Source organism: Stegodyphus dumicola, chromosome 3 (assembly GCF_044657685.1).
Source record: "Stegodyphus dumicola isolate Sdum_Otavi_A_Nest chromosome 3, ASM4465768v1".
NCBI lineage: Eukaryota > Metazoa > Arthropoda > Arachnida > Araneae > Eresidae > Stegodyphus > Stegodyphus dumicola.
Genome location: NC_140770.1, coordinates 226,313,015 through 226,889,730, shown reverse-complemented (window position 1 = coordinate 226,889,730; position 576,716 = coordinate 226,313,015). Strand labels below are relative to the sequence as shown.

The 576,716-nt window shown below is 33.0% G+C and overlaps 2 protein-coding genes across 2 annotated transcripts; one reads left to right on the top strand and one right to left on the bottom strand.

Moving 5' to 3' along the window:
• Positions 1-125,134: 125,134 nt before the first annotated feature.
• LOC146998280 (uncharacterized) lies at positions 125,135-576,242 on the top strand. The gene is made up of 3 exons (XM_085813874.1): positions 125,135-126,530; positions 475,844-476,020; positions 575,247-576,242. The coding sequence occupies exons 1-3, from the start codon at positions 126,203-126,205 to the stop codon at positions 575,561-575,563; spliced, it is 822 nt and encodes a 273-aa protein (XP_085670000.1). The 5' UTR covers positions 125,135-126,202; the 3' UTR covers positions 575,564-576,242.
• Positions 186,128-189,332, bottom strand: LOC118182726 (uncharacterized). Its single transcript, XM_035352112.2, has 2 exons — positions 189,173-189,332; positions 186,128-186,822 (listed from the first exon to the last, which is right to left on the bottom strand). Coding segments are annotated over exons 1-2 (603 nt in total). The 5' UTR covers positions 189,174-189,332; the 3' UTR covers positions 186,128-186,220.
• Positions 576,243-576,716: the final 474 nt, after the last annotated feature.

The following is a 576,716-nucleotide window of genomic DNA, read 5'->3' as shown; positions in this document are numbered from 1 at the left end:
AGATGTTCCAGATGAAAATTGACGATGATTTTCACGGTAGAGTGTCTAATACGTGTGCTGTTTCAAAAAAGCTAGTTACCGACTTGCTATTGAGTTCTTCAGCTTATGAAACACTCTGTGGAAATATCGAACTGTGGAACAGTGATCGTCATTGGGATGCATCCCCCCCTTAGAGTACAAAGAGACAGATGATAAACCCTCACCAGTTGAAGACAATACTACAAATTTGGCTGTTGTTAATCAAATTTCCCAAGAAAACATACTCTGAAAACAACGAACAGAGTAAGACTAGAATTCAAGACACATCAAGAACAAGACGAAACTCTGAAAAAAATGCTTTGAATGGCAAATAAAAATCAAAATCCATATACTTTCGATGATGGCATATTACTTTTCCGAATATATCTGTGGTGAAAACATTAAACAAGTTGTGTTACCTTTAGAAAAAAGAAGGCAAGTCCTAAGAATGGCACATGAAATCCCTCTTACCGGCCACCTCGGTGAGAAAAAAAGATTCAACGAATCAAGTACTCATACTTTTGGCCTACTATTAAGCAAGATCTTAAAAAATTCTGTGAAAGTTATAAAGAACTGCCCTTTACAGAAATAGAGAAAACAGAAATGATAGAAGATAAAATTGTTGAACAGGAAGCACAGAAGGAAGAAATTATAACTGAAGAAACTAAGAGGGTAGAAACAGAAGATGAACTCAAAGAGGAAAAGTTAATTGACAGCAAAATAGCAGATGTAGAAATTATTCCACCTGAAAGTAAAAACGAATTTATGGGTGAGACTGAAATCCCAGTTGAAAAAGAAACTGTCAATGAAAGTGAAACTCAAGTGAAGCCAGTAACCAAAACAGAAAATACAGATGATGCTGAAACTACAGCTGAAAAAGAAATAATTGCAGATGACAATAAAACTCAAGTAAATCTTGATGATGAGAACATAGAAGAGAAAGAATATATTGCTGAAATTGGGAACGAGAAGGAATAAGTAGATGATAAAAAGAATGACTCAATAATCCATAAGGAAAGTGTGAAAGCTGACTTAGTAACTGAAAATGAAAATGTAAATCACACAGAAGCTGCAGATCTTAAAACTGAAAATAAACTTGCAGATAACAGTGAACTATTACAATTTACTGAAAACGAAATTCTGGATGATAATAGAAACAAAAAGTACAATAAGGACAGCACAGATACTGTTGAACTGGGAGATGAAAAAGAAAGTGTGGATTATACAAAAAAAGTTGAAACTGAAAAGGAAAATGTCATCCACAATGAAACTGAAAACCACAGAAGTCTTTCAAGTTCAAGGGTGAAAACATGGAAGATTGAACAGAAAGTTATTCGGATGACAGCGAAGAACTGGAAGACAAGAAATAAGCGGAAGGAATTGCTGAATTAATAGAAGAGCCCGAGTCCGAGGTAGACGATCTACGTCATGTTGATGAAGAATTATTAGAAAAAGCAGAAGAAAAAATTGCTGAGATTTTTTTTCAGTTTATAGGACTTTCACCAAGCACAGAAATCCTCCCATATTTGAAGAAATTGATAAAGCTAAAACAATTGATGAATGGTATGAGCTACTTGACAAAGCCATTGGAAAGATAGAAGACAAGAAAGATGATAAGGAACAACAGCTACTAGGATTGCCTACCATAGGTGAGAATGATAATGAAGATAAGCCATTTACAAAAGAAATGCTCATAGCATTTTTCAACAAGAAACTAACGCCCTGTCAACAACAATGGTCAACCATCGAACGAGAAGCATTTTGTGTCATCGAAGCCTTGAAAAAATTTGACACATGGATTTTCGGTGCCAAAGTGAAAATTGTGTCTGATCACAATCCCCTCACCTAGTTGACCCAAAGCGCCCCTCATGGTGCTAAACTGTTTCGTTGGGCCTTAGCGTTACAACGGTATAACATGACTGTGACATACCGCAAAGAAGTTCACATGGGAAAGCTGATGCTTTGTCAAGGTTAGCAGTTAACTCTTTCTCTTTCAATGAACTCTGAGCAGCATTGTCTCTACGGTGACGAATGTGCTTCTTGTGGGGGGGACATGTAAAGATCGTGACTTGTAAAGATCATGACTTGTAAAGATCGTGACTTGTAAAGATCATGACTTAAAGAGAACGTGAAATATAAATAATAGGACAAGAACTTGCATTTTACGGTGTGGCAACAGGAAGAGGATTCGGAAGATTTTTATATATTTTGTTTAGAGAGTTTAAGATATTAGTATTTTAATAGTTGTAAGAGTTTTAACTGTAGTAGTTAAGAGTTTAAAATTTGAATAGTTAAGAGCTGCTGCATTTATTTTTTTGGTTCTGTTCTAAAATTCAAATAAAAGTATTTTGTTCATTCTGAAAATTTAGCTTTGTTCTTCCTAAAAGGTTCAATATCCATTATATTGAAATAAGAAAAAATTTTTACTAATTCGTTCCAGAAAGTTCTCCATCCGTCCATGGCATATCGCCAATTTTGTCGCCAAATGTGGAAACCTTGTCTTCCCTTGCCATTCTATGGCAACCCTAAACCTCTAAACCTGCTTTGCGAGGAGCTATTTTACCGCGCCTGGACATTTCGTAACAATAACAACTGTCTATCAAAATTTTTGCCACTCAGCTTACAACATCTATGATGAAACTCACTAAACAAATAACAAAAAGAGAATGAAATAAAACTTCTATTTGATACACAATTTTGAGTTGTTCCTAGTTTTTTCAGTCCTGTTTTTTTCAGCAACAAAATCATTGGTGGACGCCTGGATCTAACTTTTCATTCATTATCGTTTGTTTGCCGAGACACCAAACAATTTCTCTTACTTCAGAAGTACATATATAATCTCTTTTACTGTACTAACAAATTCAATAGACTCGTGCCTGCTTCTCGATTTTGTCTTCCTTGTTGCCAGATTTAGAAATATTCAGTGTTACTCTCGTGCAAATACACTGAAATACAACTTTTTTATTGTATTAGTAATTTTATCAATAACCTTATAAAGTATTTCTCTCGTCTTCTTAGCATGCCTTCATGGTGTAGTGGCCAGCACACTCGATGCATATTTGAGTGGTCCGTGGTTCGAGTGCTGGCGAGGGCATTGCTCATGTCTTACGTCTCCTGCTTCGAAATGACATAATGTCTCTACAACCTATATAATACGAAAAAAATATGCAATTTTTGTAAATAGGAATGGCAATACTATTCATCATATTTAACTTTTTCTGTGTTCCGTTTTCCTCTTTATGGAAAAAAATGAAGAGGGAACATGATTAAATTATAATTTTACAATGAATGACAAAACTCTCGGCCTTCCGAGACACATGATTAGCTTCACAAAAATTGCAGAAGTAAAAACAGGTTTAGTTAATCTTAAATTAATTAAGACTTTTTAACAAGCGTGATAAGTTGCGGAACATTATTAAACTTACATCATCATCAATTTAATTTTCTTTTCAAAGATCGTTAATTCAAGGCAATGAGGCGTAGAAGTCTAACGAGCAAAGTTTTTCTCGAAACGATAAACGATTTTTCCTCTCTTAACTATTTTTGGAAATAACAGAAAGAGCTCACTGAAGCTTATAATTTGTAGAATGTTTGAAGGTTTGTTCAGAAATGCAAAGCTGTAGAATGAATAAAAATACTTTTTTCATGTATCTGAAACGTGTGCGTTTTACAAATCAGGCGTGTACTTCTTTCATTTCTTTGCATGTCTGAACTTTATGTCTTTCGACTTTACGACCATCCTTTTGATATTTCAAAACATTACCGTAATACTTTCAAGTAATTTTTTGTATAAGTATTCTAAGAGAGAAAGCAATTTATTTATTAATCATCAGCCTTTCGGAAATGACACAAAAACATCCAGAAGATGCTAACACAATAAATAGAGGATATGTTTATAAAAGTTTAAAAAATAAAATATGTAAATTTTACATATAACAAAGCTCTTTTGCCTTAAAGAAGTTAAAAAAAATTAGTAAGCTCTATTACTTCACAGGTTTAATAAAAATGTGTATAAGGTAAATGTACCAGTAGTAGGCTACTTAATAGCGTCAATCATTTATCTGCGAAATTTTAGAAAATTCTAATATAAGAATGTATATTACATCAATGTTAAAACTATTATTTATCATGATTGTTTTCCCAAAATGTTCAATAAAGAAACAGAGGATACTCATTTGAGCTTTCTTCTTCCGTGACCAAATAATTAATTCGTAGGTGGTGAAATAACTTCTAAATGGCTAAAATCTCAGATTCATTCGAATTCATAATAGTAATCGAATATTTTGAGAACATTTAATAAAACAATTAAAGTTACAAGCACATTTTACAGATTTACAAAATATACTATGCACTCAGAAATTCAACGCGGCTGCAATTCCAAGTTCTTTTTACTTTCCTATGCGAAGTAAAGGATGTATTGTAATTGCGAAAAATTTTGGGTATCATATGTCAAAGAAAATATCCATTTCAACCGCACTCGAATAGAATTTAACAATGTTTTTTCATGACTTCTGTAGATACGTACAGAATAAAGGGCTCTTTTTCTCAAAACGGATTATCAAAGGGATTTAAAACGGATTAAGAAGACTTTCTTTGTTACATTTTTTGTAACATTGTGAAGCCTGTATGTACGTACGTATGTATGTATCTCGCATTACTCAAAAACGAGTAGCCTCAGAACATTGAAATTTTTATATATGGAACTACTATAGCATGCAGTTGTGCATCCGCCGTTCTGGTCATAGTCAGCTGCCCCAAACATATATAAATAATTAAATATATATATATATATATACCCACTCTGTTACTCGGCTCGATGAGCTCTACTTTTTTATTCTTATATGTTGGTAAAGTGTCTTTTTTGCTTTAAAAAGTATTCGTATTGCTTTAAAAAGTATTGTTTCGCTTGAGGCATTCATGCCTTTAGTTAATCTCCATACAATAGTTGCAGACTTATCAACAATTTAAAATATGTTTAAATGCTGCTAAGCTTAACAAAGGCGTCATTTTTTCCAGTTGGAACTCTTAGTAGAATAGTGAATTAAGCCAGTGCACCAATTTCAGAGCACTTTTGCCGAGTGGAACTAGAAGTAAACTTTCAGTCTGGTATACGAAAAAAATGTCTCTTCCTACCCATTGGTCGTATTAATTGTTTATGCGTAGAAACTTTAATTCTAATTTTTTTAGCTGTTTTTTAACTTTATTTTTTGCTTTATGTTTTTTTGTATTTTACAAATTTTAATGAAGATATTTTGAGGTTTTATGTATTTTTGCCTTGTCAGAAAGTGAGAACTGAAGTAATTGAATGAGAAATACATATCTAATGATAGTCGATGAAATGAGTTTAAAGGAAATGCAGCAAAATTGTGTATAGTTTAATAGGCCGTACGAGAAAGTCATGTGGTGTGCACATCGGGGTTTTTAACGTTACAGCTTCAGTTATGGAGGTAGAAGAACTTTCTCGATAACTGTAATATCAACTTGCAAAAAAAGAAAAAAAAAATGCTCAAATGTAAATGAAAAAAATAAAATTTTTGACGTGTTTATATTCTAAGAGAGAAATTTAGGATTTACAGATTCTAAGAGAGGGTATATTCTGTGAATGAATATTAAGAAAACGAATCATGTTTCGGTGTTAAATACACGTTTATCCCTATTCGAAATAATGTTGTGTTGTTCTTAAAGAGGTTTTAACATTTTAAGTGCGTTTATTTCTTTTTCCACAACATTTGAAGATCAGTTTAATCAGTATATATGCTATGCTCTTACAATATTTATAGAAATTAATGAAACATCTGATTCTGTATATATTATAATTTGTACCTAAATCTGCATGTATTATAATTTGAAACAATGCAAATGTACACTAGTACAAAAGAGAACGATCGTAGAAAATATAGTTTTTATACGAACAACGCTCCTAAACTTCAGTCGACGTACTTAAATTCTGCGTTATAAATATGAAGCACGTTATTTGAACAAAATACACAAATATACATTCAAATATACATAAAAAACATCAAATGCGAGAACTGCGTAACAAAAATCATAAAGCACCAACCATTATGAAATGTGATTTTTAACAGTTTCTCTTATTTCAAGAACTCGTTGATACTAACTGTCACGAAACGCTTTCCCTATCATACGTGGATGCTGAAGCTTAACGGTTCTTCTTGCTGAAACGGTGTAAAATAAATCGATATTTGTGTGACTTAATATCCGGCTTCCTCAGCGTTTTCTAATCACAAACGGCAGAAGTGGCAGATTTATGGGAGTCGGATTTTATCAACAATCACTTGAGCTCGAATTATGGAAAGTTTCTAGAAACAATTTTTGTTTTATCTATCCCCTACTTTATGGGGGAAAAAACTGCTGTAAGCGCTTATAAATGACGCCAAAACTAATTTGGAATCTCTCTCAAGTCGAGTTTGCCCCACTCTTCTTTTGAGAAGAGGGGGGGGGGTTAGAATGCGGGTACCGCAAAAGATTTGTACTGTGGCTTTTCAACAGTAAAATAATACTTTCTTGTGCATGTGGCAGCAGAGTTACATGGACAAAGCTATTTATTCTTGGAAAATTGAACTTTCTCTTCTACAATTTAGGTAAACTTAGAAATAAAACTTAAGGTAGTAAATGTAATAACTCATTTTTGTTCAAATGTTAATCATTTTCTTAATTTTTCGTGATACCTTCAAATATAAAAAAAAATGGTCCCATACACATAACAGATTTTTTGTATACAGAGCTTTTCCAGATCTAGACCTAAGCTTAGTGGTCGATGAGATAAATATTTTTTGAAATGCAAGTGTATTTTTCATCCATGCTCTTGGTTAAACAATGCCTATGTGTGTGAAATAACTTAAGTATTAATATGTTGTATTAAGATTTGTAAATATTTTATCAGCAGTGTTCATACATGTTGTCTTACTCTATTTTCAGTACAATAAAAGTAATACTGTTTGGTGATTGACTTAAGAGTTTCAATTCTCAAACTTTTTTCCCTAGTGGTGGGCACAAGTCATCATAGACTTCTAAATACCAAGGTCAAAAGCGGTGGGCACTTTACTGCGGAGGCACCTAAGAGATGGGCCTTCCTATAAAGGGACGGACAGTTACAAACATACTTTCCCCGGAATTCGAGCCCTGGCCTTTTGGTATCGCAGTCAGCTCCGCTACCACTATACTGTCTGGGCAGTTTTTATAAGACCTATAAAATACTTTTCATCGTGGATTTCTCTACCTGTTAATTCAGGTTTATGAACAAAATTTGTAAACTGAATTTTATATTCTTGAAATTAACATCATTTATAAGTCTGGTTTTTCTTCTAACTACAGAAGATTGTTATGATAAGAATAAAAATTGTTACTGCGAAGCTTGCGATGATTAGTATTAGGTTTGAGAAGTAATTGCAAATCAAATAACCAGGAATTTTCAGTTTCTGAGATCCCAAAGTAAAATTTATTTTAGCTGTTAGCCATATAGGTGAATATAACTGAAAAGTTAAGGAATATTTTTAAAAAGAGAAAGAAGAGGGTAGTGAATAGGAATTATAAATAACTGAGATACTAAAAAAAGAGACAATGTTAGGATAAGTTTGGGTTTTGTAATATTTTTGGAATTATTTCGCATGCAAAATTTCAATGAAATTAAAACTTATATCAATATGTTCATTCAAAAACGTAAAAAATCAAACTAAGTTGAAATTTATTCACCAACAGTAACATTCAACAATTAGTAACTCAATATTCATCAGAATGTATTCAAGCTAGGTACACAGTGATGTGCTGAGGGTAATGAGTAAACGGTTCAGCCCAGTCAGTAAAATAAATTTTTAGATCAGTTAAGAGCAGTTTTTGAGAGGCTGTCATCAAAGAAACACAGAGAAATTTAAGTGTATCATAGTGTCAAATGAGCGTTCTTAAGAGAAAGCATTTCGTTCCCTTATCTATTGACGTCCTATTGACGGTGGTCCGTTGTATATGCTGGCTAAGAGTGTCAGAGTCATCTGTAGAAAGATGTTGTAGCTATATTTATTAACAATTAGCAATTTCATTTTAATTAACTGCAATGAAATGCCCTTCTTTCAAGAAAACATTAATTGAATTCTAAAATGTAGGAACTTAACTTAAACACCTGATTTATTTAATAAAGATTTGATGATATAAAATAATTATGTTCAAAAAGAAGTTAATAGCTGGACAGCTTAACGATTTGTAGAGGCAGGAAACTGAAAACAAGGAGTACTTGAAAACTAAATCCACTTTCACCAGGATTCAAACATATGTATACTATATGTTATGAGGGCAAATGGAGGGAACGATTTTAGTTCTTTATTTTATCCGATATACACAAAATGAGGGAGAAGGTTTAATGAATACCACTCGACCAGACCAAATAAGATGCTAAGTTATTAATTATCCTTTTAGTTCAGACATCAGACATGAAGATATTTAGAGTCTGAGTGCCACTAATGTTTTAAGTAATCTGTATCCTTACCCACTGTCTATTTCTGATTAACCAGCATCATTGCCTAATAGTGTTATTATAGAAACAGACGAGAGAATATACACAGTTCCTTAAAACATGACGTAACCAATTGCATTTAACAACGCAAATGACAGAGTTGACCTAAAATGTTCCAATGAAATGATTTTTAAATGCTTTAGTAGCTGATATGCAACACGAAGAGGACGATACAATAATTTTACTTTAAAGTTGTGCTTCTGAATAATATACTAAATTTAGAAAATACTTTTCCGACACAGAAAACGTTTTGGTGTTGAAAGAGATATACCCTTACAATGCATCATATTTAATGGCATTTTAGGTACTTTTGAGAGTCTTCTTATTAATAAATGATACGCAGTCAGAGTTTGATTTAATTGCTATCAACTTGAGCTTAGCAAAAACGACTGAATGAGCGAGATTATCTAGTATGTATCAAAAAACGTAGAATGGTGTAACTAGTAACGCAATGTAATTGAAAATAATACAGAGTAATGTAAAATAATAAGTAAAAATGTACGTAGAGAAAATTTGTCAACGAAAACGCTACGAGCTATGTTCTAAGGCTACTTCAGTTTGTCCTTTCTTTCCCCATTGTTTTGTTTACAAATGCAGTCATCGCTCATCCTATTTCGCAGAATTTAGTTTTCGCTCCAGGTCTAGTTTAGTGGATGATGTAAAATATTTTGTTCAATATACATATATCCGTTAACTGTCACAAACGGTTTTTACTTCTTTGTACGAAGTAAAGGAAGTATTGTAATCGCGAAAAATTTCGGATATCATATTTCAAAGAAAATATTCATTTCCACCTCCATCGAATCCATTTGAACGATGTTTTTGTTTGACATCTGCAAGTACAGAAAAAATAAAGGACTGTTTTTTCCAAAACGAATTGTAAAATGGATTTAAAATAGATTCAGAAGAGATATTTTCTTGACGTCTGTATGCACGTACGTAAGCATGTATGTATCTCGCATAACTTAAAAAGGGTTACCCGTTGAACGTTGAATTTTGTTTTGTATATGGGACTGCTATAATATATAGTTGTGCCCCTTCCTTATTCGTTAAAATCGGCAGCACCTAACGAATATATATATATATATATATATTCCTATTTTGTTATCCGGCTCGATAACCTTATTTTTTTTTTTTTATTTTATTTTGTATGTTGGTAAATTGTGCATTTTTTGCTCTAAAAGGGATTGAATTATGTTGTTCTTATGTTCTGATATTTTCTGAATTATGTTTTTATGCCTTTAGTCAATCTGCATGAAATAGTTTTAGAATTATCAACAATTTAAAAGTGGTGAGTTAAGCTAACGACGCGGCCATTTATTTACATTTGAATTCTTAGAATAACAGTGAATTAAGTTAATTGATGCACCAAATTCAGTGTCTTTTCACCCAGTTGGATCAAGAGTTAACTTTCAGTTTTGTGCACCGCAAATTTTGTCTTTGTGCACGGTGGCTGAATTGCTTGTTTTCGCTCAGAAACTCTAATTTTAATTGAAAAAAAAACTGCTTATAACTGTATTTTGAGTTTTAGGTTTTCTTTATGTAACAGTTTTTAATGCAAATGCTTTAAATTTTTATGTTTTTTTTTTTTTTTTTTTTTTTTTTTTTTTGGCGTTTTCACGAAGTGAGAATTGAATTGATCGAATGAGAGATATATCTCTAATGAAATTAGAGGAAATATATTTAAATAAAGGGCAGCAAAAAATATATATTATTTAATAGGAAGAACAAGGAAGTCATGTGGTGTCTACATCATAATTTTTTTTAACTTGGTGGTAGGGAAATTCTTATTTCTGTAATTAAATATTCGTCATAAATTCAAATATATTGTAACCATCACACATTACATTTCCGATATTTTACAGCTCTGTAAAAGGCCGGTTAAAAATAATTGTATTAAAGTCAAAACATACCAGATGATATGAAGAAGTGCACAATTTCCAAACTGTAAACAATGTTAGTCCAAAACAATGTGTTATTATAATTTAAAATACTTATACTAATCGATATATGAAAGGCTAAAAATGTTTTGTTGCACCTAGCACAATATATACTTGAAAAAAACTTCTACAGTTTTTTAACTTAACAAAATTAAATAATTTTAGGAAAAATATAACGTTATTACTTTTTTAAAAGTGATATAGGACCCAGAAAAGAAACCCAAAGTCCTAAAATTGTAATTAAAAGAATCCTTAAGTCATCCGTTTCCAAAAAGTTTTTATTAAATTCTCTTAAACATCTTTAGCTAGAGAATAAGCTCCTTAAAGCAAATTGGATATCCGAGAAATATACATAGTATCTCACCACTTCACACACAATGCATCTGAAGTTTAATAGTTTCCTTTACCCTTTTTATAATTACATTACTGTAAAAAATATTATAGGCTAAAGACATTTTAGACATAAATTCGCTTGAAAATATTATTAGAGCATATTGCTGAACTTTATTTCTGGAAGCTGAAGGATTTATTCTATTGATTTTTCGTGGCTTTCCCAATATTTAATGCAAATAGTAGCTATTGCAACGTTCGTGTTCTGTGTTAGAACAGTTACACGAACAACTATTGACAGACGGTGTATAGATATGCAGAACACAAACCACCAGTGCGTGGGATTAAATGTTGCCATGAGTAAAATGTCTGCAGTGACATCGAAACGCGATTTAAATATTTAACGGTTAATGAAAGCACGTGAGAAATCCTTCTGAATGTTTGAATACCTAAATTAAGCATTTCCTTTTCTTCGTTTATGAAGTACTAGAAATCTGAAACTTTGTACTTTTGGGGAAATTTGAGAAGCTCAGTATAAGTAATATATTTCTTTCTTTCTGTATAAGAGCAAGAGTCAAAGGATAACCTTAATACTTTTTCAACAAAATTAAACAGTGTATCTGAGATTAAAAACACATTATGCATTTTAACACATTCCAGCCATACTCAATGCAGGTAAATAAGTTTTACAGTAATGTTTGTATTCTTCGAAAACAAGTCGTGGTCTTGGGCAACGTATGGCGAAGAATGGCTCCATTATTATGGCAAGAGAATTACGAGAAAAGAGCAGATTTCTATAACCATAGTTTACTTTGCTGAAATGAAGAGCACTTAAACATCTTTGATACAAAAATTTTTCGAAAAGTCAATGGTTACAATTCAATTCAATGGTAAGACAATGGAATGGGACGATGGTCGATGGAAAGACAATGGTTAGTTGGGTAGAAAATCGTTAGACTTCACTCTTCGGCCTATTATTGGTCGAAGCTGACATGGAGCTCAGCAGATGGTCTCCATCGTTTTCAGTTCGGTTCTGAAAAGAAAACAAATTCTTTGTGTAACTGTTTAGCCCCTTATACGGTGTCTATTTTATCTATTTTTTGTGCTGAATCTCTTGCCAATGAATTCATTCTTAACAACACCTGGACTTCTTTCCATACTCGACGATATTTGATAGTATTCACTTTTCACCACACCTAAGAATTTCTGGACACTTGTATCTCAGGCTAAAGGATATTTCTAATACATAGCAAAATCATAAACTGATTTTGGAATTTTTTAGTTATTTTAAGATTTTTCTTTACTTTTCATCGTATTTTAACTAAATGAAGCATTTGTGCAAAATGCATCTCTTACTCCGAAAAAACGTTTCTCAGAATAAAGTTCCGTATATTGATCTTTCAGTTCAGGTAAAGCCGTCTATCAATACAGTTTAAAATGTTTATCGACATCTTAACCCTATTTTTTCACTTTTCATCATATGTTAGCAAATGGAATACTTATGCAAGACGTATCTCCGCTAAAACAAAATTACTTTTTTAAATCAGATAATAAATTTGCAGCTTTTCTGTATGCTGCAATATATGCCATAACTTAAAAGTACTTTTCATATTATTTTATATAGAAAGTTTAAATTAAATTGCATTAAATGTCAAACATTGATTTTTAACCTAAAAATCGCAAATTTATAATCTTGATAAAAGGGTTCTTTTTTTTTTTTTTTTTTTTTTTTTTTTTTTTTTGAATATGTAACTTCGCAATCTGACTTCACAGAATGTCAAATAATTCAAATTATTATGTTTCCATTTCTGAAAGGAAATACTGGTGATTTTGCCCTGACTGTGGATAAGATTTTCAGGTACTGCAGAAAAGGGCATAGACAACAAATATGGAGTTAAAAATACCAGAAAAAACATTTTCCTTTAGTTATTTGTAGCGTAATAGAAAATGTCTTCTTTTCTTCTAATGAACAAAATCGTTTCAGAGCTCGTGGGGGTTAAGTGCAAATGAATGGGCATTGCTTTGAAAAACAATGACTGTCGAGTGTTCTGTAATTAGTAAATGTGAAATAAATTGGAAAAATTCTTTGTAGGTAGGAAATGTATAAAGCTGTGGGAAGAAAAAAAGCTGAAATGTTTCCGATTTTTAATTGTCACCCAAAAGGGTTTGTTAAGGTATTTTACGTTCTCGCTGAGCTTGCAGTCTATCCGTCTGCTGTTATACTTACTTCTACTAACCCATTTTTTAGCTTTATTATTAAGCACAATTTTCTTCATGCCTATGTCATATACAAAACATTTAGCAGTAGCTTAATGATATACGTTTAGAATTACCGATGAAACATTAGGTATTGGCATAAATTTTTGTGTTCTTTCCAGTCTTTCCTCAGTTCATATAAATATTCAGTTGTTTTACTAACATGGCTTTAAGAATCTTTTTTTTTCCCTTTTATTATTAATGTTTTGTGTGTTTACTTTATTTATTAAATATGACGTTTATGGAGCTTACGCGTCATGAAATTCGATTCAACAGCGAAGTCACAAAATATTTCAAAACAGCATATTTTTAGAATTTTCAATAGACAATATGGAGCGCTCGAGATAATTTTTTTCCGTGCAGTGCTGCCACTGCTCGCTTTGAAATCATTGAGTTTGTTAATCGAAAATTCATTAAAATTTTACAAAATATGAAACAGATAATAAAACAAATTCGGAATTTAAAGTTCGGCTTTTCCAGGTGCGCATGTTCGGTTCGAGAACTATGTCGTTCAAATTTGATGGCTCTAGTCACCGCTGTTTCTTTACAACATGAGAAACATGCATACATTCATTCAGATTCTTCATTATTTATTTCTTTTAAATATAATGCAGAGCGATAATATTTGGTGGCAACAATCTGAAAAGTGATATGCCGTTTATAGCGGTTCAATGTAAAATGCCATTTCGGAACTGATATTCCATTTGGGACTTAACGTCCCTTTGGGCTAAAATCAGGTTTTGCTTTATATGCTTGACGCTACTTACAGTTATCGAATTATAGATACTGAAAACGTGGAATAAAGTTTCAAATAGAGCAATCTTACTGCGTTATTTTTAAATGTAAAATAAATTTCATCACAGCTGCTCTTGGCAAACACTTAAATCATTTTAGGTACACTTTTATTTTTAATCGCAATGTTCTTAACAATATAAGGTTACATCTAATAATCACTATAAATATAATAAACTCTACAATTATAAATGAATAAACTAAGATGTTCAAATAAATAATAGATATATATTTTATATTGTGATGAATAAATTCCTTAAAAGATTGTACGTCACTGATTTTCAACAACAAACTTTAGGATACGTAGCATACGATTTTAGCATACGTAAACAGAATTTAATTTTGCTTCGCCCAAAAAGAATAAGAGATCCAGATAATTTTAGTTTCATCCTAACAAATTTAAATAATGTTGCTTGATCGTGCAGTTATAGAAACAATATGGTTTCAAAATAATATACATTAGTATCTTACACATTTTCTATATAGCGACACGATAAATGTTTGATTTTTGTTAAAATTTAATTTAATATAATAATATACTCTTTTACTATAGTAATATAATAATATACTCTTTTACTATAGTTTAATATAATAGCATACTGCAGGCTAATTTGTTAAAATTTAGCTTAATATAATAGTATACTGCAGGTTTATTTTTCAAACTCAAGGATTGGATACAAATGAGCCCTTTTTTTAATTATTAATTCAAAATTTCAAATTTATTGCTTTGGACTTAAATATAATAAAACGCAATTCTACGATGGAACTTCTAAATTTATATAGGAATTTATCTGAAAGTCTTTATTGAATTATATGAAACGAACTGCCCACTACTTTTTATGCAGCTACTTCATTACCCTTTTCACACTAAAATGAATTGATAATGTACAGATGATCAAAATGTAAGCAAACATATAGTACTACTTCGTATAATTTGTAAAATGTCAATATGTTTGTTTGTATAAAGGAAGAAAGAAATTAAGAATGCCTCTAATCCTCATCGAGGAAGTTGTTTCTTATTCAGGCTCCTTGGCGTCGATTCAGAAGAACACAAGATAAAATAGTAATTTGTATATCCTTCGTTTTCGTGGAGTTTCGTATTTGTTTACAAGACAATCCTAATTAAAGTGCCCAGGATTTTTCTTAATTCGAGGAGAATAAAAATCTTTTAACTGTATGTTGAGCTCGCACACAGTAAATAAGGTGTTTATTAATTTTGAATTTCCTCCTTCCTAAGAATTCTTTATCTTCTATTTTCATTGAGTTACGTATTTGTTTACTCGGCATATTATTTTTTGGCGCTCTAGAGTGGAGTGTCATGTTTATTAATTACTTCAATATTTAACGATGGGAGACATAAGGAATTTAAGAGCATCTTTATGATATAGTTTCACGAAAACTGCTAATAAATTAGACGAATATTTAAAAACACAAGTAAATGATGTTGACGAAGGTTTCCATTCTTTACTCGCAATTAAATGAGCAATGGAATGAATTAGAGAGTAATGATAAAGAATTTCATGATGTTTCGAAAAATGATGCTAAATTGATGAGAATGATTTTAACAAAGAATAGGAAATTATGAAAACGTATTCAGAAAAATATATTGGTTTTAAAACGAAAGTAGTAGGTTGTTAGCTTCAAAAGTTGGAAAAGAACGTTAATAATTCGATTGTTAATGAAGATAAAGATACTGTAAAGCTTAAATATAGGTTACAAACATTTGAATAAAAGAAATTTAGTAGTAAACCTTTAGAATGATTAAGGATTTGGGAACGGTTTGAAAAGACAGATCAGGATAATGAATGAAAATAAATTCCAGTCCTTGATACAATTTACAGCTAAAGATTCTAAAGCTCTACATATAGTGCACAGATTTTCCGGTTAAGGGGATAACTATAAGCTTGCTATCGAATACCTAATATATCATTTTAGTTGATGATCGAGAGTTGAGGAAATTAGTATTAAACAATAATATCCAGAAAAAAGAATAAATTTATTAAATCTATATGATAGCATAGTAACTCAAGATAACATCTGAGAGCATTAAAAACACTTGATATTACATCTGATAAATAAGCTTGTATGCTATATCCATTGGATGAGGCATGTTTGGCTAAAGGCGTACGTAGATTATGGGTGCGAAGTTCTGATTTAACGGCTACGAAAACCCAAACTCAAAGGCCTGAACTTTAACTCTTTTTGAACTCGTTATTGCCATGGATGAAAAAAAGAATTTCCTAATAAACAAAGCATGCTGTCTTATTTCTTTAAAAACGGAATATGCTTCAACAATGTGCAAAATTAATTTAAGACTATGTTGTAGATATTTAAAGACACTATTATGTAATAGATAATTAAACGGACATAGGGTCATCATGTAGCAGAAACAAATTCGGTAAGCCAAAAATTTAGTTAAAATACTAACTACGAGACAGTGTTTAATGGGAAAGATGATATTATTTCTACTAAGTCTTGGTCTCAAAACGGTGTGATGCAAACCTTGATTATTCGTCTCAAAGGTCCACAGAAGGAATTCATTATTAGAGCCTTAAGCGATACTGGATCTCTGAAGTCTTATCTGATAAAAAAAAAAAAAGCTGTGGCTACTGGCTATGCATCATTAGGAGAAGAAAATGTAACTCACAATCATTTCGGAGCTATGGCAGCTGAAGAAAGACAGCAACGTTTTCTGTACGTTGTTGCTAAGTCTTTTTCGAGATTAGAAGTGCAATTTCGAAGTTTATAATTAAGGCAAAATGTGTTCTGATATACCAAGAATAAGAAAGGGCCCGTGGATAAAGAATTAAAGAGTCTTGGAATTTCCTAGTCTGCTACACGAAAAGAAAAAAGAAAAAGTTAAAGAGCAAATACATTTGTTGATAGGAACGGACGTAACTGGTAAATTGCTTACCAAAAATACTTTACAACTGCTCAATGAATCAGTAACCATTCAAAATTTCTTAGGATTGGCACTGATGGGGAAAATGCTTTCTGAAGAAAAGCATTTTGAGACTTTCAGTATTTTCATTATTTTCCAAAAGCATAAATGAAAAAAAGTATGATTTGTAGAATTTAGATGTACTTGTCATTAATTATGTTGAGGAAAAGCAAACTAAACTAGAATGGAAGGAGCCACGAAAGAATATTTTTGTAAAAATTTGAAAAGAAACAACGAAGTTCGATATGAACGTTCTCTGCATTGGCTGCAGGATCAGGTCAGTATTTAAAACAATTAGATGATGGCTTTACAGAGATTAAGATATCTCAGCTTAGGAAGGAGTCTTGAAAGAGTGATTGGATGAAAACATAATTCAGATTGTTGACCTAGCTGATAAAGATGATCAAGCCTGTCATTGTTTACTACATCAAGCTGTTGTGAAAGAGAGTTCGACTATTGTTTCGATAGTGTTTGATGTATCTACAAAAGCAAAAAATCGTAATGAGTGTTTGGAAAAATGTCCGAATATTATAGAGCTGATATGTAACACTTGAATGGGATTGAATTCAGGTTAAGGAATTATGGAGCAACAGTAGATATTAGAAAATCATTTTTGCAGACAGTTGTAAACAAGGTGGAGGGTGAAATTTCTCGGATTTCTTTGGTGGAAGGAAGGTAATCCTGAGAAACGGCAAGTATTCAAATACAGACGTATTGGTTTTAGTATGAACTGCAGTCTAATTTTGCTGGGAGAATTTCTTTTCATCATCTTGAAAATTCACCAGCACATTTGGAAAATGTAGCTGCAAAGCTCAACGAACCAGTGTATATAAACAATTGTGGGACATGCTTAGATTCTTTAGAAGAATTGTATGAATACTGTTTTCCAGGAAATTAGATCTTCGAGGATTGATATTCAACAAAACAAAACAGAATTTGATATTTCATCAGCACCAGAAACTCAGGTCCCATGTGCGAAAAATGAAAAATGTATTCCAGTATGGAATGTAAATAAAGATAAGTTAAGTTACGATCTGTAAAATATTAATCAACCTTATGACAAACCAATAACTGAACACTTAATTTAGTCTTCAGCCAACTAGAGTTTTGGTCTAACTGGTTCAACTAATATAAGTTTTGGTCAACTAATATAAGTATTGTCACGTGTAGCACCTTTGAAATCTATGTGTGTTGATCTGAGGTCTTGCACTATTGGCGTGCTGTATATAGGTGTTTGGCTTATCAGTGCTATAATAAAACCTTCATTTTGAGCATGTAGCTACTTACTTCTGGATAGTTTCTTAAATCTTGCGAGACTGATATCTTAAGTCTTACTGCAAGAGTGCTGCCGATCTAAATTTTCTCAGAATTTCGAACTTCCAGATGAGATTGTCGAAACATTTATAAAATGGAGAAAATATTTAAAGTTATATATGTTATCTAAGCGATGTCTCTATTCATAGAAGATTACTTTCTGATTTTTTTCAAGAACGGAACTTTCTTTCCGAATTTTCGTGATGCTTCTCAAGTAGCGTAGGCTATTTATATGTTTCTTAGAGCTAAGAAAGAATCTGATGTTTCTGGACAACTAATATAAGTATTGTCACGCGTAGCACCTTTGAAATCTGTGTGTGCTGATCTGAGGTCTTGCACTATTGGCGTGCTGTATATAGGTGTTTGGCTTATCAGTGCTACAATAAAACCTTCATTTTGAGCATGTACCTACTTACTTCTGGATAGTTTCAATGAAATTTACATAATGGACATAAAAACAAAGAAACTTAGACTACCTTTGTAATAAGTCGAGTTAAAAGATCTTCAATCAACATGAAGAATAAAATCATGTTCAGGGAAAGTTCGACCCTGCTCATTCTCTCCTCAAGAGGATATTCTCCTGTTACACTGATCAGAAGCGGTAGTTAGGGGGTACGAATCTGGTGTCAAAACCTGAAACAAAATGACCAATATGTGAAATAATTAAGTAATTCCTCATTATGATATTAGTAACTCAAAGAAGAAGAAAACTATTGTGACAAGTATTCGAGTACATCTAGAATCTGAAAGGTTCTACCCTTGACTTACTTTTTACATCAAAATTTTAAGAGTTACGACATCTTAAGAGTGTTGCAATTTGATACATCCGAAAATACTAACGAAAATGTTTCAGGTATTGAAAAAGAAAAGCTGTTTTTAGGTACACTAATTACTTACTTTCTCTATTTGTGTAAACGTACTCTTATTCACTTTCTTTGAGTTAGATGAAAAATCAGTATTTACTGTCATTTCTTATGAAAAATATTGAACATATTTAACGAATTTAATTAAAGAGAATGGTTTACGAAGTTTAGCTTCGGCTGTACAATGAGACTAGACAAAAATACATATGTGGGTTGCCAATGCATTCCGCTACATTGCTGTTTTTATTTTATGATGACACGATCCCTATTTCATGAAGAGGTCACATAAATTTATCATAACTAATTAAAATTCTTTAACTAATTTGAAATAACTTGAGAAAATAATCATCCAATAAACGAAGTAGCTTAATCGCATGTTTCATAAAAATATTCCAAATACTACTAACAGTTTTTTCCAATTTTTATTTTGAAGCTCTCTTTTTATGTAATAAGACTGATATTATTCGAGTGTTGTTTTCAAAATTCTTTCATAAAACTAGCTTTTTCAGAAAGATTTAGGAATGTTTGATTATTTATTCCCTATTTAAAAGTACAGAAAAGGGAAATACCACGAATATGTGCTTACGAATAACATTTTGGGTGCCAGCAAAAAATAGATCTTATAGTTTCACTCCATTTGTAACTAATTTAAAATTTATTTAAAAAATTGTTTCCGTTATTAATTTTAGATATTTTAAAATATATGAGTTTTACAAGTACATTAGGATCATAAAATTTTGAGGATGATGTTTAATCATTTTTTTGCTAGAATTTCTTCGTGTAAAGGACAAACAAAAATGGAAAGCGTTTAAACTACACATTACCAATCAACAAATAAAATAATTATTCTCCGAGACGCATGTTCCTTGTTGTAAAAGTTGCAGAAATAGAACCAGATTTAATTTGTCTTAAATTGTTTTCAGGAAGCTTGAGAAGTTGCAGAGAACTACTAAATTTACAATATCAACAATTTAATTTTTCTCTTTAAAGATCCTTAATTCAAAGAAATAGGGAATAGGAATCTAAGAAGAAATGTTTTTCTTTGAAAGGATAAATGGGATTTCCTCGCTTAACTGTTTCTAGATGTAGAAGAAAGCATTTACTAAAGTTTTCGTTATAATTCGAAAATTTTAATACTTATATAGAAATGCAGAGATGGAGGGAAGGTAAATTTACTTTTACTTCCATTGCTTATAAAAAAAAGCCTAGTTAAAATTCTAATGTGTTTCTGCCTTTTCTCTTCTTTTCATCGCTTTTCTATTTTACGATCATGTTTATTGATATTTAGCAATTTTATGTAAATAAAACCTTTCTTCTCTTAAAATGTAATTTGATATAAGGATTGTTTAAAGCAGAGTGCAATTTCATTCGTTAAACATTGATTGTGAATCAGTATACATAAAAGTTCTTTATAAAGTTTTCTGAAATAAAATGTATTTAATATTACTAATTTAATTTATTGTGAGTTAAAATAAAAAGATTAGAAAGGTTTTTCCATATATCATATTTCATTGAAATGTACCCACATTTGCTTTGCTGATAATAAATATTTAGAGTAGCTGAATTTTTAAAAGTGCAGGAGATTATAATATTATTTTTCATGTATAATTTATATCGCGTATCTGTATTTTATATAAAGCCGACAATCTACGGATTTAAAGTGAAGTTAGACATTTCAGTGCATATTTTTTGTTTGTTACACTAATTTAAAACATATCTAAGCTTATTTTAATTACTGGTAAACTAGAATTTCATAGTAAACTAAACTGAGAGAACAAGCAGTGAAGAGGATCATTTACTACATGAAATTACTTTATTCACTTTATTTATGTTTTTACCTAATATGACGGGCTATGACATATATTATCTTAAAAACGGATATCAACTCTTGAACAAAGGAACTATATTTCAGTGTCAGCCATAAGTAAATTCAGGACACTAATAACCTCGTTAACAACTCTGGCAATGGTAAACTATGGTTGGGAAAGGAAATGCTGTCCCTTATTATGAGCGATTATAAACTAGGCAGAAAAATCTAATTTTTTTTTTTTTGTTACCCTACAAACCGTAAGAAACATCCTTCGATGACTGAAAAGTACGGGATTCAGAATGGCATATGAAATCTTAACGATGGCAACAAAATGAAAATTCACAAAATTGGAAATTAGAAAAATTACTGTAATATCGATGAAGCGCTAGGCTCAATTGTGGTAAAGTAAAAAAATATCTAACCATTATTAATTCCACTCACGTTCAAATCTTAAAGTATGGGATGTTACATGGCAGTTTTAGTGACATTTTCCACGTAAAATGTGAATAAGAGCTAGTTTCTTAGAAAATGCATCCGTCCCCTCGAAGTTATTCGTCCTCTTAGCAGAGGGCATTCAAGTGCTTTAACCCAATCTAAATAATCAAAACAATAAACTGCTGAACTGAAATTTTTAAGAAGGTTTACTAATGTTTCTATTAAACTATTACTTTTTCGATTATCATCTTTTATTTATGATATCTTAGATCAACAGTCTCTAATTGAAATATCATGCGACCCTAATACATGCCTTAAAGGCAGCTGGCGAAAGGAAATTTTTTAACAAAATTTAAAACTAAATTTTCGCTAATTTTAATTTAATTTCAAATTTCACTTAACAAATAATTATCAAAATATACATACATATTTAAAATTTATTTAAAAAATTGTTTCCGTTATTAATTTTAGATATTTTAAAATATATGAGTTTTACAAGTACATTAGGATCATAAAATTTTGAGGATGATGTTTAATCATTTTTTTGCTAGAATTTCTTCGTGTAAAGGACAAACAAAAATGGAAAGCGTTTAAACTACACATTACCAATCAACAAATAAAATAATTATTCTCCGAGACGCATGTTCCTTGTTGTAAAAGTTGCAGAAATAGAACCAGATTTAATTTGTCTTAAATTGTTTTCAGGAAGCTTGAGAAGTTGCAGAGAACTACTAAATTTACAATATCAACAATTTAATTTTTCTCTTTAAAGATCCTTAATTCAAAGAAATAGGGAATAGGAATCTAAGAAGAAATGTTTTTCTTTGAAAGGATAAATGGGATACATAAACAATAATAATAACGCAAAGGAAAAAAATTAAAATTATAGTAATTTTTAGCTACTTATAAGTATATAAGGAAGAATAAGGAATTTTTAATATTTTATAAGGAAAAAGAGCTAAAAATGTTTTGTTATATTTTGTAATTCAAACGCAATAACAGCTAAATATTAAATTTTCAGATTGCTCTTTATTTCAAATAATTCCAATAGATTTAATTAATAGATAAATAACTTGTGATTAACATAAACCGAAAATAAACATATTATGAAACTTTTTGTGTGGAAAAAAATTTGAGAATAAATAATGACAACCTATTCCTTTTCTTTTATGTATTGAATTTTTCTTCGACACATGTAAGAAAAGTACGTAGTGTTACGAATTTTGCATACATGCGAATAATTTAAGCTGATATAAATTGTAGTATCTCTTGTAAAATGTAATATGAAAGGCCCAGAATGCAAAGCGTTGGCGAAAAAATAGCAGCACTAGGTTAAGTCGATTTAATATTGATGCAAATAGCACTACGTTGACGATGGTTTTGGCGACTAATTTTATCACTTAATTTGGCGAGAAATCGCCACATTTGGCGACATTTTGGTAGAATTCTTGTTATTTTTCAACAATTTCGAGAAAACTAAGCTACTGGTAATTTATGTGGCGGAGGGTGTATTTATATGTAGGACTGCAGACAAATGACTTTTCAACTTAGCTCAGAGGTTCCGAGTATTGAGAGATCACCCATATTTGAGCTTCCGCTTTTGATGCTCTTGGTATTCACTATTGCCTTGTATTCGACGTTCGTAGTAATTTGAAGTGGTAATTACGAATTGTGCTCTGTCATTCTGAAGCGATCTGTACAAGTAATTTTGTGTGGAAAGTTGCAGAAATGCGAAATGTTTTCGGAAAATAAATTTCATTAACCTTTAATCGATTCTGTGTGCATTTAATCCATTACGAACCTGTACAAAAGTAAGCATAGTTTGTAGCAACGATAGCTTTGAACTCAGAGTTGAAATGTAATGATCACTGTAATGAATGCTAATACTTTTCTTATCTCCTAGTAAATACTAGTACATAAACCGCTAGTTTGAGACCACTATCTTAGGTTATTTCTATAATATGGAGATTTTTTTCCTGCGATATATTTAGTACTATACTTAGATAAATGCCGATCATCAAGGTACAGAAGTTTAAAAAGGTTTGCTTGGTAATAATGAGATCAAATTAGGTATAAATATTATTAATGACATAGTTTTATTTCAAATTTACCTTTATTTTATCTTAATTATTATTGTTATTATTTTTATTCTTATTTTTTATTGTTGTGTAGCGAATTTAATTTAATTAAGTGATTCATAAAAATCAAAATTTAAATTTGGACTTATTCAAAATTTGAGCTACACAAGTTTGGTTATATTCTTTTTTGGCCTATTAATTCTAGTGTAATATATTTTGGCTTTCCGAGTTTACGCGAACTGCGTCTTCAATCTTGTACACGCAAACAATGGATAAGTATTTTTTCCACGTAATAAACTCAGTTTTTCATGTCAAAAATTAATTTGATTTCTTAGTATTTAATATCATTAGTTGCAGAAAAATTAGCTCTTTAATTTGGCATAACTTTCGTTTTTCTAACTTTAATTGCATTTCAGTTAGGAGCTTTAATTAGTAGATTTTTTCTTCGTTTGCTTGTGATTTAGTTAAAGGGGGATGAAATGCCTTCTTTCTGGTTGAAAAGTCACTTTTTGCGAGTTTTCAGCGTTCTTTCGTTGGGACCCTTGCAGGGTTGTTGAAATTCCTAATTTCCCCTGTCACAGGTGGTTTTTTTTTGGCGAGGGTTTGGCGACATAGATTTTCGGTTGAGGTTTCAAAGTAATGGATTTGGCGAGTTTGGTAACATGAGGGTATGCTGTTGTTGCAACTATTTTAACTTTCGGCGAAGAGTGGGTTATGCCAACTAGGCAGTCTGGCGTCCTCCCTTTTAACGGGGTGTTTTGAGGGACAAGGTCACTTTTTTTTGCACTTTTGACTTACCATCGGACGCTGTACTCGCTGGCAGCTGAATTTTATTTTGGAAAATGCATTTTTCCGCCTTTGGATCTACGGGCTTCCTGCCCTTGAGTTTTGAACGAGGGACTTAGTTATATGCATTATGACCTCGACTAAATTATAGTCTCATCAGTTTAGTGTTTGAATATGTAAGTTACTCAAAAGATAATTAAAATAGAAAAATGCAACGAAGGGTGATGCCTAGTACTGGTGCTGTTAAGAAGAAAATTTTAATCTCTCCTCCATGAATAGAGTTTTCATCTGCCTCGATGTTTCACGCCTTTAAGAATTATTTTCCGCCCTGCACGTAACTCCGTCACTGCTAGCTCCGGAGTCGCTACTACATAATGAATCACTTAACTGGAACAACGACTAACTTCAATATTGGATTGGAAATCAACTATCAGAGTAATGAGAACCTCCTTAGTGCATCCTAAATCAATTAGAAACTTCTGGACTCCATTGAAAATCCATCTACATATGAACTCTTCTCTTTTCTACCACGCTTGGCAGCCGTCCTCCTTGGCATCTTGATAATTTTTTAAATATGAGGGTATTTCTCCTCCTCCTGTTCACTTGCAGCCTGTGATTCCGCAGATAAGTCTTTTTATTTGTTTTCTTTTATTTGTTGGTCTGAAGTATATATATAAAAAAAGTTCTAATAGTAAATTCTAATAGTAATTTTAATAGTAATTCTAATAACTAAAATAGTTAATAGTGATTGAAATAACTTAATTAGTTGAAGTAAAATATTGTAGTTGAGTAAATTAACCTAATTCTAATGAAATCATTTTGTTGTCCATATAGTAAATTATTAGATTGGCTAAGGAAATATATCCTTATTTAAATTATTTAATTGAAACAGTGAATGTAACTTAGTTAGATTGGTTAAGGAAATATATTTTTCATTAAATTATTTAATTGAACTTGTGAATTTCTTTCATGGTGAAGATTGATTGGTAAAGGTGTCATTATTTGAGCTTCTTTGCTCCTCTTAAGGACTAAATTGCTTGTAGAATGTAATAGCCTGATTTTAATTAACATATTACCCGGTTAAATCATTCCTTTTGAAAATAGAAAGTTACTATGTGCAATAACCTGAATTACATTGGTATTGATTATTCTGTGTGAAATGTTTTTTTTTGGAAAGTATAACTTGTTAATTATTCTTTTTTTTTTCCTCCCCGGGGAGGGTATTGTTAATTTATCCAAAGTTTTATCGGATCATGTTTACCTGAATGTAATAGAAATAATAGTTTGATATTATTGAGTCTAAGATAAAAGTAATATTACTCTGTAGGGGTATGCATTTGTAGAAAGCAATATTTTACAGTTCAGCTTGAATATAATTTGCTTACTAAGTTAATTCTGCATTGTGTAATAATCAATATGTTAACAGTTCTGATTGAATATAAATTGCCTACGAATAATTGGATTAAGTAAATTCTTGAAGAATTTAATAAATAGGCTCACTTTTCTAGATCAGTCAATGTTTATTTATTTCTTTTTTGTGTGTGTGTGCTCATGATTTTCACCCGTCTCATTCTCAAATTGATTTCAGGGTTAATCCGAAAACACAACGCAAATGTACAGGGCTTATTGATATTAGTATATTACTGTTGTTAGAAAATTTTAAGTGTTATGTCAACAGAGTAGGAAACCTTTTAGGTACCAGACCTTTAGGAAACCATAGCATCTTTGGTGCCGTGACTCTAGAACATAGCATTATGATTTTTATTATTATTATTGTTATTATTATTTTATTATTTTTGGGATCTATTTCCATTATAATTTTTTGGTTCTTATTTTTTGGATCTATTCCCATTTTGTATCATGAATTACTGTCTTAGTTTGTAAGAAGTTTCATATTTTAATAAGGAACTTTTGACTTAATTCGAGTTTCACTCAAACGGGATTGTTTGCCTGCGAATGATGGCTGAAATCTACCTTTGTGCATAATTACCAACGTGCAAGCAAGCTAATGCTCTCTGTAGAACAACATGTAAATTGTAAGATTAGGTGATGGCGCATTAGACGATGTGGGCTATCGTGATTACATGAAATAATTTCCTCCAGAAATTCCTCCACAAAAGCATCTCTTCCCTTAATCGGGTAGGAAGCCCTTCCTTTGTGGGCTTTTCATATCGAACAGTAAGGTAATGTTTTCATTTGCAATATAATACAGCTGAGATACTGTTGTGTAATTTGAAGGACCACTAGAAGGCGCTGTTGCTCGCATAGTTGGAAAAGAATAACGTTTGTTCATGTTGAAGGCGGCGGCCTAAGAATACGCTTTGTATATAGTGAATTAAAATATTGTTAGATATGTAAAAGTGTTAAAATTAGTAAACTCACTGAACCACCATCATCTGATTTAGAAATGCACAAATTATTACATGGTGCATGCGGCGTAAATTAAGGCTTTGTGAAGATTTTAGGTGTTCGATCTAAGTGTTTCGATTTGAATTTAACAATGGATATTTCATATTCAAGGGACAATGGAATTTCAAATAAAGGTAGGGAAATCTTAAATTAATTATTTAGTGATTATTTGTAGTAAATTACTAAGTATTTATTATTGCTGTTGTGGGTGTATTTAAATTAAATAAAATGGAAGATAAGTTAGATAGGTTGAAACGTAAACGTTCCACATTGAGATCGTCTGTTACAAGGTTAATTAACGTGATTGAAGATAAATTAAAAATTGAAGGGGAGGAAAATTCGATTAAAGAATTACGGGAATTGTTTGAATTATTAACCGAAAAGAAAAGTAATTTGAGAACGCTTGATGATGAAATACAAGAGTTAATTGATGTTAACTTAATTGAAGAAGATTATAGTATAAGTGGAGAATACAATGACCAAATGTATAATTGCTTGTAGTCAAATTAAGCAGTTTCTAGGTGCGGTTACCGCAGTACCGCCAGCAATGAATCCCCAAAGTTCTGATTTAAACCAGTCTAGTGGTAATGGAATTTTGCATGTAAGTTCCAGTTCTAGTGGGAATAGTAAGCTGAAATTACCAAAATTACTGATTGATAAATTTTGGGGAGGCCCTAAACAATGGAATGAATTTTGGAATAGTTTCGAAAATTCGATACATAAAAACGAAACGCTTTCAAAAATACACAAATTTGCGTACTTAAAAACATTCTTAACGGGGCAAGCTTCGAATGTTGTGTCAGGCTTTGAGTTAACAGAAAGTAATTATGATAGTTGTGTAGCATCACTAAAGGACAGCCATGGTCGAAAAGACCTGATCATTAATTCATTCATGAACAAAAATTCTCAATTTAGAAGCCGTTAAAAATTCTGCTAACGTAAAGGCTTTACTTTATATGACGAATTAGAAGTTTCGATTCGTAATTTGGAAACTTTAGAAGTAATTTCTGGCTCATATGGACATTTACTAATTCCAGTATTATTAAAATTAATTCCGGACGATTTAGTTTTAGAATTTAATCGGCAAAGAGGATCGAAAGATAAAGTTGAAGTTTCGGAATTAACACAATTTATTAAAAAGGAAATAGAATGCAGGGAAGTTTCAAATCTAGTATTAAATGAAAGGAAAAATTCTGTGCCTCCGATTGAGCCGATCAATCAAAATATGAAACTATAAAATGTGTAAAAAATACACCCACGGCTGCATTTCATACTGCAGTTAACCGAAAATGCATCTTTTGTTATAATTTGCACGAGTCATTTAAATGCGAAGTGAATGTTTCTGATAAATTAAAGAAACTAAGATCCGAAAACCGCTGCTATTCTTGTTTTAAAAAATTTCATACATCAAAAAAGTGTAGAAAAAAAAACTAAATATAATAAATGTGGCGGTATGTATCACAATGAATCTATTTGTACTAATAAATTCCTTGTAAACAAAAAGTCGGAACAAGGTTATTCCGAAAATGAAACTGAATCTCTGACTTTGAATTCTGAGGAAAGAAATAAAGTTCAAAACTTAAAATCGATTGCTTCTGTTCCTCAAGGTGATAATAATAATGACTGTAATGCCAGGGAAATATTATTGCAAATTTGTTCAGTTTATGCTTGTTCTAAGTATAAATCAAAATTAACTATAATTTTGATAATTAATTCTTGATCAAGGCAGTCACAGATCCTTTATAACAAAACAATTGGCCGACTATTTAAAACTTACTCCAGGCCGTTATGAAAGACTTTCTGTTTATTCATTAGTTGCGACCAAGGCAATGAATCATTCCTATCCGGTCGTTGAAATCGAAATTCAGAATTGGAAACAAAATAATAAAATAAAAATTGAATATTTGATCTCCGATGTTATTTCTTCGGCGCCCATCAGTGTGCCTAGTAAACAAATTGCAGACTTCATGGAGCATCTGGGGTTGCAGATCGCCGATTGCTCAAGAAAAAATAACACAGATGTTGAGATATTAATTGGCGGGGATGAATTCTGGAACGTAGTTTATTCAGAAAGAATTAAAATATCTGAAGGGTTGCACGCAGTCAGTTCTGTGTTTGGTTGGGTTGCTGCAGGAATCGAGAAAGATATAAGAAATAAAAATTGTTCTGAAAATTTAGCAGTAATGAGAAACACTGTTGTGTTGAAAGATTTAAGACGTTTTGGGGAATCAGAACATATGGGAATTAATGATTCTGATGATTATTCCGATATTGACTGCGAAATAATAGACCAGCTTGAAAGAAATTTGCAGTTTAAAAACGGAAGGTATGAGGCAAATTTAATCTGGAAACACAGTCCGGGGTAAAACTCCGGAGATTTTTCAGGAATATTAGATATTAGAAGATATTAGAAGGAATTGTGGAGGAATGTCCGAATAATGATACAAATTTGGGATATTTTATGCCGCACCGAGCAGTAATACTGCTAGTGAAACTACTAAGGTAAGAATTGTGTACGATGCTAGCTCAAGGACCGAGGACACGAATTCGTTAAATGACTGCCTTGAATCGGGACATAATCTAAATCCAAATATACTAGAGATTATGTTAAATTTTCGTAAGTTAAAGATAGCATTTTGTGGAGACGTTTAAAAAGCCTTTTTGATGACAGGAATTGCTGATGGTGATAGACAATTTCTAAAATTTCTTTTTTTTTTTTAATGAAAAGAATGACTCCTTTAAGATTATGCAAATGTGTCGCGTAGCTTTCGGTTTGACTATATCTCCTTTCATTTTGGCCGCCACTGTAAAATATCACATTCGGAAATATAAAGATAAAATGCCGGACAGTTTCCAAATGTTGAATTCTTCTGTCTATGTCGACGACTTATATTTTGGAGCAGGAACGGTTGAAGATGCATATCGGTTATCTGTAGATGCGGTTAACATATTTAAGGATGCTGGGATGAATTTCTGAAATTAAGAACTAATTCTAAAACATTAAACCATTTATGGGTCTCAAATGGGATTAAGGAATCAGTTAACAAATAAACTAGTGAATAGAATTTCTTAGGCATGATTTGGAATTCCATTGAGGACAATATAAAGTTAAATTTAAAAAATTTAATTGACTTTTCTACTGGAAACGATTTTGCTACAAAAAGGAAAATTTTGCAAAGTATCGCACAAATATACGATCCATTTGGATTTATTGCACCCTTTGTTATTCGGGCAAAAATTATTAGGCAAGAAATCTGGTGTTCTGGTTCTGACTGGGATGAGGTCCTTCCTGCAGAGATTAAGGACAAAATCAACGTTTGGCGGGATGAACTTAGTGATTTAACTGAAATATCGATACAGCGAAATTTCTTTGATGAAAATCCAATGAATGTAAGCCTTCACCTATTTTCGGACGCTAGTGTTAAAGCATATGGGGCCATCGCATATTTCAGATACCGTACGAGCGATTCAGAAATTAAAATTTCCTTTATCATGTCGAAATGCAGGGTTGCACCTTTAAGAGCAATCACGCTTTCTTGTTTAGAGTTAATGGGAGCACTTGTGGCTGCTCGAATGTATAAATATTTGGAAAAATTGTTTGGGGATTTAATTGAGGATGTTTATTTTTGGAGTGATTCCGAAATCGCCATGACTTGGATTAAAGGTTCGCCAAATAATTGGAAACCATTTATCGCCAATTGTGTTACAGAAAAACAGGATATCGCTCCACTTCCTTCAGACAGAATCCAAGATTCGCCTCCATTTGCTGTGACCGGGTTGGACTTCGCCGGTCCATTTTTTACGAAAGACAGGCAAGGTAAAATTTATATGCTGTTGTTAACGTGTGCGGTCACTCGTGCCTTACATATAGAGACAGTAACTAATCTCAGCACTGAAAGGTTTTTGCTAGCTTTCCGAAGATTTTTAGCTCGCCGAGGACTGTGTACCACCGTGTACTCCAATAATGCCAAGACTTTTAAAAGAGCTGACAAAGAACAAAAACATATTTTTAAAACTTTGAGTGACTCATCTGCGAAAGAATTATTTTCTACTAGAGGCATAAATTGGAAATTTATTATTGAGAGGGGTCCATGGTGGGGAGGGTTTTGGGAGCGTATGGTACGGACCATAAAATCCAGCTTACGAAAAATTATTGGTCGATCATCCCTTACTGTGAAAGAGCTTGAAACAGTGCTCATTGAAATCGAGGCAATGATTAATTGTAGACCAATTACCTACGTCTTTACCGATCCCAATGAACCTTCTCCACTAACACCCTCTCATTTTCTGGTTGGTAGACGATAACTATCTCTGCCTGCTAGTAACATAACATCAAATAATTTGATTGGATCAAGAAATTCAATTATTAAACGATATAAATACCATCAAGATATTTTTAATCATTTTTGGCAGCGTTGGAGATCAGAGTATCTTTTAAATCTGATATCTTCCAATATTTGTTCTCCACACTCTAACGCATCTCAGTTTAAAAACAACGATATTGTCTTGATTCATGACGATAAACATCCCAGAAATCTCTGGAAAATAGATAAAATTTTGGAATTAATGCCAGGCAGAGATGGTAAAATAAGATCTTGCATAATTAAAACACCTACTGGTACCTTAAAAAGGCCTATACAATTGTTATATAATATGGAATTTAACTAATGTTTGTATTTTGTATTTTTAGGTTTGATACTCTTGACCTTGCTGATAGGTATCATTTAATGTTTTGTAAAATTAATGTGCTTATAATTATGTATGCATGTTTGTTATATATAACTATTTCTCTAGGATTGATTGTCGAAATATTAATTGAATATTTTAGAATATATTATTGAAAGATGAACTCTCCACCGAGTTCAGGTGGGGAATGTTGTGTAATTTGAAGGGCCACTAGAGGGCGCTCTTGCTCGCATAGTTGGAAAAGAATAAAGCTTGTTCATGTTGAAGGCGGCGGCCTAAGAATACGCTTTGTATATAGTGAATTAAAATATTGTTAAAAATGTAAAAGTGTTAAAGTTAGTAAACTCACTGAACCACCATAATCTGATTTAGAAATGCACAAATTATTAGAGATACTGTAGAATATGGAATATAAGCTGGGGTCCAAAACTGAGATAGTAAAAATGTCTTTCAAAATAATTAGAAAATAAGGATATGTGTAGAATATGTGAAATTTTGAATGACGATCGTATTTCACATGCGCATTTGATGTGAGAATGAACAAAGCTAGAAATTTATGATTTGATATTTTTGATAACCTGTGGTTATTGCATTATTGCAGTCAATTTAATCCCCATTCAATGAAACAAGTTCTCATAATTCTATAAATCAGTGTTTCTTCTCCTTTGCTACGTAAATAACATCTCCTGACACAGAACTCATTTCTCTTGCCTATATGGTCAGTTCTATAAAATGCCACTCTTAATTCTGAAATATATTTTCTCTCCAGAAGAATTACGATTTATTATATATGATAAAAATAAGTATTAAACAAATTTTCAAGACTATAATAGATTGTTAAACACACTACTACATTTGATATTCGTGGAACCTTTGGAACCGGACATTCAGATGTCACTTGTAGCTAATAAGACAATTAATATCCTAAAGCAGTAAAGCTAATACGAAAAGAAACTCAAACTTTATCGCTGTCGAGCATCAAGGGGGCTTCTGCCATACTTTATTTCCATGCAATTAAATTGCTGTTGTTCATTCGAAGAAAGTACTGATCTAAACGACCATCGGTCTGTTTGTTCTTCGTCCCGAAGAAGAGATCTTAATGTTTGCTGATGGTTCTGGACAGAAGTAGATAGAATCAACTTTATCCTCTTTTCTTTGATTGATTGGAATGCTAAAGTAGAAAGTTCTTAAAATTGTTTAATGTTATTTAAATTTGCTTGCTTTTGAATAATTTTATTCTTGGAATAAGATGAGGAGAAAAGGGATCAGCTGGTAATCTTTCAAATAATATTTCTGCTGCAGTAATAATTGAATGAATAGAAATTAAAATTTCAGGGAGAGGAAACTTAGTAAATCTTCCAAAATGGTTTTAAGAAGAGATTGATATTGTTTTGTTATCTTTGTTCAAAATATTTTACTAGATACATATAAAGATATTTGCTCAAAATGTGTTCGTTTTCTTTTTTAAATTCTTTTTAACTTTGAAACTTCTAAAATTGTGCTAATAAGCTAAATTGTGCTAATAAGCTAATAAGCTAATAATCTCTAAATATGAGATTCTATTTGATTAGTTTCCTAACAAGACGTAAAAAACAATATTTTTGTAATAGCACTAATTAAGTAATCTGTTGATGCTATTTGTGATTTCATTAGTCTACTGAAGCTGTTTGTGATTTCCTTCTTTCAGTTTTCTTATTATCTAATATTCCTCTTCAGTGTAAGAACGACATATGAAATTGCATTCCAGCTATTCATCGACAGAAACTACAATAAGACAACATTTTATCCAAAAAAAAAATGCCAAATAATATAATAGTTAAAACAAGAAGAATGAATTTCCTGTTGTTTTGCGTATCAAAACTATTAAATAACTTCTCTTTGTTTTTATTTATTTTAATGTTAATTATTTGAAACCATCATTATTGTTTTGTATTATGGGTGTTAACCAATTCGCAAAACATTTAGATATGTTTTTGGTTCAAACCGCACAAAATATTTTCTACCAAAAACACTTAAGTTACACTGGGCATATATAATATGAGTGTTATTTACAGAAGTACTTTACTTTTCAGTTAACAGATGTCGTCTTAAATCTGGATCATTACATTTAGTTAGTTTTCCTGCATTAAGGCAAAGAAACGGAACATATCAATAGCGTTAAAAGACTGCAAATTCAAAAAAAAAAAAAGTTTGTGCATTCTACAGAATGTAATCCAGATCTTTTGCACTAACAAAACATTCCCTGGATGCTTTTAGTTTTTATCCTCCGTACTCTTTTTTTTTTCTGAAGTACTTTAAAGGCTTCGAAGTACTTCGGAGTGACATTAGTTGCTGTTAATAGTTTGACCTCTAAATATCATTATCCTGGAGAAATGAAACATCGCTGTGAGAATGACATTATATTTCAAATAAACTGTTTCCTGTATTTAAGTTGGGAAAGCTTTGTTGGCATTATTTTAGCTGGGTTAGTTTGATAACTAATACGTGTTTGATATAAAATAGTTTCTAGAATATTCCATGATGCAACAAAAGAGTTCACCAAATTAATTGTAGTTTCTATGTGCTATGATTAAAAAAGATTAACATAACATTATGTGAGAAATTTCCAAGGACTGAGTCAAATATAAGCTATTTTGTTGTAGACGTATAAGAACCTAAAAATGCTACAACTAATGCTACTCGCTGATAAAAAAATTATATGGCCACCATCTGACAGTTCATTGTCAACTTTCTGAAATTACCGAACAATAATTTTGATCTTCAAACTGATGAAATGAAATTAGTTATTACAAGTGTAAACAAACATAAGACTAAACTAGAAAATTCTGCTGCGAAAACTAGACATACTGCAACAAAAACCGAACTTTTATATTATATTTGTGAAAAATTATAAAAAAAAAATTATCGAAAAATTTAATTTAATTGCACAGATTCCTGGCAACATTAATAAGGCATACACTAACGAGCTTAAACATTATGGCCATCCCATCATTTTCAATGAACTCATCTGGAGGGAACATGATTAAGTGGAAATGGTATTTAACTGCAGCTGGAGAAAGTAAGGAATTATGCTTGCACTTTTGCGAGTGATGGGAAAGGCTAGAATGATCTAAGTGAATCTGATAGAGGGTCGATTGTAATGGCCCGAAGACTCGGAAGAAGTATCTCCAAAATTGCACGACTGGTAGGTTGTTCACGATCTGCTATTGTTAGTATTTTTACAAAGTGACAAAAGACGGTAAACCAGCAGTAGACGCCAAGGCGTTGGACGTCCACGCGTTATCAAAGAAAATGGATATCAGAGACTATCCTGCTGGGTGCAGGAAAATCGGCTTCAGAGAGTGGCTCAACTGACATCCCAAAACTCCGTTCCTCAGCCAACGTGATGCTTGAGAAACCAATAAAGAGATTCGGTCAAGATTATGAATCAGAGATGTCTTGAGTTCTACTTAAGGTATAATCGCAAGTCAACAGTTACAGTCCAGTAACCATTTACGACAGATCACACAATGATTTTCAGCTGAGCATTGTGTGATCTGTCGACAATTGTGTGACAATGATCACATAATGATCTTTCAGCTGATCATTGTCTGAAATATTGTCCACAGTAAGTGTATTGTTTCCCTTTTCATATGAATCTATTGAAATTCGAAAAAATTTAAGACATTTAACTTTCAAACTTAATGTGTGTGTTATTGATTAACAAAATAAGCTGCTTAAAACGATACATACAGATAATAAGATTATTATTATTATTATGTTTTACATTTTAATCTTAGTTATGCAAAAAAATGCATTTAATTTATGATATATCTAATTTAAAACATTTAATGTTATTTTAGAATTACGTTATATATATTTCTTGTCTTAAATATACTGATGATTTATAACGTTCTCATATTATTCTTAATAGATATACATCTAGTATGGTACAAAATGTTTTCCTGTTTCACGTGGGATATCTCTATCGATAATCTCCAATGTTAAACCAAATTTAAATTGAAAAGATTCCTTTCGTTTGAGCTAGCGTTAAGATCTGGATCCTTTCATGTCTCTTTTTAGTCCAAAGGGGCTTTGTTCCTTAGGGACTATTGTTTTCGTTTTGCGATTGTGTGTCGAATTACTCTGAATGTCCGTTTCACTTTTCAGACTGTTGCCTCCAAATATTATCTTCCTGTGTTATATTTAAAAAAATTATTTTTCTGGCATTGTGATAAAACAACGGTACCTAGAGCCATCCAATTTTGAATGACGTAATCCTACTGCTAATATGGGCATCTGGAAGCCCACGTTTGAAATGTTGAATCTGTTTTATTATCGATTTCATATTTTGTAAAACTTTAACCAATTTTTGATTAACAAACTCAAGGATTTCAAAGCAAGCATTGATAACGTTGTACAGAAAAATCCTTTTAATCTCCAGTGCGTGAGACTGTATTGAAAACTCTACAGATAATGCTCAATTTAAAATTATTTTGCGATATAGCTCTTGAAATTAATTTTATGGTTTAAATGCGAAGAACGTCATATTTAATAAATAAAGGTAACACACAAATTGTTAAAAAAACACCCCTTTGGACGTAATTTAAAATCTGAAACCTTTCAGATTTTCCTTCTTCTTCCTTTTTTTACACAAAGGCTTAAAACCGCACTACTGTTTTAAATAATAAAATTGCTGGAAAATAATATTATAAATGGCAATAAAATTGTGTGCAGTGTTATTGGGCAAAATGGTATTGCCATTTATAATATTACTTGGGTTAAGGTTAAAATTAACATACCAAATAACGATCATTGGAGAAGTTGAACAGCAAGAATCAGCGTAATAACAAGAATTAGCTACGCAGCTGTGAAGAGAGGATGTTTCTGTATTTAAGCCTTCGAAACTAGTCCTGCAAAATTTACAAACATCACGTTGATTCTTGTTGCTTAAGTTCTCCAATAATTATTATTCATCTTGTTATTTTAACCTAAAGTTTTTACAGTATGTATATACATTCTATATTGCATAGTAATGAAAGGCAGTGGCTGAAATTGTATCGACTCAACACTGACATTCGAATAAATATTTTACATTAATCCGTTTGGAGATTTCTAAAATTAGATATGATGAATTATTCTCATTAGCATATTTTTTCCTTTTTCTTAAATAAGTATTAAAATCCCATTGTTAAAATCTTTTAATATAACTACTTGTGTTACATTAATTAATACTTAATAGTCCAGCATTATTAAACTATAATTGCTATCATTGGATATTAATTAGTTAAAATAACAAGTTTGACTGTATTGTACGGACATAATTTTGTCTTTTAAACTTGACAAAGTCTTTAAGATAAACATATGCTTTCATTGAAAAGTAAGGGTATTTAATATTCTAATTTTAAAGGTAAAATTAGTAGACAAGATTCATAATTGGCATTTATGGTATAATTATATAGTATATAACTGTAAATGTAATACTTCATTTGAAATAGTGCAATCGATATAAAAGTAAAAAAGTAAATTGACATTTGATGAGAATTGTTTTAGCAAACTGAAAGTATTCGTCCCCAACTAGCCAAAATCGATGGAAGTGTTATAACAAATAAGTCACGCTTTGTCCTTTACGAACAAATTTGTTCAAATTACCTTGCTGCTGGCAGAACGAACACATATATCACTACATTTCTTCTAAAGTTTCTTGTTTGGTGCTTTTGGTTCATTTTCTTTCGACTGTAGACGATTGTTCAAAGGAATAAGGAAAGAAGATTGTCCACCATTCATCTGTCGCAATACAGCATTCTTTAACAAACGGGTACGATTAGGCTTGAGTTGATTACAAAATCCATTTATCGGCAAACGACTTTTGCTCGAAGTTAAAAACTCGTAACTATAATCCCACTCTGATGGCAAGTGGAAACAACGATGACACTTTCACTGATAAAGAAATAAAACAGCATAAACTCGTTAATGTTATGACAGCTGTAGAGGTTACACCATTAGATTGTTCTTTTAGAAATGCGTTCATGCGATCGGAAATGTTTCGACACATGGTTACTAATGTCGTTAGCAAAATAAAAGTCGATCACATGATTCAGAGAGCTGGAATATTATTTTCAAAGAACTTCTGTTATTTTAGCTCCTCTAATGATGTGCTCAGTTTACCGAACTGTTAGGTAATAAAATATTTTTAGTCATAAAAGTCATGAAACTAATCATTGAAATAACACGCGGGTTATTACAAATAAAACAGGGATTGAAAAGAATGCCAAATTTCCAAGTTAATATAAACAGTCAATATTGATCATTAGTCACAGTTTTATTCCATACTATTTCAAAATGAGAAATTCGAGTGATTAGTTTAAAAACAATATGTTAGTTATTAAACAGAAGAAACTGTTTTTGTTTTTCACGTAAGCAGTAACTTCTTAGATGGCTTTTCTGTAGTTACTGCTATCTTTTTTAAAGAATGTAAGCAAATTGAGGTCTTATGTAATAAATATTTAATATTTTTCTAGCATTAAAAACTCATTGCTAAAAAACTATATTTAGTGCGAAAATTTCGTTCAACCTTAAAACTGCCATGGAACATATTCTCTAATTTAAGCTACGCAAAGAGGAATAATTGGTAAAATATCCTTAATACTAACACCAAAGATAACGAAAGAATTGCAATTTTTCTGCGCTTTGCAGAACTACCGATGATAGATGACTGTAGATAAGCTAAAATAATTTCGAGTAATGATGAAAACGTTCGCTAAATATTTTATTAAATGTTATGTGAAGTTTAATCAATATTTGTTCTGATTATTACTATTATTGTACTTTGTTAAATATGATTCTGTTAATTCTGTTAAATTCTTGCACAGGCGTGAACTCTTGTTCACCTACTTAATTTGTATTCTGATGACGAGTTACTAGGGGAAATAAGGGAATTCAGGAAAGGCTCACAAATTAAAATAACTATCAGTAAAGCTAAATAGGCCCCTGCATCTCTCCCCCCCCCCAGAATTTAACTATTGTCATTAAAAAGGCTTTGGGTAGCCTTGATAAAGATATTTAAATTCTAAACCTACCCTTGAGTCAATTTTTACAAATATTTTGATTCTTAAGATAATTTGTTGCACAGACGAAATATCGTACCACTTCTATAACAAACTCAGCATTCTTCTCATCTTGTGTCCTTTCATGTATCTGGAATCTTGAAGAGAAGTAGCTTAGAACGAGTCGCATACATTTGACATACTCACTTAGCTTCCAAAGGTATCACACAAACAGATATATTTCAATTAAATCACATGGAGGAAATTTTACTCTTTACATTCTTTCCAAATTTTATAACTCCTTCCTGCTTTCCAGCAAGGCATACTGATTTGAGGGCGTGCGTGTATTCACGTGAAATGTGTTCTACATTACAGTCTAGCCGACCTCCTACTTGATAGCATCTATCTAGACATACGAGACTTCAGAATTACGCCTTACATTTTAATTTCAGCACCTGAGGTGCTAATTCTAGTGAAAAAATAACTTAGTTTTGCCTGGAAAGCCTAACTTTAATTTTCATGTATTTCATGTATGAGCTAGTTTTTGCTTTTAACGTAGATTCTACTATTAGCATTACTCTTTCATCCATGTACATTTATTTCCATTTTTGGCTTAACACAATTTCACAGAACGTTTACATTTGCAATTACTTTACTGAAAATAATTTCAAATTATTTGTATGCAATACAATTTTCTAGATTAAAGACTAACAAATTTGCTTCACTTAATTGAAATCACGTAAACATTTCCCAACTTAGCCTCTGAGACTAAACATGCCGTTCATTGTCATTCTTATTTAAAAATATATTGCTAGAAATGAATAAAGTTTCATGCTCAATACAAAAATAAAATTGCCCTCTATTGAGGCAACAAACTAAAAGAAATATATTCAGCCAACTAAAATAAATAAAAAGAAATACATTCAGCATACTTAAAATAAAACTTAAATAGAGTAATTTGCTCATATCTTTGTTGAAGGTCTGCCATCCTCTTCTGTAGAAATTGTTTCCCATGAGGAAAATTTGCTTTGATGTGCCGGATCCTTATCTTTGCCGTGGACCGTCGGCTGCCCTCCTTGTCCGTCGATGAATTCCGCTTTCGTCTCGTTCTTCTCTCCCAAACTATCTTCTGGCGTTGATTCGGGCTCACAGTCGCTGGCCCCTTCTGGGATGTAGCCGTCGACATTCCTCGTTCAGCTCGAGACCTGGTTGACTAGAGACCTGGAGTGGTCTTTTGTTTCCGAAGGAATTTCTTGCGCTGGGCTGGTTGCTGGGAAATTTGTTCTAATGGCCGCTTCCGTCATGGATGCTGCTAAATCGTTCGTCCGATTCCCTCCTTTCTCGACAACTGTAATCCGGATCGCAGCTTCCTTGACTTGCATTACTTGTCCTGCACCCGTTCATTGTATCCTGCAAATGGTTTCCGTTTCTCGTCGATTTGGTCCTCTTTAACGCTGGTCTCTGACTGTTCGGGCTGTTTCCTTTCCTCCTGTCTGCATCTTTTGACTTCAGTTTCCCCCACTCTGGCTTCCTTTACTTTCTTTTTTGGAATATAATCTTTCACGTAGAAGGTCCATCATTAGTCTTTGGCGTTGGTGATTCCTTTCTGTCAGAAGCTGTTTCCTGCAAAATATCTTTGAACATTGTATATCAGCACGGTCATAATATTTTTTCACTTGATCCACGTTCGCAGTAATGTTCTCGTTGTTATTAAGTTTTAAATAACATACAGTATCACAAATTATTTCTACAATGAACGGCCCTTTAAATCTTGGATAACATTAAGCCACTTCTACAAAGCTTCTGGCAAAATACGGAATACTAATGCAGGTGAAACGGTTTTACCTTCTAACTCGTAATGATGAAATTATTTCTTTCTAGCTCGCCGCAAACACGCACAAGTTTAGGATCAGCGATAGGCGTTTTGCTGTCGGTTACTTCTGAAACTTTTCACCCTTTAATTCATACACCCCGCGCAGCTGCAGCAGTTGCCTACACTAAACGTCTTTAATCTCTTGATATTTTTAGTCCTATCAATCTTCAATCCATTAAGGGATTTATCAAAGACATCCTATAAAGAATGCGAGTCATGTATATCAAGACTGATCGAAGATATGAAGGCACTGGTTTCAAATCTGAAGCTGATCTGCCATTAAACAGGCTTATATTGAAAAATATAATTTATGAATACTAGATAACAAAGTAAAAAAATCTGATGTGTACACCACATGACTTCCGTGTACGGAATATTAAATTATACGCATTTTTTCTTGCATTTTATTTAAACTTATTAGATTGAATTAAACCTACTTCGCCGACAGCGCATAAAACACAATAGAATAAATGCATTCTTTAAAATTCACTTTGTTTACCATAGCGACACTCTGGCGCTAGGTTTACTTAACAGTATTATATTTCATTCATATTATAACTCAGAATGCACAAAATGTATATCATTTAAAGAATTATCTAATCGTTGCCCAAGTTCTATTCAAATACAATAATAAAGCTAGAACTATATATAAAAGAAATTAAGCAAACAAAACAAAAAAGAAACAGTTTTCCACAGACGATTGAGTATTTCTCATTTAATTAATTCAGTTCTCACTTCGCGAGAAGGCAAAAATACATAAAAACTCAAAATATCTACATTAAAAATTACGAAGTAAATCTCAAACGCTTATTTCCTCGAAAAAATTCCAGAAAGAATTAAGCATGATTTAATTGGCAATAATAAATGAATGCGTTATCTTTGTTGTTGCGAAGCTAAGTTTCTCTAGATTGGCAAGAAATCCACTAGTCTCCTGTTTCAAATGTAAACATCAGTGGCCGCCATTAAAAACAGGCTTAGCGGCAATTAAACAACTTTAAAATTGCTGTTAATTCTAAAAATATTGCACACAGATTTACTAAAGGCATAAAATCCTTAACCGGAAGATAAAAACAACATAATTCAATCATTTTTAAAGCAAAAAATGTACAATTTACAAACATATAAGAGTAAAGAAACTGAGATCACTGAGCCGGGTAATAGAGTGGATATATATATAAATATATTTATATACGTTTGGTGCGGCCGATTGCAACCAAAATACGAGGTGCACATCTACACGTTATAGCAGTCCTATATACAAAATTTCAACGTTCTGAGGCTACTCCTTTTTGAGTTATGCGAGATACGTACGTACATACGTTCGTACAGACGCCACGAAAAATTTTCTTCAGAATTAATTTTAAAGCAGTTTTATAATTTTTTTTGAAGGAAAAGAGTATTTTATTCTGTCCTTACGTACAGATATCACGCAAAAACTTCTTGTGTCCCATTAGTTAATATTACAGCAAGGAAGTCAGTTTCTTCGTAGGCTGTAGGCTTTAAAACGGAGTGAATTCTAGAATAATGTTAGTAATATCGGTATCTGATATACACCTCGGATTTTTACATATTAAATCTTTAAAAATACATCAGAAAATATCCGTGATTTGTAAAATTGTTATTCAAATATCTATCTGAAATGCATCATCAATGAGCAATATTCGGCAGTAATATGGAAACCAGATACAGGCATGGAATAAAAGGTTCATTCTCTAATATTCATTTAACTAAACCAAAAATCTCATTACAGGCTATGATATTTAAAATAGTACTTTCGGAGAAAGAAAAATTCGTTGTGGTGTAAAACACGAAATATTCCATCAATAGCTGTCTTATCACAAACAGGCTCTGCATGAAACATCTGTACATGTTCATAGAAATTTGAAAAAAAAAAGTTTTTTGATGTTATATCTGTATTTAAGAATAAATTTATTTCAGTATTTACAGGTATGTTTTCTTTCTTTAACCATTAATTTTAATTTATCCTGCATCTAAAAATAGCTTCATATTCAACAACCATAGCTGAACAATTCTTTGTAGACAACTGGATTACGTGCCTGACGCAATGTTTATATACTTCAATATGAGTTGATAAAAGAACTCTTAAGATTCTAGATCTAAATTTTAAAATTTTCTGAATATTGGAGGCTATGAGGATTCAAATCTTTCATCCTTAGAGAACCTAACATGTAACTTATAATCCAGTTCGGATCTAATTAATCAACCTCTTATTCAGTTCTTCTGTTAAACCGTAATGGTTCTCTTTCTGTACCATTTAACTAATGCTGACTCTTACTTAATTCGTTCTTTTTAATTATGATGTGGAAGTAATTGCAAATGCCCTAGGTGCTCCATAACCAAACGCCTTGGTCCTAATGAATAAATTTAATTATTTAAAGTTAGATTTGTCTCAACAAGTTGGTTATCATATTAATTGTGTGGTTAAAAATAATTCTTAACTTTTATACAAAAGCTTGGATAGTTAATAGCTTATTTTAAAATAATTTTTTTCTCGAATAAACCATTCTTCGCATATTGTCTGTCCGATATCATTTATTTTATTCTTTCTAAAGGACTGCATATAAATTAAAAATAGGAAATATACACTCGATTTTTTTTCTAAATTAACTTATTCTTTACTCAAATGAAAATCTTTTAAAATTATTCTATTCATAAAGGCCGATATATATTCTTCCGATTTCATTTCATTTTTAAAACACTGCGTATACAGAAACCAGAAGAAAATACTTTGTTTTTATCCTGAAAGAAGAAAGCTCTTTGTCCTGGAACAATAGTTTAAAAGTTATGCTTTTCTGAGACATACATTTTTAAGCGTGAGAAACAAGATTTACATTTGTATGTAAATATATTAATTGAAAAAAACCAATTTCATTGCTTTTGAAACTTTCGAAATAAGGGTTTTTCGGCTTTTGATAAATCCAGATGAGGCTCTCGAACTTTCGTGATATCAGCTATGCGGATCCTATCATCGTGAAGTTTGGCCACCACTTATTTAGGCTATAGAAGCCCAGTGGCGCAGTGGCTAGCGCATCGCGCAACAGCGCCAAAGGTCCGGGGTTCGATCCTCGGGCTGGGCAAGGTTGACTCGGTCTTTAATCTCTTGAGTGGGTCAATAAACTGAGTACCAAGTTCGCTTGGGGTCTAAACACCGGGAGTCCTGCGATAAGCTGACCACTTGTTCAGGGCATATGCTCACGCACCCCGGGGCTCACGGTCAAGAAAGCAGATTTCGGGCACAGCAAGCCTTGGCCCACTAGGGCTGTTACGTCACTGAGTTTTAGTAGAGTTTAATTTAGGCTATAAATAAACATTTCGAAAACTAGTATGGTAATCATTTTTAAGAACTTAAGATTAGTTGCGCTCATAAATAAATTATTCAGTGCAAAGGGTAAAAAGCGAAACTTCCCGAAATTTAATATTTTAGATACGACGTTAGAAAAAAGAGAGTTTTATCACTGTATCAGAAAATTTAATTACTGGAAACATATTTTAAATTGAAAAGTTAAGAATATTGTATATTGAAACATTTTGCAAATAAGAAAAAAGTGGTCAACGGCAAACATTTACTCCTTCTTGAATTCTATAAACTTGGTGTGCTGCGGCCGGTCAGCTCCTTTAAAGACTGATGTAGTACAGAAGAAACTAAATGAAAAAAAAATTTAATAGTGATCTGGCCTCAGAAAATTAAACTTACTTATTATTCCTTATATAAAACAAGTGAACATTTGTTTTTTCATGCAGGAGCATTGAAAATATATTTTCCCTACGTGGTGCTATCAGTTACGAGAAGACTTTTCTTTTTATAAGCTTCGAATGAGTAAATAGTTTGTTGTAGTTTCAAATGCAAGCCTAATTTCTTTTTCTACGTATGAATTCTTGTACTAGAATGATCGAAATCTGGAGCACATGTAAAGCCAGTTATTCATATCTGAGACTTACTACATGAAAAAACAAATTCTTTCACGTACTGTGCCTGGTTGCAATGTGATTTTCAATAGCTGTAGAAACGTGATGCCATGTCAATTTTCAAACCTTTTCCTTACAGCTCGCGCATGTTTTCAAACTTGGAGTTTAGGAATTTTATAACAGCTTTGCATACCTATGTTCTTTATATTTATTTTTCAACAATGTATTTCAGGATTCAGTTCCAATTCACGATCAGCATTGACTATGAAATCATATGTCAGGAATGTTATCACTTACTGAAATTGTACGGGAAACAGCAGCTAATTTTCACCATTTTTTAAAATTTTCACGGTATTATCCGTTGGTAAGAATTCTTAATTATACCGCATTTTTAGTTCTTCGGTAAATTTGTCAGCATTTAATATGAAATGAAGCCAGTAAATACTTTTTTTTTCAATTGTATTCCATGTTCTTGGCAGTGGTAAATTAAATAAATATTTAAATAAATTTGAAGAGACATTAGGTTAATTGGAAAACCCGGAGAGATTTTAGCAAAGCCTTCGCCTGGAATCGAATCACGAAGCTCTGAAATACCGGCTCAGTGTGCTGACCACTACACCACGAACGCACGCTAGGAAGACGGGAGAAATACCTTATAAACTAAATAAATTAATTAATGACATATTGTTTTTTCAATTGTGTTGCATGCTCTTGGCAATATTTTTTAATATTTATGAGATTCTCTGCCCTGAAAATTCTCGAAATTGACTTTTGAATGAAAGTGTATATTTAAATGCATATTAATTTTCATGTTTTATGAGAATATAAATTCTTTAAAATAAAATAGAACACTTTGCTTAAATATAAAACTTTCAAAATATAGAGCTTTGCATTTTACTATTAGAAATTATCACTTAACACTTTTATTTGCAGTTCATGCAGGAATGGAAATTTAAAAATCAAATAGGATATCAGAATATTCATATAAGTTTTGATAAAACAAATAATCAGATTTGTTAATTTCAAAAATGAAAATTAAATGTCATCTCTGGAGCTACATTTTTCTTTTAAATATACTAAATCATGGAACCTAAATAATTCGATCACTGCATTTATTTTCCAGCCATTTATGTTAATATATATATAATACTCTCCTGCTGCATTTTATATGCGATATTTTTACTCTTTCAATCAAAAAGCAAAAAAAAGCCTTTATTGCTACTTTTTATTTGCCTAGAAAGATGTTTCTATTTTAATGTATGTTCCGAGAAATAATAAATTCATACCTTAATAAAGTAGGGCATCGTGCCACAGAAATTGTTGCCAAACAATAATTTAGAAAGCCTTTCTTTTTAGCCCAAAAGAACGTTAGCCAAGAAGTGCTATACGTCTCAAAACGGGATTTTGCGTTGAATCACTTTTCAAACTGTTGCCACCAAATATTATCGCCGTGTATTATATTTAAAGAAACTGAATAATGAAGATATGCATGAATGTATGCATATTTTTTTTATTGCGAAAAAAAACAATGGTACTTAAAGCCATCAAAGTTACAATAACATAGTCTTGCTCCCGCATATGGACACCTGAAAGACCGAATTTTGAATTTCGAATTTGTTTTATTGTGTATTTCATGTTTTGTAAAATTTTAATGAATTTTTGATTAACAAATTCAACGATATCAAAGCGAGGAATGATAACACTGCATGGGAAAACATATTTATTTCCAGCGCGTGAGACTATTCATCGGAAATTCTAAAGATAAGCCGTTTATTAATATTTTTCGCCCAAAGGAACATTAGCTCAAAAGCTCTCGAATCGCGTATGTATATGTAAATGGAAATAAACGCCCCTTTGGGCGTAGTATATAATCTGACAGCTTTCAGATTTTTTTAACTCATTTTTTTTTCAAATTATAACAATATAATAGATATCATTCTAACAAAACGGGCGATGTAAAATAATATGAACGATGTTTCTTTATTAACGACGGTTTTATATTTTTTTGGCATCAAGACTACTAATAGAACAGAAGCTTTTAGAATAGTGGCATATCACAATTAATGGCAAATAGATGTTACACCCTTCCTGTGGAAATGAGTTATTTTACATATAACTTTTCATAATAGCCAGTTATATGAGATTATATTTTTAACCGTGAAGTTATAGCTTAGTAATATAAAACTCACAAAATGATCAGGCAACTAACATTCGTATGCCATTAATGTGGGTTTCAGACAGTAATAATGATTTGCAGTAATTTAACAAAATGTATCAACTATACTTGATAGTTTAAAACTGAACTTATTACAAATCTAACACAGTGAAGTAATGTGAGCTGGATAAGGCATTTGGAATTAATTTAGGTTTGAGTTCAAATTATCCCTAGGCCTTTTTCCTTTTTTTTTTTTTCTTTTTTTTTTCTAAAAATTCTCTCAAGCTAATTTTGCAGACATGGTGTTAAAGAAAGAGCAAAATTATGTTTCGCAGTAAGTCGAATCACGCAGTTTGTAATTAATGTATGCTTATTCCTTTTCTTTGTGTTATCTAATTTGCTTTTCCTTTCGGAGTAAGCCTTTTGTACGTATGAAATTAGAATGAGATTGGACAGAGGGAAAATTAAATAAAAAAAAATCTGTGAACACCGCATGACGTCTTTATAACGAACTTCTAAATTATAAGCATTTTTTACTGCATTTCATTTAAATTTATTTCCTTGAATTTTATTAGAAATACATTCTTTATTCAATCAATTTAGTTTATCATAAGGCGAAAATACATAAAAACTCAAAACAGCTTCATTAAAAATTGCAAAGTACAGAAAAATATAAAGCATCAGATATAGTTAAAAACTTTATAAAAAGTTATAGTTTATAGTTAAAAACTTTAAAAAAAACAATAAAAAAACTTTTAAAAAACGTTTTGAAATAATAATTAAAGTTTGTACGCAAAAGCAAGCAATTTGGACAGGGGAGGAGGAAGACAGATCTTTCACTGCACAAAACTGAAAGTTTATTTTTGACCCGACTCGGCAAAAAGACATCGAACTTGATGCACAAATTGACTCAATTCATTATTCTAGGAAGAATGTAAACAAATGATGGGCCCGTTAGGCTTAGGACCATTTAAACAGCTTTTAAATTGTTGATAATTTGACTCCCATTTTATTTCTTTTCTGAGATGGGAAATCTATCTTTTTTTTAGATCGCCCAAAGCATTGAAAATTGTAATCAATTCAGTATTCCATAATTCTAGATGGCAACCAAGCTGATACGAAGTACTGCTCCTGCCCGAGCCTAACAGCAGATTATTCGATGTTGGATCTCAGAGACAGACCGAAAGCTTCGCTAGCGAGAAAAAGTGTGTAAAGTGTGTACAGCTTTCCTCTGCTAAGGGGACAGTGGACGATGATTTAAGCAAAATCGACCAAAAATTTGGGAAAAAAAATTTTATATGATGATATTCTTATGGTTTTCACTCTATCGTCTACAAAAAACAGTTTGTGTGTAAAATTACTTTTAAAGAAGCATTTGAATATATGTGTTTACTTTTTTACTGACATTTAAAGGGACATTTAAATGACTGTACAAACATTTGTAACCAAACATTTGAGAAACGTTATTTTACGATTTTTTAATTAAAGCAATTAATACTTTTTACTGCGAGCAAACCATTGATCTTAGCTGTAACTGTAACTGCTTTCTGCGCATTTGTTTACATTTGCTTTTTAGCTTATTAGCGTTCGTGATTTCTTTCGTCAATTATCTTTGTTTACGTTTTAAAAATATGTTTCTAAGGACTAGAAGGTACTGTTGATAATATTTTATTCGTGAATTTCTTTTATTTATTTACTTTTATTATATTGGCAAATTTGTTTCTTTTTACGTGTGCTATCATAATGCATGCTATTAGCAAGCGGTATCGTAAACGGAAAGCAAGACCGTCTAAAAAAAATCGTTCATGTTCGAAGAATATTCGTAGTAGATGGTCATCTGTAGATGTTGTTACGGAAGAAAAAATTGCTGCCACTGAAATAGAGGACATGACAGGTGGTGAAGTCAAACTCAATTGTAAATACAACTGCGAGTGTAAGTGCAACTAAGCTGAAAACAACTATTCAATCTTCATCAAATTTTAGTAAAAATGGTAGTGAAAAGAGTTCGTATATTTTAATGAACAGCGAAATGTGGTCATCCTTGTTGCATAATGTTAAATGTGGTGAATGCTATAATAATTCTCTAGATGTAATTTCAAAGGGAATGTTTGGCTATTCAACTAAGATTGAACTCATTTGCAAATTGTGTAACAAGGTGTTTAGTTCAATAATTTCTAGCACACGTGCAAAGGAATCTAAATGCTTTGATGCAAATAAAAAACTTGTAAATGCATTTCTAAAAATTGGGAAAGGTCACGCAGCATTGGAAGTATTTTCTATGGCTATTGGTATCCATTCAATGGATAAGAAAACGTTTTCAAAATGTTTGCACAGTTTATATGAAGAGAAAAAAAAATTAAAGACGACATACTTCAAATTGCTCGAAATATAGTGCGAAAGAAGCATGAAGAATTAAATGTCGATCTTTTACATAAATCAATTATTGACATAACTGTTCTATACGATAGGACATGGCATAAGCGTGGTCATACGTCACTGTACGGTAATGGAGTTGTTGTAGATGTTTTGACGGGACTTGTAATCGATTTCGAAATATTATCAAAGTATTGTGCCGAATGTGTCAATACTAAAAGGGATCTTTGCACAGATACTGCTGAATTTAGTACTTGGTTTGAAAGTCATATGCTTGAATGTTGTGAAAACTTCAAAGGATCGTCTAATTCGATGAAAATGCTGCAGCGGAAATTATGTGGAAGCAATCCGAAAGTTGTGGCTTTAGATATGTCAATATGCTTTCTGATGGTGATGCAAAAACTTTTCAGCATTTATCAGAACTAAATATTTATGGCCAGGATACAAAACTGTCAAAGGAAGAATGTATTAATCACGTATCAAAACGATTAGGGACTGGTCTTCGAAATAAAGTCAAAGAGTGGCGAGCTGAAGGTGTGACTATCGATGGTCGTAAGCAAGGTAGTCTCAAAGAAGAAACAATTCTTAAATTAACGAATTTTTATACGAAAGCAATAAAGGATAACATACCTAATGTGCAAGATATGAAGACTGCAGTTTATGCAACTCTGTTTCACTGTTCTTCCACAGACGGTTTTTCCAGACATAATAAACGCCCAATAGGTGTCGAATCATGGTGGTTTTTTCAACGTAATATTGCTAAAAATGAGAAACCTAAATCTCATTCAATGATGAAAACTAAACGAACAGTAGATGTGTTATCTAAAATACTTCCAGTGTATCAAAGACTAGCTAACAATGAACATTTAGCAAGATGTATATCTGGGAAAACACGAAACACTAACGAGAGTTTACACAGTGTTATTTCGAAGAACTGCCCGAAAGAAACATTTGTATCAAAGAAAAGACTTGAAATGGCTGTTATTACAGCAGTTAGTGACTTTAATTTTGGATGTTTAAATACATTACGTATAGAACAGGAATATATAAATTCATTTTCAATATCTATTGCACAGAGGCTAGACAAACGTCGTATAGACCAAAGTGAAAAGAGGTGTTCTAATGGATATAAGAAAAGGCGAATTACCAAAAAAATGTGTAAAACAACTAAATGTAATGAATTTGGATTTATTGTACCCTTTGATATTCGGGCAAAAATTATTATGCAAGAAATCTGGTGTTCTGGTTTTGACTGGGATGAGGTCCTTCCTGCAGAGATTAAGGACAAAATCAACGTTTGGCGGGATGAACTTAGTGATTTAACTGAAATATCGATACAGCGAAATTTCTTTGATGACGATCCAATGAATCTAAGCCTTCACCTATTTTCGGACGCTAGTCTTAAAGCATATGGGGCCATCGCATATTTCAGATACCGTACGAGCGATTCAGAAATTAAAACTTCCTTTATCATGTCGAAATGCAGGGTTGCACCTTTAAGAGCAATCACGCTTCCTTGTTTAGAGTTAATGGGAGCACTTGTGGCTGCTCGAATGTATAAATATTTGGAAAAATTGTTTGGGGATTTAATTGAGGATGTTTATTTTTGGAGTGATTCCGAAATCGCCATGACTTGGATTAAAGGTTCGCCAAATAATTGGAAACCATTTATCGCCAATTGTGTTACAGAAAAACAGGATATCGCTCCACTTTCTTCAGACAGAATCCAAGATTCGCCTCCATTTGCTGTGACCAGGTTGGACTTCGCCGGTCCATTTTTTACGAAAGACAGGCAAGGTAAAGTTTACATGCTGTTGTTAACGTGTGCGGTCACTCGTGCCTTACAGATAGAGACAGTAACTAATCTCAGCACTGAAAGTTTTTTGCTAGCTTTCCGAAGATTTTTAGCTGACAAAGAACAAAAACATATTTTTAAAACTTTGAGTGACTCATCTGCGAAAGAATTATTTTCTACTAGAGGCATAAATTGGAAATTTATTATTGAGAGGGGTCCATGGTGGGGAGGGTTTTGGGAGCGTATGGTACGGACCATAAAATCCAGCTTACGAAAAATTATTGGTCGATCATCCCTTACTGTGAAAGAGCTTGAAACAGTGCTCATTGAAATCGAGGCAATGATTAATTGTAGACCAATTACCTACGTGTTTACCGATCCCAATGAACTTTCTCCACTAACACCCTCTCATTTTCTGGTTGGTAGACGATAACTAACTCTGCCTGCTAGTAACATAACATCAAATAATTTGATTGGATCAAGAAATTCAATTATTAAACGATATAAATACCATCAAGATATTTTTAATCATTTTTGGCAGCGTTGGAGATCAGAGTATCTTTTAAATCTGATATCTTCCAATATTTGTTCTCCACACTCTAACGCATCTCAGTTTAAAATCAACGATATTGTCTTGATTCATGACGATAAACATCCCAGAAATCTCTGGAAAATAGGTAAAATTTTGGAATTAATGCCAGGCAGAGATGGTAAAATAAGATCTTGCATAATTAAAACACCTACTGGTACCTTAAAAAGGCCTATACAATTGTTATATAATATGGAATTTAGCTAATGTTTGTATTTTGTATTTTTAGGTTTGATACTCTTGACCTTGCTGATAGGTATCATTTAATGTTTTGTAAAATTTATGTGCTTATAATTATGTATGCTTGTTTGTTTTATATAACTATTTCTCTAGGATTGATTGTCGAAATATTAATTGAAAATTCTAGAATATATTATTGAAAGATGAACTCTCCACCGAGTTCAGGTGGGGAATTTTGTGTAATTTGTAGGGCCACTAGAGGGCGCTCTTGCTCGCATAGTTGGAAAAGAATAAAGCTTGTTCTTGTTGAAGGCGGCGGCCTAAGAAAGAATATGCTTTGCATATAGTGAATTAAAATATTGTTAAAAATGTAAAAGTGTTAAAGTTAGTAAACTCACTGAACCACCATAATCTGATTTAGAAATGCACAAATTATTAGAGATACTGTAGAATATGGAATATAAGCTGGGGTCCAAAACTGAGATAGTAAAAATGTCTTTCAAAATAATTAGAAAATAATGCATTTTTTAATGAAAATAAAGCAAAAGTAAAAAGAAATAGAAAAAATTAAGACGCATGGAGCATTTCGAAAAAAAATTTAAAATTAAAAATAAATTTTAAAAAATTTAAATTGCAATAAACCAGAATTTTTTCCCAAAGGTATTCGATATAATTATGTTAAAATAGACGTGCATTCAAAATTTCATATCTCTATGACAATAATTTAAAAAAAAAATTTTTTAATGTCCACTGTCCCCCTAAGATCAGGTGTGACGGACGCCATCATGACCCTTTTTTACATCTCTGAACGTGTCTCCCACTCAGAAATCTATTAATATTTCTAAATGTGTGCAAATTAAAATTTACGTCTGAGTCATCATGTGTTGTGATAATGATGAAAATAAGAGATTGAGACATCACTAATGCTATCTTCTTTGCATCTGAGATATTGACGAAGTCACAACGCTTATTGAACTGAATGCTCACGGCTGATTTCCTATTAAGGTACCCTATCCATGGAGCTCTAGAAAATACCAGTTTGAAATAGGTGAATAAGAAATTAAGAAAGAATTAATAACATACACATTATAGCATAAAAACGCATAATACGTTTGTCTTTTGCATGCGGAGGAAGAATCATGGATCTACTCCTTCGAAATGCACTGAGTATTTTTTTAAAGTGAAAGAGTTTGAAAGGTTAATTTTTGCCTAAATTTAAAATGTAAATGTATTGTTAGAACTAACGTACATACAGAACAATCTCAATATTTCATTCAGACGCTGATAAACAGCAAAACACCAACAATACGGTTCGGGTTCTATTCTCGATGAAAGAATGGGACTGATGCATGAGGTTTTCATACATTTTCCGTGTAAAACTTACAGAGTAGTAAGTTTCCCTTATAAAACGTCTTCATGAAAACATGCAGCTGTAATGTGTATTGCGTGTACTCATCGACATACAGCTGCAATGTACTTTGCGACAATAAAATTCAATTCTAATTCTTTTTCCACGAGCTGAACAGACACTAGAAATATTTTTACATAAGGTTGGTTTTTCTTAAATGTTGCCAAAAGAATCATTCGAAAGGAATTTATAAAAAAAGCAGATTTTCTAACTGCTGTTAATTAATGATTAAAGCAGATGCAGCTTTGAACATTCTAGAGATAATTCATGAATATAATTCAATTTTTCGATTCAAATTAAAAACATTTCTTTTAAGAAGTGTTCAATGTCATTAGATATTGCAGTTATAGCTGAAAGAGAAACTTGATATAATTGGAAACAAAAAAATACTACCTATATTGAATTTGACCAGATAAATACTTGAATATTGCTGTTTAACTATCGAGTATAATTTAAACAACCGAACAGACTTCTGAAAACATTTATTGAGCTTTCTTTATTTCACTTAAAAAAAAAGTAATATTATGAAAAGATGTCGAAATTTTGCTGATACAAGTTTTGCCTTAATTATTTTATTATTTACCTTTTTATTATGACTGACTATATTATGATTTTTATTATGAAATATAATTTTAGCCTTCTCTGTACTGTACCTAAGGTAAAGAAATTCGTAGGCTTGGCTCGGCTAGGTAGAACAACATATAATGAATGAAAGGGCGAAACAAAAAGAACAGCTCACTTTTTTTACTACCAGTGAATATTTTTACGAAAATACAATTTCTTTTGTAAAATTCTTCCTTGAAGTTAGAAAGAATGCAGCTTATTTCTTTGTGACACAAAAGGGATAAGCAGTGCTTCAGTTCATGAAAACTTTTAAGAATACTCGAGTGTCTCGAGAAGACAAGTGGATAGTGGGAGATAAAGAATTTGGACAGTTTAGGTCTTATTTGATAGGTGCTGTAATTGAAAAGGAAATAAAGGCACGTGATAGGTTTTTAAGAGCTCTGGTAATTGTTAAGCCAAACACTCAATTTAGTGGAGCGAAAAGTACTTTCCACTTGCAAGCTAATTCGGGCTTGTCTCCGCCTTTCTTCAGTATACTTATTCAACTTCTAACAAAAGGAAGGGCAAAGAATTAGACAAACTCCCTTCACTGGGCACGTGGCAATTAGTTCTTGAGGAAAGAACTTCCGATGGATCGAACAATGTTTGCTTTGGTTGCTGATTCTCGATTCGATCTAATGTGCTTCGAATTGGATTTTTTTTCCCCGGTTGTCTTTGGCTCGCTTTTTTTCCATTTCAAGTGCAGGAAAGCTCAAGAGTCTTTATTGATCTAACAAGTTTGAGACATCAAAGAAAAGTCGAATTAACAGAAAAATTAAGTTATTAAGCCTTTTAAATTTATCATTTAGAAGTCTACCAAAGTAAAATTCAACATGTTCAATATTTGTTAGTAGATTTGTTTCTAGGGCTAAAGAAATTTCAGAAAAACTCAATATCCAAAACATTTTCTTTGAGATAATTTACAAAATTCCCTTCTTGCTCCTTTAAATATATTTAGTTTAACAAAATATAAAATATATACATTTTTACAGCGTAAAATATTGTTTTATAGCTGTGATCATGACCAGCTTTGAAAATTAAATTTTGTTCTAAATACAGAAATATTGTAATACACAAGCAGAAAGCTAAAGGCATTTAGAAAAGAGGGTGAGAGAGAAAAAGATCCTGTACATAATTCATGGGATTAGAAACATAATTTATTAATTAAGAAGGCTGGATATACCTATAAAAATCAGCGCTTTGACATCTTATAGGTTAAATATATGGAAAAATGTAATGTTTAGATAGATTATTTAATTAAATCTAAACCGAAGATGACCATAAAGGGCCTTATTAAGTCATCGGTAACTTCCACATTGCCTGGTAACAGTGCGCAGAGATGCAGTTTATTTACAACAATTGTTAAAGTAAAATTAAACAAAGGGCCATCAGTATCCATCAAAGCCACTGGTCACCAGTGATCTACAGGGCGACAGTTACTTGTGGCAAACCCAAATGCGTGTTACTAGTTGGATGCAACGCAGTAAACAGATATATTATTATTTTAACAAAATCCGAATTGACCATCAAATGACCTGCTAATTCCATGATTCATTTAAAAATGAGCCACCCAGATGAGGTAGTGGTTATTAGCATAGAGCTGTAATATACTAGAGAGAGAAACGGCAACCCTGAAGGGGAACAGGAATACGAACCACGTGACATTTGGTACATTTCCCAGATCGTATTTCCCGCGAATCTTCCTTACCATTACAGTTCTATGGAGAATTTGTGAGAAGCAAGTGTTTTGCGTGTAAGCGCATTGTTTCGGACTTCAAAAATGATACTTTCGTGCTCCGCATATGGATGTAATTCCAGATATGTGAAAGATGGATGAGTAACATTTCACAACTGAGCTTTTTCTAATGTTTTAAAACCTAATTTTATAAAATGTAGAGGTTTTTTTATCCACTCTACTTGCCTTTTTCTAATAAAAAATAGATTTTCTAATTTTATATAATATATGCATACTTGAAATAACATTTAAATAAAAGTATCTTAATATATATGTATGTTTCTAATAACTGTTTTCTGAAAAAAATGTTAAAATTTTAGTAATACAATATAATTTTAATTAGTCTAGTATTCTGCTTTGGCGACATTTTTTATACGCCAACAGACTGCTTTGAATGCGTTTGTTGTTATTCTTTGCGTTTGCTCATGCGGACATGTGCGAAGTAGTAATGTATGTATTTAATACTTGGTAATGTTGATGTAACACTGTGTAAGAACTGCATAAAATTATGTTTTTTTTTAGGGGGGGACATGAATGACTTTATTTATATCCTTTTCTTGCATCCAAATATAACAAATTTGTTTACCTTCAATCACGTATTTTCTTTCTTATATCATGTTTCTGGCATTTATTCAAATATTAATAATTTGTTAAGTATTAAGAAAATAGCAATTATATAGCAGTTAAATTTCAAAACTTTAATAGTTTTAAGTTTCTTTTTAAAAATAATGAACGTTATTTAAATTTTAATTTTACATTATTTAATTTTATATATATATATATATTATATTTGCTAGTAAAAGGAAGTCTTAATTTACCACCTTTTTGTTTCATAATTTAATTATTTACCACTCTCTCTCTTCCTTTTAACTTATATCTGCTATATTGACATTCATTTTTAGTTCATTTTATTTAATATCTTTCTCACTTTGATTTGCCTACTCTGTAGTTCTCTGTAATACACCGTATTAACACTAAATTTCCTTTTCGTATTAACATTAAATTTCCTTTTCGTATTAATATTAAATTTCCTTTTTGTACTATTTTCTGTTTTCACTCATTCTTCTTATGTTATCTATTTTTTTTTATTTTTTATTCTGTACTGAGTACTAAAAAGCCTTCTTTTTTATTTATTTATTTATTAGTTTGCTATTAGTTTATTATTTATTATTTAGTTTATTATTTAGTTATTAGTTTATTATTTAGTTTGTTCTCTCCAGTTTTTTTAGTTTTATTTTAAATTTGGTAGACGCCGATGGACATATTGCAAAATATTATTCTACAGCATGAAAATTATTTAAATTTTAAAAATTAAAATTTAAAATTAAATTAAATTTTAAAATAAAGTGTTCAATTTTAGGGAAATTATTAATTTTGGCTGGTGTTTATCGATCTAACCTCTTCTGCAAATTCAACGGCAGCTTCTGCGAAATGACGTCTTTCCAAGTTCGCATTTCGAACTGAGAGAAAAGAGAGAAAAAAATCGCCAGCCATGGCGATAGTACGCCAAAGTCTGGATTCAGTTGCATTTCATGCCCAAACTCCTGCAGCTCATTCCTGTGCCACTTTTTCACCCGGTTTTGAATGGCGATGCTCCGTATGGTTATTAGTGTCTCTGACTACCGTACCGAAGGGCCTGTTTCGAGAGTGTATCGTGTGTGTACGGCATGGAGACACTCAAAATACATGGCGAGCCGAAAGTTGTATCGATTTTTGTAGGGGCAGGGATACGAGAAGAAGTCGGAACTCCTCAGAACTGCCCACCGGGCTGCTGTCTTTCAAAAGTGGGCGGAACTGGCATTTTTTAAGCTTGAAACACACTTAAAACGAAGTTTATGTTTTTCCAATGTGTCTGGTTGTGTGAAATTTGAGTGTAGCGAAATGAATCAACGGAATGCGGCACATTTTGACAAATCTGTCTATATTTCCCATGTAAATTTGTGAAACGTTCCAAATAAGGAAGTAATTCCGATTTATCAAATATAGTCAAATTTCACATGATGTTTTCAATCATAAGAGTTTTAAGTGCAAAATTAGATTTTTCATAAGTAATTTCTCTTGGTGAAAGTAAGTTTTACGTTTGCGAATGAGATGGATGAAAAGTAGTGGGAATGCACGTTGAGAAGCCATCTAGAAGAAAAAAAAAATACCGTGCTAAAATACAACAATCGAAATACGAGATGATTTTGCGGAGTGTATGGCTGCAAGCTGGGATTGAAACATATACGTAAATGATATTGTTTTGAATCAATATGGTTATCTGTTAATTTTAAAAAGCAGTTTGAAGCAACGTTTATAAAAAGTATGTTATTCTGAAATTTTTTGCTTTTAAGAAGACGATGATCCCAAACACAAACTTCGAACTTTGAAAAAAAATGCTTGCGATACAATTCACCGCATATTACGGAAATTCCTCCGCAGTCACTGTACGTTAATCCATTTGAACATATTTGTGAAGAAATGAAAAGAATTTTAAAATTGGTCTGTAGAAGAAACATGACCTTCAGTAAATGAATGAGAAAATATTAACTAAGAAGTGAACTTGAATTTGGTAAATTCAGTGTTTAAAAGACTCAAGACTGCTGTTAATGTAAAAGAATATTACTTTCTGTATGACTGTATGATATATATTTAAACAGACTTTCTATTTGTTATTAAATGTTGGGAAACAAGAGTGGTTTTTCAAATTAATTTTCATACTTGGCAACATTTTCTTTTTAGTCCAAAGGGGCTTTGTCCCTGGAGGACTATTGTTTTCCTTTTGAGATTTTGCGTTGAATCACTATAAATGTCCGTTTCACTTTTCAAACTGTTGCCACCAAATGTTAAATTCTTGAATTATATTTGAAGAAATTAAATAATGACAAATCTGCATAAATGTATGTCTATTTCTCGCATTGTTATAAAACAACGATACATAGAGCCATCAAATTTTGAATGACGTAATCCTCCTACGAATATGGGCATGTGGAAGACCAAATTTAAAATTTGGAATTTTTTATTATAGATTTCATATTTTGTAAAATTTTAACAAATTTTTGAGTAACAAACTCAACGATTTAAAAGCGAGGAATGGCAACACTCTAACGAAGGGATCTATTCTTCGTAGAGTGTTGCCATTCCTCGCTTTTATCTACTAGGGATTCATCTACTAGGGATTTAAAGATATACCCATTTTAAAATTATTTCGCGACATTGCTATTGAACTGAATTTTATGGTTGAAGTGCAAAGAATATGATATTTAATAAATAAAAGTAACACTCAAAACGTTAAAAGAACTCTCCTTTGGACGTAATTTAAAATCTGAAACCATTCAAATTTTTTTTTCTTTCTGTTTGAGTATGCATTACATTAAACTCATTTTTTGAAAAACTCGAATTTTTTCAACTTTTCTGATATGAAAAGAACTTACAATATTACTGCAGTAATTCTATGACACGTTCTATAAATATTCTATGAAGTATTGTAAATTAAATGGGCTAAAAGGTTAGGTTAATGTATATATCTAAATATTCTCAGATAATTTTGTAAGTGAAAAGAGAGAAATGTTTCGAAAAATAGCTAGTGCATGTACTCAAACAGATATATTTCATAAACATTTAACTTTTCCCCTTACATTTTAGTCCATTTATTTCCTTATACCTTAATAAACATAAAAGTAAATATTGATGAATATTTTTATGAGAACATCTCTAGTAATCCTGAAATTTAGCACAGTTTTAATCCAGAATGTATGAAAACAAAAACAAACATTATATTTTGATAATTTGTTTATCACATATTTCTATCATTTCAAGTAGTGTTATGCTAAATAACACCAATAATAAATTTATTTTTGCTGTTTTCCAAAATTTGAATATCAAACGTAACCGGATACCTTAAACTCAGTAAAAACATGTTACAAATATAAATTAAAAATTTAGTAATTTTTCAGTGTCTTGATTTGTTTTCATTTTGTTTATGGTTACATCATGAAAACTCAGCGATGCAGTTTTAGATAGTTAAAAGACTTACATTTATTCAAACAGTAATAAAGGGACGTTTCTTTAATTCTAATATTTCAAGTTAAATCAATAATTGTATAAGTGTTTGATCTTAATAAAAATTAATATTTTAGAAATTGTGTAACTTTCCACTTTATTAAAGAATTTGGGAATCGTATATTCCTGTCAAATGGTATGAATTTAAATAAAGAGCAGCGAAATATATGCATAATTTAACAGGCGTAAGAAGGAATTCATGTGGTGTCCACCTCAGATTTGTTTTGTACTTGTTTATTGTGTTAAGTACATGTTGAGCTATATATTTAAGAATATTATCTTCTTTTAGTACTATCTTTCTCTTTTTTAACTTTAGTAATTTTATCTTCTTTTAAATATGAATCACCAAATATACATTGAAAATTTTAAGCTTTTTTCCCCTTCAGATCGTACAAGTATATAAATACTTTTTTTTTCCTCATTGTGTACCTCTCAGTATTAGCAGTTAAAGCACTCCCATACGTCTCGCTATCTTTGAAATGGAAACATTTTTTTAGCATAAAGTAAATGTATGGTTATCCTATGTTGAAGAATGGACATCTACGGAAAATATGGAAATATTAATTATGTTGCGTTTTCACGGACCTTGAAAACCTTTGATTAAGTACCTGAATATCTCTGAGCTCCAAATATTTTATTTCCTCTTACTCTCAACAGTCCCTATCATACACTATCTTTCCATGTTTTGGTGCTTCCTTCGGTATTCCTCACTTATCGTAGTCAATTTCCGGAGGACAAGCACTAAGCTCTAAATGTAATTAATTCTCGGAGGACACAGTACTAAGAAGTTACATTGACGGTATCCTACAAGCTGAAAAGCACCTACCCCATTGGTTTAGCTGTTCTGTCTATCCCGAAAAGAAAAAAAAAGTACCTCTTCATTGTCAAATGCCAGTACTAAAAATGTAATTTTGTAATCTACATATTTGCTTGTATTTTCCAGCAATCAGCCACGCTAAAATTATCAATGTATATTTTCCATTATAGAATACCATGTGCCAAACGATTTTCTGCAGAAAGATATATGCCAGTGTTTTCTATTGCCTATAGTAGATTAGTTGCTCTAATCTCTTTATAACAGTGCTCACGTTTCGAAACTAAGTATTTAGACTTTAAAATAGCTAGCTTTATTTTGCGATTTTTGTTTATTTAAATAATTAACTTAATAGATATATTTACTGTGTTTAAAAAACGTTTTATCATAGTTGTGAGGAGGTGACAACAAAAGTATCACTTTCTTTGATTTCAACTGCATTGGATGTTGACGTATATCTATTTTTAAAACAGAATCGTTCGGCACGGCTTGCCTTACGGCGAAAAAGATCCACTTTTGACAATTACCATTTTCACCTCTAATCTTTTCTCCTAACACTTTAATCCAAGTGCTTTACTGAAATTATTTATTCCAGCTTACATTATTTTACACATTTTCAGTATTATTAAGGAGGGATTTTCTTAGCTTTAGAAAACCTTCTTCATTTGTTTTGGTCAATACAGATATCGGTATCCTCACTCACTTTTTTTTTATCTTCATGCGGGTTAGTGTATTTGTTTGCTTTGGCTCGTTTACCAGCTGGAACAATACCTCCTGGGTTTTTCTTGGCCTTATTTGTTCTGATCGAAATTAGGGCCAACAATTGCAGGAGTAAGGGCTGGGTATTCATTCTGACGCACCGACGCGGAGAGTTAGTTGGTAGTGAGTGAGTGACGGAAGAGTTCTCTTGTGTATAATCGTAAAGTTCGTATTTCTTAGCTGATCTGAATTACTCAGTGAGTTTTCCTTGTAAATCTGGGACTTTACTCCAGTTCTCATTCTTGCTAGCCCTGATCCGAAAATTTTCCGATTTCAAGCATGACCCTTTTAATTTGGAATTCAGTTACGCTGACGGTATTGTTTGTGCATGAAATCCGTGCAGAAAATAAAATTTGATCTTGTGCGTAATAAGACAACAAGTGCCAAAATTTTTCTACAAAAAGATATATGCGTCAGCTTTCTTGTACGGGCCACGGTTGAACAACTAACAGAATCTATAACACCATTTTAGTTTTAAAAGTAAGTGTTGTCAGCAAAAATGGTATTTTAAATGTCATTCTATTTATTTCTTTGTTTATTGAAATAATCAACTAATGAACCAATTCAGAATGAGCTGATGAAAAAGTTATATTTTTTAGATGGAATGTCAAGTTAGCATATATGCTACAAAAACTGTTTGTCCCATGCTGAATTCTAGCAGATAAGATTCAACAAAACGAATTTAGTATCTCCTTCAAAATTGGAAATTGTTTTGTTACGATATATTTAAAATCTCAATTTATAGCGCTACGTTCTTCTATGTGGTGATTGTCTCCGATCGAAGGGCATAAAAATTGAAGGGGTCGTCTTTCTTTATCGAATCTGTCTCACATTTCTCTCACATACCTCACTACATACAGACTTTTATTTATTTTCAACGGACACGCCATGGTAACGACTAAGTTCACGAAAATGTGACCTAGGTCGTTTATTTTTACTAAACATTTATCAGCGGATTTTTATTTTTGTTCGAATTCTCATGATGATTTATGAATGAAATTGATATTCTAACTGGCAGTTGCAAATATAATGAAAAAACGTTACAATGCAAGTCGTTAGAATTCTTAATTGGTGGGGAAATTATTCACAGTGTTAAACACCGTAACTCAAACAAGGAAAATAAGTTTTGCTTGTGAAAGGTGTTTGTAGATTATTAAGAAGCGTATATGTATCTTGAATTATTTTGCTGAGATCTTAGGTTTCACTGACTGATGATAGTTATTTCGTATAATTTTCCACTACTGTGTAATACGTTTTACGTGGGGAAGCAAAATACCTCCTCTCTAGTATTGGATCACCAGCAGCCGAGCGGAAAAGCACTTGAACACTGGTAGTTCGCCCTGAGTTCAATACCCAGCTAACGGACTGACTGCATGGACGTCTTCCTGATTTTCCTCATATGTAACGTGGATTTGAACTAGTTTCTTTTAGAAAGATCTCCTTGAAGGCATCCCTCTTCTTTGCCAGATAGTTCCCAAGTGTTTCGCTATAATCAAATAAACAAAACCCTTCTTTTTCAACATATTTTTATTATAGTGTTTGAATGACAGATTTAGGTTATTATTACTTTTTTCATTGAACAAGCAAAACCTGGGCTGTAAACCTTGTTAGCATTATCACATATTTTCATATTTCAAAAGCATCTGCTAAGAGCAGTGGCTCTGCCCAAATACTTTGAATATCTTTAAGAACATTTTTTTCCCACGTGTGCGTGCTTTGCTTTTGTTTTAACGCAAGCTACAAATCAGAATAATCTTTTAAAAAGAAAAGCTAGTTTATTAAAAAGAAATAGATAAAATTGCGAAAAAGGCATTTTAGATGATTTTTTTAAATTATGAATTAGAAACTAGAGATGAACTGAAATTTAAACTTTGATTTTGTTTTTGTCATGGCTTCAGATTTTTATTTTACTATATTTCCTAACAGTTTTTAAGAAAAAAGGACCAAAAAATTTTAAATGGCTCATATTGGATATTAAAATGCATCTGCGATAAGACGAACAACATCAATATTTTGTAAGAAGGTTCCAAAAAAATTAAATAACGAAATTTACACAAAGTAAATAAATAAATGTGAGTTTTGTATAAAGAGCAGTGCAAATCAGGAAACCAAATTTGTTTGTAGTCGTGGTTTTCTTTAGTTTGTTTGGTTATGACAAAGCACCCGAGGGTTATCTGCCTAAGAGGAGGGATACCTAAATGGAGGAAGCGGTCAAGTCGCTGAATACTGGTAGTTAGGTTCGAATCCTACGAACGGGCTGATCGTAAGGGAGTTTACGTGTTTTCCTGCGCAACATGTATACGAGCCAGCTTCCCTTAGAAAGACCTCCAGAAGGCATTCCTTCCATTAGGCAGCTACCCGTCGATTGCTTTGCCGTAATCGAATAAAGCAAAGCAACTTAAAGGGAGGACTTCGTAAGAGAAACTGGTTTGCATCTCCGTTATGTAAGGAGAAAAACACGAAACCGCCCATGCAGCCAAACCATTCGCCGGGTTTTGAGCCCGCGACTACAACCGTGAGTGATAGTCTTATGTACATTTTACCAAACCTCGCTACTAGGTTGGCAATAGAGATTAGAATGTAATATGTAGTAATAAACTGAAATTGATCTAAATGTGTAATTTATATTTTACATATATTAATTCTACTTCTTTAGCAATTCATGTTGCAGAACTGACAGTTTTCTTTCGTATATAATGGGCGCAACAAACTCCTACGTTTTATTTCTTAGTTTACTTTGTTATCTGTAAAATCCGTGGGTGAGTTAGACACTATTACAGGTTCGCGAAGGGAACAACATATGTAGCTAGTCTGAGAAAGTCAAGTTTTGAAAAATACGTTGGTAGTTGGCAAAGTATGATTTACTGCTTACGTAATTGGGGTCTTCGAGGCAATCTTTTACTTGAGTTTTTCTGTCAAGATATTACTTTGTTAAGCTTTGCTTTGAGAGCTCAGAGTACATCATTATATTTATTCGTTTTTCTGCATTTCTTCCCAGCCATAAATGAGACAGTATCGAAATACTCTGTCAAAGTTCCTTCTTGTTAACCTTTACTATGGAAGACTTTAACCGTAAAATCCCCCCAGTTCCTTTATTACACAGAAGAGTCATGGTGTCATTTATTCCAGCTTATCATTATTATACTTCTATTTTTATTTTGAATTGGGTAACGAATTTACTTGTTGGGTGCAATGATGATGATATAGGTAGCATTACAGTAATAATCATGAATGTCAGATTGACAGAAATAATATTAAAATGTTGCCTGCCAGAAACTTCTCAGCGCTCATCATTGTTCTTTCGGCATCTAAGTAACGATAGAACTATGCAGGTTTCTATTAGTTATGACAATCTAAATTTCATTCATGTCCGAAGTTACACAGATGTCAAATCTTTCTTACTTTTTCTTTTAATTTATATATATCTGAAATAACTTTGTCTAAAAATATAAATAAATGATGTAAATATGCCATTTTAATGAAAGTACTGTTATCATGTATCTTTATACCTTGCCGTTTCACCACATCAATAGTCTTTTATCTTTTTAAATATATAAGGTATTTTTGCTTTGCTTTCCGCGTACCTTCGTGCTATAACGGTAGTACACTCGGCGTGTATTCTAGAGGTCCATGTTCGATTCACGGAGAGGGCATTGTCCATTTTTCATGTATCCTGCTTTAAAATAACCTAATGACTCATAAGCGTCGCCTTTCCTTAAAAAGAATATCTTCATAAACTCATTTTTCCATTTATTTATTTATTTATTTATGCAGTACATAATGTAATTTTCTCTAGTGTCTTAGTATTATTCAAAATACTTTATCAGAAATTTCACCTCAAGTCTAGAATTTAAATCTTTATTTCCGACGGAAAATCTCTACAATATAATCTTTTGAAAGCCTAGACTCTTTATAAAGAAGAATATATAATATCTTCAAAAACTAAGCGTTACTTAACTTTTCAAAAAACCATTTCCACTATTTACTGAAATTGATTAGCTCACACACACCAGCACATCAGAGAAAGATAGACCTGTAATAAATCGGTCATCAGTTCTCAAAATACAAGTTGAAAACTAAAATTGTGGCAAGCACCTAGTGAGTTTTTACAGGCGAATAAGAACTCGTAATTGCTAAAGCGTCTTTGTTTTATATATTTTTACACACATATTTTACTTTTTAATTAGTTATTTACTTCGAAAATCAACCAATAACTTACTTAAAACAGGTTTATGTTTCTTTTGTTCTTATGGAAATTTCACAGGAAACTCTTTAATAATAAAGACAAAGCAATGGTCCCTTTTAACAATACTGTATTTCTGAAAGCCGCAATTTTTTGCATTGCAGGCAACTATATCACAAACGTCTACATTGAAATGGAGTTTCAGACCAAGAATGCCCCGGTTTACTTATAAGAAGCTATTGAACATAATATACAATAAAAATAATGTATATGAAAGATGGTGGATTGTTAAAACTCAAGAAATGGTTACCGGAGTTTGGCGGATTCCGAAAATTTGACGATTTCTATTAAAGTGGTTGGCGGTTACTAGTAAGATGGTTGAGCTATCAAGCTACTGTAGGTACCCGTAAAATATAGCTTCGCATTTTAATTGCTAATAATACAAAAATTTAAAACATTTATGAGAAATAATTTTAGATTCAAGCCAACAGAAAATTTAAAAAAATTTCTAGTTCGAAAAATCGATGAATTACAAAAGAAGTACCTATACAGTGACTAACTGCCATTGGCCACAAAATCAGAAATACTAGGTTTATCAACCAACAAACATTTATTCTATACTAGCCGCTATGCGGCCAGCCTTCGTCTGGCTTTTAAATGTACCGGAAAACAAATGTCTCCTCGACAAACATCCTCTCAACAAGTGCAACAAACATCGTATCCAAGTACCTCTCCACAGAAAAAGTCCAGTATCCAAGAGAAAAAATAAATTAAAAAACTGCACAGAATTATCGCCCTAACTTTCCCGAGTGGCAACAGTACTGATATAAGCAACAATCATCAGTGATATATTAGCAACAATGACTGCGTACTATTGTTGCTGCGTGCCATCGATTTGATGCAAAATGCGCAATGTTAAAAAAAATTCCCTAAATAAGTTACAGCACTTGTTAATTAAAGTGTTACCCTAGAAAGTTCTGAATCTTAAATTTTATTAGGAAACCTAGATGCATCATTAGCTTCCATATGATTTATCATTGTAAAATATGGACAGATTTTAGGCAGCTTAATGAATATTTGCATTAGCATCCTAGTTTTTGGTTTATGAGAACGGATTTGAAGTTTATTCTTTTTACGTGCAGTATGGAACCAAATGGCATAATAATTTCATTTGTTAATCTGAATTCATTTGAAGTCATTCCACAATTAATAATTAAATTTATATTGAAAGAAAAAAGTTCATAATAGCAGTGCCGAAGCTATACTTTCACTTACAAATAGAGAATATCACATTTTGCCTGATATCATTCATCGAGATAATATTTCTTAGCGTACTTGCAGAAATTTTAACCAATAAAAAATCAAAAATTAGATCCTTTTTCCATAATCTGTATTAAAATTACACTGGTTTCCAAAAGTTCAACAAATTGAAAAATTCTTTAATAAGTGCTAGAAATTCTTGAAATCTAGATACGTTACAAGAAGCATTTAGTTGCATTGAGTAGCATTATGCAAAGAAGCTGTCATCGCTTTACGTAGATACAATATAGCTTAAATCTGTTCCGGAGTGGAATCACTATTCAATAAACGACGATGTATTAAATAAATTGTATTCAAAAATGAGATCGAGGCGACATTTGTCAGATTGCGCTATAGAGCCGTAGGCTAATTACAAACAGGTCAACAACAGTTTTACGCTGCAAGATGGCTGCAAGATGGTTATCAACCTTTACGTGGTAATCCGGCTGTGAAACCAATTTCAAAACCGGATTACCATGGAGGTAGCTGCATGATTAACACGAAGGACGGATTACCACGGAGATAGCACGGTTTTAAAACAGCTGGCTGTATGACGTCGACAAAGATTTACATTTTCAACTAACTACTGATTCAGTCTGTCGAAGACGTACCGAAAGGGTGCCAAGATTTACATTTCTGCAGATGACCGGTATTTGCAACTGAAACTCCATCTCATCTTAGATGCGCTCTCATTTCTGTTACAGAAAGAACAGTCAGTACAGTTCGCAGAAAGCTGATGAAAAGGTCTGGAAGGCCATCATTTTCAGCTACTACTTGAAATCGAAAGATAGCATGTTCCCCATTTGATCGAAGTATGTGCTGAGAAATGTTCAGCACGTAGTGTGAAATACTGGATTTAAGATCATGTAAAGTTCCTAGATTTTCTCGACTTGCCAGATGTTCCAAATATTCTTAAAGCCAAAAATGACATAGACTGAAGTTAGGGATCGGGGGGGCACAGATGACAAAAGTGACAACTAATGACATATTCTTCCATGAAACGACGTTTAAGAACATTCTTAACACACCGTGCAATCTGAGGAGGAGCTTCGTCTTGCGTAAAGATTGTGCATGCAAGGCACTGACATGTTTGCAGAGGCAGAGCATTTTCGTTCTCTAACAGTGATGCATACCGCTACTCGGTGATCGAGCATGTTACTGCACCTGTGGAACTTAACTTCTAGAAGAAGTATGGGCCGAGAATAAATACGCAGAAAATCTGCACCTTAGCATCACTTTTGGTGAATGCAGTAGAACCTCTAAGACAGGGCGCGGATTTTCTGATATCCAAATCGGCAGTTGTGAGTACTGTCCAAAGGCAAATGTGCTTCGTCTCTTCAGAAGGTATTTCAAGGCCATTCTGAATCGACTCCAAAGCGAGCAAGAAACTAAATTGATAACAGGAGTTGAGCGTCAAAATCATGTGAAAGCAGCTGTTAAACTGTTGAAAGTTTGTAAGAATAAGATCGAAGGTATTCCCTAAGATCTTATGCACAGATGAACGTGGTCTATCCAGCGCATGTACTATACGCCGGACACTGGTGCTAGCCTGAAAGTTTGTAGCTGTGTCTTCTACAACCTGAAGCGCAACCTCCTTTACTGTTTCTGCAGAAATAGGTTTTTTTCCTCTTCCTAGAAAAACAGAAAATGATCCTGTTTCTTCAAATTTGGTTATCATTTTTCAAAGGTTTCTAACATTTATTAGACCTTTTGGAATCCCCTTCAAATTCCGAAATTTCCGTAGAGCAGCTACTGCGGAATTACTGCTTTTGGTAAACCAATTTTACTTACAAAGCGTGATCCTATAAACTTATCATCATTGAGGCAACAAGCAAATTAAAAACAAAGCCTCCGTGGATCACGCATCCTCACGTTGTTACTAGCTTCAACTACTGTGAGCTTTTACTAGTCGATTTAGTGTATTGCCCTAAGGCTAATCACGGTATATTTTTAATTATGGCGCAATCGCACCTTATCACCGAAGGCGATGCTTTTATTTTCAAGTCAAGAGTTCAAAGGTAAGTTTGTAAATTCACAAAATTCTTATCAGCGAGTGAATTAAGCACTGCAGTCTTGAAACTTTGATACTTTTGTTATTACTCTGGCATGCAGCGGGGAATTCTTGTCCCCGCTCTTTCCAGATTCCTGAGTAAATCCAGAATTGAGCCTGACATCTGAGAAAGTCCATAAATAGTAGTCTCGAGATGAGGTATAAGCTAAGGTGAGAAAAACTTTGAAGCCCGTTGCTTTCTGCAAGAAAATGCCATATCTGGACGAAGCTGTATATTAGGCTGTGGTCAGGCACTGTTTAGCTGGTCATGTGGCCTAAAACAGCGAATCTAATGTCATGAAGGAGCGTGGTTTGACGACTACTGCACTAAATGAAGAGATATACACATAATTCAAAGCAATTACATGAAAAATTAAGAAATTGCTAAGTACACTGAATATGGTGAATAAATGTTCTTTTAAGTATAAATGTTCTTGTTACCTTTCAGGCTGCTGGTGGCAGGAGATGCTGGGGCTTGCATGTAAAGTCCAGTATGTCAAAAATCATAATAAAGGAATAAATAGTCTTAAAATTGCTTGGTAGTGAACTGCGGTGCATTAATTAAAGATAAAAAAAGAGATAATTATATTCGACCACTTATCTTATCATAAGTCTTGAGGAATGTTTTTAGGTTTTATAACAGCTATTGCATGATGTCGACAAAGATTTACATTTTTAATACAGTTTTTCAAGCGCCCTCTGGTGACGCTATTTGTAACTATTTGTTTTCGCTGAAAGAAATTCTCATTCCTTCGTTAAGACCGCTACAAAATTTCAAAATTTTCTGATCGCTGGTATCACTTGTAGGCAGCTTTGAAACAGGGTTCTTTAACTATAGACACCCTGTATAACTAGATACTACGAGTAAATTATAGTTGAAGCTTTCTGTGATCTCTTTCTTAATTTCCTGAATAAATAGCTGGTAAAGAAAATAGTATTCTATTAAAGCTCCAAAAAATTTTTACATTTAATATAATTGGTGAAGAAATGTTAGTTTTTATATAGCTGCAGTAAAGTCCTTCGTAAACAGGAATGAATTCTGCTGTCTTAGCTGCAAAATATCAAATGGCCTGAACATCCCTAACACTAATAGCTGCAGCACATTCAAAATTATCAGAATAGGTAGACATACATCGCACTGAAAGTAAGCATTGTTTCACTGAGCTAAGGATAAAGCTTTTTGCCTTCTTCTCATAATTTACATGTCTTTAATTATGGATCTCATATTCATGTAGCATAATCAGTGCGGGGAATTTCTAGGTCGAATGTTGAAATAACTTCCAGTAAGAGCAAAGTAAAAGTTTTCGAAATCTTATATTTTCAATGATATTGAAGTTTTTCATTAATGATATAAAATAAAAATGAATGAAATAATTTTATGTATAAATGCATAGCATATATACACGAATATGGATTAGTAAATAAATTAAAAAAGATGAAAATTAAATAAAAGAGCAGAAAAGAAAGAATCCTAATTGCACAATTATATATAAAAAATGAAAGTACCTAGTATGCAAGAATTTTTTTCATTGATGAAAGCAATCTGGAGGTTTTAATTTCACTTAATACATGTTTAAGAATTTCTCTTACAGTTGCTTGTATTTTATCAAATGTAAATAAATAAATAAAGTAAATAAAATGATATAAAAATTTTCTTTCCTCCTATATTTGCGAAGTTCTATTTCACAACACTCGGTGCTTCTAACGACTATTTCTCTTCCGGCAAAGAGGTTCGCCGAGCGTAGTCGCTGAATATTAGCTAGTTCGGTCCGGTGTTCGAATTCCTGCAAAGGGACTGGCTGCAAGAGCGTTTTCGTGTTTTACTCCACATGTAACATGTATAGCCTTGGAAAGTATGTGAATACGAGCAAGTTTCCCTTCGAAAGTCCTTCGCAAAAGATTCTGTCCCTTTGGCAGATACCCTAGTGTGCTTTGTCATAATCAACTAAACCTGGACCAAATGAAACCTTTAGAAAATCCTTTCCTTATGCTTATAGTTTGTCTTATAATTAGTCTTATAGTTTGTCAGTGTTTTGTCGAGTGATTTGTCAGGGCCAAATAAACCAAACTCAAACTTCTGGCAACGATCTAGCATCCGGGGTAATCCTCACCTTCTTCGCTTTCGTCTTCTTACCATAACATCAGCGTCAATATCAGCAACTCTTCTCTCAGTAGCAACTTAAACATTATCATCAACTCATAAAAATAATTCTACTGTATATTTCTTAACGAATACATAACGTTTTGCCAAATATAATTTCAATCGTACTTGTGAACGAGTTTTTATGTCACAGAAATACCACCACTCACGTGAAGTTCCCAAATTCCAGCCTGTTGAAATGAGTGTTCAATTGTATTTCAGATATATCCTCTCACACACTATTAATCATAGTTTTATACCAGTAAATAAATCGATCTTAATTTCTAGATCCATTCATAGGTTTATTACGTGCTGTTCCATTACATGTATCCCAAATCCGCAATTAAATGCATCTATTACTGCTTGACACGAAGACCGGAGTACAGAAATGGTATTTGGCGAAAAAAACACCAGTTCGATATTCGATAAAATGACAAAATAATGATATGCATAGCATTTGTCCAAGAGCAAACAAATTTTGCGACCTTTTTATTAAAAATGTTAATGAAGAAGATACCTTTTAAGTAATTTACATAAATTCAAGACATTTTTATGACCAGTACAATGCAATTGGCAAAATGGACATCATTTGAAAGACCGAAGCGATTTATTAGGTGGTGTATTTAATTATGGCAAAGCGCACGAGGGCTATCTGCCTAAAGGGAGGGGTGCCTTTCGTGGAGGACTTTCTAAGGGAAACTGGCTCGTATACACGTTACACATGGGGAAAACCACGAAAACGCCCATGCAGCCAGCCCGTTCGCGGGATTCGAACCTCAGACCGAACTACCAGTGTTCAGCGTCTTTACCGCTCGGCCGCTGGTGGGCCGAAGCGATTTATTAAATCATACTATTAATTTCTTTGCAGTTTTATACACAGCCAACAGGAAAAATTCTTGGATAAACTTGGATCGGCTCTTATTTACATTCTTTGACACAAAATTCGAAGAAAACTTCTTAATGATTTCGAGTTTTGAATGGTTTCTTGTCTTTTTACGTAGGATAATAGGAGCACTTTGTACTTGTCGATAGAAGAAAATTAGAATGACACGAGTTTATAAGCATATAAAAGGCAACGTTTATATAAACGTTTAAATTCATATTCAAATTTCAAATAAGAAGTAACTAACGAATGCTTTTCTGACCTTGTTATTTATAAGCACATATAGTGAAACCATTATTACTTTCTAAAAATGGAAATAATGACTTTCAAATGTTTACTTTTACGACAAACATTTGCAACTCATTATTTCTGAAATGAAGAAAATTTATTTCTTTTTAAATCTTAACATCAGATTTAACTAGCTGAGTTCAGGCCCCTTAATTGGAATTTACGTTGTTTAGAAATGAAAAAAAGAAAGTAATTACTACTAACTAAAGTGAAATTTTGGTAAAAATTAAACATTTCTAGTAAAGGGCACGATACGAATCACTAGAAATTAAGGAATTAAAAGAAGCGCACTTTTTAATGAAACACTTGTTTATTTAAGGATTCTACTCATTGGCAAATGGTACTGATTAAAACTTTTCTCTAAAGCAATTTAGGTAGCATTTTCTTTAACTCATTGAAAATATTTTTATTTATTTTCGATTGCTATTGCTATTAAGTGAGATCTGTAAAGCGAAAATCCCTTAGCGATAAATCTTTCCACATTTACAGAATAAAAGAATTTTATCAGATGTATTTTAACTTTTTAAATGTGGCTTATATCTTCCCAGTCCAGTAGAATATATATATTTTAAATCCACAGACCATACATCTACTCAAGAGCATTCTTTGGGAATGATCGACCGCACTAATGATTTAACACTTTCAAAACCGAGAGTATTCTTCATAATGTACCACAGACAGCGCATTGTTATCACATTCGTAAATGTGTGTGATTATGGCAAAGCCTCGAGGGCCATCTGCCTAAGGGGAAGGATGCCTCCATGGAGGACTTCCTAAGGGAAACTGGCTCGTATATACGTTACACATGGGAAAATAAACACAAAAACGTCCATGCAACCAAGTCCGATCACAGGATTCGAACTTCGGACCTAACTACCAATGTTCAGCGACTTCACCGCTCGACTGCTGGTGGACGATTCGTATTTGAGAGATAAGATATATATATATATATATATATACAATTAAGCCTTACACTGTTTCTGAACCCTGGATATCCTCTGCTTACCACTATACAGTGCATGTAGACATATTTTTTAATGTTTCATATAGAATTGTCACCTAAACTTGGTATAATAAAAATGTCAAAAAATACTTCTTGTACTTTTTACGTTAGGAAAATATTTTGGTGGAGTTAATCCCAACTATGTCATAAAAAGGGGACTCGTTTTAGCATCCATTGTACAGCAATGTTTTGTCATTTATATTTTTTCCCCAATGGCAGATTGTGAAAAAGTACAAATGTTACCCAGTCCATTAATCTCTACAAGGCCGGATGTGGTAGTCTCTTTATTATGGAGGAACCTAACAGGTGGGCCAATATCGCCTTTCCTATGAAGGGACGGATAGTTACAACCATGCCTTCTCCGGGATTCGAACCCAGGCCCTTCGGCATCGCAGTCAGCTTCTCTGACCACCATACCGATTGGGCGGCTTGTCATTTACATTTATAATATCAATGGCAGGAGTGCAACTTCATTTCGTTTTGAATCATACTCGACATGCTTTTGTGTTGATTATTTAAGTTTTTATAAATATGGTGAATTATGCTGCACTAATACGAGATAGAAAAATAAATAGTAAATCAAAATTAAGTCAACTGAAATCAATATTGTTAATGGTCAATCAAAGTTATGACTGTTAACAAATAAAATAAAAGTAAATCATATGATTCTTTTAATTGATGGAAAATAACTTTGTATGCATTATGTACCTCCAATATAATATAATCTATTTCACATCTTAAAGAAAGAAGTAAAACTTCTTAATATTGAATATTTAAAAAGTAATGAAGTAATTATTAGATGTCCAGCGATTATTGTTATTTATTCGGTGACATAAACACATCATACTGATATGCATTTAGATATTTTAATTCGTTGACTAATCTTAATATATCTTTAAGTTCATGTTAAATCTAATTTCTTGAATATTTTTTTTTATTTAATTGTAGAGTCTAGTGACTGCATTTCTGTCTATATACTAGAGTAGCAGGAAACTACACAGGAAAAGGGTTCACGTACCCTTTATTAACTCTTTAAAATTTACAGTGCGTCAACTCGACGCTAACAAATTTAGCCTCTACTTGGGCGGTAAGTCAGATAATTGAATCTAAAAGTTGAAATAATAACAAGTGATAAAACTAGCCTACAGGGCCCAGCGAGATCCCGTAACTTCAACTCCCACTAACTTCCAAAGTTAGTGGCAGCAAATCAATGCAATTAAGCCACTTGAACAGGCAATAAGCAAATGTACCTACAGCAAAGACGGCAACTAGAGCCTAACTCTCTCTCTTTCTCCTACCGAAACTCGGCTTTTAACTACTTTTTTAAAAATAGAAAATTTGCATTCGTTCACGCGCGCTACAACATTTAACCAGAAGTGCCAGAATAGGAACTGACAATTAGAGTAATGAAGGTTTATAGGAAAGTTTCAAATAAAACTTAAATAAAGTTGTTAACTAAAAATAATAACTAATAACTAAAAATAAAGTTGAAACCTTTTCATGTAGCAAAAGAAATGAAGAGGCATATTTAAGATGTTGCTATGCAAGAATTACATATGCGTAATCTGGAAGAAGATATTCATGGGAATATCATGTCCATGATTTCTTCATGGATTGCGTGATTATTACGAGTGCTGCTGTAATTATGAAACTAGAATAGTAGAATGAAGACTGATGCTGTATAGGTGAGATTAGGTCGCCTGCAGAAGAGACCCAGCATGCTTATTCATTTGTTCATATGGTTAAGACTCAAGTATCAAATAGTGTATTTTAGTTAAATTAATAACTGAAATGAAGGAAATGTGGAGCATTATATTCAAGACTGAAAAACGAAAATGATTTTATTCTCTAGTCTCAGAAGCATAAGTAGTATACAAAAATTACTAATTATTGATAGAAAATTTTTGTTAGTGAGAGAGTGTTGATGTTTATTACATATTGTTAAGAAATGTATACATATATAAATAATTTCAGTGAAATTATATGTAAAATTGTAATATCTTTTTTATAAAATAACATAAAAATCTGAAGAGGCGAAGCTTTGCTGGAAAATAAGAATATCGGGGCAAGTCTATTTAACATCGAGTGAATGCCTATCTCGTTAATTTAGCGAGATATCGCGACGCTGATGATAGTTTTAGCGATTAATTTTTGTCGCCAGATTTGATGGCCATTTGACAACATTTTGGATAGGCCCATTTATAATTGTAATTGGCATTGTGTTTGAATAAATGTAATTAATTTGTATACTTAAATGTAACCGTATCTGACCCTCATATGCTTCCAGTAATTTCAAGAAGTGGAAAGTACTAGAGGATTTTCGCTGGCCGTGTGAAAATTGTATAAGACCGGAGAGAGCATCAGTTTTGGAGTTGTTTAATCCAGGCGTGAGTTCGGAGTGTCGGGATAGTTCCGTATTAACTTCGCTCATCACGTGCGCTTTGTATTGAGTTCAACGCTGTTAGTAGTTTGAGGGGTGACTACTTGATTCTGTTCTGTTGTATTGAATAGAGCTGTACGAGTGCATTTGTGGGAAGTTCCAGAAGTGTAAAGTGTTATTTTTGGTAAAAACAAATTTTATCAATATATCATCGGTTTTGTGTACGTTAAACCTATTACGGACTAGTACTCACACAACAATATATATGTCAGTATATTTTATTTGCTTTTTCAGTAGAATCAGTAGAAAACTGATGTCACTGAACGGTCATTTCATTCGTAGGAATTCAGCATATACATAAGGTGAAATCTGTTTCTATATATTTGCAAAAAATCGTTCAGTTTGAAGCAAATTGAAATGCCATTCTAGATTATAAAAGTCAAGAGCAGATAAATAATCGTAAGAATCTGTGAAGTGTAACATAGCTAAAATCTTCAAAAAAATAATGATTTTCTTCTGAAATGCTTGAAATTGTTTTGAAATGTTGAAGCTTAAAGTTTACTAAATAATTCCTTTATTTAATATAGTAGTCTAATGTTTGATACAAAAAATAATTAAAAGCAGAGAAAAAAGAAAAATCTGAAAGACTGAGATTTTAACGGTCATCCAGAAGGGTTTGTTAATGTTTCTTTTACGCCTTCGCTGAACTTGCAGTCTGCTATTAAACTGACTCCTTCTGATTCATTTCGTTTTGTCATTTAGCTTTATTATTCAGGGTAATTTTCTTAAGCCATATACAATTCAACAGCAAAATTACAAAAATTTTAAAAGCAGCATAACAACGTATGCTTAGGATTCCGATGAAGTGTTAAAATGCTGGCATACATTTTTCTATTATGTCAGTCTTTTCTCAGTTCATCATATCAATATTAAGTTTTCTTTGAAAGATGGCTTGCAAATTGTTTTCTCTTTTAATTATTTACGTTTTATGTTTTACTTTTATTTTGTTTCTACGTTTTATATTTATTAAATATCGTTTTCTTCCCACTTACGTACCATAAAATTCAATTCAACAGCAAAATCACAAAATATTTAAAAACAGCCTATCTTTCGAATTTCTGATTCGTGCACTGGAGATGAAAATATTTTACTCCATACAATGTTGCCACTGCTGGCTATCAAATCCATGAGTTTATTGATCGAAAACTAATTAAAATTTAATAATATAGGAAATATTAAAGTTTTAAATTCAAAATTAGTGCTTTCAGGTGCACATGTTCTGGTTGATTACCTTATTCAAAATTTGACTGCCCTAGGTGCCGTCGTTTTTTCACAAGGTGAGGAACGTACATATATACCTGCAGATTCTTCGTTAATATATTTACAAATAAAACAGGGTGACAATATTTGTTGGCAACTATTTGAAAAGTCATTCGCCTCTTATAGTGGACGCAATATCTCGTTTCGAGACTAATAGATCTTTCGGGTTAATGTCCTTATAGGCTAAAACACTGACTGTTAGTAATTTATTACCTAGATGAAAAAGGTGTGGAAAGTACTAATACTTAGTAGAAGTAGCTATACGTATAATCACATTAATAACACTGTTTATGTTTAAAATGAATTTCTCTGGTAAAAGAGGCTAATGTTGTTTCCTGTAATGTGAAGTTATTAAAATACATAATATATGAGTAAACAGTAATAAAACAGTAATAAATGAATAAAAAAAATAAGTACAAGTATTGTTTTTATTAATTTATTGCATTCAACTGCTTACCTGTAATGAATTCGTAATTTATTTTACTGTTAGTATGAAAGAAAATACAAGAAAAAATGGGAAAGGAATCGAAAATATTATTTCCAAATAATAATAACAGTAAAATATGTAGAGGATTCTGAAGATTTAATTTCCAGTAACGTCGTTTAGAAACGAGAATCTTGGCCATTTTTATAGAACAAATTAAGTACTCGAGCAAACGTCAGCAATTTTAAATTAAAAGTAGAAACTCAAGCACTCGAGATTTTTAGGAAAATTAATTGAAATTCATTTCTTTGACAGTTAAAAAATGAATGAAGTGAGAAAGTGTCTCCAATGTATAAAAAAAAAAAAAAAAAAAACATGAAACGTAAATTATTTATGACTTCTGGTTTCTTTGAATTGAGAAGAGCAAGGTTAAAATTTGTAATAATATGTAAATGGAAATAAGAATTTATAACTAACCTATTCTTTTTTTACTATAGGTTCTCTGTAACCATAGAATTAAATCTCTGTATTAAAGAATATTAAAAAAAACAAAATTTAATATGAAAGCAAATGATTTTTTTTAAAGATTTCTCTAGAATTTAATACTTTTTCAAAGTGGTTAAGGGCACTAATTATTAAGAAATACATTGCAGATTCATTATTTGACTGCAAACTTTATTTTAGTTTTAATTTCAGATTTTTTGAATACCTTTGAGTCATAAAGATAAACACTGTTTTATTTATCACTGTGTAAGAACTATGTTAATTTTATTAACAGTTAAATTTTGAGTTAAACTTCTTTCCTGTCAAATTCTTAACTTCAACTTACTACTTTCGGCCAGAACGTAATTTTAGAATCACGTCTGAATACATAATGAGGAGGAGCGGTATTTAACCGCGTAGTTCTACTTGCTGAGGGAGAGAGAATCAGAGTTTCTGATTAGCTCGCGTCCGCCTTTTTGGCTTCTCCCTCTCAAAGCTGTTGTTACGCTCGGCCGTACTCAGGCTCTTTATAGCTTCGTAGTCATCTCGTGTTTAAAGGGCTAACTACGTTAAAACTTTGACAGCTTCGGCTAGATCTCTTTAGTTAAGCTTAGTTTAGTTTAGTTCTTAATATCTTAAGTTCAAAGCTGGAGTGTTCGGCGTTATTGTAAAACATCAAGAAGGAGTTCTGTTAACTCAATCTAAATAATAAAGGGTTATTTACCTTTCAATCTTGTTGTTTCTTGTCACACGAACTCAAGCAATTGTTGGCTAATCTGTTCTTAAGATTCTTCACGTTCAACTGTAAAAAAACATTTACAAAGTGAGGAACCCTATAACTGATTAAATAAAGCTCTGATATTTTTGGAAATGCTTTCGTTTCTTTGATAAAACACTTAAATAGGAAAATTAAGTTGATGAAAGAATAAATTTTAAAGTTGTTTTCCAACAAAAGAGTTCGAATTAATAGCAGTAAATTCCAATCAGATGGAAGAAAATCAATGGGAAAGGAGACAAGAAAACTGAAAATAAGTAGAAGAATAATGGTAGTGAATATGAAGATAAAGATCATAATTTTAGTTTTGATTTTAATTTTTGTATAATAGCAATAATTATGATATCGATGATAACGACAAAGATAATAAAGGATAATGATAATGACAAATATTAGGTGTATGATGAGGACGATGAAAACGATGAATGGTTTGCATGATGCGAAAAAAGATGAAGACGTTAACTTTTTGAATGCTAACATATTTGACAATGTCTGCAATCAAAATACTTTAACACTCGAAATTTCGTATGAGATTTCTACAATTCTATCTTTCTTTCATAACCGAATAAAAATATTCGAAATTTTACATGACATCATCTCTTATTTTTTTAAAGAAATCTTCCCCAGACCCTCAGCGTATTAAAAGAATTAACCGACATCTGTCCAGATCTTGGAGAAATTAGAAACATTTAAGCACAACAGATTTGCATCCTTCATGGAGGACATTATTTAGGTAGACATTTAGTTTTTGTACTCCATTTTAGATTTAAAGTAGAAGAAAGTATTCAAAGTACTCTAATTGCGTGCCTATTTCCTATTTCCACTTGCTGCCATAAATTAAACATACAGTTTTATTTTTGTTCTCCTTGTATTCACTGAAGATACTGACATTTCTAACTGAGAAGAGATTAAAGTTCTTCTATACACAGTATTATCCATCCAAAAAATATATTCTACGATATACAGAAGGAAACTGAATCTATAACTTTATATAACTATCTAAAATAAACTTTATATGATTTGAATAAGGATTAATAAGATAAAAATTATATTGGATCTTCCCTTAAAATTCAAATTAAAAATATAACGTTTCCGACGAAAATTTCCAGAATCAAATTTCACAGTAAAGAAATTTGCACATAAAGGCTTTATAATTATTTTGTAGTTAATTAAGGTAATATAGATAAAAACAGGAGTTACAGTGTATCTAATTTAAAAAATTACGGTGGTTGCTATGGTTATTGTGTTAGTTTATGAATACAGAGCTATCCAAACTGCTGTTTAGTAACAACTGCAAACGAGAATTGTACTTGTTCAACCAGCTACTTTTGCTCACATTAATGTAATTATATAAGCAATGAAGCTAATGATTAGAGAACAATCAAGATTAATGAATGTACAATTAGCAGAGATTTCTTTTCGAAGATTTTTATTCTTACTTTAAGAAATTACTTGCAGCTGTTTCTTTATTATGTAGTACGAAATTTAAGAGAAATTATTCATTGCCATTACCAGCATCTAAAAGTTATTAATCATGTCCACTAAATGTTCTATCTTCATTCTTTTAGAATAATAAAAGAAGAAGCTTTATCCCCTTAGCTATTTTTTCTACCATGGAAGCTTTCGTTTTATTTTACATTTTTCACCGTGCAGTGGAACAATAGCTTTAACGAGAACGTTTCTTTAGCATCGATTTTTTTCTTTGTATTGTTCTCAAAACTGCCCAAAATGATGCGTTAATAGGATGAGTGCAAAAACGTTTGTTTAAGATTAAAAAGTCTAATGAACGTTTTCGCAATTAGCATTAGTCAAACTAATTGCTCTTAACTTCTGAAATTCTGAAAGGAGTCTGCCATACTCGTGTATAGCTAATACAGAAATCTAAAATAATGTTGTCCTTACAGTAAAGGTACTCGGATAATTTAATTTTAGCAAGTTAGCAGCGTCGTGTTATCAGGCTATAAAAACTTTACTTCTCAAACAAGAATTTCATTCTTTCAAAATTCATTGGTTGGGCTTTATTGAATATGGTTAAAGTGCCATGGGCTATTTGTCTTAAAAAGAGTATTTCCACGGAGTATAATACTCGTATTAGATAATCTCTTTTGCATTCATTTTAAGAATATGGAAATATGCAAGGTAAAACAAAGTATTCAAGTATTTATTTACGAGAACAAAATCTGGGATGAAAAAGCTTAAAACTCAGAAAATAGGTATTTCAGAAAAGCTATTTTTTATATAATCACGCTATTTCATTTAATTTTCACACGCGAAAGGTGCCTAAAATGTAAAGACTATTTAATACGTATAGGAACATGATATTTCATCGTTTGAAAATTGAGTTTTGGTAAACTTTTGAAAACGACACCTCATCATACCTCTAACTAGAATCTCAAACCTTCCTTGTAATATGCAAAATGGAAAACGATAGCTCACTTGTTAAGTAAGAACTTAGCGTGTACCAAAATATATTTTTTCCAAAGCGAATTTTAGGTTTAGATTTAAGGCACAGAATTCTAAGTTCAGTCTTAAGCCGGAAGGCTGTGTTCTGCTTCAGTTGCTGGAAGTTTATCAGACAACAAATCCAAAGTTTTTTTCCTTCCATGATAGTTTTTTACATTAATTGATTCTATTTTTTTTTTGTTTTTTTTAATTTAATGTTGAAATATTCGTGGTGCTTATGAGAAATTCCCCTTTCTTTTCGGATTAACAATTTGTTTTACTGGTAAACCTCGGTAAACTTTCAATAATTTGTTTTATTGGTGTACTTCAGTATGATGTCTATGAATTTTACCCTTGCATTTGATGTACCATAACACTTCAACTTTTCGCAGCAGTACATTTGGATACGTTGACATTCTTTCTCGCATAAAACTTCATAACCCTCTGAGTGGCAAGTCCGTATATATACGGCTTACCACTGTATATACTATACCACCGTATATATACCACATTTTTGTGACGTCTTTACGAAAGTACTTTTACGTTAATCTTGAATTATGTGCGAAACATTTAGGCAATATTATATTAAAAGTACATAAACTCACGTATAAAGTATCAGGGGCATTTTGGAATCAAAATCGAGAAATATCTCTTTCATATAACAGTTTTGGGAACACTGAGCTTTCTAAATGGAACTTCGTGCCGGTCAGAATATTTTAAGGGGAAATGTAACGCAAAACTATGAAAGCGAGTATTAAATAATTGAGAGCGATCGTATGAATACACATTTTCCAACTCATTCAACAAAAGAAACGATAGGAAAATGTTAAGGAATCAAAGCAGTTATTGTTATTCAGTGGAAGAATTTCAAAAGTATATTGTTCAATTTAATTACCGCTTAATGTAATATTTCCTAACCATTTTATTATAAACTGCAGATGACTTGTGAACGAAGCTTTAAATTTGAATACGCATTTTATAATTTTGCTCCCACTTTCAATATTACAGAGTGAGTTGAAGTTTTTACAGTAAAAAGTGTGAGATACAAAATTTGACATCTTAAAGTAACTGCTTATTTGTCTATCAAAAATTACGAAAAAGGAAAGTTCCGCATAACAAAGACTTCTAATTAATAAATATGTGCTATAATAACAATAACATTGATACTGTTGTTAGTAGAGCCTTAATAACAGTAACATCAATGTTATTAAAAATGAAATATTAAATTATTTAATTATTATTATTAAATTTAATAATACAAAATTCTGCAAACTTTCAGATTCCATATTACGCAGAAAAGGGCGTAAAGGTTTACAAAACATGAAACAGATAATAAAAGAAATTCGAAATTCAAGATTAGGGCTTCCAGGTACTCATATTCGGGTGAAGCACTACGTTATTGAAAATTTGATGGCTCTAGGTGTCTTTTTTTTATCATAATGCGAGAAACATGCATACATTCATGCACATCCTTTATTATTTAATTTCTTTAAATATAATCCAGGGCGATCATATTTGGTGGCAACACTATAAAAAGTGATACAGCCGTTTATAGTGATTTGACCCAAAATGTCCTTTCGAGATAAATAGCCCTTTTGGGTTAACTATTATTTGGGCTAAAAATCATAAAGTTTAATAATATTGAAAATATTAATTTATATTTTTATTAATATTAAAAAAATAAAATTCTGCATTTTGAGAGCACTAGTATTCATTTAAGTGGATTCTTATTTGATAAACGCTGAACGTACCAGTATTAGTGCCCCAAATTAGCATTATTTAAGAGCAGAAAATGTCTTTAGTTGCTTTACTAAATTTGATAAAGCGCACAGAAAACGAACTTCTGTTCTACATCGAAGTCTAAAAGCCAAGACGACTTTATTCATTTTTGAAGTTACTAAGAAAACGGAGAGAAAGCTTTATTTACGCCAGCACATTTTAAATCAAACTTTATTAAACTACTAAAACGCTTCTTATTGCTGCACATTTTTCTCAAAGATTTCATCTTTAAATGCATAAACTTTGACGCCAATATAAAACTACAAAGTTACACCCTCTTTCAATGGATACGTTTTAGCTTTCCTCACATCGTAAAACTGCCTCTCTTCTCCTTTTTCCGGAACTCATAATAAAAGAAGTCTCAAAGTATATGTCCCAGTTACTCCATTCATAAACGGCAGCTCCAGAATTTCAGCAGTTAAGTAGGAACAATAGTTCTATGTGTGTATGCATAAAAGCGAATAAAGAAAAGACAATAGCATGGAATGTGGCTTCATGTTTATAGGGGTAATAGTTAAGCTTTAATAGGGTTTCTAAAACGAGTTTCTTCCTATCTCCTTCGGGGAAAGCAAGTTCCGCTATCCAGGATTACACATTTTGCGCAGAGGATTCATAAAGTTCTAATGTGACAAAGAGGAAGTCGAGAGCGGAAGGGTGTTACAATTGCCAAGTATAGTACGCTGTTACTCAGAGGAAAATGTCTGCAACGGCCGAAGGATATTTTTTCTTTTTATTGTGGGCTACCTCTGCTATGAGATTATTTGCAACGAGATGGAGGTTGTATTAATCTTATGATAGCAAGTTAAAGGTTATTTAGTTACGTTATAGTTTTGCTGATGACGCTACATTTTTTCTGAAAATATGCTCTTAATTGTTTTCTCTGAAAATCTATATTCTATGAGATTTTTTGTTATTGAAACTAGCAGATTATTTTAGATCTGCTAAAAGCAGCACATGTGTTTTACGCTTAATCACTGAAAAATACACATGTCTGTGGTAAATGACTAGCAGTAAGTGAGTTAAAGGTAATTAATTTTAACCATTCAGTCTTGATATCAAATTGGAATTTTGATATCAGATTTGGCATTCGATTCTCTTTAAATTTGTATTTATCCTTGTAGCAAATTATGATTATAAGAAATTATAATTCTTCTCTTCCATTTATTAACAAAGAGTTGGATTGAAGTGTCAGTTAAATTTATTTTTAAAATATTGTTATGAATTTTGTATTTAATTTTGTATTTTTAATAGAATTATAATTAAAACTATTTTATTCCCCCGTGCAATACGCACGTGACGCGCGTGACGACGTTTCAGAGAAATCTACGCCGAAAAAGTAAAAATACAGGAGCACGCGCATTTAACATTTAATAAATAGATATCTCGTAATTGTACTCTTTTGCTTTCCAGAAACCTCGAGAAAATACCAAAATGTTCTCGTGTATGTTTAAAAAACTTATAAAAGCCGAAGTAAAGCATCTCAGTTTGTTTACTTAGTGCTGTTATTGATTGTAGCGAATTCGCGGTGAGATCGAATTAGCTTTCTCTGTGTTTTGAATTGAGTTCTATTTATCGTATAATTACTGTATAATTACTTTAAAATCGTATAATTACTTTAAAATTAATTTATCGTATAATTACTTTAAAATATAATTACTGTGAGATATTGCGATATTGTACCAATATCTTTGCGGAAATTTCAGCATTTTGTTTTATTTCTTGGGATAAGAATAAATTTTATTAACTTTTTATCGAATTGTGGAATCAATCCATTACGAACCCGTAAGCACGTAACAATATGATATTGAAGAAGGCAAGTAAAACGAATTATGAGAAATTCTATATATTTATGTGTTTGAAAGCATAAAGAGCTTGAAGGAAAAAGATATTTAGCTTATAATAAAAGATGGATATTGTTAAAAATTGTAAATTTAACAATCTGAAAGTGAAATATTATTTTGTTTTAAATTGTCGAAAACATTGGTGAGCCAATGTGCAAGAATAATAACATTTTGTGGCATAAATGACGGACTTTCATTCAACAATAAAAATCGCACAATGATATTTAATTCTTCCTGATCAAAAATTCTATACATGCAAAATTGGGCTAGTAAGATTCTGCAACTTTCGAAGTGAAATTGAGCATGAAAAAGAAAGATTCAAATGAAACTCTGTTTAAAGAGTGTCTTGAAAATGTAGTTTTAAGGAAAACTTTATGGAAAATGCCAAATCGCTCCGTTATTTGAGCTCGGTGAGGAGGAAAGGTATCGACTTATAGTACGACGGCTACTCTAATCCGTAAAGGCATTTATAAAGTTATAGACTGTCGACTCTGTACTTTTGAAAAGGCCCACCAACGGCTACGCTGTAAAATCTGTGAAAAGTTGTAGTTCGGTCTGGGGTTGGACTTCCGGTAAAAGAGCGTGTTCCCAATGTGTAACGTGTTTTCCTTGGAAAGTCTTTCACAATAGCATCCCTCCCCTTATGCAAAAAGATCTCGAGTGCTTTGCCGTAGTTAAATAAACCAAACCAAATTATACTTGGAAAGTGGGAAGTCTGAAATTTTCATATGTTTGCATGCAGATGTCAGTGAGTTTGCTTAGAGAAAGCGAATTAAGCAGTTATATCGTAACAGTGCCTTTGTACAACCCTTATTTAGGAAATTCTGGGCCTTAAGTACAATAGTTTTCTACTGCCTTCAAATGTACACTTTTCGAAGTTCCATTAGGGAAGATCATGATTATAAGGAATTCACGATGACTTTGAGGATCCCTAAAATCAGATCTAGGTTATTTTAGTCAAAACCTTGAACATTAAAAGAAGATCCTTTGTCTTTCATGAAAGTTTTTCGGGCGAAAGCGAGTGACTAGGTTTCTCTTCTTTAGATTATTCCGTCAATACTCTGAAACTGTTATTAAAGATTTACAAATTAAGAAAAAGGATATCTGTTAGGTAATTAGAAGAATGCATACTTAATTCAAGTGTTCTCAATTATGATGTGAAGTAAGGGTGTAATATGAAGTCACTACTTTCTGTAACAGACAGGACGCTCTTTTCTGAAACTTCCTATGCATGTTAAAAGTAGTACAAAGCTGTTGATGGCTACTATGAAAGAAAATCACATTAACCGTTCTGCTCCGTCTTGAAGTTAAATTTGCACATTCTTCGAATCTTTGGGACTTCATACAATATGGTTATAGCAGATAAGACAAATTTCAATGTCGGATTTCGTTTTATGTCTCCAACCGGCAGATGGCAAACCAAACCACTTGTTTGGTCTAACGACGTGATGAGATCTTTTTTATAAATTGAAAATTTCGACTTCTATATTTATATAGAATAGAAAATACACAGCGATTTCCAATTCTTTGTTTTCATAGTTTTACACAATATTATAAATTAATTCAATTTAGATAAATGTTTGAAAATGAAATCTTAACAAGATATTCATTTGGCAGCTAAATTATCGAAATTTGGACAGCATCATATACTTCTGTCAGGATGTTTCTGAAATCATGTGAAATATTTGACTATTGTTTAATTAATGCAAACGAATAAATATGTTTCCTTTTAAACTACTTTATTTCAAGTTAGGCAGGATAAAACCTCAAGCAATAATTATTAGTCTCAGAAAGGTTCCCTTGGATAACTTTCTAATGGAAAAAGGCTTCTGTTCACCTTAAACATGTAATTTAAGGTTAAATTCCAGGGGGTACTGTACAGGAGGATACTATGGGAAAGTGAGGAGTGCCTCATTCGAGTGGTAGGAACCATACGAAGAGCATGGAACTCTGTTCTAACGGAAAGCTTGTAGACATGCACTTTGTGTATGGAATAGCTGAGGGTAATGGACGAGCCGCGGCAAGCATCCATCAAGAAAGCTTCCCCGACAGACATCAAACACACCACAGTTTGTCTGCACATCTGCATCAAAATTTGTACGACTACGAGAGTGTCGGAGATGTTTGTGTTGGGTAGTCAACAAAAGTGTCGTGTATCACGATCCTGTTGTGTCTGAAATGGATCTCGTGGCAGGACTCGCCTACGCTGCTGCTACAATCAAAGAAACTCCCGGTGTGTTTGAACATGTTCATTTAATGATCCGTCGGGGTAAGGCATGTTTGGCGTCTAATGGTGCAAACTTCGAGCATCTGTTGTAACATTGAAGCTATCGTACACGATTTGCATTCATGTGCAATAAATGTTTCAAATTAATCACTCTCTGGTGTCCTTTCCCATCATCTACCTCTGCTAGCACTTACTCTTGATATTTCCGGGCATGAATTCCTATGCAATTCTTAATCCTTATGATGCGTCCTACCTTCCCCAGAAGTTTCTCGCAACATTTACGGGACACCCTGTATGTTATTCGATTACCATCGTCGTATATAAAATGCCCATAATTGTCGAGTAGAATAGACAATCCGGGAACTGGAGTTTTTAAATTTGATAATGATAACTATATCATTTGAAAGAATAGTCTTATTATTTCCTTATTTATTATTTTCTTAAGACTAATAAATATTGATTAAACCGTCTTACATGTAATTCAAAGATAAAGGATATTAATTCTAAATAATTTACAAATTATAAGTTAAGCATAATTATCATTGCACAAAAGATCAAATTCGTATACATTTGAAACAATACATAATTGTTCCTCTAAATTCACAAATGTGTCGGATTTGAATTAATACTTATTACCAGAGAGGCTTAATACAGAAAGCTAGTCATGCAACGTAAGAACTCATACTAGGCTGGACGATTGTAAATTCCCGTTTCTTATTTCATTAATATAATGCCTAATTAATTTAGATATAAATTTGAATATCTTCCAAGTCTTTATAATTAGATTCATTATCAATTACCTATATTCGTTACTAAAACTTAGACTCTTTAATTGAAAATCTACAGATTTAAATATATGCAGAGCATCTGATACACTTGCGTTGCTTCGAGGAAAGGTAGGAAAAAAATGGCTCATCCTAAGCGATTAGTGATTAAATATTCCAGATGCAATAAAAATAATTACTTCATCTTTGGTCCTCTTTCATCGAAGCTTTGCTAATACTTTCATTCATTAAATCGCAAACAGAAGCCCCTTCGGTTGAGTTAATTCCTACAAAATGTGTATTAAGTGGATTCCACGCAAGATATCCGAAACTAATGATTGCATGCAGGAGTTTGGCTAATTAACTTTAATTACTATAGAAGAAAAAGAGTTGCCTAATGGAAAAGGTTACGCTGTGTGATTGAAATCATAAATTAAAAGGAAATTAATTTTGTGTCCGGGAACTGAGAATTTTACATTTGAAATGTGTTACTGTTTTTAAGGATTTCGAATTTAACTTCTAAAGTTAATTACAGAATTAATGGTCAAGTGTGATCATTATTCTTACATTTCGAAACATTGGCTTTCTAATAGGTTTCTTTTTATACAAATGCATTCAAACTGATTAGGATTATATGTACATGATAAAGCTTTAAAATTGTCAGTCCTATAGATGGAATTCAAATCTTTGAAAACATAAAGTAGTGAGCATGATAAATGTATACTGATATTTAGAAATATCACTGAAAGTAATGTATTTGTACAGTTAATAATTAAAAAAATATTTTAATTGTGTTTTAGACTATGTTTTACAAATGCATTGTCACATTAAAATATACACAGCAATGTCATTTTAAAATGTCGTAAAATATTTTAAACCCATTCCATCGATAAAAACTGCTTTATTAAAATTACTATAAATATATGTAACTGAAATAAGTTTTTTGGTAATATTTTAACCGAAATAATTTGAATTACGAACACTAAGCACCGAAAAATGCAGATTAATTGCACAAAATAATCATCAAATTGTAATGATAATTACTTCGAGAAAAATTATAGACACATATGTAAGTTAAAATGGGAAAAAATTGAGGTAATTGTTATTTCAATATTTTAAATACCACAAAGCTTTATTTTCAGTTTCTACTCGTTTATGAGCAGTTCACTTATGACCATTATACTACATAATTTGACTGTAGCTCATAAACTAATAGGCTAATACTGCTTAAGAGTAAATTAAGATCTTGACCCTAAATGTTGGAGATTTAAGCTAATTTACTGAAGGAGCCTCCATTGTTTTCAATATGATAGAAATTGTATAACGAAAGTATTGTTCTTTATGAATTCTACTTACTCCTTACTATCAGAACGTCTTTCCTTCTGTCCTGTTACAACACCTTTGTCTGGTGTTGATAGGGCTATTATTAAGAAATAAAAAGTAAAAACAATTTATTTTTGCTAGGCTGTTGAAACTATTTTATTTTGGTACATTGTGACTGGTTTTTTAAAGCTTTAACATAAAAGTATGCTATGCGTAAATGATATTCGAAAAGATAACACTGTAATAAACTGTGTTTCAGATGTGGTTATTTGAAATCTTTACCATAAAATTGATAACTAAATAATTATTACCGTATATTATTCCATACCTATTATAGAGAACGAAACAATATCCAGCACTTTCTCAAAGGTTTTCGAACGAATGCTAAATTATACAACCTTTTCCAAAATTAATATGTTAATATAAGTTAGAAGATATTACGTGGAAAAGCATAAGAGAATGCAATATCCGTGCAGCTATGTTGTCTTATTTGTGCTTACAATTCCCAAAGCAAATGAAAAATGTATGAAGAGAAGGTTATTTCAAATAGCTATAAAACATCTCAGAATTAGTTACTTTCCTGTAAAAGAACCATATTCCATATTTTACACGCGAGCGTAACAGCTTTTAAAAAAATGTAAAAAAAAAAAACAAATAAATATTTTAATTGAAATGCGAGAAATATTAGAATGTTATTGCATTGTTACTTCAGAACAAATGCAATTTAAGCATTTCATACATGAAGGAAACAGTGGCATATGTACTTTATAATTTGAGTGCCACAATGTTACTTCATTCTTTACCAGAGAAGTGTTAAAAAAAACTTGATATTTTTTGTATAAATTATTGCGGTAGCTAATCTTTATGAAGTTTTCTTATTGAAAATTTCAAAATTATTTTATGATTATTTTATGTATGTAGAATTTGACTTAATTCACAGCATGAGAGCACGAAGTAATAGTTAAATGGTTTATTTAATAGAAAGAAATAAAAGTAAATAAAGATGAAGTTAACGGTATGCAGGATTAACATAATGATGTAAAGGCATAACATCGAAAGCACAATTAAAGTTCATAAACTCTTGAAGACGTGTGAGCCGTCTGCTCACGTCTGCCCTCCACTCTCGACCAGGTCTCAGCGCTGTCTGGGATGATTCTTACTGCGCTGGGTGATGCTGTATTGATGACGTCATAACGGGCAATTCTCATTCAGCATTGGACGGTATGATTTCCCATAGCTTCGGCCAGCCTGAAGAGGCATCGTCCTCGATGTCTGTTGAATAGACATCACCATCATGTACCTGCAAAGATAAATAAAAAAAAAAAAAAAAAAGAAAAGGAAAAAAAAAATAGAAAAAAGAGAGTATCAGGTCCTTAGGTTTTGAGCTGATACAAGCATGGAATCAATTTGACCATGGCTTCATATGGTCAGCCGCAGTAGATGTCAAATTTGGTCCTTCATGGCATCCTACTTTCTCGACTTCATATCTATCATTTAATCGAACAGCTATGATTTTATACGGTCCATGAAACTTAGGTCGTAGTTTCAAACCAGTCCCATATTGAGTTCTCTGAATGGCTACCAAGTCGCCAATCTTGTATAGTTTCGGTTTCTTACGTTTCTTGTTGAATTGTTTACGATTCTCTTCTTGTATCTTCAAAATGTTGTTTTTCGCATCTTCTCTCATTTCATCACGTTCTTGCATCAATTGTTTTAGATATTCTTCATTCAATATCTCACTAATTCTCAAATCTTCTTTATTCTTCATTTTCGTGCCTATGAGAAGCTCAAACGGTGAATATTTTGTACTTCTCGTAGTTGTACTGTTGATTATTCTCTGAACATCTGAAACATATTTAAACCATTTCGTTGAATCTTCATGTGATAATTTTGACAAAACAGGAATCAAAATTCTATGAATTCGCTCAATTTGTCCGTTACCTCTTGGAATACCGGTAGTAATTTTGACATGTTCTATTCCTTCTTCAGTACAATAAGCTGAAAATTCTTTCGATGCAAAGGCACTACCTCGATCTGAAATGATTCTGGCTGGATTTCCAAATACAGTCTGTTGTTGCTTCAATTTTGAAATAACTTCTTGTGTAGTTGGTGATTTCACTGGATAGAACCAAGTAAATTTCGTAAAAGCGTCGACAACAGTTAGAATGTGTTGGTATCTCTTGTTCGTCGATGGAAGAGGTCCAATAAAGTCGATATGATACGTACTCAAAGGAACGTTTTCTTTTGGTACAGGATGAAGAAATCCTTCTGCTTTTCCTTGCTTCTTGTTGTACAGTATACATTCTATACAGTTAGCAATTACTTTTTCAACTTTGCATTTCAGTCTGGGAATATAGAATTCTTGCTCTACAGCATTCACAGTTTTATCTACAGCAAAGTGACCTTTTTTATGTACCTTCTGTATGATTTCGTTCTGTAAGGATTCTGGCACTACTAGAAGATCTTTACCATTTTCAAATTTGTACAAAATATCATTTCTCACGAAGAATCCATTTTCTTCTCCCTTCTCAACTAAATTCTTGATTAATTTCACATGTTCATCTTCATTCTGTTGTTGTACTAACCGAATCTTCTCAGTTACATCGGATGTGTATGATGTTAAAATTAAAGCATTTCTACTTAAAGCATCAGCATGTTTCATTTGGCTTCCTGAACGATGTACAATTTCGTAATCGAATTCTTCAATAAACATTGCCCATCTTGCAATTTTAGGAGTTAAATCTTTCTTATCTAAAGTTTTCTGAAAAGCACTACAATCAGTTACAATTTTGAATTTAGTCCCTAACAAATAGTTTCGAAATTTCTTCAGAGCTTCTATTACTGCAAGGGCTTCTAATTCGTAACTACAGAGTTTCTCTTGCTGCGGTGAAGTCTTCTTACTCATATACTGGATTGGGTGATAATTACCATCATCAGACAATTGGAGTAATACCGCACCAAAGCCTTGACTACTAGCATCAGTATGAAGTTCTAATGGATATCCTTGCCTAAATATGTGTAGAACAGGTGCCTGAGAGAGAATTTCTTTTAATCTGCAAAAAGCTTCCTGTTGTTCGGAATCGAACTTAAAACCAATACCTTTTCCAAGTAAGTCACTAAGAGGTTTAGCTATTTTAGCATACTGAGGAATGAATTTACGAAAATATCCCGTTAGTCCTAAAAAGCTTTGTAGTTGTTTACAGTTACGCGGTTGTGGAAAGTTTCGAACAGCAGCAGTTTTGGAAGGTGATGGTCGAATAGTTCCGTTTTCAATTACATGTCCCAAAAATTCAATTTTACGTTTTAAGAATTGGCACTTTTTGAAATTTATTTGTAATCCATACTCCGAAGCAGTTTTGAATACTCTTTCTAATTTTTCTAAACATTCAACTTCATCATTAGCCGGTATGACTATATCATCCATATAAATAATTAGTACACCTTCATTTAGCAAGTCACGAAATACTGAATAAATATACCTTTGAAAAACATTTTGACTAATACATAAACCAAAAGGAGCTTTAAGAAATTCGTAGATACCATTATGTGTTACAAATGCGGTATATTTGGTGCAATTTTCGTCTATGTCTACATGGAAAAAGCCATTTTTCAAATCTAGTGTCGTGAAGACTTTGGACTGTTCTAAGCGATCAAGTACTTCCGGAATTAAAGGTAGTGGAAATTTGTCTTTAATAATCTTCTTATTTAATTTCCGATAGTCCACGCATAAACGTTTCGAATTATTACGCTTGTTACACAAAACAATAAGCGCCGAATAATTAGAATTGCTAGGCTTTATTATGCCCTCTTTCAACCATTCCTTAATTTGATCGTCAACAATTTTTTGTTCCGCGAAAGACATGTATCTTCTATTTTGACAGACAGGAATATCATCGCATAAATTTATTTGCATCTTGAAGTCAGATTGTCTATTTTTCCGAGGCTGGTACGAATTAATTAAATTACACAGTCTTTCTTTATGTTCTGCATTTGAAATATGCGATAAATCAATCTCGTTGACAGAAATAGCATCCACCAGATGTGAAAGGTAATTAAACGTCGCGCTACTTCCGCTTTCGGGACTTTTGTTTACATTAACAGAGACGCCAGACGATCGCGAAGGATCATAAGCATTCTTCAATGAGATAGCAATATTCAAATTTCCCATAACGCAACGAACGTTAGAATTTCGATATGACTCAGCAGTTATCAAGTTTACATTACTTTTATTCCGATGAGAAATTATTTGAAGGCCATTCTCAGTAAAAGAGAAGTTAAACTGACTCAATACATCCAAACCTAATACAATTTGATTACATAATGACTTAACAACATAAATTTTCGTACGCAGTGAAAAACTATCAATTGAAATATCAGAAATAAAAAAGCCGATAGGGTACGTTTGTTTTGATTCAATTCCGTTTAATGTGATATCACTACAATTTAAATTAGGAGAACCAATCTGCTTGTGTAACTCTACGCTGCATATCGTTACATCTGAACCAGTGTCAACTAGACTATCAACTAAATGATTATTTATTTCTACAGTCTTCATAATTCTATCCTTGTCACAAATTCGTTGTAATAAAGCTGCTTGATGTGTTTCGGGAGTCTGCTCTGGACAGTTCGTTGAATAATGCCCGAACTTCTTACATTTTATACATTTTACACCCTTCGATTTGTTTACACAATGCTTAGAATAATTCCCAAATTCCTGGCAGTTAAAACATTTGACCTTATTAACGTTAGATTGATTTCGGTTTGATGACGAAAGCTTACTTCTATCTTTAACTTGAGTGTCTACTTTCGGTTTCGGATTTTTAAACTTATCATTGTCCGATCTCATTTTATCATAAATTTTAAGCCTTTGTTTAAATTCAGATATTGTTTCGCAACCATACAGTATAGTTTTCCTAACCACAGAATCGGGAATACCATCAATAACATATTTAATTAACGAAGCATCTTCAATGTTACCTCGCGAACATATTTCTTTCATTTTCAAAAAATACTCATCTAAAGATTCATTAGGCATTAATTTACGTTTACATAACATTTCATGCAACTCAGCAGAATTAAAAGCTTTACCATATTCAGATTTCAAAAGCTTTTTTAACTTACACCAGTCATTAACTTTAGGTTCACTCTGAATAAATAGTTTCGCTTTACCTTTTAATGATCTTTTAGCAAAAACTAATTTATGCAAATCACTCAATTTCAAAGAGTTTATAACATCTTCAAATTCATCAATCCATTTATCAACATTTTCATATGCATTACCAGAAAAAGGATTAACAATACTTTCAATATCAGAAAAACTAAGATGAGGTTTAAAATGATCTTGAATTGGAAGCTGCATACTGTTGTTTACTTGAGACTCATTAAAACCAGGATTGTCTCTTTGATTATCATCAAGCATTACTTCAGAAAATTTATTAATAGTTTCATCTTCAATATCACTATTTTCTTCATGCAAAATATTTTCAAATAATACAGATAAATCACATAGGAAAGAGACAATTCGGGTTACGACTTCCGTTTTTGAACCTTCTGAATTTATGCACAGTACATTGCAAATTTTAATTAACTCATTCAAAGTAAAACTATTCTGCACTGCATCTATTTTCTTATTAAATTCTTCAGAATCTGGTTTAAATATAAAGCCAGAAAATTCACGTAATCTTTTCCGGTTATTTCGATCTCCATCAGTATTAAAAATAAGCTTATGCAAACTTTTGATTTCAGAACTTTTACTGTTCTTTAAAGCTGCTTCCAATTCTGGAATTTCTACTAACTTCATATTGGAAAGAAAGTTTTGTACTCACCCGACAGATGATCGTCGTCAATTGGGTAATCCACACTTTATACGAGTAATCCAATAAATCGAATAACTTGTGACAACAGTTCACTCAGTTCACAGTTCAAAGCACAGTTCTACTACTCGCACATTTTGGAATTCGAGGCCCCACGGTTGGTCGCCATATTTTTTTGTAGAATTTGACTTAATTCACAGCATGAGAGCACGAAGTAATAGTTAAATGGTTTATTTAATAGAAAGAAATAAAAGTAAATAAAGATGAAGTTAACGGTATGCAGGATTAACATAATGATGTAAAGGCATAACATCGAAAGCACAATTAAAGTTCATAAACTCTTGAAGACGTGTGAGCCGTCTGCTCACGTCTGCCCTCCACTCTCGACCAGGTCTCAGCGCTGTCTGGGATGATTCTTACTGCGCTGGGTGATGCTGTACTGATGACGTCATAACGGGCAATTCTCATTCAGCATTGGACGGTATGATTTCCCACATGTATTTGTATTAACGAATTTTGTACGTAACGTATCTTTACGTTTGTTGCATGATTACAAACTGATATCACAATCACAAGCTTGCAGACTGATATTTAATTGCCAACAGAATTATTCATATGTAGGGAATGGAATGACTACAATTAATGTAGCCACTAAATTCTTACAATCTCTACTTGATTACGATCTACCGAGAAGTTAACGTGCATTTTTCATCTTTGATTTTTAATTTTGGGGAGAGCTATCTTGGCCACATGCAGCTTGTAGAAAGCCTTACTACTTTAGTCCAGCCTCACTCTGGTAACATCTGTAGTGGCCATCGATTCGGTTAAGTTTTACAAAAACTGTAACTGGTAGTCCATATTCCTATAGTATTATGCACAGGTTATCTTATATTAGAAGAACCGAAGAGAAAAAATTGTGCTTGTCTTCGACGTACTCAGCTTATCAGTGTGCATTAATTTGAATAATGTTAACAATACTAATTCAGAAGTCAAACAACAAAAATCAGCGTTATATTTGCCAAATTTTCACAGGACTAGTTTCGATGGTTTTACCGAACCACCATCTTCAGCTGCGAAACCGCAAATGAACAAGATAGGAAATAATGATTAGATAAGATAAGAAAGCCTGGACAAGAATAAGCAAGTGGCGCCATCTGTTGGTGAAACCAGAACTAAAACATAATTTCTTTAAAGGCCGAAGGCAAATTTGGATTGGAATTAGGATCGTTAACTAGAACAGAAAGATTTTTATGAATGTGAAATGCCTCTAGAAAATCCAGTTCTCCAATGGAAGATGTTTTTTGAATAATTTTGGCAGCAGAAAAACTAAAAGTGTGGTTTTCGGACCAACATTGTTGAGCAACAGAAGACTTCTGTGTTTCCTTTTTTCTAACATATGCCTCATGTTCCTTGACGCGAAATTTTAAGGCTCTCTTAGTTTGGCCAATGTAAATTAAACCACACTGGCAAGGAATCCTATAAATACCCCAGGAATTCATATCCGGAATGGGGTCCTTGAGTATGGAACTCGGAATTTTATTGATGGGAGAATAAACAACCCGAAAGTTAAATTTCTGCAAAATATGTGCAACTTTATAGCTAATTGATGGAAAGAAGGGAATGACAACAGAATTTTTATAATCTCCTAAAACAAGAGTGTGCCTTTTAGTGTGTTGAGATGAGAATTTTTTAACTGCTTGATTAATAATGTTGGGTGGAAAGCCCCTGTCAATAGCTATTGCTTTTAAATAATTTAGTTCTTCATCAAGGGCTAGTTTGGAGGAGCAAACTTGAAGAGCACGGAAAACATAGGAATAAAATGAAGCTAACTTTTGTTTAGTCGGATGACATGATTTAAAGTGTGGTGGAAGGCAAACCGATGAAGGTTTACGGTAAACCGTAGTACTGAAGTTGGATGTGTTACGTGTGACCAGAATGTCGAGAAACGGAAGAGAATTGCAAGTCTCAAGTTCAAAAGTGAACTGAATAGCAGGATCAATAGAATTCATTGTTGAAAGAACTTTATTTAAATCATCTTTATTACCTTCAAACAGAGTAAAAGTATCGTCTACGTAGCGGAACCATGCCGGGAAGTTTAAAGTTTCAAACAATTTTGATTCATAATAATGCATGTAGATTCAGCCAGGATGGGACTGAGGGGGCTTCCCATGGCTAATCCCTCAGTTTGCTTGTAATATTTATTTTGGAAAACAAAATGTGTTTGTTTCAAACAGAGTTGAGTGAGAGAAATTAGCTCATCAATTTCCATGCAAGAGAAATGAAATTCGCGAAGTCTGGTTTCTAGACATCTTAATGCACCCTCCACTGGGACATTGGTGAATAATGATTTTACATCAAAAGAAACCATGAGTAAATTACTAGGAGAAATGTTTTTAACTTTTTTTACAAACTCTATTGAATTTTTTATGGTGTAAATGTTATTGTCTAATAGAGTTGAAAATCTAGAAACTAAATATTTAGCTAATGGATACGAGGCAGTACCTAAATTTGATACAATAGGGCGGAAAGGAATACCACTTTTATGAATTTTGGGAAGAGCATATAATCTGGCACAATTCGCAACAGATGGGATAAGTGAATGTTTTAAGTTGCCAGAAATGCTTTGCGAAGATTTGATCGCAGTTTTTATTTTTGACAAGTCCGAAGGTGAAGGATCTTTAGGGATCGGATTATATGGTCCTTCGTTTAAGAGTTTAGTGACACCATCGATGTAAGTGTTCCTATCCATGACGACTATCTGGCCACCGTTGTCGGCCTTTGAAATAATAATATCCGGGTTAGAATGAATTTCACGCAATGTAGCTCTTTCTCTCGCAGTTAGATTTGGTTTCAAAGGTTTATTATTGAATTTCATATTATGAGCGATAAGATGCCTAATCATTTCTTTCTGTGAATCTGAAACTTTACTGAACTTGAAAGCTTTTTCGATAGGAGCCAAAATCTTTGGAATCGAGGGTTTACAGGTTTGTGAGAAGTTAAAATTATATTTTAGAATTCTCTCTTGTTCTTCTGAAAGACTAACATTACAAATATTAACTATTGGCTTGATGTTTACAATGGGAAGATTTTTTTGAACTTAGTAGTTCAAAAGCTTTCGAAAAAGCTTTCAAGTTCAGTAAAGTTTCAGATTCACAGAAAGAAATGATTAGGCATCTTATCGCTCATAATGTGAAATTCAATAATAAACCTTTGAAACCAAATCTAACTGCGAGAGAAAGAGCTACATTGCGTGAAATTCATTCTAACCCGGATATTATTATTTCAAAGGCCGACAAAGGTGGCCAGATAGTCGTCATGGATAGGAACACTTACATCGATGGTGTCACTAAACTCTTAAACGAAGGACCATATAATCCGATCCCTAAAGATCCTTCACCTTCGGACTTGTCAAAAATAAAAACTGCGATCAAATCTTCGCAAAGCATTTCTGGCAACTTAAAACATTCACTTATCCCATCTGTTGCGAATTGTGCCAGATTATATGCTCTTCCCAAAATTCATAAAAGTGGTATTCCTTTCCGCCCTATTGTATCAAATTTAGGTACTGCCTCGTATCCATTAGCTAAATATTTAGTTTCTAGATTTTCAACTCTATTAGACAATAACATTTACACCATAAAAAATTCAATAGAGTTTGTAAAAAAAGTTAAAAACATTTCTCCTAGTAATTTACTCATGGTTTCTTTTGATGTAAAATCATTATTCACCAATGTCCCAGTGGAGGGTGCATTAAGATGTCTAGAAACCAGACTTCGCGAATTTCATTTCTCTTGCATGGAAATTGATGAGCTAATTTCTCTCACTCAACTCTGTTTGAAACAAACACATTTTGTTTTCCAAAATAAATATTACAAGCAAACTGAGGGATTAGCCATGGGAAGCCCCCTCAGTCCCATCCTGGCTGAATCTACATGCATTATTATGAATCAAAATTGTTTGAAACTTTAAACTTCCCGGCATGGTTCCGCTACGTAGACGATACTTTTACTCTGTTTGAAGGTAATAAAGATGATTTAAATAAAGTTCTTTCAACAATGAATTCTATTGATCTTGCTATTCAGTTCACTTTTGAACTTGAGACTTGCAATTCTCTTCCGTTTCTCGACATTCTGGTCACACGTAACACATCCAACTTCAGTACTACGGTTTACCGTAAACCTTCATCGGTTTGCCTTCCACCACACTTTAAATCATGTCATCCGACTAAACAAAAGTTAGCTTCATTTTATTCCTATGTTTTCCGTGCTCTTCAAGTTTGCTCCTCCAAACTAGCCCTTGATGAAGAACTAAATTATTTAAAAGCAATAGCTATTGACAGGGGCTTTCCACCCAACATTATTAATCAAGCAGTTAAAAAATTCTCATCTCAACACACTAAAAGGCACACTCTTGTTTTAGGAGATTATAAAAATTCTGTTGTCATTCCCTTCTTTCCATCAATTAGCTATAAAGTTGCACATATTTTGCAGAAATTTAACTTTCGGGTTGTTTATTCTCCCATCAATAAAATTCCGAGTTCCATACTCAAGGACCCCATTCCGGATATGAATTCCTGGGGTATTTATAGGATTCCTTGCCAGTGTGGTTTAATTTACATTGGCCAAACTAAGAGAGCCTTAAAATTTCGCGTCAAGGAACATGAGGCATATGTTAGAAAAAAGGAAACACAGAAGTCTTCTGTTGCTCAACATTGTTGGTCCGAAAACCACACTTTCAGTTTTTCTGCTGCCAAAATTATTCAAAAAACATCTTCCATTGGAGAACTGGATTTTCTAGAGGCATTTCACATTCATAAAAATCTTTCTGTTCTAGTTAACGATCCTAATTCCAATCCAAATTTGCCTTCGGCCTTTAAAGAAATTATGTTTTAGTTCTGGTTTCACCAACAGATGGCGCCACTTGCTTATTCTTGTCCAGGCTTTCTTATCTTATCTAATCATTATTTCCTATCTGGTTCATTTGCGGTTTTGCAGCTGAAGATGGTGGTTCGGTAAAACCATCGAAACTAGTCCTGTGAAAATTTGGCAAATATAACGCTGATTTTTGTTGTTTGACTTCTGAATTAGTATTTATTCGGCGTGTTATTGTGTCTTAATGTTAACAATGTTTTTCACGAAAAGTTATACAATAAAGTTTTTGACTAATTTCATGAGATGAATAATTTTGTTAATTTTAATCCTCATTGTTGCGAAAAGTTTGAACTATGATGTAAAATTAAGCACTAAAATAATTGATAACCGTCATTTCATCGTCATTTAATTTTATTTATTTATTATTTAATTTCGTTTAATTTTCTTTTAATCTTTTTACCAAGTCTCAAAATGTATGTACAACTTTCAAAATAGATTTATTCTCAGCTTTTTAATTCTTCTATTCTCATTCCTATGCAATTCCTACCGTATTAGTTTCCCGCGTTTGCTTATTGGATTCGTTAGGGAATGGGGAAAAGGTAGCAGTATAAAAACAGTAACCTACTTTCCGTAGTTGAACGAGCTGGGGAATATCCAGCATGCTAGACTGGAAGCAAGGAAGTTTTTGGTTAAAGTAAGCCTAACTTTGTAAGCCTCTAATCCTGAGGCTCAGTGTTCACAGAAGAAGATCAAGTTATTGCAGGGTGTTACCATATAACACCCGTTTGAATGACAGAGGCCTGATTATAAGAAACTTTCATACCTAACGCCAGGAATTTTATACTGTATAGTATCAAAAGCTAATCAATTGCTTACAAACATAATACATTTTACGCCCAACCGGTATAGTGGTTAGCGTCGCTGACTGGTGTATCGAAGGGCCCAGGTTCGAATCCCGGAGAAGTCATGGATATTTGCAAATAATATATAGTGTCCATGTGGCATGGAGGCATTATAAATATGTGACGAGCAGAAAGTCATTTCGAGAGGTTGATGGTAGGAGAAGAGGGGCGGGAGACCCTAAGGGGTGTTTTCCGTCAAAATTGGGGACGGAAGTGAGCTAAATCGCACTGTCATCTGTATAGTGCTCAAGGCTGTTGCCAACGGCTGGCGTAAACTTGCGCTTTTTGGCACGAGGGATTTTTGTAGATTTGGGCTGAGTATAGGTCAGACAAGTGAGCATTAGCAACAACACTTAAATATTTTTTAATGTTACTTAGGTTGCCGTCGTCAGAAATAAACATATCATTCTTATTCCTTTTTTTCCTCTTTGTGAGATGCAATTTTTTCCTTTAAGATACATTTTTTATCGTTTCTACATAAAGGATTCACAGTCTTCCAAGATGCATGAGTATGTAAATTCCAGGCTATTAATTATATCTAAATCTTCATTTAATGATTTAACTGTTTAGCAGTTAAAATACTTATTATGCGATTTATATCGAATGCGGTCAGTATTAATTATAGTACAAAATACCATACAGAATGATATAATCAAATATTATTTATTGAAATGAGTATACGGATAAAATATTCCTGGCAACATTGTAGCAAAATAATGACATTTGTTATTTTGCAGGAAACACACAACACAGGATACGCTGGACACTGTGAAAGCCGAGTGCTAATTAATTATCTTATTAACATTATACTACGAATTGTAATTAAGCACTTGCCACTCAACAACCTCTATTCGCATTCCAAGTATAACTTCCGGCAGTCAGGCTATTCAGGATTGATCAAATCTCGCTATCATTCAACTACGTCAGTCTAATGTTCAGTTACAATTACAGTGCAACAATGGGTAATGTTATACGTGTCTATGTTATTTCAAATAATCTTCTGAACTGAAAGATTAAGTCTTTTGAAATTAATGAGCAGAGAATAGAGTTGAACTGAAAAGAAGAACCTGCTAGTAACATTTTATTTAAATGTTGATTTCTTTTACGAAAATTAAAATTTTTGTTTTTAATTTCTGAAACGGCATTTATTAATTTGCAACTAAAATAACGCAAAACTAGGGGAAAATTTAACAATTTCAGGAAACAAAAGAAGCCTCAGAAGAACAACACTTGTTGGTTCCAACGCAGCTACTTTAATTTATAATTTCTATATTGGAGGAGGAGGAGGCCCGGTAAAGTTGCTGAACACTGGTAGTTCGGTCCGAGGTTCGAATCCCGCGAACGGGCTGGCTGCATGGGTGTTTTCGTGGTTTTTTCCCATGTGTAACGTGTATACGAGCCAGTTTCCCGTAGGAAGTCCGCCGACCAGCGGCCGAGCGGTAAAGTCGCTGAACACTGGTAGTTCGGTCCGAGGTTCGAATCCCGCGAACGGGCTGGCTGCATGGGTGTTTTCGTGGTTTTCCCCATGTGTAACGTGTATACGAGCCAGTTTCCCTTAGAAAGTCCTCCACGAAGGCATCCCTCCCCTTAGGCAGATAGCCCTAGTGTGCTTTGCCATAATTAAATACAACAACAACAACACCCTTAGGAAGTCCTCCACGAGGCATCTCTCCCCTCGGGCAGATAGCCCTCGAGGCTTTGCCATAATAACACACACACTATATTGGTGGAACATTACGAAACTATCGTTGCTATTTAGCAGTATTAAAATTTACATTCAGACTAGTAAATCGAATGACGTGTTTCAATTTTGCTCTGACATTTATCAAAAGAACAGCTAATATAAGCTGGCTAATATAAAGACGTATTTTATTATAATCTGCATTCATTTGTCTTTGAAACGTTTTTGCTTTCGCACAAGAATTGAAGTAGCTAGGAAAAAACGCACGCATAGTATGCACTGCAAAAGGAGGCGCTTCTAATATCTACTTAATCTAAGGTGAAAAGAAAAATCTGAAGAACCTAATAATTATTTAATTCAATAAAGCATGTAATATGCAGCACTAAGTATATTTTCGAAGAGTTAAGATATATTACGCAAAATTATTCATATATTATTAGCATTTCTTCATGTATAAATAATAGTTTAAATCTAACTTCATCCTTTTCTACAAGTTCTGCTTTTTCTTATAAGTAGCTTATTTACCTTAATTTGACTGTAATTTTAATTAATGTTCATGTCGGAAAGTAATGCCACGAACATTTAAATCCCGGTTTGCAAAAGACCTAACATTTAATATCAAATTTTAAAATAAAAAAGCTACATGCCATCGTATTTAGTGTTAAAAGTAGTGTAATTTTATCAGCGTATATCCTCCATTCATTATTTTTCTTTCATTTCACACTTTTTGTTTTGAACTACTGGAAGTTTGTTGTCGCTAATACTACAGTATGGTAATTGAGATCATAAGCAGTGACATTTTAAAAGATATTAGAATTTTGCGCAGCGGAAAACGTGACAACTAACCATGGATCTGCCAGTGGATGTCTAGAGGGCTGGCTACCCACTACACAAATCCCCCCCCACTGGGATAATGCTATACTTATTTACTTTCTCTTCCCACTTAAAGGACGGCGACAGAGATGTTTGAGACCGATTGGACAAATCCAGATGGGGACGAGATCTTGCTCGCCACATTTTACCTCCAACGTTATTGTGAAATTTGAAGTTTTAGTTCCCCCCTCCTCACAGAATTAAAAAAAAGAAAAGAAACAGAGAAAATCAACTGCTCCCTCACCGAAAATCGAATCATGCTCTTTAAGCTGCTAGTTAAATGAACCAACAACTGCACCATAAGGACACAAAGGAGTCACACAAAGGAATGCCATAACTCTTTATAATATTACGTCATTTAACCAGTTTTTATGTTAAGGGATTTTATAATTATAGTTTCATACACAACGTACGAGATTAAGAAATATCCTTAGCAGTTTTGGGAATTTCTGTTATAGTTTGGGATTCCCAGTATTAGCAATTGCGGAAAAAAATGGCAAACAAATTCACATAAATTAAAATAATTATGAATTCTCCTCTCATTTTGCCTAAAAATATCAACGATATTCAACGAATGAAACACCATTAGCTAAAGGTATTTATTAAACACACCGACGCAATCATTATTCCTTTAAATATTGCGATCAATAAATCTGCAGACCAAATTTTAAAAATTCTCGCTAGAATGCTTTTGAAAATTTAACTAACTCTGAGTATAGAATAACAAACTTTTTCTCGTCGAAACAATATTATCTAGAATGTTAATATATTTCGTAATAACTTTAGGAACGGAGAGTAACTATATAAGAAAATGACTGAAATATTTTAATAGTTAAACTATAAGAAAGCGACTCCTTAACCAGTTTCCTCGCTTTAACCCATCGATTACAGTTCTGTTTTGTTTTAAAACAATCTTGCAAGGAAGAGGAATGAAACTAAAATATAAATACAAGAGCGTGTCTGCTGTAAAAAGGCAAATATGAATTTAGCAAAATATCTCAATTTCATTTTCTATCGTAAATTTGAGACAAAGTTTGATTATGTGTTGAAATTATGGTTTTAATATCCTCAGATGTAATTTTCATTCTTTAGGCTTTCCGTTAAAAATATGCTTATTATAAAACTGAAATGCTCATTTATTCCACATATTTTATGAAAAATACGAAATCATTAACTTGCATCTGAATGGATGCCACTGTCAAATTGTGTCGTTCCGGAAGTTAACTTAATATTCAAGATATGGATTTCACATAATGCTCCTTTTAATATCTCAATAATTCCAAACAATTTTATTATTTTTTAACATTTCTTAAACACTTCTAGTTCTAAAATTTTAAAAAGTTCTTAAAAGTATTACAAAAATTATAATAATTAGAAAGATGATTGATAAATTAGTGACAAAACAAGTTCACATATGTGGTAAATCTCATTATAGATTAAATCGCTTCTTTATTTTTACCACTTGCTAGTGGTGCTGGAAAACTGTATATAATAAATGTCGTCTACATTCTGAATGAATGTTAAGCAATTAACTACGCTTCAAGATAAATTTGCAGACAGATATTTCTCGCCTGAAGTGTCTAAATAATTTAAAAATAGTTTTGATTGCATCCCAAATGTTTGTAATGCACAAATCATGAATAAAACAACACAAGCGCTGTTATAGTCATTCATGTGTATGAGCTTTTCATCGACACACATTGTTAGCTCATTAGTAACTTCGAAACGCTCAGAAAGCTTTACCTTGATATTCCTTCGCACCATATATCTATTTTCCTTACCTTCATACATTATGGATTTCTCACTCGTTAGGGTATACTCTGAACATGTTATGTTACATTCGGCTACCACGGCATAGGCAATTTTCTCCAGATAGTCAGCATTTTTTTTCTCCCGGAATAAAATGATCGATGGGTGTACCCATGTACTGCTACTACCATGGACTAATCTATTTTCACTGACTGTGCAACAATGATTCTTCATGTAGAGAGAGCAGCGAAAATACGTCACATTTAGACAGTTTTCAAGTAGCAATTTTAAGAAAAAAAACCTTTGCATCAACCGCATATTCGGAATTTCAGCGAAATGAAACACTTGTAGCCTCGCTAATAAAGAATACATTTTCCAATTTAGGTATTTCTCTTCCTGCAGAGAGAAAATACCAAGCAATTTTCCACTTATTTCGAACGAATCAGTGTTTTCTTGTAAGAGGACGGATTAGGTGCTGGAGTGTCAGAAATGAATTTTATTTTGGAATTTTGTAAAACAATGAGTGTAAAAACATATTCTTTCATAAGAGTTTTTTAATTAGTTCCTTATTTTCTACTTAATTAAATGTTTTCATTCTACCTGTTTTTACTATTTGTTATTTTCTATTAAGCAGATATTTTTCATAGCTTATGATCCGATTTTTACTATTTTTAACACAAAAATGTTCTTTAATTTTTTATAAAGCTGATTCGATTTGTCTAGGACTGAAATCGTTATCTTACACATGAGGAGTTAAAGTTTTAATATTCATTTGGCAAATGATTTCAAGTTAGGTTTGGTCTATTGCGTTTTTTGAATTCTAAATGTTTCATATTCTACTACGATTTATTTAGATTTTTATTATTTGATAGTTTTAGTTTTAAATTATTTCTTAAAATTCTCACTAACTAACAGATGTTTAACATGTTTAACAGAAGGTCGCTAAAGTAATTTTAAACTCAGATTCACACTGTTTCTCTAACTGTGTAGTTAACTAAATATCTGATAATCATATAAGTAATCTTACAAAAACCAAAGCAAATTCACATATCATATTTTGTTCAGTTAATAAGGAATCAGTTAGTAAACAAATATAATATAAATTACTACTATTGAATTACTTTAGCTACATTAAATTTAAAACGGACAAAGCCTCTATGGAAACGTGTAGTAGCATTCCATGACGTATGTGTATATTGTAACGAAAGATGTCTGTAATAAAAAGATCAATTTTCTTATTCTCACGAGACAAAAATGATCACATTAATTAGAAATGAATTATTAAAAAATTAATATTAATTATTACAAGTGAAGTATTGCAGCTTTAAGCTCGTAATTTGGCTTAAACTTCATTTGAGCTTTATTTAAGTTAATCTGATAATCAGACATGTGTCCTCAAACTCTTCATTTTTTATGCATGGATATGAAAGGAAATGCTGACTTATTCTGACATATCAGCTTTTAACTTAGCAAGTTAAAAACGATATTGAAATTTATTTTGCTATTTATTATATAATTCTACCTAAGAGCAAAAGAGGAAAATAGAGCAAAAGAAGATTATCTTCCTAACATTTCATTTCAAGTGTCCTGCTCAATTTCTGCTTCACATCTGAAGCAAGATTTTGTGAAATTGCATTAGTTCCTCTCAAATTACTAATTTGTAATTCAGTTAAAAAAGTTGATAAATTTCAAATTAAGATGATATAAATAAATAAAATCGTGTAAAATGCTACGAAATTAACCAACGAGTATGTTAACATGCGAATTTGTGCTTCATTCAGTTTTATCTCCTTTATTATCTTTTTCAAATTCCTTTCAAAATAATTTATTTGAATTGAAAAATTCAGTTTTAATTTATTTTCCCAAATTCAAGTATATTATTTTTATTTTCTAGATTTTTTTCTTTTTAGGCTGTATGTCTTCCACTTTTATATAGTACTATTCCCGAATTTAGAAAATTTTCTGCACTAGTCTTACTTTTTTATTTTTAAATAATTTATTCTGAATAAATTCATTTCCTCATAATTTTGACTTTAAAATATTTAACTTTTGTTTATAATAGTTGCTTTTCATTTGCAAAGTTTTTAGAAGTTCTGTTTTTTTATTTTGTTCAAAATTTAATATTTGCTTAATACATTGCTCTTAATTTACCTAATGTTAATTCTCAAGTTTCTTGCTAGAATCTTTAATTAATTATTTCAACAGATTGAATTTGATTTAATTTTGTTTCTTACTTGAGAAATATTTTTCCATTCTTTTAAAATGTTAATAATCGTTATTTTGAGGTTACGTCGGAGCAGGTAGTATCTTGAAGACTGATTAGATTAAAACTTTTCTAAAAGGTTTTTCTTTGTTGCACTTTAAAAAAAAAAATAATTTTAACTAAATTATCTTAATTGGCACTTTTTATTATATATATATATATATATATTACATATATTTATATTATTAACAACCATTTCGAAATAATTCAGAAACTTGACTATATTGAAATTCTTCGGCGGATTCTCGTAAAAGACCAAGAAATTTCCAACAGTTTTTTATATTTTACAACAGTTTTATGAATTTTATTGAACTGCTTTTGTTTCAATTTTTAAAATTTATGTTCTTATTTCAATTTTGATTTGTGAAATTCCTATTAGAAGTTTGCCCACATTTCATAGCATTATTTTGAATTAATTATTATGTCTTGATTTATTATTTAACTTTTGCTTCATTCAAGTTTTATTTCAATTCTTGTCTTTCCAAAGCACATTCAATTTAATTTATTACAATTTAAAATTATAAATAATGTAAAAATTATAAAAATCTGAAAAAATTATTTACTTTAAAATTTTATGATGAACTCTTGTAATTAAATACTTTGGAATAGTTCATCAGCTAATTCTGGATACTGAAACGCAGTGGTTTTCAAGGGGAAATGTAAATGAGTCTGATGTTAACATTATATCAGATATGATTGAACTCCTCTTCTTTTATATTTTTTCTGGTTTTGGTAAATTTTGGTTTTTATAATTTTCAGGGTTTAGTTTCATATTTACTTCATTCACACTCTTTCATAGTTATAGGATATTTTGAAATTTATTGGTATTAAATTAACTTCTTTTGGATCTTTGTGTAAAATTGGTTCTCAATTTCTTACTTTTTGTCTGTGTGCGTGTGTGCGAATAAGTAATATTGTTTCGGATAATAGCTTTGCTGGAAACAGCAAATGCACTTTTGCATCATAATAACTGACCGAATATGAAGCGAATAATATATAAGTGCTAAATTGTAAAATACTGAGGTGAAAACAATAAATAAAAAATAAAACTCCGTATTATAATAGAAATTGGCTCTTATACGTTGTCTTGTGAGAGGGAAAACACATAATAAACAGTCACCTTTCTGAATATAAATCTTGAATTTTATCTAATTTAGGAAATGAACAAATATGAACTATTAATAATGCTAATATATAATTAGAAGTTATGTACCTTATCCCAACGTGCATAATACGAGAGTGAAGGAATGTTGCATAAAATACCGAATTATATAAAAGTGTTGATGTAAACTGAAATAGGAATAACTAGAGAAAATTCTATAAGTTGCGTTATAAAACAAAAAGAAAGTAAGTGCATAAAATCCTGTAAAAGATAAGCATAGCAGTTTTTTTGAGCACAGCGAACTGCAGAATGACAAAAAACGATTACAGTGGTTCACAAGTGTTACAAAAGGGAAGGGAAATACAATATGAATATTCAATAACAGTACAAAATTTCAAACACATTAAATTTAACTATAAATAAGAATATAAATTAGCAAAATACACGAATACTGGACAGTTAGTCAAAGTTGATGTAGTGAGATATGAACACCTACTGTTTTAAAAAATTGAAATCAATCAAATTTTTGTACAAACAATCAAATTACATTAATTAGATTTAAGCAATTGAAATCAGGAAAAAAGGACTTTCGTAAGTTAATAAAAAAGCTTTAGATATAGTGGCATGTGAGAACCTATGTGGCATGAATAATGTAAAAACTCGATCAGAAAACTAATCCAAAAACAAGCAATGCGAAGTGATTCATGAACAGTAAATCCAAAATAAAGACAAGCATTTTGTAAAATCATAATTAGTGTTTATCTTGAAAATATCAGATTGTAAATTTATTAACATATTTTATAATAATAGCTGGTGTATAATAATATTGAAAAAATAAGTAAAAATTAGAATTGAAAGAAAAATATTATCACCTTCACGAATACCAAGTGAAAAAATAAGCGTTTATTCCCTGTTGGCAGATCATGATTTGATAGCTTTGTATATGCATTTATGTAATTATATTCTATGAAAATATTTAAGAATCTTATTAAATACTAGAAAGCACGGCGGTCATACGAAATGACCGCTGTTCTAGATATTATAAATTGTAATTAAAATGATTTGTGCAGAGGTGTCTGCTAATTCAAACTGAATTACCCAGGGAAGGCGCCGAGGACGGCCCTTTGCTTACTGCCTCACGGGGGTTTCCCCTTCTATTTGTTTAATTGCTTAAAGTAGAGTGCAATGAAGGAAACCATTTGCGGTATATTTCTTAAGAGCCACCGCTAGCTCAATATATAAAAGGTAATTTAAATAATAAAATGTTAATTCACATGTCAAATGTCTCTTTGTACACAACATTTCTTGTGTAGATCTTTCCATCATTTTTAAACTTGCCTTGCAGAGGACCATCAATTATTTTTTATTTTACGTTCCGTTCTTTCATGAACTTTTGAAAAGGCAACATAAAGCTGACCGTGTCCAAATCCAGGCTCAGGTAAAAAAATGACAACACGCTTAAGCATTTGACCCTGAGACTTATTGATGGTCATAGCAAAGGCAAGTTTTACAGGAAATTGTCTATGTCTCAAATGAAACGGCAACCCTGTGCCGTGGCAACTTCGCCCCACTGGCTAATACAGTTACGCAAGCAACCCATAAACTATCGGCGACAAACAGACACTTAAGCCGCATATAATAAAGACATTTATTTATTTCATTTTATTTTTTTTTCATCGTTGCCGGTTTTTGCCGGTTGCATATTTCCGAATTCTATAATATATAGATGTTAAATTTATTTATTAAATATTAAATGCACGTGCTCTCATATTTTTAAGTTTTCCGGCTTAGCTTTCTCATAATATTCGTCACGCGCTGCAGTGCACGGGGAATAAAATAATTTACAGTTACGCAAGCAACCAATAAACTATCGGCGACAAACACTTAAGCCGCATATACATAAGATTAAGCAATGGATTAATAGCTTTACTACAATGAAGAACTCTTCTAAGTTAATGCAAATAAATATTTTCCGATAATTTGATTAACGAAAGTGTGGACAATTGTTTTTTTCCATATGCGGAAGTGCAAATTTATCAGTCTCTTGCTATTACGATTTAGCAGTCTTCATCTGTCAGATATTTGGGGCACATTATTATTGAAACTTTTGATATCTAGGTAATCTACTTCGTTATTTTAAAGTAGTTTTTACCATGTTTTAGACATTTAGATATTTATTATTATTTTTCATTTATTGTGGACTGCTGACTGATTATATCACCAATATATCTAAAAGTATAACTTAAAAAATCTAAAAGAATTCAGATTTTAAATATGTTTTCTGATAGAATCTTAAAAAATTCAGATTTAAAAGTCACAACAGAGGACTTGACAAGGTTTTTTATAGTCTCGCTGAGCATCGTATGTTACCACTCTGCTCTTGGTCTAAATCCTTCTAACAATACTTTTTTGTCATTTTAACTTTGTTATTAGGTATCGTTTTCTTCGCACTTACGCCACATAAAATTCAAGAAAAGGTCGCACAAAATATTTAAAACCAGCATATCCTTAGAACTTCCGATAGAGTGTTAGGGATTGCTACACAATTTTTATATTCGCTATATTAGAACGCTAGCTGCTTGAGCGACTAGCCGCCTTAAAGCGTTATCATAAAGAAGAAAAAAAATTGTATATAATAATTTTAAGAAGCCCAGTTAATGTCATTTCATAAAAAGTATTTTATGACTTCTGATTAGATATCTCTTGATTTAAATGCATTTCTTATTTAAAACAAAAATGGAAAGAAAATGTAAGAACTGTATTTATTGCTTTTCAATCACTTTGTTTGCTATTCAATAACATAAAGATTAAATCTGAAAGTTAAATATCTTACGCTTTACTATATGGCATCTTACTGAGGCTTGGAGAATAAGTATTCTATTAGAGGCAATGGCAATACACTGCTTTCAAATAGTCGAATTTATAGACTAAAATTTAAAGATAACAAAGTTTAAAATTTAAAACTGAGGTCTTACATTTTATCGAATGGCAACAGTATGGCACCCTAGAGAAAAAGTGTTTTATTTTGAATAGTGTTGCCACTTATCGCTGTAACAGCTGAGTTTGTTAAACAAAAATTTGTACCACATATGAGCTAAATCTAAAACGAATTCAAAATTCACGCCTCAAGGTGGCCATATTCAAATGGAGTGGTACCAGTACTAAACATTCTAGCTTTACGTAAGTATGAATATGGATATGGCGAAGTGTGACGAAAAACTACAGTGGCTCCAAGTACCGTCATTTTTCCACGATGCGAGAAACATGCTTACATACATACAGATTCTTCATTATTTATTAAAAAAAATAACGCATCGCGATAACATTTGGTTGAAATGACTTGAAAAGTGATTCGGACAAAAGATAAATTTCGAGACAAATAGCAAGCACCTCTAGGGCTAAACATTTGGCTGTGTACATTTATTAATGTTCTTTTTCCTTTAATTAGAATTAAATGAAAGACCTCATTTCCTGATCATCATCTTTTTCCTTTCAGTTATCCTATGGCATATAGTTTTTGGGATATTCATATACATATATATGTACATAAATAAGTTGTATAATTTTGTTTTCAGGACTTAAATTACTTACATTATTTTCTCCCTGTTTAGTTTTAATTTTAACTTAATCAATATTTTCTATATATACACACAGTGAAAAATCCCATTAAACATAAAAGAGCAAAACTGATTTTATGTTCTTAATATGATTATTCAGTTAATATATAAACATTTAACTAAATAAATTTCTTCAAGGTCATTAGAAATAATTTACGAAATTTGCAAGGATCTGTGATTGTAACACAAAACTGTTTTATTTCGATAGGTAATGTAACGCTGGAGTTCAGATACAGAAACTGCAAACTATGTTAGAATATTTTTTAAATCGGATAGATCATTTTTGATTTAATTTTAATTTTTAAAATCAAATAATTCAATTTTAATTTTTAAACCCAGTAATACAAAATTGATTGTAATTTAACTGATTTGACACTGAGTGTTTTTTTACTAATATTTGTGTTTTGTAAACTCTTCCATTTAAACACAATTGACAGAGTTAAAATTTAAGAATCCTGTTTCGTTTGAATGTGGATAATTCCTTTTATAATATACACACTTCTTGCGAATTCTTAGTTATAGGGAATTTGTTTCTTACAATTTTTGTCCTACGCAGGTTAATCACATCTTATATAAATTCAAGGTTGTATCTGCACTGTTGCTCTCTCATATTCTGGGTGTGACACTCAGTTCAACACATTGTAGAATTAAAGATGGTAAACTAATATCATATAATTAATTTTCCCTTAAAAGAATTAGTTCTTTGTAGACGTGGAACACCAATAAAAAGTAGAATACGAGTCATGTAATGTAGCTTCCCCAAAAGCCAACCTTACAGTAAGTGCTATTGTCTTAACCTATTACCATTACAAGTACAGATGGTCAGTATTCGTTAAACGATTATAATTCTGATGTGTAGAAAATTATTTTATGATGGTTAATCGTTAACACCCTATTAGATTTCTGAATATGCAAAGGAGCAGCTATTCAATAGAATTGTTTCGAGAACAGTAATTTAAAGGGTCATTAATTCGGATTTATCATTTGTCCATTAATTCCAAATTAGTGAAATGCTCATCAGCATTAATTTCACCAACATTAGGTGGCAGGTCAGGTTCTAACCATTAAGGTTACGAAGTGCAGACCTAATAATTCTTATTCGCAGTATAAAGTGATTCAATTCGTTACTTAATCTGGATAGTCCCAGTAATATAATATTGTGCCCCACAGACTCTCATTCATTTTACGGTTATCAAATGAACAGTACATTTTCATACTCTTAAATCAGTTATTTCCTTATGAATATTAAAAGAAGTCGAAGAATTAGCTTCGAATTAATGAGGTTCAATCCAGTTCCATGTTTTATGAATAAAAATACCAATTCTCACGCAGTAGAAAAATAAGTTGGTAAAGACTATTGTAAGCATCGTAACTTTTGGAGCATATATTTATGCGAATCTAACGAATGAATATTATATTATATGAGTTTTAAATGTGAGTTTTATTGAAATGTAATCTGCGTATGCACAAACTGTGTTACTGCGTAATTTAATGCAACTCTTGTGGCAACTGAAATCTTAGCAATTTTTTCGAGCACAGAATTGAAACATTAAAGTTATCGATATCCATTTAACAAAGAAGCAATATAAGCCTGTTGAAAAAATAATACCTCTAGGATTGGATTGGGTCATGGCAAAAGATGTAAGGGTTATCTGCTGCAGAGAAAGGATGCCTTCGTAGAAGTCATTTTAAGGCAAATTGCTTTGTGTTCGGACCACACGCGGAGAAGCCCAAAAAAATTCTCATGTAAGAAGTTCGTTTTCAGAGATTTAGATCCACATCAAAATACTAAATTTTTCAGGGACTTTAGCACTTGTCTGCTGGTGGACAAATTGCTAGTTGCGCGAAACACATTTTGTTATAAAAAGTGTCAAATTGTAGTTACGAATTCCTACAGTAACAAATGTTAACATACAACACACTGCCTTGTCTACGTCATACAGAAGTACGGTTTTTCAGATTGTTTCTATGTAGGCTATCCCAAAAGAAATCTAATCTTCTAATAAAAGATATCACATATAGAGAAATATTTTATTAAAAATTAAAGTCTGAGAAACTTAGAAAATAGAAATGCTATTCTAAAATGTCTCTAGTATGCGGTACATAATATTCATGCGCATACACACACGCATACGAAAGCATTCTTATCTTGGATTTCAAAAGAAAATACTGCTAAACAGGAAAACAGAGTGAATCGAATACAGTGGGTAATTTTCTGATGTCTCCATTAACTAATTACTAACATGACAAGACGATTATATTTAGTTTCTTTGCAATAAAACTTTCGTTTACTTTTTCTGTTTCTTTTACCATACGCATTAAAATAGGAAAATATATACTTACTTTATTAATCACGGAAGAAATTTAGTATAGTGATGTGTGAAACTTCTCTTGTAATTTCTTTAACTATTTGACAACAGCTATTACTTATAACCGTTTCCCAACAATACGCAATAATTACAAACTTCACCAGGTGACCAGCAGTTATTCATAAACAATTAGACAATAATTCGAAACACAGTAAAGGAATAATGATAGAAAAATAATTAAAATTTGATAGCTTCAGAGTACCATTTAACACTTCAAAGCGTTTACCCTTAAAATTTTAAAAATTAAAGAAATATTACAAAAATTTAAGAATAAAAAGTAAAAAAATGAAAATCTGAAATCTTTCAGATTTTATATTTCGCCCAAAAGGAAATTTTTTCATCCACATACACATAGACGTTTCGAGAGCTAATAAAATTTGCTCTAATGTTTCTTTGTGCTAAAAATATTTAAAAACAGCCTATCTTTAGAATTTCCGATAGAGAGTATTGACGCGCTTGAGATAAAAATGTGTTGCTATTGCTCTCTTTGAAATCATTGAGGTTGTTAATAAAAAATTCGGTAAAGGCTTAAAAATATGAAATAGATAATAAAACACATTCGTAATATACAATTTGGTCATTCAGGAGTCCCATGTTCGGGTGAAGGATTATGGTATTTAAAATTGATAGCTCTAGGTACAGTCGTTATTTTCACAATGCAAGAAACATATATACATTCATATAGATTCTTCATTATTTAATTTCTTCAAATCTAATACAGGGCGATAGTATTTGATGGCAGCAATTAAAAAAGTGATTCGACTTTAGTGAAACGCAATAAAATGCTATTTTGAGACTAATAGTGCTTATCGGCTTTCTTCTCCTTTGGGCTAATAAAATTTATAAACTTCTAGAAAGTACACTTGTACAATTTTTTAAACTTGTATTATTTATAATTCTTTTAAACTGCATTTAAACCTTCGCATGCAAATTCCAATTTAATGTAAGGTATTTTTTCCCATCTTCCAGCGTACCTTCCTGGTGTTATGATAGCATACTCGGCCCGTACTTGAGAGGTCCAAGTTCGAGTTCCGGCAAGGGCATTGATTTTTCTTCACATCTCCTGATTAAATGAAACCTAATGACTCAACAAAGTGTAAGACAACTGTAAACTAAACAGTTCAAATTAGTCTATTATTCTCAGACGTAATTCATCAGGAGTTGAACATGCAAAGTATATTTATACCTTCCTTTAACGAACTTGTAATTTGTATTTTAATACTTACCTTCTGCAGTGTAATTTATCAGTTTTGAATATATCTACAAGACATATCTAATCAAATATTTTAATTTGATTTTAAATACTTTTGCATTATTTTTCTGCTAATTTTTAAGGAGCCATAGATCACCAGTGACAGCAAATCCCTTCCTATTACTTTTAGATATACTGTAGCAACGGATAAAATATAAATATATGAAAGGTGCTTTAATATATGCGGAAATATTTTTTACTTTTAAGTCAAGAAGTAAAAGATACAAAGGTTTCAGGCATTAGTAAAAAATCCCTCTTTTTTGATTTAAAAATTGCAAACAACATAAGATTACCAAAATGTTTTAATTACCACTTCGTTGCACAAAAATAAATTAAAATTTAGCAAAAATTACATCTTTGACAATATTTTTTATTTCTTTCGACGCTAGAAACATTTTTAGTGACACATTTTTCAAAGTTTTTCAATCATTTCATTCATTGCATTACGTCACATTATCGTCCACTTATCATCCAGGCTACGTTCCAAATGTGCGAAATAGAGATTTCTTATTTGAGTTCAAATGGCCTAGCCAATAGTATGTTTTAGGAGTTTCAGCATTCCATAAAGTATAAATTTTAAAATTTTCTTTCAAATTTAAACATTTGGAAACAGATCTGAACCATTTTAAAGCAATAAATGAATTTTTATTAATGTAAATACTTAATTTTACTTTAAATACGTAGATGCAATTTAAAATAAATTTAATTTATGATACGTACTCTTGCTTATTTTTATGAATATGTATAGGATTATTGTAATTAATAAAAGGCATTTTTAATGTTACATTTTATGTACCTAAGTACTTTTCTTTAAAGTCTACACACATGTTCCTCTAGACGTGCTGTAATGAAATTTCTTCTGAAATTATAATGTATTTGGCTGAAAGGCGCGTTCTGTCAAATGGCAATGAGTACACACATTCTGACAGTTATGATGTTTCTCTTCATATAAGAAGAGAAAAAAAAGTAAATTATCCACTAAATACTGACCCAAAGTTAACGAAAGAAATTTTCCTTTTTAGCTTGAATAATTCCAACCCCCTTGCCTATCTTCACCTCTACCCAGAATTTTTTGCTCCTAATTTCACCCCGTCTCGTTATTCAAACCGCTTGAAGGATGAGATTAAAGAAATCAATTAGAAGGGAGGGTGGAAGATGACGAAGGCCGCTTTTTAAGGGGTTTCTCTTCCTTCCGATACACTGGCTAGTAGTATGCTCGCCTTCGAATTTAAACCGACCGTAAATGTTATGGAACTTTTCTGAGAAATAAAATAAAAATTACTTACAGAGATTGAAAAAAAGGGATGCACCTGATGACATGGAAACAACGGATTAAAAGGATTAGTTTCCCATTTGAAATCTTGTAATTGTTTACTAAAGTGAACGGATTGAAAATCTCGATAAGTACAAGAACGCGGATGAACTATTTGAAAAATCGGAATTTAATAGTTGTTTACTCTGTGTAAAGAAATAAATGCAATATGTTGTTCCTAGCCATTGCTATCAACACTGATAGCCATTGGTATCAACATCAGTTAATTGATGTTGATAGCAATGGATGAGTATTATAAATATTTCAATGTGTCAATTAAACCAAGACTGAAATATGTGAATTCATTATGTTACTATACGTGAAACTAATAAAATATAATACGAGAAACTTTTAAATGATATAAATTAAAAACTTGTAATTTAATAGCTACTGTTAACGTACGAGAAATGCAATGTAGCAAAATGTATCTTAAGAAGAACGTTTATGTTGACTTGTAACAATTGTAAGTAACCTTATTATCTTAATTATTAAAGTTGCTCTATGAAGATGCTCAGATGTTCTTTTTTTTTAGTCTTCCCAAATTTTAATCTTCCAGCAAAGTAACGCTGAATAAAGAAGATATAAAATAATTTTTTATTAGTTCTTTCAGCCTAACGATTTATACAATCTGTGTATCAAAAGAACAGACGTTCCTACTTGAAAGATTGCTTAAAAAAACGAAGTTAAAATTTAAGAACTAAAATTTGCGATTCACAAAAGAAAATGCGCCTTTAAGCTTCGTCTCAGAATCTCGATTTACGCAAACAAATATGGCTTTCAAATGTTGAAACCGATTCAAGTAAATTCAGAGACAACGCTCAGTGACAAAAGCTCTTTCTTAAATTTGAGAATTCTGTACTTATATGCATTACTGATTTGCATGCTGGGTGAGAGCCGATGAAAATAGATGCGACGGCCCAGGCAAAAATAATAAAATAACTCGTTAATACAATAAAACTGCGCAGTTTTGGGGAACAAAAGAAACTATTTTTAATATGCGTAGAAGAATTGATTGGAATACGTACTCGCATAAGGATACATTATAAAAAATTCCTAGGTTGGGGTTAGAATACATATGTTTTCCTGGAATCTAAACCTTTTAAAGGTTAAATAAAAACGTCCTATCATTGACTGTATAGCACGTCACATTACAATCTCATTTTCGGGATGGGAACTAAAATTTAAAATACATTTTGACTAATGCAATATTCCTATTTCCGTATAGCTTTATGCCCAATACATTTCATCAAATTGTTAAATTTTAAATGAAAATACAAACAAAATAATAATAAATTTATAAGTAAATTTCTCCTTCGCTTCGAGTGCCTTCTTGGTATATATGAAAGTACATAGGGCTAGAAATCAGAAGAACCGAACTTCGAATTCTGGCAAGGACATGATTAAGTTTTCCTTTTTCTTGCTCCGATAAATTCCTAGTAACTCTGCAGATTATCCTGTAATACAAAATTACTGTTCAGAATGCTGAGTCAGCTCCAGATGAACATAAGTTCGCAGTGATTGGTAGGCTAATTATTTGATAGATATCAAATAAGAAAAGAAATTTCTAGATTTTAGGACGTCACAAGCATATCCTTACTGTGTGTTTCCTCGTAGGCAATGCGACAAAGAGACAACGGGGTGTATCACCTATAACTACTTGTCTCTAATCTTGTCAACTCTAAAATCAGGAAACTTCGTGCTGAACCAGCTGTAAACTGAGAACTGCTCTACACCAGCTTATCTATATAGTTTCCCGTCTTAGAGACTCCTATCAGTGACCCTGTGGTAAAGTAGCAATTTGAAACATTTCTTACATGAATGCACCCATAATGTAAGATATGCATCACTCAGAACACCCTGAAAATAGTCATCATACCTGGAAAGGACTACCGCAATGTGGTAGTGGAAAATTAAAAAAAGTCTAAGAAAGCACTTAAGTTAAATTCATATTTTAAAACTAATGCTGATAATATTTACGTCTTTCGTGCAGCACATTACTCCTTCTACAGAACTGGTCCACCGCGAAGTACATTGCTGAGGCTTACATAATGTTTAATTTGTAATGACTATAATTCTTCACGTTGTCTAAACCGTTACCTTTTAAGTAGTATATAAAAATTTCTGTGAATTATTATTTTGATACTTACATATAGTCTGTAAAATGTTCCTATAATATCTGGCACAGTATGTGATTCTATGAAACTGACATCAATTATCCTGTAATGTTTGCAGTAATATTGTTAAGCTTAGGATTTATCATTCACTTGTAGCAACACAGGATACCAATGTATTTCCTTAAAGGCGTTGTGTACCCATGTAACTTAACAACATTTGTTTAAATTATGTCGCCTGTCCAGTCCTTCTGAGTCTTGGTTATGGTATGATGCACAGATAGTAGATTTTCTCCTCCAGAGTACACGCAATAATAGCTTAAGCAGAATAGCAGGCCTGTTGTCCTCTTGAGAGTGCACATAATGCCATTTCGGCCTCTTACGTATTTGATAAAGTGCAGCAGATTCGATAATTTTGTGTTCTGCAAATATAACCAGTGTATTATGATTTTTGAACCCTACATAGCTACACCGCTTTTCTTTACATCTGAAAAGTGGTTTGAGAATCCCTCGCAGTTGCGACTTCCACACCCCAATACATTTTCCTCTCGGATCTTATACCATGCAAATTTTTCCTTTGGATATAAAAAAGTTTTTCACAAGCTCACACATTCTTATAAATTAGTAAAAATAGTAAAATAAGTACAAATGCAGAGTAGTACTTACTCTACATTCGGAACTTACAAAAGTAAAGATACCTTAAATAGGTCAATAACTCAATAAAAATGCAATAGTACACGTTCGTAATTGTTGAATAAAGACAAGAGGTGAAAATTCATCCGAATATATATATTTGCTTAAAAATTCTATAAAGATCCATATCAATGACTGCATCTTCTTTGCATGAAAACATCCAGCTCCTTCGGCACCATTGACCTTCATTTCAAACCCTAAAATTTCATTGCATCTCTCTATACATACACAAAAGCATTAAAAGCTAAGATATAAATAAAAAATAGTACCTAAAGACGAGATAAACTTAATGATATTCTATCACAACTTTGCCTAGATATTTCTTCACCTGAGGCAATAAGGTAAATTCGCATCTTATTTAAAATGAAATACACTACAATACTGTACACATCAAAAGTAACTGTATTAAACTGCATCAAAATTAACTGTATCGTATAGCATAAAATGTTAGAAAATCTTCTTTTTGATAAATAAAAAATAAGTGAAATATTATAAATAATAATGTAAGTAAATATGAAAGACATTAAAATAATGCGTTCAAGTATGGTTTTTAGTTCATTTTTCTTTCTCTTAACGAATCAAAATCTACTTAATTTCCTAATTAATAGTCCGCAATAGCATAGCCACTTTTTAATTTTTTGTTGAGCAAGGAAGAATCATGCATATTTTTTTATAATTTTAAATTTGTTGAAGCTTGTATCAGCAACAACAACATTATTTGGCAACGTTGGAATATTCTTAACGTGAACTTCTAAATTTCGCTATTATCGAAAAAAATTCTGTTTTTAAATTATCTTTGAAAGATTTAAACTTGTACATGCTTTGCGGTTAAAAACATCGTGATCGTTAAAAAGTAAAAAGAAAGTGATAATCCGCATATTACAGTGTTTTTCAACCTGGTTTGCACCATACACCCCTTTTACAATTATTAGAAGATAATTCCTCTGCCTTCCCAAACTCGAAAAACACATATGTGCATTTATTTAGATTTAGATTACTTTTAAAGTATTTTATAAATTGAATATAAAATAAATGTATAGAAAATTTTGATAACAAAACTTAAATAAAAATATTTTTTATATTCATTAACTAAAATTAAATACTTATATAAAAGTCTGATCCCATTTTCTCCAGAAATTATTAAATTAACCCAAAGGGAGAAATCCCTCCTGGTTCAGAACCCCATGTCTATTGTATGAGTTTGCTTGTTTAGTTCGTACGAGCGGCTATCTACCTAAAGAAAAGATGTTTTCGTGGAGAATTTTCTAAGGAAAAATTGCTTTGTGCTTACCTTACACATAAAAAGACACACATGAAGAAAGCTGTTTCAGAAATTTGAACTAAGTTAATCTCTGTAATCTGCATGCTTATGTATATTTACAATTTGTGAATGCAAAGTTTTCCTTGCTTTCAGTATTAAATTTGATGCTGGTTATATGCATAAAATTTTCTACAGATTGCTTCACTGTCATTTTCTGTCTATTGCAATGATTTATAATTTAATGTTTTATATTAATTCTATGTATTAATGTAAATGCTAAGTAATAATACAAAATTGAAAAAAATAAAATGCTAGGTATTGAGTCTTGTGTCACAATTAAAATATTAAATAATCTTAAATCTTTAATAATTACGTTTTCGATTTAGTTCGAAATTCGAATTAGTAATTAAGTTCGATTTGTTTGGTTCAAAAATTAAGGTAAAATAGGGAAGGGCAGTCTGCTTAAGGGGAAAGGCAACTTGCTAACAAAAGTCGGTTAGTCGGTTACCCTGAACATAAGTAAAACAATAAAGCCCTCATGCAGCAGTGAATGAGGACAAAACGATCTGTCATTTTAAGTCATACTATCATTTCTGAGTCAAACACGAAAAGTACAAGCCACAGCTCGACTTACCTCAGTAAGACAAGTAAATAAAAATTGAATGTTAAATGAACTGACGCATAAAAACAATGATGGTATAGTAACAGACAATTTTCGAAATCGTTTTCTTAAAATTATAGTCTCTTGCATCTTCTACAGTCGGGACTTCGAAGACACAAGTTAAGGTTGCATCATCTCTCATTTTATTTTTTTTATCACTTTTTGCCAAGCTTTGGAAAGACAAACTTCACTGTAAGTAATGGGTACTTTTATTTAAGCAGCCTATATATTTATCGTATGAGTTTTAAGTTTTGCTTTATTTTAATTCTTTTATAATATTTGATATAATGAAACAATATACTCTGAAAGCCTGGGAATACTCCAAAATGTTTCCTGTATAAATTAATGGCAATTATTTATTTTATTTTTCTATTTCTAATTGCAAATGGCTTCACAGGGAAACTATGTTTAAAAAAACTGCGGAAAACTTATATACGCTTTACATGTTGGATTAAAATTTATATTTTACACAAAATATTACTTGATTGCTATTAAGCTAAAAAAAAAAACAAAAGCATCGAGATTTCGATAAATTAGAGAAATCCTTTTGCAGGAAGGTTCAAGTATTTTGCTGCTATGTGAGGAAATTATTTTCTGGCATTATTACAAGACAGAATTGTTTGAAAGTGAACCGTTATGGTTTCTTATAGGATATAATAAGGATTCTTTCTCAGTGTCATGTATCTCTCCGCTGTTAGCCAATCATCTGCGTTTTTATCGCAGCGAGGTCCACCAGCGGCCAAGCGGTAAAGTCGCTGAACACTGCTAGTTCGGTCCGAGTTTCGAATCCTGCGAATGGGTTGGTTGCATGGGCATTTTCGTGGTTTTCTCCATTTGTAACGTGTATACGAGCCAGTTTTCCTTAGAAAGTTCTCCACGAAGGTATCCCTCCCTTTAACAGATAGCCCTCGAGGCTTTCCTGTAATTAAATAAACCAAACAAACCAAACTCCATCTCAGCGAAGAGACAGCAAGGAACAGATACAGTCAAGGTGTCTGAGAGAACTTCGGTAGGGTGTGAACACTCGCGTTTGAGTTCGGTAGGGTGTTAGCACTCGAGTTTAGTCTTTAGCCGCTGCGGCTGATACAATTTTGTAGGGTATCGAGATAACACCTGAGTTAGAAACGAGTTTTTCTTTATGAACTTCTTTAAATATTTCTATATATAAACTCGTGTTTATAGATAGTAAAAAAATGTTAAAATTAGACTTAATCTTGGATGTGATTTTGTCACCACACCGACAAGCACGACACTTAGTTTCTATTTTATATGACTCATTTTTCAGTGCATTTATTAAGACTAATATTTTATTAGTTATCATCATTCGTCTTTCCCCACATTTTTCGAGTCATGGTTTTAAATTTCGGTTTTATTCGTGAGTCGTTGTCTCAATATTAAGAATTTTTAATTGCAACAATAATTATGATTAGCGTCTTCTTTCTTCTTTCGTAATTTAAGATCTAGATTATTTATTTTAAGAAGTTTAAATGTAAATAAAAAAATTATAAAATGGAAATTTTGAAATAAAAATGACATTATTCCTTGTTTAATGTAACATAACATGTTAGGAAATACTGAATATTCTACAGTCAAAGGCTGAAACACCACAAAAGAAATTCACTTGATATTTTAGAAAGGAGATATATATGTTCCCCACAAAGTATGAAACTCTGACATTCTATAAAATACCCAGGCAATTAATAGAATGCCAACTCGGGAGAAACTGCCCTCTGTCACGCTCACTACAAATGCGAATATATTGCACGAATTATTATTCACTTTCCCTAAACATTGTAGTATTTCATACATTGCCGGTTTGCTATTTCACATTCTATAGAAAGCCATCGTTTCATACATTGGCCGACCAATTTTCGGTATTCTATAAAATCCCTAGGTATTTTATAGAATGCCAGATTAATGTTTTACCGTACCACATAAATATGTAAATAGACTGAGTATAGATATTCAAATATATTGTAATATATATGGAAAACAGAACCAAATCGCATTGTCACCTGTTAGGTGCTCAAGGCTGTTGCCAACGACAGGTGTAATCTTGCGATCCTTGCCTCGAGGAATTTCGTGGGCTTAGGCTGATTACATCAGACAAGTGAGCATAAGCAACAACAACAACATACACTGCTCGATATTGAAATTGCAACACCAAGAAGGAGTGGCCTCAAATTTATGCAAATTTTAGAGTATACGCACGTCACTGAGTTATACGAATGATGTGAAGTGCGCAGCTCTCCGACGCACGTGAAGTAAGATATAAGGGGAGGAAAGTGCAGAATGGGCAATACTTTTGTCGTTATTTCTGCCAGACGAATTATCGAAGAAAGTTGCTTTTTGTCTCGGAGGATACGTGTAATAGGATAGAATTCCAGGCTGCCGTCAACGAAGGCACTTCTAGCAGATAGACGATTTTACGAGGGGTATGCTGATCGGACTGAGAAGGGCGAGTTCGTCTTTACGTCAAATCGCAGCTGATACCCATATGGATGCGAGCACGGTGCATTGGCTATGGCGAACATAGTTGGAACAAGGAAATGTGGGAAGAAGGAGGGGTGCATATGCAGCCAGAGGGACGTCAGAACGCGTGGATCGACGCATCCGCCGACAAGCTGTGGCGGTCCCGCAAGTCACTTGTACCGCAAATTTGCAGCATGTGCAAGAAACCCTGGATGTTCCCGTGTCGACCAGAACAATTTCCCGTCGATTGGTCGAACGTGGCCTGCACTCACGGCGTCCGTTAAGAAGACTGCCATTGACCCCACAGCCTAGACGCCAACGTTTAGAATGGTGCTGGACTGGAACGATGTAGAGGACAGAATGGCGAAACATCGTGTTCTCAGATGAGTCACGCTTCTGTTTATCCAGTGACAGTCGCCGCATATGTGTGTGGCGTCGACGTGGAGACAGATCTAATCCGGCAGTAACTGTGAAACACCCCACCGCGCAACAATGTGGCATAATGGTTTGGGGCGTTATTGCCTATGATTCCAGGTCACCACTAGTTCGTATTCCGGGCACTATAACGGCCCAACGATACTTGGATAATGTACTGCGGCCGGTGGCAGTCCCCTACCTTCAGGGCTGCCTAATGCAATTTTTAAGCAGGATAACGCCCGACCACACAGTGCTCGCGTCTTCCAACATGCTCTGCAAGATATACAGATGCTTCCCTGGACACCGTACTCTCCTGACCTGTCACCAATCGAACATGTGTGGGATGTAATCGGACGCCGTTTGCAGACTGTGCTCCTGCCTCGTTCAGAAGACGAAATGTGGCAAATGGTTGAAAGAGAATGGAGAGCCATCCCTCAGAACACCATCCGCAATCTTATTGACTCTATGCTTAGATGTGTTTCTTCGTCCATCGCTGCCCGCGGTGGTCCTACTTAGGCTCTAGATATAGGTGGACGTGGTGCTATACCGATTAACCTTTTGGTAAAGGGACAGTGCCCACGTCCTCCGTTGCTTATCGCTTATCCTACTGAGCCGACGCCGTTCTCACTCCGTATTCTGACTATCATTTTGAAATAGAGATTACTTATTGCTGCTTGCTGTCTCTGTCATTTTTCAAAATTTGTATCACTTTCTGACTACTTCTTCTTGGTGTTGCATTTTCATTGTCGAGCAGTGTACATTTCTACGTCAAATTTTACGCCGAACTGGAAGAAAATACCAATATAAAACTGGACAAAATGCCCCAGTTTGACATAAGTTTTGAATAAAATTGTATCGTCAAAAACGTTTTTGTTCCTGAAAAAGATAGATCTATATCGGAGTTTCCTAGAAATTCATAAAATTTTATTTAAAATTTACTTAAAAATAAGGTGCTCTTTTTAACTAATTTAAAACTATTTTAGGTATTTATTTCTAGCTCTGATCGCTAAGAAATAATTATTATTTGAAGTAACCCTGCCGCGATTATTTAAGATAAATGAAGTCTGTTTTAGCACATTTAATGAATTCTTCGAAAATACGTAAGAAATGCAAGCAATAATAATATTTTATTTCAAGTTTTTTAAGAAAATTAAGCTCATGATATCAGATTCAAAGGAAGAAAAAGGAATGATGCAGATTTTAGACAACCTAACTGTGAAAAAAAAAGAAAAACAAAATCGTTATAAATCAGATTTTTTTCACTCTTCTCTTTAATTTCAAAATAAACTAGCTTCAAAGGGGAAAAAAAGCCGAGTTTTGTTTTTTAAAAAAAATTTAAGGAAGTAAAAAGTTAAACAAACGAACTCGGCTAGGTACCCTTTTTCTACGCTATGGGCTAAAAGTATTGAAAACGGCGTGGCAGTAGTTCGAAAAACACTTTAATACCGACAAATAAAAACGAGAGAAAAAATCCACTAACCTTTTGTTCAAAGTAAATATAAAAGAACACCGATACTGCACGGAGACGAGAAATTGGCGTCGAACACCTACTCCGTAGCCAAATTCCTTCGCCAACCGGCGGAAAACAGATAATCGACGGCAGGCACTCTAACCACGCCGTTTGCTGCGGCATTCGTCCGCTAGCAAAGGCTTCGAAGAGGGAAGTTAATATTTTGCTATTTGAAATATACCTCACTCGTGCGTCTACCGCATGGTATGTAAGTTATGTGAAGTGCTTACTTTTAAGTCTTAAAACACTGTTACATTAATCTTAAATTATTTCTACATTATATTTCACTGCTTCATCAAGGCGGAGACTGAATTTCATGCCTTTGAAAACCGTGATATTATTACATTAATACAAATGTTCAAATATTTTGCCCACTTGATGTGACACTTGTTATTTGAAAAATGAGATTCACATGGTATTGTTCCTTAATTACGATGTTGTTTGAAATCTATTAATGAAAGTGCACATACTTATCAGTTTAACAAATGTAATCAAAACTTTGAAATGAGGAATATTTTTTTTTCGAGTTTAAGTGCTACATATTTCGTTTAAAATTAAGGGTTTCAAATTTTTTCAGACTTAATAGCAGTGTTGACTTTTAATAATCATTCCATCTCTAAGGTTAGCTGATATATTACGTTTTTTCGTCAGTGATGAAAGCGCTTCTTTTTTCTTCAAATTTCATACAGAAATTCTTTTTATGATAATTATTGCTGGAAATTGTATATTGGTTTATTGCTTGTAACAAATTAAATTCTTTTTATTTGTGACTTTAGTCAAAAGATTTCGATTGAAAGTTAACTGCCAAAAAATAAATATAAAAAAAGAATCTTCTACGAATTCATTTATAAGTTTCTAAATAATAAATATTTGTAACAAATTTATTATTTGAAAAAGTGTTTTGGATTACTGTTGCCTATAACTAACGTAATTCATCAACACCTTCGTTCCTTTTCTTACGAAGAACACACATTTTTCATAATTGTGGACTTGTCCACCTGTAATCATAAACGGAGATATATTTAAGATATCGAACGTCGTCGGAACTGTTCCGTCATCGCAGAAAAGCAGGTTGACTAAACCATCCTTGAAAATTCCTCTTCCGCCGTCCTTCGCCAGGATTTTTGGGCTAGGGAGATTCAGGCGTAAAACTATATCAGTAACAGCTCCAGTGGCTCGATTACAACCACAACAAAAGAGTGCCAGAACAATGATCTTAGCGCCTTCAGACATCCACTTCCTTCAGGACAAAACCAATGGACTTCTAACTCCTGATGAGGACACTATGGCTGACCTCAGCAATCGTTTCTTGCAAGGCCATGAACGGATCCCCAAAGTGCAAGTAGCTGAAAAGAATGGTTTCTGGTTCGCTCTTAACAACAGTTATCTCCACATAATCCGGGACCTTGAAAAACAAGGCAAATGTGGTAAAATTCGAGTTGAAGTTGTGCCTCTGACCAAAGTACCGGAAACATTGCAGAAAGGAATGGTAGTTGACTGCGATACATCATCTGTCGATAACACAACAAACAAAAGCTGTAAGTAGTGCCTTCTTTTATAGTAATTTTTACGTAAAATAGTAACTTGGTTGTCTATCTAGCCGTATTTTTAACTTTTTCTAAACCTGCATTCATCTAAGTCTGTTATTTGACATTTTGTGTTCTCTAAAATGTATTCTTCTCTATCATGATTTTCGTTAATCTTAAGTTTTATGCTAAATTTCTCTAAAATGATCTTTAAGATTACAATGATTTTTCATACAGCAAATCTGATCTATATCATGAGAAACAATTCTTCACAAAGCGTTTGGTAATTCTGATTATATAGCACATAGGGAACCTGAGTACAAACTGTAAAGTAGTATATGCTGTAGTGTTTCTAACCATTATTGCTATTTCAGCTATTACTTCATTTTTTTCGTGACAATGACAAGATCTGTTGATACACACTTGTACATGTCAAAACATATGAAGGGTGTATTACACACTATTAAAATAAAAAACAGTGTAGAATGTTGTCACATAACGCAGCGATAATTATTCTTCTCATCAAAATATCGGATATAGCATACATAAAAGAAAAGTGACAGTTATTTAAGCGTTCGAATTTTATAATTATTGCACAATGATACTCAACAATTCTTGCCAACAGGTATATGCTGTTTTATTTATTCAAGTTCAAAAGTGTTATTGAGTTAATTAAAGAATTCATGGGTATAATCAGGATTTTTAGCACAGTATACAAACCTGTTGCTCAAGCTATACTCTATTTGAAACATCTCTAAATAGTTAAGGGGACAGTGTGCTCAAAAATAATAAAAAATCACTTGAATTTCAAGATTTTCTGCATTTACAGTGTTCAACAGCGCACTTAAAATATTCAGCATACTTAACTGCACCATACTGCAAAAACCTTTGTTCCAATGTTGAAATATATAAAGAAGTTAAAGGCAATCAAAATCGTAAAAATAACTTATATTTAGTGTAAGTATATTGAAACACTCAAGTGTGTTTCAATATACTTACGCTAAATATAAGGTTGTTTTTACGATTTTGATTGTCCATTAGCGTGTTTCTCTTCTAGTCTTTACAACATTTGAAAAAAACAGCCAATGTCCTTTAAATTTTGGAGGAAATATAAACAAATCTATGTTAACAGACATCCACTGGTATTATAATTTATATATGTATAATTATTTATTATTTTGGGTAGGAATTTCGGTATTACTAGTAGAAAATAAATTTGAATTTCGTAGGTAAATGCAATAAGCACAAAACAAGAGTAAGCAACTTCCCTATGCCTAGGTACTGCAGATAAGCTTGGTCAATGTAGCTTGAACAAGAGCTGAAAAAGCTTTTCCTGCTTGGGAAAATAAATAAAGTAGCAAAAAATACTGTAAAATACTAAAAGATCCTTTTGATGTACAAAATATATATAAAGAGGGTGAATAATAATGTTTCCAATAGATATAATCAGTAAAGTATGCACAAGTCAGAAGACAATAATGTTTAAATATTTACAGACTCACGTATAAAGGTAATTTGGTGTTTCTAATTATGAGCATATTTTAAAGATAAGGCTAAGGCAAAACTTTAAATGCAGGTTTTTTCAAAGTAAATATTTTCGAGATTCGTATGTCTAGAAAATACTCCGTCTCATTTTTTCTTACAAATGCATGATATTTCTGCGAAACTATCATTTTATATGATGCATTAAATCTATGTATGAATTTTGGCATATGTGTATACTAAGAAGTTTGAACTTTTGACAAGATTTTAAAAAGTTGAATCTTTTCTCAAATTATAAAGGCAATTTGTATTTCTATTTATGAGCATATTTTAAAGATAAGGCTAAGGCAAAACTTTAAATGCAGGTTTTTTCAAAGTAAATATTTTCGAGATTCGTATGTCTAGAAAATACTCCGTCTCATTTTTTCTTACAAATGCATGATATTTCTGCGAAACTATCATTTTATATGATGCATTAAATCTATGTATGAATTTTGGCATATGTGTATACTAAGAAGTTTGAACTTTTGACAAGATTTTAAAAAGTTGAATCTTTTCTCAAACTGAGATTTATTTCACAGAAATAATTTTTAAAAATTCACTATTTGTTAGATTCAAAAGCGAATATCCAAATATTTTTGTAAAATTATTTTTAAATATTTAATGCAAACATTAGAATAAAACACTGAAAATTAGAGCTTAAGCAATAGTTTAAACTTCTACTTAAAAATTCCATTTTCTGTTTTACGAAAATTAAGTTTTTAAAAATTTAAAATTTTTAACATATGTTCGATAGAATGTTGTTATAAAATGTATATGGACAAAATTTCTTTTTTAAAAAGTAAAAATGTAAAAAAAAAATAATTTTTATAGTCTATCGCTCTCTAAATCAGGTTTGGGCTCTGTTATTAACAAAGTAAACAAGGGAATAAATGAGAAATAGATTTACGTATCATGACCTCTGTGACCAAACTCAATTCAACCAATCTGTTAAAAATGGTATGCGTATACGTAATTGGTTTACCTTAAATATACCTGCATAAAATTAACATGTGAAACATTTTAGAACCTGAACAGATTTAAACCGTTATAGAGAGCTAAAGATTTCGTTTTAGATACAAACGGATAATGATAATTTTCGTGAAAGAAATAGCCATCTACAGCTAAGACATATAAAGATATTTTTCTTGAGAGAAATGGACGCGTATAGTAGAGGTTAATTTTTTATGGAATTTAAAACTGTCTTAGTATGTTAAACACATTGCTATAGAAGGAATTGTTTATTTTCTTTTTTCATTCCTAAACATACATATGAAGCTAAGAAGATTTCAAAAATATCATATTTCCTAGTTTTTCATATTCAAAGAGCTTGTATGATTCTCTTTCATTAAGGAATTAACTTATCATCGTGAATATTTTAACTATTCTGAATGATATATGAAAACTTTAAGAATATTTCATTAATTAAACTTTTAACATTAATATTAAAATAGATTTTCATAAATATTAATTTTGGAAAGTTGAATCTTCGTTCAGGAGTTTGATCTTCTTTGCAATGCTCTTCATAAATCATTATTTTTAAATCGTTACTCTGGAATATTTTGAAGAAGTAAATAACGCAGCTTTATCTAAGAACTAACTATTCTGTTTGAAAACATCCTGTGTACATATTTCAAAGAAATGTAGCTTTAAAATAAATAAAAATATGCAACATAGAAAAATACACTTTTACATATCTTTATTGCATGAGCAGAGCTTACAGATATTCAATTTTAGAGGAATATTCATATGTTTTGCTTAGTAAATTAGTAAATGTTGAAAAGTAAATGCATATATATATACACTGATGCATTTTAAGTGAAAATGACAAAAATAACAATCATATAATAACGTTGCAATCTTATTATGACAGACAACAGTTGTTTCGTGATTGGCTAAATTCACATGTCTGTATATTTTATCAGATGTACAGACATTACATTAGAATGTGTAATTCATTTAGATTATTTGGAGGTAATGGGCAAGGTATTTAAAATCAACTGCGCAGCATTCCATAAGCGGTGTATGGTATATGGATAGAATGGGGAATATGTCAAGGTGTAAAATGTATCTGCTAAGCACTCATTGAATCATTTACATTTCAGCTGAGCAATTTTTGGAGTAATATTCCTGTAAAATAGTCACCACATAATCAGCACTTTTGTGCCCATTTTGAACACAAAAAGATTAGTTGGTCAGAAATAATATTTCACATCAAATAATCTCCAAATATCACAGATTAATTTAGTGATGCTTCGAGAATGAGCTTCAATACCACACAGTCTGCGCTATTATGCAAGCCAGCATTAACCTTGGCAAGGCTTTCAAGAGAACGGCATTCCATTGCCTCATGCAATAGAATGCCGTTCTGCAAACCGTATATGATCTTCCATCAAAACCGTAAAACGTTAATAGAAAGACGAACCACAGGGAAACGTAATTAACAACCCTCTGTCGGCATTTCTTGTGCCGATAAGATGATTGGCACGATATCGGATAGCAAATTCAGTGTCATTCAATGCCTTTCATTGTTTAAGAAACAGAAAGCTGCTAGTGGCGATGTTATTATCTTTATTGTAGTTTAGATAATGGTTTGACAGTCATTCCTCCTGAAATACGCTGTTATTATGTGGTCAGTGCTGCCCGTCCATCCGTTTTTAACTTGAGAGAGAGCGCAAGCGTTTTTTTACATATCCAAGTCAGCAATGCAGAAACTGTTCATAATTTTTATTTACCATGGTAAATAAAAATTCTGAACAGTTTCTGCATTGCTAGTTGGCTTTTTAAACTGCTATCATTTAATCTGAAAATGCGCTCGTTGCTCTAAAAGTGAAGCTATATATTTTTCTGGTACTTTTTTCTAATTTCTGTCGAAGGGTAGCGATTTTTTCCTTGTTATGTAGCACCGCATATTGCTTTATTATGCTCAAAGAATAATAATATTCCAGATTAAAAACTCTACAAATAAATATAAATTGTGTTTAAGTAATTATAAGAGATAAAAAAAATTGAGTGATTTCTAGAATAGGAAAGTTGATGGTTACTAAAATGTATTTGTCGTTAATATCCATTTAGTAAAATCAATAAATCAGTTTGCCAATTTAAATTTCAGTTTTGATTTCCTTTGTGCAATCAGGAAGGAGGAATTTCAGCGCCGAAAAGTTATTATCTAGGAACAAGAGTTCAAAAGTGTTTAGTTGGTCGTCAATCGTAACGGCTAAGCACTTGGACGAGTGTCCTGCATTTAGAGATTTAGAGAATTTAATTATATTGTGTAAAAGTATACCAGAGCTCATCAACTGATGGCTTTGTGAGCCAAAATTGCGTTTGTAAATGACTTATTCATATTCGTCTAATAGATCATAATCGTCGAAATCCCTCATAATATTACAAAGTGTGTTTGCACACGTTGAGATCTATCTGGACAGGGCTTTGTATTGACGGAAGCAGGTTTACACCTGCTTTTTCTCTTCCATTTCAGTAATAATTAGACCTCGTTTGTTACAGTCATTTAGGTAAGCTCATCCTGCACCAACGGATAGAATGTATTTCTGCTTATCTCCTGCTAAATGGTTTTCATCTAGGGTTCAACAAATTGTTCTGCTTTGAATCACATGCCTCAGCAAAAACTGGTGAACATGACTTTTTTAGCTTTCTAAATTGTAAATCTAGGTTTAATATTTATTATTGCTACAGATATATTTAAAAACTATGCAATTGATTTCTGCGTCGGACGATTTTCTCTTGTTACCAGTAATTTAAACTTTATAAACATTATAAATAGTACGTACATTTTTTGGGTATTCGTTCGGAAGTTTCTTTCCATGTCGCAATAATGATTATAGCTTTTCCCTTTTAGATTGTAATGTTTATTTTGAATTTAGAAATTTTAATACCATGCATTTCATAACATTTTTGTATTATGGAGCAGGAATATTTACTTCTCTTCGGAATGAGCAGAAACATATCCTTCAATCCACATCTTGTTTACGTGCTCTATTTTGAAACACGAATAAGTTTACAAGAGGCAGATCATATTTCTCACTTCAGGCAATAAACTGTTGCTAGAAACTTTTATTCCAAAACATTTGTTAGCCCAGAAGTGCTATTAATTTCGTTTTGGCATTTTGCGTTGATTCACTTTTCAAATTGTTGCTACCAAATATTACAGCCCTGCATTATATTTAAATAAATTAAATAATGAAGAATATGCGTGAATGTATGCACGTTTCTCGCAATGTGAAAAAACATTGGCACCTAGAGCCATTAAATTTGAATAACGTAATCCTCCACCGAATATGGGCATCTGGAAGCCCTAATTTGGAGTATTTCTTTATTCTTTATAATACAGTATTTTGATTAGTTGATACTGAAAAATATTTGTTTTAGAATAGGTTATATAAATTCCGTTTTAGCAAAGTAATTTTATGTTTAAAGTGACAAACAACAAGTCAGTCTGTCTGAACAGGTTTCATACGAATGTTTTCAAAATTAACTAATATTTTAGCTTTTCCTGATGAAATGTGCATACAGTTTTACTATTATAAAGTTCAAACGGAAAGAAGAGGAGATTCAAAATTCAAATCCAGGTCAAGAATCTGTCAATTTGACACATTTTTGGATTTAAGCCAGGTATATGTTATAAATCGAGAGAGTGCAGATTTGGTCATAGTGATAGTGAACGGTATTAAGGGTTTAAAAATTATGTACGTTAATCTGAATGAAAATCTTGATGTGTTATTTAAATATTTATTATATTTTTTCTCTCAGTTCCGATTTTCCAATAGAATGAAAATGTAGCCAACAAACGTTGTAGCACTTACGTTCAGTAATGAACAGCATTCAGTTATGACATTACGCAGGAGAAGAAGAGGAAGAACGTCCTTGTTCATTTACATTAGCAATATATGTCACGTGATCTCTGAGGTCATCGGAATACATCTGATTTAATAGCAACTGCACTCCTGTAGTGTTTGCAGTTGAGTAATTACATGCATTTTACCCGCGCGTGAACTTTTTGAAATTTTAGTGAAGTTAAATAAAGTCGATAACTGAATATTATATTCTTTCATATCAATACGACTGAGAATTTTTTGCTATCGAGCAATCTCTATTAAGAAATCTGAACTGCATATGAAACATAAACATTTGATTTAATTTTCATGCAGATTTTATAAGAATAATTATGTAGCTAATGATGATGTAACAAATTACGGACTTTCTTCCGCAGATTATGTGGTTAGCTCATTCACTTAACAACTGGATTAATGTTTCGATAATCGGCGAGAATGTAATGGCCTTTTTCTTAGCGCAAATGGGCGTTATCCCAGAGGGGCTATTAATCTCAAAACGAAATTTTGCGTTGAACCACTTTCAATGTCTGAATCACTATTATTGCCACCACCTTGTGTTATATTTAAAGAAATTGAATAACGAAGAATCTACATGATTGTATGTATGTTTTTCGCATTATGAAAAAACACTGGTAGCTATTGAATAACATAGTCCTACACTTGAAAAAGGGCCTCTGGAAGCCTGAATTTGAAATTTATTTTATTGTATGTTTCGTATTTTATAAACCTTTAGCGAATTTTTGATAAAAAAATTCAAAAATTTCCAGGCAGCAGTGGCAGTACTCTAGGGAATAAAACATTTTTATCTCCAGTACGCAAGACGGTCTATCAGAATTTCTAGAGATATGCAATTTTTAAATATTTTTAGCACAATGTGTCGTTAACTCAAATGCTCTCGAAACATATATGTGTCTGTAAATTTAAAAAAATCTGATGTGTACACCACATGACTTCCCTGTATGCAATAATATTAAATTATACGCATTTTTCTTGCATTTCATTTAAACATATTGGATTGAATTAAATCTACTTCGTCGATAGCGCATAAACCACAATAGAATAAATGCACTCTTTAACAGTCACTATATCTGTTTACCATAGCGACACTCTGGCTCTAGGTTCACTTAACAGCGTTATATTTCGTTCATATTATAACTCAGAATGTACAAATTTATATCATTTGAAGAATTATCTAATCGTTGCCACATGTTCTGTTCAAATACTATAATATGTCTAGAATGATGTATAAAAGAAATTAAGCAAACAAAACAAAAACAAAAAACAAAAACAACATCCCCCCCCCAAAGAAAACAGTTTTTCACATTTCACAGACGATTCAGTATTTCTCATTCAATTAATTCAGTTCTCACTTCGCGACAAGGCGAAAAGACATAAAAATTCAAAATATCTATATTAAAAATTACAAAGTAAATCTTAAACACTTATTTCCTCGAAAAAATTCCAGAAAGGATTAAGCATGGTAAATGAATAATTCGCAATAATAAATGATGACGTTATCTTAGTAGTTGCGAAGCTTAGTCTCTCTAGATTGGCAACAAATCTACTATTCTGCTGTTTCAAATGTAAACAAATATGTCCGCCATGTTATTTAAAAATTAGGCTTAACCACACTAAATAGCTTTTAAATTGTTGATAATTGTACAAATATTGATTGAAGATTTCCTAAAGGCATAAAAACCTTAACCGAAAGATAAGAACAACATAATTCAATCATATTTAAAGCAAAAAATTCGCAATTTACAAACATATAAGAGTAAAGAAACGGAGCTCACTGAGTCGGGTAACAGAGTGGATATATATATATATATAAATATATTTATATACGTTTGTTGCGTCCGATTGCAACCCAAGTACGAGGTGCACATCTACATGTCATAGCAGTTCTATATAAAAAATTTCAACTTTCTGAGGCTACTCGTTTTTGAGTTATGCGAGATACATACGTACGTACAGACACCACGAAAACTTCTCTTCAGAATTCATTTTAAAGCAGTTTTATAATTTTTTAGAGGAAAAGAGTCTTATTCTGTCCTTACGTACAGACGTCACGCAAAAACATCGTTAAATTGCATTGGATACCTGTCAAAATGGATATTTGCGTTGAAATATGCTGCCTGAAACTTTTCGCGACAACAATATTTCCTTTTTACTTCGTACAAAAAAGTAAAAAGGTAATATAAAATCTGAAAGCTTCCAGAGTTTTATTTATTTATTAATTATTATAATGAACTGTGCTCAGAAAACCTCAAGTCTCTAAGGTGGTTCTTAAACTATAACATGGTTGACGCCAGCTGGATTTCGAGTAGATCTCATCCGCTTTGCCAGTTTCCATTTAAATGGTTAAAGAATTATACATTTCTTCCGTTCGTACCTGTATAACGTAGCTGTTACCACATCTGACTAGCGACTGTAAGATCTATGGCTCAATTTCCGCCGAGGACACAGTCGATTTTTCACGCTTCGCGATTTAAAAGCTTAATATTTAGATTTGCTCTTGAGGCCTTTGGCTCTTGAGGCTTTCACATATTCTTTGAATCTGCATTTTGAATAGTGATCTAAAAGAATCTTTCTTAAATTAATTAAATTGTAACTTTAAATTAGTTAAATTAATTCTAAAAATATAATTGTTAAATGAAGTAAAAAATCTGAATTTAGTTTGTGTTTAAATTTAAATAATGAGTGTATGGAATACTTGAATCAAATGATTAAGATAACTGGACGATGAAAATTAACTGTATCCTAATAATGCAGAAGAAATTTGTAGGTAAGACGAAGTCATTAGATAATATATGCTTTACGAATTGATGAATGACTAGTGTTTCCACATTTAGTTTCCAGAAAGTACAAAATTAAGTTATTTTAATTTCAGCACAGGATAAAATTGGAAATTTTGTAGCAAATCTACTAAGTTACCGAACTTAAATAAAAACATATTTTCTGGGTTGTCACAACTAGGATATCTTTGCTTGATCGAGTTGGCGGTTCCTCAAATTATTATATTTCGAATTTAAGTCAACTAGATCTACATGGTATGATAAAAGATCTTGTATGACATTTAGAGCTTTGTTGATAAGATTTAGAAAGTAATCTATAACGTGAAAAATCCACATTCTCTGAGCAATAAACGCAAGTGCATCGTTTCTTTGGAAGCTTTAGCTAGAAATAGATATTCTGTCTTCGAGCTTGGATAGTGCTACATATCTTTAAGAAATCGGACAACTTACTAAGATGAACTATAGCTATTAAGTGATTTCCTTTCGAAAGTATTTTTGGCCCACTATGCGTGTAAGTAACATGAAAGGTATTTTAGAATTCTAAAGTAAGTGATAAACACTCATATAAGAACTAGATAAATTACACGATACTTGTATTACAGATTAGTGGGTGGCAACGTTAATTTTACAGCATTATGAGAATAGATTCAAGCAGAATAACTTATTACATAAACATACCTTTCGTTTGCAGGCGCTTGGATCTATAAAACTGTGATTAGGATTGTTGATACGCTACTACTGCATCTCCTCACTCAAGCTATAGAGACATTAGGATATTTTTGGAAGCAGGCAAGATGAAAAATGCGCAAACGCCTTCGCCGGGGATCGAACCACGGACCTCTGGAATACCGGCTCAGGGTTCAGAACCACTACGCCACGAAGGCACGCCAAGAAGGTGGTAGAAATACCTCATAAAGTCAGATTTTACTGTCACTAGTGTTTTCTACCGCATTCTATACGCAGGCGTAACCTGGCTTTCCCCCTCCACACCATACTGAAAATTAAATTCATATTTTCTACTTATTCAGTACTGTGCAGACGAAAAGAGAATGCCGATTTTTCAACAGTACGTTACTACTGTGAGGGAAAATGAGTGATGTTAATGTATAAAATACAAATTTAAAGGGAAAACGAATGTTTTTAAAAAGATAAATATGGTAACAACGCTTTTTATCCAAATTTGGGGCAGACATCAATCTATTTTCAAGATTTTGCGTTTATGTTTGCCTTTACGATACCGCTGTCACAGCGTAATTGAGAAACAGAGCATAAATTATAAATCCGGAAAGTAAATAAGTGAATTATTCATTGAATTGTTTTATTATTTATTTTACTCGTATTACAACATATAAACAGACATTCACAATGATGTGCTTCACAATTTTACATTTCTGTTTCTTGAAAATGCAAAAGAAAATGCTTTTTTTTCATTAAAATCTTTGGTAAATTAAGTAAATGGCTAGGTACTTACCAGCTAATTTTTGAAAGTGGTTTCTCTTGCAGTTGGGGATTAATATGAAAAACTGAGTTCTTCGTTTTTAAGATACTTCTAAATTCTATTTTACTCTTGTATTGCTATGCAAACAATGCAGCTATTGTTCGGTGTCTGAAAAATTCATCACTTCCATGTGTTTAGTCAGGCTTATGTGACAAGTCTATGTTCATAAAAAGAGACATATTTCATGCAAAACAAAGCTCTGTTTGGAATGGTTCGTATTGCCAAATAATGTCATTAATTTTATTCCAACGCATTTTTCCCGCCGCGGTCCAAACGAACGGAGAGATGCACATAGTTGAGGGATTGTGGAGCTGGATAAATAGCGATTCGCGTTGCGTTTCCGGTCCATTGCATCGGTTCCTTTGTTACGACAGGCGGAAATGACGTCATGATTGATGCCAGAAAATTGCAGAGTTGTTTAGAAAAGTCGCAAATACTTCTTCGCATCGATTTTCGAAGTGGGGAAAACTTAAGGATCTTTATCTGAATTTTCTACTGACTGCAATTCAAATATACAAAAATAAAACGCTTCTCTGAACTTAATATGACGGTCTCGAAAAATGATAGTGAAAGTATAAAATTGTTTTGCTTCGAATTCAAGGACCATTGCGATTATATGTGCATCGATTTGCTCAAATTGCTTTTTAAATTCAAATTGCTTTTTAAGTGACTGTATTGGTAAGGAATATTGCTCGAACTCCCACATTTGCATTACATTCATGACTAAGCATTGTAATTTAAAGAAAGGCTTGATATCTCAGTAAACATATGCTTAAGACAAAGTCTTAAAGAAGAAGACAAATCAAATAATATATTTAGGTGTAATGTGCGTATTCAAGTAAGGTTTGCGTCTTGATTATAAGGAAGGAATACAAAGAAAAGTTAAAGCTGTTAACCTCCCATAAAATATTTATGGATTCGGAATTTTTGTGTTATCTATACGAAAAATGCCTTTTGTGTTATGCGCATGTGACTTTGCTTTTGTGATGACGTAAACGTAAAACTGGTTTTTGTTAACGTCTTTTGAAATTATTGTTATAAAACTGTTGCTGGATGCCCATGTTTAAGGCCCATTTTAAAGAAAACAGCGGAGAATTTCCATATTTATTGCAAAATGTATTTAATTACCGATACTTTTATTTGCTTTTTTTACATATTTTTATAGTTCAAGACAATACAAGTTTTCAGAGGATAAATAAGTCATCAAATTTATGGCTTAAAAAATTCGTGCAATATGTGCACATGAATGTTTACTTTTAAATATGGGATAACAATTGCTGATTTTATTGAACGTTTCCAATATAGTACATCGTAACGGATGTGATTTACATGCTTTCCATTATATTACATAGTAACATTCGGTATGACAAAAGTAAGTGTGAATGCAGCTCTGATAACGCAATAAGTGCAGAAGAATGTTTACAGTTATTTGAAGTTGCAGACTATATTTAGAATTTAGTCATACGTTATAAAAATAATGCATGTCAATATTATGTTACTGTATTACCACTAATTAATGAAAATTTAAAGAATAACTACATTTGCGTGACAATAAAATGTATAATAATATTTATTTCGTTATTAAAAAGTATAATAGTACATTTGCGAGACAGCAAAAAGTATTATAGTGTCATTAGGTTATTTTGAGGCAGAAAACATGAAATATGAGCAATGTCCTCACTGGGACTCGAACGTCTTGAACTTGGACGCGAGTGTGCGTCGAGTGTGCTAAGCTTTACACAACGAAGGCATGCTGGAAGGAGGGAGAAAATGCCTTATAGTATAACATAAGTAAATAAAAGTTGTACTTGTTTTAATCCAGTTATTTATAGCAGCAGATGCCACTGATGTTTATTATACAATGTAATCAACCCTCATATGTCATCCGAGTCAAATATTTGAAAGATATTCCTCTCGTTACTAGTATGGCTAGACTTTATTTTATATCAGCTACTTTTAGAGCCGCCTTATTTACTTCTTTTGCTTTACGCTCTACTGTATGCATCTACGTGTGTAGAGCTAGAAGTGTTTTATTAAAAATAACATAACCAAGTAATTGGTGGAAAATTGTGTTTTTATTACAAACCGCAATATGTTTGATAATAGCCTATTCTTTTCTGTTCTAAAAACCTGGGAAAACAAATTGACAGCAATCGATATTTTCATGGCAAAAAGTAAAAGTGAAATATTTTTAACATAGTGCACTTTTATCGGCATTCATAAAGTAAAGATATAAAATTTTATTTTATAGGTGGCTAGTGAAATATGCGTTTTGTTACTTTCCTTCAATTTTCTCTGAGCTGAATGAAGGAAATAACAAAAATAATCATTCTAGAGAGAAAATAAATTTCAGAGCTTTAAGCATGAACTAATAGAAAGTGTACCATCTGAAAATGAATAAATTTTGCAAAATGCTTTCAGACAAAAATGTAAGATTTACATATTTTTGTGTGAAGGCACTAGTAAATAAAATGAATTACAGGAGAGGTAAATTTTTTGAAACTGACTCTTCAGAGAAATGTCTATAAAAAACTGTCAGTTCGAATTTCTCCCTACCACAGCCAGGCCAACCGTAAGTTCTACTTATCCCAAAGGCAACTCCTTCAACGCAGCAAGAATGCCCCACGGCTAATTACTAGATCAAATAGTAACTGAGAAACAAGCCTAACTTTTCTTTTATTGAGTTTCCAACTTCAGCTTTATGAAGTGAATAAATGGAAGAGAAATAATTGCTATAAATGAACAAACGAATATTTTAGAATTGGTTAGGAAATGTAATCAATATTTGGATATTTAATAATTTAAATGTAAAATTCAAAGTATTAGCGAAATTGATCCATAAAGAACTTAAAATGCCTATATTTTTAATTAAAATACGTTTTACATACCAAAGGTTAATTTTAAAGTGTATACTTTGCAGAAATATTTAATACACATATTTTATGAAACAGTCTTTGGGAACATCATATATTGGAAAAGGCGTATATCTAGTTAAATGCAGTTATTTACAAGTTTTACACGTTCCTAGCTATGGTATAGAATTTTTTTCTTGTACTGTATTCTTCCTTAGTCTTATATATGCTCATTTTCAACTTTCGCAAATAATGAGTACTATTTATGAACACGCTTTGTTTTACTTGTAAAAGCAACCACAAAAGCAACCTAGCCTGATAAGAGCTGGAGATTCATTAGGAGAAGACTTAAGACATGATTCTGGTGCCCCAAACCTCCTCCAACTTCTTTATAGTGTAATTTGTAATATGATATTTCGCATCAATTTTTGCTTTATCCAGTAGTAAGGTTCCTTCTCTTACAATAGGCTAATAAATTTCCAGATATTATCTTAATAGAGTTCAGTGGCCATTGTTGCTTCCAAGAACAAGAGTGCAGTAACTCGTCGCTTTGTCATGGCACACTAGTTAACTTAGGATTCAGAGCAGACTCGATAAAATGATGATGTTTTTCAGTTCCATTACTCTATAATTTTAGCTGCAGATAAGTACAGAAAACCATACGTGTTTGGTTGGAAAACCCGATTTAAAATCCAAATGGTGCGATGAATGAAAGAAATTACTGCCAAATAAAATTCAGAGACGTAACACGAAATATGACAATATTCAACACCTACTCCTGCTGAGTCATCAAAAATCCTTTTCGGTTTTCAAAGAATTTCTGCCTCCCTCCACACAGTCTCTGAACTTCTTATATAGAGTGATTCGCTACCAGACCGACAAGCTTGCAGGAAGTGTAGTTATAACTCGAAATCACACAGGAATGCAGGATCGCAAATGCTGTAGTTGCGAGCTATGGTGCTAAGAAGCGGAGAAAAAGAACAGAAACAGCAACACGAAATTTTTCATGTGACCTCAGAAGAAGTCCATGCGTGATAGGTCTAGTGGCAGGTCAAGGAACTAGGCCACCACGTCCTATCCACTGCTGTCCAAAGGAGATTAGCAAAGTACAATGAATATGTCAGAAGTGCCCTTGTATGTCAATGTATTAATTTTCTTTAGAAAGTGATAAACTCTCGATTCAACGCCGGGAGGACGCGGGACACATGCTTGTTTACCTATGTTGTACATCAGGCGTCTCCGTCCTCCGTCACCTCACCTACCTCGGGAAACGGATCGCAATGCAAATGACGACTTTCAGCAGTATCGCTGTTCACGCTACCTTCTCTTCAGCGCTTTCTACCGCAAGACTCTCGGGAGAAATCTTCTAGAACGTAACGAATTTCATGCAGTGCTGCTGTCAGGCCTGCCTGACGACTTCTCGTCGTAATTTCAAACAACTATTATAGTACAACCTTTTAATAAGATGTTTTCTGTCCCAATAATGTGTTTCTGTTCTTTTTCTCTGCGTTTTGCACCATAGCTCGCAACTACGACATTTGCCACTATGTAATTCATAATTTTAAATTTTTCATCGGTGTGTTTTCTCTTCCAATTCAGGTATAAAAATTTTTAATAGCGACACTTGACAACAGAATGTCAATGTTTTTAACGACGAATCTGTAAGTTATATTAAATACGAAGCATTGAAAAAGTTTCGTTTCGTTGCATTAACATAGTCGTTTTAAAATAAATTTTACATAATTTACTTTTTTTCAGTTAAATTAGGTTAAGAGTCAAATTTATATAATATCCGATATGAAAAAAATCCTCAGGTTATGAGCTGTAGTCGTATCAGGTTTGTCTAAATTTTTCCTCTTGTCTTATCAGAAATAGCATTCGCCCATTCTTTATACAGATAGAATTTAGTATCTATATAAGAATGGACGAATACCAAACCTGTTTAATTTTCGGAATTCACGTCCCGTTGCACAATGCGAGTTCAGTACACAACTTGCGTTCAAACCCTTCTGATCTAATGAAATTTCATATTTGCAAATTTCATTCTTATGTAAGAGAAATTTAGTGAAATTTTCCCATGCTTTTATTGATTTATACTTGTTGAGACAAAGCGAAAGATTAGATTCAAATGATATACATATTCCCAAGGGAGGAAGGGAGGATCAGGCTGCATATTTTGTATGAGATGCGAAACTAATAGGACTTTCTTAACGACATTTACTTGTCACAATCTGAACGTTGAAGGGAAATTTTTTAAACGCGATACTCTCAAATAAATATTTATAATCAGAATAAAAAATAAATATGCAAATGAGATAGAATGAAAATCTTTACTTTTAAGTTTTTAAGGACGACATGAGAAATTTTCTTTCGTGGTACAATGCATATTGTTATGTTATTTTCTTCCTTCACGTTCGTACGGGGTTCGTAGATTTGGAGGGAATAACGACGACACTTGATGAAGTATCGAAACACACTTTATTTAGCCAATATTAATCAGGACAGCTCCAAAGTCACTTTTTACAGTTGTCGAAGATCTGCTATACAATCGCTGGAACAATCAGCGACACAGCTTTCAGGTTATCAGGCTATAACTGTGGAGACAGCTTCACTGCAAAGCACCAGAGTACAATTCTCGACTCTGCTTGGTCGTTATCGGAACTCCACTTACTATCGAGACTCTCCACGCTACAACTCGCAATGCACTCGACAACACATAGAGCACAGTTCCCGACTCTTCGGTTCAGTCGTTCCCTGAGTTCAACACACTCTCTTGACGATGCACAAACCGCGATACACTAAGAAACTGTTTCGATGCACTCGACGACTAAGTCGGCACTCGCTGCCCGGCTGTCAACTCGATCGACTCCGCACGGACTAACTCGAGACTAACTATCTCGCACTTACTCTCCCCGTACTAGCAGGGTTTATATAGTTTTTGGCTTGTGTTCGAGAACATTCTGGGTAAACCGGTAAGAATTCGTTCCAGAAGGTTCTCCATCCGTCCATGGCATATCGCCAATTTTGTCGCCAAATGGGCGATTTTCTCGACAAATGTGGCAACTGCCTTCTTTTGCAATTTTATGGTAACCCTAAATCTGCTTTGCGGGGAAGCTATCCCACCGCGCCTGGACATTGCGTAACAATATGCACGGTGCATAACAGAATTCGTAAATACCAAAATAACGTTTGAACGCAGAAAACTGCAGTTGTGGACGATAGGTGTACCTACAGTAAATTGGCTTTACTGTATCATACAAGAATGACTGTAGCTTCTCAATAGATGAATTTTAAAAATTACCGTTTCTGTTGCAAAAACTGTGAGAGATAACGAATAAACTACAACAGTAAATAGTAGTCAATGTAAATACTGCGTCTGCGTCCAGAAATGACGCAGTATGTAGTACATCAATAACTTGAATGGAATCTCCGAAATTTGAAAGGCTTAGTACTGGATCACAGGCATTAATGTGTCACTTATGAAATTGCAAGCATTAAATTTTTAAACAAAATTAGTCTCAAAAATAATGATATACGGATTGGAGTTTGTAAACGGAAATGTTACATCATACCTAACTGAAAGTTTAGAACTGAAGGTTCAGATACATTAGGTTTGTTTTGCAAAAAAATAATAATATAACTTAACTCTGTCCAATGGTACTATGGATCTTCTGATTGCTAGCCGAACACGAGTAAATCACGACAACAAGCCTGGGGAAACATGATAATTCTTTATAAAGGGCCTCTTTTTAAATCTTCGAGTCTAAACACAGCTAGTTGAGCAAATACTGAAAGGTGGTTCTTATGTACAGGCAATATGTTTGTTGGTCAGAAAGGCAGCACGTCAGTATGCATTATGTTTCCCTAATTATTTTGCCTTATTGTTGATGTTATTATCCAATGTGATTTGCGAACTTGCAGGTGAGTGTGTGCAGCATTAGACGTTTGGGCCTTGCCCTCAACACAGTACGAGAAATGTCTGACGTGTAGCCTTACATTTGAACGTGTATTGTAAATTTTGAATGAATTGCAAGTTCTTATGTGCAGTGCAACTCTTAAGGATTGTAGCCAAAAGAATAACAAAGATGGTAGGATTGCCGTAACCTCAAGATGAACACGTTGTACATATAATCGAATTTCTTGGCTAATATTGTGTGGACGAACAAAGCGAAATTCAGTTGCTTGGAAGTGTTAAATCGACACAACTCGTATTTGTTGGTCATTTGCAGGCTCATGGCAAGAACATAAGTTGAGTCATTATGTGCTGGGGTCTCTCACTGTTTAATGTTGAATTTGGAAGCCGTATCTTATGGGACATGTGTTCTACGTGAGAACTTTGATAGGACAAAGGTATTTGAAGCCTTCTTAAACCACGGCTTCTGTTTTCTATAGTGCTTGAAAGTAGTCCACCTTTTTTTGTGTGTGTGTTTCCATTATGGCAGCGTCTCCACCTCATCAGCTGAAATGAGTGATAATCTTCTTATCCAATAATGTCTAGTACAACAGCATTAGTTATTGAGGTAATGTGAAGTGGTCACCGAAATCACCTGACTTAATCCTATTAGATTTGTGGAGTTCTATAATTTGAGGTAATTATACAGTTAACTCTAAAGATTCTATAATTTTTTAACTGCTTGTCTATAAAATATTAAAAAATAATTCTTCTACTGTTAAAAATTTTTAGATGTGTAAATTTATAAGTATATTTTTCAGAAATTCAGTGTTGGAAGACCTTCCTTATAAATACGTTAACATTCGGTCACAAAAGAAAGGGTAAATTTTATACAAAAAATATATTCATAAATATCATCGGCTATTTTATGCATTCTTGTCTGTGATTTGCGCATAAATACTGAAATTTAGGAAATACTTTAAACTCAAATTTTTGGCGATTGTACTCTTCTGAATTTTCCTGCTACAATATTTCTTACATGAAATATGATTTTAGGACTGTATTTATTACTTCATTTGATTTTACTTATTATTAATTATAATAAGATTGTATTATTTATTAAAATTATTGGTATGAGGACAGTATTCGGAACTATATTTAGGATTGCAGTTAAGACTATATTGTTGTAGGACTAAATTTTATGTATTACTGAAAAAAAAAAAAAAAAAAGAAAGAATTAACTTGATCACTGTAAGAAATAATATTGTAGCAAAGTAATACTGTACCAAGCAATATTGTACTGAGTACTTAGTGTGGATGCTCACAACAGCCTTTGGGTGCCCAAGATCGTTAGTGGATAGAAGCATTACCCCACCCCCCCTAATGGCCAACTCGAGACGAACTGATACTTCTTCCACGCCTACCTCTACCTCCCTTCGGAGATCTAGAAAACTTATGACCTCACTACCGACATGCTGTCTTTCTAGAACTTATCAGATCTGAGCAATCGTAATGAAGATTTGAATAGTAAGCAAGAGAATTTGTATTGCAGTATTCTATCAAAAGGATGAATTTTTTAAAAAACAAGTGATAGCTGTGCATTGAAAATATTTTAATCTTATTATTTATGAACGTACACATTTCTAAAACAGGGCAAACCAACAACTATATGTTTAGTTAAATTTCTGCTACCACCAATATTAGATAATTTTCGAAAAGGTAATGAAAGTTTTAAGCTCAGATTTACCAAGCAGTATAATTTTGTTAAAGTCAATTCCTACTTAGGTGAACAAAGAAAATTATTATTTTAGTTACTTTTTATTAACATTATTAACATTGTTTTTTTCTAATTTATGAAGCTGATGGTGGTCTATAATTTCTCATTTTATCCATCTCTTGTAATGCTTCATTATTGCAAGGAACCTTTCCAGTGAGATTCAAACAATCCAATTCTTCAATTAGTATTATATATTAATTTAAAAGCTTATGTTTAAGGATTCTTTAATAATACCTTTATTAATTTAAACGCTTATGTGTTTCTTTCTCTAATCGTCGCTGGCGTTGTGTTGCAGTTTCTTTTCACTTTCTTTTCTCATTTTCCGTTTGTGAAGCAAGGGACATTTTAAAGGGTTACATTTTAAACATATATTATTATCACGTTAACATACAAATATGGGGAGAATTTTCGCTACATAATGGAACATTACGTCCGCTTCATCCAACTATATAAAACTACAATTCTTCTAAAACTCTATAAAACTACAATTCAACATCTAAAACTACAGTGTCATACGCTTTAAAAATCTTTAGAACTCTGTCTTACTGTTGCCACTTATTTTTGTTAAATATTACAATCCTATTTATCACAGTCATGTACTATTATTTATAAGTTGTTATAAAATTAATTTTTTACAGCACATGAGAATTCCTAATAAACGGTCATTATAAGTCTTATAATATATTTAAAAAAAAACAGCATATCTTTAGTCCGATAAACAAGAACAAATAGGTAGGAATTGACTTTAATATGTGAAAAAACGGTATTAACATGAAGTGTCATCCACTAAAAATTAAAAAAAATGTATTTGAACTTCAGTGGATGAATAAAAAGTATGTAATTAATATTAAAAATTTGAACAAGATATAGGGAGAGTGTGAGCTAACAGAAGGAATTTGAAAAATATCCGATATTTTGAAAGCTTCCACACATAAAATGCTAAAAATTTATTGATCAATGCAGTTTTTAATTTTTTTTAAATTTTTGCGAAATTCTAAAGAATTTCAAATCTGATAAAATTATGTGTCAAAAATACCTCCAAAAACAAATTTAAGAAGGCTCAATGAATTCATCTAAATTAGACTCGTATCATTCTTTAAAACTTGCTTTTCAATTATTGCGCAATTCTCACTTTCTAGTTTTCAGCTAACAGTAATATTTCTACGGATCAATGATAATAATGTATTCTATTATAATTAATGGCACGTATTTGATAAATTCAAGGAGAAAATCTAAGGCTCTTCTCTTGTACATCAGCATTCTTACTTCCCTTTCTTCTAATAAATATTCTCATAGTATTTTTACATAAACGGAAAATATAAATTTCTTTTCTAGTTTTGTTAATAAATATTTTCATTAACATGATTTATATTCCACCCATTTATTTGTCGTTATTATATCCCTGACTTTTTAATGGCTAGATTTTGCTACTCCTTACTGTGGAAATAAATTGCCTTAAAAGATTATCTTTTTTCGGGCGGATATATGTTGGCTTAACTAGTTCTCATCTATTCGATAGTAAGTCTTCGCAGACAAGGAGTGCTAATTGAGCTTGGTATTGATTTAGTTTTATATTACTTTCTTTCGGTCTTTTTTTTTCGCTTTGCAGAATAAAACGTTTGAGTGATAAAGAGGATTAACACACAATACAGAACTCTCATTTTTATTGTAATGCAGCATTCTTTGTGTTTGACTATTATTACGATGAATTAAATACGTATAAATGTGTGTGTGAGAGAGATATAAAATATGAAAAAACTACTAATTTTAATATACCAATAGTCCTTTTGATTCCTCATTTTAATTTGGCTACGTTTCCTACTATTTGGCTACGATTTAATTTGGTTACGTGTATTTCACTAAAGATTATTTCTTGAAACACAGATTCTGTTATGAAAAAATATGATGTATAATTGCCCGAATACCAACCACAGTACCTAGCTAAACATAGAAGGAAATGTAAAGTTTGGGATGTGCTGTTTCATTCGATCTAATAAAACTACAGCTCTCGTTAGAGATATTTATGATTATAAATACATAATTCAGGACATAAATGATGCATAAGTAAAAGAGATTGAGTAAAAAGAACACAAGTAGTTAATACTGAAGAGTGATAAATTAACAATGCATGGATAAAACATTGTATTAACATAAAGCGCTACGAAACATTAACTGTGATTAACTGCAAATGCTTGTCTTCCCAGCAAAGGTTAATGTATCTTTAAAGGCATTAGCGTCCCGCAGGTGATTCATTTTCCTTAATGTCAAGAACTGTCCCCTATCCGAAACTCTTTCTGTACTATTAATGTTGAATATTGCAGCATTACGATTCTACGCATGGGTAATTTTAGAATAATTTATGCCGTAGAAAGATGAATTTATAAGACTTTCATTATTATAAGCCTTCATTAAGAAAAAGAGAGAAAAATATGAGTTTACTTTTAAGATATAATATAATCAAAATCCAGAATATTTATATTTGATTTTTATAAGGTATTTTCGTAAAGAAACTTCAGTAATTAGAAATCGTTTGAAGGCTTGCTAATAGATTAAAGAAGTGAATAAACTTGTCATCAATATTTATATTGGTTCAATTTTCCACAGCTGAATTATTAACTTGTATATTAACGGCAGAGCAGAGTCCACCAAAAAGAAAAAAGAAAATGCTTTCCATAAATTTACTTTGATTGGCACATATTTTATTTTATGTGTTGCAAAATTCAGTTAATTAATAATAAATAAATAAATAAACTTTTGATATGTTTTGGCACGAAATCGAATTATGTTTCTTCTCGGATATTTTAGGGATAAATTCGACTGAAGCCTGCATACGTTCTCTATATTTTTAATAATTTCTACATTGAAATATAGGGCACAAATTAGAAACTAAAAAGATATATAGTTTTCATACGTCGTTAACCTAGCAACCTCAAATAACTAAAACTGGGATCATAAAGCGATAAAAAAAGATACGTGTTAAGTAGAAGTTTTAAGCTGAAAGTAAAAAAACACAAATAAAACACCCGGATATGGCGCATTCATTTGTAAAACAGTGTTCAATGCATAAAGTACATACGTAACAGAATACATTGGTCGCTTCAGCTTTGTTGACATTTTCAGATAAGCTTTAGAACTTGTATAATCCTTAGGTGTACCGCTACAGGAGACGTGAAAATGTGCACTGCCCTTGCCGGGATTCGAATATCAGTCCTCCTGACTTCGCGTTCAGATATGCTTTCAGTTACACCAGGAAAGGAGAGAGAGAGAATGTCTTACATACTTTCCTTTTTAAAGGGCGAGTGGGGTGACAGGACGTTGAAATGGGTGGGAGTAAATGCATTTCTAATTTATTTCATCAATAATTGTATTACGTAGGTTTTCTAAGATGCACTTCTGCTTGATTGTTATTTTCGTCAGTTACATATCTGTTAGACTCGGATGATGTCTGTTCTCGATTCAAACTTCATTTTCATTATTCGCTTATTTCATTCCTCTATAGCGCTTAATTTTTGTAGGTATTAAATTAGTTTTTTATGTTATGCAATGAAAAAAATTTTACTTTGACCCTCCTGCCTATTTTCAACATTTTGGATCTTGTAAGCATTTAAATAAAAATAATTCTTTATGTAGAATGCCTGAAAACATCATTTACTCTCTATAACGTATTCCAAATCATGTCTATAAACTTCTGATTTTAATGGGTGACACCTTTTAAAATCGCCAGTTAATAAACAATTGAATGAGTTTACTTGTGCAACGTTTTGTAGTCCATAAACTGTAAGAGCATATGCTAAGAATCAGCCAAGAAGCTATAACTTGATAATCAAAATTTCTGTAGAAACACATAAAATGAGTTTGAAATAGGCACAAAAATACTAAGAACAAAAGAAAAACACTTTCTGCCTCAGAATCGTACTGTATTGAATAGTGTGAGACTCATATGATGCTCTAAGTAATAATTCTGAGTGAAGACTGGAAACTCAAGTAAATGTAACTGAGGTTTTGCTGTTGCATGATACTTTACCTGGAAAACTTAATTAACTGACCTAACTGTAAAGAGTTCATTTCAATAGACAGAGATTCAAAGATAGGCAATTTATTCAAATCACATCTTCTGTCTCATATATTAGATTTAAGGCAGGCTTCAAATGGCTCCTAAAAACCCGTAGTTTAGACGTATTTTGTTCCTGTAAACAAGTTCTTGGTAGTTATTTTACACCTTGGAAAGGAAGCATTATTTTTCTTTAACATAAAATATTCTGTTTTGTTAAAATAAATGGTCATACTCATACTAACGGGACAAAAAGAATTGAAATAACCTGGAAGCAATCTTTGGGAAATGCTGCCATTGCATAAATCTAAGTCCTTTAACTTTTTCACATATGCTCTTTCGCTAGAGGATTCTCAAGGTGCTGGCAGTCAGTATGCAGTCAGATCTTTACCTTTCAGGTTTAATCACATTTTCATTTATTAGCAAACTGTGAGTTAAATAAAACCAAGGTATGAAATAATTTAAATTTTTATATTTTATTTTTAATAAAATATCTGATTGCTTTTATAATGCATTTATTTAAAAAATACACTTTTGTTGAAAAAATGACAACAAAGGCAAAACAGGAAACAAAACAAAAACTATTCAATGGGTATGCGTGAACTTGATCCAAGAGCCTGGTGTGGTATTAATTAATTTGCCGTGCAGGAAATAATAAAGCGAACATATCCAAAGACACATATATTATGCTATTATATCTCGAAAGACCAAACGGATCGTTAGAACGTACATTAGAAGCATTACGCTAATAACGGGTATGATACCCTCTAGCTGAAATGCATGGCATGGTTGACAACGGAGAGACAAGCTGGCATTAGTGTCGTTGATCGCTTGCTGTGGCAGTAGCTCCCATTCCTGTAGTAATGAATGTCGAAGCTAGTGAAGGGTGATTGGCGGCACATTGCATCCATCGTTTCAACATCTCCCGCATATGCAGTACGGCGATCATCTAGCAGGCACTGCAGATGTGGATTGGTTTTTTACTTTCCAGATAACCCCGTACCACTGGAGCTCTATGCGACGGTATTTATTCCATAAATATCGCGTCGTAACCATTGCAGCGTTAAAAAGACGCACACAAGAGTACGTAGAAATTCGTTGGGTTTTTGACGTAGAGTACGTTTTTGACGTAGAGTGACGTAGAGTTTCTACGTAGAGTACGTAGAAATTCGTTGGGTTTTTGACGGAACTAGTTGGAACCACCAGGAATCACGCAGAGTTTAGTGCGGCCGTTCATTGTTATCCCAACCCATACAAGTAAGCCTCTTCTTCCGTAATGATTTCTTTCGACGATGTTTGGCACCTGATAACTTTTCCGTGGCTCTCATCATATTATTGCCTTCAGGAATCGTTCTGGATGCTAAATCGATGCGCATCCGTTAAGAGTCCGTAGCCTCATTGCTCTGATGTCCAGCTGCGATGTTCACGGGCGCAGTTCAACCACGCTCTGATAGGCGATGGGGACAAAGGAACACAAACCACACAAGTCGTCATGTGTACAGTCCACCTTCATGCTGTCGACGCGACATACTTGTTTGGCGGGATATGGGTCGTCATACAGCAGCAAAGAAATGCGAGGCCCGCTGCCACGCGGTTAGTAATATATAGCCTTTTGCACATATCAACAGGAAGCAATCGTCTGCCATTGTGGTAATCCTCCGGCCTCCAGACTCACGTCTTCTACAGGGGTTTTGATGCCTTTGGTAACGACTGCATAGATTATTGATGACACTACGATGCACATTCAGCTCTTTCGCCACAGTGGATTGTCTTGCATCAGCTTGCAAAATCCCGACAGTCCTCCAACGGACTTCATCATGCAAACTGTGTCTTCAACTCATGCTTTATGCTTTGGCTATCTCAGATTACACGGAACTATCGTTGCTTGCGAACTGACGGCATGCTATTTTTCAATTCATTGTGGTACGACTGCGGGAGTGCTTTTTACGCTAATTTTGGTTGCCAGTTTGCATTCGGAAATGCAACCGCTAGGTCATATGGAAATTTATGTTTTAAATCTCCTATTTACGTTATTAATTACCTTTTCTTTTAGTTTCTACTGCTTTTTTGTTTAGTTCAAGTGTATTAGGAAGATTCAGAGCTTCATTCTAATTAATTAACGATATTTCTATTTTGCATAACTGGAGCACAACCAATTGGTGTTTTGAATTTGTGTTAAGTTTCTTCATGGAATTTTTTTAAAGTTTTATTTTATAGTGAACGATTGTGAGATATTAGACTCTAATCTGAAGCAAGTTACCAAATTAGAAAATGCTGTATTTTCGTATCGGTTAGAGATGTTTATGCAGAAAAGATAATACAGATACTGTATAAAGTTTTATGTAAATAAATAAATACATTTGTGCAAAAAAGAACAAAAACGCAGCATATATGCAAAAAACAAAAGTTTGGGCACTTTCATAGCAATAAACTTTGTTTTACTGATGTCGTCTATGTATAAGCCTGACAAGCTTCAAGTAGCAGATAATGATCTTCTATTCATTCAAAGCTCTGAGCTAATATGTTTAAGTAATTGATTTTATTTGAATGCAACTGCTAAATCAAAACTCAATGATAACACTGTTTTGCTGGCCAGTGAATAAATCCGATAAATACCGAGCCGAATATTTTTTAATATCTTGAATATGCCAGGATGAGATTTCGTTAGCATCTCTTGTGTCTAACGTAAATATAAGGCAGTTTTGCGTAGAAAGTCTCCAATGGCATGTTTCCCAAAGATATATATTTATGTCTTCTTTGTCTTATTTAAATGGTCTAATAAAATACTTTTGGGTTACTTAGGGAAACGGAGCCACCAAGAACTATCTGCTTAAGCGCAGAGAAACCTTCGTGATAGTCTCATTCAAGGGAAACTGGATCGCATTCGAATTAACCATTCGGAGGAAACAAGAAACCGTCCACGTAGCCAACTTATTCGACGGAATTCTGACTATCAATCAAAAGATCAGAAGTTTCGGTCGAAATATCAGTGTTCAGCATTTCACCATTTGGCCACCAGTAGGCTGATTAAGTCCTTAAATATTAAATAAGAATACAGAATTTATGTATTTTACACTTTACTTTTGGAGTAGAGCATTTTAATATTTTGGTGATTATACTTAGGTGTTCTACAGACAGCTACAGAGACATACTTATGGTATTGTAGTATTGGTCCTGGTAATGCTATTGGTTTCAAGGGTGACAGGAAGGATCAAACGGCTCTGGCTCGGTTAGCTTCAGGACATTTAAGGACCCACGGATATTCCCGTGGTACTAAAAGATTTTTCACTTGCGCCAAATGTAAAACCCATGAAGCTACTGCGCAACATCTGATCAGCGGTGTTACCTTGGTGCATGAAAATCTGCTGAAGAGACCTAATTTCGTGTTAGAAGTTATGAAGGCGAATGAACATATGTATCTGATCTGATTCAAATCAGAGGAATTAGTAAGAAAAAGAAGGGTTCAGCAATCCTAATTTATGATCTGATATTTTTAAATCAGAATTTACTTTGAGATTCTTACATATAAAAGTATTGTAAAATGTAGTATTGCTTAACTAATTCAAAGATTAGAAACACGGTATAATTGAAATTACTGTGATACAGAAACATGCGTTGAAAATAAAGTATTATCTTTCAAGATTTAACCATGCCATTTAAAAACTGAGATCGAAACCTTAATAATAAAAGATAAGTATGTTTAAATGCTTATATTGTAAACATAAGTTTATCATCGCACGTAAGGTGCAGATACAGACATGCTTACGTTTTCTACCTTATTAATGAATCATTTTTATTGCTAAAATTTACTGTTCTTCCCTAATGTAAATGAATTTAGTGATACGGAAGCACGAGGTTTCTCATCGACTATGCATTAAGCTTTAATATCCATCCCTTTTCCATTGCCACTTTCCATTCTTCAGAAATAAATCTCCGGCTATAATATCGGACAAAATTTTCTGCATAAGGTAACCGCTTAATGCCAGGAACATCACTAATTGCTGTACATCGGATTATATCCAGTCTCGAAACTTATCGCATAATGCTTTGCAGCAGGAATAAGCTCTGAAATTTAGCTGCTATAATCTTTTCTCACAAATATGCTTATTCCGGTTGGAACGTATTGATTTTAGAGTTAGTTTTATCTCGTTTTTTATCACTACATCTGAGTTTTTTTAAATGCGTAAAAACTGCAGATATCCAATTTTAACCCAAATGGAAACGATTTTAATGAAATGAATATTTGCAATGAACTTAAATTTATTCTGGCAGTTTCTAATTATTTTTTCGGGAAAGGAGTATGGGATTTTGTTGTTTGTAAATGTTTTCTACTTGCTTCTACTATCAGGGTCAATGTTCCTTCTTACCTTCTTCGGGAACATACAAGGACCTGACTCGGAACAGAGAGCTTACTAAAGCTATGTTCACTAATTGTGGTAAGTAGACAGGATACAGACGAAGGGTATACAAAACCCTTTATTTTTCTCTGTATACAATAACTTCCGTACTTCGGAATACACTGACCCGCTACTTGGGGTCTAACGTAAAAGTATAAAAATAAAATTAAACTCTAATTTAACTTTAGAATAATAAACGTGGAAGATTGGCCTTATATAACAGAAAGCGTATGTAGTAAAGAGAACTGTGAACACTACAATACGTTTAAATTTATCAAGAGGATTAAAACCTCTGGCCTGGAAGGCAACAAGCAACTGCGTAACTTCTTAAGGTAAGCGGCCTGCTTCGACTCTCTGCTTCCTCTCTCTTGCTTGGCAAAAAGCCACAACTTAAATACTTGGCGTTCGCCAGACAAACTTTGCATAAAAACCTTAACGCTTATAATTCTGCCCGGAAGTAGAAAATAAGAAGTGATAGTAAAGATTTAAAATAAAATAAACGTTAGTAAAACTTAAGATCCTTACATACTTCCCGCCAGAGTTAATTAGTTTGAAACTGAGGTCTAAAACGACCTTGTTGAAAACTTTTAGCTCTAGAATCTAACGCGAGGCCAAGCTTTTACAAATATTTTTCGCTAGAAACTAGAAATTTAAAAGAAAGAAATTTGTTTTTTTTCTACAATAGCAGCTCCCAGGATACACACTTTTTTTTCATCTGTACTGCATCTAAATAGGAGCTTTTATTCAATTCTGGTTCCTTCCAGAGATCTGGAAGGAAAACTAGTTTAATGAAATGTTACACAATGAAATGGCAAGTAACATGTATAATTATACTTCTCTTCACATTCTTATTTCATTCATGACTATTTTAATTATCTCTCCCCGTGCTCTCTGACATGTGTTGTAAAAGAACACCAAACACGAATGTGTTTCTGTCTACGTGTTCCACACTTCCTCCTACAATCAAAACACTAACGTGTTAAAATTCAACATAACCAGACCTCTTAACACACCCTAATTTCAACTCTAAACCCTGAGGTACTATTCTAAAGGTGTCTAACTCTGAAGTGTAGCGTCAGAGAGCCTAACTACATCATTCAACCTTTAACACATATTCGCCATGCTTTAGTCTTTTTACAGTCACACGAATAAAAAAAATTTTAACATTCACTTTTACCATATCACGGTATTTCTTAACATTTAAAATAACAGTTCACATTGTATATAAGAACATATCAACATGCCGTTAATTTTACACATTTGAAAACATACATTAGTAGTACATTGTTAACTTCTATTCTTTTCAAAGCAAGTGCCAATTCTTTCTACATTGAAATACTACATTTCAAAAAGTCTTTCAGACTAAACTTCTTTCTTGCTAGAATGTTTTAAATAAAATTTATACAATAACTTTTTACAATATTTACGTCTTTACACAACGCTATTATACATCAACTTTAGTTTTACCCGCGAGTAATTGAAAAACATAATATCAAAATCGGTAACAACTGATTTCTCGCCCTTTTGGCGATAAAGGTAGACCTCGCATGAGGTAAAACTTCTTGAAATCTGCCACTTGCAGTAAGAATGAAAGATTAACTTAATGTTTGCAAAGTAACATAAAATTTTACTTATCTTTGTGATATTCGGACATCCTTTTCTGGGCCCAGTCTTTAAAGGTATTGCAGATAGTTGTGTGATTTATCCTCCTTCTTGTACGGGCTCGCCCTTCAGTGCCTTCCTCTGGAAGCTTCCTTTTTTCACCAGTTCGGTCACACTTGAATACCTTCTTTTTCTCCTCTGCTTGTGGTCTTGGCCGTTTGATGGCAGCTGGTCTTGGCGGAACCGGGAAACTTCTTTCGTGTGCCTGCTTGGACCTCGTTGCTGGCCGTTCAAATTTTCCTTGTAACTTTTCCTCCGCCGCTGATGGCCCTTCCGCAGTTCGGCGACATTTACTGCGGAGAGTCCTGTCGGATGAGTAGATCTTCCGTTTTAGAGCCGGGTTATAGTTGCCGTCATTTCTCCTGGTTCTCTTCACATACGTCGTCCTTCTCCCTTCTTCATTCTGGGGGTGTTCGTGAACTCTCTTTTCTGGACGGTGGAACGGCTTCTTTTTCTTGCTCCCTTCAGTTTTTCCGCGGGGAAATTTTCTTTTCACTTGCTCCTGCCTCTTACTGGCTTGCCCTTGTACTTGTCGTTTTTCCACCTCTTGAGCTTGTGCCTGCGGTGTCTGCCGTGCCGGATCCTGCAAAAGATCTGAAAATATTTGCATTTTATTACGATCAAAGTAGGGTTTGATTTGATCAATGTTTGCGGAGCAGGTTTCACCATTTCTGGCTCTTAACACTACTACAGCGTGAGTTATTTTTTCTATAACATATGGTCCTTCAAATCGTGGAAAAAATTTGGCAGTCTTATCTTCTGGTGCTGAAGAAAGTGAATGCTTAATTTTTAAAACTTCATCCCCTACTTTATAAGTTACTCCCCGTCGTTTCAAATCATAATAGAGCTTCTTTTTTCTTTGTGCTACTTCCGTATTCTTCTTTGCTTCCTTAATTAGTTTTTCTATATCACCCATTTTAAATTCTGGGGCTCTTTGTTGCACATAAAATAATTTATCTAACGGCATTATAATCTTTTTGCCTAAAAATAACTCAGCAGGAGTTTTGCCCGTTGTATCATGTTTTGCGGTCCTAAGGGCGAAAGCAAATTCATTGACATAGTTATCCCAGCTTTTATGAAAATTTTTAACATAACTACGGATAATTTTCACTATATTTCTATTGACCCGTTCCGCTATATTTGATTGCGGCCGATACGGGACCATTTTTAAATGACGTATGCCCAGTTTTTGGCACATGTCTTCAAATATATTACTTACAAATTGAGGACCATTAACCGATATAACTTTTAGGGGCGCCCCGTATTTTAAAATATATTTATTTAAAATAGAATCAGTAACTAATTTCGCGGAGGCTCGTTTTAAGGGAACAATTTCGGTCCATTTACTAAAATGATCGACCATAACAAGGAGATAGCGACTTTTATTTAACTGACTTTTTGGGAAAGGGCCCAATAAATCGATGCCAATTATTTCATTTGGAAATTCGGATTTAATACTATTTAGAAACCCGGCCGGGCTGAAATTAATATAATTAACTGCTTGATATGTTGGGCAGGACTGGACATACGCCCTTGTTAACTTTCGCAGTTCAGGAAAGTAGACTGCCTCGCGTACGCGTTGGATAATTTTTCGAATACCAGCATGAGAAGCTAAAGGGCTGTCATACAACTCCTGCAGGATATTTAATCTAAGACTAGCTGGGATAACAGGTTGAAATTCGTTGTTGGAATTCGTAGTTTTTGTATAAAATAATAGACCATCTATTAGTTCGTAATGGACCACCCTATTTCTTATCGCCACAATATCTTGGTGGCTAAAATTTTCAGGATCCTTCAAATACTCATAAATGCTTCCAAACTCAGGATCCTTACCCAGTTCGGTTATTACAGTTTCTCGGGAATTTATTGTACATGCTGTAAGCATTGCCACCTTTACGGTATTACCTTGTTCGTCTATTTTAATTCTTGATAGGGCATCTGCTACGATATTTTCCTTTCCGGGGGTATGCTTGATTACCAGATTATATTCTTGCAGCTTGAGTGCCCATCTTATTAACCTTGGGGATAAATTTTTCCCTGAGTACAATCTAGTTACCGCCGCATGATCAGAGTACACTGTTATCGGCGCCTTTCCAAAATAGACTCGGAACTTTTGCACTGCTAACAGAACTGCAAGTGCCTCTCTTTCGGTCGCGGAATAGTTTTTTGTGTTTGATTTAAAGTTCGGCTAAAAAATGCCACGGGCTGCTGATTTTGCGAAAGTACCGCTCCTACCGCATAATCCGAAGCATCCGCTGAAATTTCTAAATTCTCATCCTTTTCAGGAAATTTCAACACAGGGGCTTGCGTTAATGCTTGTTTTAATTTTTCGAAAGCACTATTGGCTTCGGCCGTCCACGAGAATCTTGCCTTTTTCCTTTTTAATTTTAACAATGGCTCAGCGATAGCTGCAAAATTTTTTATAAAGGACCTATAATATGAACAAAGTCCTAGAAAAGAAGAGAGCTTCTTTGCCGTGTTTGGAGTCGGATACTTTTGTACAGCAATTATTTTTGATTCGTCTGTCTTGATTCCTTTTTGAGATATTTTGTAACCTAAATATTTTAATTCAGGGGCTGCAAATTTGCACTTTTCGACATTAACTTTTAGACCGGCCTCATTTAATAAAGAAAACACCTGTCTTAAATCCTGTACATGTTGGTCGAGATTATCACTAGTAATAATGATATCGTCTAAATAGATAAATGTGGACTTTCCAAGAACAGGTCTTAACACAATGTCCATGCATCGCTGAAATGTTGCCGGGGCCCCTGAAAGGCCAAACGGCATACGCAAAAATGCATAAGTGCCAGACTTGGTTATAAAAGTAGTCTTAGGCACGTCCTCAGGCCTCACCCCTATTTGAAAATAACCAGTCGTTAAGTCTAAAGTCGTCATATATTTGGTTGATGTTAAGTTCCTTAGAATTTCTTCAATGATCGGTAACGGATATACCGGATATTTAGTTATGGAGTTTAATTTACGGTAATCAATAGCGAATCTCCACCTTTTTGGATGCGTCAAAGGATAGTCATTATTTTTCTTACATAAAACCACCGGGCTAGCATAACTACTTGAGATGGGCGTTATGATCTTTTTACGTAGCATATCGGTAATATGCCATTCTATAATTTTTTCCTTATTCTTATCATACCGGTATGGTTTTTGACGAACTGGCATTGCATCTCCGGTGTCAATACTATGGTTAGTAACCTGAGTAAATCCTGGAATATCACTAAATAACGAAGCAAATTCACTTACCACTTGTCGGATTCTTCCTTGCTCGTCATTAGGGAGGTGGTCAAGTTTTAACATCGGCGGTTCAGCCTTTCCTGAATGAACTGGTTTCATTGTCAGCTTAAGGGACGCTTCATTAAAATCCAGTGTTGCTTGTGCGTCTGAAAGAAAATCTATCCCTAAGATTATATGTGCTTGCAGATTCTTTACTATAAAAAACATCATCTTTACTTGTTCGTCCTTGATACGGATATACAGAGGTACTTTACCTATGCACTTACATAGTTCTCAGTTCTCCTTGCGCCGCTAACACTGTCGTATTATCCGAATTATATATGCGGTATTTCCGAAAATACTTTCTAAAAAAGACTTCTGCCACACAGGAACACTGCGCGCCGGTATCCAGGAGTGCGGTGGCTGGGATATTATTCACCAACACTTCAATCTTCGGAAGAGTCAAATTTTTCACCATTACTGTATTTAACTTGTAGGAAGAGGGGTTTTCGTGGCCTTCGGATTTCCGCACCCTCCCGTCAGCAGAAATCCGTTTTAGTTTAAATTCTTTTTCATTTCCGTGCTTTCCTTCTTTTTCCCCTGGCCTTGAGACATTTTTCCTGGGTTGCTATTGAACTGTCGATGTTCGCCGGCTGTTTTTGAATGCTCGGGTTTCCTTGCCCACTGATTCGCTTTGCCTCCGTAGCCGTGTGCTTGAGTTTGCTGTAGTCTTGGCGTACCAAATTGGTTTCGCTGTTGATATTGGCGTCTTCTTTCGACGTCCGCCGTTCTTCTACTTTCAAACTGGATTGCTAGCTCAAATAACTTTTCCAGTGTAGTCGGATTTCGTAATTCAATAAAGTCTTGCACTTGGGGTAGTAACCTCGGCAAAATCACTTGAATTATTTCAGGATCCGGACGGTTTCCATACAAGAGCTTGAAAACGTGAATTTTTCTTAAAATAAAGCTCGAGAGGTTTTCGATTCTTTGTTGATATATACTGAAAAGTTCCATTTCTAATTTCGCACGATCCCTTACAACAGGGAAGGCTTTTACTAGGGCAGTCTTGAAATTTTCGTAAGTATAGGTGGGACTTCCTGCTTGACCCAAGAGACTTCTGCCTATACATTTGAACCAGTTAAGCGCTTGGCCCCTCAAAGCGCTGGTAGCTAAGGTAACTTTTTGAAACTCGTGCACGGGGTAGAGCATGAAGTGGTCATCCAATTTTTCCAAAAAACTGGTTACCGGTGAGTTTCCATTAAATGTTGCTTCTGGTTTCATCGAAGCGCGCATGGTCTGGACGATGTAACCAAATCCTTCCAGGGCGGCAACTGGCATTTCTGGATTCTGAGCCGTTTCTGCAGGCAGCACAGGTTCTTCTTCAAACTCGGCCATGGTTATTGTTCTTCGTTGGGCGTCACTATCAGGTTCTATGTTCCTTCTTACCTTCTTCGGGAACATACAAGGACCTGACTCGGAACAGAGAGCTTACTAAAGCTATGTTCACTAATTGTGGTAAGTAGTCAGGATACAGACGAAGGGTATACAAAACCCTTTATTTTTCTCTATATACAATAACTTCCGTACTTCGGAATACACTGACCCACTACTTGGGGTCTAACGTAAAAGTATAAAAATAAAATTAAACTCTAATTTAACTTTAGAATAATAAACGTGGAAGATTGGCCTTATATAACAGGAAGCGTATGTAGTACAGAGAACTGTGAACACTACAATACGTTTAAATTTATCAAGAGGATTAAAACCTCTGGCCTGGAAGGCAACAAGCAACTGCGTAACTTCTTATGGTAAGCGGCCTGCTTCGACTCTCTGCTTCCTCTCTCTCGCTTGGCAAAAAGCCACAACTTAAATACTTGGCGTTCGCCAGACAAACTTTGCATAAAAACCTTAACGCTTATAATTCTGGCCGGAAGTAGAAAATAAGAAGTGATAGTAAAGATTTAAAATAAAATAAACGTTAGTAAAACTTAAGATCCTTACACTACAATATATTACAAGAAACTTCCAAAGTCAAATAGATATCAGGCATTTGAATATCCAGTAATGAAATATGCGCAGATATTACAAATTTAAAATCAAGTATTCATACATAAAGGGAAATTTAAATGCTAACAACCAGCTTTCAGAAAAGGAAGAACACATCTCTATTATACACCGTTATGAAAGTTAACAAAAATGTCTACCTTACATAAATATGAAACATTTAAAAAATGACGGGAAGAAGTGCCCAGAAATAAACAAGTTAAAATAGGAATCAATTAGGAAGACTTAATCCTAAAAATCACATTTAAATACATTTAAGTTAAATATAAATACTTTTACTAATTTACAGAAAAGGAAGAAAGCGTCCTATTGTAAAAACATTTTAAAACTTTCTATGAACGCATATATTGTATTATACACACAAAGGAATTTTAAATATTTTCAGCAATTTATATATGAAAAACGCATTTGTATTATTAAGACGACCATGGACGTTTTGGTGTCAATTTGAAGCTCAGGAGATTCCAGTTAATCCTAAAGATGTTTCGTTACAATTTAAATACAGTTACAGTTTAATAATATATGTTAATTATTTGGATACTTTTCCATAACTAAATATTTCAGTCCGAGAAAATTCGATCTTGAAGAGATAGCTCTTCAGATCTGCATTAAAGCGTTCTGTATGAATTTAAAATCTGTCGAAATGTTTATTTTATATCCACTACAGCGTCGATAGAAAAATGTGTTTAATATACTGAACATTAGATCTATTTAGGTAACACGATTTCATTTATAAAGGATGACTGCAGCGCAAATTTTCTTCCAATATGATACCGATATTCTTAGCACAACAGGTTTTTCAATATGTGTTGCTATCTGGCCAAAGGTCACCTGCAAAGTTTTTTTCAAAATTGTCCGCACGACTCTGAAAAAAAATCTGATGTGGACTCCCCATGACTTCTTTAGATGGCATATTAAATTACATACATTTTTTGCTGCATTTCATTTAAATTTATTTCCTCGAATTTCATTAAAGATATATTCCTCATTCAATTAATTCCGTTTTCACTTCGCGGTAAAGCAAAAATGCATAAATAATCAAAATATCTTCATTAAAATTTATAAAATACAGAAAACCATAAAAAACCAAATACGCTTAAAACAGTTAAAAAACAATTTTACAAATAAAATTAGAGTTTATACACAAAAAACAAGCAATTCAGCCAGCGTGCAAGAAGGCTAATTTTTCAGTGCACAGAACTGAAAGTTTACTTTTGGTCCTTATCGGCAAAAACATCATGGAATCTCTTGGCTGTAGGATCTTTGGGTTGTTCTTTGGTACGAGGTTTATTTCTGTATGTTTTACTCTTCGGAATGTTCTGAAGAAAGTCACCTACACGTGTTAGATCGGGAGACGTGTGCCGCTAAGAGCTTTTATTAGCTTCAAACGCTAAGTTTGACTCAAATTTGTCTCAAAAGAAAATATCTCAGTTTAGCTTGACGCATTTGACTTTTGATTTTAGCATTTAACCACTGGTTTTAAATCTTCATATCTGAAAGCTTCAAGCATAAACATTGAGAAAAGTTTTCTAAAATGTGAAGAAATGCATTTGAATGCGATTGGGCGGTAAGATCATTTTGAGTATCGATTATGAGCAAGTTCTATTTGGAATCATTGAAGGTAATTATATGCAAATTATACATTATTATCTCGATAAGACATTTTTATAGACATATCGGATCCCCAGAGTTAGAATCCCCTACATAATCAAACAATGAAGCTTTTCTAAACTTCCTAATTTCGCGCACAATATAAGCAGAAGTATATAAGAAACAGTTTTTATATAAGGCAAATTAATTTTGTGAATTAAAATAATATATGTGAAAAGAGAAAAAAGGAGAGAAAACATATTCAAAAGAGTATAATAATATAACTTCGATTTCAAATATATGGATGTATAATGGAACCTTAACGTATTCCTAATAACGTGATTGATGTCTGTAAACATTTTCCCATGCCGAGTCTCTGCTTTTATGCTATTTGTCATACGTCATACGAATGGAACATACGACTTGTCTATGACAGGCACAGGGAATATATATTCGCTGCATCAACAGAAAAAAGCATCTGGAGGTGTAGCTTTGCTTAGAATAATAAAAAATTGCTGGTGAAGATGATAAATGAAGTTGTAGAAAAACATGTAGATGATTAAGATTCCACTTAAACTTGCTATGATATTTAAAGCGAAAAGATCATATGAAATAAAATGTTAGGGAATAATTTATATTACTTTTTAATATTTTTATGTGTTCAAAAGAAGCCGCTTTTAAAATTATTTACAATATAAGAATATAGAGTACATACATATAGTGCATATAATATAAGAATATACAGTACATAAATAATAATACAACATAGATCATATGAAATAAAATGTTAGGGAATAATTTATATTTCTTTTTAATGTTTTTATGTGTTCAAAAGAAGCCGCTTTTAAAATTATTTACAGTATAAGAATATAGAGTACATACATATAGTGCATATAAGAATATACAGTACATACATATTATACAATATAAGAATATGTATATATATATATATATATAATAGATTCTGTAGTAGAACGCAGGCGGTTGTATCCGTAAATGAATAGCGAGAATTCTGATCTCGTAGAATGCTGAAACGCCGATCCACAATGAATAAGAAATTTGGCAGTCAAGGTATATTTAATACAGCTTTTATTTCACTAAACAAGTTGAGGCCACAATCAACTCGACACATTAGTTGTGCTTATTCCCAAAGTTATATTTTTGATATAAATTTGCAGTAAGAAAGAAGGATCTGACAGACCGCAGTCAAGCTAGGCGAAAACATAGAAAGCAAGCGCATTATGTTCAGGGTGAAATCTTAATTCAGACATAGTTAGTTTCGAATCTCAATGCATTTTGATTGGATAGTTAATACTTCTGTAAAATCATTATTGGCTGTTTGAGTTTTAGTTCCATATACATCATCAGAATTATGTAAGAATCATATGACACAGATTTTTTTTCGAAATGATGCTGCGTAAATAGTGGTTATTATTTTTAGAACACAGAAGGGAATTAATTTTCGCTGCCAATTTAATCTTTTACATATTCTTTATTTTTCTTACACACACACACACACACATATATATACCAGGCGGGATTACATTTATTATTAAGCAGGCATCCTACCTGTTAAAATTTTAACTATTTGAATAACATATCATGTGTAATGGTTACAAATGGTATTGAAATAATTATAAGAATTTCATATCACGCTATAAGAATTTCATACACGCTATAAGAATTTCATACACGCTATAAGAATTTCATATCATGTGTAATGGTTACACACGGTATTGAAAGATTGAAAATATAATTTAGATTATGATCCTCAAAATCATCTCGATGTATTAAAACTCTGTTTAAAATTCCTAGATTCTGAGGCATCAAGACTTATTATTTCATATTCTATTCTTTAGAATATATTTTATTATTATTATTATTATTATTATTATTATTATTATTATTATTATTATTTCATATTCTCTAGAATACATTTTATATTCTAGAGGGATGACGAAAAATATTCGATCAACAATGTATTCGCTTCCAACAACGCAACTTATATAAACCATTAACAAACAAATGAAACTTGTGTATTATATTTTGCGCAAGCACGTTTTATTACGCTTCGCGTTTTAAAGTGCATTAATTATTTAAGTTTCTTTTGAAAATCTTTGTTAATTCTAAACGTAAAACCTTTTTGTCTCGGAAGCTTAAGTAGACAAAACTAATGTTTCTAAAAGTTGGACAATCATTGAAATCTGCATCTGCTACATTTCTCGAAGACAATGGAATTCGGTATAACGCAATCATCTACTTCAAATCAGTCTGAAATAAGAAAAAACACAATGCGATTTAAATTTTCCTCATTATTTTAAGATTTAATTACTTCTACACAAGAAGAATGTTCATTCTATCTGTGAATGTAAAATATTGTACCTGAACAGTGAAAGCAAGACTTTTCAAAGTAGTTTAACAAGCTGTCACGCAGTATAATATTTTTAAATTATGCGTTTATTCGCATCAATTTGCAGAATATTTGTGTAGTTAAACGTTTGCAAAGAAACATTTAAAATCGATTAGACCAAACTTTCCTTCAGTGCAAAGTGCCATATGATACCGTTTACATTGTTCTGAGTTCACGTCCGAATATTTGTCTTCAGTTAAGTAGAAGATAGCGAGGAATATCATTTTAGTATTTGTTCGTATTTATTATTAATTCTATATATAGCTGTAAAATTTGATTTCAGCGTGTAATATTATGTTTAATTTGTCATTAATTGTAAATGTTCGTGCAATGTGTGACACATAACACGTGTAACAAGTAATTGAAGCATTATATATAGAGTGGAATTGCTTCCTTGCTCTTAGGCAATCATAATCGTTCTATTCTACTTCTCAAATTAAGATATCAAAGAGCTTCAAAAAATCATTTTAAAGTATTCACTTTTGTTTATATACTAGCGTGCAAATCTTAGGCACTAAATCTATTTTTCAATATACAACCACGAACTTACTGAAAAGGGCTTTTTGCGATCAGATCATTGAAACGGCTGCTCAGTAGAAAGGTGACGCATGTGCTAATATCAGCACCCATGACATCAGCGCACGCAGTGCAAGACTTCTGTTTTAAAAAGAAGAAAGGAAAGCGCATTTCTAGGCATTCTTCTGCAAATGAAAGTGAGATTGTACTAGAAGTATCGCTTTAAGAAAATTTCAGGACGGCTTTATACGTGTATGATGATTGGCAAGCTTGAAGAGGGGCGCAGTTTGACATCTGTCGCAGGAGAGTTTGAAACTGATATAAGTGTTGTTTACAGCTTAAAGAGCTTTCGAAATGACAGAGACAGCTGTAAGAAAGGTTGATAGTAATCGGCTAAAAACAGCAGTCACTGATGGATGATTTTTCGCTTTACAGGCAAAAAGGGACAGATTGCTCAGCAGTTGTACACGACAACCGGATTACAGGTGTCCCGGTTTATTGTGGCCAGACGATTTCATAAAGGTGGCCTATTCGCCCGTCGTCCTAACGGCTGTATATCATTGTCAACAGACCGTCGGCGGTATCGTTTCCAGTGGTGAAGAGAACGCAATGACTAGACACTTCATCAATGAAACCACGTCCCCTTTACCGATGCAAGTTGTTTCATTCTTGCAAATTCCAGAGGATTTCATAAAGATGGCCTATTCGCCCGCCGTCCTAATTCTGCATATTATTGACAGCAGACTGTCGGCGGTATCGTTTACATTTACAGTGGTGAAGAGAACGCAATGACTAGACACTTCATCAATGAAATCACGTCCTCTTCACTGATGCAAGTTGTTTCAATATGACAAATGATTCCAGAGGACTTCATAAAGACAGTCTATTCACCCGCCGTCCTAACTCTGATTATCATTGACAGCAGACCGTCGGCGGCTATAGAAAATGGTAGGGACACACGTTTTTCCCTAAAATGACACCCTCGCTATCAGGAGGAGAGACTGTTCATATGATCCTGGCGTACTTGAAAGAGGAAGCATTATGATGAACGAAAGGACTGCACATTTTCGACAGAGATCCTCTCTCTGTAGATCGTTACTGTGATAAAGTTATCCTCCCCTACATGCGTCTTTTACACGTTACCATTTGTTCTGACTTCATTTTTATAGATGATATCCACAGAATAGACTGGCCAGCATGCTTCTCTGATTCAAATCTCATCAAAAAGTGTGGATTACTTTAAGCATGAATTTCATATCTCCCGGTGGGGGGTATGTTGCGAAGTTATCGCCAAAAGTAGTAAGTTGCTTAAGGTTTCCACGCTAAGTTACTATTTATCTTAAACCTTATTACACGACCATATTGTTTTGGATAAGTGCAGTATTTTCATTTGTATCGCATAATGGCAAACGATTAACCGATGCGGCTGCACGTTTTGCTAAAACATGTTTAAGCTATTCGATTGCCATATTTTGCATGATATTTTTAGTAAAAGTTTGATAATAATAGTTGATTACTTGAAAATTGTAAAACTGTAATTTTCTCCGAATGTAATAAGAAAATAAAACATGTACATCTAGTAGAAATTTTACTCTTAACAGGTGATTTTCTTAGGCTTTTGAGTGCTTTAAGTCAAAGGAAATTAATGTCATGAATTTGTTTTAAATGATTATTTGAAATTCGATATAATCACATACAATGATGTCTCTGGTCCTGATACCATTCATTTAATTTTTTTTGTCTTTACGCCTGTAATTGAAATACAGAATGCTTGTTGTCTGAACACAGCATTTCTCAAAAGTTGAGTCATCACACCAAAAGGCATAAAATAGCCTCATGTAGGGTTTGTATATTCCCATTCACGCTTGAACCTCACTACAGTGCAAGAAACTGCCATATAAAATTATTGCTACAGTGCATTCCATGGGTTGAGACAACTGTGTGTCGTATATACTGTGTGTTCACACGTGCCGTATAGACACATGTATATTTACAGACTCTGCGTACACTGCCTGACATAATCGAACTTTTTTTTTTATTTATTTTTTTTATTATTATTATTTATCGAAAGATGTATGACGGTTTTTCTTGTAATGAATAATGGTTTAGCAGGGAGGTAAATATATTCCTTCTTTCTGAAGTGAATGCAAATAAAAGTTAAAGTCGTTAAAGTCATTAGGTTAATTTGAAGCAAGAGACGTGAAAATTCTGCAGTGCCCTTTCCGGGACTCGAACCCTGGACCTCCCGAATACGCGTCGAGTATGCTTCCAATTACACCACGAAGGCATGCGGAAAGAAGAGAGAAAATAGGTTATAGTGGTACACCTGAAGTCTTTTAGTATTTAAAATAAATTAAACTTTTTGCTTATCATTACTAGTGCTTTTTTAGCATTAGCAATCATTATTAGTTAATTCTGTAATTACTAACATATTAATAGTTAATGCTATAATTTTGCTTAAGTGATGAAATGAATATGAATCTCATATATATAGAAATATGGGAAGTGAGATCAAAATATTAAATAAAATAGGCCTTTTTTATTTAATGTACTTTTATTGATTAAAAATACTACTTTACTTAGCCATTTTGATATTCAAAGTTAGAAAGTCATAAAAGAAATTTATAGTAATCATCTATCGTTACTTCTAAAAAATGATTAACATAAAAGTCTAAGCAATTTTCCTCTTAATAGTAGTGCTTGAATGGCATTACAGCGTTTTTTTAATGCTGCTATATTCCGCGTTCATATTGTGAAGAGGTTCACAGTTTGATGCAACTTTTACATGCTCACTACTATTTAATGCATACTTAGACGAATTCATTGGATGAGTGCGATGCGATCACGAACGAGGTGTTACTAGTACTTTGCTCAGAATATGTGGAAATTGATTCTGTATTATTCCAACAGATTTTTATCTGTGATTAATTACCCCAAAGCGCAATGCAAAACTTTATTTCCTTGCTTCATGAGACCTTCATTGTAATATTCTCTGTTAAGTGTAATTATATTAGATACATTCGCAAACCTCTTTGTTTAACAAACATTGATTAAATAAGCAATATATAATTTTTATATTATAGAATCTAATAAAATTAATAGCATGATAAATCCTAAAATTTAAACAAAACGTATCCTAAATCAATACATCTTTTTTCGAAAAAAATTCTTTAACCATGCGTAAAAGTTTATATTTTGACTAAATATGTATTTTTTGTGAAGTTGTATTGGTCTAAAATTTTAAAATTTTGTACGGTGTAGCCGAACATATTGTTTGGATAATCTCAAAATTTGTTTTTGTTATCACGAACGGTTAGAACAACGTATAAATTTTAACTCCTGAATTTTAATTTTAAAGGTACTGAAGGCATACTGGTTTAATATTCTTTGCAATAGATCTCTTGTTTTTACCTATCAGTTGTTAAAGATATTATTAGTACAAAGTGGCTTTGTCCCTGAAGGACTACTGTTTTCATTTTGCGATTTTGCGTTGAAAACTTTAAAAGGCTGTATCACTTTTCAAATCGTTGCCACCAAATACTATCGGCCCAGTATTATATTTGAAGTTTAATTTATATATGTTTCTCGCATTGTGATAAAGCAACGGTACCTAGAGCCATCCAATTTTGAATGACGTAATCCTGCTGCGAATATGGGCATCTGAAAGCCCAAATTTGAAATTTGTTTTATTATTGATTCCATATTTTGTAAAACCTTAACAAATTTTTCATTAAAAAACTCAATGATTTAAAAGCGAGTAATGGCAGCACTCTACGGGGGAAAAGAGACCTTTTTATTGTTAGCTCCCCGCGGAACTGTGTATCAGAAATTCTAAAGATATGCTCATTTTAAAATTATTTTGTAACATTGCTGTTGAATTGAGTTTTATGGTTTAAGAACATGATATTTAATGAAAAAAGGTAACACACAAAACTTTAAAAAAACGCCCCTTTGGACGTAATTTAAAATCTGAAACCTTTCAGATTTTTTATTTTAATTGTTTTTAGTTTAGCTCTGCATTTTTATATTGTTGTTTAAGACTTGTATAGTTCTAGTTTCAGTTATGATGATAGACATGAAATAATCTCCGTGATGTAACTAAATATTATTCAGGTAAAATAAACGTTTCTTGTGTACTAAATTTTCTTTCATTACGTTACTTTAAACTCTTCATAATGAAGAGAAGAATGCACAGTTCAATATAGTGATTGTTATGCTGCTTAGAATTATTGCACAAACAGTACAGAACTTTAAAAATCAATAAACAGAAACAAGAAAGCTATTTTAATCTCATACGCGAAATATCAATTATGCTTTCTGAAAAATTTTGATATTGCTTGTGAAAATTAGAACTTGATATACATTTGAACAATCATTAAATTATTTATTTCGAGCTGAAAATAGTTACATTATAACATTTTGAAAAATATAAAGTGCATATCCGAGATTCTGCACGCGGAGAAAAGTGTGTGAAGGCATCTGAAGAACCGTGCCCACAAAAGTCCTTACCAATTGTGAAGTTCCTTCCCCTGATGAAAGAGGAAGAACGGAAGTGACTTACCCCGGAAAAACCGGTCGAGGCAGGCTGGTGGGGGGAAGAAAGACTGGAAGGAGAGGGTACTGGGAGTTGGACCGGCGAGCATGCCGTGTGAGAACGTAGAGAAAAGAAATATGTTTTAATTTTTTTTGCGCGCCTTGTATATATATATTGTATATAGTTTATTTTACAGTGTACTCGTTGTATGGTGTATCCATAGTGCAGTTTGTGTAATAAATTAGTGAAGAAAATGTCAAAGCGGATAACTGTTATTTTCCCACTATGGTAAGTTTACACAGAAGAACCCACCTCGTGTTTGAACGAGCGCGAGGCATGACAAATGGCGCAGCCGGTAGGATAGTGGGAAAAAAGAAATCACCAAAAATACGAAGGAAGTAAGATCGTAAAAAGTGATTTGAGTGAACGTGGTTTAAATGAAGGAAATAAGTCACGAAAGCAAGGAAGATGACAAAAGATGGTCATGAAAGACGGAAAGTGGCACGCGTAAGCCTACACGTGCAAATAAACGAAAGGGTGTATGAAACCTCGTCGTGTGAAAAGTGATCATCAGTATTACCGTGGTGATATTATTAAGTGAAATGGTCGTGCAGTGTTGAAACAGTGGCTGGTAAAAGTGATCATCCGTATTACCGTGGTGATATTATTAATTGAAATGTTCGTGCAGTGTTGAAACAGTGGATGGTAAAAGTGATCATCAGTATTACCGTGGTGATATTACTAAGTGAAGTGTTATGCAGCGCGATGAGGAAATTGTACAGAATTGAGCACAACTCGTCATTTTCTACTATCGGGATCAAAGGTAAGTCCCTCTTAATTTCTTGGGAAGCACAATATATAAATGAAGAGAGCTCCCTCCCTATAATTACTATAGTAACGGAGAAAATTAAAATTGTGTTAATGTCGGTTAATAACATGATGAGAATGCCAGGCGTTAAAGCCAGTAGACACTTAGAAAGTATATTTTATATGCAAATAAGGAATTATGATTAATTTTGTTATTAAGAAGATAATGTATGCTAAATGAATGTTAAAATAGTTCAAAAATATGTCAACAGTAATTTCGAAACATTTAATTGTGTGCTCATGTTACTAATTAAGGTAGAAATTATCTATTTTTGTTGTTGCCGTGTTTTGGCAAAATGTTTTAGTCATTAAAGTTAATAGGTTGATTAAAAATTAATTAGTTTAATGATTTGAGAAGCATTCAGGCCAAAGCATTCAGAACTATTTTTTTGTACTAATTCAAAAGCTAATATAATTTTTGGTATTTATGTGTTAACAATATATGGTGAAATATATGTTAATAGAAATATATGTTAATAGTAATATATGTTAATAGCAATAAGAGAAAGGTATTCATGATTGTGTTCACTAATGATAATGTTTGTTAAATGAATAATGGTAGTATTCAGTAGTAGTGAAATATGTATGTTTGCCTGTAAAATTAAGTGTTATTTACGTGTTGTATGGGTAAAGCTGTAAAAAGAAATACCAGAAATTAATATGGGTCCTAAAAGGAGAAATAGGGTGTCAGAAGAATCTGATGAAATTATTAAGAACATGCAGGCTCAAATTAAGTTAAAGGAAATGGGGCTGCAGCTAGAAAAGTGTAAGTTAGAGGCAGATGCGGCTAAAGACCGATTAAAAGAGATGGAATTTCGGGAAAGACAATTAGAGAGAGAACACGAGATAAAAATTAAAGAATTAGAAATTCAGAGTAGGAAAATAGATAAAGGAGGAAATAAATCGGGTTCAGAGGATGAAGGGGTTTCAGATGCTGAGAGCAAGGGAAATGATTTCTTGAAACATTTAAAAATAATGAAAGGAGTTATGATTGACCCGCCATCTAAAGCTGAGGAATGGCCGTTCTTTTTCCATCATGCGGAAATGATGTTTAATCTCTATAAAATTCCTGAAGAACATAAGGGGAAAATTATTTTGCAGAGTTTAAAAACTAAAGTTAAAAGTTTGATTTCAACTCTGGGTGAAAGGGATTTGGATAATTATATTAAGATTAAAGATACAGTATTAAAAGAATTCCAGATTACCCCATTGCAACATAAAAAGAATTTAGAAAAATGTGTAAAAAGATATGAGGAAACGTATACTCAGCACATAGCGAGGGTTGAGGCAGCACTTGATTTCTACTTAGAATCCAGAAAAGTTAAGACTTTTGATAAATTAAGAGAACTATTGATTGTCGATCAAGTAAAAGATCAATTACCCGCAAATGTTAAGGCACATATACTGTTAAAAGAGGTAGAAAACTGGTTATCTCCGTCAGAGCTTGCAAATGATTTGGATAATTACGTTGCAGCAATGCCTAGAAATTACAATACGAGTGCTCAGGAAGTAAATAAAGTGGGACCAAAACAGGAACCGATAAGACAAGGGGAAAAATTAGGACGACCAAATAAGAGTAAGGGGAATTTCAGTTCTGATTACAGGGTTGATAAGGAGAAGTACAAAGGGGTAAAAACTTTAGAACCTCAAGGAATGATGCAGGCAAATAAGAAAGTTCTAAAATGTTTTCAGTGTCAGGGTGAAGGACACATAAAGCGTTTTTGTCCAGCGATAAACCTGATAGCGAAACCCAAGAGAGGAAGCGAAAAAGAGGATACGGATGAGGTGGAAGCAAAGGGATTAAATAAAATATGCGTAGGGTTGAAGTTAGCTAACTATGCAGAAGAAATTCCGTTAACTAGGGCAAGTGGGGAATTACCTAGGATAGAACTGCAGATAGGCAACGCTAGATTCAAAGGAGTGATTGATAGCGGAGCAGAAGTTACTGTAATCCGGAAATCGGTAGTTCCACAGAAATATTTGGAGTCTGGAGGGAAGATATGGTTACAACCCGCCGTGGGACCCCAGGTAGAAGCCCAATTAGTTACAGTACCTATCAGTATCTGGTCAGGAGAAGAGGAGGTACAGCCTTATGTAAACGTTCATGCAGCAGTAGTGCATAATTTGAACGAGGAGGCGCTGGTGACACCTCGAGATTTTAGACTTCTCAGGGAACAAGGAGATATTTATTGGGGAGAAAATAAGGAAGAAAAACTAGTATTGGGAGTTGGTCAGGTATCGAGTAACTTGGACGGAAAGGAATCGACAGAAAAAGCCAGTCACGAGGTCGAAGGTGAAACGGAAATAGCTCGTACTACACCGTTGGTAAGGAGTAAAGATGAGGGGGAAGTAGAAGTGGGAGGCAGTGAGCAAGTGTCAGCTGATAACCCACCCTTATCGCAAACTCAACGTTTTAGGCAGGAGCAAGCGGAATGTATTTCGCTGAAAAGCGCGTTCATGGATGCACGTAATAACAAGAATGGGTATTGGCTGGAGTCAGGAATTTTGTACCATACGGGAAGTGTCAATGGGCAGCGATGTAGTCAGTTAGTTGTTCCTCAAAGTCGCAGGAAAGAAATTGTGAAGTTGGCTCACGAAAGCTTACAAGGGGGGCACTTCGCAGCAAAGAAGACGGCGGAAAGGATTAAAATGTCGTTTTGGTGGGAAGGATTGTCAAACGAGGTGCGGAAGTGGTGCGAAGCTTGCAAGGAATGCCAGCTACGAAGGAAAGTTAAAGTGAAAGATAGGGCTCCAATTACAGCAGTAGGGTGGCCAGAACTTCCATTTCAAGTGGTTAATGCGGACGTTTTAGGGCCGATTGAGCCGAAATCTTCAAGAGGGCACCAGTATGTGTTATGTGTTGTTGATCAACATAGCAGATGGCCGGAGGCAATTCCACTAAAGGCGATAACAGCGAAAGCTACATGTGACGCTTTCATTGATATTTTCATGCGAACAGGAGTTCCGAGAATGATAGCCATGGATAACGGAACGAACTTTAAGGCTAAGCTAACACAAAAATTTTTAACTAGGTTAGGGGCCTCGCCAAAATTTTCTACGCCAGGGTATCCGCAGTCAAACGGGCTAGTGGAAAGATGGATAGGAACAATGAAGTCAATGTTGCATCACGCGATAAATACTCAAGGAAGAAACTGGGATAAGCAGTTACCATATTTGTTATGGGCTTATAGGGAGATACCGAATTCAACTACCGGAGTCTCACCATTTTTGCTGATGTATGGTCGGGTGCCAGTGGGGCCACTGGCGATACTTAAATCAAGTTGGGTAGATGAGACGGTATTACCACAAGGAGTTGGGGAATCAGTTACTGAATATTTAATTTCTCTTCGAAATAGGTTACAGGAGGCAGAGAAATTCGCTAAAGAAAATTCGGAAGCTAAACAGCAGAAAGATGTTCATCATCATAATTTGAGGTCTAAGGAAAATGAATTCGAGATAGGAGATGAGTTAGTAGTACTGATACCAACGTCAACAAATAAACTTTGCTCGAAATGGACAGGACCTGGAGAAATAGTTGCGAAAAAGTCTCCACATTCATATTTGGTAAAATTGCCAGATGAATCTGTTAGACATTTGCATCAAAATAAGTTACGGAAATATATACAGCCTATAAATGCAGTAGGAATAATCTATGAGGCTGACACAGAATTTGGGGAGGTGCAGCACGCGCCTATTCAAAGAAACCCTAAAGTAGACAAACTTTTAGATAGGATCTGTGTTTCAGAGGAATGGAAACATTTAGATAGGTCACAAAGGAATCAGTTGAGCAGATTAATCAAATCTTTCCATGTAGTGTTTGACGGGGAGATTAAATGTGCGAAGGTAGGATCCCACAGTATCAGGTTAAAAACGGGAGTTGAAAGAAAGCAACCTCATGTTTATAAGGTACCTGAGGCGTTGAAGCCACAGGTGGAAAAGCAAATTGCTGATTTGTTAGAAAGAGGTTTAATTGAACCTTCCACAGCAGAGATTGCTTACCCTAATGTGTGTGTAGGGACGGAAGCGTACGTTTATGTTGTGATTATCGAGGGCTTAATGCGGAAAGTCAGATTGTCCCATTTCCTATGCAAAACGCAGAAGAGCTTCGATATAAGGCAGGGGCAGCACGTTATTTCTCTACGCTAGATATTCTTAAGGGGTATTGGGAAATTCCTATGGAGAAGGAAAGTAGACATCTGACGAGTTTTGTTTCTCCGAAGGGTCAGTATCAGTGGAAAGTGATGCCGTTCGGTTTGTCAGGTGCTGCCGCAACTTTCCAAAGAGTTATGAATCAAGCTTTTAGACCACATAGTGATTATGCTGAAAGTTTCATCGATGATATAATTGTCTATTCGTCAACGTGGGAAGAACATCTTAAACATTTAAGAGCCGTACTCAGTACTTTACATACATTGAACTTTACGGCTAATTTAGAGAAATGCTCTTTTGGCAAGTCGGAGGTAAAGTATTTAGGTCACATAGTAGGCTCAGGCAGACATGGCCCAGATCCAGAGAAATTGCAGGTCATTAAAAATTTGAAGCCACCTAGAACCAAAAAGGCATTAAGATCAGTTTTGGGGTTATATAATTACTATCGAGAGTATGTTCCGAAATATGCAAAAGTAGCTAGGCCGTTAGCTGATCTCACAAGAAAATCTATACCTAATGATATACCTTGGGGGTCTGAAGCCGAGAAGGCATTCAAAGAATTAAAGGATGCTTTGTGCACGGCATCGTCTTTATATACGCCGGATATACGGAAACCTTTTGAAATTAACACAGACGCCTCACTAATAGGTATTGGAGTGTGTTTACTTCAACGAGATGAGTATGGGAAAGCTAGACCGATAACATTTGCTAGCCAGAAATTAACTAGCGCTCAGTCTAAATGGAGCACTATAGAAAGAGAGGCAATTATTTGGGCTCTCGACAAGTTCGAAACTTGGACATACGGAAATAAAATTTTGTTGCATACAGACCATAACCCATTAAAGTACTTAACCGAAGGGATACCCCGGAATGCTAGATTACAGAGATGGGCATTAGCTCTATCCCGCTTCCAAGTCACTGTAATGCATAAACCAGGAGCTAAAAACTCCGATGCAGATGCATTGTCGAGGATCCCTCACGAATGTATAAGTGACCAATAATCTGAACTAAATTGGAAAAAAAAAAGAAACTAATGTTGGTATCATATATTTTTTTTTGTGTGTGTGTTTGTTTATTATTGTAACACTAGAAAGGACAATGTTCAATGCTAGTATGGCAAAAAGTATATAGATATTGTAATTTTCATTTATTATTTTTTTGTATTATTGTGGTTACTCTAGAAAAGATTGTGTTATTAGGGTATATTAGTAAACGAATTATTCCTTAAAGAAGTGTCAGTGAGTTGGTATTGCAATGTTTTGTTTGTATTGCTGTAGAAATTTGGACATGTGCAGTTTTTATGTTTATGTGTTTTAAGTGTTTTTTTTTTTTGTGTTAGTGTTTATAACTGTAGCATGACCTTTTTTTTTTTTTTGCTCTCTGATTTTACTGTGATTCCTTGTGCTGTGTCCCGGAAAAGAGGGACTACCTGGTAAGTGCCAAAATAATATGGGTTTCAAATTTTTCGACTCATTCGTAAATATTTACAAACCAGAGGGGAGGTGTGAAGTTCCTTTCCCTGATGAAAGAGGAAGAACGGAAGTGACTTACCCCGGAAAAACCGGTCGAGGCAGGCTGGTGGGGGGAAGAAAGACTGGAAGGAGAGGGTACTGGGAGTTGGACCGGCGAGCATGCCGTGTGAGAACGTAGAGAAAAGAAATATGTTTTAATTTTTTTTGCGCGCCTTGTATATATATATTGTATATAGTTTATTTTACAGTGTACTCGTTGTATGGTGTATCCATAGTGCAGTTTGTGTAATAAATTAGTGAAGAAAATGTCAAAGCGGACAACTGTTATTTTCCCACTATGGTAAGTTTACACAGAAGAACCCACCTCGTGTTTGAACGAGCGCGAGGCATGACACCAGTCTTCTCCCAAGCCATTGGTGGTAAATATATACTTCAAATTAGAAAATATTTAAATACCTCAAATATTCATGTTTTGCCATTTTTTAATTTAAAAAAGCAAATTAGTAATAATTCTGAAATCTTAACTTGTTATGAGTTCTTCCTGGTCCCAATTATGTACTAATTAATATTGCATAATGTATTTAATATGGGAATTGTTGTGTACTTATTCATAATAATAAATTTAATTCTGATCCGTGCTGAACCTAATGTACTATCTCCTGCACAGCTTCTGCAAATGCATAACATTTCTTAAAAATTAGCGAAATGTAGTCTAAAGACGGGTGATTTTTTTCCCAGTGCCTTGAACACGTGTTTCGGTAGCTGCAAAGGGTTGAAAACATTTCCTGAAGTTTTGCTTGGCATCTTTAGAGGAGTTAGACTTTTCTTGGAAAAATGGCTATAAATTATTACCTTTATCTCTTTGGATGGAGATAGTTTACTAAAGGATTTGAATGGATAGAGATTAATTAATAACTAATTCAAGGCAATGATGAATTTAGAGGTGGTCTTCATTTTTAAGAAGTCGAGGTTTTAAGTATTGTTGCGCGAGAGGCAAGAGAAATTTATTTGCCTTATTGGAAATTACGAAGAATAAAGGAGAGAAAGAACTTGACTTCGCCTAATGGCCCTTCGTCCTAACCGCGGTACGAGAGTCCAGTTTTCCCGGCTAGTAAGAATGTTGATTGCGGCGTATCTTCGCAGTCCCGGTCACGAGGAATCCAATCGTATGAGAATAATTAAAAGATGACACTTGTTCCCGTGGGCCGACGAGGTGGGCTTTTCCTTAAGTCAGCGGTCCGCAAGTCGAATTTTCCCGGCTAATATATTTGAAGCCTGGGAATACAAAATCCTCATTGCTGCTGTCGTCAATTCAAAACTATGAGCTCTATTCTGAGTTCGGATTTGCAGGCTACAAACTTGACGTCTCTAGCATTTGTTTCGAGCTTAAGGTGTTAGAAAAAAATGGTTGAGCGCTCGAAAGGGTGCATTAGAACTAAGAAATCTCATGCCTCGGAGGTTCTTCACAGACTAGGGAAAAACAGCAAGTCCAACGAAAGGGAAAATAATCTATGAATTCATTTCTTCATCTCGAATTCTAGATGTTAGTGTGGATTCAGTTATTATGCCATTATTTAGATGTCAGGGCGAATGGAGTGGCTCGTGCGTAGAATGATATTGAATTATAAATAGGTGAGCGGATTCCAGTATTTTGTTTATAGACTTTTTTCCCCCAAGTCTAGGGATTCGAGCTTTAGTAATTATGGATTACTTTAGTTGGGATTATGTCAAGAGACGCATTATATAGAAACTGAAACTTGTTTAACTTAGAAATACGAAAACGTGAATATTTTCGTCATTTAAAACATTTTTTTAACTGAAAGTGTATGTCTACAACCAACAGTTGCGAAAATAAATGCGAAGTAATATACAAGTGTATATAAGTGCTTTGCATGATTACATGAAAACCGCTAGTATGTAACAGAGCACATTGAAGAAGGAATTTAAATTGCAGCCGCAGTTGAAAAGATCGCTTATTCCTCTGAACGAAATAAAATTAAAAGTTCATCCATTTATTTAATTAAATTAAACTTGTTCATTAATGTATTTTATTTAAATAAAAATTTTTTAGCATTAAAATAAAAAAAAATCTTTTAGATTCTATTTGCCAATATTTAATTTTATGCATTGTTAGTTACATAATTTTACTGTTTTACTGCTATAAAAAGATGATATCCTAATTTTGGCTGACTAGAAATAGACTGCCCGTTTCGTTTGATACATAATCAAAAATTTCTTTAATTTTACTTTTCAATAACATTATTTTTATATATGCTATAATATGCCATCATATTTTGTTCTTTAAAATTTTGTTAATGTATTCACATATCTTCATGAGGCTCAATGTTTTATTTTGATCAAGTTGTGTGACCTTCGAAACTTATGTCGAAGATATTATGATACTGTAAATATTGTTTTCAATATTATGTGCATTTAAAAGCATTGTTTAAAAAGATTTATTTATATAGTTTATTTTATGATTTTTTCAATAAAAAACGAAAAAAACAAGATTTACTATCACTGAACGCGGGAAAATTATTCATTAAATCAAAATTGCAGCAGACGATGTACACTGGGGAAAAAAAGGGGGGACAGATCTACATCTCCCGTTCTATTGGGCCGATTGACGAAATTCGAACTGCGTTTTTCATGTCTCAAAAGTGTGATTTAGGATATGTATTAGCTTTATGTATAGCATTCATTTCACATATAGGTATCTTGGCATAAAATCGGACTTTTCTGAAATCACATACCATTTTTTTTCTACGTTTCGATTCTACGACTCAAATTATGCCTAGATATTAAATTTTGCAATTTTTGGTGAGAAATTTAAAAATTTATCTTGGCGCATTGTTTTCAGTTTCGCCAGAAATAATTCACTTGGCGAACTTCTTAATTTATAACAACCTATTTTCCTTTCCCCTTTTTTCATTGTACATGAGCGAAAAAAGAAACGTTATCATTCATACTGTGAAATAATTTTAACAAAACGCTTAAGCCATATTTGGCGTTGTTATCGCTTATAACAAATATGCCAAATTTCGAAACACGCCAATATGTAAATTAACGTATACCTTAGGAAATTGTAAATAAAAAACTAATTTTTTGCAGGTAATGCTTACAAATACATCTACTTTAAGATGACAGTAAAAATTTCGTAGGTTATAATACAAAATTCTTTTCGAAAAATTTATAAAAATTATTTTAAAATACAGATTTTAAACGTAAATTACAAAAAAATGGGCTAATTTTATTTGGAATGAATTTAAATTTCGAAATATGAAAGGAAGAATCAAATAAGTTGAATTAAAAAAATTAATAAATCAAATTAAGTTAACACTGAGGAGATAAATATTTAGAGCAAATTTTTTAAAAACTAATCTTGCGAATTTTACAAAACTTGGCAGTTTGGGTTAATCTGAGCCGTAGAATCGAAATATGGAAAAAACTGACATGTCAGTTCAGGAAAAGTCCGATTTTTTATCAACATACCTATATTATTATATAAATCTAATATGTGTCCTAAGGTGTGCTTTTGAGACATGAAAAAACGCAATCTGCCCAGTAGAACGGAAGATACAGAATTCTTCCCCCCCCTTCTTTTCCTCCGCAGTGTAGCTCAGGTTTCTCTGTCAGAATCGTTTAGCTAGCTAATGACGTGAGCTTACAACATTTAAAGTTCTTTTGGATAGTTTTCATTCAAAAAAAACGTTTATTGTTGTCAATTCCATAAATATTGTTAGCAGCCCGTTTATAGATTTTAGATCAGTTTGAAACATAAAGAAAAGCAGATACGTTAAAATCCACGAAAGTTACATTAAGAAATTAAATAAAAAAACAGGCTCTATCGAATTTTGAAAGTATAGCTGGAAAATGTGTTTTGACGTCGTAAATACATGTATATGCTAAATTTCAAGAAAATTGGTTGGGCAGAATTGGGTCGAAAATCGATTTGGAGATTTGACCTAAAAAGCCTAAATAAATTCCTACAAGAAGTTGATTGTTTATGCAAGTAAACAATCAACTCGAATAATAATAATAATAATTTCATTGTCTTTATTTTACTGTAAAAAGTGGATTATGTTTTATCTTTTTTATTTTGATTTTCGGAAATAAAGATTTTTTTTTTACTTTTAACAGAAAAATTGTCGTTGAAATAAAATATAATAAATATGAAATTTCCTAATTTTCGTCACAGTAAATATATATTTTGCTTACAGAAAAAAAAAGGGGGACCGAATAACCAGGATTTTTAAAACAAGAGAATGGAATGTGATCCTAGTTAGCTCGGATATTTGAAGTTTTGCGATTTACTATTTACGATATAACCGAACTCATAACCGGCTGGAAGGATGATTAGATTAATTATTTGCATTTCGGCAATGCACGCGAGAACGAAGAAAGCTTCCATTTGGCTGACTCTGTGAAACGAAAGTTCTAGATTAAATTCGAATCACTCATAATCCAAAATCAGATGCATGGCCTGGAGGGTTTTACATAAATTTTAATTAAACTTAATATTTACATATATACAATATAGGCTAAAATGCCTGAATCAAATATTAAGGCTCAAAAAGCAAGAACTGAATAGTTCCATCAAACAATCTAAATCGAATTATATTGCGTAGTGCATCGAATTCTACCTTCAAGAAGAATAAAATTTCAGGTCACGTGTTCAGAAGGGGGAGCGTCAAGTAAGCCAATAGATGGACTTCTAACGCCATCTCTTGGCGATATCAAAGAATATTCCTTAACACCCTGAGTACCGACATTTGAACCCAGGTCAAAGTATCAGCGTTCCGTGGCTTTATAGCTAGGCCGCTGGTGAGCATTGGAAGAACGACTAACGGGTTGTTACATTGGGATTTACTGGATATAATAGTCCCTGAAAAATCTTCATAGGAACTGAGAATTATGAATGCACAAATTGCTGTTTATGATTTGAATCTACTTAATTTTTTTGTGTTTATTGTATTTTATGTATACATTGTTTAATTTCAACAACTGAAGCTTTGTTCGTATGGGTAAATCTCTGGTATCAGAGATTCTGGGAAAGTTTAGTTCGATATTTTACTGAGAAGAAATAATGTGCTGTTTTATATGAAAATTACACGAGTCTTGTCATCGTGGCTTTTTTCTGATATTCAAAAAGTGCTGTGCTTTGCTGGCAAAACGTAAACAAATGACTAACAAAACATAAACAAATGACTAACAAAACATAAACAACTTTACTCTGCAGAACAAAAAGCTTAATTTCCTACTCAGTTTAACATTTTAAAAAAGATTACTTATTTTCTCGAATTTTTTTTTAGAATAGTCAATCATTGCTTATTAAATTTTTAGCATTTACCATAATTTTAGTTACACATTATTTAAGCAGTCCTCATCTGAGTATTATTATTCCCCCCCCCCAACCAGAATAGTGATTAGCGACGCTGACTGCCGTACCGAAGGGCCCGGGTTCGAATCCTGGAGAAAGCATAGATGTTTGTTAATGTATAGTTCCTATGCGGTATGCGGGCACTCTAAATATGCGGCGAGTCGAAAGCCCTCTCGAGAGGTTGTGGTAGATTTTGATGCAGAGCGGGGGGGGACGGAACTGAGCAAAATCGTATTGTCACCTGTATGGTGCTCGAGGCACTTGGCAATCTTGTTTTCCTTCCCATAATGTATTTCTTGGACTTATTCTGCATTTACTATCAGACAAGGGAGATTACAACATCACACCTTAATGTTTAGTATATACTTTTATGACTAGAGTATGATTGTGCCTGTAGGTTTTAAAATATATATCTGTATATACATAAGCGGCTAAAGTGTGTGTCGCCAATAGTTTATTGTTGCCACTCGGAAAAATGAGCTCGGAAATTAATGTTTCCGAAGTTTTTAATTAATACCTCGGCCGATTAAAGTCGTGCGAAGATGAGAACGGTATCGATGGATTCGGAGAATTTTTTGGAATCTGAGGATACGCTTCTGGAATTTCAACTCGGCGCCGTTCCGTAGATATTTGAGAAAACATTTTTTGGCACGTAGCCAAATCCCTGTAATAGGGAAAACCCAAGAAAGAAAGTGGAAATGTAGGGAAAACGTAGAAGAAAATTAGACTTTATATATATTTGCGGCTTAAGTTTTTGTCGCCGATAGTTTATTGATTGCTTGCATAACTGTAAATTGTTTTATTCCCCGTGCACAGCAGCGCGTGGCGAATATCATGAGAAAGCTAAGCCGGAAAAATTAAAATTACAAGAACACGTGCATTTAATATTTAATAAATAAATTTAACATCTTTATATTATAGAATTCGGAAATATGCAACCGGCAAAAACCGGCAACGATGAAGAAACAAATAAAATGAAATAAATAAATGTCTTTATTATATGCGGCTTAAGTGTCTGTTTGTCGCCGATAGTTTATCGGTTGCTTGCGTAACTGTACTAACCAATGGGCTGAAGTTGCCACGGCACAGGGTTGCCGTTTCAATAGAGACGTAGACAATTGCCTGTAAAACTTGCCTTTGCTACGACCATCAATAAGTCTAGGTGCCAAACGCTTAAGCGTGTTGGCATTTTTGTACCTGAGCGTGCATTTGGACACGGTCAACTTTATGTTGCCTGTTCAAGAGTTCGTGAAAGAACGGACGTAAAATTAAAAATAATGGATAGTCCTCTTCAAGGCGAGCTTAAAAATGATGGAAAGATCTACACAAGAAATGTTGTGTACAAAGAGACCTTTAACATGCGAATTAACCATTTTATTATTTAAATCATCTTTATTTATTGAGAAAGTTGGCTCTTCTTTGAAGGCTTTGAGAAAGTGGTGGATCTTTATTTATTGAGAAATGTCCCGCCAGTGGTTTCCTTCATTGCACTCTACTTTAAGCAATTAGGCAAGTAGAAGGGGGAAACCCCGTGGGGCATTAAGCAAAGGGGTGTCCTCGACGCCTGGGTAATTCACTTTGAATTAGCAGGCACCTTTCATTTTAATTGCAATTTATAATGTCTAGAACAGCGGCCATTTCGCATGACCGCCGGACTTTCTAGTTCTTAAATATCTGAATAATATATTGCTGCGCTTTCTTATCATTTGAAACAAAAATAGGTATCCAATTATTGTGCATTGCATTTTAAATGTGGATGCAACTACGTGAAGGATGAGGTCGAGTATCTTTTCAGATTTAAAAAATAACATTTGTCCATAGAAATTGATAAAATGGTGAAAACAGAAACTGAAAGGCAAAAGGCTTCTAGACATCAATTTTCAGCTCAGTAAAAACGACACAGGAATCTGGAAAGCATAAAAAAGAATTCAGGAACCAACTAAAGAGATTCAGATGTAAAATGCTGTCTAATGTTGACATGAGGAAAACCAGGAAATTAAAAAAAGAATTAAAAAGAAATGTTACAATGCAATTCCGAAACTTTCCTTTTTTTGTCATCCTCCCTTCTTGAAGACATCTTTGTCAAGTAGCTAATATCAAACGTTGAAGAATATGAAACGTCACCAAACATTAGTTTCTGAATAAAGAATATTCTTTTTCCTCATGTGTTCTTGTTCTCTTATAGGAAAGAAAAAAAAAAAAAAAAATTAAACTTACTCTTGATACAGAAATTAAGAATGTAGCATAATGTGTCATTATAGGAATCTTTTATTCAAAACTAGTAAGTATTCCTTTGCTTAATTGTCATAAAAAGTATGCTGTGTATCAGAAGAAAATATTAAAAAAATGTTCCTCCAAAGAGAAATATTTTTAAGTCAGTGAAATATATAACGTTCCTTGTAACATAAATGCTGTTCTTTCAGACGGACGAGTATCTCATTTCAGTTATTGCTAAAATAAGAAAAATGCCTCTCTATTTGTCTTTGAGATTTCATGTTCAAAATAGTTTTTTAAAAATAACGTAGTAAGAAGTATTGATCGTAGTTTTATTAACTGTTTTTACTTCCATGTACAAAGTAAAGGAACTATTGCAGTTGCGAAAAATTTCGAGTATCATATTTCAACTATTTCAACGAAGATATCTATTTTGACCACGCTTGAATCCATTTAGGCAATGTTTTTGCGTAACATCTGTATGTAGGTATAGAATAAAGGACTCTTTTTTCGCAAAACGGATTATTTTAAAATGGATTCAGAGGAGATTTCTTCGTGACATCTGTATGTATGTATCCTGCATATCTCAAAAACCAGTAGCCTCAAAACGTTGAAATTTTTAACATGGGACTACTATAACATATAGCTCTGCCCCTCCCTTTTTGGTTTAAATCGGTCACGCCAAACGTATATACATATATTTATATTCACTCAGTTACCCGGCTCAATGAGCTCTGTTTTTTATTCTTATATGTTGGTAAATTGTGCACTGTTTGCTTTAAAGTTCTGTTATTATCTTCCGGTTAAGATATTTATACCTTTAGTTAATCTGCATGGAATAGTTGTAGAATTATCAACAATTTAAAAGTTGTTTAAGTGCGGTTAAGCCTAACTTAGCAGCCATATTGGTTTACATTTAAAACTTAGCAGAATAGTGAATTAAGTCAGTTTCTGCACTTTTAATGTCTTGCCAAGTGAGATCAAAAGTAAACTTTTAGTTTAGTTCACCGAAAAATCTGCACTGTTGCTTGCTGGCCCAATTGCTCGCTTTCCTGTAGAAACTTTATTTTAATTGTAAAAAAAAAGAATGTTAACTGTTTTAACAGCATTTTTTTTTTTTTTTTTTTTGTTTGTTTTTTTGTTTTGTTTTTCCATATTTTACAAATTTTAAGTTCTAAATTATGTTTTATGAGAAAATTTAGAATTATGATAAAAAAGCAACACATTGTTGCTTTGGAGCGCCTTTTTCTTTTGTTCTTAGTGCTTTAGATGTCTTTTATGGTTTGTTTTTGTGCTTTTAGTTGAAGATGACTTATCATCTCTTAAATTTCGGATTTGTGTTCACATTAGATTGCGATTATGTAAAGAAAGAATTAGAATTACACAAACCAAAAATTTGATGCAAAATATGTTTATACTTTTTTTTTGTACTTCATTATACAAGTTTGTTTTAAAATTTAATGTACGTTTAATTACTTAATTCTTAAGAACATTTGATTTCTTTTTCAATTTGTTTTATTGCAGTGAATCTGCAACAAACCTACTCTCACCTGATTAATAAAAGAGCTAAACGAGAGTTTGAATTAAACTTCGAGAGATTAATAAAATTTGCAAATTTAATAGAGATTATTTTCCTAACTGAAAAGGCTCTTAGTAAATCAAATGCCACGTACTAAAAATTTCAATACCGACAATCAGAATTATGCATGTCCCGTGACTTTTATTATTAGTTATCGACTCTAGAAAATACATACAACAGTTTTGTGTTTTTTAAATGCAAGAATATTCTCAAATGTATATGTTTATTGTATGTATTTATGGACGAAAAAGGTAATATATAAATAAGTAACAAAAGTATGAAATATCTTTTATATTCTAAGCGGTTTTTGCTCGAACAGTACAAATAAATATACATTTAAAAGAAACCTTCTTTCATATTTGATGATAGATAATGACTCCTTCGAACTGCTGCACATGTCATTCGTCGATAAATGCAAACTGCAAATAGGTCTTAAAATCTTTTCCTTCTTGTTTTTGTTTAGAACTTCCAACTTTATAGTTACAAACATCATCGTGGAAGGTCCTGACAATTACATTTTCATCATCAGCACTGAAATCTATTATTTCACATAACTTCTCTGTGAGTGACACCAGCGAATCATATTCACCATCATGGGGATGGAAGTTATTATTGCTACACTCACTGCCTTCAGAATATCCTGAATCAGTTTCATGATTAAAGATATGACCGACTGAAGTAATCTGTGGGTATATTACTGTATCATAAAAATCCCAAACAGTTTCGTCTGCATTTTTAACAATATTTAAATCTTCAGCTTCTTCTTTTGGCAAATCTGAAAGAAATAGGTTCGGTACAACATTGGAGATGGTTTTCTTGGTAAGATTTCCGAGAAGATTTATTTTTTTCCTACATGAATTGACATTATTAAGTTGCATTAGGTTTTGAGATTTTTGTGCTGTTTGAACTGAGTTTCCTGATTTGGTATAATGGGAATTATTCTTTATGGAAGTGTTGGTTGGAAATGTCACTAATACTTCTTCTAACCTGGGTTTTTCCACTGAAAACAGAAAATTGCAATTATTTCATTTTTTGTATTTAGTTAGTGCATTTAACAAATCAGCAAATTATCAATTTAAAAATTTAGATAAATTTTAATTGTACCGGATGATTTTACACATTTCAAGAAAATATATTAATATAAAGAATATTCTTTTAACAGAAGTGATCTGAAATAGTTGCATAAAGCCTTTCTGTAAAACTAAAAAAACGTAAGGCTGAATATTTTGCACACAGTTTCATTTAGGATATAATCTTTTCCTATTTCTCAAATTTTGAGATTTAATTTAATTAGTCAAATTTTAATTTTTGAGCCACTTCTGAGCTGATTGTTTAGAAATTCTGCACATGTTCATAGCTGCAAAAGTAATGAAAAAATTCACAGAAAGGCTTTCACAAATTGTTATAGTTATTGTTGTACTACTTTCTAAAATGTAATTTTGAAGGAAACTTTTTATCATGGTTTATGGCTTTACGAGTTAGCTGAACACCGAAGGAACTTTATTTAGTCGCAAAAATAATAATCTCCATTTCTTTGGCTAAGAAAGGAATTAAATAATTGCAAACTGTAACTTAACAGTAACTTTGGCTACCGTAAAATAAAATATAAATATTAAAATAACGAAAGGTTTAGCATACTATTTTGATGATAGTTCCGCTTTGTGAAATTAACAAATTACACGAATTATTTGAAATGATAATAAAAGAAACTTTGTGTGTCGTGCAAAATGCGCACAGTTGAAGGTATAAGTATGAGATCCCAAATTCATTCTTTTCTAAATATAGAAAAAGAAAACTCGTAGAATGTTTTTTTTTTTTTTTTTTTTTTTTTTTGTTGTTGTTGTTTGTATGAAATCCGGACTCTTTCTTCCGTCACTTTTGCGACTTCCTCGCATTAAAATACTGTATATGTTAACTACTTTTAACCTTTTCAATGATGCTCTTAGAATCCGGAAAAGAACATTAGAACCTCAGGAGCTCTATAGAAAGCGGAGCGTTTAGTTGTTGTATAAGGTATTTTTTCCCTCCTTTCTGCATGCCTTCGTGGTGTAACTGTAGCAGACTCGTCGCGTATTCAAGAGGTCCAGGGTTCGAGTCCCGGCGAGAGAAATTCACATTTTTCATACATCCTTGCTTCAAAATAACCTAATACTCTACAGTGGCGCCCGAACTAAAACGTGGTGAATGATGATTCTTCACCACTAGGATTTGGCGACTAGGTCCACTAATCCCCAGTCGACATTTATCTCCCTTCTTTCTGAATGCCTTCGTGGTATAATGGTAGCACGAGAATTCCAGGTTCGAGTCCCAGCGAGGGCACTACACATTTTTCACGTCTAACTATCAAACTATTCCTAATTTCTCTGCAATTGTTACTTGCGTTGTTAGGAATTTTCTTCTTTATCAAGGCGTCCCTAATTGTGAAGAACATCCGATGTGTAAATGTAACATCAGGGGCTCGAATCTTGGTGAAATATCGCTGATTTTTCATGTTTTCTGCTTTGAAAAGATAAGACTAGTCCGAACTCATAAATCTGCTTTTTCCGACAAACAGAGAAATTAAAAAATATATGGCAGCAGTATTTGCATTTTATAGCTTTGAATACAAAGCTCCATTCTTCCAAGATGTCCGAGTGTATATGTGCGTATACAAGTATATGTGCCTCTGAATGCATGCATTATAGTTTATAAAATTGTCAGTTAAAAGGTTTATGATCCTCTATATACTAAATTTTGTGAAATCACCATTCAAAGACTATGTTTCCATTTGTCAACAAAAAGAAGTATTTTATTTGAAAGAAAATCTAAACTTTCAGCTCACTACCAACACAAAATACTTTATTTTAATACTAAGCCTTAAAATACAACTTAAAGTAAAGTTATCCAATCGTGTGAATACTTCTACAGATCTGTATAGATATGCTTGACTTTAAAATTTGTGGTGCATCTTAATAAACCTAAGCTTATGTGTTCACTTAACAGAAGTTATCTAATTTGACTTAATTTCCATAATAGCAATAATAAAATATTATATATTAAGAGACATCTAAATTGTCTTCATTTAAGTACTTTTCAAACTGCATAATTTGATAGCAAGTGCATAAAACTAAGCTTTCATGTGATGTCTCCTTTTGATACTTGGTTATCAAAGTTGTTTTACTTTAAATGCTAGAATACTTTGAAAATGCAAAAAGCATTAACATTCTTTAATTTCATATTAAATTTCAAACTTGCATTAAAGAGCATGAATTAATTTAAACGCAGTTCAAAGGCTTGTATTTCCATGTTTTGAGATAACTATTAAGTTATATGATCAGAATAGCAGTTAGTAGAACACTTTTTGTACTTACTTTCTTTGAAGACAACTATTTTTGTTGTAGTAGTTTTATTACGATTAGTGTAAAAGCAAGAGAAACCTCTATAACACCAATATATGAATCCACAAAATGTTGCCACTATCGCCGGTAAAAGAAAGTCATTGAGAAATTTTGCACTGGTTTTATCTTCAGTAAACATCTAAGAGATCCAAAAATTCAACAAAATAATTACGTGAATAATGAAGGCAAGCAAGCTATAATCATAAAAATGGAAAAGGACTATGATTTTTCTAATACAATAAAACAAGAGCTTTCGGTAATATAAACATGTAGAAAATTGACTTCAAAATAAATGAAAAATTTATAATTATACTGTTACGTTTTTCTGTATTAGTCTGTTTTTTACTCAGCATCAGCAGATTTGCTTAACTAATATTTCAGTTTTATTGATTCACCCTAGAGTTTTGCATAATTAAAAAAAACAGCGAATGTTTTTGCAAGTACTTACATAAATATTCATAACTTGGTATACGTAGTACACTTACCAACGTACGTAGTACCTTTTATATATACATATATATAAAAAGATGTAGTAATGTTGATGGCGTAGAACGTGATCCATATTGAAGAGGAAACTTGGCAGCCGAGTAAGATTCAACTTTATATCAGTTGATATTTGCAGCCACAATTTACTCGGCACTCTAATAGAATGTTCTAATAGAATGTTCTAATAATGTTCAAGAATATTTACATTTTTGATACTGTTGCGATGGGAAGAGAGCAGAGCGAAATAGCGTATTAACAGGAAGAGAAGTAGAAGTTAAAGTGCGCAGTTATCTAATATGAAAGCTAACTAAGAAAAGATTTTGGTTTACGTTGCTTGTTAAGAGAAAGGTTTCAGTTCTTGAAATTTTGAGTTCAGCTTCCGAACTAGCTACGTCATTAGTGCAATGCAATCCACGTAACACAGTTTGATATAGAAATGACGCAGTCCAGAAAAGTTTTTTTTTAGAACAGAGAGAGGGGATTATGGCTATTGCTAGTTTAGCATCAAACATTTATTAAGCAATTATCTGATGTTTTTACAATTTTTCTTCGTACCTATATAATATTATTATTTATAGCAACATATATGTTACTAAAAATGAATTACAATCACAATTTTTAGGTTTTTGTGCTTACCTTTTTAAATTTATAACAAAGCAGAGAACATAATTCTACAATTGCCTGTAGTACATTAGTTTCTTTAACAGATCTCTTTATCAAAAGTTTCTCGCATTTGATTTCATGAGAAAGCCCTCAAAAGAGCAAGGTAATTCAAACATCGAAATCTAATTTATTAGTTAATAAATTCTTACATCCCCCCAAAACATTAAAAAAGTTATGACATAAATGACTTCCCCCCAAACTCGTAGATGTGAATTATACATGCAGATTTTAGATTTTCTATAATAAATAAAATGTCTACTTTTGCATATAATAATTGCAGTCAATTTCATTCCAGTTGCTAAGTCAGTAGCGGAAGAAAAACTGAACGAATTATCTGCAGTTTGTTCTTCCGATTTTGTTTCTATTAAAGTATGTGAAAAACTTAACGTTTGTTGATTTATATTTCTTGAGGCCTTCAATTTGCAACAACATTCCTCGGTTTTAATTATTGATCTCAGTTCCAATCTTCATTAGTCTCTTGTTTTTATTCAACTATCTCCTGAAATACTTTTCTGTCCCCTTTTTCTTCAAGTAATGCTCTTTGTGTGAATTAAATTACGAAATTTTAATCTCTCTCCAAATAACATTTATTCCCCAGAAGGACGTTTTACGCGTCTCTTCGAGACTCCTTAAGCTTCTTTACCACTAAAATCAACTGATCAGGATTAAAACGTTTCTCAAAAGGTTATTTTCAATCCATGGCTTACTACTATGCTATGCTCACCAGTGACCGATAAGATTGGATCACCGAAGGTAATTATCCTGTCGATCCAAATATTAAAGTATAACTTAGAATTAAGATTTTTAGCATTAACATGATCGCTAGAATTTTTTAGTGTTAGTAATAGTATTTGACATGAAATAATATAGTATCTGTTGTTAAAAATGTAGAAATGTAGAATATGAATTACAAATAGTTCAAGATGAAAATTAAAAGTAACTTATGCATATTAAATATACACAGACGCGTATGTAGATGGTTGCCACAAATTCATACCAAATTTACATACGCAACAATCGTCAATCGTTTCGAAATTCCTACGAAGTTCTGACTCAACATTTAGGCCGATAAAACGACGATAATTAACCTACCACTGAGTATTACTCATTCATTCTGATTATAGTTCTTGGTGATTGAGCGGGTTGGTTACATGAAGTTTTTTTAAAGCTTTCTTCGTGTGTACCATAAATAAGAAACAATTTCTCTTGGAAATTCTCCATGAAAGCATTTCTGTTCCAAGCAAATCTCAAGTGCTTTATCAAAATAAAAAATATATAAGAGCCTCTTGTTGCTCTGTAAAGAAGATTTTAGGAAGCAGCTCCATACACGTTTTGCACAAAATGCACAAAATATATAATAATTGCTGTGGGAAAACCTCATAAGAATTTCGCTATTTTCGAATCGGCGCAACCACAATAGCGTAATTTGCAGATATTTTGTAGAAGAAAATGAATGATGGCTTATAATTGAAAAAAACGTATTTTTGACAATTTGAACATACATGAACATTAACCAATGGCTTTCTAACACAGTTTTTCAGCAAAATGCTATATTCCAGCAAACAGTTTATCTGCAGTTTTACAGTTTAACATTTAAAAAACGTAAATGTTATAATAATTTAAAGTTTACGTTTAATACAAAAAATATCAGGAATTTTGTATTAAAGCCGATGAATCTTGAACTACAATAAAAAGAAAGAGTACTTATCTGTTAATGGAACCGGATTCAGAGATATATGTATGTATGGATGTATATATGTGTTTATGTATCTACGTATGTATGTGTGTGTCTACCCATATAGAAATACACACATTCCTACATATATATATTTCTAAATCCTGACCCAATAACAGAAGAGTACCAAAGAAAGCTCACGGAAATAGCAATCTTTAGCAATCTTGCTTATTAAAAAACTGAAAAGTTAAGTATATGGCTGTCTTTTGATTTCTTCTTTATGGCTGCCCCTCCCTTTTTTAAAGTATATTCTTAATATTTGATGAATTTTTTAATGGAGTTGAGTTGATAAGTAAGAACAAAAATTTCATGATAACTAAAACTGTTCATTATGGTTAAAGTAATATTTAAGTTACTTTGGTACTGTTCCGTCGTGTACCTGTCCCACGATTTGGCCAATGTGACACAGAAGCCGTACACATACCAGCACCCAATAATAGCACCATCTGAGAAACGTGTTATAACATTATGGGCTTTCTCAAGTCTGGATTCCTGGAGATGGCAAAAAACATCGTGCGATTTCAAGCATTTCCCCCCGCTTCTTGAAGACCTTCTGAATGAAAACATCAAAAATCGTATTGTTTCAGTCTTTCTATTTTTAACCTTTCATTAAAATTGGTGAGAAGATATTGAAGGTAAATTGCTTGTATTTTAAGTTACTCCGGAATAAGAGAGAAAACAACAAAGCCAAGAAAAAGGAGGCTGCTTAACATGCATGAGGAATAATTATTTCAGCCTGAAAATGTGCTGTTGGTGTTGGTGTATTTAATTAAGGCAAAGCACACGAGGGCTATCTGCCTAAAAGGAGGGATGCCTTCGTGGAGCACTTTCTAAGGAAAACTGGCTCGTATACACGTTACACATGGGGAAAACCACGAAAACGCCCATGCAGCCAGCCCGTTCGCGGGATTCGAACCTCGGACCGAACTACCAGTGTTCAGCGACTTTACAGCTGGTGGGCCCCTCCTGAAAAGGTGGCATTTTCTGAATTTTTGTAACCATACAGTAGCTCCGTTCGCGGATGTACAAAATCCGTTTTCCTATAAAAATTATGATACTATATCTATGATGAAATCCATATTAAAAAATTAAAATAATGGATCTATTTCATTAAAACCTGTGATAGCAGTACTACTGTTCGTGGTGCAGTGTATTTTTAATACAGATTTAACGCCAGTTAATTCCTTAACATATTACACTTTTCGCTTCCAATGTTTCAGTTTTCAATGTGTAGAAAAATTTTTTATGATTCCGTTTTAAGCCAATAGTAATACTGAATTGTAATCAAATTTTAAAAACATCTTGCTTTATGTATCAATTGTAAACGCCAGTATTATTAATCGTTTATTTAAGCAACGCCTAAAAACTACAGGATAAAGCGCCATTTTGACTTAATATGTATTTAAGTCACGTAAGCTTCTATCACGCTTTTGAATTTTACGTTGATGAGTGAAAAGGCTGAAATGGGAAATGTTCTTACATATGCTACCAAGAGAGGCTGAAAAGGCACTATTTTTTAAAACGTTTCATGTGGAAAAGCCTGAAACTGGACATCACCTCTGGGAATTATGTGTGTATGTCTGTGCGTTTGTAAATAAGAATAGTTAATCACACTCGCACACATATTATTACAGTAGCTGGCATAGTACATTGCAAGTGCATAATAGAAATGTATCGTTATATTTAAGTACTTAAGTTACGGTACAAAAGCCCTTCGGTACTTTTCCATTTTGCCGGCGCGAGCGATAGAGTCGCCAAAAATGGTACAACCGATGCCAAACGGAATATCTTCGCTGGTAACATTTTACGCCTCATTTTCAAAACACGTCGCAGCCAGTTTTTATTAGAATGATTGTTTCTTTTAAAACTGGCATACAATTACATATAATTTTTACCAGATAGTTCAATTTAATGCCCTAAGGCCATTCGCGGTAATTAAGTCAATTAGGATGCAATCACACCGCTCACCCGAAGACCAAAATATAGAAAAGGTAAAATCAAGGGTTAAGCTCATCAATTATAATAAGAATGCACTAGCGAAGTAAAGCACTGCGGTTTTAGATATATATTGAGTAAGCAATTCGTACGAACTGGAATAATACTTGCATTTAAACTTGTATTCTATATTAAAATTTAACTTGAAATTAATGTAGATAATTACTGAGAGAGTTAGATTTTTGTAGCATAGTTTACGCAAAGAATTACGTGAGATTAGACTATTTGGGGTCACATTATATGAACGTGCGAATGTGAATGTTGTACCATGAAAGCATAGTAAATTCTTAAATTAATGTCTTTTTACAAATTTATTGCCATTTTACAAAATTTTAAGCGTTATTAAAATGCTTATGCCTTCAAAATAAAACAAAATCTTAGAACTAACATTTGTTGACAATTTTTATGTGTATACTATGTGTTGTCGCCAATAAAGTGTGCTTGGCGAGATTTGCGCCGGCGAAACGGAAAAGTACCAGCTCTTCACTTCTATTGATATAATTATTAAATAAAATTAGTTACATAATACCTTATTCCATACAATTTTACAAACGCTTTTATAGATATCTTTCAAAATTATAAATTCTTGAAATATAAGTTAAACTTATATAATCATAATATCGGAATATCTCTAAATTTTTTTAAGCATTGCATGCTATCAATTTATTTCCAAAAACTTAGTTAAGAATATTCCTTTGTTTTCAACTTTCTGTTTTAATCATACATAAAAATCTACATATGTATCCAGATAAAAATGAAGTCCAAACTCATAAAAACGGATTATTCATTTAAAAGTCAAAGTAGGTACCACCGAGAAATAAAAGTCCTTGATGAAAAATTATTCCTGCAGTTTGAACTTTCCTTCTGCTTTGCTTCTTTAAAACATTCTTCTGCAAAGGAAGTAATGATTTTGTTTTTGCTTAGTCCTGTCTTCAGAGCGACCTTATTTTATCTCATAATTATTTATAAGCTAGAAACAATTGTGAATTACCTGCTTCCTTATTCATAGCTTCAACTTAAGAAGTTGGCGTTGGGGGTTTAAATTGTTAAACACATTTGGGCATTTTCTGATAGCTAAATATAAGCTTTCAATGCAGATCGTTAAAATACCATAGTAAAATCTTTCGCTACCTTAATAAAAATGAAATTAATATGAATATTTTATATACCTACTCATTTCATTTATTCAGTTGTAACCGGCAATGATTAATTGTTAAGAAATGAAATTTAAGTAGATTAAAAATGCATAATTAGAAAAAAATCATTAATAAATTAAAAATATAAAATGAGAAAAAATGTCACTTACTAAATCATTTAAAACATTTCAAAGTAACTGTTTAAAACTTCAAATTAAAACATCAATCTCTAAATATGTAAATGTTGCCAGTTTACGAAACAGATGGTTAATTATAATAAAAAATACAATTATGCACGTTTATATATTTCTTGTAATTACAATTCATTGAGGCCATAACAACAAGCCCTTGCTGAGAATTTGATGTGTTCATTAAAATTGCGTTCATGAGTTTCAAACGAAATTTTTTAAAAGGTTTAATTTTACAGAATGCATGTTTACGATTGAAATATAACACATGCTTTCTTCAGTTTGATGATTTATTCCATGCTTGATCAAAGTAAACTTTCTTTCACTTTTCCGTATACCAAGTTGAAATAATCTTCCTTGGATGATTTACTTTTTATTTTATTATTTTTTTTGTAAATTAGTTTTTAAACCTTATTAGATTTGTGATTTACTGGTGTATAACATTCTTTAATTCATAATTTTGTTATGCCGAAAGCATCTTTATATAAGTCCGTTTTCAAAGGTTAAAACTACGTTAATATTTATTTTCTTGCAATTTTATTACATTATAAGTATAATCTAATAATTATGGGGAGGAAAATTTCCTTGTAATACTTTTCATTTTAATTCATGCAAATGATGTTACGACTTTGTTGTGACCAGTACTTGACGCTTGCCAATATTTTCTAGAAAACATATTCTAGAAGAGTCTGTGAATAAGAGTTACATTTTGAAAACATTTCTCTTTATCGGCTAAATCGCAGAATAGGCTGCATCAGTCGATGCTGTGTTTACTTCTTTTATGCTTGGACACGCCTTTTTATGACGTAATATTGGTTACGCCTCTTCTTAAAAACAAGTTATAAGTATGCTATAGCTTCGTATTTAAAGAAAAATTATATTTTAACTGAGTTGAAATTGTAGGTTTATATCTTTATCTTTAATATAATTTTAATTATAAATCTACTTTTGTGTGTTGTGTGGGAGTGTTAGCATTAACGCAACGAATTATCTCTCACAAATGTATTATTAAGATACCAAACGACTGAATACGATCATTACCAAACGATTGAAAATATTGAATGCATGAATTAAAAATTATAACCGTAACTTCTGAAACTACAGAAGAGAATTCTTTTGCTTATAGAATGTTTTGATTATTGATGAGTGTGTGAAAATCGGTGCTTACTGCAGAATGGATGAGTATCTCAATCTGGACTTTTTTAATCAGTTGGGGCGAAGAGGTAAAAAGAGCGTTATTGAGTGGTGTATGGAGAAAAGTTTGATTGCAATATCGTATAAGTGCGCAATTTGTGGAACAAATATGAAACTAGTAGAGAGACGGTTTTGAGTGGTGCGCATTGCCGAAGTTATGCGCGATGCCGAGTTTGTGCAACTCTGGGATTTTTTTTTAAGTGAAAATAGATCGATGTGCACATGGGCAAAGGCAATGTGGTGCGAAATGCCGAGTTTGTGCAATTCTGGGATATTTTTAAGTGAAAACAGATAGATGTGCACATGGGCAAAGCCAATCTGGTGCGCAATGCCGAGGTTGTGCGCGATGCCGAGTTTGTGCAATTCTTGGATTTTTTTTTAATTGAAAATAGATCGGTGTGCACATGGGCAAAGCCAGTGTGGTGCGCAATGCCGAGTTTCTGCAATTCTGGGATTTTTTTAAGTGAAAATAGATCGATGTGTACATGGGTAAAGCCAATGTGGTGCGCAAAGCGGAGTTTCTGCAATTCTGGGATTTTTTAAGTGAAAATAGATCGATGTGCACATGGGCAGAGCCAATGTGATGCGCCATGCCGTGTTTATGCAATTGCGGATTTTTTTAAAGTGAAAATAGATCGATGTGTACATGGGCAAAGCAAATGTGTTGCGCATTGCCGAGGTTGTGCGCTATGCCGAGTTTGTGCAATTCTGGGATTTTTTTAAGTGAAAATACATCGATGTGCATATGGGCAAAGCCAATGTGGTGCGCAATGCCGAGGTTGTGCAATTCTGGGATTTTTTTTAAGTGAAAATAAATCGATGTGCACATGGGCAAAGCCAATGTGGTGCGCAATGCCGAGGTCATGCGCGATGCAGTGTTTGTGCAATTCTTGGATTTTTTTTTAATTGAAAATAGATCGGTGTGCACATGGGCAAAGCCAGTGTGGTGCGCAATGCCGAGTTTCTGCAATTCTGGGATTTTTTTAAGTGAAAATAGATCGATGTGTACATGGGCAAAGCAAATGTGTTGCGCATTGCCGAGGTTGTGCGCTATGCCGAGTTTGTGCAATTCTGGGATTTTTTTAAGTGAAAATACATCGATGTGCACATGGGCAAAGCCAATGTGGTGCGCAATGCCGAGGTCATGCGCGATGCAGTGTTTGTCCAATTCTGGTATGTTTTTAAAGTGAAAATAGATCGATGTGCACATGGGAAAAGCCAATGTGGTGCACAATGCCGAGGTTGTGCGCGATGCCGAGTTCGTGCAACTCTGGGATGATTTTTTAAGTGAAGATAGATCGATGTGCACATGGGCAAAGCCAATGTGGTGCGCAATGCCGAGTTTGTGCAACTCTGGGATGATTTTTTAAGTGAAAATAGATCGATGTGTACATGGGCAAAGTTAATGTGGTGCGCAATGCCGAGTTTGGGCAATTCTCTGATTTTTCCGTAAGTGAAAATATATGGATGAGCACATGGACATCGAGTTTGTGGAATTCTTTGACGTTTTTCGAGCGAATACTAATCGCAGTAATGTAACTTTATTTATGTGCAATGTTTAACATATCGTTTGAGTATTTTAAATTTGTATTGTTGTTTTAATTGTGAATTGTGTTGAAGACATCATTTTTCATTTAAATTGTATTTTTAACTTTTTGGCTTTGATATGTTTATAACGCTTTCCGACTTACGATATATATCGATAGTCCGACGATCTACTCAACAGTAGCAAAATTGTTAACTTTAACTCTTGAAGTAACGTTTACCTCATATTTTAATACGTAGTGTTTGGTATCGTAATTGCACTTGATAATTTGAGTTCATTGATAATATGTGTGTGTGTGTGCATATCTTAAGCATTGCTTAGTGTTCCAATTTTGTAGTATTTATTTTATTATATTATTTTCTTCCATTGTGAGAAATTAGATTTTTTTATTTACTAATGAGTAGAATTCTAGCATGCCTACACAGAATATGGCGTGATTTAGGAATTTTAGAAACTGATATGAAAGCTGTGTAATGATGTTCATATGCAATAAAAAATATTCTTCTTTTTTTATTAATGTAAAGTTTAAAATTTTTAGAAATAATGAAAATTGTCTAATTATTGGTATGTAAGGAATTATGTCGTTGCGTAGTAAGAAGGCAATTTGTAAAAATGATAAAATTCAAATGTTCCACAATATGAATTTAAATTAAAAAAATTATTTGTATAAATGCTTTAATAAAAATCTTTGAAAATATTGAAGCTCTACAAGTATTAGAGACTGCGACGTTGTTTATCGTTTTAATAATTGGTAGAATTCGCTCACTGTATCATGGTAATTTTAAATATAAAAAATTTATTATACTTATTATCAGTAACATCTAAGCTTAAATGTTATAAATGTAAATTAAAAGTAAAGAATTTGACATTAATTTACAATAGTAATTTTGGCTATAATTACAATTATAGCCAAAATTGTAATAATAATAATTACAATTTTGGCTTTGATATGTTTATAACGCTTTCCGACTTACGATATATATCGATAGTCCGACGATCTACTCAACAGTAGCAAAATTGTTAACTTTAACTCTTGAAGTAACGTTTACCTCATATTTTAATACGTAGTGTTTGGTATCGTAATTGCACTTGATAATTTGAGTTCATTGATAATATGTGTGTGTGTGTGCATATCTTAAGCATTGCTTAGTGTTCCAATTTTGTAGTATTTATTTTATTATATTATTTTCTTCCATTGTGAGAAATTAGATTTTTTTATTTACTAATGAGTAGAATTCTAGCATGCCTACACAGAATATGGCGTGATTTAGGAATTTTAAAAGCTGATATGAAAGCTGTGTAATGATGTTCATATGCAATAAAAAATATTCTTCTTTTTTTATTAATGTAAAGTTTAAAATTTTTAGAAATAATGAAAATTGTCTAATTATTGGTATGTAAGGAATTATGTCGTTGCGTAGTAAGAAGGCAATTTGTAAAAATGATAAAATTCAAATGTTCCACAATATGAATTTAAATTAAAAAAAATTATTTGTATAAATGCTTTAATAAAAATCTTTGAAAATATTGAAGCTCTACAAGTATTAGAGACTGCGACGTTGTTTATCGTTTTAATAATTGGTAGAATTCGCTCACTGTATCATGGTAATTTTAAATATAAAAAATTTATTATACTTATTATCAGTAACATCTAAGCTTAAATGTTATAAATGTAAATTAAAAGTAAAGAATTTGACATTAATTTACAATAATAAACAATTGTTATTTTTAAGAGAAAATGGAAAGTACGCGTAGTGTAAATGCGAGACTACCATGGACCTTATAAGAAATAGACTAACCCAAACGGGTTTTCTCCCTCGTCTGAGGCGTTGCCGGCTGTCACCTTGATCATATCCGGAGGAGTAGGGACGACTCGCAGAAATTTAACATTCGTTGCCTATTGCAGCGTGTATAATTGTCACGAAAAAGCTGGCTGTAGAGCCTCATTTCACAAATTAGAATTTCTACATATTTTTATTTTTGAAAGTGAGATTGATTTTTAAAAATTTAGCATATTTATCAAGCATAATTAACGTTCCAAATAATTATAAAGCTATTGCATGCTTTCAGGGCTGGATATTTTTTTAGCTTTTCCTATGCTGTAAGGAAATTTTTAACTACTTCTTTTAGAAAATAATATTTTAAATCTGAACTAACAGAAAATTCCAAGCAAACAATTTTCTCTTGCAATTTTTATGCTTTTTATTGATGTAAATAAGTAAAATATACTAAAATATTTAAAAACGAATTTTTGAAGGTTTTGTTTAAAATTCTAAATTTTTCTGCTTTTTTAAAATTATAGATAAGTATTATAGCCCGATTTCTATAAAGGAATTTTATTTCAATTATATTTCATAATACATCATAGTAATAAACACTTTTGACTCCTTAATAATTTTTATACATTTAATTCTAATATTAAAATTGTATTTAATCGTAATAATTAATTTTGCTTGTATTTTATAGTTATTATTTTTTAAATTTATTTTTAGTTCTGCTTAAGATTTTTTTATTTACTGTTAATTTAATTTAATAACCCAAAGCGGCTGTAGTCTAGAAAGGCTGTTAGTTTCGAAGCGGCATTTTGCGCTGTTTTACTATCAGTGGCCTTTCAAATTGTTGTTACCAAATATTATCGCCCTGTATTATATGTAAAGAAATTAAATAATGTAGAATCTGCATGAATACATGTATGTTTCTTGCACTGTGACAAAAATGACGGTTTCTAGAGCCATCAAATTTTGAATTATGTAATCTTCCACCCGAACATGGGCATCTGGACGGCCGAGTTTCGAATTTGTTTTAATCTGTTTCATATTTTGTAAAATTTTAACGAATTTTTGATTAACAAACTCAACGAGCTCAGAGACAGGAATGTACGAAAAATAACAGTTTTATCTCCAGTGCGGAAATTCTAAAGATATGCTGTTTTCAAATGTATGTGGTTTACGGCCGAAGAACATGATATTCAATAAATATAGGTGTTCATGCGATGCGTGCGTTGTTATACAACAATTTCAAATTAACTAGAAGTGGACTGTACTAAATATTTTATTCAACAACTTTAATCAAATGCGTGCCATCTTTCAAGCGATGACTTACTACTAACAACAACAGCAATAAAAAATAAAACTGAGTAAGCGTTTACAGGGTTGCTGTAATGAACATCTGCGCCATGCAAGGCGCCAAGAAGAGAAAAAATGACGTAATCTTACAGTTAAATAGTCTTAATGACTTAACATACCCCCCGGCATTGAAGGGTTACTTCAATAATTTCGTGCGATAATACTCATAATAACCCACAAAATTGTACAATTACTACGTTATACAATAATGCAATACGAATAACATCTCTTAATTCAATATAATAATATTCAATTTTCAATACAAAAGTTTATACACAATACTATTTACAATACAAGTTTTATAATAATAAGCTAACACTTAACTAACTTAGGAAGCTTCTTCTTGGGGTAAAATTGCAATTTTTGTAATTCCACGCTTAATGATGCCCTTTGCTGTCTGTATTTCTACTACTCTAACCTTACCGTCAACTCCAGGAAAAATTCTTGTAATGCGCCCTAACACCCATCTACAAACAGGAAGCTCATCCTCCTTAACTAGTACTAGCATACCTATTTTAATATTCGTTTGTTCTACCTTCCATTTTGAACGCTGCTGCAGTGTGTTTAAATAGTCCCTATGCCAACGATTCCATATCAACTGGACAAATCTGGTAGTTCGTTTCCATCTTGAGAGTCTGTTTTCAGGTATATCAATTAATTCGGGTTCTACTATAGCATTCAAGGGTCTTCCAATGAGAAAATGACCTGGTGTTAATGCCTCTAAATCATTTACATCGGAAGATAAGGGAGTAATAGGGCGAGAATTTAAAACAGACTCTATCTGAGTTACTACAGTTAATAACTCCTCGAAAGTCAACCTTGCATTACCTACAATCCGCTTTAAGTGATATTTCACGGATTTTATTCCAGATTCCCATAGTCCACCAAAATTAGATGTCCGTGGGGGAATAAACTTCCATACTATTCCTTCTTCACCTAAATAATCTGCTAATTTTTTGTCAGAATTTCTAATTAAATTGTTAATTCCTTGCAATTCGGAATTTGCGCCAACGAAGTTTTTTGCATTGTCTGAGAAAATGATTGAGCATTTTCCGCGCCTAGCAATAAATCTCTTTAAGGTGGCAATAAATGCGTCAGTGGTGAGATCACTCACTAGTTCGAGATGCACTGCCTTTGTTATAAGGCAAATGAAAAGAGCTAAATATACCTTATGAAGAGTTCCTTTCCTCTGCCCCTTGTACCTAATAAGGAATGGACCGCAAAAATCGGTGCCGACATGATTAAAGGGTGAGCTCTTATTTACGCGCTCTGCAGGTAATGACCCCATAATTTGTTCGATAGTGACTGGTTTATTTTTACTACAAATTATACATTCATGGGTAATCTTTCTAGTTAAATTCCTACCTTGTAATGGCCAAAATTTCTGTCTCATAAAACACAATAATGCTTGCGAACCTACGTGTAAATATTTCCGATGATAATGCTCAGCAATCAGCTTAGTTAGTTTGCATTTAACAGGCAAAATTATTTGATGTTTTTGTGAAAACATTACATTGGCCCCTTGTAATCGGCCTCCTACTCTCATTACATTATTTGCATCCAAAAAAGGGTTCAAAGAAAGTAAATTACTTTTATTATTAACGGGTTTACCTTGTGCGAGGGAGTTGTAATCTGAATAAAAACTACATTTTTGAACCTCTCTTACTAAAAAGGATTCTGCCTCATTTAACTCCTTTGAACTTACTCCCCCTGTTCTTCTCTGTGCTCCTTTCTGTTTTGCACACCTAGAGTTCCAAATGAACCTGAAAATATAACTAACAATACGTAATAATTTTAAATAATTGTTAGTGATATCTAGGATATTATCAATAAATTTTGAAGGCAAAGTGCATAAACAAGCAATGTCAGTTCTTTTTCTCAGTTCATTAGAAAATGTCTCTGTTTTTTCTAATTGTTCAAAGTCAGTGTTCTTGTTAGGTATGACACCCTCACTCAAGAATGGAGGACCTTTCCACCACAGATCAGCATCATGCAGCTTGTCAAAATTCAGTCCTCGGGAAATAAGTTCTGCCGGGTTCTCCTCTGAACACACATAATTCCACTGGCATGTATGGGTTAGCTCTTGGATCTGCAACACTCGATTAGCAACAAAAGTTTTTAGTACATGCGGAGGATTCTGAAGCCATGCCAACACTATGGTTGAGTCACACCACAGACATATTTTACTGATGTCCAATTTCAATAAAGGCACCACCTTTGCAACAAGCTGTGCTAGCAGTACAGCTGCGCAGAGTTCCAGTCGAGGTACTGTCAGCGGTTTTAGTGGAGCTACTCTGGACTTGCTGCAAAGCAAATGTGAAGATAAATTATTGTCACTTCTACAGCGTAAATAGATGGCTACTCCGTATGCGTGTTCTGATGCATCTGAAAATCCATGAATTTGTATATCAGAAAAACTATCCTGTAAAACATATCTACTGACTTTCAAATTGTTGATAGATTGCATTGAATCAATAAAAAGTTGCCAATCCTTAATTATCCTTTCGGGTAGCGGATCGTTCCAATCAAGCTTCAGTAACCAAAGTCTTTGGATGAAGATTTTTGCTTTTGTTATTCCTGGACCAAGCAGTCCTAATGGATCATAAATGCGAGCAATATCAGACAACACTGTTCTCTTTGTGTAAGTAGTTGGTTTCTTGATGGTTGATTTGTACGAAAAACAATCTATCTTTGGATTCCATAATAATCCTAAAGTTTTGATGCTCTGATCGTCATCGAAATTACTGAAAGAATATTCCTCTTGTCCATCCGGAAACTGCAAAAGATCAGGATGATTAGCACTCCATCTGTGCAGACGCATTCCTCCACGTGATAATAGGTTAATCAATTGCGACTGTAATTCTTTAGCCTCTAATTAGAGTATGGGCTCCTGTGAGTACGTCATCGACATAAAAATCCCTTTGTACTATTGGCGCTGCTAACGAAAAATTGTTTTTCTCGTCTTCTGCTAATTGATTAAGTGTGCGTGTTGCTAGATATGGTGCGTTGGAAGTACCGTAAGTTATAGTCTTCAGTCTATAGACCTTAACTGGTTCTTCTTCACTACTCTTCCATAAGATGCGTAATAAATCTCTTTGATATTCTTTAATCAAAATCTGACGATACATTTTTACAATGTCTGCTGTGAAGGCAATTTTATGCGTTCGAAATCTGCAAATAATATCAAATAGTTCGTCTTGAACTAACCCTCCATTCAGCAGAATATCGTTTAACGAAATTCCAGTAGTCGTAGGAGCAGTGGCATCGAACACTACCCTAAGTTTAGTGCTAGGTTTCTCGGGCCTGAAAACCCCATGGTGAGGAAGATAATATGAGAAACTAGAGCTATCCCCTTCATCAATTTCTTCGGAATGGCCTAATTCATTATATTCCTTAATGAAATCTTCGTATAAGTGTTTCATTGCGGGATTGCGAGTGAAGCGTTTAAGTAGATAATTCAGTCTTTTGCTAGCGTTTTCTCTCGATTCCCCTAAAAGGCTAAGTCCTTCCTCCTTAATTGGCATTTCCACTACATATCTGCCATCATCTTGCCTCGTGTGTGTACGAAGAAAGTGCTGTTCACAAAATTTCTCTTCCTGACTTTTCACTTCTTTTGCTTCATTAACCTTTTCACGACGGGGCACCTTTGTTTAAGACGCGCGCTCAGGACGAAGCGGAAATGAAAGGAATTACGCTACAGGACGGGGGGTTTGCTCCACTAGGCCTAAGTTTAGAAAAAAAATCGCAAATAATTAAGTTTAAGTCCTACCACCGTAATTTTTGGTAGTATTTTAGATTATTACGTAATCTGTCTTATAGCATTAAAACTAGACTTTAATAATGTTTTTCTTTCAATTTATAAGAAAATATATAAAAAAAGTTTGCTTACCTTGAGAAATAATTTTTTAAATTTCTATTCCAATTATTCCAAAATTTTAATTGACAAAACACATTAATATACTTTCAAATTAATAAAAAATATACGACAAGGGCTATTTACAAAAATAAATAATAAAATTTAAAATGAAGACTGAGTGTGAAAAATCTCGAAGCAGGGAGAAACGCAAAGTCCTACGTTGCATGATTTGCAAGCATAAAATGTTTGTTGTGTTTTTCTTTCTTTCAGCACGGTTTGTGAACAAACAATGCACTTTCTGCGGCTTTTCTCTCCCTTTTTGTTCAGATTAAGTGTAGGAAAATGCCTAACAGATAATCGGATAGCTGGTACAGATCTTACTGTAAACTGCTTTTCGTCTCTATAATTTTCATAGTTCTCTAAAATTTGTTCGACTAATTTCATCTTAAATTGGAGAAGAGGCGTTTTAGTGCCGTGGTTTTTGTCATACAGAATGTGGGAATTCAATATGGTTATATCCATAAGCCCAAAGAATAATTTTTTATACCATTTCACCGATTTTCTAAAACTTGAATGGTGTGTCATAACTCCATCTCCTATGTCTACACCACCCATGTTTTCAGGTTTTCAACAATTAATCCGAGTTTTTCCAACTTTTTAGCATCCTTGTTTGAGGTGAAATGCAAAAATTTTAAAATATTGAGAAAAACATCTCTAGGCATAACTTTATTGAAAAACGGAGTAGCGAATATCTCATTTGTAGTAAAATACATTTTCAAATTAGGCTTCTTGATAATGCCCATCAGAATTATCATTGCAAAAAACACTTTTATGTTTTCAATAGTTAGATTTGAAAATCTGGCTGATTTAGAAGTTGATGGGACACTTCTTTGAGCGCTTTCTGCAAAACTGTTTGTTTCTTCAACAATCAAATTTAAAAGATCATTATCAAAGAAAATATTGAAGAAATCAATTTCTTTTTCTTCATGATCTAATGAATTTGTTCCCGGTATTCCAGTAAATGTATATTCATCCTCTGATAAATAACGCTTCCTCGCCATAATAATCTAGAGTCAAAACTTTCCGAAATAACAAGACAAGAGCGCAAAATATATCCGAAAGCAATACAAACTGCAACAAAACTGATGCTAAAACCCTAAAAGACCCCGCATAGTAGCGAAAACAAAACAAAAAAAAAGTGTTCAGAGAGCTATCAGAAGCGAGAATGCTTATATCACGTGTAAAGTTAAAGAGCCGAGCTGCGTTTGTTTACATTACGATTTCCCCCCTCCCCAGCCACAGCTGACAAGCAAAATACCAAAAACAGCCAGAATATAAACAATCTGAAGGTCAGAATACTAAAACTACGTTCAGTTTAAATGTAATGAACACAGAGTGCCATCTAGTGGCTATTAAAAATTGTTTCAGCTTAAAATGCATATCTGCACTGCCCGTTCACTTGGCCAGTTCTCCAGGAGTGCACGGGTGAACCGCCCGGGCCTCACATGCGTCCGTACGAAATGCATATATGATTCGCCCGTCGCGAAGAGGTTAATACCTTCAATCTCCCAAAACCTTCTCATGTTGTCAGATAAATTATCCCCATTTTCCACAAACCCACAAAAATTATCAACACTGCCTTGCTGCGGCATGCGTACTGACCCGCTAACGATGTATCCAAAAACTGACTGATGGAGAATCAGGTCTTGCATATTTATTCTATTTGTTCCCAGTAAATCAAAAAATATTTCGTTAGATAATAAAACATGTATTTGACCAGGTTTATAAAACTCTGGATCAGCTAAACCAATGAGTTGCAACTGCTTAACATCAGGAATGTTTATATATCTAGCAGGCGTTACGCGAGTTATTTTTGGAACAACAAAAAATTGTAAGGTACGAATAAAATCTCTAGTAGCGTTAGCGATGGTTGCTATAGCTTTTTCCTTAACACTCATAACTGTACCATTGATACCTGAAATAGAAGCGTTTATTTTTCTTTTCTTCAAATTCAATAACTCAGCACCTTCTTTAGTAATGAAATTATTTTGAGAACCGGAATCCAGCAAGGCTCTCAGCGAGATAAATTTTCCATCATTACCCTTAACGAAAATAATTGCAGTTGAAAGTAGAACTTGTTTATTAAAAGAACTGGAAATATTCAACGCAGTACCGTTAATGGACTTTGCTTGGTTGGTTTCATTAGTGTCACTAACCTTTTGGCTGTTTGCCATTGGAGTAAATGTATCAGCATTTGGAGAAAGATTACTGCTTAATTTATTAGTCTTATTTGTGATTTGATTCGATGTGCCGTTTGCTCTATCGAAATTTTCTTCATTTCGATCAAAATGTAAGAGCGAATTGTGAAATTTCTGACATTTTCTGCATGTATTAGAACTTTTACAGTCCTTGATTGTGTGGACCGAAGATAAACAATTGAAACATAGTTTTTTTGTCTTTACAAATTCAAATCGTTTCTTGACTGTTAGATTTAAGAATTGCGCACATTTCAACAATAAATGATCAGCTTTACAATAAGGACAATTTTTTGAATTTTCCGAAAGTGATGTAAGAGCTTTGGTATTAAATGAGCGTTTCGATTTCTCATGCGGAGGTTTGTAATGTGATAGGGTGCGAGCGTGTTCCTTCAAAAAACATGTCAGTTGTTTAACCGTTCCCATCTCGTCTTTTTTAAGTGACCTTTCCCACCAACACCGAGTATTTCTATCCAACTTTTCAACTAATAAATAAACAATTAACGTGTCTGAAAATTCTTCCACCTTTTGCTCCAATGCTTCCAAGGATCGTAAACATTCATGCACCTTATCGATAAATTTTAAAAGCGACGAAGTAGAATCACTCGTTTGAGGTATAGAAATTAATTTCTTTATGATAGAATTGATCAAATCTTTTTTGTTGCAATAGCGCTCAACCAACAGATTCCATGCTATGTCATAATTCGAATCTGAAATTGGAATGGACTGAATAATATTTAAAGCGTCTGCCTTACACGAACTCTTTAAATATTGCAATTTTTGCGCATTAGTTAATTTGCTATTTTTATGCACAGCTGCGGAAAATAAATCCTCAAATTCAATCCATTCTTCGATTTTCCCACTAAATACTGGAAGAGACAATTTAGGCAATTTTATATCCGAAACAATTATGTCTTTACTCGAACCGTTTTCATTTGAACAGCTATTCCTTTCAGAACTGATCTCAGAAATTTTTCTTTTAATTTTCAAATGAATTTCATCGAGATTATCTACTACATTTTCCTTTTCCTTAATGAATTCGTCAGTGTCCTTTCCTTCACAATGTGCAAATAAAGAATCGAAAATGTTACTTAATTCCTTTTTAAATTCTAATATTTTTGATTCGTATAACTCCAATAAGGAAATATCTGCTTCATCCACTGTAGAATTTACCTTATTTTCAAACTTTCTGATACTGCATTTTAAACTCTTTTTGTTTGCTTTAATTGCTTTCAATTCACTCATCATGAACAAATAAATAATTTATCACTTACCGTGATTGCAGATTTCTCGACAGCAACACCGGAAATGAACGATGACACAGTATCCAATCTTAATTGCGTAATCCACACGAAAACGAAAGCATTCCAAACACTCTATATGAAGTTATGCGTAATACAACCAAACGAAAGTATTCTAAATGTTCTAAAAAGTTAATTTTAGCAACGATATCTTTTACCTCCGGCTCGACGGACCATAAAGTGTTCATGCGATGCGTGCGTTGTTATACAACAATTTCAAATTAACTAGAAGTGGACTGTACTAAATATTTTATTCAACAACTTTAATCAAATGCGTGCCATATTTCAAGCGATGACTTACTACTAACAACAACAGCAGTAAAAAATAAAACTGAGTAAGCGTTTACAGGGTTTCTGTAATGAACATCTGCGCCATGCAAGGCGCCAAGAAGAGAAAAGATGAGGTAATCTTACAGTTAAATAGTCTTAATGACTTAACAATAGGTAACACAGAAAACTTAAAAAAAAGGTTCCTTTTGGGCGTAATATAAAATCTGAGTGCTTCTAGATTTTATTTTATCTTTTTTTTTCCCCGTCATTACGCTCAGAAAATTTTATACTCCGAATTTTATGAATTATTAAAATAACTAATCCACTTTAATGTTAATAATTTAATGATCATATAATCAAATAAATATGATCGTTTTGTAATGTTATTATAGTTTGGAAAATCACTGCCTGAAAATGTTCATTAAATTAAAAAAAAAATATCAGATCTTGTTTAATTTTACCTTATTTATTTCAAAGCATCACGTACTATCAATCTTATTTAATTTTACTTTATTTTTACGCAAAATTAAGTTCATAAATTTTCTGCTTAGAGTTTTTACCGTTTTACCAAAGTAAAGATGTTTGTACAAGGATTACGCGTGAAAAAAATGCGCGAAATGCAGTAAAAAGTGATTTAATGAGATATATTAAATCCTATTTGGAAAAAAATGTGGCTTTCACAATCTCATCATTGTATAACATATCAGATTTAATAATTAAAAAGAGTTATGTGATACAAACGCTATAGGTTTCAGTGTTAAGTAAACCTGATCGTCCCTACTCTTTCTTGCCGACATGTCGGTGACGTGCGCCCCGCCCACTGGGTTAGTCTATCTCTTATAAGGTCCATGGAGACTACATTGTGACGTCACAAGCTTAGTCCCACCCATTTATGGACGTCACACAGCTCCGCTTACTGAACTTTGTTGATGCAGCCTATTCTGCGCTTTCACCTTCTACCTTTTTTTATCAAATACTTTTCATGGCAATTTCTTCGTCACTTAATTTATCAATATCTAAAACCTTTTCCTAAACTGCTGTTTCATTTCTAATTACTTACAAACTTAATTATTTCTCTCTTGAATTTTTGTATAGTTCCTGAATTTTCAGGTAACGTGATCTTAAATTTTAAAGTAATTAAATATTTCGGTCAATTTTTGTTTTACGGGGATCAAATGTTTTGCTTTTAATTTAATAGAATATGTGTATACATAATTTTCCTAAGAAAAACTGCACGACAGGAGGACCACATTACACGTTAAATATTAAGTTATTACTTCCTTGTACGAAGTAAAGGAAGTATTGTAATCACGAAAAATTCCGGGTACCGTGTTTCAACGAAAATATACATTTGACCGCTATTGAATGCAATTTAAGGATGGTTTTACTTAATATCTGTAAGTAAGGACAGAATAAAGGACTCCTTTTCCCCAAATGAATTATAAAACTGATTTAAAATGGATTCAGAAGAGATTTTTCTGTCGCGTCTGTACGTACGTACGTACGTATGTATGTATGTATGTATGTATCTCGCATAACTCAAAAACGAGTACCCTCAGAACGTTTGAATTCTGTAATTTGGAAACTGATAAGTTTTTTTGTACACTTAAAATTAAGAACTATAATATTATTCAAAGAATACAGTCAATATTCAAAGAATACAGTCAAAAGGATGCTAATATACCTTATTATTATTATTATATAATATTATGATTTATATATTCTGCGAACTGTTTTAATGTTCAAAATCGTAAAAACAACCTTGTATTTAGCGTAAGTATATTCAGTATACTTACGCTAAATACAAGGTTGTTTTTATGATTTTGATTGTCACATTAGCGTGTTTATCTTCTAGTCTTGTTTTAATGTTACTTTTAAGATATGAGATGAATGAATTTTAATGCATAAGTTGCCTACTTTAACTCGTCTTTTAGTTAGTTTTTATTATTATTGCATTAAGTATTTCCAGCAATAACATCAGTATCTAGATTAAAATGATTCAGAAAAGCGAAGAGTAAAAAATGGCCAAGAAGAAAGAAGGGAGAAGAGAAAAAATTGTGTGTGGCGTGGACATACTCAGCCTATTAATGTTTACAAGCAAAGTTTCCAAAAATGAGAGTGGTCAAAAACAATCTGGGAGAGTTCATTAAGTATTCGAAGAGTTTTAGTTCTCTCGTATGCGCTCGATGATTTCACATCAGTATTAACAAATACACTCATTTCCATAAATTAAGGATAATGCAAAATCAGGCAAAGGAAGAGTTAGAAGCAAAACAAATTTGACTTATTTGTAAAGTTTATTTATTAAACAAAAGGTGAACAGCAAAAAAAGATGCTATTATCATTTGATATTATTAAAAAAATTAGCGATTTTTTCTCACTGGAACAAATTACAAAAAGCACCTATTTACAAAAAACCAATATTACATGGTTGGTATGATTGTTAATACATTGTATGTCTCCCAGACGATGCAATACAGTCCGTTCAACGCCTAGGCATGCTGAGTATCAAATTATCGATCTGATCTTGGGGGATATTACACCACTCAAAAAGCAATGCTCTCCGAAGTTCCGGTAGACATGTAGAAGGAGGTTGACGGGCTGGAACTCGTCGGCCAAGCATGTCCCACACGTAATCTACTGGATTCAAGTCCAGTGAGAATGCTGTCCAGTCCATACGGGTAATATCTTCCGAATGAAGGCATTCGCTTACGATGTTTGCACGGTGAGGACGGGCGTTGTCATCCATAAACACAAATTGTGCGCCCATGGCGCCCCGAAACAAACATACATGTTGTTCCAGAATGACGTCCCGATAGATTTGGCTTGTCATGGTTCCCATTTGAACATGCAGGTCAGTTCTGGAACCCATAATAATTCCACTCCAAACGAGCACTCCTGCACCACCGTAACGGTGTCGTTCAATGATGTTTTCTTGGTGGTAACGGGTACCTGGAGCTCTCCATATGAAAGTCCGGCGAGAAACAGACTGCAAGCTAAACCTTGACTCGTCGGAAAACATCACACAAGCCCACTGTTGCGGTGTCCACAATGTATGCTCTCTATTCCAGGCTAACCGCAGGCGAAAGTGAGTTGCAGTAAGTGGAACGCATCTGACAGGAATAAGAGTATATAGACCAATCTGCCCTAAGCGTCTGTACACGGTCTGCCTTGAAATTGGCTGAAGAGAGCTGACGAGACAGGTCTGAAGCTGTGCTCTACCTGTTTCTTTTGGCAGTAACTGCCAAATACCGGTCCTCATTCGGCGTTGTAACTCTGGGGCGAACTGTGCTGTAACGTCTACTCACATTATCATAATCTTGGAATCGTTGCCAAAGCCTGGAGATGACACTCTGGGCAATTCCAAGTTCATCTGATACTTCCAGTTGGGTACGCCAACATTCCAGACGGCCGATAATTCTACCACGTAAAAAATCATCCAAATGCGTCCTTTGTGTCATAACTATTCGGTTATTGCACTGAAATGCTTATAAAGCGCCTGCGAACAATTTTACTTCTATGCCTGTATTCCTTATATACCACTCTCTTACACTCTCGTCATTGTGACGTACCATCGGTGTCATCTGGTTATTTCCTGAAATTTGCATATGATTTTTGAAGATGTGTGTAGTGATTTTACAGGTGATATATTTATTTTAGAGTTCGATTTCCGCGTGTCTCCAAATTATCCTTAATTTATGGACATGAATGTAAAACAATATTCGAGTGATGGTAATTTGGTGATTGAAAACGAGTAGAACGTTAGTCAGGACACAGATATATTGGTTGGCCATTTTAATTTAAAGCATTATTATTCGATTCGTTAGAGAATCCAGGGCTTACTGTTTTAATGTACTTTACTGTACATAATTTAACTTTAATAAATTCTTGACGTATTTAAATGTAAGTTATTACTCATATTCAAATTCTTCGTCATTCAACCATTCTACAAGAAAAATGATTTGAAGTTCGTCGGAATAAGCATAAATTAACCATTTTTTCTTTCGTAACTTAAAAGAAAGAAATGATATAAAACCGTCTTCTCTGCAGAAAGAATATTCTCATATTACACCCGTGAAAAATGGGAACGCATTTAAAATCGTCTGAGCTAAAACAGGATATGAATCAGAGTGAAGGCAGTAAGAATTTTCTTGAATATTCTTATTTTCCAATAATTCAAGCGGATTTTGCAGCTTTTTGACATGTATGGGCCTTATATCAAAATTACAGTAGATTTTTCTCGTTTTATTGAGAGTCATTAATACCATTTCTGAATTGCGTACATTTAGATATATTGCACTTAGATATTTTTATTCGTAAAGTATTGGGAAATATATTCTGCAAGGTGTGACATAATTTTCTTTAAGTTATTATTATTTTTAGTGAATTTAATACCAAAGTTGGGCATATTTATTATCTGAGTAACATCCAGCACTGACTCATACACACTTTTGTATTTACGTACTATATATACAGGCATTTCCTGTTTCTCACTGTAATGAAATGAAATAGTTTCATCTTGAAAATTGACTATTAAGAGACTTTATATTTTTACTTGAACTCCTGAATGTGATTAATTACTCTGTTCTTATTAATATTAAGCAGGCTAAGTAGATGGGACATGACAGGTGTCAATTTGTGGCAGATTTCCTAAGAGAAAATATTTGTCGTTAGGGTATGAAAATTCTTGGTTAGTGAGTACGTTGCAATGGTAACCGAAGGCTAGACTCAACCACACAGTTCTGCAGTTTTAACCATAAATACTATTTATATACAATGACTAACAAATAAAACTTTTATGCGTTCTAATGTGTTTTAAGGAAAATCGTAAAATGCTATTAATTTGATATAAAATTAAAACTTAAAAGACCATTTATTACAATTATGATTAATCAAGTTAAACATCTTAGGAAGATTAAAAACGCTACATAAAATTGCATCTATTTTATAGCTTTATTCTGAATTTATGATACAGTATTCATAACATACCATAACCTAAGTATTTTTCAGAAAAGAACTTGCTGACGCTATTTTTAGCTACTTATGCTAATCGTCTAACAATTTAATTTATTATTTCAGCTTTCTTTGCAGTTAATTATTTATGTTATTTTGGTGAAATAAATTAACAACATTTAATATTGTAACTAACGCCAAGCCCGACAAATGAGCGGGCTGCCGCCAAAACAATATTTATAAGTTCTATGTACAGAAAATCTGAAAATAAAATTAACTATTAATTTAATATACTGTACACAAAGTTGTTAGCTGCGGCCAAAACAAAATGTATGTTTTGTGTACGCCTGAAAAGAAAATGCACAAAAGCATTTTAATATTAATGAAATCGGTTCATTCTTTCCAAGCAACAAACAGGTCGTATATAATTTTTTGTTGCCAAATCAGGAAACGAAAACTAACTTCAGGCTAATGCATATACGTATGACGTCATGAATTAAATTTAATGCAATATACCAATTTTTTCCAACATCAACAAAAGGATTGATGTGGCAATAACATATTGTATCAATTATCCTAACCTGAAACAAAAAGTTATCAACAGCACCTATTCATTTAAAAATTCTCCCATTAACGAAATAATTTCGACATACAATGACGCCGAATGTAATCGCATGCTTTTTTCAACGTCAGCATATGATTTTATATAATAATAATAATATGTTTAAGGTTTCGTAGTGCTATTTGTATTTCATATTTTGCATTTTTTTATTATCAAAGTCTACGATCTAAAAGTAGTGGCAACATATTTCGAAATAAAGCAGATTTTCATCTAGACTGTTGCCACTCAGAGAAATGAATACAAAAATTAGCATTTTCGGCGTTTTTAATTAATATCTTGGCTGATTAAAGTTCGTACGAAGATGAGAAGGGTCGAAATGGCTTCCTACGAATTTTTGGAATCCGAGGGTACTTCTGTTGAAACTCAAATCCCCGCCACTCTGGAGGAGATGATATCACAAAAAAATAAACAGACTGCGCACAGAATTTAATAGTATAGATTCTTCGAATAAAATTCAGTGCTTAGCCTGGAATTTTTTAAATCTATAGTCTTCAGTAGAAATATTCTCTGATCTTATTTCCGGCAATTTTTGAATCGCGTTACTCCGATCACCAAATTTCTCCGAACATGGTTTATATTAACTAAAACTTTAAACTATCATTACAAGTATTAATTGATTAAAGTTATTAATTTATATGTCTTCAGATTCAAAAATCGTTGAAAGTGTATGTTTTGTGACTAAACAGATACAGTTTGAACATAATCATTTTCATTTGGATAAAATAAGGTTTAAGAGATTATGAAATGTGATTAACTGCTTGGACCTCTTTCATGTTGTAACAAAAGCTTTTTCAATTAATGAGAATGAGAAAAAAATTTATTGAAATATTTTAAAACATTTAATTATGTTATAAGATTCTAGCTAAATTAAAGTCTAATTCAGAAGTCAAACAACAAAAATCAGCGTTATATTTAAAAAATTTCACAGTTATATTTACAAAATTTTCACTGTGAAAATTTTGTAAATATAACGCTGATTTTTGTTGTTTGACTTCTGAATTAGTATTTATTCGGCGTGTTATTGTGTCTTAATTAAATTAAAGTCATTTGTAGCTAGAACCTATTAGAACCGTAAAGCGACTATTCGCTAAGTCGCGTCATCAGTAACAGCTCAAGAAGAATAGGTAAGACCCTTTTATTTACTCAAGAACAGTTCGTAGAAGGCACTTCGCGTGCTTGCAAATACATGTTCAATACTTTTTACGATAATTCAAAAATAGAACGTAAAATTAAAACTATAGCGCATATATTTAACGCATAATTCGCTCTTGGCTAATATCACCGACGTAGATTAACTGGCATTTAATATGCAAAGCTGTAAAATAGCAAGCTTTAACTAGGAGCGGAACAACATGACCGAGAGGCAGAACATCCTCTGTCTGAAGTAACTCAGACGCCAGCTTAAATAATAGGTTTCCACCCTTCTTTGCACAACGCGCGAAACTGAAATGCTGATCCCAAAATAAAGTTATCCGTTAGGAAAATAAAATAAAACCCCACAATGTCATTTCTTATACATTAGCACCCCACTTACGCGTATCTTTTTATCAAGAGTATCAATATTAAATTATTGATTTAATACGCAATGAGGAAATGTGTAAAAAAGCGCATGTTGATTATAAATACACTACTATAGTAACTTAAAAGTGCGAATAAATTACAAACAATTTACAAACATACAAAAATTTTTAAGTATAAAATTATAAAATTCTCAAAATCTCATTAATAAGGATGTAGAGACATTAGGATATTTGGAAGAAGGAGAGATGAAAAATAAGCAATGCCCTCGCGGGGACTCGCACTACGGACCTCTCGAATAAGTGCCGAGCGTGCTGACCACTACACCACGAATGCATGCTAAGAAGGTGGGAGAAATACCTTACAAGGAAATATTTAAAATTTTGATCCTAAGCTGTTATCAATATCTGTAGTATCCTTGATAAATTTATTAATAAATGGCACAATTACTTAGAAGACGTAATGCAAAAACATTCCTTTATTTTAAGAATCCTTTGTGATTTTGTTTTTAAAAGCTAAACAATTTTTGGTTAAATATGTGCGCCTGTAATTTAGCACTATAATTTCAGTTTGGATAACTCTTAATTAAGTGGCATAATCCTTTAATGAAAGTAGATAAATAATTCCATATTCGGAACGGAACTTTATTTCACGATTTTGCAAATAATGTAATAACTTGCTTTTGTTACAAAACATATATTTATTCGTAGAGAGTAAAAGGGGAAAACTTATTTAAACTTTCGCGTCCTGACAAAATCAAAAGTATTCCTTCAGAGAAATATTCATTGCAAACGATATATGCACAAATACATTTTAATAATTAATTTTTGAATTAAATAAGTGCAAGCGTCAACACTTGTCATTAATTAAGAATGAAATAATATGAAAGGAACATTTTTACATTTTTCTGCCATCTGTGCTCGCCATTTTGAAGAGCTCAGTTTTTAAGCAGAAGATTATATATGTTCTGTATCTTTACCTGTTTTATTCGAAGAATTCTCTTAACCAGTAATTCTTTAGCTTAAAATTGTTTCAGATGTTAAACTGAAATCTGCATATTTAGGTTAAATTGCAATTTATTTCTATATTATGAATTTTAGATTTTTTACTTATAAAATCTTTATTGTGCGGTGTGTGATTGTAATCTGAAATTTTCAGTATATTATAATATTCTGACAATATTATTAGTCCAAAGGGGCTTTGTTCCTGAGGGGCTATTGTTTTCGATTTGCGATCTTGCGTCAAATCAGTCTGAATATCCGTTTCACTCTTCTTAATGAAAAATCTGCATGAATGTGTGTATGTTTCCCGCTTTGTGATAAAACAACGGTACCTAGAGCTATCAATTATGAATGACGTAATCCTACTGTGAATAGGGGCATCTGGAAGCTCAAATTTGAAATTTAGAATTTTTTTATTATCGATTTCATATATTGTAAAACTTTAACAAATTTTTTATTATTAAACTTAAGGATTTCAAAGCGAGCAATGTCAACGATGCACAGAAAAAATTTTTTATCTCCAGCGCGTCAGACTGTATATCGAAAATTTTAAAGATATACTCAATTTAAAATTATTTTGGGATATTGCTTTCGAACTGAATTTTATGGTTTAAATGCGAGGAACATGATATTTAATAAATAAAGGTAACACACAAAATGTTGAAAAAAACCTTTTGGACGTAATTTAAAATCTGACACCTTTCAGGTTTTCTTTTTAAGCTTACATTTGTCATTTTATCTGTTTACAATTTTTTAAACAGGACTACTAAATTTGAGTTAAAGAACAAAAATTTGAGAAAAACGCGTTTATCCGCTTCGTACTTACCGAGTTCATGATAGTTATTCCCTTAAATCATCTTTACTAAATAAAGAGTTTTCGAGAATAGGATTTTTGGAATTATTCTCCACTCATGAGAAGCTTTTAATTACATATACCACCACTGTTCTCCTGAAGCTATTCCTTTCAAGGAAGTTATAAGACCGGAAACTTCCTGTTCCGTCGCAGTCGTAAATTGCTCGTCATTCAGAAACTTGAAAAGACGCCTCCACCAGAGAATCCGTGCAATTTTCCTCAGCAGTGATCCAATACTACAGTTTTAATCAAGCAGCTTGCATAAATTAGCTCTTCGCTGCAGGGAATGTGTTCGAAGGAAGAGAATTTCAGCACCGTCTAGTTAGAACCACAGACGCGTGAGTGTTGATGAGCGCAATATGACCGTTACCTTTATGATAATTAAAAGAGGAGATACAGCCAGTTTTGCGTCAACTTTTCCGAAATTTTGACAATTTCCCTTCATAAGAATATTTTTTTAATTTCATGTTCTTATTCTTTCCAGTTCGGTTCATTATAACTGAGGTATATCTCCTTCTTTATAGAAACATTTCAGTTTTAATTGCTGTAGCTCACAACGAAATAGAGGTAATTATCTTAAGTATGATTACATACTGGTGGCGTGTTGCAAGAATGATTCTGCCTTTATTTATTGTATTACACTAATGGTCTTTATCTGGGGGAGGGAAATGTGGCATTTGGCCACCGAAGCACAAAACTGCTTCGGTGGCCACATGCGGCCACCGATGCAGTTTTGTGCGGCCCGTGAAAACATCTCATTTATATATTTGTTGCAAATGCAGTGTTGAAAAGATCATTATTTTCATTGACATTAAAACGAACTTAAATAACCACCAGGAAGTCTATAAATTGAGCTAAAATGTTTACATGGTGAGATAAATCTTCAGAGATTTGGAAACACAAATTTACTTAACTTTTATTCGTAATTGTCAAAAGTAAACATGCTCAGTTACAAAATGTTGCACTTCAAATAATGGCATTTTTGGGAATACATTTATATATCGATTTTTTCACAATTGAAAATTAATAAGGAAAGAACTCTACTAACTTAAGAACATTTACAATCTGTGATGAAGATAATTCCTAATAATATTTGTACAATGCATGGGTATAGTACATTTGCATTTACATACAAAATTTATAATTATTTTGCTCACAAACATTGCTGAAGAAAAATTTAATATGTAGGTGAAAGTGTGTATGTTGTTATTGTTTCTTATAAGTTTTGTCTCATCTTAGAAAGTTTTCCATGAAAATTTAGAAAATTTTCATAATTTGTTTATTTGTAGCTTAAATTTTATTTAAACTAAAAATAAATAGATTATTAAACACAAATTTATTTAATAATTACACTTTATAAGGTATTTCTCCCGCCTTCTTAACGTGTAGTGGTGAGCACGTTCGACGTGTATTCGAGAGGCTCGTGGTTCGAGTCCTGGCGAAGGCATTGCTCATTTTTCATCTCCTCTGCTTCGAAATAACCTAACATCTCTATAGTGGCGTCCAAACTAAAAAAGGTGGTGGATGATGATTCTCCACCACTAGGATTTGGCGACTGGGTCCCCTAATCCCCTGTTGCCCTTTAAAAGGGGAAGTATGTAAGGTATTTCTTCCGCCTTCTTAGCATGCCTTCATGGTGTAGTGGTCAGCACGCTCGACGCATATTCGAGAGGCCCGGCGAGGACATTGCTCATTTTTCATAACTCCTGTTTCGAAATAACCTAATGTCTCTACAACTTATTAGAATTATTTGAAATAAATAAAAGCTATAAGAATAAAATAAAAGATATGTCACTCTGAGTGCGTGTTAGCATAAGTAGCACTCTAAGTGTTACAACAAAAATATCTTGCAAGTACACCACTTGCAAGATATTTTTGCAACTTGCAACCTTAGATTTCATATGGAAAGTAAATATAAATTTGCTTTTTTTCCTTTTATTATTATTATTATTATTATTATTATTATTATTATTATTATTATTATTGTTTATGCATATTCTGATAAATATTTTGGAAGCAAAATTTGTCATTTTATCTTTAGTTTAGATAGAATATATTTAGTTTAGATAAAATATTTGTTTTTCTCTTGATAAAAAATTTTCACTTTGCTAAAAAAATGTTTCTGCCTCGCCATTTGTTTTCAGATCGTGCATTCAGCCCTCGTGCAACATTATTTAATACATGAGACCACTGGTATACAGCATAATGTCTGTTTATAAATAGTATGATCACAATAAAAAGAGCTTCACTTTTTTGTGGAATAGATTACAATGGCTGTAACCTAGTGATATGGATTAACTGTAGATAAAGTATTTAGCTAGATTTTGCCTGCTTTTCGGGTAAATAAGGTTCATGATTCTGAACTGACCTTATAGTACAGAAATGATGTTTAACACTGTAATACAATCTTTAAATATTTTTGAAAATAAATTTCTTTTTGTTATAAACTAATATTTCTTATAAACTGATATTTCTTATAAATCGTAGTACAATATTTCTCTGAGAAATTAATAAAATAAAACTAAAATTTGTGTGGGTTTATTTTTGTTGCTTGTCATCATTTTGATGAAGTAAAGTCAGGCGGACTTTTGTTTTACATAGTTTTGTTTATATTATTTTATCGTAAAGGATATATATTCTATTAATCTAGACCAGGTTATAAAATTGTAAAGGAAAATAAATTTATTTATAAACTTGTTAATATGAAAATAAAATTTAATTTACTTTTCCTGTAGGATTAGCCTAAATGAATTGCCTTCTTCCAATAGTGTGTGGATGGGTATGTTTTACAAATGATTTCTCTGTTTTTTTTTTTTTTTTTTGAAGAAATAAATAAGCCTAAATAGATTGTAATATCAATGAACATTTTTAATGACAGAAATTAACTTAAACATAGTTGCGTACAGCAGAGAAAAAAGGCGAAGAAGTAAGAATGATATACATATACATACATACGTAATAAACAGTTACGTCATCATTCATCACCGCGCGGATAAACGCGAACGGCGCATGCGTCAGGAGAAGCTCTCTTTTAAGCTAAACGTCGTATTATAATTTATGATACAACAATCCCCCTTTCGACGTTTGGCGGCTGAAAAAAAAATAAACATTAATCATTTACAGTTATTCCAATTAATTTACAGCACTTAGAATGTTTCGAAGCAGTCAATGTTTTTGTCAGTACATCAGCACGCATTTTCTCTGTTGGCACATATTTAACGTCTATTTCATTTCTTTCATAAATTTCACGAATGAAATGATGTCTAATATTTATGTGTTTAGTGCGTGAGTGATAAACAGCATTTTTCATAAGCTTTTGTGCACCTTGATTATCACAATATATAATGGTTGGATAATCAGCAGTAAAATTTAATTCTTTAAGGAAACGACGTAAATAAACTGCTTCTTTGGCACTTTCTGAAAGACTGATGTACTCTGCTTCAGTACTTGATAATGCAACAGTTTGTTGCTTTCGTGATTCCCATGTTATCGGATTTCCAGCTAGCTTGAATAGGTAACCTGTATACGATTTTCTAGTATTAACATCAGACGCCCAGTCGGCATCGGTATATCCAATAAGTGCTTTTCCAGTCTTTCGAAATTTTAAACAATAATTTTTAGTTCCTTTTAAGTATCGAAGAACGCGCTTTGCAGCCAACCAGTGTAATTTTCCAGGATTGTTATTAAATTGGCTCAGGTGACTGACGGCATATGTAATATCCGGCCTAGTAAACACAGAAAGATACATAAGCGAACCAATTAGACGGCGATAAGGTGCGTTGTTCATTTCTTCCTTTTCAGTTTCAGAAGGACACATTTCTTTACTTAATTTTATACTAGGATCTAAAGGAGTTGCTACTGGTTTTGCATCTTGCATATTAAACCTTCGTAGAATATTATCAACATATTTCTGCTGAGATAAACTAATAGAATTATTATTTACATCTTGATTAAATTCTATTCCAAGACAATAATGAAGTTTGCCTAAATCTTTAACATGAAATTCTTTAGAAAGATAACCTTTAAGTTCAGCATATAAATCACAGCTATTTGTTGATATTATTAAGTCATCAACATATAAAATTAGAATTAACTCACCTTGAGATGTTTTCATCCTGTATACACACTTATCTGATTGTAATGGTTGTAATCCAAAGTTTTTAAGTTTTTTGTCTAATTTTTCATACCACTGTCGTCCACTTTTTTCAAACCATAAAGAGACTTTTGCAAAGCATAAACATAATCAGGATTATTTTGGTCTTCAAAACCTTTAGCTTGTTCCATGAAAATTTCTTCTTTTAAATCTCCGTTAACATAAGCCATAACAAAATCTAGTTGATATAACATAAGGTCTTGTTCAGCACTGTATGCAATCACAGTTCTTATAGAACTTGCTCTGGCTACTGGAGCAAAGGTTTCATTAAAATCAATTCCAGGTTCCTGTGCAAATCCTCTGGCAACCAATCGAGCTTTTCTCTTTTAAACTGTTCCATCTGCATTATATTTCGTTCTAAGAACCCAGCGACATCCTATTACCTTTTTGTTGTGTGGTCGCTTTACTAATTTCCATGCACCATTTTTAACAAGTGCTTCATACTCACTTTGCATAGCCTTATGCCATTCTTCAGCATAACTCCCATTTAATGCTTCTTCTAATGTCGGATTTGTATCTTCTTCAGCAATTTGTGCTTCTTCCTTTTCTATGTTTATATTGTGGTACTCCTTTTTTGGTCTTCCTGGCTTCCCAGTCTTGACTTTCTTTGGAAGACCTGGCCCCCTTTTAATCTGCATTTCAGGTAGTGCTTCGGAATCAGAATCTTCATTATCAGATGATTCAGTAGATGCTTCTGCCATATTTGAGGGGTCTTCCGTTATTTCATCAGCCGATAATTGATTTACATTCAGAGGTTCTTCCTTCTTTTTATCAGGAATATTTTCGAGAAATAAAACTTCTAAATCTTTATCATAATTAGTACAGTTTTCAAATTCATCAATGAATCTAACATCTCGGCTTATAACGATTTTTCTGGAATTTTTATTCCACAGCCTGTATGCTTTCGATTCATTTGAGTATCCTACAAATATATGTTCTTCTGATCGAGGATCGAATTTCCCTTTAGACCTTTTATTAAGTACAAAACATTTCTGTCCGAATACTTTGAAGCGAGATACAGTTGGCTTGATGCCAAAAAATAATTCATAAGGTGTTTTGTTTACTCCCAGGCTTCGATTTGGGCAACGATTACGAATATAAACAGCACAGTTCAAGGCTTCAGCCCAAAAGGATTGAGGAAGATTACTTTGTAGTAACAGACATCTGGCCATTTCAGTTAAAGTGCGGTTCATGCGCTCAGCTCTCGAATTCTGTTGAGGAGTCATTGGTGCAGAGAATTCTCGTTTAATCCCGCATTCTTGAATATATTTATTAAATTCTTCTCCGCGATATTCGAGACCGTTATCAGTCCGAAGGATTTTTATTTTCTTTCCTAGACGATTTTCGACCGCAGCTTTGTATTTAATGAATGCATTTTTCACTTCATCTTTAGTTTTAAGAAAACTGACTTCGACATAACGCGATTTGTCGTCTATGAAAGTAACAAAATAACGCGAACCAGCATGGGATGGGACTCTCATAGGTCCACACAAATCTGAGTGAATCAAGTACAGTAATTCATCACTTTGAAATTTTGATTCTTTTTGAAAAGTTTGCACAATTTGTTTACCTCGGATACAGACTTTGCAGTCTTTTAGAGATTCAGTGTTATTAAAATTTAAATTTCTAACCATGTTATCAGACTTAAGTCTTTTCAAATCAGACTCATTTAAATGACCTAATTTAAGATGCCACTTTACAAAATCACTTACCTGTGCTATTGCAGCTGTTTCAGTGCTTGGATGTATATAATAAAGATCACCATGACGAATAGCCTGCACTAGTATAGATCCATTTGGTTCTATTATTCTAGCATGTCGTTCTGTAAAAATCACTGAACGATTATTTGCAGTAGCTTTAGATGTTGACAGCAAATTACATTTTAATTCCGGAACACATAACACATTTTTGAGCGTAAGTTTAATTGTCTTATTTCCGTTAGGTACTGTTATAAGGACAGTTCCAATTCCTGTAATTTTTGCTGTTTTGTCAATTGCTAACTTTATGGTTGAATTCGTTCGAGGGTGAAATTCTGAAAATAACCTTCTGTCATTGCACATGTGAGATGTACAGCCACTATCTAAGCACCATGAGGAGGTCCTCTGATAAGCATTGTTTACAGCTAAACTAATCTGCTCTTCATAATTAGAAGCCATCATAGAACCTTGATTTCCCTTATTTGATTGCGCATATTTTCTATCAGCTATTTTCTTTGTGCATTCAGATGCCTTGTGCCCAATTTTCGAACAGTAATTACACTTCAAGTTTCGAAAATTTCTTTCAGCTGGAAAATTTTTGTTTGAATTTACCTTCCATTTTTCATTTTTCTTCTGTTCTTGATTTCTTCTTTTATAATCAGTATAGTATGCATTCTGTGAATCTTGAGACGTTTTCCCTTTTCTTGCTTCCCATTCTTCTAACATTTTGATTTTCAAAGATTCGGGACTAGGTAACTGATCTCTTGATTCGATGGCGCATCTAAAATTTTCAAAATTTTCTGGAATACTATAGAGCAGAAGAATCGATAATAAATCATCAGCTATGTCAATTTCCATTTGTTTAAGCTTATCAACTATTTCGAAGAAATTATTCAAATGTTCAGACATCGTTTCGCTTTCCACCATTTTTCTAAATAAAAGCTGTTTTAATAATGTAGCCTTCTTCGCAGGTCCTTTCGATTCATATACGGCTTTGAGTTTATTCCACACAGCATTTGATGTCACACAATGCTTTATATGACACAGTTCACTAGGATTAATAGCAAGAATTATATCTGCGCGAGCTTTTTGATCAGCTTGGAGCCATTTCTTTTCGTCTTCGGTTCCTTCAGCAGGTTTTAGCACTTTACCGGTTACATAATCCCAATGGTCGTTTTTAATCAATACTGCTTCTATTTGTAATCTCCAACTGTCAAAATTATCTTTTCCGAGCTTATCTATAGTAGTCAAATGCGACATAATGTAATACAGTCTCTCACAGCCAAAAACCAAGATTGAGCGCTATAAAATAGGCTTAACTGAACGCTGATCAGTTCTTACCGTTGATTAGACGTAACAGTTCTTGCACTGAATTAGGCTTAAGAGTTCAATGCTCGAAAACTTCAAAATGTTCATTTTAAAATAAGTATTTTGCTAATTAAGCACAGTTGAAACGTTCCTGGGCCCATAACCATTGAAGAAATAAATAAGCCTAAATAGATTGTAATATCAATGAACATTTTTAATGACAGAAATTAACTTAAACATAGTTGCGTACAGCAGAGAAAAAAGGCGAAGAAGTAAGAATGATATACATATACATACATACGTAATAAACAGTTACGTCATCATTCATCACCGCGCGGATAAACGCGAACGGCGCATGCGTCAGGAGAAGCTCTCTTTTAAGCTAAACGTCGTATTATAATTTATGATACAACATTTTTTTTTTTTTTTTTTTTTTAGTTGGCGATTTATACTTGTAAATCTAGTGCAAATAGTTTTCTCCTATATTTATGAAAAACTCCAGAACATTTAATTAATATGGCACAAGATAGGCTTTTAACAGTTCGCAAGGGGAAACATGAGATACGTTTCTAGTAAGTAAGTATGAAACTGAGAATAAGTGCTTTTTTATGTTGTGCCATAAATGACAGTTAATAAGATTGCAATGAATTTATTCTGTTTTCTTACTTTCCAAACGATAATGCTTTTTTTAGTAATTTTTGTTTCTACTAATTTCAGGAAAACAATTTTACCTTTCAGAAAAAATTACTGAAGCTTTTAAAACATTAAATTCATGTTGAGTTGAGTTTTAATTTATATTACTATTAGGTATTTCTCCTGCCTTCTTAGAATGCCTTTGTGGTGTAATGGTCAGCACGCTCAGGGCGTATTCCAGAGGTCCAAGGTTCGAGTCCCGGCGAGGGCATTGCGCATTTTTCACTTCTCCTGCTTCAAAAATAACCTAATGACTCTAAATCTAACTATAAAAACTTAGCGTTATGAGTTAGCAATAACGGATATTACTTACTTATTTTTACTTGAAGCGAAGTACCTGCATTATTTATAGTTATCTCTCTCTTTCTCTCTCTCTATATATATACATATTCAAGTTGAAGTTTATTGAAGTTTACTGAGAGTCTCTTGCAAATGGGCCATCATATTTTATAATTCCTCATGTTTCCTCGCTTTGAAAGGGAAATTTGAGCCATATTATTGAATGAAACATGAACAAAAGATTGTTTAATGGGTTTTGATGAAGAACACGAATTCTATCTGCTTAAAGGGAGAAATGGTTTCCATATGGACAGACTAAGAGAGCTTCTCACGTATTCACCTTATATTTGAAGAAAAATACAAATACTTCCACGCAGCTCCTTTGTTCGCCAGTATTCGAGCCCAGGACAAAACATCAGTATTCAACACTTTTAATTATTCAGGTAATGGTAGACAAATTCTTTAAAATATAAGATGTGGTTACGTTATTTGTATAGGGCAAAGCGCACGAGCGTTATCTGCCTAAGAAAAGGGATAACTTCAAGGACAATTTTCTATGGAACTCGTATTCACGTTACACTTGGGAACTACGAAAATCATGGAGGTAAGAAAGGAAGGAGTGGCCAACCGGCACTAGAAATGAAGCATTGCTTCGAAGCTTCGGTCATCAGATGGGGTGTTCTTTGTTTACATTCAGGAGCTCGCTTGACAGTGTTCTGATAGTATTCCGACACACGACAGTTTCATACAAATCGAAAAAGGGATACTTTCTCATGAAGGAAACATTCATAGTGTGATGGATTTGTATAGTTTAGTGACATTTACGCAAAAATCACATCTTGGTTATTTTTCGATAACTAACAACAGCGATTTTGATTATGAATTTGTTTTATAAAATTATAAGCTGTTGAACTACAAAAATATAAATTTTAACAAAAATGTTATGCTTAAAGAATGAAAAATACCTTACGGTACCTTTAAAATTGTATACGTTTTTTGATACCCTTGATAGAGTATTGCTACTTTTATTTTATGTTCCAAACGCGAAAATGTTTTAAATAAAATAAATTTTTTTCACATCCATATATTATTGCAATATGTACCTTTTAAAATGTTTTAGAGGAGAGGTTTTACTGTTGCTCATTTTAAACTCATCATTTTAATTTTATATATCTGAAAAATAATCTTTGGGCTTACATTTTTTACTTATTTGGGTTAATTAAAAATAAAATATAGTGAATGCACAAAAATTATAGATTTGCACATGCCGGAAATGAAAAACATGAAATATGTATGGGTATTTATGCATGTGCTTGCAAAAAGCATGTATCTGCCTTTAACAAAATACATAAATATTCATTAAAGTATTTATAAATGTATTTGAAATGAAGAATTTATTCATTTATAAACAACTGTGAAGAAATCTAATTATTAAATGTATCTAATTTATAATGATTATAAATGTTATCTAAATATATAATAACCCTAATATTGAACTGTAAACATAAATTGAAATCCTGTTGACAATACGTTATAAAACTATTTAAGCAAGAATTGTTCGTACTGGAAAGCAATCTGTTAAAAGTTATTGTAGAGCAAATTCTATGAGATGCGCACTTAAGAAAGTAATAAAGAGCTTTGGAATATGTATTGTTGAAATTAATGGTAAAAAAAATCTGATAAGTATAATTAAAAGAATTATTTCCCTTACATTTTATAATAACTCAGTTACAAGTTTTAAATAATACTTTAAAAAAATCCGTATTTTATTCCCTTTCAGAAATGTTCAGAGAAAGTTAAGTACTATTTAAAATATTTCGCTAATTTTTAATAATTCTCAAATTTAAAATGAACCGAATAGAGCATTAATTATAAATTGACTTATATTTTTCGATTTAAAAGATGCCTCAGAAGCCAAAAAATCATGTCATATTTAAGAAAGTATTTCAGGAAGAAGCTCTATAAATAGAAAAGAAATAATACATAATTTTAATATTAATAATACAATAAACTTTGATCTTAATTTTTGTACCTTAACCGAATAAAATCGAATTACCTTAAATTTTTTTCTAATGTAATTAACGAAAACTTGTGAAAATATTTCATTCAAATTAAACCATTCTGAGAAAACTGTTCTGCGAAAAGTATAGCATTTAATTCCGTTCAGAATGAAATGTTTAAAAATATGTTGTTTTCATATACTTAGGACTCTGAAGTATTGTAGAATATATATATGTATATTTATATGCATATTTACGACGTAATTACAAAATATTTACATCCGATCGCGTCAAAACCCATTGAACTTAATGGTAAATGACCCAATGTTTTGGTCACCACGTAGGGATCGCCGGTGCTTCAGAGCAGGGTACGGGAGAAACCTGTTTAGGGCTACTCCATCTTACTTCCTACCTCCATGACGAAAATCAACCATACAGCTAGCTGGCTCTCCTGGGTTCGAATCTGGGACGAACTGCCAGCACTCAGCTGTATTAACCACTGGGCTACTGATGGGGCCGGCTAAAACATAGGTAAAAAGACAGATTAGCTATCACAATTCATGTAGGCTTTCAAAAATCTGTATTTTTTTTAAAAATTATAAATATTATAGGTAAGCATACATTTTTTCGTAAAATAGAAAAATAGAATTTAAATTGAGTAAAGTTTTAAACTTTACTTCGTAAATTTTTACAGAGGTAAAATATTTTACTTTTCCTTTTATAGGAATAAATATGGAGTTTTATTTTTGATATTCCCATTTTACTTAAAATTAAAATACATGATATATTTATATATTTTTTATTATTTCTAATTTTAGTAATGGTGCATGTTTAAATACACATAAATTTCTCAGAAACGAAATCAATATGCAGTTCTTGTTTCCAGTCTATAATAAATAATTCTTTCTTCGTAACTTTATGTAGAAAAGAAATCCCGCAATCAAGTTATGCAGATGTGGCCTGAACAGAAGCTCATGTTCGTCGCTTTCTTCATCGGTATTGGAAAATCATTATTCCCATTCAACCAGAACTCAATAATTCGATAGCGTTGAAATAACTGGCTGAAATGTGTTATCATAGGAAAAATGAATTAGCTGATTTCCAGTACATTAGCTATAAATTAGCTTTTGAGAAAAGAAATATTTATTTTAGATTGATTAAAACTGCGTTTCAATCACATTTGAAGTTTAGAAATCATTGATGAATTGCTTTTCACGTTTTTCTTTTTAACATAAGGAAATTATTGTTCCCCATGCAATTTGTAAATTATCATCGATTTATGTAAACATAACAATGGTTTTGGTTTTGAAATATTCGTATTTCAAAAGAAGTGGAGCTTTTTTTATTCAATCTCGCTCTATGAATAAATTCACTGGATTTCAGAGATTTCAGTAATTCTTTAAATATACTTGAAATATTACGTACCAATTACAGTCATAAAATGGAATTTTTGAGACAAAATCCGTCTTTCACTAGATGTTAAATAGACTTTCATAAGATAATTAAGATAGGTTAGGTTATTTGAATATGCTAAAGCATACGAGGGTTATCTACTCACAAAATGTAGGAACGCAAGCCGGAAGAGGTAGAATATTGTTATAGCAGATCTCTTTTAATAAGTAAAACTCAAAAGTGCGTTTTTGATGTAAACGAAATAGATCTCTGCTTAAAAACTCAACGAACTATTTAAAAACAAAATGTGATGTGGACTCCGTATGACTTCCTTGTACAGCCTATTAAATTATGCACATTTTTGCTGCATTTCATTAAATTTATTTCCTCGAATTTCGAGATATATTTCTCATTTAATCAATTCAGTTCTCACTTCACGGCAAGGGGAAAATATATAAAAGCTCAAAGCGTCATCATTAAAAATTGTAAAATGCAAAAAAGCCTAAAAAACCAAATAGGTTTAAAAATACGTTAAAAAAACAATTTTTACGATTAATTAAATTTAGGCAGAAAGACAGATTTTTTTTTTTTTTTTTTGGTGCATAAAACTTCTACCCTACTTCGTCAAAAGACACTAAAATTGGTGATGAAACTGATTTAATTCACTATGCTAATAACTTTCAAATGTAAACAAATGGTGGCATCGTTAGGCTTAGTGGAACTTAAACAACGTTTAAATTGTTGATAAGTCTACAACTATTGCATGCAAGTTAACTAAAGGCATAAAAGCCGTAAACGAAATATAATAAAATATAATTCAATCACTTTTAAAGCAAAAAGGGCACAATTTACCAAAACATAAAATTAAATGACTTAGTTCACGGAGTCGGGTAACAGAGTTTTTATGTACATATACATATATTTATATATTTTTAATGTTGCTGATCGCAACCAAAACAGGAGGTGTACATCTGCATGTTATAGCAGTCACATATACAAAATTTCAGAGTTCTAAGATTACTCGTTTTCGAGTTATGGGAGATACATACATAGGTACGTACGCTTGTACGTAACGACTTCAGGAAAAAAAACTCTTCTGAATCCATTTTAAATCCATTTCACATACTTTTTGGAAAAAGCACTCCTTTACTCTGTGCGTACGTACAGATGTCATACAAAAACAAATGGTTCAAATGGTATCGAGAGCGGTTGAAATGAGTATTTTCGTTGAAATATGCTACTCGAAATCTTTCGAAATTACAATACTTCTTTTGCTTGGTATAAGGAAGTAAACAGGGCGCAGGGTTTTTCTAATGGTTTTCCATATCTGAACAAAGTATATAAAACTTAAGGCATAACATAGTAATGTAAATGGAAACACATCTGGATAACTTTCGGGAAGTTAGGAGCTCGAATCGAGGCAAGAGCGTTGCACTTTTTTTTAATGTTTCCTACTTTATAAACGATTTTCGTATTAATAAGGGATGCCTTCTTGTCTTTAAATTGCTGTTAACACGCATACTCATTTTGTAAAATCTTAGAATATTTTTCTTTATATCATAGAGAGATTTTAAATGTCGATATTTACGAATAATTAGTAGTTTCTGACTGCACATACCAGAAATGTATACAGATAAATGTATTTATGTATACACATATTTTTGGTTTAATATTTTCACTATATATATTATAAACATTAATTATGTACATTGTTTGAAACATAATAATTAATTGATAAAAATTCCTCTTTTAAGAAATAGAAAATTCAAATAATTCTAAAAAGTAAAAAAAAACTGCTAATAATAAGAAATAGAAAATACTAATACTTCTAAAAAATAGAAAATACAAATAATAATAATATAATTACAAGAATATGTATAAACTGTACTAATAGTGTCTTCTCAGTATCTTTTCTTTCAAAATTACATTAAGCCGTGATGGTAAACGACCTCTACCTAATAGCCGCTAAGCTCCGAAATCAGAGCAGATCGAGGATACATTTCTTTTCAATGCATATCATTAAAATAATTCTAAGGAAAATGTCAAATACTTAATTCTTGGTTTCGTCTTATGTAAAGTGAATTTATACAGCATTCCTTTCAATTACGTAATTAAGTAGAAAGAAATGACTTTTTATTTGCTGACAGCAGAAACATTTTATTTGAATGCTTTTGATGTTATTATACTGAAATACTAAAAACATACTGTAGTTTCTTAATTCTAAAACTCTTCAAGAGTGTATTTTAAGGAATGGATTTTTATTAATTATATTAAAACTTATGCTGACATTTTTAAACTACACATTTTGAAAAGAAGTACACTGCGAAAAAAAAAAAAAAAAAAAAAAAAAACACTTATATATCAGTTCTATATCTCCCGTTCTACTGGGCCGATTGACAAAATTCAAAATGCGTTTTTCATATCTCGAAGGCGCGACTTAGGTTATATATTAGATTTATATATAATATTGTTCTAACGTAAGTATTTTGACACAAAACCGGAATTTTTCTGAAATAACATACGAATTTGTTTTCCGTATTTCGAGTCTACTACTCAAATTATGCCTAGATATTAAATTTTGTAAAATTTGGTGCGACATTTACGGAGAAATTCAAAAATTTATCTTGCCATTTTTTTTTTTTCAATTTGCGCCAAGAATAATTCACTAGGCGAACGTTTTAATGCATGACAACCAAGTTCCCTTTCCCTTTCATTATGCCTGAGCGAAAAAAAAAGGCACTTTTTCTTACTTTCAAATAATTTTAGCAAAGCAACTAAACCACATTTGATGTTTTATCGCTTTAAAAAATACACCGAATTTTAAAACGCGCCAATATATAAATTCACGTATTGTTTCCGAAATTTTGAATAAAAAATTGTCATTCTTTGCAGGTATGCTTAAAAATACGTCTACTTTAAGATGATGGTAAAAATTGTATAGATTATAATTCAAAATGTTTCTTGAAAAATTTATAAAAAATATTTATAAATAAATCATAAAAAAGGTGAATTTTATTTGGAATGAACTGAATTTCGAAATGTGAAAGGAAGAATCCGATAAATTTAATAAATAAATATAATTTTTTAATTTAGTAAATAAAGTAAAAATATGTAAGTTTAATAAAAAAGAGAGATTAATAAATATGTACCAAACTCAATTCACATTGATTAACTAAACTTTTGAGGGCTAATTTTTTAAAAACTACACGTACAAAACTTGGCAGTTTGGCGTAATTTGAGTCGTTGAATTGAAATATGAAAAAGCATTGGCATGTAATTTCAGAAAACGTCCGATTTTGTGTCAAAATACCTATATTAGAACAATGCTATATATAAATCTAATACATATTCTAAGTCTCGCTTTTGAGACAGGTAAAGCGCAAGTTGAATTTCGTCAATCCTCCCAGTAGAACGGGAGATACAGAACTGTCTCTTTTTTTTTCTCAGTACTTCAATATATCGATTTTGATATATATTCAAAATGTATGAGGAAATAAGCTTTAATTTCAAACAGCCAGAGGTAAAAGAGTCAAACGAAATTTTTAAACTGATACTTCTGAATTAACGAACAGAGATAAATTAGCGAACATAAAATTCGTGTCAAAATTTTATATATTTGAAATCCTTACTCTAAAGAATGATGTTTAATAGGATGCAACTAATATATGCACTACAAAAATAAAAAAAATTTGGAACATTTATTTCAAATTTTATCTCCTACAGATACCGTTATTGCTAATAAAACAAGAGCAATTTCAGTTTACGTAAACAACTAATAGGTTTTTACTTCGGTCATAAGACTTATCTAAATCTGCACTATCGATATTTTTACTTTTACACCGAGAGCTGCGCCAAGAGCCGAGCACCCTTTTCGAGTAGTAAGTAAAAATCCATTTGTGAAATTCGTTTCTCTGAAGGCAGGCATCGATTTCCATTTAAACTCTCAATCTAAACTACCCAAGGAACACTTACCGGCATCTATTAATTATATCCCTTCTAATAGGGTGTCCTGATAGTCTCCTTGGAGATAGCACCCATTAATTTGGTTTTGCTCCGCGACTCGTGGATGGTCCAAGGAAAGACAGCTAATTAGATGTCGGAATGTGAAGTAATTTGGTTATGCTTAAGCAACGCTGTACCCAACAGTGGAGCATTATTCCATTGATCCAATGAATATATGAGTTTGGTTGGGAAAGGTTCTCTCAAATCTTGACAATTTTAGTTCCAAGTACATTTGAAGTGAAATGACATGTTACTAATTGGTAACAGAAGTTCTAATGTACCACTTCTGTAATTATAAACACTGAAATTTTTTGTTGCTGTAATGCGATGCAAATTCTGATCGCTTTCTTGGCGATCAGAATCTTGGCTAGCCGCCAGAGCTGTTTCAAAACTGTTTTGTTTCATGCGTGTTGGAGAAAGTTCCGGCTGGATTTTGTCTTCTGAGAAAGAATTAGTACTCTCGAGTATTATTATCAAGAATAATTTAGAGTATACAGAAATTATTTTGCAAATGAAGCATATTGAATACTCGCAAACATATATAATCGTGATGGATTATTAAAACGTACTAGGAAGAAAGTCTCCATTAAGATTGGCTAAGAAAACCTGGTTAGTAGGGCATTTATGGATAAAGTATTAAACACAATATATTTATCTTTCATAAAAGGGCTGTATTATAATTAAGATGTCAATCACTCTGATACGCGCACGAAAAGTTCCTTTCAATACTCATAGTTACTCATTATTCTGTCTCTAGAAAAAGTGGCAAAGATTTCACACTGTAACAAACCCCAGTGTTTGAAAGTAGAACATTGTTTACATAGTCCTGTTTTAATTTAAAGATTTTATTCTATGTAGTGTAATTTAAACTTATATATGTTAACAGAAATTATAATATAAATAAAATTATATCTGACACAAATTGAATAAAATAGGTTTTATATCAACCCACAAGTGTACAGAAATATTTCATAACTTCTTTAAAAGCACCTGGAAGAAAATGAAACAATTGTACTCATAATGTATTTGTATTCTCTTATACCCTACGTGTCTAATGGAGAAATATTCAGTTAAAAGAAATGATGCAAATTTTGATACTAGTTTCGAAGCACATGAAAGCATGCGATAAGCTTAGCAATAAATAAGGCAGCTAAGGTGAGAGTTTCGAAAATTTGGTTTCTGTCCGAACTGAAATGTTTGTTTTATTTAAAGCAATGCAAAGCACATGCCTGTCAAAGCACACGCAGGAGGGCTGTCAGTTGTGGTGTTGTGTGTGACTATCTATCTTAATTAGACACCTACAAGTATTCAATCAATTTACATGTGTCCAATATTTGCTAGCATGAAAATCGATATATTTAGTACATTGCGTTAAAAGAGTAATAAAATACTTGACTTACCCATAAACATGTCAAAAGGACTTCAGAGAACAACTTGTTTGCTCAATCTTACTTTATTGAATGAATTATTAATATGCAATCTGGATTAAGTATTCAACTTGAGAACATAGCACACAAAAAATAGAAGAACACAAAAACGGAATACAAGAACGGAAAGACACGAGAACGGCGCCGTCTAGAGAAGATCGAAAGCAAAATTTATATTTTACTGCATCATTCACTTTTCGTACTGAACATAATTCCACGTTATGTAAAAAGCTTGCAGATGTTGTTTTATACACGTTTATATTATTCTTTTTTTACACACATTCTTCTATTAAGCAGAAGATAAAATCCACGAGGAGATGAGCGGATGACAAAAACAGCAATTTCTTGATGCGAAAACACATTAACAGTTTATTTCAAAACGGGTTAAATTTTTATCCAGCTATAAAATAATTATGCTAATTTCCAACATGATCTTTCAGGATAATTTGTGCAATTCTCATGCTGCTTCGCTCCTTTTCTCCATCAAAAAAAAAAGACATCATTCCATGAGATATGCAAGATTCGCAGCCCCGCGTACTCGTGCGAGCCGTAGTCAGCAAAGAGAGGGAAAAACCCGTTTCACGGGTGTTGATATATGCACGTGCAGTTTTGGGATTACGATTAATGTTACAATATTGTCCCTGATGAATGAATTGCGTAGTGTGAGAAATTTTCATTCTCACATCAGCGTAAGAAGAAAGATGCCTTAATGGAGGAATTTCGCTGGGAAATTGTCTTGTTTTCAGTATACACCAGAAGAGATCTCAAAAACTATCGGACAGCGAGGCGGTTTTTCGGGAATTGCATTCAGATTTAATGACCAATGTTCAGTGGTTTTACTCACCATGCCATTTGTTGACTTCGATCATTAAAAGTGTCATACAGTGTTACAGCATTTCGTATTCCATCGGTAGTACATTTGCTGTCAATAATAGCTAGCTACAGTAAAATTTCTCGTAACCGGTAATAACAAAATAATGGCACTTTGGAAAGTCTAAGTTTAAATCAGAAATTTAGGACTATCAAATTAAAGAATATAAGATGAATTAACAGTTTGAAGACTTAAATATGTAAAACATTTGTATTATGTTTCTGCCTCCCAGCATAAAAGCCTTACCCAACATATGAACCACGATATAAAAAGGAATTATCCACGATATAAAAATGAACTACCGAACTCTTTTCTTATGCAGCTATGTGTGAATTTTGAAAGTACTGCTCATGGATTCGAGAAAGAATTCGTATTTAAAGGAGGTAGAATTACTTCTTATTTGGAAAGATACAAAAAACATTACTTCACATTTTGCTTAAATTATGGTCTATTATTATGTTCGTAGGCCAAGTACAGAATAACGAAGATTCTCTTGGTTTTGAAACACGTCTTACACCCTTGACCGATTTTAGATTTAGTTACATGTTCTGGGAATGTTAACATCAGTAAAAGTACAGTTTTGAGTGAATGTAAGCAGCTACGTTTTCGTCACGTTTTCTCAAGGTGACGGCGAAATAATCTGACATGTACCGGGAAAGGAGAATGATGATGAGGAAGAGGAGGGAGACGAAGATGAAAACGACTCCCAGAGCTGTGGAAAGAAATTTACGTGGAAGAAAGCTGACGAAAGATTGAAGACTTTTGTAGAACTCCCTGAGAAATGTTAATTTATGTAAGTCCATGAAGCTTCTCTATATACCCTGCAATTTTTTTAAACTTACCTGCGACTGTTTTGTAAGCAGGCAAGCATTTGAAGTTATATGCAATCAAATAAAGAAATGCATAATTTTCGTACACAATGCACATTGTAATTTTAAATATTATTTCACTTTGTTTTCATAATCATGCGTATGTGTTTTGATTTTAAATAATCTATACAACTATCGATTATATTTTTTTATTGCAGCCGATAGATAAAAAGCGCTAATAACCGATTTCGAATGCTGTCAATAATTTTTAGAGTTGGCATCTGAAAACATAAACAAATAAGGTCTAGAAACATGCATCAATAATTTGGAGAAAATGTCTTAGCCGAAATCAGTGAAGTCACATCCCTGCTGCTTAGAAATGATTCTTCTGTACGTTTTAAAATCCAAAATGTCTTTTTGATTTTATGCCATTACAAATATGCAATTCAAATTTCTTAGGATGAATTTTATAGATTTGGAGTTTTTTTTTTTTTTTTTTTTTTTTTTCCCATTATTATTATTATCTGTTTAAATTCTGCACTGCAAATACCGGCTTAAAATACTCGTGTTTTAGAAAATGTCTTTCTAGAAAGGGTTTAATGTCGTATTTTTTTGGTTGGATCGAATCTTGAAATAGATTTTTGACTCATTTCTATTAAATCGGTTTTTTAAACATATACACATGTATGTTTTTGCTATGAGAAGGCATTATATCATAGCGATGACTAGGAAGATATTTCTGTTTTCCTTTGTTTGCTTTTGATTTACTGCTTAAGCAGTAAATTTAGACTTAGCAGTAATTGTAGACTTTCTTTATCAGTAATTTTAGACTCTTATTTTTAAACATGGCACTTTTCATTTTCATATATTTATTTTACATTTTTTCTTCCAAGATACTTTTCAAAAATTAATGTTACGCTGGTTTTATGTTTATTTTAACTTTAGGGAATTCATCTTTGGATTATTATTTACTATTCTTTCTTGTACTGCTTATAAGTTTTATTTTATTTTACTCTTTTATTTTTATGCAAACACCCCCTTCCTTTTCTTCAACGATCTGCAATAACTACCTACTCTCACAATATATATATATATATATATATATATATATGTATATATTATAGAAAGATTATATATAATAGATATATATATATATATTATAGAAAGATTATATATAATAGATATATATATATATATATATTATAGAAAGATTATATATAATAGATATATATATATAATTCTTAACTCTCTATTTATGATTGTCTCTTAGGAAAGTAGGTGTAAAACTATTGCAAACTGAAATTAGAAAATGTTATTTCTTAAGAAGATAGGGAAAAAACTTTTAAAAACTTGTATTAAACTCAGAAAGAAGTTTAAAATTTGTATTTGTATGCATAAAAATGTACACTTTAAAATAAAATAAAAAATAATATTACGTATAAAAAATAAGGTAAAATAGTACGTTACATTATAAGATACTACTCCCGCTTTCCTAGCGTTACTTCGTGGTGTAGTGGTTCTGCACACTGGGCCGGTATTCCAGAGGTCAGTGGTTCAATTCCCAGCGAAGACATTCCTAATTTTTCATCTCTCTGGCTTTGAAAAATATCCTAAAAAATCCTAATGTCTCTACAGTGGTGACCGAACTAAAATGGTGTTGGATGAGGATTCTCCACACCAAGGATTTGGCGATTGGGTCCCCTATAAAGCCCAGTCCCCCTTTAAAAAGAGGAGAATATAAGGTATTTCTCCCGTCTTCTTAGCGTGCCTTCGTGTTGTAGTGGTTCTGCACGCTCGGCCGATATTCCAGAGGTCCGTGGTTCGATTCCCGGCGAAGGCATTTGCTCATTTTTCATCTTGTCTGCTTCCAAAAATATCCTGTCTCTAAAGCTTTGCACAATGCTCGTTGCTGATGTAGATGTATTATCTGAAGGTTGTTTAGCAGTTCGCCCATCTATAGTCTCTCAGTGTAATTAAATTAATTTCAGATACTGTTTTGAATGCTTTGAATTTTGGTTGATTGGTTGGTGTAATCAGTGGTGACTTTCGGTAACGGATGAATCAGCAAAACAATTAAGTTGGCGCTTTAATTAACCCAATTACATGTATTAAAAATTATTGATCGCCTCTCTGCGTGCTAATATCAGCTTAAATAAAGATTAGAACTTAGTTCCCTTCCGCTTTCAGTAACTAGAAATTTGGTGATAAGGCACTGGTTGGAGGATAGCCGGGCCAAAGAAATTCGTTGTCATATCATTCCGAAATTTGGCATTATCATATGCGTTAAACCTACTTTCAACCATACCAGACAAAAGACAGCAACAAACATCCAAACCTACTGCAGGATTCGAACACGAGACATAGGTGTAAATGCTATCATTAGCTAATCACGTTATTAACCTTGGATGGAAAGTATTTAAATAAAATCTGCTTAAAAAAATAGATCAATGCAATAGAGATCGTAAACAAATCTTTTCCAGACAAATGAGTGTTTTATATGCATAAAGACAAATGAAAAAAAAACAAAATGAAACGAAAAATAAAATGAACTGATTGTCATACAATAAATAAAATTAAAAGAAATCCGATATTTAAAACGAAACACTTTTAAATGCCACGCATTTGCATGTTTAAATGCAACAGAGATTTTGTTTTTGCTCACCAATATTTAAAATTCTGATCTTAAAGATACGGATGCACTTATAAGACAAGAAAATGGTTAAATCGGCACATATAACTTATTTTATGGGAACGACATTTATCCTTTACAGTTTATTTTATTTGAGATTTTTTTAACTAAATATTTCAACTGGTGTTTTTTAATGCTAATGCCATTTCTAAAGGGAAAATACATTTAACATGTAAAAGGTGTAATCGATCACTTTTATTAGCTTCCAACTGAATTGCTTTTCAGTATGCACATATACATCGTGCATTCATACACGATTGTAATGGTTTTGACCACTAATAAAAGATTATTTTGAAAGGGACTAAAATAAATGAGAAAACGTAATTCAAAGTTTTATTTTAAAGTAATGAGTTGTTTTTTCTTAGCATTAGCAGAAAATTTTCATAGTTGTAATATTAGGTACAAAGAGAGATTTTAATTTATTGCAAATATCATGAATGGAATTCCTGAATATAAAACAGGTGGTGATTTATTCTAATATATTTCATTAATATTTTGCGTTTAATTGTGTTACCGTCTTCTGAAAACCGGCACGTTAAATTACCTCAAGCTTTGCGCTTTCAAAATCGTGAAAAATTAAGAGGTAAAATATTTTATCCTTTTGTTGTCAACTGTAGTCTAGAAACAGACAGTATTTTCGTAGTCACACACACAATATTTGTATTAATTTTATTAGCTAATTATTGATGTAACGTTTCATTAGCTGATTTTAAAGATATCTTATTAGCTAATCTTAAATCATTCAATTTTCTAAAATGTGTAAATCATTTAATTTCCTTTCAGCAGCCGAAGAAATAAATTTACTACACGTTAATAAGACATTAATAAATCCTTTCATATGTGATGGAAATAATACGTAACTTAAAGTTCCCTCTGCTAAGATTCATTTCTCTTCTACTACAAAAAAAAAAAAAAAAAAAAAAAAAAAAATCAGAACAATGATTTCTACTTGGTATAGGAGCAGGCGTTTTCATAATTTCTGCATATTATTTATATGTAAATATTTTATGCATTTTTAAATAAATAAAATAATTTTTAGTCCAAAGCGCCTTTGTTCCTGAAGAACTATTTTTAAAAATATAAATAGTATAAAAGTTATATATAATATAAAAGTTTTCGTTTTGCGATTTTGCGTTGAATCACAATAAATGTCCGTTTCACTTTTCAAAATGTTGCCACCAAATGTTAGAGTCCTGCATTATATTTGAAGAAATTAAATAATGAAAAATTTGCGTAAATGTCTGCAAATTTCTCGCATTGTGATAAAACAACAGTACATAGAGCCATCGCATTTTAAATGACGTAATCCTACTGCGAATATGGGCATGTGGAAGCCCAAATTTGAAATTTGGAATTTGGTTTATTATCAATTTCATATTTTGTAAAACTTAACGAATTTTTGAGTAATAAACTCAACGATTTGAAAGAGAGGATTGGCAACAATCTAAGGGAGCGGGGAATCCTTTTTATCTCTAGCGCGCGGAATTGTGTATCGGAAATTCTAAAGATAGGCTCATTTTAAAATTATTTTGCGACATTGCTATTGAATTGAAATTTATGGTTTAAGTGCGAAGAACATGATATTTAATATATAAAAGGTAACACACAAAACGTTAAAAAAACTCCCGTTTGGACGTAATTTAAAATCTGAAACCTTCGAGATTTTTTTTTTTTTTTGTAATAATAATATGTTTGATGTTTGGCAAAGTTATTTTTTTTTCCAAAATATTTCTGGCTTTTTACTTCCTTGTACGAAGTAAAAAGGAAGTATTGTAATCGCGAAAAGTTTCAGGCAGCATATTTCAACGAAAATATCCATTTTGACCGCTATCGAATGCAATTTAACGATGTTTTTGCGTGATATCTGTACGTAAGGACAGAATAAAAGACTCGTTTCTTCCAAAAAAATTATAAAACTGCTTTAAAATTAATTCTGAAGAAAATTTTTCGTGGCTTCTGTACGAACGTATGTACGTACGTGCGTACGTACGTATCTCGCACAACTCAAAAACGAATAGCCTCAGAACGTTGGAATTTTATATATAGGACTGCTATAACATGTAGATGTGCACCTCGTATTTTGGTTGCAATCGGCCGCACCAAACGTATATAAATACTATATATATATATATATATATATATATATCCACTTTGTTACTTGGCACAGTTATCTCAGTTTCTTTACTCTTATATGTTTGTAAATTGTACATTTTTTCCTTTAAAAATGATTGAATTATGTTGTTCTTATCTTCCGGTTAAGGTTTTTATGCCTTTCGTAATTCTGGAAGCAATATTTGTACAATTATCAACAATTTAAAAGCTGTTTAAGTGCGGTTAAGTTTTAAATAACTTGGAGGACATATTTGCTTACATTTGAAACCAGCAGAAATGTAGATTTGTTGCCATTCTAGAGAGACTAAGCTTCGCAACAGCAAAATAACGCCTTCATTTATTATTGCGAATTAAATCATGCTTAATCCTTTCTGGAATGTTTTCGAGGAAATAAGTGTTTAAGATTTACTTCGTAATTTTTAATACATATATTTTGAGTTTTCATGTATTTTTGCCTTGTCGCGAAGTGAGAACTGAATTAATTGAATGAGAAATACTAAATCGTCTGTGAAAAACTGTTCTGTTTTGTTTGCTTAATTTCTTTCATACATCGTTCTAGCTTTATTATAGTATTTGAATAGAACATGTGGCAACGATAAGATAATTCTTCAATCATATAAATTTTCTTCTTCAAATGATATAAATTTTGTGCATTCAGAGTGTCGTTATAGTAAATAAATATAGTGAATTTTAAAAAATGCATTTATTCTGTTGTGGTTTATGCGCTGTCGACGAAGTAGATTTAATTCAATCCAATCAATTTAAATGAAATGCAAGAAAAAATGCGTATAATTTAATATTCCGTACAAGGAAGTCATGTGGTGTATACATCAGATTTTTTCATTTTTTTTTTGATTAAAACATGAGTAGAAATATAAAATTTATTTAGATAAAACATTTCTTTCATTTGAAGATATTAATTTCGGCTTCTAATACGTAATTTTATATTATGATAATAACATTGAAGCTTTGTGCAACTTTTATCCTTATCGTGGAGCAAGATTGCTTGTTAAATGTCTACGTCAAGTGCAATCTGATCATCTCCGCTCGCACTTTTATCATTCCAACGTTCACTAGAACAGATCCTACGTGCGGATCGACCTATTCATACCCGGGATTGGGTTAAATTGTTTCTAAGAAATTTTACTTAGCTTCTATGTAATTAAAAGAATAAAGTATTTTTAGAAACTCAATTATGCTTTCAAGATATTAAAATTCAGCAAAACTATATCATATAGCGGCGACTAACGGAATTTCTACTAATATAAATGTAGTGTACTTTTACAATTAGTGAATTTGGAAAGAGGAATGGTTGATTTTGTTGAAAGATAATTGCTTAGTATCACGAGAAGGAAAATACTCAGCAGAAAATACACTGATTTTTTTTTTTTTTTTTTTTTTTTTTTTTATTTTACTTGAAAATTCGCAGTCAGGGAAACGCTACTTCTGCATTTTAACTTTTGCTTTTTAACTTTAAGAAAATATTCGCATTTCTTAATGGATGACTACATTTATTCATAAAAGTGATTGCTGACATATTTTGCTTTCATTTACCTTTTTTCATAAACTAATTTATAGAACATGGTTGTTGAAACTTGAAGTATAATTAAATTTTGAAAACCAAACACTTTTCTCCATTTCATCTTTATCTCTAATGTAAGCTAATACTTCCTATTTTTATATCATATATCGTTTTTTCATAATATTTCCTAAAAAAGCGTAATTTTAATATTTTTTTAACATTTACAAAATTCTAAAAGTTGTTATTCTTTTCCAAAACTCGCTTATAAATTGTATAGCAATGTATTAGGAGTGGAATTTTTGTATACTTTTTTCAGAAAATGGAATTTATTTCTCAGATATTGGTGTCTATAAATGATTATTTGAGCCCTGAAGTAGAATAGCTATATTTAACATAAATACAGAAGAACGAAAAGAATATTTTAAGTTTGCTTGCAAAAACTATAATACTCGTTTAAATATACACATCTTTTGTTATAGAATTGTGATTTAGAGCTTAAATCAGGCATTCACAGCATACCATCAACATATAGCCAGCCAATGTTTTCTGTTCCAGTAACGAAGTTGAAATTCCTCATATGGAACTGGAACTCATTATGAACCGAAAAAATATTTTCTGCACTTTTTAACTTAAAATCAAACCTTACTAAGTCCGACGTGTTTACATTCATGCAGTTAATATCGCAGTAATGTTTGCTTCATCTCAACAGTCAGCTTTACAAAATTGTTTTTCTTTCTGTACTGTTAAATTGGTGTGCTTCTTAGCTTTGGTTGCGCTAGAGATAACGCGTTACGATACGCTTTTTAATGATCAGTAATTTAATTTATTGTTTTAAATTGCATTGCATATAAAACGGTTTCAAAATATTCATTGCTCACCAATTTCCTTTCAACAATAAATCAAAATAAAATTATTTCTTGGACATTTATGACCATGGCGACGTTGGTTGTAGAACAGCATATGGCTATCGGAACATCAGAACACTGCTTTAAACCAGTTTTCAACTACAAAAACGGGGCAATATAAATTAAAAGGAAAAAAAAAAGTACTTAGCTTAATATTTGGATGGGGGAGGAGAAGGTTAAACGCATCGAAAAAAGTATTATTATTGTTTCAAAACAGTCGAGCTCTTGCAACTTAATGCCTCCTGGAATGGCCAGTATCTACACATCATTTACCCGCTTCATCATCAAGAACATTTCGAAAGATGCACCACCGGGAACGACTGATCGTACACCCACGAGAACAGGACGCTTTTGTCTTAGTATTGTTGGAGAACACACCGAGTGAATGTCTCTCACCATTCTTCCCCTACTACCATACCTTTTGATAGGACTTTCGGTTCGCATGCATTTTAAGAACCTCCATGCCACATAGATACTATAAACTTGGAAGTGTTCTGGAAGATTCAAACCTGGGCCGATCTATATGGTAGCCAGTAGAGCTAACCAATGTACCTGTCGCAGCAGCTATCGTATAAAATGTGCATCCTAGGAAAGCATTTGCATAGTTTTCTGAATACCGAGGAATTATATAGTTATCTTTATAATATAACCGCTTTAACTAAAAACGCAAATTGCTTGTTAATTTACTTTAAACTATTCCTTCTGTAGAGACATTAAGTATTTTTGGAAAGCAGGAGAGATGAAAAATGAGCAACGTCTTCGCCGGGAATCGAACCACGGACCTCTCGAATTCGCATCGAGCGTGCTGAACACCACACCACAAAGGCATGCTAAGAAAGCGGGAGAAATACCTTATACTTATACTAAAAATTGTTTTTATAAATTTAATGTGACATAAACGTGTTAATGCGGCCAGTATCTGTGCTGTCTTTGGTTGGTAATTATTTATTATCAGTAACTCGTGGCTCTTAGTGTGTGAAGTTTGGCTATCCCTGCTCTGCCCCTACTATTCGTGGTCAATATGATCGGACAATGAATTCTCTTGTTAGTGATTTGATCTTCATTTCATGCGCTCAGTATTATAAATGAGAGTGTACATGGCATTTCGTCGCTAAGAAGCCTGTTCTGTTAGATATTCTGCTGCCTAGATTATATGTAGTAGTATTTAGAATTTAATAAAGTATAGTGTATAATTGTATTATAATGTTTGCTTGAGTAAAAACACATATGTATAAAGACGAGGAAAATATACAAAAATGAAGCTATACTAATTTGGTATGGCCTTGAAAGCGTTAATCTAAAGCAGCTTCGAAGGAAAATTAAAAACGCTATTATGTTTTCGATTTCGACGCAAGTGGTTTAAAAATTGGGGACATCATAAATATTAATTATGATAATTTTATCAGCAATATTTATCAGCTACATTCCGATTTTCTAACATATTTTATCATTGTCAAAAATGTTAGAAAAACGTGGAAAGAATATAGGAATAGATAGAAACGAACTAAAATAAGGAAAAAAAAAAAACACTTATTAGAATTTTTACAAAAATTAGACATTGAAATTAATATCGCTTGTAAAATTTCTAAAAAATGTTTGAAATTATATATTTAAAGATTAGACAATAATTTACTTGTATTATAAGGTTGGCTTATATTTATTTTTTTGTAAATTATTAAATAATTCAAATACGTAAATTGAATTATTCAGGATGTGCTATCAATGTGATTTCTTTCCTTGTTTTGTTACGAAATGTACAGGCGTGGTAAGATGGCTTCCCCGCAAAGCAGTTTTAAGATTACCATAAAATGGCAGGGGAAAGCAGGGTTGCCACATTTGGCTACAAAATTGGCGATATACCATGGACGGATGGAAAACCTTCTGGAACGCATTCTTACCGATTTAGCCCAGAATGTTCACGAACACAAGCCGAAAGCTATATAAACCCTGCTGGTCCGCAGTCAGTTGGAGTGTGTGCTTCATCGAGAGGGCGAGTGAGTGTATCTAGTCAGTATCGAGTTGGTGTCTCGTCTAGCGAGTCAATCCCTGCGGAGTCTATCGAGTTGACAGCCGGGCAACGAGTGCCGAGTGGGTAGTCGAGTGCACCGAAGGAGTCTCTTAGTGTATCGCGGTTAGTGTCGGTTATCGTCGAGAGAGCGTGTTCAGCTCCGGGAACGACTGAAAGAAGAGTCGGGAGCCGTGTTCTGTGTGTCGTCAAGTGTATCGCGAGTTGTAGCGTGGAGAGTCTCGAGAGTACGTGGAGTTCCGAGAACGACCAAGGAGAGTCGAAAGCTGTACTCCGGTGCTTTGCGGGGAAGCTGTCTCCACCGTGATAGCCTGATAACCTGAAGGCTGTGTCGGTGATTGTTCAAGCTTGTTTATAGTAGTTCATCGACGAATGCAAAATGTGTTTTAGAGATGTCCTGACAATACTGGCAAATAAAATGTGTTTCGATACTTCATCAAGTAGTGTCGTCGTTATTCACTCCAAATCCTCACGAACCCCGTACGAACGTGAAGGAAGAAAATAACGTAAAAACTGGTGTCAGAAGAAAGAAAAGCGCAACCGTATGTATAATAGATACTGTCTATGTGTGAGCTTTTCTATCTGTACATATACTTATTATATGTACGGAAAAGAAAATGCCATAAACAAAAGTATCTCAAACTGCCCAGCCGCATAAAAACCGTCTGACCAGATTTGATAAGTCTAAGAACAAATCAATGACCAAAATCCCCTAATTTCACTTCCATTTAAACTTTAATCACCCAGGTAAACATCTGGTTTCACAGTTTGCCAGGAAAGAAATTCTTTTCCGTCCCTTGCCGCTTTTGGTGCCCTAATCATGTGTTTATGATACTAAATAGTTAAGCCAACCCTGTTAAAAGCCATCATACTGTAAAAGGCTGGATCTTAGAAAGCCATGTTTTTATTTCTTCTTTTTTCTTGGAGCGTTATAAATCGCGATGCGTGTTAACTTTTTCCAAAATGGTTCAAGTTTTCTAGCTACGCTACTGCGTTCCTACCAATAGGTAAAACAGTATACAATTTTAGACGGCATTCTGTATAACATAATAATTACGAAAATTCTTTAACGTCAGCGCACTTATTCAGCTCGGGAGTACCTAGCAGTATTACAAAGTACATAAAACATAGTGCTGCCTATTAGCCTAAAATGGTTAACACAAATTGGTTTTCAGCACCTACATATCTTTGACATTTCTATACACACTTGATATGAAAGTTACATTTTAGAGTGGCCATTGAAGGATTTGTGCCTTGATTATAAAATTTCGATAAACATTAATATAAGAAAGAGAATACGAGTCATTGTGCAATATAAATAGACAGTGGGTAGAAGCATTATAATTTATGTCATATATTCTAAACAATTTTCTTTGGGAAATCTTCTATGAAGCCCCTCTCGTCTTAAAGAGCTCTCTTGTACTTTGCCACACTCAAGCAAAGAAACAAACACACATTCGCAATGTGTAATACTTTAGAGGTAATTGCAGAGCGTTTTTGTTAAAATACATTCTGAATTTTATATTTTAGCCTAAATGTAAAACCAGGAGCATTGTTTTTCTTTACCTTAATTTAAACAGACAGTGGTTCAAGGAAATTTTAGTGTCAAGGGAAAAGTAAATCTTAAAATAAAGGAAAATAAAATTTTGTTCTCTTTTTGGCGAGTTATCATGGATATAGCAATGCTTCTGTTCTCTCTTTTCGTTTCTCTGTTGGTCCTGCGGGCATAGAAAGGCCATTAATCTAGAGAAAGAGACTCTTTTGTTCGTGCTTCAGCAGACATCCGACTGACGTATGGCTTGTTCTTCGATGTAGGGTCAAAAGACGAATTTCATTTCGGGGTTCTGCTTCCGACGTGCCCTGGATTTGAGAACTAGACAGGGATGTTTGACAAAGTCTGATACAAAGTCGAAAATAGGATCAGCTTTACATTTTTTTCTAATGAACACCATATGGAGTATCCATTAGCAATCAGACAGAAAGAAAACGTTTGAGTCATGAAATAACTTTATTATTTGCACATTTTTACTTTTATTGTTCTGTCTTCTATTTTTAGATCTGGTAAAACATGTCCTAAGAATGGGAGTCGTGAAACCTTGGAATGGTAGTTATTTGTTTCTTGTTGGAAAACCCGAATACTTTTATAACCATTACTTATGAAAGGAAATGTTATGGCACTTGATCGGAACGGAGCTGCGTTTAACGAAACACTAAAACTTGAAAGACGGTAGTCTCATTATTTTCCTATTGTTACAGAAAGAATAATTAAGATCATATCCAATACGAAAAAGAAAAACTTCCTATGTTATGGGAAGGAGTAATAAAAGGTGCATCTCCTTTTTCTAAACCTGATTTTTAGAGGTATTTTCTTCCCTTTTCTCACATACCTTAGTAGTTTAATTGGAAAGCATGTCTGGCCAGCAATCGAAGATCTGGAGTTCGAATACTAGGAAAAGCACTGAGCATTTTTCACGTCTGCTTTTCAAAATAAAATTCTTAATGGTCTGTACAACTAGCTCCCTACCTAAAATGTAGTGGACGTCGTTACCATATGAATTTAGCGACAAAGTCCTCCCCAGTCGCCCTGGGGTAAATATAACGTACCCACTCTCTCCCTATCCCGTACCTTCATGGTGCAACTGAAAAGCACGATAGGCCAGCTATCGGAAGGTCTAGAGTTCGAAGTCACTGCAAATTTTTTAATCTCCTGTTCCGAAATAAAATGCTCAATTGTTTCTACATTTTTTTCATAAAATATGTATTACTTGAAAGTAAATATAACAAAAGCGTTTATACGCTGTAATGCATTTTTCAAATTTTTATAACCTTTGACATAGCAAAGTAAGCTAACCCTCAAGATGCAGAAACTAAGATTTCCCAATCATAGATTGATTGAATTTGAATTTGAATGCAGTTGGTGAAGAATGCAGAATGGAAAAGCTTAAGTAACGTGATGCTAGCACAAGAACTCATAAGTATCTCTCTTTCCTTTAAAGACGTGTCTCATTTGCATAGAACAAAAATATTATTAATTAAAGTATTTATTACTTTTACATGGATATTACATGAATATTACATGGATGGAATGATAAAGTACAACCCAAAATATTGTCTATAATTAAAATTTAATATATAAAAAATATGCTCTTTCATTTCAAAATTCGGAATTACAAATATGTTTATGGGTTTATATTTTTTACATTTTTGCTTTATATATATATATAAACATAAAGCAAAAATGTAAAAAATATAAACTATAAACCCATATATAAAACCATAAAACCATAAAACTCTCTCTATATATAAAGTGAAAAGTTTAAATTGTTTTTTAGTAATGCACTCAAATGTTTAATTCTTTAATTCAGAAACTTAGTTCAACAAAAAAGTTAAATGTTTAATTAAGTTTTGAAATAATTTATTCTTAGTTTTCTTTACACACAAGAATTAAACCTTACTATTGCGTGCGTACAGATTCGTAGTAGATTGAATGCACACAAGTCCGATGATACTTTAATAAAATTTATTTTATGAAAAAAAAGCACTTTAGGTGTCTTAAAATTTTCACAAAAATATTGGTACACCTCTTCACAGTATCAAAGAGTGCAATGCGTAGTTACATTTCAAAGTACTAAGAATGTTAAACACAACGCAATGCAAAGTGCATCTAAAGAGCGAAGTTAGCCCGGAGATATCTCAGTATTTCGAACTCAGACTGAACCGAACAACTAATAGCAGATGTCATCTCTCTGGCCTTATATAGTTTTCACCCGGCGCCAGAGATATTTCTAGCACTTTCTGCATCTCGAAATTGCTGGAAGGCATATGAGGGCATAATTGTGGTTACAGCAACACAAAGCATCAATTACAGTTATTCAATTACAATATCTATTACAGTTATACAGGGACCGGATCCAAATGTCGCGAAGTTTAGCGACTTTTGACGATTTCTCGCCAAAGTAGTCGCTAAAACTGTTGCCAACTTGGTGATACCTCGCCAATTTAATGGGATTATCATTTACTCAATGTTAAATAGACGTGCTCCTCTATTCATACTTTTCCGGCAAGTTTCGCTTATCTAGATTTTCATGTTACATCATACTGAAAAATACAATCACGTAAAATCTTCTATCTATGTACAAAATCCGTAGCATTATTACTTTATTATTGGTTTTCATTTTCAACTAACCTGATGAAAGTTCGTGAAATGGTATGAGATATTAAAAGAATTCTTAACGTGTTGACAAATGATTACATATCACATTTGCTTTCTCAATAAATGGTGATTTTTTTCATATGGTTGAGAAGGAAAAGACAGTGAGAAAGTAAATATTACACACTATTATGATGAGCAGCGATCAAGTAAACTGCATACGCGTTTTCTCCAGTACTTAGAATCTGAATAAACGATACGATAAATTAGCTGGGTTTTTCAAGGGGCAGGAATTAGATTTTTATAGTTTAATATTCAGAATGATGTTTCCTATAATGCGGTTATGTGCCAAAAAACTTAATGATACCTCTCCTTAAAACTGGAATTAAATTTAAGACTTATTCCATACTTTAAAATTTGGACACTTTGACATCTATTCACTACTATATGCCTTGCTGGAAGCAGTACAATACCTAGAATACTTGTCTCAGCCATCGCTGTCGTTTCTCAAATAGGTGTTCAAATCCCTTTTTCTGCAAATCTTTACGCTTCTCTTCTAAAGGCTTACAGCTAGTACTTCGACCCCAAATTGTCAAGTTTTAGTACCTTTCTATCTTTAGTATAAAGAAAAGAGTCACGTTGGAGCTACTTTTATCGTATAACCTTGCTGAGGTACATATTTTATACATTTTTACGTGCGCTTAATCTTATACAATGCAAGAAATATGTGGTCATACTAAATCATTACGAGGCTAGCCTTCAGTTTTCTACGATGATGCATTTCTAGGACATAATTCATTTTCTTACGGAATGCTAACATTTATGGTTTATTCAGTTAAAACAATAGGAGAAGCATTAGACCCATCATTTACTTCAGAATTTTAATATACAATTTAATTTTTGTAAAACTAACAAAATCTTGAAAATTGTAACTTTGTAAAATTTCCATTTGATAACTTAATTAACAAACAATTCAAAAAGCTCTGAAGCACGTTTCCTTGAATAAATGAACAGAATAATAATGTAAGCATTTCTCAGAGAAAGCCATTTTAGAGTGGAGGAAACTAATGTTTTTATCATTTCATGATAAAACTAAGCTGGCTGCCCCTGAGGAAAACAACTTCATAAACTTGTTCACTCCAACTACTTCTGAAATGCATCTAAAATTCTAAAGAACTCTTCCTAATGTTCACAGCAAATACACTTACAATTTATTGAACAGTTTACATACATCACACACATTCCGTGCTTGTATATCATGCTTTCTTTACACACGTATTGATGTTTTTATGTACATATGCATAAATAAAATATTAGGAAAGGCATGAAGTATTATATAAAATCATATACAAAGGAAAAAATGTCATTTATATGCAGTGGATTTTAAAATACTGAACATCTGCAGCAGTTTTGCATTTTACATACGTTCCCTTTGTTTATTTCACATTTATCCATTTACTCAATCATTTTTTCCACTCTCATGCTTCTGTTTTCCATTTTAAACCTATACTCACTTTAAATATATCTTATCTAAGAAAATGCATTTGTTATAAGTGATAGCACACTTTAGAAGAGTCATGAATCTTTAAAAGGAAAAGAAAACCTAATACATCGTACATTGAAAATTCTTTGTGAAACGCATTTTACCGTTTCTCAGCTAGTCTCCAAGGATGTTTTAGAATTTGTCTTAAGTGTATTTGTTGCATGAATCCATGCATTATAATATGAAAATCGTGGTAGAAGCACTTAAATTTTTTATTATTTTTTTCGCTTGTCACTATTCTTTCGTTGCGAAAAGGACATCTCAGTTAATATTTTGTTTTAATTTTCATCAAAGTAATGAATCTTAAGAGCGTACAACTGTTGAATTAAAATGAAGTTAATTAAATTCGTGAAAGTCATTTCAATAAATTTAAACCAAATTTCTACTAAAATTATATATCTTATACTAAATATCTTAATTCACATCAGAAAAATTAGAAATGACTTATATAGATTAAATCCAAACTTATTATAATTATAATGAACTGTATTTAAATGCAGTTCATGTTCATCAGGTTTTCGTCCATAGATATCATTTATATTATAATTCTGTTAAAATATATAATTTTCGATCATGTTATCAGATTTCAAATCCTATCAAAATGAGTTAAGTCTTTGACTGAGAAAATGTTGAAAAAATTGTTGAAAATAAATTAGTACCACAAATAAAGACCTCGAAGCATTGACTCGGAGTCAAAATAAATAAAAGAGTTTATAAAAAGAATGAATAACGTTCTGTAGTTCATTAATTCGAGTAAAATTATAAGTAAATTTCTTGATATCAGTAATCGTAGTGAGCTAAAATTTGCTAGAAGAGCTAAAATAGCTAAAATTTGTCAAAACATTTTCAGTATAGGTGAAACACGTTCACCTATTTCTGTTGCAAATTCTCCTTTCTACAGCAAATCATGATACATTACATTTTTAGGTAAATGTCAAAAATATAAATCGTAAATTTGGTGGATTTTACTTTGATGTGCTCATCCCACTTAACGTATCACCATCCCAAATATAGCTTTATATATGACATACATTTGATACATACGTTTAATAAAATTACATAAAAAATATCTGTAGATATCAGTAACATTTCATTCCTGTGATTTCATAAAGGTTGTAACAATGAATGGTTACACTTCAAACAAGTCATAACTCATTGTTAGACAGATAGCAAACTAGAATACCGTGGCACTTCCTGTATGATGTTAAATTTCTCATAAAATATACTGAAACGTTATAAAATGACACAAGTATTTATAAAAAAAAAAAAAAAAAAATCTGAAATGTTTCAGATTTTAAATTACGTCCAAAGGGGCGTTTTTTTTTTTAACATTTTGTGTGTTACCTTTCTTTATTAAATATCATGTTCTTCGCACTTAAACCATAAGATCCAGTGCAACAGCAATATCGCAAAATAGTTTTAAAACGAGCATATCTTTAGAATTTCCGATACAGAGACTCACGCGCTGGAGATATAAATGTTTTTTCTGCACAACGTTGCCATTGCTCGCTTTGAAATCCTTGAGTTTGTTAATCAAAAATTCGTCAAAGTTTTAAAAAATAGGAAATCGATCATAAAACAAATTTTAAATTTCAAATTTGGTCTTCCACATGCTCATATTCGTTAAAGGATTACGTTATTCAAAATTCGATGACTCTATGTACCGTTATTTTATGACAATGTGAGAAATATACATACATTTACGCAGATTTTCATTATTTAATTTCTTCAAGTATAATGCAGGACTCTAACATTTTATGGCAACAGTTTGAAAAGTGAACCGACATTTATCCGTCCGACGCAAAATGCCAAAACGAAAGCAATAGTCCTTCGGGACTCAAGTCCCTTTGGACTAAAAATTATACCTCTTTTAAGTTACGTCAATTACACGTATTATAAATTACATCCGTTGACGGCATTATTAAAATAAAAACTTCTACATTATTAAACATTTCATATATTGCTTTCAAATCATTTTTATGTGATGTTTGACTTTAACTTACAAGGTAAGTAAAATATCATATCAAAACCAAAAAGGAACATCTCTGAAAGGTAAGAATTTAACAGAATTCTTTAATGATAACTTCTCATTCAACATAACCTCCATAAAAAAGGGAAATCCTAAGCTACAGGAGTCTTTAACGTGAAAAAGTTGCTAATTGCTTTTGATTATAATAAACATTCTAGGTAGTTAAAAAAATTAAATAGTGAAATTTTTTCAGAATATATGTGTCTAAAATTCCTTCAACTCTTTGATTCATTATAAATTGATATAATACAAATTATATCAATATTTTATCGTGCTCGTTTATTGTCATAACAGGAAGCATTTAGGAGAGAATTCTAACCAATGTTAAAATTTACATAAAATCTCTTTTATTCGAAAGCTATATGAATATTTTAATGTGTTGCAAAAGTTTGAAATGAATGTGTTTTATCTCTCGCAAACCTATACACACTGCTAGCCATTAAAATTGCAGCACCATGAAGGAAAGCAAATACAAAAATTATATTTATTGTACGTAAACAATAAGGCAGGAAGATAAAATGATTAAATTTGTAAGCAGTTGAAGGTTTATAGGGGTTCGAAATTAGTAGAAACAGTTATTACCCCTACCAGCTAAATCGGCTCTTACCCGGTTAGGCATGGTGTCGAACTCACTTTGGATGACGGAAACGCGGCACTCATTCCATGTTGCTTCAAGCCCATGCCCCACTTCATCAACCGTTGGAGAGGAGTGACGGGCCAGTTTCTCAACAAGCCATGACCAGATGTTTTCCATGGGTGACAGATTTGGAGACCGTACAGGCTGGAGCAACAATCGAATAATCTGTGCATCGATTAAGTTCAGAACACGACGTGCAACATGTGGTCTTGCATTATCTTGTTGGAATATGGCTTTTGGCAGGCCTCGAAGATAGGACACAAGCACTCAACGTAAGATGTCAAAAATGTACGCATCTGCGTTGAGCACCATCGATCCGAAATAGAGAGTGCGTGTCGTGCATCCAATGGCTACCTAAATTATCACATCAGGGAAAGAGCTCCTATGTCGGTATCGAAAGAAAGCAGGCTACGCGCAGTCTCCTCGTAGCCTCCAGAAACGTATACGGCCATCAGAATACTGCACGCAGAACCGTGACTCGTTTAAGAAGACGGCATTGTGCCACACCTGTATCCAGCTTTATCGTTCGGCGCACCAAAATCGCCTTCTCTCTCTATGTTGTAATGTGAAGGGAAGCCGAAGTAATGGTCGTCGTGTTGATACTCCACGCAGATGCACACGTCGACGCATCGTATGAGCGAATACTAGGCGTGCTGTAACCATACCCATTTCCTAACTAATGGCCCTTGATTTGGTTGTACGGTTTTTCAGGGCTAACCTCACATTATGTCTTCTCTTCTCGGGCGTTTTTCATAGGAGAGCGTTGAGATCCTGCATGCAGTTTAATATGACCCTCAGTAACCCATTGAGTCCATATTCGCGTGAAAGTGGTTCTATGTTGACCAGTGCGACGAGCGATATCACGGAACGATAATCCACACTCTCGATAGGCAACGATCCTGCCTCTATCTCATTCCGACACTTGCTGGTAAGCATTTCTTCTTATAATTTGAGACATAACACGATATTCTGAGCAAACTCCGAACTTACAAAACGCTTTCCGAATGAAAAATCCACTGCACAACTTTCAGCTCTTAAATAATTCCAGGAGACAGTATTATGGATATAATAAATATTCAGCTCCTAAATTTGGCAAAAGCAAAGGCCAAATCTATCAAGAAATTTAGTTATAAAACGACCCACCAGCGGCTGAGCGGTAAAGTCGCTGAACACTGGAGTTCAGGTTAAGGTTTTAATCCTGGCTGGTTGCGTGGGCGTTCTTGTAGTTTTCTCCATGTTTAATACTAATACGAAACCAGTTTACCTTAAAACATTCTCTGCGAATACATCCCTCCTCTTAGAAGATAGTTGTGTTGTGCGTTGCTTAACTCAAATAAGCCAAATTTTGAGTTGTAATCTACAAGAACTATTAGTTGTTTATATTTGTTCTGTAAGTGATAAAAGTGTAGAAATTGTAAAATTTCATTTCTGACATTAAGCTGAATGCTGTTTCTTTAGCAAGAAAATTTTTGTTTTCTTTTTGAAATTTATCTCAACAAGATGGCCAAATAGCTTATAACGTTGCGCGCCTCCAACTTGCACGCAACCAAGAGGTGACTGTGAAAACTTGTATAAAAGATAGAGCCTATTGAAGGGTTTAAGTCCCTTTTTATTCAACGTAATAAATTACAATTGCGTCCTCTTGACGCTTACAGACTGTGCCAACTTGGCAGTCAAATAAAAATAATAACCTGAAAAGAAAGTAAAGACAAAATTCTAACTACGAGGCTCTCTAAAATAACTAACTCACTGCGTTTTACAATACCGCTGCTAATTCAGCAGACTTGAAGCTCACTGGAACAATTACCACTACTTCCCGCCAAGCACATAGGCCGCAACGCGGGGTTCTTCAATTCTCGCTAACTACCTCCGCGCTTGCTAAGTAAGAATCTCTCACCGAACTCGTTTCCTTCTATTTAAATCATAATACTTCCGCTGATAATTTGAATCCTTGCGCGTTCTACTCAAATTTACATATTCTGGCATTGGCAGTTCCAGGGGAAAGTAAGGCTTGACAGGAAAGATAGTTTAAACTTAAAATAAATGTTAGTTAAAATAAATATAAACCCTACATTTGCCGCTGCCAGAATTTGGAAAACTTGGAAGCAGGTCCTAGAAACGACCTGTTGTAAGTTTATCTAATTCTGAACTAACTGGCGAGAACCTCGTTTACACAAAAAAAAAAAAAAAAAAAAATCTTATGTAACAATTATACTAAAATTCTGTTGCTCGTTACAAAGCTTTCTTCTTACAGCAACTTTTCCTGGACTTCATAAATCAATCTTGGTCTTTCCTTCCAGCATCTGGAAGGAATAAGTATCAGTATCTTTCTACATACATTATAATTTACACTTTCTTGACACAATAAATTTTTGTTTTTAAACGATTCGTTTTTCTTAGTTATTGCTTACTTCACATTCATTCAATTTTTCAAGCATTAATTTAACTTTACCCTGGCTCTCCACCGTGTGTGGTGTCAAACGGGAATATTCGTGTTTTAGTCTTACAACACTTGCCCTAACCACCATGATTTGTTAGAATTCAACGACCAAATAGACACACCTTACTCGACATTCTACAACTCAATGAGCTACTTTAATAGTCTTAAAAATTTAAATGTAGGTGGAGAACCCTACAAAACACATTCATTTTAACTTCCCCCTCATTCATCTTTAAACATGCAGGCTTTCGCTCTAAAGCATGACTTTACAGTTTAATACTTAAATTTTGACTTCATTGCTTTTAAGCATTCACTTTTAGCATCTACAATTTTATGCTTCTAGACTAAATTCTACTTTTACATAACCTTCAAGGATTTACATACATTTACAAAATTTTAATACATATGCTTTTTACAATTTACCATAAAATGAATAAGAGAAAATAAATTTTTACTTTACTCATTCTTCGCCAAGCTGGCGGCACTGAAAGTAAAATTCTTATTAATACAAGAATACGAAGTTATTTTTATCTCCGGCCAAATTTTGGCTTTAACATAACAGAATTAGTCGTTCGACCAACAGAAAATGCTTGTTTTTAGCTTTTACACTTAAATAATACTTTTGCCTTAGCTAAATAAAGTAAAACAAAACTAAGTCTCAACCGAGACATATTGACTTTCGTCAAAACATAGAACTTCGTACTTATGCATAACATTTCGGAACAAAAGAGAAAAAAAATTTATAGAAGGTTTTAACTTATCTTTGAGTTTTCGATGCTTGAAACTCCGTCATCCGTTTTTGGCAAAATTGATCCCAAGTTAGAGGTTTCATGAATGTCAATCTTCTCCTTATTGATCTCCGAGTGTCGTCCACGTTGCTTTTTCTTTTGCGTCCTCTACATGCTGGCCTCTTGGCGGAGTAATCGTCTGGTTGTTGGCCCTTCCGCGTCTCCCTGGGACGGCCGGTCCTGACGTCCTCCGGTCTGGAGTTCTTTTTGAATTTCTTCTGTTCCTCGTATTTTTGTGCCTCCTGTTGGCGTTTCAGTTTCCGGAACGGCGGCCTTGCTGGCACCTGACTCTGTGGCCGTGTGCGCGTTCTCCTTGATGTGTAATTTCTCCTGCTATCCTTTGTAGGTGGTGTTTTTCTCTTTACCACGGTTTCTTTACCCGGTTCATCTGTATTTTTGTTTTTCTTAAACGCCGGAGTTTGAAAATCATTTTTTTCTTTTTGATACCGACGTCCGGGTTGTAGAAGTGCTAGGTCTCTCTTCAGTTCTCTGTTTCTTGGGTGGTGGAATAGTTGTTGTAGTCTCTGGCCCTTCTATTTCGTTTAGACTTGAGTCCTGCAAGAAACTTTTAAGGATTTCAAAATCATTTGGATTATAGTATTTTTTCACCTGGTCGGGACTTGCTTTACAGATTTCCCCTCTGTCGTTCTTAAGATATAATACTACCCCTTTGATTTCCTGAATTACATAGGGGCCTTCAAACTTTGGAGCTAGCTTTGCCATAAAATTGTCTGGGGCACTTGATAAAGAAAATTTCCGCTTCAATACTTTATCCCCAACTTTAAAATCTGCTTCACGGCGTTTTCTATCATAATAAAGTTTCTGCCTATTTCTTGCCGTATCCGAGGTTTTAAGCGCCTGATCAATGAGCTTTTGCACATCTTGTTGTTTAAACTCCTGCTCTCTTTGTTGCACAAAGAATAATTTATCTAAAGGCGTAATTAACTTTCTGCCTAAAAATAATTCTGCTGGAGTTTTTCCCGTAGTATCATGATGTGCCGTTTTTAAAGCATAAGCTAATTCATTTATGTAGCCATCCCAGCGCTTGTGATGTGTGCTAACGTAACTGCGAATTATTTTTACTATGTTTTTATTCACTCTTTCTGCTATGTTAGCCTGTGGTCTATACGGAACCATTTTGATATGGCGTATGCCAAGTCCATTGCATATGTTTTCAAATATTTGACTAATGAATTGTTTTCCGTTATCGCTAACGACTTTTATCGGTGCACCGTATTTTAAAATGTATCTGTGTAAGAATGCATCTGCGACTGTTTTGGCTGACGCGCGTTTAAGTGGAACAATTTCTATCCATTTTGAAAAATGATCTACTATTACTAAAAGAAAACGATTTTTATTTAACTCGCTCTGGGGGAAGGGACCAAGGAGATCTATGCCTAAAATTTCATTCGGAAATGTAGCGCGAATGCTATTTAAGTACCCGGCCGGGCTGTAATTAATATCATTTATTAACTGACATTGATTGCAGGACCTGACATACGCCGTTACTATTTTGTATAATTGCGGGAAATATACCGCCTCGCGTACCCTTTTTATAGTCTTTCTGACCCCGAGGTGGCCAGCTGTTTTTTCTTCGTGCAACTCCTTCAAAATGCTTAATCGAAGCGAGGCTGGGATGACTGGCTTATACTCAAGATTTTCGTTTGTTGTTTTCGTATAGAATAATAAATTATCTATTATTTCATAGTTTTTTGCTCTATTTCTTATCGCATCGATATCTGTATGCTCAAAGCTTTCGGGGTCTTTCAAATAAGCATAGATATTTCCAAATTCAGGATCAGCTTTCCAAATTCAGTTCAGTAATAACCGTATCTCTAGAATCTAAAATTTTTGAAGTCAACACAGCGCATTTAAGTTCATTTCCTTCGTCGTCCAGTTTTATACGAGAAAGTGCGTCAGCTACATTGTTTTCCTTACCCGGTTTATATTTTATTGTGATATTATATTCTTGGAGTTTTAAAGCCCATCTTATTAACCTGGGCGTTAGGTTTTTTCCCGAGTAAAGTCTACCAACAGCCGCATGATCCGAAAAGACTGTTACTGGCGATTTGCCGAAATAAACTCGAAATTTGTGTACAGCCATTAATACGGCTAATGTTTCGCTTTCTGTAGCTGTATAATTCCTTTGTGTCTGATTCAATGTTTTACTAAAAAATGCCAGCGGATGGTTATTTTGCATAAGAACCGCACCCACCGCATAGTCTGACGCATCTGCTGCAATTTCCAGGTTTTCGTCCCCCTCAGGGAATTTTAAAACAGGGGCATTAATAAGCGCTTCTTTTAATCTTTCAAAAGCTGTGTTAGCTTCCGCTGTCCATGTAAATTTACTCTTTTTTCTTTTGATTACTAAGAGTGGTTCAACAATATTAGCGAAATCTTTTATGAAAGATCGATAGTAAGAACATAATCCAAGGAAAGATGAAAGTTTCTTGGCGGTGTTGGGCGGTGGGAAATTCTTAATAGCTTTTATTTTTGAATCTTGCGTTTCTATACCCTTTTGCGAAATTTTATAACCGAGATATTTAAGTTCTTTAGTTGCGAACTTGCATTTTGAGGCGTTAATTGTAAGACCGGCCTCTTTTAATAATTTAAAAACTTGTTCGAGGTCATTAATGTGTTGTTCCAACGTACTACTCGTTATAATTATATCATCTAGATAAATTAAAGTTGATTTTCCTAGGACAGGCTTTAGAACAATGTCCATAGCTCTCTGGAATGTTGATGGTGCCCCACACAACCCAAAGGGCATGCGTAAAAATGCATAAGTGCCCGATTTTGTTATAAACGCGGTTTTATGTATATCTTCGGGTCTTATAGCTATTTGATAGTAGCCAGACGTTAAGTCCAAAGTAGACATATATCTTGTCGATTTGATCTGTCTAATGATCTCGTCTATAACCGGCAAAGGGTAAACTGGAAATTTAGTAATGCTATTTAGTTTTCTGTAATCAATAGCAAACCTCCAAGCCCTTTTATCCGAAGGAGGAAACTCGTTTTTTTTCCTACATAGTACGACTGGACTCGCGTACTCACTATTTATGGGCGTTATTATTTTATTCTTTAACATCTCCTGAATATGTTCTTCGATGATTAGGTCTTTTTGTTTATCATAACGATACGGTTTAGTCCTACAAGGTTTTTCGGCATTTAATTGAATCTTATGAGTCACGATCTGGCAGTTTCCTGGTTTTTCTGAAAACAAATGAGAAAAATTACTCACCACTTGCTGTATTGCTTTACTTTCCTGGTCATTCAGATGGCTAAGGTCCAATTCAGGTGTCTCCACAGGTTCCACCACCCTCTGGTCCATCTCCAACACCACGGAACTATCTTGAAAATTTAACTTGGCCCTCGCGGCCCTTAAAAAGTCCATACCTAAAATAAGAGAGTGTTGTAGGTCTTTCACCACAAAAATTAATACTTTGAGGTTTTCCTCTTTTACCTGTAAGTTTAATGATAATTTCCCGATGCAGTGACATGTTTTTCCTTGCGCCGCTATAATTTCCGTATTTCTGGTTTTAAATAGTCGTATCCTATAAAAATTCTTTTTGAAGAACTTTTCACTCAAAATTTCCTTCTGCTCCTGTATCGATGAGGGCTTCTACTGGTACATCGCCAACCAGGACTTGTATAATTGGTAGCTGTGAGTTTTTTACGATGACCGTGTTTAAATGTCTATTTGAGGGTTTTTTTTAAACTTCCGGGGTCTGGACCCTCCCTTTCACAGGCCCCTCTTTCCTTTCAATCTGTGTCTTCTGGGTACGCGGATGCTTATTTTCAAATTTTCTTTTTGGGCCTTGACCTTCGAGTTTCGATGCGTTAGCTTGATAGTTCTTTCCCCCATACGAGCGATTTCCATTTCTGGTTTCCTCCTTCCTTCGGGTACTTTGAGAATATGTTTCCCCTCTCGCTCTTTCCGCGATTCTGCGATTTTGAAACTTCACCGCCAATTCGAAGAGTTCCTGCAATGTTCTTGGGTTTCTAATTTCAAAGTAGTCTTGGACAGCGGGTAACAATCTTGGTAATATTATTTCAATTATCTCCGCATCGGGTTTTTTCCCATACAGCATATCCGTTAGCTTGATTTTTCGTAAAATAAAGTCCGTCAATTCTGCTGTATCCCGTTGGTAGAAACTATATAGTTCGGCTTCCAGCCGTGCGCGATCTTTCTCTATGGGGAAGGCCTTTACTAACGATTTTTTGAAATTTTTAAATGTATACGTCGGGCTTCCAAATTCATCTAGAAGAAATTTGCCTATATTTTTCCACCATAGCGCGGCCTGTCCTCTTAGTGCTGATGTGGCGATGGCAACTTTTTGTCTTTCAGGCACAGGGTAGAGCTGAAAGTGGTTTTCTAGACCTCCGAGAAATACCGCCACCGAAATTTTTCCGTCAAAATGGACGTTTGGCTTGATTGACGCTCTCAAAGTCTGGACCAGGTATCCAAATCCTTCTAACTGAGTTGTCATTTCTTGGTGTTGTCCAGCGGCTTCCATCCAGTTTTCGGCCATTTCAGTTCGATAATTGTTCGGGCGCCAATATAACGTTGCGCGCCTCCAACTTGCACGCAACCAAGAGGTGACTGTGAAAACTTGTATAAAAGATAGAGCCTATTGAAGGGTTTAAGTCCCTTTTTATTCAACGTAATAAATTACAATTGCGTCCTCTTGACGCTTACAGACTGTGCCAACTTGGCAGTCAAATAAAAATAATAACCTGAAAAGAAAGTAAAGACAAGATTCTAACTACGAGGCTCTCTAAAATAACTCACTGCGTTTTACAATACCGCTGCTAATTCAGCAGACTTGAAGCTCACTGGAACAATTACCACTACTTCCCGCCAAGCACATAGGCCGCAACGCGGGGTTCTTCAATTCTCGCTAACTACCTCCGCGCTTGCTAAGTAAGAATCTCTCACCGAACTCGTTTCCTTCTATTTAAATCATAATACTTCCGCTGATAATTTGAATCCTTGCGCGTTCTACTCAAATTTACATATTCTGGCATTGACAGTTCCAGGGGAAAGTAAGGCTTGACAGGAAAGATAGTTTAAACTTAAAATAAATGTTAGTTAAAATAAATATAAACCCTACAAGCTATCAGAAAGTTTTTAAGTATCTGCGTTTGCTTATTTTATATAAGGTATAAAATTTTTGAAGATTCAAAATCTGTCCAATAAGCCGATATAATTACCAAAACTTCTAATATTTCATTCAATAAAATTGGAACGTTCTCTGCTCTTTTAAAGCCAATAAAATTCACTTTGCGTTTAAAGCTTATAACTTGAAGCTCCTAGCTTAAATTTGTGAATTGACTTTTCTCTTAAAACTTATAAGGTTCCTTTCTTTCCCAAGGGAAATGTAATCTCATTATTTGGAACCGGGATTACGACGCTAAAATAACTTTGATGTTACCACTGTTATCTTCTCACTTCGCGAGAAGACTAAACTCAATTTATTATGAAGCGGGGAAGCACTTAATGAAAACTTACGGAGATAAGTAATGGTCTTAACATCCAATTTTAAGAGCTATTTCTCGTCCAGAAATAGAATCTTGTAATTCCTGAAGTGAAAGAGCAGAGCTACATTTTATTGCACATTTGCGAGGAAGTAGTAAATTTAGTAAGGAACTTTTCTCAGTATTTAGAATATAATTAAATTCATGACTTTATTTAAGACTTTCAACATCAGATGAAAGAGCCAGCTAAATAGAAATAAACTATAAAATGTATGTATATCTCATGAGAGTTTTCGTGTTTCATCCACGTGTTGCACATCTGTATTTTTTAAAGAACGAAAGTAATGTATTTCACAAACTGAATTTCTAATAGCTAATAAGTATTTTCTTAAAAAAACGTTCTATTTCATATGAACTTTCAGAGTGTCTTTCACAACGTTTACAGTAAAGATAATTCTGTAATAAAATGAACTTTGCGTATGTAAGATATTTAAATATGCTTCGCCTCTGAAATAAGTAGATGTTACGTAATAGTTCAAAACAGTTTCGAATAAATTCAATTCTTTATCAAACCTGTATATTATTTAACAATTATAAATTTAAAATTCAGAATAAATTGAATAAAAATATAAATTTTTTCAAAAGAAAATTTTATAGTTTTAATCTAATTTTGAAGTTTTCATATTTTCCGAAATTTGATCTAAATCTCGCATCAATATAAAGTTGGTATTAAATTATTATTTTGATGTAGAACTAATAAAACATTCAACTGTAAAATTTGCATAAAAGTCAACCTTTTTATGATATTAATTACATAAAAGTAAGCCTTTTCTGTGATGTTAATAATTAGGTCAGAACCTCAACGAAGTGCAGTAATAAAAGTCGTAGTAACTGTCTAGAATGTAAAACAAAACAACTAAGCAATTAGAAATGTGTTACGAAAATACGAAAGCTCAGATATAAAGCATATGCTTACATTTACAAAATCTAAGATTTATAATAACATTTATAAATCATGTGGGATGTAGGGGATAATATATACAAACTATTTTAACAGAAAATCAGATGTAATAATCGTAGATGTAGATAAATATTGCAGATAGTAAAAAGGGAAAGGAAAGTATACCAGTAAATAAATTGGATGTGTATGTTATTTTGCGACAAAGCATTCGATGTGTGTCTATTCAGAAAAAACACTTTAGACACGACTTTTTATGAAAGGTTTGTTTTATACATGTTATGCATTCAGAAGAATCATGAAACCTAATATTACCAAGCCAGCGTTTAAGCAGCAGGAAACCCCATCAGGATGACATATTATTATTGACATGTCTTCTCTCCGTGGCCTTTCCTGGAAAATTACAGGAAAAAATTGTGACACAAGTTTCCGGAAAGTATATGAGAGAAATTTAGTTACGTATATATGGACGAACATTTGTTCAATGGCTGCATTAGAGTAAAAGGGGCCTCTGTTGTATCTACCAATTTAAGTCAGAATGCAAACACACATGTGTGGCATACCTGCATCCGTGGAGTAAACCGTGGAATTGGTGCAATTAAGTGTTGCGGCAACAGAAAATTTCAGTAGAACAGGCTCTGTCACAAAAAGAGCTCATGGAAGTACTCAGAAAAGCGTTTGAGGAGAAACCCATACCCTTATCATCAATCTCGGTGTGAGTTCCCTGTTGCTTGAAAAACGTCAGTGATTGTTTCTTGTGTACCTGTCTCAGCCACAGCAGATGATGTTAAAAGTCACAGCAGACTTTTGAGATGTGTTCGAAATGCTAGCCCATTGGTAAATCTTAGCTATATTTACCCAACGATGCCTGGCCACACGTCATTAGTTGTTAGTATCTGAATTGTTGAACTCATATCCACTGCCACATAATGAAAGATTACAGTCGAGTACTTATATTATTTAGCTCCTGCACATTCAAGGCAGCACATTAGAGTACAAGTGCTTTAACTAACAAAAATGTAGGCTACAAATTCCAAAATTGCAAGATACCGCTAGCGTGCTCGACTTGTGAAAAGGAACATTCAGGTGACACGTGCACGGCGACTACACCTCATTGTATCACCTGCGACGATTTTCACCTTGAAAGTCTGCAAACGCTAGAGCATGCTCAACTTACAATGCACAATTTAATCGTTTGAGAATAACTATTCAGTAGTAAGAATGAGCATAGATACTCGTATATTCAAGCGAATACTCTTCATGGCTTCTCAGTATTACTGAGAAATCTGCAAAGTTGCCAGGAAACAACTAAATACACGGCTCATATTATGTTGGAAAATAATTTTTCAGTGGTTCTCCTTCAGGAGTTCTACAATTCCAACAAAAAATAACAAGTATGAGCTTACAGGAAGCCGTTCAGTCTGTCAGTAACTTGGCGCAACAGACTGCAATGACTCGCTTTTCTATGGGTTAAGGGTGATTACTCAGTCATTAAACAGCTAAAGGATCCTAATAGAGTCATCGCTTTTCCCAATGTTATATCCCTATTTCAAATATAGTGGCCGAAGCCCTCTCTGAACTAGAGCACGTCATGTCACTCTCTTTGTGCAATGAAATTGCAGTCTACCGACGTAGAAAACCTTCTATGGCTTTCGAATACTACGCTACGAACTGCAGTTCCTAGCTGGGATATTTCTTTGCAGATGGTCAAAGTATAGCAAAACATCGTTGCAGAGCTCACAGCTCTTCATGCTGCCTCCATGTGAGACGTGAATTTAACTAGAAAGATGAAAGTGGCTCACAATTCAGCGCAGAGGTCATTTACGCAATATCTGCCGAGGATTCAGAATCCCACCAGTCAACGCCTTAATTGCTTTCGTAGGAATTTTATTACTACACCTGAATATGAAAAAGGAAAGTGTGACACTGAGGCTAGACAGGAAAATGTTACACAGTGCAACAAGATATATATCTTGCAGAATAAAAAGGACAGTTCTATATCTCCCCTTGTACTGGGCCGATTGATGAAATTTAACCTACATTTTTCATATCTCGAAAGCACGACGTATAATATACATTAGCTACATTAGATTTATATATGGTATTTTTCTAAGATAGGTGTTTTGACACAAAATCGGATTTTTTCTAAAATGACATACCTATTTTTTCCCATATTTCGATTTTACGATTCAAATTATGCCAAAGTTCCAAGTTCGGTAAAAATCGCACAAGTAGCCTTTTTAAAAAAATAGCTTTCAAAATGTTAACTCTTCAGTGTTAATTGACTATGGTTTATATTTATTAATACCTTTTTTTTACGAAACTTACTGGATTCCTTCTTTCACAGTTCAAAATTTAGGTTTAATCCAAGTAAAATTCGCAGCAGTTTCCTGAATTTTTTAATAATTTTTATGAAGTTTTCGCAAATAAGATATCAAAGAAAGTAATAAATTATTTTTTAATGAATTGAAGAACGTTGTACAATCCTATAACTTTCTTCAATTCTATTTAACTTGTCATTAATTAGATATGTACTCTTGTTTCGGTGACACCGACTACACTGAACGTTGCTTTTCAAAACCTTGCCCCCTTTTTCACATTTGTGTTGTTATTATGATGGCTTTTATAGAATTTAATCTTCTGCCTTGTAGACCAGTACCTTCAGTACATCAGGTTCATATATGTGAGCTCATTTTACCATTTTTCCGTTTAAATTACTGAAAAGCATACCAGAAATTATCGTCTTATAAATGAGACCGTCTTCGATTATGTGTAATACGGTATTTATATGCAGAAAAAGTAAGGGAGCAGATTATATACCTTTGTGGTATTTTCTAGAAAGTTGATTTTTTTTTTTTAATGATTTATATGTACAGTTCTAATACTGTTTGTTCTTTCATTGTATGTTAATTACGTTAAATATTTACAACTATTGTCGGTGCTATTCCGTGTTGAGGTCCGTAAAAAAAAAAAATGTAGCAATAATGTATGCGCAAAAGCGCCAAATCTAGCGTATGAGCTGATTTCAAGATTGCGTAAGTTTATATAGTTCTATATTTCTTAAGACGCCATTGAAATACTAGTTTAATTTTTAAATCCTTTTTTGATATCCTATGGATTTAACAATTTGGGAATTGCCCATGACGAAAGGTCTGCAATAGAATTTTCGGTAAAGTGCAGAATCACCCACTGCTTGACGCGTTTTTAAGAATTGCACATACTCGGTATCCATGTACACATCGACCTATTTTCACTTAAAAAAAAAAAAAAAATCTCAGAATTGCACAAAAATGGCACTGCGCACACATCGACCTATTTTCACTTAAAAAGTAAAACAAAATTGACAAAAAGCCAATTGTTTTTACACTTGTAAAAAGCGGCAAGCAAATAAGTGGGCGATTCTGCATTTTACCGAGAATTTTTTCAACGAAAAAGCCTTATTCATTATAGAAAGTTATGTTTGAACAATCAACGAGATGAAATTATGCTTTAGCGATAACTCGGTAAATAGCGATGTAGGCATCCATTCAGTTATATTTAGCAATATTTAATATATATTATAATAATGATCTGAAATAGTTATTTACTCTTATGCTTCCATTCAGTCATGCTTAGCCTTTTTTATATAAATTATAATAATAAAAATGTATTATATGAAATTAACCTTTCATCTGAATTTAAATCATCAATCTTAGGCAGTTATTTACTATTATACTTCCTTTCTTTCATTAGGGTTGCCGCAGTTACTTTTGGCAGCACTGGCATCAACAATAGTTTGGCGATTTTTTACGGCCCTCAAAACCGAATATTACCCTATTTTCTTTAGAAAATTAGTATACCTTTCTAGCAAACAATTTAAAATATCTTTGAGTTGATAGTGTTATTCTACTTTAGTTCAATTAAATAGAATTTCGCAATAGACTTTTATTAAAACCTTGACATGGTTTTATCACCCTATCAGATTTTCTTAAGCTCTGTGTGCAGATATCTTGTGAAACTCCGTAACGTACTCTTATTGTGTTTGTGTATATTTAAGTTTTTTCTTTAAAAAATTTCTCTTATACTTACAATGCATTTTTAATATTGTTCCTAAGGAGCAACTTCTAAAATCAAAGTCACTGCTTTATATTTCTTTGTTAATGCACTTTACACATTGTACCTCTAGAAGAAAATTAAACAGGTCTTTTCAAATTCTTACATATAATCTTTGCAGAGACTCATCAGACTTTGGAAGTGAGAAACGCGAATTATCAACAATGCCTGCCGGGATCTAAAACATGGTTCCCCCTCTTAACACTAGACGATAACCGCAATAGCTCACCCGGGTGAATGTGATAATTCCTTCCCGTTGAAATTTATCTCAGTTACTTCAGTGTTAGTGAATTTAATTTTGTTTTCTATTTAATGCTAAATTAAACACTGAAGGCTCTTTAGGGCTGAATAAATTTATCACTGTACTTTAATCCAAAATGATCCATAAATTAAGATTCTTTTTGGAAGACGCTAAACACAGTGACCATAAACGCTAAACACAGTGACCTAAATTACGTAGCGAATAGTTAATGCTCCAGACAGTGTTAATCTAATGCTGTGATCTCTAATTCTCTAAAAAAAAATTCTTAAGTGGCTTTATTCATAAGATTGTAGAGACATTAGGTAATTTGGAAGCAAGAGAGATTGAAAAATTAGCAACACCTTCGCAGGGAATTGAACCACGGATCGCTGGAATACGCGCCCAGCGTGCAGACCACCACACCACGAAGGCATGCTAAGAAGGCGGGAGAAATACCTTATATGCTCCCCCTTTAAAGAGCGACTGGGGTTTTTAGGGTATCCAATCGCCAAATCCTAGGTGTGGAGATTCATCATCCACCACCCTTTTAGTTCGGGGCCATTGTAGAGACATTAGGTAATTTGGATGCAAGAGAGATTGGAAAATTAGCAACACTTTCGCAGGGAATCAAACCACGGACCTCTGGAATACGCGCCCAGCGTGCAGACCATCACACCACGAAGCCATGCCAAGAAGACGGGATAAATACCTTATAAGATAATGTAATTAATGAGCTATTTACATAAAAATATTTGCATTTTGCTGTCATTTTGCTGCATTTGTCATTTTCTTATGCATATTGAGAAGAAAAGTATTATTACGTTATTTTTCTTAAGCTAAAACCTTAAAGAAAGTCCTTGATATGATAATTTCATCAAACCTCAAATAATGTGTATTTTAAAAGCATAGATGTTAAAAGAAATAGTAATAATTAAAAACATAATTCAAAATGGCTCTTACTTATTACCATTCTTCTAAGTTCTGCATAAACTGCTGAGATAGATTCTGTTTGGTTTTCAGTGTTTAAAAAAACATTTTGCTGGTAACGTTTATAGTCACGTTATGTTTATGAGCAACAAGCCTTATGTTTTAGAGTTGCTAAACGTGATTAGAATTTCTGATTGCAGTGAAGCAAAATAAAACCGTTCTTTAACTCCGTTTAAATATCTTTCTTGTCAAAAAAACTATGTTCTGTTGTTGATGTGCTTTAAGGATCAGAATATAAATATTTCGGGTGGGTAAGCTGTGTTATGGTGCCCTTTAAGAGAAGACACCACACATATTATTAAAATTTTACTCAAATTTAAACTAACATACTCAATTCATTGCGTTGTGTAAAAAAGAAACGAACAACCCTTAGTTTTAAAAATTAGTGGTGATAAAGTTCATGTGGAATAATACATAGAAAATAAAACATACAAATGGTTAGCCAATATATATATATCTTAAATTTTATTAAGTTTTCTTACGTGGAAGATAAACAATTATCAAACAATATATACCAAGAATAATTAAGAATAAATGTCCCCGGGGAGATTAATTATTAATAACCAATTTTCTTCTACAGATAATGATTCTTTTAACAGTTTCATACTATATTTGGTAAAAATATCAATTTATAACCTAAATATTGCACTAGTTTATTTTTATACAGTCCGCATTTCATATCAGACTATTACCGGTGAGGAAAAACTCACCACTGGTGAATAAGAGAACCTTGAGTATTTAATCTTAAGTATTAAGACAATTTAGATAATAATTAGGATTTGGATTAGATAATTTTCCATTGATCTACCACACAGCTCTATAATAGTTGCAAACAAATTAAATATTAATAAGCCTGTAGGGACATTAGGTACTTTTGGAAGCAGACAAGATGAAAAATGAGCAATCGCCTTCGCCGGGAATCGAACCACGGACCTCTGGAATACCGGCCCAGCCTGCAGAACCACTACACTACGAAGGCACGCTAGGAAAGTGAAAGAAATACCTTATACTCTCCCCTTTTTAAAGGACGACTAGGGTTTTCAAGGGACCCATTCACCAAATCCTGGGTGTGGAGAAACCTTACCCAACACCCTTTTAGTTTGGGCGCCACTGTAGAGACATTAGGTATTTTTTGGAAGCAGAAGACATGAAAAATTAGCAATGCCTTCGCCGGAATCGAACCACGGATCTCTGGAATACCGCCCCAGCGTACAGAACCACTACACCACGAATGCACTCTAGGAAAGTGGGAGAAATACCTTTATAAGCCTTTTCATTAAAGAAATTACATTGATATTCCCTCACTAATTTCCTTCAATATTTCAATACTTTTTTTAAAACCCTTTTTCTATCTGTAAAACATTTAACGAGTCACTTGAAAATAAGTTAGTTAAAGTAAATCCACATTTTAAAACAATTCCCTGCAAACTCTTGAAGAAATTTAGTTAGAGTAAGAATTTACAAAATTTAAAGAAGGAACAAATTTAATATGAGTAAATTTTCTCCACTTAGCTGAAAAAGGTCTGGCAAGGAAAATAGCTGGCAATCCGTCCGGTTGACATAAGCTTCACCTCTGGATTTTGCCAGAATCAGCAGAATCAGGAGGAAACTTGTCGAAACTTATAGCATTACGGAAAAGGCACAGAAAATCAGACGGCTAAGTTGCTATTGCAGGACGATTTAGGAGAAACTGTAGAATAGGCATGTAGGCGACTTCGGCAAGTAGAACAATAACGGCCTCTCGCTCCTTAGAGAAATTGCATACTGGACTCTTTCAGTAAATTGGTAAGCTGACATCTTTAATGCAGTGAACGGTTGGCATCTTTAAATGTAGAGATAAACTAGCATCTTTTAAACGCAGCGGAACGCTGAGGTGTAACGACGATACTGAAAGTTTACAAGAGAGAGGGAGAGCCACGGTTCCGGTAAGGTATAAAAGTACAATAGACCAAATTCTCGCCTGCAGTTTCTTTTTGATATGACGGGACTGCCACATTGGCTAACAAGCGCTAAAAATGCGAAAAAAACCAGTTTTTTCAACCACCCTCGTATGCTCTGTAACATTTCTCCTTTTTTCCAAGCGTTAAACTAAGCACAAATTTAAGCATCGCCAAACTATCGCCAAATCTCAAACAGCTGCGAAGGCCAAGGTGGCAGCCTGACTCATCCCACCAGAAAATTCGCTATCAGCGTAGGCAAGAGAGTAAGAAACTTGCTAAAAATCTGCGTTTTTTCCAATTCCTCCCCCTTCATTTTCCACACAATGAAAAATAGAAAATTCAATAATTTACTGTATCTTAAAATAAATAGTCGTAAATAATTTACTGTATCTTAAAATCTGTTAAGGCTAGAATCTTGAAAGTGATCTTAAGTTGAAGAGCTAATTTTTCTGCTTCTAGTGGTATAAGTTAAGAATGGGTAAACTTAAGTAATATAAAATCAAGATTATTACGTAGAAAACAACTGATTCCATAGTGTGCTCAAGCGCGTATTGAATAACGAGTCAAAATGAGAGCACAAATTCTTAAGTATCAAAACCCCAATTAAAATTAAACAAAATAGCACACAGATTAAATAAATACACGTTGTATAGCATAAATTTAGAATATTAATAAATTAATTTTAATAAGTCATAATTTAAATAATCAAGTGAATTTGCTACACAACAACTGGAAAAAAATTTAGATAATTTGAAAAATATTTTTTCAAAAAATTTGATCTCAGTGTTTAATATCTGACAAACTAAAAAATTTGGTATAGTATAAAATGCAGGGCAATTAGCCTAGGACATTTAATAATTGGGGCATAATGGTTTATATTACATGATGTTTGCTGAATCAATCTAACAGAGGACAGAAAGATATCTACACAGATATCATGCACACGAATACAGTTTTCATTTATAATAATAGTTACATGTACTCTCAAGGTTAATTGATTTTGTTAAATTAAATAATTGTTACTATTGCGTTTCTTATTCTAAACCAATAAGCCATGATTTATGTCTCTTTTCATCTGTAATAACTAGAACTATACATACATAATCATATAAGCTTTACGAATAATGTATTTCATTTATGTTTATCTTATTCTTCATAGCTATTCTTAGTTTCGGCTGCTGGTTTTTAAAATAATCTTCTTTTAATCGAAAAGCTACATATTTATAATCGTATTCTCATTTTAAGAAGAAATAGTATTAAAATTTTAGTTTGAATTTTTTCAAATGCTTTAGGCTTCTAAACATATTTATGGTTTTAGAAACCTTATATTTTTGATCTGATAGGTGTAACAATATGATATCGATCCTTAAAAAATGCTCTCAAAACAAAAAAAGGCTATCATATGTTCATTTGCTGGAAGAAGTGGTTTGCATTGATTTTATGGAAATAATTCTTAATTAAATGTTTTGCAGAAATAAGAAAATTAATATATGCATTAAGAAGAAATTGAAGTACCCCTTAAGATCACTATCTAAACATTGTAAGATATGTACAGGATGTCGATATAAAACTGATTTAATAATAAATTTAAAATTTAATTTAATAACCTACTAATATCAAAGACAGCAAATCCATCTAAAAACACATAGAAGCATTTTCGTATAGAATATAGAATTCAGTACGAAAGAAAGTTGTTGATTATACACTCACTTTTAAATTTCAAAATTTACTTCATAAAACTTTATGAAGAGTAAATTTAGTATCTTTTATATCCAAAATATTCTAGAATATATACTATTTGCATTTGAAAGCAATTAATGAAATTGACTTATAATTTAGATCTTTAAAATAATCTTTTATTAATAACTATTTTTAATTTGATTCCTTTCTTACTGTAAGAAGCAATTTCCTTTTCTTCAGCTATCAGCTTCAATAGCATTTAGCGTGTTCAGCACGTTCTTAAATTGACGTATCTCAATTTCAAAGTTTGTTTTTATCTGAATATTGTGCTTGTCATTCTTTTTAGTTAGAAGATGCTTATCTATGTATTATCGTTTCTTTAATATCATTATCGTTTGATATGGTTTCAAATAACACAACTGAGCTTCATATCAGTTGTTTCAAAATCAACGGTTTAGTATGAAGAGATTCCTTTGAAATAAAGAAATTGTACAAAGGCTGTTCACACATATTTTACACGATTGTTACTGTATTTACAGAAATACAAGTATTTTACCTAAATGTTTTGTGTTTTAAATGCTCTATCTGATTGTCCTTATCTTCACTATCTTTCTAAACCGTTAATTTCTAAGATAATGAAATCTTTTGTAGTATTTTGTAGTATCGGAAGAAGTATTTTATGCCATTCCCTTTGAGCAGCTTTCCAAAGTCCAAGGAGTGCTGTAGGTCAACATTCGGACAATCCACTTTTTAAAAGTCCAAAAGCGCAAATATCCATGAGGTAATTATCGAGTGATTTAGCAGGGATAGAGGTGAAGGGTGTAATCTTAATACCTGTTTCTTATTCAATTTTTCCAGGAAATTAGCTGTGGATTTTGACGTGTAGTTGCTTGTTTTGCATTGATGCTGTTCTACTGGTTAAGTGCACTTTACATAAAGAGAAGGTATTTCATATTTGAAAATTGGCTATAAAATATGTGGAATTGACGAACATTTTTCTCATTAATCTTTAATTTTTATTTGCCTTTATGTCAAAAACCAAACAACGATCATAAATCACTTTGAAAAAATTTCCTTAGGTTCTTTAAATTCTTTAAATTAAAAAAAAAATCATCTCATCTTTGATAATAAGAAATAGATTTCTTTTCATTGTATCATTTAAATACCTCCAAGATTCATCTGTTGTTGCAATATTTTTCCATAATTGCCCAGAAAAATGTTTCTCATTAAGATTTCTGCAGCGCGTTCTGCATTCGGGACATGTCGTATAGAAAGACGATGCACATTGTAACATTTTCCCGCCCTTTTCAGATTCAAATAGACATGAGTTGCCTTATTTTCAGCTGATATTGAGTATTTTAACGATTTTACAACTCTCCTTTGACTTGTTGCAGAGTTTAAGCCCACCGGAGCCTAGCTCCGGTACTTCCGGTTTTTGAGATAAATTATAATTTCAGCTGGAGCTCACTGAAGCCTTAAATAAAAGAGCGTCGACACTTCTTTTATGTAAGCAAACAAAAATTTTAGCAGAGAAGTTTTGTTTTTATAGTAAAAATGTCTTAAAAATCAATTATAACTCCTGAATGCAGTCCTGTTTTTTCCTCGCACTCACTGACAGAGGTTGAGACCACTGTCTTTTGTACAGAGAAGTCTTATGTTTATTTTCACGTTGTATTCAGAAAACTTTATTCAGGGAAAATTTCTACGTGACGGCCAAAATTATATCGACAGAGCATCGCGATCAGAAAGTCTTGAACTCTTCCATCTTCATTTTCAAAACTACACTTTTCCGTTAAATTTCTTTCCATATCCTCATACTGTTTCTAGAATGCTCACTATTCTTCTTAGTGGAGCTTTAATCGTTTTACCTTTTCTCCTTAATGTGCTGCAAAAAAAGAGTGGTATCTGGCATCCCTTGGAATAGAACATTATACGTAAAATAAGGGCTTCGATTCAGATGAAGATCGGCTGAGTTGCTCCTTAACATCTAAGCAGAATTGTAATTCTAGCCGATGCGCCAAATACACAAGGACCGATCCTTTTTTCCCTATTTAACTATTTATATTTAATTTAATAATTTGTTAGATTTTTGTTTATGTGTTTACCTTTTTATTAATTTAAATTTATTAGTTAATTAATTGATTAATTGTTAAATTAAATTAATATTAAATTAAATTTATTGCTTAATTATTTTAATTTAGATGTCAGATGGCATTCAAAAACATAGTGGTCTGGGGAGACTTCCGCTTCGCAGGCGCATATGTCCGTGGTTGTTATGCCATGTCTATTGAAGTAGGTCGAGAATGGGCCGTGTACCGTAATATAAGCCGTAAGATGAACTATTGCAAAGTTGCGTTCAGTGCCGACTTTCGGGAGGTAGCTGTATTTACGTCTTCCAGTTGTGCAGTGCCTCCAGTCTTCCTGCCAAAGGTTTAGGCTTTGACCCCGTAATAGCCCTTTGAGATAGGAAGGAGGGACTGGGATTGTGATTTTTTTCAGCTTCTGGATCAGTGGCTGCTTACTTGGCCAGGCTATCAGCTGCTTCATTCCCCTCATTTTCTACATGTGCATGATCCATGTTAAGGAGAGGCCATACAACACACAATCGCGCCAAAAACCAGCGCAGAATACACATCGTCACATTTGGTGATCTTAGGGCGCATATAAGAGTAGAGCCATAATGAATACCATAATGAATGCCCGTTACTGTATCAGAAATGAAAATCTACATCGCGACCTCTAAATTGATTCTATTAAAGACTACCTACCCAAGCTGAATGAAAATTTCTTTAGAAAAGCAGCGGCTAACACCGTAGCTAAACTTGCGGGTATTGTTAACTACGAGGTCATCATGGACACTTTACTCATCCGATCTTATGCTGCATATTTAATCAACCAAGCTAATAATTAATTTTACTTATCATTTACTGTGATTACGTTAATTTTTACATTTTTCGCATCATTTTTTTCTGACAAGCATTCACAAGCGGATTTTGACCAATCCCAGTGAAGCGCCGGCTTCCTACATGGAACACAGGAGTTATCTTACGTAACTGCCATTTTGCTTACCTCGTCCATTGCATCACGCATATTTTTCTGAAAATTTGATGAGTGATACCTGCATATGGATTCCCGTTTTTATAAACTTTAAATTACCACTCTCAGAGAAAAGAAAATTCGTCAGCGACGAAGCTGATTGGTTGAACCATACGACAGGCTCCGCCCACCTCTGCTCGACCAATGTTACATTGCAGCTCAAGTTAGTTCCAGAGCAAACGCGAAAGTTTAGCTTTGCTACTTTACTTCGTCTTTCTTTTTCCCTCATAGGAAACTTATTAGGGTTATTTCTACTCTCAGGCTTCGCAAGAAATTCTTTATATGAATGAGAAGCATTGCGCCGGCAGTCGATATCCAGTACAATACATTTACGCAGTATGGCAGTAAATCCTGACCATTCTTATACGCATTCTTGCTAACATCAATCATGCTATTCGAAAACTCCAAGACACTATTCCCTCCATAGAACAATAGTGTGGATATTGGAAGATACGAATTAACGCTCAAAAATCGCAGCTCCTACTCATAAGGAAAAGGAAGAAAAATGTTCCGATCAGGCAAAGTGTTTATCTTTTTAACGAGGCTGTGCCTATCGTGAAACAAGCCAAATATCTGGGCATCACCATCAACGACAAGCTCACATGACAGCATCACATCCAACAAATCAGGGATAAAGCGATTAAAGTCATTAAATGTTTATATCCCTTGATAGGGAAATATTCAAAACTTTTGTTGGACAAGAAACGACTTATTTATCTAGCCACAATCCGACCCATCATGACGTACGCTTCGCCAGCATGGACTACCGCTACGAAGGGTGAAATCCAAAAAGTACAAGTTGTGCAAAACCAATTTTTAAGAATTATCACAAATGCACACCCGTATGTGAAGAACAAACGTCTCCATGAAGATTTAAAAACGGATACAATAGTGGAATATTTAAGAAGAACTAACACGGCATTTTATGACGCCGCTAAGGAGTGCCAACATATGGACATTTTCAACCTATTTCACTATGAAATTTTACACGAGGACAGGCACCTCCGTCCATATGCCGCTTTTCTACTCTGTGGAAACCAGGATTTTCCAACATAATTTGTGTTTTTAAGTATGTAGTACTCTGAAAAACTTACTTGACTTGTAAATAATGATGTTTAGAAATCTTAGCCGGATGATCATGTGACACACACAGCCACGCCCACAAGATATTACTTACATTTTTCCTGTATATACTATTATACTTTTTGGAATCGTATTTTATTTTCTGCATTTATGACTGCAACACACACCTTTTATGAACTGATTTAGTACTATTTCATGTATAACTATTGTAAAACTTCAGATTTACAGCGCTACGATGCCTGGATACCTCATCGCTAACCAGATGTCTTATCGCTCACCACGTGACATTGGTCACAACCCCTGCATCTGCTATCCTGTCTCCACGAGAACTACGTTCGGCATTTCCTTACCTGCAACGCTCCTAGAAGCACCAAAGTTCGATAGCCGGAACACAACCTGAAATTTCGCAGGTTAATCGCGGCAAATAAAGCAAGTTGGAGTTGGAGTTCGACGCATTCTTGCTATTCAACTGATGAGTTTTTAAAACATACTTTGTAACGGATGCGGGGCAAAGGGAGCTTCACTCCCGTTACTCCATTCAAGTTATCGTTAGGTCAAGTCAAATCCCAACTACAGCCCGTAATTTCTTTCAAAGAATGCAAAGTTCTCCTTATCGAGCCATTTGTTATGTAGCGAATTTAAATTACTAATATGTGTTTTAAGTTATTATTATTCTAATATTTTTATTTGTATTCATGTGTATTTTAATCTGGAAAAAAGTATTCTTAAGCTCTTAAGGTTTTATTTAACTTGTTGTTCTTGAGTAGGAATTGTAACAAAGGCGAGAGACGGTTGCGAGGACACACATCTGGTTTATGGCCTTTCCAACAATGAAGGTAGTAGGGTCTTTTCAGCTAATGCTTGGGAAACGGAAATCGCTTTGTTTAAAGTTTGCAGTTTTCTTACTTCAAGACAGGGGGGGTGGCTAATAATTGGATACTCGTAAAAGCTAGTTTCGCTTGTTAGTTGGGGGGTCTATTTTTTTCCTCACGTTATGTGAGTGCAGATGTTTTTCGGATTTCATTGTCAGATTTTCTGGTGTTTGATTTGTCATGGGTGTGTCATTTTCTCAATTTAGATAACATAAAATTCCGCGATTGGTAAGATTTAATTTTATGATTTTTTTTTTGAAAGCCTATGAACTCACAGAGGCGGAGAAACCGAGATTTCCTGGGTGCTTGCACCAGGCTAGAGTTCATTCTGATTCTGTTTTCGGATTCTCATTTACAAGAAGAGTAAGAGGAGAAAAAAGCGGGGGCTTGACCCTTCGGGTCTTGCTTCTCGCGAGCCGCGTGAACAGCCGGCAGAGGATATGATTTTTCTCTCGGCTTTTAGCTGGCGAGAATTTGCGTTGGTATAAGGCATAGAGCTCAGCAGAAGAATTTCGATTTCTCTTATCCCAAGAATTGTTCGGCAGATTCTCTTAGTGATCCTGACATCCTGATGCGGTATTCCTGTTTTTACCGGCTTTGACTTCCTAATTAGATTTTGTTCTAAAGGTGCTCTACGCTTATGTTGTGTTTCGGGGCTTCGAGAATGAAAGAGACTCGTGTAGGACCCTTCTAAGGTGTGCGTTGCTGTTTATTCTGCCTGTGTCAGCTGCGTCGATTTTTTTCCATCATTCCATGCTCTGAAATTTATTTATTGTAAGGACAGCTTCAATGGTGTTGCAACCAAGTCATCTTTAAAATTCGCAAGAACTGTCTGCCTCCATTAACGATGATTTGGTGAATAAAGGACAGCAGGAATAATGTGGTGCTCGAGTAAACTTTGAACGCTGGACGATCTGTTGAACTATCTAAAACTCCGTATTAATCCGTCGATGATGACATCCTCGATCTCTTCGAATGGTGAACGAAATGAGTAGGATGATCTGTTGAACTCTCTAAAACTCCGTATTAATCCGTCGATGATGGCATTCTCGATCTCTTCGAATGGTCAACGCAATGAGTTGGACGATCTGTTGAACTATCAGCACTCCATATTAATCAGTCGATGATGGCATAGGAGTTGAATGTATGAACTTCACCCTGTGAGTGAATTTTTTTTTTGTCTTTTGTATTTAAATTGTAACCGAGTAATGATACTATATTAATATACGGTACAACCGCCTAAATTGTGAGTTATGTAATGTTAAAAAAATTTAGTACACCTAACATGAGTATAAGATTTAAAATGATATATATGTTAATTTACATCTTAAGGTTAATTTGTAGGGGACTGATCAGTTTACCTAGTTATCACATGTTTGAATATTCTAGAAATTAATAAATGTGTTTGATATGTATTTTATGTTTCATTTGTTTAATTTAGTGTAGTTTCTGTGGTCTGTCATGTCCCTCCATTTGTTTGAGCCGGGGGGGCTTTTAAGAAACATGGAGTTTACTTGAATTTGGAGTTATTGATATTTCCTTTTACATAGGTTACTCACAACGCAAACCTAAAAGTTAAATTGTACTATACCACTATACGATTGATTGATAGATATGATATACGAATATTTATAAGAATGTCGAAATGATATATGAATATTATGAAATAGATCTTGAATGTGAATTATTTGATATTTGATTTTTGATTATGATATTTTTGTCCGGCACATTGCAGCAAAGATTAAAGTTTAAAGGTATTTAAACACAAAATTTTTTTTTCTATATAACACATTCAAGGAATTATGAACTGTTATCCAACAGTTGAACATACTGTTAAAGACTTAGAACGATTCACCAGTCCCGTTGGTGGTAATAAATCTGCACACACGTAAATAGAAATTTTTTGTTTTACATTTATTTCTCCTGATAAAGCAGAAATGGACTTGTATTACCTAGTAAAGCAGATTAAAGACTTTAATTATCAACTATTATTCACTTCATTTATTTAATCATAATTATTTTTCAATGTTTTAGAGTATTTGTAAATCTTTTACTGCCAAAGTTTGTGCGTGATCGTTCGCCATTAGCCAAATCACACCATGTCAGCTTACTTACATTAATTTCCCCTTGATCAACCTGCATCATGGTACTTCAATTCTAAATATGAATTTTCAAGATTATTTCTCCATTACGCAAATTATGAAAGTGAAATGCGAGCATTAAATTAATTTATTTAAATGACTCAAGTATCTGCGGTTAAATTTCTACAAAATTATGACTTGAAGATTAATTAAATCTCAGTTTCAGAAAGGAACTTTTCCATTAGGTGCTTCATGTCACGTGACCAAGAAATCGCAAGTTTCAACATTCTACATATCTAAACGACTGTGCAAATAGTGTATATATGAATTAGAAACTGAATTTCAAGACTTTTTTCCCTGCTAATACACCAGACTATTAGTTTTGAACTTTACCAAAATAACAGCGCCATCTCCGGTGTAAGGTGCGATTGCACCGTAATTCGAAAAATACCGTGATTGGCCTTAAGGCAATGAACTAAATCGAGTGGTAAAAACCCACAGTAGTTGAAGCTAGTAACAAAAGTGATGAACCGTGATCCCTGTTGCTTTTCAGTCCTACAGATTTCTTTGCTCCTGATGAAACGGGATCTTTACAAGTTTGCCCTCGAAATCGATTGTGTTGTTAACTAAATCTACGCCAATTACAAGGTCATTGCTTTGCTATCTATTTTGATGTTAATATTGCTTCTTAGCGTCAACGAATCAGGAACTCCCACTCAGAATTTCTCAGTGCCATCTGGTGGTTGATACTTCTGACGGTCGAAAACCACAGTGCAAATGTTCGTTTAAACAAGTTGTTCTCGTAACCGAAATATTGAACTTGAATGCTCAGATGTCGATATTTATACAATATCTACATAAAATTGAACTTATTAAATTCATGAAAGCAAACACGTATGACTTTAGATTAATTCTTTTTTCATTCTGCTTCCTCCTCCTAATGTTAAATTGCAGCTCGTTGTTCTAGTACACTTACATTGTTCTGTAAGTGTTTTAAGACCAAGTACTGATATATCACTTTTTGAAAGAAGTAGCCTGTACAAAAATTTAAATATTATGTAAAATCAATCATAATACCAAGCGATGCAAGTTCAGCTTCTTGCTTTGAAGGTTTAGTGTAGAATATATGACTTTGATCGAATCAGTAATTCTTAAAACCTCTCTGAATCGTGATTCTAAAGTGGTAAAGCGCTCTGATAATAGGGTCTTAATTATTTATCAGGAAAGAACTTCGAATAAAGTAAACATATGTATTGATAGTAAGCAATGTAATTTTAATTATGAAATTCCATTTACGAGGGAAAATTCATTTTGTTTACTCAAACTGTTTTGAATCTTAGAAAAAAGCCTTGATCACAATCTTTATTTCAGAATAATGTATAGCACAATATAAATATGAAAAATAATCTCGTCACATAGAAATCTTCTTTGCTGCCTTTTCTAATAACTTTTTTCCTAGACTAATGTAATAGGATCTACGAAATTTTGTTGTCGGTGGGAGTAGAATTTTAAGCATATTAAAACTCTTTTTGTTGTTTCTCAAGTTGACTGAAGTTCGTGGATTCGACAAAGCTAAAACGGGAAGCAATTATTTTACGCTGTATTGTTTTCTTTCGAAAAAAACCATTTAGAATTCAGCATTTTACGTGATGAAAAATTAAATGAAGTAGATTCAAAAGCTTGTTTGTAGCCTCCGCTTAAAGGAACATCTTAGTAATTGCTTCTTAGAAAAACGTGAAATCGATTTTATGTGTGTTACCATTATTACAACAATGTATATTCACCTTTTTCGTGAGAAGGTAATTAATTTATCTGAATAGGAATGGCATTCAGTAATTTTCACGTTAAAATTTTATGTTTAGATCTTACTGTGTATTATAAATCTGACTTCCCCCCTTGATTCGCTTTATTTATTTATTTTCGTAATCTGTCAGAACATAGAGCATAATAATTTATGAATATCATTTTATTAATTTTTTTAATATTACAGATGTTTTCTTTTTTTCCATTTGTTTCTTAAGGAGCTATCCTTAATAGTATAACATAGCATGAAATTAATTCAATTGAAATGAAATTCTGAAAAGAGTTACTTATGCGATTGCATATAAATGATATTCTAAATCATTTGAAAATTATTTTCTAAATTTAATATGAATTAAAACATTTCAGCATTAAAAATGAAAAACCATTCCTAAACTTACCGTTAAAAATCATTTTTAAATCTATGTAAGCATGAGAATGATGTTATTTACTTATCTTTACATATGAGACATTTTTCCTAAATGTTTTCGCCTTTTTCGTTTATTTCTTAATGATATATTCTTAATAGTATAACATAGTATGAAGTTAATTTTGTCTGTTGTTGAAATTAAATTCTGAAAAGAATTATTTACATAATTATTACATATACATGCATAAAAATGATATTCTAAGTCATTTGAAAATTATTTTTTGAAATTAATATTTGTGTAAAAACATTTCAGCATTAAACATGAAAAAAAAAACTTAATGTGGAAGAAATCATTTTTAAATCTATGCAAGCATGAGAATTATATTATTTACTTATTTTTAGATATTAGAAATTTTTTACGCACTTTAGGCATCAGATCTAAAGTTCTGCTTTTATTAGTACATGTGCACTAATTCAAGACGGCCAAGAGAAAGAGGAATGATCAAAATGTCAGATGCTGGGTTAAGTTTTGGTCACTTTAAAGATGACAGTACACATTTTGGCTTAACTCGATTATTGTTTTGACTTAGAACACTGCACGGGAGAGAACCAAAGGTCTTGTAGTTTCTCTTTGCTTATGACCAACCTCTCTGAACGATTTTATGCTAGCTTACTTTTAAGTGCCCTCAGGCCACAAAGAGACTATATCTTTAAAAATATCATAAATAATTTCCTCGGGGATTCGAGAAATATGGCAGCCGCTATGCTAATTATTATACTAACCAGGCTGGTCGAAATGTGAAGTATAAGACGTTTCGTTGACTTGGCAGATGTTCTAATTAAACCAAAACTAAATCCATTTTAATTATAAACACAGAGAATAATGCAATCAAAATTTCCATTTGAGCTTCAGAAAAAAAACGCTCTTTTTAAATGAAGTCGATCGAGAGATTACAAAAAACATGTATTCCTGATCCATGACACGATGTTACATATTTCTTTATATTTTCATTTATAATTGCTCCCATATTGTTATTTCATTATATTTTCATTTATAATTGCTCCCATTTAAGCCTTATTTCGCTATTTTCCAAGCACGGATATGCATTATATTTATAAAAGCACGGATATGCATTATATTTATTATTTTGTAAATTAGAAATTCACTTTATTTCTTATTCTTAGCCAATATTCTATATTTACTTTTTGTCATGTTTACATAAAGTGAAATATTTCATAACAATCTTGAAACTTGCGGGTATTTCTGAGGATAAAAATAAACATTCTGAACACCACCGATACACATCGCCAAGACGACTACATCCATTGAACATCAAAACCTTCTGAAATTAACTATAGTGCTCTGAACGAGGCTTCGTTGCATTCGTATTTATCTTAGTATAATGGAGCGGCCTACATTCAGCATCAGGTAAATAAAGAATATTTTATTCATTTATATATTTATGTATTTATTTACTATAAAGCAAATAGAAACAAAATGCCTGTCCTTCGAAACTAAGCACAGCATCGTGATACCCATTATTTAAGAATGCTTTTTTTACTAAATAGCAATAAATTTCTCTTTATTTTAATTTTGCTGGCGTTTTAATGAGAAGAAGCAATATAGATAATGAATCACCAGTTCTCAAATATTTAAGACTAGCGGAACTACCCGAAGCCAGTTACGTTAGATTGACAGTAATGGATCTAACAACAGAGAGAACGATGCCGGTGTAATCCTTCTCTAATAACGATGCAAAAACTACGATTTATAGTGATACATTTTTCAGTCTGATGCAATATGGAACACACGTAAAAAAATTCGATAGAAAAATAAACTAATTCTTTCTCATTATATCAGCAGCAGTGGTACGCAGTTTTCAATGATTTTCGTTTTGCTGATCAAATCGTCGTAAAAGCTCACGTTCCGGCCAATATTTCACCTATATTCAATTTTAGTTGATTAAATGTGGTAAGAAATTGACCGTAATTGATCAGAAATCAATAACGCGAACAAACAGATTATAGTTTGTAAAATAACAAATTTTTGATTAACAAACTCTACGATTTGAAAGCGAGCAGTAACAACACTTTTCGAAATAAAGCATTTTTATCTCCAATGCACTAGACTGTTGCCACTCGGAAAAATGGGGGCAAAAATTAGCGCTTTCAGAGTTTTTAATTAATATTTCGGCCGATTTAAGTCGTAGGAAGATGGGAATAATCGAAATGGCTTCCTACAATTTTTTGGAATCGGGAATAATGAATTTAATGTTTGGCAATGATATTTTTATTTCATCGTGAAAGTTAGAAATTTCTTATTAACAAAATCCAGGATTTGAAAGCGAACAGTGGCAAAAAATTTCGAAATAAAGCAGATTTTTCATCTCCAGCTTGCGAGACTGCTGCCACTCAGAAAAATGAGTGCAAAAATTATCGTTTTTCCGAAGTTTTAATCGAGATTATCATTATCAGACATATTCTGCCTGATAAGAGTGCAATGAGTGGATGACGGAAGTTCTAGCACATAATTCTCTGCAAATTTAATAATTAAGTATCCAATTAAGCGAATAAAGTAGAAATTAGCTGAACATGGTTATTGTTAATAAACAGCAATAAACTTGCTGATGACTATTGACTATTAATTGGCCCTTGACTGTACCCAGACAAAATTCATGCTTTCTGAATGCTTTTCTTAATTCATTTTACAATTAATTTTTCTAGGTAGAATGTCTCTGAATGAAGGTAAGGTGTGATATTTTCAGTACGAGGTTTTTTACTAAATGGTAACTAAAATGAAAATCTTCAAACCCTTTTAAACTGCTTTCGAAGTTTCAAGCTCAGATATTTCGCACTATTCAGAGGTCTCAGTCACATAACATTGTTACCTATTTAATGTACATAAAAGTGACTATTTGCCAAAGGATAATTTTATATCATTTAATTGTTACTTTCCAAACAAAGAGAAGTTTTCTAGCCAACTGGCAATTCTACTGGATACCGTCAAAGACACGTTGACGAATTATCGCATTTAAAATTAATTTATAGACGTTAGATGGGACGTTTTCTTCTTTTCCATAACATAATTTTCCGAAGGCAAAGAGGAGAGCCCCAGATCTAATCAAAGGCCAATAAAAAGTATATCATAAATTTTTTGCCATCTCATGGCATGTCACTAATCTCCGCTTATTTGTCAAAATGATAGAAAAGAGAAAATAAAATTCCGTCCATCTGAGTTAGGGTCTTTGGTGGGCGCCGTGAAGTCTTGATCCAAACAAAAAGAAATGAAAGGCAATGCTCCTTGACATCTATCAAACGGAATTCTGCCGCCCTTAACAAAGTCAGGAGTCCATACAAAAATCAATAATACACGTTGCGATACTGGTCGACTGTTCTTTGTTATGGCGGCTGGAGTTTGGATAGCTGGCAGAAGCAAGGAGGAGAGGGAAGGTGAACAGATTTTTGAGACTTAAACCATTATCCTACAAAAAGAGTAAAAGATCATTCCCACTTTATCCTTCAAAAGATCAAGTCTTAAAATTGAGGTGAAGGTCTCAAAATTAATAATGATATTGGAATAGTATGTTTTCTGTTGGCACATATCAACAAAATACATACTTCAACAGAAATATGACTGTGCTTTTTTTCAAATGCCTTACAGTAATTTCAAAAATGCCTTAGAGTAATATGTAATTTTTTTAAATGATTTGTTGTTACTTCTAAATAATTTGAGTAAAAGACTTAGATATCTGAGAAAGCTCGATTTTTTTCAGGGAGCAAAAGTGGCTTATCTTTTAATTAATAGATACTTGAAAAATTTGTTATTAGAATGAAACTTGTGAATTAATTGTTTTGCCAATGCAGAGCACATTTTGATCAAAAGTTAGAAATTGTGCTGTAATAATAAAAGAAAAAATTTCGAGATTTAGCTGTAAATTTTTGCCATCATGATATTATTTCAGTAAAATATTAAATTTACAACTAATAAAATATTTTGGAATATTTAAAGAAGAAATCATAATTTTAATTACAGTTTATTTATAAATTAAACACTTTGATAAATCGCTGTTTAAAGTTTCCTCAATTTATTATTATTTATACCCGTGGGATTCAAAAGTTATGTTAGTGTGACGCCATGAAAATGCAAAAGACCCCAAAAAACAATTTTTCGACCCCCAATCATAACGTCGACCCTTAGTTATATACCATCAGTTTAGATTTTTTTGAGATTTTTATCTACCTTGTCTTTCTTTGCTACCTTTTATATGCCACTATAAATTTCCGCTATCCATAATTTGAATATTATTGATTTATAGGATCAAGTTTCAAGCTTTATTCATTTTTGGTAGATTTTATAACTGTGTTAGCTACAAAATTTTCGTTGTGAAATATTGTTCCAATATTCATATGTCACCTACAAAACGGGACTGATTAATATTGTTACGATATGTACAGGCGCGGTGAGATAGCTTCCCCGCAAAGCAGTTTTAGGGATGCAATAAAATGGCAAGGGAAGGCAGGGTTGCCACATTCGGCGAGAAATCGCCCATTTGGCGACATTTGGCGACAGAATTGGCGATATCCCATGGACGGATGGAGAGCCTTCTGGAACGAATTCTTACCGATTTAGCCCAGAATGTCCTCGAACGCAGGCCGAAAGCTATATAAACCCTGCTGGTCTGCAGTCAGTTAGTGTGTCTCGTCTAGCGAGTCAATCCCTGCGGAGTGGATCGATTTGACAGCCGGACAGCGAGTGCCGAGTGGGTCGTCGAGTGCACCGAAGGAGTCTGTTAATGTATCGCGGTTAGTGCATCGTCGAGAGAGCGTGTTGAGCTCCGGGAACGACTGAACCGAAGAGTCGGGAGCTGTGCTCGTGTGTCGTCGAGTGCATCACAAGTTGTAGCGTGGAGAGTCTCGAGAGTGAGTGGAGTTCCAAGAACGACCAAGCAGAGTCGAGAGCTGTACTCCGGATAGCAGAGTCGGGTCCTTTGCAGGAAGCTGTCTCCACCGTGATAGCCTGATAACCTAAAGGTTGTGTCGCTGATCGTGTCAAAGTGTTTATAGTAGTTCATTGACGACTGTAAAACGTGTTTCGGAACTGTCATGACAATACTGGCTAATAAATTGTGTTTCGATACTTCATCAAGTGTTGTCGTTATTCACTCCAAATCTACGAACCCATATCTTAACCCATATCTTAGGAAGAAAATAACGTAACAGTATGAATTAGCTAAATTACTGTAAAGTTCATAAGATGCAAGCGTATAGTTGCTGAGACTTGGCGGTTTTAGTGATAGATGCTATAACAAATGAAGACATTTTGTACGTGCCATTGTTTCTTATATCAGTAATCACTTTTAAATGTTACCAGAAAAAACTAGTTCTATGCCATTTACGTTTCAAGTACCTTAGCATCTCAAAGATGTTTTACCCATTGAATTACGGTACGGTAGGAAAGGAAGCCTGGCTGGTTTGCCTTTTCCTGTGTAAATCCAACCTTCAGTCATTCTGTTGAAAAACTAATGGCTTCATTTTAGTATTCGAGCAGGTCAGTTTTATTTTTTAGTACCTGTTCTAAGAGTTTGGTCCACCAGCAGCCGAGCTGTAAAGTAGCTGTAATCCAGAAAACAGTATTAAACTGTATTTTGATTCATGTTTAGGTTAATTTTTATGATCCCTTTTGTATTCCTTTGCAATCAAAGAATTAGAAATATTTTGATATTACATAAGACTGATTTTTTTATCATTTATTTCTGGACTTCTTTCTTATGCACACCTTAAATATATTTTAAAACTCCTGCAATGCCTCTAAAAATTTTTAAGTTTACGATTTTGTTGGGACGAACGTTTTTGGTTTTTAAGACTTTACACTGGTTATTATATTTTATTTTTCATATTTACTTTTTATTTAGCATCATCGTTTTCGTAATTTAATTTTTCTCTTCTCCCTAATATTATTTTATTTTACTGGAAGTTTATTGGATTTCTGCAACTGTAATTTATCCCTTATCCCTAAGTACTATAGCAGCTTTAAACAAACATAGGGTTATTGGGTTTTTCGTTTTTTCATAACAATCGAATCGAAAGAAGTTAGGCCACGAACATCACGCAAAGCGTCGTGTCGGGCTCAATAACAAATTTAGACCAATCAGGCATACCATGTATAATTTCTCTAATAGTGGCAGCGAGAGGGTGAGTCAATAACAGGTGAAAGGAGGAACCTAAAATAATCCAGGACTGCTCACCCTCGCAGACTTGAACATATAAGAAAATCAAAAATGTTCGACAATTATTGCTAAAAAATCATCTCCTTTCGCCTCGATTGATGGCTGATGAACTTAATACCAGTAAAGAGACTGTATTTTGATTCAACTTTAGGTTAATTTCGTTGTAAGATATCTCATTGACTTCAGGACAGAAAATAATAAAATTTCTGCGTTTCGTAATTAATTCTAACCTGCACGCATTAATCCTAGTGTTTTCAAATAGTTCGTAAATAGAGATAAAAATTAGTGCTTCTGTTAAGATAGTGAGACTAAACTATAGTTATCTGTTTGGATAAGAAAACATTCACCAAGGCGAAAAGTACTTCGGTTGCCGAAATCACGAGTAAAGATCATTTTGGTAATCTTAATTGATAGGAACATACTTTACGAGAACAGACAGTGAACTACATACAAAGACGTAATTGGCAGACTTCTAAAGAGCATTCGGTGCTTTATATTTAAAAATGCAATCGAGAAACTGATGTCTGCATCATTGGGACAGTTCCATTCTCGTCAAGAAGCTTCGAGCAAGAAAAATTTTCATAGTTTTCAACCGTTACCCTTTTCGAGCATATTTGACAGCTGTGGACTGATTCGCGATTGTGAAATGAAGCTTTATCTCATTTCATTATTTAGTGCATTGTTTTAATTGTATTGAAGTGATTCAAAGAAATCGTAACGAGAGTATTCCAGAAGATGAGTTAGTTCTACGGTAGAATCAAGCAGCTGTATAAAATTACTAAACATTGTACAGACTTACAAGAATTACATAGCAAAGGCTTAAAGTGAAAATGTCGTTTTCTTACGCTTTCGATTGAGTACAAACTTAAACTTTTGTAGACATACTAGAGCCAGGGCATGGAAAGGCAAAGACATGGAAATGATATTAAATAGAAGTTTTATTTTTAGAGCATAATATAAAAGGAAAGGAGATACAAGAAAACCAACTAGTGTTGGACGTAAATAGAATGGAAGAACAGCCACATCAATCTGGCCTTTTACAGCCAGGGCGAAGAGTGCGTCACATAAGTCACAGTCGGCCACTGAAATAAAGACAAGGCGTGCCTCCTATCTTGAACCTACAAATGTTTCCAACGACGAATAACATAACGCACACACACATTGTAGATACATTAAGTATTTTTTAGCTAAGCAGGAGATATGAAAAATGAGCAATGCCCTCGCCGTGAATCTAATCATGGACCTCTCGAATATGAGTATGCTGACCACTACACCACGAAGGCATGCTGAGAAGGCGAGAGAAATACCTTATAACATATACAGCTATATGGTGTCATGTCAGTCAAGTTTAGATATAATTTACTGTCAAATTTAGATCTAGAGTACTAAAATATATCTTTAATGAATCTTATAGGGTTATAGGGAATCTTATTTGCAGCAATACTAAGTTCAAAAAGAAAAAATGTGACCTGAACTAGTTTTTTTTTTTTGGCATAATTTATGATTTCTCATTAGACACTGCTTATTTGATGTCGAATATTTGAAAATAATTGATCGCATATTATTGATTTAATTGTATTGAATATACATGCCCCTATGACCTAGAATGAAGTTTTCTTTTTTTACATCTACTGAACAGTATTTCTATAATAATTCCTAAACACTTTTCCTGCGTGTGTTTGTTTATTTTTTAATTTACGTAAATTGCTTTAAAACTTTTATGCGCTGTGCAAACAAATTGATTATGAACATGATTGGAATATTTAGGCTTATGAAATATATTCAGTTCTCCAGCTCTGAATACGAGGTCATCGCTCTGTCAGGCAAATCAAAATTTATTTGAGACAGTATTTAATATAAGTCTTTGACTTCCTCAGATTTTTCAGAGTATAAATCAGAGTGGAAAGATTGGAAATTTCCAAAACAAATGTAATGAAAAAAACTCGGGGAAATTCATTTTCGATTTCCGGTTTGATTTCGGGTTGAGTATCTGCCATTGATTCAGACACTGCCTATTCAGACATACTCTTCTTACACGTTTAATAATGCGAATGCAACACATTCCTTGAATTAAATTCTTTTTATATCCATATTGAAGAGATTTCCAGTACAGTTTCCCGGTCATATACCAATCAATATCTCAGCAGAAACAGACAACCGTCCAGGAAACAATTAATTCACTTCTTCCAGAATTCCGAAGTGACCGTGACGTTTATTAACGACAATACAGCTTCTCCACCAGATAATAAAACACCACGTTTCTCTCACCTCTTCCTCCCTAAAGAACCCGCCAAAATTCCCCATTCCCCCAACTGACCCTTTCATAGCTAACCGAATAGGATAGCACATGGTCTTCCTTAATAACGTAGTGCCTGTCATGAATGAATCATCAGCAAAAGTTCGTATTTATTTATTGGTGCCCCCAGAAAGTCAGCGTGAATGATGCTAATAAATAACAGCAAACGAATGTTTGTAGCGATTCCCTTTCACAAATTGAATTTATGAGTAATTTCACGCAAGACATTTCTACCCAAATTTATTTTGGTTTATTAAAGAGAAAATTTTTTATACACATTTATATAATTGTAACGAAAGAGATGTAGAAGTTTATATGACGTAGAACGTTTATCCATACTGAAGAGAAAACTTGATAGCCGAGTAGGATTAAATCATTTTTATTTCACTTGACATTTGTGGCCGCAATTCACTTGACACACTAATCGTTCCTATCCATGAACACTTACATTCTTAACACTGTTCCGACAGGAAGAGAGCAGAGCGAAATAGCGTCCTAACAGGAAGGGAGGTAGAAGCAAAAGTGCACAATTAATCCAATATAGAGGCTCACCAAGAGAAGTTTTTGGTTTAGGTTGTTTATTAAGAAAAAACTTTCAATTCTCGAAATTGTTATTTCCTATTCCGATTTAGCTATGTTATCAGCGTTACGCAATCCATGTAACATAGACTGATCTAGAAATGGCGCAGTCCAGAAAAGTTATTACTATTTTTAGAGTACAGAGAGGAAATACTTATATTAAAAATGAGGAATTAAGAGGCTACTGCTAAATTAAATTACATATTTTTATCTTACATATAGTAAGCACCAGTATCAAAAATGTATATATTCTTGAACAGGAACGTTCAGAGCCAAGTGAATCGCACTCCAATTGAAGAGGAAAGTGCCAACTTTCCTCTTCAATACAGGTTTATATTCTATGCCACCAAAATTTCTACGTCTTATTTATTACATATACATATAAAATAAAGTACTCAACATAGTGCTTCTATTTTAAATACATATTTTTTATTTTAATGTTTCATTTTTAATTGAGTCCAGAGATAATAGATCGAAAGAGTTTATTATAAAGAGCATGAAAATTAATAAGTAAATAGACAAATGCTTGCCAATCTACATATTGTCCGAACAGGAACATGTGAAAAAACTTCTAATGTGTGCAATATTCTTTCAAATAAATGTTTTCAAACAAAAATTAAAGAATTAGGCTCAACATAATTAGCATCGAAAGTAACAGATGTCAGAGAAGCTACCTGCACTGGTTCTTTAAATCGTTTGTTCCTGTACCAATCCGATTCATAAGAAGCTTAAAAATGTTAAATGATTTTGTAAAGTAAACTTACTGAACGTCAGTACCATGTATTGCTGGCGCACAAATACTGATGCGTAACACAATGACATTGCATTTAAAGCTCTAAAATGATATAAATATATAATAAAAGAAACTGAAAAATGCACAAATCATAAATTATTGTAATATATTATGAACAGTAAATCATTGTCGAACACTGGGTTAAACATATAAAACATTGCACGTACTGCTAAATCGCGTTCTACAAAATTAACATTCTATGGGAAAAACGGTTTAGTTATAGTTCATATTTAGAAAGACTGTACAATTTATACAAACCTAAGTATTACTGTAATTAAAAAGGGAAAATGAAACAAATATTAATTGAAAGGATTGCTAATACTACTTAATATGTAGGTACGTGATACAATTATTTTAAAAAGAAAAACTGGTGGTTTTTGCTGGGGATGAGATCTGATGCATCTCATTAAACTTTTTGAAATAAGAAGTGGAAAGCTTTTTAATACCTCTCATAACCTGTCTTCTTCTTTCTTCATTTGGATCAATCTCCTTTACAAAATCAAGCAGTTGTGCCATTTTTTAATAATTATTTCAACATCTTGTATTCTAAAGGCTCTTTATCTTTTTCACTATTGCTGGTGTTATAAGATTGTCCACTTCTTCATTTGTCATTCATGATCTTCATTCTCCCTAATTCTTTGATTTCTTCTTCTTCTATATCTGAAAATCCTTCGTCACTTATTGCTTTTGCAGTATGTACGATTTTTTGGCTTCTTTTAAATCGATAGAAACTCTTTAAATTTGCTGACAACTTCTGGCCAGAGCTGATGTCAACAAGCATTCATTGTTCCGTTGTTGATGAATTCACTAGTTTCTATGTGAGTTTAATCACTTGTATGCAATGGTTATGTCGAATATTACTTCCAAAATATCATTACTACGTTTTGTGCTTTATTTACAAAGATGCAAGCATACCTGACAAAATAGGCTTTGAATATTTTTATGATTCCTTGACCCACTTGTTGCATTAAAGGAGCTACAAGATCATGGGTTTTTAGATCCCCTGAATTTGAAAGGCCCTGATGATATACACCGTGCAAATCGCTAAATTCTCCTAATACTGGCCATGAAATTATCCCTCTTGTAATGTCAAGTAGAAGCATTACTGAACAAGTTATTGCTCCTGCAGTAACTTCTTCAAAGCATGTCGCTTTCACCTCGAGGACTGCAACACGTGAGATGTCGTCAGACATGGATTTCTTTTCTTATCTTTATGTGGTTTGCCTCATTGTTATCATTCGGATATTGTTATAGAGTTGCAGAAATCCCACCTATCTGTTTACGATAACATGGAAAATACCTCACCACTGGATAATGTTTTCAAAATATTATAGTAGGAATTTTTTTAACTAAAGTAATATCACCAAATAACATCAAAACAGAGCAAACAAATCCATAAATGACTGAGTTATGTTACCAAGTAAGGGACTGAACTTCTCCAAGCGTCTTGATTTTAATTTACGGCAACAATAAAATCTTGGAACCTCGTCTCAAAAAAGACAATAAAGAATTGTTTAAGCATATCAGCCTTTTAATAAATAATAAAATAAAAATTTATGAAGAATTAAAATTGTCTCACACTATCATGAACTGTGAGGAATTAACTCTTGGATGGATATTGATGAAAAATTTCAAGCTTCAGATTCAGTAACAGAAGAGTATGATCTGTCTGTCTTTTTCTATAACAAATCCAAGCACATCATGTGATAAATTATTCAGAAGACAATGACCAAAATCGATGAATTTCCTACAAATGAGAGATGCTCTATGAATATTAAGCTTAGACTGCAGCATCGGGCAAATAATTTCCAGAAGATTTATGAAAAACTGTACAAATGAAATGTTTCTTAAAAAAGTCAATCGTTAATGACTTTTTTCTAATTAAAAAGCTGTGAAGATGTTTATTTATATGTCTGTAGTTTAATTTATGTTAAATCAGTAAAATTCCATTGCTGTTTCGAAGAATATTTTTTTTTCATCGCTTTATTTTACCATTCGGTTAATACCCGGTCAAAATATTCATGAACGAACGTGATCAGATTAAGTGGCTCATACGATATTTAGAATTTTTAGAATTTTTACATTTAAGAATCAGCTTTTTGTGGTTAGGAACAACAGTGTTAACTCAAGCAGCGAAAGTTAAGAACTTGGAACCAGTTTCTGCGTTCATAGTAATTTCACTTCAGAGATTCAAGAGTTATGGTTGAATACAAAAAGAAGCATTATAAAAGGCCTGCAACTTTATAAATGCAAATCTTAAAAGGAGGATGTAAAAATTCTTTGTCCATATAAGTCCTGGACACAGCTAAGAGATTCTATTTACCTAGAAAACCAGGTGAAGAACGCCACCCAGACTTACAGAAAGAAGAAGAATGAGAAAGGAATTGTGTAATAAAGGGTTTAGCTATACAATTCAAAACATACTAGCAGACAGTGCTAGTCCGCAGTAGTTACTCAAAGGTCCTTCCACAAGCAATAATGCATATCTCATCGAGATTAGTGAACATATGCTATTCTGTCGTGGAACATATTGACATTCGACCCTGTATTAACTTACCCACAATCTAAACATCACTTTGAATCTGGATACATATACTAGCATAATGAAGGGATAGGAACAGTTCAGAAAGTCACTGCTGAGCACATTCTCAGTATTATTGCTTTAGAGACTAAAGCAGATGTTGCCAAACGTTTTTGGCTGAGTACATAAATCAACCAAAAACAATTGTGTGTATTTAGCACATTAAGAAGGCGTTTCGGTTCAGTGGTATTTTTATTTTAGAACAGACTTTCTTGGCGAATAATAGGATAAATTTTATTGAGAAAATAATTGCAATACGCTTTAAACATGCAAATTAAAATTAAAATTCTAATTATTCTAAATATAAACAGAACTGAATGAACTTTATTTTTCTCTTCCATAACAACGGCTTCCCTGATGCTGAAGTCCTGACATCAGTGTAGTCAATTCTGGCTTATAGTTAGTCATCTTAAGACAAATTCAAGCATCTGAATTTTCAGTAGTTAAGCTGTTTCGGTATTCAAAACTTCTGAAATTTGGTATTTAAAACAGACTTAGAACAATATATTAAGCATTCAACGTATTCTTCAAATTATGATGAATGCAATGAAAATAAGCTCATTAAGAAGACGAGGTTTGATTATGAAGCACTTAAGGGCAGCAATTTGATTGTGAAGCCACAGTCTTCAATTCTATGATCTTCTCACTTTTGTGTCTCAATCAGATTTCAAATAAAAGTATGCTGCCATCAACTGTTATCACTATGCTTTACTTTTAAAGGAATTATATAGCGAATTTGAAAGAAATATATGGCAAAACTTATCATTCTATTGGTAATTTTTAAGATGTGCTGCTTTTAAAATTTTTATGATCGTTAATCATCGATTTGTGAATCCAAGAGACTATGTGATCATAAGATACACGACGATCTACAGGATATTTTCAGGTCAAAGCATAAGAACTCATACGTACGTGAACACATATAATTATACTTGTCCATTCTTTGACAAGACCTATCAGCGGCTGAGCGGTAAAGTAATTGAACTCTGGTAGTTCTGTTCGGGATTTTCGAATCTCGGAAAACGGGCTGGCTTTCCCCATGTGTAACGTGTATACGAGCCTAATTCCTTTAGTAAAACCTTCACAAAGGCATCCCTCTCCTTAGGGAAATAGCTCTCATGTCCTTTGTAATAATTAAATACACCTAATCCATTCTATGACAGAATAGAATAATAAAAAATGAGCAGCGTTTATAATTAACACTGAGCCTTGAAGTTTATAAACATATTAGATTTTGTTTGCAAACGATTAGGCGGCAGTGACAGTTAATTATAGTTGCGCCAAATTCAGTATCTTATTAGAACGGTTATAGAAAATAACATTTGTAATTTTAAATGTCCTATTTAAAGCAAAAATTCCAGTTAATTAGCTGTTCATTATTTTTTAATTAGACAAAAGTAAAAAATTACTTATATTTGCCAGATGTCATTAATTAGACATTTTTAAACCAAAGATTGATTTTTATTAATTTAAATATTAATTTAATAAGAAGCGCTGTGTCATCTCCTACAGATTTCCCTAATATGGGTGAAAAATTTTGACTTTCTGTCCAAAAATACCGCAAAGTGATCTGATTCAGTAAATTAACTTTTGAATATATTTTGCAGATCTATAACTTAAGCGATGTAATGTATTGTATTTAATTTATTTAAGGTCATTAAATAATTTTAGAAAAAGTTTTAAACTAAGAGTTATATATATATATAATAGATTTATTTTTACAGAATCCTCTAACCCTAGAGATGAATTGCTTATTAGAAAAAAAAAAAAAAAAGGATTCTTTATTGTTGAAAATATATTTCTAATATAAATGTAAGCCCAGCTTTGTTAAATGAGCATTTTATCTTACTATATAAAAGACAGATAATTTTATAAAATTCTTTCAAATAGATTTAAGTACGAATTTATAACTACCTGTTAAGACAAGAGTAAAATATTGCAGCGTTAAAGAACAGCAGAAATCAAGTTTATAATATTAAGGAAACATATCCAAATTCCAGTGTCAAAACAAAATTTTAATGAAGGCTCACATATAGAATAAAATGTTATTAAAAGTATCCCATTAATTTATCTTCCGATTGCAAAGACCGAACTATTTTGGAAACCTTCATCAATTCAACAACTTGCAGACAACTTTTCTAACTACTTCATTTCTTGTTTCATTAGCACATCGGATAAATGAGAGTTATAAACAGCAGCATATTTTCGTTTTACGTTCGACACATTTCAAAAGCCAATATTTTCTTCACAAATTTCCTTTCCGAAGATAGAGAATATTGATAGAGAAGGAAAGTGATTGTGGAAAGGATGAGCTGGCGTTTAATTAAAAAGTCGCAATAGAAGCGACAGTTTAGGGAAAAATTGTTTCGTATGACGCCATGGTATGCTGGCCTTCCTTCGCTGATTCGAGATGATATAATGAGGAGAAATATTTGATTAAAAACGTTGTCGAGAAGATTTTCATTAAGCCGAAAACAGATTTTTGAAAAGCGTTTTGTTCAGCTATGTACGGTATGCGAAGATATTTTCTCTCAGTGGAATAATGAGAAAGAAATTACAAATAAGGGATAATTATCGTCGAGGCAAAATGATTTTTCTTTACTTGAGCTAACAGAAAAATGGCCTAAGTGCTTTGGCTGTGTAAAGTATCCTTCTAATTTCCATATTCATTTGAACAATAATATCAATTAATTCAGCTGCTATTTTCTGTATTTTTGCCTTTTAAGTATCGAGGAGGCAGTCCTAAAATTAGATTGTAAGCAAATATCTTTAAAAAAATCACAGGATCTATTGATTTCTATATAAATTAAAATAATACAAATTGTGATTTGTCAGTACATTTGCCATTTTCATAATTATTTGAGTAAAAGCAAAGCTTAAATATTACGTTTATATTACTGTGTATGAATGAAAAAGCAAAAATGTGTCTTTCAAAGCTAATCGAATGTTAGAATATGTGCGATGCCTTTCAACCTCAATTCTGAAGTAAAATAAATTAGGAAAGAAAATTATACTTCCCTCCGTAGCCTTTGATATCAGTTTCACATAAATTGGATTGTTGAATGTCTAACATTTTAAAACTAAGCATTAAAGCAGCTAATTTCTCAAAAGAAATCTAAATATCTGATCTTCTAAAATAACATCTTTTTGTACAAAAACATATATTTGAATAGTTACAGTGAACTTAAATTACTTCTATTTTATTTTCATTTAATTTCCTCACATATTATTATTACATTCTGATTACAATAAGCTATTCTTCACATGTATTGCCAAATTAAAAAAAGCAAAAGTTTTCAAATAGAAGAAAAATAGATGAAAATGTTCAGACACAAATGAAACAGACATTCAGTAATATTTGGAAGCAAAAATTTAGCCATCACAGAACGTTTGTTTGCAATCATTTCTTCACAAATAAAACAAGTGATCGAAAACAAATGTTCACTTATTTTATAGTCAAATTTTTAATGAGAATGAAAGCTAAAGGCTTATGTATTCTTCTTATTCGAGAGTAAAATCGAAACCCAGAATTTCAATCACTAATTTTTAAAGTTCTTTTTACATTTATTAATACACATTACGGAACAAGATTACCTTGATAATGCTTATTTTATATTCATTCGTGGCATATGATTAGGGATTGCAATTTCGGACCAAAAATTCAGTACTGGGTTTCGGTATTTTTTAAATCTTAATACTGGAATACCGGTTTTAATACCGGTAGTAGGAATCTAAAAAAAGCAAAGAAAACACGAATGCTTCTTTGTTTTATTTGTTCCTTAGTTGAAATACTCAAAAAATGCAAATACTTCTGTTACACTATGATTTATGCTTATGTAAACATTTCTTCATTTGAGTAGTACCTAAACGTCCAAACGTTTGAAGTTTAAACCGAAATTTGAAAGCACTTAAAAGACTTGAAAGATAAAAATATGAAGAGAAAGAAGCGCTTAAAATAATTACAAGAATGATAATAAAATTAGATTAATAAATAGTTTTGTTTTCTTTCCTAGATCGCACAACTAATTTTCTTCCTCTTCGTCATCTTTCTTTATCCTTTACGAGAAAGGGTGTCGTGATTAACTTACTAGCAAGGTCTCGGAAATTAGCCCATCTCATTCCCTATTTATAGTACTTTCAGCTGAAGAAGATTGTATTTGTAATAAATGAGTGAAAGCATTTCTGCTAAGATGAAATATACATCAACTATGATTGGTTTTTTATCATTAGTTTTGCTTTAATTCCTGAGCGGTGCATATTACACAGTCTGCTAAGATGAAAATCCGTTCCAAATGTGTCATAATTCTAAACGAATGAAGGTGGCTGATCACTTATCTGGGTTATCTAGACTACGATAAAAATCTTTATCTTGGAGGGGGGGAAAATAAAAATCTTTCGATATGGTCAGCCTCTGATTAACGAGTACTGGATGTTTTTCTGGGATTCAAATGTGGCAATGCCATATTTCTTCCCATGATATTTTAATAATTGAGTTTATCTTCTGTGAGCCTCTTTTTGCTCACCATCCGGACTGCCAGAGACTGCTTTGTCCTTTAAGGAAGAAAAAAAATCAGTTAGTTAAAAATAGTATATGTGTTTTAGTCTTATTTAGGAAAAAAGTCTTCATCTCTTTAGCTGCATATTAGGTATAACATTTACTTCAGAAAAGGCTGCATATAAGACCGCTAATTTTTTGTTACGAGTACCATTAGGGTTCATCAAAACATGCTGTCGAAACACTTATCCTTAAAGACCGCAAAGTTTTGTTATTTTAAGAGGCAGAAGATCTTCCATTATCTTTTGCGTAATTTGAAAAAATGTCAGTCCTTCAAGGTGTTGAGATATGATAAAACACAACGTCTCCAATTTATCTTTAAAATTAAAATTTTGTAGAACTTAACTAAGTGAGCGAATAAAATCATCATATGTATATCTTATTATTTTATATCTTCATTTTATTTTTAATTACAACCATAACTGATGTAATTTACCCGTAACTTTCATTAATATGTCTTGTCGATGCTACTAAAATCCTCAGACCCATCCTCAAGGTTCCGTGACATTTTCTAAACATACTTCCGAGCGCAGCAAGTCACATCTTTAGATGTCGAAGAATATCCTCGCATTTTCTAACTAAATCCTGCTTTTAACTTCCGAGGGTTATCACAAGACTTTCTCGTGAGCAAGTAATGTTGAAAGAATTTTCAGTATTCTTACATATAATATTCCGGGGATTTCCTTCGACATATTACAATGTCATATGACTGCATAAATTTTAAACTCTTAAGTCTGAATGTAAATGCATTAATAATGCCTAAATGCAGATCTGTAAGCTTTAAAATAAATTTAAATTAATATTCAGGATAAAACTCTATAGAACAAATATATATTTGTATTTTTAAAATTACTTTTTAATGGTTAAATATATTTTGATTACTTTGTAAATCAATATGCCATGATTTAATTAGTTTTGCAATTGTCTTTATACGCACAAGCAGTTTTCTTAATTTTAGTTATTATTGTTTCAAAATTACTAAAGGAAATAAAATATTTAACATTTTTCGGAAACATAATGATTGTACATTTAATAAACCTGACCTAATATCGATAAATAAATTTTAAGAAACTTCGTAAGAAAACTTTGCAAAAACAATTTCTAAAAATCAATGTGTTTTGATGTGCGGTTTAAATTTTTAAATTTTTAGGCGTAATAAATGTGAATGAATCATTTTGTTATAAAAATGCAAGTTTTGTCTGACATTTGAACTTGGAATTTTCACTTTTTTCATACATTGTTCTCACTTCACTATGATGATATCAATAATGACAATTGTGAGAGAATAGAAATTGTATTTCTGCAGTATTAAAACACTAGAGAGAGACATTAGGTTTTTTTTTTTTTTTTTGTTGGAAGCAGACAAGGTGCAAAATTAGCATTGCCTTCGCCGGGAATCGAACCGCGGACCTCTCAATTACGCGCTGAGCGTGCTAACCGTTTGACCGCGAAGACTCGCTAAGAAGACGGGACAAATACCTTATATACTCCCGCTTTTTAAAGGGCGACTGGAGTTTTTAGGATACCCAATTGCCAAATCTTGGGTGAGGAGAATCATCATCCAACACCCTTTTTTTTAGTTCGGGCGCCACTTTAGAGACATTAGGTACTTTTTTTTTTTTTTGGAAGCAGGCAAGATGAAAAATTAGCAACGCTTTCGCCGGGAATCGAACCACGGACCTCTGGAATACCGGCCCAGCGTCCAGACCACCACACCACAAAGGCACACTAAGAAGGCGGGAGAAATACCTTATAAGCCAACTAAAATAATTGCTTCATACATTTCAAAAGAATTTGAAGCAGTTATTTCTTTCTCAATAACCTAAAATATTAGGCAAATTAGTTTTGCTTCCTTAAACTGAAAGCTTGTACAAGAATTTCTCAAAGCGTAAGAAGCATCTTTATGAAAATAATGTCCATTTAATTTTATCTCATTTTCTCACATAACAAAATGGAGTTTTAAGACATAAAGCTCATCGTAAATGTGCACAGCAATTGATAAAATATATACATGCGTAGAGATTCGTGTTCTGATCAGAAAGCATCCTTGAAAGAAAATAACTGAACGTTGTCATTGCATATAAAATAAAATCCAAAGATTAATTTCATGACTGAATGCAAATTTTGCTCTGTAACATAAAATATGAAAACATTCCCCTCGGATGAAGAAACCATAGATGCCCAAAATATGTTACTCATAAAATTTGTTTCTATTTCAGGAGTACCACCATCAATTTGTCAAAAATATTCCGTTCTTTTAAATATTGAGTAATAACAACTTTTTTATCAAGTTCTTTAAAATGATATGAATGTATGAAAATTTAGAATAATGCTACGAAGCATTAAGTACTTATCTCATTATTAAAATCTCTTTTATTCCGTTCATAAGAAATTCTCGGAGTTTACAAATTTCGCTTAAAATGCGTTTTTTCCGAATTTTCTAACTACTTATGAAATTTTCAGAAATCAGCAATTAGTTTACTAATTCAAATGAACATTTGAAATCGATTAAACTAGGAAGACTAGGAATTAGCAATTTTTTTTATTTTTTATGCTTGTCATGACGTATAATATTAAATGTGTGCATCTTTTTTCTAAAATCTAGACGAAATTGTTCGAATAGCTTCTTTAAGTGTCGCTGGAAGCGTACAATACTTAATTTTTTTTAAACAAATTTACTATAATAGTCTGCTGCTCGAAAACATTTGCTATATTGAATTTAGTAGTCACACTGAATTCATTCCAGTCTCCAAACTAAATTTTGTTAAAAGAATGGGAGTTATTTCAGATGTTTGTTAATGTATTTTATGCAGAAAGTAGTTTTAAATTAAGTAGCATTCTATTTTGTCATAATAGAATATTTTAAGTTCTTTTTCTGTATCAGTTTATGTAAAACCGTAAATGTAATTTTTTTCTCCACAGAATGAGATTGAACTTTATTTTTTTGGAAACGATATTGTGAAACTATTAGGCTCTTTGAAGCCAGAGCATGAGAAACAAGAAATACCTTTGCCGGGACTTGAACCTGGACTTCTCGAATACACGCCGCATGGGCTAACCGTTACACCATGAAGGCATGCAGAAATGAGGTAGTAAGAGCAAGAAGAAGAACATATCAGCAGAAAATGTTTCTATTTTAGTTTTAAGTTTTAAGTTTATTTTCCCCTTCTTTGTAGTAATTTTCAATTGTAACTTCTTAATACAGGAAGTAAAACTTGATATAACTGTCATAAATAAATTCTAGTTACATTATTTAGTGAGGAAAAAAACAATTATAAATCTGTTATTGTTAATGCATTGTTAATTCTCTGATTATATACAGCTCTGTATATTATAGTTTTAGCAAACTGCCAGTCACGTAACACTTTCCAGAAAGAATGTTATTTGCTAGAATAAACATATAATGGAAATATAAGATTCATGTTCTGATCAGAAAGCATCCTTGAAAGAAAATAACTGAACGTTGTCGTTGCATATAAAATAAAATCCAAACATTAATTTCATGACTGAATGCAAATTTTGCTCTGTAACATAAAATATGAAAAATAGGAAAACATTCCCCTCGGATGAAAAGACCATAGATGCCCAAAATATGATACTCATAAAATTTGTTTCTATTCCAGGCGTACCACCATCAATTTGTCAAAACAATTCCGTTCTTTTAAATATTGAGTAATAACAACATTCCTCGGCAAAGTTCCAAAGAATGTTGTTGTATTTCTTTTCTGATCACGAAGATAAATCATTTATTCCTCAAACTTGGTTGGTTTTTCTTTTCTGGAAGTCTCTTCGTAAGTCCTTCCTAAAGTCTTGTAGATAGTTATTTTACTACTTTTATAGGGCAAATAATGAGCGAATGCTGTAATTAATGATGCAGCGTAATGTGAGTGAACTCAAATGGAATCAGAATTATTTAATGCCCGAATCATTTTTTTTTTTTAAATTTCAGAATGAGTGAGTGAGTGATTATGGCGCAAAAACCAGAGATGATTATGACGCGCCAAACAAAAGATGAGATGATTACAATTGATGACATTAAAATTCAATAAATAAAAACAAGTAGATAAATGTACTAAATCCAGAGGATGAAGTCATATAAAAACAAGTTAAAAGCACACATTAACATTCAAGACACAGTCTTCAAAACAAATTACATTTGGTAATAAAAGCCAATCTCTTTTAAATAATAAAATAAATTAGAATTGACCTCTCTTCCGATTAAACGGTCGAGAGGTAAGTCACAGCTATTAAAATATTTCTGGCGAAGACTATTAAAACATTGACACTCAATTAAAATATGACGAACAGATAAACAAACATTACAATTAAAACAAACAGGCTCATTTTCAGCTTTAAGAAGATAGCTATGTGTGACTCTGGTATGACCAATTCTGAGTCGAGTCAAAAGAACGTCCTCTTTACGATTTCCAGCAAAATCCCAATGCTCAATTCTAGGTTTGATGTTTCTCAACTTGTTGTGATGCTGAACATCCCAAATTTGCTGCCATTTTTTTCGTATCTTTCCCTTGATGACACAGCAGATGTCTCTAATAGGGATAAGGCGACTGGACAGTTCGACAGCAGATTTTGCCGCGATGTCTGCAAGCTCGTTTCCCTTTATTCCCGTATGCCCGGGAACCCAGCAGTACAGGATTTCATATCCTCGTATCATTAAATTTCTATGAATTTTGAGAACATCCACTACCACAGGATTCTGAGCGTTGGGAAAAGCTTCCAAGGATTTAAGAGCACTATACGAGTCTGTGTAAACTATGAACTTTTTGTGGCAGAGCTTTGAGATGTACAAAAGAGCATAATATATTGCAGTTAGTTCAGATGTTAGGACAGAGAAAGCATGGTGCAGGCATCTGCCCTCTATGTAATTTTCAAATACAAAAGCCATCCCGACATGATCATTTGACTTTGATCCATCTGTGTATATCGGATAATAACTGCTATATTTGTGCCTGTGCTCAGCGAAAATTTGTCTGTAAACGATCTCGTTAGTGCTCGCCTTTACGTGATGTTTAAAAACATCAAGAAGCTGGATCCGTGAATTTTCCCAAGGTGGAATTTCAAAATTCTGTACTGCTTGGGGGTGCATATCAGAGAGGGAGAGTTCCTCAATGACAGGGCGAACTCTTAAAGGGAAAGTAGGAACACAGGATGGACGTGTTTCAAATAATGTGTTACACTCATTATCAAGTAAGCACAGCTTATTGGGATGTTCAGGTTGTGATAGAGTATTAAAATATTGCAAAAGGGACAATTGCTCACGCCTCAGATAAAGTGATGGTTCGTTACAGTCAACATATAGGCTCTGCACAGGAGAAGTCCTGAAAGCTCCTGAACAAATCCGCAGACCTTGATGGTGAACAGGATCCAGTTTTAACAAAACAGATGACCGAGCGGATCCATAAACAACTGAGCCATAGTCCAGTTTAGAGCGGATAAGCGCTCTGTAAATGCGAAGCATGGAGCAACGCTCTGCACCCCAGGAGGTGTTCGCCAACACTTTTAAAATATTTAGTGTTTTTAGACACTTCTTTCTCAGGTTTAAAACATGAGAAAGGAAAGTCAATTTTCGGTCGAACGTCACTCCTAAAAATTTTACTTCAGGCGCAACTGGAATAATTGTACCATTCAAGTATAACTCAGGTTCAGGATGGAGACCTCGCTTCCTACAAAAGTGCACGCAGACAGTTTTCTGTTTCGAAAATGTAAATCCCTGTTTGTCTGACCATTCTTGGATCTTAATCAGAGCCATCTGCAGTTGCCTCTCTACATATCTCATGTCTGCTCCTCGACAGCTAATCTGCAGATCATCAACATATAGAGATCCCAAGATGGTGGGAGGAAGTTCTTTTAGTACAGAATTTATTTTTAAACTAAACAGGGTTACACTGAGCACACAGCCTTGAGGCACACCCTCTTCCTGTTCAAAAACATCCGAAAAAACAGAGCCAATTCTTACTTGAAAAGTTCTAGTGTTCAAGAAATTTTGAATGAAAATTGGTAGGTTGCCGCGCAAGCCACTCTCGTGAAGATCCCGGAGTATACCGTATCTCCATGCCTTATCATAAGCTTTTTCAATGTCGAAGAATATCGAGACAAGGTGGCTTCTTCTTACAAATGCTTTTCGAATAGATGTCTCTAAGAGGAGCATGTTATCTACAGTTGTTCTTCCCTTTCGAAAACCACTCTGATAAGGCGATATAATATCATTCTTTTCGAAGAAGTAGACTAGGCGGCTGTTTACCATCTTTTCAAACAGTTTGCAGAGGCAACTCGTAAGGGCAATTGGCCGATAGTTGGAGGGATTCCTTGGATCTTTCCCTGGCTTAGGAATAGGAATGACAACAGCTCTCCTCCATGCACTGGGAAAGGCATGCTCCTTCCACACCCTATTGTAAAGAGTGAGAAGGGCATTCAGTGACTTACAGGACAGATGCTTTAGCATTTCATAATTCACTCCATCAAGACCCGGAGAAGACCTATGTGTCTGCAATAAAGCACTCCTTAATTCAAGCATGGTAAAGTCTCTATTGTAAGGCTCAGATTTGGAAGAGTTGAATGCGATGGGATTTATTTCAGAGTGCTGCTTCATAGAAAGAAATGCAGGTGTATAGTTTCTGCTGGAAGAAACGGAAGCAAATGTCTCACCAATAGTATTCGCAATTTCTTCTATGGAGCTAATCACTCGGCCATCTTTTTCCAAAAAGGAAAGTGAGTGGTCTTTATATATGCCGCATGCTTTTTGAACTCTTTCCCAAACCCGCTTGCTAGGCGTGGAGGATGTTATTGACGACACATATGAAATCCAGGAATCCCTCTGGCTCTGCCTTCTTACTTTTCGTGCATTTGCTTTGGCTCTTTTAAAGGCTATGAGGTTTCGCAGAGTAGGATATCTACGAAAAATACCCCATGCTTTTTTCTGTTTTTTCAGTGCTTCATGACAGTCGCGATTCCACCATGGTTTTGAATATTTTAGTAGTTTTCCTGATGTTCTAGGAATCGAAAGCATAGCTGCCTGAATAATAGTATTAGTAACAGCTTCAACAGCGTCATCGATATGCGCATCTTCTACCATTTCATCTGTGAGCTCTGCAATGGAAGAGAAGAGTTCCCAGTCTGCCCTGTCCAGTATGAATCGAGGGGATCTCGACATGGGGTTTGCTCCTCTTCGTGCAAGAGACACAAGAATGGGATAATGATCACTGTTGTAAAGATCTTTACCCACATTAAAAGTGCAAAAAGGCAACAGAGATGGTGAACAGATGGCAAGGTCGAGAGCATGGAATGTTTTTGAAGGCTCATGGAAGTAAGTATCTTGCCCATTATTGAGGAGGCAAAGGCTATGATCTTCGATCATCTGCTCAATTTGTCTTCCTCGGCAATTAGTATCCTTACTACCCCAGAGCGGACTATGGCCGTTAAAATCTCCTATTATGATGAAAGGCTCAGGCAGCTGCTCTAAAAGACCATTTAAATCTTGCTGATCAATATGCTCATTTGGAGGCAAATACAGAGAAACGACTGTAATAACAAAATCAAAATTTGTTTGAGTAGCGACAACTTGGAGGGATGTCGTCAAAGAAAGCACATTTGAGGGATAATCCAGTGAGGTGAGGAGACCTACACCTCCACTGGCACGCTCACCTGCAAGGTTATCTTTCCTGACGAAGGAAAACCTCCGAAGTTTTGCCTGTTGTTCTGGTTTTAGATTTGTTTCCTGTACTGCGAAGCATACAGGATGATAAGCATTAATTATGGCTTTGATGTCGAGCAAATTTCGGTGGAAACCGCGACAGTTCCATGAGACGAGGGTGGCCATTATGTCTGGTTTTTGTTCTTTCTGTGCTCTTGTTTGGTTTTTCGTGGAAGTAGATGCCTGGGAAATTCTAGACCCTCCTCTACTTCCATAGTGTCTGAATCCGCAGATTCAGAAATCATTTCGTCAAAAGAGCTATTGCTGGGACTTCTATTTTTATTAATTATTTTGTGACTTTCAATTTTAGGTTTACTTTGAATGACTGTTTCTTTTTTTTGTATTAAATGAGTTGCATTTTCCGTTTTCTTGGTGGATGTGGTTGGTTGGGTTTTATTTGGTTTAGTCTGCGTGCCTATTGATGTTTGGGTGGCAATGCTACGTGTTGTTTTAACTGCACTGGCATAAGATTTGTTTGATTGGAGCTGTGTGCTTTGAACTAGTTTTCTGGCTTCAGCATACGAGATGTTCCTGGTAACTTTAAGAGTCTGTACTTCTTTTTCGGATTTCCATTTTGGGCAGAGGCGTGAAAATGCTGGGTGCTGACCCTTGCAATTTATACACGAAGGCGCAGCGGTACAATTTTCCGAATCGTGGCCAATCTGTGAGCATCGGGCGCATGTGAGGCTGCCACGACAAGACGTCTTAGAATGGCCGAAACGCTGGCATTGGAAGCATCGCATAGGGTTGGGAATATAAGGTCTTACAGGACAATTTAAATATCCGGCCTTAATATTCTTAGGCAGATCAGGCGTGTTGAAGGTAAGGATCACGTGTTTCGTATCGATCAACTTACCTTCCTTACGCATCTTGATCCGCCTAGCACCGCAGACATTTTGGTCGGATAGCTCGGAAGCGATCTCTTCTTCAGGAACGTACAGAAGGTCGAATTCCGATATTACGCCACGACAATAATTCAGTGTCTTATGTGCTGTTACAGTGACATTCGCTTGCCCAAGTTTAGTAATCTGAAGTAAAGAAGCAGACTGGGTGGCTGAGTTTGTATCAATAAGCAAGTCTCCGGAGCGGAGACGCTTTATGTTTCTCGGCTCACCAATACAAGACTGGATGTATTTATTTATTACGAAAGGAGACATCTTATGCATTTCGCCAGAAGGACTAGAGATGACTAGGAAACGGGGACTATTGTGATGATTTTTTTTACTTGCATCTGTCCGTAATTTTTTTGCAGAATTTTCAGAACTAGGTTGAGTGACAGGTTGAGTGACTGGTTTAGTAGTAGACGTTTCAGAGCTAGGTTGAATGATTGGTTTATTAGTAGATGGTTCAGAGCTAGGTTGAGTGACTGGTTTAGCAGTATACGTTTCAGAACTAGGTTGAATGACTGGAGTTACCTCGAAATCTTTAATTAAGTAGATATGAGAAGAAGCCATAGTGAAAGAATAAAGATTCGGGTCCGACGGCCCCGCCCACCACGGAGCCCGACAAGGGAACACAGATTCCTGTGTTAGGGCTAGCCGGACCTATACGCAAACTGAAGCCCCAGAGTCGGCTTTCCCGAAAGCAGGTACTCCCGAGAGCTTGACCCCAAGCCACTGACACAAGGACTAGTGACCAGCCGATTGACACCCGTGAGGACGACTAAGGTGCCTCCCGTTTAGCTGAAGCAGAGGCCAAAGCAGTGTGTTGGGGACAGTACCTCGCCCCTCAACTACCAGGACCCTCCTTTCCAGCGACACGGGTCTCCACGCACGGCAAACACGTGGGCAGTTTTCTCGCCACTTGAAAACTAGAAACAAGGTCTGTTCCAGCCTCTCGTGACGAGCCCCAAACTCCGTAGAGAGAAACCACAAGGGAGAAGGGAAGGGAAAAAGATCCAGCCAAGAGGAGAGGAGACGGAAAAGAGGATAGATCACTGGGGCTCCAGGATCGTGACACCCGTCTCACCAAGAAGATGATCCCCTGAAGGGAATTTCAGAATGAAATTATGACTTAGAATGTTTCAGTGAAATCATTAGATGTACACGAGGATTATGAGATGCTCTAAGCTCAAATGAAGCGATTACATGCATATAAGGATTATTAAATGCTTTAAGCTTAAATGAAACGATTACATGCATATTAGGACTATTAAGTGCTTTAAGCTCAAACGAAGTCATTACATACGCTGATTTTAAAGAAGATACACATATTTCCTTACTATTATTTAGCTATCGCGGATCGGCAACAGTTCGTTTCATAATATTAACTTTCTAGTAACAGTTATGTGAAACCAAACCTATAGTGAGCCAGCATCCCTATGTGAATAAAGTTATGTTTCTTAAACTTAATTAAAAAGCAGTTAGCAGTTTTCTCTTGCCACTTTTAGGTATAATTAGACATAATGTAGGTTCTTGGTGTTCCTTCTTTACCTACAGTATGTACGAATGTACCAAAGTTATTAAAAGTCTTATGGGTAATTTTCGAATTATACACTCGTGAAGCTTTATAAAAAATTACATTTCACAGTATGATTTCGATAATTTCTTGAAAATACAGGATGTTTATAAATGAAGAGTGCGGTTTGAAAAATTACACACGAGAAAACATCAACACGGTAATTAAATTCTCCCCGTACTCAGTATAGCATGTCCGCCGTCATGGTTTGCAGTACATGCTTTATCCGATCGCAAATTTCCTCAAGAATAACGGGCATTGGCGGTACATAAACTACGTCTTTAACAATTCCCTAAAGAAAGAAATCGCATGTTATAAAATCTGGAGAACGGGGTTGTCTGGGAAAAAGGTTTTTTTCTGCTGTTGCAGCACGTACAATTCACTGTTGGTGAAGAACACGGATAAGACGCTCTCGTACATTCCTTATGAAAATGAGACAAAGCACTGTCCAGTTGTAAAATGTAATCATCATAACTTGTGTTCAGGTGGGATAATAACCAGGTTTCGAACATATCTAGAAATGAGTCACTGACCACAATTTTTCGAAGAAAAATGGACCGTGCGCTTTCTCGTAGGACACCGCACAGAACACGTTCTTTTTTGGAAAGTCATGCTGATGCTCTATCTGTGTATTTTTCGCTTCCCTAGATACGCGCAACTGCACAGTAAACATGGCAAACAAACAGCCGGCAACGCATGAGAAACTTGGACAGCTTCCAGTGCTAATGGTATAGGTTTTACCACAGGTTAGGTAATACATCGATTTAAAATCAATTTTTAAAACCGCACTATTCATTTATAAATACCCTGTATTCTACATTCTGCCCTCTGCATGTTTTCTTCAAAACTAAGCCTGTTCAGCATAATTTCCTCTTCTATTTTCCGCTTTTTGATGACTGTCCTTATTTAGAGCACATACAAGCCTCAACATGGTTCGGATCTCTAAGAAGTTAACAAACGCTTTCCTATTCAAAGATATATATATATACTCTCATCTAATTTGATAAAATCATCGTTGCCATAGTTATTCGATAGATGAACTAAGTTTATTTATACTCTTCTAATGAGTGGTTTAGAAAAGGCCATTAAATTTCAGCTCGCTCTACTATATTTCGCCGCTGAATCTACAATGCTTTTAGAGGTGTTCTCACTTCACCTAAAATGAAAATAATAGCACTGATTAATTATCGTCAATCGAAATTCGTTTAAATTCTGCTATACGATCCTGGCAACATGCTACCTTTATGAAGATTACCAGAATTTAGGTTATGCGTCCCAGTTGCTCAAATATATAGCACTATGGCTATGTTTTTTCCTATCCAAGAAATTAAAACGATAGTAAACTTAAACGTTAGTCTGCTTTGGATGTATTTGGAAACAACGATATTAAGACTAAACCCATCATACTAAGTGCTGAATCCAATACATTAGCGACCGCAGCCTTTTCACACCTAAGCCTTTTGATCATACTAGAGATCTCTGACTAAATTTGTAGAGATTAGTATATTTTTTCGAATCCTAGAAATGAAAGAAATCATAATGTTTGCTCATGAATTGGATCTTTTAATTGTTAGTTGGATGTTCGAAATACTGAATCGTGAGACGATGTCCAGTAAAAGAGGAGAAGCCTTATGAAACATGGCTGTATCGCCACACTGATTGTTAGAGGCTATATGAAGTATCATGGTTTGCATATTTTTTGGATTCATTTGCATAGGAAAAAACATTTATTGCTTGATTACGAGTATTCTGTTGTATTATTATGTTATATGATTTTTTTATAGTACTGGGCCTTTGTGTACAAAATTGTATTACAGTAAACCAATAATTTTTCTATAAATCATATTTTTTCTATTTGTAGCTTCCATTTTTGGCACAAGTTACAGATAAATAATAATAAAAATTAAATTACTACATTCTGTAAACTTCAAGTTACTGTGGAACATCTTTGTGGGTTTACCATTAAAATTTCAAAACTCTTAGAAATAATTTAAAAAATTAAAATCATAGAAATCATAAAATTAAAAGGGAAGTATATTCTGATCTTGGTACATAGATTTCTGTTTAACACCTGAAAAGTTTTAACCTAAGCACTTCATTACAGACTTGTTAGTTTAATATCTAATCATCCAAGATTTAAAGACGTAGAACATAAAATGTTATATTTAAAATGTATTGCTCGAAATGATGCAGCTAGACGGAAGAAAAAAAAATATGTCCTTATTTTATCGTTAATTAATGTTACGTAAAAATTAATATTTTGTTTAAATCAAGAAAACATTTAATTATTCAAATGATAACTATGCAGTCATTTCAAACTTGCGCTATTTTAACAAACAATTCCGACGGCTGACAATGATTCCTGTTTTACGAGCATCGTCGAACTGAAAACAAACAAGCAAAAACTTTGAAGAGATTCTTGTTTACGTTTTTAATAATACTACGCAGGCAAATAAAAAACACACAGTTAAGGAAAGAGAAGTATTAAAATGGATTTAAAACTTTAAAAACTGCACTAAGTGCTCACTAAAAGCACTAGAAAACCGTGCTCAAAATTTATTTTTAATAATAACTTAGTGCATTACGACATAAGAATTTACTTGGGAATTGACTTACTATGGAAATAGAGATAGGATTTATAACACTGATAATAAATTTATCTTTGAAACGAGGCTTGAATCAATTTACGGGAATTTAATTCAGAAGGGATTAATTGCAGCCTTTAATTAAAATCACTGCATATTTAAAATCACACAAGGGTTATAGAACTTGCTAATGAACTAAACTGTGCGAGAAAAGCTACACACGTCTGCCTGTCTATATGGAATTGCGGTATGCTGATCAAAGTCCAGTTTTCTTTTTTTCAGCAGTTTTCTGTTTCAAGATTTAGGTCTTTAGCTTGTAAAAATCTGAATAGTGAGATCAGAATACAGTAAATAATAAATCCATTCGCAGTTCATAGTCCTTCCAATCGATGGACAAGTGATATAGATCAGTAGTAATCATGATTTCGAATTCAATTTTTGAAAGCAGAATAATTTGTTTTCGAGTAACTGTTATATATATGCCAATATTTTTTCGCTGTCTACACTGCAAATCCCAACCATCTTCTTTTTACTATTTTCTCATAAATACATCCCATCTTAGGTCTAACTTTATCATAAAAAGCTATCTATCATCTATAATGCTACGAATTATAAATTGCACATTTAATTCAAGCTGTTTAGGTGTTTTTATTTTTCCTTTTAACCTTTAACATATCTTAACGGTAAACTGACTTATGGTGCCGCACTAACATTCAAAATAAATATTCATCAAATATCATAAGAACAATCGTATAGTGGTAATGGATTAGTACAACAGGGCACGTTTTGAAGCCCACTAGGGAAAAACAATAATCCAAATTCAATAAAACTCCATGTTTCTTAAAATCCTTTCGGCTCAAACAAATGAAATGACATGACAGACCACCCAAGAACAAAATACACACAAGATAAATACGCAAATACAATTAAATTTTAAAGAAAAACATTTATTAATTTCTAGAATAATATAACATAAGTTAACTGGGTAAACTGATCGGTTCCCTACCATAATAATACCATGCAAAATAACACAGAATATCACACCAAATTACAGCTTACATTAAGTTAATATTTTGAAATCCTACAGTATCATAATTGTAACACTAATATTTTACTCATTTCATTTTTGACATAAAGTATTAATCAAGGTAATTTCCTTTAACCCTTTGCGGCATGGTGAGTCAATATATGTCCCACCTAATTAATATTTATTTTCTCAGTTAGCAATTTTCGTTAGAAATTTTCTAATCTTTTAAAAATAATCTATTTTAGCAATTATTTTTCTCAGTAGATGTTACTACTATACCAGGGCTTAAGTTTTTAAGCAAAAAATATTCAAAATAGGATCACAAGAGTGATATCCATGTATCTCGCATTTTTCAATATTTTAAAAATTTTGGTATACAATTTATGATATGTATGATTCTTTTTAATATTCAAAGGTATTTTATTTTCAAAAATCTTAATTGGATTCAATATTTTATAACATTAATTTTGCAGTTGAAATAAGTGGGTTAAAATTTGTCCCACCACACACTTGAATTTCCGCTCAATAGATGGCAGCACTCACGATTATTTTTTCTTTTCTTTTTTGCATCTACTTTTATCGTGATTGCGCACGCTTTTACATCCGTTGTATGCTCTGATGCGCTAAGATGTCTAGAAAAATTTTAACACCTCAGAAAGCTTTGGATCTTTTTGCTGAATTGCCATCTGATTGCGACTCAAATGCTTCAGATGTCTGTTCTGATTCAGATGAAATTGAAATCCAGGAGAGAATAACTGAGGTTGAAGTTATTGCTGAAGAAGAAAGGGAAGTAGTTATAATTTGTTTCGCTTTTTAAAGACACAGACCCATCTATGCATGTGGCACTGCAAATATGGATCGGAAGTATCTACCCAAAAATTTAAAAGACAAATTTATGTCAAGAGAATATATAGACTTTTCAGTTAGCGATGATTCAATTTATTGCATAAAATGGAAGGATAAAAGGTGTGTTTCCTGTCTTGCTTGGAAAAGGCAACTGAAATGAAAGAAATTAATAGAAAAGAACGAGATGGAGAAACAAAAAAATGTACTGTGCCCAAACAGCATTATTTCATACAATAAGAATATGGGATATGTCGACTGATTGATCAACTGAAAGGACTATATGAAATAGACCGCAAAAGCAAGAAATGGTGGCACATGATTTTTTTTTTACTTTTTAGATGCGAGTATAGTAAACACATTTATTCAAGTTTGTTCGCGAACCTGATCATGATGTAAAAACAATGAAAGATTTTCTTCTCTCAGTTATAGAAGGTCTAATGGCACTTGCAGGCAAGAAAGAGCTGAAAAGAAAACTGAAATCCCCAGTTCAAATAAAAACTAAAAACCCGTTAGTACAACCAGAAAGACTAAAAAAGGTAAGTAAAACGCCAAAGAGAACAGGAGTGCAGGTGAGCAGGAGAAGATGTGCATATTGCAGCATATCGAAAGAAGAACGACGAACATTTTGGATGTGTGAAACATGTGAAGTGTCTCTATGCTTACAAAAGAATGAAACAACATGTTTTTCAAAGTTTCATGAAACATGACTTTTTTTTTCAATTTTAATCATATATAAATGTTTTTGAATTAGGTGCCAATTTTAATATTTTATTTAGTATCATATCTAATTTTAATCTTAAAATAATATTCAAGAAAATATTTTCTTTTGTTCCTAAAATTTAAAATATTAAATATATACTATATGCAAAATGGGCATATGCAAAATTTTACAAGTCATGTATATATGCAATAAGTACAAAATGCATTTTAGTGTGGCCCACCAGCGGCCGAGCGGTAAAGTCGCTCAACACTGGTAGTTCGGTCCGAGGTTCGAATCCCGAGAACGGGCTGGCTGCATGGGCGTTTTCGTGGTTTTTCCCATGTGTAACGTGTATACGAGCCACTTTCCCTTAGAAAGTCCTCCACGTAGGCATCCCTCCTCTTAGGCAGATAGCCCTAGTGTGCTTTGCCACAATTAAATACACCAACCCCATTTTAGTGTGTTTATTATGAATATTTTAGAATGCACGCTTTATTTTGTTTATTCATTCCGCATATGATTTTTTTTTCCTGCTATACACCAATATGCTATAAGACGTGCTAGTTGCATGGACAAACGGTATCCCACCTTCCACGGTCAAAAATAAAAGCGTAGAATTTTTTTCAAGCCTTAGAGGCAATTAAGTAAGTCCATCTGACTTATTCAAAGGCATTTTTTTAAAGATTAAAATATATTTTAAATATGCGTGTCGCAAAGGGTTATGAATAATGTAATTTGCAGTGTAACGATTAATTAATTTTTAAGCAGGAAGAAGGTGAGAGAAACGAAGGAGAAACAAAAATTGCCTACTGTATTCCACCTTTTATATATTTTAATATTAAATAAGTTTTTTAATGCTTTAGATTTCTTAAATAAGTCATTGATTTCCAAATTGCGATAAGGATATAAAAGTTGTACTGTTCTTTGAAAATCTATGAATCTATTCACCTTTGTTATGATTTATTTTTTTAGCATCTCTGATCAGATTTGGAAATTCAATCCCATATTTCCATTCTTTTCCTGGAAAGCATAGTAAGAAAACAAAAGGCATTTATTATTATTAAAGACTAAAATTACCTGCACATAATATATTTCATAAGAATAATAACTAAAGCATAAACGGAATGTAGAGACGTTAGGTTTATTGGAAAAGCTGGAGAGATAAAAATTAGCAATCGCCTTCGCCGGGAATCGAACCACGGATCTCTGAAATACCGGCTCAGTGTGCTGACCACTATACCACGAAGGCACGCTAGGAAGGCAGGAGAAATACCTTATATACTCCCCCATTCAAAGGGCGACTGGGGTTTTTAGGGAATATAATCGACAAATCCTGTGTGTGGAGATTCATCATCCACGACCCTTTTAGTTCGGGCGCCACTGTAGAGACATTAGGTTTATTGGAAGCAAGAGAGATTGGAAAATTAGCAGCACCTTCACTGGGATTCGAACCACGGACCTCTGGAATACGAGCCCAGCGTGCAGAACATCACACCACGAAGGCGGGATAAGTACCTTATAAGATAATGTAATTAATTAACTATTTACATAAAAATATTTGCATTTTGCTGTCATTTTGCTTCATTTGTCATTTTCTTATGCATATTGAAAGGAAGAGTATTATTACGTTATTTTTCTTAAGCTTAAACCTTAAAGAAAATCTTTTATACGACAATCTCATCAAACCTTAAACAATGTGTATTTTTAAAAGCATAGGTGTTAAAACATATAGTAATAATTAAAAACATAATTCAAAATGCCTCTTACTTATTACCATTCTTCTAAGTTCTGCGTAAACTGCTGAGATAGATTTCTCTTTGATTTTCAGTGTTTTAAAAAACATTTCGCTTACAATGTTTATAGAAGCGTTATGTTTCTGAGCTGCTAAAAGTGATTAGAATTTCTGATTGCAGTGAAGCAAAATAAAACCGTTCTTTAACTCCGTTTAAATATCTTTCTGGTCATAGCCGAAGAGATGAAAAATTAGCAATCGCCTTACCCGGGAATCGCACCACGGACCTCTGAAATACCGGCTCAGTGTGCTGACCACTACACCACGAAGGCGGTAGAAATGCCTTAGAGGAAGATGTTCATTTTACTTCTGTGGGATTTTTTATAAAAATTCTTTAGAGAGGGGAAGTAAAAACTGCCTTGAATTTACAGGAAATGAATGTAAGACTGATTTTAAAATATATTCCATTAGGCTTCTTTTTTAAAAAATTAATAAATTCGATGAATAGGAAATTTGAGCATTGTTTATTGAAATAAAGTTTTCGTATGCAAAAGCAGAACAATATTTATGCCATATGTTGCAGATACAATTAATTCGTAAATCATATTAAAATCAATGTACAGTTCTAAAATCTCGAATCGACAGAAGTATACGAGTGGATTACAATGGATCAATTTCAGAGGCTGAGGATCACTATTGTTACTATGCTGCATCAAATTGTTCCCAAAATTTCATTATCTAAACAGTTTACTAAAATATCAGATTAAAAATAAAATGAAGTATTTTTAAATAGTACATTATTTAATAGATATCAGGGAAATTAGCAATTTATTAAATATATATCTTAAAATATTAAAAATTATTCACAGGCGAAGATCAACGACAGCTGAACTCAATGAGAATGAAAATGAGCAATGCATAAAATGTCCTTAGGCTAAAAAATGTAAACTATCATGTAACACATTATTTGTATTATCATTCCATATTTTCATTGACACTATTAGCATCCTATTTCATAATTAAAATAGAAATTTTAAATTGGAAACTATTTAGAGTGCCATTTGTTACAAAACATCTGCTTCCCAGAGTAAAATTTTAACTAAACTCTCCCAACATTTTAATTTAACTGACTAAGTCCTAATATTTTTCTGTAATTTAATTGTCCTAATATTTTTCAAGGTGTACCGTGATTCATATTTATTAATATTAAAGGGTATTAATTTGAAAACAATTTTATACATTTTCACAGACTAAAGTTAAGATGGCGATAAATTCAGGTAACTTTCAAGGTATTATTATTTTAATTTTAAATTAAACAGTACAACAGAAGAAACATACACTCGTTAAAGGCTCAGTCAAACAGTTCTGAAAAGTGTTTTAGCGTACTCAGAGGATGTCCACTGTACTTTCTCATTCGAAACCATCACCAATAGATTGAATTTCGCTAACAGTCCAAAGTTCCATCACTTCCATCTACTCTTGTGTGTTTCAATAAGCTTTGTAATTTTATAATGTATGTAAGATTAACATGAAGACTTCATCTATAAAGTTCTTTCTTCTTGCAAGAGGAAATTGTAGCTAATAAGTGGTAGGTAAAGGTCTAAGTTCTAAATCGGTACATTTTCTGAGATTTTAGGTATTATGTAAATAACAAGGAAAATTTAGTATGATTTCTTAAGTGATAATGTTTATAACAAGAGAAGCCCAAAGTTTGTAATATGGTAAAAGAATGCAGAAATGACTGTTTTTATAAGAAACTTTTGCAGTGAATTTATACCAGAATGTTATAGTGTCGTTAAATAAAGGATTTAAATGAGACAATTTCAAGGGAAAAAATAATTCCATTCCAAGAAGTAATATGTTAAGTGATTATACCTGTCTGGGCTTACCAATGGCCGAGTGGTTGAGACTGTTGAATACTGGCAGTTCGACAGGGTTTGGATTCAATTCCAGGGAACATGTGGCTGCATGCTTGATTTCCGTAGTTTTCCCCATGTAACGCGAATAAAAGCCAGTTTCCCTCAGAATACCCTCCCTCTTCTTAGGCAGATAGATAGATGTGCCATATTCAAATAACTTAACCAAGCATTATACATCTCTCTTGAAATCCTATACATATTAGATAACATTTTCCCATCTTCTGCGCATTTATATTAATTTATCACTGTCTTCCTCAGCGCCGAGTACTTAATATCTTTCCCGTCGCAGATCGGCTCTAACTGCTTTTAATGGAAAAGAAAATGGACTATATCGAACGCTTGCTGTTACAAGATTCTTAATGAGTTCTTTGGCTGATTGTCACTTTATCATCTTTATTGTTTCCTGGCGTCAAAGAAAAGCAGAATGGAAGCTGAACGGAATTCGGGCTATTATTAAGTTGTCTGTTATAGCTGTTTCTTCTACGTTCTTGTCGCAGTAATAAATCAAACCATGTCCATGATGCATGTCAACAAAATTTAATGGTTAGGAGTTGAGTACCAACGATACGCAATAAGAACTAAGGTACATGGAGGAAAATTTATACTTGAAAGCGGACCGGTTTATAGTTACTATCATAAAGGTACTGCAGTTTATTTTATGACATACAATGATGGTGGTTTATCTCTTCAAAGAAATATTTGATCCATATAATAATGGTTCAGGTAAATTATGAATATTTTGAAATCCTTTCGAGTCTTTTATACACTGAAAAACAAATGCCTTTATTGAAAGTCGTTTGATCTTGATTAAATGGCACGTGTAAGTACTCCAGTATCCATTAAATGATTAAATAATCAATCCCACTGCAGACATGGAAATCGTGCGTCACGCAAATTGTATTAAGAGCAATGTTCAAACGGAAGGAAGATTATGATAGCGCATTGAAGTTGCATCAATTCCAACTTACTCTAAAAGGTTTTGACTCTAAAATGTTCTCTTAAATGTTAAAATTGATGTCAGATTTATGTACAATATTTACCTTACAGACCAAGCTGACAGAGAATATAATTACGGAAAACTAGCCGGTTGATACAATTGGCATATCTTCCGACACAGAATCGGAACCAAATGGCAATTTTATGAAATAATACCATTTGATCTTGGAAATGCAGCACAGAGACTCGAGGTTTGTTTGATATCCAGGGAAATGATTCAAAACCAAGATGCCCTTATACGACCAGCACCAATCCTATACCTTTCATCATTCGTTGCCACAAGATGCCCACCTACGAGTGCTGATACAGTACTTTCGAACATTACCGCTAGTTTGAATAACTATTCTAGCGTACTCAGGTTACGTAATTCAAAAAAATTTTGAATCTGAGGCAACTATTCACTATTATTTGGATAACTTCCGCATCGGTTTTTTTTTTCACATACAGTAAATTCCCTACTTCTATTTTCCTCATTATAAACTCAGTCAACTCTTCAACATTAGTTTGATGTCTACCAAACAGTTCCGCTTCTAATACTATCCTATCTTTCATCACTGGGAATGCTTTCACAATAGCGCTTTGAAATACTTCGAAAATAAAATTCTCGCTGACCGTGTTCTGCAACAAAAATATACTGATACCAACTCGGTGCCTGTCCTCGAAGCACAGCGGCTGCTAAGGTGACTTTCTGAAATTTGTTCCAGAAAGCCATAACATTGAAAATACTTGCTTCCATTTATCTGAAAATACTTGTTTTCATTTAGTCACTTGCTTAATAAGTATTCATTGTTTATTTACCCTTAGAATGCTTCAAAATGAAAAGCCGAATGAATTGGTAATAAATATGAAAACAAAGGTCTGTAGTTAATTTACATGAAAAGTTGAAAATAATTCGTATGCAAGAGGATAAGACAGTTATATTAACGACAGTTTGGTATATAAATTCGTTGATCTCGATAAGGAAGGAAAAAGTTCGCATTTTTGAAAAACCCGAAAGGTGAGAGAAAGACTAAGATCGCAATCATTACCAAAAAAGACAGAAACAGATTTTGTAGATTAGAAACTGTTATCTTACTATTTTGAGGATCGCTGCTAAGTTTTCTTATGATCTAGGAGAATGTTAACTCTTTATATAAAAATTTACAAAGCATGATTGGAATCAAGATCACTGAGAGCGTATTCTAGATGGTTCGAATGATTCAAGCAAAGTATAAATATGCACAGTACCAAATTCACGGGTCAGACAATACGTGCAGTTAGAGAAGTGAAAATAAGATGCCCGAACATCTAGCAGAAAGATTTGAGAGGAGCGGAAATATTTAACCAAGTATTTAATGTTGATAAAAAGCTCTTTTAGAAGAGTTTGCAAATATCTCAAAAATAGAAACAGATATTTAATGGGTAAAATATCAACTCACTGTTATGATGGATCGTAAGAGTTCGTGATACTTGAACTTAAACCATTAGCCAATGAACACGTTTACTCTTCACAATAATTAACCTCCAGCTCCGACTCCTACTACAAAGGTTAACACTTATTATTTCAGTTTATTTTTATATTTTTTTAATATTTTTAATACTTTTATAGTTTATATCTGAGTAAAGATAATAATTACATTTATGAAATAATTATATGTAAATTATTTATGTATGTGTGCGTAGTGTGCCTGCATACATATAATAATAATAAATATTGCTTTTTTATGGCTTTGCAATTGAATAATTTGAAATTCGACTTGTATTAAATTTTAATTAAGTAACGAAACTAGAAAGAAGGTATCACGAAATAAATTTTGTATGCTACTCGGGAAGGAGGGATTTAGTAGTATAAGATTCAAACTGGAGTTTTTAACACCGTCTTTGATTCAGACCGTAGTTCATTCAGGCAAAAACCTTCGTCGCCATTATGAAATAAACTGAGAAACAAATATTCACTCAGTACAGAATTTCAATTTTTTATTTACAATGAATTTAAGAAAGTAATCTGAATGTTGTAATTAATCCAATAACCCTAACAGACTTAAATCGAATTATCGCTATGTGGGGAATAGCTACAAGTCGTGGAAACATTTAAATAACCTTTTTATTTAAAGAGAATTCAGATCATAAATTCAGGTTCTTATGCTAATAATATCAAACACAGCTCGTGGTGCTGTAAATAAAATGAACAGTCAAATTCAGATTAATAGCCAAAGACTGCACAGTTAAACCAGAAAGAAGAAGTTATAATAAAGATCCAAATCATAAGAACCTGGTTAATTTAAATCATAATAGCCGTAGAACTTTACTTAAGAAATTCCTTCCTATTTGGAAGAAAGAAAGGCAAATAAAGAAGGGCATTTTTTATGAACAATCTTAACCAAGGAAGCATAAATTTTTATACCCCTATGTTATTATTATTATTATTCTCTCTGAGTTAATATTTGAATTCTTAGTTAGCGGTGGGTTTGCTGTGTCACGCAAATCGCAATCGCCATAGGATCCCGCGTTCCAAGTGAGCCACATATCATTGATTAAGGCTTCAAACATATCACTTTCTAAACAGAATAATGTCAAATTTCACCTTTTCTGAAATCAAATTGGTAAGTAAAAATTAAAAGATGTTTATTTACTTCAAAATGCTTATTTACTTCCAAAGGTTTGTGAAAAACTTTATTTACACTCCGTGTAAGGAATATCAAGCGTTCTGTAGAAAACGTATTACAAATTATGTGTACTTATACTCCTATAGATCTCTACATTAAATTACTGATTCATGAAATTGTTTCCTCTCTCTTATCTCGGCTCGCTGATTTTTTCTTCTCGAATTGTTTCTGATCACTCCCGACCTTTACCCACCATCCATGGCATTGATTTTCATCTTGATACCTTTCAATGCATATCTCTCATTCCGTTTTTTTTAATCCGTTTCCATTTTTATTAAGAATCTCGTTTTCTTCGTTCAACAGTTCCAATTAGTTCTTTCAGGCAAGAAAAAGAATTTACTTTTCAAACAGCAAATGCGACACCCCGTTTAACATATAAACATTACGCTCGTACATATCAAAATGCTTCCATAGTTTTGTTTCATGTGATATCTGAAGTCGTTTTGCTTACTCAGCCCGCAAATTTTTTTTAACTTGTAAGGTTCATATTTTGTAATTACCTAGCTCTCATAGCAAGCAGGATCCTTTCTTTTCGTAAATAAATTAAGATACAACCCTGTTCCTACTGAGTTACACTTTTCTGCTCATTTTTCAGGCTATTTTTACCTCATGAATGCAGTATACGTGTTCCATTAAATCAGCAATTTGGGATGAAACATAGTGTGAATCCTTTGTGTGTATACCTTGCTTACAATTCAAGAAATACACTATACGAGTATTTCTATATTTTACTGCCTGTAAGTATCAAAAAAAAAGCTATAAAAGTCTTAAAGGTATAATTTTCCTGAAATAGAATTTGTTCTAAATTATTTTATTGCAAATAAGATGGAATCACTTATTACAGTATTTGTATTCAAAATTCATTATACTTTACGTTATTTTTTCTTTCAAATAAGAGACATAATAATTTAGTTAGTTCTGTCGCAGTTATTTTCTACGATATTTTCGCAATATACGTCTTTAAAACTTGATGAGAGAGATACAATATTAATTATGACGAAGTAGTTGAAAGTGTTTAATCTTTGAAAGAAACACCTAATTTCTAAACACAGATTTCTTGAGTTTTCCTAAAACGCTCATTCGCCTTAAATTAAGGTAAAATAGGAAAATCAATCATTTACATAATCCAAGTTCAACTGTCGACCACGTATTTCTATGTCCATAAAAAGAAAAAAGATTTTCTCATTACCCACCTTCAAAAGAACTTCTCTTACGAAAAAGAAACGTTAATAAAATCGTAATATTTTTGAATTATCATAACCATAAATCTTTAAGTACGGAAATAAATTTTGTGTATGCGGTAAATTTAGAACATATGGAAGATATCTAAATTAGAAGAGATGAATGCATGATCATAAACATGCATAAGGAGAAGAGATGAATGCATGAGAAAGGAGTAAAACATAGATTCTAGTTTTGTGTCCTAACGCTAGAATTTTAATTATGCAAGTTATTGTTTATCATGGTAGTATTACACTGGTAGCTCTTATACTATTACCGGAGTATATATAAATGCATTTAGAAACCTGATATGTTCACAAATGTGTGATTTTTTTTCACTGTAAAGTACTGATTCCATTTAATGTTAATAAGCAGAATATGGTAAAAGAAATTTTTGGTAATGCACGGGATTACATATGTTCATTACAAGTTCCATCACTATAATCTAAGTGTTTTTTACACATTTTCTTAAAATATGCTGTAGTAAACAATTAAATTGCATTAATCTCATATATTACATTTTCAAACTTACCAACCAGGTAGTATTTCCCTAACTTTAACTATTAAACATTTATTCCAAACAGAGTTTTACAATTTGAATGAGAACACTGTATTCCAGCGTATGGTTCCGAGACATTATAGCAAACAAAAGTAATGTTAATGATTTATGTTTTCCTTATTATGCGACATTAATTTTCAAAGCTCGCATATTTTCACTAAAATTTCACTAATAATTTCAGGAAATGTATCCGCTATTAAATTGCTTATTTACATCTGCATAATTAGTTCAGAAAATTTTAAATACCTATGAGAATAACAATTTAGTTGAAATCTAATGCATTTCTTAAAACTTTACGAATTTTAATTCATAATATTAAAATATGAGTTTTCTAAAATATTATGCTTTAATTATAAACGCTTAATAGATTAAAGGATCGAAAAATGCCACTTTCTTAAACCCTTAAACCTGATTATTATTCATTTCATCTAAACTTGGTTATGTGTGAATTCTTTTAAAACTAATAATATCTTAATTTGAATATGCACGTTTAACATTCTTTTAGACATGAAAGCAAAGCATATATTTACTAATAACTTCCGGAAATATGAATGTTGTAATTTTAGTAAAGATAGCATTCATATTATGTTTCAGCAATACTGAATGACCGTTGCAGCTCCCATTGATGTAAGAAAATTTCCTTTGGTAATTAATTTACCTCTTAATACCTAATTCTTTTATTCTACAACTATTATGGCATATAATAAATGATTGCCATTATTACACATTTATTACATATGGCAATGTTTACAGAACTCTTCTAACAATATATTTACATACGAACAGTTTAATTTCCATGTGCATATAATTGCACATTTCATCAAATGTATGACGAACTTGGCTTCGTAAGATTCAAAACGTGGCAACAAAAAACATTAAAAAATGTTAACACTGATTTCAAAGTATTTTTAATCCAGACTTTCTATTAGCAAACAATTCAATTGAGTTATTTATATTAAAATTTAAAAACAAATACAACTCTAGGAACTAGACTGCAGCTTACCCCACTCAAATACTTTCCCCAAATTGTGTTGACATTTTGTCAGTTTATTTTTAAGGAAAGTTTCTCAAACAGAATATTTGTTAACTATTATTCATTTCTCGTAGATTTTAAAAACCGACAGATCACAGTCATTCTTAGACGGAAGCTTTGAATGGCACAATAATTGAATTATTTATTTGTGTATCTTAATTAACATATTAAATTACTTAAATTTTGTTTCAATTGCTCAATTACAGCAAAGCAATAAAATCCTGGAGATAAACCTTTTGTGAAGACCATTCTAAATAGGTGTGGCTTATATTTTCATAGAACATATGTTCAGCAGTTCGGTTACAAACTTTCAGGAGTACTCTTAGGCGATGGAAAATCACATAGCAATCCATGATCGAAAAGGCTTTCATGGCGTGGTAGTGATAACATAAAACGCAAGAAAGGAAGAACATGAATAGAGTAGGGAAACGTGTTTATTATGCTTAGTACAGCAGAAATCAAGAAATAAGTACAAAAATAGACAATGATTGTCATCAAAGATGTTCGAAATTATGAACACAAACCTGGATGCATGGCCTCATATCTTCGGTATATGGAAGATCTGATGTTCTGGAAAATAACGGACTTGTCCCATATTTTCCCAGTAGCTGCCACGATGCGTGCAACAAGTTCTTATGCGCTTCTAAAGGGGGTTTCGTACACCAGAGTATTGATGCACCCCCAGAGGAAGTAGTCAATCCAAGTGAGGTCTGGCGACCTTGTTGGGCAATGCGCCAGGCTTTCCCTGCAGATACATGTTGAAGATACGTTTCGAACATAATGTCGAACACATTCTTTGATGCCGATTGTCTGTTTTTGTTCTTATTTTTTTATTTCCACTGCACTAAACGTAATAAACATATATTCTCACCCTGTTCTTGTCCTTCCTTTCTTTTGTTTTATGTCTTCACTACCGCGTCCGAAAAGCGGTTCCGACCATGCATTGCTATGTGTTTTTCAATCGTTTAGGTGTACTCTATATTTTCTGTACGTTTGTGAGTGATTTTCTGAAACACCTTGTATAAAAAATCATGTAATTTTCTTGTAAACTGTTCGTTTTGCAGTCGATACCATTCGACGCAACTCATCATTGTTCCACTCATTATTGTTTCAGTCATCATTGCTCACCATAGCTACTCGGTATGATGAGCCTTTTATACAGTAAAGCCCATTCTAATTTAATATTCTCTGTCTTTCATTGAGATAAAAAGTTTTACGTCTCTTTTTTGAATGGCGATAATTAAAATCCCGATTATCAGATCTGTTTAACATAAATCGGAAATCATTTAATGTTGAAAATTTCTATTCGCTAAACCATAAAACGAATGAGGAATTATGATATCTGGCAATTAAAACCTATCTAGATTCTTTTGTGAAGACTATTTGATGTATGAAAATTACTTTGCTGATTATAATCATTTTCTTTCAAGTTTTCTGTTCCATGTGTAGGGTAATAATTAGCCTCTTTTGATGGAAAAATAACTCTGACTCCAGAAAACAAACGAATCATACACGTAGATACAGAATCTTTTGGTAGGTTTTATAGCCTTTTTAACTTAAAGCATTCAAATTATTTACTAGCGGCAAGAAGAACTATTTTTTTTTAAACTTACAAAATTTTTCATGATGTTATTTTTGGAAACTAAATTACTAAATGTATTAAAATCTCCTTGTTCACTTCACTAATCTAATTAATTTTTAATCTTGAGCATATAAAGACGATACTCGTCAGTTTTAGAAGGTAACTTAGAGCTATGTACTTATAGTTACACACTAGGAATAAGATTAAGGAGGGAGAAAAATTACATTGGCATTAATCTAAAACTTTGCCTTCTCCCTTCCTAATGTCTTGCAGTGCACTGGTGTTTTTGTTCTCCACATCGATGCTATATTTTTGCATTTTAGACTTTCCTATCTGTTTATAATACAACAAGCGAAACGACAATCTTTACTAGTTGTAAAGTCTAGTAGAATAAATAAAGTAAAATTTTTATTTTGGATAATCGTAAAGTGAACAAAGTTAAGCTGAACTGTGGAAGACAACAATTTCAACAAGCTCTGTGTTGCATATTCAGCGACATGATATCACAATGCAAGACCAGCATAGGAGATAAGTAAATGGTGTTAGTCGCTATTGGTTTCCCTGCTCAGTCAAGTACTTCGTGGCACGATTTTGTTTACAGTGTGTGGATATATTAATTTGAAAGGTCTCCTGCACGGCTAAATATCCTTTTCTGCACTAAATATCTCTCAAACTGATAGTCTTAAAACAAGTTTTTCAAATTAAAAAAAATAAATCAAATACGATATTTTTATAAATATGAGGCTTTTCATCATGTAACACATTTTAGTAAAAGTATCCAAAATTTTTATTTTTATTCGGCCCTTTTAGGAACAAATCTCTGGTTGGGAAGTTATTCTTTATAACACAACAATTTCTTTAAAAAATTTAAATAAGATATTGTACGGAAATGGGCTTGAAATAATTTTCAAAACTGTGCGATTTAAATCAGTTTCACACAAAGAAAAGAGCGTTGATTTATATGTCGTAATGAAGCTAATATATTAATTACAATAATTCGAATTTCAATATTTTTACAAATTGTAATTTAAAATTAGTACATCTGAGTTTAATTTTTTCTAGCCTAGAAGCTACTTTTTATGAATTCAGATTTGAAACCTCAAAATTCATATCTAACTTAAGTAATATTTGAATATGCTGAAATTTCATAACCTATATCTAAGGCGACTTTAATTGTAACAAAATTCCTTATAAAGTCTTATTCGACTAAAAACACGTTTTTCATTAAAATTATCTTTACGTATTGAGCCCAGAAAAATTTAACATTTTGAAATTTTTTATTATAATGAGTCATGTAAAATATTTTTATACATTTACAACAGATAAATGCTCCGATTTAAGATCCGGGATATGTCCTCCACGACTTGCTCTGCAACATCACACTGATTCGATGGAATTCGTAATCACTTTTTATATATCTATCTATTGAGGGTGGATAATGACATTTAGAATTTCCTTTTTAAGTTACTTCGTAGCTACTGTAAAATGATTATAAGGCAAAGTTCGTATTTTAAGGGACATTCGATAGCATCTCTGTTGAATAGCTATTGAATTTTTAATGTCTGCTGTCGAACCTGGGTCCTGAAATTTCTTTATTAATCTAAAAACTGTTATTCCATTGGATGTTATTTCATTCTTCTAATGAGTTTTCGAAATCGAAACTTGCAGTTCCTTTTCGTAATGCGCCATGTCGACAAAGCTGCAACCAAGAAGCAATCATGATGTAATATTTTGACAGTGATAAAATGACAGTGTTACCAGGTCAAATGAAACTTCACAGTTTTAAATCAGAGCATTTGTCTGTTTTAAGTATGTAAAAATATTTTACATTTTCTATAAAGTATTTTGGGAGACATATTAAATCCAGAGCTTCTGTGGTACACCTTATATACACCAATGCACACAGTGTTGTGTGTATATATATATAAATATATATTTATACACACAAAGATTTATATTTAAAGTAATGGAATGTATTTAATATATATATATTAAATACATTCCATTACTTTAAAAAACATCTTTTCTAGTAAACATCGCGAACATTATTGTCATAAATAACTATCCCATTAGCTTATTATTTTCTAATGAAAAAATTCGGAGGCGCTAACACGTAAACTTGTATACCGCACACGTACTGTCTCTAGCGTTAAGAAGGCTAAAACAATACGTGCGCAATAATTACGTAGGATTTATAGCTGTTCATAGTATTTAAAACAATCTCTGTTTACTTTATTTTACGATAAGACTTTCATTTTCAAAACAAACATTGATCCACGATATAACAAGAACTACACAATTTAGTAAATTGCCCGAAAAGAGTGAGAAATATTAATGCAGAGTTTTGCCGAAAAATTAGCATAAAGATTCTATTCAAAATTTACGCAGCATTTATTCCATTTGTTGACAATCATATTTTATTTTTCCTGGATGTAAAGAATTTTAATCAGGTAAAGCAGACCCAATTTAATTATTTTCCTGAAGTGAAATTAACTTCGATGTCATTATAAAGGCAAAGAAATAACTTTTCTACATTTAATTTGGAATTTTGTGAATTTGTTTAAAGTGAGGTATAGATAGATATAACCTTGATTATTTAACTTTTCACTGTTAAATTATAGCTTTAAAAATTGCTGTTGAATTTGCATTTCAGAGGTTTAATTTCTGGAAGAATTATTGAAAACAATATTATCGTAACATATGAAAATATTTTAAAAGATATAAAAAGCACAAAGTAAAAGAGAAAGGCGAATAAATGAATAAATTGACGTAATTGTCGTTATTAATTCAAACTGGTACTTGTATTTATTTTGTAGCTAAATAATTAATTTAAACTAATAATTCAACTATGAATCAGTGTTTGATTTTAAGAACTTAAATGCTCTATAACACGTTTAGGGAAAAAAAAGCTTCTGTATTTTAATCCCAAAGCATTCACTGCCGGTTGGAGCATATCCTGCTTTGTCCCACGCTAGATCACTTGATGATTTGAGTGTTAGAAGTAATAAAATCTGAATTTTTAATTACTTAAATAGAGTTTAATGATTTCTCAAAAAATTAACTTTTAGCATACTAGTCTGAAATCTGCAGAGCATTTGTTTTTATTTCTGAAATAATTTTACATGCGCAGTTCAAAATTTTATTCGGTATAGAAATTACTGAGTATGATTGACCTAGCGACTGTACTACAAAAGTTAATAACCTTTTCTTCTTAACTATTTTTAGGCGGTCTTAAAATATTATCATAGAAAACAAAAATGTCTATAATGATTTTAATGTATCTACCTAGTATCATTTCATAAAAATATTTAATAATCTTATGATTTAAATGCATTTTTACTTAAATTAATCTGATTAAAAAGCGTAGAAAAAGTTATTTTAAGTACTGCGTATGTTACGTTTCAGTCACTTAGTTTACTACTCAATAATAGAAGGATTAAATTTGAAAATTAAATATTTTACGTTTTACTGAAAGGCCGTTTACGTTTTACTGAAATTTGGTGACCGGAGATAATGTATTTGAGTATTCTATTGAGTAATTTGAGTTAGTGACAAATTATTGCTTTAAAATAAAAATGCGTGCTGCAAACTGTGGATTAAAACTGACTGATAAATACCTTATATTTTACCGAATGGCAATAATCTCGCGCGGAAATAGAAATCGTGGAGGTTTGAATAAATGGAGTCAACCTTCTCCGTATGTTCCGTGCAATGAAACTCAAGGAATTAAAAGTCACGGTACGACGTCATGGCTTATCGCTGCCATAGGCGACCTTCCTGTTGGTTTTGTTTAGATTATAATCAGCGTTGTCTGGATGTTAACTATTCATCATTGAAATTTTATAAGTCTTCGGTTCTAATTTTAATACTTAACGTAAATACTTTTCTTCTTAGCTTATAGGAAAGTCACAAGGATTGCAAATAACTCTTTCAAATTTAATAAAATCTACCTGAACATGTGTAAATGGTAAGTATAGCACAAATGTATACATTATAAAATATGGAATATCACTAGAATTTTGAATGGTATTTTATGCAAAGTATGCCTAAAAACACTTTTCTGAGCGTGTGGGTGTTGATATTTGCTCTCAAATTCTGTGTAGTATTATTCAACAATATGATTTCTAGTCTTACTCGCGGCCATGATAGGTGCTGCTGACATTTTTGTGCTGCTGACATTTTTGCTCCACTTCATGCTTACTTCATCTATTGTAACCTTCGTAATGTTTCATTTCGAACAGTGTTGCCACCTTTCGCGTTTAAATCACTGAGCATGTTAAAAACTATTTAAATTTGTACACTTTATGAATTAAATCAAAACGAATTTCGAAATTCGGACTTCAATATGATTATGGCCGCATGGAGGATTACGTGTATTAAAATTGCTCTAGGTGCTATCATTTTTCCACGGCGTCGGAAAAATGCATGCATGCATACATACAGATTCTTTATTATTAGCATTAGAGTTGCTATTAGTCTCGAAACGCATCTTTTGTCGGTAACACTTCTCTATCAGAATTACTTTTCAAATTGTTGCCACCAAATTTTTTCTCCATGAATTATTTTTAAAAATATTAAGTAATGAAAATATGTATGCATGTATGTACACTGCTGTCCATTAAAATTGCAACGCCATGAAGGAAAGCAAATGCAAAAAAAGATATTTATTGTACGTAAACGGTAGGGCATGAAGATAAAATGATTAAATTTGTAAGAATTTTGGGGGTTTACAGGAGTGCGAAATTTGTAAAAACAGCTGCCACCCTTGAGATCTAAAACGGGCCTTACTTAGATAGGCATGGAGTCGAACTGGACTTGAATGACAGAAACAGGCAACTCATTCCATGCTGCTTCAAGTCTATGCCACACTTCATCAACCGTATTAGCTGGGTGGGGGTGGCAGGCCAGCCTCTCAGAAACGCATCTCCATATGTTTTTAATGGGCGAAAGATTCTGAAGACCGTGTAAGCGAGGGCAGTACTCAAATCACCTGTGTATCTAGGAAGGTCAAAACATAACGTACAACGTGTGGTCTTGCATTATCCTGTTGAAAGATGGCTTTTGGCGAGCCACGAATATAGGGCACAATCACTGGATGTAAGATGTCAGAAATATACCGATCTGCGTTCAAATTACCTTCAATCCTAACTAGAGGTGTGGCTGTTGTGCACCCAATAGCTGCCCAAACCATTACACCAGTGCAGGACCCCTATGCCGATATCGAATGCAACCAGGCGACGTGCGGTCTCTTCGGAGCCTCCAGACATGTCCATCAGAATACTGCACAAAAACCAGGGACTCGTCTGCAAAGACGACGTTGTGCCACTCCTGTATCCAGCTCGTCGTTCGGCGCACCAGAGTCGTTGTTTCTCTCTATGCTGCATTGTCAATGGAAGCCGAAGTAATGGTCATCGTGTTGATTCTCCACAGGGCTGCAAACGTCGACGCACCGTACGAGCGGCTACTGGGCGTGCTGCAAACACGCCGATTTCCTGATTAATGGCCCGTGATGTGATTGTACGGTTTCGCAGGGTTGACTTCACGATATGTCTGTCCCCGCGGGCGTTTGTCATAGGAGGGCTTTGAGATCCTGCATGCCTTTCAATATGGCCCTCAGAAAATCATTGAGTCCATGTTCGCATGACAGTGGTTGGATGTTGACCAGTGCGACAGGCGATATAGCGGAGCGATAATCCACCTCTCGATAGGCAACTATCCTGCCTCTATCTCATTCCAACACTTGCTGGTAAGCATTTCTTCTTATTATTCGAGATATAAAACGATATTCTGAGCAAATTCCTACATTACAAGGCGCTTCCCCAATGAGAAATCCACAGCACAACTTTTCTTTTATGCAGATCTTCAGATGTCGTTTCTCCCTCTTGCATCGTTTAAATGGGCTAAAATACTAATCATTTGCATATCCCAACCTCTTCTTCCTTTCATGTCAGATCATTCCTTTCTGGTGCTGCAATTTTAATGGCCAGCAGTGCATGTTACTCACATTGCGAAAAAACGACGGTTCCTCCAGCCACAGAATTTTTAGTTCTAATACCAACCCGTATTTAATATAAGTAGAAAAGCAAGTGATTGGAAAGCAATAAACGCAGTTCTTAATATTTCTTCAAAATTATAACCTGATTAATTTAAATAAAAGTACATTTAAATCGTGAGATATATAATTAGAAATATTAAACATTTATATGAAACGGCTTTAGCTGTACTCATTAGAATTATTATATACTTTTATTCGGTATGGTAACTCTTTCATGCGGCTGACGCTCGAGCGGCTAGTTTTCAAAGTAATAATGCAGCCGGTATTAAAAACGAAATTGTATTGTAAGCCATAACACTCTACCATAAATTTTAAATGTATTCTATTTTTTAAATATTTTGCCATCTTGCTGTTGAATTTTATGTGACGTAAGTGTGAAAAAAAGCGATGCTTAACAATAAAGCAAAAACGACGAAAAAAATTGTTAGCAGAAGCGAGTCGACGTACAGAGTGGTAACCAGCGATGCTCAGAGAAAGCATAATAATCTTCTAATGTAATGTTAAAAATGTGAACCCTTTAAGTTTTGCTTTTTTTTAAAAAAAATACAATGCTGTAACATTTGGTGGCAACAATCTGATGAGTGATTCAAACACAAAAGCGATAATATGAATAAAGAAGGGTTTCGAACGTAATAGCCGCTTACGTGCTAAAAATGTAAATACAGTAGTGTGAACTATTTGAATTATAAATTTAAAATACAAAGAGTAATTTCTTTTAAATGTGAATGTTGAAATTTTTGGAGCTCAAGAATCTGAAAGTCAAGAGTATGAATGCCTAGACTTTAAAGAACAAATACGAATCTAATATTATGAATTACTTTATAGTATAGAAATCGATAATAAAGTAACTATTATCATTTTTAAGTATAGAAATTTAATCTATCAAATATTGTTAATATAGTAGAGGAAAAAGTATCATGCACCGTTCAAAAATACGAGTATTCCCATTAAGAAATATTCAATGTGCCAGAAATTATGTGAATTGATCTTAGAGTTCGGTAGCAATTGAATAACGTACTTAACTCTTTCAAATCTTTTGTTATAGGCGATTTTACTAAACGAGCAGTGAAAACAAAAAGGCTAGGTTCGTATTCCACATGAGTACTTAAGTTAAAATTATCTCTATTACTGCTTGTAGTGTAATTTATTTGTCAATGATCCAGAAATAATCTCAAAGATATACTTAGTAGAGACTCTGTCTATACTGAAATAGTCTAAATCCATACCGTCGGTGCTATTCAGTTACTTTCTGTTTCCTTAAGAAAACTCGAGAGCACTTGAATACTGTGGGGAATCACCTAGATCTTCGAGTTGTTCAGAAATATTTCCAAATCAAGCAAACATTTCGTGCGATTTCTTGAGGCTCCATAATTCACGCGATGCTTCTGCGAATTTGGGGCCACTTAAGAAATCAAACAGATTGACAGAGGCCTTGCCTTGTCACGGATCATTTAGGAAGATCGCCTACAGAATACATTCGGGCAATTCCTTCGATTACTTTTCCCAACATTAAGCAGAGAAAGTAATAATTCCACAGGGACGAAAAAAAGCTTCTAAGCCTTACGATAAGGATTAATCCTTGGCCTTTAAAGCTCTAAGCAAAATACTGCATTTTTTCAGCCCATTTTTAGAGGTTCGGATTTTATGTTCTAAGCCGACAAATGGCTTTCCATTGTTTGTTCAAGTTATTTTTCTTCCCGTCTAACCATAAATCGCATAAATTTACATAGTTTTAATTGCATTTTGAATTTAACAACTACATACGAATAATAAATCTTAACTAAAACAAAAATCGCATCTTGAAAGGAAAAAAAAAAAAAAAAAAAAAAAGATGTTAGATCCGAAAATAATGCCAAAAAATTAAATTGTCAGCTTCGATGCTAGCAAATATGACAATTTGCACATTTTCTGTTTCATCAGGTCATAATACTTACTTTATTTGCCGTAAACGAAGAATAGGATATCGCATAATATCCATAAGTAACATGTCTAATGTAGTTAACTATTTATTTTATTTTTTTTTTATTTTATTTTTTTTTTGGCTGAACTGTACCTGCGCTGAACTTCGAAATACTATATAATTTTTTGCATAATTTACATAAATAATAATTAAAGCTTGGTTTTAGATGACAAGAAGTACATGAAAGTAGTACATAAAGTAAGGAACATGAAATTAGGATTCTTTTTAGGACTGACTAATTTACGCTAAGCGTACAAAAGAGCTCTCTGCTAAGAGAAGAAGTAATTATGTTGAGGGCATTTTAAAGAAAATTGGCTTTTTTTTTCCTTTGCGTAAGGTAAAACTACGAACATCCATGTTATCAGTCGATTCCATAACCAAATACAAAAGCAATCTGTTATTCCTTTCTTTAAAAAAATAACTTGTCCATTGTTGAGGAAACACATATTATAAGTGATGCATATTTGACTGTAACAAAATGATCTTGAAAAGAATTTAATAAAACAGGAAAATGCGTTTGAAAAACATATGTACCTTAAAATAAAATTCTACCATTTGTTCAGTTGTCATAAACTTAGTATTTTATAATGCAGTACTCATTTATCCACTTAAAGTCGTCGTTTTTTATTTTCTTAAAGTTTCTTACAAATGTAGTAATCTTAACTGTTAACTATTCACACCAATCATACCTTTCTTTCTATTTCAAAGTGCATAGTGCATATGTATTTATGCAGAATAGAAGACAAATTAATGTAATTTGCAAGCGTTTTCTAGATCAATATGGTATTTAAAATATTGCGTTTGTTACTGCAATATATCAGAGCTACTTTCAGCTTCAATTACATCATATGAACGTATTGTTTCCCTCTCATTTTCAGAATTTACAGGAAATATACGCTTGAATTGCAACTTTCCATGAAAGCGTTCTGAAGTTTGAAGTTTTCCATAATAAAAGGGGGCCCACCAGCGGCCGAGCGGTAAAGTCGCTGAACACTGGTAGTTCGGTCCGAGGTTCGAATCCCGCGAACGGGCTGGCTGCATGGGCGCTTTCGTGGCTTTCCCCATGTGTAACGTGTATACGAGCCAGTTTCCCCTAGAAAGTCCTCCACGAAAGGCATCCCTCCTCTTAAGCAGATAGCCCTCGAGGCTTTGCCATCATCACACACACACACACCGTAATAAAAGAACTCTTAAATGTAAAGGAATTATACACTAATTTTAGAAAACGAAAATATCCAAAAATGTATTTAGTTTTCCTTTTTGATGCAATCTATCGTAAATGCTTCTACCCTATAAAGTACTTCCTAAATTTTAATAGTAATTGAAAACAAATCCTTCATTGTATTGAGACCTGCAGAACATCATTTTAAAATATAATCACATCATATAATACACAGAATATGACTTGACGTTAGATTACTATTAACAAAGTGTCAGCTTAAAAAGGCTCAAAGTTAACAGTTCCTTTAACGTCATTAAGTACAAGGATTTATAAACTACCTTAAGCTGTTCTAGGAAACCTGAAGGCAAACGCTTCATGCTTAAAAATATATTCAATATTAACAGCAATTATGTCACTGTATTTTATCACTTATTGAAACGTCTCTGATAAGGAATTACCTACTATGAATTAAAAGTGATAATTTTTTAAAACGGAAAAGTGAAAGTATTTATGTATGTTTTATAAAATGAATACCATGTTGTAAGTTGCAAATTTACAGCTAACAATATCATGATAAATCAATTTCTTCAGTTTTCGTTTTTCTCTATATTAGCATTATTTATGAATTAACATTGTGATGGTTAAGTTCATATGTATTTCCGTTGTATATGAAAACAAATTTAGAGTCAAAACTTTGCTTACTTGTTAACAGAAGGTTAAAAATTATTTTTGTTTTTTTAATTGCTACATACTAGAAAAATATTTCGAAATAAAATAAAAATATATAATATAACAAATCAGTGAGCACATTAACTGATTTGTAAATTTCTGTTCTAATGAGTAAAATTGCGCCTTCCAGGAAACGCAAAGAAATCACTCCACATTTTATAAAGTTTATAAAGTATTTTCATCCCTCCTTCCCGCGTTCCAGGATTTGACAACTGGGTCCTCTGCTCCCCAGTCGTCTTTTAAAAGGTGGAGTATACAAGATATTTTCTCCTTTCTTTCCGCGAGCCTTCTTAGCTTAACTGGATAGTTCGTCCGGTTTGCAGTCGGGAGGTCCGGTGTTAGAATCCAAAGTACGTATTTTTCACATCTTCTTCACCGATAAACCTAATGAGTACACAAGTTTATGCATTCAAATTTTATAAATTGGCTCCAATTCTACGAGATGACTATCCGATAATAAAGGCAGAATCGAATACAAAATGAGCTAGAAAAAAAGAAATTGTCTTGTTAAATTGTATCGTGAAAAGTATTTAATATAACTATGAAGATTATAAAATTTTGAAGCACATTTTAAAGTGATTTTTGTGTGGCACCGACAATTGAATACATGTTATCGAATGAAATTTTGCTGAGAGAAAAATTTAAAACTAACTGAACTTTACTACACATTCAATCTAAAGTCAATAAAAAATCATTTGATAATAATGATAAAGTTCGAAACAAGAAGTTCGAAATTAATGCTGATAGCATGAATTTTATTTGCTCTCTATATAAATTTTCTAAAGAAGATATGTTTAAGAACCAACTTTACGGGCTCGAAGGAATTACGAAAGTTAAATAAGATAAGATAATAAATATTTGATGCACAAAATCTTGCAAGTGTGACTTCTTAATGTAGTTTGTAGATACATTAGGTATTTTAGAAGCAGGAAAGATGAAAAATATGCAACGCCTTCCCTGGGAATCGAACCACGGACCTCTGGAACACGCGCCCAGCGTGCAGACCACCACACCACGAAGGTACGCCAAGAAGGTGGAAGAAATACCTTATATACTTCCCCTTTTAAAAGGTGATTGGGGTTTCTAGTGACCCAATCGCCAAATCCTGGTTGTGGAGATTCATCATGGATTACCCTTTTTAGGTCGGGCGCCACTTATAGAAATATTAGATATTTTGGAAGCAGGAAAGATGAAAAATATGCAATGCCTTCGCCAGGAATCGAACCATGGACCTCTGGAATACGCACCCAGCGTGCGGACCGTCACACCACGAAGGCACGCCAAGAAGAGGGGAGAAATACCTTATAAGTTTAACAGTTACTTCAGAGTTATTTCCATGATGATAGCGTCTTTCTTAAAATTTTTGTCCGAGATGAGTATTGTACTTAAGCCTCTTTCAGTGTTAGGATGAATGCTAACTTTCTTGTTTTTATTCTAAACGAAACTGATTATTTCAAAATAGCCTATTTTAGACAAAAGGACTTAAAATAAATGAAACTGCTACTTTCAAAAAAAATTTTGCACATCCAACTTATGATTTTTTTAAAATTCTTTAGAAATTCATAGACGAGTTAGGTTATTTATTATGGCAAAGTACTCTACGATTATCTTCCACGAGGCGGACACTTTCGTTGATTATTTCCTAGATAAATGTATTTCCGTTCGAGAAGCTTAACAGGAAACGAACAAAAATATTATGTAGCACGTGCAATATTCGGAAATAAAATCTGTAAGGAATCATTAGCTTTATCTATTTGGCCATTAGGGGATTTCAAGGCCAGAGAATAGTTTAAGAAATACATTCCGAGTTTTCCCCCCCCCTCATTGACGGGCACTTAGCCGCCTCCTGTTTCTACTAATTACTCATTGTAATTTCCCGATACTTTATACACACGTTGTAAACTTTTCTATCACATACTTAGCAAGCAAAATTTACCTTCTATGATTGTATTATATTCATATTTAAAACTTCTAAAGAAAAATTATAATTGCGCAAATTACTCAGTTCTTAAGCTGAATAAATTCCGCTAGCTCACCTATAAAAAGCTTTCGACAATTTTTGGATGTTATAACTATGTGTAAAAAAGACATATAAAAATACTGCAGTTAATTTTTTTTTAAATTTACACCAAATTCAAAATTCTCACATATATAAAACTACGTAGCTTTAAACTGTTTTCTCAAAGCAACAATTTTTAATAATTAATTTGAAAGGGATTTTATGTAAGTGTGATTTTATTTTTGTTCTGCTACAAACGTGCACAAATATGCACTGCACAAATACAAGACAGTAGTTCTCGCTTCCCGATCACTAATCGTACGACAAACTATCTGTTTCATTTCTTTTTTTCTGTTGTGATGGACAATCATTCTTCTCCATCAATAAATCCTTTTCATTTCCATTCATTGCATTTCAAATGGTTTGTACCTTAGAAACTTCTCTTAAACTTAGAAACTTCTTGGGACAAAACCTCATGCCATGATGATACTTAGTTCATTCAACCTTTTTTTCTAATGATTTCTTGGAACAAACTTCATGTTAACAATTCCCATGATTATACTTATTTCATTCACATATATGGTAACTATTGCTTCACCCTCAGGGTACTAGATAAATACAAATAACTAGGTATTTTCTCCTTCCTTTCTGCACGCCTTCGTGGTGTAACAGCAGCACACTCGAGAGTTCTAGGTTCGAGTACCAGCGAGGGCACAGCTCATTTTTTCACGTCTCCGGCATCAAAACACCCTAATGACTCTACAAACTGATATCCTTAAACTAACTATTTAGTAAAGTAATATTTATTTAAATTAGTGCAACGTATTAAGAGTTTAGCAAATTTAGTTAAAGATTAAAAGTTTAGCAAATTTAGTTGGAAAATTTTGAATTATGCTTTTGTGAAAGAGAGATGCGAAGTACAGTACTCTGTTATGTTTCATTTTACGTTTTTATTCTACAGAAGCTAGCATGTGTATTAAAATACTGAAATAGGTGATTACGTTTGTTCTGCTAAACAATTTTTAACAAAGTGCTTTTTAAAGTACGTTTTTAAATTTTAAATTATATATATTTTTTTAGTCCAAAGGGATTTCAGTCCCGAAGGACTATTGCTTTCGTTTTGGCATTTTGCGTCGGACTCATAAACGTCGGTTCACTTTTCAAACTGTTGCCACAAAATGTTAGAGTCCTGCATTATATTTGAAGAAATTAAATAATGAAAAATCTGCATAAATGATTGTCTATTTCTCGCATTGTGATAAAACAATGGTACATAGAGCCATCGAATTTTGAATGACGAAATCCTACTGCGAATATGGGCATCTGAAATCCCAAATTTGGAATTTGTTTTATTATAGATTTTATATTTTGTAAAACTTTAACGAATTTTTGATTTACAAACTCAATGCTTTAAAAGCGAGAAATGGCAACGTTATATAGAAAAAAAATACTTTTATCTCCAGCTCGCGAGACTGTGTAATCGGAAATTCTAAAGATATGCTTACTTTAACATTATTTTGCGATATTGCTCTTGAACTGAATTTTATGGTTTAAGTGCAAAGAACATGATATTTAATAAATAAAGGTAACACTCAAAACGTTAAAAAACGTTTGGACGTAATTTAAAATCTGAAAAATTTCAGATTTTTTTAAAAATTTTTGTTTCATTTTAAAGGAAATAATATTATCATTATGAAAGAAAAATTATTTCTGTGTCTAATATATTAACATTTTGCTGTTATTAATTAAATTTCTTCTTTATTTCCGCATGACCTTAACACCTGATTTGCAATTTGCTTTAAAATACCCTACACAAACATAATAGTTTATGAAATGTTAGTATGTTAAGCCTTTATCATTAGCTTTACAAGCAGAAACATTTTAATGACAAATGTATCACGTTTCTTTTTGTCTTTCAGGAAAGAAATACAGCGTTAAAATGAAAAAAGACAAAACATTTAACGTTCATTTTAGAGAATAATGCGCAGATTTAAAAAATTAAAAAAATTACATATGTAAAAGAGGAAAAATATATTAACAAATACTGGTGTGATAAAAGGAATCCCCCACAAATTAGCGGTTGATTTTTTTTCTCTTCCTTCTTTGTATACGAGTGTATACGAGATAGCCGTGAATATTCATGAGTTCTGCGTCAGCTGTACCTGAATAATTACGTTTAAACTCTGAATTAATGAGTACCTTATCATTTCAACGAACCGTTCGACGATTCCAAAGTGTGTTTCATTAAAGGAAATTGTGTTTCCTTCTTCAAATTGTAGCGCTAATCGTTTTTTTTTCCCTCAGATAAAACGCATTCATTTTAAAACAGTCGAGAAAAAAAAGAATTTAGAGTCTGTTTAAGGTTTACTGTTTCGTTTTTGTTCTATGATTCATTATATGAAACTTAAATATCATTTTGGGATTTCCTTATTAAAAATATTTTGTTTTAACGAGTTACAAAGGAATTTTTAAAATGAATTTCAAACAATTTCAATACTTATTATAAAGCTAAATGCATTTTGATAAAATGTATCATTTGATCTGTAATTCTCTAATGAAAAATTGTATTTAGTTGTACAAATTTTTATTAAAGCTTGAAAATTTAAGAATATTATGTAATTTTTCTAAACAAATCATAAAATCTTATTTATCCATCGTCATGTGAATACAAATTATTTTAATTACTTTTCACCATAAGCGACTTAAAGTTAAATATATCTTATATTTAGAATTAGAATTTAATTATTTCGCATATGCATTTCCTAGTTATTTTAATATCTCGCATTTGTAATTACAAGTTAGTTAAATAAAAATCCCGTAATTCCGTAAATCCAGTAATAACTTCAAGAAAATTTGAAGATGCAGTTGATAAATTAGCCAATAATAGTCATTTTCATTTTAAAAGCCTTATTTTTAGTTGCAAATTTATTACTCAACATCTGCGTAGCTAATAATAACCAAGAAAATGCAGATATATTTGTTGCTTTGAGGAAAAAAACTGATTAATTTGTAAAGAATCTGGTTTGAGCTTCGCATAAAAAAATCACATCAACTGCATAACACAGTAAATTGTTTTTTTTTTAGTGGTTTCATAATTTCCAGAATTTGAATCGTTCATAGAAAGATTTAAAAGCAAGTTTTCTTACAGAATCATGCTAGGGACATTTCCGCTTCAGTGATTCAGTAAGTTCATAGTCAAAATATGGATTTCATAAAAACCACAGAATAACATGTGACCAAAGTTTTGGCTTCAAAATGACAATACTTCCAACAGAAGCTTACATTTTTGGAAGTAGTTTTGAAACAAGATTTAGAAAAATGTGCACACAAACATTACAGGCATGTTTAATAAATAAGTGCGTATTTAAATGTATTATAATGTGATTTTGATTTACGCGTAGTTTTGTGTAAATATTCAGTAACTTTCTCTTTTGTTTGTTTCATTTTACTTGCATTACTTTTATACTGAAAAGCACAAAACTGATTTGCTTTTTGAAGTTCAAATGCATAAATGATGTAATACTTATTCTACTATTCAAAGATTCGAACTTATGATAGGAGTATATTTGATTCCAGCATAGTCGTAATAATACGGTTTTGATTCCATTATTATGGTGTTACAACAAGGCAGCACTCCATGAACGATTGCTAGTAGCATTCATATTTTTTGTTACGCCATATTACGGACCTACTATTCAGCAATTAAATTAAAAATAACATGTTTTTGCTCGGTATCACATTTTCGTGAGCAGAACTAATATCGGAATCAATATACTTATCAAAGTAATGGTAATAACTCTTTATCTCATTTATTATAGACCCAAATTCGGTAGCTAGTCACGTTGAGTTAACACAAGAAAAATGAACTGTCGTTACCTTAATAGCCAGTATCACGTATCTTTATTGTTCCTTTGCAAGCTTTTGTACATAATGTTAGCAAAGTACCAGTAGGTTATCATTTATTTAATACCCATTCCGGCGAGAGAAATTACGCCGATCTTAGGATTTCCATTAATATGATGTTGTTACTGTAACAAATGACGAGATATTATATCTCCGTAATCGGAAGAATATTGGTAGATCAATACATGAAATAAATAATGAGAGCAGCTTATCGAGTAAACATATATTTTTCCTCGTGGTACTTCTTTCCTTAAATTTGCGAGCGAGATAAAACACTTTAGTTTCGCATCTAGAAGTTGATATCTTATCAGAGTGGAATTTTAATAATTTTATTATCTTGTATAAGTAGGCCTGAAAGAAAAAGGTCATTATTTTCTTCAATATTTTTTCTAGACATAAGATTAGATTTTTTTTAAATTAATGTGCAGAATTTTAAGAAAACAACTTCCACACTGTAGATAGAGCAGACCTTTGCTGAAAGAGAAATAAAAGAAATAACCTGAAATTTGAAAAAATTCAAATGTAGTTAATTAAAGAATAGTGTGAAAGTGGTTAAAATCTTATTTACTGATTGAGATGTTCTTCAGCCTTTAATATCTGGTGGAGAGAGTTCCGAAAAGTAAAACCTAATTTTTACTTGATATCTGATGAATAAAAATTCATGAAAGCAAAATCTTCTTTACGCTTGTTAAAAGAGAAATTACTATACCTTTTCTTGAAATGTTCGCCAAAATAGTGAACTAAATTAGGCGTTAAGTTACGTTTTCATGCTTTACGTTAAATAAGCTGTTCTGAGGAATAAATAACTGCCACTTATCACAATTGAAGATTTGAGTGAAAATTGCTTGAAGTTAAAAGCACTTCGAAGTAAAAATGTTATTGTAATTCTCGTAGCAAACACAAAGCAGCATTCAGACATAACGAAAACGATGACGTTTAAAATAACATTGCAGAAATTAAATCAGAAATAAAATGTTGTGCTACGGCGTTAACGATCGCCCAGGTGGTATAGTGGTTAGGACTTGGCCCAGACGGTATAGTCGTTAGTGATTCGAAAACGATGACATTTAAAATAACATTGTAGGAAACAAATTAGAAATAAAATGTTGTACTACGGCATTAACGGCCGCCAAGACGGTACAGTGGTTAGGGAAGTCTACTGCGGTACCGAAGGGCCTGAGTTCGAGTCCTGCAGAAGGCATGGATGTTTGTAAATGTATAGTGTCTTTGCGACATGTGGGCACTCTAAATACATTGCGAGCTGAAAGTTCTCTAGTGTGATTAGGTGGTAGGAGAGAGACCCTTGGACCCCTCCCCCGGGCACTTCCCTCAAAATTGGGAGGCCGCAGTCCAACTTCCTTGCGGCTCTGGCAACCATTCTTCCATGAAATTCATCGAAAAGACAAGAATAACAACGACATTAGCGTCACATAAATGAGCATTTTATAATTTATTATTCAAAAGAGTTAATCAGATATATTTTGTTATTGTAATAAAGTATTTGTTTGTAATTGTGTATGTCAATGGATCTCTTTTAATTTTTGACTTAATAACTGTTAATAATTTGTATATTTCTTAAAGTTTCAGTAATTTTTCATCACTTAAAAAAATTGGTTGTAACAAAATTAACTACTCTTACAGCGCCTGGGAGACTGTTACTAGATTATTTTGAAGCAGGAGACGTGAAAAATGTGTAGTGCCCTTACCAGAATTCGAACCCTGGACCTTTCAAATACTCGCCGAGTGTGCTACCGTCCTACGAAGGCATGCTGAAAGAAGAAAATCGCTTATAAGACTTTTAATAAGAAACAGAAATTAAGGACTGGAAATATTTGTAAAAACAAGCGACAATACATTAATATATTTCATATAATCATTGGTTTCTAACTTAGAAAAAAAATTATAGTTGTAAATAGTTATGAAATGTTCTTCTTGCGGTAGTAACCAATACATTCAGGAAACAAGGCTTCTGTCGTTTATTTTAATATTCTTTCCTTTTCTTACTGCTTTTAAAGCTATCTTAATAAGCAATTAAGGTTAAAAATAGTCGGTATGTTTTAGTTTCTGCTAAAAATATAACAAATATACAAGAGATACCGGAAATACTAGATTACCTGTATAAATTTCGTTATTTTTTAAATATATGTGATTTTAAAGCTCAGATTATTAAGAAAGAAAGTTTTTGATTGGCATGCCCTTTTATAACTTTTTCTATTATGTGACTGATATAGGGATGGAAACAATAATGGTTTATTGGAATGAAATGGCAACATTTCGCAGGCCCTTTGTTTTCTGTTATTATCCATTAATGAGGGATTTTCATTTCTCAAACATGACACAGATGTCAGTAATATAGCAGACGAATCCGAAAAGCGCTTAAGTTCCTTTGCATAATTGAGAAGCTTATTTGTTAAAATTGAATTACTTTAACTGGCAAATTTTATAAATTTGTAAATCACAGCTATAAACGTAATGGAGTATAAGTAATTAATCTTGGAAATTCAGAATGTAATTTAAATTCACTTTTTTTCACTAAATTAATCTAATACTGTTATGAAATCAATTTATACATTCATTTAAATTCAGCAATTTAAATATTTTACCTAATTTTTATCATCTAATATAATTGGTTTCCTTAATTTTCTAATAATGCAATAAAAAAGTAAAAAGTGATGAAAAAGCTCGTTCTTCAAAAGCAATGACTTTTTTTTAATATGTACAGTCACAGATGCATTTAGATGTAAAAAATCATCTGGTGAAGAATTAAGTTATGGGAAGTTCATGCTACTATTATAAACCAGCAAAATTCGTTCACAATTGATACGATCATAATTATCAATACTTTTACGAAAAATAAAGAAATAAAATATCTTACTGGAGCCCTTAACTCTCGACCATATGTAAAATAACCAATATCTATTCCTAATTAGTTGATTAACTGATCATAGCAAGCTAAAATTATCTGCCTTAAGAATGAGATTTAAAAAGGAACTGTCTTTGATTTTCTTAAAATATGAGGAAAAGCGCGAAAACCTAATTTAGATAGCCCTTTTGATCTAAACTGAACCCGGTACGTATTATCGGGATAAATGGAGCAACTGAACATTCTTTTCAGTTCGGTAACAATTTTGATTCCTTTACCCTCTGTGTTATAGTGAATCTTTGTATAATGACTATACTCTCATAATATAGCTTTGTATTAGTTAAGCACTTCAAAACGTCTGAACCATTATTAGCCCATTAATTTAGTTTTGACATTTTGTGGCGTTTGTGGCTATAAACGAAATTTCACTTTTCAAACTGTTGCCACCAAATATTAGAGCCCTGCATTATATTTAAAGATATTAAATAATGAAGACTATGCATGAATGTATGTATGTTTCTCGCACTGCGAGATCGCATCTAGAAACATCAAATATTGAATACTTAGTCTTCCAGTCGAATATGGGCATCTGAAGCCCAAGTTTGGAATGTGGAATTTATTTTATTATCTAGTTCATATTTTATAAAACTTTAACGCATTTTTAATTAACAAACTCGGCGATTTCAAAGAGAGCAATGGCAACACTGTACAGAAATGAAAAAAAAAAATTATCTCCAGCGCGCGAGACTGCGTATCAGAAATTCTAAAGATATAATCTTTCAAATATTTTTTGATATTGTTCTTGAACTTAATTTTATGGTTTAAGTGCGAAGAACATGATATTTAATAAATTAAGGTAACACATAAAATGTTAAAAAAAGTCCGGACCTAATATAAAAGCTAAAGGTTTTCAGATTTTTTTTATTTTTTTTTTATTTTTTGTCTTTTTCTTTTAGCAGATTCATGTGGTTGTGTCATACTGTCTTTTAATTTTTATCAACTTCAAAGCTTTGCTTAAACTGAAGTAACCATTTCAAAAACTTATTTTAATTTTTCTGAGAGAATACCCAATCGCGATAATTATTGTCATTATGCACAGAAATATGCCGAATCTGCAGTATAAATCTTGACAAGTCTAGTTTTGTTCTTTTTTGAAGGTATCGTTAATCAATTCTAGCATTTGTATGAAAGCACCATTTTTGCAAGCGATATTCTATTTCTTTCATCTGTTTTAGCTATGGGTAGACGATAAAATATCCTGTTAACTACGGTATCATCGGAATATTGAACAAATGAAGGTAAATTGGAGAAAAGCCAAAGTTTGCGGTGTGTTTGCGTGATTATGAATTCCATTCTAAAGCTGCGAAAATTACAGACAACTTGGATTCTGAATTTTGATTTTGCCATGATAATTACTGCATGAAAGAAAATATTTATTGACAGCTGAAGAGTTACATATTGCAGTTGCTTTAGTTTCATCTTAAAAAATATCCCCATTGAACTGATAAAAAATATGTTTTTGAGCAAAACATATGAAACAAATATTTTTAAATTTTGCACAAATAATTTTGGTATGTAGAAATGATAAGAAAAGAAACGGAAAAAATTGTTACATTCAATCAATTGGAGAAACTTATATTTATTGATTTTAGTTTATAAGCTATTTTATCCCTCCTTTCTGCGTGCCTTCTTGGTGTAACAGTAGCACAGTGCATATTCGAGTCCCGGCGAGGGCATTGTTCACGTTTCCTGTTTCGAAAAATCCTAATGACTCTAGAGTGGTGTCCGAACTAAAAGGTGGTGAATGATGATTCTTCACCACCAGGATTTGGCGAATGGGTTCCCAGATCCCCAATCACCCTTTAAAAGGGGGAGTATATAAGGTATTTTCTCCCTCCTTTCTGCATGCCCTCGAATACACTCAGCGCATATTCGAGAGCCCCAGGTTCAAACCCTGGTGAGGGCATTGCTCATTTTTCGTGTTTTTTACTTCAAAAAATCCTTATGACTCCATAGGTTTAAGAGGAAAATATTGGCAAAAATTATTTTTCATTTCTTCATATTTTTTTATATCTCTGATGAAATGAGACTCGGATCAAAATGTCTGTAGGAACGCACAGACTTTTGAATTGTACTGCCTTCTAAATTAAAATGAAATTTAGCACAATTTCGAATTTTTCTTTGGTATTATTATTTGCTAGTATTATTAGAAAATATGAAAAACATGTAATCTTCATAATGATCCTAAGTTTTTTATCTAATATATTAATTATTTCTTGAAAAAATTTAATATATGTATATATTCCTTTAATATTTCACGTTTTTAAGTTAACTCTTCAAGGCAGTTTTTAAACGTATGTATCAGAAATCTTTTTAACATAATGGCAATGAATTTAACTGAAGTTCTCATTTCCTCCAAAAACCCGTGATAGCGTAAAAACGAAATGTGAAAGGGTTTCTCATAAACAATCTTTTCTTCTTTGGCGTCATGAAGGCAGTTTTTCTTTTTACTCTTATTTTTCCTTGTTCTCCTGCTGCTCCATGTTTTCTACTGCTGCATGAAATGAGTTTTTCCTTTCCTCTTGAAGAATAAAAACGACGTGTGGAAAAAGCTTCCACTTCTGAAGCTATGTAGACTATTCTGTTATGAAACTGCTATAAACATTTCCAATTTTGACACGATTTTCTAGGGAGCTTAAAAATATATGCTTACATTAAATATATGTTTTACATTAAAACTGCCTCTGTACTTAACTTTCTCCTTTTGGCTCAGGTTCAGTTTAAAATTACGACAGGGTTTTCAAACGCGTGGTTCCACATATGATATTTTGCACACTGTGAAAGCAAAAGAATGCCATTTCTAATTTTTCCGCACAAAATATGAAAAGTAAAAGTTACAATGTATGTTATGCAAATGATAATGAAGAGTAAAAGTTACAATGTATGTTATACAAATGATAGTGAAGAGTAAAAGTTACAATTTATGTTATACAAATGATATTTAAATGCTGTCGTAGGACTATTAAACCATGACATATCAACTGTAATGCATAAATTCGTCAAGAGTGCAAAAGTTCTATACGTTTGTTAATCGAATGAAGGAAGATGAAGAGTATAATGATTTCATGAATGTAGATAAATACAATATCATGTCTTTGCCAACAGTATGTGAAACGTTTTGCCATCTGACTGAATAATTTGATCCACACCAATGAAACCCTTCTTTGACAGAGTTAAAATGTATTTTAATTCTGATCTTATGTCTTCCATATCATCGATGTAGAGAGCAAAGGTTTAGTAGAAATCTTAACTTGTCGTTTTACTACATTCTAGTAAGTTATTCTCTTGACATTTCACTAAACACTTAATATTTTTTAAATGCTCCTTTCTTTCGCGGTTAGTGCCATTTCTCTTAAATTCATCACATAATCCATCAAAACATGATATTAGAGAGCTGATATCGTTTCTCATCCTGTCCAAAAATTGTTCACTTCTTTTATGCAGAAGCAAGGAAGCACAAGCACCTATCTTGTCTTTCTGCTTCCTAGAAAACGGATATGAAACCCACTGATCAAACTCTATGATCATTTAAGGATGCTTCCATCTGCTTGTCGACTGTTGGTTTCCATACAAGAAATGTTTCTTCTTGTTTCTAGATGGCTGGCTGTGGTTTAGCTTTCATGACTTTGTCCAGATCTTCATCAGAAACTACGCATGGTAACCAAAATGTGATAAATCTTTACACTGTTTGTCTTCATCCCAGAATTTCTGAACCCAGTAACGGTCTTTACTGTTAACTGCGTCCTTGTCTTGTATTTGACAAATGCTACGGTAATCTACAGCTGCAGTATGGAATTTACTCGTACAATAAATAGTGCATAGATGTGCTCTTTATCTCTTGCCATTTTTAATCTTTAACCAAATGAGTTACTTTGACATTCTCAGTATCGTTATTGCCTCATTCTTCGCCTGCAAAAATTCTAGTAATTCAAAGATATTTGAGATGCATGACATTCGATTACGGTCTGCAAATGCAAAAGAGTACAATTGATGCGCACATCGAATATTTAATAGAGTTATAAGGTATTTTCTCCCTCCTTTCTACATGCCTTCGTGTAACGGTAGCACACTCTTATTTTTCCTGTGTCCTGCTTCATGACAACCTAGTGATTCTACAGAGTAAGCAGATAAATACCGTAATATTCTAACTAAAGCTGAAATTACGATAAATAAGATCGGAACTGATTTGAATTTCAGTTCCTTATGTTGAGTTAGACTTGTTTATTATTCACTGTGCTCTTGGCTCAGCTAATCAGTTATGCGTGATTTGATTTCCGAAGATAGGCTTGGGAACTTTGAAGGCAGTTGAATACAAACGGTAGGGCAGAAACAATCCACCATTTTAGTATACGTCCTACAGTAACACTAAATAGGGAATGTAAAGGACAAGAGTAGTAATGGATAAATAACATAATGCCAGTTTATACTTTATGTTTTGTATATTATGAACCGTCACGTGTCCCCAATTTAGAGATTCTGGAAAGTCGCATCAGTGATGAGATCAAAGCAGTTCCATCTGAAATGCTGATGAAATTAATAGACAGTTTCGTTTATCAATTCCGTCAGAATATCGCAAAGGGCAGCGCCTATCTCACAGATAAGATTTTCAAAATCTATACAAAGCATAAAACATAACTTGGCATTCCGTCATTTACCAATTACCACTCTCGCCCTTTACATTCCCTATGTATTGTTACTGTAGGATTTTATAATAAAACGTGGGAGATTGTTTCCACGGTAGATTGTACAGCGGAATACTAGGAATCCTACGGATGTATCGTCGCATACTTCAATTCGTCCACAACTGCAACACATCTTGTAACTTGAAACGCTTAAAATATATAATGAATGGGCCATGCAGGCCCATTTTAAGTATTAAAAAACAAATTCTTAAAATACTTAATTATGCATTGTGTGAATATAAATATATAAAAATATCTCAGCCAATTATTTTCAAATAATTTACTAAGGTTTTGATTTCAAAACCCCTTTCAAGCATTTTGCCCAATATCTGCAGAAAGGTACTGATTTGAGCAGGAAACCTCCTGAAAATTCTCTAGTGATGAATTTTTGGCTGGTGATAGATGAAAAAATGAGTCATAACTAGATGAAGCTGGTATTTATTTACCAAAATGTAATATAAAACAGCCATTTGTTGCAACTTGATCAAAAATAATAACTTGGAGGTTCTAACAAGTAAAACAAAGTTTCCCGTAATGATTTATAGTGATAGAAGTGTGAGTTTGACACAAGTTCATAGTGATAGAAAAATTAAAGATAAAACTGATAATTTAAGAAAATTTAAATAAATAAAAATCAGTTCTCTATATCATTTTTTTAAATAATTACTTAAATATTTTTAATTTAATTTTGATTATTTGAGCAATTAGTTATTTCGAAGCGGGAAAAATCAGTTATACCTTCGCCGGGATTCGAACACTAGACTTCCTATTGCTAACCGGAACACGAAGACGCACGGTAAAGGAGGAAAGAAAACCTTACAGTCTCTCTCCACTTAAAAGGCGACTGGGAAGGAGCTGACCCATTCTCCAAATACTTGTGGTGACGAATTACCATCCATAATCTTATAGTTCAGTTTGTAGAGTTATTAACATTTTTTCGAAGCAAGAGACGGAAAATATATAGTACCCTCGCTGGGACTCGAACTTCAGTCCTTGTGATTACCAGATACTCTGGACATTCCGACCGGAGAAAAACTTTACATACTTACTACATGTGCGAAAAAAAAAAAAACATTTTTAGTTATACCACGATAAAACTTTAGTTATATGTTACATTAAACAATATTCCATGTTACAGAAAATTTAAGAAAAGATAGCAAAATGTAGGAAAATTTCATCCAGCTACATTTCTGTTTAATACACGGATACTTCCCAATGCACTTTTAATGTTTTTGTCCAGTGAAAAGAACCAATAGAAAATAATGATCTGTAATTTAAAGGATTAGCAAAAAAAAAAAAAAAATAACTTTACAAAATACAACAGAGAATAGATTTGCAGTTAAATGAAAATAATATCCCTGGTTACTTTAGTGCATTAATACCCTATTTTTTAGTTTAAAACACACCAATTTTCTATATAAATATTGGGCAATTTTTTCCTTTTTTGTCACATGATGCGAAACACCAAATTACGGAGGGATACTAGTTAACAGGTAGACGAAAATATTTATTCCAAAATAATTGCGGTGATGAAGTTTCGATGCTGATAGCTGAGGGTTTATTTGACGTTATACATGGGGAAAACACGAAAGTGCCCTTGTAGCCAGCTCGTTTACCAAGATTCAAACCTCGGGCCGAACTACCAGTGTTCAGAGACTTTACCGCTCTGCCGCTGGTAGGCCAGCTAAGTTGTTGAATGTCGAATAATGTGCATTTTTAGGGGAAACAAGAAAATCGCGCCTTTCTTTCAAATGTAAATCCCGAGGAAGCTTTCTTCCAAACAGTTGGTTGTCTCAATAGGGCAATGACTGGTAAGCTTTTAAAATCGATGGCTTCATAGAATTGCAGTTATCTCCGAATTGTTAATCATTTTAAAATAATTACTTATACCTAACTGCTCTTGAAAATAACATATATTATTATAATTAATAAATCGAAATGTATCATTAAAACAGTTGTTAATTGTATTTTATCGTTTTATTACAATATATTAATGCGAATCAAATAATATACATGATTATTTTCTGTTGATGTTACGCAAATTAATAGATGCATCCTACAGTCTAATGATGTGTTAAACTGGAAAAAATGCAATATGTCAAGAATGCTTAATTTTCTATGAATACATATCGCATTAGATCTCTGATCTATACAATTATGCCTGAACATTTATATTTCGAGTTTTGGGGATTGCATATGATCTAATTGCATATTTACTATAGTTTCTTGAGAAAGCACAAGATCAAAGTAAGGACGAGAGCTTTAATGCTTTAACATTACTATTAATATAATTTTTCCTACTGTGGTTTCAACATCGCAAGAATTCTTCTATTCTTTACTGAGACATTCAAATAAATGCATTTCTTAGTTTTTAATATAATTTTGAAATAATATATATTTTCATCTTGGAAAGAATAATTCATTCAGGAAGGACAAAAGCCCAATCTGCTTTTGTCCTTCATTTGTAATTTCCTTTCACAACCTCATATAAAATACGAGGATTCCTGGATGGTCTCGTAATATACTCGTATTAATTTTATTTATAATGAAACAGTTTGCGTAAAAAGTATATTCTTCTTTTCCGTACAGAAATATTTTTTGCATTGTTTTTGGTGTCTACTATGTTATATCACAGAAATCCAACAATAATGCTTATGAATGTATAATGCGCATCATCAGACGCGCGTTTTGCGTTTTTTCTGCAAGAATACATAAAAATGAACCCTATTTTAGGCTTTTATTTCACGTAATTAAAATAGAGTGTATATGTTATCTCATGTCAGTTCTATACGTCTTGGGAAATCAAAAGTGAGATTATTTGAAATGGAAAATTCATGATGTTTATTCTATACTTTTGGGAATTTTGCAGTTTTCCACAAATTTTAAACCTTTTTCTCTCTTTTCATTTTCCTTCGTTGAAATACTTAATAAAATCACGGCCTTTTTTCTTCATTGTATATAACTATTAAATGAGATAAAATGCATTTTTAATATTTTTTAATTTTAATTCCAAAAGTAGGGAAGTTGGTTGATTTGGTTATAAAACTAAAAACGTAAGTAAGCAGTACGTTCATAAGCTATTGAATATTCTGTCTTTTCTCTTTCCTGAATTTAGTGACTCAGAGGTTTTCAAAATTAATTTTATTTCTTTACGAAACGCTCTTTTAAAATTGTGAGTAAAATTTAGAATAGTATTGTATATTATTTTATCTCTGTCGTTAATAGTAGGGCTTACTTGGATTGTTGGAAGTTTCCTGCATCAGAAAACGTAATCTTAGGCATTCCGATTGTCATGTGTTATCTACAGGCCAGTAAGAGCTCGAATTTGTCAGTCGTGTGTTGCCTACGAACGAAGAATAAATAGAAAGCGCCCAAATCCCTGGTACAATGTATTATCGTTAAGTTGTCAGTGGAAGGGACGGATCTTAAGCTTTCAAATTTTGGACAGTTCTTGCGGGCAATATGGAGAGCATCGTCTGTCATTTTAGGGGGCTTTCAGAATGTTTTCCTTGTACCTGTTGTAGTCCAGGTTTCGCCCCTTGTTTTCTCCTGAATCATTATAGCAGCTAGAAGAATGGTTATACATTCATCCATTCTATCTCACATGCTTTGTTTGCGAGATAAAAATGCTTCGAGAATTCTAGGAAAACTGCGCTGTAATGTTCGGGGATTATTCAGTAAATGACTTGTTTTGCAAATATGCAATCATTCTGCTTTTCAAATCATTCCATTTGTTTGAACCATTTGTAAATACCCTAATATAATATCGCTCTGGTTCAAATAATATGTCTCCAAGTGACCTTGCACCACTGAAAGTATATTACCAAGGGAAAATGACTTCTATATGAAACACGCTTCCTATCAATGTGCTAAATATCATATCATATCTGTTGAACGTGTTCTGCAAGAACAATTAAATAATCTAAATATTATACTTTGAGATAAATTTAAGTAAATTCCTTTTCCTAAAGCTACGGAATGGATAGAAAATTTTCTTAATATTTTAATGTAGTCATTTACAATTTTAATATTATAATTCTTATCTCTATTTATTGGTTTGCTCATATATAAGATAGATATGACTTTAAGAAAGTGATTTCAGAGGGAAAACTTTGTGCATAAAGTTTGCACGTAGGAGTCAATACTGCAGTATGTATACATGTGCATATATATACGTGCGTGTGTGTAACTATGTATGCGTGTCCGCAGGTTGCTTCAGAAAAACTGAACAACTATATTTTGTAGAATTTAAATTTTTAATCGATGGTTTTTCAATTTTTTTTCCTGTAACTTTTACTTCCTTAACTCCTGAAAAACAAAAAAAAAATTGGCAGATTATTTAAAAGACGTATTATCTCTGACTCATTCAAGACTCCAGAGCTATCTAGTTATACCTAAAAGTATATAAATATATATTGTTCTGCATAATAGATAGGCTCTCGGCTGCGAGAAATGCGATGTTATAAACCCTTTCTTAAGTATTCCTTTTTGGCATTTAGTTCGGGCTTTGATCCAAAATTTAAGCTCGACTTCTTTATATTTTTATTTCAATTGTATCAGCTGAGAAGATCTGTTTATAATGCTCTCAATTTTTTTATCCCCACGAAACGCTAGTTATGACAATCACTATCTAACACTAAGAGAAATCACTCTACAAACCTAAAACATAAAGGGACCTTCAAACATTTATTAAGGCTACAACTAAAATATATAATTCTACTAAATGTCTAATTTCACTAAAATGTCTACTTTTACTGAAATATCGAATGATTGAAACATTTCAGGTACTAAAAACAACCTAAAGGGAATGGTTATACAGTAATTAAGAATCCTTAATTCTTAATTATTACAGCAAAACATTTTTATGGAAAAGAGAATTTAATCTTTTTTAGTCATAATTTTATCCCTTTTTACTTCCTTGTACGAAGTAAAAAGAAAGTATTGTAATCGCGAAAAGTTTCAGGCAGCATATTTCAAAGAAAATATCCATTTTGACCGCTATCGCATGCAATTTAACGATGTTTTTGCGTGATATCTGTACGTAAGGACAGAATAAAATACTATTGTCCTTCGAAAAATTATAAAACTGCTTTAAAATGAATTCTGAAGAGAAATTTTCGTGGCGTCTGTACGAACGTATGTACGTACGTATCTCGCACAACTCAAAAACGAGTAGCCTCAGAACGTTGAAATTTTGTATATAGAACTGTTATAACAAGTAGATGTGCACCTCGTATTTTGGTTGCAATCGGCCTTAACAAACGTATATAAATATATTTATATATATATATCGACTCTGTTACTCGGCTCAGTGATCTCAGTTTCTTCACTCTTATATGTTTGTAAATTGTATATTTTTTGCTTTAAAAATGATTGAATTATGTTGTTCTTATCTTCCGGTTAAGGTTTTTATGCCTTTAGTAAATCTCTATGCAATAATTTTAGAATTATCAACAATTTTAAAGTTATTTAATTGCCACATAGCCTAATAATTGTCTTGATGTCGGCCATTGCTTGTTTACATTTGAAACAGCAGGATAGTGGATTTGTTGCCAATCTAGAGAAACTTAGCTTCGCAACAACAAAGATAACGCCTTCATTTATTAGTGCGAATTAAATCATGCTTAATCCTTTCTGGAATTTTTTCGAGGAAATAAATGTTTAAGATTTACTTCGTAATTTTAAATGCAGATATTTTGAGTTTTTATGTATTTTTGCCTTGTCGCGAAGTGAGAACGGAATTAATTGAATGAGAAATACTCAATCGGCTGTGAAAATCTGTTTCTTTTTTGTTTCGTTTGCTTAATTTCTTTTATACATCGTTCTAGCTTTATTATAGTATTTGAATGGAGCATGTGGCAACGATTAGATAATTCTTTAAATGATGTAAATTTTGTGCATTCTGAGTTATAATATGAACGAAATATAATACTGTTAAGTGAACCTAGCGCCAGAATGTCGCTATGATAAACAAATAGAATGAATTTTAAAGAATACATTTATTCTACTGTGGTTTATGCGCTGTCGGTGAAGTAGATTTAATTCAATCCAATACGTTTAAAGGAAATGCAAGAAAAACTGCGTATAATTTAATATTCTGTACAAGGAAGTCATGTGGTATACCCATCAGATTTTTTTATTTAGCTTATCATGTAGGCGTGATTCGGCAGTCGCACACTAATCTTTAAATCGTTCAATCACAATCCTATATTATCTGGACTGATTTTTCATTTCCTGTCTGCTGTCTATATAAATTTTTGAAGACATTACAATCAGTCGAGTTTATTTTGAAACTGACAGTTTAATGCAAGTATGCATTTCATTAATATTAGTTTCATAAATCTTCAGTGATTACGTAAATGTTTCGCTAATCCTAGATTAAAATGTCTTAAGACAAAAAGCATTAAATTTAGAAAATCGCTCCGTTGCAAAGAAATCTGGCTGAAAAGGCAGTGAAAATATGCAGTGCAGTTGTCAGTTGACTCACCTTATAGATCGTCAGTGAACAACAGCCTTGACGGCATTTTATGTACTTCAGTTTAATTTTAATTCAAAAATTTATTTAAAATTACAACATCACTCCACACCGGTAACACTGATGACTTGTAAGTGGACTGCAAATGATCATCAGTCTCTAGTCACCATTGACTGATATTCTTGATGAGAACTAAGTCCTCCGGTTTAATCACTTATTTAATTTAATTAAAATAGTAAAGTGCATTGCAAATGTAATTTATTATTTAAAATATAGGGTATAGCTATATTAGTGCATTTATTCTTATGCGTTTTTTAATGTAGTAAGTTTCTCCTTTACCCTTTTCTTTAGAAATGATATTTAGCGCATAATATTTTTCCTACTTTTCAGAGTTAAAACGAGTTAAAGAAAGGCATAAAGTGGGTGTGTAAATATTGTAATCAGTTCCTTAAATAAGTATCATCCTTCTTTACATTTGGAATAATTCTTTCAGCTCTGGGGCCGACCAGCGGCAGAGCAGTAAAGTCGCTGAACACTCATAATTCGGTCCGAATTTCGAATCCCGCTAACGGGATTGGCTGCCTGGGCGTTTTTGTGGTTTTCTTTATGTGCAACGTGAATATGAGCCAGGTTTCCTAATAAAGTCCTCCAGTATGGAATCCTTTACCTTAGGCTAATTGCCCCCGAGGGTTTGACGTAATCACATAAACCAAACCAATCCTTGCAGCTGTGAAGTTTAGGCGCAAAGGGCGAAACATTGGTAATTGATTTATTGAAAAATATCTTAATTAAGTAGTAGAGAAAACAAATGACTTAAAGGAAAATTAAGGAAATGTGTATATCCATTTTTCAACACTGTTTGACAGAAGTGAAGTAACTGGAAATAAAGGGAGAAGACAATTTATTTAGAACTCTACATTTCTGAAAACCTTAATATTATTTTTGGCGATAAGCTTAAATACATTTTCCGGTAATAAAGAACAATGAATTGCTAATTACTTATCTTATTAAACTATTCAAGCAGAATAGTCTTTATCTTAACCGAAGCATTGCAGCAAAGCCAGTGGCTAACAAAAAACGCATCCTTTGCAGCTTATAAGCTGCAAAGACTGCTTATAAGCTGCATTCTTTATTGCTCAAATTATACAAAATGCTTATTGCAAACTATTAATTTCTAGTTATTTAAAAACTTTCTAGCCAGTAATTTTTGGTTAAGTTTTTTTTCACAGTTTACTATCGAAGAAAGGATGAAATTAATTATTTACTGAAATCATAGTAACACTTATAGGAGTAACTATCAGTTTAGAAATTATATCATTTTATTGTATATTACATATAAATGTGGTTATTAATAATGGCTTCAGTAATTTAGAGGTAAATAGATCATTGATTGAATAAATCACATTCTGTGATAAAGAAAACATAATTGAGTTTACTTAGGAAAGACGAAATTATTCCGTTAACAAATACAGACGAACTCGTTTATAATGAGCGTGAAGGGACCTCGAAATTTGCTCTCTACAACCGAATGCCTATAAAAAAACGTATTTGTGAAAGAAATTTTAAAAAATCTTAAAAATTCATGTATACATATTTGTATTAGATATACTTTATTTGTTTTCTGTTTCTGTACTGCACAAAACAAGTTGGTTAATTTGCTGTGAACTATTTTTTGTTTCATTCGCGTGTTATTGTTCTTCGATTAAGATTCATGACCCGAAAACCATCTTAATTTGCACCCCTGGCTTCGAAAAATACTTGAAATTTTTCTGCACACTCAAAAGTCATTGACTATGCTGGGAGCGAGTCAAGCTGAAATTCCGTTCATCTTCATTATCTTCGTTTTCATTATTTTTTTCATCTGCTTGAATCTATAGCTTGAATTTCAGCTACAATATCTTCGGGAGCAGGTATCTCGGAAGTGATAATATTGACGCCAAAAGTTACACAATTTTTAATCCTCCGAGCGGGTTTAGCCGTGAAATTTCAAAATTCCTCAAAATGCCATGAATAAGTGGTATTTTCTTGATTTTAATTAAAAAATGACTCTCTCATTTTGTACCTTGATTCCTTTTCTTCCAACATACATCCAAACCGAAATCAGATACATTAAAAGCTAGCAGAAATTTTCATGTATAATGAATATAGAAGGCAGCCTTCTATGCGGAATTTTCCGGCCGTAACGCTGAGATCCTTCTATGCTCATTTTTAAATTTTCCAAGACATTTTTTTAATTTTCCAAGACTCTACATTTCTGAAAACCTTAATATTATTTTTGGCTAATTATCATTGCTTGAAAAAGCGACTAAAGTTAATATTTCAGCCCCAGAAAGAAAATGCCTGCTTAGAAAATTATTTTCTGCTTCCGTTTCTCTATTGTGAATCTCGTATCTTAATACGGAACGGAATATACGTAACTATTTACATAGACTAAATGAAAAGCTTTAAAGCTTTTCTGCTTCAGAATTATATGACTCTATTGGCGCTGTATTTGTTTCTTTTCAAATCTAAGTCCTTCACGTAGAATTATATTTTACATAGCGTTTTGTAAATGACTGAACAATCGTAGTGATAGGAATGAAAGTATGGAGACAGTGCGGCTGTCGACATCAGTCCCTTCCCAAATTTTCAGACCACCTCTGTGCTGCGCTTTTCGTGGATGTTACTGTGTTCTCATTTACGTTTTTCGGCTGGTTGTTTGATAGCGAATGAAAAGAACCGTATTCCATTGTTGTGAAGTATACTTGAGTATCTGATTTACTGGCGTCAAATGACGAACGATTGAGATTATGGCTCAGGCTACTGTCGATGTACTCTCTCAAAAGGCCCTCTTACTTTGCAATACCTTATATCACTGAGGTGAGATTGAGATATTATAAAAAATACTGGTACTCAAATATTTCCTGTCGGGGGTTAATTTCCTACAGCGCACACCTGTTGTGTATGTAAATTTTGTGGCAACCTGTAGTTTCGTTTGCCGAATATGTGAATCCATTCGTTTGCTACGAAGCTTCTGATCAAAAGTGTATATTAAAAATTAAACTTAACGAAAGTTTCCGGGGTTTTAACACTTTTTCCGATATTCATACTAGGATCAGAACTTCTAAATTTCCTGGAAGATGCTATCGACTCTAATATAAAATACTTTCCACAGTGCTGTATTAAATTGGATAAACGGAAATTTAGTGATGTTTCTAGTACAAGATGAAGTTTTAGTATGAAGGTTAGTTGTAATGTAATATGATATGTGTTTTCTAGAATTTTGAGCCAGGGATTCTTTCCCTGTACGTTATATTTAGCACAGGTTGAGTTTTAATTTTGTTCTTCCTGTAAATCGCTTGCAATAGCTTCGAAAATAATTGAGCAATCCGAAATCCATTTGATTGATGCAATTTATACTGGCAGGGAAAAATTCACCGTTCTTTAAAATTTGCTTTTATTCATACGTTCGGATTTGCTTGGGCAAATAAATAAATAAATAATTGAAGTAATTATTCTTCATTTATAGTATTTAAATGAACTGTATTGAATTTAATTTTAAAAAGTTGATAATCGAACCGAACAACTGATTAATACAGCAGTTAGAATAATTGTTGTCTTTAACCACTTTGGCGATTCCTTTAACAATATTGGGGATCACTTATCCACTATGACGTTTTATCAAGAAAAACAAAAAATTTATATTTTTTTGAAGAAGTTGAGAATAATTCATAAGTTGTTAACTTTTCTTGTCAAAAAATATGAATTAACATCTGGAACCTGGTCCATTGTTTTCATTTAACTCATAAAATCTTGTCCTGGAGAAATTAGAAAATGAGAATAATGTAAAGATATAGAAGAAACGGTTGATAAATATTGCCTCTTTGAGAGTTATAAGACCTTTAATTTATCTTCCACAAGCCTAATCATAGTAGCTTTTCGGAATTTTACCGTTAGGAAGAGCATGTCTTGAGCTTATGTTTCAAATTTAATAAATATGTTAATTATTAAAAAACTGCGAGATATAAATATAGAAGCCAATTTCTTGATAATTTAAACCTTTTTTTTTTTTTTTTTTTTTTTTTTTTTTTGTCCACCAACTTAATTCATAGGTAAGGATACTTTAGGTCCAAAAATTCGATAGTTAGTTTTTAATGGATAATCACGAATTAAGGTCCCTACAGCACATTTTTGCTATTTTTACAATAACGCCTGTTCGTCTGTATGTGTGTCAGGACTTTTCGTTCACGACAATTCTTATATAAAATATCCAAAAATTTCAGCATTTAAGCTTTCTGCATTCAAGAGCTGATTAGATTTGGGCTAAAGTTCGAGAACTCGAAGTTATACTTTACCTTAAGCTCATTAAAGTTTTTTAATGCACAACGGGAAGTTGTACTTTACTTGAATCCCTTAACAGTTTTCATAAAAAACTATTTTAAAATATAATTATACGTTTTTAAGATATTTTATATGAACGGAAACAACATATTAGATTTTGGCTAAAAATGGTTAACCGAAAGTGATACTTTTCTTAAATTTCTGAACAGGTTTTGTTGAAAACATATATTATGATATTTTATTGGAGGGGTTATGGGAAAGAGAAACAGAATAACAGTCATTCGTTTTCAGGTTTAAAAGTAGCAAGAAATTCAAGAGCCGCCCAGACGGTATAGTGATTAGCGCAGACTACTGCGATACCGAAGGGCCCGTCTTTGAATCCCGAAGAAGACATGGATGTTAGTGTCCGTGCGGCATGGGGAACACTCAGAATGTACGCTGAGCCGAAAGTCTTCGAGAAGTTGATGGTAGAGGAAGAGATTATGGTAGACCCTAGGACCCATCCCCCACGGGTGTTCTCCATCATTATAATATTAGTTTGACCGATGGGTTTGTGAAGTTATGCCGTCCAGTGATTGGTTCTACTGTATTCAGCCGTCCAGTGATTGGTTCTACTGCATTCAGCTTACGACTGGAGGCAGCTAATCACATTCAATAAAATAAGCTATGCTTCAAGTTTAAAAAATTCCGCTTTACATTGGTTTTAAATGCAATAATCTTCCTTTTAAGAAAAAAAAGAAATAAATGAGAGAAGAAGTAAAATTTAAATTTTAGGTTCGGATTTTTATATATCACAAAGGGATTTTTTTTTAATTTTAACGTTTGAGATAGTCTCTCTGACTTCACAATTCATCAATCTGCTGTTGGATGCTTCTATTGACTACTCATATTTTATTATTCTGTTGTCCCTTAGAATGGAAAAAAACTAACTATAAGTGCTTATGTATAGACCCATTTTTGTTGATACTCTAGAAAAAATTAATTATAGTGTCGTTTAAAACACAACATTAGCAAAGCAACAATCTTGTGCTTGGCTTAGATTTAGTCAAGAAATCAATAGAATTCGACGGCAAACGGCTACAGGTCCCTCTTTATCTGGAGCAAAGAAATTTGCTATCCTGTCTTGCAGATTTCTTTGCTTCTGCTGAAGAGTTTCTTTGATCCTCTTTGCCTTCGAAATCGATTGATTTCGTGACTAAATCTACGCCAAAGACAAAATTGTAGCTTTGCTAATTTTATGTTTCACTTTGGCATGTTCCTCTTCTATTTTCAATCATTTTAAAAATATTTATTTTAAACGTTTAATTTTATTTAATGAAAATATAATTAAATTATATGTTATTCAACTGCCCAATAAAATATAGTTTTTAAATAAAAATAAAGGGGCAAAATTTTGATTATGTTGGTATAAATTTAGAAAGAACAGTTTCTATATATCATTAATTATGCCTCATAAAAATATAATCCAAAATTTGGCATTACAGATCTTTTTCTTTATTGGAATTACAATAAATTAGATTTGGTTGAGAAATAATCAACCAGTGAAATTTTACTTAAATCTTGTCGCTATTTTAATTAAAAAGTGCAATTGACGAGAGGTGTCATGTATTGGCTTCATCAAATTTTTTAATGATATGGTTATCTAATGCTAATTAAAATAGCTTTTATTTATACCATTTGCAACAGGGAATTTTACAAATATTTTCAGCTTTGTTGTTGTTTAATAAAGATATTTCTTACTCCATATTATGCATATTTGGTACAGAACCGTTCTTTTTTCAAAATGTTGTAACGTACTACATTTTTTATATTTCTCATTTTTCCATTTTTTAGAACTTATTAATAGTTAACTGTTTTAAAACCTTTAATCTGAAGTCTTTAAGGAAAGAGTCTTTAAGGAAAGAGTTTTTGAAGTAAACTATTTAAAAACAGAATAGTGCGATGCGAGTTTCCTACGTCGAAAATTTAAATTTAACTAATGAACGTTTAAACGTAAATGCAAGAAGGAATCTGCAGTTGAAGGACTTCAGATTAAAGGTTTTAAAACAGTTAACTATTAATAAGTTCTAAAAAATGGAAAAATGAGAAATATCAAAAATGTAGTACGTTACAACATTTTGAAAAAAGAACGGTTCTGTCCCAAATATGCATAATATGGAGTAAGAAATATCTTTATTAAACAACAACAAAGCTGAAAATATTTGTAAAATTCCCTGTTGCAAATGTTATTATTAAAGCAAATATTATTATTAATATATCACATATCAACTCCTTTCTCAATATACTGTTTTCATATTTTTGCTATAAGATGGTTTAATGACGCTTCAAAATTAATGCAATAGTAGCAGCTGTAGACATACATAAAAAACAAACTGAAGAAAAGAATGAAAATAACGAACATTCCTTTATTCTATTAAAAGCATTCTTAAAATTGACTTTGAACCAACTTATTATAAAAATAGCATTTCAGACATATGTTAACGATCAAAACTATTGATTTCTCTCTGAAAGATCTCACAAACTATTGCTTTCTCTTTCGAGGAACGTAGTTTAAGTCAAAATATTGAAGCTGTTATTGATGTACTGCTATACTGTACGGCATGCTTCCATATCAAGTGAAAAAGAACACTATTATTGGAAATAGAGAAGCTACTTATCCACGGTTATAGACTTTTTTTAGTTATTTAACTATTGATTTTTCAACAAAGAGATTTCCTTTATTATCTTCTTAGCTGTTAAAAATTTAAAAACTCGATATTAAGGAATAAAAATAGCTTCTTTCGATTTCGATTTTTGTGCTCAAAACGGTTTTCCATTAGCGTACGTTGGAGTTTTTATTCTTGTGAGCGATTAGACGACAAATTTCTTTGTGTTCTTGTTATAATTTTCTGAAAATACAGCTGAGAATATATCAGAACTAGTCTTCAATTTAAAGGCAATTAAGTATAGTAATTGTATGATGAACATTCAATTCAGAAGCCTTTTCTTTCTCTTTGTTTTTGGTACTTATCTAAATGTTTTTAAAAACTTTACATTTTATTTACTTTTGAAAGCATAATGGTTATAAAAATAAATAATTTTGAAAGTCATATTTCAAATCGCTTATGTTCATGCATATAATTTGTCTACTCTTACTTATAGGACTAGGAAGCGGAAATTGATTTGTAGTGTCATTAGGTTTTTTTGAAGTGGGAGAGGTGAAAAATGTACAATGCCCTGGTTAGGACTCGACCCCTGAAACGCGCAGTACGTGTCGGGTCTGCTTCCAATTAAACACGAAAGCATGCGGAAACGAGAGAGAAAATACCTTAACGCTTTGAAAGATACACGTTATTAGAATCAAGCATAAATATTTCAGTTTTCTATGCAGTGAACATTTTTTTAAAGATACAATATCAGTTTAAAAAAAAATACGATGGTTCTTAACATCAGCATCTGCTGGGATTATAAAGACGTACTGATACGTATAGACATAAATATATCATAATTAGGTCTATATAGACCACCAGACCAATAGCTGTTAATCTTTTGAAAGTGAAAATAGAAAGATGGCAGGAATACTTTTATTTTTGTATCATATCATAACGTTGCAAAAATAAAAGAATTTTGGAAAAGGAAATAAACATGATTGAAATAAAAATACTTTTTAATAGATATATACATGCTTTTAAAAATATGATTTGCTTAATAATACAGTTTTTATTCACTTAATATATCAGTAAGATTGAATAATAAAAAGACACAATGCATATGGAGCAATGCTCTCCCAGCTTTGAATGTGATTTATTGATGACAACATTTTCAAGCTTAAAAATTGTATGAATCCAAAATAATGCTAAAACAGGTATAGTAAATAATGCACTATATCTTGTAGAGACATTACGTATTTTTGAAAGCAGGAAAGATGAAAAATGAGCAACGCCTTCACCGGGAATCAAACCACGGACATCTAGAATACGTCCCCAGCTTGCAGACCGCTACCCCACGAAGGCACGCTAAGAAGGTGGAAGAAATACCTTATATAATACCCCTTTTAAAGGGCGACTGGGGTTTAGGGGACCCAATTGCCAAATCCTGGTGGCGGAGACTCGTCATCCACCACCTCTTTTTAGTTCGGGCGTCACTTGTAGAGACATTAGGTATTTTTTTAAACCAGGAAAGATGAAAAATTAGCAATGCTTTCGCCGAGAAATACCTTATAATGTAACAAAAGATCCAAATTGTAATTCATTAGTAGACGTAATGACATTTTTATACATAATTTTCATGTCATGCTTTTTATGTCGAGTGTTTATGGAGCTGCTAGAGAGTGTCGATAGGAAATGCAATAAAGTTCAAATTACCAAATTCAAATCCAACCAAACACAGCGGACATCTCAAGGCAAGATGACATATTCTAAAATGCTAGGTTATTTCAAGTTTATTGATACCAATGAAATCAGTGGTATCAAAAATGCAATGTGCCATTGAACAGCCAGGAGAAATGAAAAGATGAGTTCAAATGTGCCTTCAGGAGGGGAGGATCATTTCAGTGTTAAGCTGAAAGATAAATGATCTGCTTTATATACTGACATTTGAATTGTAAAAAATTGTAGCTAGATTATTAAACCTAGTCTTGTGAAAAACAGAAAATTAAAAATATCAATTTTATATGAATCATGTATTTTGAAATTTTGAACCGTACGCGGTATTTTACAAAATTCTGCCAAACTTAGATGATACTTTTAAATGTTTCTGGAAATTTTTACGTAAGCTGTGCCAAAAAAAAGGGGGGAGGGGACAGTTCTATATCTCTCGTTCTACTGGGCCGATTGATAAAATTCAAATTGCGTTTTTCATATCTCGAAAGCGCGACTTAGCATATGTATTAAACTATTTCTAAAAATAATTTTTAAAAAGTGTCTAAACCACATTTTATTTTGTTACCGCTTCCAACAAATATGCCAAATTTCAAAACGCGCCAATATTTAAATTCACGTATACCTTTGGAAATTTTGAATAAAAAGCTCTAATGTTTTGAAGGTATGCTTAGAAATATATCTACTGTAAGATGATGGTAAACATTTTATAGGTTATAAATCAGACTTTTTTTCGAAAACTATATAAAAATTATTTAAAAAAGAATTTTAAAAATAAGTCATTAGAAATGGATAAATTTTACTTGGAATGAACCTAAATCTCGAACTGTTAATGTAGGAATCAAGTAAGTGTAATAGAAACCGAGATTTTAATAAATATATAAGAAATTGAATTTGAAGAACTAAAAGTTCGAGAGCTAATTTTTTTATAAGCTACTCTAGCGAACCTTATAAAAATTGGCAGTTTGGGGTAATTTGAGTCGTAGAATTGAAATATGGAAAAGAATTGGCATGTCATTTCAGAAAAAGTCCGATTTTGTGTCAAAATTAATATATTAGGACAATGCTATATATAAATCTAATACATATCCTAAATCGCGCTTTCGAGACATGAAAAACGCAAGCTGAATTTCGTCAATCGTCCCAGTAGAACAGGAGATATAGAACAGTCTCTTTTTTTTTCCTAGTGTACGTCGGTAAGCTTGCTCGGAATGCAGAAATTTCTCAGAATGCTGCTGCTGTCTATACTTCCTATACGAAAAGCCAGTGCGTTGCTCTGTAAAATTTGTTGAGATGATCATCAGTTCCGTAAAAGTATCTGCAAATTTACTGCGCGAATTTAATACAACGTGATTCATTCAGCTTTGAATGTTAGGTTGCATTATTCAAGGCTTTTCCTAGAGGCTCCTGCTGCACGATTGGCATTTTAGGTGAAATACACTTGATGTTTTTCCTTAACAATTTTCAGTAGTATCTTTAAAAATATTCGAGCTATTAACTGAACATATAATTATTGTTTTGAGTATGTTGATAAGAAGATTTTGAAATTTGACAAGCCTTTTTGCCATCAGATTATTTATTCTGAAATCCCATCATAATACACTACTGCACACATATAATTCCCGAACAGTTATTATCTTTACACTTCAAACCTGCTAAATTCCCCCCTCCCCTAAAAAAAAGAATTTGCTAAATTAAAACAAAAAGTGTCATATTACGAAGCTTGTCATAACTATAAAATAAATAATGAGCTTTTTTATCACAGCGACAGAAATATAAAGGTCCAGTCTTTATGACTGGTTCAATAAAGTGTATGATAATACATGAGTAATAATAAAAGATTCTCAAAGTAGCTTTAAAGAAGCAAGGTGAAAATTTGTATTCATATGAATATGACTATTTGTATTCTTTGGCTCATTTCGGTTTTCAGTTACTGGAGATTTTGTCTGAGTTTGCTGGCGCCCAAATATTGATTATGTGATCATTCATTCTGGTTGAGTCTCTTGAACCGTAATTGTTGCTAGACGGCTTGCTTGCAAATTCCATAAAGAAATTCTATTTGTCTCTTTTGTAAGAGCAGACCATTATCTGTTATAAATTTCCATTAAACAAATTCATGAAACGAGTTCATGTCTACTTTGAATTGCTAAAATGTACGAAAATATAAATGCATATTTTCAGTATCGATAACTCATATTTCATCTGTCTCCTTTTTTAGCATCCATTACTGCGCTGTTTTTAGGAATATGGTAATAAAAGTTAAAGAAAGGGAAAAGGTGATGGTGGTTGAGCAGTTTTCATAAGTCACAGTCTTTTCTAAGATTAGAACCATTATACTTATGATACTATCTTGCACAAAACACATCTGCGTGAAAATATCAGCAGGGATTATGTACAATTATACCAGCTAAATTTTCAGGTTCATAAGAGCTTTCCAAAAACATATTAATGAATACATTTATATATTATATTATTTCTAGAAGTCTTTGTAAATAAATAAAATGAATATTACAGGTTTTGGGGAGAATTACAGAATATAGAAAGTTTTTTTACACTAAAAGACTTCATAACTGACAATTACAAATACATGATCTAAAGTAGAAGTCGGCAAACTTTTGGTCATCGAGGGCACAAAATAAAATTTAAAATTCTTAGCGGTTCATAATCAAACATCAAACGTCATAATGTGAAATTTGTGTTTTATAATTTGCCTGCTAACGTATTATAATTAACAATATAATTTGATTTGCATGTTCTTAAATAATTAATTATCTAAGTGCGAACCAATGCATTTTGAATGATACTTTGACTACAAATAAGCCATATTCGAAAAGAACGTCTCACAATTATAGGTACTTGTGCAATAAAAATCAATAATCTCTTCCGCGCATGACTTTAAAATAGGATACTGATTTCTGTATACCGAGATATAAAATATCTTATTTGTTTCTAAGTTTTCCATATTGTTGAGATAAAAAAAAACTCCTGTAGCCGTGCTTTCTTCATCAGTAATAGTAAGGGGATTTCTAAAAATTTTAAAATGGATTCTAAATTCTCTAAATCAACAAATGTAAAATCAAATTCAGCTTGTAGCGCAGATGTAATTTGAGGATACGAGTCTAAATTAATATTATGCTCTTTCAGACTTTCTGCCATTTTTTATTTTTTATTTATTTATTTATTTTTTGTATTAGGGAAATACGTTAATGATTTTCTTAAGAGATGAGACCTGTACAATTCTAACACTGACTTGAAGCTACTGATAGCTCTGATCATATTAGCAATGTGATTTTTATTGCCTGAAATTTCAAATTAAGCTTATTAAGTTAAAATGTTAAATTGGTCAAAAACGTTTGTTAAAAAAATGTTTGGTAAAATTTTGTTAACCAGGTTTTGTCTTCCAGCTGTTCGTAACTTGTTCCTTCGCATGCTGTAAACTGTTTTATTTGTGGTAACAAATTGATAAATGGCTCATGCATGTTTCTTTTGCTCAGCCAAGGAACCTCAGTATGCAAAAAAAAAAAAAAAAAAAAAAAAAAAAAGGTCAGTAAATTGTGTATATTCGTTATTTTCTAAATGCAGTTTAAATAGTGTATGTTGCATTCCTCTTGTCTTCATTCGTTAACTTATTGTGTATTTGTAAAAAGCGATTACATCTTGGAATTCAATGATTTTTGCACATAATGTTGGCTAGTATATAATGCAATGATATGCAATAAATTTTGGTAAAACGATCTTGTTGCCGTAAAGCAATGAATCCAATATTTTTCCTGTCATGGCTTGCGGACCATTAGTTGTTCCGCACCATCATCAGTATTTTAGAGTCAAGAACGCTTTTATCGCAAAAAAATAAATCCTTGTTGTACGGAAAAATGCACCATACGTACATATCTTTCATTTTTTTTTTCATCAGTTGTGTTCCTAAGTGGCCTGTGGTTGTTTTAATTCTCCTTCTAACAGATCTATCTCACAAGTGCATGCCATTCATGGCAGAAATAATTTCTTTTTTATTTTTAAAATCTGAAGAAAGTATATCTGTAGATTTGAACATTGCTTGTTTTATTATTGTTCCATCCGCATATGGCTTTTTACTTCCTTATAAGAAGCAAAGGAAGAACTGTAACCACAAATATTCCGTGTATCATATTTCAAACAAAATATCCATTTTGACCGCTATGGAATGCAATTTAAACGATGTTTTTGCATGACATCTGTACGTAAGGGCAGAATAAATGATTGTTTTTCTTCAAACAGACTATAAAATTGATTTAAAAGTGATTCAGAAGATATTTCGTTCCTGACGTCTGTGCGTACATATGGATGTATGTAGCTCGCATAACTCAAAAATGAGTAGCCTCAGAACGTTGAAATTTTTGTGTAGGACTGCTATAACATGTAAGCCTGCACCTTTTTTGATTACAATCCGACCGCTCCAGAAGTATATATATATATACTACTATATACTTTTATATATCTATATCCTCGCCGCTCAGACGGTGCGATACCAAAGGGCCTGGATTCGAATTCTGGACAAGGCATGGCTGTGCCTACCCGTCCCTTCATAGGAGGCAAAGGTTATTAGGTGCTATTATTAGGTGCTCTATAATATAGTGACCACCATTTCTGCCCTTAGTAGTGGGCAAGCCGAAGTCGTCTGTATATATATTAACCATGGCGGGCCCTTAGCTGACTACCCACTCTGTTACTAGACTACTAGACGCACTTACTAGTGGCTATATATACCCACTCTGTTACTAGACTCGGTGAGCTCATTTTTTTTATTCTTATATGTTGGTAAGTTGAGCATTTTTTGCTTTAAACCTGATTGACTTACGTTATTCTTATTTTCCAGTTAAGGATTTTATGCCTTTAGTTAATCTGCGTACAATAGTTGTAAAATTAATTACAATTCAAAAGTTGTTTAAGTGCGGCTAAGCCTAACTTAGCAGCCGTATTTGTTTACATTTTAAACCTAGCATAATATAACCTTTATTATCAACTACGAACAGAAAGGTACGTGCTTCGCGCTTTACAATAACACCGACAAATTGCGGGAGAACTTAGGAGTTGTTACACAAATCAGTTCAAGTCTAAAAAGAGTAGTATTGGATAGCGTTTCAAGTTAAGGTTAACTAGGTTGATTCGGCAACCTACCCGGCGAGATAATTATTTTAATGGCCAAAAAGGCATATCAGCTACTCCGCGTAACAACAATGTCAGAATTGTAACGTGCGCTGACTAGCAAAAACACGCTCTGAATAAACTCCAAGATTCACCTGCTTAAATACTCACTTCACTTAACTTAAATTAGCATCCTGGCGAGGAACGCGAGGGGAAGTTGAGGATTTCGGGAAAGATAAACAAAAAATGAGTAATTGGTTTATTGAACTAAGAGAAACCCTACGACGTTTCCCGAATCAAATGTGTGTAGTGCGCTATGTTATGTAACAAATTGCAAGTGATGATACGCTGACTGTTAACTAAATGCTAATTTTTCAGCGCTGTGAGTTCATCTATTACTTTACTGAACAAAGAACTCCTTAACGCACATACATGAAGCTTTCTTGGAAGTAATCTTCACCAAAATGGCGAGGAGAGGTTCAAACGAAAGACAGAAAAATTAAGCTAGCACATATAAGAAACAACTATACAGTACATTGAAAAAAAAGATCCTTAACAGTTAAAATATATAAAACATCACTTTGGGTTTAATGTAAACAAGTATACAAACACAAATAAGCATGCAAATTATTTACTATCTAGCAATAAGAATATGGAAACTGCTTAGCGAAGAAATGCAAAACAGTGAATACAAAATTAAATTTATGAAATCAGATCAAAGTAAATTATAAGTAATTGCTGCCTTGTGACAGAGTTATTTTGCCTGAGAAGGTGCTGCACGTATGGTCCAAGGTAATTAATTCCCTTTCACCAAAATCACATTTAGAACAGCTACATAATTGATACTTCGATATCCTCTTCACTGCAAAAGTTTTATTGTTGTTGTTGCAGCAGTAGTTAATCAAATTCCTCTTGAAATCGCTCTGGACCTTATTAATAAGTAAAAAAACTATTGACATACATAACTCAGAAATCTTATTCTGGGCTATTTAGAGATAACACAAATCAAGGTTTGAAGCTAAGATACATGATAGGAAGTCGTAACATTAAGTAGGCCTAATGATGGAGTGTGTGCTTGTGTATATAAAGTTGAAACATCTCCCCAGGAGTGGGAGATTGATGATACTCTATTCCTAGTGACAGGACCAGACATGCGAAGCGTCTGTATGTCAGGAACTAATTATATCACGCAGATAGTTTGTCTTAGTTATTATGAGGCAAACTACCAAGCAAAATGAAAATGCCGAAATTGTTTGTAATTGCTTTTTTTTTTTTTTTTTTTTTTTTTTTTTTGTCCACTGAGCAATGAAGAGAAATTTAAATCTATTGCTTCAATTTTTCTGGCTACTTTCAATTTTCATAGTCTACTCTTGTAGCTTCAAAAAGCTCATGTGTTCACCTCAAGACTTTCTTGTGAGGAATATTAAATTATAGGCATTTTTCCTGCATTTCATTTAAACTTATTTCCTCGAATTTCATTAGAGATATATTTCTCATTCAATTAATTCATTTCTCACTTCGCGGCAAATCAAAAATACGTAAAATCTCAAAGCACCTTCATTAAAAATTGTAAAAACACAAATACAGTTAAAACAATTTAAAAACAATTTTTGCAATTAAAATCACAGTTTCTACGCAAGAATAAGAAATTAGTCAATGGGCAAGAAGATAGATCTTTCGGTACGCAAAACTAAAAGTTTCCTTTTGGTCCCATTCGGAAAAAAGACACTGCAGGTGCGGAAAGACTTAGTTCACTGTTCTGCTAAGTTTCAAATGTAAACAAATATGGATGTTATGGTGAAAAACATTAAGCTTAGACATACTTGAATAACTTTTAAATTGTTGATAATTCTACAACTATTGCATTCAGTTTAACTAAAGACATAAAACCCTTAACCGAATAATAAGATCAAAATAATACAATAATTTTTAAAACAAAAAAATGCACAATTTACCAACATATAAGAATAAAAAAAATGAGCTCACTGAGACGAGTAACAGAGTGGGTAGTGAAATTTCAACACCAAGAAAGAATGCGTGTAGCGTCAGGCAGATTGCAGAAGCGAGAGTTGTGAGGTGGATATGCAAATGATAAAAGTTGCGCACCCATTGAATCACATGGTACGCATATAAGAGCTATAAAGGTCAGCCACTTCGCCTCCTCATAAACAACATCTGAGGGTTTACGGAGCATTCGAGACTTAAGAAGAAGCACAGAAAATGCCTCTGAGACGTCGGCGAGCTCAATCGGCTGAGTACCATCAGTTACCGACTGGGGGAACGTGACCGTATTATCGAACTCCATGAACTTGGTTTGTCGCTGCGCACAATAGCCACTCGTTTTGGACACAAAGTGAATGCCATCCAACTTTGTGTCACACAATTGATTCCAGGAAGGTATACATGCTTGTCGAAGGAAGTGGTACGCACAGGTGCACGTCAGAGCACACAGACCAGCGTATTCGGCCGTCACCTATTGGAGACCTTTTCTGCACGTTACTTGACATCCGAAGCCATTTGCCTCCAGGAGCAGGCGAATTTGTGTCCACCCAAACTTTACGCAATAGATTGCATGAAACTCACTTACGTTCACGGGAACCAACCACAGGGGTACCATTGATGAACGAAAGACTAGACGCCTGGTTTAGTGTCAGCGTCTTAGCTCGTGGATCATCGAACGGCATCGGGTTTTGTTCACCAATGAATCTCTTTTCTGTCTGTGGAGGAATGACGACAGTCGACGGATATGGCAGCCATCCGGAGAATGCTACGAAACAGCCCATTTCGCCTAGCGTCATACCAGTCCTGCACCGAGCATTATGTTTTGGGGTGGCATAATGTTTGATCACAAGACACCCTGCCGTTAATAGACATTTTTTATATGTAATGTCTATTAACGGCAGTTTGACAGCGGACTGCTACATCACGCAAGTTGTGGAGTCTGTTGCTCTGCCCTAGTTGCAGGGCGGACACAACACGGTATTCCAGCAAGACAATGCCAACCCGCATGTCGCACGGCGTACTCTTAACCACCTGACCGGATTTGACATCCTACCCTGCCCTGCAGCCCCTCCATATCTGAATCCCATTAAACACCTGTAGGATGTCATTGGAAGTGACATTAACCGAGGATCACGGCCGCAAAGCCGTTTCCAAGTAAACTCCGAAGGCATGCGGTAAGGAAAAAGGAAATTCCTTGCAAACTTTTATATTTGTAGTTCTCATGCTTTTTGTTTTCTCTGTTTGGCAAAACGAATAGCTCTCGCACACCTCAATCTATTCAAAAAATATGGTTTAAATTAGTAAGCAATAGTAATGATTACAATAAAGTAAAATTGCATCTTTTAATGAGCTGCTTAATTCATTGTTTTATCTGACATTGCCAAGTGTTAGGACTTCCGTGACGTCTTGTTTCCTGATGAGACATATTAACTCTCCTTTACTTCTGAAATTACTTAGGTTATTAGTTTAGGAAGTGTACAGTAATTGGGATAAGTTATCTTTACTTTATACTAGAAAGTATGATAGGATTGATCTTTTTTCTATTAGTCTATCGTTTCAGATAGTCAATGAAAGTTACTTTCTTGTCTTAATAGACGCATCACTTCTGATTCTTTAGAGATCAATTATATGTTTTTCCTTTTTCATGAATCTCTAAAATCAGAGACGGCAATATTTGGAAATTGTGTTTTTGTTTAGAGTTTTTGAAATCCAAGTTGGCGCATTTTCAGAAATCAGTTCCCTTCTCCTCTATGTTAAGCAATAGTTTCTTAAATTACAATAACGTTTATTTTTGAGTTGATAGTTATTAAGAGTTGTATGCTGATAATATCTGTTACATAATTAAGACACAATAACACGCCGAATAAATACTAATTCAGAAGTCAAACAACAAAAATCAGCGTTAATCTACAAAATTTTCACAGGACTAGTTTCGATGGTTTTACCAAACCATCATCTTCAGCTGCAAAACCGCAAATGAACAAGATAGGAAATAATGTTTAGATAAGATAAGAAAGCCTGGACAAGAATAAGCAAGTGGCGCCATCTGTTGGCGAAACCAGAACTAAAACATAATTTCTCTAAAAGCCGAAGGCAAATTTGGATTGGAATTAGGATCGTTAACTAGAACAGAAAGATTTTTATGAATGTGAAATGCCTCTAGAAAATCCAGTTCTCCAATGGAAGATGTTTTTTGAATAATTTTGGCAGCAGAAAAATTGAAAGTGTGATTTTCGGACCAACAATGTTGAGCAACAGAAGACTTCTGTGTTTCCTTTTTTCTGACATATGCCTCATGTTCTTTGACGCGAAATTTTAAGGCTCTCTTAGTTTGGCCAATGTAAATTAAACCGCACTGGCAAGGAATCCTATAAATACCCCAGGAATTCATATCCGGAATGGGGTCCTTGAGTATAGAATTTGGAATTTTATTGATGGGAGAGTAAACAACCCGAAAGTTAAATTTCTGCAAAATATGTGCAACTTTATAGCTAATTGATGGAAAGAAGGGAATGACAACAGAATTTTTAATCTCCTAAAATAAGAGTGTGGCTTTTAGTGTGTTGAGATGAGAATTTTTTAACTGCTTGATTAATAATGTTGGGTGAAACTCTTAAACGAAGGACCATATAATCCGATCCCTAAAGATCCTTCACCTTCGGACTTATCCAAAATAAAAACTGCGATCAAATCTTCGCAAATCATTTCAAGCAACTTAAAACATTCGCTTATCTCATCTGTTGCGAATTGTGCCAGATTATATGCTCTTCCCAAAATTCATAAAAGTGGTATTTCTTTCCGCCCTATTGTATCAAATTTAGGTACTGCCTCGTATCCATTAGCTAAATATTTAGTTTCTAGATTTTCCACTCTATTAGACAATAACATTTACACCATAAAAAATTCAATAAAGTTTGTGAAAAAGGTTAAAAACATTTCTCCTCGTAATTTACTCATGGTTTCTTTTGATGTAAAATCATTATTCACCAATGTCCCAGTGGAGGGTGCATTAAGATGTCTAGAAACCAGACTTCGCGAATTTCATTTCTCTTGCATCGAAATTGATGAGCTAATTTCTCTCACTCAACTCTGTTTGAAACAAACACATTTTGTTTTCCAAAATAAATATTACAAGCAAACTGAGGGATTAGCCATGGGAAGCCCCCTCAGTCCCATCCTGGCTGATATCTACATGCATTATTATGAATCAAAATTGTGTGAAACTTTAAACTTCCCGGCATGGTTCCGCTACGTAGACGATACTTTTACCCTGTTTGAAGGTAATAAAGATGATTTAAATAGAGTTCTTTCAACAATGAATTCTATTGATCCTGCTATTCAGTTCACTTTTGAACTTGAGACTTGCAATTCTCTTCCGTTTCTCGACATTCTGGTCACACGTAACACATCCAACTTCAGTACTACAGTTTACCGTAAACCTTCATCGGTTTGCCTTCCACCACACTTTAAATCATGTCATCCGACTAAACAAAAGTTAGCTTCATTTTATTCCTATGTTTTCCGTGCTCTTCAAGTTTGCTCCTCCAAACTAGCCCTGGATGAAGAACTAAATTATTTAAAAGCAATAGCTATTGACAGGGGCTTTTCACCCAACATTATTAATCAAGCAGTTAAAAAATTCTCATCTCAACACACTAAAAGCCACACTCTTATTTTAGGAGATTATAAAAATTCTGTTGTCATTCCCTTCTTTCCATCAATTAGCTATAAAATTGCACATATTTTGCAGAAATTTCACTTTCGGGTTGTTTACTCTCCCATCAATAAAATTCCAACTTCTATACTCAAGGACCCCATTCCGGATATGAATTCCTGGGGTATTTATAGGATTCCTTGCCAGTGCGGTTTAATTTACATTGGCCAAACTAAGAGAGCCTTAAAATTTCGCGTCAAAGAACATGAGGCATATGTTAGAAAAAAGGAAACACAGAAGTCTTCTGTTGCTCAACATTGTTGGTCCGAAAATCACACTTTCAATTTTTCTGCTGCCAAAATTATTCAAAAAACATCTTCCATTGGAGAACTGGATTTTCTAGAGGCATTTCACATTCATAAAAATCTTTCTGTTCTAGTTAACGATCCTAATTCCAATCCAAATTTGCCTTCGGCTTTTAGAGAATTTATGTTTTAGTTCTGGTTTCGCCAACAGATGGCGCCACTTGCTTATTCTTGTCCAGGCTTTCTTATCTTATCTAAACATTATTTCGTATCTTGTTCATTTGCGGTTTTGCAGCTGAAGATGATGGTTCGGTAAAACCATCGAAACTAGTCCTGTGAAAATTTTGTAAATTAACGCTGATTTTTGTTGTTTGACTTCTGAATTATTATCTGTTACATAATTAATATAATTTGGCATTGCATTTCCCATGTTCTGCTTCTAGCCAAATAAACTGATAATGGACTAACTATTCTACATTACAAGATGATCCATTAAAGATTTTAATGGAGTATTATCGAGTTTATCAAAATTTATCATGGCTTCAATAAGAATGTGGTAATAGAAAAGTTCTATATTAGCATCAGGCACGATAAAGATAAATATGTTTCTGAGAAATAGGCTTTGAATATACGGAATGTTTTCTGTTATTTGGCTTAATTGTCTTCGGTCTGATCAAAATGCATATTGTAATTATAGTGATTCGTATCTGATGTACAAAATAATAAGCAGATAGAAAAGACATCTCAGCATCAAAACATTAATATAATTTGCGAACATTTTTGGAACATAATGCGGTTCAAAGCGTTAATAGAGCTGGGATATAGTTTCAAAGCTTTAAAAAAAACTATAACTCTAGTATTTTAGAGAATTTCGCCAAAATCTTCCAGAAAAAACATGCTTCTAAGAATAAGTTTCAAAATATAGCATTCATAGGAGAATAAACAATTCGCATAGAGAATGCACGATATCGGATTTCAAAAGCCTAGATGTTTTAATGCAACTCTGGGACTCTCATTTCAGGCTGATAGCTTAATTCTGAATTGACTGATTTGCAGCTACCACCAGCAGCACTTTCGTATAATTCTGTTGGATGGGAAAGGGATTGATTTTACCGCTAATTTTTCCAATCTGTCTCTTTCCAAATATTTTCCCTTCTAAGTAAATATTTTGAAATCTTTAACAAGCAAAATATTCAGTTCTACTGGAGCCATTTAAAAGATTTCAACAGTTATGGGTGCAGAATGTTATAGGTGTAAATAAAATAAAATAATTATGTACAGAACAGCTGAGTTAAAGTGTGCTAACTTTAAAAGAAATATAGATAAATCTGTAAATCTGTAAGGCAAAGTGATTTCAGCCGATGCAAAACAAAGTTAACAAACGTTTTAAGAAATCCAGACGCATATTTAACATCCAACAATAGAAAGAAAATTATAAATCTATCCTGATTTCTGATTCTTTACTTTCATGTACTGATGTATAATATTTTAAAAAATAAACACAGAGTCGAGAGTCAACATCAGTGATTCCACTTCAGAAATCTTTGAAGTTCCTTTATATGTAAACTAGTCTTTTATCCTTTACACCTAAAAATCCTTGCTTTCACTCTAAATTCAAAACAGCTTGAGAAGTTGTTTATACAAACTTCTTTTAAATGGGAAATGTCAGCTTCAGAAATCTGGACGCAGGAAAGACTTCAAAAGTCTCTTACTGATATTTATGTAAACATAGAATCTAAGTTCTCTCAGCGTCTAATCAATTTCGAAAATGAGCAACTAGCTTGAAACGTAAGACTTATAAGGTGACATACATAGAATTTTAGAATCTTGAAATTTCTATTTGAAAATGCATTTCTTTAATAGATACTTCTAAAATTAGCTTGCTGAAAATTCAGCAAGTTGCTTAAGTTGTTTACATATTTCAGATACTTTTAAATGTTTTACTACCATATTAAACACAGATTATCTTATTTAAAAATTTTCTTGAAAAACGTGTAATTAAATAGCTAATTTTTAAATAATTAGAAAGCATATGTTTATCAGTCAATACTTTTGCATTACTACAGCCATTAAAAGCCCTTATTAAAACTTGGTGCTACTGTTATTGCGTACGGAGCGATTATTATTTTCAGACAGAGAATGTAGTAAGATTTTAAACTTGATTATGCATTTATTTTCAGTACTTTTAATTGTTTGCCTACAATAAATGTTTAAATGCTCCTTTTAATTGTTGATTTAAATTAGCTTAGTTCTCAATAAATTAACATTCATTTATACTGCTGTACACTCATATACATATTTGCGTATATTTGTTTATAATTTATTATGTATTTCTTTATTTATTAACTCTTTATTTAATTAGGATACTTATTATATTTATTTATTGCGTGTCTTATTTTATTTTGAATTTGTAACTATGTAAAGTATTTGCTTATTTTTATTCATGCAATATGTAGTAGATATTTTAATTAAAATATGACATTTTAATTATTAAGAACATTCCAAACAGAAAACATCCATATTGGCTTTAGTGACAAATTTTGCTACCAAACTGTGGACTTTACTAACGTCCCAGTAAAGGCATTTTCAAAGCGATTTTTCTAGAATCATCTAGAAGTATTTAGGCTGCTGTGTGAATTAGTCTGCTGTAGGAATCAGTCACTTAATTCAAACTTCACTGTTGAGCTCCTACTCAGAGGTAAACTCAAAGGTATTCTAAAGTATGCTTTACGATTAAGTTTGGTGTTTTACGATTTTCCTTTGATGTTAAGGATAATTTCTTTTCCTTCTGCTTGGGCTATTTATAGTTGTGCTATTTACAATTGTTTATCTTGTTATAAAATCTGTAATTTAAAGTTTCAAATATCCTTGTTCCTCTGAACAAAAATTACTTTAAATCACTTACCTTTAGAAGCCCATAGCACACGATAAAAATAGCTTAAAATGTATAACAATAAAATAGTCGAAGACTGTACCTAACTGAAGAAAGACTGTAGAAAGAAAGAACTAAAACAGTATCGATAGATATTTTAACATTATTTCACTTTTTCTTAAAGGTAAAATTACTCAACGTTTGTCTCTTGTTCAAGAAGATCAATAAATATTTATTTTCCAAGACAAAACAGGTTCCACTCTAGATTTATAATCGATATTTCTCTACTCTAAGTAAACCTGTGACTGTTTTTCACTTGACTGTCAGTAACATCAAAACAAGCCCACGGAATTCATCGTGGCAAGCAGTGCAAGATTGCTTCTGTAGTTGGCAAGAGCCTTGAGCACCATACAGCCGACAGTACTATTCCACTTCTCTTTCCCTAAAACCAACCTCTTAAAAGGACTTTCAGCTCGCCATATAATTTAGAGTGCCTCCATGCCGCACGGATACTATGCATTTACAAACATCCATGCCTGCTCCAGGATTCGAGCCCAGGCCTTTCGGTACCGCAGTAGTGCCTCTAACCACTATACCGTCTGGAAGGCCCGAAAAAACGTTGTTTTACTTGCTTTTTCTCAAGCTACAGTTTGAAATTTCTCACGGAAATTCTTAAGGCTTTGTGAATTGATAACAAAATTAAAAATAGATTTGGAGTCATGAATTAAAATGAAGTAATGGAGTTGATGGCCTAAAAGCTAGATTTATTAGATGCAATACTTTAGAAAAAAATGGTTTAGGATAAGATAACTTGACAGACATCAGCTTACAAAAAATGGTTTAAAAAAAAACTTTCTCACATTAGAGAGAACATTTTGTTTAGAGTAGTATGATTCCATTAAAGTCATTGCTCTATGATTTTCTTTTCGGGGAGGGCAGAACTCTTTTTGCAAGTAATATATACCGTATTTCCTCGTTATTCTCCCTTTTTTTAATAATTTGATCATACGAAAATCGAAAAGGGAAATTGATAGTAAGAATAAGAGCATAACAAATAAAAAATAGTCATGGATAAATAATAAGTTAACTATCACAATATTATTTCTTTAAAAGAAAACTACATTCCAATAAGAATACATAGTAATAAAATAGTCATGGATAAATAATAGGTTAACTATTACAATATTATTTCTTTAAAAGCATTCCAATAATAATACATAGTAATATTAACGTTATAATATCTAATAAAATACCGCCATTTCTACTTCCCTGTAACTTGAATTTCGGGCTTTATTGTTGTTGTTTCTGCTACTCCTTAGGCCTCAAATCATTCATAAGTAATTAGGGAAGGTGGATGTGCAGCTGACTGAGCAAAATCATAGACTAAATTCCAGTTCATGTTTGCTTCGATGCGACTCATCATTTCTTATATTAACCTGGCATATAAAGTTCAACAGTTTGAAGGAAAAGGTTCTGCATGCCCTTCGCAGGTAGTTTGCCAGAGATAGTCTTGTTAGCAAGAGGGAAAAAATCACTACGTGAACGAACCCACTTTAAAATTCAGGGGAGTTCGTTCTTTAATCGCATTGAGAAAGAGCAATATTACGGAAATATTTTTTTAATTTTCAATACCTGGCGCTAAAATGCTAGGAGGGGAATAACCGAGGAAGTATAGTTTATATTATTACGTATTCAATAGTATACGATTTTTTAATCAATTTCAATTTAATGGATGAATTTGTGTTAAACAGTTTGATTAACTTAACATTTATTAAGTTTGTAATAAATTTTCGGTATGAATAATAACAAACGTAATTTTTTAATTATTGTTAGAATCATCCTTAAGAAGAATTTAGAAACACCCTTATGTCGGAATGTTTATACTTGTCTATCAAAACCGTCTGTTGATGTATTTAGTATCAAAATCTTGAAAATTAATTGTACGTGGTTGCGTAATTTAGTTTTCAAAAATAAACCTGCAATATATTTTCTTAAAAACGGCTTCAACATTTCTCAGATTTTTTTATTAGTTCGTTACATTTTAACTTTAATATTAATATTACAGTAGAAGAATGGCATTGCAAATATTTTAAATTTGTAAATTTAGTTCATTTATACTTTCTCTTAAAACAACAGAGAAAAACATTACGAAATTCTGTATTGCTATTAAAATATTTAAATTTAAAAATCATCTTTAAATAAATGTCAAGAAAACAGCCTTCATGTTTTTTATATTCTTGTCCTATCAACGCCATTTTTTATGCACTGCTTGTTAGTCTCCAGCTTTTCACCTAACTGACAAACAATATACTCATGCGCACTTCTTCCTAAAAAAACAGATCACAGTTTAGGACTACAACCTTCGGTAGAAGAGGCAAGAAATAAATAACGAAAAACCTTTATTAACGAGACAGGCTTCTCAAATTGGAACACGTCTTCCCACTGCTCCAGTGAGCACGTCTGGGAAGGATTATCAGGACTTAGATGATAAGAAGGATTATCATCAGTGACTGCTGCTACTTTAGCTTCGATTCTCTGCTGTAGTAAATATTTCCTTGGCTGAAAAATGTAATGGCTATATTTTTTCTAGAGAATTTTCACCATGGTTTATTAACATCCTCGCATTAACCGTTCGGTGAAAGATTTCCCTGAGTGGCTTTACGATTAGAAATATTTAAAAAAGAAAAATTCTTAAACATTATGTATTTCTAAGTAACGAGTTTTGTCTCAGAACTTTACATTCTTAACATTTGAGTATTCAAATAGTTATTGCAGTCTTGTATATTATACTAGACGCTACGCGACCGTTTTAAATGTACCAGAAAAATGCCTAAAGAGAACACCAAACACAAAATTTAGAAACTGCACAGAATTTTACTCTGCAGAACAACTTTATTAAAGAAAATAAAAAAGAAAAAACGCAAATTTCAATAAAAAAAGTATTACATATAAAATATTACAACAAAATAAGCAATATTCCTAATAAATAAATATTAATTATCCTAATAAATAAATTAACTAGCTTCCCATTGCCTTCTCTCGACAAACATCTTGTATCCAAGAGAAACATTAAATTCAAAAACTGCGCAGAATAATCGCCCTCATTTTTCCGAATGGCAACAGTACTGATATCAGCAACAATGGCAACGGTGATATATCAGCAAGAATGGCTGCGTACCATTGTTTCTGATATAATGAGAGAGAATTATTGATTTGATACGATTTCATCAAAAAATATAAAATTAAGAAACTCTCATTCGGATTTTGAAAAAAATTGCTTTAAAGTGCACTGGCTCTTGTCTAGATGCACCAAATTTCGGAGCTCTGGGTTTATTAGCTTACGTTCAGTAACGAAAGACACACACAGACAAACTCTTCTTTTTATATATATAGAAAAAAAAAAGTAAATTGTCGGCTTTGCCATAAGTCGCGAGAATATTCTGGCAGTTTATCCCTCCACTGAATTGCAAAATATTATTGTAAAGGCAATGCTGTATGGGGGCCTAGCATTATCGTTCAAAAGAAGCCATTGCCCATAATCAAGAGTTCCTTTTTTACTCGCTTTATCTTTTACTTAATCAAAAACACACCTCCTTATATAAATATTGATTAATTAATTGTTTTTCGGAGAGACATTCATGGTGAGCCAGTTCTTTGTAACCAAAAAGTGCAATCAGCATTACCTTTGTACTATATTTCGACATCTATGATTCTTTTGTATGGGAGAAGACACTCCTTTCCATTATGTACTTTGTCTTTTTGTTTCTGGATCGTAACGTAAACACCAGGTCTCATCTGCTACCATGATACACTTTAAAAAATTGTTGCCCTGTCCCGCAGCAATCAACAGATGTTCACATCAAGTTTTCCGATCTTTTTCTGTTGTTGTTTCAAAATGCGAGGCAGAAATCGAGCAGAAACTTTCCGCATTTTCAGATTTCCAATTAAAATTAACCAACCTACAGCTTTCATGGCTTACCCAAAGCATGTCTGAAAGTTGTTGAGTTGTTACACGTCTATTATTGTGTACTAAGGAAATAATTTTCTCCACATTTTTCTTATTCTTTGAAGTTGAAGGGCTTCCTACCTCTGGCTGATTTTAGACGCTTTGGCGCCCACATTTAAAGCAGCTGTACCACCACTCACCCTGTATTCTTCGAATCACCTCTTAACTTTTCGGTAGCAGATCTACCTAATTTGTAGCAAAAGTTAATATTATGGCGTTGTTTCATCTTGAAGCTCATTTTTTGTACAATTACTTTTCAATGAATAAATATGACTTAAGCGTTTTGATATGCAGAGTTCAGATGTCACTCTTTTTAAAAATAACTACATTTGTCTTTTCACTGTTTTATTTTACCGCATGGTCTTTTAATTTGTCGCTTGTCTAATGGCCTCACTTTGTAAAAATAATAAACATAACATATAATTATAAAGCCCAGTATAATTGTATTTAACAGGATTTCAAGTATTCAAAACTCTAGTTATTCAGATGACTTGTTTTTCTTACAAGCTTTAATTAAATTAGGCTAATTGCTAATTTTCATTCATATACATCAACATAAAAATATAATACCGAGTGATTCAAAAGTAATAGCAGGAAAACAAATTCAATAATGCGAAAAGTATAGCTATTTTTTCATATAGTTTTTTATTATTTTATTTTATAGTAAAGTTATTTTTCACCGAAAGTTTGTGTCAGAATATCTCATCGGGGAGCAGCACAGCTCACAATGCAGCTATGTCTTCTAATATTTCATGTGACGGCCGTCATTTATGTGAATGAGCGTCAGATCTAGTACCTAGACACTCTGAACAACATCGAAGGAGTTTGGAAGTAATTTCTGCCACATGATAGCAAATAACTTCTATCAATTTCATCAATAACGTCGTCTGAATTCTGTCTAGTGATATGATATCAAATAGCCCATAAATGAAAGTCATTTTGGAACAGGGTCTGGAGAACTTGTTTTCCCATTCCTTTGGGAAAGAGCGACTCAGCACAATATCAGTGGTCGATCGTAGTCAAATACTGATCATAGTAAATGCTAGGCAGGAGCTGCGCGGACTCAATCTATTCTTTATGAATGTTACAGTACAGACCACATATCTCTCTTGCAAAGAAGCAATGATGTTGTCCCTTAAAAGCGTGTGCTTGAGTGTTGGAAAGATTTCGGAATATGCCATTTTGCATTTCCTCAAAAAAAAAAAAAAAAAAAAAAAAAAGTTTACAATGAATAATGCACTGAAATCTGTCAGCTGTAATGTCACTGTTGTCATCTTTAACTCAAGCAAAAGTATGTTCACAATCGCAAGTGAGTTGCAGTTGACAATTTATACTTTAGTTAAGTGAAATTTGTAAATTTATGACATCTTTAGAAATCTTTGGTTTCAGTTTCTTGTATCTGTTGGATTTAAGATATTCTTGAAGATGACTTGATCATCGTCACACAGTCCCACACGAAATGCTTCGGAGCCACTAAAATTCCACGGTTTTCTATAGCCAATAGCAAAACGCCATACCTTAACATCAGTAGCTGGAAGATTATTTTTCTTTCTGCACACTACTACAGACGAAAGGCCTACTTTTGAGAATTACAATTTTATTCTTCATTTTTGCAGTATGTTTTTCAATAATTTTTTCCTCTATTTTATCCGGGGGGTTGATTTTCATAGTCTATTCTCTGATTTGCCACCTGCGTAAAGCCTGGGGCATCATTAAATAGATCCCAAAATTTGTTTACCAACCATCCCGCTTTGCTGTCTCGTCTGTATTCAATTACTTCAAGTCCAAAGCGGCTGCTGGACTTCCTTTTCCACCAATGTATTCATTTTCAACTGCAGCTTCCTAAAATTAATTTTTCTTCCCGAAGAATTTACGAAATCTGTCCCTAGAACTACACTAGCCTGTGGAATTTTCACTGCAAAAGAAACCACCTTCCGGTGTTCTTTTTTCACATGCATAAGCTAGGTTGTTTTCCCTACGTATCCACACTACTTACCTTGGGAGGCTACATTGTTTTCCCCGAGACACCAAACACTGTTTAAAATTTTTGTTAAAAACGTTTTCTATTCGAAAACCACTTTGCAGCCCCTATCCAATAATGCATCTACTGGTACGTATTTAAAAGAATCTGAGCTACTAAGAAGGACAAATGTTTTATCAACCCCGTATTTAATTATAAAAGGGGGGTGACTGTACCCTCTGTATTTCAGCACCCGTGCCTAGTTGAAAGACTTAGTATATTTTACCAGTTTCCTGGTATGCGATTTCTTTTGGAGATCATCGTTATGAGGTGAGGCCCACCAGCGGCCGACCGGTAAAGTCGCTCAACACTGGTAGTTCGGTCTGAAGTTCGAATCCCGCGAACGGGCTGGCTGCATGGGCGTTTTCGTGGTTTACCCCATGTGTAACGTGTATACGAGCCAGTTTCCCTTAGAAAGTCCTCCACGAAGGCATCCTTCTCCTTAGGCAGCTAGCCCTCGAGGCTTTGCCATAACCACACACACACACACACATTATGAGGTGAAACGTCCTTCAAATGAAAATATATTCTTCAGGTGAAAATTAAAACATCTACCGCCGTCAAACTCTGGTCTTCCTTCCGATTAAGATGTTCGAAAATATTCACTCTATCTCGGCTCATAATCCACTCAGTATATATCCTAGTTTTTAAACTTTACTGCTAACTCGAACATTTGCTCTAGCTTACCCGGGCTTTGTATTTCAACAAAATCCTTAATATGAGGCAACAACCTAGGTTAGTGGTCGGCAAACTTTTTAGCCAAAGAGCCAAATACGAACATTACAACAATTTTAAAAAAGAAATGGGAGCCAAATCTTCTTGTTTAGTAAACTTTTATTACACTAAATAAAACTAATTTAATACTTAATAAATATTTATTAAGGGAGCTCATCCACCTTAAACCCCTTATGAGCTTCGAATTATGTGACTGTTGCAAGAATTGAGATATTTTATTTATTTTAAAAGTAATTACCTCCAACTTTTTACAGCTGACTACATAATATAGCTGCTTTGGAAACTAAAAACCAGAAAATTTTTGTTGCCACAAATATTTTTGTAATTTAATCCGCTTTGGGACAAAATGTTTCTTCATTTTTTTACATTGCGCGCATGATATTTTAAAAATGACTAATGATACATACTTGAAATTTGATGGAATTCTTTATATGGGCATTATTTTCTAACTGAACGAAAAATCTAATGAATATTTTAATATTAAAAAATTTTATGCACGAAAACATTACAGATTTTTTAATAAAATACATTTTATAAACTCAACTCCAAATAAAATAAAAATTTAACATGAAATTCTCAGTTTTTTTGGTTTTCAATAGTTTCCAAATGTTATAAAAGCTATATATAAACTATGGAATTAAATAATGCAACAGATAATTTTAGACTGTGCGCGCAAGGTGGAAACATGACGAAACTTTTTGTCGCAAAGCGGATTAAATCACAAAAATATTTGTGGCAACACAAACTTTCTGATTACGATTTCAGAAAGCAGCTATATTATGTAGCCAGCCATAAAAAGTTGGCAGTAATTACTTTTAAAATAAATAAGTTATCCCAATTCTTGCAACAGTCACATGTTCGAAGATCATAAGGGATTTAAGTTGTATGAGCCCCCTTAATGCGAACAATGTGCTTGGATCTCCTTGGAAAGTTTGAGTAAGTCAGGTTTGTATGTTGTTGTTTTTAATTTTAGGCATGATTCCAAGTTCTCATCAATAAGACGACTTCTCAGTTTACTCTTGATAATGTTCATGCTTGAAAAAGATTGTTCACACATATATGTAGAACCGAAAAGGGAAAGAACAGCAAACGCGAGCTTTTTCAGCTTAAGAGTCAGGAATACTATTCCAAGCGTGGAAAATGATCATGTCTTCCTTCTCCAAATCATTCAAAGCAGACCACTTGTGTTGTGAACTAAGATCACATTTTTTCGAATTTAGAGCACCATATCTCCTTGTTTTTGAAATCCAGCAATTGTATTTCAAAGCTACCAATGTCAGTTTCAAAAAGGAGAAAATTTCAACTCAGTTATCGTAGCATTAAGAGAATTTTTGACAAATGCTAAAGTTGTTCTGCTGTTTTTAAATTTCTGAAACCTGCTGAGAAATGCTCAAAATTTAAAATTATTGTTTTAAAATGATGTTTATCAATAGAGGAATTATTTTCTTGCTGATGCTTCACCTGGCTCGGAAAGTGAAACAATGTTTCCCTTTCAAAATCATGTGCAAAAATAGATAATTTCTTTTCGAATGTTATTACTTCTTCTAACATCGAAAAAATTAAGTTTCCTTTCCCTTGTAGTTTACGATTAAGCTGATTTAGATGAGACATAACGTCTACCATGAAATAAAAGTTTTGGATCTACTGATCGTCTGTTAGTTCTGGATCGTCTGTTAGTGCTTCTCAAGGAGAAATTTCCGGAAAAGGGACGCGAAACGTTTTAAAAAGTTCCCTTTTGATAACCAACGTACCTTGTTATGAAGCAGAAGATCAGTGTACTCACTCTCCATTTCAAATAAAAATTCTTTGAATTGGCGATGATTAAGAGCTTTAGCTAAAATGGAGTTGATAATGTTAATCACTAATTTCATAACTTTACAAATTTCTTCCGAAAATGTTTGCGCACAAAGCGCTTCTTGGCGAATGATACAATGGTAAACAAGTATCTCGTGATTAATTTTTTCTTTCAAAATATAGCAACAACCCTTTTTCTGAAACTGAGAAGTCGTTCTTACGCCGGTTATACTTTTGGCCCCATCTGTTGAAATCGACACAATTTTATCGAGGGGAACTTGATGTTTATCCATACACTCAATTACAGCATTGGCGATATCTTCTCCATGCGTCTGACCTTTGAGTGGCAATAATCCTAAAAGTTCTTCTTTAGGGCCTGAATGAGACATAAATCTTACAAAAAGTGAAACTTGCGCTGTATCATTTATGTCACAAGACTCGTCAACTGCTATTGATAAAGCCGAAACCGATTTCAGATTTTCGACATGCTGGGTGGTTATATTCGAACACATTTTAATTGTTCTGTCTTTAATGGTTTTGGCAGACAATGGTAACTCTTCAATTCTTTTCATAATATCTGCTTTGTTCTTAAAATCCCGAAATAGCTCTTCGGATGAATTTATAAAACAATTTTTTATGTATTCGCCGTCTGTGTACGGTTTTCCTCTCTTAGCAATCTCTTGGCTACAAACAAAACTTGCCATATTAATGTTGCTGAAAGACTGTATCCAGTTATTAAACACAGAAGTTGACGACACTTGACTCTTCTGAAGTTCCTCAACAACTGCTTTCTTCCTTGCATTTACAGTAGGATATTTAGTGCTAAATGACGCGTGCTTTCTAGTAAAGTGTCTCTCTAAATTTGACTTCTCGTTATGCGCGAATTTCTCCTTACAAATAAGTATGTCGGAAGTCCATTAAAATTTTGAATAAACGCAAAATTCTTGGTCCACTCAACTTTAAATTCGCGGTTTTCATCTTCCGTTCTTCTTTGCTTTTTTTTTTTCTTTTTTTTTCTTGGTAGCCATGTTAATTGTGGTGCCTATAAAATATTCCAAATATATTTTTTTTCTAAAGCCACTAGTACAAAATTATTATCATTATTAAATTGATGAAAATAAAAATTAAAAAAATCTTTTTAAAAAATACAATTTTATTAATATATGTACCAGCACTAAAAAGAAAAAAATAATTTTTCCCATCATCAGAACAACAAAACTTTTAATATAACCAAAAATGGAAGAAAACTTCCAACATTTGGACACATAGAAGTTATCGAAAAATCGATTACAAATTTTGTACCGGAACCACAAACAAACATAGCAGGTGTAATAAAATCGTATAAAAATACCTGTAAGATGTGCAGCTAGATTAAAAAATACAACAACTTTTTAATAATACAGGACAACGGCAGACACGTAGATAAGATAAAACTGTTCACTGCAACTGCTGCTCTGTGATGCCAATTTGTATCTTCACTACTTTATAAAAGGCATGTACGCGCATGCCGGTAGTTTGTACATGGTTTATGTTTACGTTTACGAAAACTAATAAAATTAAACTCATTGTTTGTTACGTATTTTTACAATATCAAATTTTAATTACCTATCTATCTTTTTATTCAAACAAAAAGTTATACATGTTCTCGATTTATAGAAGAATTTTAATTTATCAAAATAAGATGTAATTTTTTTCTTGCCAAGTTTGTTTTACATGAAAATATTATTGCGCCTTCCGTGGATATTTGTACCAGAGCCACACTTAAGGAGCCAAAGAGCCACATGCGGCTCTGTAGCCGCACTTTGCCGACCACTGACCTAGGTAATACACTCTTTTGCAAAAAACTCGAAGCACCATGAAGGAAGTGGTTGTTTTTGATGAAATTGAATATGTGTATAGCACATACACAGATACACAGATAAAAAAATGATTCAAAAATCAAGGTCATAATACCTGTTCACGGCTCACAATCACCCAATGAGTGTTCAAATTAGTAGCTGTTTAAACCACCTCTGGCGGCAATACATGCGTCATCCTGTGACATGAGTTCGCTGAGGTAAGGAGTGGTAGAGGTTCCTAATGTCATCCTGCGACACGTTCTGCCAGGCATTCATCACTTGTCGCTCCAGATCTGCGATATTGTGTGGTGCCCGAATCTGGCGGCCTACCATGTCCGAGACATGCTGGATTGGTGAAACGTCTGGTGACCTTGCTGGCCAAGGAAAAGTATCGCACAGAGACTGTCCAGAGATAAGCGAGCTGTATGTGGCCTGGCATTATATTGTTGGAAATTGGCCCCCGGATGACGTGCCATTGAAGGGTCATGCAACCGGCCACAGAGGGTATCAACATATCATTGAGCTGTTAAAGATGCACAGAGGATCACTAAAGATGACCTGCTGTCATAAGTCTGCTGGTTACATCAAAGCTCGCATAGTAATTAGGATGACCACGAAGCTTTCCATCGGACTTCCTGGTGCCGGTGAAGTCTGCAGTCTTGGGGGGGGGGACACATTCAATGTTGTTTGTCCTTGCGATATAATCCGTCATGTCTTCGGGAGCGATTTATAAGGATTCACTTGATATAATACTGCTATTTTAATACTAGTTTGATATAATACTCGATATGATACTGCTCTACTTGATATAATACTATTAATGCTGCTTAGTACTAAACCTTATCAGGACTTTTAGTAGTTCAATAGGTCCTCTAATAACCTCTAATGAGACGTGAAACGAATTATCGCTAAGTTTGAGGTAAACAATGAAGTCTTAAGAAGGTTATAATGACCTTTTAATTGAAACAAAACTTGTAATATAAGGGCTCGGTCAGGTACTGCAATAGTCACAACTCGTGGTGATGCAAACTGACTGAGCAGGCAAGTTTAAAATAGTAGTCAAAGACTACATAATCAAAGATTAATAGAATCTGGCTGAAAGTCTCAGAGGATCGCAAAGTCGGATGATTACAAATGTTAGAGCTGGCAGGAACTACATTAACCACGAAGCTCGCAAAAGCAAGAAACACTCCCTACCTCAAAACCATAAATTCTCAGCTTAAATATTAACAATTACTTTACATTCTGGTGAGGAATACGGGAAAATGTTATACGAATAAAACCTGAAATCATAAATTGTTGATTAATTAATGTAGCATACCTTAAACTTTATTGACCATATCGGGAGAAGCCCGATTGGTCATTATTAATGACCCGTAATTGTCATTATTAAAGCCCGCGTGGTCATTATTAATGACCATACTGCGAAGTAAGTCTTCGGAATTCAGTTGTAACATAAAAATTAGGAAAACATTTCAGTACTGGATTGATTGATCAGGAATCTCATAATTGAATAACATTGGTAAATATACATACATATTATTAGCGAATGAAATGATAAGTAAAATACATAATTTAAATTTCAAAATGAAAGGTAGAAAACATAATTTGAGTAAAGCCCAAATGCCGTAGAAAAACGTTAAATCAGAAATGAAGTTTACAGATTCGACAGAAGAGTTATTTGTTAATTTTGATCATAGCATCGATGGAGGTGACGTCTCGCGTTATGCCATGAGCTGTCACATTTAATAGATACAACAACAGAAGAATTGTAAGTTTGTAAATTTTAATGCAGTTCAGTTTTTGTTTGTTTTATAATCTTTAAGTATAGAATTTCTTTTGTCTGTGGTTTTGTAAAAAGAAACAAATAATAAAATCTTAACTTAAATGAGAACTAATATGATTATTATATTAAATGGAAACCCAATTCCTGTTCTATTAAACGCATAAAACATTATTTTACCTTTTAATTTTCTTAAAATCAATAATCTTTCGTTCTTCACAAGTAATAAGAAGATCAACTTGAAACAAACCAAAATGTAATATTTTCGCTCGATAAAAAATACGATGTCTTTTTACTTTTTTTTTTTTTTTTTTTTTTTTTTTTTTTTTTACAAATGCGAATTAAAATTTCAAGCATTTTCGAATTCCCAATGACGCAAAGTACTTCAATTCAAAATCGAATTATTTCTTTGAAGAGGCAAAATGCGATTTTTTTCCCTCCGCTTTTTCTTATGTAACCATGGTAACCTCAAAAAAGGCGTTTATTCTAATGGGATTTTAGAGAGGGTAGGGAATGCACTTTTAGGGACTTTGTCAGAGAGAGTTTCTACTCCGCTACCATTTAAAATGTGTATGGTAGATTTCACTTTTCCTCCCCTTCCCTCCCTCCGTCCTACGTGGTGCTTGTTTTTGCCTACTAGATCCATAAATTTATATTTAAAGTGAATGCAAATATTTCTTTCTGAATCAAAATCTTTTTTCGTTTTGGGGTTCAGTCATCAGAATTCAGCTTTTTCTAAGCAAACTTTTAAAATTCAAAAATAAGCCACTATGGAGCGTATTTCAAATTTTGAAATATCTATAATGGGGAAATGATCGCTTTTTTACATTGCTTATTTCGTAAGGACTGCATGACTAAGTATCCCTTGAACAAAGGATCTTAAATTCATGGTTCTAAGTTTAAAAACGAATCAAATATATTCATTTTCAGACTGCTACAAAATTGCTACAAGCTTTTAAACTTTTGGTCAATGATATGACATTTTTAAAAACATCCAAATTTTTAATTGGCTTTATGGAAGAAGAAAGACCAATGAAATTTTTTCATGGTTGAGTTAATCAAACATAAATGTATTCCATCCTCATAGGCTAATGTTTGTGAAAACTGCAACTCCATAAAGGAATTATGCAAATTGAACCAAACCGACAGGAAATGTAAAGTGAAGTAAAACATGATAATGATTGGAATTACAAAGCGATTGCCTGGAATTCCGTGAAATGAGAACCGGCTGTTTGTTCCATGTATAAAATGGACTGTATAGTTGCGTTGAAATCTGTTTATCGTCCTCTGTCTGCGGTGAACGTTTAATTAGTGTTCAGTATGCCTCTTTAACTGTTGATGGTGCTATGTCAACAACTAACGGGGCTCGAACGAGGTTGCGTCATCTGTATGCGAGAGGATGGACTTTGGTGCAAGGGTTCCCTTATCAATGAATCACAGACGCCTCCGACTTCAATGGGAACGACAACGTAATGCGTGGTGTGATCTGTGGCAACAAGTTGTTTTCTCCGCTCACAGCAATCGGGAATGCAGTGATGAAAGAGTACGTTTCAAATGTTACATTGGGGAATGTTTGCTTCCATATTGTGTTATTCATCTGTATACAGTACAAATGCCTGTCATAATAGTGTGACGAGCTATTAGGTGTAATTGTCGATTCCATCTAGTGAGACTGCGGGCAGCCTCAACAGTGATCGCTACATACGGAACGCTGTGGACCCAAAGGTACCTCCCATTCTTCGACGGACACAACAAGTTTCGTTCTTCTACGGCCTGCTTACTCCTCGGATATATCTCCCACTGAGCATGTCGTATATTTCACCGTCAGCTACACGCTCGTAGAGCTGGTGGGGCACATGCCAAGACATCAAATCGAAGCCATATGGAATGCGTGGCAGACACAAAATACTGATTTCTGACGTTCTTTTTTTTCTTGTAAAAATTGATCGTTATTTGTATATTTGTATCGCTATTAGTAATATTTTTGTTGCCCGGACGCTTTATTTAAAAGCTATTAGTCTTGCGCCACTACAAGGGCCAGACCTGGTGGCCATTTCGTTATGGAAGCACCTAACAGGTGGCCACCGTTGCTTCCTGCCAAGGAACGAACAGTTACAGCCATGCCTTCTCCGGGATCGAACCCGGGCCCATCGGTACGGCAATCAGAGTCACTAACCACTATACCGGCTGGACGGCACTATCAGTAATATATGGAATAAATTTCATTCATTTCCGACAATTCCTTCATAATGTTGCATTTTTCATAATCATTAGTGCATAAACATAAAATATCATTAATTATAATTTAGGAGAACGAAGAGTTCCATACATTACTGCAAATTTCTATAAAAGTCATTTGAGCCAGACAGCTGTTAAGCAGAAAAATGGGTTCAAACTCATATTTGTTGATACTCTAGCCATCGAAACTTTGCTTTTAATATTGAGGCGTTGTTGCAACTCTAATGAATGGTGTAATGACAAAAACTGACTTGTTTGCGTTTCGGTTAGGCTTCGAATTAAATTGCATATTGAACTTAAAATGCACTTATTTTAAATATGTGTGAAGCTTTATTAACAATATAATTACAGCAATTAACTATTATTATTGAATGCATAAAAGTGATTTATAAGGTATTTTCTCTCTGCTTTCCGCACGTATAGTAGTGTAATTGGAAGCATATTCGAGAGGTCTAAGGTTCGAGTTTCAGCGATGGCATTGCACATTTTTCACCTCTGCTGTTTCGAAAAAAAACCTGATGACTCTACAATATGCGCCTGAACTAAAAGGTGGTGGGCAATAATTCGTCACTACGAGGATTTGTCTCCTAATCCCCAGTTGCACTTTGAAAGGGAGGTATATAAGGTATTTGCTCCCTCCTTCCATCATGCCTTCATTCTGTAATTGGAAGCATTCTCGACGCGCATTTGAGAGATCTAATGTTCAGATTTTTTGCGTCTCCTGCTTCAAAAAAAATCAGTCTACAGAGCATTTAGAAATTCATGTCTCCCAAAGCGAGTTCAACGAGTATTCTGTTTGGCGTGTTTCGCAGATGTAGATTTTAACGTAACAGAATAGCAAATATCCAAGTACATATTAGATATGAATGTTGATTTCGCACGGTAAATTGACACTGACAAAGTTTTCACCACGACTGAGCACTAAAATGTCCGTAAGGTGGCTGAAGTGGCAGTTATATTGCATTTCATGTTTTCAAAATGCAATATAAAGTTTCAAAATGCAATATATGTTTATGATTGCACAAAATGCTTTGTGCATGCACTTTGAGCAGTCATAAACACTGCTTTTGTTGCATGCAATCGAGTTGATATTTTGTTTACGCTGATTAATGCAGTTTCTACGTTTTTCAATGTATTCAGTAGGATCAATATCAGCATCTGATGTGTCAATTAAAAATCGCCCGGAATTTTAACCGTAGTTCCATACACATGTTCAACGGAAGTGCATATTGTGCTTTCTTAAGAGCTGTTTGTTCTCAAGCCCAGAAGCACAACTGATAAAATATCTGTCTATTTTGGAGTTGTATGACTCATTAACAAGATTTTTGAGACACTGAAATTCCCTAAATAAACCACTGCTTTGAATATGGAAAGCAGTTGTGTGTATTCGTTGTACGCTTAGAAAATTTGTTAGAGGTTTCAATAAACAAAATTGGAGACTTGCTTGATCGGTTGCGATAGTAATTGGAACATAAAAGCGAAAGATCTAGTTTGCGTAGAAAAACCTTCAGCAATGAATGTAGGTTGGAGAATGGTGATGGGGATAGCTTCGGGCTGAGGCCTGTATAAGTATTTTAACGTTGTTCCGTCTTTTTGGTAGATAGGTGGCGCTCTTGATGCGCGCCGATGAAAAATATATCACTTGACGCATGAACATGAAGAATGACGCATGTCATATTTTTTTGATGCTTGATTATGTTTCATGGCCGCTATAGGTGGAAGTAATATAAGTAATATAAGTTTATCGTTAATAAATGTTATTTCTATGTTCTGTGAAATATTGAAGTTTTGATTTGAAATTCTAATGCTCTCCCAACCTTGACTCCTGAAACGAAACGATCTTTGAAATTATGACTCATGAAGAGAGACACTACACATTTTTTGGAGGGGGTCTGAAACCCGCGAAAAGGGGAATTACCTTTTGAAAGGTAAGAATTTTGATTTATTTGTTCTTGGTATCGATCTTTGAAAACGAAACATAATGGATGATTTAGCAAAAGAGAAAAAGAAACGTGCTATTGTACGTAGTAAAGTTACTACATTTCTAAATAAACTTGAGAAATTACTATCGGAAGAATTAAGTAAAGAACATCTAGAAGATCTAAATTCATCATATGAATTGTTAATTGAATACCATGAGAAGCTTAAAATTCATGACTCAAAGATCGATGCTCTCATAATTGATGAAAAAGAATATGATAACGAACTACTTGTATGTGAAGAGTATGATGAAAAAATTATAACGTTTAAAGCTAAGATTGTTAGTTAAGTAAAGAAAATTAACAGTAATGAAGTTGTTGAAAGAAGTATCATTACAACTAGTAAGGGTATTAGTAGTACTCTGAATGGTAATAATGTTGTTACAAGTAGTGCTTCAGTAAAGTTACCTAAATTAAATATTGAAAAATTTGCTGGTGATCCCAGTAAATGGCTCGAATTCTTTAATTCGTATGATAATGCTATTCATTCTAATCCAAGTTTATCTAAAATAGATAAGCATACATATTTGAAAAGTTTATTATCTGGTTCAGCATATAATTGTGTTTCTGGTTATGCTTTATCTGAAGAAAATTATTATTATATTAAAAGTTTAGAAGAGAGGTTTGGTCGTAAAGATGTTATTATATCAAAATTCATGCAGATGTTGTTACAGTTAGAACCAGTTAAAAGTTCTTAAAATGTTTTTGAGTTAAGAAAGCTCTATGATCAGTTACAAATCTGCGTTAGAAATTTAAGTAGTTTAGATGTTACTAGCGGTTCATACGGACAGTTATTGAACCCAATAATTCTTAAATTGTTACCTGAAGATTTAGCTCTTGAATTCCATAGAAAAAGAACATCTAACCAAAATATAGAAGTAAGTGAATTAATAGAATTCATTAAAATCGAAACTGAATGCCGAGAGCAAGTATTTTGATTAATAGCTCAAAAGGTAATAAATACACAGGGGTTAATCCTAAACAAGGGTTAAAAAATTATAAAGTCAAATCACAAGCTTCTGTTTTTAACACATCGGTAAAAATGTTTTGCATATTCTGCAAATCAAACGAACATACATCTGTCGGATGTTTGAAATTTTCCGACGAACAAAAACGAAACAAATTGAAACATGAAGGTCACTGTTACAGATGCTTTCTGAGATCACATTTGTCGTCGTTTTGTCGGTCAAAAATACAACCATGCGAAAATTGTAACGAGAAAAATCATAATAAACTTTTCTGCCGTTTGAAGTCGAAAGAAATGGAAGATGTTAACTCCGCAGATACGCAAAATAAAACTTTAGTATCTACTTCCCACTGTAACACTCTAAAACCTGAAAATAGTGTGCTTTTACAGACATGTTCTGTTATTGCTTTTAACGACAGTTTAAAATTTAATAACGGTAGGTACGAAACAAAACTCTTTTGGAAGGACAATAAATCACAACTCGCTGATAATTTTTTCGTTGCTAAACAACGATTTCTAGGACTAAAGCATAAATTAAAGGGAAATGATTTCCTATATAATGAATATGATAATATAATTAGAGAACAAGTTGAAAGGGGGATTGTTGAACAATGTAAGTTTGTTGAAAATGAACCTAACTGTTATTATATGCCTCATAGACCCGTTATACGTGAAGAAAAAGTAACAACAAGAATAAGAATAGTTTATGATGCCTCTTCTAAGTCTGAAGGAGCTAAATCGTTAAATGAATGTTTGATATCAGGCCCTAATTTGAATCCTAACTTGTTGGATATAATTTTAAAATTTCGCGTACATAAAGTTGCATTTTGTGCAGACATAGAGATGGCTTTTCGCCAAATTCAAATTGATAGTGAAGATAGAAATTTTTTGAGGTTCTTGTGGTTTGATCATTCTTACGACGATAGTGACAATAGTTTAGGCTTTAAGGTTTTCCGAATGTGCCGAGTGCCGTTTGGAATGACAAGTCCGTTTATTTTGTCCGCCACTATCAAACATCATATTAAGGGTTATGAAAAGAAATATAGCAAAGCTGTTGACGTGTTAAATAAGTCCTTATACTCGTATGTTGATGACCTTATCCATGGAGCAGACTCCGTTGAAGAAGTTTTCTCATTATCAACTGATGCAGTTAAAATTCTTCAAGACGCTGGTATGAACTTAAGAAAATTTGAATCAAATTCCGTATCTTTAAAAAATCATTGGCAATATATTGGTTTAATTAATAAGGAAGATAATTTGGATAAGAAAACGTTAAAGGTGCTGGGAATAATTTGGTATTTTGATGAGGACACATTGAAATTAGATGTACAAGAACTTTTACAACCAGTTGACTGGAAACACGTTAAGAAGCGAAAGGTATTACAGATTGTGGCAAAAATTTATGACCCAGTTGGATTCATTGCACCCTTTGTTATCAGAATAAAATTCTTATTACAAGAGTTATGGGAATTGGGTATTGATTGGGACACAATTTTGCCCAGCTATTTGAGTGAAAAATTTAAAACTTGGTACTTTGAAATTGAAGTTATTCTCAACTTGTGTATTTCTAGAAAATACATATTAAATGATGAATGTGTAAATTTCGATAAAATAGAGCTTTTTATTTTTTGTGACGCCAGCCTCAAGGGATATGGAGCTGTTGCATATTTTCGTGATCCTGATTCTTGCTCTACGTCTTTTGTTCTTTCAGAGAGCCGTGTATCCTCACTTAAAAAATTAACCTTGCCTCGTTTAGAACTTATGTGAGCCATTATTGCCGCAAGAATAGTTAAATATTTAAGGAAATTATTTAATATCCAAGAAGATAATGTATTTTGTTTTAGTGACTCTAAAATCGTTCTTCACTGGATCAGGGGTACCGCTGATAAATGGAAACCCTTTGTTGCTAATCGTGTACGTGAAATACAAGATGTTGTATCACCTTCGCAATGGAAATACTGTAAGGGAAATGACAATCCGGCTGACATAGTTTCACGTGGATTAAGAGCTTCTGATCTAGTGGAAAATAAACTTTGGTTCAATGGACCAGTGTGGTTAAAAGAGAAAAATGTACCTTCATCATCTTTTGATCCTTTGATTGAGCCTATGGTGGAAAAGGTACAGGTAGAACAGCGTCAAACTACTGTATATTCTGTTATTAGCCAAGAGGTTGAATTTGAATTGATATCCAGGTTTTCATCCTGGAAAAAATTGAAACGCGTAACTGCATGGTGTTTAAGATTCTGCCACAATATTAAACCTACATCTGTAAAACTCAAGGGTTTTTTAACAGTTCAAGAATTGGATAAGGCAAGCAATTTGATTTTTAAAATCATGCAAAATTCCGAATTTAGAGAAGAAATTAGACTTTTGAAAGCAGGGAAGAAATTGAATCTCAGCAGTAAAATCCTGAAATTAAATCCTTTTCTTGATAGAGAAGAAATCCTTAGAGTCGGTGGTAGACTCTGTAACTCGAATCTTTCAGAAAATGCAAAGTATCCAATCATTCTTCCCAAAAGTCACCAAGTTACTGAATTGATAGTCAAATACTTTCACGAAGTTTCAGAGAAGTATGTTTCAGATTCAGAGAATGGACCACAATTGTGGATTATGGTAATTTAGCAGTTTCATTATTTTGTTTTCCTTCTAGAGATTGTAAGTATGTTTTATTCGTAAAATTTTGTGCTAAATTTAATGTTGTTATTCAATTTAAATTTGTCATTATGCATTTTTATTTTATATGATATACTGTTGAACTTTGGAAAACTTGTTTGAATCTAAAATTGAAGATCTTTATAATAATGTTGTAATGAACCAATGTTCATCGGGGCTGAGTATGTTCCGTCTTTTTGGTAGATAGGTGGCGCTCTTGATGCGCGCCGATGAAAAATATATCACTTGACGCTTGAACATGAAGAATGACGCATGTCATATTTTTTTGATGCTTGATTATGTTTCATGGCCGCTATAGGCGGAAGTAATATAAGTAATATAAGTTTATCGTTAATAAATGTTATTTCTATGTTCTGTCAAATATTGAAGTTTTGATTTGAAATTCTAATGCTCTCCCAACCTTGACTCCTGAAACGAAACTATCTTTGAAATTATGACTCATGAAGAGAGACACCATACAAACGTTTTGACTCGGAATACGCTGCCTTGCCCAGGCTGTGATATTTCTGATGACATTTGGCCACACATATCTCTACTGACTAACCTTGACTGGATGAGTCATATTATGTAATCAAATAAAACAGAATTTTCTGAATGTCTTGAGAATATAACGTCTTGCTCTTACAGTAAATATATCACAATCTAATTCTATTTCTGAATTTGGAAGCTTAACTTTTTTCATTTTTAAAGAGCTGTTAGTATTCAATACTTCCTTTAACTCATCATCTGTTGTTTGTGCCTTAGCAATTTCGTCATAATCAATAGTACCAACAATTTGAATTTCATTAATTTGAGATATTGTCTCGACGAAAATATTATCTGTTCCTTTTTATGTAAGATATTAGTTGTGAATTGCGAAATAATGTTCAGTTGACAGTTTTTGACCCGGAGAGGATTTTTCAGGTTTTTGTGTAAAAACAAATATTAGTGGTTTGTGATCGGTAAGCACTGTAAATTTGTGATCTTCTGGCATGTATCTAAATTTCCGAATTCATACCTAGATTGCTATTAATTCCCATCGTATGCACTGGATTTTCCATCAGCGATTGTGAACTTTCTGGATAAAAATGCCGGATGTTCAAGTTCATAGTTAATAGCTTGATTTAGTGATCCGCCAATACTATAATCAAATGCATTTGGTGAAGGATATGGCTAACAATGCAGTCTTTGTTAACTATTGTTTACCACCTTCAAAATCTTCACTTGTTTGAAAAAACTAAGAAATTTTTCTTTGATCGTTCCTTTTTTAATCTTTTAATATTTGCTGAGTAGTGCTTTGTTATGAGCAGTATGTGGCAGATATCTACGATAAAAATTTAGTAAGTGTAAAAACTGCCTTAGGTCTTCAGCAGTATCTGGTTTTTCAAAGTTTGCATCTACTGTTAAGAAGTCTACTCTCTCAGGTAAAGCTTACTCCCATTCTTGGCTAATAAATAGGCTCAGAATTCTATTTCAGGAACACCAGAAATATACAGGGTATTTATGAAGTCCGGGACTTTTTTTATGTTTAATAACTCGTAAAATAATGAAGATATAAACAAACTGAACAAACCATTTATTGATGGAACCATTATTGAAACAAACCATTTATTGATGGAATAACTTATATATTTGCCTTTTCAGGTTTGAATATCTTTACTTTTGTAAATATCGTCTGCGCATGTGGTTAATTTCAGATAATTTCATTTTCCAGTCTAAATATCTGTACTTTTCTAAATATCGTCTGCTTATTAATTGCATTTTTCTCTCTTTTGTTTTTGGCAACTATTGCAATGTTATGTTTACTTTTGATGTGTTTGTTCTAGTACTTTTGTATGTGATGTTTTATTCGATCGGATATTAAGGAGAATGCATACACCACAAGATAAAGCACAGATTTTATGGTGGTTCACAGAAACAAAATCCGTAATGCAAACACAGAGAAATTCCAGAAGAATTTACCAGAAAGATCCTCCATCCAAAAGCAGCATCTTGCGGTGGAAAAAGAGGAAATATCGCAGATAAGAAACGTTCCAGACTTTCCTGCACAAGTGATTTTGATGTTGAGCGTATCAGATAGATATTATTACACAATCCTAGAAGATCTGTGAGATCAACGGCAAGATAATTGGATATTCCAATTTCGACGGCGTACAAGGTTATTAAGAAAAAATTAAGACTGCATGTATGAAAAGTTCAAATTGTTCAAGTTTTGGAACCGGACGATAGGCCTAAGAGGATGGACTTTGCAAGAGATATGCTAAGGAAAATAGAAGATGATGCTGAATTTCTGAAGCGCATAATGTTCTCCAACGAAGCATCCTTTCATTTTTCTAGCATTGTTAATCGCCATAATGTGCGCATATGGGGATCTGAAAACCCCCATGAATACCGTGAGGCACAAAGGGATTCCCCAAAGGTTAATGTGTGGTGTCGACTAATGCACTACCAAGTCATTGGGCCTTTCTTTTTTACAGAAAAGACGGTCTCATCAGTCGTATACTTAGACATGTTGGAAAGCTTCGTATTTCCACAAATAGAAGAGCTTCAGCCACGTGTCTTTTTGCAACAAGATGGTGCACCACCTCATTGGGGTACCATCTTCGTAGTTCTTTGAATGACCATTTTACAGGAAGATGGATTGGGCGAGGAGGTCCAATTCCTTGGCCACCCAGGTCACCTGATATAACGCCGCTGACTTTTTCCTTTGGGGATTTGTAAAGGACAATGTTTACAGGAGGAGAGTGTCGAACATTGATGACCTAAAAGCCAGAATTACAACCGCAATAGCCTCTGTGGATGCCGACATGCTTGCCGGTACCTGGCGTGAAATTGAATATCGACTTGATATTCTCCGTACGACGAAGTGGGCACACGTAGAAGTTCATTGACAAGGGTCGCGAAACTTTTTCAGTCTATCTAACCATTTATGTTATTAATTTTAATCTATCTTTATTATTTTACGAGTTATTAAACATCAAAATGGGTCCGCAACTTTATAAACACCCTGTATTTTGGAGCATTTAATTTAAGCCCATATTATTTAGTTCCTGTGAAACCTGCAAGATGGTTTGTTAGAGACTATTTCGTTTTCTGAAAATACTAGAATGTCACATAAGCGTTTGTAGCAAAAATTTAATCCCAATAATACTTCATGTATGAAAAGCTGGAAATTCTGCGCAACATTTTGAGTCCAAAATTTAAGTCAGGAACCTCAAAAAGACCGAAAGGTGTAATTACTAGTGTTTTTGATACGTACTTTCATAGCGGTCGCGGACACTTAGCCGACAACCACTTATCCGACGGGACACTTAACCGACACCAGTTAGCTGACAAAACATTTAGCCGACATGACATTTAGTCGACACGGACTTTTAGCCGACATGACATTTAGTCGACACGGACTTTTAGCCGACATGACATTTAGTCAACACGGACTTTTAGCCGACAGGACACTTAGTCGACGAGACATTTAACCGACAGGACATTTAACCGACACGGACACTTAGCCGACAGGACAATTAGCCGACACGTCATTTAACCGACACGGACATTTAACCTACAAGACACTTAGCCGACAAGGACACTTAGCCTACTTGATATTTAGCCGACACGGACAGTTAACCGACAAGACATTTAGCCGACACGGACATTTAGCCGACACGGACAGTTAGCCGACAGGACATTTAGCAAACAGAACATTTGGCCGACACAGAGAGTTAGCCGTCAGGACATTTGGCTACGGAACACTTAACTGTCAACGCATTTAGTCAACAGGACACTAAGCCGATAGTGACGTTTAGCTAACACGTACCCAATAATTGTTTTAACTTACTTTCAATTACAAAATTTCTTGATTTCTCCATAAGTTCAATATTTAAGTTATTTTTTTCACTATCAGTAAAATTCGCTTTTCGATTCTTAAAGATATCATTTGTTCTTTTAATTATTGTGTTAATTTAGCATTGTTTGATATTTATCGTGCCGTTTCGTGTATATTGGCCAAACTGAAAAAGCGCTGAAATTTCTCGTCAGGGAATATGAATTAAATTGAAAACCAAGTTTGAAGCCGCCTAACAGAAGTAGGTTTTGTTATCTAATTACGACAAATCCAAAGGGCTATCTGGCCAAAGGTAGGATGCCATCGTGTAGGACTTTCTAATGAAAACTGCCTCATATACATGTTACACGAAACCACGAAAACACCCATGCAACCTGTCTGTTCGTGTGATTCGAAAATCGGACCGAACCGCCAGGATTCATGACTTTAAAGCTCGATCTCTGCAAGCCTAACAGAAACGGGGTGACCGTTTTACTTAATATATAACGAGTCTCTTCCAATGAAAATTACCTTTTTACTCTAGAACTTTATAAATGCAGTCAGAAAAATGGGCACCAAAAAATTTCCCATTACCATATAGCTAAACCGAAGACGAGAGAGAGAAAGAATGAAAGATGAAAAAAAAAAAAAAATTAAATTAATGAAAAGTGAAATCAAAATTTATTTATTTTTAACAGATATTGCGAAAAGTTTTATTTTATAAGAACAACATTAATATAAGATATTATACTGAAAATTACACATCGCGATTTCAAAATATAGTACATAATATTATGTATTTATATGACTAATCTAGTTAAATCCAGCATCGGTAGATGGCACCACAATATGGTGACTTTTAGGATGTGACGATTTGCTTCGCCTACTTGGTTTGTGGCCCCCTCCTTCTGCAGCTTCAGTTATGAATAAAACAAATCCTTAAAGAATATTTTACCTCTAAATTAAGCATCATGCATCAATTTAGTGCTGTAAACATTAACCTAAGTAAGTATTTTAAGCGAGAGGCATGGTCAATGAAATGCTACAGAATTTCTATCTCAAAAATGGTGGCATGAACAGCAAATTATAGAGGTTACAAAACATTTATACCCTTGCTTGTCTCAAAAATTCACTTTTCAAAATTATTTTTAATAACAAAATAAAATATATTTGCTAAACTAACACTTACCACCATATGTTTCTATAAAAAAGTATAATTCAAGAATAACAATAATTTTCATTGCATTATTCAGATTTTCATGACAGGGAAAGGAAATTTCACTAGTGGGAGAGGCCCACCAGTCACTAATTATTATGCTGAAAACCTGCAATGTTTTGAATAAATAATGCTTGAATGGAAACAGATATTTAAAAATTAAGCTATGTAAAAAAGGTTTTTTTTTATGAAACATAGAATATTTTCTATGCTATTAATTTGCTTATCAAGGCCGTGTATTCCAACAAATACTGCGAATAATTCAAAAGCAACTTAAAATTTAAAAGTAAATTGATAGTTATTCATCAGAAAAAACTTCTTAGTATCAGAATCATATAAATTTAGTGTGAAAACAATCTGATAAAAATTAAAATACAAAGACATTTTAAATACCTATAACTTTCAAAAATCTTAAATGCATAAAAAATAGCTTAAAAATACTTTTACATTGAAATATATAATTAATGCATTTATTAGCTTTTCTCAGTTCAATTTCTGTTCAGCTGGATTCAAAACAATCAATTTTACTGCTTTCAATAAAATCAGTTTATACGTTATGTTCTGTAGACATGAAAAATGCAGAAAATGTTACTCACCATTTTAAATTATTTTATGAAAAGCCTAATAATTCCTGTAAATGTTTATAAATGATAAAATGCATTGAAAAATATCTTATGAACAGTATTAAAATCTTATAAATTTAATGTGGAAACAATTTGATAAAAATTAAAATGCAAGGAACATTTTAAATACCCAAAATTTTCAAAGATCATAAATGCATGGAAACTGAATATAAAGAATTTCTCCTAGTTGCATAACTTGAAAACTGACTTATAAATGCTTTTACATTGTAGTATATCATCACATATTCAGTAGCTTTTCCTAGGTTCTCTTGAGTTTGCACAATTGGTTTCAACAGAATTAATTTTATATGTGTCACATTCTGTAGACAAATGTAGTGCATGAATGTCACTTACCATTACATTTCATGTACTGCTAACCTAATTTTACTTACATTTCATATGTTAGACAATAACTTATAAATGCTTTCACCTTATTATTCTATTTATAAATTCTTTCTGAATTCAATATAATTAATTTTATATGATATGCTATGTAAATAAACATAACACAAGATACATCACCTCCTATCATATTTCAAATATTGTTAATCTCAATGTAATTTACACTTATATGCTAGAAAATAATTTAGGATGTCCTCATGAATTATAATATACCACTACTTTTGCTAAAATCAGTTTTTGTTTAATTGCTTTTAAAAGTATGAAATGCTGTACACAAACATTATTCACAATATATCACTTTCTATTATATTGCTAACCTATTTTTACTTAAATTTCACATGCTACTGCTTAAAAACTTGTTGCTTTAGTTATTCTATATAGCAATGTCTATAAAATATTAAGTAAGTGTAAATATATATCAAAACTCATATTTATTAAATTTTATACAGCTTCTAATTTTGATTATGACATCATTTTGAATATGTTTTAATATTTAAGAAAAAATTTATAATTAAATCAATAAAATATATTTTTGTTATTCTGCATAATATTTCATATAAGAAAAATGGGTAAATTTTAGTCAGTCAAAATATAGCCGATTAAATATCTGAGCTTTCCATGTCATCACCACTATCTAACACTTTCTTTAGATGATCTGTTGCAGTTTTTTCTTGTCATGATTATGTCGAATGACATGAGTTTGTTTCATCTACATGCATGCTTAGATTTAGATATAACCTCATATTTTAAACATACAGCAAATGAACTTCGTTACGGCGCTAATACAAAGTTGAAAGTAGAATGTTCTTGGCATTCAAGGGGAAACTAATATACATATTGCCGTTCTTACAGTAAAACCAAAAGAAATTTATTGGCTGACATGGCGGAAAATGTATGGAAACCATAATGTGCCAGTCCTTTAAATGCCCTTGAAATGTTCATGCAAAAAAGCGAAAATTCACCTAAATTTAATTTTTTTACGTATTTTATTTACTTACATTATTTTTTATTATTTGGAATAAACAATGAAACTTCAAATTTTTGAAGAAAATTCGCGCTGCCTAGAAGCTGCTAGCCCGTTTGTTCCTTTACCCGCTACTAGTGACGTCACGATCGCAGTGTCGAAGCCTTGTTTTTCCGGTGGTGACGACTGAACTACCAGTGCTCAGCGACGTTACCGCTCGGCCGCTGGTGGATATTGTTTATTATTTTGTTATCAATAACAGCTTAAGAGACTGAACGTCGCGGTCATTGCATTGATGAATCTGAACTCGAGGATTTTCGTTTCGATATAGCCTAACAACATATACGAGTACACTATTTCATTACTCCAACAGGTCACGGACCTTAATACTTGACACTGTACTTAATTGTTTAGTTCTCTTTCCTGGTTACAATTAAGCCAGTGATAAAAAAATTTCTGAAATTAATAGCACCAAAAATAATTTCAACGAATACATATACTTTTATAGGCCGAATCTGCTTACTTTAAGGTGTCAGAGATTAGGTTTGCTATTTGTAAATTAACGTTAAGCTAGTGTATTATTCATGCCATCTTCCTAAATCGCTGTGTTCATAAAGAAACTAGGTTCAAATCTTTCGCTTCATTACAAGATTTAGCAATGAAATTCCCTTCACCAAAACCTCATTTTTCTTCAAAATTTCGCAAGGTTTTTGTCTTTTTTAAGTGAACAGAGAATTAATCAAAGAACCTTTTTCTGGGTCAGGAAGCGATTAAATTCGTATATTGATAATCAACATCAGTGTACAAACATCAGCAGTTCATTCTAGTAATAAGGCCAAAAGGTAGTAGTAAAAGAGTTGGCTAGTTTTTGTTAAATATTCTCAGGAGCTCGAGTTTCTTTACTGTATTGAGTTTAAATGGACTTACTTTCTTTTACAATCTTGTATGTCTTTTTGCAGGTTTAACCATTTACGCCTATTCACGGACACTCATACGGCTAAAAACATGTTGCCAGATATCCCCCTATCTCTTCAACTTATAAACCAATTGCTTGCCTTTATTTCGCACTGCCTATTCAATTTACTGGTTTTACGTTTTAGCCCCATAGGTATATAGAGGTAATCGTGGCTGTGACGTACTCTTTTAACGTGCAATGATTCATGCAAGACACTGCAAGTTAAAAAAAAATTCACAAATTCCTGAACTCATTTTTTTATTATTTAGGAGTTTACACTTTCAGCAACTCTGTTTCGTGTTATGATGTGTTACTGATCTAAAACCAATGTGTTTGTAGGGTTCCTTTTCCTTCTTATCACATGCCTTCATGACTACACAACCCCCCAGCTCTCAATGTGAATCAACGGGAAAGTTTAGAACTGCCACGTTGGAGTTTATCATACATTTTCATACTTCAATTACATTTTATTAAATGTGCAACGGTCATTATACTACCTGATATGTGCAGTTCATTATTACAGTATTTGAAACAATTATTATTCGTTTGTTAAAAATTTCGCTTTCCCCCTGTATGTCTTGGCCATGCAAGTAGTAGCATGTTCGACTATCGAACGGAAGATCCGGAGCTTGAAACCTTTTGCGTAGCTGATTTTTCGTGTTTCTTTGTCTGGAAAGTCTGACAGCATCTATATTATTTGAAACTTTCATTTCATTGCTTAAATATTTGTTGTATGCATTTATTATTACACCACTTGAAATACATATTTTTGTCATTATATTATTTATGTGTTGGGGACAGAGAAAAACCTCTGACGTGCAAAAAATATTCATCTTCTATATTTGTTGGGACCTTTAGATTATACACTTACTGCGCCGTTGATGCATTAGACTTATATCTAAATATATACTCTTCTCGTATTAAATGTGTCATATATATATTGTCAAATTTTATTCTGTTCTGTTTCGAAATAAATAGGAAATACTTTCTTCAGCCCAAAAGGCTCCTTCAGAATAAATTTCAGGAGCGTTGAAATAAAAGACAATGGAATCATATATGGTGACTTTGAATTTTTCTGACATCTTTCAGAATGGAATAAAAATCAAATATAACCTCTGAGGCAAACTTCCCGACGAGTTGTGCTCTTTGGAAGATTGCATTCACCCTCGGTTTCGTAAATTTTTTAAAAAAATTGCGAACTAGAAAATAGATCCAGTTCCGGATTTCGTTTTGGAAGCTAATCTGACCGACTGATTTTGATTTCCGCTTTTCCTTTATCTCTTTCAAAAGCCATTTTAAACCTTTTATGAAATGATATGTTTATTTTCTTCCACTTTCACAGCAGAACATCTCTTACACGAAGAAAGTGACAATTTAAAGGTAATAATAACAAAGAAATAAATTTGTGTTAACGATCAGTTTCCTTGCTATCCTAAATTCTCAGCCAACAGTATTTTTACCATTTTTAAACGACAAGCTAGCACAATAATTATTAAGTCACAAAATATGAAACATAAACAGAGCCATCAGCGCGATAATCACACTAGTAAAACCATTTGTTTGGATGTAAAGTTATCTCAGAGTCAATCTGCCACAAAATCCAATTTTTGAGAAGACGACAGAATAAGTTTTTTATTTGAAATTTGGATTTAAATTTCATGTTTATAATTATTAAAAAATATGTAAAATATCTTAACATATTTTGATGTCCAGCGTGTTCAAAAGAATTACTACAATCTTTGTTTTCTTAAGTATTGTTCCCTGACACATATTTCTAATTGCAATGTTTCTTAAAATATATAAGGTATTTTTTTCCTTCTTCGAGTATACCTTCGTTGTGTAACGTATTCGAGAGGTCCCGGATGAGCGCATAGCACATTTTTCACATCTCCTGCTTCAAAATTTGCTCTTTTTGTCACTTAATGATCCCATGTACGGTGAAAGAGCACTTATGATTAAATTTGTATCTGATGCATCTGATATTAACTACTGTTACCTGCGTAAATATTACACATAAAGATAGGTAGCATTTTATATTTAAATTATTAAATGAAAATATAGGAATTTTTGCTCATTAGAATTTTCATTTTTAATTTCAAATGCTCATATCGATTAACTTTGTTTTTTATTGCTTTATTTAAGCTCATACCCATTAAACTATTGTCGAAAATTATCTGCTACTCCGCAAATTCTCTTCTAATTTTTAGAATATTTGTTGTTAATAGTGTATTTTTAGGTTCAATATTCATGGAAATAAAAGTATGTGATCATCTCATTTGAACATCCTGTGTATCATGTCCATAAAAGTAATATATATCTTTACGTTCTATTTGAAATATTATGTTAAACAACACTTATGTTAATACATCTGGATCTAAAAATCATAACGGTCAAATCTTTTCTTTTTCAACAGTTTGTCAATCTTCATATGGGCTCCGCTTGTTCCTTTGGGATTATTTGAACGATAATCAGCGTCCCTTCATGTCTGCTGCAGAATGTCAGTTTTGCATAAAGGAAAGCTGCAATATATTGCTTTCTTTAAGCTCAATGAGTGACATTATTATTTTTCAGAAAATATATTAAATAAAGCACTAATACATGAACTCATGTTCGGTCGAGCTACCTTGTTTCTACAAACTACTTTCTTTCAAACTCTTTCTGAATATGCCCTATTGATGATGTTTTCGGTGTCTACTATGTTCTAATGTGAAAGATATTGATACTGTTTGTCCCCAAACTTTCGTGGTAATGATATATTTTTGAAGAAATGTTAATGTTTAACTGTCATAGCTGTCTTTAGTACCATAATATGTACACCTTGGAGTACTTTCCAAACCTCTTAGTGATAATTTATTTATATAGATACATATTAAATTTATGTGAAATGCTAAGAACTGAAACCAAAATATTCAATTTAATGGCTCTTTCATAGCAGAATAACAGGAATTAAATAAGGCGATCAGATACGGAATAAAACATTACCACATTTACCCATTTATTTTAAAGCATAAACAAGCAATACATCAATATTACCATTAATTTATATATATAAAACCATGCAGACATCATTGCAGAAATTGGAGAATAAACCCATACTGTCGAGAACTATACATGTTCAAAAATCAAATAAAACTGGGATTGGAAACTCAGTTAACGATGTTTCTAATAACTTAACTTTTGAAGCATTTAATAAAATAAATTAATAACAATTTCCTGGGGTTCAAGTAATTTTGTTCTGAATTCGAAGAGCGCAAAAGAAGTCTCAGCATTCTAAATAGCTCTGAAAGCCTGGGAATGTATAAACTCCAGCTACTAAGCCTAAAATATATAATTATTTTCGAAATTAAAAATATATTATCAGGAAGGTTGTAATATCTTAGCTAATCTTAACTGTTTAGCTATCTTAGCTAAATCTTAAACAAGAAAGATCAGATTACAGTCTAATATCTTGAAAACGTTAAAAAAATTCAGTTATGAATAATCATAAAATGTTTTAAAAAATGCAAACTTATATTATTTTAAACTAAACAATCATTTCGGACAGCTAGGTGATAAATTAATTTTTGAGAAATTAAAAATGTGAATATAAATTCATACATTTAAAATAAGCTTCTTAAAATGAAAGTGCCAGATGGCAAGAAAACCTTTTCTATGACATTATTCGATCATAAATTAATTAAAATCCTTGAGGGCTAGAATATTGATGAACTGTGTAACAATTTATCGCAGAGTTCTCTAAGAAGTCCAAAGAACAGTTAAATTTACCCTTTATTCCAATTCAAAATATATGAACAGATGGCACCTCAGGCTAACAATAAGCCTCCACTTGTGCTTTAATTTAAGATAAAAAATAAGAACGAATCTAATACTAACTAAAATAAAATCAGCGGAAGCTACACAGAATTAATTAACAGAGTTGTCCCTTACTTAAAATCACCAGCAGATTCTAGCAAGCACGTGACAATACGGCCGAATAGCTTTAAGATCAGACTAGCAGCAGCAAATTGGCCGAGAAGGCAGAACACGCTTCCCTAACAATTCTATATTCTTCTCGTTGAAGTAAACCAGACCTTCAGCTTAAATACTGATTTTTACTTCATTTATATAAAACGTATTCCTAAAAACTCATTCTGGCAGGGAAACGTGGGTAAGAAACGAGAAAGTAAAGGAAAAGCTAGTTCCAGAAGAAAACTAAATATTAGAAAATTAAAATAAACCCCTACAACGTAGCTAATGTACCGAGAGAAAATGAATTCACAAGGCGTTGAAGACAACACATAATCCCAATCAATATTAATTTTCATTGTTTGCATTAGTTAAATTATTGCGTATACCTTGCTTTATGCTTTGGGGCTTAAATAAGCAGGAAAGTTAACTATGATTTGAATTTCCTGTTGATTTTTCTTTATATTTTTAATCTCATAATTCTGGTCAGTTTGTAGAGCTATTAGGTATTTTTCGGAAGCAGGGTAGAAGAAAAATAAGCAGGTGACAGGTGACGGAGGACGGGGACGCCTGACGTATAACATAGGTAAACAGGCATATGTCCCACGTCCTCCACTATCTCGAATAAGCAACTCGCTGGAGCCCCGTGAGGCTGCACCAGGAGTTTACATGGCCATACAGGGGCTAGATGTCGGGTAGTTTTTACATAGGACGTTGTTAATAACACAAAGTAACTTAGAAAGAATATAAAGGATAGCATTAAAACACTAAAACACTCATATAAGCTGAAACACATAGATATACAAAATTAAACGTAAAAGCATAAAAAAACACTCGTAATTACGTAACATAAAGACATAGAAACACACACGAAAATACATATCATGACACATAGAATACATATGGAAACACGTAGAGCACATAAATGCAAATATTACACTCAGAGGAAACATATAAGACATAGTAAGGTGTGCGTAAAGCAGTAGTGCTGTGCGGAAATATGCTCAGTTCCCATAATACATAATGTACATACTTTCATTAGGGGCTTCTGTTGCATGAATTACATATTTCGTTGCATACACTACATTCGTGCATTGTACGGATATTATATATTTCGATTTACGATAACACATCATTCCATTGGGTGCCCAGTGCTTTACACTGATAAACATGTCAGTAACATTATATCTGCAAGTTGGTGGCTATTGAAAGCAGATGTTAACACGAGGCTCGAAATTGAATGTGGAATGTGTATTACAGAATGTGTACATACTGCGAATATCTAATAGTTGAGTACATTGTCTGCAGTACCATGCTACTGTGGCTCGCAAATGTCTTGCCCTAGGGCGTTGATTTGCTGTACAACTGCACAGATGCTCCTTATAGCTGGCGGGTGTTTGATTATGAAACGATAGTAAAGTGTTCTATCATTCGTTGGATGTGGTAAGTGGTGGTTTGTTGTTAGACTGCAGTCAAATAGATAGTGCTCGGGAGAACCTAGCATGCCACAGACACAATTGTCAGATGCTGAGATGCCATGACGCATAAAATAAGATGGAAATGGGCCATGACCCGTTATGTACTGTGTCAGTGGGGCTATTGTTATAAGACGTTCCGTGTCTACCTTTGGTAGGAAGTTATACGTCCTTCTCCCTGTGTCGCCACTATTCCATTCTTCTTGCCACTTTTCTTTACAGATGTTACGCAGAGTTTTCTTGAGGTGTGAGACGGGGGGTAGGGGCACTTATAGTTTGAGCGTGGATGTTGTTGGCAGCCTCATTAGCCAGTCGATCTGCGACGTCATTCCCTTCGTTGTCGGAGTGTCCTTTCACCCATACCAAGTTAAAGCGGGCTTGATGATTATTGCGTAAAAGTTGCTGTATATCTATGATGATGGGTGAAGTGTGGTGATGATCCCTGAGTGCGTGTAGCACTGACATGCTATCTGTGTAAAAAGTCGCATTGGTAAGGGAAAGGTTGAGGGCATGTCGTAGCGCATTCAATATTGCTAGTGCCTCTGCTTGGAAAATACTATTGCTGTTAGTGAGATGTCCTTTCCATTCCTTTACTAGTGTGCCATGTTCGTAGTGAGCAAACGCGCAGCCCACTCCCTGATCATGTTTTGATCCATCAGTGAACAGTTGTGTAATCGCACAGGAAGTGCGTTGTCTGGAGTGCGATGGCTGATGTTGGATTTTGACATGGATCCCTCTACCTTTGATGGCACGGTGGATGTGTTGCACACTGCCAGGGAGTTCATAGTCTGTTGTTCTGAACGTAATTCCTGCATATGTGGCTTCTTGTCTGTGATGAGTGATTCGTACATAGGTAGCCTCTGCCTCTGCCTTTATGTGTAATGGCAGCAGGCCTGCAAGTATCGTGGCGGCGCTGGACGCTGTTGTGCGATAACCTCCGCAGATGTTTAATGCAAACGGCCGTTGAATTGTGGTCAGTAGCTTGGTCTTTCGGCTAAAATACGGAAAAATAAGCAATTCCTTCACCGCAAATCGAACCACGGACCTCTGGAATACGCGCCCAGCGTCCAGACCGCCACACTACGAAGGCATGCCAAGAAGGCGGGAGAAATGCCTTATATACTCCCCCTTTTTCAAAGGGTGACTGGGGATTTTAGGGAACCCAATCGCAAATCCTGGATGTAATAGGTGACGGAGGACGGGGACGCCTGGTGTCTAACATAGGTAAGCAGGCATGAACCCTGGGTGTAGAGAATCATCATCCTTTAGTTCGGGCACCACTGTAGAGCTATTAGGTATTTTTGGGAAGCAAGAGAGATGAAAAATAAGCAACGCCTTCGCCAGAAATCGAACCACGGACCTCTGGAATGCGCGCCCACCGTGCAAACCATCACACCACGAAGGCGGATGAAATACCTTATAAGTTTACCCCTATGAATGCGATAGATGGGGAAGCCAGATTCCACACCAACGATCCAGTTAATTCTAAAGGACATTGATATTAAAATTTTATGGCAGTGCGATCCCATAAAAATACAAATGACTCAAAAAAAAAATTTCGTGACTCCAATTAGAGCGTTGACTCTTCGTTATATACCATGATTTTTACTCACCTTACGACCCCACAATAAATTTTCGCGAACTAGTTTGAATACCATTGGTACAGGTAAATTCCGAATCAGGGGTTTCAAGCCCATTTATCGCATAAGTGCATTCCTCTCCAAAATGTTTGAGTGGTCCGTATACCATTCAGTCTTTCCTTTCACATACGGCTCCGTTAATTAATTTTCTGAAGGACAGTAATCTGTTTTTAATTTCTGTTTGTAAGAGGAATGATTTCAAAAACAAAGAAGGGATTCTTCATTGTAATATTTTAGACTTCAAGTTGGGAAAGAAATCTTTGTTTCCTCACAGTTTGAAATTTAAGTTCGAAATAGCTCAAATTTATTTGCAAGTCTTAAATGTGTGCATTTGTTTCCATTCATATATTCAACAATCTTTGTCTTTCATAAAAAGATATTTTCATCTAACGATATTGTAAGTAAGATAAAAGAACAAAATTTAATTCTGGGATTATAGGGGCGAATCGGAACGGATTATCTATAAGATTGCAAGTTTATGTTCCTTGGTTTGAAGTTTAGCTATCTTGGTACAATGTTTCAATTCATCCGAAAAAATGTAATATTTCGGACTCTGATGTTCTTACCATTACAATGAATTTATTACCTTTACGAGAGTTTCATAAGAAGAGATAATACACTATTTTAACATCATAATAGTGCTATAAATCAAAGTAGTGCTGTTAAAAATGAAAATTTTAAGAGCGTTCGTATGCGCGTAAAAGTGCCAAATGGAAAAAAAAAAAAAAAAAAAAAAAAAAAGATTTCTATGACATTATTCGATCATAAGTTAATTCCTCATGACGCATTTAGTATTTTATAAAGAAAAAGCTTGTTCTAGAACTAACTGCATTATTTGTTCATTCAATCTCTTGTGCACGAGGCTTCTAAGAAATCTCTGCCACGGTATAGTGCCCCTATCTTTTGCTAGGATGCCAAATACGCAAAATGAAAACAATAAATTCTTCGAAGAGGTTTCCTTTAAAGTATCTAATAAAAGAATAACTTATTGATCATTTGCGTAAAATTTTACATTGTAAAGAAACTTGCAGATAGATTAAATAACACGTTATATAAAACAATTATTGTTCATTCTTATACATATTTCGTACTGGGTCTATAAACTGAAATTTATCATTTCATTAAAGCCAAAAACAGTTTTAACGGCATTAACTTTATACATGTTTTTTAAAATTTCAGATCACTAAGTTTTCATTTCTTGTTGCATAAAAGTCACAGAAATTTTATTCTCTTCTATTTACGTCATATTTTTCAGTACAGATTATATAGATTGTAATTTTATATGCATTTCCAATGTCAAATAACTATGCTGATAAAAACATTCCTTAACCTTTCTTTGTATGAAATTTATAACACATATAAGGTATTTCTCCCGCCTTCCTAGCGTGCCTTCGTGGTGTTGTGGTTCTGCGCGCTGGGCCGGTATTTCAGAGGTCCGTGGTTCAATTCCCGGCGAAGGCGTTGCTGATTTTTCATCTCTCTTGCTTCCAAAAAATCCTGATGTGTCTACAGTGGTGCTCGAACTAAAAAGGATGTTGGATGAGGATTCTCCGTACCCAGATTTGGCGATTGGGTCCCCTAAAAACCCCAGTCGCCCTTTAAAAGGGGGAGTATATAAGGTATTTCTTCCGCCTTCCTAGCGTTCCTTCGCTGTGTAGTGGTTCTGCACGCTGAGCCGGTATTCCAGAGGTCCGTGATTCGATTCCCGGCGAAGGCGACTGCTAGTTTTTAATCTCCCCTGCTTACAAAAAAATTACCTAATGTTTCTACGCACTGAAGGCCCCTTTTTCATGTAAAAAGCATTTATCTTAAGTATCCCAACCTAAAAAGTATTTCTTTTACAGCTGCTAGTAATTTTCTGCTTCAAACACATTCAGAATTAAAGAAAACGAAGAGCACATGATTTATTTTTTTTAAAAAAAAGGCAAAAAAAGAATTGTTTTTCATTTTTTTGCAAGTAAAGTTTGTTTTCACAATAATAGTTTTTTTCTCTTCTTCGCGAGCGAGATTTCTCTCCCAATGATAAAATCGTCTTAATGGTATTTGGTTTATCTTAACAGCCGAAATGACTTTTAATTTAAGATAAAAACTTGGATCAAATTGGAAAAATTTTCAGTTTTTCTTTTTTCTCGGGCTAGATCTTTATTTTAAAGATAAAATAAGAGCATAGAAAGTATTTTTAAAACCTTTTTTGAGACAAGAAACAATATAAAATGATGATTTGCTAAAACCTGCTAGGGAGAAAGGCTAATGACGATTAACATATAAGAATATTAATGAGAACACCGATTTCCTTACAGGAGAAAAATGCAATATTTATTAAGAATTGGACTATCTTTCAATGCATGCCTCAGTGATAATTAACTTTTATGGATCACATTCTGTATTAATGTGCACTTCCTGAAACAATACTATTAATTAAAGTATTTAATGTTATATATTACATTAAATATCAGTTGAAGGATTGAGTTCAGTAGTTAAGTATCGTAGTTTATTTAAAATAGCAAGGATTTTAAATAAATTAAATTTCAGCAAAGAGCCTTTTGCATCTGGAAAGGACGATCTTGTGTCTGATCGCTTTCGAAATTGACAAACTTTTATTCAAAATCTATCCTAAACTAAGTTCGCTTTTTTGCTTAATATTAAATTTTATATTGGAGTGATTCTTTTCATTTGATTGTAATTTATTTTCATAAATTTGTTACATGATGTAACGTAATTTTTTATTTAATATTAATGAGTTCGTTTTTAAGAAATATTTTTTTAATATGCCTTATATGAACTTATTTGAGTGAGATATAAAATTATTCCTATTACTGCTGGTTATGTTCCCTTTTTGGTCCTCTTTCGTGACATAATTTCCAATAATGTTAATTTTCAGCAGACTTTGTAGAATTTCTTAATTTCCGTTTAACCCTATAATTTGCTTAAAAACCATTCTCGGAAATAATGTGGTTTAAAAATAACATATTTATAACATTTTATTTAAATTATCATATGCCTCTGACCGTTTTAGTGGTTAGTGACGCTGACTATCGTACCGAAAGACCCAGGTTCGAATCTCGGAGAAAGCATAGTTGTTTGTAAATGTATAATGTTTGTGCGGCATGGAGATACTCGAAATATGCGGCGAGCTGAAAGTCCACTCGCGAGGTTGATGGTATGGAAAGAGGGGTGGTAGACCCTTTAAACCGGTGCTCTCCATCAAAACTGGGGGCGGAACTGAGCAAAGTCGTACTATCACCTGTATTGTGCTCAAGGCTCTTGCCAACGACAAACACAGTATTGCACTCCTTGCCACGATGAATTTCGTAGACTTTTGCTAATGTTACTCTCAAACAAGTGAAATAAGTTATAACAACAGTAATATATTAACTATTTCGTATTTGTAACTCCTTGATTTTTAAATGAAAATGAATCCAAGAAAAATAATAATCAAATAATCAAGCGGTTGAATAAAGGTAAGTTTTGTCAGGTTTCAGTACACACTAGACACGGTTCAGTAATATAATTGTTTCGCGATCTTTTGTTAGTGCACCCCGTAGAGACATTAAGTATTTTGGAAGCAGGCAAGATGAAAAATTAGCAAACGCCTTCGCCGAGAATTGAACTACAGACCTTTGAAATACCGGCTCAGCGTGCAGAACCACTACAACACGAAGACACGCTAAGATGGCGGGAGAAATACCTTTCAACCGTAAGTAATGATTAGGATCACATAAGCTCAAAATTTCCATTTTGAGAAAAAAAAAACTGTCAATGATTTATGTTGGAAAACAATGTCTTTAAAATTTTCTAACAAATAGTTTATTTCTGAAAGAATGACATTTTAAAGTATTGTATTTTCAAAATTTTTTAAGTTAACAGACGTGTTATTAATAATAAAAAAAATTAATGTAGATAAATTGCCTTTTGCCAAATTTTTAAATTTATAAAACAATGTAACTAGAATGTGATCTAAAATATGGCAGGAACAGTTAGTTGACGCCATTAGCAGTTAGCGTCTTCCTCTTGGTTATCGATGTCTTCGCATTTATATTCTTGTGTTAACTAATTATATTTAATTTTTATTTTTTTTCTGCAATGAATTCTCGACTTCATGATTGTTTAGCCCTTCAAATACGAGACAATATCGCTTATATAATCTTCCAAAAAGGTATCTTTCTTGCTGAATATGTGCTTTGCCGCAGGCTCTTAATTTACCCAACTATATATTCAACTTGTTAACCCAAAAAAATGCTTCCTGCTTTTACTTCCTTGTACTTGTTCCTTACTTCCTTGTAAAGCGCGAAAATTTTCAGCGAATTTGTAACCGCGAAAATTTTCGGGTATCATATCTCAACGAAAATATCCATTTCAACCCCCATCGATGCCATTTGAACGATGTTTTTACATGACATCCATACGCACAAGACAGAATAAAAGGCGTGTACTTAGAAGACACTTCTAACGGAGCCGCTTAGGAGTCCTTAGAAGCCCTTAGGAGGTCGTCACGTTGCCTCCCCCTCCCCCCACTTATTATAACGCATTGCATGCAGAAGATTGTAGGTAGCAATGACGACTGCAACATCTCAGGAGGAATCGATATAACTTCACGTTTTACGGTGTCTTTTAATTCTGACAAATCTTGTGGATCTGATACGTACACCTTAGATTTTAGACAACACCAGAACCAGAAATCCATAAAAGGGTGGTCGAGGATTATTGTGACCACGAAACTGCAAAGTTACGAGAGATAACTCCTCAAAAGTTGTGCAATTTGAAAACTCGTTATTCCTATAAAAGTTTTTTCCTCTCCTGTGTTGTCACTGGTTCTTCTCAATGCTCTTCTTTGCAAATCTTTTGCCCCATAAATTGTCATCATAGTGTATCATTCGAACGCTATTTGTGGTTTTTCAATGTGCTGATCATTCTGCATAGGCAAAAAGTGTGTGTTGCCATTCGAAAATTTTGAAATGTTTTCACTGTAACCGTGACCGTGAGAGATCTGTTAGATTCATATATCGAAGAAGTTTTTCATGATCAAAATGCAATTCTTTAAATATATAATTGTACTCTAATGCTTCAAATTATTTAGCGCCTGTTTTCCCTTGTATTATCAAACAACATTAGTGTTCTGATTGACTAGTCTGCAAAGTTTTAAGATAATATTTTTCAAAATAACCCGTCTGAAACAGTTAAAATACAATAATTACTACTGAATCTCAACATTCTTCCATTAAAATGTTATCCGTTTATGGAGAGAAATTTTTGTTAAAGTAGCTGTATTTTTTATGCTGCCATAAAAAATTTAGTAGCTAATCAGAAAGTAGCAAGAGAGCCCATTTTATAACTGATGACAAATCATTTATAAATAAAAATATCATTATATAACTTTATTGCGGATAACTTTATGTTCCCTGCAATATATCTCGTCATAAAAGATATCGTTTTTAGAGCATATCGGAAGCAACAGCGAGGTAAATTAGGTTTTTTAGACCTTGTTGTTGTAGAATTAATTTCAATGAAGTAATTTAGAATCCGTATATAAACTTACTATATTCTATGAAGCAGTCTAGAATTTATATGAACCTGAACAGATATATTACATCAGAAGGAATGTACGCAGATGATTAAACATGAGTGGACAGTTTCCATCATATAAATGTTTTATAAATTAAGCCTAAGAGTTTATAGACTCGGTGTGAATAAAGATTCTTTTTAATGTCTCTTTAAAAAAGTTTTAAATGTATCTAATTACAAAAGCTGTATAATATTAAACGGTAAGTCTACTGATTATGAAGTTTGAAATAGTTACATTTTGGACGTACAGGTGTATATATAACATAAATATACATCTGAAAGGTTTCAGATTTTAACTCTCGCCCAAAAGAGTTTGTTAAGGTTTCTTAAACTTTCTCTGAGCTCGCACCAATCTGTTGTTGCACTCAATTCTACTAACGTATTTTTTTGTCCTTTTAGCTTTGTTATTAAGCAACATTTTCTAGGGACTTACGTCATATAAATTCAACAGTACATTACAAAACTTTTAACAGCAGTATAGGTTTAGAATTCCCCGATGCAGCGTTAAGTGTTGGAATACATTTTTCTGCTTTTATCAGTCTTTTTTCAGTTCATCAAATCAATGTTCAGTTTTCTTATTAAGATGGCTTTATAAAACTTTTTTTTTGCCTTTTTATTGTTAACGCTTTGTGTGTTTATACTTTATTTTACATTCTGGGCGCTTGCGTCTTCTAAACTTAGATTCAACAGCAAAATTACAAAATATTTAAAAACAGTGTATCTTTAAAATTTCCGATAGACATTGTCGCGTGCAAGAGATAAAAATGTGTTATACCGTACGGTTTTGCCACTGCTCGCTTTGAAATTTTTGAGTTTTTTAATCAAAAATTCGTTAACGTTTTACAAAATATGAAATAGATAATAAAACAAATTCAGAATCCGGTCTTCCAGGCTCCCATGTTAGGGTCGAGGAATACGTTATTCAAAATTTGAAGAATTTAGATACCACTGTTTCTTCACAGTGCGAGAAACATGCATACGTGCATGCAGATTCTTCATCATTTAATTTCTTTTAATATAATAGAGGGTGATATTATTTGGTGGCAACAGCCTGAAAGGTGATAGTCTATAGTGATTCAGTGCAAAATGCCATTTCGAGACTAATATCTCATTCGAGACTAACGTCCGTTTTGGGCTAATAAATTGATCAAAAAATATGTCACAAGAAACAAAAGAATTAATTTTTCTTTTCCTTCTCTGTAAGAAAAATGAATTCAATAGCTCTTTCTGAGACATTGGATCGCTGCTTTTATAAAATCGATAAGTCCTTGAAGTAAAGAAAAACTGTAGTGCATCATTATTCCTTTGTTGAATGGACTCTATCTCAAGGAAAAAGAAGACACTCGATAAAGTATCTCATAAACAGAGACTTTTCAGTAAATAAGAACTTCCTCGTTTCAGAGTGACTTACAAGGTCACCATATTAAAAGAAGAAATATACGTAAGTTCGACGTTTGATATTAAAAATTTTTCCTATACATTCTTCCAACTGAATGAATTCAGAAGAAAAAGGGTTGCAGTTTTAGTTGAAACTGTGGCTGAAATAATTTTACCAAGAAATGGAAAAGTGGGAAAGCAAATGATTTTACGTATTTTCAAAAATAAAATACCAACTTTACATAATTTACTACTTGGGTTACAAAAACTAGCAATTAACTGAACATTTATATTATAATTATAGAATATAATGAAGGAAATAACAAAAAAAAGCTCTGTAAATTTGCCTATAGCAGATAGCTACGCATTTAATGAAATACTTTAATCTGTGGAATGAAATTCAGTGGTGCCCGAACAAAAAATTGTGGGGAACGATGATTCTCCGCCTCCAGGATTTGACGATTGTGTCCCCAAATCCCCAGTCCCGTTTAAATGGGGATTCGCGTTGTTTATTTAAAAGAAAACTTTATTCTGAGGACTATGAATAACTATAAAACGTATTCGTTTAATACAGAGCTACACCTCTAATGAAGTACTTCAATCTATGCAATGAAATCTCAAATTCACGTTGTGTAGACTAGAAGAGAAACACGCTAATGTGACAATCAAAATCGTAAAAAACAACCTTATATTTAGCGTAGGTATAATGAAACACTCAATCGATTTCGAGGGCAGCTAAAGGTCCCTCCTCATCAGGAGAAAGAAATACTTAGAAAGAAGAAAATAGGAATCACAGAAACACGTGGTGCTTATCAGCACTGCACGTGGTTATAACTAGATTTTTAATCAGAGTTGCACTGGCCGCCTACTTTTACTGAGCCAGACTGTCTGATCAAGCATAAAGAAATTTTAGCGAAGTTAAAATAGGGAGCGAGGGGCAAATGCACATTACGCTCAAAATCTGAACTTCAAATAATGGAAAGCAACCACTGAACGGATTTTTTATACCCTCTGGTAGTACCAAGTGCGAGGAGATAACGCCATCTATCGGCAAAAATAATTGAATTAAGATAGTAGAATTTTAAAGGCATTAGGAAGGACTGGATTGGACTTCAAATCATTAACTAAACTTTCTAAATCTTTGTGAATGTGAAAAGCCTCAAGAAAATCCAATTCGCCTAAGACAATTTAGTGCTCCTTCGACCGGACTAAATTGTCTTGAAACTAGGCTTCGGGAATTTCACTTCACACATACTGAAATTAATGAGTTGGTTTCGCTTACTAAAGTTTCTCTAAGTCAAACCCACTTTGTTTTCCAAAATGCATATTTTCGTCAAGTTGAAGGATTGGCTATGGGTAATCCTCTCAGTCCGGTACTTGCTGACATTTATATGCACTATTTTGAGATGAAATTATTTGATAAATTATCTTTTCGTCTTTGGATTCGGTATGTTGACGACACTTTCGCACTTTTTGACGGTTATAAAGAGGATTTATCCGAGATTCTATCTATTATGAATTCAATTGATCCAGCCATCCAATTCACTCTTGAAATTGAATCCAACAATTCCCTCCCCTTCCTCGATATTCTTATAATCCGCAATGAAACCGATTTTAGCACCACTGTGTACCGTAAACCCTTTGCAGTTTGTTTACCACCCCATGCCAAGTCATGCCACCCTGTTAAGCAAAAAATGGCTTCTTTTTACTATTATGTTTTCCGCGCGCTAAAAGTTTGTTCCTCTGAATCTTTGCTTACCAATGAACTTAATTATTTGAGAGCAGTTGCGATTGACCGTGGATTTTCTCCCGTGATTATTGATAAAGCCGTCAAAAAATTTTCAGATTCCCATCAAAGAAGACATTCCACTGTTAGAAATAATATCAATGACCTTGTCGTGCTTCCATTTTATCCTTCTGTTAGCTATAAAATTGCACGGATTCTCCAGAAATTCAATTTTCAAGTCGGTTTCTCCCCTATTAATAAAATTCACCCTTCGATTCTAAAAGATTGCGTTTCTGTCTTGAATTCTTGGGGAATTTATAGTATAGCATGTCAGTGTGGTTTAAGATATATTGGCCAAACAAAAAGAGCGTTGAAGTTTCGTATCAAGGAACATGAATCTTATGTCAAAAAAGGGGAAATTAACAAGTCTTCAATAGCGTATCATAGCTGGACTTTTAACCATAATTTTGATTTTGGGTCTGCAAAAATCATCCAAAAGGCTTCTTCCATAGGCGAATTGGATTTTCTTGAGGCTTTTCACATTCACAAAGATTTAGAAAGTTTAGTTAATGATTTGAAGTCCAATCCAGTCCTTCCTAATGCCTTTAAAATTCTACTATCTTAATTCAATTATTTTTGCCGATAGATGGCGTTACCTCCTCGCACTTGGTACTACCAGAGGGTATAAAAAATCTGTTTAGTGGTTGCTTTCCATTATTTGAAGTTCAGATTTTGAGCGTAATGTGCATTTGCCCCTCGCTCCCTATTTTAACTTCTAAAATTTCTTTATGCTTGATCAGACAGCCTGGCTCAGTAAAAGTAGGCGGCCAGTGCAACTCTGATTAAAAATCTAGTTATAACCACGTGCAGTGCTGATAAGCACCACGTGTTTCTGTGATTCCTATTTTCTTCTTTCTATGTATTTCTTTCTCCTGATGAGGAGGGACCTTTAGCTGCCCTCGAAATCGATTGAGTGTTTCATTATACCTACGCTAAATATAAGGTTGTTTTTTACGATTTTGATTCACGTTGTGTATTTTAAACAAAATTTTGTTCTGAAGGTTAGGAATAACTATAAGATTGTTATTTGTAACTCATACGGAACTTGAAAGATCCTTTTAAAATTTCAGATATTTTATTTAAAATGTTAGACTCACTTTGTAGAGACATTAGGATATTTTGGAAGCAGGAGTCATGAAAAATGAGCAATTCCCTCGCCGGGACTCGAAACCTCGGACCTCTCGAATATGCGCTGATAGTGCTGACCACTACAGCACGAAGGCATGCTAAGAAGGCGGGAGAAATACCTTACATATTTCCCCATTTAAAGGGGACTGGGGATTAGGGGACCGTCAAATCCTGGAGGCGGAGAATCATCGTTCCCCACCATTTTTTGTTCGGGCACCACTGCAGACATATTAGGTTACTTCGAAGCAGGAGAGAGGAAAAATGAGCAATGCCCTCCCTGGGGCTCGAACCACAGACCTCTCGAATTCGCGTCGAGCGTGCTGACCACTACACCATGAAGACGTGCTAAGAAGGCGGGAGAAATACCTTACAACTTCATTGCACAAATAAACAATTTGTCACTGAAATTAACTTACAGTTTAAAAATATTTTGTGATTGTCAGTGGTTCGTCAATTACCTGTGCGGATATTTTATTTTGCATTCATTCATGACAATTTTAATTTAAATGTTTTACACGCAGTGACTAAATATATACCTCAGAATTCAGCATATTATGCTTTTTAAATGCTTAATGTATATTGCACATATGCTGTCAAAGATGAATACTATGTAGTTCTTTTAATAGATTGTAATACAACTGTAAATTAAAAAACATATGAATGTAATGAACAGCTTTTAAAGTTTGATCAAGTTTTCGCCAAATTAATAACAATGGTTTATTTCAATTCAAAATTTGTTTCACAGCTTATACTGTTGTCTTGAACATATACGATATTTCTAAAGTTTTTACATTCAAACTCTGCGAAAGTATTTCATTTATGAATAGCTTAAAAATGTAATGAAAACTAAATACTTTTATGTTCTTAAAAAGAACAATCAAAAGAAAAAACTTTGTAATTAATAAGTAAACGACATAAAATATAATTGCTTTGGAAAAAGTAAATAACTGGTTTATTTTTACTGAGAAAAGAATAATAGCGACACCTTTATATGTCCTTCATGATATTAATGATTAACCAGTTGGCAGGAGGATGAGAAATGCCCGTACATAAGTACTGTTAGTTCTATTCTTGGTTTGAATCCCGGTAGCAAAACTGGTGAGCTGTTAGCACATTTTATGTGCATATTTCAATGCAAAAAATCAGCACTAACAAATTTGCCTTAGCAAATTTTCTCCGAAAGCATTTCGTATAAATCTAGTAGCCAAACCTACCAGCGGCCAAGAGGTAAAATTGCTGGACGCTAGTACATAACGTTTGAACATTGGAACGCGAGTAGTTTGACATAGGTTTAAATTCTTACAAACGGGCTGGTTATAAGGAAATTTCCGTGTTTTCCATCATTTGAGCTGCAAATTTTCCTCCACGAAGGCATCCTAGCCCTTAAGTAGATAGCACTATCTTGTTTCGTCGTGATCTATATAATCCAGTGCAATGTAAATAGGTCTCAAATAATGTGTTACAAAAAATTATCTAATTGCTTGTTTTTGGCGAGACTAATAATACTTTTTTAAAACCTAAAATTGAAGTTACAATATGAAAAATACAGAAATATTACACCTATTGAGAATACTATCATGACAGAAAAGAAAATATCTCGTTAATGTTATGTTTGAGGAAATAAATAATCATTCAATAGTATCAAATAACATAAAAGATGTTTAATAGTTCCTCCGTCCTTTGTCGCAAAAAGAGGTTGATTACTAATCCTTAGTATATCCACAAGTAAACCAACTGCGCAGTCCACAATTAATCAAACTTTTCTACTTAATTCCAGAGGTGCGATTAATTCACGAATAGTTGAAATTACTCGGCGCAGAAAGAAGTCAAACAAAGCTTTTACTTTTGTCTTTTACATAAATTCTCTATGTGAACATAGGTTGCATTATCTGCTTTGTTATTATATATTGTTTTCTGAGCAATTAATGCAAAAGCTTTGCATCTAAGCGTGAAAGCTAAAAGGATAAATGAATCATGGCTATTAATAAAAATTAATAAATACTGTATTTTGTCGTGTATTTTCCTCCTAGCTATTTACCACCAGATTTTGAAATTTTTTTAAATGTTCGTGTAAATTTCCCTTCCTTGATGAGTTCATAGATTATGTTTTTCTGTATTTCAAAATGGAATTGTCCACGTAGTAGCACTTATTTTCGTCTTACTAACAAACTCTCGCAAACTACCTGCGAAGGTCATGCCGAATCTTTCTCTTCAAACTGCTGAACTTTATATGCCAGCCTAATACAAGAAGCGATACGTTACAGCGAAGCAAACACGAACTGACTTTTAGTGTACAATTTTGCTGAGTCAACCGTACATTTACCTTCTCCAATTATTTATGAAGATTTAAAGCCTAAAGGTCAGTTTACACCTGTCAGAGCGGCTCGGAGCGAGTCGCTCCTTACGATTACTTTGACAATGTAAACGCTTACTTCGACGGAGTACAAACGTAGGGGAGATGAGTCAGCGCTTCCGTTTCTACTTGTTGAAAAATCTCTTCGGGCAGTTACTCCGAGCAGCGTTCGCAGGGACGTCGTGACAGTGAGTTCTATAATCTGACACTGTCAGATAGCCAAACCATGGCATTTTTTAATGCATACGCATCTTATGAAGTGTTTTACTTCTATAATTATGTGAGCTTATATTCATTTTTCTACATGCATCCTTACATGAGGATGCAATAAATATATGATAAACTAAAAAAATAAAAAAAAAGTTATGAAAAAGTTATGTAGATCTGTTTTATTGGGGATATTTAAATTTCTTGTTTTGTATAAAAACATTCTGGGCTATAATTCGTTACAATTCAGCTTGGATGTGAAACATGTTCAGCTTGGATGTGTGAGTGCAAGAACTGAAGGTGTATTAAGGTTTATACAAATTATGCTAGATGAATTCTAATCTCCTTAAACTATCCGTTTTAGCATTTTAAAAGTATAATCACTATATTTACGCATTATTAATTCTGTTGATATCACTTTGTGTGTTGTCCAGAAACACAATTTCAGTAGGATCCAAAAGTAACAATTTGCGATAAATATCTTCCTCTTGGAACTATGTCATAATATATATATTCTTTTACCTGTGGTAATATATGTAATGCTCCCAAGTTTTTTGCTACTTCTTATTTATTTAAGATTTTCTGAATAATCAGGTATATATCATACAGTTTACTTCTGTCGTCTTAATGGTAGCTTTGAATAAATATTCCATGTGTTAATTTTGCATTCCTCTCTAGAAATAACACAGTTCCAGTCAGAACTCTGCATAATTAATTCATGCACAGAGAGCTACTGATTCTGTGGATTCTGGATGAATAAATATATTCTTTCTATTAATAAATAATAAAACACATTATTACTTTTACATTATTTTGTAAGTGATTAATTAGGTGTAAATAAATAGTTGTATATAGTAGAAAAACTTTGTTAATTTGACTTTCAGTAACCACAGTTGACTAAATAACTTCTCTCAAACTGAGTTTCTTTTAAATTCTTGTATCTGATATGCAATAACGTTTTTGTAACTTTGGACATTCTCGTCCGAAATTCATTTAATTGTTCATTTGATACTCCTAATTCATAGCGGCAAGCTACCCAATCACGTACCCATTTTTGTTTCTTCTTTTTTTTTCCTCCCAAGAGCAGAAATTAAGTCGTTTGAAACTGCTTTGCAGACATCAAGCACTGCAGCCTAAGAACATCTACAGGAATTGGACAAAAATATGGAAACACCTTAAAAAAAACATGTTTTTTTGCTTAATATGGTGTAGGAAACCCGTTGGCATCCAAAACAGCTTGCAGTCTTCTCAGAATGGATAAATATAGTTCCTTTATGTTTGCCAAGGGAATTTTATACCATTCTTCCTGCAAAACGGTGGCAAGTTCAGATAACGATGTTGGCGGTGGATAACGAGAACGCACTTTCCGTTCCAAAGTAGACCACAAAGGTTCGATAATATTCAGGTCTGGTGACTGTGGTGGCCAGGGGCGATGGGACAACTCATCCTCGTGCTTAGAAAAACAGTCCTGGACAATGTGAGCTGTGTGAACAGGGGCTTTGTCGTCTTGGAAGACACCATCACCATCGGGGAACAAAGTTTGTGCCATGGGATAAACTTGATCGGCTAAAATGTTCACATAAGTCTTGGCAGTCATGTGCCCTGACACAGTTATCATGGGGCTAGCAGAGAACCACGATATGCTGCCCAAACCATAACAGAACCCCCGCCATGTTTCACTCTTGGCAACAAGCAGTCTGTATTATAGGCTTGAGATGGCGTTCTCCAGACGTAAACTCGGCCAGAAGTGGGAAACAATGTGAAAGAAGACTCGTCAGACCATATTACTCTCTTCCACTGCTCTATAGTCCAGGCTTTATGACTTAAACACTACCTTTTCCTGTTACGGGCATTAGCATCACTGATGAGTGGCTTCTCAATTGCAGCACGGCCAGCAATTCCCTTTTTATGAAACTCCCTTCTAATTGTTTTGGTACTCACAGGGTTCGGTAACACAACATTTATTTCAGCAGTAACTTTTGCAGCTGTGGTCTTCTTATTTTTCGTCACAATTGCCCTTAATGATCGTCTGTCACGATCACTCAGGACACAATTTCGTCCGCGCTGTGATTTAGCAGATGATGTTTTCCGCTTTGCAAATATGCGGAATAAATTTTCGATACAGTACCTCTTGAAACACTAAACACCTCGGCTACCTTGCTTACGGAAGTATCTACCATACGTGCTCCAACAATTTGCCCACGTTCGAAGTCTGTTAACTCTGATATAATGCAATGACAACCTCACATAACAGTACTCCGACAACAACTGAACTGTTTAGCATATTTACGAAGTTGTATAGGTGGCGTCAGTAGTCAAAAACGCCAGCGCCACCTACATATTTCATTAAAATCAATCTTTCTTTTCAAACATGCATTTCACAAAGTGTTTCCATATTTTTGTCCATCCACTGTATGTAGTATGTTCAATGCATATTCTTTCTTGCAGCTGCGACGTCGGTATCCATTTCGTAAATGGAGGCGAGTTGTCAGTCCACTCTGATTGGTGTAAACAATCTATTAGAGTACAGGTCCGTTCACTCGGTTCGAAACGCCCGGACGAGCTCGCTACGAGCAGCTTTGACAGATGTAAACTGGCCTTAAGGAATAGCTGATATAACAGTAAGAATGTGCGAGACAGAAACTGCAAGGAAGTACAAATGAAAATATTTTATTATATTAAAGTAAAAGTAACACTGTGAATAAAAATTATTAGAAGTTCAAACAAAAATAATCAGCATTTTCATCTATAGATAATGCCAGAAGCTACGTTTTCGTTTTTTGTTAGAGCTTTCTCGAATTTTCTATTTTCACCGGCATCGCGTGAGCACAAGCTTGTCTTGGGTTATTTTTACTCTTGCAAATAAAAAAGAAGCTTGTTGAGTAAAACTTTCGAATCTACCTTCTAGTATTCTAGTACCCCAAATTCTAAACATTAACGCTGATTACTTTTGCTTGAATTTCTAATAATCTTGTAGGAAATTGTAATGTAAATATTACTATGCATTCTTATTGGAATGTAGGTTTCTTTTAAACAAATAACATTGTGATATTTACTTCTAGTTTATCCGTGACTACTTTTCATTTGTTATGTTCATACTGTAATCGCGTCCTTCAGGAATTAAATTATTCGCACAATTTTTCCTTTTCAATACGGTAAATTATTTTTATATGTTTAGAAAGAGTTTTGACAAAATTTTTGTTCTGTTAGTACAATGTTTACTCATATTAAATAATTTAAATTACAGCAAGCTTAACTGAATGACTGGGTAAGAAGTAATGATCTGTCTAAACCATATATCATCTCAAAAGGAAATTCTTCCACCATAAGAATTAAACTTAATATAATAATAACGTACTTCTAGCGTAATGTCAGTAGGAACCTTTTAGCTAATCTGACAATTACCTACTGTGGCTTATAGATCATTAGGAAATCCAAAAAAGGAACTCAGTGTTAAAGTTTGAATCAAGTATAACTACGCTTATCTAAAACTGATTTTTGTCTAGTTTTTGAATTTGATACTGATGTGTCTTTTTTTCCGCACAAAGGAAGCGTTCACGGAGAACTTTCTAAGGCAAACTTGCTCGTACCCATGTTACACATGGAGAAAACTATGAAAACGGCGATCTGAACTGAAGATCAGTGGAAACTTAATGACTCTCTTATAACAGGAGAAATTTGCATTAATTACGGGCAGTAATTGTTTCCTGTTATTGTATATTTTAATTGTAATTTGTAGTTGAAATATTATAGCGTATCTTAGTTAGTCTTTAACTTAATTATATGCATGTAACAAATGTTAGAGATGTCATCTTAAAACTGTACTGTACAGAAATTAGGTTATTTCGAAGCAGGAGACATTAAAAATGTGCAATGCCGTCGCGGGGACTCGAACCTCTCGAATACGCTCCGAATGTGCTGACCATTACACCACGAAGGCATGCCAACAAAGTGGGAGAAATACCTTATAGTATAAATATAATTTAATAAAGGAAAATATGTGGCAAAAGCAGGTTCCTGGAAGATTTTATTCTAAGGGAAAATTGATTTTTATTTCATTTTCACACTGTAAAAATTATACAAAATCCATTTAATTTGCCCAGTTCTTTAACAAGAAAACAACGTGGGTTAAAATTACAGTACCCAACAAATTAACTTAGCTACCTGCAGTCGACGGTAAGAAGTACTCTAAGGAGGTTTATATCAAGCAGGACAAAATCAATAATTGCAGTTTCAGAACTTCAGATTACAGTCTAACATCTTAGGAATTCACCACTGAAGTTTCAAAAAAGTTAACAAAATATTTGAAACTCAAAACGCGTAAGAATTAAAAGTATTAAAAATAGCAATGTGCTTTTCGGATGCTTATTTCAGTTTAGTGCCTGAAGTAGTTTTAGCCTCAAACTTACGGTTAGCCTACTTATTTAAAATATCTTTCCTGCAAGTTCAAGATATAGAACATAAAATCGCAAAATTCGAACAAGCTGTTCAAAATATCATTGTCAACTGAGAAAAAGTTTGGTATGATATAACAGCCATGCGGAAAATTAATAGTATATTTAATAAAAAAAAATAGGTTATTATTGACATTAGCTATGCATTTATCCACTGGCTCGCTTTCGCACGAAGCTCCAAAAGAATATTTCCTTCAAGTGGTGTGTACTTTCCATTTTGCCGGAACAGAAAATTAGTGAACTGAAAAAGCGACCTTAAATACTGAATTCTTTTTTATTATTTTGCAGGGACAATATAGGAAAATTTAAATTTTTTGCTTTATTAGCTTTGGTAAAGAATAAAATAAATGGTTTCACTTGACTGGATGCATTTGGACTATTTTATTTCATTTAATTATGATAGTCGGTTAAAAAATAAAAATTTCAGCCTGAATGACCAACTGAAAATTTAATTTCAATAAATTCTTGAAATGTTTCTAAATTCTAACGAACTTAACTATGTTCTAAGAAATATTGAAAGAAATGCCATAAATAAATAACTGTTTTCACTGAACTGTGATTGCTAAGGGAATTTAACAGCGTTTCTTTTCTTTTTACAGAAGGGCGAAAGACTAAGATTTCTGGTACACAGTGGCTTAAAAGAAATTCTATATTCTTTTTACTTCCCTAAATGTACTGGGTTTTAGAGGCAAACTGCCAGATCTTGGTGAAAATGCAATTATTTTAACTCTTTCTTTGAAGTTTTGATACTTGAAAAGATAAAAATCTAACTTTTTCTGGATATTTCTCTTTGAAACATGAGTTTAAAACTTGTATTTGTCCCATAAAGCTGCTGGTTTAAAATAACATTTCGGCTACCTTATTGGATAGCGTTCAAGTATATTTTTGATTGGTCAGGAAACTTGAAGATAGCAATCTATGACGAATCATTAAAATAAAAATTTCTTAAAATACAATTAAACTAAAAGGAAGCAAAAAAAGACAGTATAATGTACGATGACAAGTTTTAGAATCTAAAAAGTTCGCATGCAAAAGTATATGGAAAACTTACAAAGAAAGTGAACATTTAGTATAAAAGGACAAATAAATATAGCTGTTTAATTTGCGCTTTCGTTAAGAAGTATTGCAAAAACCATGGATACGACTATTTACGGTTTAGTTTTTTAAGAATTCTGAATCTGGGCAAATAAAATATCGATGAAGTAATTTGAAAGCAAATTTATGATTAAAATATGGTAATTGATAAAAGCTAACGCTTTGAATGGCGGTCGTGCAACAAATATCATTTGATAACGAGAGATTTTTTACCAAATTTCCATGAATAAAATTTAGTAGTAGCGAGAAGTATGTTATAGAGTTTGATATTTCCGTTCGGTTAATATGTTGAGAAACGTTTTAGCTTAATTTGAAAACAAATACGAGGGAGCAATTATTGATACAGATTTTCTTTAAAGTTTCTTAAATTCCTCTTCGTAGGAAACTGAAAAAAAATCTGAAAGTTTCAGATTTTACGGTTGCCCAAAACGGTTTGCTAAGGTTTGCTAATCGCAAAAATTTTTAAAGCTATATAATAACACACGCTTAGAATTCCCTATGCAGTGTTAAGTGTTAGCAAACATTTTTATAATTTTTTTTCAGTTTTTTCCTCAGTTCATCATTTCAGAATTCAGTTTTCTTAGTAAGATGGTTAGCAAAATAATTTTTGTTTGTCTTTTTGTTATTCAATTTTTATGTGTTAACTTTAATTATTAAGCACTATGTTCTTCGCACTTACGCCACATAAAATTCAATTGCACAACAAAATAATAAAGTATTTAAGAAAAACATATCTTTAGAATTCTCGATACAGTGTTACAGGTTGCCACACGTGTTTTTATATTCCCTATATTATTTCGTTAAAAACAATAAAATATTTATCATAAAAAAAGTACATAACGATTTTAATGAGTTCAGCTAATATAATTCCATAAAAATGTCGAATATTTCTAATTAAACATCTCATGATTTTAATACATCTTTACTTAAATCAATCACAATAAAAAATGTAGGAAAAACTTTTCTTTGAGAACAATGTTTATTGCTTTTAAATCGCTTAGTTTATTACCCAATAACCTTCCGGATTATATTTAAAAGTGTCTTACGCTTTACTGAATGTCAACACGCTAACGCGTGGAAGATAAAAGTATTTTATTTCCATCCGCTGCAACACATTGCTTTCATAGGGCCCAGTTTATTAATTAAAACTGAACGATAAATATCTTACATTTTTCCGAATGGCAACAGTCTCGTCGCGCTAGAGATAAAAATGTTTTATTTCGAACAGTGTCGTCACTCCTCGCTTTCAAATCGCTGAGATTGTTATTCAAATTTTCGTTAAAGTTTTACAAATTATGAAATAAAAAATAATAAAAAAAAATTAGAAATTCAAACTTCGGGCTTCCAGGTGCACGTGTTAGAGTACAGGACTACGTTATTTAAATTTTGATGGCTGTTGGTACTATCGTTCTTCACAATATGAGGAACAGACAAGCCTACATGTAGATTATTCACTGTTTAATTTCCTTTAAAATAATGCAGGACAAAATTATTTGTTGGAAGTAATCTAAAAAGTGATATGTTGCTTTTAGTAAACCAACGCAAAATCTCATTTTGAGATTAACAGCCTCTTTTGGGCTAATAAGAGATGATTAGTACATCCGACAAAAAATAAAATCTCTGATGATACGATTTCTTCTTTTTTAGTTCCATTCAATCATAAACTTGTTTCGGAAAATAAAACAACAGGCATTTTATGAAAAACAGTATGATATCCAGATATATATTAGCTCTGATATATGTACTGTTCAATTATATATTAGTATGACTGCATTTTCTAACAGTATTTATGATTTGATAACCTGCAGTGTATATAAGTATACGGGCATTCAAACAGTCATATGCAACAATCATTCCTGGTATCTTTATCATTAAATAACATTATATTCTCTTTTATTATAATTTCTTAAGTAAATGAGTCTCTCCTTCTTTTACTTTGGAATTATTCATGTACGTAAACTACCGATTCCAAAATCAGTCTAATCGGTTTCATTCGCATACAAGCGTTGCTTTTGTCTTGACAAACTGCTATTCTTAAGAATAAAAGAGACTATTTTTTTTTCTTCAAAATGATAGAATGTAGCCTGAAGCATGAACTACTTTTATTCTTTATATACATTACAACATTTCAGTATCTGAATAAAATAACTTTAGGTTTTATACATGGATAACATTTTATCACGATTTACTCCAGGGAAGTATTTTTCTACTCCAAAGTCATCTAAGTGTAAAGTTGTACATATTTTTTATAGTACGCGACTTTTCTCAGAAATGTACCTTTTTTCAGAAAACACGTATTGGATGGAATATAAAATATATATAATAAAATACGAGATTTAAAAATGCATATATCCACTTCTAGTATATAGGAAATATTTTCATAACAGACAACCGCATGTAAATATTAATATCACCATTTTTATGTTTGGCTTATTGGAGTTTTCAAGAGATATGACTGTAGCTTTCTTTTATTGTTTACATGAAAGCTTCTATTGTCACTGTATTGTTAATATTCGTAAACGGAATAAAAACGTTTCCGGAAGTTGTGCAGAGTAATTTCAAAAATATTGGTAACCCAATTTCTTCCAAGTTTTTGTATTAGATCTATGTGTATTGTAATGAAATTCTATTACATTTTAGTGCATTTATAAGGTATTTTTCCCGCCTTCTTAGAGTGCCTTCATTGTGCAGTGGTCTGCACGTTGGGCGCGCATTCCAGATGTCCGTGGTTCGATTCCCGGCGAAGGCGTTGCTCATTTTTTACTTCTCCTGCTTTCAAAAAATGCCTAATGTCTGTACCGTGGCAACTGAACTAAAAGGGTGGTGTATGATGATTCACCACACCCAGGATTTGGTGACTGGGTCCCCTAAGAACCCCAGTCGCCCTTTAAAAGGGGGAGTATATAGGGTATTTCTTCCGCCTTCTTAGCGTGCCTTCGGAGTGTAGTGATTTGCACGCTGGGCGTGTATTCCAGAGCTCCGTGCTTCGATTCCCGGCGAAGGTGCTGCTCATTTTTCACTTCTCCTGCTTTTAAAAAAACCTAATGTCTCTACACATTTAGATGCAACAATTTTAATGAATATACATATTAGTACAGTTGAATTTGGCATATTTTCAAAAGAAAAATTTTAAAGTTACAAAGCAAGTTTTTATTTACGCATAATTTTTGCATTTAATACTAATTACAGTATTTAATTTAGATTTCGATTTAGATATTTGCATATTTATATGCAATGGCCGAGTGGTTCAGAATACAAAGCCTATACATTCAACCCGGATTCTACCTCAGACGAACGAGCCAATGCATGGTTGGTTTTTCGTGGTTTTCCTTTGTGTAATGTTGTAACGTGAATATAAGCAAGTTTCTCTCATAAGGTTTTCAACAAAGTCATTCTTTTCCCTTAGCTAGATAGACCTCGTATGCTTTGCCATATTTCATCAAGCTAATCTAACCTGCACGCATTGATTTACCATTCAAACATTTTTAACACCCTACACTCATTGATTTACCGTTCGAACATTTTTAACATCCTGCACGCATTGATTTACTGTTCAAATCTTTCTAAGACACACACACATATATGTATAAATGAATGTTTGTTTGTCTTTTATATAAATCTTTAGCTTAATTGCGATCTTTATGAAACTTGTAATATTCGACCTTCAGAAAAGGAATGTCACTGTCTGCATTAGTTTTATGGGTCCATGGGGTCCGCACTCTTTATATACATGTATTTTACGCTAATTTAACGAACTCTTGATTAAAAACTCAACGATTTAAAAGCTTTGCGTTGGTACTCTGCAAAGCGTAAAATATATATTTTTCAATTTAATCAGAAACTCGGCGATATAAAAAATGGTGTTGCCACTCTGGAAAAGGCAATTGTATTAATATGCATCGAATTTAAAAACAAACTCGCTGTTTAAGAGAAATATATTATAATTATCCAGATTAAAGTATTTTAACGTGTGTTATCGTTCCGTAAATAATAAAATATTTAATTTTTCACGCATTAAAACGCGTGTTATTGCTTCACACGCATTTTTTTTGCATTTGTAATAATTGTCACAAAGCATTACTTTCGCTGTGAAGTCAATTTCTCCACCAAAACGAAAATTTATTGCTCGATCTCAGAAACAAATGACCAATGTGAAACGTTCGAGTATAGACTGCTCAAGCCCCTTCATCTGAAACAGACGAGCAACGGTAAGCAAGACTGGAAATGTTTCGAGTACGCAATGCTCAAGCCCGTTGGTCTGAAACAGATGAGCAATGGGAAGCAAGACTGAGAAACGTTCGAGTACACAGTGCTTAAGCCCCCCGTTAGTCTGAAACACATGAGTAACGGGAAGCAAGACTGGAAACGTCCAAGTACGTACTTCTCGATCCAGACGAACACTGCACTCTGATGTATAACTTGATGCATTCCATTACGATGCTAATTATGATTACACTTCTCATCCAAGTTTGGTCATTGAAAAGATGGAAAAATTCTGCATGATTTGCAGAGCCCTCAAATTTAAGAATGATGCAACAGGAATCCGCTACGTGGGTGGAAAAGTGAAATTGCCAGTATTAAATTCACCACCTAAACCGTTATCAACCTTGATATCAGATGACACAAGCCAATCGAAATATGCAAAATGCGCATCAAGAAGACATTTCATAGCAGTATAAAGACACAAGCATTTCCTTTCCTTTAAGTAGCATAGAAACGCATGCCGGATAACAGCTATTTATTTCTAAATGTGTAAACAAGTCTTTGTAGCTGTTTTTAACACTGCTTTATTTATTTACAATAATTTTAAAATTTTACCGAAAACGCGTCCTCCGTTTTTCAGTAAAATTACAAACTGCACTTACGTGAACTTGGATTTTGGAAAATAAACTTTGAAAAGAAGCTATTAATTTAGAGTAAACAGATAAATAAAAAAATAAACCAAGATGTTCTTGATTACCAAAGGCCTAATAATGCATCCCTTAAGCAGACAGCCCTCATGCACTTTTCTATATTCCAATAACTTAACCAATATGCCCGGACCGAAGTCTAGAATTGTTTTTTTTTCCTTTTTTCCGTTTTACTTTGATATGAAAGCCCACACAAAATATGTATTAATCTCTGCTATGCAATAAATAATAAATTTTTGCTGTCAGCTTTTTAAGTTTACGTTAGCTTTGTCATCACTTGAACAATGATTTATCCAAATAATTTTTATACGAATGTACTGAAGAACATAAAATTGCTACATAGAATCAGAATCCTCGTAACAAGCACAGATAATATTGTTGCATGCGAATGGGTTCGTAATAGATTTAATGCGCAAGTCCGATAATAAGTTAATAAAATTTATTCTTATCAACATAAATATATCAGAACTCTTGAATTTTCCTCGGAGATATTCGTACAAGTGTTTACAATATCACGCAGTATAATCAGTAGCTATACTTCAAACTACTAAAAACGTTAAATACAAATCAATGTAAAGCGCACCTAAAGAGAAAGCTAAATCTGATATCTCATTTCACGCGGAACTAAACAACTCGGAACAACAGTAACTAAGCAACTGAACTCAGATGCTCTCTAACCGGCTCTTATAGCTTTCAACCGGGCGCGAGATATTTATACGATTTTCTATTTCTCGAAATTACTGGAAAGCAATAAAAGGATGGAATTACGGTTACAGCTAACATAGTGGTCAATTACATTTATTCAATTTCAATGCAAATTACCGAGATATCCATTTACTCAATGTTAAATGCACGTGCCCCTGTATTCTTACTTCTCTGGCATAACTTTCTTAAGAGAAAGTTTAAATTTGTCTCACGTTTCATTGTACGGGGAAATGGAGCAATTAAATTATAATTTTACTAAAATTAACTATCTAAATACAAAATTCGTAACAATATATTAAAAATCTTGTTGCATTTAGAAGTATTAGCCTGTTACTTAAAGTCAACTAAATCGCTCTGTAAGTCATAAGTCATAGTAAATTGAGTCAATTTTAGTATTCATTTGTTAGTATTCATTTGCTCGATTAGAACTTTTAAAAAAGTTTCCTGCGTAAATAAATGCTCAGTAAGCGTGTATTTTTTTAATTCTTACATCAGATTTTATTAAAAAATGTTGCTCACTGTTAAAAAATGTTCACAAGTTTCTCTTCTTGCATTAACATATGTACAAATATTGTTGTGTTATGTGTGCATTCTCCAATAGGTTGCGATACTTGTTATAAAAATTAAATTTTAAATGTAGTTTTCACTTTTGCAGCTTCTTTTATCACCTATATGAGTTTCATATTACGAGCCTTCTGAAGTTTGATGTACATTTGCTGGATAGTTCATGCCATTTTGTTTTATGTTGCCGCCACCTGTCTCAGAATCTGTTACAGTTTGTCACACTTTGATTGGTATTGTCTTCTGTTATCGAGCAATTGCTGCTAATGATATTAATTGCTTTCATAACTCCCGTACAAAGAGCTTTTTAGCCTACGCTGAAACGAATTTGCAAATTTTCTTTTACATCACTTTCATTACTCATATTTGTATCACGACATAAGGATTACAAACCATTTGTTTAAGCGTACAACATATTTATCTTTTCGAAACACTGATTCTGATTATTCTAAAATGCTCACGCTTTATACCGCACAACTCAAATAATTATCATTTCTCTAAGACGCATGCATACCTATGTGATGTACCAGTAGCACTATGACTCTACACGTTAAACGAAGGTATGTGCGAAAATGGTTTATACACTAAATAAGAGAAAATTTAAATCTAACTTTGAAAACTTCACTTCACCATATTACTTTGCTGTTGCCTAACAGTGTGTGTACAAAATTTAAACTCTATATATTATCAGAAAGTAGATTAAAAATCGATGACAAAACTCCGACGCAGTGAAATGGTATAAGTGGACTAAATGAAAGCTTATAAAAACTATTCATATTAAATTAGCAAAATTTTAATTGCAACATAAATTTATATGTTTAACAAAACATTTCCTTTTTCATAGTTGTAGTCATTTAGTAAAAAAATGCATTCAAATGGTCATATCCTTCTGCATAAATTTTAGATGCGGTTCATTTATAACTGAGATTAAGCCTGATTATCTATTACTTGCTCTTGTCTAACTTTCGCTTGCTCTGATGAATTTTTCTCTCTGAAACTTAAATAAAGTATAATTAAACTTCACAAATGAGATGTGAAACTTACTCAATGTTTCATTAAAATCCTTTCTTGTAGTAAAACTAAATTTAATAAATACTAGGCACCTCTATTTAAGATGGTTCAAGAATTAAAGTACTTAAATTACTGCTTTAAAGCAGTAAAACAGAAAATATAACTAGGGCTTAATTAATTCCTGTCCTTGCAATGCGGGTTCTAATTCTCCTCTGTAACAGATAAAAAATTTTATTCACCAGTCTTCAGTTCTGGTAGGTGACCAACTCTTCTTCTCAAGAAACCAAGTAAACTGTGTGATTGCCACGACTAACCCTCCCTACCTCTATACCAGGAAAATTCATGGGAAAAACAGAAGTTGAAAAAAAAATAATATTACAGTAACGTTTTACATACGGCAATAAATATAATTAGTACCGAATAAAAAACGTACACTTTCTTTAATAAATATGCAAAATCCTAGTATTCGAAATTTTTATCATTTCTCAATACGTACTTTGAAGTAAGAGAATTCGAAGTGGTTTACAGTTTATTCTTATTTGAGTTCAGGTGTATTGGTTTAAGACTGGGTTGCCTTTAGCTACGTTGTCCTCTTACAGCGAGAAATCAATTCAGTTTTTTTCTAAAGTAGAAATTGCATTCGGAAACAAACTAGAAGAAATCTTTTCTTTTGATGCTTAACTTCCAGAAAGTTTTTCGAGCTTATTTTTCTTCCACTTTTAAGAACAAGCTAAACAAAAATTTCTTTTTTTACATTTAAAAATGCATTGCCAAAAGTAATATACTTTAAAATGCGAAATATGAACATTTGATATTTGAAAGTTCACTTGTAGTTAAAAATAACAATAGCTCTACAATAGCGTAAAAATAGCTCTACTTTAGTATTATTTAAAATATCAGAATGCATTTCTAGTCATAGTATAGCTGTATTTGATTTAACAGAACTAATTCATGTGACATGTAATCATTTTTATATATTACTTTAACAGTCTGCTAGCCATTTGCTTTTAATAAAACGAAAGAAAACATTTTTTGTAAAGTGTTCATATTTTAGGTGATATTTAAATGTTACATAGCATCAATGAAATAAATACCATTTTGTTAGATGGACGTATTAAGTAATCGATGTGGTAAGACTTAATATGCAAAAGCACTTTCTCTTCCAACAATGTATATAGGTTAATAGTTTGATATATCAAGGTAAAATCAGGTGTAAGCACAGTTTACACATTGAAGTTGATTTAGTTAAGAAAATATTTTTGCAATTATGAATAATTTTCCAGCAAAATCCTCCCATCCGCTAGAAAATTTAATTAACATATCGTCATTTTAAAATTAACACATCAGAGTTATTATTGTTAGATTGCTTAAAAGCATACATTTCAAAACAGTTCAAGTTTATAAAAAGAGAACGTTAGTTTCGGAGTAGAGAATGCAAGGTTTCTCAAATCGAGAAATGGGAAAAATCAACTACGGCATCGCCTGATTTCTTTCTAATCCTTTACACCACTACAATCTTCACGGGAGAAGGCTGTAGTTCCTTACAATGGCTGTAAAAAGTGTTCCCACAAAACTCCTATAATTGAAGTTGAACGAAGAAGGATGTATTTTATTACACTTATATGGTGTATCTGCTGCAAAGCATTAAATTTAAAATATATTTTTCAGCTGTGAATTTGATTTCGTGATGGACTTCAATCAAAGCGATATTCTCGATAATAGTGCACGGCGATAAGGCAAAATGATAAGATAACTTCAGGCAAAGTAGTATTCTCGACATTCTAATAGTATTCATGCTCGTAGATATTCATTCACAGAGTTCTCAAAACTGTAAATTAAATAACAGTTTATTGACATTAAATACCTTTAGTCTTATTAATTATAATATCTCGATGTTATAAAATACATGCGAGTGAAACCTTTATTATAAATATAAGCTCCCTGAGATAAAATACTGAAATGATTATCACAGCTTTTAGTTACAAAGAAGACAATAACAGTATCAGAAGCAAAATATATTTTTCTCTACTATATCTAATGATGCATTTTCAGACACTAATGCTGGGCAGAACAATATAAATGGTTTCTAAAATTGTTTACATTATATATATATTGCGTAAAATACAAGTAAAAATAACATACAAAACATTTAGAACTAATTATAATGATGGTCTCAAACTAGAAATGCATAATATCCGATCTAAAAACAGCTGACCGAGCAGATAATTTTTAGCAAATTAAAATTTTACAACAGGTATTTTTAATTAATTGTAATTTTACAATTATTGTAATTATTAATATTTTATATAATATATTATATAAAATATTAATAATTACAATATATATATATAAAATATATAAATTTTACAATAATATTGTAAAATTACAAATAATTAATTGTAATTTTACAACAGGTATTAGTAAGATTTACAACAGGAGCAGATAATTACTAACAAATTAAACAATTTCAGTCCAACAGACCAAATGACCACGAAAGACAGTCCCAACAACCGCCCAGGCCCCACATTTATTAAATAAAATAACAAAAGCATGCAGGGCCAAAAAGGACGAGTTTGGACAATAAGCAAAAATTTTACAAAGGTGTAATACACACAAATATAGAATATACATAAGCTAAAGTACAGTCTGATGTTGGGCAGCCCAATAATATACAATGAATAAATATAGACAGTAGAATTAGACTTAATGACAATATAACATAAAAATAGAGAACATAGTGAAATAATGAATGTAAATGATTACAGCAATACACAGAGGATATACCAAAAGAAATAAAAATAAAAGAATACAATGTAACAGAATGCAATAGCGGTACAATACACTTGATCACGTGGTATTGTGGGAAAAACATGCAATAAGGCTAATTATACGATTATGAGGAATAAAAATAACATATTTAGCCTGCATAAAAGTTAACGAATATAAGATACTATACAATACTATACAATATTACAATACAATACAATACAAAAAAAATTAACATATTTAACCTGTACTAAAAGCCAACTGATATAAGATACTATACAATACTATACAATACCACAATACAATACGATACAGTAGATACAATACCACAATATAATACGATACAGTAGATGCTATACAATACTATACAATGTGTGTGTGTGTGTGTATTGAATTATGGCAAAGCACACGAGGGCTATCTGACTAAGAGGAGGGGTGCCTTCGTGGAGGACTTTCTAAGGGAAACTGGCTCGTATACACGTTACACATGGGGAAAATACTATACAATGAAAATACAAAATACATTCAGTGTTGGTGACACAAAAATACATTTAAAATTGTCATGACACTAGTGATGAAAATACAAAATACATTCAGTGTTGGTGACACAAAAATACATTTAAAATTGTCATGATACCAGTGATCCTAATGCAGCAAATAAATTGACGCAGTTACCTGCATAAAAGATAACTTATATAAGATACCATACAATACTATACAATACTGCAATACAATACAATACAAAAGCTAATTAAACGATTATAATGAATAAAAATTAACATATTTAACCTGTATAAAGCCAACTGATATAAGATACTATACAATACAAAACAATACCATAATACGATACGATACAGTAGATACTATACAATACTATACAAAAGAAATATAAAATACATTCAGTGTTGGTAACACAAATATACATTTAAAATTATCATGACACTTGTGATCCTTATGCAGCAAATAAATTGATGCAGACAGTTAAATGTGTTACTATACATTTGCAAAGGATGAAATATAGATTTAAGTATGCCACAAATTATGAACATATATTATACCGTGAAAAACACAAAATACATTCAATGTTGGTATAAATACAATGGATATATTTAAAACAATGGATAATGGTTGGATATATTATACAATGAAAATCTCTAGCGACCCCGTAGTATATAAGGTATTTCTCAATCTTTTCTGCATGCCTTCGTGATGCAACGGTAGCTCACTCGGCGTGTATTCAAGAGGTCTAGTTTCGAGCCCCGGCGAGGTCATTGCTCATTTTTCACTTTTCCAGCCTCAAAACACCCCAATGACTCTACAAACTGATGAGCCTTTCTTTGTTATTTTTGAAGTCAAAGGAAAAATATTTCCTTAAAAAGGCCAGTCCGAGTATGCAAGGATCTGTAATCTCTGCCACATATGCCGTGTGATGATAGGTGGCATTTCCAAACGTGATGTTCACGTTTAACTTTCCATCTATGTCCATTTTATCACCAGAGGTAGTCTGGATGGCAACACAGGATGGCGTCCGAAAGAGTTTTCTTTATTATTATTTATTAGAGATATTTAACTCAAGAGTTAAATATCTCCGAATGATGGTAAAATTAGCTCCTGTGGCAATGATCATATTGCAAGGAACTCCATCGATATGCCCATCGAAGAATAGTCCATTACTGCTGCTACTCACTACAGAAATCTTGAGCCCTTTAAACGGGATTTTTCATTATCTGGCAACCTCCGTACCTCGATATGGTCACTAATTATAATTTATTTCCTCCGTCGTTGCTGGGGAATAGTCTTAATTTCCGTGGCCTGGGATCTTCTGCAGTTCCTTCGCACGTGGCCTTCAGCTCCATAGTTTCAGCATTTTGATTTCTCGTCACTTCTCTTCCATCTGATAGCATTAAATTGTCTGTTTATATTGTTTGTATTATTTTCTGTGCCCTGAGGTGTTCTGCAGTTCCTTCGTATGTGGCCTGCAACACCGCAGCTCCAGCACTTTAGGATTGGTTTCTTTTCACTCCTGTTCTGTCTCAAAGCACTAACTTGTCTGGTCAAATCATCTGTTTTATTTTCTGTGCCCTGGAGTGTTCGTGTTCTGCAATGCCGTCGTATGTGGTCTTCAGTACCACATTTCCAACATTTTACAGCCAGTTTGTTCTCACTCCTACTCCGTATCAAAGCAATGACTTGTCTGGATAAATCATCTAAACAAGCCGCCAACTGATCCACTGGTTCGTGGACATCCACAGTTCTAACTGGGTAGCGATCTCTTCCAGTTGCTTGCTGGCCTGCCTCGAAGTTTATGGCGTACACTAGAGCCCTTTTATATCCTTGACATCCGCCATTCGTAGAGCCTTCTGTATTTCAGAATCCTGTCGTTGTCGAATCGTCGATGAAGAATTGATTTCCCTTGTTTTTCTCGGGAAATCCGAAAAGGCAAGGTGGGACAGTCCTTCAACATCCGTGGCGAGTTCCTGGAGTGTTTCCATGGGCCTCTGTTGCCGAGATTTTAACTGAAGCTTGCTGTAGTCTTTCAAACATTTGCCCCTAAGCGCAGTTCCAATGCGCCGGATAAAGCTTCGAAATCTAACCTTTGGTTTTCTGGAAGAGTCTGAAGGATATCCGCAGCGTCTGCTCTCAGAGAAGCGGCGAGATGACAGGCCTTAGCTTGGGAATCCCATCCTTTCGCTTCCGCCACTATTGAACACTGCGTCTTATACACTTGCCAGGAGGTCTTCCCATCATATGTGAATAACTTCAGGGAGGGACGAGCACGCATGGGTAAAAATTTAAAACCATCTGAATTGTTCCCTGCCGTCACTACGAATTTCTTTAAAGCATCAACTTCTTTGGCAACTGCAGAAACCCTGTTGTGAATTTGTTGTTCGATTTGGTGTTGGACGGCAAAAACCCTTCCTTCGATTCGTTGTTCCACAACAAAAACTCTCTCTTCTATTTGTCCTTCGACAGAAGAAATTCTGTAATCGATTTGTTGTTCCATAGCCGAAAACTCTCTCTTTTATTTCTTCTTTGACAGAAAAAATTTTTATTCAGTTTCTCAACTTTAGTTTCAACCTTGTCTATTTTACATTCCATAGCCTCAAATTTATTTTCTATTGTGCAGGTAATTTCACTTTTCATCTCTTCTTGTCCTACTTCAATCTTTTCTTGACCAGCATCTATCTTTCTTTAGCTGCATTCACATCCTCTTTAACGGATTATTGGCCTGCTTTTATATCTGCTTGTCCCGCTTTCATTTCTTTTTTAAACGTGAAAAAGGCTGATATCAACTGCCTTAATTGTTCTTCTATCGCTCTTGTTATTGGTATTCAAATCCCACTTCTGACCCTAAAAATTGTTGCGTGCGTACGGTTTTATAATAAAATGAGTGCACAAGTCCAATGGAAAGTAAAAATGTATTCTTATTACAGCAAATAAAACCAAAATGCTTAAATTTCCTTTTTGAGATATTCGTACAATATCCCAATATCTCACAGTAGTTATCTTTTAAACTACTAAAACGTTCAACAAAACTTAATTCAAAGCAGAGAAAGCTAATCCGATTTCACCGCGAATGAATATGAATACAATAAAGAACAACAGTTTTCTAAACAACTACTGAATTAAGGCGTTTTCTTCCAGCTTTTATAAGCTTTTTAAATGCACGAGATCATTCTCGTATTTTCTCGATTTTTCTGTATACCAAAGTGTACAAGTACGAGACCGATTTATTAAATACTAAATGAACGTGCTCCAGGTATTTTAATTTTTCTGGCGTAGCTTTCTCTTCAAATTAGTGGCCCACCAGCGGCTGAGTGGTAAAGTCGCTGAACACTGGTAGTTCGGTCCGAAGTTCGAATCCTGCGAACGGGCTGGCTGCATGGGTGTTTTCGTGGTTTTCCCCATGTTTAACGTGTATACGAGCCAGTTTCCCTTAGAAAGTCTTCCACGAAGGCATCCCTTCCCTTAGGCAGATAGCCCTCGAGGCATTGCCATAATTAAATAACCTAAACTTCAAATCAATCTCGGGCCGCATTGCACAGGATTATAGAACAATTTTAGTAACAATTCTATTAAAAAAATAGCAAACTAAATAAATACAAAATCCGTAACAATATTTATGTATTTGAATAAGATTTATATCACATTTTAAATTAATTAACTCCCTGCATAGATTCTCTGGTGAATAATTCATATTCATTTTAAATTGTAATGAAAATATCTAAATTGGTGCTTCAAATAACTAAAGTCTTAAATTTTTTTCAACAAATCTATAGTTGAAATCTATGCGCAGGCAGCTCAAAATTGCTTCGGGGGCCGACCGTTTGAAACCACTGAGCTGTACATAATTTAAAATTAGTTTTACCACTGGAATGTTGTTTAATTCAAGGAGACAATTCGTCTATAGCAAGGCTATTGTTGTTACTAGCCATGTTGTCGGAGATTACAGCAAATGGAGGAAAGTTCTGAAATATAATCCTCAATTATTATTAATATATGAGACGTATAGGCTACGCGCTTGCAATATATTAAGTCGTGCTCAAAATAATGTAAATTTCAAGCGAAATTGGGAGTCTAATGCCGTGCGTTTCCTTTTCAGAAAAGTAATAATTACTACCATAAATGTGTTTATAAGTATTATCTGAAATGCAGCATAGTGTAGCCAAATTTTCTTTAACTGTAGCAAATTTATTTAGATTAATTATTAAGAATAGAATTTCTGTGACAAAAAAAATAAAGTTTAATTTATAGAAAAACAGATGGAAATTAAGACATAAGACGAATTTCAAAAGATAATTAAACTAGAGCAACGCATCTTTTAAACCTTTAAGTCTTTAAAATATAAGGGTAATTTATTTATATTAAAGTATAAATTACAACTGTATAGAATTGTTCCTAAGAATTTAAAGGATTAAAATAAAACTATAAATTCTAATTCATGATCCTTTTTGAAGGCTTAAATTAAAATGCATAACAAAGATATAAGACAATTGTGAATGCTTTAATCTTATTTTAATAATGAACTACATGCGGTTCATTAGCATTAAAGAAAAGTCATACAATTACAGTGCACCAAATTAATTAATTGTAAGTTACAGGTGTATTTTATTTCTTTGTTAATTAATTAAAAAAATTAGTTTTAAAGCTTTGTAACCCAAAATGTGCCTTTATGTTTTATTGCTTGAGAGGTACAGTTTTCAATTCTTTCTAACATTTAATTGTAGCTTGTTTCGTGTAATTGATATACTACACTATTTACTAATTTAGTATTTACTTAATAATATAAAAATTGTGAAAATAGTTTACGAATTATCAAAGAATAAAAGGTATTGAATGCTCATTAACAAAGAGAGTTAAATACTAATAATAAAATAAAGATCTGATGATAGGATATGATATACATACAGACACATTTATTATTGCGCAAGCAAAAAAGGCTATAACGTAAATTGTCTATCGAATCTCTGCAGATAGTACTGAAAATAATAATAAATATAGATTTTAATTACCAAAAAAAAAAAAAATTCTCTACCAAGATGTGCAGCTCTTTGAGTATTGCTTTATTTCTACTAACTTTTGTGCTTTATAGATAGAAAACATTTGCTCAAACTTTCACCAAATTTGTAATTCTTTTGCTTTGAAGTCAAATTATTTACAGTTTGATTGATATTTAGCTCTTTGTATAATTTTACATGAAAGCAAACTGTTGTTGCAGAAATGAATTAAATAAACTTTCAGTCGATGAAATTTTGATCATATTTGATATTCTGAATAAATGTATCCAAAATTTTGAACTTTTATGCGGCCTTTAAAACGTCTCCCAAAACCGCATAAATTAAACAAAAAATGTCGATCCTCATACGATCAAAATTTCAGAGAAATTATTAATTAAAATTTTTCTTAATGAAACCCCCTACTCTGTTGCTGTTAAAAATAGTTAAGTGTTTTGAGATTTTCACTGCAGATTTCTAAAAAAATATCTTTCACATTAATTAATGCAGGGGCAATTATTTAAAATTCCATTTATACAAATGATAAAATTTGAAATTTTGAATTTAATATTAATTATAAATTTTATACATTTTTTAAATCTTAAATAACATTAATAATTCCATGCGATCTCACAGCTAAGACACATACTTTGATAATTTTTTGAGCTCAAAATTTGAATATTATGGACTGATTTTTTTTTCTTAAGAACTTTGAAACAACAAATACAAATTTATTAATTGGAACCTTCTTCGAAGATAGCAGCTGTAAAAGTTTAAATTTTGCATATTTTTGCTAAATCTTGTAAAGAGACTAAAATTATCGAAACAAAAAAGCGAATCGTCTGTGTACTTCATTTCGTAAATCCAAAATTTGCGTTTAAGTCCGACAGTCCTCTAACTATGGTACTGTGGAGAATTGTTCGGTTTTTCATTTTAAATTGCTGGAAATATACCATTTCGACACATTAACAGCAAATTAATGTGCCAAATAATTTTATAAACTGAAAATATTTTCAATGGGTAAAAAAAGCAAAATATGGTTTTTTAATATGCCTTGATGATGCTCAAAATATTTCAAGGCTGAAACCACAAAATTAGTTGCATTTAATCGCTGTATTAATCATAAAATCCTTGAATTTGTATTAAATTCTTTTACCATAATGGCGATTTTCAAATGCATTAAAATGAAAAGTGTTGAAAACAATTTTGAATGTTCATCATGAAATATAATGTTGGAACTTCAAATATCATACATTTTAGCTACAGCATAAACTATTTACAATTAATGCAATGATGACTCAATAATTAAATAGATATTTAGTGAACCATATATTTCCCCCAAAATCTAATAAAGAAGCTTAAGAAAAGAGATAAAATGTTAAAACAAGAAGTATTTCAAATAGCAAATAAAAATTTAATCCTTGAGAATAATATTTGGAAACTAAGAAAATGAAATATACTATAAGAAACATTACCAAAACTCTTCTTTCGAAGCATCTAAAAGTTTCTATTTCGGCTGTAAAAATGTACGCTCATCTTTCATTTTCTGGTTGAAGTTCTTGAGTTGAAAATGCAAGATTATGACGCGGGTGTATCTCGACTAAATGGCTTTGTACCCGCTTCCTGAATTTACTGCCAATAAATTCTGTTTCAATATACAGCAAGATGAGGAAACTTGACTGCACTTTTCAAAAAAAAAATCGGATGAAGTTTTGAATGGCCTACATAAAGTCGCAGATGAAAAAATCTAGGAAACAAGAAGACGCAAAGAATAAGATTTGGAAAAACTTAGCGAAACACAAGAAAAGGAAGAACCGCATGGAGATCTGGCTGAAATGTTGGTCAATAACGAATTTACAATCCTTGCAGTCACTTGGTAGCAAATCTTCTCAATTGATGCCTTGTCCAACAGATGGCAAGGCCTAATTTAATTTACGAATAAGATTGCATTTACAGTTTTTTTAATTGTTGTTATCCTTTTTTCTCTCGAAAATGGGACAAATTAATCTTTTTATTTTTATTTTTTTAAAGAAAGGATTTAATTCATTATTTGATTCTTAACTGAAAAGAAGTGTTTTTATGTATAAGGACACCTGCATGCATGGCTAGAAGAGATTAATTAGAGCCTAATGCAGGAAGAAATATTTTTGAAAAATGCTTTTAAAGAGCATCTTATTGTCCATTTAATGCCCCCTCTTTATGAGAAATGGTCAACAGCTTCTTGTGTTTCTTTTTTTTTTTTTTTTAGTCCAAAGAGGCTTTGTCCCTGAAGAACTATAGTTTTCATTTTGCGATTTTGCGTCGAATCACTCTAAATGTCCGTTTCACTTTTCAAACTGTTGCCACCAAATGTTAGAGTCCTGCATTATATTTGAAGAAATTAAATAATGAAAAATCTGCATAAATGTATGTATATTTCCCGCATTGTGATAAAACAACGATACATAGACATATCGAATTTTGAATGACGTAATCCTTCTACAAATATGGACTTGTGGAAGACCAAATTTGAAATTTGGAAGCTGTTTTATTATCTATTTCATATTTTGTAAACCTTTAATGAATTTTTGATTAACAAACTCAACGATTTAAAAACGAGCAATGGCAACACTCTTAGAAAAGTCTTTTTATCTCCAGTGCGCGGAACTGTGTATCAAAAATTCTAAAGATATTCTCATTTTAAAATTATTTTGCGACATTGTTGTTGAACTGAATTTTATGGTTTAACTGGAAAGGTAACACACAAAACGTTAAGAAAACACCCCTTTGGACGTAATTTAAAATCCCTTCAGTTCAGAACCCTTTCAGTTTTTTTTTTTTTTTTTTTTTTCTTCTTGTTGCAAAAAAGCAAAAACTGCAAATGAAAGTTAGCAGTAGCATTTAAGTTAGTTACTAAATTAAGCAAGTGGGTCCCTCTTATCCTGTCCGAGAAAAATAAGCTCCAACGGTTGAACATCTGCTTAACCTTCCTGCCGTGCCATAATAAAGCCTCGTTCCTGGGTCAAATTTTGACTTGTTATGAAACATAGATCATGTATGATAACCGGAAAAGGAAACATCATTGGTCGATTTCTGGTTCGGTCTCATTGGCCGCTAAGCCCGACATTCACCAAAGGCAGGTAATACTATGTGTTCGATATACTAGCGCTGACACAGTCTATTTATGAATGTCTAGAGAGTGGAAAAAACATAACAGCCGAATCCTACTGCTCACAATTACCTACAAAGAGTTAAGCTTCATTGCACCAAAAGAAGGCAACACTTGTCAACAGAAGACAAGTTCACCTCCACGATGATGCCAGACCACATACGGCGAAAACAAAAAAGATGTGTTGAAAAAGACTGATCTGAGAATTTCTGTCACAGCAATCCTATTCTTCAAACATCGCCTCATCGGACTATTACATGTTTTTGGCCATAGATGCCAAACAGCAGTTCCAACATGCGGGAACAGCAGTTTCGAAAACACGACGATGTCACAGAGACTGTATCACAATTTTTTAATTCCAGAGGAAAGACTTTCTTTTCAAATATAGCATCTATAAGCTTGTGTCTCATTGCAAACGTGTAACTGACGTCAATGGTGGTTATTTGGAAGAATAAAGTTATGCATTATAATTGAAACAAAAATTTTAAAAAGTTGCACATGAAAAAGTTATTTTTAATTTTATTTATTTTTTGTCTACTGAAATACACATAAATGCATAAATCAAGTAACTAAGGCATTCATGCATATGTCTATATGCTTTACTGTTGTTTTGTCAATAAATAATTAACTATATTAAAAAAACTTGCTTCGAAAGTTAAAACGTTTTTAGTAATATATGAAACTGGGATTTTTCAAATACAATTATGCATTAAAAATTATTTTTTACTTTACTAACAATTAGCCTTCTTTCGTCCTATCAGTTCTACTTTCATTATACTTGTTCTCTCCAGTATTATACTAATAAGAGTATAAATACGAAAGCTCTTTACAAGAGCTAATTATATGATAATTAACAGAAAAGTAAAGAGCTTTCAACAAGAGCTCTTTACGAAACAAGCTCAGAACAAGAGCTCTTTACGAAAGCTTGTAAAGAGCTTTCGTAAAGAGCTTTCGTCATTTTACTCTAAAATGAGTAAAATGAGAGCATTTACTAGAGTACACCTACCCACATAATTTAAGGTGTCGTTGGCTTTGCAATTGTAGTCTTTATTGAAATTTGATCAAAACTTAATCAAAGCCGCAAAGGCAGAAAGATGTTTCTTCTTTATTTCCTCCGATTTTAGTTGCTTTCCGAGCTACTAAACTTTAATTCAAAATAACTGTTCTTTTCGTCAGACACTAGCAGCGGCTAAAGGTCTGTTATTATTTTCCGTTTTTCAAACTGATGTTTTAATTAGTTTCGGTTGTCTGGTTTTAAATCTCTGTTGTGGTTAAAACAGTAAGAGATGTGTAGTTTTAGCAAAAGGTGATTCTGAAAAAGCAGCCAAACCTCATGTATTTTATTTTGAAATTAATACTTCTTTGTGAGTCTTGTAAAAAAGGTGCATTTATTTTCTGTAATTCTTAGAGAATGATATATGAAACACAGCTGGTACTTTACTAAATATATTTTAAAGTCAATATGAAATGGGTGATTCAAAAGTTATTTTCTGAAAATATATTTGAAGGCGTTTGTTGCCGAAAAATCAAAGTCGAGGTTTTACTTGCGAGACATAAGGTTCTGTGAAGGAAACTGAGGGCCTATCTATTTAAGCAGAAACATACATCGTTTCTTTTCACATTGAAAATTGAAAACTCCTTCCCAATCACGAGACATATTATATGCCATGTAAATTTCAATAATGTATTGCTTATGAGGGCAATAGGCTGACCTAATAAGCTTCTGATTAATATTTTGATTATTTTCAGTACCAACAAGAGTATTTATTAATAAAATATTTGCTTTTATTTTTGAACAGTGACTTTCCTACTTTGTTCTTTATGAATACCATACTGAAATTAACTAAGCATATAAAAGTGCAGTTGTTTAAATTCTTCAAATACTTCTTTAGCAACTTTGCCTTACTTATTCAGAACAATTACATAGAAGCTAATGGTGATGACACATGGCAGCATTTGTTTTCTCTGCAATAACCAGGCTATCATGGATTACTATATAGACCGTTTTTACTTAAGTGTAATTCGTAGAAAAGCAGTGCAAGGGCCAAGAAAGTTAATTTCAAGCATACGTTTCTTATAGTTAAAATAAAAATAGAAAAGAAGTTGCAAATGACATTTTTTTTTTCAATGGCAGGCACTTGCCTATAACAGAATTGGTCACTCCTAAGGCCAGAAGTGTTGGCCATTTTATTATGGACACAACTAATAATCGGCCACTGTTACCTCCTATGAAAGGATAGACAATTTTACATCCATCGCTCCTCTGAGATTCGAACCTGAGCCCTTCGATATCTCAGTCTGGCTCTCCTAACACCTATACCGTGTGGGCGGCTCAAACTACAATATTAGCGAGATTATTTATTTCTTTAAATAAAAACACATGCAAGGGATACCTGTCCAAGGGAAGGGATGCCTTCGTTGAAGACTTCTTAAGGGAAAATGGATGGCATTCACAATACACATGATGGAAACGCACATGCAGCTATCCCGTTCTTCGGGATTTGATCCCATATGGAACTGCCAGTGTTTAGCCATTTTACCGCTCGGCAATTGTGAACCTATTACTTAAAAAAATAGTTCTAAACAAAAGACAGATTTTCTGTCTGTAATAGATTAAGAAATTGTAATTTTTTCTCCTTCATAAATGCCATATCACCGTTTTATAATTAATGTAATATAAATTTAATATTCAAAACTACTAGTCTGAATATATCACTATTAAATTATTTTACTTTTACCGTTATACATATAATTGTAACCTGCGTTATATAGAAGTTACATTACAGCTATTAACTTTGGAATCACGCAATTTAGAAAGATATATATGCAACTGTTTTTAAGACAATAACCAAATTAAGAAGAAACTTTAGGTCTATTATATACCAAAGTTAAAATTTTAATTTATATGTATTAAGTATATACGCCTGAGAGAGTCTATAAATTCTATCTGGAGTATGTATGTATGTATGACTATTTTCTGAAGAAATTTCATTTAATATAACTAAATTATAAAATCCCTGCAATGCTTCTTTTATTACTATTAAGTATTAAAGACAGCGTAACGTATTACATTATTACTCATTTCCGGTAGGAAAATTACAATCTAAATTAGATTACAGGGTGTAAAACTTTTAATTAAAGTAAAATATTTTAACTCTTTTCGAAAAATAAATTCGCATAATGGTTAAAACAACAGCTGTTTCTCAGCTTCCATTAAGAAAAATGAAAATCTGCTTTGCTTGAGATTACTGACACACTTTACTTCTCAAAAACAACAATCTGGTTGCCAGGAAAGACAATTTGAGTACAGGTTTGGTTGCCGCTAATTTAACGCTAAAAGTTTCCCTTCGTTAAGGCAGATATACGACATAGTCTAAGTTCTTTAGATTGTTTCTTCTTTTTACCCCAGGGTATTATTCCTGGATCCCATTTCGGCTCTTCGACCATCAACTTGATTTTCACACCTCATGTAAAATTAACGTAAATAACAGTAAGTAGAAGAACTTTTGCAAGGCTGAAGTATCAATTCCCATTACCTTAATGTATCTGGCATTTGATTTTTCTTGATACAAGGTAAATACTTAAGTGTATCCCATTTTCTCTCACCCAGTGTTTGATAAAACAAAACAAACAGATAAAAAGAAACTCATGGGGGTTTAGTGTAATTCTACTGCAGTATTAAATTACCCATTTTATATCAGCATTAATGCATTAAATTATTATTTACAGACTTAATTTTCGTTCTTTTTTGTCTCAATTAATATTCTTCATTCAGTATTACAGAAATCTAAAACAAAAATCTCCAGAATTTATCTAAAACAAAAATCTAGGGATTACACAGCTCGAAACAGACTTGAGAATTCCCTTACAATTCTTACCGAGCCTGCACGGATCATTGTACAAACAATGATAAGAATCAGAAACAATGTTAAGGATCAGAAGAAATATAGTAAATGGAATAATAGGTACCTTTATGTTAAAAATACTGTAAAACAATATCTGAATACAGTATTTTATATGTATAAGTCTGAAGTATGTATATGTATAGTCTGAAGTGCGTATATATTTTGAACTAAGTCTTCAAACCTATGTAAGTCTGAGGACTTAGATGATAAAATTATAACGAAACTGAGAAGTTAAAGTGCTACAGCTAACTACACACACACACACAGGAAAAAAAATTATTGATTTTACAAATTTTAGAATAACGGCAATTTAACGGTTTTAAATCAATGTTAAGGTGCATTGTTTGAATCCTGAGGATATAATTTATTGATTCTGCAAGTATTATCTGTAGTCGTATCATAATATTTTTTTTCTCTGAACTATCCCAAAAATGCATCGGGCACTAATTAAGTGTCGCAATGAGTTGAGTTTCTCAATAGGAATGGAATGCTTTGGATTTTATACACTTCTTCAGTGTTGTTCCAAATCTGATGGGAGATGGTGTTTTATTTGATCTTCCAGTTCATGTCATATATTCTCAACTGGGCTTAGACTCGGAAACTTAGAAGACATGGCAGAACATCAGTCCATCGTTCAAATCAGTCTTTTGCAGCTTTGCTAAATGCATCTAATTATTATAGTCCTAACAGCTACGTTTCACTGGTAAATTCTCGTGTGCCCATAGTAATATTGTATTAACCACATGCATCTCCTTCGTTATGACACTATCTGTACGAAACATTGTGCCCATGCATTGTGCAGCGAAAAACTATACCCCAACATAAAGGGTGTTCACATATTTTTAGAGCTATTTCGAAGCCGTTTAATAGATGTTTAAGATATTAAATGTACGTTTTTCAAATGTTCAGTCTTATAGTTTTTTTTTTTTTTTTTTTTTTTTTTTTTTTTTTTTTTTTTTAGTCCAAAGGGACTTGAGTCCTGAAGGACTATTAGTTTCGTTTTGGCATTTTGCGTCGGACTCATAAATGTCGGTTCACTTTTCAAACTGTTGCCATAAAATGTTAGATTCATGCATTATATTTGAAGAAATTAAATAATGAAAATCTGCGTAAATGTATGTATATTTCTCACATTGTCATAAAATAACGGTACATAGAGTCATCGAATTTTGAATAACGTAATCCTCCAACGAATATGAGCATGTGGAAGACCAAATTTGAAATTTGAAATTTGTTTTATGATCGATTTCCTATTTTTTAAAACTTTGACGAATTTTTGATTAACAAACTCAAGGATTTCAAAGCAAGCAATGGCAACGTTGTGCAGAAAAAACATTTTTATCTCCAGCGCGTGAGTCTCTGTATCGGAAATTCTAAAGATATGCTCGTTTTAAAACTATTTTGCGATATTGCTGTTGCACTGGATCTTATGGTTTAAGTGCGAGGAACATGATATTTAATAAAGAAAGGTAACACACAAAATGTTAAAAAACGCCCTTTTGGACGTAATTTAAAATCTGAAACATTTCAGATTTTTTTTTTTTTTTTTGTTGTTGTTGTTGTTGTTTAGGGGTTTCCACTATGCTGCTGTCTAGAATTAGATTTCATACACTCACGGGAAAACTACTCATGTCATACTTGACTTCTCCTCTTAAATTCTGTAGCATTGGTTGGTTCTGAAAGGAACTATGCAATATTGCTGGATGTCACGTAAACTAGTCGCAAAGCGGGCTTTAATACCCATACCAATTTTTTCTGCTGGCATTATCTTTATTTAAGACCAAAAAAAAAACTGCTGCTTACTAAGTATTGAGGACTTCATATGGAGAATTATACTTTTTTAAAATTAGAATAATTATGTTGAATTTAGACTATTGTTTTCAATCTATAATAATTATAATTATTATAAATATTTATCAAATTTCCTTAACAATATCTTTAATATATAAAATGCATAAATACGGTATAATAAATGCATACTACGGTATATAATTATCTGTGATGTATATATTAATAGTTCAAAATTAATTTAAATATTTAAAATATACAACTTTACTTTTCTCGTTCTGAAGATAATTGAAGCGAATTGTGAGTTGAAAGAGGCTATTTGTAGGAAACAGTTGACACCCGATGCCCTAGCAAAAAGTTCATCTTCATAAAAAGAAGGAATCTTGAAGGTTAAAACAAACAATTCCATTCAAAGAATACCCAGACAAGCACTGATAATTTATTATTGGATTATTATTCATACGCTTTGAAGATTACACTTCATATAGTCAGGTACGATACGCCAGAAAGAAGGACAACTTTGAACCAGACAATCTATTAGCCAATACTTGGTAATTAGTCCAGATCCCCAGAATTTATCTAAAACAAAAATCTAGGGATTACACAGCTCGAAACAGACTTGAGAATTCCCTTACAATTCTTACCGAGCCTGCACGGATCATCGTACAAACAATGATTCTAGTCATTGTGAACTGTGAAGGCAGCTTATCTCCCCCATAATGTCCTTTCCCATATTGTAACCATGGAGGTAGGAAGTAAGGTAGGTCCTACCTCCATGAAGGTAGGAACCATGGAGGTAGGAGGTAGGACCCTTTCCTACCTCCATGATTGTAACGTATGGACGTTACGAGATGCCCGCTGGGAGGATGGGTAGAGCCCGATTAGCCGCGAAAGTGGGATAGCAGCAGAGAGGTAGGAAATTCCTATTTCTTACCTCCATAGATAGCACACTTTCACGTTTCCGCCCAACAGTAAATATTTCAATTAATAGTAATAAAAAGACGAAAGGCCATATAAATTTAAATAGTGTCATTTTATTAAAAACTCAAAATACTACCACAACCATGTTGAAAGAATGAGTGTTATTTATAATGCAAATGTAGAGATTTTAGTCATTTTAGAAAATGCAGTGAAACTTTTACTGTATTTGTGAAAAGCAGCTCTTTATTAGCATCAAGAAGATTCGAATTCATTTTGTTCCTTGCTAATTTCGCATCTGTTATAAAAATATGTATCATAATATTTTGATATTCTGGATATTCAAATTTTAAAGATATATTTTCACATGTAACTGACCAAAAAGTCATATGAATGGAATTAGATGTAAAACCAACTTCATATACTTATTTTTAATATAGTAACACGGCAGAAAAAACAACAAAATAAAACGTGAGTTATTTTGGATTCAACCGCATTGTAAAACGAAAGTAATATTTCCGGAGCTTAGCATAGTCAGTTCTGGTAAATCTTCTGACCTGCAGTTACAATAATTCTAGAGATCCGTGATGTATGAAAACTCTTTTAAAGATTCATATAAAGTAAAATCTGTTTATAAAAGGCTACTTTAAATATTAATTCCATCATATTCTTATTACATATGAGAATATTAACTCAAATTTATTTTTTATTTAAATATTTAATTTCAAATGAGAGTTTCTGTATTCTAAAATATCTTGTTGGCTAAAGTAATTTAAAATCTAACATAATGATCTTGTGAAGGAAATCTCTAAATAAAAACTAATTCAATGTTGTGAAGGAAATCCCTGTAAACTAATTCAGCGTTTCCTGCAATCCTGAAAACTAATTCAAGGTTTCCTATAATATAGGAAGGCTTACAAAATGGTTCGCTAGACTCTCATTGCGGAACAGATCATTAACTCAATAGTCCCGGAAGAGAGTTTCTACACTCTAAAATATTTAGTTGTTCTATACTCTTTCTTTTAAAAATCTTTTAAAATATTATTTAAATATAAAATCTCTTAAAATGTAATTTAGTAACTTTGTGAAGAAAATCTATGAAACTCCAGAACTAATTAAAAAATTTCGGTGAGGGAAAAATTATTAAAATTTCTTCCTTAAATAATAATTCTATTATAGTCTCCTTTAATTTTAGAATATTTATTCTGTAATATCCAAAGAGCTTTTCTGGCATCTAAAATTTTTGGCATTTTAAAACGATGTTGTAGCTTCTCAACGAACTCGATGAGCCATTACAAGGGGAAAAAAAGTCATGTAAATTATGAATTCAAAAATGAAAGATCATCCTTATTCCCAAAGGGATCATAAATCATCATCTGCCTACATGTCAGCGAAGCTGAATTTCTACATTTTATTCAAGCCAGCTAACAAACGGCTATGCTACGCGATGGCTTTAAATAAATAATGCGAAGAAGCAGAGATGCAGCAGCGAGAAGATAGGGCGGAGTTTATCTGAGAACCATTATGCATCTTTCTAGAGTTGTAATGGTGGAAGCTATTGTCATCTCCACTCTCTACTCGTTTATTCGAAAGCATTTCAAAGAGTAATGGGGTCCTGTTGAAACCATCTGTTGCTAAAATATTCGTAAATAAAGTTCACCTTCTAAGTTTGTCCTTTCATTTGGAGAAGTAGCCGGAGGTAGCGAACTAGATTTAACATGTTTCGTTTTACCAGAAAATTATTGCATTTTATTGCGTATTTGAATGAAATGAAATACTCCTTTTGCAATAATTCATAGCTTATATTATAATGATGATGGATGTGGATTTCTAATTCATGATTTCTCGTTAAGTAATTTATGGGCTTCGTGTAATTCTACAACGAACTTTAAGATGGTAAAAGTTTTAAGGGGCGTTATACAAAAGAAAAGAGGAAATAAATTTTCGCTTTACTTTTTCCATTTATGAAATCTCCTTCATTATGAGCATATTAATAATATAATTGGTTGGAAAACTGTTAATTTGTGAAAGTGCAAAATAAAGGAATAAAATACTTCAGAAAATCTTTTACTTTGCTTATTTAACTATGATGAGGAATTTTTACGCTAATCAAAGGTTTATATTTTCTTACATTAATTTAAAATTTCAGAGTTGGAAATAAGCGGAAATATAAGTATTAAAATTGTTTTATGACTAAAACGTTCTACGTCCATATGCTTTTGTGTGTTTCCAGTAAATTTCACATCAGTCATATAAAAATTTCTTATCTAATATATTTCGTTGTTTTTCTGATCTAGAATATTCTTCTGATCCGTATTTTCTCTCATGTTTTCTCTGATATCTGATTTCTTTCTTATAAATATACTTTCATTGTTTATTCATAAGACGTAATTCTCATGCTTCTTATTGACGTAAGTACGTAGGGGAGTCAACTGAAAACCATAAAAGTAGAAATAAAAATCCGCATATGGCGCCAGTGAGCTGTAAGTTGGCATGCCTGTTTGCGATAGTATGCCGGATGTCTCCTATGTGGCAGCAGCCGGCAGATGCACAAACACCGGCGCAACAACAGTTCCAAAATGGCAGCCCCACTAGCCACATGCATAAGCGAAGAGCAGCGTTCTGTGATTCGGTTTTTGCGAAGTGAATTGCAAATGGTGTTACGTCCGTGGCCGATGCTCCACGCCCCGGCCAGGCTCGGCGCGTAGTGACTCCAGAGACCATTTCAGCCGTTGAAGCCATCGTTTTGGAAAACCTCCGTGTGACAATAGACGAAATTGCAGCATGTGTACACGAGTCATGGATTGGCACATCATATTGTGCATGATGTTATTGTGCATATTGTGCATATCTGCAAGATGGGTTCCCCGACAACTGACGCCTGAACTGAAACAGCGACGTGTTGATGCTTGCGAAGACCTTTTGTGGCGTGCTGAACGTGACGGTAATGCCTTCCTGTCACGAATCGTCACTGGTGACGAAACATGAGTGCATTAACATCAGCCTGAATCAAAGCGAGCGAGCAAGGAGTGGCGCCACTCCTCATCACCGAAACCCAAAAAGTTTCGGACACAGCCGTCTGCAGGGAAGGTTATGCTGACCTTCTTTTGGGACGAAAAGGGCATCATCTTGGAACACTACACGCCACGAGGAACCTCTGTGACGAGTGCTACGTACTCGGACCTCCTAAAAATCATCTCCGGCCTGCCATCAATACGAAACGACGTGGATTGCTGTCAGCCGGTGTGCTGCTGCAACACGACAATGAACGGCTCCATGCGGGGCGTGCAACGGTTGCGACCATCACAGACCTGAAATTTGAATACCTCCCACATCCCCCTTACCCGCCAGACCTCGCACCGAGCGATTTCTATCTGTTTGGTCCGCTCAAAGAAGTAATGGGCGGCAGAAGTTCCACTCCGATGAAGAGGTACGCAACGCGGTGCACGATGGTTGCGCCGTCGCCCAAAAGACTTTTTTTCTGCAGGTATTCAGGCTCTTCCGAAGCGCTGGCGGACTTGCATTGAACGAGGAGGGGACTGTGTTGAAAAGTGATTTACTTCTGTACCCTTTGTGACCAATAAATAATATTTAAAAAAAATAATTATGGTTTTCATTTCACTCCCCTATTATAATGACTAAATTAACTCTCGGTCTGTATCAGCTAAGCTAAAGCCAAATGATGAACTGTAACTAAAGAAGCACAACAGTTTTTTATTGCTTATTGTATATCTAGCATTCTATAAGCACGTTCTGATATGTTGCTATTGCTAAATCTAACGACTGAGCGAGTAAAACGTTTTCTTTTCTACATTAAAAGGCGAGTCGGAACCCCGTTTCGATATACCTTTCCTTAAAATCTGCTCTAGATACATGCTGATCATACATGTTTGAAATTGTTTGTGTAATTAAGTACCCCTATCTGATTATACTGAAATGAGTTTTTGAAACATTTTGAATTTTAGAATAATTTATATAATATTGTATAAGGCACAGTAAAATTTAGCCCATTTTTCAAAAAAAAATTAAATTTTTTTTCTTAGTTTCTCACAAAAAGCCCACTTTAGTAAATATTAGAAAATATTATAAATTAGCTGTAAAAAATTTTATATACCTGTGAGCATTAGTTTTTGAAAAAAGGTTCATCGGGTTTAAAAAATCAGATTTGAAGGAAAACGATTTTTACGTAAACATACTCATTTATCAAAGCATTCTATGATGAATTAAGAGTAGATTTTTGACGGTTCTAATTTTCATAGAGATTAAACTATGTTTTTTTTTAGAAATCTAAAAATGTAGAGAATTTGAAGCTGCAAAAATCCCAAATCACCATTTTTTGAAACTTTTTGGCTTCCAGCAGCCCTCGTGGCACTGTCTATGGCAATATTCTGCCTTAACACTCACGCCTGCAAATTAGATCGACTAAGGATTACCATCCCATTGGGTTATTTTCCATTGGCTCAAAGCCACGTGGAGTGGAAGAAGCTGGTTCAGCAAGAAGATACTTTGCTGACCCGAAGCCTTGTCTCAACACTCAAACATAATTGGAAGAATATTCGAATTCATTGCTCGGGTCCGTCCTGTCTAACCCACACGGTAGAATCTTAACAATAAACCGGTCGTAATGGTTACGCCTTCTCGGGCCAAAGCCTGCTGACTACAGATCTCGAAAAATACAATAAAAAATCCGAAAAGTGAAATATTTCAAATTTCCTTAATTAACATAATATTTACTGTGGATAAATTACAATTGTATAATTTAAACTACTTATTAATACTCTGCTCAATTTATTGCTTCATCTTAAAATGACTATCTAATTCCCAGATGCTTCTGAAAGAAACTTATTCCTTTTGTATTCCTAGAAGTTTATTTATTCATTTACCATTAAAAGATTAGAGCTGCCATGAACTTATATCCTATGACTGTTTTTTTCTTTGGAGCATCATAATAAGTCTCCGCTTCAGTCTATAAGATCTCCTGCCGATATAGAAACTCCCAGAACTTTTCATCGTTTTCTTTTTTATGTTTATCATACAATGTTTGCTACCATTATAACATTGCAGTATTCCAAGTTGCATTTATAAGATTCAAAATTTAAATATGAAAAGATGTCCTTTCAGAATCCCAAACGGATAATTTTAAACAACTTCAAACTTTTTTCACAGCTTGAAAACTATTTAAATAAAGTTTCGCACCTCTTCAAATGAATATCTGGAAACTTATTTGCAAAAGCTCTACAGCAAGCAAATATTTCGAGCGTAAAAGGTAACTATAAAAATTCGAAAATTAATACAAAACTTTAGAAGCTGTCAGAGTAAAAAAGATATTTTAAAAATTGTAGTTCAAACGAGAATTTTGAAGCTTCCCGTCTTATTACTCTCATAGCATCGCTTCTTAAGATTCTGTTATTTAGAAGGTAGAGTTTGATGAACTAATATTATAAAAGTATAGGAATATCCTTATACAGTTCTATATAAATCTGCCTTTAAAGTCTAATGACAAAGCTTTCATCGACTGCCTGTACTCTGATGTTAAAAAACAGCTGCTTTTGTTGAATTGTCCTTATTTTAACGGAGGAGGGAAAGGTTTCCCCAATATATATATATAATTTTCCTATTTACACCTTTTAGCGATAAGTGGGTTTTCTAGTTCTGCTCCCGAAAATGACAAGATTCCTTGACATACGCTGTTCAGTTGGCACCAAATTGTAAGAGAAAACTCAGTAACTGAAATTAGTTAACATTTTGTACATGTATTGCGTATGTAATGTTATTCGTCATATCAAAAGGCAATTATACTAATGATTTTGATAATGTCATCGCAGAATCTAGTTTATTTAGGACAATTGTTATCTTAAGGCTTGGAAAAGAAAAAAGAACTGCATTTTGCTCTTAAGCAAATTACTTTGCTTATGGCCCAACTGCAATTCTTTTTTAAGCAAAATATTCAAGTACAAAGCGATGTGAATGAAATTAATGCATATTCAGAAACTAACCAGCATATTTTCCCTAATATTACATTTTGTATAAAATATTGGTACAGTTTTACAGTAATTTGAGTTTAAAATTTTTCGAAACACAGCTAAAAGAGGCACTCGAGGTAAAGTTAATAACATTAATTATAATCCACATAACTCTTACAACATTATTAGATTCATAAAGAATTTTTACAACCAAAATAACTTTAAACACTAAACCTAACCATCTCACTTCTTTCTAATATAAAATTCTTGAAAACTATTTAGTCGATACACATCAAAGTTATTATCGAAGATATTATTGACTACTGATTTTTTTAAATATAAAGAACCCTTTAAAAAACTGCTGACAACTTTTGCGTCATTGATTCTTTGATCAAATTAAGTTTTATAAAACCTTACATAATAATAAATTTATTTTGACATATCAGTACTAGAATTTGCTTCAAATATACCTAAACCTTAATTCAATGGTTAAAAACCATAACGAAATTTATGACAGCAATTCCTAATACTGTCATTCTTCTAAAGTTATAAAATGTGTTCGTAATTATCATATAAGGTATTTCTCCCGTCTTCCTAGCGTGATTCGTGGTGTAGTGGTTCTGCACGCTGGGCTGGTATTCAGAGGTTCGTGGTTCGATTCCTGGCGAAGGCGTTGCTAATTTTTCATCTCTCCGACTTTTCCAAAACCTCCTAATGTCTCTACAATCATAATCATATTATTACAGTTTACTTATAAATTACTCATAATCTTAAACTTTAGAAATCGTACTCAACAAGGTACTAAGTTGCGTCTTGCACTCAAGATTAATAAGAGAAGAAGCTAGAAATTCATTTTCTACAATATCAACCAATGCTTAGTTAAAGAAAATTATAAACTTGGTCTTCCCATTAATTTTCCCATTAGTAAAACAATTATCAGAAACCTAAAACTTTTCTTTAAAAAAACTAAAAATTTCTAATAAATCTTATTGCAACAGATTTCCTAATCTTTGCGGCCTTCCAAAATTCCATAACACACCACATAAATTAACATATATTGTTAGTGTTACTAAAAATTATATAAAAACATAAATTTTTATTTAGGAATACCTGATTTTAAAAATAGTTTGTTTTCACATTGGCTGTGATTTCAATTTACCGCTAACCATTACCTGATTATTACGTAAAAATAATTTTTAAAAATATCAAAAACGATTTAAAATTATTCCATTAATGCTATTATAAGTTATGTTTTTGAAATGTTATGCACCACTTTTCCACCAAAAGACATTGATAGTTTTATTAAACTTTACGAAACATTTCCAGCACTCAATAACATCCTTCATTATGAAAAATGGATTACCTATCTTAAATGTTCATTTTTTCATCATTTTATCAAACTCTAAAGATAAAATCTTCTTACACATTATTGATAAAATTTTATCTCTTACAGAAAATTATATTGTCTGTGTTTGCTTCATAAAATTGCATATTTATTGGCATCTAACAGAGGTATCGAATTACTTATCGCTTTCGAACTGCTTGCATTTTCACAAATTTCAATTACGTCCATCATTCTCCCAACATCCTTCTGTAATGAAATTTGAAATATTTTATAATACTCTAAAATTAAAGGCTGAATGTTAGAAGTTGTATTTGTAGGAAGAGACATTAATGTTTTTCAGAGAGAGAGGTCAAAGATGTTTATGCTGTGCACTTACCTAGTAAAGCTATTATTTCATTTTTCAGCTTGCTGCTCCAACTAAAATGAAGATCAGTAAAAAAAGTATTTGTTATCCATGAGTTCTTATTGCTATGGTAATTTAGAAATAAATTCTTGATTCTTTTCAAACATCGAGATTTTCTGCTTTTGTCAATGAAAAGTGCCGCCTCCTTAATTTTGGGGGTCTATATTGCATGTTAATATCACCGTAACTTATGCCTTCAGCTTCTTAAACCAGCTACCGTTTATCAGCTGCATAATGATCCGCATGCTTCTTCTCACCATGCAATTTCTGAAGGACAATACTGGATTTCACTTTCTCCAACTTACAGATCATATGACAATTGATATACGAATGTCTCCTGTCATCGAGTGAATGAGTGAAAAATACTCAAGAAATAGAAACGTTTAGCTTTATAGCTTGAAATCATTCTGGAAATGCAATACTGATGTCTCCCAATTTTCTATCTTTGTTGCGCTCCCTTGAGACATTTGCCTTTTTTGTTAGTTCTGCCTTAATTCCTTTTGTAAGCAAATTGCACTATGTCGATGGGAAATTTCCAGTTTAAATGTATCTTTCTCTGGCACAACTGACAAGAATATCAAAAAAATGTTTAATTTATTCTTTTCTTTCAGGCGTAAGTCTTTTCGCTTGCCATTTTCCATATGTTAAAAGTTAAAAATAAATAATAAATAAATCCTTCTTTCAGTGATTTATTCAAATTTCAAAACTTATCTTTTCTATCCAGCAAAATCATTGCCTTTATTTGTTTAGTCGACCTCCAGCTTCAGAATTACGAACATGACCAATGGTTTTCTTGCTTTTTCTTCAGCCTACAATTACCATCTCCTTTCCATTGAAAACCTTTTAATGTACAGTAATGTTAAGAAGCATTTAATGAAGTCTTTTCTTAATTCTCTGTGAACATAATGTGTTCATTCCAAAGAGAAGATTTTGAATGTAGAAACCTTTAAAGATGGGGTACAGAAGTTGCACTTCTGTTTCCTGTCTGGTATTTGAAAAGCAACGCTGACTCTTTTGCAATGTTTCAATTAGGACTGCTTTTAAGGATTTTTGTCATTTTTAAGGAATTTCTGACCTTCTGAAATCCAAGGCAGAAAATGAACCCTTAAAACAATGTCTCACAAGTACAAGGATCGAGGTTAAGAAAATTTCAGTCAAACCCGTTTTATTGAATACTACATACCTGAATGATAAAGACACGGTTCACAGTACGTTAGATGGATGAACTACAGAAAGCTTTGATAGGTTACAAGCAATTATTTGGCACTGAAGAAGTAGTCTTTTTCTAATTTGAGTTTAATAAACGGCATTTCTTTTATTGATTAGTATGCATCTATTTTGGTTCCTGGAAATTTGAAAGTACTAAGCGGCCCAGTTCTTAACTAGTGAGTTTAATAAGCTGTACATATATTGTATTTATTAGAAATAAATATTGTATTTATTAGAAATCGTGCAATTATCGTACATATTGTATTTATTAGAAAATAAGACACTTTTTTCTTCCCTGCACTTTTGTTCTAGAATTTGGTAGGTTCGTATTATCGGGTATTGTTGCACATGAAATTGCAAAATGAGAGAGAGGAGTTTACCTATCATACTATGTAGAATAATTACTAATTCCAAATAAGCTACATAGTTAATTACCGTTTACATAAACTGCATAATTACGCTAATTGCCAAGTCTAGTTAAAAGATTTCAGTTTAGACTTGCATTCATTATTCTGGTTACTTGCATATTTGAAAGCAAATAGATAATGACGTAATCATTACTTTTTCCAATTTTTTCTTTCTGTGTTATAGTAAAATATTGCATTTAATTTGTTAAATTGCCTTTCCTTTTAATGATAAACAAAGGAATTCAAACCATAGCAGTGCCCTTTCTTAAGAGAAATTGGCTTGTATTATTGCTATGTGAAATACCACGGGGACTTCCATAAAACCAGCCCATTTACCGGAATTTGAAGCATGTCGAACTACAAGTATTCAACAGATATAAAATCATATGTAAATGTGTGCAGTTTGCATCATTGTTTTAAATTAATTAGGTTAGGAGTATAATGAAAGAGAGCTCTTCGCCCTTGTGTTGTGCTAACTTGTCGCAGGTACCGACTTTAGACATAAGCGGATGTATAATAATGGCTGCTTGCAATGGCTCATGTCGTTAGTCATATACTTTGAACACTTAAGGACAACAATACAAAAGTGGTAAAACGGTACAAAAGTTGATAAGTTTGTTGATATTCGTACCAATTTTATTCGAGAATGCCTCTAGAAAAGGAATTCGATGGTTTCGTAAACCGTCATCTACCACAACATTCTCTAAGCAGCTTTTGTACAAACGGACTTTAATTGTCAATAGCACTAATACCACAAATTCTAAAGTTAAACCACATAAAGCCAAGTGTATGCGCAATTGTAAAGACCATCACATCGATTGGGCGATTTAAGTCTTGCTAGTAAGCATGTTAAGCAATCGAATATCGAAATACTGTTGCTCCTTGCTTATTCACTTAATATTTGCGAAGATAAGCGTTGATTGCACAATTACTTCCTTTATATTAAAAAATCTGAAAAATTAACCTTTTTGCCACATGAACAGAATGCATTAACTCAATTGAAAAGTCGCTATTCATATCAAATTAATCAAATAAATCAATTCATGGAACATTTATTGTTTCTTTTGAAAACTTATTTTCTTTCCAAAGACTGAAATATGCAAAAGCATTAAAACTAATTGCATTTTTTGAAGGAGAGTTGCGAAATCGGCGTCTGAAATTTGGTATTAATATATTCCGGAGATTTGATAAGCACGTTTTATATATTCTTGCATAATTTATATATTCTTGAAATTCTCAAGCGTCTGAGACAATTCTTTGAATCTATTTTTAAAAGAACATGACACTTAGTACTTCTTTTACTTGTGAACTTTTATTTAAATGTATGCAACCTGGTGAATAAATCAATTTATAAAGGCTATCTTATAAACAATATACTGGCATTTTTGAAGAAATTTAATTTTAAGCGCAACTTGCTTACTATGCACATGTACTTGCAAATGTGCTTTCTATAACTGGCATATTTTGTCGTTTGATTATGTACATTTGGATGTTACTATGATAATAGAAAATAGATTATAGATAAGTAATGTTACAATATAAATGAAAACAGTGAAAGACTTTAATGAAAGTTACCAAATAAGAAGCGATAAATTTTATACAGATTTAAAGTACAAAGTCAAATATACTTTATTCTTGCAGATAAAACTGTAACATGTGTCTTGGACTCAAATTAATTTAACTAGCTCAATTACAATCAAAGTAAGAGGCTACATAGATTCTGTGAGATAAATTATCATCACAGGTATTTCTAACTCTAAAAACAAATAGACTCAGAATTAAAGTAACAATAAATTTATTTTACCTTACCATTCTATATTAAAATGTACAATATAAAATCTTCAGTCACTCCAGTCACATGGACGTTGCTTAAACACAAGTTTTCAGCAAACTGCTTTATAAATTTTAATATTCTAATCTTAACAAAGGTTACAAGCTTCGTCTAGATCCCGACTGAATTTCAAACGTACAACTTACCAAAGCAAAGCTATCCTTACGCTATATTATTTAATTCAAAATCAGCTTAGGAGTCTCTAAGAAAGAATGAAACTTTATACGGCAAAGTAGCTTGGGGGTCGAAGTGGTGACGTGAAAACTTTCTGCAATTCTATAAATTTCAGAATTCTGTATGAAGCTATCTGTAATTCTTCTAACTTTATAAAATCCACATAAATTCTGAAATGAGCGAACTTCGTGCAAAATTGGTCAGACAGGAAACATGTAATAACAGTTCTTTATTAAAATTTAAGGATAAATGATATTAAACTTAAACGACATATAAAAACATATAAAAAAGGTTTTTAAAAGATATTTTTGTTTATAACGCATGAAATTATTAATGTATTAAAAGAATAAAAATAACTTACTACGTAGTTTAGTGGAAGCGTGTGTGTGATTATGGCAAAGCCTCGAGGGCTATCTGCCTAAGGGGAGGGTTGCCTTCGTGGAGGACTTTCTAAGGGAAACTGGCTTGTATACACGTTACACATGGGGAAAACCACGAAAACGCCCATGCAGCCAGCCCGTTCACGGGATTCGAACCTCGGACCGAACTACCAGTGTTCAGCGACTTTACCGCTCGGCCGCTGGTGGGCCCAGTTTAGTGGAAGCAACAGATTAAAAATAAATTCTGAAAGCTTTCATTGTTTACATTACACCCAAAAGGGCGTTTTCTAACGTTTTGTGTTTTACCTTTATTTATTCAATATCATGTTCTTCACACTTAAACCAAGCCACATAAAATTTCAGCATATCTTTAGAGAATATCCGTATTTTCCATACACTCCTCGCTTTAAAATCGTTGAGTTTTTTAATAAAAAATTCGTTAAGGTTTTAGAAAATATTAAATAGCTAATGAAGAAAATTAGAAATTCGGATGTGTAGGTGCTCATGTTCTGGTAGAGGATTACGCTATCCAAAATTTGATGTTTCTAAGCACCGTCGATTTTTCACAACGCGAGAAACATATATAATGCATATTCTTCGTTATTTAATTTCCTTAAACATAATACAGGGCAATAGTATTTAGTGGCAACATTTTGATAAATGAAACGGACATTTATTTTGAAACGACGCAAAATGCCGTTTCGAAATTAATAGCCCTTCTATGCAAATTGTCCGTTCCTTCCTAAGAGGCAACGGTGGCCCAACTATAAGTTGCCTCCGTAATAAAGAGTTCACCGCTTCTGGCGTTAGTAGGCTCACCAGCGGCCGAGCCGTAAAGCCGCTGAAAATTTCATTGATATATTTCTTTCTTTTTTCCTTTAAAAAATATTTTTAGCCGATATTATCTTCTTTTGGTTTACATAAAGTGTATAGGACGATCCAATGTAAAACGAAGAAAATACCTTCTGCGAAAGGCAAAAAGTTAACAACTGTTTCGAAATGCTATAAATGTCTGGAAAAAGTAGACTCTTCGCTGATTTAGTAGTCGAGGCGGACCGAATGTCAAGAGTCGATGTTCGAAGTGAAATGGGCACTTCTGATTCTTATCACTAAAAGCTCTTGGAATATCTATTACAGTTTCCGATAAACCACAGGTTAGTTCTCTGGGGAAACTTCAAAGAAGTGAAGTAGCGCTTTTTCTTTGGGGGAATGGAAGCTTGAACTTTCCTCAACACACATTAATTACATTTAGCCTATGATAGCCTATGATAGCACAGGCTTTATATCTTTAGATATTTATCCTACATAAGTACGCCCAATTTTTAAAATGCTTAGAACAATGTAGAGAAATTTATATTTACTATTTTAGGACTCAAAATAGAAGGGTTTTGTACATGTAAAATTCTAAATTTTTGTGTAGTCTTGCTTGATCAAGCCCAGTAAATATAACACCATACCTTTCGTCAATTGAATGCAAAACGTTCAAAAATTCCATGCTTTTATGTAAGCTGTCGACAGAGATATTTGCAAATTGCTGATTTAGATCAATTCTCCATAAGCACTTTCAGTCAGATTTAGGGAAAGGTTATTTGAATAGTGGCGCACTCGAGGGCAGTCTGCCTAACGAGGAAAGTCTTCCTGAAAAATTTTTTAGGGGATACTGGCTCGTATTCTCAGATTTAGGAAGAAACTACAAGAAAAGTTATTCGTTTCGGCGATTAATCTGTATCTGAATAAAATAAAAATTTAAAAGTGTTTTTATAAAATAGGCTTTCATTTTAAATGGATATGATAATTAAGGCACTAAGAGGAGAAAACTAATTTATCATATAACTTAACGGGATTAAACTCCATTTGCGGAATTCACCTTCAGTTTTTTTATTGCGAATAAATTGATGAGAAAACTAAATAAAAGTCTGTTCACCATAATTGACTTATAATAATCAGCTTTCGTGCATTGTAGATGGTTCTTTGAAGCAATTAATTAAAAATAACTATACTAATTTTCTAAGTAATGGAATAATTTGTATTTAAATTGCTTAAAGTCAATCTAAGTTTTATCTAAGTTTTACTAATTGGACAATCAGCTTTAAGGTGTGAAAAGGTAGTTTTCGTATTATTGGAACCATCGTGGCTCCAGTGTTTTAGCTTTTCTTATAATATAAATTATTTTAGTTTACGGAACTTTGTAATTGGAAGTACATGTAAGAGATAAAAATTTAAGGTAATCAAATCTATAATTCCATGACTCAGATTTGTCTTATACAGAGATGAAATTTATCTTATACGCACAGATTTGCCTTATACAAAGATGAAAATTTAAGCAAATCAAATCTATAATTCCTTGACACAAATTTTTCTTATACAGAGGCAATCAAAATATGAAACTTTCAATTCATCAGAAGACCCACCAGTGATGGAGTGGGTAAAATCACTAAGTACTTTTATTAAATACAGATACTAGAAAACTTTCTGTGTACGGAATTTTTTTAGGGTTTTTCCTATGTGTAATGTGAATACGGGCTTTTCAAATAAGTACCTGTAGAGTCAAGACGTGCCATTATAAACTCTATCTTTTACTATCAACTGCCTGGGAATTTTTTGATTTACGTACTTCATTATTATATAGTCGGAAAGAACTCATGAATAGGATAGTGATTTCATTTTCTCTGGAAGCTGTTAGGTTCCTAGTAATTAAGAAATAAGTGTTTGTATTTTGGAAGTTTTAACGCCACAGCGAGCCACGAGCTGAAATGGTGAAATCCCATCCTATTACGTATTTTAAAATTAACATAGGGGTGGGAATATTCATCCCACTTCAACAATCTAAGCAGTGGCGTAATCTTAGGCCCATATACCCTCCGCCAAAAAAAAAGGTTTGAGCCCTCCTCTTATAATTTCTAATATTAGAAAAAATACAAAATCAAGGATTCCAATTCCAACCTTTGTTAATACATGCACATAACTTAGGATAGCAAAGTAAAAAGCACATAAAAGTTTTCTTTTTTTCAGCATATATTATTAATTGTCACCCTTTAGGATGAAGTTTGGGGCATGGATTCTGTATTGATCTTAGGGCATGATATTGTCTTAATTAAGCTTTGCTTTGGGGGATAAATTTTTTAGGAGATTTTCCTTTTATCGGGGTACATATATTAGTGACAAGCACATAAATCAATGTAGAAAAGAAATCATGTGAAATACAGAACTGGGGAGGCGGGAACCTTAGACAGGCAGTGATTTCCTCTAAAATTATATTTTGATTTCCATATGAAATCTGAGTCAGTCTAATATTCTTCCCCTTAATGTTAAATGAATAAGCACGCTGCAGGTAGAAAGACAAGACAATAGGTAAACATACAAAAATAAGTCATGCTATTACCTTACTGTTTACTTTGCTAATAAGTAGGAATTTCTCAATAGTTTATCACAAATAAATATAAGCTTTTTTATAACATACTAAATAATATGTTAGCAGCTTAAAACGTGTATTTATATCAGAAACAAAATTGTTTGAAGGCATAATTTGCATGAAAGATTTGTATGTTAACAATCCCACCGTCTTTCTTAAGAAGATAAGTAAGGACTCATTTTGTACCGACTTGTCTTCTTTCTATCTTGTCCAATTTTTTTCAAAATTTAAATGATATTGTAGCTAACTAACATGGCTAGTATAAATGAAGACCGGACGACATCAGTAAAAATGATCCTTAATTGTTTAATGAATCCTGATTTAATGTGAGTAAAATTAAGCAAACAACATATTAAAATGAAATGTTTTGACTTATTTCTTGTTCGTTTTACCTAATTTACTGACCACTAGTAGCGTGACAACCAATGTCTGAGTAGTAAAATTGCTGAGAATTCCTTTTTTTTTTTTCTAGTATTAGGAACAGAAAAATCTGATTATATCGATGCTGCAAGGCCGGCGCCAGGGTTGGTGCAACCAGTTTCAGACGCACAGGGTAGCAGAATTTATGGGCAGCAAAAGTTTTAGAATTTAAAGAAGCACCAAGCAGGAAAATTTAGGGACGACAAAATTTTTCGAAGAAGCACTTGACACCAGATTTAAGGATTGACAAAATATTTGGAATTTGTGGAGACACCGGCAGCAGAATTCAGAACCAGCAGAGATGGCACCTGGTGGCAAAATGCCTAGCGCCGTGCCCGCGATGTTGTTTTCTTCGTAAATAACATAAGCAAAAGTTAAAAAAATATAAAGATTTGCATGAATTCTTTTCTTTCGAAGCTGACAGTACAATATACTCCCATTTAAAGCTGAACTGCTTTTGATTATTCTATTTTTCAGGCTTCGTGTTCATGTTTACGATGCAGTAAATCGCCGAGTTCAAAATTTTAGTTTTAGTTGAGGGCTATCTGCCTAAAAGGGATACCTTTCTGGAGGATTTTGTAAAGGAAACTGGTTCGTATCCGCGTTACACATGGGGAAGTCACAAAAACGCCCCTATAGCCAACCCGTTCGCCTGGATTCAAGCCCAGGTCGAACTGCTGGTGTTCAACGATTTTACCGCTGGTCCTATGGTAGGCCTTGAAAATGTTAGTACAGACAGTACTCGCAAGAGCGAACATTTCATTACATTGACCAATATGATAATTTTCCAACGCTAAGAATATATTAAATAAGTTTTTGTGAAACGGTACCGCGTTTCACCCTTTTCCATAAGACTGAAAGGGTTATTCTAAGAGCTTCAACTGTATAAAAAGGCAACATTAAAACTGTTTTGATATCGATTCTCAATAACCTTATTATATCGAATGAAATTCCATTATATGTAGCAAAATTATATTGGTTATTAGGTAAAAGACTTAGATACTTTTATTAAAATTGTTTAAAAGATCAGTTATGAATTAATTATGATGAAATTAATGTATGTCAGGAAAATTAAAAATTATTCAGAGCTTTTGAAAAGTGAAAACAAAAGTTCTCTTGGTGCAGAAACCGTTAAGAAGAAACAGGGGAATTTTACTTCTAATGTGTTTTATCACGTATGCTTGCATTTGCAATGCTAATTTACCTATAAGGAAATGATTGGAATACAAGTGAAGTAGAATAATAAGACCTAGTTGATAACCAAACATCCACTACTGTTATAAGTTAATTGAAATAATAGAACCTTCAAAATTACTTAACATACACTAGTATTATCTAACTGCAACAATAGGAATTAAAGGGTAACTAAATGTCACCTCAAGATGGCCTAACAACAGGCTCGACGACAACTTCAAAGGAGCCTCAGCAGTCCTTTCTAATACTTAAGAACTAAAAATACTGGATCTATATCACAAAACTGTAAAATTTTCCAAGCGTAATCAATCGCAAAGGATGCTTTCTCGTTCCACATACAGAGCAAGAATTTCTATAAGGATTCGACAAGCTGAACACTTTTCTCTCCAATCTGCCTACAACAATCGGCCTACAACAACCGGAGAATTTGCAGGACTACCACCAAAAGCAATACTAAAAAACCAGGTAAACTTATTCACAAGGATCTCAACTCTCAAGACTCCCTTGTTGATGTATTCCAGAAAAGACCAAACGAGAGATCAGCTAAGGCAAGGAATGTAACAAGTCGTGAGCGGTATGAAGCTGATCCTACTACAGAAGGGAGCATGAACGACACCTATCTAACTGTCAAATATGACGTCAAAGCATTTTTGTCCCAGTCGTCTGTTAATCCTTCCGTGATTACGCGTCAGTTTACCTTAGAATCTTCTCTACGAAATCTGAGTTCGATTCACGAAGAAGGGAGGCTGGCCTCATGGGCGTTTTGATGTTTTTCTTTCTGTGGAACAGAGATATGAGCCAGTTTTCCTTCGAAAATTCTCCACGCAGGCATCACTTCATTTAGGAGATAGCCCTAGCGTGCTTTCATATCATCACATAAAATCGAACCAAACTACCACAAAGTCATTTCTTTCGTTAGGCAGATAACTTTAATGGATTTACCATAATAATCTCTGAATCAACCGGTGGGTAATCTTCCTATTCTATGATTATAATTTTTCAATTACTTTTGAAATGATAGTTGCAGTATTTCTTAGATGCTGTATTATTTGGTCAGTACATAAATTAAGTGTTAAACCTGCCTTATCAATTGTAAGTTGTATTTCAATTAATCAATACGTAAGAAAGGGTCAAACTAAGTTGAAGTGGTGAACACACGCTAAATTGTCGTAGATCGCAACCAAGTACTGGACTAAGTATAAAATCTGTAATTTTTTTAAATAGTGACACAGTGGTGGCTGCTTGAAATAATAATTTTTTAATTTTTAAGTACAGACGAGATGTTTTGGGTCAAGGCCGGCTAAATCGTAATTTCCTACTGTCTTGTACATAAGTTTCCAACAAGATGGGAAAGAAGTTATCTGTTATGTAAACATTCTGGCAGATATTTGCATTATGTGGAACAACTTTCTAATCTATGGTGAGGTCTGTCAGAAAAGCTTTAAATCACTGAAAAGTTTGATTGAAATTCTCTTGCAAATTGGCTCTTTTAACAATTTTGAGTAAAATATACTCGCAAATGATCTCGCTAAATGTATCTGAGGTAAGAATTAAAACAACCCTCTTGTTCAAAGAGATGAATATAGTCCTGGCACCAAGCATATCCTACCAGTGACACATAGTTGTTTGCAGTGCTAGCAAAGATAGACATATTAAGTACATAAATAGTATATAAAACAAAACTTCACGAGTTTGATTCTATTTGAGCATAATAAAATTTGGTATCGGCTCAAAGTTTACTTATTACGAATTTAAAAAATACTTCACGGAATTATGAATTGTTATCTATCTTATATTTGGCGAAGAACACTAATGATATTATAAATGCACGTAAATAAATTTAAAAGATTATTTCTCTTGCCCTATATGTTTTTTATTTAGTAGAGACATATTTTTTTTCGTAGAGCAGATTGCTTATCCCTGAAATCGTTTCAAATATGTCATATAAAAGAATTAGTCTTTCTCACTATGGAAAAACAAAATTTGCTGGGTTTTAAAATATTAAACTGCATTTTACATGTATGTTTAATTTTTTACGCTTATTTAAGAAAATAATTTTCGCTTTAGAAAGTAGGGTTTTAGGACTGAAACGTGAAAAAATAATAATAAATATAACGCTAGTTGCGACGCTACATTAATTTCCCATTTACTCATTTGGCTTTAAACTTATGCTTAAAAAGCTCTGTGCATAAAAAGAAAATTAAGTACCTTTTATTTTTTTGTCATTTAAAATTTTCCGTTATTAATTCCATGCTAAATTTACTGTTTTGTTTACAGGTTACCGTATAACTGGCCACGGTTATTGTCGTATTCCGCCCACCTGCTTGGCGACCAATGCGCACTTGGCGAATTTGGAGGCCGAAACGGACGATACTTCATCGTACACGAGCAGCGAGTATTCTGATTACGATAACGATGATGATGACGACGACGATATCTCGGACAGTGAGTATGGTAAGTTACGTAATTCTAAAAAAGTATTTCTATTTCGATATACGTTTGGTATGTACTGGAAGTGCCTTTCTACTTAATCTGAACAAAATGTTAAATCAGACTGTTCACATTTGGGGACATCTTCATTAAGACACAGAGTATTTATTTGCGCGAGACTTACGATATGTTACCGCTAAATAAGACACAAAATATTTAATTAATTTCGAATTATAATCGTAAGTGATAAACAAATTGAGGGATTTAAAAACTATGCCTCTCAGTAACTTATAACTTTTTAGCGTATTAAGGTGAAATATTTATGTATATTTTCGAAATTATTATAAAAGTTCCTAACGCCATATATTACATATATCGATATAAAATGTTTTGTTTTATACTTTCTTGAATGAAGAAATACTGTAATCGCGAAAAACTTCAGGAATCATATTTCAACGAAAATATCCATTTTGACCGCTATAGAATGCAATTTAACGTATTTTTGCGTGACATCCGTACATAAGGACAGAATAAAGGACTATTTTTCCCAAAAAAAATTATAAACGAATTTAAAATCAATTTTGAAGAAAAATTTTCGTGGCGTACGTACGCATTTCGCATAACTCAAAAACGAATAGCCTCAGAACGTTGAAATTTTGTATATAGGACTGTTATAACATGTAGATGTGACACTTGTATTTTATTTGCAAACGTCCGCACCAAAAGTATATAAATATATGTGTATATATTTATATATCCGCTCTGTTACTCGGCTCAGTAATCTCAGTTTCTTTATTCTTATATGTTTGCAAATTGTGCACTTTTTGCTTTAAAAATGATTGAATTATGTTGTTCTTATTTTCCGGTTAAGGTTTTCATGCCTTTAGTAAGTCTGCATGCGATATTTTTAGAATTATTAACAATTTAAAAGTTGTCTAAGTGCCGCTAAGCCTAATTAGTTTTGCAATGGCGGCCATGTTTATTTACATTTGAAACAGCAGAACAGTAGATTCGTTTCCAATCTAGACAAAGTAAGCTTCGCAAAAACTAAGATAACGCCTTCTTTTATTATTGCAAATTAAATCATGCTTAATCCATTCTGGAATTTATTCAAGGAAATAAGTGTTTAAGATTTATTTCATAATTTTCAATACAGATATTTTGAGATGCATTTTTGCCTTGTCGCGAAGTGAAAACTGAATTAATTGAATGAGAAATACTGAATCGTCTGTGAAAAGTTGTTTCTTTTTGTTTTGTTTGCTTAATTTCTTTTCTACATCGTTCTAGATTTATTTATTTGTTCTAGTATTTGAATAGAACCTGTGGCAACCATTAGATAATTCTTCAAATAATATCAATTTTTTGCATTCTGAGTTATAATATGAACAAAATATAACGCTGTTAATTGAACCTAGCGCCAGAGTGTCGCTATGGTAAACAAATATAGTGAATCTTAAAGAGTGAATTTATTCTATCGCATCTTATGCGCTATCGACGAAGCAGATTTAATTCAATCCAATAAGTTTAAATGAAATGCAAGAAAAAATGCATATAGTTTAATACTCCATACAAGGAAGTCATGTGGTGTACACATCAGATTATTTGTTTAATGTGTGTAAACCTTTTATTTCCCTTTTTGTAAACTCAGATAATTTTCATATTTTCCGATTATGGTAAAAATGTAAGACTGACAGGTTGAAGTAGCTCTCGAAGTTATTATATTACTGTAGGTGTAGAGCTATTAGGAGCAGAAAATAGGAAAAATAAGCTAGACTGAATTTTAACTTCGGGATCTTTTAACCTGCTTGTCAAACATACTATTTGTTACATTCCGTCAGTATGCAGTGGGCAAAGCAAAAATGTCTCTTACTGTAACAATATGTTGTAACATAAATTCAGCTTTAAAAAATTCTGCTCTATTTAAAACATGCCCATTTTAACTTTTTTCTTCTAAATCTATATCAGAGTGAGGAATTTATTTAATAGGAGTATAATTAGACTCTTAAGGTTAATTTTAACTATGCTAGAGAATTTAACAAGGACTGAAAAACTTAAACATTTTTATAAATAACATTGAATAATTATTACTGTTAACCAGAGAACAGGGGCTCCATTACCTAGTAGTTCTCGATTTCATATATATTGACTTTATTCCTTGGAAACTTCACTAAGTTTTCTTTTACTTTCTATCTAGTAATAATATGGGCTTTCTGCGTTCCGCTTTCCTCAAAATAAGAACTCTTTTTCTCTAGAATATTCATTCTCATAGAATTTGTTAATAGACTTAGAGTTTTGTCTCAATCATTGGTATATTTAGATATACAGTATATTTTATCGGTTTATTCTTATAAATATTTATACATGTCTGGAGGGCAAAAGATAAAATTTATTTCAACCACTTAGTTTTAATTACTTACTTTACATACCATGCAAAATCTCAGAGCTTTATATTGTCTTGCATAACAATATATTTATGTTTTACGTAATAAAAGAACTCTTACAAAAAATATTCAATGTTTATGTTTGAAATCGTATTTTTCACGAAAGTTTTATTATATGTAAAATATTCTTTAGCAAAACAATCAAATACAAAAGAATTTTCGCCTCTGGCATCAGCGGCAAGCTTTTACCTGCTATGTTCCTCTCAAATCATTTTTATCAGTACAAATTGCATCTTGCCTCTGCAAATCTAGATGCATGCTTATGTGTGGATGTTTACACTTACATGTGTATGTATTGAATAGTATTTGAAATAAATAAGTTGGCGTTAATTGAAAGTATTAGGGATAACGGAAACAGTCGTGAAATTTAAAATGTATTTAATAGAGAAGAAGAAAACAGACTCTTGAGCATTTAAAAACACAGCGAATCAAGCAAGATGCTATAATGAAGCTGACAATATCATTTTTTATTTCTAGAAGATTTACAACATAACATTGTGAATTGATTCAATCAAAATTGAAAAAATATTTTGCATTACACTTATGTATCCATGAAATCTAGCGATGATATCCATTAATTTAAAAAAACTAAAATCCAGATGAAACTTATTTTTATTTCTAATGGCAGATTACACGCAGCTGTAGACAGAACAATCAAATTTGAAATTAAAGGTTACATACCAAAAATGTTATGCTCACCTCTTTGTGGAATGGGCTGGAAATCAAAACTCTACACAATAAATATCATAAATATTTTACTTTTTCTCCAAGGTACAAACTGTAAACACAATTCACTTATAATATCTTTAGAACACAATTACAATAAAAAATATACATGACAATGTTTAGCTGGAAATCGTAACTGACGTTTTTATATCAAGAAAGAGACATAAAAATAAAATCGGTACACCAAAAAGAAGTGAATTCTTACCAAGTACTCTGCATCGTTAATGTATCTTTCAAATATTAGCTTGTAGGGTATATATATTTTAACTAACATTTATTTTAAGTTTAAACTATCTTTCGTGCCAAGCCTTACATTTCCCTGGAATTGCCAATGCCAGAGTATGTAAATTTTAGTAGAAGGCGCAAGGATTCAAATTATCAGCGGAAGTATTCTGGGTTAAATAGAAAGGAAACGAGTTCGAGATGTGCTTTCTTGCTTCACGAGTGTGGAGGTTAGAGGCGCGCAACGTTGTATTGGCGCCCGAACACTTATCGAACTGAAATGGCCGAAAATTGGATGGAAGCCGCTGGACAACACCAAGAAATGACAACGCAGTTAGAAGGATTTGGATACCTGGTCCAGACTTTGAGAGCATCAATCAAGCCAAACGTCAATTTCGACGGAAAAAATTCGGTGGCGATATTTCCAGAAGGCCTAGAAAATCACTTTCAGCTCTACCCTGTGCCTGAAAGACAAAAAGTTGCCATCGCTACATCTGCACTAAGAGGACAGGCCGCGCTATGGTGGAAGAATATAGGCAAATTTTTATTAGGGGAATTTGGAGGCCAGACATATACATTTGAAAATTTCAAAAAATCGTTATTAAAGGCCTTCCCCGTAGTGAAAGATCGAGCAAGGCTAGAAGCCGAACTATATAGTTTCTATCAACGGAATATAGAAGAGTTGACGGATTTTATTCTGCGAAAAATTAAGCTGACGGATATGCTGTATGGGAAGAAACCCGACGCGGAGATTATTGAAATAATCTTCCCAAGATTACTACCTGCTGTTCAAGATTACTTTGAAATTAGAAACCCAAGCACATTGCAGGAGCTCTTCGAATTGGCGGTGAAGTTTCAAAATCGCAGAATAGCGGGAAAAGCTACAGGGGCAACGTATTCTCAAAGTACCCGAAGGAAATCTTCAAATGAGCAAACCAGAAATGCAAACCGCTCTTATGGGGGAAAAAGCTATCAAACTAACTCATCGAACCTCGAAGGTCAAGGCCCAAAAAGAAAATTCGAAAATAAACATCCGCGTACCCAGAAGGCACAAATTGAAAGGAAAGCTTTAAACGAGTAGAGGGGCCTGTGAAAGCGAGGGTCCAGACCTCGGAAGTTTTAAAAAAACCCTCAAAAAGACACTTAAATACGGTCATCGTAAAGAACTCACATCTACCAATTATACAAGTCCTGGTTGGCGATGTACAAGTAGAAGCCCTCATCTATACAGGAGCAGAAGGTAATTTTATGAGTGATACATTTTTCAAGAAGAATTTTTATAGGTTACGATTATTTAAAAATAGAAACACAGAAATTATAGCGGCGCAAGGAAAAATCCTGTCAATGCATCGGGAAGTTATCATTAAGCATACAGGTAAAAGAGGAAAGCCTCAAAGTATTAATTTTTGTAGTAAAAAATTTGCAAAATTCTCTTATTTTAGGTATGGAGTTTTTAAGGGCCGCGAGGGCCAAATTGAATTTTCAGGACAGTTCTATTGTGCTGGAGATGGACCAGAGGGTGGTGGAACCAGTGGAACAACCGCAAGTTGACCTTAGCCATTTGAATGACCATGAAAGTCAAGCCATCCAGCAAGTGGTGAGTACTTTTTCAAACTTGTTTTCAGAACGGCCTGGCAGCTGTCAAATAGTTACGCATCAGATACAGTTAACTGCCGACAAACCCTGTAGGACCAAACCTTATTGCTATGATAAACAGAAAGACCTAATTATAGAAGAACATATTCAGGAAATGTTAAAGAACAAAATAATAACGCCCATAAATAGTGAGTACGCGAGTCCAGTCGTACTATGTAGGAAAACGAGTTTCCTCCTTCGGATAAAAGGGCTTGGAGGTTTGCTATCGATTACAGAAAACTGAATAGTATTACTAAATTCCCAGTTTACCCTTTGTCGGTTATAGAGGAAATTATTAGAAAGATTAAATCTACTAGATACATGACTAATTTGGACTTAAAGTCTGGCTACTATCAAATAGCTATGAGACCGAAGACATACATAAAACCGCATTTATAACAAAATCGGGCACTTATGCATTTTTACGCATGCCCTTTGGGTTGTGTGGGGCCCATCAACATTCCAGAGAGCTATGGACATTGTTCTAAAGCCTGTCCTAGGAAAATCGACTTTAATCTATCTAGATGATATAATTATAACGAGTAGTACGTTGGAACAACATATTAAAGATCTAGAAGAAGTTTTAAAATTATTAAAAGAGGCCGGTCTTACAATTAAAGCCTCAAAATGCAAGTTTGCAACTAAAGAACTTAAATATCTGGGTTATAAAATTTCGCAAAAGGGTATAGAAACGCAAGATTCAAAAATAAAAGCAATCAAGAATTTCCCACCTCCCACACCGCCAAGAAACTTTTTTCTTTCCTTGGGTTATGTTCTTACTATCGGTCATTCATAAAAGATTTCGCTAATATTGTTCAACCCTTGTTAGTAATTAAAAGAAAGAAAAGTAAATTCACGTGGACAGCGGAAGCAAATACCGCATTTGAAAGATTAAAAGAAGCGCTCATCAATGCCCCTGTCTTGAAATTCTCGGAGGGGGACGAAAACCTGCGTCGGACTATGGGTGCGGTTCTTATGCAAAATAGCGATCCTTTGGCATTTTTTAGTAAAACGTTGAATCATACACAAAGGAATTATACAGCTACAGAGAGAGAAACATTAGCCGTATTAATGGCTGTACACAAATTTCGAGTTTATTTCGGCAAAGCGCCAGTAACAGTCTTTTCGGATCATGCGGCTGTGGGTAGACTTTACTCGGGGAAAAACCTAACGCCCAGGTTAATAAGATGGGCTTTAAAACTCCAAGAATATAATCTAATAATAAAATATAAACCGGGTAAGGAAAAAAATGCAGCTGACGCACTTTCTCGTATAAAATTGCACGATGAAGGTAATGAATTTAAATGCGCTGTGTTGACTTCAAAATTTTTAGATTCTAGAAATACAATTATCGCTGAACTGAAAGCTTATCCTGAATTTGGAAGTATCTGTGCATATTTGAAAGACCCCGAAAGCTTTGAGCACACAGATATCGATGCGATAAGAAATAGAGCAGAAAACTATGAAATAATAGATAATTTATTATTTTATACGAAAATAACAAACGAAAATCTCAAGTACAAACCCGTCATCCCAGCCTCGCTTCGATTAAGCATTTTGAAGGAATTACACGACGCGAAAACAGCGGGTCATTTAGGGGTCAGAAAGACTTTAAAAAGGGTACGCGAGGCGGTATATTTCCCGCAATTATACAAAATAGTAACGGCTTATGTCAGGTCCCGCAATCAATGTCAGTTAATAAATGATATTAATTACAGCCCGGCCGGGTACTTAAATAGCATTCGCGGTACATTTCCGAATGAAATTTTAGGCATAGATCTTCTTGGTCCTTTCTCCCAGAGTGAGTTAAATAAAAATCGTTTTCTTTTAATAATTGTAGATCATTTTTCAAAATGGACAGAAATTGTTCCACTTAAACGCGCGTCAGCCAAAACAGTCGCAGATGCATTCTTACACAGATACATTTTCAAATACGGTGCACCGATAAAAGTCATTAGCGATAACAGTAAACAATTCATTAGTCAAATATTTGAAAACATATGCACTGGACTTGGCATACGCCATATCAAAATGGTTCCGTATAGACCACAGGCAAACATAGCAGAAAGAGTGAATAAAAACATCGTAAAAATAATTCGCAGTTACGTTAGCACACATCACAAGTGCTGGGATGGCTACATATAATGAGTTAGCTTATGCTTTAAGAACGGCAAATCACGATACTACGGAAAAAACCCCAGCAGAATTACTTTTAGGCCGAAAGTTAATTACGCCTTTAGATAAATTATTCTTTGTGCAACAAAGAGAGCAAGAATTTAAACAGAAAGACGTGCAAACGCTTATTGACCAGGCGATTAAAAGCTCGGATACGGCAAGAAATAGGCAAAAAATATATTATGATAGAAAACGCCGTGAGGCAGATTTTAAAGTTGGGGATAAAGTGTTGAAGCGGAAATTTTCTTTATCAAGTGCCCCAGACAATTTTACTGCAAAGTTAGCTCCAAAATTTGAAGGCCCCTATGTAATTCAGGAAATCAAGGGAGTACCTTAAGAACGAGAGAGGGTAAATCTGTAAAGCAAGTCCTGACCAGGTGAAAATATATTATAATCAAAATGATTCTGAAATCCTTAAAAGTTTCTTGCAGGACTCAAGCGTAAAAGAAGTAGAAGGTCCAGAAGTAACGTCACCCGTTCCACCACCCAAGAAGCAGAGAACTGAAGAGAAACCTAGCCCTTCTACAACCCATGCGACGGTACCGAAAAGAAGAAACGAAAACTTTCAAACTCCAGCATTTAAGAAAAACAAGAAAGGAAAGCCTTGGTAAAGAGGAAAACACCACTTACAACGTATCGCAGTAGAAATTATACATCGAGGAGAACGCTCCCAGGGCCAGAGAGTCAGGTGCAAACAAGGCCGCCGTTTCCGAAAGTGAAAAGACACGAGGAGGAACGAAAAGACCACCACCAACAGAAGAAATTCAAGAATGACTTCAGACCGGAGGGGACCAGCCGTCCAGGGCAAAACGAAAAAGACAGCAACCCGACGACTACCACTCCAAGAGGCCAGCATGCAGAGGACGAAAAAGAAAAATTAACGTGGACGACACTCGGAGGTCATTAAGGAGAAGACTGACGTCCATGAAACCTATAACGTGGGAGCAGTTCTGCCAGAAAAGGATGTCGGAGTTCCAATCATCGAAAACTCAAAGATAAGTTAAAATCTTCTATAATTGTTTTTTTCTTTTGTTCCGAAATGTTATGCGTAAATACGAAGTTCTATGTTTTGACGGAAGTCAATGTGTCTCGGTTGAGACTTAGTTTTGTTTTACTTTATTTAGCTAAGGCAAAAGTATTATTTTCTTTAAGTATAAAATCTAAGAACAAGCAGTTTCTGTTGGTCGAAAGACTAATTCTGTTATGTTAAAGCCAAAATTTGGCCGAAGATAAAAATAACTTCGCATTCTTGTATTAATAAGAACTTTAGTTTCAGTGCCGCCAGCTTGGCGAAGAATGAGTAAAGTAAAAATTTATTTTTCTCTTATTCATTTTATGGTAAATTGTAAAAATCATATGTATTAGAATTTTGTAAATATACGTAAATACTTCAAAGTTATGTAAAAGTAGAATTTAGTCTAGAAGCATAAAATATTAGATGCTAAAAGTAAATGCTCAAAAGCAATGAATTCAAATTTAAGTATTAAACTGTAGATAAAATCATGCTTTAGAGCGAAAGCCTGCATGTCTAAAGATAAATGAGGGGGAAGTTTGAATGAATGTGTTTTGTAGGGTTCTCCACCTACACTTGAATTTTAAGAATGTTGCTCATCGAGTTGTAGAATGTCGAGTAAGGTGTGTCTATTTGGTCGTTGAATTCTAATAAATCATTGTGGTTAGGGGAAGTGTTGCAATACTAAAACACGAATATTCTCGTTTGACACCACACATGGTGGAGATCCAGGGTAAAGTTAAATTCATGTTTGAATACTTGAATGAATGTGAATTAAGCAGCAACTAAGGAAAACAAATCGTTTAAAAACAAAAATTTATTCAGTGTCAAGAAAGTGTAAATTATAATGTATTTAGAAAGATACTGATACTTATTCCTTCCAGATGCTGGAAGGAAAAGAACGAGATTGATTGCTGAAGTCCAGGAAAAGTTGCTGTAAGAAGAGAGATTTAAATAAGTATACTCAGAAATTTATTATACCTTTTGTGACATAACAGATTTTTTTATGTAAACGAGGCTCTTAAAATTTAGTTTAGAATTGTAGAAACTTTTCAACAGGTCGTTTGTAGGACCTGCCTCCAAGTTTTCCAAATTCTGGCAGCGTCAAATGTAGGGTTTATATTTATTTTAACTAACATTTATTTTAAGTTTAAACTATCTTTCGTGTCAAGCCTTACTTTTCCCTGGAATTGCCAATGCCAGAGTATGTAAATTTTAGTAGAACGCGCAAGAATTCAAATTATCAGCGGAAGTATTCTGAGTTAAATAGAAAGAAAACGAGTTCGAAGTGTGCTTTCTTGCTTCACGAGTGTGGAGGTGGCTAGTTAGAAATTGAAGAACTACGCGTTTCGGCCTGTGTGCTTGCCTCGGCAAATTGTTAATCTTTCAACGTAATATTCAGAGTTTGCTGAATTATCAGCGGTGTTTTAGAACGCGGTTAGGCTAGTTACGTTTAGAGAGGCCTCGTAGTTAGTCACTTGTTATTATCTCTTTTCAGTTTCTTATTTTTATTTTACCGCCGGGTCGGCGTAGTTTGTGAGCGTCAAGTGCACGCATTTGTAATTTCTAAAGTTGAATAAAAAGGGACTTAAACCCTTCTCAAGACTCTGTCTAATTTCCAGTTTTCAGCAGTCACCACTTTGTTGCGTGCAGGTTGGAAGCGCGCAACTTTACAAGCTTGCATTCTTTATTTATTTATTTCTGCAAAAGAGTGAGATAGTGCACTTTTAACTTCCTTGTGCGAAGTAATGGAGGTATTATAACCGCGAAAAATTCATATTTCATCGAAAATCATTCATATTTCAACGAATCATATTTCAACGAAAATATGCATTATTACTGCTATCGAATGCAATTTAACGATTTTTGACGTGACATCTCTACATAAAGACAGAATAAAGGACTTTATTCTCTCAGACTTTATTCTATTTATTTCCAAACGATTTAAAAAAGTGGTTTAAAATGGATTCAGAAGAGATTTTTTTCGTGCGTCTGTAGGTACGTACGTACCTATGTATTTATCTCGCATAACTCAAAAACGAGTAGTTTGTGTGTAAGATATAACAAAATACGATGGCTGCTTTAAAAAAATAATTGGCAACCTCAAAATTAACAGTCTAAATTTGGTGCTCTCCCCTCTAAATTCATTCTGTTCTCCTGAATTCGAGATCTTTCGACGTTATGTAACTCTTATAACTAACCAATTATACATTTGTTGTACTTGTACATTAAACTTGGTATAAATGCTCTGGCAAGCTTAACTGCGTCATCTTTTTCTTTCCTAACTGCTGCTCTGTCATCTTCCCGCCGCTTTGCTTCTCAACTCGTGCGTCGTTTTCTTTAAAAATCCAATGCGTATAAAAATGTAGCATATTTAATTATGATTGAATAAGTGTCTGCCAAATTAGTTGTATATGTGTGAGAATAAAGACTGAAAATTCTTCAAATTTATGTTTTATTATCTTCATCTGTATGTCTTAACCACAGCCATGACTGACATCGAAAGCTGTTAAGAGTATCAGCCATCTCTACTGTGTTTAGAAAAGATGACACACACATATAATATTAAAAAAATCTGTATATATATACAGTAGCACAGTAGGTATATACTATATACATGTTGTTCATAATTATGTTGCTCTTATCCGCCGGTGAAGGTTTTATGACTTTAGTTTATCTGCATACAATAGTTGTAGAATTATCAACAATTAAAAGTTGTTTAAGTACTGCTAAGCCTAATTTTTGTTTATCATAGAAGCCATATTTGTTTACACTTGTTACACAAATTTAGGAGAATAGTGTATTCAGTTTCTACACCTTCAGTATCATTTTGCCGAAAAAATTGAAACTTTTATTTTTGTGCACCGAAAAATCTGCCTCTGATGGCCGAATTGCTTGTTTTTGCGTAGAAACTCTAATTTTAATTGTAATTTTTTTTATTATTTTAGCTATATTTGGTGCTTTTTTCTATATTTTTTAATTTTTAATGAAGATTTTAAGGTTTTATATATTTTTGCCTTGCCGCGAACTGAAAACAAAATGAGATGAGAAATTGAATGAAGAGTATATCTCTAATGATATATGGGGAAATAAGTTTAAGTTAAATGCAGCGGAAAGTACATATAATTTATTATTCCGTACAAGGAATTCATGTGGTGTACACATCATATTTTTTTAAATATTATTATGATACCTCTCAATAGCAATAGGATGTTTGATGAACTACGTGCGGTTTGAATACATGCTTCAGTTCGACGTTTCATTGCTATTTATAAGCAACAGCATTACAGTTGTTTATACTCTTAAAAACGTCTTTAAATAAAAATAAACAAAAAATAATAAAGTCATAGTTTGTATGATGACAAAGCAGCTAGAGTCGACTAGGAACAAGCGAAGTCATCATCTTTGAAAACATGAAAGTTATTGAATGTAGAAAAAGCAACGCGTAACTTCTGAAGTAAAGCATAGGGTACAAATATGAGAAAAAAGTGTTGCTAGTTTTTTTATAAAGTTTTTCAGGCTAAAACTAGAAGGAATGTATAAGTTTTAAAACACTTACTGATCAATAGCTCATTTGTGTACACAATGGCAAATCAATGCATATGCGAAAATAGAAATCTAAAACAATGTTACTACTAGTCTATTTGAAATGATGTAGTAACTTTCAGTATTTATTTTTATTTTTGTTTCGTTTAACCACTACTATTACCTAATAAAAATTCCGAATACTGTCATTAATACCTTAATCAAATTCACATGGCTACAGCCAGAAAAATCTACAAACGCCGTTGTGCGCTTCGATAAAATTTTCGATAAAAAGCATTTTAAATCCCTTTTGAATGATAATTGTAACATCGATAAATTTATAACTAAAGAATGAAATTATTATTGCACTGTAGGAAGCATCCAGTATAAACTCATCATCACGTTCAGGAAATTGTTAATTGTGGGAATCGGTAGTGTGTTATAGGCACGTACAATAATTAAAAAAAAATATTAAAAAGATTTACCTTACAAAATATTAATTAGTTACCATATGGAATTAAGATATAAATGATTTGCAATAAAAATATATATAGCAATTCGAAAAACTGACAAAAAGGGGTAAGTTATTAAACATTATCTCTTTTATTATGTCGCCATGAAAAAAGAGATAATGTTTAGAAAAATATTCTAAATTTAAAGAAGAAAATCAAAAATTACTTTATTACCGAATAGAGTACCTGGACATCGCAGTAGAGACCTTGAAGCTATCCAACCAAATAAATACAACCTTTCGTTATCGAAAATTAATTATCCCTTTAACACAAGCATCGAAATTGTATCCTAAATATCCACAGTCATACGAAGAAAGTAATTCGTCTCTATATTGAGATATTTGACTGCTATAGTATCTTCTCGCTTGGTGAATATAGAAAGCCAACATAATCTCTCTTCTTACTTTGGTAACTGCAGCATTACACTGCAGTTAATAAACTAAGTGCAGAATTAATGGGATTGTATTGCGCTGATACTGATTTTGAAGATGTGCATATGCTTAAGAAAACAACTGATGCGAAGGATTGATGCTTAACAGTTATGATGAACGAATGTTAATTTTTGCCCATTTCATTAATGGCGATCTATTTACTTCTTCAGCGAGGATAAAAAAAAACTAAACTCAGTGGCTTAAATAGTCCTAATGGGCCAAGCCCTGCAGTGCCCCGAAATCTGCTTTCTTGACCGTGGGCCCCCGGAGTGCGTAAACATATGCCCTGAATAAGTGGTCAGCTTGTCGCAGGATCCCCAGTGTTTAGTCCTCAAGCGAACTTGGCACTCCCATTACAGACCCAAGGGATGAAAGGCTGAGTCGACCTTGTCCAGCTCGGGGTTCGAACGCCGGACCTGTGGTGCTGCTGCGCGATGCGCTAGTCACTGCGCCACCGGGCCTTCCTCCAGGGATGAAATATTCTTAATTAAATAAGTTAATACAGTAGTTTTCAATCCAGAATGAACGAAAGCAGGATTGAGGGTTATTGGAATTCGGTTTTAAAATACACAGCTTAGAAAACACTCGTCTTTCTCGTAAATAGTGCTACATTTAACAGACGACTGTTCAGGATACCAAGCTACAATGAAATGTTGTTTTGTACAATTTATACAAACGCACCTTTTTATTCTCCTTCTCTATTTCTTCTGTGCTTAAAATAATCACTTAGTACCTACACACATATTTAAGCTTATATATGTATTTAAATTGATAGCTAAATAGATAGGCAGATATACTGAAGTACTCAACGTTGCTCAGGTTTTACGCAGTGTAAAAGGGCTTCATTTAGGAGGATGGGAGAAGATTTTTCAATAAGATTTTTCAATATTTGAAGAGAACAAGCGGATTTCGCTCAAATTCTAGTTTAAGGTGAATTATGCAAAATTTTGTCAAGCTCAAATACCATTCTAGAACAATGTAGAACTAATATGGTGCCATGAAATTGTTTTAGCAAGAACTGGTACTTACTTTCTTTTTTCGTTATGTCTTTTTTTTTTTTTTTTTTTTTTTTTTTTTTTTTTTGAAATAAGCTTTCTGAAAATCACCATCAAATTCGGCCGATTTCTTTACCGTTTTCGAAATATTCGCAAGAAACAGATACAAAGAAAACTTAAATTCTTCTTTAAAGGGTCTGTACTTTTCTAGAAATTTCTACATTGCTCTAAAAAGTAAAAGCAGCATCTAATGGTGGTGAGAACTGATAGCAGGAGCGCAACAACGGCTACGTACACTTAAGATAACACGATTTCAAAATTGAAACTGCCTAAAAATATGAATATTTATTTTTTGTAAAAAAATCCTTGCTCCGCAAGTATGATTTCCATTGATACCGGGAACGCAACAACGGTGACGTGAAGCTTAGGTGACGCGTTCGCAACGTACTAATATAAACGTCCTTAGTTTTAATCCATAGGCCTTTTTTTCAAGACCTTATATAGCCAGGTACCTTTCTCTTGTTTCGAAGGTCATCTGTGCGAAATTTCATCAAGACCGAAAAACATTGTAGATTTTTATGAATCCCAAGCAGACGAACAAACAAACAAACACTCTTCTTTACATGAGCAGGCAATTTTAACAAACCCACTGAACGTGACTTTACGGGCCAGGTAGTAATTAATAACAATTTAAATGAATCTGAATTTATTGCTTTTCAATCGTTTAGTTTAATCATTCATAAAAGAATGAATTTAAAAGAAAAATTAAATACCCTACGCTTTGCTGAACGACAAAACACTGGCGCATGGAAGATAAAAATATTTGAATTTGGGAGTTGACAATGCAATTCTTTTCTGCGCTGAGTTTGCTTATTAACTTCGAAAGACAAATATATTGTGAGTGGCAACACACATCTTTCATATTGTCGAGTTTTGTGGTTAAATTTGAAACATAACTATCTCGCGCTTTGCGAAGTGGCAACACATTTTACTAATGACGGATGACACGCATCCTTATCGCGTTATTTTATATCTGTTAGGTATGTAAATATAAATATATCTATAAATTGTACCAAAAATTAAAATTCAAAACTTATTCAACTTGGCAACAATTAAATAAAGGCTTTTTAATTGTTGTCAACTCTTTATATCAAAGGTGTTTTTAAATTACTTCCAACTCTTTATATATTATGTATGTGTCTGTGTTTGTGTGTTAGTTATAATCTTCGAAGGCTACTGAATTACTGTATTTTCTGTTTTCCAGGCGAAAGCAGTCATGTATTCCTTCGCGGGGAAAAGATCCAACGAAATAACGTTAGATACTTAGTATAGCAACATAATTTCCTTAATTAAACTGTTTTATCTTGTTTAATACACCTGTTACATTTTTTAAAAAAAGGGAACTGTTACTAAAAATGACAGTTTTGATTGATGATTTTTGGAGGAACATTTTACTAAAATGGCAGTGATCAATGCTAAAAAATTTAGATCATAAAAGAAAGCAGGTTTTTGACGTTCAAGGCCTAAAGACAAAAGAAAAAAAAATCAATTGCAACACTGAATCATGTGAATCATTGATATTTTCTTCACGTTGCTACTATTATCTTAATAATATTAGTACTTGCCAATGATTTTATCACTGCGTGATATTTATAAATTTAACACTTTGCATTTTAATAACTATGAATTTATGATTAACGGGATCAAAACTTAACTTGTTTAGCAATTACAATGCTTCAGAAAAGTTAGTACCTTCTGTTAAAGCGGGATTTTAACTATGAATTTATGATTAACGGGATCAAAACTTAACTTGTTTAGCAATTACAATGCTTCAGAAAAGTTAGTACCTTCTGTTAAAGCGGGATTTTAACTATGAATTTATGATTAACGGGATCAAAACTTAACTTGTTTAGCAATTACAATGCTTCAGAAAAGTTAGTACCTTCTGTTAAAGCGGGATTTTAACTATGAATTTATGATTAACGGGATCAAAACTTAACTTGTTTAGCAATTACAATGCTTCAGAAAAGTTAGTACCTTCTGTTAAAGCGGGATTTTAACTATGAATTTATGATTAACGGGATCAAAACTTAACTTGTTTAGCAATTACAATGCTTCAGAAAAGTTAGTACCTTCTGTTAAAGCGGGATTTTAACTATGAATTTATGATTAACGGGATCAAAACTTAACTTGTTTAGCAATTACAATGCTTCAGAAAAGTTAGTACCTTCTGTTAAAGCGGGATTTTAACTATGAATTTATGATTAACGGGATCAAAACTTAACTTGTTTAGCAATTACAATGCTTCAGAAAAGTTAGTACCTTCTGTTAAAGCGGGATTTTAACTATGAATTTATGATTAACGGGATCAAAACTTAACTTGTTTAGCAATTACAATGCTTCAGAAAAGTTAGTACCTTCTGTTAAAGCGGGATTTTAACTATGAATTTATGATTAACGGGATCAAAACTTAACTTGTTTAGCAATTACAATGCTTCAGAAAAGTTAGTACCTTCTGTTAAAGCGGGATTTTAACTATGAATTTATGATTAACGGGATCAAAACTTAACTTGTTTAGCAATTACAATGCTTCAGAAAAGTTAGTACCTTCTGTTAAAGCGGGATTTTAACTATGAATTTATGATTAACGGGATCAAAACTTAACTTGTTTAGCAATTACAATGCTTCAGAAAAGTTAGTACCTTCTGTTAAAGCGGGATTTTAACTATGAATTTATGATTAACGGGATCAAAACTTAACTTGTTTAGCAATTACAATGCTTCAGAAAAGTTAGTACCTTCTGTTAAAGCGGGATTTTAACTATGAATTTATGATTAACGGGATCAAAACTTAACTTGTTTAGCAATTACAATGCTTCAGAAAAGTTAGTACCTTCTGTTAAAGCGGGATTTTAACTATGAATTTATGATTAACGGGATCAAAACTTAACTTGTTTAGCAATTACAATGCTTCAGAAAAGTTAGTACCTTCTGTTAAAGCGGGATTTTAACTATGAATTTATGATTAACGGGATCAAAACTTAACTTGTTTAGCAATTACAATGCTTCAGAAAAGTTAGTACCTTCTGTTAAAGCGGGATTTTAACTATGAATTTATGATTAACGGGATCAAAACTTAACTTGTTTAGCAATTACAATGCTTCAGAAAAGTTAGTACCTTCTGTTAAAGCGGGATTTTAACTATGAATTTATGATTAACGGGATCAAAACTTAACTTGTTTAGCAATTACAATGCTTCAGAAAAGTTAGTACCTTCTGTTAAAGCGGGATTTTAACTATGAATTTATGATTAACGGGATCAAAACTTAACTTGTTTAGCAATTACAATGCTTCAGAAAAGTTAGTACCTTCTGTTAAAGCGGGATTTTAACTATGAATTTATGATTAACGGGATCAAAACTTAACTTGTTTAGCAATTACAATGCTTCAGAAAAGTTAGTACCTTCTGTTAAAGCGGGATTTTAACATGCTACTGCGAAGATGAGGAATTAAATAATTAACGGGGAATAAAACTTATATCAACCAATATGAAATTTTCGTGTAACATATCTTTTTCTCAAAATAAGGTATATCTAAGCGAAGACTTAGGCGTTTAAAGAAAAGGCGTTTACCTAAAAATAAAAGAAACATTATTATGTAAAATATGCATTAGAAAAGTATATTAACATTAAATTATTCTATTTTTAACAACTTTTATTGTACCTGTCTTTCAGATTACAAAAGAAGATGTTTCAGAATGTACTTTTATAGCTAATGTAACACAATTTCCAATTTATATTTCATTAAATTTAAATTTTTACATTTAGTTAAAAAATTTTATTCATTTATTCCTTGCTCTGGCAAGGTTCATGTGGTAATTTTCTCGTAAAATTTATGGAAAATATTTGATTTTATAATGTCTAATCAAACTTGTTATCTGTTCATATATTCGCAACAACTTTTGTTAGTATGAAATATTATAAACTTAATTCCTCTGTTCTGAATTTTATGTTTAGTGAAATCTCTATATAAGGATCAGACCTCTATATAAACCCACATAACCAGAATGGTATAATATTACTCTAATTATAGAAGCATTGAAGTTGTAGAGATATTAGGTTAATTGGAAAAGCCAGAGAGATGAAAAATTAGCAACGCCTCCGCCGGGAATCGAACCACTGACCTCTGGAATACCGGCCCAGCGTGCAGAACCACTAGACTACGAAGGCACGCTAGGAAAGCGGGAGAAAAACCTCATAAGGTCTCCAATTATTTCTTAAAGCAGCCATCGTATTTTATTATATTTTATATATATGTGTGTAATATACTAAGTGCGCGGTCATGAATTCGGTATTTTTAACTTCTGGCTGTAGACATGGCTGGGTGGATTAGGCAGGAATAAGATACTGACAAAACTAATTTCGGCGAATCACCATCTTTATTTTTAGGCGCATCAAAAATTATTTCTTTAGCAGACAAATTACTTTTCGATCATAGTTGAATACAAATAATTTTTATATACACAGATAAAAAGCTACGACGTCATTTCAGGCAGGGAAGCATAAGCGGCGTGTAGTTGTTTGCATGGCAGAAGCCAGGGAAAAAATAAGAGAAGTGTAGTACTCGTGATTCAGTATTTATACTTCGTAGGTGCAGAGTACATATTTTACATATATGTAAATATTATACATTTTTTAAAAAATATAAATATTTTAGATAGACAGTATTGTTATATATATATATATATATTGACAATAGCGTCTATCTACAATATTTATACCTTTTTAAAAAAATTGAAATAAAAATAGCTGTTTTTCAATTTATGACTACTGTAAAAAACATAAATTTGCCGAAATCTAATTTCTCATTTTCTTTAAACACATGTTCAAATTCTTCTCTTATTAAAAGCTTCTAGCTCAGTAATTATTAGAATGTTTTACAACGGAGTGAATTTAATCATTATTCCATGAAAAAGATCTCTAACTCTGGCATAGTTACGTACGTATTTAATTTGGAGTCCATTTTATCATAAAAGTAAAGAAATATTAAACACAGTGCGCTCTTTTTCCTTGCTCACAACTATAAAATCATATTTATAGAAACAATAATCCAGAGCTCTTATATCCAATTTTAAAGTATTAATAATTTTTATTAAGGGAATAAATTTATCAAATCCTGTAACAATAAGTATAAACAAATGAAACATCAAAATGTAACTAAAATTTAATAACCCTGAAATATATATCCTTAAATAATTCATTTTATCTCAGCATAAATGTAACAGAAAAGCATGTCTGTAAGTAAATTAAGCCTGATTGATTTTCTTAATTTATACTGCAATTTTTAATTTCATCTTTAATTCCCAGATGTAAGGAGAATTTAATAACCAACTGAAAGTTACTCATTTGAAATGTTTCTTTCTAAAGTTGTTTCAGAAGATGTACCCGGGAGAACTTTGGTAATTCAATAATTCTGCAAAAACTTCTCAGAGTTACAGATTTGCAGAAAATAGGTTAAATTAAAGAACTAGCGTAAAATAAAAATAGCTCTTTTTAGCAACGTAGATGCATGAAAAATATCAGAACGTCCCAAAAGACACTAAAAGCTTTTGAAAACACTCCACATTGCACTAATTAAATAAACATCGTCAATATTTGAAAATAGCAGTTACTAGCGTTAGAATATAAGTTCTCCTCGAGCAAGAGGGAAGTGGAAATAAATAATTTCAGCCTCCCACAAGTAGATAACTTTTCCCATTTTCTTCCAATAATGTTGAGCGTAAAGATTGCATTTTTTATTTATGTCACTGAAAAATAAATCTTTATGAATTCCCTAAAGTTTTCTCCTTAAATCTTAACTGTCTTATAGAATCTCTTATTTTTAAGTAATATAAACTAACGAGCTCTTGAAGTTTGTATGAGGAACTATCCTCAAGTCTTAAGACAACAGAAAAGTGAGAATAAGGGTGATACGACCTTTTATGAAGTTTGTATGAGGAACTATCCTCAAGTCTTAAGACAACAGAAAAGTGAGAATAAGGGTGATACGACCTTTTATTCAATCACGTATAGTTAAACGCCCTCCACTTTGGCTTACATAAAGGCAACACTTCTGACTTAAACAGGTAATGTTAAATTTAAAATAAAATGTAATTAAACTAACCTAACTACTCACAGGATAATTTAATTGCAGAGAAAGGCTCTGTCTCGTAGAAGCCGGCGGAAACAAGTCTAATGTCTAATGGCTAGAAGCATTTGATGCCACAGAATGAAATCGCTAGTAAGTCAAAGTAACAACATGACTTTCAAACAGGCATAACACACTCGATAATCACCTTTCAAAAGCTTCGCTTAAATAGCACTTCTTTCTACCTTAATTTTGAATACACGCTCGCTAGTGGATTAACATTGCAGCAGGAAAGGGTAGGTAAAAACGATACTGAAAGGAAAGTTTCTTTAAAAATTTACTGTTAGTCAAAATAAATAAATCTCTACAATCCAATACAAATGTAATTATCTAACTAGGGAATCTTACTAAAGTTTACATGAAAGTTTTCTATATAACAAGAAATCACGTGCTTTCTCTACACAGCATAGGAATAATAAGAAATTTAGTTTGCCAAAGAATATTTGTTACTAAGAAATACATCTAAGCAGGTAATTTCGAGACGTAAATGTCCTTTTTACTTCTTTAGAATATCTATTCCAGGCATGAAAGACAAACAAAGAAATAGTACTGCATCAGTTATCGAGATTCCAGATACCGTAACTCCAGTTTTACGGATTCCAGTTATCTGTAACTCCAGTTTTGCAGGATGGTTATTCTTTTTTCTTGGTCACGTAGAACTGAACTTGTTTCTAATTTACTTAGCAGTTTATTATTATTATTTTTATTCACCTAAATATGCCAGAAAACAACTCGATTTTTCTTTTTTTTTAATTATAATTATAAACTTAACTGTCGAGCGCAAGTAATAAATAAAATGTATTTGCTGACAATTTTATATTATTTTTTCCTTGTTATTTCACGTTGATAAAAATAATGTCTTATCAGTTTAATTTCAACTTAATGCAAACAAGACATGAATTTTGCTTTACAGGAATAAAAAGTAATTTCTCTTTTTAATTTCAGTAAAATTTTCATTTAAATGAAAAAGAAAAGAAACGATTATATGGTTTCCGAAATAAAAAAATGAAAACCATTTTCATTGTTTTATTTTTGGTCAAGCAAATAAATTTTATGTTTAGAAAGCTGAAAAATAATTTTATTCTTTAATTTCGTAGGAAAACGTGCCTTTTATAGTTTGTTTTATGGAATAAAAGCATTTTTCACATTATTTTCTTTGCTAAAACAAAATGCGCATAAGGAAAAATAAAATTTCCTTTCTTACATTACATTCAATACGAATTTGTATTCCAGAAGGAAAGCAACTGAATAATCCGAATTTTCGGAAAGAGCTATCATCCCATTTAGTCCTCATGTTTAGAATTCTACTTGTGTAAGTGCATTAAAAAAACATACTCGTATAAAAGCTTTAAGAAAAGCAATTTTATTTAAAAGTCTAAAGCATGAAGGGCTATCTCCATAAAAGCATATTATTTCGAAAGCTAAAGTTAACATAAAAAAATTCATTTTGATAAAATCCTCATTACTTTATGAGTCATTCTGATATTTCTCTCTAGAGGATGCTATTATTGCTTTAATACAGTTTATTAATGTTGTCATCCCATGATTTAGTTCTTTGCAGCAGACTTATATATAACTATCAAATTTTAATTAATGCCTAGAGAGACAGTTTCATTTCGATTTATCCAACACGCAAACAAGCCGAAGTTGTTGATAGGCTAATTTGATTAAGACAAAGAACACGATGGTTATCTTTTCAAGACAGACTTCTTTTGAAAAGTACTCCTATGAGAAAACTGTTAGGTATTACAGCAGCCATCCAACTGTAATTAAAATAGCACCAGTAAAAATGCAATAATCTGCAAGATAGTATGTCTAATTTACGCAATACTGAATCACATGCATACATCCTTTAATAGTAAATACCTAACGCCTTTTTCTTACAATATGATGATCAATTCTATATATAACTTATAAGAGTTAAAGCCCATGTTGGTCTCTTAGGTAAAGAAGCATCGGACAGATTAGCTAAAGAAGGAAGAAGTAATTGGGAAGAAGAGGAACGAAATATCGTAGAACCTTACCTAAAAGAATTCTACATGAAAAGGTAATGTAACAATGGCAATAGAATGGGATCTACGATCGCACATATAAGTTTCATGTCTAAAATCAGTACAAAGAGACACATAGCCATCTCACAACTGACTAACTTTATAAAGGGGCATAATCCCTTTCCAACCTACTTTCATCACTTTTGGATCTCGAATATCTGGTCTCACCTGACCATTATGCCTTTTACTATCCACTTACAGCTTCCACTCATTTACGTCAAACGACCTGCAATATGCATGCACTGTTATCGATGATCAAACACCGTGCATCAATGAAAAACATCTGCAATACAATCAAGACTATTTCAGCTATGGGGCAAGGTATTTATCAAACAGAAGGAAGACACCAATAAATTTCAGAACTGAAAATGACAACAGAGCAAGCGCTAAAAAACTAGCGAAACAGTTTTAAATCAAATTCTAAGAGCTGACATTGACATTTAGCTATTAAATATAAAATTAAAATTTTGCCTTAGGTTATAATAACTATAACATGCGCATTTTAAAGCATAATTTAAAACATTCCTGATCTCATTCTGCATATTGAAGTACGATGGCTCAGTAAAGGGAAAATTCTTAAAATTAATGGAAGAAATAAAACATTATTTCAACACCGAAATTCAAAATTTTGTTGAACTAACAGAATTTCTGTGGCTGGTGAATTTAGTTTTTCTTGCAGACTTAACTGAGACACTGAATTATTCAAACTTGTAGTTACAAAGAAAACACAAATATTCATCCTTTAAATATACATCCTCTAGTCTATTTTAATCCGTTTAAAGGTAAACCGCTTTTGTTGATATTATGGCTTAGTGTCGATTGAGCCTGCCTTAATTTTTTTGTTCCCATATGAGCCTTAGAGAGCAGGAGTCAGTAATATTATTCCCAATTAAGCCCGAACGGTAATTACGCATAACAATACAGTCTGTGTTTTTACATCCTGTTGTATAAAGAAGAGAATGTGAAGTCAGTGCTTTCGAAGGCTTTACTTTGTATTATTACTTCTTTATTTTGTATTATTTTAGTAAAACCCTTAAACTCATTTTACACGTTTCTAAGCCATTCAACAAGGCAGATGATTATTATCATCTAGTCATTAATAATATCTTATCATAATTATGAAGCTATAATATAATGTTGTTTCGTTTCATATTTTCAAATTAAAATCTCGAGTTTGACAACATATTCATGTTAGAAATCTACGTTATGTTCGATGTACAAGAGCACTTTGAAAAGACTCAAACAGATGCACTTCCCAGTGTTCATAGCAGGCTTTAAAAAAAATCTACTGTATACTAAACACAAAAACGGAAACTTTTCAAACGAGAAATAGTTCGGCTTAGGAACAATAAACATATAGCTTAGTCTAATAGCCATTCGGATTGAACCTTCTATCACTTTGTTGTTTTAAGTCTATTCATAAAATAATAATGAAAAACACGAAAAAGCATGTTGTAAATCATTTGTGCAACAAAACATGGATTATTTCAAAAGGCTGAAATCTGATCTGCGTGATCTTCTAGATCTGTGTAATGCTGCCATTATATGCTAATAAGTTTCGTAATTTATTCAAGAAGTAATAAAACTTTTAACAAATTGGTGATTTAAAATTAATATACATATTTTTTAAATATTACTAGGTTTATACCGGCGGTGCCTATAATAAATGTTATTTCTAAATACGTTGCTATTACTATAATTGATAAATACTGTGCAGAATCACGTATTATTTATCTCTGCTATAAAATGCCTTTAAACAGCGTTAAGTTGAATAGATTGCGAAAAGAGGTTTAAAATGATACATATAAATTTGTGTAATTTTTGTAACAATTGCTTGAAAAGATTAGGATTTCTTATTTTATCTGATATACAATAATCGGTTGTTTTTTTTTCTTTGAATAATAATGATAATAATAATAAGGATTTACTAAAATAATTAGTACAAAAATGTGATAAAAGGCTTATCAGATTTTGGAAGTGCTCACAAAATAGTATAAAACGTATTAAAAAGCGTTACTTCTATATTTTCTGTGCTATTATCTACATGATCACATTTATAAATTTCATTGATCTGTTGTAACCAACAGAATACATTCTACATACTTACCTACTTGAGAAACGAGTTTAGAAAAATATATAAAAACGTTAATTTTAAAAGGTTAAGATAATGCAGTACTTACTTAAAAATGCTACAAAAGGTACTCTTTTCCAACATTTATTACATTGAAATTTGTTATTCATTTCTTATATCTCAATATAGCATAATATCGAATTTGATCACTCAAATTCTAAATTTCGTTAACACAACTCTCTATTGAAATTGATTATTCAGTTTTTAAAATGTTATAACATAAAATTTCTAAAACGTTTTCAATGGAAATTTTACTATTTCTGAAATCCTGGAGCGTCCGTTTTATTCTTTTGCCTATGATTTAGTGCAGAGAGTGATTATGCATTTTAGAACGATTTCGGAACATTTAATTAATGTTTAAAATGCGAAGAGTATTTTTTAAAATGTTTGATCTGATAGCCTTTATCTGCATCGTGATTTCCATGTTAGAAGAACTTTTTGTAAAATTCCTATGGGTAGGTTCCTCTTCTACTACTTTTCAGAGCTCATCAGTCGTGGTGAGTTTGCGCTTAGAAACAACTCTTTTAAAGAGACAGCATAATCGATAAGTTAAATGTCAGAAGACTATGCAGGAATACATTGAAAAGATATATGTAATATCTATATCAGTCTTCATATTTTCAATGAATGCAGTGATTCTTTTCGCTTTGTCTTAACTACGTTTCCGACCTTTGAAAGCTATTGGGATAAAGAAATCAAAATTCCTAGATAGAATTTTGGTTAATTTTTCTCTTAATACCAATTATTTAACTTTAAAACATTAGAAACGATATGTACATTTTGCGGCTGTTTGTTTGGAGTCTTCTTTCCATATAGGACTGACGACTGACGAATTTCTCTTTCTTTATAATAATGTTGCTTATTTTGCACTTGCTTTTAAATTTTAATACCGTCCACTTCGTAAAGTTTATGTATTACGGAATATGGATATTTCTCTTTGGAAAGCGCAGAAACATATCCTTCAATCCATAGATTGGTTACTTGCCAATATTTTAAAAGAAGAATAAATTTAAACATAGCAGACGATATTTCTTATGTCAAATAATAAGCTGTTGCCAGAAATATTTATTCCAAAACATTTGCTTTTGCTTAATTCTTTATCGAAATCGTTCTGAATGCATGTAAACACTGTCAGTATTTCTTTAATCTATTCTGAATAGGGGAATTCATTGACACTGTACTATGATGAAAATCGTAGTATGCTGCATCTTCCTCTAAATTCAGATTAAATTCAGATAAGATATATTGGGTCTACTTTTCCTAAGACTTCTATTTATTTTACCAATTTAACTTTCTAAAATAGTCGTTAATCTATGACATGCATCATAACAGTTTCATATATCACCAAAGACGTCATTTTCCAACTGTTGTTCCATCACATAATTACTGAAAATTTCTATTTCTTCTTTCTGTAATTGAAGATCGGAGATCTCTCCAGAACCATTCGCCATAACTGCTTCTAAAAAAATGTGAGCCGGATAAGAATACATTCGAATGTGGCGCTTAACTTCTTAATCACATTTATAGTGGTTTACGAAACCTAAGTTTTGCACCATCCTCCAAAATCAGTGATTATAATAGGAGTTGCGGCTCTTCATTTCAACAAAAGAAAAAACTTTCTTAAAAGCACTAATGACAGATAATACAAAATCTACTCTGAATGATTTGGGGTACAATGCTTGTATTTTCGCATTCAATGAAGAAAACACATATTTCTTCCTTTTTATTTGAAAGTAATGCATATGTAACTGGCATTATGTGTGTTGCATCATTAGAAAATTTCCAACATCTACGTAAGCACTATAAAGCTAACTAAACTGCGATGGACATGACTTGAAGTTTCGTCACCGAAGCACTTTAATTTCTTAACCTACTCATAACACTGTTGGTTCTGAATGCAAGAATTATATTTTTCTGACTGTCATCAACTAATAAAATTCGTCAAAATCTTTTTCTAGAAGAATGCTATCTTCTGCTTTATCTGCCAACGAATGATAACCAAGAGCGTCATGAGGATTTCTGTGCATTTATGATTTTGTTGATTCAAAGTTCAGTACACAACAAAATTTAAAACTTTAAAGAATGAATAAATGCTTCTTTATATATGGAATGGCTGTTAATGCTTTCCGGTATCTCCCGAAGCCGCACAGTTTATTTTTCTGCACTTCAATTCCTGTTTCATCTCTAGTGTACACATGATTTTCCTAATCAGTGACTTCCTAGTCTATACTTGTTAGAATACTTTCATTACAATCTTTAGATCGGCAATCCCATTGCCTGTTTACAATTTCATATGAATGCTTCAATCTAAAGAACCTGCCATCATAAACAAGAGCGTTTACCCCTTCTAAGTTTCAACATATTCACTTTTCAAAGATCTTGTTAAAAGAGCTTCTAAAGTAATCAGTGCAGTATACAGCGAAGCTAACAAAGGAAAAACGAAGAAGGTGGCGAAGTGATCTTTGAAATTAGTCTGAAAAATCAAATGCAAAGAAAGACTAATGGGAACTAACTGATTGTTTTGTTATAATAAACGGTGGGTGGAGTTTCATAAACTAACCTTCCTTTGCGAGGGTATACACTGACTACCAATAAGTATTTGGACACCTGTGATAGAAAAGAAAAACTAACTTTATACAAAATCAATAGTTGGTAGAGCCTCCACGAGAGATAATTACAGCGTGGACCCTCCGGGGCATAATTTCCACAAGTCTTTGTATGACAGCTAGTGGTATTTTCTTCCACTCGGCTTGGAGAAGACATAGAAATTCCTTCACCGATTTTTCACGGGTTGTGCACCCCTGAATTCGGCGATGCAACTCGTCCCAGAGGTTCTCGATAGGGTTCAGGTCTGGACTCTGCGCAGGCCAGTCCATTCGATGAACTCCATTGGCACCATACCAAGCCTTGGTTAACGTCGAAACATGACAACTGGCATTGTCGTCCTGAAAGTAACAGGGGTCCAACCTGTAAAACTGCCACAACGTAGGAAGCACATTGTCATCCAAAATAGTGCAGTAGGCATCGGAGTTGAACTTACCATGAATGGGGACCAAGGTTCCCAGCCCATACCAGGAGGAACACCCCCAGATCATAATTCCACCTCCGCCGAACTTGACTGTTGGCACAATGCATTCTGGCAGGAGACGTTCTCCAGGTAGAAGGCCAGACCCAGACCCTGCCATCCGAATGGTAAAGGGTGAACCTTGATTCGTCACTCCAAAGAACCCGTTTCCACTGATCTACGGTCCAATTTCGATGTGCTTTGCACCACATTAACCGAGATGCGCGGTTGGGCTTTGTGATCAAAGGCTTATGGGCAGCAGCACGACCATGAAAACCAAGCAGATGTGCTTCCTTACGGATGGTATTCATTGAAACAATACTCCCGGATGCCTGTTAAAACTCCTTGCGGATGAGGGCCATCGGTTGGGTGCGGTTCTTCCGAATTTCTCTGGACAGCACTTCGGTCTCTATCTCCCAGTTTCGTTGGTCTGCCGACTCGGGGCACATTCCGGCAATCACCGCTCACCTTCCATTTCTTAATCACATAGGTCACTATCGATTTTGGGTACTTCAGATCGCTAGATATGTCCCTTAAGGATCGGCCACATTTGTGATACACGATAATTATACCTTTCTCGAAATCAGAGAGCTCCGAACTGCGATGCATCTTGCATGCGACTAAAGCCGATGCTGTTTCCTACACGATATATACCGGCGGAGTCCGTGACGTACCTTAGGACCAGATATCGTCATTTGCATAGGTGTCTAAATACTTATTGGTAGTCAGTGTATGCGAGAGGATGGAAAACGAAGGCTAATATGGGAAGCATGATCAAGAACTATTTCCGGTTTGGGATAAAACGGGAATAAAATCATCACGGCTCCTTCGGGATAAAACTATTTTCGTCAATTACTGCGTATCACATTTGCAAATGAAGTCACTTGTGCCTTTCACAGATATGAAAAAAAAATATAGATGAAATTTAAATTGATTTGTTCTCCTATGTTACCAACTTTCAGTTACTTCAAGCCAATCTGAAAAACGATTTTAATATCGAGTCAATAATCACCTTTTTCATCAGTCCTTTTACTCATTAAGCAAATGTTACCGAAATAAATGCATACATTGCAGAGTTGATTCAAATAAAAACGGAAGAATTAGAGCTAGAAATTTTGGATCTTCAAAATGAAATTGTTGAAAAATTCAATGTATCAGATGAGAACTTCTGGAATATACTTGAAAGAAACAAATTTCCCTTCTTGAAAAGAGAATCATACAAGATAAAATCGATTTGTGGTGTCACATACCTGAATGATCATTTTCAACAATGAATGTTACAAAACCAAAGCATAGATCTCGAGTTACAGATAAACATCTTAGTGATTGCTTACGGGCAGGAATATCAGCAAACACTCCTAATTATGTAGCAGTGACCTAATTAAATACAATGCCAAGTATCACATTAACTTCAAAAATTGCATTTTTTATACAAAAGAATTGTAAACCAACGAATTCTTTTAATAAATTTTGTCTATATTATTTAGCAATACATTTTACATAAGAATACAACCAATAATTTTTATATCTTAAATTATATTTTTGGAATAATATTTTTGTATGTTATTTGTATTATTAGGTATGTAAACCTGTAAATTTACCTTGAAAAATAAATGTTCTCGCCTCTCTACTGATATTCAAAAATGGGTTCTAAGGTACAAAAATGTTGCAGATTCCTGTTCTAGAGATATTGCATCTTTCTACTGCGTATCAGTCCTTTTATTTATGAAAGAGTGAATTTAAACAACAGAAGAAAAATATCATTTAAAAAAATGAAATGGGGCCCAATTCTAGCTCCGAAGTACCTGAATTCAACTCACATAATGAAAGAAAATTGAGCTATTTAGAAAGCAATTTTCCTCTAGAAACGCATAAAGGTCAGATTAGATTTTTTCTCTTAAAAGCAAAGGTATTTGGAAACAACCCTATTACTTAGCATTTTTTTATTTAAAAAATACATCTAATGCGAAGTGTTTTCTGTCCGAAATTTTAGGTTCCTGTTTCTCGAAAGTATCATTCTTGAAACTGCAAAGTGAAAACGAACGCTTTCGGAAATCACTTCGATTTGTTTTAGATCTCGATTTCCAGTAGCGAATAAAATTCTTCACTTAAATCTCTCATTGTTAGCCTGTTGAGATAGTAGGCGTTATCTATCAATTCTAAACTGTAGATAAGACGCATTGAAAATTGGATCTTAGGCTTTCGTAAGAAAGCTAGCCCTTCTAAAATTTCATCACTTTTTTATTTCTTTTTTCCTGCGCTTTCATGTTTGATATTTTTATTCTCATTAGTTATTTCTCACGCAATAATGTAATAAGGGTAACAGTAAGACTATGCATAATAAAAGTAATGTTCTAATTTATCTGAAAAGTACGGCTGATTTATGTTTCTTAATACTGCAAATGAATCTGATAATACCAAATTTTTAATATTTTATTTCGTTATTTCTAGTTAAAATATTAAAATATACCCATTGCTTCTTCTTCTCTTTAAAGTGAAGATAATATATCATAGTGTACTATTGAGTTTAAAAAACTTTTAATTTCAATGAGATCTTAAATTAATTTTTCAAAAACTTTATAAACTAGTTAATCTTGCTCAAGTATATTATTAAGTCAAACACTGCTATATCGTATTGTATAAATCAATATAAAATTCACTTTCCTATGAAAACTAATAAAGTCTTATAGTAGAGGAAATACTACATAAAATAATACAACGTCTCATATTATACATTATTAAATACCATTTTATATAATGTAAATACAGTGGCTCAATTTGAAATAGGTTGTTTAACTGAAATTTTAAAAAAATCAAAATTTAAAAACACAAGTCTTCGTCATTTTTTAGTGATTAACCTGATATTATCATCAAGTAAGATTCTAAATAATATTGCATAGTTAAGTTTTACATCTATAAGGCCTTTATGGGCAGTTTCATAAAATTGAATTGAAGAATTATCAATAATCCTTATTGCTACCTACAAATATCAGTCTAAAGAAAACACATTAAGTATTGTACTCTAGTTTCTGTCATTTTAGAGTCATTACTGAGTCTCACAATTATTTAAGTGTGCCAAATTATACTTTTCGCTCTATCTGCAAATATCAGAACTAAGTAAAATATTAAAATAAAACGGTTTTTAACTCGTCGACAAAACTCAAAACTTTAGCAGAAAAAACGGAATCCCGCTAACTTCCGGATAACCAGAACAAACGTTCAAATTTAATGAATGGTGATAATATTCTGTGCCCATTTTGGGGAATGTTGTATAGGAAATAAATTTATTTTACACTAAGAGATTCGAATGGATTGGTTTACCAATAAGAATTTTCTCCGTGTTATATATGAAGGTCTGCTGATCCCAAATGCCAATAATTTTCTTTTAATAGTAGCTGGAAGAAGCAGCCTGAAATACAGAGCTTAAGAAAGCCTGGACACTTCGCAAGCTGGGCAAAAGGGCATAAGCTGGTACGTTCAGCAGATATAACTCAGCTTCTGATAATTGGGCGCAGTCGTTTTTTAAGGGACAAAACTCCAGGGCGTGAAACCCAGGGCAAAACCATCAAAATATTTCACACAGTTGAAATATCTCGAACTAACTAGAACATCGGCCTACATGGCTTCCTCATACTAGCTATATTAAGCAAAAAGTGCTCCAACTTGCCAAATCTATGCACTGTACAGCCACTATAAAATGGGGAATACCATCCAGATTCCTTCGCGTATGGTATCCGACAGCAACGCAGCATATTGTCCTTTTCGGAGCTTCAATGTAGGGTAAAAATTTATCCCATCAAATCAGACAGAGCCTCAATTCTCTACAGCGTTCACATCTACTCACCATACCCAGAGCATATCGCACAACATCAACAGCAGTGCCTTAAGTTCTCGCAGGATTACCGCCTTTAGACTTGGCAGTTGAAAGAGAACCTACCATTGCAAATGTCATCAAACTTAACGGTTAGGTTAATTTAGGTTATTTAATTACGGCAAAGTCTCGAGGGCTATCTGCCTAAGGGGAGGAATGCCTTCGTGGAAGACTTTCTAAGGGAAACTGGCTCGTATGCACGTTACACGTGGGGAAAACCACGAAAACACCCATGCAGCCAGCCCGTTCGCGGGATTCGAACCTCACAAACTTAACGGAACGTGTGATCTCTGAGGCCAGACATATGTACGTTCTAGCTATGAAAAACCCAATTGCCACCCTGCCCACGAAACCCTCGAACAGTACGTGATTATGGACCCTTCGCCGTGTACTGAGATAGTGGATGCTTTCTACAGAGACGTATCCAAGACAGTAAACGGTACTGGCAGTGGCTTTTGCCACCTGCGAAACAGCATTGGTCAGTGCAGGTGGAGAAGCAGGCTCCCTTCTCCCAACTCCCTGTTCCGCAAGCGTAACTAATTGCTCTGTTCAACCTATTACGCAATGAAACATACGGCCTCCCAGACGGTATAGTGGTTAGGGAAGCTACGGCGGTACCGAAGGGCCCGGGTTCGAATTCAGGAGAAGGCATGGATGTTTGTAAAGCTATGGTGTCTTTGCGTCATGTGGGCACTCTAACGCAGCAGCTCCGCTTTACTGACACAATATTTATCTGTACACGGTCCGTTCCCAGAATACGTACACCTCTTCCGGCGCAATAACATACATCTGCGTGTATGCGGTGAGGAAGGAACAGCGGATCACTACGTATTTCACTGCCCACATCAAAATAGTACCTTAAAAAGCCCGCTTCCAGAAACTAGTGAGCGTGGGCCACGGTGACTAGCAATAACAGATCTGCACAAAATAAAATTCGCTGAGTCATTACGTATTGTGCCACTACCAACTCAGCTTTGCCAAGCCATACGTAGCCTGCTCCAGACAGGTCTATAATGTAAATGTCTTACAGCAATAGGAGTACAGCGGCCCACTCCCCTTTTCCCTTTTCAATACTGTTATCCTTATTCAACTTTGTACATAGTTCTGTATTGATATGTATATTTTTAATTTGTTTGCTTGTTTATGAGTTCCCCATACGTTTGGATGTTATGTCCTCCTACATTAGCTTACGTATTAACTACAATTTATCTTTCTTGCGTGTGCTCAAATCTTCTGGAAACTAAAGTGTCCTGTCATCATTAACATGTTTCCAAGCTATATTCGTACAGTTTATTACAACTCATCTTACTGCGATAACTCTAATTTCTTACGATGAGTTGGCATTTACACTCTGTATGGTTAACATCCCGGTCGAAGGTCAGCTCGATTAGTATATCCAGTATCACTCACTGCAAAAGCTTCCAGTGCAAGTAGAGCGGCTTCTGAAGGCGGCAGTCAGATGTCACAAACCTTTTGTGGACAGACTTATCCGCACAGAAAGCAGTCAACACTAGCCTGGGCATTCAACATCTAGAAGATGCGTCATTTGCAGCAAAAGAAATAATCCAGTGCGTAGGCGTTTAGTGTGAATGTGCCTTTGTGTAAAGTTCCATTAAGTCTGAAAGCAGGAAAAGAATGCACTTTAATGTTTTCATGTTGAAACAAGAATGTATTTTCACTGTTTTCATTTTATTACTTATCGTATAGCGTTACATTTGATCTGGTAATTGCTACATAAGTCTTATAACTTGTAACGTCTTTGTGTTACTAAAGTTACAAAATAAATATCGATTGAAAAATGCAAATATCCTCGCGCTTTAAAAAGATGCTCGGTTTAAGATGTGTTGAAGATCTTCACTCTGGAGATGTTTTAGTTTTGTAAATTTGAAAAAATAAAAAGCTTTGACATTCGACTAAAAGGATAATTACCTCATTACCTTAATCATCTACCTCATTGGTACACATGTCTCATAGTTACTTTGGTAACATTTCACGAATGAATGGACTATAGGCCGACATTTCCCCACTTCTAGATTACCCCGGTAACCAGACCACAACCCCTGTGACTTTCAGGTATGATGTTATCTCAAAAGCACTCTTTATGGTAATAATCTAAACAATTTGGTGGAAATGAAAGATTCGACATGTCCGCAACATTCTTTCTGATATGCTAAGAGCTGCTGTTGAGAATGCAGTAATACGATTTAACTTGCTTTCAGAAAATGGTAGACGCCACATTGAGCATCCTTTGTAACACATTTCAGAAACGATTAAACACATTTTAAACCAATGTCTTATTTCGTTTAACAATATTGCATACAGCGTCATTTCCACTTTGATGGTGAGTTTTTGAACTTTTTAGTCCAAAGGGGCTTTGTCCCTGAAGGACTATTGTTTTCGTTTTGCGATTTTGCATTGCATCACTATAAATGTCCGTTTCACTTTTCAAACTGCTGCCAACAAATGTTAGAAGCCTGCATTATATTTGAATAAATTAAAAATGAAAAATCTGCAAAAATTTATGATTATTTCTCGCATTGTGATAAAACAACAGTACATAGAGCCATCGAATTTTGAATGACGTAATTCTACTGCGAATATGGGCATGTGGAAGCCCAAATTTGAAATTTGAAATTTGTTTTATTATCGATTTGATATTTTGTAAAACTTTAACGAATTTTTGAGTAACAAACTTAACGATTTAAAAGCGAGCAATGGTAACAATCTACGGGGGGGGGGGAACCTTTTTTTATCTCCAGCGCGCCGAAATGTATATCGGAAATTCTAAAGATAGGCTCATTTAAAATTATTTTGCGACATTGAAGTGAATTTTATGGTTTAAGTGCTAAGAACATGATATTTAATAAGGTAACACACAAAAAGTTTAAAAAATATTCCTTTGGACTTAATTTAAAATCTGAAACCTTTCAGTTTTTTTTTTTTTTTTTTTTTTTTTTTTTTTTGTTAATTTCTTTAATTTCGAGTTTTAGTCTGCAGTTTTATTTTTTTATGCGGAAAATAAATTATCATCATCTCCTTTACACGATTACCAAATTTGATAACCCATTTAGTCCAGTAGTTTTGCTTTTATAACTATTGCAAAGTGGAACTGTAATTATTACCACCCTGTATATAAAGCTGTTTATAGAAAAACGTTATGTGAGTGAAATTAACGTTCTGACTGATGCTCATAAATAATTATTTCTTAAATCGCTTTAAACTTATAAACATTTGTATTCATTGTTTTCTGTGTTTGAGAAATAAAAGAAAATGAAATTCTTTAATTATTTTATATTAAACCAAGACACCGCGTTTGTTAGAATAGCGAGATTATATTTTTGTCTGATTCAACCATCTGTTACAAAGTGACAATGGTTGGAATTTTTTTAATTCATTAACTTATTTTCTTTCTTTTCGAATGAACACTTTTTATATGCACTATTCTTTCGAAAAGAGCAAAACTTCTTTGGCTTAAAACTAACTCATCAAAACAAACCCTTCTGTAAAAATCAGGTTTTTATTCAATATAAAATAATTAGTTTTTTTGTTTCACTTAGCATATGGCATGTTTTTCTTTAATTAAGGTTTTTTTCTCTCAAGCAAAATGCATTTAAGTGTTCTTCTTAGGAACATTTTAGTCGAAATATTGCACTAATTGCTTAATTAAAATTTTTTAAAAATATAGTTTAATGGTGTTAGGCTATTTAGATATTTCCAGTTTATTCAAGTATTTCTTTCATTTTATTATTCTGAGATTAAATAACACAACAGATGCATTTAATGAAAACAGAATTGTACCTAAACACATAAAATTTTCTGCTTTTTGGACGATAAGTGTTGTTTTTCAATTCCTGTTTAAATGCTTGTTTTAATTTCTCACTTTTTTAAACTTTGCTAGTGATTTTTTTAACTTCAAGAAATAAATTATTTTAAAATCTGAATTTGTAATGGAAGCCATTAATTTTCAATCTTCCATTCTACTTTCGTTCTTTTTTACTCGATCTTCTGTGATGTTTTGAGCTGTTATTTTCAGACATCTTTTTTAATTTGGATTCACTGTAATATTTGCAGTGAACGTAACTGCCTCTATGTCTTTGTTTCTGAATCTAAGTCCCTTATAGAAACATACACATCTAATATATGTCATCTCAGTTAAGAAAAAAATAATGGCAATTTTATTCGCAAGTCTTATAAAGAAAAGCAAGCATAGAATTATCTCTAAGAACTGTAAAAGTCCTCTAACTTCCATCATTAAATAAATAACCGGAAATCCTTTTAAGGAACTTTATTCAAGCACTTTGCATAAAATGATGTTCAAACAACAAAGAGCACTTGAGTGCTTCTTCACTTTTTAACTTTCTCTAGCAATTTTATACAACAGACTGATTTGCTCTAGAATAAAACGCCAAATATTCATGCATTTATAAATTTTAAAAAATATTCAACAATCCGTCTGCTATTTTTAATTAATTGGCTAAAATTCATTTAAAATTTGAATTAGTAAGAGTGTTAATCCTTTCCAAATTCATATCTTACTCGTGATCAGGATTAGAATGAGTCAACGGGCTGAATAAATTAAGAAAGACAGCACTGAATGAACTTGTAAATTGTGCTTGTCCAAATTAACGATGTTTCCAGATGTTTTGATAATAAATGCGTTAAGCCGGCTTTTCCGCGGGTACATATCATTTAACCTGAGAAGTTAATTTTATATTCGGTTGAGCTTAAAAATAACAGGATTTTATAATACTTTCTAGTAGCAGATGAATTAGTATGCTATTTTAATAGTAATAACAACAAACTTTTAAACACAACTTGACACAACAGAACTAATCGTTTGGACTTCAAATATCCAGTGTTCCAATTATGTGGATTACTTTTTCTTATCTATAGGCTGTGTTAAATCAAGCTTACATTTAATTTATTTATGTATCTTGATATTATTAACGTCTATCTCAATCTTTAGAACATCCTTACGTTACGCTACCACAGTATTTAACATTTACGCCTCTATCAAAAATTCGTTTTTAGAATTTTCTTTTTCGACTTGGAATAACTTGTAAGGATTTTGTTAATTTTATTAACAGTTAAGTTTTAAGTTAAAGTTCCTTTCCAGTCAAATTCTTAACTTCAACTTACTACTTCCGGCCAGAACGTAGTTTTGAAATCATTCTGAATACTTAATGAGGAGGAGCGGTATTTAAACCGCGAAGTCTACTTACAGAGTTAGAGAGAATCAGAGTTTCTGATTTGCACGCGTCTGCCTTTTGGCTACTCTCTCTCTCAAAGCTGTTATTACTCTCGTCCGTACTCAGGCCCTTGATAAGCTTCGTAGGCAAATAGAGTTAAGGGGCCAACTCGTTTAGAATCTTGATAGCTTCCGCTATCAAGATTTAGTTAGTTAATCTTAAGTTATTTAATTAATCTTAAGTTAGTTAGTTAATCTTAGTTTTAGTTTAATTTTTAGTCTCTTAAGTTCAAGCCCAAGTATCGGTTTTGATTGTACACTCCAAGACGGAGTTTTGTTAAATCTTATTGGAATAACAAAGGGTTAGTTACCCTTTCATCTTGTTGCTGCTTGTTACACGAACTTAAGCGATTATTCGCTAACCAGTTCTTAAGATTCGTCACTTTCTACAGTAACTGAGAATCTTACAAACTTATGGTTCAAATTAACTGTTCTTGCTTAATGAATTAAGCTATTTAAAACAATAAGCGTACTTTTTAATTGTTAATAACTTTATTTTTCAATAATATCTCTGATTGATGCATTTTACAGTTAAGTTGAATGGTGTTGTTTATGATATATTAATTCTAACTTTTATAAGAATAATTAATATTAATTATTTTTATAAATATTACTCACTATTATTTTAATTAATAAAGTATGTTTTTCTATATTATAGTTCTTTTGTACAAAATAACCGGTAAGTTTTAAATTTTTAATATTTTATTCTAAAGAAATTAGAAAAGGAGAAATAATAAAATTATAAATTTTGATGTTCTGTGATAGCGTAAACTAAGTCCAATCTCCGTACAGACGTAGAACAAATTATTGTTGTGTCTGAAAAGAATTGTGAAGTCTTACGAAGTTTTAACAAATCTTTATTAAACCAGAATTGGAACATAAAGGTTCGTCTCGTGCTTGACAAAAGCAATCAACTTCTTGTGGCGATGTAATTTAAAGTAACAGCAGTCAATTTCAAGATTTAAAATTATGTCTAGTAACCAAAAGCTGCATAACTGATTTAACGCGAAGTTGGCTCAAACTTCTTACCATCGTAACAATTAAAATGTCGCAGCTAAAATGCCGCAGCTAAAGTCAAAGAATACAGTCTTATCTGAGCTAGCGAAACCTGGTAACGTGGCCTGGAAAGGCAGACCTCGCCTTAAATACTCTTAACCTGATTTGCATTCTGGTTCGGAAATGGAGAGGAGAATTGATACTAAAGATTTATATCATAATAACTGGGTAGATTAACATAACGGAATTTTCCGTAATTAATCATTGTTAGTCCTTGAATGATCCTTTTTCTGTAAAAATTATCTAAATGTCTTAAAGAAGATAAATTATATTTTTTCGGGAACTTCCGCATTGCTTCAAAATATGTCAACTTTAGTTAACTTTACAATCTAGTTTTTCTTAACCGGGTTCACTAAAAATTACAATGTCAATTTAAATTTTTATCTCACAATTTTTGGCGCTTTCATTAGCTGTTGTACTCGCTATGAAACATCAAGATGTTATTTCCTTTTATAGCTGTTTAAATGACGTTATATTTTGCCTAGCAAAATATTTCTCTACATAAGGAATCGGCCAACTCTGCGTTCCAGCTCTTTATAAATCCATAGTTCAGATAGCTCCCCGGTGAGCATTTTAAGAATGAGTTTTGAAAAAAAATTTTAATATATTATATAATGATAATTGTAACTACTATAACTAGCAGAAAGTTAATAAATAAAAAAATTTCAAACCTTTTCCGAATTGATCTTTATGAGGAATTTGCAATAAGCTAGCAATTCAAACTAGTAATTCAAATACTTTAATTATACCTCAAAAGCAAACAGAGATTGTAAAGGAATACGTAGTGTAATTCTCAGACAACCATCTCACAAACAGTACCCCATAATTACTCCTGCCTCCTGCTACACATCGCGGACGGAATTACTATTCTTGTCTCTCGGTAACAAATTCGTATTCTGGTGGTGGAAACGCGTTTAATACAACTCTGATTCTGGCTCGCACATATATTTGACCAATGCTGGAGCTTTCTCAATTAATGGACTTTAACTGACATTTTGTATACAAATGCGCAATCACTATTCCTAGGAGCACTGGTGGAATATATAAGCTCTCTGACATTCGGTCCTTGGCTTCAGTTTAATTACGGTTATCAAGGTATCAAGAGAGGTACGTTCATTGGACCAAGACTCCTAAAGCTTACGAGGAAATGGTAATCTGCGAAGCTTTTCAGGGATTTTCATTAGGACGTTATGGCTTTAGACCGAGCACAGTAATAATATATTAAGACTGATTTTAATACATGTGAATTTTAAAACGGCTGTTTTGAATAATTATGAGCTGTGCACATAGACACCAATTTATTTTTATAGCATAGCACAGGATTTTCATTCCTTTAAGGCATGGATTCGTTTGTAGTTTTCCATATGTATAACAATAATATGATCACTTTCTTTCCTCGACGTCCTCCACGAAGACATATTTCTTAAAGTAGATATCTCTTCTTTACCATAACTGATTAAATAAAATAAATTCCGTAAAATGGTTATTTGGAAATAGTAAATTTATTTATTTAAAGAGTAAAAAACAGACTTTTTAAAGATATTCTCATGTCCACCTGCAATTTAAGAATAACTTTTGTTTGTTGGTAAGTTCAATAATTAATAATTATTAAATAGCTTACCTTGAATTTTCATCGACTTCTAGCTACCTGGGAATACTTGAATTTGACACAGTAAAAAGACTCAAAGAATTGAATAAAATTTTGACTTTATCAGCTGTTAGAATTGTTTACATGAGTTCATTCTTTCTTAGCATCGAATACTAGTCGTTTTTTATTTAATACGTTGCCACAAACAAACGGCAAAATTAAAAAATACATTACGAATTAATCTGACGCGTGGGCAGAAAAAGGCATAAACATTTTTAAAACTGAACATGTTTTATATTGAAATTTTGTCAATGTTGAGCCTAATTAAAATCGAAAGCAATGAATGAGCCTTAACTTTCAGATAAATTTCTTCACTACAGTTTCCATTGACCACAGCACACCTTCAGATCTATTTGAGCTCACATTAGGTTTTTCACCAGCGATTGATTGATTCTTTAATCTTTCAATATTATCCGAATTTAAATCACAAAAAACAGGTATGGAATGAATTAGAGAAGAGAACAGGGAAATGTGATATATTAACAAAAGCTTTTATGGAAAGTAAATTTAAGTTACTTTTTATGGAAGAATCGAAAAGCGTCGAAGACTTCTACACGAAAACGTTAATTGAATCTGTGCAAAGTGCATGAAAAGCGTACTTTAAGCCAAAAGATTTTGAATTGAATATTGAATTCTGTGTTATTTGTACATTTTTATTTAATATTAACGCTGTGTTTTAAGTTACTGAATTCTTCCTTAAGTTTATTACCATTTAATTTCGAATATATATATATAAGAAAAATAAAAGAAATATGTAAAAGATAAATTGTAATTTAAATTAGCAGCTTAAATTATTTCCTTTCTGTATTCTAAAAATAGTAATCTCTATTTGCGCTGCGTCATTTCGAGACTAATACATGTCATATGAATTAAGGTTTCACTCTGAACATAACGCACTCGCTTTGGCCTAGCTGTTCTGCAGTCTGTCTACTCCTTCTTTCTTACTGCAAATTTATAAAAAATGTAAACATTTTGGAATAGGCATAAATAATGTGCCAACTTGTTTGTAGCCGCAACATGTTTTCTGAAATAAAAGTTGAATTAAATCTACCTCGACTGCCAAATTTCTTATTCGTTGTGGATTAAAAATAATAATAACATTTCTGGACTGCGCCATTTCTAGATTAATCTATGCCACAAAGTTTGTGTAATATTGTAAGTTTTGTGGTTTTTACACCATTATCTGGTGAATCCGTTACAAAATTAATATTACCAATTAAACTTTAGGCTGACTAAACGAACAAAAACCTAAAGTAAACATATAAATGCTAGCTAATTCAACATAAGTGTGATCGTAATTATTGGTAGTAATTTGCATTGTGTTTATTAAGTTTTTCCGGAACCGTGTTCAGATAAAGATCAGATAAAACATAAATGCAATACACAAATGAAAACATAATATAATTTTCCAGTTAATAGCAAGTTTATTAAGTCTCAGGTTAATATAATTAATTTCACATTATTATTTCTTATAAATTACCTATCATATGTTTTATATTTAGTTTAATTTAAATTTTGGTACCAAATAACAAATATGATAGTTACTATTCAACCCAAGCTGTTAAGATAATTGAAGAAGGTGTAATGCACATCTCCCTCTTTTGTTTTTAAGCATAAATTTAACATCTGAAGCGATAATAATTTCATAAACATTTACATTTTTAATGATGTGGAGCTTTCAGTCTAAATTTAGGATTCCTGAAAAAAGAATAAAGGAGCAAGACGAATTTTCTATTCATCCTAAATTTTAATTACAGTCCGCTAATTAAATGAAATGTCCTGCTATCACTCAAAGAAAAGGAAATGGTACTTAACTGTTGAAACTGTATCTGTAAAACTTGAAGAGAAAAAAGGTCGTTTATTCCAAGGCGCCACCTTGACTAATGGCTAGGACTAAATTACGAAGCACGTGGCAGTTCCTAATCGCAGTCGATCCCGGGATTTAAGCAAGTCTTGTCTCGAAGAGGTCGCAATAATTCGGAACTCGCATGACATTCACCGCAGTGGAAAATAACCTCCCGACTGAACTGTTTCATAAGGTCTGTTTTGGAGAATTTCATCACGGAGAAGAAGAAAAAGAAGCTTCTGGAGGTCCCATCATCCAGGCAAAGCCAAAGAATGATGCCGAGACCCTAGTGACAAAAATGATGGCTAACGGCTGACGAAGAATTAAATTTTGTAGCCGTCAAGTCTACTAATTTTTGAGTCCTAATCTCTGGATATTTCATAATTCAAACCTGAATCAAGCCAGCCCGAACTGCCCATGCATCCAACGAAAGAGAGCCTAAAAGCTCACTTGTTAAGGACTGAAGGAAGAGGACTACTTCATCACCGGACGACAAAGTGATCCGTACTCGAAAGTTTCATTTACTTCTCACGAAAAACACAGGCTACCACAAAACTCGATTTGCGCCCCCCTCATTAGACGCCAAACTTCCGCTTTTTCACCCAAAAGACAAGATAGCTCAAACTGCGCACACGTCACTATTCAAAAACGGAGCCAAAACTGGACACTTAGATCACCAAAGCAATGAACTTTCCTTGTAGTTGAAACGTTAACCCTTGACCTTTCGTCACGTACTCCTGTCATTCAAGGCAATCGGAACAAAGCAATTTCTTTCTAGAATGTTCTACGAAAGTGCGTGAAACCCTGAGAGAATGACAAAGCGAAAATTCGGCCCTGTCCTGAATCCTTTCACAAAGTTTTCTTGGTTAAGTTTAAATAAAAGAAATAAATAAAAATATCGTTGAAGCATTGTTTTTTCTCAAAATATAAGAATTTAGATAACCAAATAGTAATACATTAATCTAATAATCCACGGAATTTAAAATAAAATTCAGATTTTTCTTAAATAAGAAAAATAATTAACTTGAAATCTTTCTCAATAGAAAATTCAAACTATTATCAACATAACACTTGCGTAAAGCTGATGACGTAGTTATTCCGGAACCTAAACCTTGAGAACTGAAACCTTTCTAATGTATACAAAAACCTTCCCCTTTGGCGAGCTACCATATTGGATAAATGCGTACTTCGCTTGTATTTCTGTTGCTGCTTGGACGCCATTTCATTTCGCTGTGCTCTCTTTCTCTCGCAACAGTATCAAGAATGTAAATGTTCTGAAAATAGGCACAAATAATGTGCCAAAATGTTTGCGGCCGTAACATGTTTGCTGAAAATAAAATGAAGATTAAATCATCCTAGGCTGCCAGTTTCCTATTTAATATGGATTAGCATTCTACGCAATCAGAGTTCTTCCTCTTCAGTATGCCATCAACATTTTCTGCGCTTCTACGTCTCAGTGTTCATGCATAAGTACTTCTAAATTTTGTTTTTATTTCATTTACTATATTTTTAAATAAATAAGTTTCAAGCGAAATAAACAGGAATAATGCGAAAAAAGAATTGAAATAATATTTTTAGTATTTAGATTTTTTTAAATAATTTACTAACCCGCAAATTCCAAAAATACTTTTAAGTCTCTTTATTTTAGAAGCTGATAATTCGGATATTAGTAGTTGAGGATTCACATTATGTTTTGCTTAATCTTTGTAATTTGCCATCTACGTAAAGCATTCAAACTGGTCCAATTAACTTTTTGATGCAATAGGATGCCATTGCATGATAAATTATACAAATAACTTGTAAGACCTTTTGTAAGTTGTTTTGAAAATAGCTTTTTTCATATTTCTTCTCTTGCAAACTGCACTTCGAGTTATTTATATTTATTCATATTTGAGTAATCCTTCTATCTATTTGGATCTTTTTGCCTTATTTCTATTCCATTGCAGCATTATATTTATTTTATTCTTCAATTAAATATATTTATTGCGTGTAATTAGGCTCGTATTAATGAGAACAGTTAATGTGGGCAGATAATTATTTTGAAGAATGCAAAACTCTCCCACAAATAAAAAACTCTTAAAAAGTATATACAAGCTTTCTTTAAGTAAATACAATTATTTTTGTGTCTGAATTTTTCCTTTTATTCTTAAAGAGAATTTTCGGGTCATTTGTGAGAACTGGGTGTCCTTTTTCCTCTTTATTTTTCTGAAGTCTTTCATCTAAATGTAATTTTCTGAATGTAAGTATATATTTTTTATTTCAGCAAATCTTCATTCGTTTCAACAAATTATATCTTAAATTGAATTTTTTAGAAGGATGCATTTTCTTCTTTCTGTACTCTCGCCACTAAGTCAAAATGCTGGAATTTTTTTAAAGAACTGAGCCTCATTTGTCTCGCTCTCTGAAGAAAACAATCTACTTTAGACGTGCTTTACTATCCTTTTATATTCTTGCTGTGCTCTGTAACTGTACTTTTTAAGAAAATTGAGTCAAAAATAAAAGACCTGTAATGGACTCCAAACTAATTGGGCTGGAACAATTTTGGGTAATATTTCTTTTCTTTTGGATTAACCACGTTCAGGTTTTTCTTCATTAAAATAAATTATTCATTTTTGCACGCCTCGCTTTCAACAGGAATATTTTTAAATACGTTTTAGGATAAACAGTTTCCATTTAAAAATTCTTTTTTATTTAAATCACATAAAAATAATAAATGCTAGTTACTGCAAAAGTAATTTAATTAAGTTAATGCTTTACGGCAGAATTCATATACAAATGGCATTCTGTGATTTTTCTTCTGCCAGCTTCAAAGGCACTCATTTTAAGAAAATCTTGAAGTACAGCGCAAATTGAAATCGCAAAATGACAAATCTTGACGTACAACTAGTGGGCTCTCAGTTCATTGCTTTGAAGCAGAATTTTAAGCAACAAGTACTTAAAATTCACCTCCTAAGCAATAAATTCAGAATCCTTATTTTAATGAAACATATTGTGGTTACTTGTTTACAGAGTGCGAAACATGCTTTAAAATTTGCAATTTGCTTTAAAATATTCAGAAAGTGTAAAAATAAAAATGGTGTAAACTGGGTCAGGTCACTAGTTTTAACATGAATATGTTTTGTAACTGAATGAAATGCACTAGACTCAATTAACGAGTATATACAATCATGAGCACATTTATTGTTCTCTACTTAAACTCAGTACAGGGTATAGGTCTACGATATGACAAATTCCAAGTTTGAATTTCCAAATTTAGCAAATTTCTACATAGAAATATATTCAATGGATGTTTATATCTATTCACTTATTGCTCAAATTTGTAGAGGCGGCATCTTGATAAAAAAACACCTTAACGAAACGAAGTGTTATTGTCACCAACTTCTCTATTTTTTGTTAGCTGCAATACAGCCTTGAGTACATTAAAATGAGCTTTAATGTTATAATGCTTGCTCAGCGGTGCGTCTACCAATTAAACTAACCTAGGTCAAGCAACTGAATTTCGGACGAAACTATGTAAAAATACAAATTTATATTCATGAGAGGGGGAAAAACCTCCTCCCGCCTTTGGAGCAGAGGTTTCTTTTTCTTTTTTCTCATATTTACATCAAACTTATAATCATCGTTAAGTCATTAAATCTTTGTTTAATCTAATGAACCAAATTACTCGAGCCAACTGATATGTTGAGTACTTGCTCGACTATGTCATAGTTGCCTCTGTGCCAGAGTCATATGATTTGCACGAAGGGAATGTAAGTCTTTACAAGATGGGATCGAAAAAGTAGACAAGTGACATCATTTTGAGGGTACAGCTATCCATTCCTTTTGTTACGCAATGGCATCTTTTGCGAGTTCAGTAAGTGGTGTATGCTATTAACACTGAAGTTCACAAAGCTGGAATCGAGGAAACTAGTGTAAAGAAGGGATGAATAAACTACCATGGACGATTATATATCTTTTCTAATCCAAAAGCGATCGCACACATCACAAACATAGTCGCAGTACTTCTTGAATGAGTTGTCGCCAGATCTGTGTCATTATCTCGGCTCAGGCAAATTCTGGTACGAATTTCGTACCGAAATGTTACACGGTTCTTTGAGAACATGAATTTATTTTCTTTGTTTGCAAACCTTAACTATTTCGGCTGAGATGCATGACGTTTTTCTGGATCTTGCATTTTCCAAGCTGCAAATTCGTTTCCTGTTCTTTAATTCTTTTTATACTTTCCTCATATGTAACGCTCAATAATTCGACGTTTTGTCGAACGTTTTTGAAACGTGCTGTATTTTGTTCCACTAAGCACATCATGTGAAAGATTTTCCGTCATTGGCATTCAAATTAGATCAATGGGATTACGTGTCTGTGAGCTACAGCTGCGTTGTTTACTGTTTCGTTCCTATGCTGGATTCATGCTCGAAAACGGTTAAAAATCAAAATAGAAAGAAAAGAGATTAACAATGATAGACGATCGTGCAAGCACAATAAAAACAAACACTCAGAAAGAAAGCAAAGAACGAAATGCTGACTCTGAATAGTCCTATATCCTGTAGAAATTCTTTATTTCATCTGAATCGTGATTGGCTAAGAAGCGGTGAGGTCATTTTCTCAGAGATTCTGAAACCGAAATGTATTCATTCACCAAAGCGGAGGAACTTAAACAGGTAATGAATGATGTCATCCTCTTGACGCCGTATTGTTATAAAGCATGTCCAAGTAAGAAACTGATGATGTCATCTCAAACACGTGGTTGAAATGGTCGTTGACACAAAAAAAGAAAAAAAAATTGTTCTTTTCATAAAATAAAACTGAAAAAAGATTGCTGTTCTCACAACAAATAAAACTGTCGAGCATGACATCATTCAAACACATTTACGTCACTTTCAGTTGTCCATGGACAAGGTCCATGCAGTTGTCATGGCCTTTTTAATGATATTAAGTTTATTTAACTGAAATATTTGCTTATGAAGTTTTAACTTTAAAGAATAAAATATAGGACATTTTATTGACAATTTATACACAAAAGTATATTGGAAGAAACACTATAATGCTAAGTGCTACATTAACGGAATCATCGTAACTTATTCTAGCTTTTTATTTTAACTTACTACTGAAGCGGTATAAATCATTGTTCAAAACAGCTATTTCCTCTGATAAAAGTGAAACCAAAAACCTACTTTCTCAGCTGACAACAAACTTGCTCACTTTACTATGCCTTATCCTCATTAGAAAACTTGCGTGCACTTCGGCGTGTACTTTTATGTCCAGGTTTACTTTACTTTATGGTTTAGCATTATGCCTAGAAGACTTATCTCTAAACATAAATCTGAAGTCACCTATCAAATATAAATATAACTGTGACTTAGTTGCTAATTAATTTGGCATTTAAGCAGTAGAACTTAAATCTGATTGCAGTATACTTTATGGCATACATCCTAAATCAAAGTTTCCTGGAAGTTATCTTTCATTGCTTAATGCATTAAAGGTTAACAAAGAATGTTGTCAGAATCTTTGTTATGCATCAGTGACTTTATACTTACTACTTTAATGCTACGAGAGTCTTGAGCTAGTATGACAGAATTTCACTATTTATGCGCTATTAAATAAATTTGAGTTAAAAATTCAGCACTGCTTTTCCAATAAATTATAGACGTAAAATTTCATACTCCCATCATTATTCCCGTTATGCTATTCCTGTCATTGACAAATGCTTTATCTTTATAAATACAAAATCTCCGATGGTACAATATTTATCAATATAAATAATTTTTTATAAATAATTCTTTTATAATTTTCGGTTTATTTTATATGATTTTTTATTATTTTTGTACTTCTTTTGCATTCGCTACTAAATATTTATACTTTTATTTTGCTTCGAATATGCATTCTTTATTATCTATATTTAAGCTTACCGTAGCTTAAATTATATTTCCGAACAGGATACATAATATTAACATGTAAACAAAATGATTTTCATAAAAAGATACAGTTTTTACCAGATTGCAGAATTATTGTTGCAATATTACTTGTAAAATATCGCAAATGTAGGGCGAAGCACAAATGTCATGTCATTCAGTCTATAAATTGTTTTAATATTATTTATTTAATATGAAAAATACGTATTTGAGGGCTTTTATTCGTGTGGAATTTAGTAATTAGCAGAAGTCAATACTGGAATCTAATTTACTGCACCATCGTCGATCTTAGGACAGTCAACTAAAATAATCAGTCTTCAGTAATATTTAAATACCTTGTGAAAATCTTAAGTAGCAAATAATAGTCCTTAAAGGAAGAGTGAATTTATGATTCGTTTCTTAATATATAAAACAAAGTAACATTGCCTACTTAGAATTAAGTGCAAATTCGTTTTCCACGTGTAGCAGGAGAATACCAAACTATTCGGTAGGTTTCTTAATTCTTTGCACACCACAGTTTATAGTCCATAAAAATGGTTGGAAAGTCATTATTCGATACAGCCGAGCCCTAAGGTACACCAAAGTTCAGTAATCCCAAAAGTCGTCACTTCATCAGTAGGATCCAAAGGCACATGCTCGTCTCAGGACGCCAATTCGTGGAATCAATAAAAACACTCAAGAAACATCCTCTACCTAGGTCGCAGTAGACAGAAACCCGTTAAATATATTATAGCTCATCACGTCACAATTGGGAAGAGACACGGAAGATCTTTTCAAGATGAAGCTAATAAGCTCACATCCCCTTTCATTTCGTCACAGACTTAATAACAGTCCCGAACAGTAATTCTGTTGACCATAATTCAAGGGAAAATATAATCTGTATTTGGCCCTGCCCATCTTAGCCAATCTGGCAAATAGTGGTCCCGTCATTAGTTTTTTTTTTCCTTTATTTTACAATGTAAGCTGAATTCATCTCTTCGCTCACGATTTCTCTATAACACTCATACGTTTTCTTTTCACAGTTTCTTAAAAATTCAGTTAGTTGAACCTCCTTTTCTTTCTCTTCTTTCCCCGCTCCTCATTTTCACTACCCTGTTGTTTTTCCCTTCCCTTTCGATAAAATCATCACTATGTACACCTTTTCTTACACTGATGTGCAAAAATTAAGGACGAGACGGTTTTTTCAATATAACTTTGTACAAAAGCTTTCCAAATCAACACATTTAATACCGTAAGATCCCCAATACGTAAGGACATGAGTAATGTAAACAACACTTACTAAAAGAGAAATCAGAGGGATAAAAAGAAGCTTTATTGAAAAAGTAGCATGGAGCGCAATGCGACTGAAGGCCGAAACATCCCTGTGATGGGTGTCCAGCAAGAAACATCCGGTCTTTAATAGGGGATATGAACTCCCCTGACTGCTAGGCAGGTTTCACAGCATCTGCCCGTGCTGAGAATGAGGGTGTCAATGAGTTGTTGAGGCATTGCTGCCTATTCGTCTTGCAGCGCCAATCGAAGCTCCGGAATCGTTACTGGTGGTCAGGTACGAGATGCGTCTGCCTAGAAAATCCCATACATGCTCGATGGGATTGAGATCCGGAGATCATGCCGGCCAATCCATACGTTCAATATCCTCACTCTCTAAGAGCTGTTCGGCAGCTACTGTGCAATGACATGGTGCATTGTCGTCCATGAAAAGGAACTGCGGACCCATAGCGCCTCTAAAAAGACGCACATATGGAAGAAGAATCTCGTTACAATAACGGGTCCCGTTGACTGAACCTGCGTCGGAGATGTGAAGGTCTGTACGACTAGCAAGCATGACGCCTCCCCAAACGAGAACACCGCCACCTCCATACCTGTCCCTTTCAATGATGTTCGAGGGATGATTGCGGCTTCCCCGCTCTCTCCAGATGAGTATGCGATGAGAATCGCTACTCAGACTGAATCTGCTCTCATCTGTAAAGAGTACTCGTCCCCATTCATTGTCTCTCCAATTCCGGTGTTTCCGGCACCACAGAGAATGCCTTCTCCAATGGGCAGGCGTTAGAGGTACACACCGTACAGGGCGTCGTGCAAACAGACGACCACCGTGCAGTCTTCTGGCCACGGTAAAACGCGATATCGGTCGTCCAGTCGCCTGTGTCGTGTGTCTAGTGATTTCTCCCGCTGTCTGCCGCCTGTTTCTTCTGGCCTGTAAGGCAATATACCGGTCATCTGCGGGTGTGGTTCCTCGTGGACGACCACCACTAAACCCCCGGATAGCTGTTCCTGTAGTTTGAAATTGTCTCCAAAGTCGTGAAACGATGCTGTGAGCAATTCCGAACTCTGCAGCCACACTTGTCACACTGCTGCCTTCCTCCAACTTCTCAATGATTCGACCTCGGGTAAAAGCATCCAGATGTCGTCTAACAGATTGATTATTCGCCATTTCTCGCTGAGACAGTAACTCAGTGTGATTTTAACTGCTATACGGTGTGCAATCCCTTTGCCAGAAATACTGATCTTACACCGACAACATGCTTTATACTACTCAGACACTCCCCCATTACGTCTACCTGCATATCTGCGCATGTGCTACCGTACATCACCTTACTTAATCTCCTGATTGGTCTTTCTGTCTGCTCTGCCTCTTCGTTCAGCTGATATGCTAATTTTTCGACTTCGTCCTTAATTTTTGCACACCAGTGTAGTTATTAATCAAAATTGATACTTAGCGCAACCACACCTCATGTCACATTGTATTGATTGAGAGGTATACCGCGCCACACTTCGAGGCCAGTTGTAGTCATGTGGGGGGGTACTATAACTGGCCTCGAAAAACTGCGATTTCTTTCCTTTGCCCCAAAACTAATTAACTTGCCTGTCATTCTCACCGCAAACAGCGGGAAATCAAAGGTATTACTAGAAGGAACAACTCTTAAGAAATAATACGCAGTCTATTTATCTGTAGACAGTCTATCCGCTTACTGCTATTTTTAAGCCCAAGGCAAATCTTACAATACATCGTTCCAAACATATAAAGAGAAACCTTTTATCAAAACTTACGCTTAAATCTCAATAGCTAAGACGAATCTCCCCCCTTTTTATGAATTCCTAATTTCAGAACCATCAACCGATGTTATTAACTTTACCAAACTTTTACCGAATCGGGCTAAAATTGAATGAGTTGAATTGATTTAAAATATTATTAACTTTTGCAACAACTGTCAGAAAAAAATTGCACTGTTGTTGTTTTCTGCTGTTATTCTTCTATCTGCCTTTCTCAATGTCTGACATTAACGCGTATAGTCATATACAATTTGATTCTCTGAGTTAAATCTAAGTTTTAGGCAGTGGTCTGTGTTTCTGAAAAGAAATGACAGCTTGCATTTCCTTATTTTTCAAAGAGTGCTTCAACAGCCGAGCATCAGTAGCCGAGTCACAGAACACTGCTGTTTCGATCGTTGTTCAAATCTCGGCAAAGGGGTTTGGCTGCATGGGCGTTTTCGTGTCCCCCCACCCGTGTTTAACGTGCATACGAGCTAGGTTTCCCTAGAAAGTCCTCCACGAAGGCATTACTTCCCTTAGGCAAATAGTTCTCGCGTGCTTTGCCATAACTAAGTTAATCAAACCAAGCCACCCTTATTTTTCAAATTCCGGAGTTTCTTGAGGAAAATAACTAAGCTCGTTGAAGACTTTTGGAAGCCTAGAGAACAAGTCTAAGCACATATCAATATTACATCAGCATCTAACGATTTTTTCCTCGTACGAAAAAAATTTTTCATGATGGCCATTCTGATTTTCCTGATTAATATGCCCTCAAAAGAGTTTTCCTGAATTTCAGAAAGAATTAAATTTTCATGTATGTTTTATTTTATTACTTGTCACGTGTTAATTTTAAAATTCCTCAAAAAAGCATTTAAAACCTCTCAAAAAAGCATGTCTTCTTTACATCTGGGAGCTATCGAAATTTACCTATCGAAATGTTTCACGCTATCAACACAGAGTTTGAAAAATTATCACTTAGAACTGTGCGTTACAAAACTTAAAAGAAATTCACTTACAATAGGGTTGTGAAACGAAATCAACCATTTATTGTATATTCAAGCTGTTGCATTCGCTGTAGCTGGAATAAAAGGTAGTAGATAAAGAGCTAATATCACTTTTACAATAAATACATACACACACACAGCACACATATACACACATATATATGTATATATATATATATATATATATATATATATATATTGTTATAAAATACTGAAAGCAGTCTGTGTATCTTTATTAAGTATGACTTACTGTGTTGCGATTTTAACGAATGTGTTTTCAGTTTGAACAGCTAAAGATTTTGTTACCAACTAAATTAAGTAACCGATGTTTTTAAATCTCCTCTTTCTCAAACGCAACTACCTCAAAATTTTACCATTATACCTCAGACTTACTGCCTAATATGCGCACCGTTTCAATATACCTCCTTTAAATTTGAGATATATGGAAATTTTATTACATTTCTCATTATTAATTAATTGATTACGTTTCTCGTGTTAATATACACTGACTTAAAAAAGTTAAAGAACAACATATTTGTGAAGGCTCACCATTACAAAAATATCATTAACATTTAAATTCACAATTTATATGCATGATAGTAACGACGCTTAGGAAAATACTCGTATATGCAAAAACAATAGCTACCACTTTTATTTTATAGAAAGGAATACCTATGTAGAAGTTTGTGAGAAAAGGGCAAAAATTTTAAGTTTTGTTAACGTTTATTTGAGTGTTGATCTTCAATTCTTATTATCAATTTCGTTCACATTATCCAGGAGAGTCTTTAAATGCCCAGGAGAAGTCGTTAATGCGATTCGTTGTGGTGGCGGGCGATCAAATGGATGGAAACTGGGGATGCACAACCTAATGCTGCTAAACGTCTCAATGTCTCTCGTAGTGTGGTTCACCGACTATGAAATCAATTTGAATCCGAGGATTCGGTGTCTAGAAGACATTTTCCAGGCAAACCTAAAGTTACAATCCCTGCGGGAGACCGTTATTTAGCTCTTTCGGCCCAAAGGAGAAGTAACATTCCTGTGCCTCAGCTCATGGCAGATCATTTAGTGGCAACAGGCACAAGAATCTCAGCTACTACAGTGCGCAGACGCTTTCACAATACAGGTCTATGTGTTAGACGACTAGTCGTTTGTGGGACACAAACTCAAGGGCTCTCTGTGTCCAACATAAACGGGCAGCTCTGTGTTCTCGGGGCCACAGAGCTGCCCGTTTATGTTGGACAGGAGAATATGTCTCCTGGACCAGTCAACAATGGGCGTTTGTTCAACGAGTCAAGATTCACACCTGAGAATTATTCAGGTCGTCAGCTGATCTGGAGAGAACAGCGCACCAGATGCAAATAATGCCACATTATGGAAAGACACAGTTACAGAGGTGGTGGAATAACGGTTTGGGCTAGGATCTCTATCAGTGGTCATACTGATTCGCATGTGTTCCATGGAGGAACTTTAACCGGTGTGAGATATCGAGACGAGATCCTTGATCAATATGTCTGCGCGTATGCCTCTACTTTAGGTCCTGGATTTCTTCTGATGGACGACAATGTGCGACCGCACCGAGCTCGGGTTGCTGAAGAATATTTTGAGTGTCACAGTATGGAGCGGATAGAATGACCAGCTCAATCCTCAGACCTGAATCCGATAGAGAATCTTCAAGATTATCATGGGAGACGGGTTGCTGCTTTAAGTCCTCCTCCAAGGTCATTAGATGAGCTTGAACAATGATTACTCCGTGTTTGGTTGTTGCTTCAAATTTCACTGACCGACAACTTAATTGGCAGCATGGAACGTCGGTGCAGCTAACGTATTGCATTCCTTATTAACACATTTTTGTAATTTTACCACCTCATGTTTCCACAAAAAACTGTGATATTCTGTTTCTCCAAGACTGGATTTTTCTGCCAACAAGAGTGCAATTTTTTTTTAATTCATGTTTGTATTGAACTTTAGAAACATTCCATGTCGCATTTATTAAAGACCTGTATAATGAACATGTCCTTTAAATTTTTGGTTTCTATGTTGCTTCATTCTCAAAGTAAACACAAAAAACATGCTGTTCCTTAACTTTTGGAGGGCAGTGTATTTCAAATCGTGCAACATGGATGAATGCCTCAGCGTTTTACAGATTCCGAAACTTCTGATAACATTATTCGTTAATATTAAAAATGTCCGTACTTGCAATATGAAACTCGTCTGTTATTCACAAACAAAAAGAAAAAAAAGAAAAGGTTAAATAGGAGTGTTTTACTTTTATTTTTAAAAAGACAAGAAAACTATTTTTTCGCCTTTATTGCAGTTGTGATCTCGCTTCCGTAATTGCTTTCAAATAGTTAGTAGCTTAAATTATTTGAATACAGCAAAGCACACAAGAGCTATTAGCCTAGAAGAAGGACATCCTTCATGGGGGACTTTCTAAGCGAAATTGCCTCGTATGCACGTTATACATGGATAAAGCCACGAAACCCAACCATGCAGCCAGCTCTTTTGACTGAGGTCAATCCCATGTCGAACTATCAGCACTCAGTAGACTCAACCGTTCGGCTGCGTGAAGAAACCTAGATGCTAGATTGTGATCAACCTTCATCTAAGTATTTTGTAAAATAATCAGAGGCCAACCAAAGCAAAGGTACATCACTGGGCTTGTTGGGCTCAATGAAAGGCTGCTTCATTTCGCAGTCTTTGCTCTTAATTAATTAGATTAGCTGATGGGAATTAGCTTGAGAAAGAAATTGCTTGGAATCACAATTCTATCAGACCAACCTATGTCTGCTACCTTCTCCTGTCGCTTCGCCATTGCTATTGTTTACGGTATTCAATCTATGAGACATTAAGAAACGCCTTTTATCAGATTTCACGAACTTCTATAATTATAATTTGTTTTTCGGTAGAGGGGGGGGAACTGCCCGATATCATTTCCTTATTTATAATGGTATGGGATTATTCTTCTTTTATGAGTATACTTTTTCTCTTATGTGCTTAATCTTTTGAACTCCTTACATGATAATTACATATAATAGTTTGTATCTAATTACCACCAGATATATACTAATTTATATTTTTATCCATAACTGTATTCATAAAGTTGGCGTAGCAATATTCCCCTTTTAATTGTATTCTTCTGAAAGAAACGCAAACTACTGTCACATTGAATTGACATTTTCCTTTTGAGGTAGCATGAATGTATTATTCGAAAATAAATATTTTCATTAAAAATAAATGCAGATTTTTAGGTAGCATGAATGTATTATTCGAAAGTAAATATTTTCATTAAAAATCAGTGCAGACAAGATAATCAGAAGCTATCAAAAGCATTTCTAACTTTATTTTTCTGTTCCGCATTATTATCATCTTGTCTAAATAAATAAAACATCGATATCATTTACATACCAGAAAAAAAGGAGATGACAATACTCAGAAGATAAGGACATCTTTTACTGCCTTGGCAGATAATTAAATTTCAGAGTTAAATCACAGAATTATGAAGAATACTAATTTGCCCGAGGCTGAACGACTTTAATTTCATTGCATCTACTGCGATTTTTTAGTGATTCTCAGGGTCCTATTTTTCATAGGAATTCAATTTCGCTATAATTGGTTTTTCGATCTCACATTCTTTTTTTTTTCAAGTTGTTTTTGTTGTTGTTGTTACTTTTACAGAACGCGAGAAGGAAAATATCCTATTTTTTGTCTTGCACAAATGTTAAACTAAATTGATTTTGTCTGCTGTGTTATTGTACTAGTACATGCTCAGCTAAGCGTCTTTGACTGTTTCTGTTGAACTTCGAAATAAATATCACAAATCAAGTTAGAGTATTTTTCTTACTAGTATTGGATACAAGATAAATCTATTCTTTTTGTAACCCACTTTCGGTGTTTTTTCTACTTTGTTTTCAAGAAACGTGCTCATTTTACGCAACAGAAGAGCTTTTGGATACTGAACATTGATAACACATATTTTATTTGGCACTGTAATGTAGATTTATTCGCATGCTATTTCCAGATAATTTTTTTAGCTGAAGGAAGAATCGAAAACTCATTTCAACTCAGTGGTATCGAATTAATTCCTGTAAGATTTTTAAAATGTATATAATTATTAATTTCTGTACATCATGATAACTTTTGTTTCAATGTGGAGTGGGAAAAAAGGGCTTATCACGTGGAAATAAACACATACAAATAGAGAAACTATATTTGTACCTTTGAAAGCTATTTCATGCACCTCGTTTTATTCCAAAAATTTGTTTTATGAAGAACACATTTTACAGAAGTAAATTTACTTAACATGAAACGTTGAAATGGAATTGCTCATTCAAAAATTTCCGTCAAGCAACAATGTGATCCATTCAATTTAAGGTTGTAGAGACATAAGGATTTTTTTAAGTAAGAGAGATGAAACACTAGCAAACGCCTTCGCCGGCAATCGAACAACGGACCTCTGAAATATCTGCCCAGCGTGCAGGACCACTATACCTCGAAGGCACGCTAGGAAAGCGAGAGAAATACCTTATAACGACATACTTTTTTTACCATAAAAGTTGTTGTAATTCATTTTAATTCCAACATTTTATGTATGTATATATTGTTGCGTTTTTCTTTCTTCTGACACCAGTTGTTACGTTATTTTCTTCTTTTACGTTCGTACGGGGTTCGTGTGGATTTGGAGTGAGTAACGACGACACTTGATGAATTATCGAAACACACGTTATTAGCTAGTATTAATCAGATAGCTTCAAAATCACTTTTTACAGTCGTCGATGAACTACTATAAACACGCTGACACGATCAGCGACACAGCCTTCAGGTTACCATGCTATTACGGTGGAGACAGCTTCCTGCAAAGCACCCGACTCTGCTTTCCGGAGTACAGTTCCCAACTCTGCTTGGTTGTTCTCGGAACTCCACGTACTCTCGAGACTTTCCATGCTACAACTCGCGATGCACTCGACGACACACAGAGCACAGCTCCTGACTCTCGATTCAGTCGTTTCCGAAGCTCAACACGCTCTCTCGACGATGCACTTACCGCGATACTCTGCGAGACTCTTTCGGTGCACTCGACGACCCACTCGGCACACGCTGGCCGGCTGTCAACGCAATCTCCTCCGCAGGGATTGACTCGCTAGACGAGACACACTCACTCGATGAGAGACACGCACTAACTGACTGCGGAGCAGCAGAGTTTATATAGCTTTTGGCTTGTGTTCGAGAACATTCTGGGCTAAACTGGTAAGAATTCGTTCCAGAAGGTTCTCCATCCGACCATGGTATATCGCCAATTTTGTCGCCAGACGTCGCCAAAGGGGCGATTTCTCGCCGAATGTGGCAACCCTGCCTTTCCTTGCTATTTTATGGCAACCCTAAAACTGCTTTGCGGGGAAGCCATCTCACCGCGCCTGTACATTTCGTAACAATATATAGGGAGATATATATAGATAGATAGATAGATACAAATATAGATATAGATAAAGATAATATAAAAAATACGATAGCTTTTCTCTACGCGAACACGCAACCACTAATTAACTTTCCGCAATTTCGGGATCTTCCCCCAAGACCAGCTCTTTCAAGAACATTTTGGCATGCTATGCAATCACTACTATTAAATGTAGAGTTCGCGCCATTTTTAATCCGATTGCTTTTCTCCTCCTGCCGCTATAAGATCCTTGCTCTTCCCATCTGTCTTTCTTTGATTGAATAGTATGATGCAGTAAATTTAAAGCTAATCCTAATTAATCTAAATTACTATCGCATATGTAACCTATTGCACTACAGAATCTAAAAGAATAATGATTTGCCACTTGAATTAAATAAAGATATAGAATCAAAACAACTAACTTCTTCTATGTCATCATTTCATGCCAAGCTTCATTCATGTGCCCGACTGCCAAAATATTACATATATATGATTGAGTATTACATATACATACATATAAGCGTACTAAAATTCATACATATTCTGTAGGACTACTATGCTGGGAAGAAGAATGACACAGAACACTAAATAAAATATTGAATTTTACTAATGAAACTGGAATCTGCTGAAGCAAATTCCAACTCATTTCATTTCAATAATAATTCACGCTCTCATTATCCAGATTATTTCCTCTCTCCTTCACTCTTCCCAAGCAACTCGCCTCGATATTCATCATTATCGTTTTCAACGCTTTCCGAAACATTTGCTTCTTATGCTAATTTTCATTTAACAATGAAGTCTGTCACCTCTTTACGTGCCATATTAAGGTAAAAAGCTAGCAGTTACTTTAAATTTTTCATTTTTAGACATTTAGCTGATTGATTTGATGGGAGTATTTTTACTTGTGATTGTGCTTGTGTAATTTTTCATTTTTTATCCATAAATACGTGAAATGATTACCAGATATATTCTCCTGTTGCGATATTCTACTTCGTTTATAACGCCACTAATGCATTTATCCTATGATACTTGATATCTGCCCAGCGGAAACTAAAAAGCAAACTGTTACTAATCTGGAATACTGATAACAAGAGACATTGCATTTTGTCAGGCAGATAAGATCTTCAATCTGCAATAATTCCATCAAGTGACCGTTAAATTACTGCAACTTGTATCCTTAAATGAATTTGATACAGATGATATCGAACTGCCTTCTCAACGGCAACATTTATTCATTCAATTAAATAGCTTATTAACTTCTTGGCCAAATGTAATTGAATACTTAACTCTAATGTGTCACTGGACTCGTTAGCTAATTGTTAAGTTAATTAAATTTTCATCTAATTCCCGATGCAGAACTACGATATCTCAGGTAAATAAATATTCAGATATTCTAAATTATCTAAGCGGTCATTTAAAGGAAGGGCTCTCCATATTTATGAGTATATTCATAAAAATGGTAACATCCTTTTCCATTATATATATTCCATTCGTAGTCTATGAAAATAATTTCTGTATCATCAGCTTACCAACAAACTATGAAGTTTTTAAATCTTTCCTCGAAACAAAATCGCTTTTATAGTCACTTCGGTTAAAATCTATGTCTGTTAGCATAGCGTTAAAGGTCAAAAATCAAACTAGAAACAGCAGTTCTGGGACTAGAAACAGCAGTTTCTTTCGACTGTAGCTTAAGCTGTGAGGTTTCAAATTTTATGAGTTGTTTTAAATATCCTTATCAGAATTAGTGATTTTAGATTATTCTTTCAAGCTTTTAAAGTGGAAACTAGAAAAGTACTTAAAATTTTAAGGTATCAAAAACAGTAAGGTTTTGAAAAAATTTGAATTATATCCTGGTTTAGTTAAACTGGGATGTTCAGACTGCGATTCTAGATAATTATAATTCCACGTACTGAAAAACTGCACTAGATTACTCTCCAGGCATTAGAATCATTTAATGAGAAATAATTCATATTCATGCATCGTGTAAAGAAACCTGATTTCTTTCTTTTATCAAAGAATTAAAATGTATAAAAAATAATTATGAAAACTGAATTTTACGTTGAACACCAGCAAGGCATAATCTAATTAATTCTTTAAATTATTGCTTGCGCAGTCACCCTAAACGTTTTTTTAAACTAGAAAATGCAAATTATTAAGAACGACTGAAAATGAAGAATATTAAAGTTATTTCCGTAGTAATTTACCCTTTAATATGTACTTCTTAGGAAATGAAATAAAAGACGATGAGATAACTACAATGTAATAAAGTAAATATCTGTGCCATATGAAGCCAAAAGTAATTTTTTAATGGTCATCAAACATTAGACAAAAAAATAAACTTTTGAATACGAAGTGAGATTACAGATCAATTTTCATTAAATAATCTCTCTATAAAAATATTTATATTTTGTAACATATTTTTATGTATGTGACTTTTATAAATCACAAAATAGTTTTTTTGGAAAAGGAAAGCATTTTCCGATAATATACCTTGTATTTTCCAACTAGGCCTACCAGAAGCTGAGCGGTAAAGTCCCTAGACACTGGTGGTTCGGTCCGAGTATAAACTCCCGCGAACGAGCTGGCTTCATGGGCGTTTTCATGTTTTCCACATGTGTAACGTGTTAATACGAACCAGTTTCACTTAGAAAGTCATCCATGAAGGCATCCCTCCATTTCGTGTAGTGCCTTAGGGAAGAACACGTAAATAATAATAATATTTCCTGATTAGGTTAAATTCAGTGCAATTAGATAGCAGATAATATCGATCACGTGTAGTACACCTCTCGTCTGTCACTGAGATTTGGCATTTTTCATAAATTCATGTAGTTTTTCGCATCATTTATGATATTCACTTCCAAAGTCAGAACACGTGCTGATTCAAAAATCTTTTCATGCCTCTGTTTTGAGAACTCAGAATATGAAAGTTCAGTATTCCATATAAATATTATTCCATTGTATTAAATTATAGCTGGATAACACAGAATTTTATTTTCCCCTTAAATCTGAGGCATTCCATGGATAAGATGTCTGCGTCTAGGCGTACAAACTCTCTATCTTTCGGATAGTGAACACTGATAAATGAATAAAATCTAACGAAAATATGAAAAAAAAAAAAAAAAAGAAAATCTGAAAGATTTCAGATTTTAAATTACGTTCAAAGGAGCTTTTTCTTAACATTTTGTGTGTTACTTTTATTTATTAAATATCATGTTCTTCGCGCTTAAACCATAAAATTCAATTCAAGAGCAATATCGCAAAATGATTTTAAATTGAGCATATGTTTAAAATTTCTGATACACAGTCTCAGGCGGTGGAGATAAAAATGTTTTCTCTGTACAACGTTGCCATTGCTCGTTTTGAAATCCTTGAGTTTGTTAATCAAAAATTCGTTAAAGTTCTACAAAATATGAAATCGATAATAAAACAAATTCCGAATTTCAAATTTGAATTTTCAGATGCCCATATTCGCAATAGGATTACGTCATAGAAAATTGGATGGCTCTAGGTACCGTTGTTTTATAACAATGCGAGAAACATACATACTTTTATTCAGATTCTTCATTATTTGATTTTTATCAAATATAATACAGGCGATAATATTTGGTGGTAACACTTTGAAAAGTGAAACGGACATTCAGAGTGATTCGACGCAAAGTCGCAAAACGAAAACAATAGTCCGTCAGGGAGAAATCCCCTTTGGACTAATAAACAGAAAAAAAGGATATTGATTGCATAACATTATAATTTAGACAATAAAATAAAAATGAAATTGGAAACAATTTTTTTTTAGATGTAGTCATTGCAGTTGCAGTTATATAGAGTAACATCATAAAATGATGATTAGCATGCACGCACGACTGCGTCTAAGCATATGAGAACACTGAAGATTAAACAGTTAGTTCAGTTAAGTAAAATTAATATCGGTGAAATCTGTGTATAAATGAGTGAAAAACAATGTTGATTATATTGCATTATAATTTTCGAAGGGAAATAAAATTGTGAAGTGTAACACAACGAAATAAGCTTTAACTGCAAGTCTTATCTTCCCCCCTTCTAAATTGTACTATAGTATTGAACATTATTCGAACAGTATGATCTAATTATAAACAATATGATGCAATGTTTCAAAGCGTAGTATTTATTTGGCGATCATAAACGAGCTCAAAGATTTCAAAGATATTTTACTTCGAAAAACGCTGATTTCTGTCATCCTCAGAAATATAGCTACACAAATCTGTGAAAGATTTCATATAGCATATGGAGATTCTACGCAGTTATTCTACACATCTCGCATTCGAGTTAAGCACTGCTAGGGCGAAAATGAACAAGCTCGCATTACAAATTTGCGACTAACAGATATCGCTCGCCTTCGGGAAAAAAGAATTGCTTAATCTGTAACCGCCGAATGGTTAAAGATAATTTTATTTTTCTTTTTAAATTTTAGTTTTATGTTCTTTTTTACTTCCTTTTACGAAGTTCTAAAAATTCCGGGTACCATATTCCGAAGAAGATATCGATTTTGATCGCTATCGAATGCAATTTAACGATGTTTTTGCGGAATATCTGTATGTAAGGACAGAATAAAGGACTCATTTTCTCCAAACGAATTATAAAACTGATTTAAAATGAATTCAGAAAAGATTTTTTTTCGTGGCGTCTGTACGTACGTGCCTACGTAGGTATGCATGTATCTCGCATAAATCAAAAACAAATAGCCTCAGAAAGTTGAAATTTTGTATGTGGGACTGCTATAACATGCAGATGTGCCCTTCCCTTTTTGGTTGCAATTGGCTACACCAAAAGTATATAAATATATATATCCACTTTGTAAATATATATCCACTTTGTAATTCGGGTCAGTGAGCTCAGTTTCTTTATTCTTATATATTTGTAAATTGTGCATTTTTTGCTTTAAAAGTGATTGAATTATGTTGATTTTATCATCTGGTTAAGGTTTTGAAGACTTTAGTTAACCTGCATGTTATAGTTCTAGAATTATCAACAATTTCAAAACATTGTTTAAGTGCGTCTAAGCCTAATATTTTTACCATAGCGTCCATATGTTTTTACATTTGAAACTTAGTAGAATAGTGGATTTGTTGCCAGTCTAGAGAAACTAAGCTTCGCAACAACAAAGTAAAAACTTCTTTTATTATTGCGAATTAAATTATGCTTAATCCATTCTGGAATTATCATTTAAATTATAAAATTATCCATATATTGACTCAGCATAGCGTCCACAACAAATTAAATCAGTTTGTACGCCTTCAGTTTCTGTCGAGTGAAACCAAAAATAAACGTTCAGTTTTATGCACCGAAAAATTCGTCTTCTTGCACGCTGGAAGATATGCTTGTTTTTGCGAAAAAACTGTAATTTTTATTTATAAAAGTTTTTTTCTTTAAAATTCTTAACTGTTTTTGGTGTTTTATGTTTTTTTTATATATCTTTCAATTTTTAATGAAGCTATTTTGAGTTTTTATTATTTGTGCCTTTCCGCGAAGTGAAAACTGAATTACTTGAATAAGAAATATATTTCGAGTGAAATTGTAAGAAATATGTGTTTCATATTAGAAGAAAATGCTGTCGCCAGTCTGTTTCGGACAGAGGAGAATGTTTACGAGTAGCGCCTGCGCATTAAGTAAGCAGCGCTGCATCGTCTGTGAAAAACTGTTTATTCTTTGTTTCTTTAATTTCTTTTATATATCTTTTTAAATTTATTATAATATTTGAATAGAACATGTGACAACGATTAGATAATTCTTTAGATGATATAATTTTTGCGCATTCTGAGTTATAAAATGAATGAGATGTAACACTGTAAAGGTAATCTAACGCCAGAGTATCGCTATGGTAAACAAATATAGTGAATTTTAAAAAACGTATTTATTCTATTGTGGTTTATGCGCTATCGACGAAGTAGATTTAATTCAATTCGATAAGATTAAATGAAATGCAGGAAAAAATTAATATAATTTAATATTGTGTACAAGGAAGTCATGTGGTGTATAGATCAGATTTTTAATTTTAGTTTTATCATTTGTTATTGTGGATTCTTTTATTTTGTAATTTTTTAACTTTAATGTTTGATGCTTTTAAATTTTAAATTTAATACGTCTGAACACATAGCATTCAAGCACATGGTAGAGTAATTGAATTCAAATAATCATTCTCGTGATTTCACAATCATACCAAAAGGGAACATCTGCGTAACTGGGAAGCTCTTTTCCTATAGGACGTTGTCATGCTAAGCTAATTAAAAAGCGTAGCTAATTAAAATGTGAAATCCCGATTCCTGGAAGGTCACAATACCACAGTTTGAGCAGATTGCAATGCCACGGTTTTCATTTTAATCCGCACTTTTCAAAGATTTTTTACTTCGAAAAACACTGATTTCTGTACAACCTCAGAAAAATAGCTTTAAGAATCTGTGAAAGGTTTCCCACAGAATATGGGGCGATTGTACAGAAGCGAAAATCACAGCGATGGTATAGAAGTTCTATGTTATATGGAGTGTATTAAAGCTGATAGAAATATCAAATAGAACATAATTTTGTCAATAGGAAACTCAATAGCACTGTTAGCACTAGGCTTTTCCTCCTTCCCTTCTCGTTCTTGGAAGATAATGGACGCTTTCATCTTCAGTGAATTTCTATATCTAATCTCTATATCATCGCTGTTCTCTGTATCTTCGGTGAATAGAATTTAGGCCTCGTTTATCATCAAAAATTACATTTATGTTTTTGTTTTTCTGTCCCTGGAAATGTAGTGGATGTTTCAAATTTCTAAATTTTAAAACTTTCTAATTATTTAAAATCTGTTGCACTACAAATATTCGAAGCAGTATAAATACCAGGATACTTGAGTTGCCTTTCTTTCCTCAGAAAATTCTTACAGAAAAGAAAGTCTTACTAAAAATGTTTTAAGTCGGGCAAGGAGTTTTTTTAAAATTAGAAATGTCTATTAACGGTTATACTTTAAAAAGGCTTTAATGCTCTGCCATCAAGTGCTTTGTTCAGCTTTTGCTTATTTCTTTCTTTTGTCTACAAACTGTTCGTCTACTGAATTGAATTCCGGAGTGAAACAGAAAGTGAAAAGAAAATGAGGAATATATAGCTATTGGGGGGAAAAAAGAATTTCTGGAGATTTTTTCCCCACCACTAACTTTTGGCCATCTGTTTCAGTCCTGTACACTTCTCTTCGATTGACACATTTCTTACCTCAAACGTCAGCCAAAAAAAAAAAAAAACTGGAAGGAACAAAAAAGTAAAACGGATGATATTTCAGCACGTTTTTACCGTGGAAAAGTATCTTAAGCCAAAAAAAATCATATTTTTCATCAAAATGAAATTACGTGTTTACCAGGGAGTTTTATTTATTTTAACTTCAATTCGTCAGAAATCTGAGAGCAAATACTGCTGGCTTTTTTTACTTGAGTGTTGGAAACGAAATTTATTGAGCTGGATTTTTTCTTGGTTTTTGTAATTTCTGAAAGTTAGAACTTGTAATGGAGATATACCGTTTCTTTTATTTTGCTCTTTCTAAATTTGTTGATTCTGTTATGCAAGAGAAAATTGTCTTGCATATGAAAAATTCTTTAATGTCTTATAAGCTAATTTTGGCAAATCCCGTATGATTGAACACTTTTTAATACTTGCGCTGTGAAATCTGTTCGGAAAGCATTTTTTGCTACTGCAGTTGTGTCATTCCTCATCAAAATTTTTATTAATTTTCCTTCTAATTTTATATAAATTTATTTTTTATATTGCTTAGCATAATAATTCGCAAAAGCAAATCCCATTATGGCTGAGTACTTTTCCAGTTATTTGGGCCTTTTTAATTCATGTACTGTGAAAAATCTGTGCTGAAAGTATTTGTTGTTACTATAGTTGTATTTATTCATCATCGGAAATGTTTATAATCTTCCTTCCGAATTTCATATAATTGTATTTTCTATGATGATTATCATAATATGTCGCAAGCATGAATTTAATACGGTAGAGTTCTTTTTCAATTGTTTTGAACTTGAAAATTGTTCTTGAAATCTTGCCCAATGAAAACGCTTTGAAAAATACTTTTCGTCATTGTAGTTCACCGTATTGTAGTTTTGTAATTTGCCATCTGAATCTAACAGATTTTTCCCTTTGAATTTCTTATAACATCCTTTTTCATCTTTCTAGCATAATATTTCGCAAGAACAATTTCAACACTGTTATCCTAGTTGTCTATAGGTTATCTAAAATAAAACTTGCGTTTATTTTCTAAACGTATATGTTTCATGGTATCTTTTCTACAGTATAAACAACATTTGAAAATATTTTTCCAAGTTCCTGTCGTTTATATTATTTGTTTACTTTTATAACTTCCTAACTTTTTTCATATTTGTAAATATCTTTATTCTTCTTACGTACTCAGTACTTTTCTAACGCAATTAAATATCTTTTCAATGTATTTCAGTTCTCATTTCAAAAATGATAACATACTGACTATACGTACAGAAAATTATTTGATTTATTGTATCAGAAAAATATTCGCATAGTTCAGTATTTATTCGATCTAGTGAAAATTGTTGAAATTATCTTTTTACTTCCTTGTACGAAGTAAGAAGGAATTATTGTAATCGCTAAAAATTTCGGGGATCATTTTTCAACGAAAATATCCATTTTGACCGCTATCGAATGCAATTTAACGATGTTTTTGCATAACATCTCTGCTTAAGGACAGAATAAAGGACTCTTTTCCCACAACAAAAATCATAAAACTGACTTAAAATGAATTCTGAAGAGATTTCGTGGCCTCTGTATGTATGTACGTATATCGCATAACTCAAAAACGAGTAGCCTCAAAACGTTGAAATTTTGTACATGGGATTGCTATAACATGCAGATGTGCACCTTCCATTTTGGTTGCAATCGGCCGCACCAAAAGTATATATATATATCCACTCTGTTATTCGGCTATGAGAGCTCAGTTTCTTTATTCTTATATTTTTGTAAATTGCGCATTTTTTTCCTTTAAAAATGATTGAATTATGTTGTTCTGGTTAAGCTTTTTATGCCTTTAATTAACCTACATACAATAATTGTGGAATTATCAGCAATTTAAAAGTTTTAAAGTGCAGCTAAGCCTAATTTTTGATTAACCATGGCAGCCATGTTTGTTTACATTTGAAAGTTATCAAAATAGTGGATTTGTTGCCAATCTAGAGAAACTAAGCTTCACAACAACAAAGTACAGTCTTCTTTTATTATTGCAAATTAAATTATGCTTAATTCATTCTGGAATAAACATTTAAGTTATTAGCTTGTTTTGGGGTAGAAACTGTAATTTTAATTGTAATTTTTTTAATTGTTTTAACTGTATTTGGTGTTTTATGTTTTTCTATGTCTTTCAAATTTTAAAGAAAATATTTTGAATTTTTATGTATTTTTGCCTTGCCACGAAGGGAGAGCTGAATTAATTAGTAGCGCATGCGCATTAGGTAAGCGGTACGGAGTCGTCTGCGAAAAACTGTTTCTTTTTTATTTGTTTAATTTCTTTTATACATCGTTTTAGATTTATTATAGTATTTGAATAGAATTTGTGGTAATTCTTTAGATGTTATAATTTTTATGCACTCTGAGTTATAAAATGAATTTTAATGCTGTTAAGTGGACGTAGCGGCAAAGTGTCGCTATGGTGAATAAATATAGTAAACTTTAAAGAGTGCATTTATTCTGTTGTGATTTATGCGCCATCGACGAAGTAAATTAAATTCAAAATTCGTTAGCCTTTAATTCAATATGCTTAAATGAAATGCATGAAAATTGCGTATAATTTAATATTCCGTACAACGAAGTCATGTGTTGTACACATTAGATTTTTTTTAAATTTGTTTTCTCAAGGTTTGCCTCAGAAAACTCCCATTATTTTTTTTCTTCTTTCTGCACTCTTCTTATGCTCTACAGCCGGTTACCGACCAAGACTATCTCAGTCTGCTTCTGCCATCTTGAGCCATTCAACACCACATTCCTCCATTTAACGTTTTTTAACCGGCATTAACGTTTTTTAACCACCTTTTCACATGTTCGTTGTCTTCCTTGACTATTTTCCTCTGGCATTTGGAATGTCAATTCCTTCACTGGGTTTTCATCTCCATATGAGGCTTTAATAACTTTTATTACATTTGATTCTCTAAATTTTTGCTGTAGCTCAAAATTATATCTTATTCTCCACACTCTTTCTGCTTACTGCTCCAAAAATTCTTCTCTAAATCTTTCCTTCAAATATCAATACTTTACCCTCATCTGCTTTATTCATTGTCTATCACTCACTTCCATACAACACTATAAGTCTTACTAAGGTCCTTACACAACTATATTTTAATTTTACTGCTTAAGTATTTTGATTTAAACTGGTTGCATAATACATAATAGCATCTGTTAACCATGCTAATTCGTTTCTTGATTTCATTAGTTATATCTTTATTATTATTTACAATTGTACCCAAACATTTAAATTGTTGGACCTTTTCAAAAACATTGTTATTTATTTTGAGTGGTATCAGGTTATGTCTTCGGTATGAAACTGTCGTGAACTTAGTTTTGTTCTTCATTGACTGTCAAACCAATATTTTTTGCTGCCGACTCAAACAAACAAAAACTTTCGCTGCCTTTATTCTTTCTACGGTGTCGGTGTCATCAGCAAAGACCAACAACTGCACAGATTTTATGAATCTAGTCTTTCGTGTTTGTATGCTCGAGTCTCTTATTGCTTTTTCAAGGGCGATGTTAAGCATTTATCAGCAAAGAGTATCTTCAATTTTGCAGTGATTTTGCAATTTTAGTTAAATAATCAGTTTCTCTTTTGAATGCATTATAATCTTATTAATTGTACTACCTAGAATAAGCGCTGAAGTTGCTCTTAAAATAATTTTATTTTTAATCTTCATAAGCTCAAAATCCGGTTACTTTTCTGCTGAGACTGAAGGATCTGTTGAGACTTTCTCATTCTAAATTTCATTCTATAGGTTATTAAATTTTATTTCTGTAAACAGTACCAAATTAAATTTCTTATTTCCAAATCAACTCTATTAGCCTTGCTAATGCTACCTGCAATCTAGGGGGCGAAGCACCCTTAAACTACAAAGTTTCCCGCCAAATCTCTGTGCTCTGACGTCTGTAACAGGTAACCTTGTTTAGAGTGTACCATTAGGTGGCTTATTATATTACGCGCTAGTGCATACACACAAAGAAGCCTTAGCAGCTCAATAACTAACTTGTATATAATCATCAATAAATTGATAAATTTATCTATTTTAATTCATCTTTAGTAGAATAATTAATTTTTTTACTTCCTTCTACAAAGTAAAGAAAGTACTGTAATCGAGAATAATAATTACGATTTGTAAAATGGATTTAAATTAGGTTCAAAAGGAGTTTTTTCCATGACGTCTGTAATGTGCGCACGTATGTAGGCATCTTTCATAACTCAAAACGCGATTAGCCGTAAAACGTTGAAATTTTGTACATGGGATTGCTTCAATGTACAATTTTGTTCACTTCCCCTATTTTGTTGCGGTCTGCTGCACCAAACATATATATATCTGTGTGTGTAAGATAAAATATACATAAATCAGCTTTATAATTTAATTTATTAATTGTCTCTTAATTCCTCATTTTTTATTTTGGGTATTTCATCTTTCTGTTCTAAAAATAATTACACATTTCTGCACTGCGCCATTTCTAAATTAATCTATGCCAGAGAGTTTGCGTAACGCTGATGACGTAGTTAATTCAGAACCTAAACTCTGAGAACTGAAACCTAACTTAAAGCAACTTTCTAACTTAAAGCAAACCTTTCTCTTAACAGACTGCCATATTGGATAAAAGCATACTTCGTTGCACTGTGCCGCTTGGGCGCAATTTCGCTATGCTATGATCCGGAAATAGGCACGATTAAAGTGTCAAATAAATTGTGGCCACAAATTTCAATTTAAATAAATGTGGAATTTAATACACCTTGACTGCCAAGTTTCTTATTATTATGACACAATTACTATTATTCCTCTTCAATATGGATATACGTTCCAAGCTATCAAGTATCTACGCCATCAGTATTTCTGCGTTTCTTCGTCTCAGTGTTCCTACATCAGTATCTCAGTGTACTACATAAGTACAGAGAATAGTTTTTAGCCCAAAAGCTACGTTAGTCCCAAATGCGATAGTTTTGCGTTGAATCACTATGAACGACCTGTCACTTTTCATATTGTTGCCACCGAATTTTACTGCCCTCTATTATATTTAAAGAATGAAGAATCTGTGTGAATGTTGCATGATTCTCGCATTCTGAAGAAACAACGGTACCTAGAGCCATCAAATTTTGAATAACATAGTCCTCCATCCGAACATGAGCACCTGGAAGCCCGAATTTCGAATTTATTTTATTATCTATTTCATATTTGTAAAACTTTAACGAATGTTTGATTAACAGACTCAGTGATTTCATAGCGAAAAGTGACAACTCTGAACGGAATAAAACATTTTTATCGTTAGCGTGCGAACATGTCTATAGAAACTTCTACGTATATACTGTTTTTAAATATTTTGTGATTTTGCTGTTGAATCGAATTTGATGACGCCAAGAACGTGATATTTAATAAATAAGTATAAACACACAAAACGTTAATACTACAAAGGCAAAAGAAGTTTTGTAGAGCCATCATAGTAAGAAATCTGAACCTTGATATGATGAATTGAGAAAAACTGAAAGAAACAGAAAAATGCAAGCTAACACTTAACGCTGCATCGGGAATTCTAAACGTATACTGTTATATTGCTTCTAAAATGTTTGTACTTTTTCTGTTGAATTGTATATGGCGTAAGTGCGAAGAAAATTATGTTTAATAATAAAGCTAAAAAGACAAAAAAAAATGGTTTAGTAGGAATCAGTGGTAGATTGCGAGTTCAGTGAGAGCGTAAAAAATCTTTAACAAACCCTTTTGGGCGGCCGCTAATATCTGAAACTTTTCAAATTTTGTTTTATGTTAATTTGAGAGAAAGTGTAATCACGTACATTTCTATAAATTGATAAAATGTATCAGTGGAGCATTTAAAAGCTATAGTAATATTTTGCGAAAAATACGGCCAGATAAAACTTTAATATTTCTAAATTCCGGATATTTGTATTAACTTTAGAATTAAATGCGCTATTTACTTATCTTAAATGCTGAAGTTTCTGCCATTTTATTTATAACGATAGTTGTTAGCTCATTTAACGCAAACTCCGCGCATGCTATTAAAGTTAGCAATGCACCTATAAATTTAACGGTCAGCGTTACGACTGCGGCCACGAGAATATCATTAAGCGTATGCTTAACGAATCATGATATTATATCACCATTTTATTCGTTAAATTCCATTTGATGCGGTCGTTATATCTGATTGGATCCTGTCCTTGGTCTAACGTCACCGATACCTTTTTTATAATACGTAAAGGGATGCCGAAGAAAGACTTATATTTTACGGGATCTGATTACTGAAAATTCTATTTGGAAATGCCAGAAGTTACATATTTCAAACCTTTGCTAAAAACAGTAGTAATCAGAGATGATTGAAATCAGTGCTTGATGGCGAGATTGCCTCATTGTCTTCATTGCAAAGGTATAAATTGTGAGATTAATTATAGTTTAGGGACAGATAGTTTAGGGTTAAGAACAAACTAACCGGTATCTTCAATCTACTTGACAATCATCAGTTTAATACTTGATAAGCATGAAATTAATTCTATACCCCTTAAACTAAAACTGTCATTGAACTGAAACTCCTAGCAGTATTATTTCATCAAAATTAAATTTCACACTTTAAGATGGAAAAATCCTCATACTGACTTCAGTCATTGCGTCCTAATATTAAAGACAGTAATTCATACGTTAGCCCATAAAAGCACTATCAGATGTACTAGTTACATTCAACTACGTCTCGAAAGAAACATTTCCGGGAATCTTCACTTCCAGGATTTCTGATGGATTGGCATAAACGATGACTAGCTATTTGGCTAAACCCTATGTGAGACAGAACTAGTGAAGAAGCATTTTTCCCATCGTCGAGAAATGTCCCGCTGTGTAAAAGTTCCCAGCGGAACAGAGCTGAGAAAAATCGCTTCTTGAGAAAGTGTCTTATAGATTCAAGGGTTGCTATATGTGATGATCCGATAAGGATATCACAGTGTCCTGTGCTTACTTTCGTGCTTTGTCAGCGACCATTGAAAGGTCTTTAGTTCGAATCGCGTAGGTCGGAGGCAAAGTTGATTTGTCAAGTTTCAAGGTTTAAAAAATCCGACAGTTTCTACAGCAGGCTCGAATAAAAAATACAATTGATGATAACTCATCAACTGATTTGATTAGCTAGGTCTTTGCCTTTTCCAGAGCACTCAAAATGTAAGGGATTTTATGGAATTGTGGGATTTCTCATTGTGTGCTGTCCGGATGCAAACTACTTGCAGTTCGAGCTTGCAACTTGAAGCTCCATAATTAAAATGAACTTTCAATTTATCTGCAAACGACATTCTCCATCACTCTTTGTGCCTAGTGCCTCTTCGTCTGTGAATAAATGCTTTCACCTCTAATCTATCCTAATGCAACAATCAGTTTTAGATTTTTTCCGCTGACGATGAGATTTGAATGATTCGACTTATCGATTGATTGGCTTTAACTGTCATCTGACTAGATGTGCTAATGTCAAAATCATTTCACTTCCAAGTTACTTTTAAACTTCTCTAACATCAATTTGTTTTTTAATGCATGAAAGTGATCATGATGCACCAAGTATTCTTCTTTTTCATTTAGTTTTCTAGCATATCTGCTGAAACATTAACATAATAATGAGCTATTACATGATTTCAAAATTAAAAATCTCGTTTTCATTTCTGACAAACTTTATATCTGCTTCCTGAATTGATTTTGATAAAATTTATTAAACACCGTAAGGAACTTCTTACCTTACACTGTGAAAGGTATTGAAATTTCTGACTTAGAATTAAGTTCTTAATTTAATAAAATAAGCAAAATATCTATACTATAAAAACATGTGTCCGTCTGTCAGTTTGTTTGTTTATTTGTGGCATTATCTCCTCCAGAACGACTGGGAGTCGACTGGGAGTTTCGAGAGAGGTACCGCCGGATCCCAAAAATTCGAGAGAAGCCATTTCGACAATTCTCATTTTCGTACGACTTTAATCAGCCAAGATATTAATTAAAAACTCTAAAGACACTAATTTTCGAGCTCATTTTTCCGAGTGGCAATAATCTCGTACGCTGGAGATAAAATCTGCGTTATTTCGAAAAGTTTTGCCACTGCTCGCTTTCAGATCTTAGAGTTTGCTAATAGAAAATTTGTTAAGTTTTAGAAAATATAAAATAAAAAGATCATTGCCAAACATTAAATATATTATTATTATAAAGTTGTGACGTTTTCATGTGAAGCACGTGATTTCATGTGACGTCATTGTATGTCGAAAATGTTTCGTTAATATCAGCATTTTAAATAAATAGCTGTGGTTGGTAACTTTTTTGTTTCAGATTAAGACAATTGATACAGTATGTTATTGCTACGTTAATTCTTTTACTGATAATGAGAAAGAGTTGTCGCATCTTAATTTTTTTCTATATATTCTGCTTTTCGTTGAACAAAAATTAGAAAAGTTGCTGCTGAAGGTTTTAAAATTAAAATATTTTTAGTTGAGTTTCAACTTCGTTTAAAGGTAGATAATTGGTTTTATTAGATGACAACAGTAAATATTATTTTTAATCAAAAGCCGAACAGAAATATTTATCTAAATTCTCACTAATATATATTTCAGAAAAGTTATTTCGTAGAATTATTAAAATCCTTATAATAAGAATTTAATTGTAAGAAAGAATGTCCTTACAATTATTGTTTAATTTGCATGTTATCTTTGCGCGAATAAGTTTTTCTCCTCGTAAAAAAATATATATATTTCAGCTTTATTGATATATATAGAATACATTATAGATGTTTTATTAATTTACATGCAATATATGAATATAATAAATATAATATGATTGAGTTCATGAAGAAGCAAAGATTCTGAAAACAAACTTTAATAGCACGCTATATACCAAAATAAAAAGAAATATTTTTTTTCAACAAGGTAACATGATTTATTATAGCGAGGCAAACAAACAAAAAAGTTTTGTTATAAATAGTAGTGTTGAAATCACATTCTTGTTAGCAGATAAAATCTTATTAAATCGTCTTTATTACCGACAAAAAGAGAGAACATATCATCATCGTGTCACAGCCAAAAAGATAGTTTTTCAAATAATTTGATCTCGAAATCGTGCTCGTACATGTCAGCAAGTACTGGAATTGTGAAATTTGCTACAGTTAATCCTTTAATTTGGAGAAAGCAATTATTTTGAAAAATGAAGTGGGTTGACCTTTAAAAAGTTTTAGTGAGAAAATTAATGAGGTTTAAAACTGATGGAATTCACGCTGACGACCTTGAGCAGTTGAGGGCAGCATATATCTTGAATGGCTAAATGTCTTTTGTAGCTAGTAATTCTTTTCTGTCCAATATTAATAACATCTTTAAATCACAGATGAATGCGACTCATGACCCTAGAAATTTTAAAAGAATACTTCGTTTTGAACTGCTTCGACTTATACTGTAGTGGTTCTCAGGTTACCATAGGCGATTATTATCACCTGAAAACTGAACATATGCTCAAAACTGAAAGGCCACTTTCGATACCATCTTCTTTTGATTTTTTTGTTATCTTTTTAAAATCAGGAGGAGTCGAATTCGGTCTGTATTAAATTTCATATTATTTCATCTTTGAGTTTAGAGTCTCGCGTTCTTTGGTATCATAGACAAGAACTCTAAAACCTAAACTGAAATATCATTCTGTTTTGTAAAGTATCACAAAGACTTAGCAAAGGTGTAAAGGGCTCTTTTATTTAACTCAAGTAAAAGTTAACAAATGGCACGGATCGTGCTTACAGAACAGCCAGCATTTATGGCGTAAAACAAAAGTAATGAATTTGGCTTTACTAAATGAATATGAGTCAGCCCAACGGCTACCCAAACGGAGAAGCTCAAGCTGGCTTTCACTTAAAAGTCGGCAAGTCAAGAGAATCAACTAACAACTGGGCCTTTAGTAAGCAAAACGCGCTCTTATTCTACCCTTTAGAACCCTCCTTCAAATACTATCTCCTTTCTGCCTCATTTGAATACACGCAAACTAGAAATTTACATTCTGACAGGAAAGCGGGAATGGAGAAAGACAGTAATGCACATTAACATCAACATAATATAACTGGTTAGTAAAACTAAACGAATCCTTATAGAGTCATGAAGAATATATACATTTCAAGAATATGCTATATGCTTGCTTGTGCCAATAACCTTTCTGTATTCTTAAACTCTCAAAGCAATATGCGTTTTCCTAATTAGACTAAAGCTGGAAATTGTGTTTCAGGTGGAAGATGACGTAGGGTGGGAATGGACATATTTGGCAGGAAATGCTGATGATGTTCTATAATGCTTTTCTTGAAACCAAATTTTCTCATTTAAAAAAAAGGTTAAAATCAGAATTTTTTGTTTTAAATTATTAAACTTTTATATGTCAGTTAAATGAAACTTTTGTTATTTATTTTTATTAGGTGAAAATGTGTAGATTATAACTTTGAAAATCATTTTCGTGTACCGTTTTGTATTTAAAAGACTTTTCTTTCATTAGTTTATTGATTAACTATATGAAACTTCCTGCGCAGACAGCTCTTTCAAATTTAAATTTTGTGTGTTTTTATTCATCTTGATGTAAAAAAAGTGTCGCATTACCCAAACTCTTATATAATAAACTGCCTTATTTGATTAGTTTCATAAATTAGTTAGGTTATTTCAAAACAGTAGAGTACGTAAAGGCGCTTTACTAAAAAAGGGGCGCTTTCGTGGAGGACCTTTTAAGGATAACTAGTTCGTATTCACGTTACACTTAGCGAAGACCACAAAACTATTAGATTAGCCAACTCTCTCGCCAGAGCTCTAAACCGAGAGTGTCGAACTACTAGTGTTGTAGAGTCATTACGTTATTTTAAAGCAGGAGTACGTGAAAATGAGCAATGCTTCTTCGGAATTCGAACCTGGACCTCGAATATGCGCCGAGTTTGCTTACCGTTACGCCACGAAGGCATGCAGAAAGGAGGGAGAAAACACCTTATAAAGTCAGCGGCGTCATTCACTAGCCATTCATAGGCCATTTCTCAAACTGAAGTTATGAATCTACGACCAACCATTTAAAAGGGATTTAGTCGTTTAATCCCTTTGAAAGACACTATATGTATTGATCTAGTAAGACGCATAAAATAAAATTTCAAATTTCCCCATCAGAGGCCAAGCGGTAACATCGCTGAACACTGGTAGTTCGACTTGGGATCGAAATCGCGGTGAACAGGCTGGCTGCAAGGTTTGTTTTCATGGACGTTTCCTATATGTGAAGAGGATATGAGCCAGTTTGCTTAAAAAAAGTCCTCTACGAAGGCATCCCACTCCATAGGCAAATTGACTTGCTTTGCCTTGATAAATTAACCTAAGCTTCAAAATTAATATTTAGATAAAATACTCAAGTATATAATCCTAAGCACCTATATCTCATTCATTGATCTCATTTCATTGCAACACTTTGTTTTTTTCAATATTATATTTAACAATTTGTTTCTGAAATTTATTAAGCACATTTTTTCGTTTTGCATAATAAATTATATAATTTACATAATAAATTTTATAATGAAACATTTTCATACATAATTATAGATAATTTTGCTTATCGTAGCAATATTTTTCTGATCTTTACATTAGCTCGATATGTGTTTATCTTCCTTATACACAACTTACAAGCACATAATTCCAAGAGTTTATCAAGGAATCTTGTAGAGAATCTGTAGGTTTATAAATTGGTGATTAAATTACAAGCTCATCCTTGCTCTTTTCGACAGAAGTGGGTTAATAAAATTAAGAGACATCATGTTTGATTTAGTTACGTTGTTTGACCAGAGCTTGTTTACTAGAAAACTTTCCTTAACTTCTATCAGAGAAGATTCTTCTAATGAAAATCCTACAAGCTAGCCTATTCGCTACCCTCAAAAGGGAGGTTCTGTAATGAAAACAGAAATGAAACACGTACAGCGAATGTGTGATGGCTGTGATAGTTCCGTGACCATTTCTAGTTCGTTTATTTTGTAAGTATTTGGTTTTCTCAGATGAAACTTCTCAAGCTGATTTGAATAGAACCTAACCTGAAATAGTTTTCCCTTTATTTACTTAAAGTTCGAATAAAACTACGCTTCGAAAATACCAATTTATCCATTTTCCTTTCAGTTTTGATAATGACATATTTTGCATCAGTTAAAAAGAAGAAAATTAATGTCAGTTTATGTAATTATGCGATTCCAATAAACAGAATTGTTCTGCCGGTTTTTAAAATTCCTTACCTAAAATCTTTCTATACATTTAATTTTGAGACGTTCCTCATTTTCCTGTGATTTGCTCTTTTAAACCTTTTCATTTAAAACCAGAAATAATATATTCGAATCGTAATCCACGTTTTCAGAAAATTTAGTAAAATTTTGTAAATTTGAATTTGAGTCAAGCATGTTAATTTTATGTTAGTTCTGTTTTGTTCTTTCTGTTTCTTCCATCAGTCTTAACCGGAATGCAAATTAGAAATTTAAACAAAGAGGTAATTATAACTTGGATACAGTACTGTGAAAACTACTTGGTGCAATTATTTAGTGTAAAAAGACCCTTCCACCTAACCAAACTACGGATTGGGTGATTGAATGTTTTATTGTTAGAGGATAGGGTTAGAATCCCTATTCTGGGATTCTATATGCTAATTAATATGCTAATTAATCAGTTATCTTATTACTTCATCTAAAATTTTAATTTAAAAAAGTCTTATTTTTACGTTTACTTTAATTCAAATTAGTTTTCAAATTAGTTAATGCATTAGGATGCAAATTATTTCATGTATTTAAATGCAGAATTCTTGAGTTCAAGTTCGCCATCCTTTGACTGCTATTGCATACCGTCACCTTTTTATTTTCTCTCTGCAAAGGAATTTAGTAATTCGGCTTTAGTAGTCATAATTGCTTCGTGCGTTTGCATTTATATTTTAATTTTATCTGAAAATTTGTTCTGAATTTCCTCAAACTGCGGAGATTCTCTTCGTGATTTGTTTATGTTATTCTACTTAGAAGTTAAGACAAGATGAAAAGTCGTCTGATTGTTTTTAATGTTCCAAAAGTTATTATTTAAAAGAGTGTCGAACTGTACTGTGGTGACAATTAGATTTTGCATTTTAGTTATACATGTTTTGCGTTATACATGTTTGCGTTATACATGTTTTCATTTTTACTTGTTTTATAAGGCGTAGTGTAAGTAAACTTTTACAGAAGATTAATCTCTAATTGCGTTATTGGTGAAGTTTAATTGCATATCTATTTAGTAATAATGCTTGAGAATAAGATAAACAAGCGTAATTTAGTAGCCATTAGGTTTAACCATACAATTATCCTTGAAACTTATAAGGTATTATCAGGATTACTGTTTCTTCTAATTGCTTTCAGAAACATACTGGACTCCTGAGTGAGAACAGGGAGTTTACTTTAAACTATGTTCGTTGCAAGTATAGAAGATGACACAAATGGGAAGGGTTTAATATTCTCCACACAATTTACAGACGTTCCCGCGCTTCAGGATACAAACACCAGTACTTATGGTCTGAAACGTAAAAATAAGAACTAAATCTAATTAAATTAAATACGAGATAAACTCAAATATTTTACAAAGACTATTATCGTGAAGATTGGCCTTTTAATCTTTACGTTTGTAGTACTCAGAATGCGGGTAAACTACAATACGTCTTCAGTATCAAGAGAACTAAATTCTGGCCTTAAAGGTGGACAGCAACTGACTGAAAAGCGCGCGTGAGGTAGAGAGAAGTCTCTCTCTCTCTAACTCTTTCTTGGCTAAAACCCACAACTTAAATACTTAACAGTTTTCAAGCTCAATTAGCTAAACCTAACCACATTTATTCTGGCCGTAAGTGGAAAAACAAGAGAGAACAGTAAAGTTTTAAAATAAAATAAACGTTAGTAAAACTTAAAATCCTTACAGTATTTTCTACCTCTTTTCTGCATGTCTTTGTGGTGTAACAGTAGCACAGTAGGCGCGTATTCAGGAGGTCCAGGTTCGAGTCCCGGCGAGGGCATTGCTCATTTTTCATGTCTCCTGCTATAAAATAACCTAATGACACTAAACCTTTACTGCATTTTTGTATGCAATAGAGTACTTTCTTTTATTAAAGCATAATGTATGTAACATTAGTAATGATATATTATACTTTAATGTTTTCCGATGCGAGTTGATGCATTTTTAAGCCGAAATCAGGATTGGCTTCATATTTTGACTATTTCAGATTTCTGGCACTGCTGTGGTGTCTAGTTATTAATTAAAGCGCTTCAGTGCTATCTGCCTAGAAAGGACGCATTCGTGAAGGACTAACGGAAACTTACTCATATTCGCTTTATACATTTGCAAAACCACGAAAATTAATCATATAGTAAGCCTGTTTGCCTGGGATCGGTTCGAATTGGTTTTAACCACTCTACCACTGGTGGAGCTTCTGTGGTCCCTCACCTGTGTAATAAGAGTGAAACTTCTGTATTACTAAAAAATTCTGAATAATAAAGCAGTTGTCTAATAAATTTAATCTCAAAATTATAGCATCATTATTGCTTTTAAGTTTTATTTCATATCATTAATTATTTAAATATTCAGAAACTTCGGGATAACAAATTGCTGTCTAAAAAGCATTTGCATTAGCCAATGTGCGCTACTTTCTAAATGTCTGAAACTTAAATTATTAAAATTTATTAAGGTGTCTTATACATACTTAGTTCATTCACTTTTGTGATTAAATTTTAAGAATTAGTCCAAACTTTGAATACATTTTTCAAAGAGTTTATGAAATTCTGGCTTATCCTTACTGCAAATTCATTACACTTTAAGCATCGAAATTTGCTAATGGAATAAATCAACTTTAAATCTTTGCAAAGATTATTCATGCTCATTAACAATAGATTTAATTAAGCATAAATCAAAGCTGTTTAATTCATTGCCATTAATAGACCTCGTCTGAATATTCATAACCTGAATAAGCGAATGTTTACATTTTAGTGTTCTGGCAACACCAAAGGGATTCATCATTTAGCAGCTCCTTTTTCTGTTACTATCAGTTTTTGTATTAAATACATATTTTAAGCGCGGCATTAAGGGTTGTAAAGATTATGTTGATTTTCCTAACAGTTAAATTTGGAGTTAAGGTTCCTTTCCTATCGCTTCTTAATTTCAACTTGCAACTCTCTGCCAGAACGTAGTTCTAGAACTACGTTTGAATGCAAATTTAAGGAGTAGTATTTAACCGTGAAGATCTACTATCTTAGTCAGAGAGAACCAGTGATTCTAGCTAAGCACGCGACCGCCTTTTTAGGGTACTTTCTCTTAAGCTATTATTACGTTCGGACGTACTTTAGGCCTTGATAGCTTCGCAGTAAAAATTAAAACCATTTTAGTTATGAATAAATATCTCAATCTAACTGAAAAAAGCTGATTTCATTCCTTAAATTTGGTATCACAAAATTAAAAATATTAAGGAAAAACGATTACAGTAGGCAACAAAACGAATCCTTACTACCTGATACTGAACTTAAGCTTCAAATTAGATATTTTACCTCGCTCAAAATAAAGTATTCATTTTTTGCATCACAAATAAATTTTATGAAAATGTTGTGGTTAATGTAATTCAATTGTGGTGCAAGGGAAATGAGTTTTTTTTTTTTTTTTTTTTTTTTTTAATCTAGAAATGTGTTTTTCTAAAAATAAAAACTCATAAGGAGTCTTCTGAGACAAAATATAACTGGTAAGGTAAATTACATTTTGTCTTTTAACTGGAAAGTAATGGAATAGAAAATTAGGAAAAGGCTTAGGATTCTAACTGTAAATGAATCATGTGTAAATAGTTAAAATTTATTAATCATCGCATATAAATGAAATATTACTAACAATAAAAACTAGTTTATTAATAGCGAGAAAATTACCTTATATATATACATATATATATATATATATATATATATATTGTTACGAAATGTCCAACTTCGGTAAGATAGCTTTCCCGCAAATCGGGGTTAGGGTAGCCAAAAAGTGACACGGAAAAGCAGGGTTGCCAGAATTGGCGCGAAATCGCGCATTTGTCGACATTTGGCTTCACAATTGGTGATGTGCCATAGACGGAGCGGGAAAATTCTAGAACGAATTCTTATCAGTGTGTCAGTGTGCCCGAGAATGTTCTCGAAAGCAGGTCAAAAGCTGTATATACCCTGCCTGTACACGGAGTATCTTGAAGTAGTAATATCAGTTTAGTAGTAGTGTCTTGAGTTCAAAGATTAGCTCGAGAGCGATCAACCGTGTCGGGAGCTGTACTTTAGTGTTTTTGCTATAAAGCTGTCTTCACCGTTACAACCTGATAGCCTGAAGGCTGTGTTGCTGATTGTTTCAGCGTCTCTGTCGTAATTTTTCGACGACTCTAACTTGTCTTTGGAGCTGTCCTGGGTAATACTAACGAATAAATTGTGTTTTCTTCATTAAGTATTGTCATGAATCACTCCAAACCCATTAACCTGTAGAATGTAACAATACATACATATAAACTACTTTTTTACAATAAAATGCTCTATTAAGTGTTCTTGGAAATACCTTTGTAATTTGAGAAACACGTGGGAATTAAGGGCAAAATTTTTCTCATTATATCATTTAGTTCTATCCAGGAAAACCTTGCTCGTTTGCTACCTTTGCTCGAAAAAGTGTTATTTGCAACTAATAAGTGAAAAAATATTTTTATTTGAAACCTTTTCTCTGTCTGTTTTACTACATACAGCAAGTATCTACTTACACTGAATCGTGCTGAATATGCAATTTAAAGAATTAATCGGTGTTTCTATAATATATACCTTAAGCTATTAAATTAATTTAGCTGAATGAGTATTACACGCTAACTGAATGGATGCTGCTGGAGTGGGCCGAATCGGCTGATAAAAAATAATAACTGCAAACTGGCAGTTCAGCGACAGAAGAAGTGAGGAGCATTCCTGCAGATGAAAGCCTAGGAAATGTTCAATGTCTTGTACAGTCAATCATAAGTTCATTTTCTTAAATATTATTTGAACACTTTCATTTTAGTTCTATCATATACTTTTATCTTAACATTATTATTTGCATTCAGTTCAATAAGGATTGGAATATATAAGACACTCAGTTTTCTTTCTTCCATATTTCATTTTACAGCTACATTCACTATGATTTTTATCAATCATACTAGTGGAAAACATTACAGTCACAACTATTTAAGAGTTGTTTATATTAATTATATTAAATACATTCTAACGCAAAGTAGTTGGTTGGCAGCTCAGATCAGCGTTATTACTTAGTCTAATTCATATTGCTACACAGAAATCTGCAGATTTTTGCATCCGTATTTTCAACACGTGTAGAAAGGAGTTCAAGAAGGTGTTTAAAATTCGGATTTCAAAGTTTGTATACGTAGCTGGATAAAACATTAGAGTGTAAATGGCGGAAAATGTTGTTTATGAAATGGGAGAAATGGTGTGTGGCTGGAAGAAGGAAAGCAGGACAAACAGAAAGACACAGGTCTATGAAGATTTAAAAATAACTAAAAGCGTCATGTCAAAAATTCGAAAATGATGTAAAGACATTAGTGAGGACTGCAGATAACTAGGTGAAAGTCGAAATTATGTCAGAAGAGAATCTCAGGACCGTTATTTAACACCGATTACTTCAATAAATAAACAACTCACGTAAACCCAGATCGCAAAGGAGTTCGCAGCAGCTACGGAAACTCAATTATCCAGATACACCTTGAACCTAAAGAGATCTTATAAAAGGACACCTACAGCAAAAACAGCAACAACAGCAAAAATACGAAAACACCCCATGTGAAAATATCAGGAACAATGAAACTCCATTAGCGCGACATGCAAGAACACAAAACCGCATAACTTGGGGCATTGCTAATTGCCAAGTGACTGTAGGAAGGTCACGGGCACAGAAGGGAAGAAACCACTCTGACCGGTACTTATATACACACGTAACAGTTCCGCGATTACGATTAAAATTTGTGATGCTGGCAAACTGCGTGATCTGAGAAGTTACTATTCTCACATATACTAAGGACTGGATAATTACTCGCAGAAGTAATCAAGCGGATTGAGTGGCCCGCATATTCCTCAGATTTAAATCTGACAGATCCTCAGATTTAAATCTGTCGGCATTAGGATGTCGACTTGCGCATCCCCCATCTAACATTCTCCGGAGTTTCAAGACTCTACTCAATGCGAATAGATTTTGTTACTGTAGGAACTCCTGGGAACTTCATATACACTGCTACATTTTAGACAGAATTGATCACACATCTTATTAATTTCTCCCTTGTATCAGTAAAATGTTGTAACAGATGACATATTATTAAGTATAGAACACTATAACATAAGTCATATACAATAGGTATACTACTAAACATCATCACTTTGTAACTGAACATTCACGTTAATGTATGTATTTAGTAAATGTGTGAAAATTCTCCACATTAGTAATATTCTCAGATTATTTAGTGCTATATGACATCAATACATGGTAAATTACATTCAAGAAACCAGTCAATCGATAAGTTGCGTTGTGTAAAAAATAACAATGTAAACCCAGTAATATAGAATATTGGTCCAGTGTAAAAGAATTAATTAAAATTAATTACAAAACAAGGTAAGTAAAATCAAACTAACATTTATTTGAAGGCATTGAAGGTTTACAGTTACAATTTGTTTAATGTGGGTGGTGGCGATCATCAAAGTTAACATTTTTGGCGTCATATCAAAATAAAATGCAACATGCCATATAAAGATTTAATATTCTAAAATTTATGGGAGAGGGCCCTCCGATACATGCATGCATTCTCATTTTTCATACTGCAGTTGTAGAATACCAAACCAGGAAGGAAAATCAGTAAAACAAAAGAACAAAATTAAGAGACTAATAGATAAATGCTGATGCAGAGGCGGCGGTCTGGAACTCCGCCACTCTACAATTCCCTTCAGGCAAACTCCTGGGCAGCTGGTCCCCCAACATTCTAAATTCGGCGAAAAATTATACCTTCAGTGGCGCAGGGGTTCTTCCAAGGTTCTGCTTTCTTCTCATACTCTGCAGCCATTCCATATTTCTCATCTTCGTATGGAATATTTTTTCGACTTCTAAAGACGTACTGTAACGATTACGCTCCGAAGTTTCGTGCTTTCGCTTTCCGTCTCAGCCTGTCGTCATCCACTGCGCAGCCACTTTAATAGCTGACGCGCTTTTTGAAAGCTTTGGCGAAGAAGGTGATCAGGAGGATGCCAAGCACGGCAACCCAAGCAGAGAATTCTTCACGGGAAGGGGTTTCCCGATTACCAGAAAGAGTTAACAAGCGCAGTTCAACCATTCGGCCTCCAAGGCCACTCCGCTGGGTCAACAACTCTCTGCAGATGGAAAAAAGGGCGGAACTAGCCTCGGCTCAAGACACAAATCCAACATTGCAATCTTCCTATCCAACGACTTTTCCCCTCTCGTAAACAACGCTTGAGCGAAGGAATTTCGGGGTGCAGTAATCCCCTGATAAGGGATTCTGAGAATGAATTCCAAGCCGACGGTTGGGATGAGAAAATTTTCAGAACCAGTAAATAGTTATTCAACACAAACGAATTTAGGACATTACAAATTAAACTGTTACATAACAATTAAATTCATTAAAAAATGTCAGCACAATATAAATTGTTTCTTCAGCAACAATTTAAGTATACACACCCATTATCCAGATTGAGTTTCAATTACTATTGATTTACCTTACCACCAGTCAGAAAATATGTATTAGATAACTTTAATAGAAAGAGGGGTAAAAATTAAGTTACCTTACGTTAAATTTTAAAAAAAATTAACACACCAAAAGTGCAGCAACAAAACTTTAAAAATAATTAAAGTAAACAACCTTAAGGATCAAAACAAAAGTACAAAAACTAAGTAAACTTAAGTCCCTAAACTCAAATTTAAAATTAAACAACATCAACATAAGATAACTTTTAAAGCAACCAGACCTAAATTTAAAGTTTACAAAAGTTACAGTTTAAACTTACAACCAACTTTAAACAATTAAAGCAAAAATTAATAACTTCAATTACTAATCAAAACTGAATTAAGTAAGCAAAACTTTAGCTTGAAAATAATAACAATTAATACATAACACAGACTTTTCACTTCCCATTTTATATCAAATTTTCTACGTTCTTATTTAAATTTATTTTTGGCAAAAATGGGCAATTCTGCATTTTAGAGATATGTTCAGACGTAATAAAACGCGTACCATCTTCTTAGCCTCAAAATCATTCCAGTTATATGAATTTTTGTAACTGTTTCTTTTAATATTGTTCACCTATTTAAGAAAGCCACTATCAAATTATTATTCATTTCAGAATAATATTCGCTTACTTGCACATATACAGAATTTCTTAATTCATAAAATCTGAAAGCACAGTTGATTTAAGGTAAGAATAAGCGACTCATTTATCCATTTGTAAATATCCTCCAAGATTTCCGATTTTTATTTTCACAACCATTTTGAGCAGATTTGAAAATGCAAATATTCATTTTACTCGATCTAGAGGCGAGAAACTCTTGCAATTTGTGTTTAATCGCCCATATTCAGAATATTCTTTTACTCTGATGTAAACATGGTATTCCTTCGTAATACGTATTTCTAAGAGATTTATTTCCCACACTAAGAAATTTTTGTTTCATAATTTTAGTTCTTAGTAAAATATACAGCTGAATCAGACTATAAATATGAAACACAATGGGCAATTTTTCCTCGAAACGTACTCCTCTCAGAGCTAGTTTGAACGGCAGTTTTCTATCTGTAACTTCGGGGAGGTGGGAAATAGCTTTCATTGTTGCGTTTCTCATATGTATTTGCAATATTTTACATGAAGGGGAAAAATGCGTTCGAAGGTGCGTTTCCCAAATAGATCATGTAATCAGAGAAATGTTTTACCTCACAGCACCAGTGTGAACGATAAAAGTTTTGTACTTGGTAGCTGAGTTAAGATCTCGAGTAAAGATAGCATAGCTGTATATTCCTGGAAACAAATTTCTCGAAAAAGTTTCTTTTGACAGCGAGTTGAAAACAGCTTTATAGGATGTGACTGCAGAATTAGAATAGAATTGAATAATTGTATATATTTAAAGTAAAATATTAAAACAAAATTCAAAAATATAAGCTGATGATAAGCTGGACAAAACCATTGACATGGAATGGTTTAACCTTACTCATTTTTTCTCGAATGTTGTTCACGATGGTAAACATCGTTATAGCTATATAAAGGAAAATGAAATCTAAAATAACAATGGAATTGGGAGATGAAGTTGACTAAAACGCACATGAAGACTATATGTGCCGACAACATTTTATTCTTTTTCTGGCAGTAAAACGATCTACAGACTGCTGTTGCTACACATATTCAAGATAAAGTTTCTTTTTTGGCTTCTCGTGATGCAAAACACGAACGTGAGCCTTACATTTAGCCCCGCTCAAAATGAAATTTAGACAGCCAGAATGCTAGGATTCATTTTAATTTGAAGAGTCTTCCTCCGAGCTCTCATCTTCTTCGTTGAGTGTCGTTTCTTGCTTGAAGTAAGGATGAAGATGTTGCATGTTTGGCTTTCAAAAACATTTTCTGTGGTGTAATAGACTTGATCTCTTAGCATACGGCCCCGACTAGACGAAAATAGCAAAATGGTCCTTTAAATTTTGGACAGAATTTGTGTTCTCCTCGTTTCAGGGTGTCGTTTAATACGAGATCTCCTATCTTAAACGAATGGGATCTGCGATGGAAAACAAATATGCGTTTGTCGCCAGATGTGTTTGATACACATCATTTGCATCTTCAAGCCCTGGCCAAAAATATCCCTGATCAAATTGATCTTCGCGTAGCTTGTCATCTATGAAGCTAAAATGTGCAGCTCGTGAGGATGGCGTGTCTCATATCCATGAAGCAAATAAAATGAGAACAGATGTGCCAGACATACCACATTGGCGAAAGGTTATCGATAAAACTTTTTGGCACGGAAACCGCATTTTCGCAGGCATAGACTTAAAGTTCGAAATGTAAGCAAAATTGAGAAGGCGGAGCTTAGTGACGTCATCAATATGTGAAACTTATGACGTCACAATCTATTCTTAAATTTCGTATTACGTGTAATTTAGTGTTTTCTATTCAAAATAACAATAATTTGTTGTACTGTAACTTAATATTAAATAATTCCTTATTTTAAATTTATGTTTCTAATAATTAATGTTTGGTTTTACTGAAAGTAAATATAATAAATTGTTTATTTTAAATTACCATGATATAATAATTCAGTTACACCTTTCTTTGCGCATATTAATATCCCATACTTCAATAATTGGCATCTAATGTCTTTATAATAAAAACCATTAATTTTGAATAATACGCAATCTTTTAAAAAGAAAATGTAATAATAAAAAGTGTGACATAAAATTAAATATTAAACACTGTATTCAAATAACAATGCAAAAATTACCTATCGTATGCAAGTTTTTAAAAATTACTTATAGGCTGCAAGCACAATTTTCGTGACTCATCGATTTCAGATGTAAAGAAAAAAAAATAAGAATTTCTTATTGAAATACTTGTTATAAAATATATCTACTTTGTTCTGTTTATCAGCATATTCTTTGTTTCAATAAAGTAGGAAGAATTCCCAATCGGTCACTTAAAATACAAAAAATACGTATTTGAATGACAAGAAAAAGACAGACTACTGCTTCATTTTCTTTATTCTCTGAAAAGGCTAAGATTGCATTTAGTCCTGATCATGGAAATACCATTGTAATCTAAGATCTATTGTTAGGCATTCAGAATGTTGAATAATGAATCGATAAGTGTTTTCCTTATGCTTGAAAACAGAAGAAATGCTTTAAGTGAATATTTTTTTATTGCTCAGAAAAACGTTATTCTGCTTGCTGCTTCATGGTCGTAAAATTTTCTCAGAGTTCCTTAAATGCTTACAATGGAGCTATCTATATTCGTGATACTTTTGCTTATACTGTCTTTTTTATCTTAAATATTTCATTAAAATAATTGCTTACAATATCTTAATTTACGATTCTTTTATATCAATATATCCATCTCTAATAAATAGCCAACAGGGTAAAAGTTTACAATTGGGTGCCCCTTATTTTTTGGCGATTCTTTTCCGACGCCAAGATCGGCGCCAGGAAGGCACAATTTCAAGATGGCCGCTACACAAAACCAAAATAAGAAGTCAAAGAATTGCACAAACTCTCTATCCATGTACACATCGATCTGTTTTCACTCAAATAAAATCAGAAAGCTAAAACAAAGTTAAAACTATCATGGTAACCAGAAGTGAGGTTTCATCGCCAAAATTTAAAAAAATAAATGTCGCTAATCGAAGGAGAACCCAATTCTACACTATAACCGATAAAAGATTTTTCTCTACAGTAAAAAAATCCGTTTGCATTTTTCAGGCGGATTTAATCATAAAACTACTGACGTTAATAATTATTTTAATTCCTTTATACTCCCAGATCATCAGGAGACAAATCGAAAATTTATTCTAAAGTCTTCTTTTTGTACTATTGCTGATACACATTGCACGGAATCAAAGCAGACCGTATATATTAAGTGAAAATAAAGTGAAGGAATAGCCCTGTTGTGGTTTTCCTATAAAAATCGAATAAAATTATTAACAGAGTGTTTTTAGTTAAATGAAACAATAGCACTAACAGTTCTTTTGTATAGATATTATGAAATCTGTAGCATAGGAAAAAACGTCATAGACTCTATTTTAAAACAAAATCATTATGCAAAAAGCTAGGCATTAACATAGATAATTTTATAAAAAGCTTTAGCTCACTTTATGCGTAAATTAACACTTCTTTTTAATTAATTGTACACTTCTATATTAGTATTACTATATTTATATCTATTCTACACTGGGCAAACGCTATAGATCAATTTAATACAAATTTTAGGTTATTTATCTTACTTGCGAACGTAAATGAGTTCTCACGATATAAAGTAAATCATCATTTGTTATGTCATCATGAAAAATGTTCGTGCCGAACATGATTAAAAACTGTCATTAGCGTTTCTAGGCGTAATAGACCATCATTTTGGTAAGCTGTATCTGCGTTGTTCTAAGGTAATTGGTAAGCTGTATCTACATTGACACAAATAAGAGCATCAAATGCTTCCACTTTGTTTCCTTTCTGTGTGTAAGTACTTCAGTACGATTTCTGGATAAACTTGCCCAGAAGTAACTATGGAAGCTATTACGTTGAGCTGAAATCAGTAATGACGCTTAACAGCCAAGAAGTTCCGATATTCTCCGATATTAAATGCTACTGAAATCAGCATTTTTCCGCGACCTAATATGGTATTGCATAACCTTTTACAAATTTAAGTCATCTTCCTATAATTTTATATTACTTTGTGTTTAAAAAAGTATATAACTTTTTTAAAATAATAATATTTAAAAAATACTTCTGAATTATTTTTATATCGAAGGTAATTATTGAATTTTTACTGTAAAAATTAACTTCGTGTGTAATATCTATTACGTTTTTGAATATTTAAAATTCAAAACTGAAAGTTTTTAATGAAACTTGAATTTAAACAGAAGACACCACTTGGTACGTCAAATTACCGCCTTTTGAGGGTAGTAAAATAGCGTAAATTTGAATTTACAAATTAAAATTATCGTCAACCGAGACAACACTGGCCTAACTAAGCGGGCTGAATTTTAATAGCATGATTTAAAGTCGGCTAGTGATTACCTAGCTCTGGAAAGTTGGCGTTGGCAAAGCAACGGTAGGAAATAAAGCAAGTGTTGTTGCCAAAAGTTTTGTATATATACTATTCAAAACCTTCACTGTAAATATTCTTTAATCTTATTTGCATTTTGATTAGTGCTAACAGAAAAGAGAAGCAATAGTAGAGATCCAAATCATAGAAATCGATTAATTAACATAAAATACCTTTTAGTGGGAGCTACCTAAAATTATTGTAACTTTATTATTACTAATTAATTTATAATCAATATACCTGCAGTTCTAAATGCGCAAAATGCTTATAAACAATAAATGAAATAAAATCGCTTGAATTTATAATAAATATGTAAGGTTTCAAAAATTTTAAACTATGTTAGAATGTGTTATCCGTCATTTTATATTTATCTTCGCTCTTAAAAAATTTAAACTTTTCGTCATAGATGAGAGTAAATTCAAAAGTAAGCTGTAAAAACGAACGAAATCATGAATAATCATAATAGTCGTAATCATCTTAATAATGGATAACATAAGGGTAAAATAGGCAAATTTATTGCCCCACATAAAAAAAGTCCCTTGGACATATCAAAAAGAAAAATGCATAGATGCGAGGACGAACAATCGAGCTGTCAGAAAAGGACAGTTGAAAAATGACACGAATTCTGTGTTAGAAACGTAAAAGTATAAAATACAAATGAGAGGTAATTTAAAACAGTCAAGTTGATCAAATTTCAAGCAGAAGAGTTCATCGCGAACTCAGACAGAGAGTCCTAACATATTTCAAAAGGAAAGATATTCTATATTTATTATATTTAAGTGAAACCTTCGTTCATTTCCTTCTCCCAATAAAAATAGATTATTTAAGGAAATATGTGACAGAAGTATTTCATCCTGAATGCGATGGAAAATAATAGTAAATTATGCGGAAGTTCCTATAATATTTTTTTGCCTCTGAAATAAATTTTTTAACTTTAAAATTTTCTTTTCTGCACTTTTTTGTCCAATTAATTTTTCTTAGAACTAAGTGACTTTAGAAAAAATTTGAGTAATTAACAAATTCTATTTCACCAGAAATCCATCATGTACTAAATCATTGCATGTGTTTGCTCTTTCAAAGCATGTGCAAACATCGCACTGCTCATCAGCATGCTCATAAGACATGTGCATTGCACATCAAGCATGCTCTGAATCTTCGCACCTCTTTGCATAAGAGATTAATACATCAACAGTCGCAGTAGTTATTGAAGACAAGCAAAGGCCTAAAGAATGTACTGCATGACCTGTGTCCACACTATCAGTGATAAGAAAACTTGTTAAAAAATAATCGTGTGAAGATATTCGAATTAATCTCTAATATTACAACTTGAGTTCGAGCGAAGTGTTACATTTCAATGAAATTATTGCTAATTCGAAACAAAGAATTAAAATGTTCTGAAGATAATATGAAAAGTTGTTTCTGTTCTGAAAAGAGAAACAGCTTTGAAGTTTTGTTTAAAGGCTATCTAGAGAAAGAGTTTATTAGCTCAGTTTTAAGATTTTTGTTTGCAGCTGTTGTTGTTGTGACTTAATTTACTTGCCTGGCGCTAACATTAGAACAAGCCCATGAACTTCTTCTTGGCAAGGAGAGAAATTCCAGAAAGAATTAAGCATGATTTAATTGGCAATAATAAATGAAAGCGTTATCTTTGTTGTTGCGAAACTAAGTTTCTCTAGATTGGCAACAAATCCACTAGTCTCCTGTTTCAAACGTAAACATCAATGGCCGCCATTAAAAAAAGGCTTAGCGGCACTTAGACAACTTTAAAATTGTTGATAATTCTAAAAATATTTCACACAGATTTACTAAAGGCATAAAAACCTTAACCGGAGGATAAAAACAACATAATACAATCATTTTTAAAGCAAAAAAATGTACAATTTACAAACATATAAGAGTAAAGAAACTGAGATCACTGAGCCGGGTAACAGAGTGGATATATATATAAATATATTTATATACGTTTGGTGCGGCCGATTGCAACCAAAATACGAGGTGCACATCTACATGTTATAGCAGTCCTATATACAAAATTTCAACGTTCAGAGGCTACTCGTTTTTGAGTTATGCGAGATACGTACGTACGCACGTACGTACATACGTTCGTACAGACGCCACGAAAAATTATCTTCAGAATTAATTTTAAAGCAGTTTTATAATTCTTTTGAAGGAAAAGAGTATTTTATTCTGTCCTTACGTACAGATATCACGCAAAAACATCGTTAAATTGCATTCAATAGCGGTCAAAATGGATATTTTCGTTGAAATATGCTGCCTGAAACTTTTCGCGTTTACAATACTTCCTTTTTACTTCGTACAAGGAAGTAAAAAAGAAAGGGAAATAGGTTGCTATAAATTAAGAAGTTCGCCAAATTGAAAAGTGAATTATTCTTGATACAAACAAAAAAAAATGGGCCAAGATAAATTTTTAAATGTCTCAATAAATTTCGCACCAAATTACAAAATTTAATATTTAGGCATAATTTGAGTCGTAAAATCGAAATATGGAAAAAACATTGCATGGTATTTCAGAAAACCTTCGATTTTGCGTCAAAATACCTATGTTGGAACAATGGTATATATAAATCTAATATATATCCTAAGTCGCGCTTTCGAGACATGGAAAACGAAATTTGCATTTCACCAATCGGCCTAGTAGAACGGGAGATATAGAAGTGGCTTTTTTCGCAGTGTACATATGTTCCTCGCAATGTGCGAAAACAATGGCACTTAGAGCCACCAAATGTTGAACACATACACTCGGCATATTACGCTAACTCATTAAAACTTATTATGTATTTTCTGGTTTTATGATAACCAGCTAGACTAATAATAAGTCTAGTCTGTTATAAAACTTTTAAATGTTGCTGATTATGAAGCAAATTCTTACCCCTCTTTTAAAAAAGAATGATAAAAAATATTAATTTGGGATTTTCTGTAATTTTGGCTCAGATATTGCACCGTTATGACTTTTGTCCAGTAGAGAAGTTTCTTTCCTTCATAATGTGGCTTAGAACCATTTCACCTGCACCTGGAAGAGTTTCGAAGCATTTCACGTGAACATAACGTCATATATACTAGTTATTTTTTATTATTATAAGACTTTATTTCAAAATTATTAAGCTTGATTTATTCTTTGGTGAAATATCTGTGAATTCGTCTTCCGATATGTTATGTAATTAATTTTAAAAAAGGGATGAGGAAATCTTTTTTTCTTTTACTTCGTCCACCATAATTTCACTTAAACATACATATTCATTTAAATTAAAAAAAAAAAAAAAAAAAAAAAAAAGGATTTTCCAGTTAACAATCTTCTTGCGTTAAGACTGTTGATTTCAAAAGCTTGCTGCTATGTAATTTTGGAACTATATGCTGACCACATTGTGTATATTTTTACTTCCAAAAAAAGCATAGTATAGACTTAACAGTCTATTTTACCGTCTTAGCAGTCTATTTTACCGTCTCCTTAATTTTTAGACTTCGGCAATCAACTTGACAACAAGTTAAAATAAAGTTACCTGTAGACAAATAAAAAAAAGATGTGTACAGCACATGACTTCCCTGTACGGAATATTAAAAATATTAAATTATACGCATTTTTTTCACACATTAAACAAAAAAATCTTCTGTGTACACCACATGACTTCCTTGTACGGAATATTAAATTATATGCATTTTTTCTTGCATTTCATTTAAACTTATTGGATTGAATTAAATTTATTTCGTCGATAGTGCATAAACCACAACAGAATGAATGCACTCTTTAAAATTCACTATATTTGTTGACCATAGCGACACTCTGGCTCAGATTCACTTAACAGCGTTATATTTCATTCATTTTTCAACTAAGAATGCACAAAAGATATATCATCTTAAAAATTATCTAATCTTTGCCACATGATATATTAAAATACTATAATAAATCTAAAACGATGTATAAAAGAAATTAAGCAAACAACAACAACAAAAGAAACAGTTTTTCACAGGCGATTCAATACTTCTTATTCAATTAATTCAGTTTTCACTTCGCGACAAGGCAAAAATACATAACTCAAAATATCTGTATTGAAAATTATGAAGTATATCTTAAACACTTATTTCCTCGAAAAAATTCCAGAATGGATTAAGCATGATTTAATTCGCAGTAATAAAAGAAGGCGTTATCTTTGTTATTGCAAAGCTTACTTTATCTAGATTGGCAGCAAATCTACTATTATACTATTCCAAATGTAAGCAAAGATTGCCACAATTGCAAAAATAATTAGGCTTAGCGGCACTTAAACAACTTTTAAATTGTTAATAATTCTAAACGTATTGCATGCAGATTTACTAAAGGTATAAAACCCTTAACCGGAAGATAACAACAACATAATTCAATCATTTTTAAAGCAAAAATTGCACAATTTACAAACATATAAGAGTAAAGAAACTGAGATTACTGAGCCGAGTAAGAGAATGGATATCTATATATATACATATATTTATATACTTTTGGTGGAGACGGATTGCAACTAAAATACGAGGTGCACATCTACATGTTATAACAATGCTATATACAAAATTTGTACGTTTTGATTCCACTCGTTTTTGAGTTATGCAAGATTCGTACGTACGCACAGACGCCACGAAAATTTTTCTTCAGAATTCATTTTAAATTAGTTTTATAATTTTGGGGGGAAAAGAGTTCTTTATTCTGTTCTTACGTATGGATGTCACGCAAAAATATCGTTAAATTACATTTGATTTCGGTCAAAATGGATATTTTCGTTGAAATATGATGCCTGAAGTTTTTCGCGATTACAATACTTTCTTTTTACTTCGGATAAGGAAGTAAAAAAGTATATTTAGAATAGTGACGGCAATTTGCATTTAATAAAAGTAAATAATATAGTGTAACGTTAAAGCGTAAAGAATTTTATTCTAATTATTTTTAAGGAACAAATTGCAAGGTTTCGTAAGGAAAATTGTTGAGATCATTTTCTTGTTGAGATTGTTGAGATCTTTCAAACTTGTTGAAATCATTTTCTTGATCCAAGGCTATCGAGAGAAAAGAATTCCCAAACTTGGGCAAAGCCCGACAGAAAATTTGTCTTTGGTAATAATATGTTTTGTTTATTTTTTGTTTCACTTCCAAGAATTCGGCAGTTACTTTAAATCCAAAGAGTTCTTTCTAAATGTCTACTACACTTCTTCCCAAATCAGTTTAAGGTTCATGAAAGTTTTTTTTTTTTTAATGCCCAGGTGCTTTATTTAATAGCCTTGCGCCACTGCTGCAAGTAGTAGAAAGTTGTGAACATTTATTGAAGTTGGTAGGAAGTTGCGAACAAGGGCCGGAAGTTGTGAACATTTCATTATGGTAGCACTTAATAGGTGGCCACCGTTGCCTCCTATGAAGGGGCGGATAGTTACAAACATGCCTTCTCCGAGGGGGAATTTGAGCCCGTGACCATTGCTACGGTAGTCAGAGTCACTAACCACTAAACCGGCTGGACGGTAAGTTCATGAAAGTGCAGTCTGCAGTTTTATTGAAAAATTAAGATCGCACGTTCGACAATACTTCTTAATTATTGTAAATGATCTTCTGAATTAGTGGAAAATCTGAAATTGAATTACTGAAAATAGCTACAAAGGCCTTTTTTCTCATTTAAAAAGAGGGTAATGTTAAAACAAATTTAACTGGCATCTCAGTGTGAATAGTTTAGGTTATTGGAAAACGGTAAAGCACTTGAAGAATATCTGGCTAAGGGAAGGAATGCCTTCTTGGAAGATCCTCTAAGCTTAACTGTTTCGCATTCAACGTTACACATGGGTAAAACCACGAAAATCGATCATGTAGCCAGCCCGCTCTTCTTCAATTGAATCTAGGTCGAAATTCCAGTATTCAGCGGTCTTAATCTTTCAGCCACTTTTGGAAGCAGAGAAAATACAATTCTAACTGCATGTGGTGATGCAGCGCTGTTTTAGAAATTTAACTACATTTTAAAATTTAGTTCGCTGTTGGCGACCAAATTCGTCAGAATGTTCACCTTCGGCGATAAAATATTCCATGTTTGCAATTTTTTCTTCCTATTTTCAAAAGAATATTAGCAGTTAATTCTTTTACTATTACATATTTCTTGATTAGTGCACTCGTATATATTTTTTAAGAAAAATTGTGAGTTCATGATTGGCTGGCATTCCTTATTAAAAAGATAGCATACATGTGTTTGGGCTTAATTGAAATAGTCGAATTCAGTCGTCTTGCTAATCTCATTTTTTTTTCTTGGTGTAATTTTAAATTTTTATTTGGAGAGAAAACAAAAATTTAGCCTAACCAAACAAAAATTTAGCTTTTCGTATCACAAGTTAACATGATTTTTGCGACTTGGTTCGGTCGTTCTCAGAACTCAACATACTCTCGAGACTCTCCACGCTACAAGCGATGAGCTTTACTATAGTCTCAACGATGCACACTTTCGATGCACCAGCTCGACACGACAGTTGACTGACGATAAAACTCAATAGACTACGAGACACTTGATAGACTTGCGATCGACTGCTACTCCGCGTACAGGCAGGGTTTATATAGCTTTTGGGCTTCCTTCCAGAACATTCTGGGTCAAACCGATTAGAATTCGTTCTAGAAGGTTCTCCATCCGTCTATGGCATATCGCCAAATGGGCAATTTCTCGCCGAATCTGGCTACCCTGTCTCTCCTTGTCATTTTATGGATATCCTAATCTCGCCTTGCTGGGAAGCTATCTTACTGCGCCTGGGCATTTCAGCTCATAACAAAAAATAATATAAATTTGTGTTAAGAATTTTATTAACTACGACACGTAGCATACTCTTCTAGTGCCATTTTACAGTAAATATATCTTATTAAGTTAACAACGAAATTAAGGTCGGAAAAAATTATTATAGAAGTAGTAATTAGATTTTAAGATAGCATAAAAAATTTTATTTTATGTTCTTTTGACATAACTTTCAAAATAGGAATTTTCAACATTTCAGATTTATTAATCAAAGGAAAACAAATTAAACGACATTTCAGAAAGAATCCCATTGCTGTGCGACATAACAACATAGATTTCATTGCTATGCGCCCACCAGCGGTCGAGCGGTAAAGTCGCTGAACACAGGTAGTTCGTTCCGTAGTTCGAATCCTGCAAACGGGCTGGCTGCATGGGCGTTTTCGTGGTTTTCTCCATGCGTAACGTGTATACGAGCCAGTTTCCCTTGGAAAGTCCTCGACGAAGGCATCCCTTCCTTTAGGCAGATAGCCCTAGTGTGCTTTGCCGTAATCTCAATAAACCAAACCAAACCATCATTGCTATGCGAAGAGTTTATCTTCTTTTTCAAATTTTGAATTTTTATCATAGTTATTTCATGAACTTTTTTAATACTTATTATTTCATAATGAAATAGCTTTCTTTCTTTTTTTTCCCCTCCCGTGCAAAAAATGGGTATATTGCTAGTTAGTTATAAACTTCTGTAATTTCTCATTTAAGACTCTTCACCAAATTTGTTTTATTATTTTATTAATAACTAAATCAAATGTAATTTACTAAAGGCACACAAAAATATTTTGGTACGTTATTTTTTTTTTTTCTTTTTTTTTTTTTTTTTTCTTTATTACATTCGTTACAAGTTCGTGCGGATTTGGAGTGAATAACGACGACACTTGATGAAGTATCGAAACATACTTTATTTAGCCAATATTTAATCAGGATAGCTCCGAAGTCACGTTTTACAGTCGTCGAAGATCTACTATACACTCGCGGGAACAATCAGCGACACAGCTGGAACGGTGGAGACAGCTTCAGTGAGTGAGTGCACCGCTATGATATGATGGCTTCTGACCACGGACATGAACCAAACGGAATTAGATACCATCACGGCGGGGAAGACTCCAAAGTAACAAGGTTGAATATTACATATTAATAACAGTTTTTACATATTGATAACTGCAGGCACTAAGCGTTATTTGCTTTAAGTTCTGAACATTTGAAACATAATACTATTCACGGATGTTTCTGCTTAGGCAGTGTCTTGAGATTTTCTCTGTTTTATCAAGGGCTACTCTGTTTTTGAATGTGTTAGACGTCCACATTGCCCAGGAACAGTCCGCTGGTTTCTTCAAGTGCCAGATTCTTGTATGTACACAATGGAAGTAATAATGGTCCGTGTCGCCTTCCTCTCCGCATTCGCAGAAAGGAGTATCTCTAAGTCTAAATCTGTTCAGGTATACTGGGAATAGTCCATAACCTGTCAAGAACTGTGTTAGGCTAGCACAGTGGGTCTTTATTGCTATGTTAACTTTTGGCAGTAAGCTAAATGTCCATCTACTTTGCAAATTTTGTCGCAGACTTGTCAAAGTTGTTTGCTTAATATGAGACCAAGGAAGTTTAGTTCGTCTTTCTAATATATCCGTGCAGTTGATTGCCTGCTTGGCCAGAAGGTCAGCGGCATCATTGCCTTGAGTCCCTGTGTGAGCGGGAACCCATTTAAAAGTGGGTGTTTACCAAATAGGCATTGTCAGAAACTGTTTCTAAATTCGGTATACCAAAGGACTCCGGCTGTTTTGACTTTCGATAGCCGCCAGACTTGATGCCGAATCACTGAGTATGGAGAATTTCCCCTGTTCACATGTGTTCGCATATCTAATTGCAGCACTGATAGCTAGAAGCTCTGCTTGGTATACCGAGTTGTTCAAGTCTAGTTTCCTTTTCCACTCGAATGTTACAACACCATTTTCCAGTCTACAGAAGGCGCTGCCCGTTCCGTTCTCAGTCTTGGAGCCATCTGGGAAAAGGTTATTACTGTTCCTCTGAATTGGTTGGTCGCTTATGCTGATACCGTCGGAGAGATTAAAAGCTGCTGGATGAAAGTTATTGCAGTTGTTTTGCTCCTCGTAGTCCGAGTGGTGATAACTATGACCCCAGAGTGTTGAAGTTTGACCCAGCCTGGTAACCCTTACGATAGCTGCCTCCCTTTCTACTATCAAATCCAGGGAAGGAATTCTTTCCAGTTGTTGTAAGGCTAGTGTTGACGTGGTACGGTAGGCCCTGCATACTTGAAGTATCTTCTGTCTCTGAATAGAGAGCAAGGATCTTCTCATATGAGAGGTAAGCTTCAGTGCAAAGCACCAAAGTACAGCTCCCGACTCTGCTTGGTCGTTCTCGGAACCCCACGTACTCTCGAGACTCTCCATGCTACTACTCGCGATGCACTCGACGACACACAGGGCACAGCTCCCGACTCTTGTGTTCAGTCGTTCCCGGAGCTCAACTCACCCTCTCGACGATGCAATTACCGCGATACACTAAGAGACTCTTTCGATGCACTCGACGATCCACTCGGCACTCGCTGCTCGGCTGTCAACTCGATCGACACCGCACGAACTGACTAACTATCACGTACTGACTCTCCGCGTACCAGCAGGGTTTATATAGTTTTTGGCTTGTGTTCGAGAACGTTCTGGGCTAAACCGGTAAGAATTCGTTTCAGAAGGTTCTCCATCCGTCCATGGCATATCACCAATTTTGTCACCAAATGTCCCCAAATGGGCGGTTTTTCGCCAAATGTGGCAATACTGCCTTCCCTTTCCATTTTATGGCAACCCTAAACTGCTTTGCGAAGAAGCTATATTACCGCGCCTGGACATTTCGTAACAATTTATTTGGGAAATTTTCGATAAATTTTGCTTTTAAGCATGTGTAGAATTTTTAATGCGGCTATTTAATTTTCTATCATGTATTTTTTGCTTTGTAACACATGCTTTTAAAGGAATGTGTTTTATATCAAACGTAACGTGTTATATTTATTTAGCCCAGAAGGGCTGTTAGTCTCAAAACGACATTTTGCATCGAAACACTTTAAATAATCCGAATCGCTTTTCAAATTGTTGCCACTAAATATTATCGCCCTGTATTATACTTAAAGAAACTAAATAATGACGAATCTACATAAATGTATATAAGTTTCTCACATTGTAAAAAAACAACCACGCTAGAGTCATCACATTTTGAATAAAGTAGTCTTCCAGCCGGACATGGGCCCCTCGAAGCAGGAATTTGGAATTTGTTTTATTTTCTGTTTATTATTTTATAAACCTGTAACGAGTTTTTGATTAAAATCTCAAGAATTTCAAAGCAAGTAGTACCAACACTGTAGAGTGTAAAACATTTTCATCTCCAGCGCGCGAAGAAATGTTTTATATCCTACAGTGTCTATCGGAAATTCTATGCTGTTTAATATATGCTGTTTTAAGTATTTTTATGCTGTTTTTAAGTATGCTGTTTTTAAGTATGCTGTTTTTAAGTATTTTTAGCACAATGTAGCGTTAGTCCAAATGTTCTCCAAACGTGTATGTGTCTGCAAATGAAAACACCTGTTTAGGTGTAATATAAAAATCTGTGTTATTGTTTTTTTTTTTTTTTAATTTTATTTTAGAAGATAATTCAACATAATCACATTTTTCTTTCAGTCTAGAGTATTCATATATTTTTAACTAATTAAATGGTTCCGCAACTTACTTCTGTCAATCTCATATTCTCACTGCATTCTGTGTATGTTATATCTACGCAATCTATAAAATCTTCTTCCACCGCTATGCTCGTTTACAAAAGAAAAAAAATTCTCATTCGAAAAAACTATTAATTCAGTAAGCAACTTAAGGTAAAATTTGAATTGTGGGATGATGAGATTAGCCAATTGCCCTCGAAATCCGTATGAAAAATTTATCCTAATCTGATTAATGAAATTAAAATACCACTTTTAAAACTATTAAAGATCAAAAATATAATTTATGTCCCTTTTCATCTTCTCAAAATCTGTCTAAATGTCGTTTTAGACAGCTTACTTTGTTTTTAATCTTATATTGTAGACATTATATTTCGCAATATTCTAACAATCTTTTGCGCCGAATGCAGCTAGTTACCATTATGTATAATTCCATTATACTTATCTGTATAGAATTGCTATTTTTTTCACTCCGGCAATCATCTAAGATCTTGAATTCTTGATATTTTCTATTTTCCTTTTTCAGACGACGACTTGTCTTGTAATGTATGCGACCGGAGCTTCAGCTCGACGCGCCAGTTAGCCCAGCATCAGCAGAAGAAGCGACACTTTGGGTGTTCGGTTTGCAATTCTTGTTTTCCGAGCCTCCATGCCTTGGAGCACCACAAAGAGTCCCTGGACCACTGGTCCGAAGATGACGGAAACACCTACGAGAGCGATTCCTGCTGTGATGACAGCGACGACAACGATGCCCCCGTTCGTTCATTAGGGGCTGCTTCATCCGTCGCCGCCAGCGACGACGACAATGCCAAGAAGCCTGAAGAGATGGAAAGGCTGTTGTAGATGCTTCTGCATATCTAGATTGGCGGTTTAAATGGCTGATTAAGGAATTGTTGGGTTGAAAGAGGCTGCTGGACACATTACTGTTAATAACGGCTCTATATAAACAATATTTATTTATTCTGATTTCCTGATGGACAAATTACGTATCGTTCTATAAAGTATAAAAAAAAAATGCCTGGTATTTCTAAAGGAGGCGAGTTAGGTATTTACATTCCAAAATTTAACAATGATTTTAACTGTAAATATATATCTATAACGAAATATATTTCACTAACTTAGAAGCAAGATATATTTTTTCCGGAAGTCGCTGACTACTTGCTTTTGAATCTTTTTTTAAGATGGTATTAGAAGGTAATAATTTTACCACAAAATTCATTATAAGAATTTAACAGTTATTTTTATTTTCCTATAAAGTATAGTAATTACCCTTTCAGGTATCTTATTTTATGTTTTCTAGAATCATCAGTCAAATTTAAACAAATTACCAATAAAAATAATGAGATATTGGTGTTTAATTCTCATATAATTATTTCTTTATAAATGCATAAATCTTGTGATTTCGTCAACAGAAAACTTAACAGTCCAGAAATGTATATTGTTCGACATTTTATAAGCACCTAAGCTAAAATATTTGTTCGTTTTCTAACTTAAAACGTCTTTATCATTTGCCTTAAAAAGAAAAGCATTTACTAGTTAGAAATATTAATATTAAATCATTTTTATGCTAATGACTTCGTTAATAGATACGAATTACATTAACTAATCATATGCCCTTTCTACAACTGATTATAATAATTAATTATGTAAAAAAGTATATTTTTTAATTACAGTTAAATTCCACGTAACTTGCTCAAAAACATAATTTTTAAACATATGCACTGAACGATTTAATAATCAGTATTATTTTTAAGCTCTGAGAAGTAGTATCAATATTATATTTGACCTCTGTGTTTTTTCAATTTATTTAATAATAAAATAATTTCTGAGCAGAAATTTTAAATTAATTTGAAATAAGTAAAATCGCAAATAAAATTGCGCATTTTTATTCTATAACAAATAAAAATGCGACAAATTAATTTCTAATTACATAATATAAGACAATTACAATAATATTTCAATTTTTCTTGTTAATACATATATATTTTTTCCTTTT

What these genes read in the sequence shown, in the direction of transcription:
- LOC146998280 (XM_085813874.1), top strand. Translation starts at nt 126,203, where the DNA reads ATGATCTTAGCGCCTTCAGACATCCACTTCCTTCAGGACAAAACCAAT. An exon ending in TAACACAACAAACAAAAGCT is followed by an intron (nt 126,531 to 475,843) that starts GTAAGTAGTGCC and finishes TTTTGTTTACAG; the next exon opens with GTTACCGTATAACTGGCCAC. An exon ending in TATCTCGGACAGTGAGTATG is followed by an intron (nt 476,021 to 575,246) that starts GTAAGTTACGTA and finishes TTCCTTTTTCAG; the next exon opens with ACGACGACTTGTCTTGTAAT.